Here is a 519,380-nt window from a genome sequence, read left to right as displayed (position 1 = left end):
GTACAAGTTATCCTCTGCCCGTTCCTCTCTTGTTGGTGCCCCTCAAGCTGAAATTTCCCAATTTCGATTTCAGGCAGCAATTCCACCCTTGAAGATTGCTCCAAAGACTTTGTAGGTCTAACTTCTCCCAGAGCCACCCTTGAAGATTGCTCCAAAGACTTTGTAAGTCCAACATCTCCCAGAGATTCAGAGACCGCTGAATATGAAACTTCCTTAACCTTCTTCTGTTGCTGCTTTTCTTTGGAGTTATGTGCTACACAAGTTGTCTTCTGCTCCTCAATCTGGACTTGTTGAGACCTAATAGATGGCGATGCACATACCCCCAGGACCGAAGTATAAAAATCTTTTGCTTGAGAAACAGTATTAAGTCTATGACATGTCCCCAGGTAGTTCACCACCATTCCAGTCGGAATATCCCATCTGAATAGAATTTTTCTCTTTTTAAGTTCATTTACTAGAAAAGCAAACTCCTTTCTTCTTCTTAAAATTTTAGATGGGATCTCCTTAAAAATTATGACATCTTGTGAAGCAATTTGAAATCTCTTCTTATAATAGGCTTGCACAATTTGATTGCGTAAGGATCTTTTACCAAAGTAAATTACCACATCTCTTGGCAGATTCTTCTGTGCTGCCACCACAGAGTTAACCCTAAATAATTTTTCAATTTCACTAAGTATTCCCTCTTTTTCTTTATTCAAAATCAATGCAAAGTCCTTTGCAACCATTTCTTTCAAATCTTCTTGCAAAGACTCTTCCAGGCCTCTGATTCTTAAGGCATATTCCATTTGTCCATATTGAAGCATAAGAATCTCATTTTCCATTTCTTTTTCCATACTTTCAATTTTCCCCTCCATTATGTCCACTTTTTCAGCTACCTCTTCCACATGGGAGTTCACCTTTTCAAGAACAGAAGCAACTCCTTCTAAAGCCAAAACAAAATCTTGTCTCAAGATCTTATTATTTTCCTCTAAAATCTTTTTCATTTCTGCCCTAATTTGAATTATAACATCTCCCATCATGTTTTGCAAATCCTTCATAGTTATTAGCTGACCCCCAGAAGAGGGTGAAACTGTTGATTTAGAAGCTGTAGAAATCCCTGGACGCTTTGGAGCCATCTTAAAGAAAAACCTTTAGCCCTTCTTAAAAAATTATAAAAATTCCTTCAAAAATCATAACTCCCTCCAAAGAAGGTCATTATAATAAAAAGAAAAAAGGGAAAAGAAAAAAAAAAGGAAGAGAAAAAGAATTAAAAAAAGCTTTACTCCTTCTTAAAAATTGCAAAAAATTAAACAGAAAAAAGTCCTTCAAAAAAGAGTCATTACAATAAAAAGAAGGGAGAAGAAAAAAAAAATAATAATAATTAAATAGAAAAAGTCCGTTCCAAAAAAAAAATACTTAGAGATACCAAAAACAACCATTCCAATCATAAGAAAATAAAAAGGGAAAGGGAAAGGAAAGAAAAAGAAACACCAAAAAGCCTGCCAGTCAGCATTCTAACTTCAAAAAAAAAAAAAAAAAAAAAAACACCGAGAGATTTGCCGATCGCCATTTTACTTTCCCTTTCAACAAAGAAAAAAAAAAATAAAAAGAGAGAATAAAAATAGAAGCAAGTCTTAAAACTTAAAATCCAAATAAATCAAAGAAAGCAAAAACTAAATCCTCTACTCAGCTCTGTCCGTTTATAAAAAAAAAAAATCACCAGTTCTCTTTAAGCACGGAGGTGTTTGCAGCGGCTCGTTTTGTCCCTGAGGACAAAAACAGCTGGGAAGCGGAGACAAGTCTGAACTCCGTGGGAGCACTCCTTTCACCCCCCCAAAAAAAAACTTGGGGGGTGCAAAAGAGGCTCTACCACTATTCAGACACTCTCTACCCCCCCCCTTTGCCCGGGAGGGGGATTTTGAACCGCTGAACAGCTGGTGTCTGCTGTTCATAGCGGTTCTTACACTTACCCAGGAAAGACGGCTACAAAGTAGCCGCCATCGCGCGCGCAAAATCCGATTGGAGGGGTTTAAAGTGGCTAATGATGCAGCTGTGGTCTGGCTTCTGGTTTGTGGTCGTGCCTCGTCATCGGTGTGGCTTTGGGTTTGTTTTTTGCGTGGATGTGTGGTGGTGACCTCCTGTGTGGTTTTTGTGAGTGTGGGTCTGGTATCATTTTTTGTGTTAGGGAGTCGTTTGTCAATAAGGGCGGGTTTCCAAATGGCTGGCAGGCGGGAGGTATCATCTCGCTTGTTCATGCTGTGTGGGTGTTTTTCTATCTCGATGGCTTCTCTGATTATTCTGTTATTAAAATGTTCACTTTTGGCAATGGTTCTGGTATTTTTAAAGTCAATTTCATGTCCTGGGCTTTAAGGTGTTGGACCAGGGAAGATGTTGGTTCCTCTTTTTTGACTGAGTTCTTATGTGCTTCAATGCGTGCACTTATTCTTCTGTTGGTTTGTCCGATGTATGTGGTGGGACAAGTGGTGCATGGGATTTCGTATACTCCTTGATTTTCTAATTCAATTTTATCTTTGGGGTTTCTAAGGATGGTGGATAGTTTTCTGTTTGTGCAGAATGCTGTTTTGATGTTGTGTTTATGGAGGATCTTACTGATTCTGTCTGTGGTGCCTTTTATGTATGGGAGGAGGGCTTTGCCGGTTTCTTGTTCTTTGTCTTGGATTTTGGTGGGGGTTTCTTTTTGGATTAGGTTTGTAATCTTATTTCTATGGAATCCATTGGATGTTAGTACATTGGTGAGAGTGTGTAAGTTTCGGGTTTAGGTGGTTCGTCAGCTAAGCGTTTTGTTCTGGAGATGAGTGTCTGGGCTACAGAGTTGATCTGGGCTGGGTGGTGGTGTGAGAGAGCGTGCAGATAGCGGTTTGTGTGTGTTTTCTTCTGGTAGATGGTGTGTCCTAGGGAGCCATTGGATTTCTTGTAGACTAAGACATCAGGAAGGGAAGTTGGTTGTTAGCTTCTGTTTCCATGGTGAACTGTATTTTGGGGTGTAGGCTGTTGAGGTGTGTGAGGAAGTTGTCCAGTTTTTCTTTCCCATGTGGCCAGATTATGAAGGTGTCGTCTACGTATCTGAGCCAGAGTTTGGGTTGGTGATCCGATTTTTCTAGAGCTTGGGTTTCAAAGTGTTCCATGTAGAGGTTGGCAATGACAGGTGAGAGGGGTGATCCCATGGGTGCTCCTTCTGTTTGTTTGTATTTTTGTCCATTATAGATGAAGTATGTGTTGGATAGGCAGTGGTTGGTCAGATCTAAGATGTGTTTGGGGGGGTTATATTTGTTTTGAATAAGAATTTTAACTGTTCAAAGGCTCTTTGATAGCACTTGGGTGAAGAGGGATATGACCATTGGAGCTCACAGTAGGTCGCTGGGCTGTAAGCTTTGTTTCTTTATTATCTTATAAACTGGATGAGGTTTTTTTACGTGTGAGGTGATGGATTCTGCATAGGGCTGTAGTTGTTTGGAGAAGGCAAATTTGGCTAGGTTTTGAGAGGTGAGCCTTATGGAGCTGACTATAGGTCTGAGTGGGGTTCCGTCTTGGTGTATCTTGGGGAGACCATAGAGTTTAGGGCATCTGGATGATTTCTCTCTGGGAATGATTCTTTGCTGGATCTCTTCGCTAATGGGGGAGGCTTTTATCTTGGTTCTGGTGGTTTTTTCCAGGTAGGTGGTGGGATCTGTATTTAGGGGGTTGTATGTGGAGTCTTGGAGTAGGTTGGTTAATTTGGTTTGGTAGTCAGATGTGTTCATAACCACCGTGGCGTTGCCCTTGTCTGCTGGTAGGATTATTATGCTGGTGTCTTCTTTCAGGTTACGTAGTGCTGTCTGTTCTTCTTTGGGTAAGTTGCTTTTGGGTGGCTTGCTGGTACAGAGGATGTTGGTGATTTCGAGTCTGATTCTGTTAGCATCGTCGGGGTTGATTTTGGTCAGGCTGGTTTCAACTCAACATATAATGGTTTCAGTGGGGATGTGTTTGGGAGTGACTGCAAAGTTGAATCCTTTGGAAAGGACATTGGTTTCGGCTTTGGTGAGGATCATATCTGAGATGTTATGCACTGTTTGTTTCATGTGTGGCTGTGAGGGAGGAGGGGTTTGTTTCTGGCGTTCTTGTAGTCTTCGGAGTTTGTTGGTGTGTGTATCGTCGTAGGGTGGTCTGTGTTTCGGCTCTCCAGACGGCGAGTTGTTTGGATTTGTCCCAAAGTGCGGGGGGGATCTTGTTGCTGAGTTTGAGGTGGAGTGTGAGGAGATCTTTGTTAATTCGGTCTAGGAGGAATCTTTTTGTGTGAAGTTCATTTCTGATTAGGGCCAATTATGTTCTTTTCAGGATCCGTTTGGTGGCTGCAGAGTTGGAGTGGAATTTCAGTTGGAAACATGTGGGGATTAGATTTTGATCTCGGCAGTTACGTAGGAAAATGCGATGTCAATAAAATGGAAGCTCTTTGGACTTCAAGTTTTTCATAGGTCCTGGCTCAGATGGGGGGATTCCTCCCCGTAGGGTTCGGATATTTGTTTTTCTGAGGTTTTCGCGGGTTGTAATATAGTCTTTGGTTGTTCGGGTTTCTCCCGCGTAAAAATTGGAAGTTGTCTTGGCAACGTTTTGACGAAGTCACATTCGTAATCGTCAGGCTGGTGATTTTACGCTTCTTGCTTGAGCAAGCAATGTGTGGTTTTAGTGTTTCTTCCTTTTAATCGACAGGGAGGGTAGAACTGATGGATGGAGTCTGGCTTTGTTTGACTTGGTGGAGGGTGTTTTCCTGATATGGTTAGGGTGCTTGGGCTGCTCTGTTGCTCTATTGGCTGGGGGAGTGTCTGTTGGGTGTGCTCAGGTTAGTCTGAGTTGCAGAGGGGTTTAAGATTGTGGGGTTAGGGAGTCGTTTGTCAAGAAGGGCAGGTTTCCAAATGGCTGGTAGGCGGGAGGTATCATCTCGCTTGTTCATGCTGTGTGGGCGTTTTTCTATCTCGATGGCTTCTCTGATTATTCTGTTATTAAAATGTTCACTTTTGGCAATGGTTCTGGTATTTTTAAAGTCAATTTCGTGTCCTGTGGCTTTAAGGTGTTGGACCAGGGAAGATGTTGGTTCCTCTTTTTTGACTGAGTTCTTATGTTCTTCAATGCGTGCACTTATTCTTCTGTTGGTTTGTCCGATGTATATGGTGGGACAAGTGGTGCATGGGATTTCCTATACTCCTTGATTTTCTAATTCAATTTTATCTTTGGGGTTTCTAAGGATGGTGGATATTTTTCTGTTTGTGCAGAATGCTGTTTTGATGTTGTGTTCATGAAGGATCTTACTGATTCTGTCTGTGGTGCCTTTTATGTATGGGAGGAGGGCTTTGCCGTTTTCTTGTTTTTTGTCTTGGATTTTGGTGGGGGTTTCTTTTTGGATTAGGTTTGTAATCTTATTTCTATGGAATCCATTGGATGTTAGTACAGTGGTGAGAGTGTGTAGTTCGGGTTGTAGGTGTTGTTCGTCAGCTAAGCGTTTTGTTCTGGAGATGAGTGTCTTGGCTACAGAGTTGATCTGTGCTGGGTGGTGGTGTGAGAGAGCGTGCAGATAGCGGTTTGTGTGTGTTTTCTTCTGGTAGATGGTGTGTCCTAGGGAGCCATTGGATTTCTTGTAGACTAAGACATACAGGAAGGGAAGTTGGTTGTTAGCTTCTGTTTCAATGGTGAACTGTATTTTGGGGTGTAGGCTGTTGAGGTGTGTGAGGAAGTTGTCCAGTTTTCTCCCATGTGGCCAGATTATGAAGGTGTCGTCTACATATCTGAAGCAGAGTTTGGGTTGTGATCCGATTTTTCTAGAGCTTGCGGTTTCAAAGTGTTCAACTGTAGATGGTGGCAATGACGGTGAGAGGGGTGATCCCATGGGTGCCTCCTCTGTTTGTTTGTATGTTGTCCGTTTATAGATGAAGTATGTGTGGGATAGGCAGTGGTTGGTCAGATCTAAGATGTGTTTGGGGAGGTTATATTTGTTTTGAATAGCTGTCAAGGCTTCTTTGATAGGCACTTGGGTGAAGAGGGATATGACATCGAAGCTCACAAGTAGGTCGCTGGGCTGTAAGTTTTGTTTCTTTATGATCTCTATAAAATGGAATGAGTTTTTTACGTGTGAGGTGATGGATTCTGCATAGGGCTGTAGTTGTTTGGCGAGAAATTTGGCTAGGTTTTGTAGAGGTGAGCCTATGGAGCTGACTATAGGTCTGAGTGGGATTCCTTCCTTGTGTATCTCGGAGACCATAGAGTTTTAGGGCATCTGGATGATTTCTCTCTGGGAATGATTTCTTTGCTGAGATACTCCCCCACCCCCCCCCCCCCCCCCGCCTAACCCCACCCCGCTTCGCTAATGGGAGGAGGCTTTTAATCTTGGTTCTGGTGGTTTTTTCCAGGAGGTCGGTGGGATATGTATTTTAGGGGTTTGTATGTGGAGCTTGGAGTAGGTTGGTAATTTGGTGGTAGTCAGATGTGTTCATAAACCACCGTGGCGGTGCCCTTGTCTGCTGGTAGGATTATTATGCTGGTGTCTTCTTTCAGGTTACGTAGTGCTGTCTGTTCCTCTTTGGGTAAGTTGCTTTTGGGTGGCTTGCTGGTGCAGAGGATGTTGGTGATTTTGAGTCTGATTTTGTTAGCGTCATCGGGGTTGATTTTGGTCAGGCTGGTTTCAACTTCACATATAATGGTTTCAGTGGGGATGTGGTTGGGAGCGACTGCAAAGTTGAATCCTTTGGAAAGGACATTGGTTTCGGCTTTGGTGAGGATCCTATCTGAGATGTTATGCACTGTTTGTTTCATGGGTGGCTGTGAGGGAGGAGGGGTTTGTTTCTGGCGTTCTTGTAGTCTTCGGAGTTTGTTGGTGTGTGTATCTGTCTTGAGGGTGGTCTGTGTTTCGGCTCTCCAGACGGCGAGTTGTTTGGATTTGTCCCAAAGTGCGGGGTGGATCTTGTTGCTGAGTTTGAGGTGGAGTGTGAGGAGATCTTTGTTAATTCGATCTAGGAGGAATCTTTTTGTGTGAAGTTCATTTCTGATTAGGGCCAATTCTGTTCTTTTCAGGATCCGTTTGGTGGCTGCAGAGTTGGAGTGAAATTTCAGTTGGAAACATGTGGGGATTAGATTTTGATCTCGGCAGTTACGTAGGAATGCGAGGTCACATAAAATGGAAGCTCTTTGGACTTCAAGTTTTTCATAGGTCCTGGTCAGATGGTGGATTTCCTCCCCGTAGAGGTTCGATATTTGTTTTCTGAGGTTTTCGCGGGTATTTTTATATAGGTCTTTGGTTGTTCGGGTTTTCTCCCGCGTAAAATTGGAAGTGTCTTGGCAACGTTTCGACGAAGTCACATTCGTCATCTTCAGGCTGGTGTTTTTAGCTTCTTGCTTTGAGCAGCAATGTGTGGTTTTAGCTGTTTCTTCCTTTTAACTGCAAGTGAGGGTATGAACTGATTGGATGGGAGCTTGGCTGTGTTCTGATTGGGTGGAGGTGTGTTCTGAATGGTTAGGGGCTTGGCTGTGCTCTGATTGGCTGGGGGAGTGTTCTGTTTGGTTGTGCTCAGGTTAGTCTGAGTTGCAGAGGGGTTTAAGATTTTTGGGTTAGGGAGTCGTTTGTCAATAAGGGCAGGTTTCCAAATGGCTGGTAGGCGGGAGGTATCATCTCGCTTGTTCATGCTGTGTGGGCGTTTTTCTATCTCGATGGCTTCTCTGATTATTCTGTTATTAAAATGTTCACTTTTGGCAATGGTTCTGGTATTTTTAAAGTCAATTTCGTGTACTGTGGCTTTAAGGTGTTGGACCAGGCGAAAGCTGTGGTTCCTCTTTTTTGACTGAGTTCTTAGTTTATGGTTTTTTTCCCCCCCCCCATGCCACCACTTGTCCCACCACATACATCGGACAAACCAACAGAAGAATAAGTGCACTCATTGAAGAACATAAGAACTCAGTCAAAAAAGAGGAACCAACATCTTCCCTGGTCCAACACCTTAAAGCCACAGGACATGAAATTGACTTTAAAAATACCAGAACCATTGCCAAAAGTGAACATTTTAATAACAGAATAATCAGAGAAGCCATCGAGATAGAAAAACGCCCACACAGCATGAACAAGCGAGATGATACCTCCCGCCTACCAGCCATTTGGAAACCCGCCCTTATTGACAAACGACTCCCAACCCCAAAATCTTAAACCCCTCTGCAACTCAGACTAACCTGAGCACAACCAAACGAACACTCCCCCAGCCAATCAGAGCACAGCCAAGCCCCTAACCATTCAGAACACACCTCCACCCAATCAGAACACAGCCAAGCTCCCATCCAATCAGTTCATACCCCCACTGGCAGTTAAAAGGAAGAAAAACAGCTAAAACCACACATTGCTGCTCAAAGCAAGAAGCTAAAAACACCAGCCTGAAGATGACGAATGTGACTTCGTCGAAACGTTGCCAAGACACTTCCAATTTTACGCGGGAGAAAACCCGAACAACCAAAGACCTATATACAAATACCCGCGAAAACCTCAGAAAACAAATATTGAACCTCTACGGGGAGGAAATCCACCATCTGACCAGGACCTATGAAAAACTTGAAGTCCAAAGAGCTTCCATTTTATGTGACCTCGCATTCCTACGTAACTGCCGAGATCAAAATCTAATCCCCACATGTTTCCAACTGAAATTCCACTCCAACTCTGCAGCCACCAAACGGATCCTGAAAAGAACAGAATTGGCCCTAATCAGAAATGAACTTCACACAAAAAGATTCCTCCTAGACCGAATTAACAAAGATCTCCTCACACTCCACCTCAAACTCAGCAACAAGATCCACCCCGCACTTTGGGACAAATCCAAACAACTCGCCGTCTGGAGAGCCGAAACACAGACCACCCTCAAGACAGATACACACACCAACAAACTCCGAAGACTACAAGAACGCCAGAAACAAACCCCTCCTCCCTCACAGCCACACATGAAACAAACAGTGCATAACATCTCCAGATAGGATCCTCACCAAAGCTGAAAAACCAATGTCCTTTCCAAAGGATTCAACTTTGCAGTCGCTCCCCCCAAACACATCCCCACTGAAACCATTATATGTGGAGTTGAAACCAGCCTGACCAAAATCAACCCCGATGACGCTAACAAAATCAGACTCAAAATCACCAACATCCTCTGCACCAGCAAGCCACCCAAAAGCAACTTACCCAAAGAGGAACAGACAGCACTACGTAACCTGAAAGAAGACACCAGCATAATAATCCTACCAGCAGACAAGGGCAACGCCACGGTGGTTATGAACACATCTGACTACCAAACCAAATTAACCAACCTACTCCAAGACTCCACATACAAACCCCTAAATACAGATCCCACCACCTACCTGGAAAAAACCACCAGATCCAAAATAAAAGCCTCCCCCATTAGCGAAGAGATCCAGCAAAGAATCATTCCCAGAGAGAAATCATCCAGATGCCCCAAACTCTATGGTCTCCCCAAGATACACAAAGAAGGAACCCCACTCAGACCTATAGTCAGCTCCATAGGCTCACCTCTACAAAACCTAGCCAAATTTCTCGCCAAACAACTACAGCCTATGCAGAATCCATCACCTCACATGTAAAAAACTCATTCCAGTTTATAGAGATCATAAAGAAACAAAGCTTACAGCCCAGCGACCTACTAGTGAGCTTCGATGTCATATCCCTCTTCACCCAAGTGCCTATCAAAGAAGCCTTGACAGCTATTCAAACAATATAACCCCCCAAACACATCTTAGATCTGACCAACCACTGCCTATCCAACACATACTTCATCTATAACGGACAAAAATACAAACAAACAGAAGGAGCACCCATGGGATCACCCCTCTCACTGTCATTGCCAACCTCTACATGGAACACTTTGAAACCCAAGCTCTAGAAAAATCGGATCACAAACCCAAACTCTGGCTCAGATACGTAGACGACACCTTCATAATCTGGCCACATGGGAAAGAAAAACTGGACAACTTCCTCACACACCTCAACAGCCTACACCCCAAAATACAGTTCACCATGGAAACAGAAGCTAACAACCAACTTCCCTTCCTGGATGTCTTAGTCTACAAGAAATCCAATGGCTCCCTAGGACACACCATCTACCAGAAGAAAACACACACAAACCGCTATCTGCACGCTCTCTCACACCACCACCCAGCACAGATCAACTCTGTAGCCAAGACACTCATCTCCAGAACAAAACGCTTAGCTGACGAACAACACCTAAAACCCGAACTACACACTCTCACCAATGTACTAACATCCAATGGATTCCATAGAAATAAGATTACAAACCTAATCCAAAAAGAAACCCCCACCAAAATCCAAGACAAAGAACAAGAAAACGGCAAAGCCCTCCTCCCATACATAAAAGGCACCACAGACAGAATCAGTAAGATCCTCCATAAACACAACATCAAAACAGCATTCTGCACAAACAGAAAAATATCCACCATCCTTAGAAACCCCAAAGATAAAATTGAATTAGAAAATCAAGGAGTATACGAAATCCCATGCACCACTTGTCCCACCATATACATCGGACAAACCAACAGAAGAATAAGTGCACGCATTGAAGAACATAAGAACTCAGTCAAAAAAGAGGAACCAACATCTTCCCTGGTCCAACACCTTAAAGCCACAGGACATGAAATTGACTTTAAAAATACCAGAACCATTGCCAAAAGTGAACATTTTAATAACAGAATAATCAGAGAAGCCATCGAGATAGAAAAACGCCCACACAGCATGAACAAGCGAGATGATACCTCCCGCCTACCAGCCATTTGGAAACCTGCCCTTATTGACAAACGACTCCCTAACCCCAAAATCTTAAACCCCTCTGCAACTCAGACTAACCTGAGCACAACCAAACAGAACACTCCCCCAGCCAATCAGAGCACAGCCAAGCCCCTAACCATTCAGAACACACCTCCACCCAATCAGAACACAGCCAAGCTCCCATCCAATCAGTTCATACCCTCACTGGCAGTTAAAAGGAAGAAACAGCTAAAACCACACATTGCTGCTCAAAGCAAGAAGCTAAAAACACCAGCCTGAAGATGACGAATGTGACTTCGTCGAAACGTTGCCAAGACACTTCCAATTTTACGCGGGAGAAAACCCGAACACCCCTACAAGACATATATATATATATATATATATATATATATATATATATATATATATATATATATATATATTTCACCAATGAAATATATATATATACACCAAGGGAACAGCCAATGAGTGTCTCCTAGGAACAAAACAATTAAGGACATTGAATGGACCGATGACCAGTTCCAAGAGCCGTGTGCAAAACCGGCCGGTATCATAAAAAGGGACTCCCATTGACTTGCTCTTATGATGTCGGTAGTGCTGGCCGGTGAAAGTCCAGCATTTTATTAAATGATTTCTAGTTTGATATTATCCTGGTGTTCGTATTTACTAGAAACCAGGAGACTGTGAGTTATAGTCTGCCCTTAGGCATGAAAAATGGTTGGGTGACTTTGGGCCAATCTCTCTTGCTCAGCCCTAGAAAAGAAACACATCTGAAATCTTTCCATGAAAACTTCAGGGATTTGTTTAGGCAGTCTCTAGGAGTCAACACTTACAAAAAATCCCTGTAATTGGATGATTCACTAGTAAGTTTATTCAGGCTTAGGGAGTAACAGCTGCAACCATGAATTTAGGAAGCAATTTTCCTTTAAGCCAGATTGACCAGTGATCCTGAGTTTGGTTATCTTTGACCTCCAGCTCCCCAGTGCAGGAATCTCAAATTATTTGTCCTGCTAACACATTCCTACAACACTTCTCTGCCTGTAATACTCTTTAATTTGGGATGCACTGACTGGTTGACAGGTGTTCATGATATTTCATGACCTGAAAGGGCAAAACCTTCTGGATACATTTAGTCGATGTAGATGTTTTTCCTGCTAAGCAAAACACAATATTCTGAACCTTCTGCTTCTGATAAATTAAAGAAGAAAGCTTCTTTGTGCTGTCTTCCGTGCCATAACATTTACTCAGTACTTTTAAGTCTTAAACATTTTGTCACTCACTCGGGATAATGAAAATCAGATATCTGAATCCTGCCAATGGATCTTATTTACCAAGCTTTTCCTTGTTCCAACAGCGTGTATGATACTGAGAAGAGTAATAAGTCATTCAGTATGGTGAATGTGGTGAATTACAATGCATTTGGGGGGGGGGGTAGAAATGGGCTTCAGTGCTTTCCTTAGATCATTAGTGAAATAATAGGGTTTTGTCAAGCTAACAGTATTCATCCCAGTATGTACATGAATAGTTATGCTGTAGGGGGAAAATTGCATTTTCTTTATATGAATGTACTGGATTTCTCGTATCCTAAATTGCTTTTTGTCTAAAAGGAGAAGCAAATGGAAGAGGAGCAGGCAGTAGGCAGAGAAGGGACTCTGTGCCCTTTTCTCTTTAAGATCTGCTGAGCATGGTGTGGGAGCAGACAATCTTCCCACAACTAACCACTCATGTAATTTATGTTGTAATTTGCTACACCAATAAAGCTCCCCTCCACATGCCAGATGAAAGGAGTACATAATAACCCATTGTTTGCAGCTTTCCTGAATAGTATTTCAGCATTGTCTTAGAGTCTCTCTGAAGAGAACTTAACACTCTGGGCTTTCTTGAAACAAAACAAAGCAACCTCAACAACTAGGCCGCCATAGGAAATGCTAATTTTCATAACATTACGCATTGGTGAGCTGGACCTTGAAATCCCAAGCCAAAATACTAAAAGCATGTGTTTCCTTGGATGTGAAGATTCTGATAAAGCAGATTGATTGTAGCACAATTGAGAAGCCATTATGAAAGAATTCCAGTGTATCAGATACGAGCTCTATTTATGGTATACTCCGTGTCACATTTATTGTGCCTTTTTCTTCTGTTCACTGTACAAAAAGAGCTAGACAGGATTCTCTTTGGAGTGGGAGAGCTAGTTTCAGTCTGTTCCTTGTTTTTGCATGTTTACTTTTGACCCTGTGAAAACAAACTTTCACAGTATATACTGCAACTACAGTGCTATTGCCGTCTGGTCATTTGCTTTGAAGTGCCGGAAAGGGAGCTTTTTGCAGAGGGACTACAATTTTTGTGCCTAGTCATTTTGGCTAGTTGCATCGTGTAGGCAGGATTTCAATGTCTTCAGAGTAACCATAGTAACCGAAGGCCATTTAAATTTTGCTGAAGGAGAATTATTTTTTTTCTTTTCCTCAAACCCTGAATGAAACTGTGAAAAAAAAAAGACAAATACCTTTTTTAATGGGGGAAAAAAGGATCTCTTTGATTTTAGAAGGAATAGCATTAATTTTTATCAGTTGAGGATAAATTAAAAAGTGGGAACTAAATTTAGATTGCACGCATAGGATCATAACTTGCTTCCAGTTAGATCAGATTTACACTGATTAATGCAATAAATGTTTGTTTCCTTTTCTTCTTCTGTCTATACTGCTTGATAGATTTTTCTTTTCTACACTTATGTGCCTTTCCTTTAAATATACAATACAACATTCCTGATAAAATAAGGCAAAAATTCTAAGCGATTGAAGAGATAATTTAGCATAATTCCCTGCTGTTACAGGATTTCTTATTATACTCAAAGTCAGTTTCCAGTTAAATTGTCTGGTATTATACAGAAATGGTACTTGAAGTATACTACTTAATCTGTCCCAATTGTCTGTGGTATACTAGATGCTGATAGCAGATCAAAAAATAAAGTTGTTGAGCAGGTTTACAATTTAAATTAAAGTACAGGAGGACAAAAATATCATCGGGCAGGGGGAGAAAGAGAAAATGTTTATTTTGGAAAAAAAAAAGACAAAGCCCGATGACTTTTTGGATTATTCTTATAATTGAAAGCTTTAGAGTATCTGAAAGGCTTTCTTTTGTCTAAATAGGTGTGATTATTTGTAAGCATGGTGATGAATTTTGTTCAGCTTTCCTTCCATCCAACATGAGGTACAGTAGGTCATATAGGCTTCTTGGAAGCTTTTCATATATACCGTAGTACATGGCTAATTATGGCTTTTTAACACAACTAAAAGGAATTCTATGAACTGCTTCCCAAGAACAACAATCTAATCCCATACATTATAAAGTCCATCAACTGGGGACCTTTTGTAATAAAGCAACTATTTTTTTGTAATTTTTATAATTTCTGTAATAAAACAACTAACATGATTAAAGGCCTGGAGACTAAAACATATGAAGAATGGTTGCAGGATTTGGGCATGACTAGTCTAGAGAAAAGAAGGATTATGGGTAATATGATAGCAGTATTTCAGTATTTGAGGGGCTGCCATAAACAAGAGGGGGTTCAACTTATTTTCCAAAGCACCTGAAGGCAGCACAAGAAACAATAGGTGGAAACTAATCAAGGAGAGAAGCGACCTAGAACTAAGGAGAAACTTCCTGAGAGTTAGAACAATTATTCAATGAAAGAACCTGCCTTGTGGGTTGTGAGTGCTTCATCACTGGAGGTTTTTAAGAAGAGTTTTTTAAGAAGAGACTGGATAGCCACTTGTCTGAAATGATATAGTGTCTCCTCCTTGAGCAGGGGTTACACTAGAAGACCTTCAAGGTCCTTTCCAGCTCTGTTCTGAATCTGAATCTATAATGGTGGAAAGTGGGAAAGACCTTGGGAGATAGAGGGAAGAAAGAGAATGCCTAGGGAATGGTCAGATAAAAAAGGACACAGCCTGCAGTTGGGTGCAGAACGGGCCCTCCTTCATCTCTTAGATTGTAAAAGGGATTGAAGGGGAATTGTATTTCAGATTTGCAAGATTCTGTTAATGTAGCTTTACAACAAAGTAGAATTAGTTTATTTCCTGTCTAGTCTAACTGAATAGACACTAGTAAGGCTGACATTATTTTCTTGCCTGTGAAAACTACAGTTTGGCACTTTCTTCAGTAAAAATAAACTTGCAGCCATTTTCTTCATTTTTCTTTCATCAGGTGATTTTTCTCATTTGGCAGCTCTTTGAGTTAAACTAGACTAGGACACTAGAGTTACGAATGCTAATACTAGTTTATTATAAGGTTACAGCAACTGAATTTTGCAAATGCACTTTCCCCCTCCCTCCCTTTATCTGCAGGAGAGCTAAGGGCCATGTCTAAGATGCTTACTCAAATTACATTTCTGTGCTGGACTCAGAATTCTTTTATCTGACCATTGCTTTGGTTGCAACTCTTTTTTCTGTTCTTCATGGTTATTCCTATTTCCCATCACACTTTTAAAAAAAAACTCCTTAGTGAAACATTTTACAAAAGATTTGGCAAATCTCTACCTTACCCTTTTTGACACTTTCCACCTGAAGCCTCTCCCTTATCTATATTAATATCAACACTCCTTGACCCCATAACTAACTAACATCTAATCTTATTGCCCCGAATGAAGCTGGGAGTCTTTGGGAAGAGAAATAGGGGTTTTAAGAGGTGAAAGTAATAACTTAAATCTCTGCAAGTCTCCATCAAAAGAATGTAAAAACAGTCAATAGTTTGTCCTCAGTACAGTTGGTGGTTCACTATTTGGTTTATTCTCTTTCTCTCTCTCTCTCTCTCTCTCTCTCTCTCTCTCTCTCTCTCTCTCTCTCTCTCTCTCTCTCTCTCTCTGTGTGTGTGTGTGTGTGTGTATACCTGTATGTACATGCATACTGTATATAAAATATGATTTTCTGTTGAGGGAACCAGAAGAACTGGTTTTTACATAAGAACAATGGCCAAATTCCTATTCTGTACATCTAGAGAATGACAATTTCAGTTGCATTCCTGCTGGCCCCTAATTAGATTGGAGACTGGAACATAGAATTCCTAAAATGATATAATTGATCCCAAACATGCTTGATTCTACTATAGAACTACTTTGATAATTGAAAAATTGAGAAATGTTAAAAAAGGAGTCGCCACTGGCTAACAACAAACCCACTCTCTGCAGAAGTAGGTGAAACAACAACATCTCCTTGTGACTGATTTCTCAAATTGTTCTAATGTGGCGCATCTCTAGTTTATATAAAAGAAAGATTTAGTATCTGATGTCCCAGATGAAAATTCAGTTTCCTCCATGTACAGGAATAAGTAAGTACAATTTGATATATAGGAAGAATAAGAGACAGGGATATAAGATTGCTTTTCTTTTCAGATTTATAACAGAGTTGATTTTAGAGATTATGATTGATATAGGAATGTCAGTTGACAACATACAGAAGAAATCTGTGTTAAATGGCATTCGGGATCTCCCATCCAAATCAGGTTCTGAAATATTGCTGGAGCTGTATAGATTTCCTGTTCTTTTGAAAGGAAAGTGCACAGCTTAGAATTCAGAAATTGTAATGATGAGTTGCATTTTTGTAAGCTTCTAATCTTAGTAAGGTTTTGAAGTGCTGCAGTAGACATCGCTAAGCCTTCCGCCTTAGAATAAATAAACGCACATAATGTCTACTGCCAAATTCTTCTAATTTAAAGAACAGTTGGCTGGTTGTAAGGAAAAAATGCAGGCATTATAGCTGAAAAAGGAAATATTTTAGAAAAGTTTTGCGTTACATGGGTAGAAAAGATTTTAAGAAAAGATTTCTAGGCCAAATGTCTTAGAGGAAGTAGGGTAATAAATATATTTCTCGACAGATTAGAAATGCAGGAACAAATAGTTGTGGGACACAAGGCAAAAACTGTTCTAAAGAATAAACCCTATGGCTTCCAATCTGATTTATAAAAAAAATGGCAGCAAAGTAATACAGAAAACTTTTTTCCAGGTTAAAGTATAGGTTTTTGAAACAAACTTACTTCAACATCATGTCTTTTAAATAGGAGTAACTATAAATAGGAGTGCAAATTTTTTTATGTCATTTAATCTCCCATTTCTACTTACTTCAATCATATCCCCAGTTCATCCTATGCAGGATGCTTTCGATCTGTAATCCAATTTTGATCTAAAAGGATCAGAATTTGGATTACAGATCAAAAGCATTGTATACTAAAAGGATCAAATGTTAGCTGAAGGCCAAAACTGAAAATTTAACTTTTTCACTTACAGAATCGCATGTTTCCTCCCATTATTGATTCCAGGTGTCATAATAATAGTCAATGGCCTCTGTGCCAAACTTCCTCTTAACTGAAATATTTGATCCTAGGCAGTTAAGGAGGGAATCTCTCTCACTTTGTACTGAACTGACAAGACAATAGAAGAGATATACTTAGAGCTGGGTTTTGAAACTACAAATTAAAGAGAAGATGCTGCTTGGCATTAATTTTTTGGTCTCCAGCTATACTCTGCTTTGCCTTCCTTTGCTAATTATTAGAACAATTAATCAGTGGAACAACCTGCCTCCAACACTGCAAGTTTTTAAGAAGAGACTGAACAGTCATTTTTTCTGAATAAGCAGGCATAGCAGGCATGTCAAATTCGTGGCGTCATGTGATGTCGCGCGACATATCGTGACTTTTCACCATTGCTGGCAATGGGGTGGACACGGTTTCAGTGTCATGCATCTGGCCCGCAGGCCGGCAGTTTGACATGCCTGTGGTATAGGGTTTCTTGCCTGAGCGGGGAGTTGGGCTAGAAGACCTCCAAGGTCCCTTCTAACTCTTCTATTATTATTGTTGTTGTTGTTGTTGTTGTATTTGTTTATTTATTAAATTTGTTTGCTGCCCATCTTGTTTCCAAGCAAAATTGTTTTTTTCCATTTCTGAACTTTATATATTACATCCATAATGTAATTTTTTAAAAAAACTAATTCAAATTTCCTGATCTTAAATTCTTGGGGGAAAAAAAACCAGATCAATGACCAAGTCAATGTTATGCCTGAGGATGGCTGCAGATACTATATCATACATCTTCAGGTAGATATGCAAAGAAATACTGTGATTTTGAATGGAAGTTTGCCAAGAAATCCAAGTGTTAAAGGCTATACAACACATACACACACACACACACACACTTTAACATTGCTGCTGTTGAATCTACATGGGTGTAGCTTTCAAGGGAAAACTGATTTAATTTTACTGAATGAGATGAATCGGTAATCTGACTTAGACAACTTTGTATATTCCCATTGAACCATTAAAATCATGACAGGTACATCCATGATACCCTTTCAAGTTGGAAACACTGTCCTCTGCCCAACTCTATTTCTACTTATGCATATTCTGGGTTCACAACTATGATAATGCTAATACATAATGTGAATGACTTGGTTTTATCCCTTAGCATACAGGGCCTCTGTGTCAATTAAAAATCATGTTCAGACATCTGGATCCCCCAGTATCAACTTTTTTTCAAAAGATCAATTGATTTATTTCTTGCTCAGCTCTGGCATATTTGAAGTAATAGTAAATCTAACTGTTTTTCTGAAATACTGCCAAATGGAGTTTTCTGGTGGCCTATTTATTTATTTATACTTACACACGTACATTGATATAGTGCCTAACTTTGAACAACTCGAGGCAGTTTATAATACAGCAATAATAAAACCATCAAACCAATACATGTCTAATGATCAGGTCTACTGTTTGTTCTGTAATGTAGGTCTGCCAGTGAGAAGCTGTGCTTCCTATATATGGCTAAGTCTTGTAAATCCTGTAAATACGGGCACTGAGTAATGTTGGGTTTCAGACCAGCACCTTGAATTGGGCCCAGAAGTTCACTGGTAATCAAAGCAGTGGATTCAACAAATGTATAATTCTATTAGTATGCTCTTTCCCATCAAGCTGTTGCAAGAATGATTGCCTCATTCCCATCTTCTGACTCCTGGGTTCCAGGCACCTTGGTGAAAAGATACCATGATGCCTTTTAGGAAATCGTTCAGATTTTTCTGAATGCTATCGGACCTACATTAGTTAAAGATGTGTGTGGAAGAGCGTGCAATTCATTTATTTTATTTTCCTTTTCCCATGGGCCTGGGGGAATTCTGGTTTCTTGGGGACTTTTGGCAATTGAAGAAGCAGAGAACTGTCACTCAATTTTCAGTGTTGACGGATCACAATCACCAATCACCTTCAAATTACCTTTGAGGGATAGAGGACCTGAAACAGCGGTAATACAAAAAAGCTGCAATCAATTGTTATTTGTCCAAGAACTGTGTTTAAATAACCTCCAGAAAAGGGTGGAGGAGAGAAAGAACACTATGTGCAGTAAGCCATTCTAGATGCTCCACTTTTGGGGAATGAAACCCTTTAGAAAACATGAACTAATTTATTCAACAGGCAGTTAAGTATCTTTCATGCATCACTTTCAGTTCAGCATTCAACATTCACAGTTTCTGCACTGATTTTGGCAGTGATTTACAAACCTATTAACACTTAGCAACTCTGAATCTAGGGAGTATTAGTTGGACATCTGCATTTGCTCCCACGAGGCTGTCATAGATGTTCCATCTTCACCCAACCAGATGGCAGTGAACTGTTCAATGTGTTGTGTTTTGTGCTACTTCTCCTTACTATCATGTAGTGATGTTTAAATTAACGCAGTTGTAATTTGATATTCCAGAGAGGATGGACCTGATTGAGGTGTGACATTTAATTAAAACTACATTTGAATGAAGCACTTTTAAATTACAATGGATACTTGGATTGCAAGTCTTTGGAAAGAAACCCTGTTTTGAATACAGTGTGTTTTATTTCTAGGATGAACCTAGGCTGTCATTGATCATGGTATCTTTGTCATTGATCATGGTACCTTTGTCATTAATCATGCCATTGCGGGTTTATAGTGAAGAATATCATTGTAGAATGGTTTCCTCTTCTTCCCAATGGGGCTATTCCAATCAGCAGGGATTGGGGGAGAGATCAAGTTCTAGCCTCCTCAAAAATAAGATAAGATAACCTTTATTGTCATTATTTACTCTGGGCACACTGGCACACATTAAAAATGAAATTCTGTTTCCTGCTTTCAAAAATGGGGTCTCTACAGGCTTCAGTGCTTTCTACTCTTATTTAATATTTACATGATGCCACTAGGTGAGAGATCTGCTTACATGAAGTTAAGTACCTACCCCAAAAATAAAACCTAGATTGATTTTTGGGGTGGGTCTAATATAAGCCCTATACCAAAACTAAGCCCTAGTTTTGGGGCAAGGCGTGTGCCTAAAAATCAAGCTACGGTGGGGGTGGTGGGTGGAGCTGCCCCACACGCCCCACACCCACTTACATCCCATGCCTCGACACCTGTCATGCCGCTGCCCAAATTCTTCTGTGGCTGCTTGTGGCTGTATGGATTGTTGGACTGGTCATGCCGCTGCCACCGCTCACAGCAGGAGACTGTGTGACGCTTTATAGCGCTCGCATGGGCTACAGCGTGCTATGCCGTGCAGCCTCCTGCCGTGAGCGCAGCACCAGCCCGAAGCGCCACATGGCCTCCTGCCACGAGCAGTGGCACTGGCCCGAAGCACCATGTGGCCTCCTGCCACAAGTAGCAGCAGTGCTTCGGGCCAGTGCCACTCCTCATGACAGGAGGCCATGCGCCACATGGCATCCAGCTGCAAGCAGCGGCAAGTGGCCACTGAAGAAGTCAAGCAGTGGTGCAACAGGTGTCGGGGTGTGGGAGGCCTGGCTGCGGTGGTCCTAGGTAAGATATCCTACGAAAATAAGACCTGGTGCCTCTTTTGGAGGCAAAAGGAATATAAGACCGGGTTTTATTTTTGAGGAAACACGGTATCTTCAATATGCTGAAAATATTCAACTATGCATTTTGATCCTAAACAGGTGATGCTATGAGAGTGTTGTCCAAATGCCTCCATGGCTAGGCTTGTTCAGTTCTGGATGGAGAGCAAGGGATTGAAGGGGCTGAAATTTAATTCCAGCATCATAGACTATGTCTGGGTTTGTAAGATATTCCAACTTTAATTTTGGATGGGGTGGGAGCTTCCCCGTACTGTGCTGATTCATAAGTTGGAGGTCCTCTTAGACTTTTGGGTCCTGCTTAAAGTGCAGGTGGCAGCTGTGGGCTAGGAGAGTTTTCTTACAGTTTCCTCAGGTGCATCATTATGACTCCTGGAACGGGAGCCTTTGTTCACTACCACTCACTACCTTATTCACCTTTTGATTGGATTGTTATAGTGTATCTACTTGGTGCTGCCCTTGAAGACCATTCAGAATCTATAGAATGTACGATTCCAAGTTGTCTTGGGTACCTCATGTTGTGCCTATATAACACCACTGCTGCAGGGCTGCACTGCATACATATCAATTGACCTCTGGGTAAAATTCAAGTTTCTGGTTGTCCTTTAAAGGAGGCAGGATTGAGGACCTGGATAATGCAGGACTGCGTTCTCCTACTAATATTCGCCAACCCAATAAAATCAAATAAGGTGGGCTCTGACACTCAAAAATCATGTTTTTTCTCTGTTCCTGCTATCCTCTGTGGAATAGCAGTTCCCTAGGCATTTGAACAACCCATTCTGTTTGGCATTTAGGAAATCTATTAGGACCTGGCTATTTAAACAGGCCCTGGAGTCTTTTTTCCCCTCAAACAGTTAGAAGTTGTTAATTGTATTTTGCCAATTGTGCTTTATTCATGGGTCATACATAGATGATTTAATTGATTGTGTTGTATATAATCTTTGTTGCAGTTTAATTCCAATTTACAGAGCTCGGATCATATGCTGTCTGGATGGTTTGTTTGGAGAAGCCTATAAAGCCCTGGAAACAAACATATTTATCTCTTGGATGCAACACACACACACACACACACACACACACACACACACATACACACAGCATCTGAGAAATAAATTGATTTTGGAAGCTGCAATGCTGTGGTGCTTATGGGTATGTTACTTTCCTGTTTGCAAAAAAGTCTGGTAGTCTAGAACTACAGTTGTACAACCAGGACCCAAAAGGATAAGTAGTTTGATGGGATCTCATAGGAGCAGCTAGGATATTTTTCAGACACTTCAGCAAATTAGTACAATGTGACTTGGATGGGGAAAGTGCAAGTCGCTAATTCTTTTTATTCTTTTTTGGCATGAAATTTGGCATTTTATTGCTGGCTTGAGAGTCGCAGTAACTTTGAAGCAAGGCAGTGACTTTTCACTTATTCTCTTCATTTCTACGTCCACAAAAACGAACATGATCATGGATCATCTTCAAATTGCTTTTGAGGAAATAGAGTGTGGAATTGCTCCCTGGAAGATGAAGCATATGAATTAGATTGACCATTCATCAGCTGGATCAATTATCCAACCAGACCTTGCCATAAATCTAACAAAATATGCAAAGTGCTAATTATTAACTTGTTCTGCAGCATTTTTAAAGTATGCTTTAAAGACTGTGGTGGTACAGTAGTTAGAATGCAGTGTTGCCGGCTAATTTTGCCCACAGCCAGGAGTTTGATCTTGATTGGCTCAAGGCTCCATCCTTCTGAGGTCGGTAAAATGAGAACTCAGACTGTTGGGGGGGGGGCATATGCTGACTCTGTAAACTACTTAGAAAGGACTGTAAAGCACTATGAAGTGGTATATAAGTGTAAGTGCTATTGCTATGCATTTATTCTTAGTCTTGGCAAATGGCAGCATCTGATTGACCTTGTTTAGATTAGAAGCTTATCATGGGTAACCATGGTTAATACTTGGATAATCAAAAGTATAAATGCTAAGAAAACTTCAACAGCATGTCCATGAAATCCCCAGAAAGGGAGCTCAGTTTAGAGATTCATTTACTTTTTAATTCAGTCTGAATCTCAAATCTCAGGCATTCCTTCCCGCCTTTCTCTATTTTAGTGGGATGAGCATGAGGATGGGGAATACCGACTATGGTAGAGGTAGCTCTAATGTTAATAGCAGCAGTGGCACTGCAAGATCTGTGATTAATAATTTACCCTCCAGATACTTTGGTAAAAAAAAGCTCTCCAATCCACAAGAGTCTCCTTATTTATTGCCATTGATAGGAAAACAATTTTCCCTGTCTTGCCGAACATTGCAGCTATAATAAATTTCATAGCCCTGAATGAATTGTTCTTTAAAATGCTAGTTTACTGGACCACAACAATGGACCGTAACATGGGGTCGTCTCGAGGTATATGTATGTACTAAAAAATAGTATTGTAGGCTGGGAAAATCGAGAACTGGGTTTATAATGTTTAAAACTAACAAAACTCCTATTTGGTATCCTCATTGTTAATGAAACTGGATTAAGGGAATACCTAACTTGCTGCTTGTTTGTTTTCGGGTGTTTTGTTTTAAAATTGGTTAGTGCCCATTACTGCTTACTCATGGCTAGACTTGTTCCTGGCTGTTGTAAAATTCTATATTTTTTAAAAATTTAAAAAAATGTATCTGGCAGACAAGAGCAAAGAAGAAAGAATCAGGAAGTCTCCCGGCTAGACCAGGGGTCTACAAACTTAGCAAGTTTAAGATTTGTGGTCTTCAACTCCCAGAATTCCTCTGCCAACCATGCTAGCTGGGGAATTCTGGGAGTTGAAGTCCACAAGCCTTAAAGCTGCCAGGTTTGGAGACCCCTGGTCTAGACAATGGGTGGCATATGTTTTTTTAGTCTCCTCTCCCTGTTGTGAAACTGGGACTGTACTTATTGGCTGAAAATCCTGAAGGGTGCCCACAGATTCATTTATTTTCCAAAATGAAGATGCAGGATACAAGTATTACTTGCAAATGTTGTCTTGATTCTTTTATCTTAAGCAACTGAAAGCATGGGAAAAGTCTGCTGCCTTTTGCGTTTGGACTTCAACTCCCAAAATTGAAGTTGAAGTCTACATAGTTTAAAATTGCAGAGATTCAGAAATACTGGTTTAGAGGAAAGAAAAGGAAAAGGGGGAAGCGATTTTTTCCTCAATAGAAAAAGAGTAATTTGTAGATAATTGTTTGAATGAAAAAGAAGATACATTCCATTGTTAGGTGGAACAATTTGTTTTAAAATATATATTTTATCTGTTCTATTAAAAATGTTTGTCATTTCTATTTATCCATTTTAAGCAGCCCTAAATATTTTTCTAGGTCAAACCAAACTTGTCATATGAATAAATGAGCAGAGGAATTGTCTGTTTGCAAGTTTACAATCCACAATTCAATCTTTGTCAGTCCATGGTCAAATAAACAATCTTAGTCATTTGTATATAATTGACCTTTTGTTGAATTAGCAGCTAAAGCTCCATGTACATCCACATGTGTGGTTGTTTTCAGTGCAGCCTACTTTTCAAATTCTGATCCACTAATTTCATCTGATTCATGGATCTTCATTATCCTGAGATCTAGATGCCTTGACCTCTCTAGTCTTTAGGGGATCCTGGAAGACCTAATTTTTCCCACAGCTTATGATGTTGTATGAGTCCATCTAAATGTCCATTGTTTGAATTATTTATCCCCAGCAACGTATGTTTTTACTGATCTGTTAATTTGAAGGTATAGGGTTTCCTGCCTGAGCAGGGGGTTGGACTAGATGACCTCCAAAGTCCCTTCCAACTATTATTATTATTATTATTATTATTATTATTATTATTATTATTATTATTATTTAGACATGAACCTCAGTCAACTGAACATTCAGATTGACTGGCACTGATGGTTGACATGGGTTGCTGCCAGCATCCTAGGTATCAACCAGGTACCTCTTTAAAATGTAAGATGTTCCGAGTAGCGCAGTTTTTTGTAGCATTGCTGGAGTTATTGCAGGAAGCTGCAGTTTTCTGAAATATTTTGCAAAGTTTTTGGACATAGTTCCCAGTGCCCCGATGACGGTGGGTATCACTGTTACATGTTTCATCCATAATCGCTCAGTTTCGATGGCCAGGTCGCGATATTTCATAATTTTTTCCAGTTCTTTTTCTTCGACTGTGACATCTCCTGGTACAGCGATATCAATCAGCTATACGCTTCAGTATTCTTCTTCTTTTTTATTATTATTATTTATAATTTGGAGATAACATGGATTTTCCTGTTATTTTGGGGACTGGGGTTATTTATATGTTTTTTGACAAAGTAGATATAAACTTCAGAAGTTATCTGAACTAACTTTTTAAATGCAAAGGTTTATACTGACTTGATTCCTAAAATAACTGAAGGAGCTTCGTGTGTTTTTTACCTGACCCCCCCCCCTCACACTTTATTGTTTGGAAAAGGAACAGGGGACTTCAGAGAAATGAAACATACAGGAGAATTTCCCTTAATTAACTTCAAAATCCAGACTACTGAACTGAAACATCATTTTTTTTTATCATGTAATGCAGCCATTCGCAAACTGGTGTCCTCCGTATGTATTAGTAACACTGGTTGTCAACTATATAAGTATAAGGTGAAAAGTTAGCACACTTGGAAAGTATAACAATAGCAGCATATAAACAACAATTTATTAAACAAGGAGGAAGAAGGCTATGATCTTTATGCAGATGTCATAAGTGACATTTTTGTGATTGCAAAATCTATGGAACAGATTAAACCAGCCTAATTGAACAAATCCTTTCACGGTTTTAGAGGCAGGCTTTAAACACTGCCGTTGCATTTTACAAATTATGCAAAATTACAGCAGCTTTACTGAACAAAGCAGATAGCATTCATGTGAGCGCATAGAAGCTTCATTAAATATGCAAAGGTGATTTTATAAATGAATATGAAATGTGAAGGATGCAAACATCAGAGGAGGTATCCAGATGATCCCTTGATCAGAAACTTGGCACATGCGGATATTCTGCTTTGGGAGGATTAGCCAGATCCCAGAGTTCCCGAGAGATCAAGGAGGATCTCTGGAAGAGTTCAGACAGTCATCAAAAGCGAGGGTGCTTTTTATTTGCAGAGGACACTGAACACTAACAGCCTTTAGTAAAGGTCACAGATCCTAGACTGTCAACACTTGAACAACAAATGAACCATTAAAGCTGAATATATGAGTCTTGTATGAAAAACGTGTTTATAGTTATATTGCCCCTTTCCATATATTCTACAGTACGACATGATTAGCTGTGGAGCCCTCATCCTGATATGAGATGACTCATCTGTGGGCAGTTGCAGAACATCACGGTGGATTTGCCTTCCCAGAACTGATTATACTTTTCCACTAGTTTTGATGAGGCCAAATGTGGAGGAAGAGAGGCATTTGAAAACTTTTGCTTAAATTCTTTGTTGCCTATAGCAATGATGTTATTTTTAGGTTTGATTATCCAGAGCACGTAGGTGACTGATGTGCTGTCCTAAAGTGTTGTTTGTTGGTGTCAGTGTTTGTTGAAAATGGTGATAATGGATCTGTCAGTTATCTCTTTTGCTTTTGGGTTACGTGATGGTAATCACATTATATAGCATGACTCTGGCTTGTAGCCAGAATAACTTCCATCATGTCAGCATGACCAACAAGCGGAAATGAAATAGTTTGTCAAACTTCCATCTTCTTGATTTTTTTTTATCTACGACATGAATAAATATAAATTTGGCAGGGGTCAAAATATTTAAAAAATTGTTGCTGTGAGTCATAGTGAAAATAAAGAGAAATATTCCGAAATACAAATAGACCCTGGTAAAATCAGTTATTCACTGTTATTCACTGAACTCTGTAGATAAGCTTCTCTGATGCTTGGAATAAATCAAAATATTATTTATATGTATTATATGTTGATATTAAACACATCTTTAGAAACTAAGTATCTAATATTTTATTATGCTTCTGTAATAGTCTTGCATCAAGATAATCTTGGAAGTTTTTTTCCCCAGGTTTCTCTGTTCTCTTAGTGTTAATTTTTCTCTTTTTTTATTCTACTATGATTTTTATCTATTTTCTCTTATTTGGAACACATACCATAACTTTTGTTGAAGGTTAGAGAATTATTCTTTTCATATCTATATATCTATCTCTAAATCAAGATCTAAGGCGGCCCAATGGCTCGATGGTTATGTTGCTGGGCTTGTCGGCTGGAAAGCCGGCAGACCAAGTTCGAGATCTGAGCTCCACGCAATGGGGTGAGCTCCTGTCCTTGCCCCAGCTCATGCCAAACCTGTAGTTCAAAAGCATGCAAATGCAAGTAGATAAATAGGTACCAGTTCGGTGGAAAGGTAACAGCATTCTGTGATGTTATGCTGGTCACATGACCACAGAAACATCTTCGGACAGTACTGGCTCAGTGGCCTTGAAATAGAGATAAGACCACCTCCTAGAGTCAGCAACAACTAGCAGAGTAAAAATTTGCAGGGACTTCCTCCTAAATCGAGATTTGTACGATCTCAATCTGCTGTTATATTTCATTTCCATTCTGTCTCCTCTTCAAAAAGGGAAGGAAACATTAGAGTCGCCCCTAAACATGCATGTGTCCTATCCCTGGGCAGAAAATAATTTCCTATTTATATCTTCATATATTTTAGGATTTCAAGAAATATCATCCAGATATTCTTCTACAAGAAGATTTTTTTCTCACAAACCTTTGAAAAGATGTAATATTTGCAACTTTGCATTCACCTTCCAAGTTTTTTTTTAAAGTGAACACAATACGAATGTTGACTTTATTGGGGTATAATTCAATTTTATAATTCTCAACCTTATTGTTTGTTTGGATTACAATTGCAACAGTGTATTCATGCTCGAAGATCTATGCACAAGTCACTTGGGAAAGCTGCTGATAACATTTAAAAAAAAAAAAACGATCCAAGAAAATCCTAAGCATAGATATTCTTATTTCTTACTCAAATGTAAGTTGACTCTATATAAAGTGATGCAAATCAAATCCCTAAGCTAATGTTTATATTGGGCTAACTCATACTAAGCCACTAGTAAAGAGAAATAAGGTCATCCACTGGGAAAGTTTGATAGTTTTAACTAACTGGGTTTAATTACACCAGATTAATTATCGGGCCAAGTCCTTCTACGTTTCTTGTTCTGTATAGCACTGAAACAGTTCACTGAGCTGTATGATTGCTTCTCTCCAGAGTCATGACTACAGATTTTGTAGAAGGTGGCACACCCAGCCACATATGCTTTATGAAACCAGCTTGTTATCTTCCCATTCAGTCACACAGACCCATCATGAAATATTTTTATATCTTTAAATTTCAAATATGTTGACATGAAAGGTCACTTTGCTTACATCAATAATTAGTGAAATTGTAACATGCTGGATGTATCCAAAATACAGGATGGATAGGAGGAGAAAGCCATCTGCATGTTGAATCAAAGGGCAGATGCAAATGGAAGATTTTATGAGGTTTTTTTTAAAGTTACATTGCCAACTTGCTTGAGTCCAAAGAACTGCAGCCTGTAGGTAATTGATCCATTATATAAAACAAGAGGCCTCCATACAGATCAGATTCATAACCTTTCCCTCCCCCCCCCCCATGGTAGCACATCTTAAGTTTCTGATCCTTCCTAAAGTATTCAAGATGGTAGGGAAATAATCTGAAGTTGCTAGGAGGGAGTAGATCCATCTGAAATTTCTAATTCGTCAAAGGATTTTCTTGAATAGGAAATTTCCAAATGACAAAACAGTTCTTTCTATAATGTATTTGCTGTATCTTTCAGTTGTGCTCTGCATGTATGAGGCTGAAGTTCTGCGAGTTTAGGATTAGTGGCTTTAACAACAGGTTCTCTCTAGAGGTTTGTTATCTTGCAAAAGCAGCTTGCCTGCTTTGTGGGGCTGCACGAAATTTGTCCTTTGCAGCAACCCACTTTTTTTTTTTTTTTAGAAAAAAAGTTCTGAAACAGGAGAAGAGAAAATGTACGAACCCTTTTGACACAGTGAGAAAAAAAAAGAAAAGAAAAAAAGGAAGGAGGAAAACCGGTAAACATATTAGGAAGAAGGAGTGGAATTTGTCTGCTGTACAATTTCCCCAGATTTCCCCGAATAACCATTGCCATTGAACAATTTGGTTATTTCCTTTTATCAATGCCGTATCCGATAAACCAGCATGGCTATTTCCGATGGATAAATCAGAACTTCTATTTAGATTTTATTTTCAGAGTTTCGAATCATGCAGTTTCATTTGGAATTCCACAATCGGTGAGCACTGAATAGGTTAAAAATGGAAACAAACTAAAAGCTCTCTTTTTCTCTGCCTGAAAAATCTATTGATGCAGGATGAAATTAAAGGCTATAAATAGAGCCGGTCCCTTCAGCTTTGTCGTGGAAGCCTCGGCTGTGTGCTAGGATTAGGAGAAGACAGAATGGATTTCTCTGTGGCGTCCACAAGAGCCAAGGATTATGCCCACTGTGCACGTTGTATTGTTCATTTCTCCTGGGCCTTTGTGGGGAAATTAAATCCTTTCTGATGCCAAAGATGTAAGCAGCAGAGGCTGCTTTGAACAGAACATATGCATTACAAAGCAATTTTGCACAGTGGCATTCAACGTCTCATGGTGAGACGATGGTGTTCAGCATCAGCCCCAGCTGCACTTTCAGTATTGCCAGGAGCAGCGCAACCGGGATCATAGGAGTGTCCTGGGATTTCCCGGCTCTAGGCTTTAGCTGGTATCATTCATCACTCATCAGCAATGTTCATTACTGCCGAAATGTTCTGAGGTCACCCTGATGCTGGAGGGAAAGCAATGCTTCTTCCTCCCACCACCCCCACCCCCGCAATAATGCTCTCATAACTATCAGAAATACTGGGTTCATGTTGAAATATCTTCATTGTGCTAAAGCCCCAAAGTGTTAACGGCAGGAATGATTCAAGAATCTGACTAGAACTGCATCTTCTGTGCTTCGTATATAAGGGGACATTCAAGGTTGACGTGACTTTAGCTGTAACTGATTTGTCTTTGCTGTGTATCCGGGTGCTTCTTTTCCAACTGTAAGACACTAACAACCTCTTTCCATCTTAAATGCATCTCAGAATTGGCGTAGAATTCACTGTACTGCCTGCTGAACAACTCAGCACTGTATTTTGGAATCACTGGTTTTATTTTTTATTTTTGGGTGGGAAGGGGAGGGGTTTGAACTTTAAGTCAAGCTCCCGTGAAGGGTAAACGATTTAGTAAAGGAACTAGATGTTTTCTACAGTATTGCAACCTCAAATTCTGTGCTATCATTAGTAGCTATACTTAAACTGTAAGGACAACTGATTAGTTTCTTTTTAAGGCTGCCAATTTACAGGGAGAGAGGAGAATGCATCATATTTGGATTCAGAAATAGCATTGAAGAGGAAAATATGAATAGGAAGTAAAAATTCCATTTGAATTGTAGTTTGATTGTATTTGGATAGTCTGCAAATTACAATCAGAGTATTTAAGCACTATGATTTACAATAAGAAAAGGAAAAAGCATAGCTCAGCAACATGAATGCGTTTGTAACCCAGGGTTTAATTCCCGGTGACTTCCAAGTAAAATAAAAAAGCAAAATGTACAAAAGAACGGTGCAGTGCACCTTGTGTACCAAGGTAATGCCACATGGTTGTAATAGTGTGTTATTTGAGATATATTTTTGATGTGTGGTAATGCTATCCTTTTCCTACACAAACCAACTAAAGCCCTCCAAAACATACTACTGTAAGTAAACCAAAAGATCCAGTAGCTCAAGAAGAAGAAAAAAAAGAAGTCATCTACAAGATACAGAGTAAGGACTGTTAACAGCTACTGTATAGGATGGAGAAGCAGAAGACTAGCAGAGCACATCCATGAACACCAATTACCAGTCAGAAGACATGATGAAAACTCCTTAATCTCACAACACATGAGTAGATTCAACCATAGCTTCACATGGGAAACTATGAATGTCCTAAATGAAGTTAAATCCCAAAATGGTAAGGAGTGCCTGGAAGCTTGGCATTCAGACAAATCATACATCAAAAGACACATAGAGGCAAATCACCTTTACACACCATTCAGACAAGACAATGAAAAAGCTAGGAAGGAAACAAAAAGATCAGAATACATCCTCTCAGGTAGCTTATATCCAGATAAACAGAGGTTAACACCAGACAAATAATAACACACTGAATATTACCCTAATTAAGGAACAACCAAGAAGAAAACCACATCCACACCTACACTGGTAGGGCACACTATTGCAGATAAATAGGGAGCAAATGCCACATTCACTAATACTGATGATGTTACTTAGTTGGTAATGAAATGTCTGCAAGTAAACAACCAAGCCAAAGAGCACCAAGGATTCCACATATTAATATACTGTTCAAAGAAAAAAAACTAGTTTAAAAATCCATTTTGTCAACTTTGGGTACACACGAAGTTAATATTAAGATTGTGCTTATAATGCCGTATTTCACTAAGCTAGCCCAAATATAGAATTTCTCTCCAGTGCAGAAGCTCTCAGTATATAATTCATATATTAGTAAAGCAAACAAGAATTGACCAGACAAGCAGATGAACATTGCCATTCTGTTGTAATCAAAAACATATACAGAGCATATATATATAACATATACTGAAAAATGACTTGGCTCACCACTGCCCTATTCCCTTGCAGTCAAGGACATACTAATAGTGGTAAACTAAATATTCATCATGGGAAACACATTCTCTCTCTCTCTCTCTCTCTCTCTCTCTCTCTCTCTCTCTCTCTCTCTCTCTCTCTCTCTCTCTCACATACATGTATCCACATTTGCTTTAATAGGTATATTATGTCTTCTCTAGAGGATCCTCAAGGGACAATTGTGATGAAAGAGTAGTTTCCAGTTTTTTAAAATGACAAAATCAAAACATTGATCCATATTCATACAACAGACTATTGACTTTTGTCATTTTTTAAAATGACAAAACCAAAACATTAATCCATATTCATACAACAGACTATTGACTGGTTCATATGGAAAGATTGCATAATAGTATCTTTAGGTATGAAATCTCATATTCATTTCAAAAAACTCTGAGGACTGTGGGAAAATTATACATCAGTTTCCACTTTAAAAGTACACACAACTTTCTACTTGCCAAACAAGATTTATAAAGGTAGTGCTTGACTTACAACATTTTGTTTAGTGACTGTTCAAAGTTACAACACTGAAAAAAATGACTTATGAACATTTTTCACATTCGTGACCGTTGCAGCATTTTGATGGTCACATGAACACAACTCAGATGCTTGGCAACTGACTCACATTTATGACTATTGCAGTGTTCCAGGATCATATGATCACCTTCTGCGATCTTCTAACAAGCAAAATCAATGGGGAAACCAAATTCAATTAACAACCATGTTACTAATTTAACAACTGCAGTGATTCACTTAAAAGCTGTTGTAAGAAAGGTCATAAAAATGGGGCAAAGCTCACTTAACAACAGAAATTTTGGGTTTGGTTGTGGCCATAAGTTGAGGACCCCCTGTACAAGACTCTAGAAAGAGTACAGAGAAGAGCAACAAAGATGATTAGGGGACTGGAGGCTAAAACATATAAGGAAAGGCTGCTGGAATTGGGTATGTCTAGTTTAATGAAGAGGGGGGACATGATAGCAGTGTTCCAATATCTCAGGAGTTGTCACAAAGAAGAGGGAGTCCAGCTACTCCCCAAAGCATTTGAAGGCAGGACAAGAAGCAACGGATGGAAACTGATCAAGGAGAGAAGCAACCTAGAACTAAGGAGAAACTTCCTGACAGTTAGAACAATTAACCAGTGGAACAACCTGCCTTCAGAAGCTGTGAATGCTCCAACACTGAAAGTTTTTAAGAAGAGACTGGACAGCCATTTGTCTGAAATGGTATAGGGTTTCCTGCCTGAGCAGAGGGTTGGATTTGATGACCTCCAAGGTCCTTTCCAACTTTTTATATATTACTACTACTACTACTACTACTACTACTACTACTACTACTACTACTACTATATAATCAAGAACATCTGCATTTGGTCACAGATCATAATGTGCCAATAACAAGAGAAAATAGCTAAATGGTTGCTAGCTAATATTTGTAAGTTATCATGGATACCGCTTTGAGTGGATACCAACTGAAGATTGGAGGTTAAATTGCCTTTGCGATGTCAGTTTGCTGGATATGGTTTGGTGCAGAGAAACAAACCTGTTATTAGAATTGTTGCTTTGATAAAGAATTCCTGATGGCAGAAGCAGAAAAGTGGTGCTTTTGTTCTCTCAACTAGAAGCAATGCAGGACTAATGCCCACTGTACTGATCCATGCAGCTCTTTTGAAAGATAATTCATGACAGGTGTTTTGCTGCCCATTTTGTATGTTCTGCTTATATTCTGTAACTGTAAGTATTACAAGAATGTGCTCATTGTGTTTTTATACAAAACAAATAAAACCCTGTAGTGTTATCTCTAAACCTTTACTGCTAGACTCTAAAATGCAACAGTAGGCAGATTTGCTCTGGCTACCAAAAATAAGCATATATAATATTATAGATCGGCAATAGCTCACATGCACTGGCATAAACCTTTTTTTATTGAGCTGTTCAGGGCCTCCAGAAATACACAGAACATTTCGGGTATTTGAGGGCCTCCAACTATAGTACAAATACTTTTCAAAATGAAAACAACACTAGAATGAGAACCCTCACTTGACATGATTAGAAGATTTTAATGTGAAATATTTAGCAAGTGTCCAGGTTTAAAGTCCATATTGCGATGAGTCAGACACAACTTCGCAATTAACAACAACAACAACAACAACAACAATAACAACATGAGGTCTTTGTCACTACAGATCTTTTGGGCGTGGAATTTTGGGGAAACTAGAGGTACAAGTTGATCCTCGTGAACTATCAAATCTGACTGCTTTAACAGGTACCAAACTCCTAATTCTTCTGGCAGATTTTACAGTGCTTTATCAGGGACCTTTGTGGACTTGGTTGCAATCTAGGATGCTTTCTGTGATTACTAAAAACATTGGTAGTCTGCAGTAGGAATATAAAGAGGGTTTCCTTTTGTCGTGCAGGAATTTGATGCCAGTTTTTACCAATACCATGTTTTCCCTTTGTCATAGGAAGCATAGATCAGTATAAGGAATTATTTCTGTTTTGATCATTGATCAGAGCTCCTTTGCCCCAGACATATGTATTATCAGTAGAAATGTTTGGGTCCAGACCAGGGGTAGACAACCTCGGCTCTTTTATGACTCATGGACTTCAACTCCCAGAATTCCTATGCTGACTCAGGAATTCTGGGAGTTGACGTCCATGAGTCATAAAAGAGCCGAGGTTGCCTACCCCTGGTCTAGACATTTCTAACATTTGTCCAAAATATGATTTTGAAAATTTCAGCATGTTATAAATATATTGCACTGGAACTAAAGTTATTGTAGCCTTTCAACATGGAAGCAGAATTTAATACTTTGGGGGGGGGGGGGAATAGCCCATTTACCCAAGTGTGACCTAAATTGTTTTTGTTTTGTTTTTATAAAATGCCTCTTCCTGGTCATCTGGAGAAAATTCATACTTTATTACTACCCTATAGGTGTCCACATTAAAGGTTGAATATTGTTTTAGGACTGGGATTATATATATCTGCAATTTTCTTCCTAATTTTCTCATTTGTTTTTCTCCACTGATAAACCTTCCCCTCCCCTGGCCCTTAGGGTTTATTGAACATATGTAAGCTCAGGATGGGGACAGGAGAGTTTTGCAATCTCTTTGCAAAATATTGCAATCTCTTGCATGCTATTCATTCCAGCATTCAGAGCTATTTCTCTCTTAATTCCTAATGGACCTGCTTGGCTCTCTTGCTGTTGACCTTCCATTACTTCTATCAGCAAAGAGACAGAGTAAGTTGCTTCTACCAAAATCTGCCGCACTGTGCATCCAACCTTTCAGGGAAATGTCCTTGTCTGTGTTTTCCAGTGACAGGGGTGAGAAGCCTTGTCATGACTGCTAGCCCGGACACAATTTCAAACATCACAGTATACAGTTACAAAAATAGGAAAGGCATTTCCATGCTCATAGTCTTCAGAGCAAAAAAAAAAAGTAAAAAAAAAAAGTCAATAATGCCCACAGTATTATTTCTGTTGTTCCCTGGCAATGCCATTTATCACGTGTGCTGTTTTGCTTGCTTTCTTCCTTTTTCAAAAGGGGGAATGTTTTGCCACATGAGAATACTAGACTAATAGCTCATTAGCAGAAGACAATTGGTGTGTCTTATCTTTCTTCCAGTTGTACTACACTTTTCCTGGAATTGCAAATGGGTTAAAGTCCTCCACAAACGCTCAGACAGGATTTTGTTTGGCTTATGAAATCATGATGCGTTCAAAGATAGGGATGCCCAACTAATTTTGCACCCTGTCAATTTGAATTTATTTATACTGTGTGGCTTAATTTGTAGCCAAGAGAGATCAGAATTACTGGAACATGTAAACTGGGTAATCAAATAATGCAGGGTACATAGTGAAAATTTTGTATAGCATTGTAGACACTCCTCTTGGACATAACCCAACGAAACATACAGTAGTGAGAATAAGAGTTTTCATTGCTTTGTCTGCAGTGTTACTAATACACTGTTTCTCTGCTTTCTGTGCTTCTGAGATATACAACTTCTATTCCAGGAGAGTGATGAGGAAATAGCTGTGATGACATGTTGTCATTGACTTTACTAATATAACATGATGCTTCCTATCTTTTCCCATCTGTATGTGAGGAAAGTGTGCAGATAGGGCTCTGGGACAGGTTGCAGACTAAAGAAATTGCAAAGCAGATGGACATTGAGCAGATAAGCATTAATCTGCCCTGGGAAAGGATTAATCAGGTGAAAGATGACTCTGAATGTGTGTCTGGATGATTGGGTGGTTGGGGGGGATGGTGGGCAGCTGGTTCTTTTGTTGTCTCTCCAGGTCTTGGTTTGAGACTCTTTGTTTTTGTACTGTGATATGAAAAAAAAACCTGCTGGCAGTTTAATCATCTAATTTCCATTGACCGTCAAACACCTGGCAAAGAAGGCGGTATGATAAGAATCTTGTAACATTTATTACTCTTCTTGTAAAATGTTTAAAGAAATGTCATCTACGCTTAGATATCATCATCAATACTACGATCTTCTGCATTTAGACATTTTCAGGAATTATATAATGTTTGTCAAATTGTGAACAGTGGAAAAAAAATTAACTCTCAATTGAATAGCCGATAAAGTTGGTAGAGGGAGAAAAATCTTGTTGAAATAAATGAGATTACTTAGGTAAATTTCTGTTTGGCTAGATCAAGGGTGATGAAATGCTTGCTTGTTTAGTTATTTATTATATAGAGACTTACTTTTTCAAGATCAGCTGAAAAGAGCCAGATTGACAGGAATCCAGACTGAAGCAGAGAGAAAGAGAAAGAGAGGAGATGGATTAGTGATACAGTCAACTCCACAGTTTAGACTGAAGGGTTATGGAAGTAAGTCAGTTTTAGGGTGAGAGTTACAAGTTAGCCTGGAGTTTACTTAGGTGTGTAGATATGTGTACATAGAACATATACACCTGAAAAAGTGACATAACAAAGATACATTCTGAGAGAAGAAGTGGAAAGATTCACCTGTATTGATCTATTTCAGGTATCAACCTAATGAAGCTAAGTCATGTTTTCTGGAGCTTTAAGTGACAGGCAGCACTTATCAATCTCCAACCTGTTAGTGTTACTGAAACTGCTTGCCTTGTCTTCAATCATACATATTTATTAACAGGCGTCTATATTAGTATTATTAGTATTTTTTTATTAAATTCCGGTGCTTGAGCATTGTAGATACTGGAAATAATTGGCCATTGGACTTCATCCTTTTTCCAATTCATGTGCTCAAAAAGTTATAATAAGACTTTTTCTCCCTATTGGTAAGAATACAGTAAATTTTCAGGAGAAGAGTACATATTTACAGTAATAATTTCATCACAAAAATGAAATAGTGATGTTATTAAAAGTTGTTTTTTTTAAAAAAATATGTCTTGGGTAATTATAAATTATAAAGCCCTAGTAAGACCACACCTCGAATACTGCAGCCAATTTTGGTCACCATATCACAAAAAAGTTGTTGAGAGTTTGGAAAAAATTCAGAGAAGAGCAAGTAAGTTGATCAAAGGTCTGGAGACCAAAACATACGAAGAACAGCTGCGGAACTTGAGTTTGGCTAGTCTAAAGAAAAGAAGAAATAGGGGAGACATGATAGCAGTATTCTAGTATCTGATGGGCTGCCACAACGCAGAGGTGGTCAGGTTGTTCACCAGAGCACCAGAGGGAAGAACGAGAAACAATGGTTGAAAATTGGTCAAAGAGAGAAGCAACCTGGAATTAAGGAGAAACTGCCTGACAGTGAAGACAATCAACCAATGGGTTGAAGACAATCAACCAAGACAATCAACAGCTTATCCCCAGAAATCATGGGTGCTCCATCACTGGAAATTTTTAAGAAGAGATTGGAAAATTACCTGTCTGAGATGATATAGGTTCTCCTGCTTGAGCAGGGGGCTGGACTAGAAGACCTTGAAGATCCCTTCCAGTTCTATTCTATTCTTATTCTATTCTAATTGAAATAGGTTGGCAGCTTAATCTTTATTTTACCTGGTTATTTTAATTTTTTTTGTTTCATCATACACTTTTGTCTAAAAATCTTGATATGATCCGGAATTTTCTTTTATATTTAACTTCCTTCTCAATCATGCTGAATAAAAGATGCTGTTTATTTTCTTATTTAGTAAAACTGAAACAAAATTCAGTGAAGAGACATAGTTACTTTTCCCCTGTTAATTCCACTACATTTATACAAAAATAGGATAGTAAACTTTCTTCACTATTATCTTCTGCTAGTGGCAAACCTAAGGGCATTTTTAGTGCTAGGTTCACTGTAAGTATAATTATCTCTGAAGTAACAATTCTTCTCTTTCCCTTTTCCTTTCCCTTCCCCTTCCCCTTCCCCTTCCCCTTCCCTTTCCCTTCCCTTAGCATTTCCTGGGAGGAGACTGCTTCAGCCCTTACCCATCACCAGCAGTCAGCAGCTGTAATTCTGAGAAACAAGTCCTGCCCCTGCCATACAAACCCTCTCCAAATGTTGTATTTGGCTTCTTTTTGCATATTCTGTTCTTGTGATTGCAGAATTTCTTGGTGATTGGTTATATCACATTGGTTTATTGTTCTTTTTTGTACATAGCCCTTGATAATTCCAAAAGTTAACCTGGAGAAAGCCAACATATCACTTTTGGCTATTAATAGTCAAAGACTGTGTCACTAGAATTCAACAATAAAATAACAAAATTTTTGGCACATGATGAATGATGATTTAGAATTAACAGCTGAAATGGGAACTCCCATTCCCTGTAATATACTCAAGAAGTAGCCTCTTTCTTCATCTGTTTTCAGTCATGGGATCATGTTGGATGTCTTTGGAATGGAAAGAGGGATCCATTCTCCAAGGTAACTTGCTCCTATTCCTATTCTTAATCTCTCCATATCTGAACAACACACTCAAATTTATCTAACTGGGCCACTAGGAGGATGGACGATTTTATTGGTCTTCCACTCCTATTTCTACCCTTAAAAACCCCAAATGGCGCAAAATTAAAAGGCAGAAAGATTGCCACTCCCATTCTTCCACTATGTCACTAACCTGTGGTTCTTTGGAAGGTTGGATGTCCCCCCCCCCCAGACCTCCAGATATTCCTTATTCCTCTTCTAGTATGTTTTGGAGTTCATTTGAAATGTCATCCTCCAAAACCTGTACAGATTGAACAAGAATGCCAGAAAGTGATCTGGCTTACTTTTGCAAAACATTTCAGATCTTTTCTTCATATTATAACATACAGCTTCAGCTAGTCAAATTAAAAATTAGTTTTCTTGTTATGTACTGTATTTGTTATTTAAACCAAGTATAGATACATTCAGATAAAAAAATTAATAGCCTGAATCAGTTACATTTTTCCCTGTTTGATGGGCCACAAAGCTTCATAGTGAATCATATTTAGGTTTTTGTTTTGTTTTTGTTTTTGTCCTGGTCCATGATTTTCGATTAATTTCATATTCTTAAATTGTGAGAGATTAATTTTCTCCAACTTTCTATGAAAGGAACAAAGTGCTGGCGATGTCTTGTGTGCATGTTATGTGGAAAATTTTTCAAAAAATACTTTCTCCCTCTAAATGGTTATACATTCTGGGTGTCCAAATGTTCTTTTACAGTTTCCTGTGGTCAAACAATTTGCCGGAGTTTGAAGTGACACATGAGTTGAAAAATAAATTGTTATGAGATATCGAGTTATTAAAATAAATGGGTTGTGCTGGGAAAATTGACACCAGTGTGTACCCAAGTAGAAATATTTGCAAATTTATCCCTCACTATGGATTGCAGCCCACATACACATACTTCTGTTAATAAGAAATACTTATATTCTCCTTTCACCATTATCAACTTGTTATTTCTGCTGGTAATTTAGAAACTAAAGCTGTCCTCTCATTTTTATTTCGTGTCTATAAGAGTAGCTTTCTATACATCTACTCTTGTGTTCAGACAGTGGCCTAATTGCCAGCCACTAATTCTAAGAGAATTAAAGGGGGAAAAGCCCAGATTTTGTTTTTTGTTTTGAATGAGGAAATATTGACAAATATCAGATTTACAATAAAACCTTTAAAATCCACCTCAAGTGCCTATTTAAACCTGTACCCAAAACATGTTGATAGGAACAAACTGGGCTCAAATGGCCGTTTCCCCTTTCCCCTCATGTTCCCCCTCCCATTTCTCCTCTCCTCTCCTCTCCTCTCCTCTCCTCTCCTCTCCTCTCCTCTCCTCTCCTCTCCTCTCATTGTTAAGCAAATTTGTTTTCTCCAGAAGTCATTTTTAGACTTGCTAGAGCAGTGGTTCTCAACCTGTGGGTCGGGACCCCATTTGGGGTTGAACGACCATTTCACGGGGGTCGCCAAACAATGCAGTCCACCATTTTTTCCCCCTTTTCCTTAGCTGTGCTACTCCCTTTTATTCTATTGGCTTTTGAAAGCCAACAGAATAGACTCTCTTGAATAGAGTCCAATTCTATTGGCTTTCAAAAGCCAATAGGAATTGTCCAGGCTGTCTCTGCCCTGCTGAGCCCATCAAAAGTCCCATTCTGCAAATGGTGCTGCACCAGTTGAGTAGTCCTTGACTTACGACCGATTGAGTAGTCCTCGACTTATGACCGGTTGGGGGTCGCGGCATTAAAAAGGTTGAGAACCACTGTGCTAGAGCTATAATGGATAAAAATAATTTACTGCTGGCATTTCCTTTAAGAGCAGATTCAAGTAGTTGACTGTCAATCTGTTTGTGAGCAACACATTGCTACCATAGAATAAGTGTAAAAACATAAAGGTTTGTGCATTTAAAATATTTTTAAATCTCTTGCTAAAGCTGCCTGAGAAGAATTTAGGAGTTTTCAGAAATAACACTCCTGACAATTATTAAAATTTTCAATAAAATGAGAGCTTTCCAATTAACAACTCTCTATCAATTCAGGAAATGGAAATCCCGTCTTTTATATTTTTTCTTCGAATCAAAGGTATAAATACTGCTGACTAGTCACAGTTATATGAAGACTCTGGTTTTTACCCTATAAGCATTTTTCATTTAAGCTTTGGAAAAATATTTTTAAAAACCCCAAAACAATGGAAACTGGACTCAGAATGTGTGAATCTGTTCATTAAGAGCATTGTTGAAATCAGTGGAAACAGAATGATTATAGGAAATCATAATGTAACTTATTTGGTTTTCACTTACCATATTGTATGACTTTGTGAATCGTGACTGATAAGTGACTTACTGTGATATATGGCTCATTGGTGGATCATGTGTCCATGGACAGATCCAGCCATATGTGGATCATGGTTAAAATAACCAAAGACTACATATATTGCATAAATTGAGCCAGAATGTTTGTTCATTGCAAAAATATGGATTCTCTAGGCCAGTGGTGGCAAACCTATGGCACTCGGAGCCCTCTCTGTGGGCACATGTGCCGTTGCCTCAGCCTTGCTTCCCCCGTGACCCCCTCCTCACCAGCAGCCCTCCTGGAGAAGAGTTGCCCCTGAGCGTGGCCCACATGGAGCAGTGCAGCCAAGGACATGGCAGCCAGGCAGCGTAGACAAGACTCTGCTCTCATGCTCCATTGTGTACAGTTGATGCTGCAGGGTGCGGGCAGAGGGCGTGGCTGCCATGACACTGCTGGGCGATTTGCGGTGGGCCCCGGAGACAGTGAGCGGCCCTGCAGGCAGGCAGGGTGGGGGTGGAGCAGGGGTGTGGCAGGGGTGGAGCGGGGGTAGGGCCAGTTTTTGGGCACTCGGTCTCTAAAAGGTTGGCCATCACTGCTCTAGGCACTCAGGCGTGTCATTGCTTTAGTTATTACTAAACTGGTAACACAGACAGGTATACCTGCATACCAGTTGCCTTTACAGTATCTCTGATCAGACCCTGCGGATGTGAATCAGTCCTGCAACTTCTACAAGAAAGCTGTGGCAAGAGTGGGTGCAGCTGAATCCTATTAGAAGTCCCTAGAAGTTTTGCCAACTTACTAGATCATAACATTTATGATTGGAATAATTCAACCATGAGTGGGTTAAAATTAATAATTTTTGAGCAAAGATTGTGACTGCTAGGCAGAATCTTCATTTTTTGGCCAGTTCTATATTTTAAAAAGTGAACAAATATTTAAATTACCTCAGGCAGGTATATGCTATCTAATAGAAAACAACACAGGACATTAAAAAGAATGGCTTCTATCATTTACTCCCTGTGTTTGCCTGCTGGCACAAAATATGTTGCACTGCCAAACTTCTTGTTCCAATTACAAATGCCTGTGATGCATATCTATTAGGATACTGAGGAATACATGAGCACTGTTGGCTGTGTTCAGACAGTTTTTGAGGTGCCAAGTGGTTTCAACAAATATCTGCTAATATGAAATGAATGGAAACTGTGTAATGCTTCCGGTGCCACAGAGGTGTTTTTTCCAAGAGGCAACTGGGCTTTCTTTTTTTTCTTAGAAGATATTTCGCTTCTCATCCAAGAAGCTTCTTCAACTCTGACTGAATGGTGGGGAATGGGAGGATTTATATTCCTTGCAGACAGCTGGTCATTTTCATTCTTTTAGAGAATCGTTGAAGCCACTTGGAGGTTTATCTGTCCTCAGGGTCACTTGAGTAGTGCAAATGGGCTAAAAGGACTGTATTGTAGACTGGAAATAGATGATGTCATATCCCTCCCCCTCTTGAAAAAACACATTTAGGACAACCATGACCTGGATGACTGAGAATCTCCATAGACTAGGGGTCCCCAACCTACGGTCTGCGGCCTGGTACTTATTGGTCATTGGGCCCTAGGAAGAGCTGGGAAGCCCCGCCCCACTCATGATAGCACTGCCATGCAGGCACTAGCGACCCCATTTGTGCATGTGTGGGGACACTAGCACCACCACCAGCGTCACGTGGATGCCAGCGGCCTGTTTGTGCATGTGCACGGGCAGCAATGCGCATGCCATAGGGACACACAGCCCACTTGTGTATGCGCACACATGCTAGTGCAGCCATCATGCGGCTCCCTTTCATTCCGGGCTGCCAAGCCGGAAAGGTTGGGGAGCATTGCCATAGACACTTCCTGTGCCACATTCACAAGAAGTCCTGCAAAAAGTTTGGGAGTGAACAGCCTAAGAAAAAAAGTATGCATATTGTCCATGTAATGAGTATGGACACTGATTGTCCAGGCAAATAATATTTATGTTATAAATAGTCTATAATGTTCCCCATTTGTGATTTTTCTTAAAAAAGTAATACTTTATTGAGTATAAAAGATTGAATTGTTGAGAATATAACAGCTAATTTTGCCAAGGAGTTAAAAACTGCATAGAGACTACAGGTAGTCCTCAACGTACAACACAATTGAGCCCAAAATTTCTGTTGCTAAGTGAGACAGTTATTAAGTGAGTTTTGCCCCCATTTTACAACCTTTCTTCCCATAGTTGTTAAATAAATCTGGCTTCCCCATTGACTTTTGCTTGTCAGAAGATTGCAAAATGTGATCACATAACCCCAGGACACTGCAAGCATCATAAATGTGAGTCAGTTGCCTAGCGTCTGAATTTTGATCAGGTAACCATGGGGATGTTACAATGGTGGTAAGTGTGAAAAATGGTCATAAGTCACTTTTTTCAGTGCCGTTGTAATTTTGAACAGGCACTAAATGAACTGTTGTAAGTTGAGGACTACTTGTATAATGTTTCATCCCATATAAGAATGAGAAAAAGAAACCTGGCCGAAGGAAAGCAGATGGTTTGCTTGTTCAGTGGCTAGCAGGTTGGGAGAAAAGGAGGGAAAAAGCTGCAACAGATGATATAAGTGAAGGTGACAAAGCAGGTGGATGAAGTAGTGAAAGTGCTGGAGTTCTAGCCCTCCCTTAGAAGGATACAGAACCTGGTTTGGCTAGTCAGTTTCTCTCAGCCCAAGCCATCTTACACGGTTGTTTTTGTCAGAAAAGTAGCAGATGAGAGCATTATGTATGCCACCTTGAATTGTACAAAATAAAGGTGAGATATAAATCTAATATATATGTAATGAGGAGAAAACCTAGCTAGAAAATGGCTGAGGATCCAGTGGGCTGCACTGAAAAGAAAAGGTGATCAGGAGACCAGGAAGAAGACAAGGATGGAAAAATGTTGAATGAAGAAAATAATATTATTTAAAAGCTTCTTTTTAAATAAAATCCATTTTACATATCTAGAGAATCCCAAGTTTGGGAAATCTGTCTTCAAGCAGACTGCCCAACCTGATGACCTTTAGGCGAGGCCTTTGGATGTAGTATTGGGAATTCTGAAAAAAAAGTTTCAATGGCATTTGGAAAGCGCTAGGTAGGGACCAAGAGGTAGCTGCTTTAGAAGGAGGCTTATGCCTGTAAAGTCAGCAATGGCTTCCTTGCCAGCAAAATTTAGGTACAGGTAGTCAATGACTTAAGACCACAATTGAGACCCAAATTTCTGGTGCTAAGAAATTGGTTAAGTGAGGTTTGCCCCATTTTACGACTTTTCTTGCCACATTAAGTGAATTGCTGCAACTGTTAAATAGGTAACACTGTTGTTAAGTGATTCTGGCTTCCCCATTGACATTGCTTGTCAGAAGGTCACAAAAGGGGATCACATGACCCCAGGATATTGCCATTGTCATAATTATGAACCAGTTGTCAAGCATCTGAATGTAAATCATGTGACCTGTGGGGCTGATGCAATGGTCATAAGTGTGAAAAATGCTCATAGGTCACTTTTTTCAGTGCCATTGTAACTTCAGTCACTAAATGAACTGTTGTAAATCAAAGACTTACCTGTATAATTGATGGTCTTGTGGAAAATCTTTCTGCTTGAATGCCCCTCTCTTCTGTTCAACTGTTGTAGTAGTGCTAGAGATATTTAAGGAGGGAAACAAGAGAATTGATACAAGGGTACTCATGGAATTTGGTACTCTTGATCTTTTCCTTTAAGAGTACTTGTTCAGAATTTGAGATTTTCATTAATCTAAAAGTTCTTGATCAGACTCTCTCTCTCTCTCTCTCTCTCTCTGTGTGTGTGTGTGGGGGGGGTCTCTTTCCATCTGATTTTTTAAATGTAATTATTTTGGGTTTTCTACCTTACTGTTGAAAATGTCAGTTTATTTATCAGCAAGCTCGCTTGGAGAAATTTTTAAATGTGATGGGGAGATTCTGACACAATGGGTTGAAGAGCAAAATGAATTTGATGACTAGGTTGGCAAAAATGTGCCTCTTTGTATGGGTGGGTTTAATTGGACAGTTTCTTATTTAGGAAAATTGCTCCACAAAAACCATGGTGTGGATGGGTGGTGATGGTCCATGAACAGAGGGAGACAAGGCTTTGGCTGGTTGACTATAAGGGCTAAACACAAAGCAAGAGGAGGAGACTCTGCTTTGCTTGAACTTGCATCCTAATGCATCCATTCAACATACCCGTTGTACACTGAGTATTTTTAAACCGAATGTGGCATTTTTGAACTGGGAATATTAAAATGATGCTCTACCTCTAGGATATTCAAATTTCTCATCAGAGTGTGATGTGCAAATTATTTCAGCTGCTATTTAGCAGGTTCCTTGCTGGATGGCATCTTTTCTTTGCTTGTGTTATGTTGGTGCCCTGATTGCACAAATGTTTGGTCCTTCTTGGTTCTCTTCTATTTCTATGGCACTACACCTTGCAGTGCTTTTTTTGTAAAAAAAAAAAAAAATGTGTCGGAATTCACACATGTCATACAATCCGCCTTGCCTACTCTACAAGGTTCCATCCAAAAAAGGTGCCGGAACTCCGTTCTGGGCGTTCTATGACAAAAAAAGTCCTGATGCCATGCACTCTGTTGTACTCCTGTCCCTTGCAACTGTCAAGCCCCATGGGGCTTGCCATTCGGTGGGGGGGGGGGGTAGCGGACGACCAACCCTACCCCCACCAGCCCGGACCGTCGCTGCACCCGACGCCTCCCGACTCGCCGCCTCAGCCACGGAGGACACTGGGGCCGGCATTGCGCACCCCGCCGGCCAGCTGAGCAGGGGAAAACGGCCGGCGGCGTCATGTGGCCACCCCACCGGCCAGCTGAGCAGGGGAAACCGGCCAGCGGCGTCACGTGGCCACCGGCCCTCCCCTGGCACCGCGGGGAGTGCTAGGCCCAGCATGGAACATCCCGCCGGCCAGCTGAGCAGCAGGGACGGGCCGGCGATGTTGCATGGTCTCCAGCCCTCCCCGGATGCCGCGAGAGACGCTGCGGCCGGCGCGGAGCATTCCGCCGGCCAGCTGAGCGGCGGGAACCAGCTGGCGGCTTCGTGTGGATTCCAGCCCTTCCCCGGCGCCGCAGAAGACGCAGGGGCCGGCGCGGAGCACCCCGCCAGCCAGCTGACTGGCGGCAACCAGCTGGCAGCACCGCGTGAGGACTGCACCCTCTCGGACGCTGCAGCTATAGGAGGTGGGAAGGCACGCTCCACCAACCAACGGAGCGGCAGGGACTGGCCAGCGGCTGAGAAAATGAACTCACCACAAGCACCGAGGCTGGGAGAAGCAGATGTAAGGCGGCAACAGACGGTCGGACGCTGGACTAAGGGGGACGGGGCTGCACAGGAAGAGGGAGTGGGTCACAAGGGTGGGGTTATAAAGGTAATCAAGCGGATGGTGGTTTGTGGGCGGAGGGTGGGGATGTGGGTGTGGGCATGCTATAAAGAGCATTGGGAACAGGCCAGCCCCAGGGCTGACTTTGTTAGTTAGGCAGTGAATAAAACTTCCTAACGTGCACCGAGTTCCTGCATTCCTGGCTTTCATTTCCGGACGACTGAGGACTTGGATTGACAGCAACTTGATTAACCAAAGATGGTATCTTTAATTGTACCATTAGAGATTGGCTAGCACAGGGGTCTTCACACTTGGCCCTTTTATGACTTGTGGACGTCAACTCCCAGAATTCCTCGGCCAGCGTGCCTGGCTGAGGAATTCTGGGAGTTGAAGTCCACAAGTCATAAAAGGACCAAGTTTGAAGACCCCTGGCCTAGCACTTATGTGCCTTAGATGAGGTGACAGAGGATACCTAACTTTGACTAATCATGGTCAATAGGCACAGATAGATCTAGTTAACATTTAGATTGGAAGTTCACAGGAAATTCCAGTGGTTTGTGTATGAATTATTGCATACAATAATTGGATTCATTCAATCTGTAAGCCCAAGCATGTTGTATAAACCCAGTTATATTTCAAAATGTTTTTGCCCAGTTCCTGCTGCTGCTTCATATAAAGCAAAATTGAAGCCATGATCTATATGGAGTCTTTAAAGTAGATACGATGAGCATTGAACCCCAAAATTTATAAATAAAATATTCAAAATGTTACAAGATAACCAAACTTTATAAGTTCTCCAGCACTGGAGATGGATAATCCACGCAGTGGGTTGAGACTGTATTCCTGGCCAATCAGATCAGTCAGCCAAAGTTGCCACGCCCCGTCTTGGACCATGATCCTCCAGTCTTGACTGATCTCGCCATGAAGACACATCTAGAACTTTTGGCTCCTGGGCAGGTATAGTTCCTTTCCATTAGGGGGGATTTTTTTCTAGTAGCTGAAATTGCTTAGTTTAAAAGTTAATTAGAGATAATTTAATTCAATTTAATTGACCACTCAAAAATTTCCTTGCTAAATTGTAAAACTCAGGAAGTCAGATTACTACAGGGGAAACCTCCCCCACTTAAAAGGGGGAAATCCCTAACTCCCCTCCCTAAACAACCCCAGCCACCTTCCAACAGCCGGCAGCCGCCTTAAACAAACGGGGGGAGGCTCGGGCAACCCCTCGCGTTTAAAACAAACAAACAAAAAAAAAAAAAAGACAGAAAGGCAAGCAGTTAGCGAGGGAAGCGGAGGACAAAGGGGATGCATGCTGGGAGGGAGATTGAGTAAGGGAAACAGCTGGCGTGCGAAGGAGCAGTCTTTTCACTCCAGGCTGCTCAGGAATTTTTAAACGAGGCGCCATTGTCTGCACAGCTGGAAGCACGCGCAGCTCTTTGTTAAAACCGCACGTGGCATAGGCAGCCTTGTTAACACATGCGCAGTAGTTTCCTGGCAGCGGCGGCCATATTTTTTGTCCAAACAGGGGAGTTAAAGTTCCTTAAGGAAGCTAGGTTCAGCCGCTGGAGTGAATAATAGGCAAGCAGTACTGGGGTACTAAAGCATCTATTAGTCATTCAGAGACATTCAAATCAGACACATAGCTACTGATGCCAGGACTTGGTGTCTTCTACCTAAAGTAAATAAGAACCTTTCATAACTAACTGTGTTTAGTTGCCTTTGGCTCCTTCCAGACTTCGGGTCCCCCATTAGTGGCCCGTACGCCTCTGGATTTAGTGGTGGGTTCCAGGCATCCCCAGTCGCGTGCCTGTCCTTACCCACCATAGTCAAGCCGGGTTCCAGGCATTCCCATTAGCGTGCCTGTTCTTATCCGTGCACAGTGACTAACTCTGACAATTTGGCAGAGTCTGCTCCTGAGTTCCAGACGCCCCCAGTAGTGCGCCTGTCCTTACTCAAAGTTGGAGCTCTCCTACTACCTGGGTCCCCCCTATCGCGGCCCAGCGTTAGTGGAGAATGGAGGAAGCAATCATTCCCTCCACTGGAGCCCCGCCTTCATCCTCTGGAGCACCTGCTTCAGAGGATTCGGAATCCTCTGCAGCCCCTAGAAAGGCTGCAAGGAAGTCATCAAAGAAGGCTGACAAACAGGCAATCAGAAGACACCAAGCCCTAGAAAAAGAGTTCGACAGAGCCCAGAAAAGGGCCAGAATTGAAAATAGGCAGAATGGGGGAATAGGTTCTGATCTACCGCTGGGTCTCCCTTCATCCCCACGGGCCATTTGGTCATTAGGGAGCTCATCACAGTCCCAAACAGAGGGTGGGATAGGCGAATTCTCATCGCTCTCCCGATCCCCCTCCCCACGGAGGTTGCAGGAAACCCCGAGGACCATGCTAACCACAGCACCTGCAGGGTCCCAGGCAATGGTCACTCCTCCTGCATTGACGGGGGATCTGCTAGCTACCCTAATAGCACAGGCAGTGGACCGTGCATTTGAGGCCAGGGCTCAAACTTCAAAAGCCAAGTCTCTAGGACTTAGAACGAGGCATCGGGAGGAAACGGAGGACCATCAGGACCTCTCCTCCGTCTCAGACTCGTCGGTATCTGAGGAAGCTTACCTGGACCAGCCAGGTACGTCACAAGTGATTCAAATGTCTGAGGAGGAGGAGGACACCTCACCTCAAGGGCCGTCCTTCAGCGGCCTGTTTAACCCTTCTCTTTTTGTTACTATTCTGCGCAAGGCTGAGGCCACAGCCCATCTGGGGCATGGGACACCAGCGGAGCCTGTCACAGTTGACACGGAGGCTGAGCCGACGTTCGCCGAAAAGGTAACCACTCAACACCGCATACCATGCCCGACCATGTTCCTAAACACAATAAGGAAACAGTGGGCAGCGCCAATCTCCCTACCGCTTCCTAGCAATGCGGAGAGGAAGCTATTTAACGTAGCAAAGGAGCTAGAGGGAACATTGGAGGTGCCGGTGGTGGACGAACCCATAGGTCCCCTGATATCGGACACGGCCATATCAGGAGATTTTGCTGAGGCTCTTAAAGCCGAGGACCGAAAGAGTGAGTCCAACTACAGGAGAACGCACCAGGCAATAGCTTGGGCTACCAGGGCGTCTACCTCCGCGTCCTTTTTCACCAGAGCCACACTTTGTTGGCTCCGTGAGCTACAGGGCCGGGTTCCCATGGAAGATATACGCACTCATCAGGAACTCAGCAAAATGGTAGCGGCCACGGAATATGCGTCGGACGCAACACTGTTAGCGACCAAGTTTTCAGCCAAGGCAATGGCGGCAAACAACACGAGCAGGCGCATCCTCTGGCTAAAGAACTGGCAGGCGGATACCAAATCCAAGTGGAAATTGGCTTCGGCTCCGTACCAAGGGGCAAAGCTGTTTGGTGAGGCACTAACGCCATACCTGACAGAGAACAAGGACAAGCGCAAGGTCCTTAAACACATGCTTAAAAGGCAGGACAAGAGACCCGGCTCCTGGGGAAGGAAACAATCCTTTCGTACGGAAGCCAGGGTCAACTACTTTCAAAATTCCCAACCCTTCCAAGCTAGACAGGATAGGGAAAGACAGGGGGACAGACAGAACACAAGACATAGGCAAACACAGGGAAGACGGCCCTTTCGGGGGAACAACCGCCCCTTCCGCCGTACCAGATGACTCCCGCCCAGACCTTCCCATAGGGGGCAGACTAGCAGGGTTTGCTCCCCAGTGGGAAGAGACCACCACGGACGTATGGGTCAGGAACACCATACGTCATGGTCTATATCTAGAATTTCTCTCAAAGCCCCCGAACCGCTTCCGCCCGTGCCCCTGCCCCACAAACCCAACAAAGAGAAGGCTCATGAACGAGGCCGTTCAGCACCTTCTAAACATACGGGCCGTAGAGCCGGTGCCTATGAACCAGAGAGACCAGGGGTTTTATTCTATCCTCTTCGTGGTCCCAAAACCCTCGGGGGGTTGGAGAGCCGTTTTGGATTTGAAAAGGCTAAATTTCTACATAAAATACCGCAAATTCAAAATGCAGACACTACGCTCCATCCTTGGAAGCGTAAGGAAAGGGGATTTTCTGGCATCGATCGACCTCACGGAGGCATACTTGCACATCCCTATCTCTCTGGCTCACCGCCGCTTTCTACGGTTTGCCTACAGGGGGCACCATTTTCAATACAGGGCACTTCCATTCGGCCTGTCATCAGCGCCCAGGGTGTTCACCAAGATTCTGGCGGTTCTGGCAGCACAACTGAGAAACGTACCAGTCAGAGTCCAGTGCTACCTGGACGATATTCTAATCCAGTCATCGTCCGCCCAGCAGTCTCGGGCGGACCTAAAGTTAGTGATAAAAATGCTGCAGGACCACGGCTTCTCGGTGAACTTTCCAAAGAGCCATCTAACCCCAACTACGAGAATACTCCACCTGGGAGCGGTCATAGACACAAAGGAATGCAAGGTGTACCTATCACAGGAACGCCTCAGCAGCATAAAGAAAGCCGTAAAACAGGTAAGCCGCGGTCAGTCAGTGACGCTGGTCTGCCTCTCCCAGCTGCTAGGGAAGATGATATCGACCATAGCAATAGTTCCTTGGGCAAGGCTGCACTCAAGAGAACTGCAATGGTTCATGCTCCCGTTTCAGAGACAACAAATCAGTGCATCCCGGAAGAGGGTAGGCATACCTCTGAGAGTACGACACTCCCTCAGGTGGTGGCTATCTCCAGCTCTCCTCAGGGGGTCCCCCTTCAGGGAACCAGACAGAGTAGTAGTCACAACAGATGCGAGCTTATTCGGCTGGGGAGGCCACTTGGGGACCAAGTGGACACAGGGCCGCTGGTCAGCGGTGGATCTCCGACACAACATAAACTGGCTCGAGCTGCGGGCTATTCACCTAGCGTTAAGGCATTTTCACAGCAGCATAAAAGGCAGGCACGTACTGGTCCTGACGGACAACGTGACAGCCAAGGCCCACATAAACCGTCAGGGGGGCACACACTCTCGCTCGCTCTCGGCCGAGGCCCTCCTACTGGGGGCCTGGGCGGAACAAAATCTGGCCTCCATAAAGGCCGACCACATATCGGGGGAGGCAAACATCCAAGCAGATCTGTTGAGCAGATCAACAATAGATCACTCGGAGTGGCAACTACACCCGAGGATCTTCAGGGAGGTCTGTCACCGCTTCGGGCTTCCCCAGGTGGACCTTTTTGCCTCTCCTTCCAATGCCCACCTAACTCGCTTCTTCTCCCGATTCCCATCCAAGGGAGCAGAGCAGACGGACGCGTTACGGAGCCCATGGCCAAGGGGGCTCCTGTACGCGTTTCCACCCTTACCTCTCCTTCCGGCGGTAGTACGCAAGATTCTGCGGGAAAGGGCCGAGGTAATCCTTGTGGCCCCTTATTGGCCAAGGAGACCTTGGTTCGCAGACTTGAGGAGTCTCTCCCGCACGAATCCATGGCGGATTCCTCCGGAGAGGATCTCCCTCAAGCAGGGGGAGATCTCCCACCCAGAGCCACAATGGCTACAACTAGCCGTCTGGCTCTTGAACGGTCAATTTTAGCCAAGGGGGCTTGCTCACAGGGTGTAATTAGGGTCATACAGGCATCAAGGCGCCCCTCCACGAACCGTATCTACGAGGCCACGTGGAGAAGCTTCCAATCATGGTGCTCTAAACAGGAATTGTTACTCGAAGGGATCACAATTCCCAAGATCCTAGAATTTTTACTAGATGGCCTAGAGAGGGACCTCTCGCCAAACACACTGCGCAGGCAAATCGCCGCCCTCTCAACTATACTTTCTGCCAGCCCCGGTGAATCCTTGGGCAAGCATCCCTTAATACGATCCTTCCTCAAGGGGGCTGCAAACATCAGACCGCCAACCGTGCATAGGTATCCATCGTGGGAACTACCACGAGTACTACAAGCTCTTACCAGAGCGCCCTTCGAACCACTCAAAACATGTGACATTCGCTATCTGACCCATAAGGTAGCATTCTTGGTAGCCATCACGTCAGCTCGGCGGATATCCGAGTTAGCTTCTCTCTCAATGAGGAAGGACCTGTGCCATTTTCACAGGGACAAGGTAGTCCTAAGAATAGACCCTTCATTCATTCCAAAGGTCAACTCCCTTTTTCACAGATCACAGGAAATAGTCCTACCAGACTTCTGTCCAAACCCAGCTCATCCCCTGGAGCAACAATGGCACACCTTGGACGTACGCAGGGCACTAAGACATTACATTTCACGCACAGCGGAATTCCGACGCTCGGAAGCGCTTTTCATATCCTTCAACCCTGCTACTAGGGGCCGGAAGGTCTCGTCCTCTACCATCGGTAGGTGGATTAGGGCATGCATCACGGGGGCATACCAGGCGGAGTCCTTGCAAGTCCCCAAGCATATCACGGCCCATTCCACAAGGAGTGCTGCCACCTCAGCAGCATGGGCCATGCAGGCTTCTATTGAAGAGGTATGCAGGGCAGCCACTTGGGCCTCGCCCTCTCCATTCATTCGTCATTACAAAATCGACAGGTACTCCTCTGCAGAGGCCTCCTTCGGTAGGAGGGTTCTCCAGCAGGTGCTAGACCAAAGTTGCACACGGGACCAGTCTATTCCCCAACCCAAGGGACAATAGGCTTTGGTATGTCCCACTGCGTGGATTATCCATCTCCAGTGCTGGAGAAGGGGCGTTGACTTACCTGAACGCCTTTTCTCAGCTGGAGAAGGGGCGTTGACTTACCTGAACGCCTTTTCTCAGCACGGAGATCCACACCCACCCTTATAGACTAGAATAATAGGGTATATTTAGTGGAGCCAAAACGTCTTACTGTCAGTCAATGGCTGCGCTCGAGTCAAGACTGGAGGATCATGGTCCAAGACGGGGCGTGGCAACTTTGGCTGACTGATCTGATTGGCCAGGAATACAGTCTCAACCCACTGCGTGGATTATCCATCTCCGTGCTGAGAAAAGGCGTTCAGGTAAGTCAACGCCCCATTTCTGTATTCTTGCATAAGAGATTCTGCTCATTATTTATTTATTTTAAAGGGGTTTTTTTAATTCTGATTTTTCTTTCTGACTGTAATCTTCTGCACAATTGCAGAGTGAAATACTTGAGGATATTTGTCGTCAAGGTACAACCTACCCAGAGACATCTTTTTGAACTTTCCCAAGGACAGAATGCTAAACTGTATTTTGAATTTATTCTCATGCTGATGTTCTTACATATCAGTTTCAGTGCTACTCTTAAGTAAAAACTAATAGAGCTATTTGTCATTTTCTACAGCTTAAGCAAAAGGTGAGATTTTTCCTTTAAATGAAAGAAGCTTACTCGAAGGATACAAAGTCCCACATGTATGTCTGAATTATATTACCCCATTGAATTATATGTCAGAGAAGACAGACAATTGCATGGAAAGTCTAGGCAAATATACAATTATCCTGCCCCGTAGGATGATTTCTGTGCTTAAAACACAAAGCAAAACTTAGCATATATTTATGCTGTAATCATCCCTTTCTGTTTTAGCCTTTTTCTTTTGTCTTGTGGACCATAACCAACTTGCAGCAGCTAAATTTTGGAGTATAGGAAGGAAGTTGCAGGATATTTTCCATAAACACACCATTTTTTTTCCCCAGGGCCAACTTAGTATGAATTTTCACTACTGGGGATTCAATTCTGGCATGTTCAACAGAACAGCAACTTTCTCAACTTGTTCACGATATGAAATGATGGCCAGCATGTTTCTTCTTGCATGCTGGTTTTGAAAAAAATAATAATCACTCTTTGGGGAAGTATGTGTCACTAATGGAAATTCCCTGAAGACTCTTTTCTGAGAAAGTTTTGCAAGACACTTTCTGGGGAAAAAAGGTCCTTTTTTTCATGAGCAACATTGCCTTTACCTGAAGGGTTGTTGTTGTTTTTTTGAAATTTTGTTTTCTATAAATTCTACCAAAATCCAAAGGAAACATGTACAAGTAGTCCTTGACTTACAACAGTTCATTTAGTGACAGTTTGAAGTTACAACGGCACTGAAAAAAGTGACTTATGACCATTTTTCACCCTTATGACTGTAAAACTCACGTGATTTACATTTGAATGCTTAACAACTAGTTCATATTTATGATGGTTGCAGTGTCCTGGGGTGATGTGATCATCTTTTGCAACCTTCTGACAAGCAAAGTCAATGGGGAAGCCAGATTCACTTAACAATCATGTTACTAATTTAACAACTGTAATGATTCACTTAACAAATATTTGGCAGAATAACAGACTACAGGTCTTCTAGTCCAACTCCCTGCTCAGACAAGAAATCCTATACCATTTCAGACAAATCTCTTCTTAAAAACCTCCAAAGTTGGAGCACCCACAACTTCAGGAGACAAATCATTCCACTGATTAATTGTTCTCATTGTCAGGAAATTTCTCCTTAGTTCTAGCTTGCTTCTCTCCTTGATTAGTTTCTATCCATTCTATCCATTGTCCTCGACTTATGACCACAATGGAGCCTGCTAATCATGGTCATAAGTCATGACGGTCATAAAATGTGACCGACCTGAGTTTATGACCTTTTTTTTTGCAATGAGTGCCAAGCAAACACCATGGTGTGTGGCAAGAAAGGTTGTAAAATGGGGCAAAACTCACTTAATAAATTTCTCACTTAGCAACATAAATTCTGGGCTCAATTGTAGCCATAAATCGAGGAATATCTGTATCCCAGTGAAGGGTTTTGCAGACATGCAAGAATTGCTCTACTGATTGTTGGTATCAAGTGTGGCAATCTCCCTTTGTTGAGAGATAAACCTGTGTGTGTTTGAGAAACTTTTTAACAACTAAGCTTTAACAGTAACTGAAGGTTTCTCACACAAGGGCTGCATTTGAACAATGTCATCAAATTAGCTCCTCTCATTTAAACTCAGTGCCAGAGCTCAGTTCTTTCAGATAAGGATTCCATGGTTCCTTCTTCACCTCAGTCGCTTTGAACTTAATTTGGAAAAGCCATTTTCTTCTCTTGCCATCTTAGATGTTGCTGGATTATAAGGGGAGAGAGGAAGGCAGATGGAGGCCCTGGTTGTGATTGTCATTGTAATGGAGAGGAGGCCAACCCTGTCAGGATCTGACTGGAGCGTGAAAAAGCATGACTGCGGTAGATTTGGATCAATAGCGTGCTGAAACTTACATCTACTTTTGTGCACGTCTGAACTTTCCAGTCAAAAATCATTTCTCTCAAGAAGCTGTACGTTGAACCATGCTGAAGCATATTTGAAAATGGCAAAGTTTTCTGCAGCCCCAGTGACTTTAAAAAAAAAAAAAAGCAATTTCTTCTGTGGCAGTTAAGAATATGTGTTTGCTAGGATAAGGCAACACAAAAAGAATATTAAAGATATGATGGACAATTCAATACAAATGTTTATTTCACTCACCTCATTAATGCAAATATGAAGAGACTGTTTACAAATGCCCTTGAGTCATGGATATTTTTCTGGATATTTCTCGATGAACATTTTATTGTCCAATTGCTCTGACTTATTAACTGAATTTTATGGAACATACCAAATGGTGTTATCCTCCCCTCATAACCTTTTTGTGTTTTCCTACCTCTTCTATCTTTATTACTAGAAAAGGCATTAGGATTATTACCTGTCTGCTATAATCATGCATTGTTTGAAACCAGGAAGGGTTTTCTTTATTTTTTAAGGTTCAAGGTTTGCAATTCATTTAGTATGAGGAAAAAGTAAGTGGAGTCCCAGAAGCTCTCCATACATATCTTTTTCTATACAGGTAGTCCTCAACGTACGACCACAATTGATTTTTATATAAGCGAAACAGTTGTTAAGTGAGTTTATTTATTTATTTATGAGACTTATATACCGCTTTAAGTGCAAGCACTCTCTAAGCAATGTATATATATTTTACATTGCCCCCAACAATCTGGGTCCTCATTTTACCTACCTCGGAAGGATGGAAGGCTGAGTCAACCTTGAGCCGGTGAGATTTGAACCGCTGACCTGCTGAACACAGTCAGCTAAAGTGGCCTGCAGTACTGCACTCTAACTGCTGCGCCACCTCGGCTCTTATTTTTGCCCCATTTTACAATCTTTCTTGCCACAGTTGTTAAGTGAATCACTGGAGTTGTTAAATTAGTAACATGGCTATTAAGTGAATCCGGCTTTCCCATTGACTTTGCTTGTCAGAAGGTCGCAAAAGGTGATCACATGACCCCGGGACACGGCAACTGTCATAAATATGAACCACTTGCCAAGCTTCTAAATTTTGATCACATGACCATGGGGGTGGTAAGTGTGAAAACTGGTCATAAGTCACTTTTTTGACTGCCATTGTAACTTTGAATGGTCACTAAATGAAACTGTTGTAACTCGAGGCCTACCTGCATATATTAAGAATGTTGAGATGCCTATTATGTTCTTAAAACAACAGAGAAAGAATTTGCGATAGAATGGAAAATTTTACCAGGTCACATAAAAACAAATGCTAGACTAGAAATCAGTGATGGAAGGGGTTATATGGTGATTATGGGGGTACTACTTTGCCATGTGCTGAGGAGGAGAACTTCTAATTTAATTCTGGACTACTATCAAACTGATATAATTTGTGATATTTTTATGACACGTACCATTACAACAGCAAGAGAATACTTCAGAATTGTTTTGAGAGGAAGAAGGAGAGAGAAAATTTCAAAATTTAGCTAGTTTCTCAAGTTACTCCCATTCTAATGCCAGATTTCCATGGGAACTGTTAAAGCATTGTTGAAAGTTTTTAATTAGTATCAGTGACAGAGGAGATCATGGATTAATCCATGATTAGGAAGTGTACCCATTTGTCAGATCATCTAGTCAATCCTAAAAGCTAGGTTGTTGGAAGAAAAATGTAAAGGACAATTAATGTAAATAATTATAAATAAATAAATTAATTATAAATAAATAAATTAATGTAAATAATTGTAAATAAACAATGTAAATCACAATTCTGATGCAAAGAGGGGAACAAATTAAGTTGAGATAAGGACTGAGAATTTGGTGGTATGAATTTTCTAAGTTCCAACTCAGCAGAGTCTAATCAGTATCTAAAAATATTTTATGCCATATTTAATGTGAACAATTTGCAATTAAGTGTTAAATAGTATATATAATTTTTGATGGTTTGCATGGAGAACCCCCCTAAAGTTTTAATAGCAACCATATTAATGTTAAAACTACAGCTTTCACCATACTGAAACAATTGTAAAGAGCATCCAATCATTCAAATTGTGTTTCTTTGTAACCTAGTCATAATTCTGGATATTTATGCGTTATTGAACTATCCCATAAAAGAGATAGGGGAATTGTAGCAAAGGAATGAAAAGAAATGAGAAGAAAAGGCAGGAAAGAAACAAAAATTGCATTTCTAAATAAGACTCAGAATTATGGATTCTGAGATTTAGATTTGCACTGTAAAAATGAAACTATATGTAAAGGAATAGAGGGGGAGAGAAAAAGAGACAGAGAGAAAGAGAGAGAGAGGAATGAAGTGTTCTTTAAAGAAAGATTATATAATGATTTCAGATAACTGCATTTAAAATGAAGGCAACCTTTAAAGTCAAAACTTTGTAAAAAAAATAATCATTGGCTGTTTGATCAGCCAGACTGTTGAAGTAATTGGTGACTCTAGGGGAAAAGTTGTTCTTCTCAAAGCTTCTATCTAAGCTTCTTAACAGGTCTAGGAAATGAGGATTTGAGGATTTTCAAGAAGCAAATCTTGAGACCTTAAGGGCATAATTCAGAATGGGCTGGTAGAAAGGGAGAATACCTCCAGTATTAAACTGATATATTTATACAAATAAGATGCAGGCCATAAGTAGGGAGGTTGATTTAGGAACAATATTGGAAATAAATGAGCTATAGTGATAAATCCTGGTACCCGTTAATTCTTTATTTAAAAGAAAAAAAATATGAGTGACCGAGTTCCTCCCCCCTCCACATCAGTACATACACTCATGCTGCGCATAAGCATGCTTCATCCATAATTACATTATAAATTAATTTTACTCCTTAGCAAGCGGAGTTGGGAAACTTGCCTTCTTACACCGTTTGTGTCGTTTCTGCCTGTCTCCCTTTCCCTGGCTTTCATGTGCCATTGCAGCATCATTCACCATTTATTTTGAAAACAGTACCATCCTATAGCGCTCCCCTCTTTATTCATTGCAAGTACCTTGTTCATCCTCAGCTCAGAATTATCTTTCCCTTTATTAAGCTTCTTTTCCCACTAACAATTGATACAATGGCTGCACTTGCATGCCATACCAAACAATTGTGTGACTCTAGTTTATGGAATAAACTGCAGTTACTGTTCCACTGAGCTGGATAACAGTCACAGGTTATAGATGGTCATAACCATCATGACAAAATCCAACACAGAAAAGCATTTTGTGCTATAGTCTCAATGTCCAGCATTTCCTGTCTCTTACTTCTCTATTCCAGAATAGCCCCTCTCCTACAGAAACTTAGAATGTGGCAGAACCAGGCCAGATGGAGAACACTGTATTTTATTTTATTTATTATTATTTTTTGCTTACCATAGTTAGTGCAGCATTATCTTTTGGAAAATATCAGTTCAGTACTGAACTTATTGCAGTTGGGTGTTCCTTTAGAATATTACAGGGGTTCTCAACCTTGGCAACTTTAAGATTGTGGACTTCAACTCCCAGAATTCCTCAGCCAGCAAAGCTGGCTGAGGAATTCTGGGAGTTGAAGTCCACAAGTCTTAAAGTTGCCAAGGTTGAGAACCCCTGCTTTAGAACAGTGTTTTTCAATCGGCTGGCTGGGGAATCCTGGGAGTTTAAGTCCACACGTCTTCAAGTTGCCAAGGTTGAGAAATACTGCTTTAGAAAATAAAATGTATTACTTCCAAAACTATCAGTTCTTCTGCTCCAAGTTCTTTGAACGTCTTCCCTAAATGTACACTGTATAAAGAAATATAGCCTTTGTATTTAGACAAAACCTAAAAGGCGACTAAGACAAACAGTAGGATGTTTCCCCAATATTCATCTTGGTGGAATATGTAGAGTATGTATCCTAATGAAATAAGGGTCTGGCCTGTAGTCCAGTTTTTTCTTTCTCTTTCACAGACATTATATTGTGTGGAATGACCAGTCAATAAATCCAGCTGGAGCTGTATAATTATGTCCAGGCAGGTGCCTTAAAAAAGCCCTTGTTTACTTTTTAACATCTGATGTGAGATTTTTCGGTCTTCACTTGAGTCTTTTATGTCTAGAAGATTTGAAAAACAAATATTGTCTGAGTGAATATTTATGGCAACCACTAGTGGAAACTCCCCAGAAAATTTAGGAGAAAGAAAACAGTTCTCTGTCATGCATATGACATAATTATTGCTTTAAAAAAAAAAACTTAAAGTGATTTTGGCTAATTAACAGTGAGTATAGAACAATTTCTGTGTCTACTCATTCTTTCCACATCAGTGCTCCATTTTCAATTTTTGACTGTAGGTTATCCCACCGTAACACAGGCTTCAGTGTGGATAAGGGTAAGGAATGTAAATGTCTTGAAGACTTGGCATTTGAAATTCAATCAACTCATACTACTGTGGGAGCTTTCTGCTGTTATGTGTCCCAGCTGGTCAAAGAGTGCCTCAATTACTTTTATAAAAGAAAGAAGAGAAAGAATATTTTAAGACCAGAAGAACTGATGGTGGTCACGGCTGCTTACCTAAGAGAAAATAGGAAACTTTTTCAATAGGACTCTATTTAATTAATTATAACCATGTGTCAAACTTACCTTATAAATGACAACTAAGATACCTTTTTTAAAATATAATTTTTATTAAAGATTTTTTAAAAGGAAGTTATAAACTAATAACAAACTAATATAAAGTAAGAAAAAGAAAAGAAATGAAAGAGAAAGGTAAAAGTGCAAGAAAGGGGGAAAAAGAAAAATAGAAAAAAGACTTAAAGTAATTTCTGATCTTCTTTACAGCAGTTACAAGCATGATTATAAATTTACTTCTTACTTTATAGTTACAACATAACTATCTTCTCTCCATAATCTAGCCTATCTGACCATAAATCTTAAATTTATTTATTTTTGTTTCATACAAAAACTCTTTAAGGGGTTTCCAATCAACAATAAATGTAGATATTGTCTTTTCTTTGATCAAATAAGACAGTTTAGCCATCTCAGCAAGTTCCATCATTTTCACTAACCATTCCTCCATTGTGGCTAGTGCCAATTCATCTTTGTGCATATAATAATCTCACTGCAGTTATCATGTACAAAAGCAAAGTTTCATATCTGTTTGTCCATCAGTCCCAAAAGAAGAATTTCTGGTCTCAATTGTATATTAATCTTTGAAATCCTCTGAATCAGTGTGTGGATTTGAATCCAGAATTTTCTAGCTTGTTTTAAATGTTCCCCAAAGATGATTAAAAAGTCCCTTGTTATTCACATTTCCAGTAAACATTCAAAGTGTCTTTGTACATTCCAGACAGTTTGCCGGTATCGTATGACAATGGTATCTCATTTTATAAAAATTCTTTTTAGGATTATAACATAGTGTAAATGTCAGCCCTTTCAGCCACATATTTTCCCATTGTTCCATCTGTATATTACAATCAACATTTTTAGCCTACTATTATACACTCTTTCACTTAAAAAAATGACAGCTAAGATACATATTTTAGTATGGTTTGAAACTATCTTAAATGCTCATTGTGAATCTTTGCATGCAACTATGTTTTTTGGCCTGGATCTCTCAACAGTGCTTAGTACTATCAATCAGATTGTTTGGGATTGCTATATGAAACCATGTTAATATATCTTGCCTTAGGAGTTCTGGCCAATCTAAAGAACTGATTGCAGAAAATGAAGTTGGGAGACTGTCATTCTATGGTCTTTATTGTTCCAGTACAATGATATGAATATTTAACCTCTATATTGAATTGCCATCTCTATTGAACTGAGTAACTCAAATCTAATATCATTTTGTTTTGTGAAAATACCTCTGTTTTTTTTTAAAAAAAACATTATATTCTAGTCCTTCTTTTTAACTATAATATTTTTGTTTGTTTGTAATTTTTTTATCTGTTTTAAAATCTGATTTGATACCAATAAAGGACAATATTTGTAACTCAGGATTTAAATGAGGGGTCCTTAATTTAAAGCTCAATAGCAGCTTAGTTTGTCCTTTAAAAAGTGATATAACATAGTTCATAACTCTGTATGTAGTTAAGGTTATACTGAAAGCTATAGCCTCTGTGACATTTTAGATCCCATGTTTATTTACTTTTACATTTATAGCATGACCGTCTACACTGTGGAAATCTGTATGTCTTTAGCTATATACTAGTGATGGTGAACTTTTTAGAGACCCAGTGCCCAAACTGCAACCCAAAACCCACTTATTTATCACTAGGTGCTGGGTGGGCGTGGCCGCGCTGGTCATGGCAGACTGGGTGGGTGGGGCCAGGGTGGCAGGGGCCAGTCCCTCGCCATCTCTGGGGCATGGCACGTGTGCCCACAGAGAGGGCTCTGAGTGCCGCCTCTGGCACGTGTGCCATAGGTTCACCACCACTGCTATATACTGTATATGATGGCATTCATAAGATCCCAAATACTATAAGGTACTTTCAGATAATAGTTGTTCTACATCAGGGAGATTTCTAGCATTGAACTAGGTCAAGGATTGATGATCTTCCCTTTCCAGATATGCTTGGACTATAATTCTTATCCTGCTACTGTTTGGAAATTGGCATTCAACAACATTTGTAGGCCCCCAGTTTTCTTGTCATAGACATGGGAATAGTACAACAGGCTGAAGAACAGCTAGTATAAATAGGAGATGCTTGCTAGAATTTAGGCTTTTGAGCACTTAGTCTTCTAGTTTATGGGGAAAACTATAGCACTATATTCTAAAATGAAAAAATTAGCACCATCTGTCACCTAATTCTATACATAGCGGGACTTCATTAGATGCGGAGGTAATTACTTGTTCCTGGTATTTGAACTCATTTGCTCATTTGACCAGATGTCAGGTATAAAAATTTGCCATTTTATATATATATAGTCAATGTAAGGCTTCTATATTGCACCTTTGTACCTCAATTTAGGGAATACTTTGTCACAGCAGTTGTGAAAACAAACCATTGATTAGTAGATCTTTCATGCTGGAATGTTTGTTCAGCTATCTGGATCAATAAGCCGAGGTCATAGAGATTCAGTAAATATCATTCTTTATCCTGCTGCAGAAGAAATAATTTAAGGAATTAAAAAAAAATCTCATTGCTATGTCTATGTTTATTCTACTGTGGAAGACAGAAGGCACACATACCCCTGAGAAGTGACCGTAGCCTTAGCTGACCAGGCATTAAATGTTAGGGAATATAGAACATTATTATCTCTGTTCCTTTATTGTTGCAATCTGTCACTTTTTTCCTACAATTTCTGTTCTCCGTATTTCAGCTTCAACACAGAAAGATATAATCATTACGAGTATAGTGTTCCTAACTCCCTGTTAAATAGTCGCCCGCAAACACTTTTCTTCTTCCTCGGTCAGGAAGAATCTTCTACTGAGGGTTACAGGTTGTGCTTTTTGATGTTGTGTTATTTGCAATGTGTGTGAGCATCTTAATACATGCAATGCATGCAGCTCTAGGATGGTTTGGAAAGAAGTACATCTTAATCATTCTGAAATCATGTTCTTATGAAGAAGTTTTATTGACTTGCTCAATGGCAAAATAATTTTGTGGTACTCAGAACTAGAACAACTCAAAATAGCTACATTGCCCATATTCAGAAAAATCTCACTCCTGAAATATATGCAATATATTTATAGACATACTTTTTAATGGACACAAATAAAACTGGGTGCAAGAGTTTTATAATAGAAACATCACCAGAAAATTCATTTGAAAGAATATCACAGATGCTTTCATAAAAATTGCTTCATAGTTTGTGTATTTTAATGTACAATATTAATAAAATAGAAAAGTAATCTTTTTAAAAAATAAAATTGCCTACGTATGGTTTTACTGTTGTCTTTCAGTCTCTGGTAATTAGCATCTTAATGATGAAATGCAAATTATACATACAGTAATCTTTTTCTATCTTTCTTATTGAGTTAAGCTCTTCAAAAAATTTTTTTTTTAAATCTCTTCTCTCACTCCAAAAAGTCCATCAAAATATTGTATGCATTTTACATTGCCAGTGAGTGAGTGCTTTTAGCAGCAGTGCTCTGTATAGTGCCATAGTTCAGTGATTTCATTTATTCAACAAGAAAACTCCCAATCTATTTCTGCTGTGAGTGTTTTATGCTGAATTAGAAGAGCAGGATTTAGAAAAAGGTCTAACTCAAATATAAAGTTGAAGAAGAAACAGATTTTTTTTGTACTTATGTATGGGAAATTATAATTCAATAAGAGAACCCTATTGAGGTTCTTGAAAGTCATTCACATTTTCAGTATAACTTAGTTGTCTTTCTATGCTTTCTATGATCTCTGATTCTTTTGTTTGTCATAGTTCAATATATGGTAAGAATGCTTTTGATATCCAAACATCCTATTTCCTTTTTTAAAAAAAGCATAATTCATCATCTAACAAATTAGAAGGTGATTTTTTCCTGATAACACTGTCATTAAATCCCTGCTTTTTAATATCACTCTCTGATTGAATGAGATTATCACAGTACTCGTGTCCTATTGATAGATTTGGCACTGGAATCTGTTTGACTACTTCGGATATAGAAAGAAATTCGGTCTAATCCAGCATTCCCATTAAGATCTATTTCCCCTTTATGTGGTATAAAGTTGGGTAGCATTATGAATATTACAACAAGAGAAACTACCATCCAATTCAGCATGTTTTGATGCTTAAATCAAAGACTCACTAAGCCTCTTCTGCTCCTTCAGTTTCAGAAGTGCTTAATTTGGAAGGTGGAAAGAAATTTATTCAACCTTTTCTGAGTCATGTAATCTCTGTCATTTCTAGATGAATGTAACTTTTTTTTTTTAGCATGTTGGCTAATTACTGCCCTTGTTTAGGCTAATGTCATCACAGATAGGAGGTCTTGGAGTATGCTGCAAGAGATTTTGCTAGTATTCATTAAATTGGTAGACCCAAAATGGGTGGCAGAATTCTTTCCAAATTCAGTAAACCATGGCAAGAGTTAATTGGATTTCATCCATAAGAGCTGTGGTGGCACAGTGGTTAGAATGCAGTATTGCAGGCTAACCGTGCCCACAGCCAGGGAGTTTGATCTTGACCAGTTCAAAGTTGACTCAACCTTCCTTCCTTCCTTCTGAGGTCGGTAAAATGAGGACCCAGATTGTTGGGGCAATATGCTGACTCTGTAAATTGCTTAGAGAGGGCTGTAAAGGACTGTGAAATGGTGCTGTTATTGCTATCCTTAACTCTAGAAAACCATTCAGACACAATCAAGTAGGTCTATTTATTGTTTCATTATGTTTGTTACAAGTGCCCATTCCAGTGGACTCTGTGGGATTTACAAAATCTAATAAATGGTTAAAACCATTAAAAAGCTATACAGAATTAGTCAGGCCAGATTAAAGGAAGCACAGTAATAAAAACACTACACACATACGCATACCCAAACAACACATTAACCCCAGGATTGGGGACAGACCAGTAGTGAGATTCAGCCAGTTTGCACCACTTGTAGCTGATTTTTTGTTGCCCAGGCCCAGAATGGTCTTCTGGAAGCGGCATCCACACAGAGAACCAGTTGTTCACATATTTGAATCCCATCACTGGAACAGACTCATAGAGGCTTTCTAGTATCCCAGGAGAATGGACATAATCTATATCTCTAGGGATGCTATGTCCTAATATTGTACAAATAATTCAAAAGCAGTATTTTGTAATGTCTATTTCCAAGACATTTAGGAAACATCTTTTTTTCAAATCATTAAAGCAGCTACATCATTTTTGAAGCTCTTATGAACTGCTTCATAATTCTTTCCCGATATACATTTGGGGGATGGGGGAGGGATATCTGAGAGCAATTTACAAAGCAGCTGTGTAAACTTCTAAAAAAAGAGAGACTCATACACATATGCTTTAAGTTTCTGAAATGTGGTACTTCATATATTATTCCATACCTCAAGAAGCACCTCTTTCAAATGCTTTCTACAACAATTAGTGGTTCCAAGAATCCTTCAGCCTTAATGACTCATGTCTCCAATACTTATCCCTTCCATTGTAACTCCTCATTTCTTAGTGTCTAATGCATGCCATATTGAGGAGTTTCTAAGTGAGTGCAATATAAATCTAGTAAATAAATTAATTAGATATACTACTGAAAGTATAAAAATAAAACAAAGGGGAAAAGATGAGCATTAGGGAGACTGATACTTTATTTGGTAGCATGAGATGGAAAGGCTTTGACATCAAGTGTTCTTAGTTTTCCCCGCTGTTTTGACATACATAAAATCAATGTGTTTCTTCTTGGTTAACTGCTGTGGTTACACATTGTGGTTTGCTGAAAGCCAATTCTGGCTACCAGTGTAAATGTACTGAACAATGTATAGTTGCCCCTATGCATTGTGTGGGCCACTTTTGCCTGTAAAAAATTCCTCAAATTAATTTCAGTTGTTTATTTTGGCACTACCATCGATGCTTCTTGCCCATTAGCAATGTTTACTCAGCTTGAGAGGCTCCATCTTGCCTGGATGCAATAATCCCCTCTGAGGGTGGCTTCACGTTTTACATAAGAATCCTGCTTGCTGCAAGTACACTGGTGCTTCCCATAGCAAACATGGGAAATGTAAACAACAAATGGGCCCTTAGATAGTGGAGTGTGACAGCTTCTCCTTCAGTGAGCATAACGGCTGTGAAAAGTCATCCTGGAGTCACTTCATATTATGACAGGGATGTCTAGTTTCAGAGAGAATGCCTTTTAATTAGCCTCTCAACCCAGTTCATGCAAACTCCCTTGCTAGAGTCCTTGCTTTCTCATCCCTCCTTCATGCTCTCAAAGGCAAAGCCTCTTCTGACTCTTTGTAGAGGAGTGTGTCTTTATTTGGTTCAGAGCCCAAATGCTGTGAATTGCTGCAAAGAGGCCTGCAGATTCCTACCAAGCTAATTAAAGTATGTCTGTTTTATTCCAGCCATCTCAGAAGCAATGACTCCGCTGCAGTTTAGGAAGGGATGTTGCTAATTTTGGCTTCCTTTGTTGCCTCCCCTCTTCTCCTAGGTAGCTAGTGTTGACATAGCAACAGCTTATCTTGGCTTCTAGATGTATCCCTATGCAAACATATTTGAGTGATGGGGAGTCAGAGAAAGAATTCATTCAATAAGAAGTCAAAGATGCTATTGCTAGGGTTCCTGATTTTTTTATATATATACTCACTTCAGATGAAAAGCTTAATCTCCTAATTAATGGAATACTATTTTCACTGCAAAACATTTTTATCATGAATTGATGTTAAAAATGTTTGCTGTGATTCATAATAATTTGATTTATATCTGAAATTTACTACAAATTCTAATGGGAAACCTTTAAAGGAGAGCTATCAGATCTAGACTATAAAAATCCATGTGTCTGCTGAATGACAGCTAAGAAACAAAAATAAAAAACAGGAAACTGTTGCCCAGAAGTTTGCAGCCCAAATCTACTAACCCTACAGCAGTGTTTCCCAAACTTGACAATTTTAAGGCATGAGGACTTCAACTCCCAGAATTCCACAGCCAGCAACGCTGGCTGTGGAATTCTGGGAGTTGAAGTCCACATGCCTTAAAATTGTCAAGTTTGGGAAACACTGCCCTACAGTAAAGAAATTATTGATTTTAGTGAAACTCACTAGTACACATAACTGATGAAATCCAACATTGCCTAAAGTCATTTTCTATTAAGGTTACAGATATTTTTCCTCCTCTCCTCGGAAGAATTTTATAGCTTCAAGCCATCCTGAACAGAGTTTTGAGAAGTAAAAAGTATAGTGGAAATTAGCCCTTTCCTTGTTTCACTAGTTGGAAGCCATTTTGGGATGGTTGATGGAAATCTGACTCTGCCAAGAAACGGAGGTCAACAAATTTGTGTCCTCTTTTTGCCAATACTTTCATTTTTCAGAACATGGAAGGAAGAACAAGGGGATCAACTCTCCTGGACCTAATTCTCTTCTGCAAGAAAGTATTGAAGAAATATAGGTAATTGGTATTTTTAAGGAAAGCACTTAACCATCTTTTAATATCTAGGGGTGAAGGAATTAAGAGGCAGACATGTTTATAAAATTCAGAAGAGGAGAATTTGATGAACTCTCAAGGAAGATGTGTTAGATCTAATGGCTTCAAACCCTGAAAGAAGAGAAGATGCTTTCCTACTTGCCTAGAAAGAATGGGAAATCCTGCAAAATGAAGATATTGAAGGCAATTCCTACAAGAAGGAAAAGTGAAAAAAAAAATCTAAAGAGTCCAGTCTGGGTATATACAGTGCTCTCTAAAATGTTAAAAAGAAAAAGAATCATGTTGAGGGACTGGAAGAAGAGACACATAACCAAAGGGCACAAGGCAGTATTGGAATGATTAAGCTTGACTGTTGCTTGCAAGAATACTTAAAACAGCAAAAAAGGGGACTCCAGAGGTTGATGGAAATAAAAGGAAGAAGAAATGGGGCCCTTAGCTGGCTTTCATTATGCCCCTGGGATGGAGGATACTTCACCTGAAGTAAGAAGTAAGAAAGTAAAAGCACTAAAAGTGAATTTAAGTCTGCAAGACTAGGTGAATCACATTCTATGGTACTGAAAGAACCAGCTGGGGTGATTGCAGAAATACTCTCGCTATTTTTAGACCATCGGGAGGATGATAAGATCCTAGAAGACTAATGGAAGGAAATGCTTCCATCTTTAAGAATGGGAAGAAAGAAATCCCTGCAAACCACATATTTAACAGATTAATGCCTCTACTGAACAAGGTCCTTGAAAAGAATATTAGCCAGCATGTTTGTGAGCACTTGGATACACCTGTTACAGTTAACATGAGCTAGCAAGGGTTTGTCACAAACAAATTATGCCAGATTAACCCTATCTGATTGATCTAGTGATTAAACAATTAGGGAAATATTGTAGAAATAGGGTATCAAAGTTTTCAGCAGACTCTCCCACGATATTCTGCTTAATAAAATGATAAAATATAGGCTGGATAAAACTACGGTTAGAAAGACTTAACATTTCACTGAGTGAATTTACCATAAAACAGTGATCTCTCAATGAATTCCACCTCAGCTTAGAAGTGGAGTGACACTTTATGCTGGGCTCTGTGCTGCATAACATTTTTACTATGACTTGGATGAGAGAGTTGAGGGGACATTTAGTCAGGTTTACAGATGACACAAAGCTAACAGAGGTAAGTCCTCGATTTATTGAGCCCAAAAATTATGTTGTTAAGTGACACATTTGTTAAGTGAGTTTTGCCCCATTTTACAACCTTTCTTTCCACAGTTGTTAAGTGAATCACTGCAGTTCATAAGTTAGTAACTCAGTTGTTAAGTGAATCTGGCTTCCCCATTGACTTTGCTTGTGAGAAGGTCACAAAAGGGGATCACATGACCTTGGGACAAAGCAACAGTCATAAATATGAACCAGTTGTCAAGCATCTGAATTTTGATCACATGATCATGGGGATACTGCAAAGGTTGAAACTGTGAAAAACAGGCATAAGTCCCTTTTTTTAGTGCCGTTGTAACTTGGAACGGCCACTAAACAAACTGTTGTAGTGAAGGACCACATATGCTTGTGAAAAGGGCCTGCATGTCCTGGTCAGCCAGAATTTAATCAAGAGGAGGTAGTGATTGTTTTACCCCTCTCTGTCCTAGTCAGATGCCATTTGAAATGCTGTGTTCTGGGCACTATTATTTAAAATGTTCAGTGGTGAATTGGATTGAGTTTAGAGGAGGGATAGCAAGATGAAGAAGAGTCATGGAACCATTTACCTCATGGAAGATGAGGTAGCAGCCTTCAGGTATCTGAAGGGTTTTGCATATAGAAGAGGGAGTATGGAACCTCAGAGAGCAGGAGCAGTACCAGTGAGTTATAACCACAAAGTACTAGGTTCAGACTAGAAGTCATGAGAAGCTTCCTGAGTGTATAAGCTGATAGCCAGTGGAACAGGCTTCACATAAAGTGGTGACTTATCTTTCTTTGGAGGTCTTCTAATAGAGTCTGAATGGTCATCATCTATCAGCAGTTCTCTAAGGAAACCTGTACCGAGCAGGATATTGGACTTGACAATCTCTAGGGTCACTTCCTATAGCTCTATGTTTTAATGATTAAATACAGCAATATCTTGCCTTATTTCATCCTACAATAAAGTTGAGGAACTGGATCTGGTCAAGGGGTCTGCTCAATCCTCTTTGTGTGAGTTGGATAACTTCAGTGACAGGATTCAAAGTAGGAAAAACCCTCCATCTCCTGATGTCATTCAGTTCTCCATGTAGGAAGAGATGGCGGGGTGGGAAGTCATTGCTAGGAGATGCAGACAGAACTTAAGAGCACACTTCTCTGCTTCTTCCTATATAGCAAAACAGTGTATGCAGAAAAAGCAGATAATTAATTCCAACTTTTTAAACAGTACAGAAATGCAAAATTAACCATCATTCATACTTTGCCTTTATCTTAACGTTTTGCAATTAAATTCACCCACACTAAAAAGTATTAATATTATGAAAATTCTGTGCTGAAATGCAGCTGTTAATGACAATCATGTATAGAGAACATGAGTCACCCCCCAAAAAAACCACCCCATTTTTTCCCCAAGTTTCCCCCTTTGGGGACAGTGCAGATGAGCTGAAGCACGTCACATTTGTGTCACTGCTGGAATGTCTGCCTCAGCATCTTCATCCAGTCTTTCCTCTTGGGAAGGTGCCTGGTAGGAACAGGACATGGGGACTGAGACCTTGTGGACTACAAGTCACCCATCCCTGCCCTATGCCATTATCAGTTTCTTTCTAATGTTGCCATCAGATTTTGCTGAAAGAATAAGGGCTTGGCTCTTTTCTTTCAGGCAAAGTGCAACCAGTAAATAAAAACCTGCATTAGCACATCATTAAGACAGCATTTTAAACTCATCCTCAGTCCTGTTTTTTTATCCCCCTTAGTACCAACTGTCTTTTGACTGCAACAATATCTACGGAACTTTTAACTCTCAGGGACTCTCCTTTTCTCCTCTGCTTTCCCCCCTTGAGTACCTTCTACATTTTCTACACCACAACTGTTCTCTTTATAAATCCATGTTGCTTCCCACCCCTTTTTTCTGCTTCTTTTCTATTCCAGCATCCCTGTAATATATGCTAACAGTGTTGTTTGTAAATAAATCCCACTAAAGTCAGTGTAGCTACAATTTAGTTTGTATTGTAGAGTGTTTATGTGCTTTTCATGGCAGCAAATCACTACTCTTAACTCTGATGGACACACTGCATAATATCCCTTTCAAAAGAAGTCTGACACATGTATACAGTCTTTTTCTTCAAGTATCTCTAGGCATCTAAGGAAATGACATGTGGCTGACCTCAAAGGATACAGAAGAAAAGATGAGGCAAACTAGTTGTAATAACAAATTACTCTGCTGATTTCTAGATTCAGAATGCAAGAACTTTGCTTGGCTAATGTCTGTTCAAGAATTAAGCTAGATGAGTGGGCCTTTTTATTTTTGTTTTAACTTATTACTCAAGGACTATATTTTGCAGATAATTCACAACCAATTTTTTAACCCCTTTCTCATTCCTGAGTCCCATGAAGAACAGGGGGCAGATAGAATTAGAAATGTACCTCTCATTCTCAAATCTAGCAAAATCACACATGTGGGGGGCGGCAAAAGCAAAATATTTAAAGGAACTGCCAAGAATAAATCTAAGGAAGAAATTGAACTCAGAATAAATTCCAAGAACCTTGGTCTTAAGAGGACCCTTTTGGATCCTAATTTTAACCAAGATACCTCCAAATCTGTGGAACAATGGGATCAAAAGGCTGAGAGACAGAGAAATGCACACCAGAAGGAAAGTCTCCTTAAGTATTAAGGTCTATTTGGGAATCATATTGCTTTTGCATTGTAGAAGTTTGCATTCTTGGAGAAAAATCATTGGAAGGTAATAGAGCAATTGATAGCTTTGTCATCTGATGGCTGGCTGCTTCAGCCCCTACTAATCTATACATTACAGTGGATTTCTTGGATTTAGATCTTCACTCACTCACTCACTCACTCACTCACTCACTCACTCACTCACTCACACAACTTGATATTTAAGTCTTAAACTGATCATATCTGAACTCTTAAAATTAGGACAACACCAAAGCAAAGGACTGCAATTTTATCTAGATTTTTCCTTAATTCTGAGTTGAATGTCATCAGTTAGCTGCTTGGAGAAGTAAAGCAGCATCCCTGATGTATAATGAGCAAAGCTACTTCAGGGACATTGTGAATTTTGGAGAAGGAATGACAGATTTCTCACATACTGCATGTAGCACATTTTTCAGTTCCAATGTCAGTTCTGTCCTCCATGCACATTGTTTTTCTGGATGGAGAAAAAAAAAAAAAGAACCATGCAAATTATACCTATGCATCTTCATGGCTTTGTTTGTCTGACGTCTTCAGATATATTTGCAAAGAAAGTTTTATTAGAAAATTGGAGCTGGGAAAGGTATGTTATTCAAAACACTCCCGAGGTTGTGCTATCCACAATAGAGCCCCAATTTCTAAATGTTCTGGACTTAGGGTCAGCCTTCATTTTGCATCTCTCCTTTCAGTTTCCAAGTACTATTTGTTATTGTTGGGAAGCAATGCGGCTTTTCCAAATACATCCAGTTTCATACCAGCAGTTGAATTTACAAAGACAACCTTTCTAAAATGCTGCAGGCATTAGGCCAACGTTTGAGATGGTGTGCGCTATATGTAGGTGCAATTCAGCGGTGATCATTATTAAGCCTTAACGTTCACTGAAATTGTCTGGCCATAAGCAGTGGCTATTACCTTCTGCCAGCTAAGAGAATATCCAGAGAATGTGTGAAGGATGGCAGGCTCCCAGCTATTCCACTGCTTCCGGACAATGTGCTATTAAACTGAGTGCATCCAGTCATCGAAAGAACATATCCCCTTAGGAGAAGAATGCAGAAATGTTATAGACTGAATGAGCTATTTATATAATAAACCGATACCTGTGATCTGTTCAATGTTTCGGAAACCCAACAAACATCAAATGCTCAACAGGAAAGAAATTCTACAGAAGTTACTCACTCTCAAGACTAAATGGCTTCTTTCCACATGTCCTGTATAAATTCAAATCCAAAGAGCAATTTGTGCAGGCACATTAGATTTCAGCTATTGTCAGTCCAATAAAGGTATCTTATATAATGGCTTTCCTGTGGTACTACAAGAGACATATTTTCATGAGGCTGGAAGGTATCTAGTAAATCTTCCGGCGCTACTATACTTTTATTTGCCCCCTGGTTTTAATCCTTATCCAAGTTAAGAAAAGCTGCGAACACTTCTGACTGAGACCTGTGCAAGGAAAGGTGAACTCTGAGAAAGAACTCAAGCAACCATGTCATCTTGTAGAATCAGTGCAGTTTCTGTTATTGATTTGCTGCAACCCAAAATGAAGGTTGAAGCAGCTGGGTAGAAGATGTTGTTTTTCTAACAAAACCAATAGAATGTTTTAATATATTTATCTTAAAAGATTTGAAAGATTAACATTTTTTTAAAAAAAATATCTCAAAACAGATTACAGTAAAATTCAAAATCATAAATAGTAAATGAAAAAAAGATATAAAACAAATGGACATAAATTATGCAAGACAAAATGAACAATAAATGGAGAGAGAAAAAATAGCAGTAGCGAAGTTGGAATATACACTGCTGCGATAGTTTTGAGACATTGTTTAAAAAAAATGTCTGGGAGAATAGCTGTCTTTGCCTGATGCCCAAAAGACAACAAGCATTCCTTCCTGGGAGGGCATTTCAAAAAGGGGGCTACCTTTGACAAAGTCCTTTTATGGGTAGCTGCTTTTTCTGACCCAGCATACTAGGAAATCTGAAATAGGCCCTGTGAAGGGGATAAGGGGAGCAATTAGAAAAGCAGCTTTTCAAATTGCGAGGGAAAGTGAAAACCTCTTAGCTCTAAGCTACGCTATTTATTTATTAATAAGTTATTTCTTTCTTAGATTTTGATCTTGTCTTTCCAAGCGGAGGTTAAGGTGCATACATAACACTCCCTTTTACATTTTTAAAGTGCTTTTAAAATGCTCTTTTTAAAAAACAAACACATCTCCTCCTACAACTGGCGCGTCAGTGAAAAGTCCCGCAATAGGACTGCAAAGATCCAGATACAGGTTCAACTTTAGCCTTGGAAGGCCTGCCCAAAGTCGCCTAGTTTCTGAGGCTGAAGTTGAACCTCATCCTAGGTCCCTCCAATGATATTTGGAGTGAAATGGTAAAATTTCTCTGAAATGATATAGGGTTTCCTGCCTGAGCAGGGGATTGGACTAGATGACCTCTAAGGTCCCTTCCAACATTATTATTATTATGGATCATCGCACAGTCAGCCAGATGTTCAGACTGGATTTGGCAGTTTGTCTACCTATCGAGTCCTTACCCAGGACCTGGGATAGGCAGATGTGGATGTTTGATGGTATTACAGATATCGTCGTAAGATGGAAGCAGTTCCTAGTAAGGCCACCTTTTGCAATTGACTAATAGTGAATTTGTCAATGCCAATGGTGTTCAAGTGGTACTCCAGTTGTTTTGGGATTGCACCCAAGGAGCCTATTACTATTGGTACTACCCTTGCTTGCTTTTGCAACAGTCTTTCTATTTCTATTTCTATTTGTAGGTCTTTGTATTTTGTTATCTTCTCCAGTTCTTTCTCGTCTGTTCTGCTGTCTCCAGGCACTGCCACGTCCACTATCCAGACTTTTTTGTCTTTCTTATCGACAATTGTTGTTGTTGTTGTTGTTGTTGTTGTTGTTGTTGTTATTATTATTATTATTATTATTATTATTATTATTATTATTATAATCAACTGAACATTCAAAATGACTGGAGCTGATGGTTGACACCGGTTGCTGCCAGCATCCTAGGTATCAACCAGGTACCTCCTTAAAATGTAAGATGTTCCGAGTAGCGCAGTCTTTTGCAGCATTGCTGGAGTTATTGTAGGAAGCTGCAGTTTCTTGATGTATTTTGCAAACTTTTTGGACATAGTTCCCAGTGCCACAATGACAATGGATATTACTGTTACATGTTTCATCCATAATTGCAGTTTTGATAGCCAGGTCGTGATATTTCATAATTTTTTCCAGTTCTTTTTCTTCGACTCTGGCATTTCCTGGCACAGCGATATCAATCAGCTATACGCTTCAGTTCTCTACAACTGTGATATCTGGCATGTTGTGTTCCGTCTATCATCATCATCATCATCATCATCATCATCATCATCATCATCATCATCATCATTATTTTCCAGGAACTGTACAGACATACCAATTGTAGGACTTACTCTTTTTTTAAAAAAAAAACACTTTGAAATAACTTTAAAACATTCCTTCTTAAAATATTCTGTGCCAATAGTCATGATGGTAAACTAATTACCACAAACAAGAACTATTTAATTCAGAACAAATGTGCTTAGAATTGATGAGTTCATTTATTACCAAGACCTCTGAATTAGTTTAATTTAAATATTAACATAGGGGCCTAATGCTGCCCGCAAAGTGATTTCATGTGGCTCGCGAAGCCATCCTAGAAACAGTGAGGGAACGGCCCCTGCTGCCTTGGCCCTGGCCCAGGCCAGCCGGAGCCAATGTACAATTTTGTGGTGGCCAACTATGCTGAAATGCGTTCAGTTTTAGCTCCACAAGGTTGTCCAGAAACAGCGAGGAATCAGCCCCTGCCGTGTTGGCCCCGCCCCCTGGGTACATGCTGGGGGGGGTGTCACCCTTTGTGAGGAGTGAAGAAATGCACCATGCCTTGGCGCTTGCCCTGGTCCCACCTCCTTCTGCCAGAGACGCTCAGATCTGTCCCACTCCTGCCCAGGCCCCCACAGGCACCCTTGACACGAATGATGTAGAGCTGGCCGTGCCCACGCAGTAGGCCACACCCACTCCATCCACGCCCACCCAGTAGGCCACACCCACCCTGGCCACACTCACCCAGCCCCCCAAGGGCAACCGCAATGTTGATGCGGCCCTCAATGAAATTGAATTTGACACCCCTGACCTACGTGAAATTTGCTCCTCACCATACATTATCTTTTAAAAAGGAGGAAAGTCAGATAGTAGCGAGATCTTTTCCTGCATCACCATTATATCATTATATCATGTGCCGTATCTGTTTATTTGTCTGTCTAGTTTTCTGTCCATCTACGAATAGGCTGGAAATCTAAGTGGACCAGTAGAGGGGAAAAGTGGAAGGGCCAAGAAGAAAGGACTTCCCTACCATTTCTGTGCCAGTTTCAAGCGTGCCTTGTTCAGTGGGATTAATTACCATCCTTCTTGCAATGTACACGGGCTCCTGTGTGTGCATCTTGACATAATATACTGTACGTCGTCAAAGTTCATGCTACTTGAAGTGTGCTTCTTAATACAGTATTAGAAAATGAGGCAGTGCATGATATCACCCCCCCCCCAAAAAAAACCACCCACCCCTGCCTGGTTCGGAGGGGAAAATAGTTACAAATAGCTTACCAAAAGACCTGTATGCTTTGACCTCATGTTTGCAGAAACATGTAAATCATACAGTCCTTGAAGGTAACCTGAGATGGTTCTCGGCCTTCCAGGTACTGTAAGCAACTTTGTGTTCAGGTGAGTCTGAATCTAATAAATCAAGATGGTGAACTAAACTAGTGTGTGGCTGTCAGGCACAGCATAAGTTGCTTCTTCTGACTTCCAACGCCTCCAGACTGCGTGGGTGCTCCAACACTGGAGTTTTTAAGAGGAGATTGGACAACCATTTTTCTAAAATGGTATAGGGTTTCCTGCTTGAACAGGGGGTTGGACTAGAAGACCTCAAAGATCCCTTCCAACTCTGTTATTCTGTCATTCTTTTTTTCCCTAAGGGTTGAAGAGCATAATAATGTACAGAACAAAAACCTCATGGAAATATTAGTAAAAAAATTACACTTAATCTTTGATACTTTATGAATAATTTTAGATGTGATAACAATGCATGGTTTGTTGGTTTTCTTAACTGAAATTGACAGTTGTTTGTTTTTAATCCTAGATTATATAATTGTAAACCTTGGGAAGTTGTCTATAAGATCGGTAAATAAACAAAGGAATATGCTAATGCATTCATGAAGTATCCTTTCTGTGTGTAATATATATTATATGAATGTCTTAGAAACTACCCTCCTTTATCCTTCTACTGTAATATCTGGGAATCAATTATATAACCGCAGCTTGATTAGATGAGTTGCCATTTGTTGTTATTTGTATCATTAATGGCTATTTTTCAAGGATATGCTGGACCTTGGGATTTTTACAATTCAATATTTATTTGTATATACAGGTAGTCTTCAACTTACAACAGTCCATTCAAAGTTACAACAGGACTGGAAAAAAAATGACTTATGACCATTTTTCAATTACAACTTTTGCAGCCTCCCCAAGGTCACATGATCAAAATTCAGATGCTTGGCAACTGGTTCATATTTATGATGGTTGCTGTGTCTCAGAGTTATGTGATCACCTTTTGCGACCTTCTGATAAGCAAAGTCAATGGAAGAAGCCAGAGTCACTTAACAAGCGGGTTATTAACGTAACAACTGCAGTGATTCACTTAACAATGGGGCAAAATTCACTTAAGTATCTCACTTAACAACAGAAATTTGGGGCTCAGTTGTGGTCGTAATTCGAGGACTACCTGTATTGTTGTTCTGTTCTTATAATTATGGCAGAGGAGACTAGAACTATTTTTCCTCAGCTTCCATTTCCACATACAATATGGAGTTAAATTGAATGACTTACTTTTCAATCATTATAAGATGAGCAATGCTAGGTCAACACCTATTTTACAGTTTTTGAAACATTTTCATCTTCTTTTAAACTTAGCTGTGAAATAAGCTTCTGCTTTTTAGCCAGTTTTCACAGTAGTTGAGAGTTTATTTTTTAATTTCTCTTGGCAGTGCACTTGAGTTTATTTTTGAAAAGTGTAGAATGCTCTGTTGTGCCTGTTGTTGTTTAGTGTTATACATCTTTTCTTGAGACCGAAATATCCCCGATTGCCCAGATTCTCTTGTTTGAAAAAGGCCAATTGTAAGTTTTTCCTCATAAAATTTTCCCTTGAGATTTAACTGAATATTGAGAAGCCAGGTTGTATTCACTGGAAAAATAACTATATGGTGAAAACCAGGACATACCATCTCATACAGAACATTCCACCCTAGAGAATTTCATGGAATTTTTCTTCTTGTGTCATTTCTGAATTTGATTACACACGCACACGCATACATATACACACAGAAACATTTTCACCAAATTCTGTGAAAATTGGGAGAAAAGGATAGAAGTATATTTTTGAAGAGTACCAATTATTTATCATCATTCAATTCTGATGTTTCCAGAAACCCAGAATGACATAGAGCTTGACCTATTTAGGCTATGTTTGTGTGCATATATGTGTTTATTTTTGCAAGTAAAAAGTCATTCTGTATTCTCTCTAGAATGACATAGCCAAAGGACAGAAAATGCCTTTTGAATACAATTGAAATTTTAAGAGCATGTTATGATTGCTATCATCAGATGAAAGTCAAGGAGCAAGGCTTGTCTCTCTAAGAACTGACTGTTACTATGGGTTTGGCCTGTCAAAAATGACCTCTCTAGAACCTCTCCTCAAGATATTCTCTTTCACACCATCTTACTTGGATACTTGTTTTCTGAAAGGATGGGCATACAGCTAGTCTTCGACTTATGAACACGATTGAGCCATAAATGTCTGTTGCTAAGCAAAACAGTTGTTAAGTGAATTTTGCCCCATTTTATGACCTTTCTTGCCAAGTTTTAAGTGAGTCACTGCAGTTGTTAAGTTAGTAACACGGTTGTTAAGTGAAACTGGCTTCCCCATTGACTTTGCTGGTCACAGCAGGTGATCACTTGACCGTCATAAATACATGCCAGTTGCCAAGCGTCTGAATTTTAATCATGTGACCTTGGCGATGCTGCAATGGTCATAAGTCACTTTTTTCCAGTGCTGCTCCAACTTTGAACGGCCAATAAATGAACTGTTGTAAGTTGAGGACTATCTGTATTTCCAAATAAAGCCACCTGACATTTTGTTACTCAAAAACATTACTGCAAATAACGATGTGCCAAAAGAAATATCTACAGGCATATTGAACCCTCTGGAATCCACATTGCCTATCTTTGACATAACCATTAAAAAGAGAATGTGATCTTCTAGAAGCCAAATATGAATTAACCCTAGATGGGCTAGTTCAGTTTTGGCCTCAACAAGAGGCCAAATGTTGCATCTTAAAAACTTCACACTAGCTATTGCGGTAATTTTCTTCTGTAAAAAAAAACCCTCAACTCTATATTAGCTAAACAACAGAAACCACCCAGATTCAACATGGCTAATTAAATTGCTTTCTAGTAGAAATAATTCATATATATGCAGAAAATAAGCCTACCACAGAATGCAACAATCAAGTTGTTTGTTATGTTAATCCTGGGGTTTAATCCGCTGTCTTTTCTTTCTGCTGTTTCAAGTCAATGAATATTTGGCTTTTCTTCTTCCACTCTTAGGAGTAGAAGACATCTGTTCTGTCTTTGCATAAAGATTTTGTCTAGCTTGAAGATCACTGATTCCCATTTTGCCAAGTTTAGCTTTTAAACCAGCAATTGTACAAAGGAAGGGCGGGGCAATATCACATGTCAATAGATCTGGAATTTGTTTCTCATAGAGATTTGGAAGTCTTGGTGGGCTGTTTTTGTTTTTGTTTTTATTTTTTGGTTTTTATTTTTTAAAACTGTGTTAAGCTTCTGTAAAGACTTCTACCACAGTTTTATGGCCATACAAGCTATTAACATTGCTAACTAAAGTCTCAGGATGTTCTAAAAGGCAGCAGACATGGTTGGTTAGTTCTGTTCATTTTGATGACTCAGAACTTGTAGGCCTCTTAACAAAATAACAGAGTTGGAAATGAGGAGGTTTTCTAGTCCAACACTCTGCTCAGGCAGAAAACCCTATACCAGTGGTGATGAACCAATGGCACGGGTGCCAGAGGCAGCACTCAGAGCCCTCTCTGTGGGCATGCACACCGTCGCCCCAGTTCTAGGCCTTCAGCTGGGTTTTATAAAACCTTTTCACTTTAGGCCTTTGCCGCTATGTGCAAAAAAAAAAAAAGGTTCAATCAATCAGTCAATTTCAACTTCTCACGGGAAAAAAAAGATCTTGCAAAGTTGGAATTGATTGATTGAACTTTTTAGTCCCACCCAATCTGCCGTTACCACCGCAGCCATGCCCACCCAATTGGCCACACCCAGCCAATGGCCAACACCCACCCAGCACCTGACGATGCATAAGTGGGTTTTGGGTTGCAGTTTGGGCACTCGGTCTCTAAAAGGGTCACCATCACTGCCCTATACCAGGGATAGGCAACCTTGGCTCTTTTATGACTCGTGGACTTCAACTCCCAGAATTCCTGAGCCAACTGGCTCAGGAATTCTGGGAGTTGAAGTCCATGAGTCATAAAAGAGCGAAGGTTGCATATCCCTGCCCTATGCCATTTCAGACAAATGGCTGTCCAGTCTCTTCTTAAAAACTTCCAGTGTTGGAGCATTCACAGTTTCTGGAGGCAGTTGTTCCACTGATTAATTGTTCTAACAGTCAGGAAATTTCTCCTTAGTTCTAGGTTGCTTCTCTCCTTGATTAGTTTCCATCTGTTGCTTCTTGTCCTGCCTTCTGGTGCTTTGGAGAATAGCTTGACTTCCTCTTCTTTATGGAAGCCCCTGAGATATCGTATCATCCTTCTTTTCATTAAACTAGACATACCCAATTCCAGCAACCGTTCTTTATATGTTTTAGCTAATCATCTTTGTTGTTCTTCTCTGTACTCTTTCTAGAGTCTCAACCTCTTTTTTACATCGTGGGAGATTGAGGCCTGTATGGGCAAATTATCCACTTGTGCTTATTCACAGAGCTATTCTCAAGTTAGTCTTTAATTCTATGAGTCACTGATCTATTTTTTTTAAGGAATAAAAATAAGGTGAAGCCCACTGGGAGGTTCTGTGATGCATTTTTGGTGCACGCTGGAATATTAAAAACATATTTAGTCTCGGTAATGATACTGATAATGAATATATTCTTTTGAAGTCTTTGAAAGCATCATAAAGCTGGTTTGGGAAGACTCGTGTTCTTCAGACTGAAAAAAGGCTTTGGCTTGATTTAAGACGTATCAATTCTTCATTAAATTGAGCTGTATGTTTTGAGGAGGGCAGCTGGGGTTTGAAAAAATGGAACAAAGGCTGCTAGGAGTTTCAATATCATTATGAGTGGTTCTTTGTAGTATAAAGAGTATAAAACTGTTGAAAAGCTCCAAATTGCATTCTGTCCATTTCATTAGAGGCTGCAATTATATTTAACTTCTCTTTCGTGCTTCTGCAGTGAAAAAGGTCACTGGAGAATATCTGTCTTTTTAGAAAAGTAATGAAGACCTACCTTCTTGTTAGTTAGTTTGTTTTTTTCAGTTAGGAAGACCACTTTATGTCTTCCCCGTTTAGGTTAGAAGCTGGAATGTGATAATTATCATTTTAAACATTTCATCCAGATTGTAAAATATATTATCCTGCTGCTTCCCCCCCCCCCCCCAAAAAACTACAGGCCAAAGTCATTTTATTGATATTGCAGGTAGTCCTCAACTTTTAAGCATTTGTTTATTGACCATTGGAAGTTACAGCAACACTGAAAAAAGTGACTTATGACCATTTTCACCCTTATGGCTGTGGAAGCATCCCCGTGGTCACGTGATCAAAATTTGGATGCTTGGCAACTGGCATGTATTTATGACAGTTGCAGTGCCCCAGGGTCATATGATCACTTTTTGCGATCTTCTGACAATGGGGAAGCCAGATTCACTTAACAGCCGTGTTACTAACTTAACAACTGCAGTGTTTCATTTAACAACTGTGTCAAGAAAGATTGTAAAATGGGACAAAACTCACTTAACAACCGTATTGCATAGCAATGGACATTTTGGGCTCAATTGTGATCATAACTACCTGTATATTTATAATTTGGGAGTTCACATCTCTGTAGCTAAATGTAGTTGATCTACAAATTAATTAGCAAATAGGAAGATCTTCTTCTGAGAATACATAATTAGGGGGTAATGTTTATTTTGTCCCCCTTTTTTTTTTTGCAAAGCATTCTGTTCCAAACCTGTGTGATTATTTGTGGTCACCCAAAAACTGTGTTGTCTAGCACATGCATTTCACTAACAGTAGGCAGAAATCTTATTTTATAAACATAATTTCCCAGGATTCTGCATAAAATGGGCTGCTTCAGGAGTGAAGGCAGGCAGAGTACATTTTGTACTAACTACGACTTCCAATACAACTACAGGAGAATTTTTAGCCAGTTTTTCAGTATGGGTCTGAGCATTCCCTACACAGATCCTCAGTCACTATGTTTGATACTATTCTGCATAATGTTGATGGAAATTTGCTACAAATAAAAATAGCAAACATGCTAATATGCTTTATCTTTAACTAGGGATGTAAAAATGCCAGTACAAGAGAATAATAGAATAGTTGCAGTGGTGGGATTCAGCCGGTTCGCACCACTTCGGCAGAACCGATAGCTAATTTTTCGTTGCCCAGGCCCAGAATAGACTTCCGAAAGCAGCATCCACACAGAGAACCGGTTGTTCGCATATTTGAATCCCACCACTGAATAGTTGTCATTATTCCCTATAAGATAAGGCTGTCTCTTTTTGACAGACTATCAGAAATTAGTGCTAAAAAACATATCTCCAACCCAAATAAATATGTTATGGGTACATTTTCTACCTTGCAAAAGCCGTTTTCTTTTTCTAGGTAAAAAGATGTCCCTTCTCCTAACATTGCACTTGCTAGCATTGGGTTTGGTGACATCTCTCAAATGCCCAAGGATGCCTTAGCATCCTGAAATTTAGAGTAAGTTAAGGTAATGAAACATCTGTAAGAAAACAAGCAAGCTCAGAGACCACCAAGGACCCCACATCCTGAAATTTAAATGCAATTTATTTATTTATTTATTTTGAAAATGTATATAGCCTCCTACTTGTTCACAGCGACTCTAGGTGGCTTACAAACAATAAAAACACAATATAGAAATAAATAAAAATTTAAAAAAATCAGTAACCCCCCATCCCTCACCCTTGGAGACAGCACACAATTTGGCTCTGAGAAACAAGAAATACATTTTCAAGATCATCCAAAGATCCAGAGTTTACGTTTCGGTAGTTGAATGTGCTCCTTACTTGATGTTTGAAACTCAAGGCATAACGAGGATGCTTCTTGGACTAGTTTTACGAGTTATACAGAAGCTATTTGAACTCAGCAGCTAGAGTACAAATACTTAGGCAGGGAAGCAGTGTGTGCTCCCTTTTACTTCCACTGGGTCATTGGGATGTTGTGTACTTTCATCTGTGTCCTTTGAGCATTCAGCGGGACTATTATCATCTTGGCCAGGTAACATAACAGACAAAGTTAAGTTTGTTGAATAAGTTGTAATATGTGGGGTCCTTGGTGTACTAGTGATATTACCTAGTTTTGTAATGAAACATCCACAACAACCAAGCTCAGAGAGCACCAAGGACCCCACAGTTCAACACTGAGCTACAAATATTCTCTTCTATCAGTAGGCTATAATAGCTGGCTTCACCCACTTATAAAGCCAGTGTGCACATAGTGTGGCCTCAGGGGACTGCATGTGGTGGACCCATCCATTTTGTAGTTCCCAGAGTATGTCATTCCATTTATATTTTAGGGCAGAGGTTCCCAACACCCAGTCCGTGGACCAGTACCGGGCTGTGGCATGCCAGCAACCAGTCCGCAGAAACAAGCAAAGCCCCATCCGCGAGATGCAGGCAGCACACAAAACCATGCCCCCTCTGGTCCACGGAAAAACCTCTCTCCACGGAACTGATCCCTGAACCCTGAACCCCCTCTCTTTTAGGGGTTTCATAGATTTTAATGTCCCATAAAGCTGTGGTCTTTAAGCCTAGTGACCTTCATTCTAAGCACTCAGTTTTGGTGTACAGATTACTATGGCTAACTTTACACAACACAGTAAACCAAAATTGAAGAAATCACATACAAAACCACGTACGAATACGTAGTCTTTTAAATCCAAACTCCAAGATTCTGAAAGTATGTGCATTAATATTACTGGATAAATAGCTATGGAGCCATCATGCAGAATCTTTTATTAAGATTTCTAGGACAATACCTTGAAACTGTGATTATTCATGCCTGCCTTATTAGTTTCTCCCCTTTTTTAATGAATGAAGGGAATTTGGCATCAAAAAGGTTTTGTGATCATCTTTTGTTTTAAAGGAACAAGATTTTAGACAGCTAAGAGCTGTTTCATATTGCAAATCTATTTTCATCACTGGGCTTCAGAAATTGATATCTGGATTTTCTTTTGTTTCATGCCGGGTTTAAAAAAAAAAAAACTACGATGAATCAGTCCACCAGCCTTTCTAAGAAAGGCTGAACAATGTTCATGGCTGGAAACCAAAAGGATTGTGAAACATGTCATTCATAAATAGATTTCAGTGAAGAGGCAGTAGAGGAATAAAAACACATTAACATGACTGGGTTACAACCTCAGGGCTCCAATAAAAATAAAATAAAATAAATCTTTAAATGACATCTTGCCATTTTTTCTGAAAGGCAATCTCTGTTAAATCTCTGACTAATGAGTTTGTAGTGCTAACTAACTCCATCTCCTTGAAACTATTGTTAAAAAGTCTATTAGTGTCACATTCACATATCATTTTCCCATAGTAACTTCAAGATAATTTACATGGGATAAAATGGGATATCCCACATTAACCCAGTGAGGCTGAAAGATAGCAGTTTGCACAATTAATGAGGTTCAAAGCTGATGGGGAATTTCAGTCCAGATATTTGTGAGACAAGCAAAATACTTCAACCATTTCAAAATACTTCAAACGTTTCTAACATCTTCCATATGATGACATGAGGAAATTTATCCATGTTATGTATGTATGTGTATGTGTATATACATACACATATGTGTCTGTATATTCCTTTTGAGTGGTTGATCCTCTTTATCGTCAGTATGTTTCTGTGTAAGCTTAGTGTTTTCTGCTGAATAAACCAAGCAATTGGAAGTCAAATGAATGTCTGCCATTGATTTGTATGTTAGCCTTGAGTAAATTATGTGCATGTGAGTTCTAGTAATGACTTGTGGCTCACATCGTATGTTGAATGTGCTCTTTAGATTATTAATAATAATATATTGCTTGTTGCACTGGTTTCCATTTTTAATTGGTATTTAATTGGACTATCTGTAATAGGTGTCAACAATCTTTTTTATTTTAGAGCAAAAGTCTTCAAATAAGAGCATAATTGACCCAATTTAATAAGGTTCACCATATCTGGGTTGCAGAAATCCACACCAATAGAGTTTTTTGTTATGTTTTTGGTCACTTGGAGTTATAAAGCCTAAATCATAGATGTGTGTCTGTGTGTAAAACAGAATGAGACTTGCAAAGAAAATTTGTAAAGTATCTTTCCTTTTTACTATTCTAGTGCAGATTTATTCCAATTTTGATTTTTAGCTGCTTAAGCTTCCAGCATTATTCTCTTCACGACTTTTCTTTGTCTGAAGGGACAAATATTTGATTTCATCTCAGGCAGATTTTTGCAGTCTCCTAAAATTTTCATTATAGCAAACATCAGCTTTTCCATCTTAATCTGACATTTTTATTTCCCACATGGTTTTATATATCCTTTAACTTTTTTTTAGCATGTCTATTTTAGTAGCTAGATGTACCTCTGGTAGTTTTAAAACATATCTGGAAGGAAGTCAACCACTTCCTTTCCTAACATTATTTCCAGTGATATTAAGTAACCCTCCTGTCTCTTGCTATGAGTCCTTAGTCCAAAATTCTTTACTTTGCAGTTATCCTATGCAAAATAAGAACATTAGTGGCAACTCCTGTTTATTGGCAGCCTCTCCATGTTCTCTATCAACCTACAGTGGCATCTAAAAATAGGAGCTAAAATATATTCTATGATTATTTCTGTTGACTCAGAACAATTGGAGTTTAGGAACCTCCAGTAGCAATAACTTCATCTCACTTTTCTCCTTCTCTGCCTTCCCTTTCTCTTCACCATTCCCCAATCTTGCTTTGTGTGTATAACAGTGACTTACATATGACAAGTTGCACATAGAAATTATCCAAAATTAATTGCTTGCCTGGACTCTATTGCATGGTGACTAATGAATATAATATTATAATGAATCATTTTAGCCAATGCATGCCGTGAAACTTTTCTTTTCAGAACCATATAAGTTTGATTTGCTACGTGAATTTGTTGTAGCAGGAATAAAAGGAGAGTTGGGGGTATAGAGCAAGGGACTTATATAAATGACAAGCTTTAAAGCTTCAGTACACCAGCAATAGTGCCAGTTTATTTCATTTGGGTTGCATTTGACTCTAAAAGAAACTATGGTTCAATAGTTTTGACGGATGGCTAAAAGAAAAAAAATGAGTTCAGATAGACAGGCACTCAGTTTGGAACTGTTTAAAATCTATTTTTCTTCTTTTTTAAATTGAATTCAAAAGGAAAACATTAAAGAATGGGATGGGGTGGGATGGGATGGGTTGGGATGGGATGGGATAGAATAGAATAGAATAGAATAGAATAGAATAGAATAGAATAGAATAGAATAGAATAGAACAGAATGCAGTGCATATCAAAACATTTTGGATGTCACTTAGAAAATATGCACATTCACAAAATTTCCATCTCTCAATTACAAATAGCCACACTGTTTGGATCCACACGTATACTATGCTGATACAGATTCTTGGGAAGCCAATGCCAGCTAAAGAACTGGTATTCAAGCTGTGACTTCATATTATTATGAACAGATAATAATTTATTAAACTTTCAGGCATTTTATTTGGGCTTTGTACATGCTGATATATGCAACCAAAGGACCTCATGTTTTTCTAATCCAGTTTGCTAAATCTCTAGATATATTATCACTATAATAATACAAGTACCTTAAAATAATTATAATTTTCAGAATAACACAAGCCATCAAAATAATCATATGTGCAGATACATATATTTTAATGTAATCTGCCTTATATTGCATATATAAGCTTCATAGTTGTACAATCCAGTGTGAAGAGTAAGACATAGGGTATTTCCTTACCATGAAACTGGGTCATAGTTCAATCAACTTTGATCCTACAATGTGTGCATTCAAAATAATCCTATAGTAAGTAAGTAAGGTTGTTATACTTTATATTTAATACGTACAGAAAATTGCATAGTTCTCCATATGTGCAGAAAAAAAACCTTTACTTTCTTACCTAGAATATGTACTGGTTAAAACAGCTTTTTAAAAAAAGAATGGGCAAACTGAAGATTCAAAATTGGCTCAGTAATTATTTGTTTTTGAATGTTCAAAGAAACTTACAATCTGTTCTCCTAAACTTTTTTTTAATAATGGCCTGTACCCCTGTTATAAAACAGAGATAAAATGCAAGCTGAATTTTAAATGCGAACAGTGAAAGCAATAACTATAATTAACCACAAGTATAACTATAACTGTGTGTTTAATTTTTATTAAGAATTTACTAAGACTTTTGATTATAGTAGTAAAATCTAATACAAGCTAAACTTAAAGAAAATGGAGAGAAGTAAAAAGTGCAAGTTAAAAGAAAAAAGAAGAAAAAGAGAAGATAGCGAAAAGTAAGAATATATTAAATGTAATTTTAATATATAATATTAAATATAAATTATATTAAAATATAAATAAAGAAGTGACTTCCAACTATCCACTAATAGAAACAAACTTAGTAACTCTTCACCTTCTCTATAGTTCTGAACATTTATCTCTTTCTCTCTTTATCCCATATCTCATCTCTTATCTATAAATAAATCCATCAAACACTATCTTTTCAGTCCTGGGTGTCAGCAGAAAATCCATAAAAGGTAGTTAAAAGTAACAATTCTTACTTTACTAAATAACCTTGATCAAATAAACCAACTTTATATTCCTTCCTTTTACTTTTAATAGTTTTAATCTAGTTAATTCAAATAATATTATTGGATTTGATTTCTCTTGAGTTCTTCTTTGCCCTATTGCTCAAAGTTCTTCAAGATTTTAACAAGCCTCATCCAGGTCATTCCCTTGGTTTGTCATTTGGATTTTTTTTTTTAATTGTAAAGTCTTAGTTACTTTTGTAGACCCAGTGAAAGATCCTTTTTTAAATCATTCCCTTGGTGTGTCAGTTAATTAATCTGTTTTCAATACCATTTGTATCTAGTCAGATAAAATTTGTTCTACATCTGATGTTTCTCCAATAACATCTTTTGGACCAAGTCGACCCATAGAAGCAAATATTATTACTGACATTGTTGATATTGAGGCTATTTTCTGATTCCATTCTTCAAAAGTCTCCTTCAGTATTTTTTCTTGTCATAACCATGTTGTAGGCATGTATAGCTTTCCCGTATCTAAAATATGTTCTGTCTTCTAGTGTCCAGTTTTTGAAATCATGTAATTATCTATATCAGAGGTGTCAAACTGCCAGCCTGGGGGCCAGACGTGTCATCCGGAAGCCGTGCCCACCCCATTGCTGGCAATGACAAAATCGTCCCGATATGTTGTGCGACGTCACATGACATCGCGAGTTTGACATGTCTGATCTATACTGTGTCTTGTTAAAACCAAAACAGGATCTATTTCCTATGAGTAACTGTCTGAACTTTAGTATTAATTCCAAAATGTTTTTGTACAAGTTTCAATCTTTCATTTTTATCTGGACCCTTATTCTGTTTATAATTTTCTAAGATAAAGATCTTATTTAGTTTTTTTGCTTTTCATTTCATATGTTTTAAATTCTTAAGCTTATAATTAGTTTTCTTTCATTAAGGATTAAAGGCAGACACTCACATTTTCAAACTTGTCATTTTGAAGATCTTAATAGCTTAGAACTAGTTCATGAACAATTTCCAAAAATAATTAGAAAGTGAGGCTTGTGAACTTCATTTCCTTTAAAAGTTTTGCCACGATTGCAAATAAAACGGCTAATCCCGTCATCTCCAAGTTCTCAAACCCATGGAAAACTACTGTCCTGCAATCTCCTTGTGAGGAATAGCCCTCTGGAAAACATGTGGGGGATTTCTCACCCTCTCCTTATCCAAAGAGTCTCCAAGAAACCAGTCTACTCACTGGTTCCTTGGACTTTGCGATGGTCATCAGCTCCACTCTTGCAGAGCCATCTTCAGGTTCCCATACCTCCCCCAGAAGGTCAGTCTACTGCATTGTTAAGTGGCAAAAATATTGATAAAAATAGATTGCTTTTAAAAATTAACAAAATAAAAATACAGTATACTAGATTGGATGGCTTAAAGAAAGTTATTGAACAATCAACAAGATTTTAATGAAATTAATTTTAATCAAGACAATGATTTATACTTTTGTAATATTGGTAAATACCAAAACTTTTGTATCTGTGAAATATTTGCCAAACTAGCTATCTTTTGCTCTAAGGGAGCCCTGGATCTAATATCAAATTGTAATTTTTAATGTGTCACAGGGAAAAAAATAAATATATTCTAGGACATCCATTATGTTCCCTGTATCTAAGTGATAATGAAATGAAAACAAGTCCAGTTCTTGAGCCAACTTCACCTCTGACTTGTTTGAAGAGTTTGCTAAAGACTAGCTGCAGACCTTGGCACAAAAAGTATTTCATTCAGTCCTAAAAGATGATGATCAACACTCAGATGGGGAAGATGAAACAGTGCCAGAGGTAAGCAGTTGGCAGATAGCCTCCTGTGATAATGCCGGTATACCTGATAAAAGTCATGCTTTTTTTTCTGGATTGTTTCTCAGTTTAGAAGTAAGCCTGAGATTCTTTTCATATGTGTGTGATATACTTGCCTGGAAAATTTGCTAGCATGGGACTACCATCTCTAAGTGTCTACCCACCCAGTAAGATTGGGGAAGGTCGGTTATCTCAACCTCTTCCATTAAGGAATGGCAGCCAAGTTACCATAGCATGAGTCTTCTCCATTATGGACCTGCTTCCCTGGAACAACATTCCTCCCAAGATCAGAGAAGATCTCACTCTACAGATGGGTTGGGTTTTTGAGGGGGAAGTCATCCAAATCTGGCTACTCTAGAAAGTAGCCAGATGAGTGATGGAGGAGACACTCCATCTACGCATTTGGAAAATTTGGGCTGTTTGTTATATCACTGTATTTTTTGCATTGGTATTCTTTAACTAGTGTTGTATTTTCATTTTTGGATTATTTTGTAAGATGCTGAAAGCCTTGTCTAGACTAAAGAGCATATACAGTATAGTAATTCAATTAATTAAAATTAAAATAACTTTTAAAGTACAGTATTTTAAATTGTCAAATGTTTATACCTACAATATTTTCATTGTTGCTCAATTTATCTTTCATATCCTTTTTTCTTCCTGTTCCATTGCCCCAAATCTGGAAATGGGCCATTATCAGAACCCCTATGATAAGGTTCCTTATGTTTTCAATATCAATTCTTTAAAACACTGGTGTTTTTTTTCTCCATATATCTATGTAATAAAAGTAGTTTACACTAATTTATGATTATTTTAACATTTAAACAGCTGGCAACAGAAATAGCAATAGAGCATCTGTTCATGTTTTTTAAGGAGGATACAGTTTCTGGATTGGAAGGAAGAGAGGAACAAAATTTCAAATTATACTCATACTTTGGACTAAAGAAAAGTTTTATTGTTGTAATTCTCTGTGTTAAAGACAGAAAATATTATATACAGCTTCTACAAATCCCCCTAAGTTTATTCATTCAAATATTATTCTAATGAGTAGGATATAGAATTGTAAGTCATAGAAAGGCACATTCTGTTAAAAGTTAGGAAAAAGTTCCAAATACTAAAAACATTTAGTATTGGAATAAATTATCCAGAGATATCCTAGATTGGTTCAAGAAGGTAATGTATAGGAATAGTTTAATATAGATTCCTATGTTGAGTAGGACTTCATAGTGAATGATCAACTTCCAATTGTATGATTCTATGAATGCTACAACTAAAAGCTTGGGACTTTGGCTTTTGTGTTTTTAGATTTTTTTCCCCAACAGTTGGACAAGATGCACAATAGGACTATTTTTATGATAACAGGAATGCTTAGACAAATTGATTATTTTATTGAGGAGCTACTCACCACATTGTTTAATAGACTTTTCATCTGAGCTATAGGCTTCCTTTCTGAGTTGCACTTGTACTGTGGACTTACAGGGTGATTGTGTTGACAACTGCAATATCCTTACAAAGACTGCTTCATTCAGGACTAATCAAAACTTAAAGGCCATTGTGACACCATGGAATCATCCTAATATAACTCTACAAATTCAGTTATTCGAAGATTGCATTGTATTTGTTCCTGGCTGGAGTAGACTATGATGCGATAGCAGATAGATGGTGACATTCATGACAAGTTTTAGACTTTGAGAGTACTTCTCTCCAAGTTAGATCATCATCTTCTTCTTCTTCTTCCTCCTCCTCCTCCTCCTCCTCATCATCATTTCTTAAAGTCTTTGAAGTTTTCCAACTGATATATCTGGTACTTCTGGTCATTCTCCAGAATGCAAACTCAGTATTGTCAAAAAAGTGGTTCACTATAACATGAACCAAAGCAATGGATATCTAAAAGTTCCTTTATTAAAATAGTGATCATGGTCTCCTAGTCAAAATGACCAACAGGTCCAGTAATAGGGATCATGGTCTCCTAGTCAAAATGACCAACAGGTCCAGTAATAAATTGACAAAGGATGATATAGGAGATGGAAAGGGTGCATCAACAGTTATGTGAAATTATTTACATTATATATAGAGAAATTTTTTTCCAAGTTTATATCTGGAGTAAGGTAATCAGCAAAACCTAACTTTGAGGCTGGCACCCTAGTTTAGCTATCAAGCTTGATCTTCATTCCTTCTATTTTATGACAAGGTAAGCCTTTTGATATTTTTCTCTAAAATGCAAGTCCACACATTATTTGCCTTCTGCCTTATTACTCAGAGTCTCTTTAAACTGAATTATAATTAGAAAAGGGCACCCTGAATCCAACAACTTTCTTAGTTTTGTATAAGCTTCTACTGACACAGAAAGCATGATTTAAGCACAAAAAGTCAGACTCCCCAAGACATTCTTATGATTGATTCTAAATGACCCTTCCTTCCAAACAGAGGGTATTATTTTCCAGAGTTTAGCCCAAAACTTGATGAATATCAAGATAACTAAAATAAAATGGGCAAAACCCTCAAAAAGTGTGTGACTGATTATATACAAAATTCTTTTTCCGTAATAGCATGATAATAAAAAAATACATTTTTTTCTCTTTTGGGTCTCAGAGTGACATTTGACAGAGCTCTTTCAAATGAAGTGGGATCTTATTCTATCTAATATGATTTTAACAGAAGAGCCTCTGAAAGCCATTTATAACCATTGTAACTTAGAGCAGCTAAACTGGAGCAGCTTAATCAATGATTTTTTTTTCAGAGCCCTTCCTGAACTTTCAGTATCTTTATTCTAGTTTCCTTAGGCTTTTCATCTTGCTAGAGTTTCATGCTCTGTTATGATACATTCTTGATAGTTCTTGGTGTTTAACTTATTGCCCAAGTTGGTGAAGAAAAGCCTGACCCCAAGTTTTATAACTTTCAACACCCTTACCATTAAATTGTCAGCCTGCAAACTGTAAAAACAAACCTGGACTTTTTTGCTAGGCATGTAAAAAGTTGGAGCATTAAGCAGACCAAGTCCAAATCAGTCTGTAGCAAACTTTAGTGTCTTCTACTGAGTTGCTACCTCTTTGAGTCACTGTAACTCAGAAAGCTTAATGATCTCAAATCCACGTATTTATATTTTTAGTGTGAACATTATTCCACTAATCCATCATGAGGATAGATCCAATTCATTCTGTATCTATACTGTTACGATCTGCAAATTGTCTTATTTCCCTGAAGTCCCATGTTCTCTTCCAAAATATAAACAGATGCGGATATACCTGTATGGTGTTTTTTATAGAGAGAAGAGAAAACACGCCTAAGCTCCAACTTTTGTTTTTTTCTGATACCCTGATAAAAAGGGAGCAAGTGTGGACTTTCCATCCTTTGCAGCAAACCATAAATTAGTGGCAATGCTATATACTTCCCCATCCTGGGGAGAAAATTCACCTTAGTGGTTGCTTTGTGATATTTTTTCAATCCCTTTTATGCTCCATCTGTTGAAACACTTTTGGAAATATCCTAAAGCTTTAGACAAAGAGCAGATTGTCGCACAAATTCGTCTTAGAACTTCTTGCAAGAGTAAGGGGTCCACTGCCCTGCTCTTTGTATTTGGGGGAAAAAATGAAACCAAACGAACAGAACTTAAACAAAGGAGGAAGGGCAGGTGCTCACAGTTAATAGCTGAATTACAAAATTCATAAGGCCTGCACATACCCCACTGAGTTGTTCATATGCTTATGCAAAATCTTCTCCCACTTCCTTCCCTCCCTCCCCCCCACACTGATCACTGTGTGAAGGAGGAGGAAAACTGACAGGTTGAATTACAGCTTCCCCCCTTTCTACTGCCTTTCTGTGAAGGAGTGACACATTTAACTTCCCTTGTTGATGCTCCTGTAGGTGAAATGAATTATGAGGCTTTCTGCTTCCTTTATCATGTCTAGCCTATCTGGGGGAGGGGGGGCGGTAGACCAGCTGTTCTGGTGTTGTAGCTCTGCTTTGGCTTTAATGCCAAATATAAACTATGTGCATTTCCCTGACTGAAGACCGTCGGCTGCTTTGAACATAGAGCCCATCTCCTTAGGGGATTAGAGGAGGGAAGTGAAGGAGGAGAGAAAGCGGAAAAAAATCTTGCACAGAATGACAAATCAGGTTCTTCCTGATGTCCTTCCAGCCTTTAGATGGTTACTTACTAGATTGTAAGTCTGTCAGAGCAAAACCCCTTTATTGTCTAGATAGAGGGATACTCTTAATGCTTTTGTCAAATGCTCTACACAGAATATGGTGCTTTGAGTATTTTAAGGATTTATTTTAAATCACCAAAAGCCTTCAGGGGATAGCAATGTGATAAATTTGGCAAGCAAAAGCAAATAAATGAATAATAGTTATAGTAGAATCTCATTAGGCTGAAATATCTCCTGTGTGCAATTATTAAACTGATAGCTACTAACAAAGTGCTGTCCCTATCTACTTTGACTTGAATATTGTCCATTAGTTCACAACAGATTATAGCACTTGTATTGATCGACTTGTTGGCTTGATTCTTTTCTTTGCAAATAAAAAATGATTTGTTTATTGTTTTATATTAATTTTTTACCAGAGAGAAGCATATATGTATCCTTAATTAAAGGAAGAATGCAATTTATTATAATTGGGAGTAAGATAGGTTCATAAATAAAAGTAATAATATACCATTTGTATTCATTGAATACAGATACTCATGAATTCTCTTCCCATGACAACATCATAATCAACATAATGCTAAGTTTCCATTTATAATAGTAAAATACTCTCTCTTTTGTAATGCTGTTGGATAATATATTTCCAAGAAACCTATAAGTCATGGAGTAGTTTTCTTCAGAAATCTATACTTTGTCTATACTCAGACAAATGTTTATAATTAAATAGTATTGTTATCTAATAATTTGTTATCCTAAATAGTTAGTTTTATACAGACAGGATTTGGAGGGGAGACTGTAAAATAGTACAAGCACAAATGTAAATTTTATACTTTTATTGTTTCTAAAATATATTTAAATGAATGCGTCTGCATAGGAATCTTTGTGGGTGGGGCAAGTACATCCTGATTCCATTCTGCAAAAACTGCAACTTGCATTTTTATGTCGCACACCAGTCTAATGTACATATATAAGCAACCTCAAAAGGAACACTTTTCCACATGTCCCTATATTATTCAGACTTCTGATTGTTAAATTATGCTAATATCTGCTCTTTATTTTAATCTGTTTTTTATTTCATGTTTTTCCTTTAGTTTTTGTTAAGTGACTTGAATACTCGCCTGACTACAAAAATGAGATGAAAATTAAATACATAAAAATAAGCTGTAGAAATATATATGTCAAACCTTAGAGATTTGTCAGGAAAAGACCGTTTTTACTTTATCTGATTTTGTTTTGAAACACCTTATGTCCTCTAACGTTTTAGCATATTTCAGCATGATGGTTGAATGGCAAAAGGAGAATTGAACTCAGAGAATGTCAATACCTTGAAGTGGTTTATTTGTTTTACTTTATAACATCTATTCTAAGTAAAACATACTTACTTTATTCATACTTGAAAATATTAAAAGTGGTTTATGGATCCAATTTCTCCCCAATCATCGTCCTGAATACTGAGGAGATCACATTGATAAGCATAGCATGGAAATTTAGTTAGAGTCCCATTGAAAATGAAGATATGTTTCCTGAATGAAGATCTGTTTCTTGAAATCCAGACCTTATATGGAAATGATGTCCTTCCTGCACATTCAGTGTGCCTTCTCATTTCTGCTATTTGATTAGCACTAGCACTAGCACTAGCACTAGCACTTAGACTTATATACCGCTTTACAGTGCTTTACAGCCCTTTCTAAGGAGTTTACAGAGTCAACATATTGCCCCCAACAATCTGGGTCCTCATTTTATTGATCTCATTTTACTGAACCTTGAGTCAGTCAGGATTCCTGTCAGTGAACAGTGAATTAGCCTGCAATACTGCATTCTAACCATTGCATCACCACACTCAATTAAAATGCCATATATAAAACAAAACTTCACTTTTTTTTCTTGATAAATCAACTATATCATTTTTGGCTTATTCACACTGTATTCTATGCCCATAGACTACATGCATATCCATCATCCAACTTGCCATTAGTTTTCAAGTAAGCAATGTTATGCAAAATGCAGATAATAAGTAAGAAATAGTAAATCGAACAAATCAAAGGCATGAAATAAGAAAAGTAAATAACTTATCTCAACACTATTCTTTATATCTGTAGATCGTTCTATCATTAGAAAATATGCTTATTCCCGCTGAGATTAGATTGGTACACTCATTATTGGTCTTTCAATAACTGTTACAGGAAGAAATGTCCTAGTAGGACTTTTGGTAAGTAAATGGTTGCTTTTGTGCCTACACCTACTGCGGTGTACAAATAGACCAAAAAATAAAATCAAAGACAGACACAGGAAGTTTCACTGCCCCAGGCATCCTCTCACAATTGTTTTTACTATTTACTCCTCTTATATTACAAATTGCAATTTTACATGCACCACTGTCATCACAAGTTGAACCTATGGATGTTGGTCTCCATTGCCTATTGTGGCTTTCATCAATCAAGTTCGTCGCATAAAGCATTTTCATAATACAGAGAAGGTATATATTGGGTTATAAACCTTAGTCACACTCCTGGCGTGTAGAGTACTTGGTAATGGGGAGGACATTATCAATCAGTTCTGATACACTTTGATTACTGTGCCACAAGGGCAAATAAAGACCAGTTTTATGTCAAGAGGGCTGATGTTATTCTGTGCAGTCTAGGATCTCTAACAGTACTCTTTCCAGAAACCCATCTATGCAGATGTCCATGATACATGTACACGTTGTGTTAATAGACTACTTTTGGACATTCCCATAGGATGGGAGAGGTATAGACACTAATGGCTATGTAGTGAAACTAGCCCCTGCTTGCTTTCTTTTATACTACCGAGGTATTGCCTAGTCCAGTCATATTGCTCCATGTATTAGGTAGGGCAAAAGTATTACCATCTCTCCTATTTTATCCACCAATAGGAAGTACTAGTCTCTTAATATTCTTCTTCTCCAATAGGAAGTACTGGTCTCTTAATATTTATTCTGTAAGTGCCCAGTTTCCTATTAAGTTATTTCATTTTTTCTATTTTATTTCATAACTAAAATATTTTAAATATTTTTATAGGAATAGCACTTAGACCTATATATCACCCCATAGTGCTTTATGACACTCTCTGGGCAGTTTACAACATCAGATATTCTCCCAACAATCTGGGTCCTTATTTTATGATTTCCAAAGAATGGAAGGCTGAGTCAACCTTGAGCTGGTCAGGAACAAACTCCTGGCTGTGGGCAGAATTAGCCTGCAATACTGCATTCTAACCAATCCCCCAAATGACTTCACAATAAAAAATGGAGGGGGGGGCAGAGAAATACACCTACTATAAATAAGAAAAAATGTTAAAAGATTAAAAATTAGTTATCTCTTAGAAGACTACAAAAACAATCCATCAGGCTAAAGTTATCCCTACACATTTTTATATATAATATTGCCCCAAACTCTAAGAGGTACCATTTGATGAAAAAACAACATGTTAAAAGTACATCACTCTATTTCAATTGGGAATACAACTTATCAAAAAATGATGTCTAAGTTTCTTTAAGTTGTTGCTTGCTATTGTGATGGAGGATCAGCGTTAGTTGTTTCTGATTAAGTACATTGTTCATATTATAGATCAGTAATTAGTACTTTACTCAGTTTCTGCTCCATGTGGAAACTATTCCTAATTAGCAAAAGAGAGTAAAATTGAAGGACCTCTGTCTTTTTGTCAGTCATCAGCTGCCTTGTTATATACTAATGACTGAAAAAAAAACCTATCAAGTGTAGTGCTAAGTTTTTGGCTTACCGTTTTCCATTCATAGTCACAGTATTTATTTTTATTCCATTCTTATGCGTGTTCTTTGTCCATGGTGCTGAAACATGGAGAGTGTCATTTTTAGATATAAAAACTCAACAGCTGCATCACACAATAAATACAGCCACACAGTTCTATTTATGATATATATCATGATGTTAATTTGCTATATGTCACTGTGTTAGACAAAACACAAAGAAATTTATGATTGGATTCCACAGTACCACAAATATTGTGATAGTTATTCAGGTGAGAAATAGTAGGAAAAAAAGGAGATGAAATCAGGATTTGGAAAAACAAAGCATTTAACCTTAACTTTCCTGCCTCTTTTTTCTCCACTTAAATGTTTAAAAAGTTATTTGAGGTTGTCCTCAGGCAATTTGACTGGTAATTTGGGCTTTTTGCAAACAGTAGACCGTGATGTTCTTTGTTGTGTTATGTTTGAATGGTTTTCCAGTTCTTGCTTCCCCCCCCCTCTTTTTGTATAATGTTACTCAGTTCCATAATCTCAAATTCCACTGCATCTGACTAAGTACCAAATAACTGTGTCAGGTAATAATTCCCTGTGTGAATCTATGAAAAGCAATTAGCCATCAGCTGTTCTGTAATGAAAAAAAAATCAAGAATATGTCATTGAAATAGCAGCAGAAAATACTAGACCATGTAAAGTATATGTTCCAGTTCCAGTTTTGACTATTTTGGACATCATGGCTTAATAGGACATCTTATTGCCTGGAGTTTTCTCAGTTGCAAATTTAATAGTTCCAGATATAAATAATCCTGATACTTTTCTCCCATATATAGTTTACTGAAAGACTTGTTGGCTGTGAGACCTTTATTTCTATTTTCAAGCCTTCTGAAATATTCTAGGTTTTATTGTGGTTTGTAGCAGCACTAAATACATAATTTTCTATTTTCTATCATTCTCAAACACATTTAATAGCACATTTAAATTTATTGTGTAAAATGATTGTTCTAATTTTTATGAAAAACTTAACTAATGGCAGTCTATGCAGTCATTAAGCCATCAATAACAGCATAATAGTTTACTGAAAACACATTTGTTTGCACACTGAACAAACCCAACTAAATGCTTTCAGAGATCTTTCACAGTTCAGTTCTTCCTTTTTCAGACTGGTGGCTTGCAGCTGAATCAGCCAAGTACTTTACAAGCAGAGCAAACACTATCATCAATGCTTTAATAATGTGATTTATGCTGTATGCTTTCATTTAGTGCAGGGGTGTCAAACTGCCAGTCCATGGACCAGACGCGTCACGAAGAAACTGCACCCACCCCATTGCCAGGAATGGGGGAAAAGCTCGGATACGTCACGTGACGTCACATGACGTTGCGAGTTTGACATGTCTGATTTAGTGTAAGTTTAGAGTAAGAATTCAGAGTACATTGCTACAATTGGGGGAAGTTGTTCACTTATTCGGGATGGGCTGTACCCTATTTTCCCTGTCCCCAATTCAAAAACCCTCACAAGGTTTCACCTCTGATACGTAACTTGGTTTATATTTCTATTCAATAAAAGGTTGTTAGTTTTTTTTAATATATATATATATATATATATATATATATATATATATATATATATATATATATATATATATATGGTGCATGCTATCATGAAGCACCTTAGTGGAGAAGGTGCACATTAGATGTAGTGACTGATATATATGCTCTCAAATCTGAGTGATACTTTTGATCAGATTATCATCAGTTGTCCCAGTCACATCTATTTCAGATGAACGTGAAGTAAACATGAGATATTCAAGAAGGAGTATCATTGCTCTCTACTGCTAGAAAAATGAGCAAGCAGAGTTTGGAAAGCCAAATGTTATGGAAGAGTTTAGAGGATCAGTGATAAATGATGAGTAATATAAAGACAGAATGAAAAGATATATTAAGATTGCAAGAGAAAAACTCCTGAATTCCGTCATCTGAAAGAACAGGAACACATACTATTAATTTTCTTGGTTGATAAGGATCTGGACATCTGGATTAAGGCAATGTTCTAGATTCCTAATTTGCATCATTGAAATCTCAAGATCTTAGCCTGGAATTTGTCCAGGCAACCTACATTCCTTAAAATAAAACCATATATATTTCAAATGAAAATCTCTCCTATATTATTTTGTATTCCTAGAAACGGGATAAGAAAGAAGTCTAGTAATAGGTTGGAGATCAAACAAATTGAACAGATTTTGAACTATGTGACAAACAGCAAAGACTAATTTATAAATAAAACTTGTTTCAGAAATCTCCAGTTTATGAAAGGTCTTCTCCATAACCAGTGAAACCAGATAGATTTTTTTTAAATATCTGTACTTCAGGAGTTTAATGAAACACAGATTTAACTTGCAAAATGCTTTTTCACAACAAACATTTATTTAGAATCCAACTATATTTAGGAAGGATTTCTACATTTTTAAAATACTGTGTTTTTCATAGTTAGATTACACCCATTAAATTGAGATTAAGGTTAATTAATCCAGTATCTACTCTTAAATACAGCTGAGTCTGAATTCAAGCTAATGATTAAACTTTCTTAACTTAAACTTAAAGCATTTTAAAAAATAAGAGTCACTTTGCTATCTTGTGCAAAAATAGAATGTAAGATGCCAAGAAAAGAAATGTTTTTTTTTAATTAGGTGAGAAACTTTCATGAATTAATATTAACGTGGTTATAGATTTTGGCACATGTCAAAAAAAAAAAAAGACATCATCCCAACATTTTCATATGATTACTTCACTTCATTCTGTAGGTAAAAGAACATTGTCCATGGATGTAAACTGCCTAGGTTTCTCAGCATGATACTAGGACCTTCTCTGTTCCTAGCCGTCTTCTGGTTAAATCCAAGCTTTTTATTTCATCAGAAGCAAATCCTTCAAGTTCCTAGTGAGTGCTTTTAATTCCATCTTTGAAAAATGTCATCCAGTGCTTGCATTATTATGCCTCGTGTCACATATTTTTCCTTCTGAAATGTATGACATGAAGACAGAATTCTGTCATATGAAAGAAATTATATTTTATCCTTGAATAACAGAGAAGTGACTGCTCATTTATGTCATTTTGTCTCCGCTTGCTTCTCCATCTATCTTTTGCTTACTCATTCTATCATGCTCTTAAGTAGCAGCTTTGGCACTTCTGATTCCAAATTGATTTTCTCCAGCAGTTGCTTGCCTTCCTGAAATTCACCTCTACTTTCTATAGTGTTTGAAATTGAAAGTATGTTATGTGCAAGAGGAAACATTTTTGACTGCATGTGTTTATATTTAAAAGAGTTTTCTTTAAAAATGTATAGTTCTTAATTTGGGAAGAAAGTCATTAATATGCAACTCAAATCAAGATTTATTTTGAAGGCAGAAATAATATTTGAGACATCGCTATTGAGTTGTGTTTATATTGATGAATAATTTCATGCTTGTTTTTGACGGCTGCATGTTTTATTCCCATTTTACATAGCTGATATTTTCTGTATTCATCAAAAATTACTTCATCTTCTGATATGTTCTCCATCCCTGCTGGATGCTACAGATGCCTGCATTTATTTGGGGCAAATGAAACATTGAACTGAATAGGGCCATTTGGTTCAACACACATCACTCAGTGAATGCAAAATAGTGCAATTAGGCACATAAGTGGGAGTCCCATTGAGAGTCATTCATATCTATTTGTTCCATTCATGGATTAATTTCTGAGAAAAGCTGAACCTAACAGCAAGAACTGAGTAGGCAGATTGAAGAGAAGGAATTACTCTCGAAAGCCATTATGATTTTTCCTATGGGCATTTGGTAGCTCTTTGCCCCCCCCCTTCAATTTCCTCCCCATTCCCTACATCAGTGTTGAGTGACAACATTACAAGAAAAATAAAACAATTTTTTCCAAGAATGGCAATTGAGGTTCCTGGCTTCTACTGCCAAAATAAAAACTATGAAGCATAAAACAGAATAATTTATAGCATCAAGATTGTCATGATCACATCATTGGATGAGTGTGGACAATATGAATACATTTGTTTTGTGAAAGGACTTTTTGTCGTGCACAACTTCTACGGGAGCCAAGTCATTTCTAACTTACTTGCTTCAGTCTCAAGGTAATCTGCACTGTGTCTCACAAACCAGGCTTATTATTAGACGGGTTACTAGACCTAATAGTCTTGGACCTGTCTCTGTTGTATGAGCCTTGGTTTGAAAGCTGAAAACTTGGAGAACAATATGGATGACAATAAATTGCACTGACTATCCCTGAGGAAGAAACCATCAGTCTGGATAGAATGTGGCTTCCAGGAAGATGGGTAGAGTGTACACCAAAGTTGTCTTTTTGTGACATACCATGAAAGAGTGTGTGAATTCATTATGTAACTCATGCATACCAGCTACCTGTAATTCTTTATTTGAACTTGAGAGGATTTAGAAAAGAGAAGTTCCTTTGTGCCAGACTTTGAAGATACTTAAAAGTCCTGTACAAGTCTCTAAAAGTCTCCCCTCAACCTCCATTCCAAAAGAAGAATTGGAAAAGAAATAATAGGCTCTTCTCTTCTTGGATGTTATACACGTATTTTGTTTGCATTGTGTCTTGGTCTGAGACAGAAAGAATGAAAAATATTTCCTAAATATGTCCTAGGCCTGTGGTGGCAAACCTATGGCACGCGTGCCACAGGTGGCACGAAGAGCCCTCTCTGTGGGCACGCGTGCCGTCACCCCAGTCCTAGGCCTTCAGCTGGGTTTTTGCTTTAAGCCTCCGCCGCCGTGTGCAAAAAAAAAAAAGTTTAACGAAGAGAAGGATGAGAGGGGCATGATAGCAGTGTTCCAATATCTCAGGGGCTGCCACAAAGAAGAGGGAGTCAAGCTATTCTCCAAGGTGCCTGAAGGCAGGACAAGAAGCAACGGATGGAAACTGATCAAGAAGAGAAGCAACTTAGAACTAAGGAGAAACTTCCTGACAGTTAGAACAATTAACCAATGGAACAACCTGCCTCCAGAAGTGGTGAATGCTCCAACACTGAAAGTTTTTAAGAAGAGACTGGATAGCCATTTGTCTGAAATGGTGTAGGGTTCCTGCCTGAGCAGGAGGTTGGACTCGATGACCTCCAAGGTCCCTTCCAACTTTATTATTATTATTATGGATCATCTCACAGTCAGCCAGATGTTCAGACTGGATTTGGCATTTTGTCTACCTCTCGAGTCCTTACCCAGGACCTAGGATAGGCAGATGTGGATGTTTGATGGTATTACAGATATCGTCGCAGGATGGAAGCAGTTCCTAGTAAGGCCGCCTTTTGCAATTGACTAATAGCGAATTTGTCAATGCCAACCGTGTTGTTGTTGTTGTTGTTGTTATTATTATTATTATTCAATTTCAACTTCTTGTGGGAAAAAAAATCTCACAAAGTTGGAATTGATTGATTGAACTTTTTAGTCCCACCCAGTCTGCTGTTACCACCACAGCCACACCCACCAAATGGGCCACACCAAATGGGCCACGCCCACCCAACACCCGACAATACATAACAGGGTTTTGGGTTGCAGTTTGGGCACTCGGTCTCTAAAAGGTTTGCCATCACTGTCCTGGGCTCTTGGCAGAATTTAAGCAAGTTTCTTGTCTTTATGCTTGTAGTTGTAAAAACAGGAATCGGCTGGCTATGTTTGCTTAAGCCATGGAAAGAAGCAAGAGGGAATCTGCTGTTGACTTTGAGCAAATTGTATAAATGTTTTGAGAGTGGGTAACTCATTTACAACTGGAAATAACTTATAATTACATAGTACATTGATTGGAGCTTCAGCCAGTAATTAATTTACTGCAGGGTAAAGGGTCCTCTTCAGGAGGTCATTTAAGAATTACTTTCATCTATCCATACTTTACATACTCAGAGTAGGAATGGATTTTTACTCATCCTTAACAAATTGGCTCCTACACATTATGAAAGAGAAATAGTTTTCAAGATCATTATGCCCCAAACATATTTAGAAAGTGCTTAATCCCTTTTTAAAAACTCTGCTCTTTTAAGCCTCACTTTCATACCCAGCAATTAATTTATCAAAATGTCAGGACATTTCTTGGAGGATGCTTGCTGCCCCACTTAACTGAATCTGGATATTTCTATTAGAGACAAAAATCTTTTGAAAGCCCATCTTTGTTAATTGCTTTGTTTTACTTATTTATTTATTTAAACAATCTTGTGCTGATTTTCACTTTGGTGAAGATGTGTCTCTTTCTACAATAATTCCTAGCTGTGCTTGGCTGGACTCTTTCTCCATTACTGAGAATGCAAAGAAATTAAGCCTAATAATAAGGACATCATGCAATATATCCTTTGGAAATTACATTTTTCCCCTTGGGTGAGTTCTAGAGAGCACTTCTCACATGGAGACATTAATTTATTACTGTAGAGCAGAGGTCTCCAACCTTTCTCAGATGGCGGACCAGAGGGAAAGGGAGGAGGAAGCATTTTACGCGTGTGCACACACAGACACAAACAGGGCCATGAGCATGCACAATGCAAATGGGACAGTGCTTGCATCTGCGTAACACTTGCTAGCACCACCCCATTTTTGCCATGCGGGTGCTAGCACTGCCCTGTTTTTGCCACGCGGTGCCCCATTTTTTGCTGCATGGTGTCCCGCTTCCATAGCGGCGGCACTAGTGTGAGTGTTCCTTGGTGGCCAGTAGGCCACAGACCGGTAGTGGGCCACAGCCCACAGATTGGAGTCCCCTGCTGTAGAGTATCTGATGCCATCTAAAACAGGTTATAATAGTTCAAGTTCTTTCCTAGTTTCCAGGGAAGTTCAAATAGGAATCGCAAGTGACAGCTAGGAACACAACTTGCTGCAACCAGTTATGTGCTTCTGTTGAAGAATGAGTTAACCACAGCAGCATTCAGCACAATGTGAGAAGGAGGAAATGATGGCAGAAGATATCTGGACAAGCTGATGTGCTATACCGTATATGCCGGCGTATAAGGCGACTTCCGCAAGCGCTAAAATCGGTGCCAAAAACGGGGATCATCTTATATGCCGAGTCGTCTTATATGCCGGAAATACTGGTAGTTTCCAGCGTATAAGACGACGTTCTAGGAATGCAGCGCGGCGACAAAGACGGGGGTCGTCTTATAGGCCGGGTCACCTTGTACGCCGGCATATACGGTATATTTCTGGTGTAAAAGCCTAGTAATTATTTGCCTTAAATTACATTATAACCCGGTTTAGGGTTATATGAAAAACTTACAGGAAACTATAACACTTTTCATCTTTAAAGTTCTACAGAAACAAATCAGTCTTTATCCATGACTCATATAAAGAAAACTATATCTAAATTTCAAATGAAAGGACTTATTTTTATCTTTTCACAGCTCAAAGAGTTTCCTCAGTAGCTACCTTTTTTTTTTCAGAGGCAGGGAAACATCCATTGTATTTTCCAAACATTATTGGAGGAGAGAGGAAGAGAAGAAGTGGAGTAGCTGTTTTGAACAATACATACCAGTATTGAACTGCTCTTATCATTAGAATTTTTTCCCCTAACATTTAATTGGAAACTGTCTTTCCATAACTTAATCCATTTGGTTTCCTATACATTATTTCATTATGAATGGAAGAAGAGAATTTGCCCTTCTTCTTGGTAACTTTCTTTTTGGTATTTGAGTAGAACTATCACAATCCCATTAGGGTAAAAGTAAATCAGGATGCCAAAGAACACCATCAGAGCTGACACCAGCCAGAGCATAGAACAGCTCAAAGAAGTAGTACGAGATAGGAAGATGTGGAAAGACCTGGCCCATAGAATCGCCAAGAGTCTAATACGACTGAATGGATAATATCATCATCATTGTAATCCCCTCAGTCTTTTCCCAAGACTAAAAATTCCCAGTTCTTTCTGTCTTTTTCATGTTTTAGTCCCCGATCATCCTCACTGAATGTGAGGCTTTGAAACAATACACTCCACATTATAGAACAGAAGTCTCCAACCTTTCTTGGTGGACCGGAGGGAAAGGGAGGGGAAAGCATTTTATGTGCACACACACAAACAGGATTGTGAGCATGTGCGATGCAAACAGGGCAGTGCTAGTGCCCATGTGACACTAGCTAGCACCACCCTGTTTTCGCCTCATGGCACCCCGTTTTTGCCCCATGCCCCATTTTCACTATGCCGTGCCCTGTTTTTGCCGTGCTGTGCCTGGTTTCCGCTGCACCACACCCCATTTTCATCGCACTGTGTCCTGTTTTTGCCATACCGTGCCCCATTTGGCCGCGCTGCATCCCATTTTTGCTGCACAACACCCTGTGCCCCATTTGGACATGCAATGCCCCATTTGTGTAATGGAAACGCTAGTGTGAGTGGGCCAGCCTGTTCCGCCCAGTGGCCAGCAGGCTATGGCCTGGTAGTGGGCTGTGGACAACAGGTCGGGGACCCCTGTTATAGAATATAACCAATGCAGAATAAAATGGACTGATTACTTCCTATGATTTAGAAACTATATTTCTATTATATCCTAACGTTGCGTTTTTCTTTTATCGTTTTGTAGCCACATCATGCTGCTAACTCATGTTCAGCTTTCAATGAATTATATTCCAAGATCATTTTAATAAATACTGTTGCAAAGTTGGGTATCCCCCATCTGATTGTTTTAAATCTAATTATTGCTTCCAAAGTGAACTTTACACTTGTCTCTCTGTTTCTGTTTTTGAGCCATCACTATAGTGAATACAGTACTTAGCCATACTGTAATAAAGATTTTGTTCATGGTTTTTTTTTTTTTTTTAGTGTTTGAAGCTAAGCAGCCATAACACTGAATTTGTTTTTGTTTCTGAAGTGTGAGCATGAAATGTGTCATGGAGAATTAGTCTCTATAGAAAGTGACACCAATGAATTACACAGGGATACTTACTCAGTGACTTCCATGTCATGTTTGATCGGCTAACTTGTCAAAACTAGTTTTCTCTACCCACTAGCCTGCAGCAGGAGCTTAGTTTACAAAACAGGATCCACACTGCTTTTCTGTTTCAGACATCACTGGCAAAAGGTAATTTGGTGAAGGAACAACTAGTTTCTGTTGTAGCATCCTTAAATTCTTACAAACCATTCTTGGGAACCAAAGCCTTTTATTCAATATGAGATATGAGATATGATTTAATCAATATGAGATATGGTTATTAGTAAGGAGGAATTGAATATAATATCTCTGAAACATGCTATTGGCCAAGGACAGATGTAAAGAACTTGGGACTGGAGAGTTCCAGTACAACAACAAAGCAGTAATGTCACCCATCCTTCCACAGAGAAAGAAAAGACCAGTTTTCAGTCTTTTGGGATATAGAGGCAGAAAAAAGAGATGTATAATCTGAACCTGGGGATCTACATATATGAATATAGCTTGAACCTTACATTGGCAGATGCTGCTTTCTGTTTTAATTATGGCTTTTCTAAGATGTGTAATAAAACAAAGGTTAAATAGCTGTATTCTTGAACCCTGTAAGAAGGAATTTGGAACTAACCTTGAGAAAGAAGGAATGAGTGAGCTGCTAGAGGGGACTTTGTAAAAGGATGACTCAGTTCCCAGGAAGAGAAGAAACTTAGCATAACTCTGCCTTAATTTTGTTTGGTATTTGATGGGAAAAAGATAAACCTGGACGGGATTTCAAGATTGATGTCAAGGTTAAGGCAAGGTTAAGAAGCAGGCATGGCAGGGATTCTAGAAATCCTCTTAGTGGTATGGTAGAAAAGAAACTTCAATAGTCCAGACAGTTTGTTTGTTGGAGATGAGCAATAGTTGTGATAAGAAGAAACAGGCCTTGACATATGCTGCAAAATGAGGTCATTCAAAGCCAAGGAGAAGGTTAAGTTAAACACCCAGAAAATTTCAGGTAGCCAGCTGTTGTGTCACAGCTGCAACACATCATCCCTCAAGGAATGAAAAATGTATAACTGGTTGTGGTGGTGCAGTTCTTCCCCTCCCCCCCCCCCAAAAAAGGGGGGGAGACAAGGGCACCCTGAAAGGCATCCATGTGAGCCATTGTGCTTGGGTTCTACTTTTGTTCAGTACAGTTTTGAACAGTTAGGAAAGGTGTCTCTAGCCTGGCTTTAAGAGTGCCACAGGACAGGTACGTATCAGGGAGGTAAAGTTTTCTGGAATGGAGGTTGGAGGAGTGTCATCTGATAAGAAATATTCTGGTATACATGACAATGCATTGACCATCTAGTTCTACAGATTAGGAAGATAAGAGAGTTGAAAATTAAAATGAGGAAATAGTTATGCCATCCTGCCTGAAAAAAAAAAATATGTAGGAAAGGCAACTCTGGAGCAGATTGAGAAAATATAACTCCCAAGATGAAATTAGAAACATCTGCCTATAAAGGAGCTGTAGACAGGATCTGGATAATTGAGAATGGGCTGAGAAGGGGACACCTGCTTGAATCAAGGAAAGGATTGCTCCATTTTGGAATCCCACTTAAAGAGAACCCACTTCTTGAGTAGGGCAATATTGTTAAGGAAGAAAAATAACAGTAAATATTGGCAAAGCTCACAAAATGCTGTATATACATGACAGTGTTGAGGCATTCCCAATGTAGACTTTTAATTAAGCAGGGATCCATCTTACTTGCTTTTGAAGAAACATCATATCCTCAATAATCAGGCAGATACAAATTTCTCTAACTTGGTGTAGAGCAGTGGTTCTCAACCTTTTTAATGCCGTGACCCCAACCGGTCATAAGTCGAGGACTACTCAACTGGTCGTAAGTCGAGGACTACTCAACTGGGGCAGCACCATTTGCAGAATGGGACTTTTGGCAGGCTCAACAGGGCAGAGACAGCCTGGACAATTCCTATTGGTTTTTGAAAGCCAATAGAATTAGACTCTATTCAAGAGAGTCTATTCTATTGGCTTTCAAAAGCCAATAGAATAAAAGGGAGTAGCACAGCTAAGGAAAAGGGGAAAAAATGGCGGACTGCGTTGTTTGGCGACCCCCGTGAAATGGTCATTCGACCCCAAATGGGGTCCCGACCCACAGGTTGAGAACCACTGGTGTAGAGGATGTGGGCACAAAGGCTTTGAAGAACTGCTCAGTGTAGAGAACAGGATCCTCTGAATAAATTAGCAAATCATTCATATCAACAACTAAACATTTGCCCAAAACGTAATGATTATACATTTTATCAGTCTTATAGATATCCATTGCCTATCTTTTAGAGCATTGATCAGTTTGCAAACTATTGCTATGTATACAAACGTCCTATAAAAGAATCAGAGGTAATAAAATATTCATAGGCCTCTTTCATATAATTCTGTGTATGAGTTTCCCAAGATCCAATTTGTTAAAAATCTATGCCTTCTGTATTCAGAGTTCAGGAATGAAGGGAGTAATATATTGCAAAGTTCAGGAGCCTCTAATCATGGATTACATGCAGAAACACATCCTTCATAATAAAAAATACATAAGAACACGGTGATGGAAGAGAAGGAGGAGTAGATAAAGCCTTTTTGTAGTTCGTAGCAATAAATTCATTCAAGCAGGCAAACTCTATATTTTATATTGAAGAGTGGCAGTTTGCAGAAATCTGAGTTCTAGGAATATATTTGGCTCAATGACTGTATTACCAACTGGGAGCAAAGTTTACGATTCTCCTTTTCCAAATAGATCAGTATAGTCCATATATTTGGCAGACAAAGTAGAAAGGAACTCCTTCTGAAGGGCAGCTGGATGCCTGAAGTCTGTGAGTCAGAAGATAAAAGTGATGCTATTGTGATCCAAATAAATATTGGCTATATAGCCAGTCTATACCAAGATGAAAAATGAAGAGAGAGTAAATACACATGTCCTTGACTTACAGTACAACAGTTCATTTAGTGACAGATCAAAGTTACAATGGCACTAAAAAAAGTGACTTATGATCATTTTCACACTTATGACTGTTGCGACATCCCCGTGATCAAAATTCAGATGCTTAATAACTGACTCATATTTATGACAATTGCAATGTCCCGGGGTTATGTAATCACCTTTTGCGACCTTCTGACCAGCAAAGTCAATGGGGAGGCAAGATTTACTTTACAACAATGTTATTAACTTAACAACTGCAGTTATTCACTTAGCAACTGTCACAAGGAAGGCCGTAAAATGGGGCAAAATTCACTTAACAAATGTCTTGCTTAGCAACGGAAATGTTGGATTCAGTTGTGGTCATAAGTTGAGGATTACCTGTAGTTGCATGGACTCCTGATTATTGCTTACCATAGGTTTTGGACAAGGTCGATTATGAGTCCTGAAAATATGGGTGGTGGTGGTTTGAGGTTTATTATTTTGTATTTGAGGTTTTCTTCTGTAAGCTGCCCAGACTGTAACCATGAGTGAGTTGGGCGGCTATCTAAATTTCCTTAATAAATAAATAATAAAAGAAGAGCCAACTATATTGTGGGTCACAAATTAAGAGCCAACTATCAATAAAAACAAAAACAAGAAAATCCAGTTGCCTTGTGAAAAAGCATATTTGGGCCAACTATCAATAGTTTCAACTGTTGCGGTGTCTGTATGGAACATATTTGTCTAAGAGGAAAGCTTCAGTGAGGTTTTTTTCATGGTTGCAAAGTGTATTAAAGTTCCAATAGAAAAGAATAGCATTTCTCTTCTTTTCTCCAGTCCAGTACTGGAGTTCACAGAGTGCACAGATTGGGGGGGGGGGGGAGACAGGAGACTCTGGCCCTGGGCTGAGGGAAAAAATGCATAGCTGATGAAGATCAGAGCTTCTCTTCTCCAGCCCAGTGCAGAAGTTCCTTTCCACGCAGGGCTGCCTACCCCACATTTGGCAGGCAGCTCTTTTGCTCTGTCCACCTAATGACCCATGCAATCACCTAACAGTCACAACTGGGAGAGCCAAAATTGAAATTGCTGAGCAAAGAGGTCATGTAGGCATCTTGCTTAACAAGCACTATGACTTATGACCAAACATCCAGGCTCCATGGCAGTCATGACTGCCTATTACCTTCTCTCCTGACTTTTCAGTTTGACAATCCAGTTCTCTCTTCTACCTGGAAATAAGATAATGTAATCTCCCTATATTTCCACCTATTGGTTCAAACATGTCGTGTAGTATCGGCAATATGCTTATATGGTATGCACTACGGCATACCATTTCTTTGTATTGATTTATATATTATTTCATTACAGCCTTGTCACTTTTTAAGAGTTTCAGGATGGCAGACATTGTTCAACTGTTATTCCCTTTAATAATCCTGCAAAATAGGTTAGGCCATGAAAGCCCACTTGGTTCTCTAAATCTGCATGTCATAGCTGCATTATCCTTATCTCTTTTTTTTTCAGTCACCTTCTAATTATATCCTCCTATATCCAATTTATACTTCCTTATACTTATCCAAGTAATAAAAGTAGTCTAGGATACCTTTATGTATCTTGTGCCAATTCCCCAACAAGCCTGGATGTTTGATGAAGTTTACATGAATAAAGGACACAGGAAATTCTGCACAAAGTAGATCCAGGATTCCCAAGGGCTCTGTTTTTTATATTCTGAATTAGCAAAATATGCCCTGAGGACAAGCGTGTACTTACAATTCCAGATAACAATTAGGAAATGCAAATGTCTCTAGCAAATTTATAGGTTCAGATATGATTCCAGAAATGTGTGAACAATTCTAAAAATCTTTAAAAAATTAATAAAATAAATAACATTTCAGAGAGTGAACCTCCATGGCTTGCATAAGTTCTTGCATCATATTTAGAGGAACTGCATACGAAAAATATGACACACTTAATTTTTATAATTCACCAAGTGCCTCATAAAGGGAAAAGGAAAGAATTCATCTTTTAAATTACATTAAGTCTTAAAAGTAATATATGTTCCATTCTATTATTTTTATTATTTTAGAGGTCTTCTATTCCCTGCCTAAGCAGGAAGCCCTATACCATTTCAGACAAATTGTTGTCCAGCCTCTTCTTAAAAACTACCAGGGTTGGAGCACCCACAACTTCTGAAGGCAAATTGTTCTACCAGTTTATTGTTCTAACTGTCAGGAAATTTATCCTCACTTTTACATAGGTTCTCTCCTGGATTAATTTCCATCCATCTGTCTTATTATCTTGGTATCATCTGTCTTGTTAGAATAGTACTACTGTATATGACTAATGTAATAATACAGTGGTGGGATTCAAATATGTGAACAACCAGTTCTCTGTGTGGATGCTGCTTCCGGAAATCCGTTCTGGGCCTGGGCAACAAAAAATTAGCTACCAGTTCTGCCAAAGTGGTGTGAACCGGCTGAATCCCACCACTGTAATAATGCCTTCATTAATGTCTATCATATTGGGTACTTTCAGTTTTCATTTCAATTGCAGGCAAGATTATTTCTACAACATCCTCCAATGCCACTGCTATCCCTTTGAATGATGCATCAATGAATTAGAAAGTAGGTTCTTAAAAGTTAAAGAGGGTGATTACTGTGTGGTGAGGAATGGTGCTATTTTAAAAAAGCATCTGCAGCTCTTTACCACTGAAACTACACACTCTTCAAAATTGAATTATGCTTCCTGTTAGACCCTGTTTTCTTGAAGACAACTTATTTCTTGGAGCTTGCTAAGAAAATGCATTGTAAGAAGATGCAAAGACATGGAGAGCGAGCAAGAGGTCAAAGCCTTGCCTTGATACTGGCACAGATAATTAGCTATTGAGTAGTTAGTATAGAAGTTAATGGGTGCTTAAGAGAGACATCACAGAGCACTGAGGCTATTGTAAAATTAATTAATCCTGAAGTAGCATTTATATTTGCCAACTCCCTCTCTCCAGCCTCCCTATAAATGTGCCTAATGCCACTTGGCACCAATTCCATCATCTCCTGAATCTCTATCCTTTCGGGCACTTGTTCACATGTAGAAGAACTGATAAAGACAGAGAAGACTGAATTCATTGGTGTAGGGCAGCTAATAATAACTGGATAGCTGATTAACTGTGATTATCTGTAACACCCTCAGTTATCACTAATTTAAACATGCCATTTGCTGCTTTAAGGCAAGACCAAGTTTTAGGAAGAAAGAAAGAAGTGTCAGCCTGATGCCTTTAGGTTTTTTCAATCCTGAGAGTTATTGATGAAACAGAACCAACTTTCTTCACGCAGTGACCAAGTATGTGATATACTGTAACTTTTCAGCATTTGTCAGTCTAGGCCTCAAGGGTCTTCCTGTAGTAATATGCTGTGAATTCAAACCTGTTCAGCCGCTGATGGCTTGGTTTCTCCCTCTCATTAGGAGTGATCATGTCTATCTGACAAGAGTTAAACATCTCCTGCTTATTAAAATTTCTGTTACGACTGCTCTCATAATGAACTGCATTTTCATAGACAGAAAAAGCTGAGAAATATTACAAGAATTTGTGAGCTGTGAGTGTCTGGGAATCTGCATGTCCTTTGCCTGTAACTCAGGTTCTCGTAAGAAGCTTGTCAATTGATAGACCAAACCAGGGCTTTTTTTCCTCATAGAATGCCCAGAACGGAGTTCCGGCACCTTTTTTGGATGAAACCTTGTAGGTTAGGCAAGGCAGGTTGTATGACGTGTGTGAGTTCCGGCACCTTTTTTTTTTTTTTTTTTTAGAAAAAAAGCACTGGACCAAACTAAGAAACTAAAGTCACACAGAACAATATTACTTTTCAAAAGCATAGTAACAGAACCCTTGCATGTCTGAATGCACTTCCCCCTTCCCTCCCTCTATCTCCATGAGAATTGGGGAGGGAGGGAGAGGATATCTGAGACATTTTCTCAGGTTAGAGTTCTGCCCCCAGACTCAGATTTCTTTGACTGTTGTCTGGAAACAGCTCTTCCTCCTGCCTCTCAAGGCCGTCCTCAATTTCCACTATAGCCTCTAGCTGAGGTTAAACATTTATTTAGCCAACATTCTGTTTCCCTTTAGGCTGTGTCAGGTTTTTCCAGGGAAATTTAACAATTTCTAGGATGCTTATACCGTCATCAGTACTGGATATGTTGGCATCCATAAGAGAGAAGCAATTTTCTCCAGCATCTAGACTTCTTAATTAAAAGAAGAACTAGTCTCTATACTTTTGAGCAGCTGAGATATAAGGGAATTATGATGTTTCTTTTCTTCCCCTTTTGTTTTCTAAGAAAGGCCAGTTCCCTAGGGAGAAGAATTTAGTACTATATTAAACAAGAGAACAAAAACCAGAAACCCAATCTGTGGTGTACCTGAAACTGACTGGTAGTAAGTCCACTCAAAACCAAGTGATTAGTGATATGATTGATTGACAGTTAGTTAGATAGATAGATAGATAGATAGATAGATAGATAGATAGATAGATAGATAGATAGATAGATAAGAGACTGTAGCTATGATTTATAATATTTTTTATTAGAAAATTACTTGCTGATTATTTGCAACAAATTCAGGTTTTATAGTTTGAAAAAAAGTCAAAACCTTGGAGCAGCAAGCAAGTAATGATAGGGGACAAAGAGTTATCAGTGCAAAGAAAGAAAGTTAACAACAGGAAGTGACAGTGTGAGCTGCTGCTATTTTCATGTCAGAAGCACCAAGGCACTTCGGGTTTGAAAGGTTTAGTCAGTTACATCACCGTTGTCCAAGGGATGCTCGGTTGAGGATTGCTTTCATGCCCCTATTAAGGTGCACACCAAAGTGGTACCTATCTATCTACTCATAATCATTTGCTTTTGAAGTGCTACTGTGGGTCGACAGGAGCGGGAGTGAGAGATGGGAACTCACCCTGTCATGCCGCAGTATTCAGGTCTCAAACACAGGCTTGCTGATTGTCAACCCATTGCCCTAAACATGTGAGCACCATGCTCCTGCAATGTGAGCTATTCTGTAATCATAGAAGGAGGCCCAATGGATGAATGTTACATCCAGATACAAAAGATATTCTGCATCACTGGAATTCAGAAAGAGTTTTCACACCAATGCAATAAACCTCCAGGCTCTAAGATCTCATGTGGAAAAAAAGGATACTATAGAACAGGAGAAAGGATAGTAGATCCCTGCAAGGCAGAAAAGATAAAACTACTATATGCCTTGTAAGAAAACAAGAGGAAAGAGGTTTGTGACTTGGTTCAATTCAAAATAGAGCTGGAAGGGACCTTGGAGGTTTTCTAGTCCAACCCCCTGCTCAAGCAGGAGACCCTATACCAATTCAGACAAGTGGCTATCCAGTCTCTTCTTACAGATCTCCAGTGATGAAGCAACTTCTGAAGGAAAGCTGTTCCATTGGTTAATTTTTCTCACTGTGGAAGTTTCTTTTTAATTCCAGATTGCTTCTCTCATGGATTAGTTTCCATCCATTGTTTCTTGTCCTGCCCTCTGGTGCTTTGGAGAATAAGTTGACCCACTCCTCTTTGTGGTGGTCCCTCACTACTAGTACGACTCACTACTAGGAAGAACTCAGTAAATGTTTGTTGATTAGACTCAGCAATTTATGGAATGTGTTATCTACCAGCAACAAGAATAATCAGTGTGATAAAACTGTTTCCTTCATTCATTCTTATCCATTTAGGGACAATCAAATATTACAAAGAATAGCTATCCACTATATCACTATGGCCCAAGATCTCAGAACTAAGCTCAAAATGAACTTGTCATCATCTTCCCTGAAGCTGTAATTCAATGTGACATGACTTTATATGATTCTAAATAGTATAAATCCCAGAAGGCTTTATTGGAAACTTTTATCCATTTGTATATTATATTCGAGAGTTTTCCACTTTCCTTTTACTTTTTTTAACCCATTCGGCATACTGTTAACAGTACAGTTAGTAACTCTGTATTATTTTTAGTAAAAGAAAATAATAAAATAAATTTAAATTCTTAACTAAAAGTGTATTTTTTAAATATTCTATTTATGTAAGAGAGAAAGCAGAAAAACACACAAAAAAGCATGAAGGTCTACCCAATTCTACCCTGTTTTAGATATAAGTGCTAATATCTAAGATCAGCTCATGTGTTTCCTCTCTGAAAAGGTTCTGAATTCAGTTTTGAATATACTTGACTAATTGCAGCCCAAGCCTGCAAAGATGAAGTGAGGAAAGCTAAGGCTCAAAATGAACTAAGGCTTGCGACCAAAGTCAAAAATAACAAAAAAAGCTTCTTTCAACATGTAAAAAACAAGAAAAAGGTGAAGGAAATGATTGGTCCATTAGTGGGTAAAAGTGGCAAGAAGGTGACAAGCAACAGGAAGAAAGTAGAACTATTTAACTCATTTTTCACATCTGTCTTTACACAAAGGGAAAAAGCAGACCAAAATATCAAAAATAGTGCCATAAAAAAACAGAATAGAAACACAAGCTAAGATAGTCAAGAAAATGATAAGTGAGCACCTGTCCAGCCTAGACAAGTTCAAATCACCAGGACCAGATGGATTACATCCCAAGGTTCTCAAGGAACTGGCAGATGTGATCTCAGAACCACTGAACTATATTTTTCAAAGATCCTGGAGCACTGGGGAACTACCAGAGGACTGGAAAAGAGCTGATGTAGTTCCCATCTTCAAAAAAGGGAAAAAAGTGGATCCAGGAAATTACAGACCTATCAGCCTGACCTCAATACCTGGGAAGATTCTGGAAAAGATAAACAATGAATCAGCGAACACCTACAGGCAAACCAAGTCATTACTAAAAACCAACACGGGTTTGTCAAAAACAGATCGTGCCAGACAAACCTTATTGTATTCTTTGACCAAGTGACAAAATTAGTGGACCAGAGGAATGCTGTGGATATAATTTACTTGGACTTCAGTAAGACATTTGACAAAGTAGATCACAACCTACTACTTGATAAGATAGAAAAATGTGGGTTAGACAGCATCACCACCAGATGGATCCGTAGCTGGTTGACTGGCCGTACTCAGCGTGTGGTCCTCAATGGAACTGCATCTATTTATTTATTTATTTATTTATATTTAATTTATTTATATGCCGCCCAATCCCAAAGGACTCAGGGCGGTGTACAAAATTAAAACAATCATCGAGAATGAAACAATAAAATAATACAATCATACCGCAAGTCCGATCATGTCCCGCCCCCCCCCCCGGGACATCAGCCCCAGGCCTGCCGGAACAGGAGAGTTTTAACGGCTTTCTTAAAGGCCGGCAGGGTGGGAGTTGTTCGAACCTCGGGGGGAAGTTGATTCCACCAGGTCGGAGCCACCACAGAAAATGCCCTTCCCCGAGGGCCCACCAGCCGACATTGTCTGGCTGACGGGACCTGAGGGAGGCCCAATCTATGGGACCTCACCAGTCTCTGGGAACTGTGCGGCAGTATGCGGTCCTGTAAGTAACCTGGCCCTATGCCATGAAGGGCTTTAAAGATGATAACCAACACCTTGAATTGCATCCGGAGACCCACAGGAAGCCAGTGCAGCTCGCGGAGGATAGGTGACATGTGGGCGTACCTTGGCGCGCCCACAATCGCTCTCGCGGCTGCATTTTGAACCAACTGCAGCCTCCGAACGCTCTTCAAGGGTAGCCCCATGTAGAGCGCATTTCAGTAATCCAGTCTTGAGGTGACGAGGGCATGAGTGACTGTGAGTAAAGCCTCTCGGTCCAGATAAGGCCGCAACTAGTGCACCAGGCGAACCTGGGCAAAGGTCCCCCTGGCCACAGCCGATAGATGTTGTTCCAAATTTAGCTGTGAGTCCAGGAGGACACCCAAGTTGCGTGCCTGCACTGAGGGAGGTAAATTTGCCTCCCCCCAGGACTAATGATGGACCATCCAGTTGACCTTTGGGAGGCAAGACCCAGAGCTACTCGGTCTTGTCAGGGTTGAATCTAAGCCTGTTCACCCCCATCCAGACCCTCACATCTTCCAGGCACCGGCACATCACATCGACTGCTTCACTGAAAGGACATGGGGTGGAGATATATAATTGGGTATCATCCGCGTATTGATGATATCTCACCCTGTGTCGCCGAATGATCTCACCCAGCGGTTTCATGTAGATGTTAAAAAGGAGGGGGGACAGGACCGAGCCCTGAGGCACCCCGTGATCGAGGCACCTAGGGGTCGATCTCTGTCTGCCCACCAACACCGACTGCGACCTGTCAGAGAGGTAGGAGGAGAACCACCGCAATACAGTGCCGCCCACTCCCACCTGTCCAAGACGACGCAGAAGGATACCATGGTCGATGGTATCGAAAGCCGCTGAGAGGTCAAGAAGCACCAGGATAGAGGAGTGACCCCTATCCCTGGCTTCCCTCTACATGGAGGGAAGTATGTGGTGGGGTGCCCCAGGGCTCTGTTCTAGGCCCAGGGCTCTTCAACATCTTCATCAATGATTTGGATGAAGGGATAGATGGATAGATGGGGAACTCATCAAATTTGCAGACCAAGCTGGCAGAAATAGCCAACACTCCAGAAGACAGGCTTAGGATACAGGAGGATCTGGATAGACTTGAACACTGGGCGCTATCTGACAAAATGAAATTCAGTGGTGAAAAAAGTAAGGTTCTACATTTAGGCAAGAAAAACCAAATGTATAGGTATAGTATAGGGGGTACCTTGCTCAATAGTAGTAACTGTGAGATAGATCTCAGAATCCTAGTGGACAATGATTTAAATATGAGCCAGCAGTGTGCTGCATCTGCCAAAAAAGCCAACACAGTGCTAGGCTGCATTAACAGAGGGATAGAATCAAGATCACATGAAGTATTAATACCACTTTACAATACCTTGGTAAGGCCACACTTGGAATACTGCATCCATTTTTGGTCACCATGATGTAAAAAAGATGTTGAGACTTTAGAAAGAGTACAGAAAAGAGCAACGAAGATGATTAGGGGACTGGAGGTTAAAACATATAAGGAAAGGTTGATGGAATTGGGTATGTCTAGTTTAATGAAGAGAAGGGCGAGGGGAAACATGATACACTGTTCCAATATTTCAGGGGCTCCCACCAAGAAGAGGGAGTCAAGCTATTTTCCAAGGCGCCTGAAAGCAGGACAAGAAGTAACGGACAGAAACTAATCAAGGAGAGAAGCAACCTAGAAGTAAGGAGAAACTTCCTGACAGTTAGAACAATTAACCAGTGGAACAACCTGCCTCCAGAAGTGGTGAATGCTCCAACACTGGAAGTTTTTAAGAAGAAACTGGACAGCCATTTGTCCGAAATGGTATAGGGTTACCTGCCTGAGCAGAGGGTTGGACTTGATGACCTCCAAGGTCCCTTCCAACTTTACTATTATTATTATTATTATTATTATTATTATTATTATTATTATTGGGAAATAACTTACTCATAGCATATCTGTGAAATTCAGAAATAAATTATGTTATGTTCCGTTACAGAAAGCTTACTAAAAACAAATTTTAGCTGAATATTAGGACTTCCAAACAAGGGATGACCACATACTGGGATCCTCTTGATTTGCACATCCATGTGGGTAGAGTTGATAATACTTTTTGTCATCAGTTCAGATAAAAGAAAGATTTGTAGAATAGGCTGTTTTCCCTGAAAGAATTTAGCTTAGACTAATGATGAGAGTTGAAGCTATTCAGAGTCAGAGCCCAACAAAAGTAAACAAAGCATTAGTTGCACTTGGAAATACAGTAGACTAGTTTATCAAGAGTCTGTGGAGATTCTCAGTCATCCACGTCATGTTTGTTCCAAAGGTGCTTTTTCTTTGAAGACATTTTACATCTCATCCAAGAAGCTTCTTCTGCTCTGATTGGATAGTGGGGAATGGAAGAATTTATACTCCTTGCAGAGCTGGTTATTCTTTTAGAGAGTCGTTGAGGCCACTTGGAGGTTTATCTGTGTCCTTAGGATCACCTGAGTAGTGCAAATGGATGTGGAGCCTTCTTGGAACTGCTGAAAGGACTGTCTGAAAATAGATGCTGTCGTATCCCTCCCCCTCTGTTGAGAGAGGGTTCTCCAGTTTTGACATATATGGCCTCTTTGACCCCTCTTCAAACCAACAGTCCTCTCTGTCCAAAATGTGGACTTTGCTGTCTTCAAAAGAGTGGCCTTTGACTTTTAAATGCAGATGGACTGCTGAATCTTGTCCTGATGGGTTTGTTCTCCTATGTTGTGCCATGCGTTTATGAAGTGGTTGTTTTGTTTCCCCAATGTACAGATCTGCACAAGAGACCTGTTGCTCACTTTGGGTTTTGCATTGTAGTGACACGGCCAAGGGATTGCAGAGCTCCACACCCCACAGCTGGTTTCGCCCTGCCTGTGGACCCTGAATGGGTCTAATGTCGCCCCATAGAGGCAGCAAAGAAGGAGGGGCACCCCAATGATCTCATAACAACGGCATTTGATCTGTTTGATCTGGGGTAGCCCTCCAACCTGACAGGAGAAAGGCTAGCTGCACTCCGGTGACTAGCCCAAGCTATTGGCATCCGAAGTCCAAAAGCACCAACTAAGAACAACTGTTAACAGCGTGTTGGAGCTGGGTGAGAATATTGATCTTCTCTTCTCTATTTTGAAACTGATTTCCTGGAAAAGATCCCCAAGAAGCAAAAAAAAAAAAATCCGCCAAAAGTGAGAAGGAAGGGGACTATAACCCCACCCTTCCATAGATGGAAGTGGTGATTTAACTTTTATGGGGGACAGAAATACATTGAAATGAACTAATGTAGAACTATAATTTGGATAAAACCTAACATAGAAATTGTTAAGATTTTCTACTTAAAAGAATATTGATGGAATTACAAGAAAATAATTGTTTCATTTTAAAACCTGGAATATAAACAGACACTGACATCTAGTGATGTAACAGAGTATAGAATTATAGCCGTCCTGCCTCAGAAACGTGCAAGAAGCCCAGAAAAAGAGTACTTTTATCCCTTTGATCCTCAAGGACTCTTAGCCAAAAGAGAACCGCTGGGAATAGAAGAAAGAAAACACACTGGGGAATCTATTACAGAATGAGAAATATAATTGTTTGTGACAACTGCTGACCTTCTTGGATTATAAATACTTACTGAGCTGTGATATTTAAGTTTAAGAATAGTCTGGAGAGAAAGAAAAACTTTGACCTTTTGGCTATTCTATTAGGGGGGAAATTACTGGATGGTTTTTAAATGACTGAACATTTTGAATTGTTTATAAAGATAAGAGATAAATAAGACTATAGTGTTTGGAATTTAAGACTGTTGGTTTGATGAAAATAGAAGTTGCATATACAACTAAAACCACATGCAATATTCTTTTCTAAAATCCCTAGTCTGGAACATCAGAGATCTACAGGAGAAACACTTCAAGATAAGACAAATATTTTCCAGGAGGAACTGTACGCTATGTTGCAATGAATTCAAATGACAATGGATTCAAATTATAATGAGATTAAAAATAACTTTGATGATATAAATGAACACATTTTTGACCTAAGCTCACAATTAAAAAATTCTCAGAAAATGGTGATAAAGAATGAACAAACAAATCAGATAATAGAACAAAAATTAGAGGAAAGCAATTCAAAGATGGAGCTACAAATGAGGAAAACCACAACTTAACATAGACAAAGAAAAAGAGTTTGCTATAATATTGGAAATGGAAAAGACATTTCATTTTTTAGAACATCAAAACAAACGTGAAGACAACAAAGAAGATTTGACAAAATGAACAATAGAGTTGTCAGGAGACCCACTAGAGTCTGAGAGACAAAAAATGGAAAGAGAAATTGAGGGAGAAGAAAAGCAGAAGCGTCTTAACAAGTATAAAAGGGCAAAACTCTCCCTCAAAACACCTTACTCAATTTGTCTTTCCCATTCTTAACAACACCTATAAAAATACAGGAAGAATTACATGGTAAGCTGAATACACTGACTTGGAAAGCTCTAGGCAAGAGAAGATGGCGAGAGCTAGACTCAAGAGAGATGATTTGACTTATCAGATGGAGTACTACATGACTTAACACTTGTTTGAATATGGTTAAAAGAATATGGTTAAATTTTGGATACGAATGGGTTCTATAGTAAATGTGATTTATAAGTAGTATAATATTGCTTTATGATAGGGAAATATAAAAATAATGAGATGATTTAAATGAATGAAATGTTTTCGATATTCAATTGTAATCAACTTGGAGAAAATTATAATTGATAAGAAATGTTCTGAATACTGAAGAGAACCTAAGCTTAAATAAGAACAGGCGAGAACCAGATTTAAGAGAGATGACTTGACATACCAGATGGAATACCATATGATCAAACATTTATCTAAATATAGCTAAAAGAATAGTTAAATCTTGGAAATGAAGGGTTTTTACAATAAGAGAAATGTGATTTATAAGTAGTATAGTCTTTTTTCTTTCTTTTTTATGATATGGAAAATGTAAAAATATTGGGATGATTTAAATGTATGAAATATTTTGGATATTTAAATGTAATCAATTTTGAGAAAACTATAACTGATAAGATTTTTTTTATTACTGAGGGGAAACTAAGCTTAAATAAGAGTTCTGAAAACAACTCTCTAAAGTATTTCTAGTTAATATGTTGATTATGAAAGTATAGAAATTAACTACTATTCACTGTTGTTAAATATATGAACCCAGAAAACACGTTGTTTACTAAGCACTTAAGACTGTTATTCAAAAAAATAAATAAAATATACTAATAAAAAAAGAAAATTTAGTTCGGCAATTGGTATAGCAATGGAAAAGGCTGTAGATTAGCTTGAAACTCGGTTTCAATGTATAGATATAAGAAAGCCAAATTTCTCTTAGCCACACTGACAACAATATTAATGTAACATAAAGAGCTCAGTCTCATAAAATACAGTGAAAGTGAAGTGTTTTCAACTCTAAAAATGTAGTCCTTCAATGTCAGAAATTCATTGTGGGCGAAAGTAATTCTAGATAATCTTTTAAGTGCTGATTGAATGCTATATATTTACCATGCTAAACTGACTCTTAGAAACAGATATATTCCTTTAACTTACACTGAAAATGTTGAATGAAGTCTGTTGCATATTTTTCTATTTTAGTTTTAGGAGTTTTGCATGTCGCCTTAGAGAAAATAAATCAGATTTTTTTTTTTTAAAAAAAAAAGAGTTCTACTATTGCAATGGTTAAAGTGCAGTACTGCAGGCTAACTGCAATAGTTTGGTCTTGATGGGCTCAAGGTTGATTCAGCCTTTCATCCTTTCAAAGTTTATAAAATGAGGACCTGGTGGTTGGAGGCTTTATGCTGAGGTTGCCTAAAGAATGCTGCATATAACTGCTATTGCTATTGCTATTATTTAAGGCTGCAGAAATAATTTTTGTTAGTACTTTTCCCTTGCTACTAAAGATTACTTGCTTGCTTCCTGTGATCTCTTAATTGTTTTGACTGGGTTTAACAACTCTTACATTCTTGCCTGTCTGGTTTTGACTGTTAAGTGAATTGATTTACAATCCCTCTGTTTAACTCCCGACTAGAATCTTGGTAGGCAATGAAAGAGAGACCTTTGGTTAAGATTTTAGAAAGCTATTGCTTGACCAAGGAGAAGAGACTATATGAGAATTGGCATGAGTTTGAAGGCTTTGATGCAAACATAACTGAATTTAATATGCCATTAATGATATTGACCTTACCTATTTTACAGGATTGTGCTAAGGAATGGAAAGACAGGGCTTTGAATATTGTAATTTATATTGTAACAGCAGCAAGAGCCCACCCCATGAAATATTGGGAGCCCACCCCATGAAATATTGACAGACACAGTTTCAAGTGATCTACAGAGTATTCTTTCTAATACCCTTCACTCTAACAGATTATAGAAGCTCCTTATATGTTGTTCATTTACAAGAGGGATAAAAAGTTGATTTCATTCTCTTTTTTTACTGACAAATAGATATGAGCTGTGGGGATTTAATTGTGTTAAAATAATTTACATTTGCCCCCCTTGTAAAAATCACTGTATATGGAGAATATTTTCCTGGAAGATTCTCAGGACCTGTGAGTAGTTGTGGCAATTATATACACTTCATTTTAGGAGCATGACATTTTTTTTTCTGCTGAATGCAAGGTAAAACAGCTCTAAGAACTTGTTTTCTTAAAAACTGTATATTAAATAAATCAAAATACACTTCAAAAGGATTTTAAATATATCTTCTCTAAAAATTATTTTGAAACAAATAAAAATAAATAAACAATGGAAACCCCCTATTGTTCTGTTGCAAAGAAAATTACATGGTATGTTTGTGTACTCATCAGGAATTCCTTAATTCATGGGTAACCTTTTACCATGATAGGTCTCAAGAAACAAAGACAGTGTAATTATGTTATTATATTCTAATATTAAAGATTAACAAAGGGGAGGTGCATAACTCACATCAGTGTGACTGGATGGTATTAAGTAAAATAGGTATTAAGTAAAATAGTTAAACTATCCAACCAAGATGTATCACAAAACTAGATTGCACCTGCCCAGCACCTAGAATCTAAGGTATTATCTTTTAAAATTGTTATTTATTTTGCCCTGCTCTAGTAAATAATGAATTTAACCACTTTATTGTGAAATCATAGGCTTGGAAGAAACTTTGCAGATCCTTTAGTCCAAGCCCCTGTCTAAGGCAGGAGTCTTCATATTATTTTGGACAAATGGTTGTCTAATCTTTTCTTGAAAAGCTCCAGTGATGGAGCACTCACAAATCTAGGAGACAAGTTCTTAATAGTTCTCAATTTGCAGAGAGCAATAGCAAGAACACTTAGACTTATATACTGCTTCACAATGCTTTACAGCCCTCTCTAAGTGATTTACAGAGTCAGCATATTGTCCCCAACAATTTGGGTCCTCGTTTTACCGATTTCCGAAGGATGGAAGGCTGAGTCAACCTTGAGCTGGTGAGACTCGAACTACTGGTAATTGGCAGAAGTAGTCTTCAATGCTGCATTCTAACCACTGTGCCACCATGGCTCTTATGTCTATAGGACAGTGGTTCTCAACCTTTCTAATGCCGTGACCCCATAATACAGTTTCCCATGTTGTGGTGACCCCCAAGTGGGTGTGGCCACCAATAAGAGGGAGTAGGGCAGCTAGGGAAAAGGGAAAAAAATGGCGGACAGCGTGGTTTGGCGACCCCCATGAAATGGTCATTCGACCCCAAATGGGGTCCCGACCCACAGGTTGAGAACCACTGCTATAGGACATATATATAGTACATATATAATTTCAGAAATTCTTCCTTGGCTCACAAATGTTGCCTCCACAGATCAGTTTTCTTTCTCTTTGTTTAAAGGTTATTAAAACTCCCAATTTAGAAAAATAATTTTTCACCAATTTGACACTGTCAAACATTATATATTTTACTTTTGTTCATGGAGGAAAATTAATATATGGGATCTGAATAATTGGTAGTATAAATCCAGAAGAAATATTAACTTAAACTGTAATTTTTTATTTACTGCAGCACATGTTAATTGCAGAAATTGTTCTAGCATATGATCCAAATAATGGTCCCCTGGGAGGGGGGTTATACAGTTATTAGTTTCATAATTGAACATTATAAACATTATAAATATGTCCAGGTTCATTTGTTTATGGCTGCATTACCAAAAGTTTTAAATCACATTGTGATACATCCTTTTTTCTGGATTCATCCTAGCGCTAGCTTTTCTGCTATTTAATCAGAGACAGAATATGGTACAGTTCTAATAAGCAGATTTTAGACTTGCATACTCTGTTTTTCCTTATATTCCAAATGGAATTCCAAATGTGGAGTCAGCAAGACAGGCTTAAAATAAATTCACACATGAGTCTGAATTGCATTTTTAAATTCATGATTTCTTGAGTAGGTTTCAGTTGGGTTCATATATTGTGCTAAGCCATAAATCTTGGTTTGTAAATGCTCTGTCTGGTTCATACATCATACAAAATTCAACAAACTATATTTTGACTTAGCAAGATGTATGACCCTCCCAATCATGGCTTGTTCCCAAAAAAATGCCTTTCTAATAATGGGAATATTGGATCATATTCATACACTTTCCATACAGGGGAACCTGTACCATCCTCTTTATTGTAGAAAATACAATAGGAATGAGCCACACAAGGTTCACTGTTCCTGAGCTTTTCATGGTCCTTCCTAATAGCCTATCTAAAAGTACTGCCTGCATGCTGGGAATGCTCAGAGATGAATTTTTTGTGGTTGTTGAGTAGCCGAAAGCTCCAATTTGCCAGTTCCTTGATGACTTCAGAGTTGTGTAATTGAATATCAGAAGCATTGTTTTAAGCACATATGTGTGCAAATGTTAGTCTTGGCACTTCTGTTTTTCAGAAGGGAAGACAGAGCAGGGATTAAATTCAATGGCCCCCTTGCATTGGCCATTCCTTTTAATTTCATTTGCAGCATTTCCTCTGTAGAAGTGATTCATTCCCTCTTTATAAAATGTAGCATTTTAAAAATTGGGAAGGAGGAGGGCCTTTGCTCACCTTAAATATGTACTAAATTTGCCCCTGATTTTGAATCTTTTGGATGGGTCCAAATAAGAGAACTTTATTAACTAGCAGCTATAAATGCTGTTAGAAATTTTGTGATCTAAATAATTATAATATAGGCTATATTTTCCCTTCAAAAACTATGCATTGGAAGCATTTTATGTGCATTTTTTTACCTGTCCATTAAAATAATAATAGTCTAATTAGCCTGATCCTTAGGTTCCTCCCTCCCTTTCTTTTCTCTTTTCCATCTTGATTTAGTAAGTACAGTTCAGATTCTCAGTTCTGTTCAGCTACAAAATTATTTGGAATTGAACCTAAATGCAATGATACAATTTTGGGGAAAAAATTTTGCTACTGCAGGTATCCTATAATGGGGGAAATATGGGAACTTCTCTGCAGAAATGTGAGTTGAAATTTCACAGCTGCTGGGTTTTGCAGAGCAAGTCAAGCTTACAACCTCTGTCTCTGCAGAGTGTCCCCCTCTACAGACACATTCCTCAGGGAGAAAAGCAAGACTTGAATGTTTTGTAGGATTATATCCTTTCTAGCAAGTTAATCAAGCTGAGATAATGTTGTAATTGAAGGGGTAAACAGAGGTCAATTGCAAATAAAAGATAAAACAAATGCCCAGAGAGATAAGTAACTAGAGGACTGAAAACCAGGAAAAGAAGCAAAAACAGATTGGGGCAAAATGAAAATGTGAGGTTGTCAGATTACTGAGAGGTTTGCGTTTTCTTAGAGCCAAATGAAATGAAATGCGTGAGAAATATTATTGCATTTTATGGATCCTGCTCCCGCTTCTGTTTTTTTGGAGGGGTTAAAGGAAAGGAATAAATAATGAACAGCACACGTACAGTACAATGTGATTGGGGACTTTGATTTTTATTGTTGTGATCACAATAAATATGTTTCACTCTCTTACGGAGAGAAGGATCCAGTTAGTGACATTGGTGGCCTTGTTCTTGGAGCAAGCACTGTGTGCCTGTCCACTGCAACTATTGCACAGGGAAAAATGAGCTTTCTTGCTTTCACACCATGTTACAGATTCAGCTGCTCATTTTTTACAATCACAGCTAATGGTTGCTCTTGCTGTGATGGGGATTCCGCCCTCCTCCCCCCTCCTCCCCATAGAATGCAGAAATAGGATGCTATTTGTGTATTTTTCTCATTTGGCCCTCACTTTGCTAATAGAAAATGAGTGGGAAGAGAAAAGAACAAGTAAGTGAAAAATGATGGAGAAAGTGAAGGATTTGACTAATCTCCTTGCTTGCTTTTCACCTGAGGAGTTATGACTTAGAGAGTTTACTTTTACTTATTTATTAGATTTTTATCCCTCCTTTTCTATTTTATAAGTAACTCAAGGGGGCAAACATACATACCATATTTGCCCCCTTCCTCCTCCTATTTTCCCCACAATAACAACCCTGTGAGATGAGTTGGGCTGATGAGAAAGTGACTGGCTCAAAATCACCCAGTTGGCTTTCATGCCTAAGATGGGACTAGAGCTCATGATCTTCTGCTTCCTAGGTCAGCACCTAATTGCTACACCAAACTGCCTCTTTTGTTGTATCAAGACATGCACAAAACAGAAACTCTATCATGAGCTGAGAATGGTCTGACCCGGTGTTTTGTCATAATGTTCTGAGGTAAAATGTGTTTCAACAGAACAAAACTTGAAACGGGATAAACATTTGGTGTTCTGTCAGGACAAATCTTACACATTTTGGCTATTCTGCCTATATAGGAAACAATTGGAACTGATTGGTGGGCAAAAAGCATACTGTTAAGCAAGTATGCCAAACCTTGGCTTGGATTGCCTAAAGCTGGTGATTGGATTATGTCTCATCAAGGTCATTTTTGACTCTTAATGACAACATATATAAGTTTTTTCCCCATGATAATCTATCTCTAACCTGATCTTCCAGGCTTCCAATCTCTGTAAATGGGTTATCTATCTTGCTTCTGGTCAACCTCTTCTTTTTCTTTCCATCTTTTCCAACATTAGAGCCTTTTCCAGAGAAGGTAGGCTTTGCGTAATATGTCTTGATAATTTTTCGTCCTTCTTCTGGTGAATTTAGGTTTTTAGCTACTGACCAAGCCAATTGATGATACTTCTGTTTCCTAGGTAATGTACCGAATTAGAGTCAAGACTGGCATTTCTTGGCTGTCAGTCAGATTATATGCTGGAACTGGGCTGTGGCTGCTACTGCTGGGGATAGAATGTCTTCTGGATACCTTAGTTTCTTTCTTAAGCAGCCTTATTTCTTTTGGTCAGCTTGCCCCACTTTCACAGGCAGGATATCCTCTCCAATAGAGGAGAATGTAATTATAGATTGATCATTTCTCACTTAACTATTGATTACATAAATCTGAAAAGCCAAAATAGTTATCTATTATCAATCTTTCTCGAATTGTCTGTGCCAATCCTATAACAGCATTAGTAATAGCACTTAGATTTATATACCACTTCATAGTGCTTTACAGCTCTCTCTAAGTGGTTTACAGAGTCAGCATATTGCCCACCCAACAATCTGGATTCTTATTTTGCCCACCTCAGAAGGATGGAAGGCTGAGTCAACCATGAGGGTCGAACTCCTGGATTAGCCTGCAATACTGCATTCTAACCACTGTGCCATCATGTCTCATAAGGTCCAAGCATGACCTGGTTTTTTTCAGTTAAACGTTGCCATCATGTGGGCTTTTGGAGGTGTGCCTTCTCTGTTCTCATGGTTGCTCTCCAACTATTACTCCAAAGGTCTATTTGACCCCATCCTTACCCTGCCTTGAAATAAATTAATAAATAAAACCAAAATGCTTTCTGATCATCCAAGACCTTCAGGTAGCCCATGACTCTAGTGTGAAGTTTGACACCCACATCTGAATTCCAGCTTCTCGTGGAATTTGTCTGAAGGAAAAGAATTGCTTCAAACCTAGCTTCCATATTAATTAATTAATTAATTAATTCAATTTGCAAGTCTGCTCACTCAACATGTAACTCTTGAGTGACTAACATCACATTAAAAAGAACAGAATCGCTAGAACCAAAATTAAAAATATACCATGCCTAAGATAGCTCAGGTGTCTACATAAATAATCCTTCTGAGATTGAGTTTACCTAAACTCTTGACCCATTGCCCAAGGGAAAACTGTTGTAAACCATATAGAAATGTGGTTTTAATAAGGGTGCCAATACAGTATAACTCTTTTAAATTAATTAAAAAAACAAGTTTTCAGTGCCCTAAAAAAATTGGTGTGGTAAGGGCCACCCGCTGTAAGCTGTCCAATAGGGCAGGCTTTTCTTTTCCAAAGAAAAATCCAGCAACAGAATGTCTTCTTCCTCATCTTCTATTCTTCTCATAGGAACACATTTTGCTACTTCAGTAATTTTGGAGTGATCTGACCTACAAATTCCTTGGAAGTTTTACTTTTTCACCTCAGGCACAACTACTGCCCCAAACTAGCTGAAAGAGGTAGAGATGCACTATTAAGTATGCAAATTAAAGAACAATACTATATCATACAAAACATAATGCAGTGCTGACCTCTCATGGAGAGATGACAGAATCATAGGCAGATAAATGGTAGCACAAATACTTAAAAAGGAGTTTCATGCCAGAAAACGAAAAAAGAACATTCACCCATTGCAATGTACATTTTTTTCCAGTTCCTGCAACAATCTCAATTTCTATTAGGCCAAAGGTCTAAATTTCAGAGGTTACTCTAAATATCCGTGAAATTTCAGAAGGCCTTCCAACCTAAGGCTATTATTATAATTTAATCCTTCTTCCCCCCTGCTTAAAGGCTCAAACAAGTCTCTTAAGCTGCTCAGTGGTTAATCCATCTTCCTTTAGCACAGACTGTTGCTGTGCTAAATTCTGTGAGCTGCATTGGTTATGTATCAGTTGAATGCTGTATCTTCGAACATCCGCAATGTTGGAATCCAAAGCTATAGCTTTACTATATCATTTTGTATTTTGTTCAGGTATAGGCACAATGACCCCGATGTCTCCCTTGGGTGAATTTTGAAAACCCAGCAGCTGGTGGAAACTCTGTTAGTGCTCTACAGGATTAAGAGGGTCAGGAGGGCACCCTATCGGCTCTGAGTGAACTGATATTAACTGGACGCTTGTTCTCAAAAAGAATCTAGATAAAACTTTTCCTCTAATGACATTAATCTTCCTATACTTGAGAAATAACTGACACAGAAGAGTTATAAAACTGTTTTTTTAAACACACAAAAAACTGTATACATTATATTATTATGTTCTCTACTTATTTGCTAATTCTGTAAAGGTAGGAAAGGACTCTTTTAAATCAAAATTTCCTGATGATTCCAGCTACACTCCATGTAGCTTTGGTGGTGACAGTTAAGAAGTCACTTACTGCTGCTTTCTTCCTGTGTTTTGTTTTGTTTTTTTGTTTTGTTTTGTTTTTGTTTTCCCTTCCAAGTGTAGTCCTCAGCTCTATGGTTTTCTGCTTATCCCTGTCCAACCATAAACCATTTTTTAAAAATCAGCTAAGGCTGGACAGATGTTCTTTTATGGCTAGACCAGGGGTAGGCAACCTTGGCTCTTTTATGACTTGTGGACTTCAACTCCCAGAATTCCTGAGCCAGCATGGCTCAACTTGAAAACCTCTCCCTTTCCCCTCAGCATGGCTGGCTCAGGGATTCTGGGAGTTGAAGTCCACGAGTCATAAAAGAGCCAAGGTTGCCTACCCCTGGACTAGACTGTATAGTACTGAGTTCTTGCACTATGATTGAACAATCAGATTTAATAGAGTGGCAAGAGAATTTAAGGTATTTTGTTTCTGAGCATTTGTCATACTTGGTTGCAGAATTGGGTTGTTTTGCCCTGAGCTTGCCCAATTCTTACAGCAATACATGTTGCTACAAAGAGTTTTCATTTTCAGATGGCTTGTCTTATACCCTGATGTTGATTTTGGTTGAGATTCAAGGTCATCCAGTTAGTTTTTCTATGCCTAAAGGTAGACTAGCATCTGAGCCTCTCCACTCCTAAGCTTGCACCTTAATCATCACAGCATGCTGGCTTTTAGCCAGCGAATCCAATTATATATTAAATAAAATGAATTAGAGGCATGAAATTTGACATGTTCAGAATACTGGGGAATTTTAAGTGCTGTTCAAGGGTTACGACTGAGCTTAAAATTTCAGCTTTCCCCTGCCTATGGCTTTGCTTGAACCTTTGCCATTCTAGTTTTGCATGTTGAATGTCATGATTGTAATTCTGCTTGCATTTATTCAGAAGGAAAAGACTCTTCTGTCTTGATTCACCAGGGCGCCTTCTGCCTAAGAGTTCCACTGGTATCAAACAGAAGTATCCTTCAGATCTTCCATTCATCATATTAAGGTTGGAGAAAATGGAGAATAGGAACTATATATACAGAGCTGCACCCATTTCAATTTTCTTGCTGGTGGGGGTATGCTGGGAATTGAAATCCATTCATCTTAAAATGGCCAAGGTTGCCTTAGGTGAACCCAATATACTAATATTCTCATTTAACAACAGAGAAATTGCTATTCAAAATAGTGGTGACTTTTCAGGACCTCTTGTTGAAGAAGGGGAAAAAGTGTCTTTGTTAGATATAACAGCAAATGAAATTACAACTCATTGTTATGGAGCCCCAATATTTTTATGTTGTTTATCTTTCAAATCCATTTTAAGGGGGATTTATTTCATAATCTTTAAAAGAAATATTAGATAAGGGAATAGAAGAGGAACTCATCAAATTTGCAGATGACACTAAATTGGCAGGAATAGCCAACACCCCAGGAGATAAGTTCAGGATCCAAAAAGATCTTGACAGACTTGAACAATGGGCCCTATCCAATAAAATGAATGTTAATGTGGAGAAAAGCTAAGTTTTACATTTAGGCAGGAAATATCAGTGGTATAAGTACAGATTAGGCAAGACCAAGCTCAAAAACAATAACTATGAGAGGGACCTTGGAGTCCTAGTGAACAATCACTTGACTATGAGCCAGCAGTGTGCAGCAGCAGCCAAAAAAGCTAATACAATCCTGGGTTGTATAAACAGAGGCATAGAATCAAGATCACACAAAGTATTAGTACTCTTTTTAATAAAACCCTAGTAAGACCACACGTGGAATACTGCAACCAATTTTGGTCACCCTACTACAAAAAAGATGTTGAGAATTTGGAAAAAGCTCAAAGAAGAGCAACTAAAATGACCAAAGGCTGGAGACTAAAACATATGAAGAATGGCTACAGGACTTGGTTTTGGCAAGCCTAAAGAAAAGAAGAAACAGGGGTCACATGATAGCAGTATTCCAATATTTGAGGGGCTGCCACAAAGAAGAGGGTATCAAATTATTCTCCAAAGCACCAGAGGGCAAGACAAGAAACAATGGTTGGAAACTGACCAAAGAGAGAAGCAACCTGGAACTAAAGAGAAACTTCCTAACAGTGAGGACAATTAACTAGTGGAACAGCTTGCCTCCAGAAATTGTGGGTGCTTCATCACTGGAGGTTTTTAAGAAGAGACTAGACAGTCACGTGTCTGATATAGGTTCTCCTGCTTGAGCAGGGGGCTGGACTAGAAAACCTCCAAGGTCCGTTCCAGCTCTATTCTATTCTAAATTTATCTGAATGTAGTTGTTCTCAGATACAATTGTTGACTTATAAAATAACAATAAATAATTCACTATTTTAAAGAATGGATGATGTACTACTAGATAAACACAGTCCAATATAAACAAAAAGTGATAACTCAGAGGCTAACATATCAAACATATTAATAAACTTCCCAGAGTAGCATATGTTTTCTAAGCCTAGCACCTGGGGGAAATGCCAGTCTTCAAGACCCATTTAAAAGATATCAGAGTCAAAGCAGTTTGAATGTCCAACAGACATAGTTACAGAGAGCAGAGGCTTGATGGAAAAGCTACATCACTTACTATGAAATTACCCATTCTGGGTAATTCTTACCATGAAATTGCCCATTCTGCAGATATTACCAGATAGGCAGATTCAATGGGGAAAGAAAAGCAGGCCAATGCCATGCCTTTTCAGTTGTGGGCATCTAGAATGTCCTTAGTGAGATATATTTCTTATTAAGCATTGTTGTATTTATCTTTTATTTTAAATGTCCATAGTAAAGTACTGTATTTTCCAGAGTATAATACGACTTTCTAAAGCGTGGAAATCGGCGCCGAAGTCGGGGGTCGTCTTATATGCTGAGTTGTCTTATACATCGGAAATTACGGTAGGTTCCGGCGTATAAGACGACTTTCTAGGCATGGAAATCGGCGCCAAAGTCAGGGGTCGTCTTATACGCTGAGTCGCCTTATACACCGGAAAATACGGTAGGTAGTAAAGAGTAAACCAGTCCCAGCAGATTTTACTCTACTAGTCATCTCTGTTTCAAGGCCATTGAGCTGTCCAAAGACATTTCCGCAGTCATGTGGCCAGCATGACATTATGGAGCACTGTGACCATAAGTACCTTGAAGTGGTATCTATTTATCTACTCACATTTGAACGCTTTCGAACTGCTAGGTTGGCAGGAGATAGGGTGAGCACGTGAGTTCACCCCATTGCGTGACGCTTGGGTCTCAAACCTGGGCTGCCGGCTTTCCAGCTGACAAGCTGAGTGCTTTGATCGTTGAGCCATCGTGCCACTCAAAGTAGGTAATGCCCTTCGTATATTTTTCTTTTTGCATTTTTCTCCAGTGCTGTTTATGGATGTATTTTGCTGCTTTATTGGCTTTGTTGTTTGGCTGTTTGAAACATTTTACAGTCTACCCAGAACATTTTAAGCAGACAAAGCATATAATAAATAAATAATTGAATTACACTAGTTATGTAAATTAAAGCAATATGTAGGAAATAATTAAATTCTTCCCTCTAAGTAGACTTGCTTTTTCCTTTTTTCCTCCCTATTCTGTTTCCTTTGTGTTCTCAAATATTGTAGTGGTTATTTATTTACACATGTCCAAAGACTGCTGGCTACCATTTAGTTACTTCATTATTTTTGGAGTATTTATAATTTGTTTTTCAAGTTCACAATTGAGCTATTTGAATACTTGACAATACATGAAAAGATTACCTAATAATAAGAAACTATAAAACGGCAAACTACTGATACCCTGAGGGGAAAAAAGCTACTTGAAATAGAAAGTCTATTTAATCTGTGTGTGGGGGGGTTCTTTTTAAATTTTTTTACTCAGTACTGAAAATAATTCACTGTAGAAACTAGGCAAACTTTTTTAAGAAGAACATTCTAAAGCCAACTGCAAAAAGCTGCAAAGGCCTATTTGAGATGCTGTTTATATTAAAAGCTAAGAAATCTTAAGGAAGGTCTTTAGTCAAAGAGGATGGAGATATAGTTATCTGAGTAAAAATGCTAAAACCAGCTTTTTAATACACCTGGAAATAGGTAAGAACCTATGCAATGAAAGAAAAAGTAAGACCACATTCTTTATGTCTGGTCTCAGTCAATAAGTAACAGAAGTTAACTTATTAAGAAGAGAACCAACCTAGAACTAAGGAGAACTTTCCTGACATGGAGAACAGCTAATCAGTGGAACGGCTTGCCTCCAGAATCTAGAGATTTTAAAGAAGAGATTGGACAGCCATTGGTCTGAACTGCTTTAGAGCAGGGGTGTCAAACTGCCGGCCCGTGGGCCGGACGCATCATCGGGAAACCACGGCCACCCCATTGCCGGCAATGGCAAAAAAGCTCTGATACATTGCGCGATGTCACATGACGTCACAAGTTTGATATGTCTGCTTTAGAGTCTCCTCCTCTGAGAACCCTTCCAACTCTGTTGTTCTGTTAACATCTAGGTACTCTGTGTTAATCTTTTGTTGTTCCTCAAATATTTTTCAAGACCTTGCATTTCTGTAAGCTAAATATAATAATGTAAGAGTCTGGTCTGAGATACACACACACACACACACACACACAGAGAGAGAGAGAGAGAGAGAGAGAGAGAGAGAGAGAGAGAGAGAGAGAGAGAATAGAGGTAGGTAGGTAGGTAGGTAGGTAGGTAGGTAGGTAGGTAGGTAGGTAGGTAGAAAAGAAAAATCTTTCCCACTGACTAATTCTGAGATTGGTTGTCATTACTTTGATCCACATTTCTGTTAGAACACTACATAAAGGAGGGTCATAAAGCTTTGGGATCAAGCACAGTTTCAGCTGTTCAGATTCTTCTAATCAAAATAAGGCTAATGAAGAATGAATCCTCATGATTGTATCAGTGTCACTAAGTGTAAAGTACAAAACATGTGCTACAGGAATGTGCTAAAGGAAATCCCTACTCAAAGAACAACGTTACCTTGGTTCTGCTGCTTGAAAAAAAAAACCCTCAAAGGCAGACGTGGGAGTAGGTAAAGGAGGGGATGTAAATTAGTACAGAGCAAGTGAACAGGACTGAGACATCAATTAAAATAAAGAGAGAGGTGTAATCTCCCTGGTGTGTCCTTTCTCCCATGATTTTTTTTTCTTTTGCACTGCATCAATCCTTTTCAGTTGATCACTAGACCAAGGCAGCACAGCAGGGCTTGTTATACAGATGTGACCTAATTACACTTGCATGTTTCTCAAAGATAGCTCACCAAAGAAAGACAGTCAGGGGGTTCTCTGTGTCTCCTATCACCTCTCTTCTACCCGAGAGGATGGATTAATGAGGCTTGAAAAAGATAGACTTTGATTCTTCCATTCTGTAGTGATTAAGGTGGGTAGACTGGACTTAATCGTGGAACTCACTTCTGATAAGAATTGTGCAATTTTTGTCTCAGAGGCTACAACTGGTCTAGTGTGAATAAAAAATATAGTTTCCTCCAATTTGCATTGTGGCAATAACAATAACTTCAGTAAAACAATATCCTACAGTGCTTGGTCAATATGTATGATGTGTTAGTTAACATGTATGATGTGCTTTTCTTATAACTTACTCTTGTTTTTGTATATCAGATATATTTAGCTATAGCTTCCGAATTTTCTTCAAGGGTAGCCCCATGTAGAGCACATTGCAGTAGTCAAGCCATGAGATGACATGAGCTTGAGTGACTGAGCACAGGGACTCCTGATCCAGAAAGGCTGCAACTGGCATGTAAAGCAAAGTTGTGCAAAGGGTCTCCTAGCCGCGACTGCCACCTGCTGTTTGAGCAGGAGGAGACCCCCCCCCAAGTTGCAGACTAGGTCTATCTGGGGTAGTGCCACTTCATCCAGAACTAAAGATGTTAAAGTCCCAAATCTTGACACTCCACACACCTAAAGCCTCACAGTCTTGCCAGAGTGCAGCCAAATCAAATGTATTGTTTTGTGCTAACTCAGAATCTTTCATCCCTTTCATCCCTTTTTATGCCCTTTTATATTCAGGGACTTTTATGGAACCCTCTTCTTTTATGAATGTGCAGAAGTGTAGGTCCTGTTTTTCCCTCAAAAGGTTGCCCTTGAAGGTCAGTCAGAAACTGCAGTTTCCAGAAAATGTAGCAGCTTGTATGTTTATTGAGCAGTCTCAATATTGCCATGTTACACTGCCGTAAGCAGCTGCATGAGTTACTGTAGTTCCTATGTGCAGTAGAAGATGCCAGTCGTTATCCTAAGTATTAAGATATCACATTTCTCAGGTAAATGCTGTCTACCCACTTAGAGAACTCAGAAGCATTTAGTGAAAGCCCCCTCCCAAAATACATTAGGAGGAGGACTCAAAATCAGCCATTCTCTGTGGGAATACTCCCTGTTTTGGAAGACTTGTTTACTCAAGGCAAAGGTGGCCCTGCTTCTTCTAGCCTTCCAAAGGATAGTGAAGACTTGCCCCTTTGGAAAGAAGTAATTCCTACCCATAGCATGTACCAAGAATACAGGCTGCACTGATATTTATCACATCATTTTCAGAGTCATTTTTCCCTTAAAGAAGTACTTGAAAATATATGCCATCAGTGTTATACACCCAGAAACACACATACCATTTTGTAGTGCCTCTTTATTCAGCTGGCACAAAGTCTTTCCCAAAAATGTTGAAACTTGAAATATAGACTACATACCATCGGAAGAAGTGATCAGAACAATGAGGTTTGAGGGAAACAGGGTGGAAGGAGAGGCAGAGCCTGGAGAGGAATTAGCCTGGAGTTGTTATCTAGCACCAGTTTAATGCTGAGTGTTAGCTGACTTGATTCCTATGTATAGACGTGAGCAATAAATCAGCTTAACTAGAGCTTAATGTGTGGTCTTGATTCTTCCCTTCTGATAGAGAGGGCATAATTTTCTCTCTCTCCCAACCAGAGCTTGTTTTTTTCCAAAAGCAGATCTACTACATATGCTATTGCCACGATAGTTCATTTCTTCCCAGTGTGTTGTTGTTGTTGTTGGGTTTTGTTTTGTCCTGTCTAGATTGCTTTTTGGTAAGCAAGTGTGAAGGATTGGCTTGGTTTCAGTAATCAGCAATAGTTTATCTTAGAATTACCTCTTTTGTCCTTCCATGATAGTGAAAGAAGTCTTTCAGGTTGCTTTTAACCAAGTTGTTAAGTCTAAAATCAGCTTGATTTGTGTTTGCATTTTCTGGGATGAAGGGTGGTCAGTAAAGAGAGCTTGCACATATGTACCTATGCCTGCAAAGGAAGGGGGATTAACTGAAAGATCCTGTTACCTCTGGCTTTATCTATCTATTGTTTTCAGCTTAGGCAGAGTATGTAAGAATTCCAGTAAGACACCAAAATGCTTGGTTAGATAAGTCTGTAATTAAAGTTGATATTCAACGTAAGAATAATTATTACAAACATTCCCAAGAACAGCCTGTTATGTTAGCATTGATGAGCCTGTGGTTAAAATTGCCTCATTAAAATGTGGGACACTTTCATTAGTCCATTAAAAAAATTTGATCTATTCTTGTGTACAGTTAAAAACAACAACATATATTTTGGGCATCACTTGATAACAGGCTATAATCTTATACACAATAATTAGAGCTAACAGTTCCTTTAAGCAAACAAACATTGGCTTAATTAGAAGACAAAAGTAGTTCATCCTATTGGTTTTAATGTACAATGGAATTCTTGATTTCTATGGCTATAATGACTTTAAATTTATAAAAGGATAACAGTTAACCCAAAGAATAAATATGGTGTACCGCTGAATGTTCAGACAAAACAGTAGTGTTAAAGCTTATTACCATTCCTTAATTTTCTTCCCTATATTAAATTCCATTGTAATGTTGGTAATAATGCTTACTTTAACATCAGATTTAATATTCCTTCTCAAAATATTTTATGAGAATTAATCAATCCTTGTAGAGTCCCTTGGAGGCAAGTAAGTAAACATTATTATCCATATACAATGAGAGAGTTGAAGTCATTAAGTGTGGAAATTCGATTCCTTGTTAGCATAAATTTGGAGAATATTTTCTGAAAGCATTCCCGATAGTGACAGGAAACTTATTTCACCATCTATGACTATGTGCTATTATCTGGCAGCTTTATATTTGTGCTTTGAGAATGGTGTAATAGACTCTGTGTAGGCAGTCTTTCTCAGTGTGATGAACATAGATCAGTGGTTCTCAACCTATGGTCCGCAGACCCCTAACGGGGTGAGAGGTTATCACAAGGGTCTGCGAAGGCTTGAAGAAATGAAAAAGGGTTGAGAACTACTGATCTAGAGATATATTACATCTTCCATACAAATCTTGGAAAATGTTCCAACACTTATGAGCTATAGAAGACTTCTTTCCCCATCTCTTATTTATATTTATACAAACATACATACTGTCAAACAACTCATGTAGGACTGTCAGGAAGCTGCTCCAGAGTTTTTGGATTACCACGTAGCCAAAGCTACATTTATATATACATTTTTTAAATAATTCCCCATGAGGCTTGGTGTAGGTGATGCAAAAAAATGTGAAAAGGGGGACATGAGTTTGTATGCTATGTACACTATCGCATACAAACCCTACACTATAGGAATTAACTCTACACTATAGGAATTAATTAACTCTACACTATGGGAATTAATTGATATTATTGTTGGGAATAAAAGAAAAAAAATTGTGATGCATTACAATATTACAAAATGCTGTCTATCTTTCAGCATTTACCTCCAGAATGGGAGACAGCTCACTAGCCTTCTTGCTGAAAGATTATGCCTCTTCTTCAATGCATTTACAGAGCAAACAGAATACTTTAAGTATGCTGATTTTGCAGGAATATTTTCCATAAATGAATATGTAGGATCTGTTTATTAACTTCCAGAGTGTACTCCCTCCCAATAATGCCCTATATCTTTTTAAGTATCTATGTGTAGGCGTATTTACCTTCTATAGAATTTGTCAGGGTGCCATTAACAGGTGCATCTCCTGAATATTTCTACCTGCTATTTTGTTCTTGAGCCAATCTTTCCTTTTCTGCTATCTTGGGGTTTATTTCTTTTGGTAGAAAAGACCAGAGTGCTTTCATCAGATTTTCATTAAAAATGAAAAGATGATGTTAGCTTCACTTTTGTCGTTCTGTCCTCCCCCACCCACCCCACACCTCCTTTTCTTTCCTGACCTAAAATTATAAGCTCTGCTTCTAGTGAAGCTCAGTGTTTGAGATCAAAGGAAATTTGTCAACTAGGCTAATGTTGGCACAGGGGAGACATACTGTAGATATTTTCTCTCCCACACAGCAGATGTTTCTGCAACTTTGCTCTTCGGTATGTGGAAACTGACCGGAGAAAATGCCATCTTGATCATCAAGTCAGAACATTTTTGGGGAGTAACAAAGAAAAGAGATTTAAGTTTTAATCAGAAAAGTTAATTTAGTTATAGGTATAATTTGATAAAAGTTAAGAGTTAATCAGTCTAAATCGCTCTTTTTCAAGTTTAGCCACCTAAGATATGTGGACAATGCTGGCTGAAGAATTCTGGGAGTCCACACACCTTAAAGTTACTGAGCTTGAAAACCATTGATCCAAATATTATAACATTGGGAGTGTTCAAAACAGAATGATGCTGCTCTTAATGTTGGTGATTTGAAATTCAGTTTATAGAGTTAATGAAGTCAGAAGAACTGACAGCTGATCAATTTATTCTATAGCAAGATGTACTAATTGAGAAAGTAGTAACAATTTAGAAATTTTATTCTTATTGAACTATGAAGTAAGATTCCATCAAAATAAACATTTAAGTGAATTGATCTGATAATTTTGTTTTTATTTCATTAGAGTGAAATAAAAATAAAACAACTCCTGAATTGCAAAATAACAGTTTCAATACAGAGTAAATTTAATCCTTGACTTGTTTCTAAAAAGAAACTCTAACCTGCTGCTTTATTAGAGAGCTAAGAAATAAATTTTAAAATCAGAGTGCATATTGATAGAATTAGGAAGCTGTATGGTATTTCAGAGTTGATATACTGTATATTCCAAAGTAATGATATCAAACTATTTTAAGATTTTACAGAATAGCTGCTTTTACAGAAATGAGAACAATGAAAGTTTGTGGAAAGTAACAACACAATTCTTACACTGAGAACTAAGTAATGATTATTGACTTGAACAATAATGGTTAATGGGTTTGACAGACCAGAGCTGCATCACTGAGCCAAAACCCCTTTGAGTCTGAATAATCACTCCTAAGCAATTCTGTTAAGGGATTATCATGTTCTTTCTTCAAACTGATGCACCCTAATAGGACACTAAACAGCTGAAATACTAAGCTGCATTCTTAAGGATATACATTCCATAACAGAGAAATGAAAACAAAGGTCTTCAGGAAGAGGAAGATAAAAGGGCTGAGTTGACATGAACGCAAGAATAAATTATCCAGTGTGGGGTTGTTTATTTTTGTAAGAAATGTATATCCTCTCTCTCTGCCCACCCACCCCCCTCGCCCTCCAACTTGAACAATTGCAATTCTGGGTGCTTGTGGAGATTCTCAAGCATCCATCCATGGTTGTCCCAAAGGTGCTTTTTCAAAAGGCAACTGGATTTTGTTATTCCTTGAAGACATTTCACTTCTCATCCAAGAAGCTTTTAGGGTTCTGAACTAAAGTTCAGAACTAAAGTTTTAGTTCAGAACTAAAAAGCATCTTGAACAAGGAGCGAAACATCTTCAAGGAAAAACAAAGTCCAGTTGCCTTTTGAAAAAGCACATTTGGGGCAATTCTAGGTAGTTTATTTATGAAGGAAATGAAGAAGAGGAAGAAGAAATAAAGAAAGAAATTCAATTAAAGATAAGACAAACCCTTGACAGATCATCTATTACCTTCCTCCATACAGGGATTCCCATCATCCTGGCCCCAACAGTCAAGGAAATAGGCAGGTTTTAATGTCTTTCTGTGTGATGGAGGAGAGGGATGATCTCTCCTGGATCCCATCAGATGGCATTGTCTCAAAGAAGGGACCTCAACAGTGTCCATTTTGACAGAATGAGTGAGCAGGCAAACACTACCTCAGGACAGATAGTGGTAGTGGTTTTTTTTTTTTTTCATTCTCCCATTTGATTTGTTCTTGCTTTAAGATTTATAAAAAACAAACAAACTGGTCCTAAGAGTCAAGTTCTGAACCATGTGCACAGCTACCAGAATTTGAGTTCCAGAATTTCCCACAATTGATACTTGCTGTCTTTGCTAATTCAGTTCTAGTAAAAATTGCCTTCCTATAGTGACAGCTTTGTAGAGAAGATGCAGTTATGAACAGAGTTACTCAGTGTTGTTGCCTTTATGGACTTTCAAGTAATAGCATTAAAAAAAAACACCTAACTCATTGCCAGCATTTCAAAGCACTCATGAGTCCCTCCTGCAGATGAGCCTTACTTCTTTTCTGCTTGCTGGAATAGAATAGAATAGAATAGAATAGAATAGAATAGAATAGAATAGAATAGAATAGAATAGAATAGAATAGAATAGAGCTGGAAGGGACCTTGGAGGTCTTCTAGTCCAGCCCCCCTGCTCAAGCAGGAGAACCTATACCATCTCAGACAAGTGACTGTCTAGCCTCTTTTTAAAAATGTCCAGTGATGGAGTGCCCATGATTTCTGAGGGCAAGCTGTTCCACTGGTTAATTGTCCTCACTGTCAGGAAATTTTTCCTTAATTCCAGGTTGCTTCTCTCTTTGGTCCAGTAGCCAGTGCAGCTTGTGAAGAGGTGGCGTAATATGGGTCATTCTATGGGCATACTCATGCCGATGCGTTTTGTACAGGGCCGCAGAAATGGCTGGTTAGGACATGCACATGTGGGCATGCATTCCCCCCACTCAAGCTAGCGCCTAGGGCTCTGTTTGTGCATGTTCATAGGTGCAAAAAGGAACACTAGCACGGGGGGCATACATGCCCCATTTGTGCATGCACGAATGGGTCACTAGCCGCTGTGGGGGCACACAGCTGTTCGTGCATGTGCATGGCAGCAGCATATGCCACATGCACGAAAACGGCTGCTAGTACTGCGCCAGTGGGAATGGCCCCGTTTTGCGTCGTACACACACAGTAATTTGGAAGCTGCTCTCCCCCCAGGCCGCGAGCTCAGAAAGGTTGCAGAACTCTGATGTAAAGCACATTGCAGTAATCCAGAGGAGTAATCCATTTGAATACTTATCCTATGTCTTAAGAGAACACTGATTCAAAGGAATACTTCAGGAAAAAAAATGGCGGTGTAGATTGGTGTTTTGTGTCTCTGAATAACTCCTTTGCATCTAGGTGCTCTGAATTAAGCTAGGTTCGTCTTTTGAAAGATGTCTGTAGGCTTAAAAAGATAAATACAGTATACTAAGATAGTGGCTTTCTTACAATGATGGATATAATTATGCAATTTTGTTGATAATTGGAGCTCTTGAAAACCAAGATAAAGAATGAGTTGATCCTCCCTACATAATTAAGCTTTAGTTGTTTAATAAAATGTTCCTGCAATATTCTGATTGATCTAGTAGATTAGGGAAAACTGAATTGCATAAATTGTAGGAAAAGTTGTGGCACTTAATACTTTTGTTTGTGCAGGACAAATTTTAAATGTATCCATTATTCTGTGAGGAAGAAGGGCCAATAAAAAGTGTGTGTGTGGTGTGTGTGTGTGTACATATTAAAGAGATTCGAATAAGATGCAGTTCTCAACAGTCGTATAACTGAATATGCATCTAACCAATGTTCTTTCTCTTTCTTTTCCCTAGGACTTGTGAAGTTGGGAGTTCATTGTGTAACATGTCAAAAGGTCGCTATAAAAATTGTCAACAGGGAGAAGCTCAGTGAATCGGTGCTAATGAAGGTAATTTTCCAAAGGGAAATCTGGAAAAAAAGAGAAGTAGTCAGCTCAGTGATTTTTGTTCTTTGCAAAATTAATATCTTTAATTAAATTTAACAAACATTCTTGTCAGTACTAACACTGTGCATTGCATAATAATGCCTCTACAGAGAGGAGATAGGAAACTGAAATTTAAAAAAGATAGTGTATTTCTCTGGTTTGATTAAGACCAAAAAATAACATCCAATCATCCCACAATGATTGACTGTGAAAATATTAGTTATAAAGTTATCCTTTATTGCAGGAGCAGATTCCTTTTCCTTGCTTTAGAGATCTCCTGAAATTAGGAGTTTGATTAGCTGGAAACTTTCACTGTGGCAAGACCTGATTAGATCACTCTAGTTAGTTTTAAATTTCAGCCCTCACCTCCACCCATCACAGGGAGGGACTTGGTTGGTCAATTCTCACTGGCTCAAGGTTGACTCAGCCTATACTCGGTCACTAAAATGAGGACCCATTTGGGGGAAATTTGCTGACTCTGTAAAATGCTTAGAGTGTGCTATAAAGCTCTATGAAGTGGTATATAAGTATAAGGGCTAAGTGCTATTGCTAAAAGAAATATTTTGTTGACATGTTGAATGATTCATAACCTCCATACAAGAAAGGAGGCTGAATATAAGAGCATGTGTTCATCAGTAAAATCATGCTCTACATGTGGATGCAACTGTGTGCATGAGAAAACAACTAATAACAGAACATTTGCATCTTTTTTAATGTGAAAGAATGTGTCTCTTTTAAAGCGTGCTTGCCATTTGTTGTTTCTATAAATACTATGGTGTCTGTTTAAAAATCTGTCACAGATTAGAGCAAGTTTTGGTGTTCACTCAATAGATTAACAAATTAAACATTGCAGTTTTATTTCTTGTTGGGGCTACTCTCTATAGTCCAGCTTGGGGTAGAAAGATATTTTAGTTTTGTTTTTAATGAAGGGAAGTATTCAAAACTGATTTTTCATACTTGCAGGTTAATATGGTCCAGGACATTCCAAGCTTACTCTACTTAATGGGGCAGACTAGGTCTAAGCATACTCTTGATAAAAGATGGCTTCAATATACCAGCCCATCTAGTATTGGGGAAAATAATAATTATTCAGTTTTTGGTGAACAGGAAGGAGAATTTAAATCTTTCTGCCCTGTATTGATGCAAAAGTAGTTTCTTCTTCTGAAGCTGTAATTTGCATGAACAGGAAACCTGTCTACTGGAGCTACCAAATAGTAGCTTTCAATTATTGATTGTCATTTCAAGGTTATTATGATTGTGGGGGGAGGGGGCTGAATAGGCCAAAACCCCATGTCAACTATTAAAAAGGGAATTTGGACTACAAATTTGCTGGCCGTTAAAGATCAGAACAGGTAGCCTTAAATACATTTAGGACACAATAAGGCAGTGTTTCTCAACCTTGACAATTTTAAGGCATGTGGACTTCAACTCCCAGAATTCCACAGCCAGCAATGCTGGCTGTGGAATTCTGGGAGTTGAAGTCCACATGCCTTAAAATTGTCAAGGTTGAGAAACACTGCAATAAGGTCTCATCAAATTGGACATGTCCAAAAGAAAACTTACAGCAATGACAAAAGAAACCAGGAAAGACATTGTGAGTTCTCTTTCAGGTCTTAAAGATACTTTGGCTGCTACTACTAGTCTTATTACATTTCCTGCAAATGATTGCATGTTGTTGGTATAAGTTAAAAAGCAGCAAAGGAAAATCCAGGTGAAGTGTATTTTAGTCTTCTCTTCCACCATTCTCTTTCTCTCTTTTTGCAATCATTTTTTAAATATTCTGGAAGCTGGCCTTTTTCTCTGGAATTGCTTTTCATTTGAGCTATGCAGAATAGGGAGGCATTTGCTGAAGGGTTTTGTAATCGTAACACAGTAGTATCAATGTTTCTGAGAATAATTCAGAATTGAAGCAGCTGGACTAAATTAACAGAGCTGCTGCTATATAAATAATATACAGGAAAACATGTTGGACAATGGAACTGTAATAAATGTGTCAGAAACTTATCCAAGGAATTGGATAATGGGTAGATTATTAAGGGTAGACATATGGATTTGTCTCTGATGGAAATGATTCTTAAACTTGTATCCAAAGAACTCACAACCTATATTACCAGAATGAATCTGGTGACCAATCTCTGGTCAAACAGGAGCCAGAAATAAATGTTACTAGTAATTTCATGTTCATTGGAATTGTGTCTCTGATATTAAGCTTTGTGAAAATAACCCACTCAATTATGTGTAGAACTACCATGCAAAAGACAATGGCATTTTTTCAGTTTATATTAATTCCCTAAGATTTATTGTCCAAAATGTCTGATTTTGCCCATCCAGGATTTGTTTGCTACTGCTGGCAATTGTCAAGACATTTTAGCTATAGGTAGTCCTTGACTTACAACAGTTCATTTAGTGACTGTTCAAAGTTACAACGACACTGAAAAAAGTGACTTATGACTATTTTTCACACTTACAACTGTTGCAGCATACCTGTGGTCACGTGATCAAAATTCAGATGCTTGGCAACTGACTCATATTTATGACGGTTGCAGAGTCTGGGGTCATGTGATCCCTTTTTGTTACCTTCTGACAAGCAAAGTCAACGGGGAAGCCAGATTCACTTAACAACCATGTTACTAACTTAACAACTGCAAGGATTCACTTAACAACTGGGGCAAGAAAGGTCATAAAATGGGGCAAAATTCATTTAACAAATGTTTCACTTAGCAATAGAAATTTTGGGCTCAATTGTGGTCATACGTCGAGGGCTACCTGTACTTATTTGATTTGAAATGTAGTGATTCATCATGTGGTCTCAAATATTTTTTATAAGAAAATAATTTTTGAGCCTTTCTTGAGGAAATCAATATGAGGATATATTATTTGATGTTATATTAGACAGCTGAGTTACTGGAAGTGATTGCACTAGACTGCCAATGTGTCTGCTTTTTCGTACTTCCACACTTGTGAAAATATAAAATCCACACCTTTGATTTAGTTAAAAGAACTTGGTACTTCTTTCTCTGTTTGCAAGGAGGGTTAACTAGTTTCTGAACAGAAGAGTTCCATGGGGATTTATGCCATGACAGCTATCCATTTTATATTCTCAAAAGAAGAGTTTTCATTGACATTAATGTTCTGTTGTCAATAATGATCAGCTAGATAATAATAGAATAGAATAGAATAGAATAGAATAGAATAGAATAGAATAGAATAGAATAGAATAGAATAGAATAGAAGGGACCTTGGAGGCCTTCTAGTCCAGCCCCCTGCTCAAGCAGGAGAACCTATACCATCTCAGACAAGTGACTGTCTAGCCTCTTTTTAAAAATCTCCAGTGATGGAGTGCCCATGATTTCTGGAGGCAAGCTGTTCCACTGGTTAATTGTTCTCACTGTCAGGACGTTTCTCCTTAATTCCAGGTTGCTTCTCTCTTTGATCAGTTTCCACCCATTGTTTCTTGTCCTGCCCTCTGGTGCTTTGGTGAATAACGTGCCCCCTTCTTCTTCATGGCAGCCCCTCAAATACTGGAATACTGCTATCATGTCTCACTTATTTCTTCTTTTCTTTAGACTAGCCAAACCCAAGTCCTGGAGCCGTTCTTCGTATGTTTTAGTCAGAATGCATGTTCATATGTTCGGAAGCCTTGTTGCAGGACATAAAAGCAACAGCCTTTAGTTTTTGCCTGCATTATTTAATTTTCAGAGACAAAATGCCTACAAAAGTCCATTTCGTAGTCAAGGATATTTAGAGAATCATCCTCATCTATCTGATTTTTAAAAAAAACAAAAACAAAAAACCCTATGACTATTTTCATCATTGTTTCTTGTGGTAGTGAATCATTAATACACTATTAAGTCCATTGTTATCCAAAAATACTTTTTTATTTAAGAGATCTGTCCAGGGGGATAAATAAAGTTACTTCAATCAGTGATTACAGTATATGCATCATTTTGGGTTATTTGAGTAGCCATGACTCAAAATTTGTCAAATTGCTAAGGAGACTCAAATAGCATGGCAAGATAAAAATCCCAATAACTAATCCAATGATGTTCTAACTATTTATTTAACATCTGTGTTTTACTGTTCATTTCTGCATTTCCTCTAAGACGTGAGCAAGTTTATATTTAACAACAACTATTTTTGTTATCTTTTAAGCCTTGCCTTTTATTTTAAGTTTTTAAGAAGAGACTGGATAGCCATTTGTCTGAAATGGTATAGGGTTTTCTACCCGAGCAGGGGGTTGGACTAGATGACTTGCAAGGTCCCTTCCACCTTTTTTATTATTATTATTATCGATCATCGCATAGTCAGCCAGATGTTCAGACTGGATTTGGCATTTTGTTTACCTATCGAGTCCTTACCCAGGACCTGGGATAGGCAGATGTGGATGTTTGATGGTATTACAGATATCGTCTCAGGATGGAAGCAGTTCCTAATAAGGCCGCCTTTTGCAATTGACTAATAGCGAATTTGTCAATGCCAATGGTGTTCAAGTGGTGCTCCAGTTGTTTTGGGATTGCACCCAAGGAGCCTATGACTATTGGTACTACCCTTGCTTGCTTTTGCCACAGTCTTTCTATTTCTATTTGTAGGTCTTTGTATTTTATTATCTTCTCCAGTTCTTTCTCTTCTATTCTGCTATCTCCAGGCACTGCCACGTCCACTATCCAGACTTTTTTGTCTTTCTTATGGACAATTGTTATGTTGCAGGTGCTTATTATTATTATTATTATTATTATTATTATTATTATTATTATTATTATTATTATTATTATTATTATTATTATTTCCTATTGGAAATAGAAATATTGAGTTTGAAAGCAGATGATTATCATAAAACTATAGAAAGTATTGGCATTTATCGAACAAATGAAGTGCATAAACAATGACGTATTACTTCTACAATCTTAATTTATTTTCCAACCACATATTATGTTCAGTAGGACTTTAGGATGAAAAACCTGTATTTTTGAATCCAAAGAGATAAAACAAAAATCATGTTGTGCACTCTTTCCATGCATGTATCTGGATTAATTAATTATATTAATTTTCTTAGTTCTCTTTCCCGGGGACTGTAGATCTATTGCTATCTGTAAAAGACAGGTTTGTTTGTTTTTTAAATGGATTTTAGAAGCTTGCTGACCTGTTCCTGTTGGAATATTTAAAGACATTGGTTAACTGTGTATCTTGTAAAAATAGCAGGCCCTCCTGTTCCATCCACTCTTCACTTGAAAAATATTTTGTAGAGGGGTAATTAAATAAAAAAATATGAATATGTGCTGTACCTTTCAAAAGAATATACATAAAGTATCTGTATCAGACCCATACTTTTCAGCTTTCATTGTCCTTACCCATAAGATACATCAGATAGATTGCTACGAAAACCATAAGAACATATTTATATACATACTAATGATTTTGATTCCCCCACTGTATGCCCGTTTTAAAACACAAGATCCTGCTTCTAAACAACAAGAAAAAAATGTTCAGGAGTCAGGGGTGGGTGAGTTTTTATTTATTCCATTAATTTTAATGCAATATTTCAGAGGGAATATCTATGCATCTGGAGTCTGTTAAAGTTAGAAAATAAAACTTCATTACAGTAACATCAAGTGGCTGATTTCAAATGCTCAAAGTCAGTTTGATTAAATGATAATTTGCTTTTGTGCACCACCCTCTATGATACAAGAAGAATGCTTCCTGGCGTATCTGCCAAAGCGCTGGAGGGTAAGAAAACAGGAGCATCATAATTCTTAAAGATGTCGGTGTTTTTCTCATGACTAAATGGAATCTTTTCAATAAGTGGGTGTGAAAAACATAAGAGCCTCCGTAAACAGATAGATTGAATTTTATAGTGTTGTTGGAGAAAATGCATAAGGACAGTACTTTATACATACACAGTGAACAAGAAGACTACTTCTCTAATGAATACCACAGAGTTGCACTGAAGTTCTTCTGTAGAGAGCTTGCTTACATAAAAATGGATTTATTCTGTTTAATAGGGGGAGGTGAGTCATCTAAGAAAATTATGCAGGGACAACAGTCTAATGAGAAATAGGTATCCCCCCAACTCCAATTGCACCTTTAGATGATTATATCTTGACTTACTAAGCTAAAATATAACCAGGCTTTTTGTCTATATACAGAGCATTTGAACACTTTTCCTTAACACTAAGCAATCCATCAAACAGAAATCTCTGATTAATCATAGTGTCTTGTTTGTCTAAACCAGGGAGCTAGGGGCCACCAGAGTTCATTACAGGAAATAAAATCTATCACTGCCATTTGAAATAAGAATAGTTTTAATATTATACTTAAACTCCTAAATTGGTATCTATACTAAGTAAAGCAAATTAAGAACCTCTGTTTTGAAATTACTGTAGCTTGTTTCAATCAAATTATAGTTAAAAATTACGTTGTGGAGGAGTTGGATATCATGACCTTCTATCAAAAATAGAAGTTAAAACATTTGCACTCTTCTATACGGTCATGCTGGACAAGAGCTTTAAATATATAGTTTATGGTAACATCACATTCAATTGTGTGGTTTGTAGTCTTGTCATAAACCAAGATTGTGCCTTAATAGATTGACATTTAGAGAAATAGCTAACTTTACTTTCATGATTTTAATTAAAAAAGAAAAGTAAGATTAATTGAAGTATTTAGTTTATTCATGCCAAGTCTTTTAATTTTAATGCAATTATAACATCTTTTAGTGTTAGCACTGTTGGCCCCCTTGATGCTCACATTTAGCAAAAATGTGGGCATATACATTCTAACATTTTAAAAAAGGAGGAGTAAGAAGAAAATTATCCTATCTCCCACTATTAAACTAAGATAGCATAGTCTATAAAAATGTGGATTTTTATTTTTTCCCCCAACAGAACAGAAAGCTTTGCCTACTTAATTTGTTTGTATGAACATCCTTATGTAATTCTGACAGTTTTTTTTTTTAAATCTCATTTAATTGTTTTTAAATGTAAATCTGGGTCACCCTTGAAGACCTCCTGGAAACTTCTGGAAGTTGTCAGGAATGATGGGCTAACCTCAGTATGCCCATGTAATATCTTTGCTTCACAAGCTGTACTGATTGCCAGTTTGCTTCTGAGTGGGACTCAGGGTTCTGATTTTTAGCTATAAAGCCATATAAGATATAGGGCATGGTTACTTGAGGGACTGTCTGTCTCCCACAGCATCAGCCTGGCTGATTCAGTCTGATAAAGTTGGCATGTCCCAGGTTCCTTTAAGGAAATAGTGCCAACTTATCAGGACCTGGAAGGACACCAATCCTCTTGAATGTGGTTTCCCCCAAGATCTGAACAACCCCAACCATGCTCATGTTTTAAGTGGCCTTCATTCAGGCCTTTGGTGGGGAAGAGTGGAGCCTCCTTTTAACTTAGGTAGCTTTCTTTTGTTTCCATCTGGTTTGTTATCTTACTATCTCTGCTTTCTTGTTCAGGGATACCTGAACTGATAATGTGTGCATTTGAAGTTAAATTAGAGTATGGTTTTGTAATTGCATAAAGCTTTAAAACAGGTTTAGGATTAATAGAAATTTAAGGTAGAAATAACTAGTTTAAATATATAAGCTATTTGAGGGAAATAGAGAGGGAATATTTGATGTACTGATTGAATTACTTATATATGTTTTGTTTTTGGATTTTTGATTACCCCAGCCCCACAGTGTGTCTCAAGCACTTTGTATTAATTAAAAAACCAATAAAATTTGTTTTCAAAAAATCATTTCTAAACCTCCCAGAGTTACTGGGAATCAGGGGGTATATCAGTGGGCAGGATTCAGCCAGTTCACACCAGTTCGGCAGAATCGGTAGCTAATTTTTTGTTGCCCAGGCCCAGAACAGACTTCTGGAAGCGGCATACACACAAAGAACCGGTTGTTCACATATTTGAATCCCACCACTGGGGTATATACATTTAATGAATAATAGTATCTAACCCTACTGCAGTTAAAAATGTGTTGAGTACTGTCAACACTGACTTGGTCCATCCATAAAAATTAATCTATTATTGGACAAAATGTAAACTATTGAATACAAGGATAAGATTGACATCTGGCCTTTTCCAAACTCATTTTGAGTTATATTTTTCTTGAAATAAGAATTCAGGATAGAAATTAACTTTTAATCTTTTATCTATTAGTCATCATCCATTTTTTTCTGTTACTAAAAGTAAAATTTCTGACAATAGTGTCACGATTGTTCTTTTTTCTATCCTTGTATTCATATCACCCATAATGATTCTGAACTAATGATTCTTCTGGCAGAATTGATGCATAATCAGTTAAAATAATTCTTTGATTTCTTCATTTTATGATCGTTTGTTAGTGCATATACCATAAGAAAGAGGTAGTGTTGAATCAACTTTACAGGTATGCTACTCATACCTGTTGAATTTTTCCGTTTTTTCCATTATCATCACTTATTTCCTGTTAATATACAGGTGACAATAGTTGATGTCAAGCAGTCCCTCATCTTTACATCTTATTTCACCTAGTCCAATTACATCCCACTTGATTTGTTCCAGCTCATGCTCTAGTTCTTCCAATTTTGATACATCTCAAAGAGGTCTAGCTTTCATGTGTCTATGTTTAAAGGCAGCCTGACCAACGCTAGTTCTTCTTCTTCTGCCTTCAAATTAATTTTTCCATGACTCTAGGAAGTGGTTTATCTGGCCTCCAGGCTATGAGGGATACATTGTGCAATTGCTAATGGAAGGTTGCAGACCAAAATCTATCATGCTGGGCCAATATGGATTTGGAATTGTACATCTACCAATGGTGCATGGTATATTACCTTAATGTGTGACTAATTTAGTTTCTAATATAGGGTATTCCTCTATTCACCATCTGGTAGCTTATAAAGATAAATAGGATAGATAGATGATAGATAGATAGATAGATAGATAGATAGATAGATAGATAGATAGATAGATAGATAGATAGATAGATAGATATTCTAGTTCTTCCCTGATTTATTTTCTGAACAAAGGCTTATTTTTAATGCAGCTTTGCATCTGAAGAAAACACAAATACACCCAAATAGGAAGAGTTAAGGGGTCCTGAGAGTATTGGAATCAATTTGGTTTTTGCAAACCATACTATGTAGGATAATGCAGCATAATGATCTGAAATAATAGTCCTGCAATGCAGCAATGTAGGAATCAGAAGAGAAGAAAGAAAAAAAAATCCAAAGAGACAATACTTTTTTCCCTGAACCCTTTAGAGGACTATGTATTTGGGTCAACTAAGTCCTAAAGCAGAATATTTATACTGTTTCTTCAATACACTTTCAAGTATTATTGAAAGAGAAGACAAAGCCACAGAGAAACTTGAGCAAATATTAATCAGAAAATATTTTAAATGTGATTATTATCCTCGTATTTCATTATTTTGTAAGCACTGTTTCAAAAGCCAATTTAGGAAAAGAGTTTCTCTGCCGACTTTAATTGTAGGCTGGATAAGGGTGCAAAAATTAGTTGCTGAAATTCTTTCAATGCAATGCAATTTTCAGTGTGACAGCATAGTCATTGTCTTCAGTATTTTTAATTATCAAGAAAAAGATAAGACTATCACAAGAGGGAAATTTTGAATCTGATTTGTAGAATAGTACTTTAACATAGATTGTAAGATATGTGTTGATGCATTACTGTTAAGGTTTTCAGATGGTACAGAAAGTAGCATGATCCGTCTTTATTTTTCTCCCCTCCTCCTTTTTGTAAGAGGGATGGATGTGCATATTTGTGTCTGTGTGAAGCAAATATTGAAGAGAAAATGAGGAATTTACAGAAATATTCATCACTATCAATCCCTTGTATTATACATATGTATAATAATTTCATTCTTTAGTTATATCAAATCAGTTTTTTAATAGTAAAAAAGAATCTTGGTGCTGTGATCAGTTTGTCTGAGGAAAAATGGAGAATTGGATGATTGTTAGGATGAGGTGGATTCAATCCTTAGAGCCCTGGAAACCCAGTTGGTATAAAGGCCAGACTGATCTTTAATAAAATAATGCTCACCCGTGATTTAATTGTGGATAATAGGGCAGACCTGGATTACATTACCTGGCAGAGTCAGGGAGGAGGATGTGTTCTTCTTTCTGAGATCTGAAAACAAAAGATTTGGGTTTGGCACCAGCCACAGTCTCAGAGATAAAGAGGGGAACAACCATTGTCACCTGGGAGATGCTATTAATGAGTTTTTTATGTTCTCTGAGTTTGTTTCTCTTCCTGTAGATCAGTACAGCAGAATGAGTTAGTCTTTACTTATGCCCGTATGACAAACATCTATCTATTCCCTCACAGCTATCAAGTATGGGGAGTGAAATAATTTTTGAATTGGTTTGGTAGATTGCTAAGCCAAACAATAAACTATAAAACTTAGGTGTTGCTATCTGGGATATTGTGTGCTTCTATAATCATATAGAAATCATCCTTTGTCTATCAACTGCAGGACGAAGACCTCTTTTGCACGTTTCCAACCAATACAGTCCTGAGCTTTCTTTTGCCAACTGGGCCTACAATACTTGCTGATGTTGTCGATCAATCTTGTTTTAGGTCTCTTTCGTGGATGCTTTTTATCAAGTGTGATCTATTCTATGACTGTCTTGGTCCACTGCCATCTATAATGCCTCTATAATGTACTTTGAGCCAAATACTTTGAAAAAAAAAGCTTCTGGATTTGTTGGAATTGTATTATAACTAAATCAGCTAGCTTATTTGTATTATAATATAGAATATATTAGAAAACCTGTGACCTATGGCATTGTCGTTTCAGAGATATTTCCTCACCTAACAGAGAAACAGAATAAGCTCAGGTGGGCAAAAAAAATCAGTCAGAGCAGGAGCAACTTCTGAATTCCTGCTGGCTTCCCCATTGATTTTCTTTGTAGGAAGAAAGGGCAGGGAGCGTTGGAAATTACAAATTACAATCAAGTGACCATGGCTGATTGCGGTTGTGTGGCATTGTGGCAACACTGAAGAACTACTACTTTGCCAAATTTCAATCCCTCAGGAATCATTGATCTGGGTTTGGGGTGAATTCTATAAATTAGTCCATTTGAGGTACCATGTTTCAAAAATTGTTCCCTTATGACATATCATATCAAATCGAACAGACATAAGAGTTTTAGTAGTATATAGATAGAAAGAGATTCCACTAAGAATGGAGTTTAAAACTGCTTCCCTATTCCCACTGTTTCTGCTGCAGCTCCTTATTCCTGATAGCTTTTTTCTGGCAACTTCTTCTATTTCAACCAAAGGAAATAGCAGGATGAGCGCTACTCTGCAGCTCCTTGCCCTTAAGTAGTGAGTGTGAGAGAATGATCACTTTGGAGAAGGAGGACAGAGCTAGGAAACAGCATCTCTTAGGAAATCCCAGTGAACTTGGCTGGGAGAGAAATCTGACTCCTGATCCTAAGGAAGGCCAAAGCCTTTCTCTGCTGACAGGCTTAGCCCTATCTGTGGTGGCACCTTGATACAGGTCTGGGAGTGCAATTGGATGACATCCACATTTTCTTTTTCTTATCTGGAGGATCTGTAGCATCTGGCCATGAAAGCTACTGCTCTGTTTCTGATTATAGCTCTTCTGCTATGTACGAGTGAGGAAGAGACAGAGCAAAATGCCCTGTATGGCTGCACGTTTGAAACTCTCATTTAGCATCATAGCTACTATGTAGTTTCCTCCTGGGAAATTCTGTGCCACACCATCTAAAATAGACAATATTTTTGTTTCTACTAAAATATGTGGGTACTTGGAGGAAGCAAAGAACACTGAGTCATTTATGATGAAGTTTGAGAAATGAATGTTTTTTTTCCTGTCTATGATTTGTAGCATCTAACAGAGCAGGGGTCTCCAACTCCCAGTCCATGGACCAGTAGCGGGCCATGGCATGCCAGAACTGATCCGCACAAACAAGCAAAGCCCCATCTGCGGGATGCAGGCAGCACACAAAACCATACCCCCTCTCGTCCACGGAAAAACCTCTCTCCACGGAACTGGTCCTGGATGCCCAAAAGGTTGGGGACCTCTGCATTAGAGCAGTGGTGGACTATGCAGAAAGGGGGAGGAATGTTGAGTTGCACTGGTATCCTTCCTTTTCTTTACTATTACTACAGGTAGCCCTTGACTTACGACCACAATTGAGCCCAAAATTTCTGTTGCTGAGTTTTGTCCCATTTTGAAACCTTTCTTGCCACAGTTGTTAAATGAATTGCTGCAATTGTTAAGTTAGTAACACAGTTGTTAAGTGACTCTGGCTTCTTCCATTGACTTGGCTTGTCAGAAGGTGGCAAAAGGTGATCACACGATCTGGAGATACTGCAACCATCATAAATATGAACCAGTTGCCAAGTGTTTTAATTTAAATCACATGACTATGGGGATGATGCAATGGTTGTAAGTGTGAGAAATTGTCATAAGTTACTTTTTTTCAGTGTTATTGTAACTTTGAACAATTACTAAGCAAATTGTTGTAAGTCGAGGACTACCTGTATTCTTAATGTATTTCTTTCTTTTAGTGTTTGTTGAGTAACCCTTTCATGTTGTTTCACATGGAGAGCCAGTATTGTATAGTGAATAAGGTGCTGGACTGGCACTGGAGAGATTAGGTTCCATATTTATCTACAGCCTAAGAAGCTAATTCAGTGGTTCTCAACCTTTTTAATGCCGCGACCCCCAACCGGTTGTAAGTCGAGGACTACTCAACCAGTTGTAAGTCGAGGACTACTCAACTGGTGCAACACCATTTGCAGACTGGGACTTTTGGCGGGCTCAGCAGGGCAGAAACAGCCTGGACAATTCCTATTGGCTTTTGAAAGCCAATAGAATTAGACTCTATTCAAGAGAGTCTATTCTATTGGCTTTCAAAAGCCAATAGAATAAAAGGGAGTAGCACAGCTAAGGAAAAGGGGGGGGAAATGGCGGACTGCGTTGTTTGGCGACCCCTGTGAAATGGTCGTTCGACCCCAAATGGGGTCCCGACCCACAGGTTGAGAACCACTGAGCTAATTGAATGACATTAAGACAACCCACTTTTTCAGTCAAACCTGGCTTATTAGCCACTTGCTGAGTCTTAACTTTGTGTAAGCCACTTTGGTGTAGTGGTTAAGGTGCTGAACTAGAAATGAGGGACCATGCGTTCTAGTTCCACCTTTAGCATGAAGCCAGCTAGGTGACCTTTGCTTCCTCTTCCTAGGTAAGGGTAGGGGGCAAACCACTTCTGAAATCTTATTAAGATGTTGTTGTTGTTGTTGTTAATTGCGAAGTCGTGTCCGACCCATCGCGACCCCATGGACAACGTTCCTCCAGGTCTTCCTGTCCTCTACCATCTTCTGGAGTCCATTTAAATTCACACCTACTGCTTCAGTGCTTATTAAGATAGAAGTCCCCAACTTTTTGGGCACCCGGCATCAGTTCTGTGGAGAGAGGTTTTTTCGCAGACTGGAGGGTGCGTGGTTTTGTGCACTGCCTGCATCCTGCAGATGGGGACCGGTTGCTGGCATGCTGCGGCCTGGTACTGGTCCACAGATTGGGGGTTGGGGACCCCTGCACTAAGAAAACTGTAGAGACTTGTTCAGGCAGTTAACAGGAGACAACAATGAGCTGAAGATACATGCATACAATATACATACACAGAATTCAGTCTGCAAGAAATTGTGCTAGGGATAAAGCTTGAAGTTGTATAACAGACGGCAATCTCTATCTGATGTAGGGAAACTTCATTATTGTCAGTTCCTACCTCACCCTATCAGTCTCTGCCCAGTTGCTGTAGGCATAAAATATTGTGTTGAGAAATATGTTGAATCACGATTATATTCTGATTTCTATTTATAATGCAAAAGCAACTGCTCACAATACTGAAGAGTCTTGTTAAGGGAGAAATGCATTCTTCTTTGTTCTCCTTCTGCACAGTGAGCCAGATTGTGTGAAAAGTGCTTTTATGGCGCTTTTAAGCACAATTTAACAGGATTTCTGAAAATGTTCCAGGCGAAACTGCTGTAAACTCACTCTGGTGTCATAATTCCATCCTCAAAGCTGCGAAATAATCATAAAGAAGAAAATACTACTAAAAACATTGAAATGCGCTTTGTTTAAATGCAGAATCTATCATGCTTTGTAGAAGGGTTTTCAAGCACGATAGACTTTTTCTTGTACCATGCTGCTTTTTTGTAGTTGTCTCAGATAAAGTTTGTTCATGTAAGAGTTTGATCTTGAAAACATTTGTTTTCATGCTTGCATTAGGCCACACAGTTTTGAAAGTCCCATCTATTTATTGTCTGTGTAGAATCTGAATTGCCAGATTCGCAATGTGCTTTCCTTCTGGTAAATATAGGAAAACTCAATTTCTTGTGTATGTGTGTCAGTGTCTCTAGGCCCTAGTGCATAAACCAGTAGTAAGGCTTGCAGAAATAGAGATGGACTTTGAGATGAAAATATAGTTGTCAGGTCATATATTTTCCTTAAGAAAGTTTATGAGACTAAGACTATTTTATTTGGTAATTGTGCATTACATGAGGTTGGCAGAATTACTGCAGTCTGTGCCATCATAGCAATCCACTAGAAATTAAACTGATATCCTGGCAATCCATAACAGCTCTCAGTAAATCAGTTTTCCATTGTCCTTCAGAGGAACCCCTACAGCCAAAAGGAAGCTAATAGACTTATAGAAATGTCTATTAAGCTCTAGTCTAGATATTCAGCAGTTGGGTGACTATTATGCTGCATAACAGCCTCCCTGCCCAAGTTCCTTAAGCTGAATCTTGATTAGTTTGAAGTCCTTCGTGTTTAACTGAACTAGGGGAATTTAATCTGCTTTCTCTGGGCATGGATTTTGAGGTGGTACAGGAGTTCCTGTTCTTATTGCTAATTCTCTTATTACACTATTTTTTTTCAATTGTGAATGTTTATTGTATAGTATTCTACTTTTCATTTCTTCTTTTCATGTTTTTACAAATTGAAAGTTGCTGATAGTCACTTAGCAAATTCAGTAGCCATATAAATCAAATGAATAAATACAGATACTGCTGTGTTGCATTCCTTGACTTAAAAACCAATTCCTAGATGCATACACATATCTATGTTGGAACAGTGTCCCTCATCAAGCTGATTTTCTGTGAGCAGGCCTGTATTTCAAACATGAATCACTTCCAAATAGCTAATATGGTTGTCATCTACTCTATGTTTCAGAAAATAGGCTTCTAAAAGCATTATTCTTTTGAAAAAATGTTGTTCAATCCAATCCACTTTAAATAATTCTAGGAAGAAGCAGCTGCAGGCATGTCCCATCACCAGTTAAGACCTAGATGATAGATATAGTTAGTCCTCAATTTATGACCTTAATTGAATCCAGAATTACAATTGTAAATTGTTGAAGTCATTGAGTGGGTCATGTGGTGGGACCCAATTTTACAACTTTTTTTTTAAAAAAAAACAAAACAAAACCATGGGGGTTAAGCAAATCCATTTTACCCAATGCCATTTTTTCCAGAAACTAAAAGTAAAAGCCAAAAACTGGCAAAAAAACCATCAAAAATTGTGGTCAGGTGACCACGAGAAACTTCAAACAGCTGTAAAGGTGAGCTGGTTGCCAAGTACCCAAAATATCATTTTGTGAACATGGGTTTGTGTGCAGCCATCACAACTTTGAAATCATGTCCTATGTAGCTTTGGGGAAGTGTCTAACTTAGAATGGTCAGTAAATGACCATTTGTAAGTCAAGGGCTACCTGTGGATCAAGAAAAAAAGCCAACTTTCAGTCATCCTCTATTGATGAAAGACTTAACAGTTGATTTAAATTATAGTAATTATTTCTACACACCTATATACTTAAATTAGCAAATACATATTTTATATTTTATTTTCTCCTGTTTTGAAGGGGTATTTTTGAGGGGGGTGCTTTCATTTTATTTTTGGGGAGTTATGTAAGTACCCACGAAGTACTCTATGTGTACTTAACATAAATGTAGCTTTATAAAGATGAAAGACAATCAAAGAATTTAGAAAAACATTTATCAGTTAATGCAGGGGTCCCCAACCCCTGATCCATGGACCAATACTGGGCCGCGGCATGCCAGCAACCGGTCCACACAAATAAGCAAAGCCCCATCTGCGGGATGTAGGCAGCACACAAAACCACACACTCTCTGGTCCACGGAAAAAACTTTCTCTGTGGAACCAGTCCCTAGTGCCCAAAAGGTTGGGGACCTCTGAGTTAATGGAATAAGATTTGTCTTTCACAAAATAAGTTCCAAGTAAGAGTGTGGAAAATTATAATTCTTACAATGCTGTTAACTGACTGAATCAGAAGGTTTCTAAAACAGTTGTGTGCCGTCCATTCTTCTGCTTTTACAGCCATAGTTTAGCTTTCTAGCAAACAAGAGGGAAATACTTACATTTAAAACAAATGTTTGCTAAAATATTTTGGGGGGGAAATATTGATATTCATAAAATACTTTTCATTTTCAAACAACTAAAAGGGGTGGTGGATGATAATGAGGCAATTGTTTCCATGGCAGCAAAAAGTACAATACCCATTCTAACATGTTTAATGAGCTTTTATCTGCTCTTTTCCCTGCACTAGCTGGTGTCTCATTTCCACGACTTACAATTTGCACCCACTGCTGGACTCAAACATAAATCATTGCAGGCGGTGACTTGTTCTAAGTTACTGTGTGAATTCTCAATGTGCCACCCCGGGCTTTCCCTGTCATCACCCATCTTGCAATCACACAGAATAATAAATGGGCCTCTCTTTTCCTGTCCATGAGATTTTCCTTGCTAATTTGGTTGCTTCCCATCTCAGCTATTTGTTATCTGCCTTTAGAGCACTCTCTACTCTGGGAACTTTTCCCTGATTGGCTAAGTCCCTTAATACCATGTTTTCTCTATTATTAACATCATCAGAAGCATTCCAAATATATTTATCCTTAAATATATTAAACAACCAAGGAACATTGTACATCCTTTTTTAATCACTTTCTTTTCATCATTTTTTTTCCTCTTGGACACCAGCATTATAAGCATTAGTTCCAATTTTACAGTTTACCAGAACTAAACTGTAGAAAGATCATTGTCAAAATAGTCTTTCCAGCATTCTTTCACTTCAGTTTGATCTCAAATCACTTTTATTTGTAACTCAGCTTCATTGACTGCTGGAAATTCCTTCTTTAACTCTCTTCATCCATACCCAAAATAATCACCTTCAAAAATACCTCTGTATTTTCTCTGCCTCTTTTTAATATAACTGCTATCTTTGAATACATTCTTTGCAATTAAGATTTTCTCTATAGATATGTTGTCCATTATATTTTGGGGTTTTTTATTTTTTGCACTGATCATTCTCTTAGATCCTACTTTCATTCTTATCCCTGTTACTTCTTTTGTTTATTTCCATGAAAATTGTTCTGAATTTGAGACATAGGATTTTTTTGTAGCTCCAACAGTACTATTCATTATCATATATTCTTCACTAATTCTCTCATTCTTTCATTGAAAATAATCAGATCAATTGACATTTATTTGACATGGTTATGTATCAACAACAGCTAAGAAAAGAAAAATGTGAAACACATACAGTACCTAAGTTAAATTCTAAATATGTATTTTCTAAAAAATATCATTTTAAAAAGTGTTAGGCTCTGCTCTTAAAATTATATATCTTTCTTTAAATTCAGAACAATGATTAACATTTTAAACAATGAATTAAACCTAGATTATATGAAATCATATCATGTCTTGCCTCTTCTTCAATCTGAAGTTGATGAGGTTTGACCAACTTCATTAAATCACCTTTTAGTGTCTCGGACCATCATTCTTTGATTAGTATAGAACAATCTTTTTTTCAAAAGTTCAGTCATGATACATCCGAAGTTCTTCATAACTTAAAAAGATTCCAGTTTTATTGGAATATAGTTTAATAGAACATTATTAAAATCTTTAATTCTTAACTGCCTTCCAAGTACCTAATACACCTTAGTGATAACATCCAATCACTAAGGAATTGTAAGTAAATACATCCATAATATGTGTACCTAAATTCCTTTTTATTTCTCCAACATAGAAAACATAACAGCTAATATTTTTAAAATATCCTTTGAGTAGTCCATTATGAATCTATTTTATTAAATAAAGCATTGCCAGCAATTTTTAGATAACAATTGTTCCCAAATATCAATTTCTCGTGAGAGAAAAAAAATAAATTTAAATGTTTTGCCAAATAGAGCCTAAATACATTCTACCTTAAATGCTGGAAAAACAATTAAAAATCTCTATTAAATTTATACTATGGATAATATCCAAAAACTTCCCAAGATTGCAAAGATTCTAAGTGATAACTCTCAAGTTCCCACAATGATATGTAAATAATATCCCATCCCAATATATAACTGAGGATAACTAACAAATGCAATGTTATTATTGAAAATCAGGAAAATTAAAATTGCCATGGTCATAAGAAAGATATGACTTTAGCAAGGAAATCTGGAGTATTTGTTATTCCCACTAAAATTAAACTAAAAATAAATATTAACTCCCCCCAGTATGTGCGTATATGTAGGTGTGTTGGTGTTTGTTTATACAAATATGTATATGTATGGAGAGAGAGAGAGAGAGAGAGAGATAGTTTTTAAAGAGAACATAAAACATAAAAACTAACCCTATAGAAATCTTCCAATTCTTTCTGTTCTTGCCAATATTTTGAAGATATTTAAAGAGAACCACCATAGGTTTTGCTGTTAAAATATTTATCAATCTCTCTTTTTGCTTTAACTTGAAACATGCACACAAATAATTTCTGATCTGTTCCACAGTTAGCCCCTGGCCACATTTTTGCTGTTAGAACAGCTATTCCAGGACCTTCTAATACCAATAATGTGCACAATTTGATTTTATGTATTCTATTTGGTTATGCCTATATCCCATGTATAAAGGAATTGCTTCAGTTGTTCAAAGAACTAGTTAGCAATGAAACTGTGGATTGTCAGAAATTGATATATGTTACTCTTCTGCTTCATTTCAGTTTCTTAGCCTATATAGTCCAACTACATTTTTCTCCTTAAAGTTTTCAACTTTGGCATTCCAGTCTCCAACAACAAGCAGCGGACTGTGTTTGTATGGTCTGTCCATTTCAAATTGATCATAAAACTCATCAACCTCTCTTCTGCATCAGTGGCTCTTCCTCAGTAGCATGTTGAGTGCCCTCTGACCTGAAGTATTGATTATCTGGCACTATATCATCAATCATTGTAGATTGTCTTTCCATGTGGTTTTCTTGATAAAGTACAGGTGTGGTTTGCTAATACCTTCTCCCCCACAATGTGAAATAATGCATTTGCCATTCTCACTAAAGTAATCATCTCCAGTATCTACTTATGTTGCTGCTGCCCAGTATAGATGCTTTGGCTGGGCAGTTGGGATGAACTTGAGTAACCCTGCTGGGATTATATACTCTTGACTTAAACTCTCAGCATTCTTCTCTTATCCCTTCCAGGAACACCTCCCTACCATGGCATGATAAGGCAACATAATAAGATTTGGTGGGAGAACATGCTAGCCCAAATTCCTGTGTTTAGCATATGGAAGTTTGGTGGAGTTTTGTTTTTGTTTTTGTTTTACTTTGGAGAGAAGATTTGGAAATTGTAATTTATTTATTTATTTATTTATGAGACTTATATACCGCTTTAAGTGCAAGCACTCTCTAAGCGGTGTACACCAGTAAGCAATGTATATATATATATTTACATTGCCCCCAACAATCTTTCTCAAGTAATTTTGCTTGTTAGTGACCATTTTTAGTTGCTTCCTGGCAAAACCCAAGCATAAAGAAAGGTATGTGCTTCTAGGAGTAAAGTAATAAAGCACAGTAAAAGGCCAATATTATCTCAAGCCAACTGCAAAAATCCCTGATCATGAAGATAAGTATTGGAAGTATTAGTATTAAATGGAGTTGTTAACAATTTCTGTAAAGGAAAAAACTTGTGAGTACTGGTGACCCAAAGAAGCTAGGCAGGACTGCAGCAGGCATTATTAATTCAACAAGACAACTGCTGCCAATTAAATATAGGAGGATTATTTTTCTCAGAGGCTAATGGTGAAAAGAGAGCAGAGAAAGGAAGAATGAGAAATCTTTTCCTACTTACTTTGCAGAATTCTTCAGAATTTCATAACATTTTTGAAAGAAAGAAACTTGTACAATTTTCAGTTGAACTCCTTGGTTTTCATTTGCATTGATGCAGAATAAACTATAGGAAGTTTGTTTTTATGTATATTTTTTTTTGTAAAAAAAATTATTTTCAATTTTACATTACATTCATAAAAAATACTTCAGATAAAGAGTAAAATAAATTTATACACACAACTTTCGGTATTGCTCACCCATTTCCCCCCAAACCACATCCACCCTCTAACCTCTTCTCTCACTTCTCTCTTTCCCTCTTCTTCCTCACTCTCCCCCTCTCCTCCTTCTCCTCAACCTTCCTCCTTACTTCTCCCCTTCCTCCTATCTTTTCACTCCGGATGCAGTCCAGGGGAAATGCCTGAGCAATTCCTCTCTCCAAATTAAAACATCAATATTATATACAATAAAACTATTTCTACCTATCTGAGCTATTTAACCTCCAACCCAACCTCCCCCCCCCTCCCCCCACTCTCCTCCCCCCCCGCCTTTCCAGAGCCAAGTACAGGGTTATACAAACATATTAAACATAATCTATTTAGGTTTACTAATTATACAATAACCAAAATCATTGTTGTTGTTGTTAATTGCGAAGTCGTGTCCGACCCATCGCGACCCCATGGACAACGTTCCTCCAGGTCTTCCTGTCCTCTACCATCTTCTGGAGTCCATTTAAGTTCACACCTACTGCTTCAGTGACTCCATCCAGCCATTTCATTCTCTGTCGTCCCCTTCTTCTATTGCCCTCAATCTTTCCCTGCATTAGGCCCTTTTCCAGTGAGTCCTTCCTTCTCATTAGGTGGCCAAAGTATTTGAGTTTCAACTTCAGGATCTGGCCTTCTAAAGAGCAGTCAGGGTTGATCTCTTCTAGGACTGACCGGTTTGAATGCCTTGCAGTCCAAGGGACTCGCAGGAATCTTCTCCAGCACCATAGTTCAAAGGCCTCAATTCTTTTGCGCTCAGCCTTTCTTATGGTCCAACTGACTGCTCTTTAGAAGGCCAGATCCTGAAGTTGAAACTCAAATACTTTGGCCACCTAATGAGAAGGAAGGACTCACCGGAGAAGATCCTAATACTGGGAAAGATTGAGGGCAATAGAAGAATGGGACAACAGAGAATGAGGTGGCTGGATGGAGTCACTGAAGTAGTAGGCGTGAGCTTAAATGGACTCCAGAAGATAGTAGAGGACAGGAAGGCCTGGAGGAACGTTGTCCATGGGGTTGCGATGGGTCGGACACAACTTCAGAACTAACAACAACAAGGGATACTGAATCCTTCCTACACCCAAAGAGCTTTTCCTTGAAATGCTCAGTTTCTCCAGACAAGGTGGAAAAATCATTGCAAAATATTATTAAAGCTTAATTTGAAAAATCAACTATCTAGCAGGCAGCTGCAAATAAATCCCTATCCTCATTAGCTTTGCAAAGCAAATATAGTATTTTGTTAAAGACAGTTTGCCCCATAATATTTAACTTTTAACTGAAAGACTATTCATAAAAGAATCAAAAATGAGGGGAAAAGAACATACTGTTATACCAGAACTAATTTCACCCAGCATCATACAATTATGCTTATAATTTCATTGTAAAAATCTGTCTGTGCATGAAAATGCACACAGATACTTCCATCTGTGTACTCATAAGTATGCATGCATGTATGTATGTTTATATGTGTGTAAATACATAAAAATTACATATACATATACATACATACTTTGTATGCATATATTGTATCACTTCTCAGCTTTTTGCCTAAGATCGTGAGATGATGGCTGGAGGGATGGAAGGAGGGATAAATAACTGTTTAGTTTTCCTATCACATCAGATATCCCACGGAGATGCTTTCTTCCGAATTCTGTCTGACTTCTTTCTAACACGTTCTTCTATCATTCAGGTTCCTTTTCTTTTGTCGTTCATATTCCTTTTTTTCCTGGATTTTTATCATAAACCGCTTCTTTAGTTTCTCTCAATAATTTCTTCAAACAATCTCACTTCGACTACAGTGGGTTTTTTTCCTCTCCATCTCCAATTTCCCGAGAGTCCAGTATCTGACATGACAGCACTTATGTCAGCTTTCTCCAAACTAGACTCTGTCCATCTATATGGACTTTAAGTCCTAAAATAGCCTTATTGACCGAAAGTCCTACCGAAGAAACATATCTCCAGGTACCCAGATTAAGAAAGGAAGGCTTACCTAGATTTGACATGTATTGTCATTTTTTTCCTCTCATGTTCCTTTCTGCCAATGTTTTTTTTTCCTTCACTGACTTTAGAGAACAAAATGTTATTTTCTTCTGCTTTCAGCTTTCAAAATATTTGATACAACACCCGATACTATAATGAGGCTGAAGTATTAAAATGAGTTCCCTTTATTGGACTGACATGCACGTGCAAATACGAAAACATTAACTTCATTATTATTCATTTGAAAATGGTTTATTTTGCATCCGCTTTTAGAAAAGGATTGAGCATTTATTTTATCCCATCATAACATTCAATATTTCAGCTCTTGTCCCTTATCTTACAATGAGGATGTGAAAGAAACTCTTGCCAAAAAGTTTTTATATATTCAAGGATTTTTAATCGTCTTTTCTATACTACAATAATATAAATGTATATAAACATATTTTTAAGGAACCAATTAAATTGTAACAGTTGCCTACTGTATCATACATGTACTTTAATCATACTATATAAACATCACTTTATTGAAACAATACAGTGCATCAAGATTTGTAATAAAAAAGACCAAAAATTTTTTTAAAAACACATAAATTCGGGGGATATTTTTGTGTGTGTGTGTGTGTGTGTGCGTGTGTGTAACACACAACTTTAAAATACAAAAAGTAGGGAGGGGAGGAAAATAAAAAGGAGCTGTTGGGTTTTTTATTCTCCCCTTTTTATACTTCTGCTTATTTGCAATACTGTATATGCAGCATTGTACATATCCTTGACTTATGACCACAATTGAGCCCAAAATTTCTGTTGCTAAACAAGGAAGTTGTTAACTGAGGCATGACCCTTTTTACAACTCTTTTGCCATGGTTGTTAAGCAAATCACTACAATTATTAAGTGAATAGTGTGGTCAATAAGCTAATCTGGCTTCCACTCACACACACCCATTAACTTTGCTTGCCAGAAGCTCCCTAGGAAGGTTGCAAATAACAATTTTGAGACACTGGGATGCTGCAACCATGGTAAATACATGCTGGTTGTCAAGCACCCAAAGTTTGATCAAAGTTTGACTGTGGGAATGCTACAGTGGTCATAAGTGTAAGAATTGGCTATAAGTCACTTTTTTTCAGTGCCATTGCAACTTAGAATGGTCATTAAATGAAGTTGAGGATTACCTTTGTTGATAATAGAAATTTAAGTAAATTTAAGCAAGAATGGTTCCCATACAATACATCTATCACATCGTGCAGCATGGTAAATATACTCCTTTACAGTCTGGCTCTCTTGAAAAGTTATAAATTACAAGCGGTTTGAAGGGGGATTTCTTAAGTCATGATAACAATTTTGAAATTTCTTGCTGCTTTGTATAATATATATATCCTAACTGTTTTATATTACAAAGCTATGTATCGTAAAGTACTAATACTGTAATTTTAAATTTAGAGGTGTGATAAAAATATTATAGATGCTTGTCTTGATCTTCAGTCCTATAAATGAAATCTTTCAAATCTGTTATCCTATGGGACAATTTTTCTAAAATTGCACATCAGCATAATAAGAATGGTGAAAAGGCCAGAGGCAGTATGTCACATCCACAGAATTGCCCAAATACATTTAAGAGTCCATATGTAATCTCCAGGTTGGCTCCATGCTGTTCCATTTATGTTTCTTAGCTGTGATATAAAAAAAAATAATGCTGATGAGGATTATGGGATCTGAATTCTAATACTTTGGGGGGGATGCCTGACTTGAGAAAGCTGCCTTAAAATGGATTTATAATCTTGCATTAACAAAATAACGTTATCTGAATGGTGGTGGCAATTAATGCTTTCATTGTATTCTGCACTGGTTAGATTGGATTTGGAGCACTGTGTCTAAGACTATGTCCTACATTGTACACAGGTTATGAAAAACCTGAAATGAGTTCAAAAAAGAACTACCCGGATTTTTTTAAAAAAGGGGGGGGGAATATGGAAATAAAATCCTAGGGTGAAAGGAAATGGGGATTATAAATTTGCAAAAGGGAAGAATAAAGAGAGAACTTATTGGGGTCTATCAATGTCTTTGCTAATAAATTTGATAAATAGATCTTAAAGTTCTGAAGGACTTACACTTTTTTCTTATAGTAAAATATTAAGAAGAAAAAAATATATCATCAGATAACAACAGTATTAACAATTTTAAGTAAATTACAAAAAGCATTGGTCTCCAAGGAATACTCAAATATCAAAACGCAACCCATAAAGGGGGGGGGCAGTCTCATGGCTCATATCAGTCCCACTCTCGATGCGATCATAAAAAGTTAGATTTAAATGGATTTTCTAAAGTTCAGTCAGATGCCAAGTGGGATCTAACTAGTTTCCACCAGACTAGTGGACTATTATTGTAAATTGTTGCAATACTATTGCAAAGAAGGGAGGCTACAACTGAGAGACTGGATGTGCCAACCCCAAAGGAAAGTCATCATGAAATAGCCTCCTCTTCCTGGTATTACTTCTGAGTGAACAGAAGTCTCTGGAAGAAGATAGTCCCATTGATGACCATATAAATTCCATATAAGGCTCTAAAGGTGACAACCAGCACCATGAATGTCACAGGGGGAAGAGTTGTTAAAAATAAGAGAGCAAGAATAATATCTGAGAGAGCCAGAAGAGGAGCTAGACCCCCTCTTAAGATGTATCCAGGCTCTAAAAACCAAGGAAGACACATTGAGGTTCTTCTAAGCAGTTTCCTTCATTGTTCTTCACATGTAGACAGAAATCTTGCCAAATTAAAGCAAACCACTTGCATCATTATTAAAGATATAGTCTGAGAACCCCTAAGGAGGAACTGTCTTAACTCTCTTCCTCCCAACCAAAGTATCTAAACTTCACTGTCCCTTCACTATCTCTGTAATGCACTCCCCCCATGCTAGGAATCTGAATTACATTCCACCACAGTTTTTCTCTTTAACTAGGGTTTATTTGTAGGTTGGGTGTACAAAAAAGGAAATGTGTTGGAGAGAATAGCAGTGGGACATTTCTGCTGGACTTCAGTGGCAGCACTGAAGCCAACAAGCTCACTATAGAAGGTGGCTTCCGAGGATAATTACTGAAGTCTAATTGCCACCCTGATCTTGACTTTTAGTGCTTTGAAGTAGACCAGTCACTACCTAAGTTGTTCCCAGAGCCCAGAAATAATCTGTGTTATTGCAGATAATTAAGCTGGTGGCTGCCTGACAGTCACCAGCAAAGGGCTACTGTCACTGTATTTTTTTTTCTCCCTCCATTTGATAGGAGGACAATAAAAAGAGGGACAGCGTTCTCCCTGCTGACAAAATACATTTAGGTCACCCAGGTGCAAACATGTAAGCCAGTTTTAGTAATATTTTTCTTTGATACTTTATAGAGATGCTTATTTTAAGCATGTGATATTTGCCAGTAAGCTTTGGCAGAAATGCTTTATGATGTGTTGTTTTAGTGCAAATGACATGGATAATTACGTTTATGAGTTCCTGTCTACATGCTTAGTTATCTCTTTCCAGATTATTCCCATTTAATTTCTGCATTAAGTCTAGCACATTACCACTGTTTTTTCATTATGAAGAATAAAGGGCTGGGAGAAAGAGCTGGATTTTCTCACTAAGTATTCTTGAGAAAACATCCTTTGCCTTTATTTATAAAATGTATTCTTACAAGAACTATAAAACAGCAGCATAGCAAGTAAGATTACAATGTATACAGATTATGAATTATGATCATATTTTAAACCACCGCAGCAAATATATTTACGCCCTTTGGGGGAAAATACACAGTATTAGAATAGTCATAGAAAGCTGGAAATAGCATTAATAGCATTAATGGAAGGGAGAAGGAACCCTCTCTCCTTCTGCTGCAATGGGGAAAGAAAACATGTTGTGGTTCTCCAAGAAGCAGGCTTCTTCTCCAAAATAGTACAAAACAGTTCAGTGGAGGAAGCTGTGGCATTTAAAGAAATTGGATCTGGTGCAAGACAAACCATTTATATCCACATATCCAGATGCTCTCAGTTCTTCATTTAACAAAGCAATAATGCAGGTATCAGCAAAAGAAAACCAGCATAACTTTATATTCCTATAAAGCAAGTCAATAAAAATATGTTCTTTCTCATTTTGTCTGAAGCTGACATCCTCTTTAGACCCGGGCCCCTTATTTTCCAATGAAACCACTGAGATTTTAGCAATTGGTGCCATAGTTTTTACTTCAGATAGTACACAATTTAACAACAGTTCATTTAGTGACTGTTCAAAGTTACAATGGCACTGAAAAAAGTGACTTATGACTGTTTTTCACACTTAGGACTGTAGAGGCATCCCCATGGTCATGTGATCAAAATTCAGACACTTAGCAACTGACTCATATTTATGATAGTTGCAATGTCCCATGGAGTAGATTTATTTGCCCTTTGAACATCAAACCATCATTTCCTGTTTCAGATAGTTCTTGGAACTTTGTTCTGTTTAAAAAAACATGTGTTTCAAGTCTTGCTGGGCTTTTGACTTAATCGTATCTGCAGTCTCAGACAATCAAGACTCTGTAACTTCTAATGTAAACATACAAATATTGGTGGCCTCTAAGCTGATATGTTTTTCCTCTGTTTGAATTGTTTACGAATAGGTTTGTGATATCAAAGTACAGACTGAGAATACTTTCTGTCCATAAAATATATTCTAAAGAAATATAAAATAAAAATATAAAATATATTCTAAAGAAAATATCCACTGTAAGTACCGGTATATCATGCTTTCTAGCACAATCCTGCTTTTTCTGTGTCTTGTGATTCCCCTTCAGAATCTATAACATAAATATAAGAAAACATAGGATAATACCGACCTTATCGTCAAGTATGAATGCAGTACATGATGGTTCCTGTCTCATTTCAGTTTTTGACATGCCCATAGGGATTAGGGTCAGTCTCCAGTTTTCATTGTTCGTTGCCATGGGTTTCAATATAGTTATCAGTGTAATCAAAAAATAGTAAGATGTATGTTTATATCAATGTTAAGACGTGATCAAGTTTTTATAATGTGGATTTTAACACTTTTAACACTTAATTAAAAACACAATATTTTTAATTAACTTTGGCAATAAAATATTTAAAATTAAAAATATTTGAAATTGTTATTTTGATTAGCTTAGAAGGTAGCCTGGCACCCATTTTGATTTCATATTGCTTTGGCAATTCTGTCAGTAAAACTGTAGCACACGGGTATCAAACTCGCTCTGTCACGTGACGTGTTGTGACGTATCGTGACTTTTTTTGCATTGCCGGAGCTGGGGTGGGCACAGCGTCAGCAGGATGCAAGTGGCCCGTGGGCCGGCAGTTTGACATCCCTGCTGTAGCAGATCTGAACTTTTCACTCATAGCCCTTCAAACTTCAAATCCTATGGCCTGGATTTCAAAGACCAAGAGATTTAGCCATTTCTAAAACTTTTCAGAAATCAGGCAGTAATGATGACTTCTCATATGCAAAAGGATATAAACTATGCTTAAGAAAGGGGGAAAGTAGGAAGAAACAAACCATCATGCCTGAAAGCAAAAGAATCTTTAGGGGTTATTAGTTGTTTTAATTTTCTACATTCCTGTAATTTTTTTTTCCTACCTCTCTGAATAGTATCCAGAAATTTAGTAATTTACAACATTTATACACCTTCCTCTGTCCTGTGGCTAGGGAAGCAGAGTTAGGGAAGAGAATAAAGAACCTTTTTTATATCCTGAGAAGAAAAATATCCATCATTTCTGCTTAGTTACAGAAGCAGAGAGATTCCCAGTGATTAATGAGTAAATGCTCTGATTTCAAGATTAAAAACCCTAATCCACAGGTAAGTATGAGAGGACTCTCCAAGGAGAAGTGGGCTGCTCCAGTAAGGCAGGGCTAGTGAAAGCTAACAAAATTGGTGGTGGCAGCTGTGAATGGAGATGGTTTCTTAATCAGTGCAGAGGAGGTGCCAGTGAGTCCAGCGTGGAGATTTTTTGTATCCCTACATTGTTCTATTGAACAAAGAATCTAATATGCTCTGCTTGACCTCCTGATAGGCAAATAAAAAACAAACAGAAAATCCAAGAGCCCAAATCCTTTGATAAGAGAAAAGGGTGTTAGGGAATAACATAGTGTTAAGAAGACAACTCGTACAGAAATTTGAAATCGAGGCAAGATAACCAGTTTGGGGACTGTTGCTTAAATGTCTGCTTTGTTATATAATAAGAAGACCTTTTATATCTTTTGGATAAGAAACTGGGAGAAGATTTTAGTGCAGTCTTCCTCAATCTGATTATCACCAGATGTGAGGAAGCTACAATTTTCAAATGTTTCAGTCAGTTGAACATTCTTGAACTTGGAAAAGTGACACTTATATGATTTGCAATACCCAACTTATACACATGTCCAACATATCTATTTTGTGAATAACTACCAATTTGTGTCCAATATGACCTATGAAACAGTCGGGAGAAGTCAAGTTATCCTCAGTAAAATCACTAAAATAGACTCTTGTTTGTCAACTAAATCTCCCTGAGCTAGGTCAATTCTCCTTGACAAGACACTTCATATCAGAGTGACAGATATTTATCTTACCAAAGTCTGGAGGCAACACTGTTTACTTGGTAGATATAGAGGCAATATTTTATGTGTTATCGAAGTGCTTTGCATAGTTTCAACCACTTCTCTCATGCATTCAGTGATATGCACAGAAGCTTTTTCTGGGTGTGCTGGAGGAGAGAAAGTGACACAAAGTAGAGCAATATAGCAGTTTCATTTCCCTCTTTAGAAGTGGGGTACAATGTTGCATTGTAAAAAGTGAGTTGCTCAAAGCACTATCAAAATATACTTTAAGGCTTTCCCCCACTAAATTTTGACTATGCATGAAGAGAAAAGCTTCCAAAGTTGTTTTATGATTATATTTTGTACACAAGTCCTAAGCATGACTACTAAAAATTACAGTTAGCTCTTATGAACTGTGTGGTAAGATAGCTAGAGGATAATAGCATTCCCAGTCATTATAAAGGCGGAGCAATGGGAAGAATTATTTACAGCACAAGCAGTAGAAATATTGTAACATCATACATGATTATAGTTGCTCGAAATTCAAATACACTTAAGTGAATTAACATTGAATAGAGAACAAAAACTATGAGATATAATTATCTCCCAAGTGGGTGTTGAGTTATTTGACCATCTCACAGGTTTATAAGCACCTATCACTTAGCCACATTGTTTTTGGCAGAAAGATTTGTAACATGTGCATCTTTTCAGAGAGATTGAAAAGACTATTAGAATAGCAGATTGCCAAGAAATATGTATAAGATAACGAAGAACAGGTGCCCTAGGCTAAATTTAATACCATAGAATAACCAATTTGGTTAGGCTGTACTATTTATGAGTGCCTAGAGGACAATTTTAAAAGCTACAACCGCTAATGACTAAAGGATTGTGCTCTGTGTGGTATCCTCTCTTTTTCTCTACCTCTCTTTATGTCTCTCTCTGTGTGTTTCTCCTAGAACTTAGATCTGCTTCATATTGATTACTTGGCAGTATGTCACCGATGTCTTCGCTAATGAGAAGGATATGTAGGTAGCAGCATGTGGGGGAAAGTGAGGTGCCTAAACAACCTGAAAACAAAAGGACATCTTTTGGCTACTTTGATCATTTAGTTTCCTGTCAGATGGAAGCTGTAATGGGCTGCTTTGATAATGCTGCTGTTTTACTGACTCTACAAAACAGAGGATGAGCATATTTTCACCGAGGGCATCTAGGAAATTTGCTGTCAATACCTTAAGACATAGGAGGTTGAAGTGATGCTGGGCTCAGTTTATACAGTTTTTTTTTTCACCACACCAATGGATTTTGTTCCATAACCTTTTGTGAATCTTCATCATCTTTAAAGTCATTCTTAAGAAAGCTAGTTTAGTTTAGTGGTTAAAATATCAAGCTAAACACCGAGAAACCACGAGTCTTCCTTTGGGTATGTAGCCAGCTGGATGACCTTGGGTTAGCAGCTTTCTGTTAGCCTTGGGAAGGAGGCAAATCACTTCTGAAAAACTTGCCCAAAAAGCTACAGGGACTTGTCCAGGCAGTCTCCAAGAACCAGACATGCTTGAACAGAAGAAAAAAAAATCACCTTTAAAAAATCTAAATGCCGTGGAAGCAAAAGAAGTACAGACACTTCCAGACTTACCACCACAACTGAGCCCAAAACTCTGTTGCTAAGTGAGACATTTGTTAAGTGAATTTTTCCCCATTTTATGACCTTTTTGCCACAGTTGTTAAGCGAATCACTGTGATTGTTAAGTTGCGGACATGGTGGTTAAGTGAATCTGGCTTCCCCATTGATTTTGCTTGTCAGAGGTTTACAAAAGGTGATCACATGACCTGGGGACATTGCAACTGTTGTAAGTGTAAAAAACGGTCATAAGTCACTTTTTCCAGTGCCATTGTAACTTTGAATGGTCACTAAATGAACTGTCGTAATTCGAGAACTACCTGTAATTCTAGTGCAGAACGGTGCACACCCATGCAGGTACATCAAGTAAATTTGCACATAGATTTAAACGTACATTTGGCATCCGTGTTCAAAATTCAGTGAATCTGTATTGGGTTTTTTTTTTAAGAGCGAAAAGAGATGCAATTCTTGAACGAAAGAGGGCAATGTAGAATTAGTAGGACACAAGCAGAGCAAACAATTGCTTAAAAAGCACTGCTTATGCTATATCATTGAATGAGAGAGCAGGGATGGCAAACAGGTGTTTTAGTGGAGGAGCTCAACTGAGGAAAAGGAAGAGACAGATTCTCAGAGCTGAGAAGTGGGGTGGGGAGAAACTGCTGACAGTTTCCTGAGCACTGCGGACTGCCCATTGTGTGACTGGAGCATTATTTCCTGCTGAGCAATTTGAAGCCGTTTGAAAGATTCCCAGGAGAGAGTTTCCAGAGACTGAGCAAAGAGAGAAAGCAAACTGGAGTTCATCTGAGATAGATCAAGAAAGAATTTGCTCTCCCCCCCCCACTTCCTTTCTGTTCATCTTAGGAATAAAGAGATAGAGGCAGATCTTGTAACCCAATGGAGATGTATCGTGTTTGCTTGCCTCCTTGAAAGCAACAAAAACTGTACTTGCTGTAAGTGCAAACTGATTGCCCTTCTGGAAGAGACGGGACTAGAAGTGAACCAGTCCATCCTCCAGATTATCAGGGAAGATGAGGAATTTCTTGGACATGGAATTGCACATGGAGGCCCACTAATACCAAAAAGTTCCAAGAAGGTGGGAAAGAGCCAGATGTGTAGAATGGAATGAAATGGAATGTTAGAGCAATAGGTCCATAAAGGTCCAAGACTGATTTTTTTTAAAGCCCTCTATTTCCTTGAAATGTCAAAATAGATCCCAGAGAATCCTATTGGTAGTATTTCTGAAGTGTTAGATGACCAGCAATTTCCATTGGCCTCAAGAACTGAAGAACAGGACTCTAGGATCTGAGGGGTCCTTGGTGCTCTCTGAGCTTGCTTGTTTTCTTGCAGAGGTTTCATTATCCTAACTAGGTAAACTCATCAGTGCTGTTTGGTGTCAGTTTGTATTCTGGTGTCTTGCCTGTCTGTGTGGGTGGGGATGGTCTTACGGATTCTTTGGTTGGGCTGTTTACTAATGGTTCTGTGGCAGCTTCTTGACTGGGGTATTCCTTACTTGATTGTGGGTCTGAAGTTGACCTTGGAGTTGATCTGAGTGCTGATTACTGGTGGAGAGGTGCTGGAGTCTTTTTCTCTTTTGGGCTGGTTGATTGTCTCCTTTTCATATCTATAGATATTGTTAATGTCTATGTGTCTATTAATGGCTGAATTGTCAGAGCGCCAGACTTCTAGAAATTCCCTGGCGTTTTTGGATTTGGCTTGGTCTAGGATTGTCACATTTTCCCAATTGACACTATGGTTAAATCTATCTGTATAGACACCAGAATATAAACTGACAGCAAACAGCACTCTTTACTACCCCTGATGATGTTAGGCTAATGAAATGTCTGCAAGAAAACAAGCAAGCTCAGAGAGCACTAAGGATCCCTCATGTCAGTCCTGGGCTACAAATATTCTCCTTCATTGGTACTCTAGGATCTGCAAAGAAAAGGATTTTTCTCTGCCTTAAAGAGGATGTACCGATAGATAGTATTGATGGGAAACCAAAGCAGTAACTGTCAGCCTGATAATCTCTTGAGAGAAGTGTGGGCCTTCCTGGAACGCACATTTGGGAAGTGATGGAAAGACTTGCAAGGCTTTTAAGCTCATTTACTCAAGACTCTTAAGCTTTTTCCACTGATTCAGATGGAAGCAAATGATATATATGTATATCATAAAAAGAAAAAAGGCCTTCTCGCCCTTGTGGATGGTCTGTGTCTTCTTCAACCTCAGTCCTCTACTAGTAGCTGGGGAGTTTGAGGGTTTTGTGCAATACCTTAGCTGTTCCTACCATGTGTCCCTACGCACCTCGGACCCACTTACCTTGCAGCCGGGCCTCTCCTCGCTGACCCACTTCTTCTGCGGCGACTTCTGCAGCCAGACCTGCATTTCTCAGCCACAAGCCTTTCCGGAAGACCTGTGCAGCCAAGAACTGAGCTATGGATTGAATCCATAGCTCGGTACTGCAAGATCTATGCAGCCGAGGATCGAGCTATGGATTGAATCCATAGTTCAATTCTCAGCTGTGATAGGCCTTCCGGAAAGGCCTGACTGCAAAATGCAGGCCAGAATGCAACTGCAGAATGAAACTGCTCCTTCGGCTGCAGAAGAAGTGGACTGGCTGGGCGGGCCTGTCGGTGCCGGAGGTGAGTAAGACATCTCCCAAAAATAAGACTTGGTGCCTTTTTTGGAGGCCAAAAAAAAAAAAGACCCAGTCTTGTTTTCAGGGAAACATGGTAGCACTGCATCCTTCTGGATAAAGAGTTCTGATGTCATTCTTGGGATCTGCTGGAGCTATTCTCCCAGTTTAAGAGTCAGAGTCACAGTATTCCTCCTACCATCACTAGGACCACTTTGGCCTTTATATTCCAAAGTTATGGTCAGAAGTCCTTTACTAGTTAGACAAGCTGATAAAGTTTTCTTAGTCATATCTTCTAGCCCCACAAATGTCCTTACCATCCCCACTAATTTTTATCTCTTGCTCTTGCAAACAAAGCATTGTGTTATAGCTAACCAATATTTTATTTCGAAAGAATGCTCCAGATTCATGCAGAATGTTGGATTTTCATTTTTTCCTCAGTTAAAATAATCCAAAGGAGCAAAAGGGTCAGAGCTGAACCTTACGAAGATAAGTGAAACAATTCCAGCCAATTCTGGCTTACATAAATATGGTAAATCGTGAACTCAGTATAGTTATATACTGAGTTATATACAGTTATATACAGAGTTTTGCCTTTTTTTTTAATTTTTAATTTTCAGCTCTGTGCAAAAACACTTGTTTTGAAAGCACAGAGTATTTTTATTTATGTAATTTCATTCTGATTTACAAAATTGTCCTAAAAAAATCAGTACATTTATTTTAAGCAATCAAAGTGCCAGATCCACCCCCTCGTTCTTTTCTTGCCTTGTATACTGAACTTTCTACTGACAACATAATATCATATTTACCGTATTCTGTGCCTATTTCCTCTTACCTTGGGCTGCCCTCTGCAGTTTCTCTCCATAAAAACAGTTCCATTTGTCAATCTTATTATTGTGATTCTTTTTCAGTCTGGCACAATAAACAAATTTGTGTGATGGAACAACTACAACATTTGCAGCTACATGCCCATTTGATTGAGGAGAATTCTCCCCATGGTTTTTTCTTAGAATGTTTAATGTATTACCTGACTCGCTTCCTCATCTGTATAAATAACTTCTTGAGCTTTAACCAAGGAGAAAGCAAAGAAAATAAATTTTAAGTATGTCAAGGAACCTTAAAGTGAAATTAATATGACACTTAATATTAAAGTGAAATTTAATATTTAATATGACTTAATATTAATTTAATATGAAATTAAAATTATATGAAATTTAAAGTGATTTAAAGTTAAATTAATATGATATGGGTGCGATGGCTCAGCAGTTAAAAATGCTTGCCTCAGCTCCTGCCCATCTAGCACTTTGAAAGCATGAAAATGCAAGTAGATAAATAGGTACCACTTCGGTAAGAAGGTAACAGCATTCAGTACACCTCGGCATATAGTCATGCTGGCCAGATGACCGTGGAAATGTATTCAGACAATGCTGCCTCTCTCAGCTAAGAAATGAGGATGAGCACTGTCCCTTAGAGTTTGACATGAGTGAACAAGAGGAAACCTTTACCAATAATACAGAAAATTCTATTTTATATACTGTATACTAACTATCTCATAGAAAGTTGATGTAGGAGAAGAGAGGCAGAGCTGGGGGCTCAGTTTAGAGTCCTTGTATTGCTACAAGAGATCCAAGTTCAACCCCTCCTGAATTCTGTTGGCCTTTATCTGGTGCCAATTTAGTGCTGAGTTTTAGTTAATCAGATTTTTGTGTTTAAGCTTGAATAAATCTTCAGTACGGCAACCTAACCAGTGTTCCTGATTCTTTGTACTTGACAGTTTAATAATGTATCTATCTGAAACTTAAGACTTTCCAATGAGGCCTCAGCCCTGGTCTCTCCCAATCAAGGAAGTGAGATTGGTTTCTGCAAGGAAGAGAGCTATTTCCTTTCCCAGCAAAGCTCAATTTATGCTCACATTAGCATAATTTCAGTGCCAGGTGAATTCTTTTCTATTTTCCCAGGCTTTTTAATTGGCTTTTAATTGCATTCTAATTCAGCCCGATTTAGATTTTTGAATGACCACCTCCTGCTGCCTTGTTTGTGGCCTGTTTTTCTTTTGCATTTTACTTGATTTTATTATTTCTGTGTGTACACTTTTATTCAAATTGCTTTCAGTGTGTTTTATTGAAAACCAATCAGACAGTGTCAGCTATTGGGCATTTTAAAACACTTTACTTAATTAATTACAGGGTTGATTGCAATAATCTTCCTGTTGGAGATTATGTTCAGAATTTTCAGCTGGAACTCCCACTGTTTGTCCAATAATTGCTTCATCATCACCTTACAACCAATCATTGTAGATTGAGAATTTACATTCCTTTGTTATAAATTCTGCATTGTAAATCAAAATCAAGACATCAAAAACTGAATTTCTCATACCCAGGCAGTAGGCAATAATTGTGCAACAGTGGAAAGATACATCTATGCCTTATTCATAAAAATGAATTGCTGACACATATGGTGTATCAGCAATTGAATGTAAGGTTTGTTTTTAACAAAGAGGTGAAGAGGATTTCAAACAATCTGATTTCCAGAAATTACTTTGTAAACTAGATTATTTTCTAGGACTTTCTTTCTTTCTTTCTTTCTTTCTTTCTTTCTTTCTTTCTTTCTTTCTTTCTTTCTTTCTTTCTTTCATTTTTTTGTATTTTATTTTGTTAACACTTTTTATATAAACATTTTCCTCCTGTCCACTGTTTTGATGCAATGAATGTAAAAATAAAAATGAAATATTGGTCTAGGACACCAACAGAAAAAAAGGAAATGTTTTATGTATGGGAAGCTGCCAGGTAACAAAGTCTATTAAAGCCCCATTAGGAAAGAGGAATAAAGCTAGGTCAACCTGGCTTCATCAATCATAGGAGCACACTTGGCACAGTTTCAGCTGAAGACTTCTGCCTTTTCCCCTCATTACCCCTTGCATTAATAGCAGAAAGCAAAAGAAAAGTGCAGACTTGAGTTTTTGATTGTATATATGCTGTCCTTTAGCTTTTCTCGGAAGCCCTGGATGTGGTGGTGCGATTTTCCTTGAGTGAACCACCTGAATATTACAGCTTTATTCCATGTGCTTTTTTTTTCTTTCATGAAAGGTGAATAAAAATGCTTCGTATTGCGTGGTTGCCCTTAATAGGAAATCAAAATATTTTACATACTGTAACTTTCTAAATTAAACCATGAAGTTGAGAACATCAGCTCTTGTACTCTTCCAGATTTTACCTTGTCATAGGATTTCAAAAGGTAAGAGACTTTCCCACCTCTCCTGCATTCTTTAACCATGGAAATAACCACGAAACCAGGTTTTTAAAACAGTGCCTTCTCTAAATTACTCAGAGTTGGGGGGAAAAATAAATAGCAAATTCTAGATTAATTTATTTCCCTCCACGTATTGTGTATCCTTTTATTTTTGAACTGTTTAAGAGTTGTCACATTATCATTGTCTAACAAATTAACCTGCCCTCCAAATTAAGCTATATTACAAGGACAGAGAAGACTGGTTCGCATTTTGACAGAAAGAATCTTCTAAATTGTTTTCACACACACACACACACACAATTGTCTGGACTCTGTCAACAGAGGGAGATATCTTTTTTGGCTACTGATCATTATACTGCTTTTTTTAATTGTAGATTTTATTATGGGATGCCATGTCAGAGATGTTTATGTTTATAAAATCCATCCAGTTTATCACATTCATGTCCAGCTCACTTTCTATTAGCAGAATGCTATGTCAGATGACGTATTTAAGCAGTTACTATTCAGTGGAATTAAATCTTTCCTGCCAATGAACACAAGCTTGATAAATAGCATCAAATATGGTTAAGTACAGGTAGTCCTCATTTAACAACCATTCATTCAAAGACCGTTCAAAATTACAATGTCACTGAAAGAAGGAACTTAAGACCAGTATCCAAGCTTAGGATCATTTCAGTATTATCCTAAGTTATGTGATTGTATTGGGATGCTTGGCAGTCCTTTTGCTCATATGGCAGGTTGCCATGCACTCCTGTCACGTGATCACTATTTGTTATCTTTCCCAGAAAGCCAGCAGGGAAGGTGTCAAGCCACTGCCACCTGGCTGATTCCTGGGGGGCTGACTGAAAAAGGTTGTTCTGAAATCCGAGCTTGAATTTCTGCTTGAATTTAGGGATGGACCTTTTTCAGTCAATGTCTTTGAACAGTGAAAATGCTGCTTGTTGGAGACATTCCTCCCCACATGGGGTGGAGTTTCTCTGGCTGGCAAGAAGGGAACTTTAGTACTGAGCTGGAGGAGAAGGGAAGGGAAGCGAAGGGAAGGGAAGGGAAGAGAAGAGAAGAGAAGAGAAGAGAAGAGAAGAGAAGAGAAGAGAAGAGAAGAGAAGAGAAGAGAAGAGAAGAGAAAGATCTAAGCTTCTTTTTTGTAGCCCAGCACAGCAGTTCCCTTCTGCACGGAGGGGAGCTACCTGCCCCCCCCCCCCTTTTCAGCAGGCAGTTCTTTCTTTTTCTCCACTTCAGAACAACACCTGGGAAAGCCAGATGTGGTCCTAAAGTCAAGTCAGTCATGTGGTGAGCAGCTTTTCGACCATCATAACTTAAGACCATCATTCTGGGCTCAATTATGGTTATAAGTTGAGGACTGCCTGCAAGTCAATTATTATGGGAAAGAGACTAAAGGTATGATAAAATGTAAGTTCGCCATACCTGTTCCTTCAGTAATTCCACCCATAGGTTAGATGAAATAGCTAGTTCCAGCTCCATTTTTTTTTAAAAAAAAAAATCTGGTTAAGATAAGGGAGTAAAAGCTAAAATGGTATTAATATAGAACATCACTACCTTTTGCAACACTACTGATGCTGAAGGTATTTTATTGGAAATGGAAGCAGTTTCCCGCTCCAGAGAACCCAATTCACCTAAATATAGTCAGGGAACTATATATCAGGTGTTTAATTTGCTATGTACCATTGGGTAGCAGATTATTCTGCGTGCTGAATGAAAAATTCCATTTGTTGTCAGTTTTTATCATTGCTTCCTGCCCGCAATTTAAAGAGACATGCACTACAGGTGGCTGCTCTATAGAGGCATACTGTTTCTATGACTGTAATATAAACTGTCAAATGTAATTTTGCATTATGTAGCAGTTATAACAACCACATAAAGTGAGTTAGAAATGCCAAACCGTTTTCTTAAAACACTTGTTACGATAAAGTTACACCCTTTATTAGCACTGAAACTTGATTAAATTGTTTGATTTTATTTATTCCAAAAACATCACAGACATCACAATCTCTAATTTCATATTGTGCTTTTTCAATGCTCTCAATCGTGAGAAACAGTATGAATGGGATGGACCATTTAATCCGTCCAAGCATTTTTATCTTTCATAAATTCCAACTGTAAGCTGTTTTTTAGTACTTTATGTATCTAGGAACAGAAAAGTTTTGCAAATCCATTACAAGTACAGCATAAGGCAAAAGGTTAACAGACACTTGAACAGCTTTACAGCACTCTGTACTTTTTCCTATAGCAGCTCTGAGACTTTGAAATATAACAATTACTTTACAATTTAGACACAAACTTAAAAAGGAAACTTAATGACTTCTGGTGGGTAGATTTAAAATACATGCTAGTATTAAATACCAGAAAAGGAACAGATTATATTTGAATTAGAGTGAGTGGAAATGGATGACCTTATGACTGCCTGTATCTCTTTGGACAATTGTTCATCATTTTAAATTAATTAACAATTCCTATGAATTGGAAGGGGTTTTTTTCTGTCTTTTCCCCCAAATCGTAAAAATGGCATTTCAGTTGAATACCATTCAGAGAAGAAGAAGTTGCAAATGTGTAAAAGGAGGAATAAAGTAATCTAGGTTCCATTTTCACTACATAGCAGTGTCATAGTTCCATCTTCGTTATGCTAAGCCGGTCACAAATTGCAAAGAAAGGTAGTACACAAATTGCATGTAATAAAGACACACCAAAGCATTAGCCTTTCACAATCATTCAAAGGGGTCACAAGATTGAATGGAGAAATGGTTAAGTACTGTCCTTCCCATTGACATGTGAAATGAGTTCACAGTAATAGGAAGCCAACATTACCAAGGAAAAGGTCTGGAAAGGGAGATAGAAGTGAAGATCTTGCACTTTTCTTGCTAAGGGTCATGTTGCCCTTGGGCTGGTCTCTGTCATTAGCAGAGCTAGTGAAGCATCTTATTTAACTAATCAGCTCCCTGCTTAGATCTTAAAAACCTTTAATTGTCACCTGCAAGGTCACAAACTAAGCGGTATGCCTTTGTGTCTCCTTTAACTCCATTTTGATTCAGCACATGTCCTATATAAAAAGCCTGTTGTGAAAAAAAAAGTGTTCTGAAGCTGAATCAGAGAACATTCTTAGAGTTTAGGACTTAGGTACGGTTGCAGTTTCATTAGTCTTTTTAACATTATGCAGCTGTGACTTCATGAGTTCTGTTAACTGCAGGCTTCTAGAGCTTCTCTTTGGCTTAACAGTTTGAGATTTGGTTTGTTCTGTTGTAATTTTATCTGGATGAAAGCAATTCAGCTCTGCAGGGTTCTGCTTTCTTTTGCCCTTCACAGCTTGGAACAAACAGCAATATGTAAGTTTCTCACTGCAAGAAAACATAAAAGTGATTCTAAATGCTGTCAAAAGACAGGAAGAATTCACTGTGGTATCCAATATTTTAAAAGTTAAGTTATTTAGCTTTATTTAGAAGTGTAGCAATCTTAGTTTGCATTGCCATTCTATTTTAGGCAAGTCATTGGTGGTTTACTACCACCTGAATTATCAGCCACTGGTGTTTCCTTGGAAATGTGAAATCATGTTCTTAAGCAAACATTTGCTGCAATAAAAATAATTGAGGAATCACAGCTGTTTTTAAGCTGTGAGTAGAACTACTCAATTAAGTGTCTCATTTCTCTTGTCCCCAGGTAATAGAATCCAGGGGGATAACTATAATAATTTTTCCAACTACTTTATCACACAATTATGGAAAGTAATTCAGAGAGAAACCATTCACTTATCAAAAGTCGCCAGGAAAGCATTGGCCAATTCTGGAATAGAAACATTGTTTCTGAAAGTCCTCTTTGACTGCTAGACATGCTTAGAAATTGATTTTTAAATCTATGTTATGCTATATGAAAGTTGTGTTCCCACATGAGATTTAATGCTATTTAGTTTAATCCACTATAATTGTAATGATTGAATATGACCATATAGAGCAGGGGTTCTCAACCTTGGCAACTTTAAGACTTGTGGACTTCAACTCCCAGAATTCCTCAGCCAGCAAAGTATTTGGAAACCGTTACTAGTAGAAAACATTGAGAGCCAGTTTGGTCTAGACTCTAGAGCACCAGTGTCAAACTCGCTGCGTCATGTGACATGTTGCGACGTATCGTGACTTTTTTTGCATTGCCTGAGCTGAGGTGGGTGCAGCCATTGCATGATGCAACCGGCCTGTGGGCCGGTAGTTTGACCCCCCTGGTCTAGAGGTTAAGGTACCAGGCTAGAAACCAGGAGACTTAACATGAAAGCCAGCTGGGTGGCATTTTTTCTCAGCCCATTTCTCAGCCCATTTTACCTTACAAGGATTGTGAGGAAAACAGGAGAAGGGAGAAGTATTAGGTATATTCACCACCTTGAATTATTTATAAAAAATAAAGACAAGATAAAACTCAAACAAGCTTTCTTTGTGTCTTGAAGTAACTTTCCTGCTATTAATAGAGTTTCTAAACATCTTTTTTCCAGTCTGTATTGAATATCCCATTCAGTTATGCATGACCAAGAAGCATAACTCAGCACTGGTTTCTGGCGACTAAAGGCTTTTTATAATACCTGCATCTAAGGCACAAAATGCCTTGGCAATGTCTATTACCATGTCCCCAAGATATGCTCTTCCTGTTGACTCAGCCTGCGACTGTACTGTTGTTAAATTGGTGTGGTTTTTCCCCCCTTATTTAAAAAATGCCTAAGAACAGCCTCACAGTATTAGGCAGTGTGTACTACCTATTCAATTTGGGTGGGAGTGTGGAGGCCAGATGATAGGAAACAGCCACAATAAAGGTTATGTGGGGATCACAGCAAATTTTATGCTGGTATTGTTTACTGCTGTTCAAAGATGGCTGGAGAGAACCCTCCAGCTTTTGCAATACAGAAGGACCCTAGGATTAATCTGATTCTTAAAAGCTCTCTTTTTCCATAGACAGTGTGAGTTGCAGCTGAGATAACTGAAAATGTTTCACATTTCAGACACTTAAGCTGCCTGGGGTAGTGGTTTGTTAAACACCCAGGTGGTGTTTGATTTATTTTATTCCATTAAGTAAATGACTGCCACTAATTGAAAAACTCACTACTGACAGCCACAGTTTAACAGCATACCAATGATTCTGCATCCCTTCCTGAAGGCAGCTTAAGGATTATTGCTGTCTTTAAAACCAGAAGTCCAAGTTAAGAGGGAATGTGTTTATTTTCACAAATTTCACTCCAGCCGTAGCTTGGAGAACATGAAAAAAAAAGGTTTGAAAGGCATATTTTCAAATAATTATTATTTTATTATTTTATTACCTAAGTGACTCTGTGGCGACTGCAACCAAGAAATTAAAAGACGCTTGCTCCTGGGGAGGAAAGCTATGGCAAATCTAGACAGCATACTAAAAAGCAGAGACATCACCCTGCCAACAAAAGTGTGTATAGTCCAGGCCATGGTTTTCCCAGTTGCAATGTATGGCTGTGAAAGTTGGACCATAAGAAAGGCTGAGCGCAAAAGAATTGAGGCCTTTGAACTATGGTGCTGGAGAAGACTCCTGCGAGTCCCTTGGACTGCAAGGCTTTCAAACCGGTCAGTCCTAGAAGAGATCAACCCTGACTGCTCTTTAGAAGGCCAGATCCTGAAGTTGAAACTCAAATACTTTGGGCACCTAATGAGAAGGACTCACTGGAGAAGGGCCTAATGCTGGGAAAGATTGAGGGCAACAGAAGAAGGGGACGACAGAGAATGAGATGGCTGGATGGAGTCACTGAAGCAGTAGGTGAGAACTTAAATGGACTCCAGAAGATGGTAGAGGACAGGAAGACCTGGAGGAACGTTGTCCATGGGGTCGCGATGGGTCGGACACGACTTCGCAATTAACAACAACAAAGTGACTCTGGGCAGTTACAGTTAAAGAAAACATACAGTGGTGTAAAAAATAGAATAAAAAAACTGTTATAAACAGAATTAAAAGAAAGTTAAAAATTAAAAGGTAAAGAAGTGGAAGGATTTCCTTCAAGCCACCAACCATCCCCATTATTGCATATTACTCTTAGACTACCATGCCAACTGGTAGAGCCAGGTCTTGATACTCTTCCAGAAGGCCAGAAGAGTAGGGCCCTACCTCAACTCAGGGGTTGAGGTACTCAGTTTAAGTAATTGAGGGTTGTGTCATGATTGGAGAAGTAAAGCTTGTTACTTTTTGTTTTTATGAAGCAAGCTTGGGTAGCAGTTGGAAAGAAAATTGGTGGGAAAGACTTCTTTTATGAATAAAGGCAAATATGCATGTACACCGCCCAGAGTCACCTTGTGTAAGATGGGCAGCCATAGAAAATTGCATCGAAGAATTCTTATGCTGTTTCATCCATTACTACTTGTTAGCTTGCCTACAGACTTGGCTGGAGGGGAGGGGTGAATGGAATGCAGACTTCAGATATCGAGCTGCCGGTCCGTGAGAACCAAGGTATTTCGAAAGATGTGGACTAAGAACAAAAGACATTCTCTCATAACAAGTGTCTAATGCTTAATTAGATAATGTGACCTGTATGATTAGGGGGAGGGAAATTTCTGTGGTTTTAATATACGGATCTAGGCGCCAATTAACAAGAGCTGGTTTTCCTTTCACCTGTGCCAAAATGATGTACTCAATAAAGTTTTGCATTACAGATTGGATCGTTTCAGCAGTGCTTACTTCATTGGGTTCACCTGTCGGAACCTTGACAAATTGATTAAATATATAAAATCTAATGCAGTTAGCCCCCCCCCACACTAAAATTAATGCAAAAATAATGGTAAAAACCATTTACTGTAATGAGTTTGGCAAAAGAGATAATAGCAGTTTAGAAATTTTCTACAACTGAAAGTGTTAGACTAAATGAGGCTTTTGGAGGAATGTATTTCACAGCCCAGGAGCAACTCAGGAAGCTGTCTTTTTGGCATTTGGCAGCAGGGTTATCTTTGGCAAGGCCTTTGAAGCAGCCAATTAGATGGTCCCTTACCTAGTCAGATCCTAAACCAGGGGTTCTCAACCTTGGCAAGTTTAAGACTCCCAGAATTCCTCAGCCAGCATTGCAAAGCTGGCTGGGGAATTCTGGGTGTTGAAGTCCACAAGTCTTAAAGTTGCCAAGGTTGAGAACCCCTGTAAAACCATTAGGATTTTAAAAGATAACCAAAATATCTTAACTGTACTCAGTAAACAACTGGCAACCAAAACAGATCTTTCAGGACAAGTCTCAAATGCTCCCTGTAGTTTTCAATAGTGAGTACCTCTCTATCTTGCACCAGCTGTAACTTCCAGATCCTTTTCAAGCATGGCCCCACATAGAATTCTTTGCACTGGTCAAGACTGATATAAACAGTGTGTGGGAAACCATCAATCAATCCAACCAGCTGAGGAAGGATTATAGTGCACTTGGTTATAGTTGTGCCATTGGCCCAAAAGCATCTCTAAGGGACTTCCAAATAGGCAGTTCCCTTTGGAGTTTCCCTTTCAATAATAAGCTCACCAGTAACTTGCCACCAAGGTCAGTTTTCTTTTCAGTCCACAGTCACAGAGGCAAATGACCTCTGACAGAAACACACAATCCCAATTTGATCCCATTGAGAAGTTGTTCTCCAGAATTATCAAGAAGATAAGCATCAGCCAGATAATCACTCCATTTCTCCTCCCTCCCTCTCTCTCTTTCTAATATTCAGATTTTTTTTTCCTCCAAGCATAGGAGTTTTCAGTTCCTTCCCAGTTTGTAAAATGACAACATTAGATATTAACAGTTAAAAGCTCTTTTTTGTGATCTCTGGAGCCTCAGAGTTTATGCCAATGGAAATTGGTTGCAAAGCATCAAAAAGTGGTGCAGTTTTCAGCTGGGTTTAGGTGAGAAATACAAGGGGGAAAGTATATTAATCTACTGATAGGCATAACATATCCAGCCAATTTCCACCAAAGTAGAAAAATATAAACATTTCAACCTGGCTTTCTCTGATGATATCAGCATAACACTTTCTTTTCCCCTATGACTTTCAACATTTGTGTTGTATGACTATACATTAAGTAAACTATTTAAAATTTCCTGAAATTCAAAATACTTAGATTCACTTACTTAATAATTTGCAAAATCTATACAGAATTTCTTCATCCAGAGGCTTTGCTTGGATAGTAATATTTCATATTTTCTCTTTTGTACTCAACTATCAGATTAAAGTACAGAGTAAAGATCAAGACTTGGCACACTATTGGTATGGAGATGCTTTGTTTTTAATATGTATATGTGTAGACTACTGATGAACTGAAAAATTCAGAAACACAGGGTATTTCAAGTTGGAACTCTGAAGTGAAATACAAGTTATTTTTTAAATGAAAACATGTTATAGTTTAGGTAATAAAATATTTGGATTAGGGGGAAATGAAACTAGAAGTAAAGGAAGGAATCTTGCTGTTGATTTCTAAACACTCAAATTGTAATGAAAAAAGGGGAGTATTTTAATTAAAAACACAAGATATCATGTTTGATTACTTTTATCTTCTGTTGTTTTTTTTTTTGCTCATGCAAATAAATTTTACAATATTATAACTGGGGCTTCTTAGGTGACTGAAGCCATAAATCTTGCTTTTGTGTGCCTATCCATCTCAGGCTTTTAGACAGTAACTAAGAAGTACCCTGAAAGAACTATAGCATCGCATCACTCATTTAAGGTTGACATGATGCCATAGCCATCGGCAGGAGAGGCTTTCTGAAAGTAATGACTCTTCAATATGCTGAGAGGCAAAAGTAAAATAAAATCCCTAATGTTGTTTCGGTTGTAATATTAGCCAGATTCCTTTGTCAGTCATGCTCTAAGATTTTTCTTTCCAATATGCACACGAAGAAAACTTTTTGGGCTTGCTTTTATTTTTATTTTTAAATATTACATGCTCTGTTGGAGGAAAATACCCCGCCAACCCAGGTTGTTGGTTTCCAAGCCGGGAAGATATCCAAGATGATTGGTAAAGAGTCAAGGAAGCACTTTTATTTTGTCCAAGATCAACAAAGGAGATAGCTGCACTGCCTCATGTCACTGTTTTACAGATTACTATTCCATCAAAATTCCTCTTTTAAAATTGCAAAAAAAAAAAAAAAAACCCCACAAAACCTATTCTACCTATTTCTCTAATTTTTATCTTTATGCAATCCAGAAATTGTTATGTTTTCAGTCCTGGTTGAACAAAATGTTCATTAGGAGTTACTGGAAACATTAAACAAATAGTTTATTTCTGATCAAATAATCAAATTTTGCCTTTCTTCTTTTTTGCAAGATTGCCTCTCAATCTTGATCCTCCAATGGTATTGCGGGATTTGATCTTTCATCTTTCATCAATCTTTGGCATTCAATATGAGATTTCAAAGTTTTGGCAGTCGGCTTTCTACATCCTATAAAGATGTATAGGATCCAGGATTTCCTGCTGCAGCTGCTCCATCTCCAGATCCTTCCCTTGATTTGTCTTTTGTCTTTCGCTTTTGGTAATCTCAATTTAGTTGACTTCCATTCTTCGATCTCTATATTCTCTATGTGAGGTAACAGGTTTTTTCAGGTTTTCTCATCTTATAAAATTTTTCCCATTGAACTCTGTATCCTTTCTGAGATATTAATTATTAATATTATTTTTTTTTAAATTAAGATAAGAAAAAGTTAAAGCCAGCTTAACAATTTTAACTCTTTTCTGCCTGGTTCTCTAGTTCCCTTTAGTGTCTATTTGCAGCTTTCATCCATCTTCTGTTGTTAGTATAGGTTAAAATTCTATTTCAATAATTTCCAATGAGTTTATTATTATATACTTGTTTTTCAAATCTTATAACAAATCTTAAAAGCAACCAACTTTCCAAATCTCTCTGGTCTTCCACTTGGGTGAGCCCAATCTGGGCTTCTGGTATGAGTTATGGATGATTAAAGACATAGAGACAGTGACTGCTTTCAAAGGAAAGATCAGCAAATAGACTAGTCCTTGAAAGTTCTCTGCAGGAGAGAACAGGAGACCACCCAACAATGCTATAAATGTCAGTTCTTTACAATGAAGCCATATAACAGATCTCCCATGGGTTTGAGTGCCAGGAGCTGATGGAGATGACATCTTTGTTCTCAGAAGTGAGAGAGCTTTTAATAGGGACTGATACTCACTTTCTAATCACGTTCAATATTTGAGTTTAACCACTTTATGGCTTTCACAACAGTGAGCTTTTGATTTGATACTTGGTGAGTTTTACCTCCTTTGGATTTAAAACATTTAAAAAAACAGAGAATTAAGAATTCATATACAATATAGAATTGGCAAAAAGTCAAAACAAGAATTTTGCTTTAGGATCTGAGAAATCTAAATTCAAAGCTGCATAACTCTTTTCCTCTATATGCTGTTAGGACAAATCGTGTGTTATCCTAACTTTATTCACAGAATTATTACAGATAAAACAAGCAGATCTTATTGTTTGGAATGGTTCTATTAACACAGTGTTATGAAATGTGCACTTGGAGAAGGAGTGGGGGAGTAATTCTCAGCAGCATCACAGTTGCCCAGGAAGGAGGCAGTACATTCTAGAGAGAAGCCCAAATTAAAAGACTCCAGTCCTGAGTTGGATGTGGGAGGGAGGGAGGAAGATGTTCAAAGTAGCCACACCTTAGAATCTCTCAGGGTGTATCTGTTCGATTAGAAGATTACAGCTTCTAAGTTTTTAGAGTTCTACATTGTGATATATTGAAAATTTTTATAAATATTTTATAAATACAAATAAATGTATCACCAGAATAAATTAATACTTCTATCTTTGGCAAGATATAACAGGCTGTACTTGGGTTTTAATTATAGGAACACAATGTACAGAGTTCAACCAAATTCTTCTGTTTGGCTACTGAGACAGAAGACAACTATTTTGACCAAATGCTATCCAATCTGTTTTAGTGTCTCTAGCTTCATACAGGTTGCCCTGATAAAGAAAACAGTTTGAAAAAAATAGCCAGATTAGCAAGAACATTAGTTGGATTCAGAGTTCATGGTTTTTTTTTTCTAATTCTACATTAGTCTGCTGACTTTAATAGTCTGCTGTTCATTTGTATAGCCATACTTCTCCGTTCATCAGACTGATTAAAGAATTAGTGGTTCGTCCTTATATAAGTGTACAGTACCAACCATCCTCAGTTGCTCCAGTTATGTAACAATGAAAGAGGCAATGCAGAATTAATTTTTAGCACCTTATTCAGCAGAGAAAATTGCCAAAAGTGTAGTATTATATTACTCTTTTTGTTTAGAATTCTGGTATCTATGCCAGGAGAGGCTTGCCCTCTGCTGTAGAATTTTAAAAAAAAAATTATATATGAATAGAACAAGAACAGCAAACACCATCCAGCAATCCCAGCGGACTATCAATATATTTTAAAAGTTTTATTTGAGCAATGTAAGCATCTCACTCTAATTCAGAATGTACATTCCAAGCAGTCCTCCTTGTCATTGGCCAAAAAAAAAAAAAAAAAAAGAATCTTGGGAAGTAGTTTTTGAGATGAATCTTGATGGAGTGGAAGATGGGGCTTTGAACCTCTTCTCCCTCCACCCCCATATCTCTCTTATTTGCAGTGTTATTAAAGTACCTCATCTTCATTGATGTAGAGGTATAATGAGATTGCCTTGAAGAAAATATATGGCAGCCATTGAGAAAACATGAACTTAGCCCAGGTAAAGCTCAGGAGAAAGTTAACATTATCTTGCTTTGATTCTTTTTGATATGAGAGGGAGGTAAAGAAAACACTTTCAGGCTTCCAAGAAACTGTCATTTATATCAAATTCTAGTTATAGTATTTCTTGTGGTGTTTTCTTCCTGACTGGGTCTTACCCCAAAGGGCTACTACTGATGGTTATTTCAATGCCATAATCATTTATCAAGGTCTGACAGATACTCATTTTGTCCCTTCCATAAATATAGGTATTACAACAATATTAGATAAATCTTCTCAAAAATTCTCCATCTCTTCATATTTTTCATTGGAATTTCTTGTTTCTTGACATAGCCTGGCACATGTATTTTTTTCAAATTCCATCTCCAGGACAATTTATTAACCCTCCATTATTCATCTATTAATTTATTCTGTAATAGCTACCATTCATGACTTGGATTTAATATGAAGAACACTCAATAATGAAGAAAATAGTGTTTGTTCAAATTAAATGAGCCCAGAAAGAATTTATTCATAAAAATTACAGATTGTTTAACAAGGTATCCTATTTTAGGAGTAATCCACATATCATGTAGTATTTGAGATTTAATAGACTGGTTTGTGCCTCGTGCATTAAAGAATATTAAATTTTTGAGGATTCTGGAATTGAATCTGTAGTTTTCTTGTTGATTTATATATAAGCTTAGAAAAACCTTAGACATGCATGTACTTTCTTTGCATGGGAAAAAGACAATGTGATGGTTATGGTTTATAATTTGCATTTTTAAAATATTCTCTGACAATAAGAAATGAAAGTTATAGAATTCAGAATTAGTTAAAAATGCAGAACTTCAGTCTCAGTTATGGCCTCAGACTATTCTCCACTGAATGGTGCTTTAAATTCTGTTAAGGTGTCACAGAATATCCAAGGGGACTGTGAGGGTAGAAGTTCATGAACCATTTATACTTTACATCATTATGTAAAACAGTCTCAGTGCTCTAAATCTTTGAATTTCTGGAAACGTGGTTATGAAAGAACACTTACCATGGGAATCATAATTATTTCTGTAAATATGATACAATTATTGTACTTGTATATTATTGTTATTCTCTACATCTCTCTCTATATACTTTATTGCTAATTAATAATACCATTTCCTGCAATTTACGAGATTTAGTCCCTGAAAGCTTATACCATATATATTTGTGCCAAGGCACTTTAAGACTTCATTGTTTTTGTTATATGACCAAACCTTATATGCATTTGAATGAACATTAGCATAATTTTAATAAAAAATAAGCAAATACCATTAGTTTTACTGTCAATTGGTCACGCTTCCTGAATATCTATTTTTCTACATTATTTTATTACTGAACTAGTGGAAGATGGTAGATAGAACATTATACTCTAAGACATAGATTTTAATCTCTTGTTTCCTTCTTTTCTCTCTAGGTGGAACGGGAAATAGCCATCTTGAAGTTGATAGAACATCCCCACGTTTTAAAGCTGCATGACGTTTATGAAAATAAAAAATATTTGTAGGTATTATTCATTGACATTTGTTTATTTATTATTAAACAAATTTATATGGCAGACCAACTCATACACAATGACTTTGGGTGGCTTATCGCATATTGAAGAATAATATAGTACATTGGGAATGGGAGACCATGGAGCATCTTAGTGGGTGGAGTAGGCCAGTCAAATCAACAGAAACAGACTAGTGAATAACTCTTTCAGTATCACTCAGTGAACTCATGAATGTATTAACAGTTGAAACTTGTCATTCAGCTTCAAATCTGTCAATTCCACAACTGATAAGTTAATAGAACTCTTGTTATTCTTTACATTTCTCTAAAGCGGAATTCCCTAGTTTAGTAGCTTTTAGATGAAAGTTAAAATATATCTATGAGGGCATCAAGCTGGGAAGATCTGCTCTGGAGTTTGAAAGGAAACATATTTCTCAAAGCTAAAAAAAAGTATTATAATCAAAGGTCATTTTGATTAAAACCTTTTAAAACCAGATTTAAAACCTTTTTTGGTTCCTTCCCCCACAATATTGATGTTTTGTTTATTTATTTTTACTGACTCTATTTATTTTACTGAGTTCAAAGGACTAATGAATATATCCATTATCATTTTCCTTAGAGCAATTTGAATTACAGAGTTTCCCAGGTTTACTAGCAACAATCGAAAGAATTGCGACTTTTGCCAGATATATAAAATATATTAAGATATTTTATGTTTTATTACCATGTCTTACAATTTATAAAGGTGAAATGGGAAATAAAATTCTAATTAAAGATAAATAAGACAGAATTAAAATGCAAATATAAAAACCATTTAACAGTGCAACTCATCTCAGCAGATGAAGTAGCTTGAAGAATACCTGTCTTGCATTCCCATAATATATATATATATATATAAAGCTTGAAGCTCACCAGGCAGAATATCAAAAGCCTCAAGAGACTTCTAAAGAGGAATATAGCTTTTCAGATTGCCTAGGTATATGACATAGGTTATAATGTCTTATGTCCCCTGCCATAGATAATTGGCAGTGGAGTTATTTTAACAAGAGATTTTACATATTCCCTGGAGTCATTCCCAGTCAGTATTTTAACAGCAGTATTCTGAACTCACTGAAATTTCTGAATCCTATTCAAAATCAGTTCCTCCCTACAAAGAAGGTCATAGTAATCCAAAGGAATGTAGTTAAGGCAAAGCCAGAGGTAGCTAGTGCACCAGCTTTAGATGAGACTTCTATCACTCCCAAACTAGGAATGAAGTTCAAGATTGATCTTCTTACTGGACTATGATATCTTAATTGTTGATGTTTTAAAAGTTATTAATATCGCGTTAGCTTTATAGGTTTTAGAGAGGTCTTGTTATGACATATTATATTTTGTTTATTACTATTTATTTATTTAACTGCACTGGCAGTCTTCAAGAGGAATGGAATGCTATCACGTTGTGTTCCCCTTTTGATCTGCCTTTCAACATAAGGGAGATCACTGATTTCTTTGGCTGGAGCTTTAAGCTAATTTTCTCTTAGAAATCTCATTACCAGCATCACCTATTGATTTGAAACATATACAATGTTCTTGTATGGAAAATTGAAAAAAATGCAAATGTTTCTGACATTATCACAAAGAAGTGAGCAAGATTCAAATTCAGCCTGTGCTATAGGTAGCCTTTTAAAATATCACATCTCCTTGAAAATGAGATTGCTAAACCAAGGGGAGAATGTGGAATGGAAGTAATGATCACATATAAACCATACAGCTAGAATAATAAATTCTTTTTAAACAAAATTGATCCATAAATTAAAGAATTAACTGTAGAAGGTGCAGATCATTCTCTCTTTCTCGCTCTCTTTCTCTCTCTTTCTCAAAAGTCTTTTCAACAAGGAACTGCAATACCAGGGAAAAAAATTTTATTTATTTATTTATAAAATTTATAGGCCGCCCATCTTACCTCAAGGTAACTCCGTAAAAATACCAGGAAAAATATATATATATTCTCAGCCTTTTTGTTTATGTAGACACACATGACTTATCTGTCTGTTCCTGAATTGTTTTTAAGTGTAGCTATTAGCAATATACAATAATTAATTACAGTTGTGACAATTTCATATTTGCTGTACTGTAAAAAGTAAAAAAAATGTATAACCTGGATGTGAGTAACTGAACTGAAGAAAGTCTAGTACTCGAGATACGACCACAACAATTTATGCTGCTAAGTGAAAATTTTGTTAGGTGAGTTGGCCCATTTTACGACTTTTCTTGCCATAGTTGTTAAGTGAATCATTGCATTTGTTAAGTTAGTAACATGGTTCTTAAGTGAATCTGGCCTCCCCATTGACTTTGCTTGTCAGAAGGTTGCAAAAGCTGATCACATGACCACGGGACGCTGCAACCGTCATTAATATGAACCAGTTGCCAAGCATCTGAATTTTGATCATGTAACCATGGGGATGCTGCAACGGTGAAAAATGGTCATAAATCACTTTTTTCAGTGCCGTTGTAACTTTGAACGGTCACTAAATAAAACTGCTGTAAGTTGAGCATGGTCACCCAGTAAAAAACATTTCTAATGTCAAAATTAAGAATTAAATATATGTATTGGTGTATTCCTCCCTAATCTTATTGAGAAAATTGCAATTGGTAAAGAGTGCTAGTTTTGGGGCAATTGAAATGTTCTTTTGACATTTGTATTGTGCAGTTCCTAATACAGAATACTGCATTAAAAGTGAAACTATTCAGAATTAGAGTCAGTTTGGTTAAGGCATCAGGATAGAAACAGGAGACTGTGAGTCTCAGTCCTGCCCTAATCATGAGGCTAGCTGGGTGACTTTGGGCCAGTCATTCCTTTTCAGTCCTAGGAAGGAAACAATGGTAAGTCACTTCTAAAATCTTCTTAAGAAGACTACAGGGATTACCCTAGGCCAGGAGTAGGCAACCTTGGCTCTTTTATTGCTGCTGGCTCAGGAATTCTGGGAGTTGAAGTCCATGAGTCATAAAAGAGCCAAGGTTGCCTACCCTTGCCCTAGGCAGTCACCAGGAGCCAAAACTGACTTGTAGCTCCCCACCACCCCAAAAAATACGCACTAAAATACATGTTTAATGTTCTATGTATGATACCTTGCTACCTTGCACGGTTTCCAGACTCTACCCACTTTCTCACTGAATTCTATCAAATATTGATAGAGAAGATTTTCTCCTATCTTCATTTCTTAATGGATTTTTTTAATGGTAAGAAAAATAAGAGAAAAAGCATTAGGAAAAAAAATTTAAAACAAAAGACAACTTGACTGACTTGGTAAAGTTCTTTGAATAGAGCAAGTTAATTGCATCATAAAAGTCTGATCTGGAATCTAATTAGTAGGATTGTGCAAAGCATTTGAAAGAGGTCTTTTGTAAGAGAAGGGACCTTTCTTAAAACAAAGTATCTGTCTTCTGTGGAAATTTGCACAGCTGCTTTGAAGACTTTCTTTGGATAGCTGCACAAACATATATACAGGATGAACAAATAGCATGGGGATGTACCAGCAAAGCAAAATGGATGTATGACCACCCAGAAAGGTTTTGAAGCTGTCTTAAAACCTTCCATTAGACAGAACTGCTTTACTGCTTTGAGCAGACCTGCTTCAAATCATACCAATATGCTTTGCAACATGTCTTTTTCAAATGCGTAATAATTAGCCATACAGTCACATTGACCCTATAAAGCAGATTATGCTGTATCATAGCAACTGAGCACAAATTGGAATCAAGATTTCTCATATCCATGTACAACACAACAACTACAGAGCCATCCTGGCAATGTTAGATAGTGCTGGTAACTAATTGGGCTTTACTTTACAAAGATTGATGCCACAATAAATGTGCTTATTATCAAGGTACTTCTATACTTTCTCATGTTTTTTTCCCCCCAGAATTACAAAACAGTGATGTACAGTGCCCTTTTTGGGATTTATTATCATATATGACATTTGTTCCCCACTGATTAGATTTAAGGGATAGGAGATTTTCTCCTTACTGATTTGGTGTGTACTACTCAGAATATATTTTCATCCTCAACAGAAATCATAACAAGACGTGAAAAAAAACCCAAAGTCCATAAATAATCAAATTATGTTTGAAAAATGCATTATGGTCAAACTATCAATCACTTTCAAAAATATTAGACTTGATAGCACTGCGTAATAGTTGTGTAAATCTAAGGATTTGGGTTCCTGAAATTTCAGTTTATCTCTTTGTAAGATAGGGTAATAAAATGCTTCTCAGACAGCCATGTCCCAGAACCTTAAGATGAAGGATATTTATTGTCAAAGTATAAAAATGTTGCTATTTGATTGATGAGGATAATTTAAAGAAAATGATACTGATGTTATATTAAAGGCCATTGCTTGCTATTAGATTGGTAATGTGGAAACATAATAAATCAATTAATGAGTTTTGGATAATATAGTAATGGAGTATGACTGTGGAGGGGTGAAAAGCTCTGTGTCAACAATTTCATACTTTGTAAAGTTCAGGTTTAAGAGTGGGATGCCAATGTTGCCAGCAAATACAACACAGCACAATTTTCTCCCCTTTACGATTAGTCTCAGGTTAGTTGATCAGTGTTCCATCAAACATCGTATCTTAATTGCAGTGCTGGTGGCCTGGTTTCTTAGGCATATTATGAATTAAGATTGATATTTCAGATGCCAAAGACTATTGCAGCATGGGGACTGTTTCTTCGATAAATGTTAATTTCACAAATCATGTTTGACTTTGGGATTATTATTTAATTTGTGACAAAGGAGCTTTGGTTGAGTAGATTCCTAATGTAGTCATGAATCAAATCATTTTTTCCACAGTTAATTTAAGAGTGAAAATGCATCTTGGGGGGGGGGAATAAAAATGTTGCTGCCTGGATTAGCCAATGTAATATCATTCTTTTTTTGTTTTCCTCATTCCAATGTTTCCAATATTTATGGAGGAGAAATTTACTAATAAGAGATGTAAGCATGCAGTGGAATCCAGCTATTAGGTTTGCTGACTCAGACTGCAAAGGCAGAAATCTCAAGTTAAATGCTTTTTTCCAATTAACTCTCTTTGCATAGAAAACAAATGGACTAGAGAAAAGCTCTCCACTACTTCCTCCTGTAATATGTCAGTTCTACCCGCTTTTTTTTTTTAATCTACGATGGCCAGGGAAAAAAAACAGTATATAATTCTGCTGCATGCATATATCATTTCTAAGAACAATGTTCCATCATGCAGACTGAATGCATTAAACTGAATAGCTGCCAAATAATGGCTGCCTTCATAACGCTAATAATCATGGCTTATTAACAAACCATAATGGTTTCATTTGTATATAATACAAAACCAGAATTGGGTTGGAATGAGCTGTATTAAGGGTTGGAGCACTATATAAACTCTGAAGGTTTACTAAATTCTTTGGCAGAACCACATTGAAAAGCCACTCCTTTGTGTAGAGATACTATGTAAATGAAAACAATGGCTTCATTAGTATGTTATGGTACTATCTCTATGAAGTAAAAAAATACTAACTCTATTTTAAAAAAAGACTTAAGTACCAATAGAAGAGAATATTTGTAGCTGAGGGTTGAACTGTTGGGTCATTTGTTCTCTCTGAGCATAGTTGTCACTAGCAATGGTGATGTTACCTAGTTTGGATAATGAAACATCTTCAAAAACAACACCAATCTCAGAGAACACCAAGGACCTTTCATTTCAACCCTGAGCCACAAATATTCTCCTTTCTTGGTTGTTTTCTGGCAGAGATTTCATTATCCATCATGATGATGTTACCTAGTTGTGTAATGTTGTGCAAGAAAACAACCAAGCTCAGAGAAGACCAAGGACTCCACAAATACGTAAGTATAAGGAAACAAACAATGGATTCTCACACAGAAGCACATGGTAAGTGCTATTGAAAAACAGTTTTATTTGGTAAGGATATCTGCTTTAGTAGTACTGCTTCTACTCAAGAATAGATTAGACAATCATTTGTCAGAAATGGTACAGGGTTTCCTGCTTGAGCTGGGGGTTGGACTAGAACAGGGCTTTTCAGCCTTTTCACCCATTGTGCCACTTTTAGGATATGGCAATATCCGAGTACCACCAGTCGCCTAGCAAGGTGTCAAAAATTTGATGACCCAAAAAAAAAGGAAAAAAGTGATAAAGTACAGGTAGTCCTCGATTTACAACAGTTCACTTAATGACTGTCTGCAGTAACAATGGCACTGAAAAAAGTGCCCCCAAGCCACAGCCGAGCAAGACACCTGCCTGCCCGCCCAGCCACGCTCTTCCTCCTGTCTGAGGTTTTCATTGTTGTGAGCATTTCTGTTGAGGATTGGCAGTGGGGGTGGGGTGGGGGTGTGTTTGGTTTTTATTCCCCCGTCTGCTGGGTGATTGCAGCAGGTTTTGGTCACTTCACATGACCCTGGGACACTGTGACCATCATAAATATGAATCAGTTGCCAAGCATCTGAAGGTAAATCACAAGACCTGGAGATGCTGCAACATTCCAGCTGATTGGTGCTTCTTCTGGGCTCAGCAGATCAGTGCCGAGCTCCAGCTGGAGCCTGACACTGATCCTGGCGCTTCCACTCAACCCTGACAGCCCTGAAGAGCTGATCCTGGTGCTTCTGCTGAGCCTTGACAGCCCTGCAGATCCAGCCATCTCTTGCTCAGGCTTGTGCGGTGCTGCCACTGGTTCAGCTCATTCCCCTCCCCCGCTACCACTTTTCTAGGATGTTCGCATACCACTTGCCAGGTGCCAATGTAACACAGGTGGTACCCGTACCACTGGTTGAAAAGCCCTGGACTAGAAGACTTTCAAGGTCTTTTCCAACTCTGTTCTTCTGTTATATCATCCTTTGAAATAATTGTACTAAGTATCCTCTTGCAAGAATGAATAAAGAAATGTTGTGCATGAGTGTTCTAAAGTAAGCTTATAAAGGTGATCAGTCAAGCATATACATTTCTGCATGAACAAAATTATGATTTGACACAGGGTGCTCTTCTCTTGGCACCTACACTAATTTCTTACATAGATGCTTCCCTAGTGTTTTAATTATTTCTGTCAATGGAAAGGTTTGTGGTGATACATGAGATTTAAGTTTGTATCATGGTGGTCTCACTTGAATTACATTGGAGATATACGATGCCGTCCCATTTTATGAGGGATCAGCCCATTTTCCTCAGTTCTTCAATTACCATAGTCGTGGTGTCCCAAGAACGGTTCTCTCTTTAGCTGGATTTTTCTGCTCTCTCTTTTGTTATTATATCTTCTTTTTCTTCACATTTTATTTCTCCCTCTTAACTATTTGTCTGTTTTTATATTTCTCCTTTTGCTTTTGTCTGTGGGTATAACCCTAGCCATGTATGAAATATAGCAATAAACTCCCTCCTAAAAATGAACCACCAGTTTATATGTTGTGCTGGAAGAGGAACATGTTGCATAATCCTGACTTCAGGGTCAAGTCTTCACTTAACAGCCAAGACTAGTTATACTTTTAAATACATTATTTGGGAATACAGTAAATGCTTAAAACTATAGATATCATCAAGCCTGCCATTCTGCTGCAATGGCCAAACAAGAGATGGGCAGATTCTTCAGAGAAGATTTCAGCAGCTACTTTGTCGAGACATTATCCTGATATAAAAATCTTAGTTTAGGCTTAATTTCTGCATCACACTCCTGGTTGACTGCTAAATAATGGGCCAGGAAAACTGAAAAACCAATGAAACATTATTCTGGGTCTTGGTGGACTCAAAGGCAGAGAGGAGGAGGGAAGGAGGGAGGTAGAGGAAACACAGATCCATGTCACTATCATTCAGTTTTGGAACATTATAGCTTGCAATTCCACTTGTCATGGAAGCAAGTCAGGATATCTCCCAGCCTATATTGCACCACCAGACAATCCATTCCAGTATCTGTAACCCAGTCCTGAACTATTGATATAAATGATTATTCTGTTTCTAGTTCAGCTCTCTTCCCCACCTGGAATTCATTCTCAAGACCAGTGTTTTTCAATGTTAGCAACTTTAAGATGTGTGGACTTCAACTCACAGAATTCTCCAATCAACTTACATTGGGTTTCTTACATACAGTTCCAGCTGTATGTTTATATTCCATCCAGGTTATTTCACCTTCTCGAATCTGACAATTAAAATATTTCTAGTGTAATTAAGTTGCATTAACAATCCCAATTCCTTCCAAAAAATTATCCTTGGTCTTATCTCTTGTTATTAAGTAATATGTTTGATCCTGCTGCTCTTCATTTACCTACCTAAGAAATAAAGTTTTGAGTATTACCATCTCAGCACACAAAACTTGCTAATTACTAACTCTGAGAAACTTTTCTTCATACCTTATTTGTACAAAGTAAGAAAAGCAGAGTCTTTTTGTTTAGACAGAATAAAAGAAAGCCTATTTCCAATGTCTTGCTAAAGGAATAATATCTCTTGTTTCACAAGCTGGACAAGCACTTTTCACGTCTACCGAGTTATTCTATCAGGCCATTGGTGGTTTCTACTGCATTCATCAGAGAGTATTTGCTCCTAAATCCATGTAAAGCTGCAACCTTTTAGCAATTATTATTGTTTGGTGTTAGAGTGCAGAAACATGCTTCATGTGATAGAGCAATCTTGTTTTCAATCATCTTTTAAAAACAGTTCTTCACTTCTTATATAGTTTGTTACTCTCCAATCAGCATGAAGCACCAAAACCACAAAGAAAAAAAAGTCCATCTGTAATTAAGATTGATTGCTCATCTGTGTAGTTCTACGAACCTCCCTTCCTTCCTCATTTCTTATGAGCTGACATGTTTGGTTTCTATTTACTACCGTGTCAGGTCTCAGAATTGAGGAGAATGGATGAAAGAACTGAGGGGAATTGAATGGAATATACAGGGGTTACTTCCATCAAAAGTCAGTCAGCTTTAAAAGATTTCAGTAGAGGTAGACTGCAGATGCAGTATTCAGTGTGAATACACGGGAAATCATCTGAAGACACAACAGCAACTCATTTATCAGTTGTGGGAATGATCTGGGAATCATCGTATTAGGAAATAAAAGCAAGGATCTGCCTCAAAAGCTAAAGAAGCACTTCTACTAAATGTAAAGTGTGGCTCAAGCCCTCTCAATAATAGAACAGCAGCAACAAAAACCCTTCCGTAAACTAACATTCACAAATGCATTTGGACTGCTAGAAGCTCCAGATAATTAGCTGGTAGCACAAAGCAAATGGGCTTCTCTGAAAGGAATGACTACTAAACAATGGCTTGGAACATCCAGTAACAGACATCATTCTGGCCAGCTTTTAATCATACATGACTACGTACTAGAAATAATTGGCGAAGTAGCATTCAAAAAGTCTTTCATTCACAGTGGCTTGAAGATTTCAACAAAAGAAAAACTGCAAACAAACAAACCAAAAGAAAAATCCCCAAGCATGAATATAACTTAAATGGTTGCTTCAGATAAACAGCAGCTGGTTAAATGCAGGCAAACATGCATTTATTTTTCTGTTGGAAGAAAGCAGTCTCTCACCCTCCCCAGTTTTTAAAATGAAGAGGTCTTGGCTCAGTACCAAATTGGGGTTTAAAAATTCATGCCTGCCATAAGAATTTATATAAGTGTTGAATTATTTACATGCTGCACCAATAATGAGCTTAATATCTAATAGAGATGATTTAATAAATATAAAATGACATTGCAAAAACATAATCAAATAACTGTAATATGTCAGTATGGTCTGGACCCTTTTTGATTAAAGATTCTGTAGAAAATAACTAAGCGTAGTATTTTTTTTTCATAAAAGGAATTTAGTTGTAGAAAAAAAACTATATTTCCTCTTTCCTCTGTCATGGTTTCTTCTGAACTAGGAGCAGATTAGGAGTCTTAATGGAGATGGAATATAGGAGGAAGCTTAGTAACAGTATCATTAAATGTAGGCAGATGTCCAAGACCATGAGCTCTGAAGGGGACAGAATAAAACTATTTAAAAAGAAGAATAATGATGTAATCTTAGAAAGAGACATTTGGTTAGACTTGTATTTATGATTGCCAAGAAGATTGGACATCCCTTCCGTATATATTCAGATACGAATGAATGTTTGTGAGTTCTGTTCTTTTCTGTTCTTTTTTTCTATCTCTTTGTCTCTCTTTTTTTTCTTTTTCACATCTACTTTATTCTTTTCTTTGAATGTAGTTCTTATTATGTATCTAAACCTTTTAATGGAAACTATTTTAAAATAGAGAATTCTGAAGGGGACAGAAAAGAAGAGACACAGATCAGGTTAGTGATGGGCAGAGGGAAGCATCAAATAGACTGCACTCAGGGAAGGGGATCAAATATCTAAGGACAATCTCCACTTCTAACCCTCTTGGGAGTCAAGTTATCAGGTCCTTGGGAATCTTGTATCTGGATTGTACTTGGTTAACTGTTGCCCTTTGACTTTATTTTGGAAGTTATTACCTTTTTTCCCCCTTTGGTTCCGATGATCGCTTTACCATAAAACAAATTATGGATAATGCATTTCTGTTGTGTAGCTCTAAACCTTGTTTTTATTGTTATACTACAAGGACATGACAGAATGTTCATAGAACATTGATGTTTTGCTTTAATACTGTTTCTTCTTTTCTCTTTTACTTTTTTTAGGGAACATGTCCCAATAATAATGTATTCAGATATTCCCTACCTATAGCAGTATTTCAAAGAGGTTGATAAAGCATACTTCCCATTTTTCTCCCTATTATCCATGCATATAAAGCAGACCAATCCAAAAAGGATCCCTGAGTGCAGTCTATTTGATGCTTCCCTCTGCCCAAAAAGGACCCATGTTAAAGAGTCCCCAGCTAGAAGCTGTTCTGCAGGAGATGGATGCAGAGGATCCCTGCTCCGCACATTGATTGAAAGTTGTGTCTCATGCTAGAAGAGAGCTTCAATTAATGTTCAGACAGACATGTTGATCTTCCATCAAAAAAAGTGGGTTATTTGTTTGGGGGGGGAGGACCTTGACTTTGTGTTTTTGTTCATTCAATTCATTCATTGTTAACGGCATAGGAACATTACGTCTTTTCTAGGGACTGTAATTTAAGATTCAACACACACAATGCGATCTTGGTGTTTTGTATTGATTTGTTGTTGTTTTTTTTGCGGGGATATAATTTCTGTAGTGGAAGAAGAAATAGGTCAGAAAGAAATATATATGTGATTTGCATACCTTTTGAATAGTCTTTAAAGGGATAGTAAATCAAAATTAGCTATGCTAGTAATTATTTCGGCAACCCAGGAGGAACCTCCCACACTGGGAACTGCTCCGCAACTTGGTTAATCAAATATGTGTACAAATATGTCTTCAGCAAAGACTGCAAGGTTCAGAGTAATAAACCTGTAATTAATAGTTCTAGCTTGGAGTGTTTGGTAAATATGTTGTATTCCCATTCCAACGAGTTTGACATTTGTGTTCCTACAACAAGAGCACTGAGCAGGAGTTGGGCATTAAAGTAACACTGTTTAATCAAAGCCATCTGGTAGTGGCAATTTTAAACATAATTGTCTCCATGCAAAGACACTGTTTCTGTTAGCGTCTCTGGTGCATTAGTAATTTAGGATCAGAGTACTTGGGATGTTGCCTTATTTACGTAACCTCCTTTGTGCAACTGCTCCTCTATCTTGAGCATTGTTTAACTAACAGGTCTGCCACTCTCTTCACGTTGCTAAACTGGAATGCATAGTTTTATTTCTTCTTCTGTCACTTGAGAAGGCATAAGCACCTGTTTTCAAAATGTCTTTTTCCATTTGTTTCTGTTTTTGACTTTGATAGATGATCAAAAGTAATAAGCCGGTCCACTGAATTATCACTGTCTCCCAGATAACCTTTGGGTTTTTCTTTTTACCCAAGATGTTGATGAGTGTGTTGAGATACGCTTTTTTTTCTTGAGATTATGTTGATTTCTGGCTTATGTTATGATTCAGGTTGAGGAATAGATGCTGATTCTTTTTTTAAACAAAGACTGTGCTACTACAGAAATTAACAAAAATGCTGAGTTTGCAATCAGTATCTTTGACTGCTTTCTAAACTTAATATTATATTTAACTTTGCCTTTTGCCTTAAATCTACATGTAATCTTGTCCAGTGGTTTTATCAAGTCATGAGCCCTTGTGTTGTGTAAATTTTTAAAGTAATTTTGGATAGAAAATTAGATTTGCCAGATTTATTGCATCCACAAACTGGAGAAACATGTCTTCCAATAGAAAATATACTGCCTAAACCAGGGGTTCCCAGTCTGTGGGCCATGGCCCCTTACCAGGCCATGAGCTATTGGCACTAGGCTGTGTGAGTTGCTGGTGAGTGCACACTCACCCCCCCCCACTCATGTTAGCATCGCAGCATCGCATAAATGCTGATAACCCCATTTGCATCGTGTGCACAATCACGGCTCAATTGGGTGCGCCCAGGTTCGAATCCCTGAAGGGTGTGACTAGCTGATGAGGGCTAATGAGCCTGAAATAGTTATACTAGCCTCCCACTAACTCTTTGTCAGCCACAAAATTTTGAATTTATAGTGTTCACAGTATGTGAGGTCTGCCTGCAAAACATGCTCCTAGATGCCTCATCTAACAGATAAGATAGATAGATAGATAGATAGATAGATAGATAGAGAGAGAGAGAGAGAGAGAGAGAGAGAGAGAGAGAGAGATCTGCTGTATTAACCTCTAGGCCAGTGGTTCTCAACCTTTTTAATGCCGCGACCCCCAACCAGTCGTAAGTCGAGGACTACTCAACCGGTCGTAAGTCAAGGACTACTCAACTGGTGCAGCACCGTTTGCAGAATGGGACTTTTGGTGGGCTCAGCAGGGCAGAGACAGCCTGGACAATTCCTATTGGCTTTTGAAAGCCAATAGAATTAAACTCTATTCAAGAGACTCTATTCTATTGGCTTTCAAAAGCCAATAGAATAAAAGGGAGAAGCACAGCTAAGGAAAAGGGGGAAAAATGGCGGACTGCGTTGTTTGGTGACCCCCGTGAAATGGTCGTTCGACCCCAAATGGGGTCCTGACCCACAGGTTGAGAACCACTGCTCTAGGCCACAGGCTCTTTCTCACTTTGTCAGCTGTATCAGGGAGGGAAGAGACAGGGGGAGGAGATTTACCTTGAGTGTTTCTTGATGCACCCTGTCGGCCCAAATATGGGAGAAAGAAATCTTCTTCTTTCTTTTTTTTGGCCTAGAGGTTAATACAGCTGCCTAACATGCACACAGCCTAGTCTCGAATCTCAGAAGGGTAAGTTTGGCTGAAGAGAGTTAAGAAACTTGAAATAGCTATCCCATTCTCCCTTAATTCTTTGTTAGCAATCCAAATTTTATAATATAAATGATGTCGCAGTTGCGACTGCTGTCTGTGGATGGCTCTGGATTGAGCTGATACAGGCAAAAGAAAAAGAAAAAAAAAAGAAAGAAGATTTCTTTCTCCCATATTTGGGCTGACAGGGTGCATCAAGAAACACTCAAGATACACACACACACACACACACACACACACACACACACACACACACACACACACACACACACATATATATATATATATATATATATATATATATATATATATATATATATAAATATACACACACACACATCACCTTGATTTATTTACAAAAATAAAGGTGGGACAAAAAATCTAATAAATAAAATAAATATCCAGTTTGCTTTATACTGCAGACAATATAAAGAAAAGGGATTATATCTAAGACCTTGTAATCGTATTTTATCACATGCTGCTCTGGACAGGATTTCCCACTCAAGATTGCTTAGGAATTGGCTTCACAAAGGTTGAGTTTTTTGCTAGGCAGAATGACATGACTGTTTCAGGTGGCAAATGTTGGGCAGAGGACAAACAGAATGTTTGCTCAGTTGGATGAGTATCTTCTAATGTTACCTGCTGCGAACCTGGAGAATTGAACAGTCTGCTAGTTAGTCAACTGCAAGACTGGCTTTGTATACTTGGAGTCAGGGAGGTGCCTTCTTGTCCTTTACATCAAGCAGCAAATATCATGAAGTAATTTATTTATTCATGCCAGTTATGTTTTTTTTAGAAAACATGCCACATTTAGATAATTATCTACTATATTTTTACTATATTTTACTTTGTCTCAGCATTGGAAATCAATCAGTAAAAAATGTTGAAAACAGAGAAGTAATTTAATTTTATTTGATAAATTTCTACTTGAGAAACCGTAAGATCTCCAAAACCCTAGTCGCTAATTGCCCAGATTAAAAATGTTCAAGTATGTCATTTTTCAAAAGTTCGTGCACTGCAGTTTAAACAAAAGTATTAGTTATTTTGAAGAGTATTTTTTCTCTTTGTGTTTTCGAACATATGTGTGATCACATTTTCAAAAAGATTTTTTTTTACCCCCTTGTTTCAGATATTTGGTGCTAGAACACGTGTCAGGTGGGGAGCTTTTCGATTATCTGGTAAAGAAAGGAAGATTAACACCAAAAGAAGCCAGAAAGTTCTTCCGACAGATTATTTCCGCATTAGACTTTTGTCATAGTCATTCAATCTGGTGAGTACAATAGTTTAGGGCACATGACTTTCAGCAAGTTCATCTGAGTGACCATGAAGGATATCATAAGCTGTAACTTCAAATAACTCAATTCATGCCTCCCTTTCCTTTTCTTATGTTCAATTTATCACTAAACATTTTATTGTTTGTTTATTCACATTTACTCGTGTCAGAAGCATCACAATTAAAATAAGGTATACTGTATGACATAAAATTTAAAATATAAAATACAACAGGGGTATCAAACTCACTGCATCATGTGACATCTCACGATGTATCACAACATTTTTCCCTTTGCCGGAGCTGTGAGTGTGGCTTCTGCGTGACGCACCCAGTCCACAGGCCGGCAGTTTGACACCCCTAAAATACAGGATTAAACGATCTGCAAATTAAACAGATCTTTCCCAGAAACTAGCAACATTGTGTTCTGTTCTGCTGCCATGAGGTCCTCAAGTGCCATGAGGTCCTCAATATTTTATTTATTATTTATTTATATTTTATATTTACAGACTGCCATATCCCTCAAAGTTTTAAAATGTCCCCTCTCTAGGGTTTCCCGTCCTATAGAATATCATTCTTAAAATTTGGGTGGCACTGACCCTGTGAGCTTCTTCTAGGGCAGGGGTCCTCAAACTTGTGGACTTCAACTCCCAGAATTCCCCAGCCAGCCATGATGGCTAGGGAATTCTGGGAATTGAAGTCCACAAGTCTTAAAGTGGCCAAATTTGAGAACCCCTTTTCTAGGGCCTTGAGGACCCAGTCTTTCCCTCAGGCACTGGATCAGGGTGTTAATTGATTCCAGGATGTATGGTTGGATATTTATTTTTCAGACTGTGTATTAGGAGCCACTTTAAGTTCTTAATTACAGGCAAGTCAATTCAGACCAAAACTTCCGTTGCTAAGCAGCGCAGTCATTAAGTAAATTACTCATTTTACCACCTTTTTGTGCCATGTCCATTAAGCAAATCTGACTTCCCCATTGACTTTGTTTGTTAGAAGCTCCTAGAAAAGGTACAAATGGGGAATCACTTAATCCTGGGATGCTGCAGCCATCATAAATACATGCTGATTGCCAAACACCCAAATTTTGATCATTTGACTGTTGGGATGCAGTCATAAATGCAAGGACTGGTCTTAAGTTATTTTTTTCAGCACCTTTGTATGTTTGGATGGTTTTTATATGAAAGATCATATATCAAGGACTACTTGCGTTATATGTGGATTTTTTTTTACTACATTTACATTACAATTTTTATCCTTGTGTTATGTTGTTAGTAAGCTTTTATGTATTAACTGTCCGGAATCATTTTGTTGAAGTAGATATCCATACCAAGCATTTAAATCAGTGGTTCTCAACCTGTGGGTCGGGACCCCATTTGGGGTCGAATGACCATTTCACGGGGGTCGCCAAACCACGCTGTCCACCATTTTTTTCCCTTTTCCCCAGCTGTTCTACTCCCTCTTATTGGTGGCCACACCCACTTGGGGGTCACCACAACATGGGGAACTGTATTATGGGGTCACGGCATTAGAAAGATTGAGAACCACTGATTTAAATGAACATGTGTCATAAAAAACTTCCTCTCAAAAGAAAGCAGGATAAATTGCAAAGAAACTCATGTTAAAGAATTAGTGGCTTCTGGTATTCAGCATTCTTGGCTAGATTCCTCCTGGGTGTTTGCCTTTATTTTTCTTCCAATATAGTGTTACTTAATTTATCAGTGTGTGTTATTAATACTCACTTGGATGTTGTTGAATGTGATTCAATCTTTAACTTGCATGCCATTTTTTTCAGCTGAAAATTTCCCCTTATGTTTAAACAAGTTTCAACAATGTTTTAATTAGACTGAGAGGGGGGGGAGGATTGTCCAAACAGATGGAATGCAAAATTTCTACGTAACTACTGACCCATAACTGTTCACTTATTCCTCAGTAGTTATTTGTATAGTTTTGATTTACATAATGGATGAAAGAATTTTTTGAATACAAATGGAGTTAGGTTTCTTAGGCTAACAACTATAGAGAGATCAAAAATGTATTTTGTAAAGCTACTATGTCTTTTAATACATATGCAATGATTATTGGAAACCTATTTGGTGGATTGTAGCCCTGTTCTACACATAAGGAAAACTTACTCTTCTCTTATCAACAGAGAGCTACAAAGATGAGTTTTGTCTTTCTTTATTGAAGAAATAAAAATGAAAGTCAAAATATCTGATTGGCCACATGAAAATTGAAGTTAGTATCTTCTTGTTTGTTGTTAAAATTGGTGGTTATTACCAAAGACCATACAAGGCCCTTAATCTGCAACTGGGATGTAGTTCTAACATTGGGTGAAACATGGAAGATCTCTTTGCACTTTTCTTGAGCTTGCTTGCATAGTTGAATTTGCTCAGGACAGTAAATTTTATCTTAGGTGATACACATATGAGCAATGATAGAAAAAAAATCTCTTGTTCTCTTTGGTATTCACTAAGCCTTCATGGTGTACAGGTTTCTGTGCATCTTTTTCACTGTCCTTCAGCTACTTGCCCTTTTGTGTTCTTCAACTGCTAAGTATACTTGCAATATTCCCACATACCTTTGTTCCTTGATAAATAGTCTGTCAACATCACTGCATGGATGAAAGACATGATTCATTGTCATTATTTTTCTGGTCTTCTATCCAGGGCTTTTAGTTCTGCTTGAGTCCAGTCCACTGTTCCAGCTGTATATTTAATGACTGGAATTGCCCAGGTGTTAATTGATGATATTTCCTCAGCTATGTTTGGATTTTAAAATCTTCTCCCCTCTTATGATGTATTCACTTCTAACCTTCTTGACTTTATTGTGTTTGATGTTGTCAGCTTGAAGGATGCCCAGATAGAAAGCAGAACTATTTAACTGTTTTTTTGCCTCTGTCTTTACACAAAGGGAAAAAACAGACCAATCTATCAAAAATAGTGCCATAAAAAACAGGCTAGAAACACAAGCTAAGATAGGCAAGAAAATGATAAGTGAGCACCTGTCCAGCCTAGATGAGTTCAAATCACCAGGACCAGATGGATTACACCCCAAGATTCTCAAGGAACTGGCAGATGTGATCTCAGAACCATTGAACTATATTTTTCAAAGATCTTGGAGCACTGGGGAACTACCAGAGGACTGGAAAAAAGCTGATGTAGTTCCCATCTTCAAAAAAGGAAAAAAAATGGATCCAGGAAATTACAGACCTATCAGCCTGACCTCAATACCTGGGAAGATTCTGGAAAAGATAATCAAACAACGAATCAGTGAACACCTACAGGCAAACCAAGTCATTACTAAAAGCCAACATGGGTTTGTCAAAAACAGATCATGCCAGACAAATCTTATTGCATTCTTTGACCAAGTGACAAAATTAGTGGACCAGAGGAATGCTGTGGATATAATTTACTTGGACTTCAGTAAGGCATTTGATAAAGTAGATCACAACCTACTACTCGATAAGATAGAAAATGTGGGTTAGACAGTATCACCACCAGATAGATTCGTAGCTAGCTGACCGGTCGTACTCAGCGTGTGGTCCTCAATGGAACTGCATCTACATGGAGGGAAGTGTGTAGTGGGGTGCCCCATGGCTCTGTTCTCGGCCCAGTGCTCTTCAACATCTTCAACATGAAAAAAGTAAGGTTCTACATTTAGGCAAGAAAAACCAAATGTACAGGTATAGTATAGGGGGTACCTTACTCAATAGTAGTAACTGTGAGAAGGATCTCGGAGTCCTAGTGGACAATCACTTAAATATGAGCCAGTAGTGTGCTGCAGCTGCCAAAAAAGCCAACACAGTGCTGGGCTGCATTAACAGAGGGATAGAATCTGAAGTATTAATACCACTTTACAATGCCTTGGTAAGGCCACACTTGGAATACTGCATCCAGTTTTGGTCACTACGATGTAAAAAAGATACTGAGACTCTAGAAAGAGTACAGAGAAGAGCAACAAAGATGATTGGGGGACTGGAGGCTAAAATATATAAGGAACGGTTGCTGGAATTGGGTATGTCTAGTTTAACGAAGAGAAGGACAAGGGGGGACATGATAGCAGTGTTCCAATATCTCAGGGGCTGCCACAAAGAAGAGGGAGTCAAGCTATTCTCCAAGGCGCCTGAAGGCAGGACAAGAAGCAATGGATGGAAACTGATCAAGGAGAGAAGCAAATGGCAAAGAATTCTGCTTATTTAAAGGACCATACACAAGAAAAATTTATTATAGTGTGGAGAAGGTGGATAGATTATATTCAGAATAAATATGGAACTTTAAAGTTCCATTTATTTTATGATTAATTTTTTCTTGAGCTTATAATTACTATTTATAGATTCTTATAATATTTGATTTATAGTAGATTTGTTTATATTATTTTTTTTTAAGTTTAGAGAGAGTTAAGGGTAATGTATGAATTTGTTTATTGTATAGAATTTTTTTTTGTTTTAAAAATTATATATTGTGTTAGTTTTGTTTATAATAACCCTGTATTTTGCTCTAGAAAGTGGGGGGGGGTAGGGGGGAGGGGAGGGGTGGGATTAAGTATATATAGAAATATTAAAGTATGAAATAGATGGAGTAATTTAGAGGGAGGTGCCGCTCGGGTGTTTCCCCTGAACTGTATCCAAAGAGGGATAAGAGAGGAGAGGAGGGAAGGAAGGAAGTTGGATGGGAGGAAGGGATGAGGGGAGAGAGGAGAGGAGAGGAGAGGAGAGGAGAGAGGGAGTAGGGAAGTAAGGAAGGAAGGCTGAGAGGGCGGACGCAGTCGGGGGGAGATAGACGAGCGACACCTAAGGTCTTATTTTAAAGGTATTTTTTTCTTTTTTTAGTTTTATATATAATGTATGGAAAGTATTATATGTATTGAAAATTTAAATAATTTTTTTTTTTAAAAAAAGAGAGAAGCAACTTAAAACTAAGGAGAAACTCCCTGACAGTTAGAACAATTAACCAATGGAGCATCCTGCCTCCAGAAGCAGAGAATGCTCCAACACTGGAAGTTTTTAAGAAGAGACTGGACAGCCATTTGTCCGAAATGGTGTAGGGTTTCCTGCCTGAGCAGGGGGTTGGACTAGATGACCTCCAAGGTCCCTTCCAACTTTATTATTATTATCGATCATCGCACAGTCAGCCAGATGTTCAGACTGGATTTGGCATTTTGTCTACCTATCGAGTCCTTACCCAGGACCTGGGATAGGCAGATGTGGATGTTTGATGGTATTACAGATATCGTCGCAGGATGGAAGCAGTTCCTAATAAGGCCACCTTTTGCAATTGACTAATAGCGAATTTGTCAATGCCAATGGTGTTCAAGTGGTGCTCCAGTTGTTTTGGGATTGCACCCAAGGAGCCTATGACTATTGGTACTACCCTTGCTTGCTTTTGCCACAGTCTTTCTATTTCTATTTGTAGGTCTTTGTATTTTGTTATCTTCTCCAGTTCTTTCTCTTCTATTCTGCTGTCTCCAGGCACTGCCACGTCCACTATCCAGACTTTTTTGTCTTTCTTATCGACAATTGTTAAGTCTGGGGTGTTATGTTGCAGGTGCTTGTCTGTTTGAATTCTGAAGTCCCAGAGCAGTTTAATTTTATCATTTTCTATGACTTTCTCTATTTTATGATCCCACCAGTTTTTGCTTACAGGCAAATGATATTTTTTGCAGATCTTCCAATGCACCATTGTTGCTACTTTGTCATGCCGCTGCTTGTAATCAGTTTGTGCAATCTTCTTGCAACAGCTTACCAAGTGGTCCACTGTTTCTTCAGCTTCTTTGCATAGGCGGCACTTACTGTCTGTTGCTGTCTTCTCAATTTTGACTTTGTATGCATTTGTCCTTAAGGCTTGGTCTTGTGCAGCCAGAATTAGTCCCTCGGTCTCTTTCTTCAATTTTCCTGCTCTTAGCCATTGCCAGGTTTTATTATTATCTGCTTTCCCAGCTATTTTTTTCATGTATTGGCCATGTAGTGCTTTGTCTTCCCATGCCTCTATTCTGTTCTTCATTTGGTCTTTCTTGTAGGCCAGTTTGGTCTCTCCAGTAGTTAGTAAGCCTTCCTGATATACTAATTTCAGTGCATCTTCATCATTGTTCTTCAGATATTCTTCCAAAGCCATTTTTTCTTCTTCAACCATCTGATGTACTTGTAGCATTCCACGCCCACCTATTTGCCTTGGTAGATAAAGTCTATCAATGTCACTGCGTGGATGAAGGGCATGATTCATTGTCATTATTTTTCTGGTCTGCCTATCCATTGCTTTTAGTTCTGCTTGAGTCCAGTCCACTATTCCAGCTGTGTACCTAATGACTGGGATTGCCCAGGTGTTGATTGCCTTTATGGTATTTCCTCCATTGATTTTGGACTTTAAGATCTTCTTCACTCTCTTGATGTATTCACCTCTAATCTTTTTCTTGACTTCAGTGTGCTTGATATTGTCAGCTTGAAGGATACCCAAGTATTTGTAGTACTCTTCCTCATCCAGACTCTTAATGTTATTTTCGTGGGGCATCTTGATTCCTTCAGTTTTCATTATTTTTCCTTGTTTGATAGTAAGTGTGGCACATTTGTCCAAGCCAAATTCCATTACAATATCTTGGCTATATATACGGACAGTGTTGAGCAGCGATTCTATTTCAGATGATGTTTTTCCATACAGCTTCAGATCATCCATGTAAAGGAGGTGGGATAGTCTAGCAGATGTTTTTGATGTTTGATAGCCATGTCCTGAGTTATTCAGTATTGTTGACAGAGGAAACAGTGCAATAACAAATAGTAATGGTGATAATGAATCTCCTTGAAATATTCCTCTCTTGATATTAACCTCTCCCAGCTTCTCACCATTGATCTGCAACTGTGTCTTCCATTGTGCCATCGATCTTTGCACAAATTTTCTGATGTTTCTACTGACTCCTGTTATTTCTAGGCACTTTATTATCCAATCATGTGGCAGAGAGTCAAATGCCTTTTTGTAGTCAATCCATGCCACATTCAGGTTGGTCTTCCTTCTCTTGCAGTTTTCCAAGATCATTTTGTCTATTAGGAGTTGATCTTTTGTTCCTCTGCTATTGGGCGGTTTCCTTTCTGCTCAGGTGGAAAGAGATTGTTTTCAACTAGATGCTATTGTACTGCATCAGCTACCACACCAGTTAGTAATTTGAAAGTTGTTGGTAAGCAGGTAATTGGCCTGTAGTTACCTGGTGTTGCCCCTTTTGCTGGATTTTTTATTATTAGGTAGGTTTTCCCAGTTGTTAGCCACTTTTCATTTTCTCCTCCTTGTAGTATATTGTTGAACTGTTTGGCAATGAGTGGGTGTATAACAGTTAGATGTTTCAACCAAAACCCATGCAGTTCATCTTCACCTGGTGCTGACCAATTTTTGATTTTCTTTGCTCTTTTTTCTACCATTTTTGTTGTTATTACTAGTTCTTTCATTTCAACTTCTGTTTTATTTGCATCCACCTCTTTTAACCAAGCCACATCCTTGTTGTATTTCTTTGGGTTATCCCATATCTGCTTCCAGAACTGCACTGTTTCTTCCTTGTCAGGTACTGACTGATTCCTTGCAGTTTCTCCATTGATGGATTGGTAGAAATGTTTCTGATTGGATTGAAATTGGAGGTTCTGCCTATAGTTTGCAATTCAAGCTTCATATCTACTGATTCTCCTGGCTATATCTGTTATTTGTTGCTTTATTATTTCCAGTGCTTCCTTGATCTTCCTTGTTTCTAAGTGGTATTTCTTGATTAGGTATTCTTTGGTCTTCTTGTTCTTCAGCTTCTTTTCTTTCATCTGTTCTAGCTTGCTTGCATGTGATCTTAACTTGCTGATCTTATTTTCTAGTCTAACTTTCCATTTTTCTGGTGCACTGTTTGTTTGTTTTTCTTCTTTGTTGATTTTGCATCCCAGGTATTCTGTTATAACTGCAGCTGTGCTGTACATTAGTTGGTTTGTTTCTTGCAGTGAATTGGTGCTTATACTTGCTATTGCAGTATTTGCATCTTTTAATGCTTGTGCTAGCTGTTTCTTTGGAACAAGCTTCAATGCAGGTAGCCTTATTCTGTTGTTTTTGTGCTGTTCTAGATGCTCAGTTATTCTTTGTTTCAATTCTTTTATTTCTTTAGTTAGAGGGTTTTGTTCTTCCTGAGGAAGAGGTGCCTGGTTTCCAAATGAGAACAGTTGTATATCTCTGCTGGATTCCTTCACTGTCAACTCCCCCTGGTTTGCCTCTACATTCTGAATTACTTCTTTGCAGTTCATCCAATTCTGTTTCTGTGAATACTTTATTTCGTGTTATAAATCGGCGTTGATCTGCTAGTCTCTGTTCTGTTATTTCTGATTCTGGATGTTGTTCTTTCCAGAACTGGTGCATTCATTTTAGATATCCTGTTCTTGTTGGACTTGATTTGTAGTAACAGATCATTATTTCTTTGTTTTCCATCACTGTGTATCTGCGACGGGTAAACACCTTTTCTTCCAGTAGTTCTGCAGCTGCTGGCCCTGGTTGCTCAGCCAACAGTCCTGAGTCCTGTAACCCATTTTTCACCAGATATCCAGGAACTCCAATATCTAGCGCGGACCTTGTTAACCCGGGCGACGTCCGAGCCGGTATGGCATTCTGAAATTTACGTCTCACCATATTTTTTATGGGAGAGACACTCTTTGTCTGACTCCTCTGATGAGACCTGTCCAGTATGGTTGAACCTCTGGCATAGCTCTCATCTTCCTCAGAGTACACAAGCCCCACAACCACGTCAAGGTAGTGCCTCACTGGGGGATGATGACTATTATTATTATTATTATTATTATTATTATTATTATTATTGTTGTTGTTTTGTTGTTATCTTCATCCAGAACTCTTGTTGTTTCTTTAGGGCATCTTGATTCCTTCAGCTTTCACTAGTTTTCCCTGTTTGATGGTGACACATTTGTCCTGTCCAAACTCCATTGCAATACCCTGGCTGTAACTATGGAGAATGATGAGCAATAATTCTATTTTAGATGGTATTCTCCATACTTCAGATTGTGGAAAGAAGGTGGGATTGCCTGCCAGATGTTTTTGACATTTGATAGCCATGCCTGACTTGTTCAGTATTGTTGACAGAGGAATCAATGCAATGGCAAATAGTAATGGTGATAGTGAGTCTGCTTGAAATATTTCTCTCTTGATATTAACCTTTTCCACTCTGTCAACATTGACCAGTGACAGTGTCTTCCATCATGCCATTTATCTTTGCACAAGGTTTCTGATATTTCTATGGACTCCTGTTAGTTTTAGGTAATTGATTATCCAATCATGTAGCAGAGAGGCAAATGCCTCCTTGTAATCAATCCACTCAAGTTGATCTTCTTTCTCTTGCAGTTTTCCATAATCATCTTGTCAATTAGAAGCTGATATTCTGTTCTTCTGATGTTTGGGTGCTTTCCGTTATGTTCATGTAGAAAGGGCTTGTTTTTAAGTGGATGTTGGACTGCATCAATTACCACATTAGTCAGTAATGTGAAAGTTGTTGGTAAGCAAGTAATTGGCCTATAGTTGTCTGATGCTGTCCCTTTTGTTGGACCTTTTATTATCAAATACGTTTTGCCAGATGTTAGCCACTCTTCAATTTCACCTTCTTGCAATATGTCATAAAACTGGCAATGAGTGGGTGTAGACCAGTCAAATGTTTCAAGCAAAAACCATGCTGTCCCAATTCTTGAACTTGCTTGGCACCATTTCTACTGTTATTACAAGTTCTCATTTCACCTTCTGTTTTTTTAATTCTTAGCTACCTTTTTTAGTCAAGCTGCATTCTTGTTGTATTTATTTCGGTAGTTCCATATCTACATTTAGAATTGCATTGTTGCTTCTTTGTCAAGTGTTGACTGATTCATTACAGTCTCACCAATGATAGATTGGTAGAAATGTTTCTGATTTGGCTGAAATTACAAGGTTTTTTTGTAGTGTGCAATTTAAGCTTCATATCTGCTGATTTTCTTGACTATGCCTGTTATTTGCTGTTTATTATTGCCAGTGTTTCCTTGATTTTTTTGGTCTTTAATTATTTATTGATTATTATTATATATACCCCCTTCTTTGCCATGAAAACCCCATGGACAGTACTAAAAGGAAAAAAGATATGACGCTGGAAGATGAGCCCCTCAGGTTGGAAGGTGTCCAATATGCTACTGGGGAAGAGCAGAGGGCTAGTACTAGTAGCGCCAGAAAGAATGAAGCGACTGGGCCAAAGCCGAAAGGACGCTCAGCTGTGGATATATCTGGTGGTGAAAGGAAAGTCCGATGCTGTAAAGATTTTTTCTCCATAGGAACCTGGAATGTAAGATCCATGAATCAAGGCAAGCTAGACGTAGTCAAAAAAGAGATGACAAGACTGAACATTGACATCTTAGGAATCAGCGAACTTAAATGGACAGGAATGGGTGAATTTAATTCAGATGACCATCAGGTATACTACTGTGGGCAAGAATCCCTCAGAAGAAATGGAGTAGCCTTCATAGTCAATAAAAGAATAGGAAAAGCAATACTGGGATACAATCCCCAAAATGACAGAATGATCCAATTCGAATCCAAGGCAAACCATTCAATATCACAGTAGTCCAAATCTATGCCCCAACCACTGGTGCTGAAGAGGATGAAATTGACCGGTTCTATGAAGCCCTACAGCACCTTATAGAATTAACACCAAAAAATGATGTCCTTATCATCATGGGGGATTGGAATGCTAAGGTAGGAAGCCAAAAGATAACCGGAATAACAGGCAAGTTTGGCCTTGGAGTACAAAATGAAGCAGGGCACAGGCTAATAGAATTTTGTCAAGAGAATACGATGGTCATAACAAACACTCTTTTCCAACAACCCAAGAGACGGCTCTACACATGGACATCACCAGACGGTCAACATAGAAATCAGATTGACTATGTGCTCTGCAGCCAAAGATGGAGAAGCTCTATACAGTCAGTAAAAACAAGACCAGGAGCTGACTGTGGCTCAGATCATGAGCTTCTCGTTGCAAAATTTAGGCTTAAATTGAAAAAAAGTAGAGAAAAGCACTAGGCCACTCAGGTATGAACTAAATCATATTCCTGATGAATATACAGTAGAGGTGACAAATAGATTTAAGAAACTGGATCTGATAGACAGAGTGCCTGAAGAACTATGGATGGAAGTTCGCAACATTGTACAAGAGGTAGCAACTAAAACCATCCCAAAGAAAAAGAAATGCAAGAAAGCAAAATGGCTTTCTGAGGAAGCTTTGCAAATAGCTGAGGAAAGAAGGGAAGCGAAAGGCAAAGGAGAAAGAGAAAGATACACCCAATTGAATGCAGAATTCCAGAGAGTAGCTAGAAGAGATAAGAATGCCTTCTTAAATGAACAGTGCAAAGAAATAGAAGAAAACAACAGAATAGGGAGGACCAGAGATCTCTTCAAGAAAATTGGAGATATGAAGGGAACGTTTCATGCAAAGATGGGCATGATAAAGGACCAAAATGGCAGAGACCTAACAGAGGCAAAAGAGATTAAGAAGAGATGGCAAAACTACACAGAAGAACTATACAAGAATGAGCTTAACATCCCAGATAACCACAATGAGATGGTCACTGACCTCGAACCAGACATCCTAGAATGTGAAGTGAAATGGGCCTTAGAAAATCTGAGCAACAACAAAGCTAGTGGAGGTGACAGTATTCCAGCTGAGCTATTCAAAATCTTAAAAGACGATGCAGTAAAAGTGCTACACTCAATTTGCCAGCAAATTTGGAAAACTCAACAGTGGCCACAGGATTGGAAAAGGTCAGTTTACATTCCAATTCCAAAGAAAGGCAATGCCAAAGAATGTTCAAACTATCGCACCATTGCACTCATTTCACATGCTAGTAAAGTTATGCTTAAAATCCTACAAGCTAGACTCCAGCAGTATGTGGATCGAGAACTACCAGAAGTACAGGCAGGATTTCGAAGAGGCAGAGGAACTAGAGATCAAATTGCCAACATACGCTGGATCATGGAGAAAGCTAGGGAGTTCCAGAAAAACATCTACTTCTGCTTCATTGACTATGCAAAAGCCTTTGATTGTGTGGATCACAACAAATTGTGGCAAGTTCTTAAAGAGATGGGAGTACCAGACCATCTCATTTGTCTCTTGAGAAACCTATATGCGGGTCAAGAAGCAACAGTGAGAACCGAACACGGAACCACGGATTGGTTCAAAATTGGAAAAGGAGTCCGGCAAGGCTGTATACTGTCGCCCTGCCTATTTAACTTATATGCAGAGCACATCATGAGAAAGGCAGGGCTAGATGAATCAAAAGTTGGAATTAAGATTGCCGGGAGAAATATCAACAACCTAAGATATGCAGATGATACCACTCTAATGACAGAAAGTGAAGAGGAACTAAAGAGCCTCTTGATGCGGGTGAAGAAGGAGAGTGCAAAAGTTGGCTTGAAACTCAACATTAAGAAAACCAAAATCATGGCATCCTCTCAATTCCTGGCAAATAGATGGGGAAGAAATGGAGGTAGTGACAGATTTTATTTTTCTGGGCTCAAAGATCACCTCAGATGGGGACTGCAGCCAAGAAATTAAAAGACGCTTGCTCCTGGGGAGGAAAGCTATGGCAAATCTAGACAGCATTCTAAAAAGCAGAGACATCACCCTGCCAACAAAAGTGCGTATAGTCCAGGCCATGGTTTTCCCAGTTGCAATGTATGGCTGTGAAAGTTGGACCATAAGAAAGGCTGAGCGCCAAAGAATTGAGGCCTTTGAACTATGGTGCTGGAGAAGACTCCTGCGAGTCCCTTGGACTGCAAGGCGTTCAAACCGGTCAGTCCTAGAAGAGATCAACCCTGACTGCTCTTTAGAAGGCCAGATCCTGAAGTTGAAACTCAAATACTTTGGCCACCTAATGAGAAGGAAGGACTCACTGGAGAAGGGCCTAATGCTGGGAAAGATTGAGGGCAATAGAAGAAGGGGACGACAGAGAATGAGATGGCTGGATGGAGTCACTGAAGCAGTAGGTGTGAATTTAAATGGACTCCAGAAGATGGTAGAGGATAGGAAGACCTGGAGGAACGTTGTCCATGGGGTCGCGATGGGTCGGACACGACTTCGCAATTAACAACAATAACATTATATATACACACACAAAAGGAAGTCACAGCTGCCGGTTGTTTAACCTGTGTTGGCCTTCTTATGCATCAGGTTCTTCCCTAGAACCTAGGATGCTGTAATGTACTGACATAGTATATATGTCAATTATTATATACACAACAACATGAAATCATAGCTGCCAGATCTTTAGCTGGTATTGGCCTTCATTTGCATCCAGTTCTTCCTGAGAATCTAGGATGTTATAATGTATGCAGATCCATGCAGTGTGGTCTTTTGTAACTGTCAGATGGAAATTTTGTTAATGTGCAGATGTTTGAAGTGCCATACAAGGTTTTTTAGTATGGCTCTCCATGTAATTGTTATTATTATTGATATTCTGTGAGTCCTTTTCAAATGTAAACTGGGAGTTGGTTTTAATAAGAGAGTCATTAGAGGTAAATTACAGTCTAAGGCTGTACATGGTTTGTGAACCACCATCAGCCATGTTTTGAGTTGCAATAAATTGCAAATATACCAAAGCCCAGAGGGGGAAAAATGATGATTAGATATTGGGTAGACTAAAAATTATATTCAGAGAAAATAAGCAAGTAGCGTAGATACACTCACCAGAGCACAAGGGACAATTGACAGAAATCAATAACAGCTAGAGGGTCCAATCTGAAACATTACTTTTAATACAGTGAATATCTTTGATCACTGTTGGTTTGAGATTAAATATTTTTATTACCAATCTGTATGGCCAAATTGCAAGTTATTCCTAATATGACTGAGACTGTTTTACCTTAATTGGTGATAATTGGTTGCTTGATGTAGGCTGGACCACTGACTAGGTGAGTTCTATACAATGGATGTTATGATAATGAAGGATATTCAAGGTTTTTTTTTTCTGTGATGGTACTATTTAGTTGAAATCCCACTATCCTCACTTTTGGAAATATTAAACTACTAATCACATCAGTGTACTGTTGTACTTTTCAAAAAGAATTGTGGTTACAGTGATATACAGTGAAGTATACATTCTTTAGTTTATTCTCCTTTGGTGTAATCATGTGAAATGAGTTTGGAACTTGAGACTGAAAGACATCATTTTGCTAGAGTCCCTGACACAGTAAGCATTTGGATGACTCAAGAGTGGTATCCAGAGCTAAGATGGAACTCCACTGCTATGATTTGCTGTGGTTTCTCATCAACCTAGAATTAATGGCCTGGGAAGCTTGGATTTGTGAGGCAAACTACTATTTAACTACTAGCCTTATTCTATCTCTTTTGCTCTTTGTAGTTCCCAAGAGGGTGATGCTTATAAGAGATTTTTTATCAAATATTTTAAAGAAATGTGGAGTACAGGAACAGTATTAGTTTTCTAGGGTGAAAAAAAGGAGTGTAATGCATGTTTTTAAATGATGAAGCCTGACCTTATCCTGTCAGGGGATAGCAAAATGACAAATTGTCTAATCAGCCAGGTTATCCAGTCATGACCGTACTGAAAATGAAGGTTTCTCCAATGGCTAACGATGGAGCATGGATGCTTGTTGCCCACATATAAAACAGATTGATAGTTATGTTTAATCACATGCTAGATTCCTCTTCTTCCATCATTTCCAACAGTAGGCACAAAAACAAACAAATGAGTAATTCCTTTCAGTTATTTTTTTATTTCTCTTTGCCTGTTTATTTACTGATGACCTATGTAATCCTGTTTGAGTTTCTAAAAGCATTTCTTTAGAAATTCTTTGTGTCAAATACCTTTGATTTTAGCATATATTCACGGATAACTTGGTAGTAAAAGATTTGAAAGAAAACAAATTAGCCTTCAAGTTGAATTTGTAATTCATTATTAAGTCAAATAAATCAAAGTTCTGGTACAAGTATAGTAAAATATATCCAGATGACCAATCTTTCTATCTTGAAACACTCTCAATTCTAATTTAAACTCCACATATTCCATATTGTTATGATCATTTTCCACTATTCTGACCATTTCAGATCATTTTGGAGATCTGGATGCTATGTAGATCAGAGAACCAACATTTTCCCTTATTTTGGCTAACAATCAAAATAGAAAAATGCCAATTAATCAGTTCTACTTCACTAGAAATTAACTGCTTTTCTAGGCTCCCAACAATGAACTACCTACAAGGAAAACTTTGGGCAATAGAGTGGTTGCATTTCACAAAGACTGAGAAGAACATGTTCAGCAGGCACCTCACCATTCTCACAAGGAAAGTCTTACACAACTGCAAAAGGGATAGAGTGGCAGTAGCTCAGCACTAAATATGCTGATAAGGACTGGGAGCAACAACATTGGGACAAAGGCAAAAGCTCAAGAGTGGAGGCAAAACTATATCAATGAAGCCAATGGGTATAACCAGTCATAATCTCGGATTCTTCTACACCAGTATGCTGAACATGGGAAACAAACAGGAAAAAATTGGAAATCTTAATGACAAATATATCTTAGGCATCACTGAATCTCATTCAAACAATAAGGCAGAAGCAATTACATCAAATTTATCATTAAATAGTAAATTTATATGAGCACTTTGCAGAATGTATAACTAAGGATATTTCTAAATAGAGGGCTTCTAGTAGTTTCACTCAAAATCCTCCTTAAGGGATTTTCTGTGAAAAAAATAATAGAAGAGTAATGGGAAAAGCTGGGGGCATTAGAAATGAAAGATAATATTGCCTGAATCCCTGTAAAAGTCCATGAATGAGGCAGGATTATTGAATATTGAATTATTGAATAAGTCATTTGACAGCATCTTAAGTCTTTCAAATAGCCACAGAGAATCAAAGCAGAATATATTTTACTAGCACAGAGTTATTCTGAATGATGCATGTTTTGTGATTTAGTTTGAAACATCTAACAACATAAGGACTTAGTAGAAGCTGAAGCCCATTTTGGAAAATATTTGTATTTACTTAAAGTGAGATTACATGAGAATATTGAAATAGTTATTACTTACCCATTAGGAAATCTCTATCATACATTTAATCTGAAGCTAATTTTTAAAAAAAAAATCAGTGCTCATTCTTAAAGGTAAAGTCTTAAGTAAGTGCTAGCTACAGTGCAGAATACTTGGAATCACAGAACTAATATTTTTTTTTTTTTTGCATTTCTGAAAATAATATAGAAAAAGTTTCCATGTCTGGACTTCTTAATTTAAATAAGTGGCCTTCTTGCCATCTATTGGTCATCTGGATTTTTGCTACCATATTGTAGATAGCCAAACTAACAGTGCATTGAAAAAGGTATTAAAGTCTGTGGAGAATCATAATGCAAAGCCCCAATTTTAGACTTTGTTTTTAAAACAGTTTCCAAATGAAAAAGTAACATCCCATCCAGTGCGAGAAGACTGGAAAGAACAGCAGGAAGAACAATTAAGGGAATCTGGATTGGCTATTTGTGAAATCTCCAAACAAGAATGAGATTGGGCTAATTTCTGATTCTGTGTAGTTTTTTTTTCCTTTTTGGTTTTACAATACTAACATTAACAAATGAAAATAAGATTAGTGGAAAAACAACATCCAAATTTTATTAAGCTTCAGTAATAACGAATAACGCTAATGCTTTTACAAAGGAGAAGAAGATTGAGAAGAATTTCCCTCTAGTAACGTTTTCATCTTATTTTTGCTTTGGCTATGAGTGGTTATTGGAGAAGTATTTTGAGAGGGCCATTCCGGATTTTGCATGAATATTGATAAATGACAATTACCGCGCCTCTTCCTCTTCCATTGCCTGAGGCTATGTCTACTGGGCTATGCAAGTTGCATACATAGTAATTTTGTATAAGGGTTTCTATGTGAGGGCAACGAATGAGAGCTTTATTTGCATCTTTCCCATTAAAAGGAAAGACATTATTGAAAAACTGTATGTTAGGAAGCTATAGCAGTGGAACAAAAATAGCTAATCACGATTCTGCAAATTTTAAGTTCTAGGGTACTCTCTGTTTACATATATAAATTTTGGAAAAAGATCATTTCAGTTTTGAGCAATAAGCTTTAGATAGTCTCAAATTATCAAACAATGCTTAGAAACAGCATGATTGCAGCTGTACCAAACAAACTGTTAATGCACATGCATTCCAGATTTTTTTCTGTTTCTCAAGTCTCAATATTCTGCAGAAATGTGTACATTGACTTCAAGATGGTTTATCCTTTTTGAACTATGCCAAGAATCCAATTTTTCCATGTTGGGCAAGCAGAGTCTTTGAATTGTGATAGCCCCACAGATAACAGAAAGATGTTTCTATAGATAAAAGTAAGATGGCAGCAAAGCTGAAGAGATGGGAAATGGTCATCTTTGTTGAAAGCAGAATGGGAAGGAAGCATGAGGAAGAGATGAATGCTTTAGCTTTGTAATAGAGCCTACAGAAAGCTTAAATTATTGCTATATAGGCTAAGGATCATCATGTATTAGAAATAAGGACTGTCTAGAAGCTGTTTAATTTTTATTTGTCAACGAAGCAACTGTTGGGTAAGGTCAAAATAGAATTTGTGCTCCCTTTGGATTTTTACCTGACTTCTAGTGGCTGAAAAGGCTGAAAAAAGTAGACCTTCTTTCCCTTCCAACTGCTTTCTCATACATTTCCTCCACACAGACTAAATATATATAGTATATTACATATATGTAAATCTCCTTTGAAACCCATGCTTCGTTTTGAATTTATAAAGTATTCTTTACTTTAGTATTTATGGAAGTGGGATGCATATTATTAACTGCACTCTAGATAAGGCTGAAATAGGCTTTCTTATTTGTTTTATGCTTCACTTTTCCTTTTCAATCTTCTTTCTTGGCATGTATGCTCTGCATGAAGCATTTTGGCTTCTTGTTCACTCAAGTCGCTGCCTTATTTAATCATGTTTTCAGCCAATATGGAGAAGGGCTCTGGAGTATTTCAGCCTGTAGAACATTAAAAGGGCATTATGTCCTCCATTCACCTGCAGAGTAAGGTGACACTGATCATGTAAAACATAGAATCAGAGGGATCAGCTGGAAATGAACCAAATAAAGTTCATGTATTGCTCCATTAGTTTTTTGCTTTCTTTGATACAAGGTGAGATTTGGGAGGATTGCATTTTAATTAGATTATCCAAGCTGCTGGACCTATGGCTTATAGTCATTGCTCTGCATGCCTCTCTGCTGACAGCTCAGATGCTCAATACATGGGGATTGAGACCATTACATCTTGTATCAAGCTGAACTTACCTTATAGCATTTCAGATAAACAAATAACCTAGATACCTGCATTACACACCCAAATTGTGCTTTCTGCTGTGATAACATCTGGAAATTAGTATATTGCAATCTTAGTCTGGAGAAAATTGTTCCCATGTCCTCTGTTTTAGTATTATACCAGTGCAAAACTTTAAATGCATTAAACTGGCATGTATCTAAAGTGATGGTCACTCATTTGTTCTTGTAGTCTCCATTATCTATTCTCCTGCTTCTACAGTAAAGTGTTAATTCATCTTCTTCCTCCTCCCTTTTCCAAATATAATTTGTGGTCCACAAAGAAATAATAAGGAGAAAATACAAAAGATGCTTATATATAAAGAGACAGAACTGCTCTCTAAGCAGACATAATTCTCTCATGTCAGCAGGAAGACTCAAGCAAGGACTTCTTGGGAATTTCTTACAGGGTGACTAATAGTGTTTCATTGTTAGGATTGAATTGAGCTCTATTCTGAATAAAATATGCCACTTCTGAATAAACCATCCCTCATTCCTACCATGTTGAATAATTTCCACATAATCTTAATCATTACTTTTAAAAGAAGATTGTGGAGACCATGCTGGAGCGTCAGTTGCAGAGTGTCATAACTGAAGTAAATTATCTGTTTCAGCCAGGCTTAGTGAGCTATGGAAATCATATGTTTGGTTCTTGTGCATGAGTTTTGTCATGCTTCTCCTAGATCTCCTCAGTGGTGTTCGGTACCACCAGTTCCTAAAGTGCCTGCAAGAGTTGCTGGTGGGTGCCCCTGTTTTGGATTGGTTCTACCCCTTTCTAAGCAAATAGTTCTCAATAGTAATGAAGGAGGATCTGGAGTCTATCTGGGCTCCACTTGGAAACTTCAATTGGTATAGAATGACTGCCTGAATGTAGGCAGATAAGAGTTGCTTAAGCACTGGTAGCTACGTATATTATGAACACAACAGACTCCAAATGGCCCGACTCTCTACTACCTTTGGAACTATTTTCTCCAGGGAGAATCTACCTGTCTTTGTGTTCAATCAAGCTGAGTATGCTATGGATATCCCCTCCCATAGGTTAAAAAGTTGGCAGCTGAGATTTAGTAGTCCTCAGTAGTCAACCCATCCTTGTGGAAAAATCTTCCTCCAGAAATTAGTATTCATGAAAGTAGTGAAAAGTATTTGAGGCTTACATTGCTGACTTCTGGACCATGTTTTCCCAGATATACTTAGTCTGTAATTTTAATTTTTAATTCTAACTCAGTGCTTAAATCTATTTAATTTTAAGTATTCAAATTTTATCCAACGTTTCATTTGCTTACTGTTCTATTTGAGTAGTCTGTTGTGAGGACTGACAGTTGTCCAGAGTCTTTTAAACAGGATGGGATATCAATCATTTAATAAATAGAGAAAACCAAACTAGGAGAAATAGAGCAAACCAATAATATCTAGATTATTCCAAAGTTGCGAAGGGAGAGAACATTGAACAGTCCTTCTACAAAAGCAAGCTTTGAAACAAAAGTACCCATTCATGATTCATTTTAAATAACAACTTAGTGTTTATTATCTCATTTGAATGATTACAGAATACATAAATGCTGGGGGAGGGGGAGCAGTAAGCATTGCTCAGTAGGGAGCAGTAATGAGCCATGGTGGCACAGTAATTAGAATGCAGCACAGCAGGCTAAATCTGCCAACTGCCAGCAGTTCAATTCTCACCTGCTCAAGGTTGACTTAGCCTTCCATCCTTCTGAGATCAGTAAAAGGAGGGCCCAGATTGCTTAGAGAGGGCTATAAAGCACTATGAAGTGGTATATAAGTCTAATTGCTATTGCAGAGGGGGGCACCATCTTTTTTAGCTTCTCCTTTTTAATTAATAGAAGGAGGACCTAACTGACTTGAGTGGTTGAAACCAGAACAGATAGTTTGTGTAGAACAAGATAAATAGAGATGAGATGAAGTATTCAGTCCAACTTTCTCAATTTCTCATTTATTTTTTTGTTTAGACTCAGGCTGCCAAATGAAAAGGCTCAATATGTTTAATCAACTTTTATGAAATATCTGAATTACAAATTCTCCCCAATGTTTCTGCTATAACAAATTTGAGACTGATTTAATTAAAAACTCATTATTATTCCAAACAAACAAGGGAGCAAAAAGAGAAAGATACTTCTTTAAAAAAAGTTGATTTCTTTTACTTCCATTAGACACTTTTCCCATCAATAAGAGCAACTGCTTCTTCAAAATCACAAATTAGTATTTTGCACTCTTTAAAATTTAAAAATAGCATGACTTCCCTAATTTTTCAAAATGGACAAATGTAATTGCAATTAGTAATGGCTTATTTTGAAAGGAAATGAGCTGTGATACTTTACTGTATGCAAAGAGAAGCAATTGCTTTGAATTAACATCTTTTTGTTCCCCTCTTCACAGCCACAGGGATTTAAAACCAGAAAACCTACTACTGGATGAAAAGAACAACATCCGAATAGCAGACTTTGGGATGGCATCATTGCAAGTTGGGGACAGTTTACTTGAAACAAGCTGTGGGTAAGTTATATTAAGAGCTTAAATCAATAAGCTGGAATCATATCCCAAAATGATGAGGCCACAAAGCATTTAGCCAATCAATTGTAGAATACGTATATGTTAGGAAGTAACCCAAAAAAAAAAGGGCCATAATGTACAGTGTTTTCAAGAAGCCTCTGATTGACCAATAGAGGAAATCAGATTCTGAACCAGACAATATATCTGTAGCATGAACCAACAAGAGATTGTAATGAGTACATTAACTCTTCAGGAACTTTTTTTTCCTCCTATGGAAAATACAGTTAGTCCTTGACTCACAAGCTTTCATTCAATAACTATTGAAAATTACAACAGTGCTGAATGAGGAGGACTTACGATGTGTCCTTGGCGTTCTTCCATTGCACCTTCTCTGCAGATACGTGGTTTCAATTATTTATTTAAAATATTTATATAGCCGCCATCTTTTAACCAACTCTGGGTGTCTCCCAAAGGAAAGCTAAATGACATATAAAACTAAACAGATGATTCATTTATTTAAAACATTTATATAGCTGCTCATCTTTTACTTTTTTTTCCTGATAGGATAGGATAGGATAGGATAGGATAGGATAGGATAGGATAGGATAGGATAGGATAGGATAGGACTAATATCATAGAAGTTTTCTTTTTAAGTAAACCTTTCCCTTTTATATTAAAGATATAGTATACGTTAACTTTTAAAAACATGCAGTTTTGCTCTTGAAAACATCCTCATAAAAACACCTACACTTGGAAAGTGGAACTGTTAAATATGCTGGTAAAATGTCCCCAGATTAAAAAATAATGTTTTTCTAAGTGTTCAGACTGTTTTAGAGATTCAGTGGCAGGTTTCTATTTAATGGTGTTTGGTTTTTCTATTTATGGAACCTTCTATATGCTGCCACCACCTACTGGAGAGAATAAATAACAGCATTGGTGACTGTTAACAATCCTGTAGGTTTAAGAAGCATTTGCCAAAGAAAAGTATTGACACGTGTCACAAATTTGGGGAAACTGAGAGATGTCAGTTGGATATATCAGCTCATTATCTTGACTTGAGTTGGGTTATCAATAAATAAAGCATATTTTCATTACTGACCTTCAATTTACTTTTCTTAGCTGCAAGCTCCTAAATTGGAAGAAAGTCTGTGAAACAGGAATGGAGTGTGGAATCTGGGAGTTGGATTTGTAGGATACTGCTAACTAATGCACACTTGAATTGCCCATTCATTAGGGAAGCTATTTAAACTTCAGCTTTTTCCTTCTGTCATTTATTATGTGTAGCAAGACAGACAGAGAAAAGCTGACATTGTCTGAATCACATTTCTGAAATTTGTCAGGAAGCAACGTCTATGATTCTTCCCCCTGTTATGTGCTTTCTAGAAGGATTTAGATTAATGTATTTGCTGTGCAAATAATTCAAAAGTACCAATGGGTATGTGTGATTACTAAGAAAAGAAGATATTAACAATTGGCTTTATTATTTTTGTTAGATGAGGTGGAAGAGATCTTAGTTGATCGGTAATTGGTGGTAGCTTAGAGCAGTGTTTCTCAACCTTAGCAACTTTAAGAGTTCTGGACTCAATTCCCAGAATTCCCCAGCTCTCCCCATGGAATTCTGGGAGTTGAAATTCACACATCTTAAAGTTCCGAGGTTGAAAAACATTGACTTAGTCTTAGAGAATATGGCACAGCTATGATGGGAGCAGTAAGGGAGAAAGAATGGCCACTGACTTTGGGTGTGTTCTATTACAAGGTCTCAATTCCCAAATGTAGAAATACGCTTCGGTTAACCACCTCTGCATATTGATATGAAGAACACAACGAAAACTGACTTTCATTTATGTTGCGTTCAAAAGACTTCAAGTATTGAAGCCTTGAAGGTCATAAAGAGAATTAATACGGAAAAAGGGTCCTTCAGATCATATGTGCCCTTCACATTAGAGCATGGGCAACATGTAGTCCTCAGAGTCCCTTCAAAGCAGATCCTTGAAATTTGATAAAACTGATAAAAAGCAGCAGGGGTGACAGTAAAACCCCAAGTAAAATAAAGTGGGGTAAGCCACTTTCAGCTTTAAACCCTTTCTTCGGCAGGATTTAACTGGGTTGAAAATTGCCCTTCCGCTTCATCTGCTGATATGATTGCATCATCACATCTCCGGCAATCCTCAGTTACTGAAAAAGGAAGATTAAAAAAGAACACTTGTGGCCACTAGAGAGGTGCTAGCCAGGCTTTAGAGCAGCGGTTCTCAACCTGTGGGTTGCGACCCCATTTGGGGTCGAACGACCATTTCACGGGGGTCGCCAAACAACTCAGTCCGCCATTTTTTTCCCCTTTTCCTTAGCTGTGCTACTCCCTTTTATTCTATTGGCTTTTGAAAGCCAATAGAATAGACTCTCTTAATTAGAGTCTAATTCTATTGGCTTTCAAAGGCCAATAGGAATTGTCCAGCCTGTCTCTGCCCTGCTGAGCCCGCCAAAAGTCCTATTCTGCAAACGATGCTGCAAGTTGTCTGCAGCAAAGGTGAGCTGTCTGGAAGTTTCCACCCCTCCCTGCTGAGCAACTACTAAAAATGTAAGTAAAAGAGGGCCAGGGGTGGGAGGTGGGAGGCCGACGGGCGCAGGGAGGATTGCTGGTGCACGTGGGGCCCGGTGGGTGCCTTACCTCCCTTGGGCTGGGCCAGCTGGTGGCCCAGCCGGTGGTCACCCTGCGCCGTTGCTGCCCCTTGACAGCTACGCCTCAGCCAGTGCAGGGGGCTGCACCACGCATGCGTGGCGCTCCCGGGCAGGGAAAGTCCTCAACTTACGACTGGTTGGGGGTCGCGGCATTAAAAAGGTTGAGAACCATTGCTTTAGAGCATGTAATAGACAGGGTTCATAAACTGTAGAGCTGTGTTTCTCAACCTTGGCCACTTTAAAATACATGGGCTTCAAGTCCCAGAATTCACCATGGAATTCTGAGAGTTGAAGTCCACATACGTTAAAGTTGCCCAGGGTTGAGAAACACCGCTGTAGGGTTTCCTTGCATTCAGCATATCCTTTATGATGTATATAATGTAGAAACAATAGGTCTCTCAGGTTGGGTGGAAATTAAAGCTATTGGGGGAAATGATTGATTTACAAGACTGTTAAGTGGACTTTCTTCTTGCCACTCCTTTTCTTCTACTCAAAGGCCCCTCTGGGTCAGCAGTCCAGTACAATTAATCAAATTGCTGGTGAACGAAAGGCAAATTTACTTTTATTTATTCTGCTTCTTACATTCCACTGGTGTTTGGTGGTTTGTATTTATTTGATTGTTGTTTAGAAATCAAACTTTTGCTATCATCTAGAAAACCTTGACTTTCTCCTCTCCAACCTGCTGACCAAAGGGTGGGAATCTTGCCCTTTTTTCTTCTTATTTTTTCATGACTATTGATTTTATTGTAATTACTTTGTTGAGAGCCGCCCGGAGTGGTTGAGAGTCAGATGGCGTACAAATTTAATAAATTATTGTTTTGAGAACTGTAATCTAAGTCTATCCATATATTGTTAAGTGAGGGGAAAGCTCTCTTGAACATCATTTGGAGAAATCCCTATTCCTGCAAGCCATATTTCATATTAGATCAGCTGTAAATTAATGTCCTTTTTCAGCATCCCAACTGTAAAAATTATACTACCTGTCTTATTTATTTATGGGGGATCCCTTTTTCAATTTTAGATATCTTGTACATTTGCAGAGAAATACTTAGCAATAATACAGTAGCTGGCATGTCAGCCCTCCTAAATCTCAGACAGCGAATAGCAGTGTTGGAATTCAGCTGTTAGTGCCTGGAGCAGAAACCAAGGCTCATGTTGCTTTCTTCAAGTGCACTAATAGAGAAATCAGTGGAACAGAAGAGAAATGTGTGTCATAAACAAAACAGCAACTTTGCAAACCCTCGTTTGCAGATACACGTTAAGTGCAATCATTGGGCCTCTGTGTGAGCTATTACACTGCTTCATTAATTCTCTTGGCATGTGGCCCAGCATGATTGACACTGAGACCTTCTGCTAGGCCTAGTAAGAGAGGAGGGATATGTAATGCCACTGCAAAGATATATTTGGAATGGAATCGTTTTCATCTAAGGCATTTAGTAAATTATTGTTAGAGTTTGTCATATCAATTTTGACATTGTTATCCTTTATGTCTGCATTTTTAACAGACGCTATTATTTCTTCTTATGACTAAGTGATATTAGAAATCCAGTCTACTTTTTGTCAAAGTAATGCCCTGCTCTTGATCTGCGCTAAGGATTTGTCCACAGTTATTAGTGCTACCTTCACTGAAATTCAATCTAACCACTATATTAATTTTACTCTTCAAGGTGAATCCAGCCCCCCTCCGCCTAAAAGCAGGCCAGTTCAGAAAATGTCGACGATCTTAACTGCAATAATTTCTTTGTCACTTTTTCCTAGTAGTGCAACTTTACCGGGATTATTGGAGACAGTGATAATAATTAATATTTCAGCTTTTCAAATGGCATTAGTCCTGCTAGCTCCAATAATGGAGTAGCTCCGAATAGAAATTTCCACACCTTTTAAGAAAATTGATTGAATTATTTAGAGCTTTCATGGCTGTCTGCCTTATACACAGTATTCCTAGGTGGCTCACAATAATATTAAATGAAAGCAGAATTAATAAAATAAACCAACCCCACAGCAGTGACACATATCCCAAGCAAGCCACCACAACATCCCATAGACTTCCCCCTGCTGGGCTTGCTTTTATCTTAGCCAAATGCTTGGATGAAGAGCCAGATCTTAAGAGCTCTCTAAAAAGCTAATATATGCAGAGTTGTGTAAAATTCACACACAGATTTGGAAACTGAATTGAAATTAGAGGAAATTTATTTTAATGACAATCAGGAATCTTTCAAATATGCCATCTATTAATACCTTTTAGAGACCGAGTGCCCAAACTGCAATGCAAAACCCACTTATGCATCACCGGGTGCTGAGTGGGCATGGCCACCGAGTGGGCGTGGCCACTGAGCTGTCGGCTTGTGCTCTCTCGCTGTCCGCTCAGACTCATGCTCGCTCTCAATCTGTCTGCAGCAAATGCTGCTTCCGCAGGAAGTTGCTCCTTTTATAGCTTCTCGCCTATTCCCAGACAGCACATGCGCAGAGAGGAGGAGGGAGCAGCTCGGCCCAGCAATAGCTCGCGTGCCACCAGAGACAGCTCTGCGTGCCGCCTGTGGCACGCATGCCATAGGTAGAGCCACCAAATTTACTTCCAAAATTAAAAATTTACTCAAGTGAGGTCTTCTAAACAGTTGTTTTCTGGTTCCAACTATAGACACTATTCTTAAGGAATTTTCCTCTTCATATATGCCCAATGTTTTTGATAATTGTTTTGTATTAAAAAACTGAGTGCTCGATTCCCTTGTACAGGTAGTCCTTGATTTATGACCACAATGGAGCCCAAAATTCCTATTATTAAGTGAGATGTTTGTCACTTTTTTGAACAGTCACTAAATGAATAGCTCTAAGTCATGGACCACCTATCTTGGAAAACAAGGAATAGTAATAGTAAGCAATAGATTGGCTGTGGACTGTTTGATTGATATAATATGCACTAACTGGCAGCACACGAGGTTCCAATTGCAATAAATTTTCCATTAGAAGAACTCTTTATTGCTCTCACTTTTATGAGAAGGGGGAATAGTTATAAAAGATTCTGTCTACAAACAAATATGACAAAACCTTTAGTCTTCTATACTTAAGGTTGATCGGGAGGTAGAAGACCGCCTTAGCAAACCGGAAAATTATTTTCTGAAGCAGAGGGATAATTCGGCCAGTCTTGCCTTCCTTCAAACTCCAAGGACAACCATGAGTAAAGAGCAGAGAGTGAATGGAACTGGGGAATTGAAATGATGCAGCTTTTATTAGTTCAGATTTCTTTATTATCTCACTTGCCTGCCAGGCAGAGAAAAATCGAGGCAATTTAATTCTGAGAAGCACTTCCATTTGTCCAGGAGCAACTTCTCCATTGCAGGACACTTTTATGATGCTTTCTGTTGCTAGCTTCTACTTTCGGAACCATGACACCCTGTTTATTAAAAGGAGAAATCTGTGATCCTAAGGGAGCTTCCTCTTCTGTTAACAGACTCTGTTTAGTGCAAGTTTAGTTTACTAGAACCCCTATTCTAATAATGGACTGTTACTTCTCTTAATCTATAGAGAGGTAGTATCTACATCAGGTTCTAAAACAGGGATAGGCAAGGTTCTGCTGGTTTGGGCTGCAGTGGTTAAGATTTTCAGGGAAATAGATTTTGAAATAGCTTTCAGTAAAGCCTAAGAAAGGATTACATTCCTGTTGCCTGTTTGTTTATACTGGCAAACTGAAGGAAATTACAGTTTGTAGATTACTGCCAATGTTTGTTGATGCAATTTATGGGGAATGGGGGTCCGTAGGCTGCCTGTTCCTGCTTCGGAATATCATCAAGAATATTATATTCAGTGTTACCTTAGATAACTTAGAAGTGTTTTCAACTATTAACTCTTCCTCCCTTCTATACTAGGAATTGTTATAAATATTTTTTTTTTAAAAAAACCTCATATATTTAACAAGTTCACATCTATGTAGGGTTGGTCCATGACATTTTACTGCTTGAAGCAGAAAATAAAACATAATGTGTCTTCCTCCACTATGTGTATCAAAGGGACTAGAATCATAGTTTATTACTGATGATTGGACAGCCTATGATGCTTGGCTTAACTATCACAGCTCTTGAGGTAGCTGCCTCACTGGGTTTAATAGCAGCAGACCATTATTTATTAACCTCTCATAAAAAGTATAGTGTGGACATGCTTTTACAATCAGTTTGACTTCTCTCTTCTGGATATTAATCTCCATCTTTCTGATGGCAAGGTACAAAAACTTTCCTTATTTAGTTTACTCTGAATCTGTGAATGTGGCATATATTTTTCTGTCATGTAGGCTGTTATCTATCCTTAACTCTACTTATTTATAAAACAGTTCACATGTACGCATGCATGCACACACAACATCCACATGTATGAATTTGAATGATAGTAAAATATTAGGTTTAAAAGAGGTGCTCACATTTGATTGTATGCTGAACTAGACATAGGTGATTTAGAACCGAAGAAGCTTCTTAGATGAGAAGTGAAATGTCTTCAAAGAAAAAAATGAAAATCTAATTGTCTTTTATTATTTAATTATGTCGAATTGGTCTTCAGAAGCCTTAGCATATGAGGAAGGGGTTTTTTTTTGCCTCTTTTATTATATTGTTATAAATTGTAATACAATACATTATGTTGTTTCAGCGCAATTATATTTGTACAGTGTTAATTAAAGCTATTAGTATTCTATTGTTTAGATAATTTGGGGTATTGGCAATATAGAAAAGATACATGCTATCAATATTAGTTACAATTTAGAATATTGATATTACAAGCATAAAATTGACTTTTTCATACAAAATTGAGTACATGATAACATTTGAAAGAAGAATCTGCTGCAGAAACTGATTTCTCTTTAGCTTGTATAAATCTTTCACCTTCTAGCATAAAGGGAAATATTGACCTCTATGGCAGAGAGGTAAGCATGCATGGGCGACAAAGGATAAGAAGATAAAAAAGAGGAATGGTTTCTTAAAGTTTCTTATTTATCTGAAATGGCAAAAATTTCAGCTTATTTGAAAGATCAATCACAAGAGAAATATTTTTTGGTGTGGAAAAGATGGGTGAATTTTACACAGCACAAATATGAGATTAAAAAATATTGTCTAGCTTTTGAATAATTTATGTTTAAGGTAATGATTAGAACTATTGTTTTGTTTTGTTTTTATATATTGGAGTTAAAGTATTTAAAATTTTGTTGTTGTTTTTTAATGTATTTATAATTGTTTGATGTTTATTTAAGTTGTAAGGGTTTTTTTTAGTTTTTATTAACCCTGTATTCAGCTCTGGGAAGAAGGGGGGAGGATGATGGGTGGGAGGGGGGGTGGGAGAGGGGGATTATTTTATTGTAAAACTGTAAAAATTTTCAATTAAAAAAAAAGAGAGAAGGTGAGTTATAGATGATATATTTAAGTATTTCAGAGGAAATTGGTTTATTTTCTGGTTGATCTGAATTTCTTAGAAATTTGCAAAGCTTCAACTTAATGGGAAAATCATGAGTAGAAAACCAAGAAAAAATTGTGTTTATGCAGATTTACTGTGAGAGCTCTTATCAAGTCACTTAGAGAAGGAAAAGCAAATTCATGAACATTTGATACATTTGATGCACAAAGACTTTTATGTAGCAGAATTTCCTAAAAAGTTGCACTCCTCGTCAATTGTCCAAATCACTGTGAATTATAAAAAGAAAGAGCTTTCTTTGCTCCCTCATTGCTTCAGTTACTCTCTTGGAAGTTAGGTTTCTTCATCTTTATATATTTAGTTGTTAATTTCACATAGTTACTGCAGTTGCTTCCATTCTTTTACCATAATATAAAAAAATAGACTTTGTGAATTACAGGAATTGCTGCACTAAATCTTTGCACGCTAAACCTGATGTGGGTTGATAAGAGAGCTTTAATTTTACATAAAGTTAAGGTTTTAAATAAGCCTTTTAGAATAATCTTCCTGTACAGGGATATTTACTTTGCACCATGAAACTATGTATGTATGTGGAAAGAATGTCAATTATTAGAACAGTGTTTTTCAACTTTAGCAGCTTCAAGATTCAACTTCCAGAATTCTCCAGCCAGTATGCTGTTTGAGGAATTTGTGGAGTTGAAGTTCACGTACCTTAAAGTTGCCAAGGTTGAGAAACGCTAGATTAGAGTTTATATACATCATAAAGGATATGCTGAATGCAAGGAAACCCTACAGCAGTGTTTCTCAACCCTGGACAACTTTGAGGTATGTGGATTTCAACTCTCAGAATTCCATGGTGAATTCTGGGACTTGTTTTTTGTTTGGCTTGGTTTGGTGATGGATGGGAGTTGAATTTATAAGAATATATCTTCTCCAGTCCTTTATCAGGAGCGAACATAATTGGTTAGAACAATCCTAATAAATCTCTGCAATGATTTTTGATGGATCCTGCTCAATTGCCAAAACACACCAGACCATTGTCTGTTTCTGTTTCTGGCAAACAGAAACAGACAATGTCATCCTCTGTTAATCCCGTACTCACCACTAAAGCAATTTCAGGAATTTACTCCACTTCCAAAGTTTACTTTTCCATGTTACATTGCCTTGAGAGAAACTATCCCACATTACGTGCTTTAATTTGTTGCAAGCTAGCCCCAGAATTCACTGGCTACTTCACAGAGGCAGGAACATCCCTTCATCTGAGTGAATGCCTTACTTTAATCCATAATCTAATAACAACAATAGCTTTCCCACCTGCTTAATCCTATGCTCTTGCTTCATAAACTGAAGAGTTTTGGTTTGAAACCCAGCAAAATGTGATGTTGTTGTTGTTTCCCTGGGTTTCCTATTTATGTGTGTACCGTTTCTCTTGTGTGTACGTGTGTGTGTGTGTGTGTGTTTGTGTGTGTGTGTGAGAGAGAGAGAGAATCTTCGTAAGTCTGCCACCACATCATCACTCAAAGTAGGAGGAGGTCATCTTCCAAATAACTTATGGTTAAATAAGTCACATCTTTCTGATTTTGTTCTGTCTTGTTCTGTCTCTTTGCATGCGTATTTATGTGGATCAGAAGCAGTTATTAAATTGTAGGAAGTGTATTGTAGAAAAACAAAGTAGACTAATTGATGAAAACTACCGTACCTCAATTACCTAACAAGAAAGAAGAAAAAGCAATTACTACTCAATCACTACACTTTCACTTCTTCAGATCACAGTTATTTCAGTCCATCAGATTTCTCTCATCTGATGTTCCCCAGATGAGACTCTCTCAAAGCACTCTGCTTGATGTGCTTCTTATGTTCTTATTCTTGTGAGAATTTTTTTAAACTAACCCTAACCCTAACCCTATCATATTTACTTGAGGGATGTCAGCAGATTTGGTAAAGATTACTGGAGGAGTTCCTTTGCATATCATTTATTCTTTGCTTTAAAAAAAACACCAGGCTAGGAGTTGAGATGAGATGTCAGTTATGTCAATAAACAACAACCAGTCAGCTTCAAGGCAAAAAGTGAAAGCAAAGCATGGAGGGAAAAGTCAGCATATTGCCCCCAACAATCTGGATCCTCATTTTACCGACCTTGGAAGGATGGAAGGCTGAGTCAACCCTGAACTGATCAGTATCAAACTCCTGGCAGTTGGCAGAATTAGCCTGCAATACTGCATTCTAACCATTGCGCCACCATGGCTATTTGCTCTAAAATTCTGCCCCATATATCATTCCATTTAGCTCAAGCTAATAACAACAGGGCAACATACTCCCTCCCCCAAAAGTTCCCTGGCAAGATCCAAAAGAAGACTCCAATTAAATCACAACAAGGAGCACCCAAATATTCACAGCTCTCAACAGAGGCACTCTGCTGTGGATGTCAATAGAGCAAGGTTAATTTCATTCTCAAAATAAACTCTTGAAAAAGTATTTTGTTTTTAAAATGGAATGCTCCAAACAGTTCACATTCTAATTGATCTGCATAAACCTACATGGGACACTGTAGTTTCAGAGGTTGTTATAAACAAAACAAAAATAAAATAATTTTAAACTGCTTACTTACAAATTAGTTGTTAAAATGTAAAAGAAAAACAATGGATTTCAGAAGATTTTGGTTGCATAACACTGCAGAAGTATAGCATAAATTACATAGCATAAATTATACTATTAAGTGTTGGAAAAGAGAACTGAGTAACTAACGAAGGTTTGAATTTATAGAATAGTCTTTGCATGAATAGGAAAATGTTTTAGAGAATTCCTATAGCCAGCCTTGATCTTGTAAAAGGTAAGCAGGGTCAGATTGATTAGGACTTGGATATGAGATCAGTAGGAAATCTCAAGGCTGGAGGCTAAACTGGAAAGTCAGAAAGACATCCTGGAAAAGGGCAATGGGCAATCAACTTCTATGCTGTTGTGAAGAGAACTACATGGAGATGTCCATATGTTCATCAGAAATTGAATCTGACTTGAGGCAACTTTTACCTTTTTCTGCTTCCAGAAGTAGTGAGTTCAGTCTCACATAGGAGACAGGCATAGCTTGCAGTAAGCAATTAATGTTGCAGAAGTGCTAAACAGATTCACTCTGCTTGATTTAATTCATCTGCACAGTTGGCCTGTAAGTGCCTCAATTCTTGTAGGAAAGCAAATTTTTCCAGGTCAATTAAGCCTCATGCTTAGGAATGTTGGTTCATCACCTAAGCTCCTTGCCGTTGTAAAGTAATCACATGGGGAGCATATCATAATGTGTGAACCAAATCTAAAGTGCATTTTTCCTTATGACAGAATAGTTTATTAGTTGTGACTGAGCCTTTTATTTCTCAGACCAGCTACTATCACTGTGGTTTCTTAAATTCTTTCTTTGTACATGGGGACTGGGAAGGCAGACTTTGCATAGAAAATAGTGTAAACAGGAGGATGCATAATCCATTCCCTGCCTACCAATTTTCCGTGATAATGTGCTCTATCAGTTGCTTTCTGAGCCAGTGTCTGGCATGTAATTTCATCCTTAGACTGACAGAATGAGACCATGTTTTCAAATCATTATATTTCATCATAGCATTTTGGAGTACCTAGAGTTTGAGAATCAAGTTAGGCTACTTCTTCTTCAAAGAAGTTTTCTTAATTCTCATATCTCTTGCCATACCTGAGCTGAATCCACTTGTAAAAATTGCATCTTGATCTTGCAGAGTGATTTTTGAAAACATTACACATAATACGCCTAGAGATGTACAGTAGCAGAAAAGATGAGATGGCTTTTAAGGCAATGAGGTAGGGACAACATTCCTTGGATGCATACTTGTTAAATAATTAGCGATAACAGATATTATTAGTGTTTGTTGTTGGATTTTCTTCTGCTTAGTGACTATCAGTATAGAAATGAGTTTTCAGTACCTGAAGGCAGGATGAAAAGCAATGAATGTAAACTAATCAAGGAGAGAACCAACCTAGAACTAAGAAGAAATTTCTTGACAGACCAATTAATCAGTGGAACGACTTGCCTTCAGAAGTTGTGGGTGCTCCAAAACTGGAGATTTTTAAGAAGAGATTGGACAACAATTTGTCTGAAATGGTATAGGGTTTCCTTCTTGAGCAGGGGGTTGGACTAGAAGACCTGCAAGCTCCCTTCCAACTCTGCTATTCTGGATGGACTAAAAATTCCATTTAGAACTATTAGCCAATTTAAAGCTGGCAATTTATAGCTGATCTGAATTGCCAAAACTTATGCTGCTGTCATAACAGTTGAGGTGTAGCTGTTGAATAGTCAAGTTAGCTTATCTTTTTTTCATCTCGGTCTTTTGTAAAGTATTATCCACAGCATGCATTGTTTTAATGCTTTGAACTAGTATGTTAAAATAGAAATTATTTGAATATCACATATTCAAATTGCAAAAGACAGATTAGAACAGCCAGTTCTAGGATTACCCTACTTCCATAAGTCTGAACAACTTGTTGTAACTCTACAGCACTGCCTGAGAATAGATCATTTGGGGATCAGAACATTTGAATCTTGGAATATTTTGTGCACCCCTAAGATATATTCTAGCCATACTGAGGAAGTATAATTTGAACTTTAGCTTTAGGTATAGCTTTATTTAAAATCTTTTCCCCAATGGCATTTTCCCCAATAGTTAAATTTCTCGAAAGCAAATGTATATTTTTCTCCAGTGTTAGAACATATTTACATACAGTATATATATGTACATTGCGTGCTTTGATTTTTTTTTAATGGATTGATTTGTTTTGTGAATCTCCTGTGTCACATCTAGTTTTGGCCTAGAGTATTATTGTCATTGGAAAAAGTCCAGTAGATTCTAGGATGCTTTTTTTTCATTGTTGTTGTTCAGTTGAATAATATTGTATTTCAGAGAACTGTTTCAGTTAGTTGCTACACAAGGAGTTCAGCAGCAGATAGTAGCTGGGTCTGTTATATTGTTGACAAGCACTGCTTTGTATGATTTTTCATTATTATTTTGATGAGCCATGTAGAGGAACAGCATGGATTCAATAAAAACTGAAAAAGTAAAAGACTATGTACTTAATGACAATTGCACAAAATGATTTCCGGAATGCAGCTTTTGATAATTCTCCTAGCTTGGGTGCTTGGTTTAAAAAAAAAATCTAATTTTTCTGAAAATAAAAAGTGTGGCAAATATAAAACGTAAATCCCCTAAAATTGGTGTGATTCTAGATAGGTAAACACCATATAAGACTGTAGCCTCATGTTTCTACTCTTAATAATATATACAGTAAGGGTGCATTTGCTTCTCTATGAATAAATTGTTTAGCCTAAGAAATGGTAAGATTTTCTGAGTTAACAGTTAATAACAGGTGAGGTGATATGAAATAAATCTAAGACCTGTAGCTGCACTTGGGATGTCTAGGCAGATATTATAGGATAAAAAGGATGGGAACAGATTATCAAAGCAACAAAAGTGAAGGGGTAGATGGTATCTAGGAAGAACCCTGGAGGGAAAAATTGTTGCTGGTAAGAATAGGGAAACTCTTTGAAGCAATATAGGAAAAGCTATTGCTAAAGTCAAGGATATGAATAAATTGAATCAAGTTTTGCAAAGTCAGCCAGTTTGCTATAACAGCTAACCAATGTACCTCGTTTATGTATCCTGATCAAGAAACTCTAATAACTCAATAGAGAAAAAGAAAGAAGGTATTCCAGTAACTTTGCCCCATAACACTACTACCCAGAGTTTCTTCTGATAGATGAGCAGCGGCATAAGTTATTAAATCTATATAACTATTAACTACAGGAAGTATATGTAACTATTGATTAAGTAAGATAGTGAAAAACTATACTTTTTCAAACAATCTCTTCTTTAATGAATCCAGAAAAAGAATGATGTATCTTATTATTTTATCACAATATGTATTATATTTAAACTATTATACAAAGAATAGCAGGTCAGGAATTACGGAAACACATTTTATACTCTTTGGAAAAGACTTTAAGACTCCCTTCCTGGTTGCCAATGATAACATATTTAAGGATGCAAAAGATAAAACTATGTGATATTCAAATGGAATTGGACTGTAGAATAATAGCCATAAGTCATTGGCCCATCTTTCTCATGTCCAATGCCACAATCTTAAACTGGACAGGTTAGGACTTGTTTTTCACTAGGTAGATTGTGTAGTAGGTTGTGATAATACCAATGGATGATTGGGTGTTTTTATAAAGCTTAAGAGAGCCACTGGGTTACATCTGTGCTTATCTTTTAATGAAAATATTACATTGTTACATTTCTGGACAATGAGTTCTTTACTAACTCTCTATTTGTTAGTCATTGTTCGATAGAATGCGTGGCCATTTTCTCAATAACAATAAGCGCAGACTGAGGAAAGAGAGCAGATCTTGGAATTATGAATTATAACATAGAACTGCCTTGATCCTCTGGAGCCACTTGACTTTTGTCAGAAAGCTTGGGCAGATTTTCAAGTTTTCTGCCTAGAACTGCTTATAATTTCTTTTGATTCCAAGAAATCTTGTGAAACAAAAAGGTAACATTTGTTCTATAAGGTCTTGACCTGAGGAATTTTCAATTGCTTTTCCTTCAAAAGTAAGAGCTCAGATAAGCTTTAAAAAAAAAAAAACCCACACATTTCTGGTAGGCATGATTTTTATATATATTTAATGAAATCCAAGGTCACAAAAACTTTTTAAAAGAACTGGGTTTCGGCAGCACAAATCACACAGTCACGTTATACATAGCTTTCAACTTATAACTATTTGGTGACCCTTCGAAGTTACAACAGCCCTGAAAAAAATGACTTAGAACAGGTGCACGCACTTACAACTGTTGCCATACCTTCAGCATCATGTGATCAAAATTTGGGCACTTGGCAACTGGCCCGTATTTATGACAGTTGCCGCATCCCGGGGTCATTTGATCACCATTTTGTGGTTTTCCCCATCAGCTTCCAACAAGCAAAGTCAACGAGAGAAGCCAGATTTGCTTAATGGTTGCGTGATTCACTTAACAAATGCAGTGATTCACTTAACGACTGTAGCATTTAAAGTCATAAAACTAGGCATGACTCAATGACTTAACAACTGCCTTACTTAGCAATGAAAAATTATGGTCCCCATTTTGGTCGTAATTCGAGGATGACCTGTACTGTGTCTCTAAAATTCCCAACAGTTCTTAGAGTAAACAAAACAAACTAGCCTAAAAACTTACCTCCAGTTACAGAAAGGTTCCCTCCCAGTTGACTATTTTTTGAATGGAGGTAGTTATTTGAATGATTGGTGGCAGTCTATTCTACTGCTGCTCAAATTAAATGTTAATGGATTTTGACAACCATGTTTATCAGTCAAGCCTTGACCATTATATTACTACAAACTAAATAAACATATAATAATATATAACAAGTTAGATATATAAATTAAAACCACCCAGAAGAAAAAAAAATTCTCTTTTGGCAGTTTCCTAAATAAATACTTAACATGTTAGTACACCTCACTCTTCTGACAACTGTTCCTTAATATTCACATTCAGGTGTAATTTACAAATTGATCACTCATCAATTTATGACATGTAAGATGGCATGACAGGTAAATATGATTTTATCAGCCTATACTAAAGAGCATTCTTGACTCCTATGTAAAGAAGCTCTTGGAAAGGGGTGTTGGGATGTGATGGAAATATCACATCTTGCACAAGGTGTTGTCATTGGAGAGCATCAGGATATCTGATCCAAAAATAGGGGCCTGAGCCATGAGTTTAATTTTCCACTAATGATTGATGCCATCTCTGAAATTTTATCTGATATGGTTTTTACAGATAAAACACATACCAGTACAAACAAAAATAGGATTTTTAAAACATTTATTTACTGGATCATGTTTTATTTTTCAGATCACCGCATTATGCCTGCCCAGAAGTAATCCGGGTAAGTTAGTGTGGGGTTATGAAATCAATTATTGACCCAGGTTAATCTTTTCCTAAGGATCTCTTGTGCTTTTAAGCATTTTAGATAAATTCCACTCAATCTAGAAACGTATAACTGAGGATTATTTGCTTCAAGGTTGGTTTCCTACATGGGGCTGTCTGTCCCTGAGATTTCACAAGGCTAAATCTTACTTGATGCATCAGGGTTGTGATTTAGAGCTACAAGAAGATTGCTGTATGAGTCTTGCTCACTCCATTCTTGAAGGATTTATATGTGGTCCTGTTGCTTGATAGGTATTCTATCCACCAGCCCCTTTCCATTTCCATTTTAAAAACATTCTCTTGATGCTTGCCACACCAGTTATATTTCGCTTCCAACAGATTGAAAAAAGACTCTATTAAAACCCTTCTAATCCTCCTCTCCTTTCCTCACCTGCATGCCACAATGCCCAGTTCATTCTTTCATATGGGAGATATATGCCATACTTCTCTTCTCACCTAGATTTACATTCTTCTTCATAATTTATGTGTATCACACATATGAGGGATGCACCTGCCCTGAGTGTGTTTTTTGCAGGAAACTCACTCTCCAGCATCCATGCACTTGGGTATGTTCCCACCTCTTTCCTCCATTTCTTCTTGACTGCTGCAGCAGTGCCTGGATTCTTCTCATTGTCAAATGCTTCAGTGAAAAGTACATCTTGCTTGTTCATTTTATCTGTATAAGATTTAATCTACTGCACGGAGCTTTCTCAGAAGGAGATTTTACTGGGTGTGAGATGTTCCTGCTTCCTTCCTATTTGATTATGCTGTAGGGCATATGGCAAGGAATATCTCCTTCAGGAAGCATAGTTAGTGTGGCTGCAAATTGCCTTCCCTTTTTCTTTTTGTTTAAGAGAGAGATACATTGATAAAGATTATAGTCAATCCCAGATATTTTCCAAGCAAGCCAGAAGAAATGATTCCTGTGAAAGAATAATTATGAAAGTGTTACATGCTGGCATTAATGTATATTGCTCTGCTTACTAGAACAATAACTTTGAAGTCACATTCCATAACTTACATGCCATCTATGATTACCTTCCACCTAAGCAGCTTGCAATTTGAATTCCCTTCTCTTTACTTCAAAGCTGTTGACAGAAAAATTGAAGGATGTTTCTTCTAAGTATTTTTTTTATTGATTTATCGATCAAAGTAGAAAGAAATCCCATAGTTCTTCACTTACAGAACCTCTCTTCACACTGAACACTAAGACAGAATGATACCCCTTGTTTGGCTTCATATGTGAATCTGTCAAAACTGGCTTTTCTCAAATAAGCCTTCATCCAAGGATCTTCATTCATGAATGCACCTGTAAATTTCAAGGGTATCTCATGATTCTCTTTTTGTTGGTAAGCTTCCCAGACCTGACTAAAGACTTCTGGCTTCCGGCTCTGCACCCAGATATTTATGGTATCACTCACCAATGACAGATTGGGGGACTAATTCAAAGATTTTTTTTTTGTATGAAGTGCCACATCCGTTATCTAGAATCCATGGTGGTACAAGAATTTGAATCTGCTTCGGAACTAGGCCATTCAGATTATTCAGATACTACAGATAGGCAGTACTATATCCCAAAGGTGCTTTTTTCAAGAGGCAACTGGAATTCCTTGCTTTTTCTTTGAAGACGTTTCGCTTCTCATCCAAGAAGCTTCTTCAGCTCTGACTGGAAGGTGGGGAATGGAAGGATTTCTATTCCTTGCAGACAGCTGGTCATTTGCATTCTTTTAGAGAGCTGTTGTCTTTAAAAGTCCACATTTTGGACAGAGAGGACCGCTGGTTTGAAAGAGGGATCAAAGAGGCCATTTATGTCAAAACTGAACAGCCCTCTTTCAATAGAGGGTGAGGGATATGACATCATCTATCTCCAGTCTACAACACAGTCCTTTCAGCAGTTCTAAGAAGGCTCCACACCCATTTGCAGAGTGACCCTGATGACACAGATAAATCTCCAGGTGGCCTTAATGACTCTCTAAAAGACTATTTAGAGAGACTTAAAGCTCGCCCAATTAAAACCATTCATTTTTAAAACTGTTTACCTTTTATCTTTGGGAGTGGAAAAGATGTGGGTGTATGGCACTCAGAGCAATCCATATGGCAAAGGGAAATACTAATGATGCAGTAATTCACCAATAGTCATATCGTATGAATAAGCTCTCCATTATTGAATGGCAACAGCAATCATAGGATCCTGTTAATTCATCTCATAGTGTCAATAAGCATAAGCAATGCCACCATTTTATAGAGAGAGACCATTTTGTATATTCCAGCAAAACTGGGATTCTTTCTTCATACTTTACAGTTTTTTAAAAAACTTCTGTATCAAATATATAAAAATATATCAAAAAATATCACCAATATCACCTCAGATGCTCCCTAAATGAATATCAGCAACTTCTCCACTGTCTTACCAACTAGCCAAAATAATGCTTTCCAAGCAGATAAGTGCCAATTTGATCAAACCCATAACTTCATCTGCAGCCTTCCTAGTGAATATCTTTTTGCTTGACCTTTTCAGGGCTACTGCATATTCTCAGCATTTTAAAAATGTTATAACTTAGATATCCAAAAAGAGCCGAAGTCTTCTTGGACAAAGCAGAGGAATCTTCCATTCTGCAGGGCCTGTATTCCTGCCCTTCACCACTCAGGAAATAATCAGTGATTCACTTACAGGATGCACAGAGACAATAAAAAGAAGATTAAGCTGCATACTTCGAATTGTAGTTCTTTTAATTGTCATCTGTGCATTCATACTACAATCCCACCTTCTCCACTACAGGGGCCTCAGTTTTAGATAGCCTGAATGTCCCTTGGACTGCTGCATCCCTCTAGGGAAAGTGAGGGAACAGATAGGAATTTTACCCAAGAGCACACATACTAGAGAATGATCTTCCTGCTGACAAGTCCTCCACTCTGTGTAGGCATATCACCCAAATGTGTGAATGTACAGATAAGAGTTTGAAGAACCACCAATACAGGTAAGTAGTCCATTTTCACCCGGGCTCCGTATACTTGTTCATTAAAGGAGAGGGATAGAACGGTCTGGTGGATAAGCACTGTTGGTAGAATTAATTTGGCTAGTGTTACACCTTAGAGTAATATACCCTATATTTATTTTGTATAAAGCTAAATATTTTGTATTTGAAAACTGTAAAATATAAGGCCCATACTTTGGAGAGAAAATAGTTTTTCATAGATTGTAAGTTCATCTGATTATAATATTTCCCTAATATTCTTTGGTTACCGTATTGCACAGGGAGAAAAATATGATGGGAGAAAAGCAGATGTTTGGAGCTGTGGAGTCATTTTGTTTGCATTGTTAGTGGTGAGTCACGATCCTCATTATCTTTACCCTTTTTTTTTTTGTCCTTTCTATTTTCACATTTCAACTTTGGCTTTACCTACATTATTGTCATGTTCTTTTCCTGTTTACTCAAGAATGAAATTTATCTACAAGATTCCCATCAAGGAAATGCATGACAAATTATTCTCCTGTTTCTCTAAATTGCTGATACTCCTATAATTGGAAGAGGAGTTTTTATTAGAATCCAGTCTTTTTTATTGCGTTAAAATAGGGAGGACACCAAAGAGATTATCATTAAAAAACATCATAGATATCATCAATTCTGTAACTCATCCACCGCTTACTAAGACAATTCAGCGATTATTTATGTCCTATGATTACATTTTCTTCTCTAAGTTACACATCAATATCAGTGAGATAGATCTGATTTAAAGTAACAATTATTTCTGTGCGTCTAAAGTAAATAATAAGTCTCACTCAACATTTTAAATACTAATTTATTTATATGTCAAAAACCAAAACAAGCATATTGAAGGGGGAAAAAAACTTTTTAGACAGCCAAAAAATATAGACATATGCTTATACAGAAGGACATTGAGGTTAATCATTGCCAAAAAATGAATGTCTGATAGCAATGACAGCTGCAAATGACTCTAACCATGTTTCTGGAGATACAGTATTTGGTGACCTGTCAGTTAACAGGAAAACATTATTCTCATCCTCTAAATTGGTGCAAGAATGGGTTAAGAAAGGCATGATTAGGTTCACTTGCCAAGCCATAAGAAAGGAGAGTTCAGAAGTGCATGACAATTAGTTTCCATTTTTTTCAGGGACAGGGATATTACTGAATCTTCCTTCTAACAGTGAAGATGGCAAAACATTACCAGACAAAAATGAAACCTCTCCTGTAGATTGGACTATGAATGTTGGCTAAATACTGGTCAAGGGAGGAGAGTCTCCCGAAGAAGCCTGCTCCATATAGAAACAGAGTTTTGCTTATCAACTTAGCAACTCTGATATCAGAGTTTTGATATCAGTGTGAAGGACTGTGGTTTCAAGTCAGACGACGGTCCCTCGGGGGCAAGTGAAATCAGATGGTGGGGTGATAGCAAGTAATGTTTTAAATCTGTAACGATGCCATCTACCATGAGCATCTAAATCAGAAAAGCCAAAGTACAGCCAAAACATAAAAAACTTTAATCCAATATTTGAAATGGCAAAAACTTCATTTCAATCTTTATGGAAATTAGGCCAGACTGTAATCCCAGCAGGGTTTTTGATATGTGCTGGGATGCTTGCATCAAGTTCTCAGAAAAATAGGTTGAGCTACTTCTATGGACTTTTAGGTTATTATAATAAATGTGTACCCTGCATGGCAGGTGGCTAATGACCTTGGCTCTCAGATTTTTCATTGTAGCTGAAATGTGATTATTGCCATTACAATTAGTGAAATGCAAAATTGCATTTGAAGTTTATGAGTCCTAGTGGTGACATCCCTTTGCTTTTGATTCCAAGTTGAAAAGATATGCCCAAATATTTAAAAACTTCATTTTGATCAGTGCTAAAGCCATTAACTTTCCAAGAATGGCAGTGAATAACAGACCTTTTAGAAAAGGTGATTACTCTAGCACTGTAATAGTTGACCATTGTAGCTAGTTTGATGTAGCAGTTAAGGCATAAGGCTAGAAACTAGAGGCCATGCATTCTAGTCCCATCTTAGGCTACAAAGCTAGCTGGGTGATCTTGGGTCTATCACTTTCTCTCAGATTAAGGAAGCAGGCAATGGTAAACCAGTTCTGAAAACTGCAGGGAATTGTCCAGGCAGTCATCAGGAGTCGACACTAATTCAAAGGCATAAAAAAAAAGTTTGTTCTTAGCAACAATAAAGGACAAGAGCAGGAGACTCCAGTTCAGCTCTGCTAGCATTAGGAGAGGAGGAATCCTGTCTCCTTCTTAATATACAAGGACAATCTTTTGCATAGTAAATTGCGTTAGGACAGAAAGTGAAAGTGATGCCAAAATGTAATCCTGCTTCACTCTTGTGTGGATGTGGATTATGGATGAAAGTGGAGCACTACAGCAAGCATGCATCCCATTGTGCTTGTATTTTGTTAAGATCAGCAGCGAAAGGCATCCATCAATAAAAGATTCAGTTCTTTTCTCCAGACTCTGGCTCTAGGGATCGGATCAAAGACTATGGACATATAAAATTTTAATAGCAATATAAAGAATCCTTCAGAGGTGGCAGATACATTTTTCTATTTGATGGTGAAGGATAAGGTACTGGAGTGCTGACTGGCCTTCCCTTCTTTCTTCAGTTTTGTACCATCTACTCTGTGACTTTTGTCTTGAAGAAAGTGCCTAGTGCACCATTGGCTTATAACATTCAACAGACCAATGGGGAGAAATTTAGCTGAGCCTTTCCTATTTTCTTTTCTTTTACCTTTTGTTTTACATTTTTACAACTTTTTTTTTTACATTAGGATTATTCTAATGCAGGGATGTCGATCTGCCAGCCCATGGGCCGGATGCATCACGTGGAAGCCACGCCCACCCCATTGCCGGCAATGGCAAAATTGCCCCAATACGTTGCGCGACATCACGTGACATCGCGAGTTTGACATGTCTGTTCGAATGCATGCATAACGACGCCAGGACTGAGGTCCACCAGTCTATATTTGCATTTAGCATTTCTTTTAAGGTCCTATAATTTCTAGCTGGTTACTCATTTTTGAATTCTGCAATAAGCTTAATACGTCAGAAGGACTCACTGGGGTGAAAAAATGTTTGTAATGACATCAAGGTGATAATCCGATGAGATTAGGACCTTTGAACCATTAAAAAGAAGATGCAACATTTTTTGGCTCACACCAAAATATGACGCTTGATCATAAGACTCAACAGAGATCTTTTGATACTATCAACTGTGGTATTTTACTGAGCCAACCATGGGGTTGGGAATTGAAAGCACCATCCCTTCTCAGTGGGCAGCTTCCATCTGTTATCAGGGAATACAGATTAACTTGGTGACCCCGATATATGGAGTGCCATAGGGGTCAGTTGTCTCCCCATCCTTTTTAACAGGTATAAGAAGCCACTGTGGGTGGGATCATCTGATAGTGTGGTGTACAATATCATCAATGGTTCATTATTGATCTGGGCTCTTAGGGAGAGGCTGGAAGATGTCAGGATTTGGATGGGAGAAACAGACTGAAATTAACCCCAGTAGGTATTGCTGTTTGTCCATCTGAGCTCTCTGTTACTGCCAGAGTTGCTTCAAGCCAGCAATTCTTGTGAAGGAGTAGGTTCATGATTCAGTGGTCCTTCTGGACTCGTGACTCCTGCATGATCAGCAGGTAGGAACCACGGTCAGAGGGACCTGCGCCCAACTGCAACTACTGAATCAATTGTAGCTGTACCTGGGGTAAGAAGACCTGGATACAGTACCTCGTGCTCTCATTACTATCTGGCTTAAATATTGCAGTGTACTTTACATGCAGCTGCTCTTAAATACTACTCAGAAGCAACAACTGGTGTAGAACAGAACAGCTCATGGGCTTGCTGGTAGTCATCACTGGGAGAATACAATGTCAATTCTGCAAGTCCTACACTCATTACTGGTTAGGTTCTGGATAGAGTTGAAGGTGCTGTCTTGACCTATAAAGTCCTTTATAGCACCTGGATACCTATAGGGTCATCAGTTCAGCCCATATCAGCCCAACCCAGAACATCTAGGGAAGGGAATAGCTAGGGAGATACTCCTTGCAATCATACATGTTCTGAGAGGCTCAGGGCACATGACGTTAAAAACTACTGCTTTTCTGTGGCAATGCTGGTATTTTAGAATAGCTGCCTGACAGAGATCCTCCAGAGAGCCCCCTTCCTTGATAGTTGTCAATAAACTGGTAAAAAGTGAATTGTTTCAGAAGGCCTTGTGTTTCTCCAATGAAATAGGCTGGCACAGAATAAGAATCCATTGCATTAGTTGTAGCTTGACCAGAGGAACCTCATGTTGGCAAGTTCTTTTGGGGACTGAGCCATAAGACACGATCAGTAAGCACACAAGATTGTGAGGCTTTCAACTGTGCTGTTCAGTTCCAAATGGGAAGGGTAGAATCTCTGTCTGCCTCATTGCAGAGAGGCAGGAAGCAAATGTTCAGAATCTGTTACATGAGCAATATGGTCAACAGGAAATAGTACTATAAAAGACTCAGACTGGCTTCTCCCTGGTTCGCTGGACTATAAGAAGGTGGGGAAGAAAAGCATATTCAGCCTTGCAAGATTTGGTTATTGCAGCCTGTCTTAATGAAGTATAGTCTTCCAGTAGAGCTGGTTTCCTGATCTGGGTTTACCCTGTGGTGGGATTCAGCCAGTTCGCACCAGTTCAGCAGAACCGGTAGCTAATTTTTTGTTGTCCAGGCCCAGAATGAACTTCCGGAAGCGGCATCCACACAGAGAACCAGTTGTTCACATATTTGAATCTCATCGCTGGGTTTACTTCATAGGGCTGACACACATCTTGGTAGATGAACAGCATCAATAAACGTGGACTCCCCTGAACAAGCTGTAAGGCCTTCAATTGACTTGGGTAAAAAAAGGTGAAGTAGAGGCTGGAAGTTATTTACAGGAACCCAGTTTTATCTTACTCAAATCGTCCAAATGAGACATAGCTTGCTTTTTGGTCTCTGCTGCCAGATTGAGAGCTGAAATGAATCAGGTGCTTTAATGAAACTGTGTTTGAATTAACAGATAGCGGTAGTTTTAGCTCTTCCAATTCTCTGAAAATTTTGATTTATTCGTCACTTGGCAGTCATTTAAATGAGCCTTTTAACTAGTTTTCTTTGTGAGCAGTGTTAATCAGATATTCTAGTAAGGGCTCACAAGTACAGTCTTTATTGCCGCTACTCAATATTTCATGATCATATATAGGGCTGAGAGAAGGATTGGTTACCTCAATACTAGAAAAAGGATTTCACTTTGGTCCTGTAATTCAATTTAGCTATCACTGACCTAAACTCAGTATCATTAAAAAAAAAACTGTGGTAAAGTTGAAAAGCATTAAAGGAGACAGTTGGTTAAACTTTAATAACATTCTGCCTGTCTCTTACAAGCCACGGATGCAGAGGAAGCTCTTACTCTTGCCCTAGTCCAGGGGTAGGCAACCTTGGTTCTTTTATGATTCATAGACTTCAACTCCCAGAATTCCTGAACCAGCCATGCTGGCTCAGGAATTCTGAGAGTTGAAGTCCACGAGCCATAAAAGAGCCAAAGTTTACCCCTGCGACCTAGTCATTTTTTGTACATTATATCAATACAGAATTTTGAATTAGATTTTGATGCTAAAAACAGGACTGCAACATTGTATTGATTTATGTTTTTTCTAGATATCATATAATTTCAATCAGACAAATTGGTCAAATAAGACCTGCTAACAATTATCCAGAAGCAAGAACAAATAAACATAAAAATGCAAGCACTCAGTCTAATCCAAGGAACTATAACATTAGCATTGAATAATTTTGTTTTTCCTCACAGAATATTGAAATAGAAATAAGAACTGATTAAACATCTTATTTGATATTAAAATAGATTTCTGAGGAAATTCATATTCTAATCAATAGGTTTTGTTTTTAATTTTGGCTTAGCTGGTTATGTATAGATCAGGGGTAGACAAGCTTGGCTCTTTTATGACTTGTGGACTTCAACTCCCAGAATTCCTGAACCAGCCATGCTGGAGTTGAAGTCCACAAGTCATAAAAGAGCCAAGGTTGCCTACCCCTGGTATAGATGAATTAATAGGGCAATGTTCCAGTCAAATTCTTCTGTGTTTTACTTTCCTAAACCCATAGAAAGCTTTGCAACCATTTACGTTTGCATTTTCTCCACTATATGAACTTTTTGCTATGTAAGGAACATGCATATATTGTGCCAGACTGATTGGGGAACCATCATTTTGTCTTATTCTGACTCCCAAGAGCCTACAATCTCAGTGTCACAATTTACCACATGAGTATGTCTCATTGATCCCCCCACCCTCAATTACTTCCTCAATTGGAAGTAACAGAACATGAATAAATAATTTTTAAATTAGTATAGCAAGAAAGGTAACGTGAACTATCTGATTTATTTATTTTTATTTCTTTTGGCTAATATCTGGAATCCATTCATTTTATGAATTCCTTCATTTTACTCATGCATAACTTGCGTTCTTTTTAATAGAGTCCTCTCAAATCAATCATTTCACTTCTATGAGACTTTGGAGAGCTCTAATTGACAGCTGTGGACATCCTTTTCCTTCATGACTTATAGGCAATTTCTTATTTATGTAACCAAGTTTTAAAATTACTTTGTCTATTTCATTTGCTCTATATCCAAAGTAGCTTTCCTCCTTTGTTTAATGTAAATTTACACAATAACATGCTACAATAAATGTGCATTGCCAAAAAGTTTGCCTAGGAGAATCAAGGCAATGGGACGACCGCTAACTACTCTATTGAACTTTTTTTTAAAAAAAAACAATGAATAATTTGCATGAAGATCATTCTGCTATGTTATTTCTCACTGTCAAATTGTTCCCTGTTCCAATCTTGGTTTGTGAAACAGTCTTCCGCTACTAGACTTTTACCTTCTTCATTCTGTAATTGATTTTGCTCAGTCATATTATTTCCCTTCTTTTCTCACGCTGCTCCAGGGTGCTCTGCCATTCGATGATGATAACTTGAGGCAGCTGCTGGAGAAAGTGAAACGTGGCGTGTTCCATATGCCACATTTCATCCCCCCAGATTGTCAGAATCTCTTACGAGGGATGATTGAAGTGGATGCCTCGAAACGGTTGACAGTAAGGAAACAAGTCATTACTACCTCATGCTTTTTGCTTTCAAAGCCATCCAATAACTCAATAAGTCTTCTGAAATGGGGTGCTGGCAGTTATTTTGGATTATAACTCTCAAGGTCTCCAGTGATCAGGGAAGATGGGAATTGTGCATCAAAACATCTAGAAGGACACCAACTCATATATATGTATTATTTAATGCAAAATGTTCTGCAGTAACGTAAATGTTAATACTGACTCAGAATTTCAGTACCCTCAGATAAATGTGTTTTCGTTTTAGGTTATTTAAATGAGATTTTTCAAAGAATGCAAGTTTTTAGTTCTTATGGACATGGAAACAAAACTTGGAATGTGCATGTAATCCTAATTTAAATTCTAGGAGCCAAAAGATACCTCATAAAATTATCAGTGGGGAGTAGAATTGATTCATACCCTGCATCTTTGAAGTTTGAGGGTGCTGCCTTGAGAAATCTCAGTTACGAAAACTCAGGTCCTAGGTTATGGAAGGTAATACAAATAACTAATTACTGCATATACCAGAATGAACATTGTATATCTTGGAATCCTTACTCTTGCAGTATTGTCCTAACAGAAAATGTTGAGACATCTATTTTTAGCCAGTTAGAGACCAAAATTAAGGACTTGGATCTTGGAATAAATTTGGGACCCCAGAAGATAGCCAGGACCCTTGGGAATACAGACTGTTAGTCTTTCAAATATGTCATTGGTGGGGCTTTCCTATTTCTTCCAATCTTACTAAGGGGCTAGAAAAAAGAAGAGGTTGTAGTGTAAGAGACATCTTGAAAGGTTAGAAAAGGAAATAGTAATTCTCACTTAAAAGAAAGTAACTTCAAGCCCATTAAATCGTATGGCGAAAAAATAGAAAATTGATTTCATTGTAAGTAGATTTGCTGCTTTTGCTGCAAATTCTTTCCTAAAGGCTTGATTTGTTTTGTTTTATTTTTAATTGGCTTATCTACTGTACAATAAGTCTTTCTTATCAGAAGGTGTGTCTCCTCGAATGCTTCTCAGGCCTTGCTTCCAAGCTAGCACTACTGGCCTCAAATGGAGAATTCATTTAAAAATCAAAGCATCATAATAGAAAATAGCTGTAACTCTGGATTGTATTCTAGTGTTCTTGATGTTCTTTCAGGTTACTTCTCTTCCTGCAGATAATTCTTACCAATCTAGATAACTTCATCATGTACTACTGTTACCTAGCTTGATAACAAAACATCTTCAGGAAGTGAAGCTGGAACCCAACAATTAGAGCTCCAGAAAACTTTTACAAGTCCCCCCATGTTTAAAATTAAATTATATTCCATACATTCAATTATTTTAATTCTGTATCTCTAGAATAGCTTTCTTATTCTATAGAAGGCCATTTTTAATCCAATGAAGTTTTTTTGCTAACATTTCTTCCTCTTCTATGAAATTATGCCTTGTAGATTTGCAATGTTTTTTGTTCACATTATGCTAATATGATGACTATACTTTGAAAAATGCAAAGGTACTAAATATATATTTAATCAAGAATATTATTTGCAAATACTTGTTTAATTCATAGAATCTGTTCACGTGGGAGTATGAAAGAAAACTATGTAAAATTAAACTCTTCCCAGATCTTCATTTTGATGAGATGTTTATAAATAACAATTTGGGTCAGGTCTTGTTCTTAAATAGAATAGTAACTTAAAGAACGCTTTTCCTGCCTTCTATTGCATAGCTGGTACAGACAAAATTTGGATTCCTACCCACTGCATATAATTGCCTATCTTTTAGTTGTTTTCATTATCACAACAGGTTGCATGCAATAGATAGATGGCAGATGCTAGATTGATCATCTTTACTTGAAGCTTCTGAAGTACAATTTGTCTTTTAATTTCCACCAGAATAGAGGTACTGAATATAAGTACTTGGATTCAAAGAGCAGTATGAAAAGTGCCCTTTGTACTAATTTGCTTGAATTCACAGTCATTACTTTATATAATGTAGTGCAGACAATCATTGCCCTATCTTTTTAATTTGATTTTGGGACATTAGAAAGACTTCCAGAACAGATCTCAGTTCAACTAAAAATGAACATTTGCATTAGTTCATCTATAAAGGGAGCCTTAAAATAGAGTTTGAGCCCAAATAAGGCCATTATCCACATAACATGGTGGTGTTCTCAAATTCCAAGGCTGTGAAATAGGTGGCAAAAGTTAGAGAAAGAGAAGCAGGCTTTATACTGGAACTAACGTACAATTATGACTAGATTCTTAGATTTTATACTAGATGATTTTCTTTCTTCTGCATATGCAATAAAAGCAAGTCTCCAAGAACTTGATCTCATTGTCAGAGATTCACCTTGGTCATGCCAATAAATAGTCAAAGATGATCAGAGGACTGGAGGCTAAAACATGTAAGGAACGGTTGCTGGAATTGGGTATATCTAGTTTAATGAAGAGAAGAACGAGGGGGGACATGATAGCAGTGTTCCAATATCTCAGGGGCTGCCACAAAGAAGAGGGAGTCAAGTTATTCCCCAAAGCACCTGAAGGCAGGACAAGAAGCAACGGATGGAAAATAATCAAGGAGAGAAGCAACTTAGAACTAAGGAGAAATTTCTTGGCTGTTAGAACAATTAATCAGTGGAATAAGTTGCGAATGCTCCAACACTGCAGGTTTTTAAGAAGAGATTGGACAACCATTTGTCTGAAATGGTATAGAGTTTCCTGCCTGAGCAGGGGGTTGGACTAGAAGACCTCCAAGGTCCCTTCCAACTCTTCTATTCTATTCTATTCTATTCTATTCTATTCTATTCTATTCTATTCTATTCTATTCTATTCTATTCTATTCTATTCTAGTTCCTCTCTCCTGAAATGCAACGAGGTAGTCATGAGCTATTGTTGGCATGCCCAAGCTGAATTTCTGACAATGCCAACTGCAACCTATGTGCCAAAAGAAACATGGTTTTCATTTTTATTTTCATGACAGCTGTAAATTGATCCAATACATAACAACTGAGATAGTGTTCATGCTCAGTGTTAAAACCTACTTTGTCTGATGTCAATGACATTATAATGGATTTTCAGCTATTGTATCTGGTAAGTAGTTATTTCTTCTTAAAATAGGATCCAGCTGGTCAGAAGCCATTAATACTTAAATCCACATCATAAGGAAGTGATCATTTCAATGGCCAAGGTTGGCATCCAACATTTTTATTTAGAAACCATACATGTATTATTTTTAGTTCTGTGGCTTGCTGATGTCAGTTTTGCAATTTGTAATTTGTGCTCATTTAAATCTTTTCTTTCTGGTATGTGATAGGAACATGTAAAAGGTACAGTTTACAAATCCACAATATGAAACTGTCACTCAAGATATAGGTATAGGTATAGGTATAGGTATAGGTATAGTATAGTATAGTATAGTATAGTATAGTATAGTATAGTATAGTATAGTATAGTATAGTATAGTATAGATACATGTATATGCTTGTTTGATTATGTATGCATATATATGTTTTGAATATATAATTTTTCTTTCTCTGAATTACTCACTTTGTCATTTAATTTTCAAAACATGATTGTTGTTATAATTATTATTATTATTTCAAAAGTGTACAATTACATCATTTTTCCAACCATTAAAGGTCATTTGGGCTATTTGGAAGGGGGTAAGAAACCCTTCCATCTCAAATACCTGGAAAAATAATGAAATGGTACATTGGTTGACATTTGAAAAAGAACAGTAAAATGAGTAGCTCATGGAAAGGAAAATGGTAATTTAAAAAGTACATCTTGGCAGATTTAAAACTGGTAAAGTTCTGCACTGCAGGGAAATGTTATAACTACTGTGCTCCTAGGAAAGAACTGTAATGTAAGTGGCAACAAACTATATTGAGCTAAAAGTGGAGAAATACAGAAAAAAAAATGAAGCTGATTGTTGTGCCTGAATATATTGGTATTTTAATATTTTAACTTTGTATATCTATATTTAATGTATGTTATGTGTATACGTATATATGCATGTACTTTCGAAAGTATTTATATCCAGTAAGACTTGGACACAGAAAGAAAAGCAATTAGCAGTTGTTTTCCTGGCATGGAAAGTTGGAAAGGTACAACAGCAGGAAATTGCACAGTGAGGTCTGCAATAGCCAGGAGTCTGGACTGAACATCTGGCAACCTGTGTTGTAGCAACCTAACCTGGCCAGAATTTTCTTAAAACAGCTTAAATATTTAACTTTAATTTTCCATTAAATATTTAAGCTGGCATCAGCACAGCATACAGCTTAAGGAAGTGAACCAGATACGTCTTAAGTTTGAGCCAAGGAGAGTCAGGTTTATAAATAATCACAAAAAGCCTAACATTTCTCATTATTTTTAAAGGAGGCCTCCAGACTTTCTTACCTACTCAACTGCTTTTCGTTTAGATTTTTTTTCATTCATTGAACAAGCAGTCTCATTTAAAAAAAAAAAAAGAATAGTTCAGGATTTTTCATAGTGATTATTTTAGAGTACAGATTAAACCATTGATTCTGTTGTACCTTTCTGAGCCTCCTGGTCACAATCTCAAAGCCTTCTTCAGTTGTTGTTTTTTGTTCTATTCCCTCACATTTTTATGCAGATTATTTTGACTTGCCAGTTCTCATTAGCTGGAAATGAGGTGGAAAATAATGGGAGCAAAACAGCTGCCATAGTTCTTGCAGGCCAATTTAGTAGGTCTCTGATCTCATACACTCAGCTAATAGGATTTAAACATTGTTCCAATTGTCTGTCTATCCCTAAGTCATACCTACTACCGAGCCATCTGCACAATGCATACTGTCTCATACTATTTTATAAACTCACACTGTCATATGGGATCCATTGACTGTTCAGCAGAGAGTTTGTTTCCCTTATTAAAATTACAACCATGTTGATTTTCTCTGATAAATCAGAACAAATCCTATGTACGAACATATTTAAGAATAGTGGAAAGTTTGCCTGTATAACCATAGGGTATGGACATCTTTGGAGAGATCTCATCATGTTTGAACTTTGCTGCCCTACCTAGCCGCCTTCTTCTTCTTCTTCTTCTTCTTCTTCTTCTTCTTCTTCTTCTTCTTCTTCTTCTTCTTCTTCTTCTTCTTCTTCTTCTTCTTCTTCTTCTTCTTCTTCTTCTTCTTCTTCTTCTTCTTCTTCTTCTTCTTCTTCTTCCATATCCGTTATTGGATGTTGGCAATCATGTTGGCGATCCTGTTTTTATCAGCAGCTGCGCAAAAAAGTGCTGCTGAGTTTTGTCCAAATCAGTCCCTTAGATTTTGAAGCCATGATGTTCTTCTTTTGCCTGGACCTCGTTTGCCTTCAGTCTTTCCCTGGAGGATTAAATGGAGTATGCCGTATTTTTCTGGGTGTCACATCACATGTCTGAAATATTCTAACTTTCATTTTTTAATTGTTTTGATGATTTCCCTTGGCTTTCCCAGGCAGCTTATCACCTCCTCATTTCCACCTACCTAGCCAGTGGAAGCAATAAAAAATAAGATTGGTTGAGTGAGGCAGCCATATTTTTTTCATCTTGTAAAGTAGTAGCCATGAGAACTCCGATACTCTACTCTTGAAAGAGGTCCTGGAGAATTTAGAGACATCTCAGCCCCATGTTCTCCAGATGATGTAGATTATCTGTTCTAATTTAATTTCAGGTACTATTATGGGACAAATATTATTTTGGTCAGTTTGGTGAATGATCAACACTGAATAAATAGATGGATTTTATTGCTTTGATTTCTTTCAAGCCCGTCTGTGGTTTTCAATACTAACCATAGTGTTTCAGATCACCTGGCTGAGATGGCATTTTAAGGCTTGTTCTATGATCTATGGCCTATGTTCTATGGTAGCTATGGCCTTTCTTGGAATTAGAGGTTACCAGTACAGGTTGTCCTTGACTTATGACCATAATTGAGTCCAAAATTTCTGTTGCTAAGTGAAACATTTGTTAAGTGAATTTTGCCTCATTTTACAACCTTGCTTGCCACAGGTGTTAAGTGAATCACTGCAGTTGTTAAGTTAGTAACACAGTTGTTAAGTGAATCTAGCTTCTCCATTGACTTTGCTTGTCAGAAGGTTACAAAAGATGATCACATGACCCCGGGACAATCATCATAAATACGAGTCAGTTGCCAAGTGTCTGAATTTTGATCACGTGACCATGGGTATGCTGCAACAGTTTTAAGTGGGAAAAATGGTCCTAAGTTACTTTTTTTTTCAGTGTCATTGTAACTTTGAACAGTCACTAAATGAACCATTGTAAGTCAGGGACTACCTGTACAATTCTATGCATATCAAATGAGAAGTAAACCTATGAAGCTTGCTTCCTCAAGTGCTGAAAAGCCAGAAAAATTATCCAAAGAAACACATTTGAAGAAAAGGTTGTTTCACAAAGCTATTTATTTTGGAATGTTATTTCCACAAATTTTGACTGAGTCACTGTTATTCTCTGATCTTGTGGGATTTTTTTTTTAAATCGAGGGGGAAGGGCAGAAGATGTCATCCCCTGGCAGTCTGAATAATTTGCAATAGATTTTTATATTTACAATTGCCTCATAATAGTAACATCTCCCTCAAACTCCCTTTTTCTTTTTATGAATTACTATGAGGAAAAAACTTTATTTGAAAGGACTTGTGAGGATTTGGATTTATTTGCTGGGCATATATTCAGAGATAATCAGGTTCCTTAATTTTTAGCTTGCCCCAATTTGCCTAAACCAATGATAAATCTCAGGAAATGGTAAATAATATATTGAGTTCTGAATGACACTGCTATATTCCTGTCGTATGAATGTACGTGTACTGGTAATTTTGTGCAGAGATACAGTTTTGTATTTTAACAAAAATATTAAATAGAGTATTTATTAGCATTTGTTGTTATTTTGTTATAGTCATTCCATTTTTTCTGTTGACTTTTAGCTAGAACACATTCAGAAGCATATATGGTATATGTAAGTAACTTTTGATTAATATTTTAAATATTATCTTAAAGAAAGTAATTTCTTGAAATTATGCCTTGAGCACAGAAGAGCTAGTTTCCTCTTTTTTCTAAAAATGAAAACCATGATTATACCTTAACATTTAATAATAGTACTTCTGTTTCATTATGTATATTATTTTAATAGTAGTGACATCATTCGGGGAATAAAACTGTTCAAATCATTGCTCTATCTGATTACCTCTAGATATGTTCACTCTCTCTTAATTTTCCTGAAAAGCTGGTGTTATAACCAGTATTGCTCAAAGAATAATAAACCATTATTTCATCCTATAATATAAATATCTGTCTGCAAACAATTTAGATCAATCTGTTTGTGGGATTCTGTCAACATTAGATATGGCAACCAATAGAAAGTAACTAAAACAGATTTGTTGTCTTGGAAAGGTTCTTAATTTTAAAGAAAGGAATAAAGTATTTGATATATGATTTTCACTAAAATACTGATTCAATATATCTGATTCAAGCTTCTAAGAAATAAATTAGTGGCAGCAAATTTATTATTAAGAGAGTATGCAGTATTTTGAATGGAGACTTTGGAAGTAATACTTAATCAGTAACCAGAATTGTGCATTGGAGATCTATAGATCAGAATTTCCTTAGGTATTCAAATGAGTCACCATATCTTTATGGAGAATTTTAATTTCAAATCAGCCTCCATGTGTATTTGCTACCTACAGTCAGTACTTGCTTTTGTCATTTTCTCCCTCTTGTTTGTGATCATCTCGTGATCATCATAAAGAGGGAGGAAAATGGTGGGTGTTGTAGTGCTTCTAATTAAAAAATCACAGGAGCTGTTTGTAAATTTAAAACTTCCAACTTTGAAATAGTTCCTGTGCACTTGCTAGCAGCATGAAAACTATTCTTTCTTTTGTTTTTTTATAGTAATCCCCTGACACTGCAATGGCTAGATGACCATGCAGCATTACCAAAAGATAATGGTAATGGAAAATAATGCAAAGAATCTCTTCTGAATACCAATTGGGAGTTTTAAAATCTCTCTGAAAGGGGGGGGGGGGAGACACCTTGTCTTTTCCAAAAGAACAAAACAGCCTCTTCTCCTCCATTTGATTCTGCACTTCTGTTAATTGCAACAGACAGGCTATTTAATTTCCTAATTGTGAATTCCCTGCTGCCATTCTGATATATTTTACATAGAAGTCACTGTTTAAAATCCTAGATCTCAAAGGCATTAAATACTTAATCAGAATTTGAATCTAAATCTCTGTTGAAGTTACAGGCAAACTGCTTGAGTTCCCTATTTGGGAGAATATTTTTCTTTGTGTGCTAGTATAAATACTTTTTCTTTTCTCATTTCTCTCTCTCTCTCTCTCTCTCTCTCTCTCTCTCTCTCTCTCTCTCTCTCTCTCTCTCTCTCTCTCTATCTCTCCACCTCTCTCTCTCTCTCTCTCTCTCTCTCTCTCTCTCTCTCCATCCACCTCTCTCTCTCTCTCTCTCTCTCTCTCTCTCTCTCTCTCTCCATACACCTCTCTCTCTCTCTCTCTGTCTCTCTGTCTGTCTCTCTATCTCATCTAAAGAGGGGGTAAGAATGAGCCAGAACCAGAACAACCAATTCCACGAAAGGTCCAGATTCGTTCCCTCCCTTCCTTGGAAGACATCGATCCTGATGTTCTAGATAGCATGCACTCATTAGGTTGCTTCCGTGACAGAAACAAACTTTTACAGGATCTGCTGTCAGAAGAGTAAGTACTCTGTCTTTATGTATCATTGGTTGAATCTATAAGAAGCATCACATGTGTATTAAAGGAAATGAAACAATTTAGGCAATAATTATAGTTCCATATTAAAGAGGGGAAGCAGCATTTTTTAGCCAGGTGGCATCAGAACCCTCCCACATATAGAACCATTAAAGGGGAAATGGATACATAAGAACATAAGAAAATGAAGTGAACCATCTGAAGGGAAATTTAAACTAAACAGCGGGGACAGGGAGTTAATTGATACGGAACAACCCTGTCCCCGGCAATTTAAAAACTATAGGGCTATCAGTGCATGTAGCATAGATGTGTGTGTGGACAAGAATACCAACCTTGCTATCAAGCAAAATGAAGCCTCTAATAGCGAGTGCACATAAAGTGCACTAACCAAATAGGTGGTAAGACAATAGGGGAACTCAGGCACCACACAGGTTATGTAGAAAGGAAACACAGGGCCACCCACAAAGGACTCAAATGTTTATACACCAATGCACAAAGTATGAACAGCAAACAGGGTGAACTAGAAATTCAGGTTAATGAGGGCAGATACGATATTGTTGCCATTACGGAAACATGGTGGGATGAAACTCACACATGGAACACACAGCTAGAGGGATTTAAATTATTTAAAAGAAACAGACCAAATAAAAGAGGAGGTGGAGTTGCTCTCTATATAAGAAATAACTACATCTCCACAGAAATAGAGTACAACAATGATAAAAACTGTCTTGAATGCATTTGGGTCAATATAAAAGGGGGGGGGAAATGACATTGCCATAGGTGTATACTACAGACCACCCAACCAAACAGAGGAAATAGATGAACTTTTTGCTAGTCAGCTAACTAAGGTATGTAGGAAGCACATCACAATAGTAATGGGGGACTTTAACTACCCTGACATCAACTGGGAGACAAACTCCGCACCAAGTGGAAGATCAAACAGGTTCCTGGCAAACCTAGCAGACAACTTTGTCTCCCAAAAAGTAGAGAAGGGAACTAGGGGATTAGCCATTTTGGATCTAATTCTCATTAACAGAGATGAAATGATAGACGGTGTTGAAGCCATAGGAACCCTGGGAGGAAGTGATCATTTAATATTAGAATTCAACATTATAGAAGCACAACCAATAGCACACAGTCAAACTAGAGTCTTGGACTTCAAGACAGCTAATTTCAATAAACTTAGAGAGGGCTTGGGAAGGATTCCATGGATGAGAATCCTCAAGGGGAAAACAACTCAAGAAGCTTGGGAAATTTTGAAAAATGAGATAATAAAAGCACAGTCTAGCACAATACCAACAAAGAGGAAAAATAACAGCTCTCAAAAGAAACCAGCATGGCTGCATAAAGAACTCTCTGACAAATTGAAAGATAAAAAGGACAAGTATAGAAAGTGGAAAGAGGGGAACATAACTAAGTCAGAATATCAGCAAATAGCCCGAGCCTGCAAAGATGAAGTGAAGAAAGCCAAGGCTCAAAATGAACTAAGGCTTGCGACCAAAGTCAAAAATAACAAAAAAAGCTTCTTTCAACATGTAAAAAACAAGAAAAAAGTGAAGGAAATGATTGGTCCATTAGTGGGTGGAAGTGGCAAGAAGGTGACAAGCAACAGGGAGAAAGCAGAACTATTTAACTCATTTTTTGCATCGTCTTTACACAAAGGGAAAAAACAGACCAACCTATCAAAAATAGTGCCATAAAAAACAAAACAGAAACACAAGTTAAGATAGGCAAGAAAATGGTTAGGGAGCACCTGTCCAGCCTAGATGAGTTCAAATCACCAGGACCAGATGGATTACACCCCAGAGTTCTCAAGGAACTGGCAGATGTGATATCGGAGCCACTGAACTATATTTTTCAAAGATCCTGGAACACAGGGGAACTACCAGAGGACTGGAAAAGAGCTGATGTAGTTCCCATCCTCAAAAAAGGAAAAAAAATGGATCCAGGAAATTACAGACCTATCAGCCTGACCTCAATACCTGGGAAGATCCTGGAAAAGATAATCAAACAACGAATCAACGAACACCTAGAGGCAAACAAAGTCATTACTAAAAGCCAACATGGGTTTGTCAAAAATAGATCATGCCAGACAAATCTTATTGCATTCTTTGACCAAGTGACAAAATTAGTGGATCAGAGGAATGCTGTGGACATAATTTACTTGGACTTCAGTAAGGCATTTGATAAAGTAGATCACAACCTACTACTTGACAAGATAGAAAAATGTGGGGTAGACAGAACCACCACCAGATGGATCCGTAGCTGGCTGACCGGCCGTACTCAGCGAGTGGTCCTCAATGGAACTGCATCTATATGGAGGGAAGTGTGTAGTGGGGTGCCCCAGGGCTCTGTTCTGGGCCCAGTACTCTTCAACATCTTCATCAACGATTTGGATGAAGGGATAGATGGGGAACTCATCAAATTTGCAGACGACACCAAGCTGGCAGGAATAGCCAACACTCCAGAAGACAGGCTTCAGATACAGAAGGATCTGGACAGACTTGAACACTGGGCACTAACTAACAAAATGAAATTCAATGGTGAAAAAAGCAAGGTTCTACATTTAGGCAAGAAAAACCAAATGCACAAGTACAGCATAGGTGGCACCATGCTCAATAGTAGTAACTGTGAGAGGGACCTCGGAGTCCTAGTAGACAATCACTTAAATATGAGCCAGCAGTGTGCTGCAGCTGCCAAAAAGGCCAACACAGTGCTAGCTATTAACTAGAATCAAGATTAACCAGAATGCCTTGGTAAGGCCACACTTGGAATACTGCATCCAGTTTTGGTCACCACGATGTAAAAAAGATGTTGAGACTCTAGAAAGAGTACAGAGAAGAGCAACAAAGATGATTAGGGGACTGGAGGCTAAAACATATAAGGAACGGTTGCGAGAATTGGGTATGTCTAGTTTAACGAAGAGAAGGACAAGGGGGGACATGATAGCAGTATTCCAATATCTCAGGGGCTGCCATAAAGAAGAGGGAATTAAGCTATTTTCCAAAGCACCTGAAGGCAGGACAAGAAGCAACGGGTGGAAACTAATCAAGGAGAGAAGCAACCTAGAACTAAGGAGAAACTTCCTGACAGTGAGAACAATTAATCAGTGGAACAGCCTGCCTCCAGAAGCAGTAAATGCTCCAACACTGGAAGTTTTTAAGAAGAGACTGGACAGCCATTTGTCCGAAATGGTGTAGGGTTTCCTGCCCAAGCAGGGGGTTGGACTAGATGACCTCCAAGGTCCCTTCCAACTTTACTACTATTATTATTATTATCTATTTACCAAATATTCTGTTTCATATAATGGCTGCTGTGCTTTCAGAAAGCTGACAGACTTGCGTACATTTTTTGTCAGATTACAGGTCAAACTTGTCCAGATTGCCCATTCTACTTTTTTTCTAATATATTGGACTATAATTGATCATCCTTACCTAACATGTCCATGCTGGCTGAGGACCTAGGATTCTGTATCTGAAATGTCTGATGGGCACTAGATTGGGGAACATTACTCTATCTTTATTCACAGTTTTCTTCAAGAATGCTGAAATTACTTTGAATTTAAGTAAGTCCCTCAAAATGGTTATAAACAGATGCATAGTCACAACTCTCAAACCTTTTCTGCGTCAGTTATTATAATCTAATATGACTTCCAATGTTAAAAATAAATTACTTGGAAAAATTTAGTGTTCTTTCCTGCTAACTGTATTTGTGAGCAATTTCAAATGTATAAAACATTTCCATAGCATTACAAATCTTTTAACAATCCAGTATATCTAGTTAGCATTATGATTCCCTGTTTTTCTCAAATAGAGAATTGAAATTCAAAAAGAATTCATAGCAGAGGAATGACTCAGATTGGAAGGTCATTCATTTGTAGCTTAGACCATTGTTTTTCAACCTTGGCAACTTTAAGATGTGTGTATTTCAACTCTCAGAATCTCCAGCATTCTGGCTGGGGAATTTTGGAAACCAAGTCCACACAGCCTGAGGTTGCCAGGATTGGGAAACACTGGCTTAGACACTCAGCACTATATAACATCAGTATCATGAAACAATTGTTAAACCAAGCTTCAGGCTGCAGATGTAGATGATGAAATAGTGTTTACAAATGTTCTTCAGTGTAAAAAAATACACTGCATGTACGCAAGTTTGAATTACTGATATTAACGTAGGGTAATGTAGTATATTATTTTGCAATTATATACTATACTAGGAATTCAGCTATAGCAGTCCCTGATCAACGCAAGAGCTATACATATTGTTGGACCTCCAAGTTCAGTGAATTCCACAGTTTGAATGAAACTGCATGGAAAGCTGCATTCTACTCTCTGTCCTCTGTACTTCACTAAGCTGCCAGGCATTGAACATAATTTTCATGATGACCTTAGGGAGTCATGTGGAAGTAGAGTATATTTTATGTCTATTATGCATCAACTGATGTCTGAAATGAGCTGATGCATATTAGACACAATAGAGATTCTGAAACAGAATCCAGGAAGGACTACATAATATGCTTCTTCCACATATTTCAGTTAGCTCTTAACACTCTACTGTAGGCAGCTCCTTTTTAAGAAAATAATAATGTTACTCAAGAAGATCAGGGCATGTGAATAACATTTGCATTAAATCTTCATTTCATTTATTTATTTAATAAACCAATTTTTATAGCCACCCATCTCACAAGCAACGAATCTGGGCTGCATACACAGTGCTAAAAATAGTATTTTATACTATCTTAGTATTTAAGACAGTGGTTCTCAACCTGTGGGTCGGGACCCCATTTGGGGTCGAACGACCATTTCACGGGGGTCACCGAACAACGCAGTCTGCCATTTTCCCCCCCTTTTCCTTAGCTGTACTACTCCCTTTTATTTTATTGGCTTTTGAAAGCCAATAGAATAGACTCTCTTGAATAGAGTCTAATTCTATTGGCTTTCAAAAGCCAATAGGAATTGTCCAGGCTGTCTCTGCCCTGCTGAGCCCGCCAAAAGTCCCATTCTGCAAACGGTGCTGCACCAGTTGAGTAGTCCTCGACTTACGACCGGTTGAGTAGTCCTCGACTTACGGCCGATTGGGGGTTGCGGCATTAAAAAGGTTGAGAACCACTGATTTAAGATATCCGGAATGGAGTGTGTTTTATGCAGAAAGTTCCATGTTTTACTACAGAATGATGTTGATATAATGTTATAATTTTTCTAGGGAAAATCAAGAGAAAATGATTTATTTTCTACTCCTTGATCGGAAAGAAAGATATCCCAGTCATGAAGATGAGGATCTTCCTCCTAGAAATGAAATAGGTATATATATTTTAAAACCCTATCTTCTCTACGTCCTTCTCTTTGGGCTTCCCTTACTGAGGGCACAGTCACCTCACCATTCATTTTTATTGACAAATTTGTAAAATTCCAGCTGATGAAAATGTTTATTGCACATTCAGAAAGTCCAATGTATGAACAATAGCTGCCATAATTAGAAGAGCTTCTAAATGTAGTTTAGTACATTACCTATTCTGTTTAATCATTTTGTACTTACCTAGAATTTCCCTAATCATTGAAATAAAAACCTATTTAGAAGGGAAGTTCATGTTCCATGGAAATGCACTTAGAGCTTTGGACTGTACATACATACAGACAGAGAAACACTTGGTGGAAATTATGGAAGTATCTTTTCTGGTTGATCCACCTAGCTTCTTAACCTGAATTGTTTTGTACAATAATAATTTTATGTAACTTCGTGTTTTGCCATAAGGGAGCAGAAGATCAGCTTGTAACTAATATCTCAGTTGATTGAATTTTCTTTTCAGTGCAGGTATACCTGTGTTTTTAAAGGTAGCATTTTCTCCAGCTTCTTCAATCCCTATGATACATCATGTTCCCTATTCATACATAAATACAAACAATAATCTACATTTTCTTATATGAGAAACAAAAATATACTCCTGAAATGTATTAATTTTATATTCAAGCTGAATATATCTGGATGATGTATCATCTGATTTTAGAATTCATATACATTATTATTCAAGGGAAGCAGAGTGAATGAATGCAGCTCTTTGCTCATTTGTCTTTAGAAATGCAGAGCAAGATTGTGTGTGTGTGTGTGTGTGAGAGAGAGAGAGAGGGGGGGAGGGGAGAGAGAGAGAGAGAGAGAGAGAGAGAGAGAGAGAGAGAGAGAGAGAGAGAGAGAGAGAGAGAGAGAGAGAGAGAGAGAGAGAGATTATTATCCATTAAATATCACTTCAGCCAAACAATTGTTTGGAGATAATTGCTTCCTTCAAAGATGCATGTAAGTGTTCACTTTTCTAGATGGCCATCAGCACATAAAGGAAAAATAGCAGATTACAGGTAGTATTTACTTAACAAGGGTAATTGGGACCGGCAATGTTGTTGCTAAGCCATGCAGTCGTAAAGCATGAAGTTGTGTGACTGCTCCAACAATAGCAGTTGTGGCAATCCCGGTTGCTGGTCCTAGGCAGATGCAGCTATAGCATCCCTATTGTCATCATTTGCAAATTCTTGCCGGCTTCCTCATTGACTTTGCTTGTTGAAAATCAGCAATGAAGATTGCAAATGGTGATCGTGTGGCCATGGGACATTGCAATACCCCTAGGTGCAATTAAAAGGACCCATCATAAGACTGTCTCAATCAGTGCCATCATAAATTTGAATGGTTGCTGAACAAGTGGTCCGTCAATAAAAGCTGTCTGTAATAGATACAAGATTCAGAATCCTAGAAATCTATATTATATTATTCTTATTCTTTTAGGCTCTCTTCTTGTTTTTCATTGTCTGCAATTTTTTGTATATCTGCCTCTTATGATGAAGTATTGACCGAGTTCCTATAATGGGATCATAATGTCACAGATCTGCAAAGTCTGCAGATATCTACTTTTTAAAAATTTAATATATAAAATACAAAGAAAAATAGAAATAAGAAATTAGGGAAAGGAAAAAGAGAGGGGGACAGGAAAAAAATGAGATACAAGGGAAAAAAAGAAAGAAAAGGTGTTGACTTCCGACTCTTTTTTTTAGCACAGTACAGGATAAAAACACTCCAGCCTCAACTTTTGCTTTTACACATTAGTATATAACTAGCCATTTCTATAATGACAAATATAGCTAATCGATAAAACCAAAGTCAAAATTTCATATATTTTTTTAGCACAAGCACAAAATCCAGAAGTGATATCCAAGTGAAAAAAGTACTTAAATATATTCTCCTTTTTGAATAAAATAATCAATTTAACCATTTCTGCTTTAACTTCCTTACTGTAGAAATATTTCTGTTTACATCTAATAATCTTTGTAAACTATCACCATTTTTATTAACAAGGTTCACTATATTTTTTCAGATTCTTTGATCCTACAGGGAAAAATACTTTTTCTTTTTTTTTTACCCTTTTTAAAATACTAAACTTTTCTTTAACTTTCTAATATATTTTTTCTTTAACTTAAAGTACAGGTTTGAACTTCAGTATTAAATTTAGATCCCTCCCTCCAGGTATCTACTTATTATTACTATTTGCAGTTTTCTGGGATAAAGCATCAAATGCCTATTCTTTTTTAAAAATTTAGTGCACAGTCAGCAACAGTAATACTTTGTAAGGAAAACGTAAGCATAAAATATAAAATGTAGCATTAAAAACAAGAAAACTAGAATGTAAAGATAAAATTTGTAGAGAAACAACCCAAAAGTTCTTGTTTGGACCTATGATTTCCCTGAATAAAATGCCTATCTCTTTCCATTCATTATCTAAGCACTGTTTTTAGGTGTTTATGTATGCTATGATGTAACCTACTTTTTAAAAGGGCTTTAGATATATCATGGAATGGCAGGAATAAAAAGGACCATGTATGAGATGCAGAGATGTGGAAAGAGTTTAAATGGTTTTGGTTTGTATCAGGGTCCTCATCCCCTCTGTTGAGTTTAGAAAATAAATTGAGGGGACACTGAGAAACAAGGTTTTACCATTCTAAGACCTTTGAGGATTTCATAACCCTGCTAAGTTGACTGAATTATCTCTGCATAAAGATCCTCCCAGAAAACGTGTGGACTCTCCAATGCTGAACAGACATGGCAAGCGGAGACCGGAGAGGAAATCCATGGAGGTTCTAAGTGTGACGGATGGAGGGTCCCCAGTTCCTGCACGCAGAGCAATTGAAATGGCACAGCATGGACAGAGGTAGGTGGTCCCAATAACCAAACAAGAAGAAGATTGAGCATGCCATTGACCTGAAGTCTGAGAGACCACAGGAGCTGGTACAGTGGCTCAGTTATTTTTATTAGCATCAGTCTAGGTTTTTTTTTGCAAGATAGAGAAATTAATCACAAGAATCCTCTTTGCTTGTTATTGTGTCTTCTTTCTTAATCTTTTGTTTCTAACAAGCATTCAAACCAATGCTAGGAAAAAATTTACAATAAGAACCATGCAAAGACGAGGTAAACACAAACACAATGGAATATACGGTATTCATAATCCTAGTCCAATGCAGGGTTAGGGTTAGCATTTTTTACCTGTTAATGAAATATGCTAGCCATACTGTTGTATTGGATATCAAATGTCAGAAAAATGTTCCTAAAGCCATACATTCAGATATTTTATTGTCATCTTTGTTGTGGTTTTACCAGGATCACATTGCAGAAATAAAAAGAAATCTTACATGGATATGTTACATAGAAATGTTTTAAGAGGCTCTATTTTAAAACATTTTAAGCATACATCTTTTGGTTCTTTGAATCATGAATTCATGGTCTCAAATATTACCTTTATGCAGGAAGAATGTTATTTCCTAGAAACTTAGTTCGACCACTAAGCAGAAAGCATGATTGCTTTTACAATTCCCAGAGTTTACCTAGTTGGGTTCCTTGCTAAATATTGTGATTTTAATTCTAATGTACAACAAAAGGATATCAAAAAAGAAAATATACAGCTTTCTTGCAGAAAATGTCATGATGCATGTAGACCACTTCTGCCACAATATGTTAAGCTGCAATGCTGAGCTATTGTTCGATTGCAACACCTCCAACAGCTTGTCCCAGTAGACCATCCTGGGCAATGGAAGATTTGACACATCCCCAAATATTCCAGGATTAGCATGCAAAGTTTCAGAATTTAAATACCACCAATTTGTAGTTTTTACATATCATTCTCTGTATCCGAATCAGTTAATTAAGATAGATCAAGATTGGAGTAACCAACCAAAAAAGGAAATCTAAGCTGAGAAGGGTATTTTTGCCAAATTCTAAGTTTATCTTACATTTATCATGATCTATTGGGTTGCTTGTATGGTACAGTGACTTTAACATTTTCATTTGTTAAGTGTCACATTAAAAAGTTGAATATCTTACTAACCTGAACTATATTTAACATTTTTTTTCTTTATATATAGTTATTTTAGTGCTGAAAAACATTGTAGCTGAAATTGGTGGACTTACTGTCAATTAGTGGAATCTTTTAGGAAGTAATGTTTTCTGAAATACTACATAAAATGACATCACAGTAAAATACAGTCCAGTTTTATGATGAGATAACAAGGGCTACAATGCATGTGTGCAAAATATGTAGGCAAAACAGAAAATATAAAAAAGGAATTCATAATCTCATGATGCTGTTGCACAGTAGCCTGTGCCTCTGTGCATTCCTTATGCCACTTCATCCTCAAATAACAAGCACAGCATTGTGTTCATTCATATTGAATATCAACTTGTTCATTTAACACAAAGTCCACCAAATGAGATAAAAACCTTTTGACATAAAGTCTACTATGAATTTCCATGTAGCCTCTGGAAATCATTTTGGAGGGGATAGTGCTACCTGGAAGAGCATTATTTTCAATGAGTAGCTATTCTACCATTTCCCCAAACAATTTGAACACTGTAATACTATGATCAAGGGACCAGAGAGGAGGAGAACTCAAACTGAGAACGTTCATGGTCCTTACAAAATCACTACATGTAGGATTTGTTGTTGGAAACCACACCTACTAAAGTGAATGAATATGATCTATTCCTGGTATATATCAGTAAGTTGTTGCATAAGAAAATTGAAGAAGATGAGGAGAACATTACCCTACTACTACTAAATGAATACTCTTACAAAATCAATGAGGACATTTCGTTAACAAATTCACTCTCAGCTCCATTTTCCTACCAAAGTGTAGTTTCTTTGGAGTGTACATTCGTAGGTCACAGTGAAACTGGACAATTATTAATAGCCTCTGCAAAGTGATTAAGCCTTACTTAGAAGTAGTTGTGGATAAGTAGCTATTTATTTTTGTGAAAAGCATGCCCAAAAATAAGCCTAAAGCTGCCCACCAGCATAATTCTGTCTCCAATTTGCTCATGTACATCTCTGCTTATAATACGTTATCATGCATTGTCTTCCTGAGAAGTATTAAAATCAAGTATATGTTGGTTTTGGCAGTTGCCATTTCAAATGTCCTGTGAAGAGAAAATATAGTTTATATCTTCTTTCAAAACCTTGTATTATCTGGCAGCTCATACATTTCATGCCTCTTCCTTTTTTGTTCATGATACCCAGGAAGATTGCCTGTGAAAAAGATGAATGCCTTGAAATCAACTTGGTTTTCAATTTTTTTCTACCAATAATCTTGCTTCCTCCATTTGCTTGTTTTACTTATTGTATTTCCTTTTATTCCTTCTCTTCTGAGGACTTTGGTGCTTTCAGTTGTTCTTGTTCCATAATCTAATCTCAGCTTTTCATTTTCCCCATGGTACATTAATGCGGTCGCAGCTGCTATTTTCATGGTGCATTTTCTTGTCACAGAATTTTTTTTTTCAGCCCAAAGATTGCTGTCAAAGGCTCAAGGCTTTATGTTAGATCAAACAAAACACGCTAGAGCTGAAATACATTATGAACTGAAAGGGGGGAGAAAGTGCTTCCATCAACAAACTGACATTCTTTTCTTCCTGACTTCTTTACACTGATTACTGAAAAGACAGCTACCTGATACTGGGATCTGTTCTTCTCCATCTGACCCATCTGTAAGATTCAGGCCCGCCATTTTTTTGAGGGCTTGAAATACTTATGGCGTTTCTTTGCAGACTAATGGGAGCAAGTGAAAGGATTAGTGGGAACAAGTTACGTACTGAAGAGGTTACTTTGAATGGCCAAGCTGGATCTGCATTCTTCAGATCCTGTTCAACATAGTAGCTTCCTTGAAAATTGGCATATCTCACAACCATGGTTCAGGTTTGAGCCAGCATTTAACTGGTAACTGATATTTGGAGAGGCCAAGTGCAAGAATGGTTCGTATACAGTGACCCTTATCTCACATCTCACATCAACAAGATTGCTAGAATTTTAGTTTACTCCTTCACTGGAAAAATTCAGCCTCCCCAATAACCCAGATGCAACAGCCTTCTATGCAAGGGGCTCTTAAATCTTCCAGTATCAGAATAGAACTGGAAAACAATGTAGTTCTCCATCCCACATATTTTTTGGGAAGGGAGGGGGTAACTTTGGTGGGGGGGGGACTGCGTCAGGTGAATCTCATATGAATGTCCACATCAGTAACTCTTTTTTCTCACTTTGTTCCTGCCATAGTAAAACAATGTTCAGTAAAAGCCTGGATATCTGTGAAGCCAATCCCACATTCAGCAAAGAAGAAAGGTATAAAACACCAACAATCTGTTCCTCTCCTTTACTTCACTTCTATTCTTAAAGATGCAGTACTTCCCTTTTCTGCTGGGCATACATTTTATTTCATTCTTTGGAAAGAAATAACTCTAGCCAGTGATTAATTCACCTTCACACTATAGCATATATTTTGGCCTAACAATCTCCAGATATTTTTGTATGGTTTATGTCTAGACTATAGGATTACAAGCAAAAGAGGATAAGGAGTCAGAAGAAGTAGTCCTTGTTTAGCAACTGCCTTATACAGTGACCATTTACAGTTTCATCAAAAAGTAACTTTGTGATCAATCCTCACATTTATGACCTTTGCAGATCTGTAAATCAAAGGAAAGCTAAGTACAGTCATAGTTTCACTTAGCAAACACTTCGCTTAATGATCGAGTTGCTGATCCCATTTAGGACAAGTTGAACCTAGCTTCCTCCATTCCACTAAGCTCTCTTGATACTTCTGCTACTGCTCTTCTATCTTGCATATTGGCAATTAAAGTCAAATTTGACCCTAGTGAACCATTTAACCAACCTCAGATAAATTTCATTTGACTCTCATGTATGGGATACAGAGAATATGTTATCTTATCTCCTTGATGTTTAAGAATAAGCTTTGAACTTTGAAGATCAAGCTTTCTGTCAGATAATGATGGTTAATTGGTTCTTTTCTTTCACAGACAGCTTCAGTTTGGGGTCACTCCACATTTTGCTGTTTCAAAGAGGCAGAGATTCTTAATTGGAAAACAGTCTTAATAATATATGTAACACATAGGAATTCAGCAAATATATGACATTTTTTCCTCCCTTGACTACTGAAGATTTAATTGTAATTTTTAAAACTGCTTATATTTTTAGGGTCTTTCAATTATGTTAAGGAACTGTTCCAGCATTAATATTTTAAAAATTATTCATAAATTTAGCCAGATAGGGGATCCAATTAACATGCCATAAAATCATGCTCTGAGTTTAACCTATTCCAATCATCTCAAGAACTTTTTGTATAGTCTGAGAAAGTTCTAAGTAAGCCTATGTCTTTTCAAGTCTGCCTTTTGAATATAGAACATAGATACAGTCCAAATCAAACAAGCAAAGTTTGTGTATTGTATTCCTATTTTTTAAAATCAAGAAATGTTTTAAAATTACATATTCACAATCTGTTTAAGGAGTGATACTGGTGCTCAAGCCTGTCTTGCAATTAAAACCTCTGACCCAGAAGCTCTTAAGTTTACTCTGTGCAGCTTCAATTTACCTGCACAGAGAGAAAGAGAAAATAGTTTCACTATATTCATTCATTCAATACAGCCACTATGCTTATAGAGGAAAAAGCAGGAACATTGTCACCAACAAGCATTATATGCTTCTTTAGAATGTTTAAATGACCTCATGGTGGTTTTTTTGTAATGTTTATAGCTGACCCGAGAATTATATTAGCATTATTATTTTATATGGAGATTGGAAATGATGATTTGAGTATATTGTAGGGGCAAGAATTGGAGACTTTTTGTCACAGTCCTCTGTACTAAATCTAATATTGAAAATAGTCCTCTGAAGTGAACTTGTGTGAATCCTAATTCACTTTAAGCCCTGAAATGTTTTGTAAGGCTATTCCATTAACTTTCTGAAAGTTACAACAGCTTCCCATTTTAAAGAAGTGGAGAGAGGATCTTTGCCTCTCAGCAGATGGGATGGTCTGGCAACAAGCAAGGCACTCTGTTTTATGAGGAAAGGAGAGTTGATGCCAAGATCTCATAAACCGTTCATAAGCTGGGGAGAAATAATGAGCTGCTGTTTGATGCGATATTCATCAGAGAATTCCTAAGCACTGTTGCAAGAGCCAAATACTTGATGCAAATTTCAGCCTGGAGTGACTGTAGTACAATAGGATTTTGAAAGCCTAGCTATACACTCAGAATTCTTGCCAAACAGATCACAGTGCTAACCCACCAACCTTATGGCTATTCCTCTCCTCTTTCTTGCTGTAAAATCTTTTGTTGAAGTAACCAGCGAAATGAATAGTCCTTTTTCTCAGAAAGGCTCCAACATTAGCACATTCACCACTTCCCTAAAATGGATCCTTATCAATGTCACTTTGTTTTCCAAAGCACTGATAAGCTTCCAGGACCATTTCTTGTACTAAGCACTGGGTCTCAGATAGTAGAGAGAGGCCCTACTTTATAAGGATTAGTGATATATCTTAAAATACAGTACATAGTTTTCTCAATGACACATGAAAAGAAAAAGCTAAGAAGTAAGCATCCTATTTAAATACAGAAATATGGAATATCTTGAATTCTGGGGACTTTGAAGACACATAGATGCAGTTTTCTTGGTCAGGGAAACACAAGTGGTTTGCCAGAGCCTTGTTTATCAATTTCCCTGCCTTGCCTACAATTTTGGGATTTCCCTTAGTCTTCTACACAAGTACTAACCAACCAGTTAGCTTCAGAGCCGGATAAGATCGATAAGGTGCTGGAACCTAGTAGAAACCATAAGAACAAAGGAAGTATTTTGAAAATGTTTTTGGTACCTTGATGAAAGCTTTGTTAAGGGAACAACCACAAAAAAGTAAGATAAGGAATTACAGGGCTAATAAAATTAGTGTAACAAAGAAACCCTAACTGAAATATCATCTCCTTGGGTTACTGAATCAGAACCTTGAAATGGTGGCTGCTCAGAGTCTTAACTTTTCTCTCCATTTTTTAAGAGGAATACTGCATCTTTAAGAATCCTGACTTCCTAGATGCACACAATTGTTTTGATAGCTGAGGCCACTTTTCTTTCTGCCCTCCTTTTTCCCATTTCTTCTCTCATTTTTGTATTTTTTTTTTCTTTTACTCTCATTAGTGTATTCTTTTTAGTGTCATTCTCTTGTTTTTGTTTCTCCCTCTTGACCTTGCATTATTTTTCTCTTCATTTTGTATTTTTTTTTTCTCTCTCTCAGTTTTAAGTTTCCTTCCTTCCTACCAGATCTTTTAGTGCTTCTTCTATATCTGGGTTGCTGCAGCTCACTAGTTCACATGCTTTAATACTTTAGGAAATGCACATGCCTGCACTGCTAGGTTTATTGTTTTGGGGAATTGTTTTTATTTAAATAAAGCTTTTTTTGTTTTTTGCTTCTTTCTATCCCTCATTGTCAATTTGATGTCCATTCGCATTGTTAAAGCACTTCCTGCCTTTCTCTTTCTGGAAAACTCGTTAAGATTCTTTTAAGCAATTGTATGTCCATGTTAATTGTCTGTATACTTCTATTTACTTTTCCTGCATTGCTTATGTCTGCATATGTAGAGGCATATGGTCATCGGTGTAAATGAATTTCTAGAGAATATAATTATTTACTTGGAACATTAGTTGTTAACACTTCTATGCTATTGTAGCCAACGTAGCTCTCTAGGTAATCTTTTTATACTCCAAAACTAAGTAGTTTTGTAGCAAAATGCTTAAAACCTAAAATGATGCACTTTGGGTTAAAAATGTGAAATACAGTGTTATATTGGCAGTAATAGTCAAATAAGTATGAATTAATAAGAAGCTGAAGTATGGTATTTAAAAAAGATTTGTCCCACCTCAAATAAATACTTGCAGGCTTTCAGAAGAGTAGAATATATAACAATGGAGCCTTTCATCTATTTGACGGGTGAGCAAGACATTTTTTAAATATGGTATCCAGGCAAAATAATACTCACTGTATATTCAGATGAATATGGAACTAGAAATTCAGACTTCAGAACATGTTTTTTACTACTCCAAATCTAAAATATCCCCATATTTCTAAGGATTTCTCTTAATGGTTTATCACTGTGTCTTATCTTATTGTTCATTTGTACGGGCAGCCACCAGTTGTGCAGGCCATGATTTTTAAGTATAATATGATCTCATCATGTGCTGGAAAACATAAAATCAATAGTAATAATAATAATAATATGTGAGGTCTATGGAACATGTTACTAGCATTGGTAGACACTCCAGCATATTTTCTGGACAATAACATGCTGTTTCAAACGATTATGCTTTATTACAATATCAAATTGCACAAAGTCAAGGTATCTATTTTCAGAAACCCCAATCCTAGGAAAATATTCCATTAGTACACATGGCTCTTAAACCAGAGACAACCTATGGAGGAAAAGCTGCTTCAAAATGATTAAATCCTATATATTCAAGCTTAGAGAGGAATGAGGGAATCACAATACCAGTAAAAGTGGACAGTTCTTAGCTGTGCTTAAAAAGGTTATATAAAAAATATTTTTCACAAAAAGAATTTGTGCCCTTCATGGACCACACTTGACCATATCCTAGGAATATTCCAGGAATCATATGCCAGGGATCATATGCCAGGGAAATAGTCCTCTGAAGAGGTTAAAGCTCTAGAGCACACGTGTCAAACTCACCACATCACATGACATGTCGCGACATATCGCAACTCTTTTTGCATTGCTGGCAATAGGGTGGGCGTGGCTTCGGTCTGATGAAACCGGCCTGCGGGCCGGCAGTTTGATACCACTGCTTTAGAGTCATTTAGAGTTGAATGGTATTAGAGCTGAGTGGATGGATGGATCGATGGAATTAAGTTAATAAAATCATCCCCAGAACAGATGAAATTTATCTTACATAGAGTTATCAGAGTAGAGCATAGGTTCCTATAGAAAAGAGCTTAAAGAATATGTTACTCCAAATCACAGGAGCACATTTGTTCTGCCAAAGGGATATTTTTTTATTGAAAGTTTTTTAAATTTTACAAAACAAATCCCCTCCCCAACCCCCCCCCACCCTCCCATACCCTCCCCCACCTCCCCAAACCTCCCAAACCCTCCCCCAACCTTCCCAGAGCTGAGTACAGGCTTAATTAAAATTTTTCAGAAAAAGAAAAGAAAAACTTAAAACACATATAAATCCTAAACAAATCTAAATACATTAAATTAAATAGGTTATCTTCTCTAAAAAAATAATAATTGCAATCATTAAACACATTATAATATACTCTAAACATTTTCTAGTATCATACTTATATTATTATCCATCATTCTGTATAAACTCCCTCCAAAACACAAATTTAAACATTACTTTCTTTGAATATCTATACCTACAATATAAAATCTAATCTCTCCCTCTTTCTTTATCCTAGAACACAAAAATAAACATATAAACCTTCATTATACCATTAAAACTAAATACTCTTTGAATACTTAAACTAAATACTTAAACTTCTTATCTAAGATTTTCATTCAATCTCCATAATCTTCTCTCCTATCAAAAAAAAAAAACTTAAAAGACATATAAATCCTAAACAAATCTAGGTACATTTAATTAAACAAGTTATCTTCTCTTAAAAATAATAATAATAATAATAAAAAAACCCAATCATTAAACACATTATAATATACTCTGAACCTTTTCATATCATACTTATGTTATTATCCATCATTCTTTATAAACTCCCTCCAAAACACAAATTTGAACATTACTTAAAACATTAGAATTCCCTTATACACATTTAAATCTTTACCAATAACAAATTCCATCCACAATAAACACATTCCTTATCAGTCTCTCTTGTCCATAAACCTCAAAAGAAGTGCTTTGAAAACTGCCCTTAAAGCTAACTCCAAAAAGTTTGTAAATCTTGCTTCTCCCACAGACTCAGTACTCTTTTGAATACTTAAACTAAGTACTTAAACTTAAACATCTTATCTAGAATTTTCATTCGATCTCCATCCTTGTCAGTCTCTCTTATCCATAAATCTTGAAAGAAGTGCTTTGAAATCTGCCCTTAAAGGTAGCTCCAAAAAGTTTATAAATCCTGCTTCTCCCACAGACTCAGGAGCCAATACTTGTGAGGCTTCCTTAAACTCCTTCTTCTGTTGCTCTTTTTCTTTACGATTATATGTTGCACGAGTTGTCCTTTGCTCCTTCATCTCGACTTGTTGAGGCCCCTCAAACTGAGATTTCCCATTTTTCATTAATATAGGCTCTTCAGACTGCAATTCTACCCTTAAAGGTTGCTCCAAAAAATTTATAAATCCTACTTCTCCCGATTCAGAAACCAATAGTTGTGAGGCTTCCTTAACCTTCTTCTGTTGCTCCTTTTCTTTACAGTTATATGTTGCACAGGTTATCCTCTGCTCCTCCATCTCAACTTGTTGAGGCCCCTCAAACTGAGGTTTCCCAATTTTCATAAGTATAGGCTCTTCAGACTGCAATTCTACCTTCTTTTCTTCCAAAGCTTTAAACTTAATAGATGGCGATGAACATACCCCCAGGACTGAAGTATAAAAGTCTTTTGCTTGAGAAACAGTATTAAGTCTATAACATATCCCCAGGTAATTCACCACCATTCCAATCGGAACATCCCATCTGAACAAGATTCGTCTCTTTTTAAGTTCATCTGCTAAAAAAGCAAACTCCTTTCTTCTTCTTAAAATTTTAGATGGGATCTCCTTTAGAATTATAACATCTTGTGAAGCAATTTGAAATCTCTTCTTATAAAAAGCTTGTATAATTTCGTTGCGCAGAGATCTTTTCCCGAAGTAAATTACCACATCTCTTGGCAAATTCTTTTGCACTGCCACCACAGAGTTAACTCTAAATAATTTTTCAATTTCACTAAGTATTTCCTCTTTTTCTTTATTCAAAATCAGAGCAAAGTCCTTTGCAACCATCTCTCTCAGATCTCCTTGCACAGACTCTCCCAAACCTCTGATTCTTAAGGCATATTCCATTTGTCTATATTGAAGCATAAGAATCTCATTTTCCATTTCTTTTTCAATGCTTTCAAATTTTCCTTCCATCAATTCCACTTTTTCATCTACCTCTTCTACACGAAAGTTCAGCTTTTCAAGAACAGAGGCAACTCCTTTTAGAGCCAAAACTATCTCTTGCCTCAAAATCTTATTATTTTCCTCTAAAATCTCTTTCATTTCTGCCCTAATTTGAGATATAACATTTCCCATCATATCTTGCAAATCCTTCACAATTATTGGCTGTACCAAGGAAGAGGGTGAAGCTATTGATTTAGGTTGTTGCACTGATGATAACACCGAAGAAGAAACCACCTTAGGAGCTGTAGGAATTACTGGACGCTTTGGAGCCATCTTAAAAAAAATCTTTACTCCTTCTTAAAAATTACAAAAATTAAGCAAAAGAAAAAGAGAGATTAAGTCCAAAAAAATTCAAAAAATCCTTCAAAAGGAGATCATTATAACAAAAAAATACTGAACGCTTTGGAGCCATCTTAGAAAAATCTTTACTCCTTCTTAAAAGTTACAAAAATTAAACAAAAGAAAAAGAGAGATTAACTCCAAAAAATCAAAAAATCCTTCAAAAGGAGATCATTATAATAAAAAGAAAGGAGTTAAAAAAAGAAAAGGGAAGAAGAAAAAAATAATTAAATAGAAAAAATCCATTCCATTTTTTTAAAAGTACAAAAAGCAAAACAAAGAAGTTAAACAAAAATAATAATGCTTCTAAAATCCAAACCCAACATCAAAATCAAATCCACATTCCGTTCCAATCATTAAAAAAAAAGGAAAAGGATAAAAAAAACACCAAAAAGCCTGCCGATCGCCATTCTACCTTCCCCCCCCCAAAAAAGGCTTGCCGATCGCCATTTTACTTTCCCTTTCAACAAAAATAAAAAAATAAAAAGAAGGAATATAAAAGTAAAAGTAAATCTTTAAACTTAAAATCCAAATAAAATCAAAGAAAGCAAAAGCTAAATCCTCTACTCAGCTCTGTCCGCCTCTAAAAAAAACTCACCCGATCACTTTAATCGCGGAGGTGGTTGCAGCGGCTTGTTTTGTCCCTAGGGACAAAAGCAGCTGGGAAGCGGAGACAGTCTGAACTCCGTGGGAGCACTCCTCTCACCCCCCAAAAAAAGCCTTGGGGGTGCATGAGAGTGGCTCTACCACTATTCAGACAACCCTCTTTCCCCCCCTTTGCCCGGGAGGGGTATTTTGAACCGCTGAACAGCTGATGGCCGCTGTTCATAGCGATTCAAACACTTACCCAGGAGGACGGCTACAAAGTAGCCGCCATCGCGGGCGCAGATCCACCGGAAGTCCGCCAAAGGGATATTATTATGGCAGGCAATATATTAAAGTGGGCAAAAGAGAGAGTTTGAATGTGTTACATAGGTAATCTGAACTGGTAATTTTCTGGCTTGAATTCTGCTAATATCTGACCAATATGGGTTACTTAGATCGGTCCAAAGGGCTACACTTGCTGTTAAATTGCAGCTCTAGATTTCTTTTTTTTTTTATTGAAAATTTTTAAAATTTTTACAAGAAGAAAAACAACCCTCCCCAACCCACCCCAACCCTCCCATTCCCTCCCTCAGCCTTCCCAGAGCTGAATATAGGCTTAATTAAAGTTTCTTGAATTCTTAAAAAAAAAGTATAAACCATAGATAAATCTAAATACATTACTTAAACAACTAATAAAATAATTAACAATAATATATATATATATATATATATATATATATATATACATAAATATTAAAGAAAGGAAAAAAAATACTTAAAAAGAAAAAAAAATAAAGAGAAAGAAAGAAGAAAGGAAATATAAGAAAGTAAAATAATAATAAAAAAATATAAAAAGAAAGAAAAAATATTACAATCTATACAATATAAATTGCAGCTCTAGATTTCAATAGCCCCATGACCAACAAATTAAGTTCAGTGTATGGTTGCCTCTGCAGATCATTTATGCAATAAATATTACACTCTGTAGGTTTAATAACATCTTCTGTCACAATAAAATTACAAAAATCAGATGGCCAAACTGAGCTGTTTTAAGGGTCTACATTCAAGACTTTTGGGGACTTCATGTAAATGTGGAGTCTCGCTGTCTGCATCCCTGACATAAACCAAAAATTTACATTTCCTGTTGAACTTTATCCATGAAATAGAGATATGATTATAATTATATTTGTCTCCTTTACATCATAATCTCTATGTTTATCCCTATATAGTGTTAATTGTACACATAAGTTCACAAGTTTCATGTAATTTGTTTAATAAACAAAACAACCAAACAAATATACCAGTGAATCATAAACTTTATACAACTTAGCACCATTTGTATAAACCTACTGAGTTTCCCATATTGCAAACACTGATTGTGGTAGTACTCATAAAAGTCTTGATAATTCTTTGAGAAATATCCAGAGACCTATCATCTAAGCTAAAAAGTCATTCCCCATTTTATGTTTTAATATGTGATGTAATAACATCTCAGATTTTCACTGGTAGTGCCTACTATTTAACATCTTTTTGTAGTAAACATCTTGCTGTGTATACATGCAACAGAATATCATGTCTTAGTGTGCGTGTGTGTATTATATATATACATGCAATGTATAATATGTATTTGTGAGTTTGTGTGTGTGTGTTTAAGTCAGGGTTGACACATGATAGCTACCTGGACAAGTGTCAGTAGTTTTCTTGCTGAGACATTTAAAAATGGTTCACCATTACCTGCTTCCTTGAAAGAAAATGACTAGCCCATAGTTACCCATCTGGCTTCCTTTATATCAAACCGGTGCTCTCATACTCTGCCCGAGGGAAAAATACAAAAATGTGTGTGTTTCTTTGTACTCTTTATTTTGTATTTTTTACCTATGCATTGTCAATTTTAACTTTGTATCTAATTCTCCTAGAATCGTATCACTATTGCACAAGAATATTTTCCTCAGTATAAAGAAATAATTCATATATATATATATATATATATATATATATATATATATATATATATATATATATATATATATCTGTTAAAATTAAATTTATTTCAAAATAGGAAAATAAATGGGGGAAAAGATCTGTGTCAGATACGTAAGGAATGTAATTTCTTAAGCCTACAAGACGTTACTTTTAACTCAAAGTGCTCAGTTTGGTTCAATAGCCTGTCTTACCATCTCTTGTTTACAGATAGCTCTTGCTTGGATAAAAAAGAATGAAGGCCCATATCAGGTTACATCCTTGTAAAGTACCAAAAAGGAAGAGCTGGGATGCTTTAGAGCAGGGGTATCAAACTGCCGGTCCACGGGCCAGTTGCATCATATGGAGGCCGCACCAACCCCAGCTCCAGCAATGCAAAAAAAGTCGTGATACATTGCAACATGTCATATGACGTGGCAAGTTTGATACCCTTGCCCTAGAGCAATCACTCCTATTTCATGTTCTGTTTCTCAATTCTGAATTAATTTTCAGGATTTCTTTACACTTTCCATTTTTTTGCACAAGCAGAATCAATGTATTATATATTACAATAATTGTGCAAAAAGTATGGCTCTTTTCTGCTTGGTATTTTGGATCATCCTCTAAAGAAAGTTTGTTAGATGGTGGGGTGGGGTACACAAGGAGAACATGGTTAGTAATCCTAGCTAAAAATAAATTGATAATCTACTATTAAAACATTTAAATGAGAAAAGAGCATTAAAATTATAGGGATAAATACATAACATCCAAGCAGGATTAGTCCATACTACAGGCAACCATTTCTGCTTCTGCTATTATTTCTGACTCGAGTAATAAACAAATGGGCAGAAATGTAAGTTGTCCAAATTATGATCAGTGCCCAATGCTCCTCTTGCCACATTTATTTCTGCACATAGTTTATTACCTTTACATAGTATTCCAGCAGAGGAAGTAATTTTTATAATCCATTTCTTTATTTTATAAAAATATTGGATTCTAGCTCACAAGTCAGGAAAAAATAAGAATTGTATTAGGAATTTGAGGTATAATTTGTTGGGAATTATTAGACAAGTATCAAATAAGATATGGAGAGTCATGCTACACTGCACATGGTGTATTCATAAAGAAACTTCCCATGCTGCATCCTCAGTTGTAACTTTGTTTATTGGGCATGCATTGTTATTCGGGTGTATTTGTCATAATGATCAATGCATTTAATATTACATCAGTTATAGGCATTTGGATTGGAAAAAGAGATTTCCAAAGCCATTCTTTCTAGAGTAGAAAAAATATTGAAGAGCAAATTGTGGGGAGATCCACTTCTGTATTTGATAAATACAGTAGAACTTGGCTATATGTAAACAAATGATATGCTTTCGAAAAAGGAAACAATCCAGAATGAACTTCCAGCTCTCCAGCTTCGAGTATATAAGCTATATTTATTTTATTTTATTTGCACTTACTCTACTTGACCAGTTCCAAAATTATAAGCAGCATGGGAATTTTGTATACTATAAAACTCTCCCTTCCCATAAGAATTCCCCAATCACACATCCATCAGCAAGAGATGCTTGTGGCAAAGAAATTATGACCATGTACAGTTCTCTGAACAATATTTCACTCTGCTTTTTATATTCTTTTCTCCACCTGTTTCCATATCCCTTTCTTTTTTTTCTTCTTCTTTTTATTTCCCTCTGCCAAGGATGACGAGTGCTGACACCTTGGGGTAAGCTCCAGTTTTCAATTATACCTGTTGTAGAATCTTTTCTCTTTTGGGGGTGGAACGATTTCTTGCAATAATTCCAGTTTAAACATTCATTATTGTGCAATCAAACATATTTCAGGAAGAAATATTTTAGTGCAATGCTCCGATAGAGGGTGCGTGTGTGCCACAGGAATGTGTGCTTCCTTATCTTGACTTTGTATTTATCTTACTGATTGCAGAATAAGAGAAAATTAAATATGAGGTCTTGTAATAGCAATAGCATTTAGATTTATATACTGCCCCATAGCACTTTACAGCACTCTCTGGGTGGTTTACAATGTAAGCATTATTTGCATATTACCCCCAACAATCTGTGTCCTCATTTTACTGATCTTGGAAGGATGGAAGGCTGTGTCAACCTTGAAACAGACAGGATCAAACTCCAGGCTGTGGGCAGAGTTTGTCTGCAATACTGCATTACTACCACTGCGCTACCAGAGCTTGTACAAATTTTTGAAAGCTAGCACTAATGGGGGAAGGCAACTGAAGTTTGGAAAGAGCAGAAAAGTATTATAAGTCCTCCATTTAGCAGAACAATATAGTCCCTTCTCATGGAATCATATAAGTAAGGGTTAGAAATAATCTTGAAGGCCATCTTGTCCAATTCTTTTCCCACTAAAGAAATATACTACTTGTTTTCTGAGGTTTTCGCGGGTATTTGTATGTAGGTCTTTGGTTGTTCGGGTTTTCTCCCGCGTAAAATTGGAAGTGTCTTGGCGACGTTTCGACGAAGTCCCATTCATCATCTTCAGGCTGGTGTTTTCAGCTTCGTGCTTTGAGCAGCAAGCAGCTTTGAGCTTGCTGCTCAAAGCACAAAGCTGAAAACACCAGCCTGAAGATGACGAATGGGACTTCGTCGAAACGTCTCCAAGACACTTCCAATTTTACGCGGGAGAAAACCCGAACAACCAAAGACCTAAATATACTACTGTATATATATCATATATTTCCAGTGATTGAGATCTCATCACCTCATAGCGCAGTGTGTTTCATTGTTGAACAGCTTCTACCATTAAAAATTCTTCCTGAGGTCCAATTAAAACCTGTTTCCATGTAATTAAACCCATTGACTCTTATCTTCTGGAACAGCAGTGCTTTCTACATGATAGCCCTTTAGATCAGGGGTCTTCAAACTTGGCCCTTTTATGACTTATGGACTTCAATTCCTCATTGGTCAGTGTACATCTAAAATGTACTGCCCAGAATTAGATGCAGTGTTCTCAGAATAGAGAGAAACTGTGAGTTTTCTTGACCTTGAGACCACATTTCTGATGATGCAGCTTAAGTTTGCATTTGCTTTTTTTGGTTTTTGATTTCTTTTGCAAAAAAAATAATTCTGGAATCTATTCTTGAAGCTCCAGAGAAAAAGCTCTCCTTGACAGATTTGGCCCTTTTTAATCATGTTCCTTCATTTTTCTGTCCCCTCCACCTTTCCCCTCTTCTCATCTTCTGGAAGTCTTCTTGATATACCATGTTGTCCCTCACCAAATGTTTCTTGCATTCAGTCCATCTTCCCTGACAAGTAGAGAATGAGAGATGAAAGGTTACCTCTAGCTCTGGCCTCCTCATCTTCTCTTAGCATATGTAAGACTTGGTGCTTTGTCAAAGGAAACAACTACGGCATGTCTTCTGTAGGTCCCAACAGCAGTTCTTCCCATGGTTCTCAAATGAACAAAGAAGAAAGAAATGAAAATTTCTCATTTCTGTGGAATTTCATACACATCCATGCAAAGCACCTCTACAAAGCACTTGAATTGCCATCTCTGCTATTGGCTCCTCAAAAATTATGAAAGTGATAGTGGGAGGGGAATTCACAAACTTCTCTGTGATGACTTCCCCAACCAAACTCCATTTTCCTTTCTCTGTTCACTAGTTCAGTGAACTCAACTTTGGAAAGTAGCTTTCTTTTATATGTCCTGAACCTGCCTCTGGTTGAATATTGGAGTGAGGAATCTATCAGCAGCAGTCAGAAACAAATTGCCATCAATAGTCAGTAGTATCTCCTTTGCTTTGGATCTTTTCAACCTTCGCGTTTCTTCTCTTTCCCAAAACTCCATTTTTGCTGACTCTCCATCACTTGCTTATCTGCACTCTCTGCGCTAAGGTTATGAGGATGTTTTGCAAGTGCAAATATAATTTGAGAGTGAGAAGCAGTAATATTAGAATAGCTAACACCAACTGGAAGATTTGGTGCCAGCTTAGATGCAGCTCCTTCCCATCTTTAAGGTTGAAGTCCTGCCTAAGCAGGGGTTATTACTGGGCACCTCCAGATACAGCTTTGCTCCTCTACAAAATCATCTCCACACCTGTATAGTCTTACACTGTTGTTGGTGTTTAATGGCCAATTGAATTTATTTTCCATTGAGTAATTATTAGTCACGTTGAGGTTGTCCAGATAGGAAGTACAATCAGGAGCGTCAACACTATTTTTATTTTAAAGTTACATTAAACAGAATTTTGCAAGATGAAAATATTTCTCCCATCCTCTCTTTAGTTTCTGGAAAATTAGGAATGGTCCCTTCCAAAATACTTTCTATAAGTTCCTTCCACTTGCACAGACTGAGCTGCCTCTTATCAGACCATTGTGCAGGCTGTGGATTTTCCTCCTGTGTTCCAAAGTATTTCCACATACCATCACAGCTGTGGTTTGCCAAAACACTATCCTGCTAGAACTGATAAAGTACTTGAGAGTAGGCAGTTTCCTCAGTTTCCCTACTTCCTGGGCTGAAGCCAGCCTCTCCCCTAACTTCCTTCTACAGTTTAACTAAACTAATTGTAGTTCAGGGACAGTGCCTTGTGAATTTGCAACTCCTCTTTGTGGCAACTGAATTTTTTTTGTTAAAAAAAAAACATCCCCATGAAATGAGCACTTTAATGAATTTAAGCCATGAAGAGGCAAGGCACTTATTGAGAAAAAAAAACAAAACCCTCCTCTGTTGGTTAATATCAATGAACATGAATGTGAGCCAATCTTATATTTGTTTTGTGGGACTGGGGAATTGAATTGGTGGTGGTGCGGAAATATGTGCAATTGAAACTTAAACCACATAGCTAAGGAAGAGAGGCTGCATTCTCAAGACAGGTAATCCTCTGGCTTTCAAGCAGCATTACAAATTAAGGGAAGGATTTTCACTCCCCTACTTACACTGGTGTTACCATAATAGTGAAATCCAAATTCTGTCTTTTCACTTTCACTATTCCCTGTTCATGGGGCTTCTGTTATCTAAGCCCTTCCTGAAGAAAAAGAGGAAAGCAAGAATAATAGTTGCTTTGTATTTGTTTAATCCTGAAACTTCTGATCCCTGTGGCAAGTATGTAAGAAATTGAGATCCTGGGATAAGATGGAGAGAATCCTATCCTCATCTGATCTCATCTTCTCAGCCTTTACTTAAATGAGCATGAAAAGCACCCAAAGTCCACACCTGTCAGGCAAAGTCCAAGAATGATGTAGAGCAATTCTTCCAGAGTTCAGTTCTTTATTTGCTTACACACAAGAGACAGAAACTTGCCTGACTAAACCCTTACTACTCTCACTCTAATGGCTATACCCTGGTAGATGGCTATTCTTACTCTCTTCTTCTGTCTCCTATCCATCTCTGGGTTGGGCTGCCTCATATCTTCCTCCCCCCCCCCACTTCTCTTTCCTGAGAAATTGCCACTTCATTGTAGTCCCATCACACCAGCTCCTCCTCTGTGGGCACTATTCACATAACACCTCGAAATGTGAACAAATTTATGGATTGTGGTGATGGTGATGGTGGTGGTGATTGTGGTGGTGGTGATGGTGGCTTCAACTAAAATTTTTTCTTCTCTGCAAAAAAGGAGAACCATCATTTGTTTATTGGTGGGGTTCATCTAGAACTTCTTGGGAAAATGATAAACTCAGCTGTTGGCAAGCTATAGGCAGGCAGAGAGTGAGGGAAACTTGCCTGGCATATCTTCTTTGTTCAACTGTTAACTGGCTGAAGCTGAGCAACAATTGACTGAAAATGCCTTCTGTGAGTGGGCAGGTCTCTTTGGCTCTGTAGGGCAAAGTACAAGAAATGGGATGGTTTTAATGTGCATTGGAAATTGTTGGCCGGTAGAAGGGATGGCAATGCTTACAGGTCAACACAGACGGCATGTGTTTCTTTAAGCTGTTAGAATACAGTGACTATCATTTGCTCTGGCATTTTTCTTTTAATATTATATGACAGAAGTAAAATAAAAAAGTGTTCATTTTTTTCTGTCATAGAAACACAAAACAAGCAATGGCATTCTTTTTTTAAAAAAAAAGTATATATTTCTCTTTGCATAAATTATACCACTTTCTGTTGGTGAGGTAAAGTGCAATGCAGGTAGTCCTCAACTTACAACCATACATTTAGTGACCATTTGAAATTACAATGGCACTGAAAAAAGTGACATAATCATTTTCTGCACTTTCGGCTGTTGCAGCATCCCCACAGTCACGTGATCACAATTCAGGCGCTTGGCAACTGACATGTATTTATAATGGTTGCACTGTCCCAGAGTCATGTGATTACCATTTGTAACCTTCCCAGATGGCTTCCGACAAGGAAAGTAAGTGGGGGGATGCCAGACTCGTTTAACAACTGTGTGATTCACTTAACAACTGCAGTCTTTTGCTTCACAGCTGTTGCATAAGAGGTCATAAAATAGGGCACAACTTACTTAACACCTCTCTTGCTTAGCAATGGAAATTTTTGGTTCAGTTTTGGTCTAAGTCAAGGACTACCTATAGAGACAAAAATATGTTAGCCTCCATTTTTTTAAAAAGACAGAAAGACATATCTATCCACCTTGTTTCTGATTTTAAAAAAAAAAACCTGAAATGCCTTATTTATTACTTAAATATTTCTCTATTTTATTATTCGCTCTTATTTAAAATTTCTCAAAGGATACAGTAATAATTAAAAGCAAACTGCATGCAATTAATCTGAAGAAATCTTGTTGGAAAGACTGAGAGTCTGACACTTTGTTACCTCATACTAAGCGTTAGGGTGCCAGGGGTAGGCAACCTTGGCTCTTTTATGACTCGTGGACTTCAACTCCCAGAATTCCTGAGCCAGCCATGCTGGCTCAGGAATTCTGGGAGTTGAAGTCCACGAGTCATAAAAGAGCCAAGGTTGCCTACCCCTGCATTAGGCTTTACAAGTCGGAAGGGAGTGAGAAAACCTTCCACTTCAGGAGATTTCTCAGATAATTTTATTGTGAACAGGTGAGCTTTGCAAAATGGATGAGGCAGGCAAATGAAGTCAACAGTTTATATATGTTATTCTAATTTCTAGCAAATCTCTCCTTAGAGGAGTCGCTTTAATTATAACATTTATCAACAGTGGAGTTCTGTCATAAACTTGTAGTAATAAAATATTTATATCACACTGCACGGTTCGCCAGAGTGCATTAGAAGAAATAATACGGAACTGTGTGAATCATTTGGAGGGCTCTTTCGGACAGTAATAATTAACATTCTGAATATGATGCTTAAAGCCTCAAGGTGCTGTGGATAATCCCCAACCGAACAAAGATCTTTTGGGCATGAACACACCCATGCAGAGAAAATGGACAGGGGCTGCCCTGAGCCTTTGAGAATATGAACTTCTCCAAACGATTTACAAAAGTTGTAAAAGATGTAAAATAACATTTTTTTTTTGTTTTCATCTACAGAGATTAAAAGTGTGTATTACTTGTAAGAAATGTGCTTGATCAGAATCATTTGAGAAAGACTAATTTTGTGGTGAACCTAAAGGCTGCCTGAGATTAGAAAGGCTACATGAAAATGGCTATTTCTTTTTCCATAATTGTGTCCGTCTGGCGTAGATTATTCTTCCTTTTGTTCGCCCAGTGTGATTACTGAGCATGGTAATATATTACTGCCTGTGGATTTGTTGAAAAAGCAGGATTTTTATCAGTCCACAGCATTGGTGGTTCTTTCATCTTAATGTTGCTTTAGGCCACTTTCATGAGAAAGGTCTCACTCCAGTTTTATTTAAACTGGTCTTAATTCTGTCTGATGGGGAAAGAACAAGCAGAGAGTCATATTCCATTTGAAATTATAAATATCATTGTTACATAGCACTAGATCAGTGGTGGCGAACCTATGGCACGCGTGCCAGAGGTGTCACTCAGAGCCCTCTCTGTGGGCACACATACCCCGCCACCAGCAGCAGGTCCATCAGGCCGCCACCGCCGCCTGGAGCAGGAGCCCCGCCCAGCACAAAGGAAGTGAAACGGCCGACTAGCAAGTTCGAGCAGAGGTGGCAGAGCAGAGGTCACCAAGCATTGTCGCTTGGAGGACTGAAACAAAAGGGAGGAAGAAGCATTTTACATACGTGCATGTGTGCACGGGGCTACAAGCACACTTATGCTACAAATGGGGCAGGGCTAGTGCCTGCGTGATACTCACTAGCCCTGCCCTGTTCTTGCGTGGTGCATCGCCTTGTATCTGCAGCAGCGACCATTTTTGTGCCTTGCAGCATGGTGGCCCATTTTTGCACCCCTGGTTTTTGCATGCCACAAGCGGCACTCAGAGGCACCTCCCTGCCCCCCCCCCCCGAGGGCACCACAATGCTGATGCAGCCCTGGCACTTTGCAATAAATAAGTGGGTTTGGGGTTGTGGTTTGGGCATTCGGTCTCTAAAAGGTTCGCCATCACTGCACTAGATGAAGAGTAAAATCTATATTTTCTTCATTATAGCTATGTGTTACATAGAAGAAAATATATATGAAGAAAATATAGATTTTACTTTTCATCTAGCCAAGAGTAAAATCCATATTTTCTTCATTATAGCTATTTGTTTTCAGGTACTGAACTGAAATTTTATTCCTGAATCAGTTCGGAGGTTATTTTATAAATAAGCTTTGAGTCAATTAAGATTTGATGTACCATTTATATGTAGCTAAATACATATATTAATTGACACAACTCTTTGTTTATTCAGCAATGATGAACAGCCAATATTGGGCCTGATAAATACGAACACCTACAATTCTCTCCATAACTTCAAATTTTGGCAGAACAGTTTTATGAGTACTTTTAAGATGAGGGCTTTCATTTTGCAAACCTCCCCCCCCCCAAGAAAAGAAAAAAAACCATTTTACAAATCTGTCTCACGCACATGCATAAACACACATAAACAGACCCACAGATGGGGGGGAGCGGGAGAGAGAGAGAGAGAGATGCATCATCTCTCTTATCATGATGTATTTGGATTTGCAGGATTGGAAGATGTTAGAAGACTTAGAAACATTTTGACTTTCTCCTTTTTCATTTTTTTTCTCCATTCCCCTGATAATTTTATTGACTGTCTGCTCCAAACTTTCTCTATCCCAATCTCTTTTACCATTTTAACCATTATTTTTTGACATATTGCCTCATATTGCCTCCCCCCACAATTTCCCAGGCTTATATACATGCAAGAGAATGTGGTATACTGGATACACTGATCTCCCGGTCAAAATTCTTCCCTTCTTACAAGAGATTTCTCATGATTACATAGTTCACCTTGTAATTATGCTTGATGGCTCTGTAGGCTCTTCTTCCTCATCCGCTCCAGATGAGAAAGCTAAAGTTCCCCTGAAAGTACTCACCTCAATGAGCAGCTAATATAAGCTTTTCCTTAAGTTTCATGAGGTGTCAAAATAGGCCCTCCTTTTAAAGAATAATTGATGCCTTGGGGAGGAGAAGGATTTCAAATAAAAGCACTGCACTGATAAGCACTAATCTTCCCTTCTCCCATACAAAATCACTTTACACATAGAGAGAGGCCCAAACACACACATACAACTCCTTGCATAAGTCCTTTAAGTTACAAAGACAATTGTTCAAACATTTGGCTGCTATATGGTGATTTCTTTTTCCCTGCAAGATCATTTTACGGAAGAAAAGTATTTTGATTTAGAGGCACGTTTCCTATGAGACTAATTCTCCCCCAGCTTTGGGTCCCAGATTGTAGGAAATAAGCGGTTTCTGTAATAATTTCATATGCAGAAGAAGCAGCGACATAAATGGCCTATGCATGTATATAAAATAACTGTTTTAAATTTGCATGCGTGGTCTGCTTGTATGCACAAACCTCAAATGTTCTGCTCTCCTAACCTCTCTATTTGTTGATTACTTTGTTTTGTTCAGTGAAAATAACTTTAACATCCATCTCCTGCCCTCAGTTTGGCAATAAAATAATCCAGTGCCATACAGATTAGATCCAAGGAAGTGATCATTGATATCTTTCCCCATTGCTAGCTGCTTTTTATACAGTTTGTATTTCTTCTACAATGTCAATTTCACCCAGGGGAAAAAATCTCTCAAGCTGAGGCTTTTTTGACATTTTTACATGTGAATTTTTAATATTTAAATATTTAATATGTGATGCTATTAATATGTGATTGAAAATGGGGGGAAATGCACTATACAGGTTATATGTTTATAAATAGATGGAGCCAAAATATAGCTGCCTCTTATAGATGACACACACACTGATGTGTGAAATCAATTTCACTCATGTGCACTTTTAATAGTACCAATGAGTAATAAGGAGCTCCACTAAACATACATCCACATAAAGTCCCGTTGCTTCACATGAATATATAAATAGGACATTAAATACTAGCTAGGCCAGACATGTCAAACTCGCGACGTCATGTGATGTCGCGCAACGTATTGGGACGGTTTTGCCATTGCCGGCAATGGGGTGGGCGCAGCTTCCGGATGACATGTCCGGCCCACAGGCCGGCAGTTTGACACCCCTGAGCTAGACTATCTTTGTGGGCTGGCCTTTTGAATATTGTCTAATCACCATTTAATTCTTATCCTATCTGATTTTGAGTGGCTTTAGACCACAAATGTCTACATTTGGGATTTTGTTCAGCTGGAATATGTGAATGTATCATTTAGTAAATAATTCACTATTTTTACTTATAAAAACTTAAACATTTTGTCTTCCCTTCTGTTGTAATTTATTTATTCTTTCATATTAAACTTAAATTGATACTGAATTTCTGATTAATATTAGATCCATAGTCTAACCAGATTATTATTAATGATTTTACATTATTATATTTTATGGAGCATATTTTATCATTTAGGTAACTTAGTAGTAGCACAAGAATTGTATTCATCTCTCTGAACTTTTATGTCATTTTATGCATATCTTCAATCAAAATAAAGTTGTCTTCCTTTGTGGATAAGTACTCTTTGAAAAATATATGTCAGATCTATATGAGGTTTCATTATAGAGGCATGAACCTATGGAGATTCAATGAGCGATAGCTGCCCTGTGCAGTGTGTTTTTGACACGGATTTCTCAGGATTTTATTTTGACTTTGTGTCTACTTAGGTCTCGTTCAATCAGTGGCGCGTCTTCTGGCCTGTCTACCAGCCCTCTCAGTAGTCCAAGGGTAAGTGAAATTGTTTGGAGGTCATAATTTTAATAATCTTGATTTGAACTAGGAAAAGTCTAATAATTTTTTCCATGATTTCAGGGGTGGGTTTGTCAGCCAGGAAACTTAGCATAATAACAACAATAACAACAACAACAACAACAATAATAATAGAATAATAACAACTTTATGTCACTTTGAATGTACACTAATCGGCATACATTAGAATGAAATTTCATTGCATACAGCTCTCAAAGGGTCACCACCTCCAATATATACTACATAAATATGACAAAAATAAATAAATAAATGCAGAATTATGCATATACCCACATATATTGTATGACACAGGGAAACAACACAGTCTAGTTCGGGTTATGTATACATGTGCATGACGAGAAAAACGAATCTTGTGAGTTTACCGGATGGATGGCATAGGGAAAAAAGCTATTACAGAATTGGGTAGTCCTGCTAGAAATACTTCGAAACCTCCTCCTAGAGGGGAGCAACAGAAACAGACCGTAAAGTGGGCATGTGGGGTCTCTAACAATGCTTTGCACTCTAAGCATATAGTGCTTACAAGCAGCATCCTGAATACCAGGGAGCGAGCTTCCTATGATCTTCTCGGCTGTCCTTACCACTCTCTGTATGGACCTTCTATCTGAGGCACTGCTGCCACCAAACCAGACAGTGATGCAGTTTGTTAAAATGCTTTCAATCGTGCCTCTATAAAAAGTGGCCAGGACAGGAGAAAGATGTGCTCACTTAAAGGGAGAAAAAAAAGTCACTGTATTTGTATATACTGTATAGTATACATTATGAACCGAGAGATAAGAGAGCCAAAATGTAGTCATTTTTTACAGATATGCTTATGTGTGAAAGCACTTTTGTTCATGCATTGTTGAGCATTACATTGTTTAATTTGTGCCTGCCTCACTCCTTACATTGTTGCTACCTAAAGTAGCATTATTTCTTCGCATGGTGGCAGTTATAAAATACTGTTGGAGAGATTATGGCATGATGAGAAGAACATCTGCTACTCATTGCGAATTCAGCGTGAGGCACTGAACCATAAAAAAATGGAGCTACTTTGGGACTGAAAAGCACAGCTGAACAGTCTTTGAAAAACAATGAAATCTAGTCTGCACAGGAATCATACAAAGTTGGATTAGTGTGAAAATGAAAGTAACTGAAACATTAAAGAAGAGTGATATAGGAAGCATAAGAGATTGTATAATTGGAGAGTGTGGAATGTCCCTGAGGAGAAATGGGGATTCTCTCTTGCAAAGCTACCTTGCCCTTTTTCATCATTTAGCAAGCCAAGGACTTCCTTCTTAACCATCAGCAAGTATTACAAAATGCAAAACAGTACAAAAAATTCAGTATTACAAAACCGTTAGAGAAAAGCAATGATGGACTCAAGGTTAATGACAAATTGGATGGTCATATGTGGATCATTCTTGTTTAATGAAAACTTATAAGCTAGCCACTTTTTTGATATAGTTTTTTTAAAAAAAATATGTAAGGTCCCAGACCAATGAAACCAATACATCATTTTGGAGAACTTAATGAGTAGTATAGGAAAAGAGAGAAGTTCCTAGAGCATGATGCACTTGATATTGAAGAATATTTGAGAGCTTCTCTTGTATTACAGTGCTTTCTTTTTTTGCCATCTTTCTGATTTACAGTTAGTCCCTGAAAATTTGGTTCTGAAACCTCTCATTACACATTCAATTTTAAAGAACAATCCCATTTAATTTAATATAGGAATGTGAGGTCTAGTCTTGGACCAGATTTTCAGATTCTGGGTAAGACCTGATCTTATAATGTCTCTTTTGCTTTGTACCAATCCATAATGACTGAGCATAGTAGATTAAATGTAGTTGTTCCAAAGATCTAAGTGTAGAGTAGAGGAACTGAGCAGCACATATTATTCCACAAATTATGATTTGAAATGGAAAAAGTGTTATAGAAATATAAATTATAAGGTTGCTTTTAAAAAAGCCCGGACACATACAGTAGAACGTTGAAGGCAACAGCAAATTATTCATGAATTTAAATGGAATCCCAGAAGCTGGTAGAAACCTGATTTTTTGAGAAGGACTTTGGAGATTAGTAATGGAGCTGTCAGGATCTCTGTTGGTCTATTTATTAATCTATTTTGAAACTATATCTTGTTGTTATCATTGTGGCTTTATGATAGAGGCTTTTTTTAAGTGTTTGTAAATACAGATTAGTTCTGAAGAACATTGCATACTTTAAAAAAATAAAAAGTAGTAAAAATTAAAGAAAAAATAGCCCTATACAAAATGTCCTACATTTTGTTTCCAGTTCTCTTTGAAGTTATATAAAAGTATTTTCCTGTCAGGGTTTTCATTTTCTCTTTCTAAAGAACAAATATGACAGATTTGAGTGGGGTTGGTTATATGTGTTTTAAAACAACCTAGATGAGAGAAAAAAAATCAAATAAAAATTTAAAAAAACCAGAAAACTTAAAATCAACCATTTAAAATCACTTAAAAATTAAAAGCAACAACTAAAGTCAACTGAAATCAACAAATAAAAATCTGTGATTATTTATCTGGCATTTTTTGTTAAACCTGTTAAAGAAATTAAGCTTTTCAGCTTAGGAGTTAGTATATTCCAAAGGACCAGAATGACTGTGAGGAAGATTTACGTTGCTACAGATATGTCTGCAGCAACTGTAGGAAGGAATCAGACAATCTGCCACAGTCAACTCACTGTGGCCAACTCGCTACTACCAACTCACCATGGCCAATTCCTCACAGCCAACTTGCCACACGGCCAACTCACCATGGGACAACTCACTGTGGAACAATTGAACAATTCAACTTAATTATTTAAAATAAATAAAAATATTTAAATTTCTTTCACATTTCATTCTGTCCCTTCTTTTTGCATCCTTTCTTTAATGATTCTATTGCACCATTTCTTTGATATTAGTATAATTCTTGTCCCGTGGCAAGTTAGCCATGGTTAATTGTCATAGACCCACTATAGAAGATTTTCAAATGATCTCACTGAACTGATCTCACTGATGGAAAGAGACATCATAGTCCCAAGAAATAAACAATACCGGCCGGGACCAGTGACGCAGTCCATGAGCCGGGTGCAAATGTCAGCCAAACCCATTTAAGTCATCATTGGTTACTGGCTCTTTAGCCTTGATGATGTTTGGAGCTTCCAAACGAAAGCTCGGTAGCTTTTAGTAAAGTATATTTTTATACCTATATTCTCCTGGTGGTCGCATTTTTATTTGTACTATAAACATGCCCAGGAGTCGTATTTTTATGGAAATTTTTCAAAACAATACTTTGTATTTCTCCAGGAAACAAATGGGTAGCCTTTGTAGTGCTTCTAGCTCAGATGTAATATAGCTGTAGAAACCAACCTGGTCATCGAATTCTACATCGAGTGAAGTTTCCAGATAACAGGCTGTATCACTTTAATGTAGCCTGGAACATACATCAGAATGTATGGAAGGAATGCTAACCCTTAAAGCATGCCTTACAATTCTGATGTATATTCCAGGCTGTGAAAACAGAGCCAGCCAAATCCAGGTGAACTCTGCACCTGCTTCTTCTGAGAAAATGCATCCTTATTTAGAGCTATGTCTCCTCTCAATGAACACTTCAATCCTGTCTGGATTCAGTTTCAGTTCATCCTCCCCATCATTACAAACTGTAGGCAGGCATTCAAGGGAGTCACATTGTTGTGTGAAGATGCAACAGAGAAAGAGATGTTCATGTTATCAATATACAAATAGCAAACAACTCCAAATCTGCCTATGATTTCCCTCAACAATTTCATGTAAATAGTGAAATGATAGAAGAGAGTCCTGAGGAACTCAGTGTAATGACTTCTGTTTGTAGGATCAATTCTGTCCAAGTAGTGCCACCTGAAATACGAAGAATATGAATGGAATAACTGTAAAATGGTGTCTGCTATTCCCAGATATTTTAGATTGTCCAATAGTATATCATAATTAAAAACCACCAGAGTGATGAAGAAAAACCAATAGAATTACATTCATTTTGCCAAATTCCAAACAACAACTGAATCCATTTATCTCCATATTATACACAAAAAATAAAATTAGATTATAATTTTATGCAGTTGTAACTTCTTAAATAGTTTTAATGATTTAACCACAAAAATTACAGAAAATATGTTTCTATGTGTGTGTAATTTTCAGATGTTGTTACAATTTTCACTTTAATTTTTTTAGAATTTTCAGTTGCAAATTTTTAAATTTTCAGTTGCAGTTACAATTTTCACTTATAAAATGAAGATCAAATACAGGGTTTTGCTTTTTATGTTTCAAACTCCTTTTAATGATCCTACTGATTATAACAGTACCTTTTTAGAAATATGTCAGTTTGTATTTTGAAGTATCTTAGCATATTTTTATAATTAATGTATAATCTATAATGTTCTCTCAGTTTCATTTTTTTAATAGCAGTTTCCTTTTTTGTTTCATTTATAGTGACTTGTGGATACTATTACTTTATTTTTGTTTATAACCAGATCCAATTATTAGAATGCTTGATTATCCAATGAAAGTAGGAATATTTGAGCAAATCTGTTTTGTTGATCATTGTGGGGATTCATAATTAAACACCATGTTTATCTGATGAATTCGTATTCAAAAGCCTGACATAGAAAATTAAATTATTTTCTCTGGGTAGAAGGTCAAGGAGGAAGGGAAAGGGTCCAGAAGAATATTTCTCTCTCTTTTGCGTATATACACACACAAACAAACTGGTATCCCTTTGAAAGAAATTGGGAGAAATAATAAATGTGTAGAAATTTGTGGGCCTTTATACTTTTGCACACATACTGTTTTTATCTGCATTTCCCTGCTGTGTTTGGTTGTAGTAGACATTTTGATCTGGGAGAAGGCAAACTCAGCCCATATACCTACAAGCTGGTTGTTGCTGTGGTTTGAATGGTCCTCCTTCCCTGTCCTCACCTCCCTTCAACCTTGTCCTTCTCTCCCTGTGAGATACAGACCAGCTCAGGGGTGTGGTAGTTTTTCTCTGCACAGCTTCCCCGGTTCTCCCTGCCCTGTTATTTTTAGTTTGTTTTCCTCCATATTTGTTTTCGCTCTGTGATTTTTCTTTGCTTACACATGGTTGGTTAATATGACAAAGCTTGTGACAAAATTGTTTTCACTACCGCTACTGCTGTTTTTTTATTATGCTGTGTTTCCCAGCTAACTGCATGTTTTTTTGTTTGTGTTTGTGTTTTGTTTCTTTGCAAACCCTTAACCCCACCTCCTTTACCCTCATCGCCATAACTCACATCTCTTTGTAATGTGCACCATTGCAACTGAAATGGGCTTTTTTTCTCCATTCACCCATGGGACGTGTGTGTGTATGTATGTGTTGCTTTTCTTGATGTGCATGGATACTCACTCTGTATGTGTCTTGTAGCCACTCAGAAAATTTTTCATCCCCCCTCAGATTCCTGACCTCCCTGTCACTCCCCGCCCCCAAGCCTCCCTGGACTCTGATGCTTGTAGGAACACTTCCAGACCTGGACATGTTCTGCAACCAAAGCCAGCACTTCAACCCAACCCAAGGACACAAACTTTGCCTTCCAAGAGCAAATTGGCTGAGAAACCACTTCAGTCTACCAAATCTAACCCACTCCCTTCTAATAATATTATCGTCCCTCCATCCCAGAATATCCCTGCACAAAATACTCAGGGTCGTCCACCTGTTTCTGGGGGTAACCCACAACTGGCTGTTTCTACAGTGCAGACCAACCCTATGTCTCCGGTTAGATTGCTCCCTTCCAGTACTGACCCAAGCACCAAATCTATCCCCATCATACAGGTTACCCCTCACCCCTCTCCAAGGGGCAGTCCCCTCCCTACCCCCAAGGGAACACCTGTCCATACGCCAAAGGAGAGCCCAGCGGGCACACCCAACCCTACGCCACCATCCAGCCCCAGCATTGGAGGAATGCCCTGGAGAACACGGCTTAACTCAATCAAGAACAGCTTTCTGGGATCACCGCGTTTTCATCGCAGGAAATTGCAAGGTACAAATCTTCCAAAACTCTGGCAATTTAAGAACGACAAGTAAAAGTACAAAGAAATGTAAAAAGGGGGGCTGGTTAATACATGACAATAATATGAAGCATTGACAAGAAAAATGAAAGTTCCCTTATTACCACTTGGCTAGGCCACGTCTGTTGCTATTCAAATAATGGCCTTCCTCCGGTTTTATATGTATGTTGTAATAACCCACAAGTACTCAATTTCTGATTTTTTTTCTGACCCTGAAAAGTATAACCTGGTATTTGTAAACTCTAGTTCGGCTGTAATGCTTGAAAGAAAATAGATTCAACTGAGAAGCTGGAATGAACTATCATGTGCTGTTGGACTTCTTTTCCCAAAATATGCAAGTTATAATTCACTTGCAGTATCATCTTAAGGGAGCACAAATATCTAAATGAATTATATGGAAATTTACTTTAAGCTTTTTGTCCCTGTAAGATTATGTGCCAAATTATTTTAACATGGTAGGGATGGCAATACTATCTGGTGTCACCATCCTGTAGGTTCTGCTTGCATCTTTGATATTGGTACTTGCTTCAGGACTAATTTGTAAATTTCCCCACAGTCCTCTTGAACGACTGTGTCCAACACAGAGCATGTTACTGCTTTCAGGTTTTAATTGAGGTTTTAATTGAGAAATAGTATGTGAATGAGTGTAAAAACATTGGTCTTGAATACATTTCTATTTTTTTAAAAAACAGTGCTTACTTGATTAAAAGCTTTTTGTAAAATAGGAAAACTCTTTAGCAAAATGGGATTTATTTAGTTATGCTTTAGACTGATCTTTCCCAATCATAGACTCAAGACTTCAAAAATCAACAGCTGAATTGTATTCCCAGACATAAGCAGATTGAAGGCAGTCAATGAATGTTATTGAAAATGATGAATATTCTAATTTACATGTGTGGTAATACTGCAGTTCAAGAAGGATTCAAAATAGCCATTAGAGAAGGAGAATTGAAATTATGGAGAAGTCATTCTGGCCAAAGTCAGATGCTTATTGTATAATGTAACAATTTCTTTTATTTTAGATTTCTTTCATTTAAGAGTCTTGTTGAGACTGGTGTTATGTAAAAACAACGACACCACCAAATTGCACTATTAAATCCAAAAAACCCCACCCCAGATTGAAATGGTTGTTCTTGTGAACACTGTTGAATGTGGTGAAACTGTGTTTTTTAAAACAAGTTTATTAATGCTTGAAGATTTCCTTATTATTAAGGAAATAAAAATCAGGAGAGATATAACTGAAAAGCATAGCCCTTCTATGGCCCAGAAAGATCGTAATTAAGAATTAATACTGTGCATGAAGGTCCTAAACAATCAGAAAAAACCTCCAATCTGACTAATACCTTTCTACACATAGTGGAATTCACATAGTATTACTATTCACATAGTATTACAGTACGGTATGTCCTTTTTGGAAAAAAGGTAAATGATCCATAATTGTTTGTGTGATTCATGATTTAGTTGGTGCATGTTAATCATAATACTATGTTGAATTGAAAAATCATTGGCAATTTCAAATAATTTTGCTAAATGACTCAAACCTACAGTATTCTCAGTAAAATCATTGTTATTTAATAACACTAATAATTTCCTATGAAGCATACAAAATAACGTAAAGTCCATTTTTTAGTTTTCTTTCACGTCCTATGAGCTGAGATACACTACACATCTTTAGATAAGGCACTGTCTGTACTAGACAAATGTGCCAGGATCCCAGCGTTGCTTCAGTTTATGAAAGGACACAACTGTTGTTTTTCTAAGTTCATATGTAAATAGGAAAAACATGTCTTATCAATAAAGATTCCCACATTTTCAAATCTAATACTGGTTTAAATAAGTGCATAGAGTATTGCTCACTGACTCATTTCTATCTTGGCTTGTTCTGCACTGAAATATTGTCCACTTTGAGATTACTTTAATTTCAAGGGAAAGCAGGTATAATATACAATTTTTAACAAATAATCAGGGTGCCCTTGCCATATGTACCATGCACTAAATTTTAGTTGTCTGCATATTAGACCCTCTTGTACATAATGCAATCAACTTACGGTAAGTATGTTGAGATACTTGAGGGAATCAGCACCAAATGATAATTTATAAGAACTAAGTTAATTATTCAAGTTAGCTACATTTAAATGCAATGTTAAAGCATAGATTATTAGAAATTAAGACAGTTACAAATGCTTGAGAAATATTCATGGAGTAAAAGAGACTTTATTTCCTTCTTTTCTTTTTTCTTTTTCTATTTGTCTGTGTCTGGATATATATAGTACCTACGCCAGAAGAGATGTCCAATTTAACTCCGGAATCTTCCCCAGAGTAAGTAATTTATTTTAGTATTATAGATATCACTGCTAGTTTGATTTCAGTGCATTTGACAGAAAAATTGCAGCAACAATTTTTGCTGTACTCCCACATTTCTAACAAATTAAATTTCCTAGCTTATAGCAAACTACAATAAAATATGCAAATAGGGAACATAAACTTTAGAAATGCTGTTGTTTCAAAGAATATTTTTAGTAAACTAACTGCAATAGTTCAAAGAAAGAGGTAAGATCACTTGTCTATCTGATTAAGTTTGAAAATTATTTGTGACTCCTAAGTGACTATTAGTGAGGTATGCATTTTTATAACAATGGAAAAAATATCTGTTAGGCTATTCAATTTGCAATCTTCTGAATCATATCTAAGTCTATTATAAAAATGACAGTGGTTGATCATTATATCCAGTGTTTCTCATAACCTCAAACATTTTAAGCAAAACCTTTACTGTACCCATTATTGGCTTTATTCTTATTCTCCCCCTCTGCAGTTTGAATATAAAGTATAAAAAACTAAAAAGAGATTGTCGTAGGCTTCCCAGCCTTTGAACTACCCAAGGAACTGAAACAGCAAAGTTTCGCTGTTGGGCAAGCTTCCATGCCAGCCGCCTTTCTTTCCTCTCGCTTCGCCTCTTTTTAACCTCACGCCCCACCTTCTGTAAGGGAAGGCAAAAGGCTCGCTCACCCTCTCATGAAAGATGGCCTCCATGTTCATGTGTCTCCCACTGCCACCATCAGCTTCCACACCACATGGTCTGACCCAGCCAATCAAGCCATGCTCTGGCTGTGGTGCTCCGGCGCCTCATGGCTTCTCCCAGAGGAGGCAGACAACACCGGAGGGACCCTGCTCACACCATACCGCCAGCAGGGCATTTTCAAAAGCAAACAAGGATAGGAAGGGCAACAATAGGAAAAGAATGCAATTCTGGAAAATCCATCAAAAAAAGGTGCCGAAACTCTGTTCCGGTGTGTTCTATGACAAAAAAAGCCCTGCGTATATATAATCATATGCCAAAACCCTCTCCAAACAAACAGGTTTCAGGGGTTTATATGAGGTAGATCTGAAAAGGCTTTGAACCATCTTTCGAAAAATCTGAAGGTCAGAAACTGGGAGAAGCTGCAAAAAATAATTTTTTTAAATGGGAAAAGGTTATCAACAAACTCTTCACAGCCAAAGTATTTTAAATAAAAGCTTCAATGTTATTTCTGTATCAGCTCATTTCACAAATTAACCAGTTTAGCTAGCGATAATACAGGAGCACAAAAATCCAGATGTAGATCCTCATATGCATTTAGTTTCTTGATTTTTGTTAAGAAAAATGCCAGTACCTTTATAATACCTAATAAAAATAACTGATTACAGATATTAATGCTAGCACATTAAGAATATGAGAAATTATTCCTGGTGTACACTTAATTAAGATGTTGTTCAAAACTAGCTTGTATCTAAATGCCCTTTTGAAAATTTTACCTGCAAATAATTATCTGGGAAGGGTAGGGGTTCCTACAATATCCATAGCAAATGGATTTATTGGCAATTATTGCATTGGCATATAAAATATGATCTTGGACCTGTCAACAAATAATAGTAGAATAGAAAAGTAGAAAATAATGAAAACAGTAAAAAATAAACTTTGTAATGTAACTTGTCTCTTGATTATTATTATTATTTTTAAAAAAACATGGTCTTCTCTCTTCTTTCACTTCCTTTGTCTCAAGGATTTTTGATCAGTATGTGAAACATGTATGTCTGTAATTCCTTTTTTGCACATCTCATTTTAAGGATGCTGGATAGAAGTCAAGGAGTCTTAGTAGGCAGTTTGAATGCAACTCAAACCCTAAGGCTCTTTTCCCTTCTCCAATATAATTGCTGAATTAATGAGTTCAATTGGATAGCACCCTGCAGTAAACATAATAGCAGTTGTAAAAAATAATGAACTGTATTTTTATTTCAGCCATTGAGGCCTTTATGTCCATGGCCACTTTGGAGTTTAGTATTATTTTTGCTTTACCAACAGGATGTTTCAATGAATTATTGGACCCATGATTGAAATTTTAACATGAGTGTACTCCCTTTGTCGGTGGCCGCATCTTTTAATGTATCTATTTTGTTTAATGGTTCAGATGATTGGATATTATATATAGATAATGTCTAGATAATGTGCCAGTTATTTGTGGACAAGCCTAGACAAATTAATAGAAATTAAGTGAATATATTTTATATATGTTCTGGTGTGAAGTCTCCATTAATGTATCCATTTTAAAAATAACTTACAATAATCATCCAACCTGAGATGGTATTATCCATAATAAGTAATAAACTGGTATCTCCATCCTAAATATTTTTTAATCTCTTTCCAGTATCAGTATTCAGTTAATCAAGCTACACAATTTGAATTTGCACCGAGAGACACAGGGTATCACATCACTTTTTCAAGCCCTCCCTGTGTCTATGCTTTGGAAATATGTGTGTAGAGGGAATTTCACCCTTGATTTCCCCTTTCCCTGAATTTTTATCTATTTTATGTATCAAATTTAGAGACCATCCATCTCAGTCACAAAGCAACTCTGAGTGTTGTACAATTAAAACACAGCTTTGCATTCATCGAATGTGCTGATTTCTAAAAACACGTATCACACCTGGTGAAAAGGGCAGTTTCTGCTCCGAAGAATTTTAATTGCACGATTGCACATCTAAATAGGACTAGTATTTTTTTTTTTTGCAATCTTATTAATATGCTCAAAGATGAGGTAGGCAATTAAGGGTAGAGGTTCACATCCAGCTTCCAAACCTCAGAGCTGCTCTTTCTAAATACTTTGAACTGTGAAATAAATGGCTATCATAGTTTAAGCCCTAAATAATAATTCCCCCAGTCTGGAGTCTGTTCTCCAGAAAACAGAATATTTTGGTTGTGTTCACTATGTGTTATCATTGTGTCCAGTGTAGCCTCACCCTCCCAAAACTCTTTTTAGTTTTTGGCTACCAAAGGATTGTCCATCTGTGTAGGAAGATCATCAAAGAACTGATGTATCTGATTTGCACAAATAAAATAGGCTTCCAAACAAACATGTTTCTGGATTGGAAGCTTCTGGACAGATGCCGCTTCTGCAGATAGCCATATCTACGTGTCTATGGAGATTCTCAACCATCCAGGTCATAGTTGTCCCAAAGGTGTTTTTGAAAAGGCAACTGGACTTCCTTAGTATTTTCCTTGAAAGTATTTCGCTTCTCATCCAAGCTTCTTTAGTTCTGCAGGCAAGCAAAATCAATTGGGGGGGGGGGAGCCAGATTCATTTAATGACTGGGTGATTCATTAAACAACTGCAGTGATTTGCTTAATAACTATAGTTATTAAAGTCATAAAAGCAGGCAGAACTAACTTAACAACCACCTTGTTTACCAACAGAAATTCTGATCCCAATTATGTGGTTGTAAGTCAAGCACTCTCTGTATTTAATTCCTATAAACATAAGTGCAGTTGGAACCAAAATATATATTGAATTCCACCATAAGCAATAATGAATTGAGAACAAATATACTTTATTTAGGTGTTTTATTAACTACAAAGTCCCAACTAAAATAAAATAGAGCAATTTTCACCAATGGTGCCAGAAGTTGGAATTAGGCTGATTTAGAGCAAAGTTTCAGTTCAGCAAATTTCTAATCATTGGCTTGTTGACAAAAGAGTTCAGGTAGCCACTGGGATTACATCTTACAGAAATATTCCTAAAACCTGGTAGAAATTTTGGTTGATTAAGTTCTTTAAAACAGAGATCCCCAACCTTTTGGGCACCAGGGACTGGTTCCGCGGATGGAGGTTTTTGCGCAGACTAGAGGGTGCGTGGTTTTGTGTGCTGCCTGCATCCCATGGATCGGGTTTTGCTTGTTTGTGCGGACTGGTTGCTGGCATGCTGCAGCCTGGTACTGGTCCATGGACCAGGGGTTGGGGACCCCTGCTTTAAAATACGTTTTAACCAATAATTGACAAAAAAGGAATTTTTCATGGAAGACTTTAAATTCAATTTTAATATGGTATATATTCATTAGTGTGTCTTCTTGCTTTCTGCCTTAACCAAATTTTAGTTGCCTGAGGACAGAGCAGATTGAAGTAAATTCTTTGTGTTAATTCTATATTTTAAGATATCTCTTATTTAGAAATTCAAGTTCTTCTGAATCTTACTATTGCCTTTGCTTTTTTTTCTTCCTGCTTTCTCTTTTCTCATTGGATTCAATTCTCCTCTCAAAAATGAAAAATAAAAGAGCTACATGGAGAGAGGAGCATTTTGACTTAAAATGGTATTTTGCACGTGTGTATGTTTATATTTAAATGTATTAGTGACACAACCTTCTTTTTTTCCTTTCTAATTCCTTGCTTCGGGGTGGGGTCAGGAAGACTAAGTGGAGCTGAGCATTTACTAGCCAGATGCCCTTCCTGATGCCTACGTAGTGTTCTCAGCAGATATTTTTTCTTTGCACTCTGATAAACATCTGTTGCTGCCTAGGATTGAACTTTCAACCCTCTAAATGGGAGGCAAGAGTCTTCACCTATAGATTAGTGACACAAACATATATTTATGCAAAATAAAATTCACTCAGATTCTTAACAGTAAACTATCTGGCATCTCAGCTCTGGACATCATCACAAAATCTTTACCAGTCTTCAAAATCACAGTTATACAATCTATACGAAAGAAGACTGAAAATTATTAGTTCAGAAAATCATAATTATAAGCATCCAACAGTATAGAAGTGAAAAATAGTATCAATCTTATTCCGCTATCAGGACTGAGGGATTTTTCTGTTTTTATACATTTAAAAGTATGAATAACTTCTTCAGTAGATAAAAGTACAGCTAAATAATTTGATCATGCTGAATCCTCAGGAGAAACATATTTTTAAATTCTTAATTCAGTATTATAAAGTTAAGTATAAAAATACAAATTTATTGTATCATATGTTCCACCTGAGCATTTTAATAGCTGTTTCTCTGTGATTATTTCAGCTGATAGACCAATAATTTATCAAGCCTTTCTCTTGTTCCCAATATCTTTCTTTTTGCATGAATATTTTATATAAAGTACATAAAGCTAAGAAAACTTCCAGTTTATCAGACATATATAAGTCTACTATGGATTATCTTGCATTAGTATTCAAAAATTCATTATTGTTCAAATATTTTTCTCCACAAAGAATATGCAATAATATAATTACAAATACTGTATTCAATTATTACTATATTTGCAGACTGTTATTTTAAAAAATATTCAAAATCTTTTTTTTTCCATTTTATAAAAATGAGATCCTTTACCAATGATATCTGTAGGTATCATCTTGAAACATTGGAATGGCTTTTCTTTATAATTGATGCATGATTGAATATCAAAATAGAACTAATAATCCGTTTATCCATTAAGGATCAAGGTACAAAAGATAAGTTGGGAACATGTCAGATGTAGATTTGAAAAAAAGAATTTCTTTCTGTGAAGAATTTAAAAGCCACAATGTAGCCATCAATTGGTCTCCAGTATATAAGGTTATAGGACTTTAAGTGGACAGGAGTTAAATTTAGCTGTCCAACTTCCAGTTAGGAAAATGATGATTTAACCATCTCTGAAGCAAAATGGTGTTGCAATATGCTTTGCCCCCTGTTACTCAAAGGGGCAATTTTTCTTTCACCAAAATTAAGGAGGGAATTTGAAATCAACCTATCTATCCTCCAGACTGTCTTTCCTCGTGAACAAGTCAAGGAAAAGGACATTTCCCTGATCAGCAAGTTGAGCTGAGAGACAGGGAGGCAGGGTCTCCCATCAAGTTAATAGCTGTACTATAGCCTAAATTTAAGGGCATTACAACTGACTTTCCTCATTTCTTTTATATATATATATATATATATATATATATATATATATATATATATATAACAAATTTTATTGTTTTTTTTTACTTTTACAACAGAATGCTCAAGACACACTGTGGTGGTTAGGTGATCAATCATCCCAAAACAAAATCATATAATAGCTCAAGTACTGTAAATACATTAAATGTTCCCTCTCTATTTCCCTCAAATAATATAACCTATTTAACATAATCCATTTCTACATTACGTATCTATAAATCCTAGTCCTGTTTTGAACTTTATTAATTTACAATTACCATAGTCCAATTTAATCTTAGATAAATGTATTATCACTTCGGGTATCCCTTCTAAAATACTAATCCAGATATATTCTAATTTATAATCTCATAAAACATTGATTTTATCACAAATCTGTCTTATTTCTTCAGATTGCATTTAAATCTCATTCAAATAATTATCATGTCTAAAAAAAAGAACACACCTATTATTACACAAAACATCGTCTTACTAATTTAACACACTCAATTAGTTGTTAAAGCAATCTGAATTTCTAAAAATCTCTTTCATATTCTTATTCTCATTCCATTACAAAATAATTTTCATACAAATAAACATATTATTCTAAAAAGTACATTCTTACTCTGTTTAACATATATATTCTAATAATCACAAATTTTCAACTCTAAATCTTAGTCCTTAAATCAATCCATATTTCTCAAAACCTTTTTAATCCATTACATATAATTTTAAATTTCTCTTTTTAGTCTTATTCTGGCTTTCTTTTTATGCCAAGCAGGTTTCCATAACAAAGCCTCTATTTCAGCAAATAGATCTCCCGTTATTGCTTGTAATGTCATTTGGGTCAGTAAAAGACCTCCCATCCTCTGATTTTGACGCCTGGCTCCTGTCTGCTGGATAAAACACTTGATCATGTCCAATTTTATAATTAGATGATTATCAAAGTTGTCATAATTCTCCAACAGTTGTAATTTCAAGTCCATTTCTGTTAGTTTTGCAATTGTAGATAGTTTAGTTACAATCATTTTCTGGTCATCCAAAATCTCCATAGGTTGTATGTAAATTAATTCCTCTTCTATTGCTTTTTGGTCTGTAGAATGATCAAATAGAGTCTGAAGGTCAGTTTGTAAGTTCACAGTAGAATTTCTGTTTATTATTTCTGCAGTTCTCTCTCTTATTTGGGAACATATTTCCTCAGTAGCTTCATAATTTTTTTCCAGTATGAGTTTACAGTTGAGTTGTAAATATGGTTTCTCCATTTCAGTAGTAACTAAATCCAACATTTCAGTAGTTACTAAATCCAATCCTGTTATCTTTTAGAGAGGGCTATATTCCAAAACATTTAGTCAGTATCCACCCCACCAATAACAGCTGTTGGACCAAAGAAACAAGAAATAGTTGCAGTTTTAAATTTCTCCACAAGATGTCCTCGGTAAACTATGAAAGTCTCTTCCAGATACCAAGAATGAGATTAGCAAAGTCAAAAAGCTATGAAATCTCTTTTCCGGCTTCTCATAGAGTTGTTGTTGTTTTTCAAACAATAAAAATTTATCCCTTTAAAAAACTAAGTCCAAGACATAGGAAAACAATATTCTCCAGCTTAGAAGATATAATAGTAAAGTTTTATGATAATGATTTTTCTAGGGCCCCCAAGTAACCAAAAATAAAAATAGTCAATAAAAAGTTTTTTCCTTTTTATGGAAAGCTCTTTTCCCCAGATAAACAAAGGCAGCTCTTTCAAAGCAGGGAAGTAATTCCAAAAGGCTTTTAACAGGAGAGTAGTTAGGCAAAAAGAGAGAGAAAAAGTCTCACCGGGATCATCCACGATGGTTTCTTAACGCTTAGATGTTCTTTTGACTTTCGTCTGGAGCAGCTAAATCAGTGGTTCTCAACCTGTGGGTCGGGACCCCATTTGGGGTCGAACGACCATTTCACGGGGGTCGCCAAACAACGCAGTCTGCCATTTTTTCCCCCTTTTCCTTAGCTGTGCTATTCCCTTTTATTCTATTGGCTTTTGAAAGCCAATAGAATAGACTCTCTTGAATAGAGTCTAATTCTATTGGCTTTCAAAAGCCAATAGGAATTGTCCAGGCTGTCTCTGCCCTGCTGAGCCCGCCAAAAGTCCCATTCTGCAAATGGTGCTGCACCAGTTGAGTAGTCCTCGACTTATGACCAGTTGGGGGTCGCGGCATTAAAAAGGTTGAGAACCACTGAGCTAAATGATCGGCCATGTTACTGGCCGATCTTTTCTCCATCGGCCCTGAGGAGCTGCCTCCGACTGTGGAGGGAGCTGCCTCCTCCCCCCGCAATCAGCGAGAGTCCTCCTCATCAGTAGTCACCCCTCCAAGGTGACTTTTCTACCCAATTAAGGGTCTACTGGCAGAAGAAAAGCAGATAACGAAGAGAGAAGCCTCTTCGTGTACCTGCAGCCACTGCAATCCAAAACCGGAAGTCCTGACTTTCCTCATTTCTAATGCACTTTGGGGATTATAATTTCATCTTCAGTTAAAGAGAGGCTTTCTTTGGATACAGATAAATATTTCCCTTTGGTGATTTTCATTATTTCTGGGGTTGTAATATTTAGAAATATCAGAATTTCATCAAACTTTGCTTGCCTTGCCTTGCTTGCCTTGCAAAAATCTGAGAACCAAACCAAATATTTAAATGGAAAGACATTTCTCTTTGAAAGAATGAACAGAAAAAACTTATTGTGTGGGAAACTGTCTTGTTTACATATCAGCCATAGGATAAAACCTTGAAGGTCGATTAGCAGAGCACAAGATGGCTACTTTAAAGGAAATATTTGATTATGGGCCTGTGAAGTGTTTGGATTTTTTAACTCATTACTGGAATCAGACGTTACCACTGAAGATGAACTTTGAAAATGTTTCACTTCTCATCCAAGAAGAGTCTTCAGTTCTAACTGGGGGCAACTGAGGTGGATTTGCTGGATTCACAAATGCAATTGGATCATCATTCAAAATTTGAAAAAGACATTGTGGATTATTCTTCAAATTGAAATACAAGAGATTTATTGGAGTTATTTCATAGAAACTATAAGTGGACTTGAAAGATGATAAGAATTTCAAGAGAAGAAAAAAGATACTAGAGGAAATCAGAACTCAGAATTTTATTTATTGGATATAAATGTTCATAGTGTTCATAATGTTCAAGTGTTAAGAGAGGAATGGGGGAAATGTAAATTAAATGGAATGGGGGGGCTATATATTTATGTTATTAGGTATGTTGCTTATTTTTACTGGATCTTTGCTGAACAATAAGGAGAGTTAAATATTTAGAAATGAGTTTATAGAAAATTGGGTGAAGTATGAAATGAAGAAATATTTTAAGAGATGGATGACTTGTTAATGAAGCTACTTTTGAACTTTTTGCAAGAAACTAGAAGAAATGTAATTTTGATTTTGGGATTTGATGATTAGGATTATATAGGATTATAGAAATCATGAAGACTATTGTTAATTTTAGAATAAGAATTGGATGTACTTTTATCTATATTTATACCAAAATCCATTCTTTTTCTTTACTTATTCCTTTTTCTTCTTTTTTTTTTGAAGATTTATCTTGCTTTTTATCAGATTCTTTCTTATTTATGATCTTTTAGCCATACTGTAGTAATTAAATAATACAATAATTAAAACATTTCATGTCTCCCTTTTTAAAAAAAAAATCTAGATCATTTATTTGTTGTTCCATTGGAAATGTCATAGATTTGTTAATCAAACTAACAATAATCTTAGCAGATTTTAAATTTTTATTACTTCCTATTTGACCAACCCATTCTCTGGATAAAAGATCTTTCATATCTGCATAGATGTGAATTTCATATAAAAATAATAATCAGATTTTTAAACACCTAGTTATTGGCTGCATATCTAAGACCTGTCACATTCAGGGAAACAATTAAGATGATAGGAATGAAAAAAATTTAAAAATATTCTGCATGATTAAGTTTTTAAAAAATGCAATAATAATAATAATCACAAAATGTTTAAAGCAGACATGTCAAACTCGTGACGTCATATGACATCGCGCAACGTATTGGAGTTTTTTCCCCATTGCCAGCAATGGGGTGGGTGCAGTTTCCTCATGACGTGTCCGGCCCACGGGTCGGCAGTTTGACACCCCTGGTTTAAAGTATTAAAAGAAAAAAAAAACATAAAAACCACAAGTAGTAGAAAAAAAATAATGAATAAAAAAATTAAAATAATAAAAGCTCAGAAACAAAAGAGAAATATAAGCTTTAAAAAACCCACAATTACTAAAAATGCATGACAAGAATTTGCCCCTTCAGTCTCCAGCAGTATTAGCCTATCTCTATGCCATTTGCATAGAGGATCAACATGAAAGATAATCAAATCATTATGTTCAAACCTTGCCCCTTTTATACGTGGTTGCATGTAGAAAGTGGACAGGACTTTGATTGTAATATCTCTTGCCTGATTTAATCTCTCATCCAGCACATATCACTGCCTATCTCTTGAAAAAGTATTTTTCTTGACCAAACTACAGCCTCTGGGTCAATAACTTCTTTACACCAGACTTCCGTGATCTTGATCAGTGTAAATAATGTTTCAATATAATGAATTATATTGTATAACTGTATTATATAACAGACTTTGTACATAAATGGGTCACCTTTTCAGCGTATGGGGCATATTGTTTATTAGAGTTCTGAAGCTGGTTGGGACTCAACATTAATACTTTTAACTTTAGCCTTTTCTGATAGAGGGTGACAAAGTGAAATAGTTTTTGTTTATTGTGAGGCTGCCCTTGGATTGTGTCACAACAAAAGGAGGAAATGCTAAAAAATTAAGCCAGATTCATTTATAAACTGAACATGAGATGAAAGCTATATCTGTTCTGTGATGTAGAAAGACCTATAATACAATTCTATGCTGTTTCTAATTTTTATTTGTCTTTTCCTGTTTTTTCTTTCTCTTTCTCATCATATTATATTCAGGCTTGCCAAAAAATCCTGGTTTGGTAATTTTATCAACCTAGAGAAAGAAGAACAGATCTTCGTGGTTATTAAGGACAAACCATTGAGTTCTATCAAGGCTGATATAGTACATGCATTTCTGTCGGTAAGTATAGAAAGTTAAAGGCAAACATCCCATTCAGTTGGATGAATAAACATCCAAAACAAGATGTCAGCCACGAATGACCTACTTTTCCATAATAAAGGTAACATCTTTATCGAAGTCTGGTTTGTCTGTTGTGCAACATCTCTTACTTTTCTTGGCAACAATCTGGAAGTGGTTTGTCATTGCCTTATTTGGGGGTTAGGTCATTATTATTTCCAATCTAGGGTATAGTCTTGATGTATGCAACCCAACTGCTTCATTTCTGAGAAGGACACATGGAATTTAAAAAGTGGCTTAATGTGGTACATAATTAAACACTCCTTGGAAAGTCTAGTATGAGAACTCTGCAAATGTGATCTCATTTCAGTGAACCAAGATCCCATCTTCATCTGGAACTGTGATTTTAATTGTGTAGTTGCCTTCCAGCTCCTCTTTTAAAAAATGCTGCTTGTGTTTTTTTATTTTTTATTAGTTCCTCCTTATTTGCTTGTATATCCACATATTTCCTAATTGCATTTTCTCATGAGGAGAAACATTTCTTTCTTACACTTGTTCCTTCTTTTCTCTTCTCTCTCTCTTTGTCTCCCTTCATATCTCTCTCTCTCCCTCTCTCCTTCTCCCCCTCTTTTTCTCTCTCTCTCTGTCTCTCTCTTCAGCTCACATATATTCAAAAGAAATTTTGTGATCAAACTAATTCAATTACAATAATTCAAATGATCATTTCTCTGAAAAGACGAAGCCAGTAATTACTACCATCCCATAAGGAACAAAAACTGGCTAATTAAGACATGGCTCAGGAATGTTCTGTTCATACTAGAGAAAAGAAAGCAACATATTAAAGGGCCAGAAATGGAGGAAACAAGCCATTTTAACACAAAAGATCAAAGTGGGGAAAAAGCAACTGGGAAGCGTCAGTAGTAGTTTGCCAATCATAATCGGAAGTGTAGCTGAAATTGTATATAAATTAGAAAAGATAGGTAGGCAACTTAAATATTGCATTTTAATTGGACAATGAAAAGAGGTCCCAGTGAAGGAAAGCAATTTATTTTTAATATAGATGATCTATATAGTTTGAATAGTTTTTGTAGATTCTTAAACAACCATAAAGTACATAAGTGAGAAGTTCATTGCCAATTATTTCAGAAATAACTGAAAACTGTAAGGGGGGGGGACTTTTCAAAGATGATCCTATAGGGCTAGCAGGATTTGTTTTCCAATTATCATTTTGTTTGGTCTAGATTCCCAGTCTCAGTCATAGTGTCATCTCCCAAACAAGCTTCCGTGCAGAGTACAAGTCCACAGGAGGCCCTGCTGTCTTCCAGAAGCCAGTGAAGTTCCAGGTAGACATTACATACACAGAAGGTGGGGAGGCCCAGAAAGAGAATGGGATCTACTCCGTCACTTTTACACTTTTATCAGGTAACTGATAAATTTTTTTTATTTATTCTAAATTAAGCTAAAGAAATAAATAATTGCCTCAAACCTGCTGTCTGGGTTTGTGTGGAGAATATAGATAGGAAAAAAGGTTTACTTCCAATATTTCTCCAACACCTTAATGCGAAAATATTCAAATAGAGTACTCTGAGTGTTAGAAATAAGTAATTGCTTCCATTTCCTAGTGTATAATTATCTTATGGACACATGGGAATAAATAATTAATATAGCTTGCATAGCTTAATATAAGATGTCAATCATCCAAAATTTAGTGTTTCCTCAAAGAATCAAATGGATATGTAAAAAAAAAAAAAAACCAGGAAAGCTGGTGTTTTTCAATACTTGAAATAAGAGAGATTAATTGAAATGTCTTAGAACTCCATAAAACTTTATTTATTAGTATACATAGAAGTGAGCGTGACCAGTACAGACACTCAATAAATCTAATTTTATTGTCTTCCTAAAATTTCAGGACATGTGTAGATTATCAAGCACTTCACAGACTTATTATATAGGTCAAATGGCATGGGTTATTCTTGGTAGACATAATCTCTGTATGTTACTCACATTTTGAAACGACTCACTTAAAAATATCTTATTACTTTTTTTCCTTCCAGTTCACACAATAATGACTTGTATTGTGTGTTTAGTTTCATGGCTAATAAATTATGCTAGCTCTCATAAAAAAATAGTTTGTTCTTTAACCTACAGATTGGCTTATGTTGGTGAGAAAAGCTATTCAAGATTCCTAAAATGAACCAATATCCTCTTTGTGGAAGGCAAATAAAAATGTAGGAACCTACAGACAAACCAACAAGATTAAGAAAGGAAAATAGAAGCTTTAGTATGATTAAACAATGTATAACTTTATTAGATCTATCATGAACTATTGCTATTAGCTTTTATATTGATACCACCCAAGATACAACATCTAGAGAACTGGTCATTTTTATTAACTAGACCAAAAAGAGAGAGAAAGAAAAATCTCAAAGAACAATGAGATGTCATATGGGCAAAAGAAGTGAGATACATGACTATGGAGATTCTCAGTCATCCAGGTCATGGTTGTCCCAAAGGTGCTTTTTCAAAAAGCAATTGGACTTTCTTTGTTTTTCCTTGAAGACGTTTTGCTTCTCATCCAAGGAGTTTCTTTAGTTCTGACTGTCAGAACTGGAGAAGCTTCTTGGATGAGAAGCAAAAGATTTTCAAGGAAAAGCAAAGAAAGTCCAGTTGCCTTTTGAAAAAGCACCTTTGGGAGTAGTGCGATACATGAATTTTGGAAGCAAGAATTAAAAAGGGAAAGAAGATAAATTTATTGAACAGAGAGACAGGCTAGTATGGTAAGAAAGTTAAGGTGGAAGAAATACTGTACTATCAAATTCACTGATAGTAAATCATTGTCTATACCAGACATGTCAAACTTGCAACGTCACCTGACGTCGCGCAATGTATCGGGACGGTTTTGCCATTGCCGGCAATGGGGTGGGTGCAGCTTCCAGATGACACGTCCGGCCCACGGGCTGGCAGTTTGACCCCCCCGGTCTATACAGTGGTTTGTTACCAATAAAATCTTGGCAGGGAGATGGATAATGCAGTGATCAGAACAAGGAAGGAAGGAAGGAAGGAAGGAAGGAAGGAAGGAAGGAAGGAAGGAAGGAAGGAAGGAAGGAAGGAAGGAAGGAAGGAAGGAAGGAATCTGAATGGAAAAATTAAAGAAACAGGCTTTTTTCTATCTCTTCCCTGACACTTAACGTTCTGTGATATTCGGCCTTATCTTATTACAGTGTAACATCTCTTTTGATAGGTCCAAGCCGTCGCTTTAAGAGAGTAGTAGAAACCATTCAGGCACAATTGTTAAGCACACACGACCAGCCAGCAGTGCAACAATTATCAGGTAAGTAGCTTCCAAAGCTTATCTTTGCTTCATGCAAGGGCATGAACTGGAAGCATCTTTCAACGTCACATCGCACTTGAAAACTAATTTCATTCAGACCAACCAGTAAGACTCCCCAGCACCTGCCTCCCATTTGCACTACCCCTGCTTGCCTTGCAACAATTCTCATTTCCTAAATTCATTCCTCCCCATAGCTCCACCCTGCCCTGCCCTGCCCTGCCCTGCCCTGCCCTAAGAGCCATCTGTCCCTGTTTCACAGGAAGTGTCATCAGCTATTTGTATCCTTCTAATGATCGGTCCGATATACAGACATGCTTTAAAACATCATACAAAATGGACTTATTCAATTTTTTTTTTAAAAAATTAAGCAATTATTTAATTTAGTTCCTGGAGAAATAGAATTTTGAAAGCAGATGGGAATACCTGGGAGCTTAACGCAAGATTAATTTTTGGAAGGAACTAGTATTGAAGAATCAGTGTGCCATTTTCTCTGCTCTCTAAACTTAAAATTATTAAGCAGAGACAGAAGGAGCTTATCCTTGCTCTCTTTGCTTTTTTCTTAATGGGATGACACATTCCCTGAAAGTCTCACTACCAAAATTTTGTCCCTGCAATTTCTTTTAACCTCTCTAGCCTTTTTCAAATCCTGTTCTTCAGTGCTTCACATTCTAAAAGTCACTTCCCTCCCCCCCTCCCAAAAGTAAATGTTGTTATTCCCAAACAAAATGACTATAGGCAATATTTGTTAACAGGGAGGATATGGGGAAAATGTGATTAAATAGATCCAAAATACAGTTTTGCCATCAGTTTAAATGGAACATTTTCCTATGCTTCGGGAAATAAGAGACTTGTCCATAGACTAGTGTCAATCCTAACTTTTCCAGATAATTTATGTAAGCATTTGGAGGGAAATGTAATATGGAAATGCAAGGGGATAAACAGTATCTGAAACTGAGAGCTGGGATAGAAAAAGACAGGATATTCAAAATATTGCAACTTTTAAATAATTGCAAGTTCTTATATTGAATCCTTTTCTCCAACTACCTTAACTGTTATATTAGGTTTTAGGCACAGGTTTTTCCAGCCATTCAGCTATAAACCAAGCTAGGATCTTTTATGTGCAAAATGTATGCCATTTAACTATGGGCAAATTTTGTAAATATAATTGTTCATGCTAGTAAAAGAGAAAGGAATGTCTAATGAATAACGGGAGAGTGAATTAGAATAGAATCCACTAAATTAACATTGCAGAATGATTGCTTATCAATTTCCTGTACAATGACACTTTAGCCTGACCAGACTGCTCCTTGCCCCAAATTTTGGACCTACTGCCAGACTGCATTATAATCTTAAAGTTTTGGCCAGTCAGTGCAGAGAATGAACTTCCCATATGCAGTTGATACCTAATAAGTTAACAAACAACTACCACACCATGTGAATTCACATAAAAGCAAAGGTCTGGCCGGTTGGAATTCTTGACAAGAAACAAGCATTTTGTATGCAGCTACAATTTTAAGTTATAACAAAAGTGCAGGTGTAATTGAATAAGAACAATAATCAAGAAAGGCATCACAAGAAGATTGTTTTCCAAGGAGTATTGCTTGCTAGTTATAGTGAAATGGGAGAGGACTAATAGAGTTAATCCTTTAATCAGATGAGTGTTGACTAACCATGTGAAAGAATGCTGCTAACATTCCAACACCATCTTCTTATTTAGGAAATAATGACCACATTCAGTTTAGCAGGATGTTTTTCCAACCTAAGTAATTAATAATCAATTCATAGTCTATGAGGAACCATTATTTACTTAAAAAGCTGCATTAGTTGTTATTACTTCATCTGTATCCAGCCTCTTAGAGAGGTTTGGAGAACTTATTTTTTTAACAAAATAGTGTTCCCCATTTTTCCAATCGGGTGCTATATCAGGTGAGTTATTGGCTATTCTATATGAATAAACTATATGAAAGGGAATAAGCTAATGTAATGTATATCAACAGATGCATTCTTCTGCCTAGGCGACATACCTATGAATGTTGTCTCTAGTGGTAACACTGCCAGCAGGGACTTGTGACTTCATGGAGGTGATCCTTGGCTAATTCTCCTGACCCTGTTTGGTCTGCTAAGCCAGCTTATTAAACTGGCTCACCTGGGTTTCAGAACAGGACTGGTCTTTGTGGTTTCTCCTTCTTTGCAAGTCCATATCTGTGTTGGTGGTCATCAGGTTTTTCTCTGTATACATCTCATCTCAGTGGTGTGTCTATGTGTCACACCTTCATATTCCATTTAAGTACTGTCTTCATTCTCATTCTCATTTCTGCTTCTTGGGACTTACTTTGCTTATTACATTTTATCTAACCTCATTTGGATCAAGGCTTTAGGAGAATCGGTGTGGTATCAGGTTTCAGTAGTTTCTCTGGAATTGGAGAAACCTAAAGTCAAGTCCAGTCTCAGCCATGAAAACTCACTTTGGTGAATCTACCTCATAGGATTGCCGTGGTGGAGATGGGAAGGGAGAGCCCTATGTAAGTTGCCTTGGGCATATGAACAAAAGGCAAATATAGAGCTAACAATAAAATAAGCCCATATAAATCAATTGCACAAATGATTTTATGATCATAAGAATCTTAACCCATGGGCTGCAGTTTTTGCTCTCAGAAATCTTTAAAGCTTTGGACTGAAAAGGAATCTGCCCAACTTTATGACAATTAGTAAAAAGTTATGCTTGCAAAAGAAATAATGTTTCAATTAATATGAATTGTGACCTTGTCTCTCTACCAGCAGACTTTATGAAAATGTTAACTTTCTATATGTTCATTTCATAAAATAAATATTACTCAGTTGTAGCATTGGGGACAAAAAGGGGGGGGGAATGACTTTTTCTTCTGTGGTTTCAGATAAACCAACATGCAACCCACTTCACAAATACTGTATCAACCTTGTGCAAATGCTGTGTTTCAGAAGAGATTCTGAACTGGCACAAATAGCTTGTTGGGAAGTACCCTAGTTAGACAGTGGTATATTTAAACAAGTTTATATGATTCATTCATATGATATTTCTGCATTTATGCAATTTAAATTGTGAAAGTTCTGATTAATGGGTTTTTAATGCTCTATGACAGGGCTTTTCAATCTTTTCACCCATTGTGCCACTTTCAGGGTATGGCAATATCCGAGTACCACCAGTTACCTAGCCAGGTGTCAAAAACTTGATGATCAAAAAAAAAAAAAAAGGAAAAAAGTGATGAAGTACAGGTAGTCCTTGACTTACAACAGTTCGCTTAGTGACTGTTTGAAGTTACAATGGCACTGAAAAAAGTGTCCCCCAAGGCACAGCCAAGCAAGACATCTGCTTGCCCACCCAGCTGCGCTCTTCCTCCTGTCCGAGGTTTTCATGTTGTGAGCATTTCTGTTGAGGATTGGCAGCAGGGGTGGGGTGGGAGGGTGTTTGGTTTTTATTCCCCTGTCTGCTGGGTAGTTGCAGCAGGTTTTGGTCACTTCACATGACCTTGGGACACTGTGACCATCATAAATATGAATCAGTTGCCAAGCATCTGAATGTAAATCACAAGACCCTGGAGATGCTGCAACATTCCAGCTGATCGGCATTTCTTCTGGGCTCAGCAGAAGTACCACGATCGGCGCTGAACTCCAGCTGGAGCCTGGCACTGCCACTGAGCCCTGACAGCCCTGCAGCTCCAGCCATCTCATTCCCCTCCCTCGCTACCACTTTTCTAGGATGGTCGCGTATCACCTGCCAGGTGCCAATGGTTGAAAAGCCTTGCTTTATGATATGAAAAATAATCTTGTTTAATTGACAGTTCTCTACATAGATTTCAGTATCTACCACTTTCTAACTTTTTTACATAGGAAATTTAATCAGACATTTATTAACAGAATAGATGCACTCATTCAGAATTTATGAAATAAAAATGCAATCAAAACCAATAAGAACAATATTGTTTATAGAGGGTAAATATAGTGTTCCCATAACAGGAATGTACGAATTCAGACTTGGAAGCAACTAGATGAGAAAGTGAAATATTATTTCATAGGACTTGAAATCTGGATTTTTTTTCTAATACAGGGGTCAAGAGTTGGTAGGTACACTGGTAATCAGAAGTGTCACACCAGAACTTTATTTTAATCCTAGAATCCTAGCTTTAAGTTGAAATGTTATTTTATATTAGAATAATATATTGAAACCGATATAGATTCTAGGATTAAAACAAAGTACAAATACGTATGAGTGGTACAGTCCTAGAAAGACCCTGGAATGGCTTATAAATGCACCTTGATTGCTTATATAAAACAATTGTATGAAACTGCATATTTGACATAATATGTTCACAGATATTTCTCAGAAATTAAGTGTCTGCAGCAGATTGGGATTCTACTGAATAGTTTTCTGCTTCCATGGAGTTTAGACATAAAGGAAAAGACTTATATCCACAATATGGTTTACCATTTTAGCCTAACACTATATTGTATCTCTCTGCATGTGCAGACAGAGTTCACCTTTCATTTGATCATTGAAAATTTGAACAACTTTCAAGATATTGAATGAGTTTCCAGTTTTAGCATGTATCCATAGCTGAGGATTATTTTGATCCAAAATTCCATAGTAGAGCATTCTGGTATCTCATGGTAACCAACTGGATGCTTTCTGTAGGACTATATGCTAGATGTTTTTCTGCTGTTTTCCAACATCTGCCTTTCAGAGGGTTGCCTTTCTCCTCTAACTAGACTGGGGTAGGCAAGCTTGGCTCTTTTATGACTTGTGGACTGGCTCAGGAATTCTGGGAGTTGAGGTCCACGAGTCATAAAAGAGCCAAGGTTGCCTACCCCTGAATTAGACTGTATTCCATAAAGATCCATTGTTACAGCAACATTGTTTTCAAACTTTCCCATAACTTTTTAAATACAATTCTTTATTTCTGTTAAATTCTTGGCTTGTAGAAAAATATACTGCATATATTAAGTATATTCTTTCTCAGCTGATTCTTTAAAACTATGCATTTTTTCTTCATATACAGTTCTTTGGGATGCTATTTGCTTATCTATTTGCTGATCTATAGTCAGTCCAATTTCACTTCTTGCTCCAAGTTCATTTAATGCAGGGGTCTTCAAACTTGGCCCTTTTATGACTTGTGGACTTCAACTCCCTTAATTCCTCAGCCAGGAAAGGGCCAAATTTGAAGAGCCCTGATTTAATGCATACTTTTCTTTCTGCTTTTCTGTTTTTCCCTTAAAAAACTAATAAGCTAATATTTTTCAGAGATATTGGGTTGAGTTGAGTTGATTAGCTATTCAGTTCCAAGAAGACTCTGGTGGCATACAATAGGTCCAATACATATGTTAAAAGTACATTAAAGACATACTAAAAGCCACGTAAATATCTGGACCACAAATATACTCCCAAACATGCAATGAATCAATAGAGGTTCTACAGCCACCTTAAGCCCAGAGCATGCTAAATCAACCATTTCTGCTAGCATGCATATAACCTACAGAATGGGCATGTAGAATATATCTTCCCAACGTTCCTCCAACAGTGAGATGGGTGACATATAAATTTAATACATAAATAAATATCCCTCACATTGCTTGGGCAGTGCTATACCTCTTGGGGATTATTTCATGAGAAAAGTTAAAATGTAGTCAAGAATGTTAGGAATAAGTTTGAATAATTTTTAGCACAGATTCTGAATCTTTGGAAAAATTAGAGAAATTGATGATGGTGGGGCACTTACCTGAACTGAACCTTTTCAGGTTTTGGAGACTTTTCCATTCCTTCCATCTCCACAAACACACACACACACCAAAAATATCCCATCAGTTCCAAATCAATTTACTTCGGTGTAACTTTGCAAACTGTCATGTTGTTGGATCCAGGACTCATGTTTTCTCAGCAGCAGCATGCTGTGAAACGCCCTGAAATTCTGGTGAACTCTGCTGCTGATATAACATATATATATATATATATATATATATATATATATATATATATATATAATATATATATATATATATATATATAGGTTTTTAGGTTATATGTTTTCTGAGGTTTTCGCGGGTATTTGTATGTAGGTCTTTGGTTGTTCAGGTTTTCTCCCGCATAAAATTGGAAGTGTCTTGGCGACGTTTCTTTTACGCGGGAGAAAACACGAACAACCAAAGACCTACATATATATATATATATATATATATATATATATATATATATATATATATATATATATATATATGTAGGTCTTTGGTTATTCTGGTTTTCTCCTGCGTCAAATTGGAAGTGTCTTGGCGTCGTTTTGACGAAGTCTCATTCGTCATCTTCAGGCTGGTGTTTTCGGCTTCGAAAACACCAGCCTGAAGATGATGAATGAGACTTCATCAAAACGTCACCAATACACTTCCAATTTGATGCGGGAGAAAACCCGAATAACCAAAGACCTATATACAAACACCCGCGAAAACCTCAGAAAATATATGTATGTATGTATGTATGTATGTATGTATGTATACTGAAGTTTATTATAATATAAAATACAAATGGAAACAAAGATAATAAGAAAATAGAAGAAGGAAAAGAAGGGGAAATGGGTGCAGTTGACTTCCAACTTTTTCGGTACAGTGGAATACAAAATAGAGTTATAGCCTCAACTTTTTGCTTTACATATTTACTAAGTACTAACCATTTCTATAATAACAGATCAATGATGCAGCTTTTATGATTGGGAGATATTGTTTAACTTTGAGCATCCCGGATCGGTGTTTGTAGCTATAGTTTTAAGTCCTGAGATGAGCAGCCATATAAATTATTTAAGTACATAAATAATTTGTGGCCAACTTATTGTGGCCAAGAAATACCCGATAATGACTTGCTAAAGCACTAGTAGCTACAGCAGAAACTTGTATTATAGGGCCAAAAGCCAAAATAGCAAAATAATTACCGAATGGAACTTTGTCTTAATTAAATAATTTAGAATCTCGTTCAAAAGGATGTTTTTGCCAGGATTATGATGGAGCATGTTTTCTAAAATACCTAATAAGAAGACTATTTTAATTTTGCATCAAGCTTGAAAAAGAGGGAAATGGAGCAAAAGAGCCACTAGATGGAAAGAAAATGCAATATGTTCAATTGTACTTTCCAGCTTAAGCTAACACACAAATTGTAAGCAGGAGTAGATAGCAGTATCTTTTTTTATGCTACCAAAAATCCTTAAGATGACCAATTGTTTCGAGTGGCCATCTTATGGTTCATAATCTGCAAACTGCAAAGTTCAGTTTGTGTCAAAATATAATTATATCTAAGTAATGTTCAGGCCATTTTGTTATGGCCGTGCTACTATTAAGGAAACCCATCCCCTGACTCAATTCAAAAAAATCAAGTTCTCTGCTCCATGCTTCTGCAAATCTAATAGTCCTTTATTTTTTTGCCATGTGTGTGAAAAGCATACGCCTGGAAGAACAGCTGTTTCATCCTTTGGAATGAGATTAGTGCCATCTCTTTTAATTATAGATACGTTTAGAGCAGTTCTGGCAGTAAGTTGCTGGCAGCACTAACTTAATCTAAAGAATGGTTAAATATATTTTTCCCTCCCTCTTCTGAACCACTTTGAATGTTAAGTCAGAAGTATAATTGTTTTCAATAGAAACACAATTACTTGGAAAACATTAAAATGTTTTATTTATAGTCCAGACATTGGGTAGGAAGTGGGACCACAGAATTTGGTATGCAATATCTTGTTTTTCTTTTTGTTGTAGAATGCTCTGATCATCATGTTGGGCACATTAATTTGATCTGGCTAATAATTTGATCTCCATGTCTGAAGGACTTAGCTGTGTTAGCAGTCTAGCAAAATATTTTATTCCTTTTCATGTGTCTATATTCTATAATAAAGGCAATGATTCACGTATGGTTGGAAACACAATTCTGCACTGTAAATATCAAAACACATATTTAAAATCCTTCATTTATACTTCTGATGGGGAGGATATTTAGAACATTTGTCTGAAATTAATCAAGATTAACATTCTGATCACCAATGTTTGCATGTTTATTGTAACACCAATATTAGACAGGAGAAATGCAACAGAGAAATATTTTGCTTTGTGTTTGAGTGTTGATTTCAAAATACTTTTACAGCACTAATCAGAGAAGAAAAATCAGAATCTGGGGCAGCTATGCCATACCCATATAATATGCTTTCTGCTCAAGGAAATAATTTTGTTATCTTGCTACTGTATATATAGAGCTCCGGAAATCAATTTTTTTATATTTTTCCCTTCCTCCTCTTTCCGCTTTTATGATGTAGACACCACTAACTGTATGGAGTTGATGACTGGGAGACTTTCTAAATGTGGTAAGAACTTTCCTTCCACTTATTCTTCCCAGCCCTTACTGAACAATATGATGGCTCAACACCCCTTTTCCTATGAAATCTCTCATCTTCTATACACTCTTTTATAACCAGCCAGCTTGCTGCTTGCTTGCCTTTGGAATATGTGGCACTCCCAGTTTTCTCACACGATACGCACTTGTGCACAGACTTGCCATGTTTCAAACAGCACAATATTTATATATTTATGATTTCACTGCTTTGCAAATTCCTATTCTTGCACTATCACTAGTTCCTCTCACCCTGGTGCCTAGTGGTGTGAATATATTTGCTTTCAAGACTTTGCTCTGACTTTAAATTCAATTAATCTTTTCTCTGCTTTGTACTCTGTGCCACATTTCTTGCTGCTATGCCACTACCTGGTTCCTCACAATTCTTGCTGTGAAAGAGACAATTAGGTTCTTGCTTAATTTCCTAGTCTCCACCAGCGTGACTGGGGAAACTCTGTCTTTCTCTCATTATAAATGAAATAAATCCTTATTTTATTCAGTGCGATGATTCATTTGGCAAATATAATAAACTTAATTCCAACCCAACTCTCTGTTTTGCTTTGATGGGAGTTCAATATAACAGTTTCAAGTAACAGGAAATGCTCAAGTTTCCATTGAACATTTCATCCGGTCTGGGTTGAGATTACACAGTTATCCTGTTCCTCTCAACTCTGTCGTTGCCAAAGACTTCTCTCTTTCTCTTACTCTTAAAAAAAAGATCAGAAAAGAAAACATCTGAAGGCAAACTAATACTATGGATCAGATTTAAAACGGTGAGCCCAGCTGCATTCCAACAGCTAAGAATCGCCACTTCACAGTACCTGAATAGCATTTGCCAGTTTGTGTTGCTTAAGTTACAAAACTCACCATGCTGATAACTGAGCAAGAGAAAAAGGCAGCTTACTTCAAACTGAAGGTGCTTAGGATAAGTATTTAACTCATTATGGGAATGTTTTGATGGAACAGTTGAAATTTGGACATAGAATAAAAGCATCTATTGACTCTATAGATGTTTAGATTAATGCATTTAGGGAATTATACATCAGAGTGGCTGAGGCTGCTTTGGAACTTATACCAAATGTCTATAAGTGTCACAAATCAAATTTGGGCTATGCAAACTACTCCTTTCTATTATGTTCTGATAGCTCAACCAGAGAGGGGTCTTTCAATTGTCTAAGGGAAATTGCTTTGATTTATTATCGCAGTCATCAGAATGCATCATCCTCAATGTCTTCCTGGAGAGTCATTTAAATGCTAAGAAGGTCTTTAACCTCTTCATAAAAACATCAGATAGGAAATCTTTTCTCCCCCTAAAGGTCTACTTACCAGAAGCAAGATCCTGCAACAATCCCCAAACTTGCCATGTTCATGCAGGTTAATTACAGTGCACATCAAATAAACATATTCTGCTCCACCTGGAATCTTATATTATCTGAAGCTTGTCTAATGCCATTTTTGTCAGTAATAAGGGATAATATAATGGCACATGAAAAACAGAAGTTTAAAGGCAGAAGGTAAAAAGAGGTATTTGAGCATATGTACAATACCTTTGTTTAAAAATATCCAGATGTTATTGAGGCATTCTAGTATAATTACAGGGTTGCCTTTGTACCATTAGAAAATACTTGCTTTTTTGATCAATATAAAACATCTTCTTTATTTGCTGTGTTATTTTATAAAAAACTTTCAAAGTAATTTGCCCGCAATTCTAAAAAAAAAAAAAAAAAATCAGTCTGCAGCTACAGTTAGAAAATAGGAATGGCAATTCTGTCAGTACACTGATATACAAAACAGTAATATCTTCTGAGCAAAATGAACAAGCATATATGCTTTCTACTATTTAGAAATAATAATTCCTAAACAATTATATAAAACGCATATAGGTAACACAATCTTTAATAAACATATGAATTATATGAATCATCTCTTTGGTCTTCCCTCATTCTTCCCTAATATAAATGAGCCGAGGTGGCGCAGCAGTTAGAGTGCAGTACTGCAGGCCACTTTAGCTGACTGTGTTCAGCAGGTCAGCGGTTCAAATCTCACCGGCTCAAGGTTGACTCAGCCTTCCATCCTTCCTGGGTAGGTAAAATGAGGACCCAGATTGTTGGGGGCAATGTAAATATATATATACATTGCTTACTGGTGTACACCGCTTAGAGAGTGCTTGCACTTAAAGTGGTATATAAGTCTCATAAAATAAATAAATAAATAAATAAATAAATAAATAAATAAATAAAATAATAGTGACTCTGAATCTGAGATGAAGCCAGACAGATTTGCTATGTAACTCTAAAACCCTAGTTTGCAAGTTACTGGCAAATTATCAGGGATTTTGCCAATTAAAAAAATATGCAGTGTAGTACTATAAGTCCCAGGAGACATTTCAGGAGATGGAGGGGGAAGCTCTTATGAATGGAATGTAGAAGGAGACAAGATTGAGACACTATTGAGAAGGCTATATCTAAGTTTGTTATGCAGTAAGGAATTCTAAATCACATCTTACTCTAGAACAGTGGTTCTCAACCTGTGGGTCGGGACCCCATTTGGGGTCGAACGACCATTTCACGGGGGTCGCCAAACAACGCAGTCCGCCATTTTTTCCCCCTTTTCCTTAGCTGTGCTACTCCCTTTTATTCTATTGGCTTTTGAAAGCCAATAGAATAGACTCTCTTGAATAGAGTCTAATTCTATTGGCTTTCAAAAGCCAATAGGAATTGTCCAGGCTGTCTCTGCCCTGCTGAGCCCGCCAAAAGTCCCATTCTGCAAACGGTGCTGCACCAGTTGAGTAGTCCTCGACTTACGACCGGTTGAGTAGTTCTCGACTTACAACCGGTTGGGGGTCGCGGCATTAAAAGGGTTGAGAACCACTGCTCTAGAATCTTTCTTTAGACTCCCCCAAGAAAGAATACAGTGATCAGTGATGAACATTGGAATCTGGAGCATTACATAAGCATAACTCACTCTAGTCTTGTTGCTGTCCAATTTCTGAATTTTAATGCAAATTACAGGTGTACAGAGTAGATGGAGATGTTTACATGTTATGGAATTCCTATCAAACTGGGCAAAGAAGATGGCTATTTGAAGGGTTAAACTGTTGGAAGCTCCAGTTCAACTTTTCATCTTTCAAATTAATCAGGAGAAAAAGGTCAAGTGGTGAAAAAATGCATTCACCAAACATTTTGAATATCTGTAATAGAAAAAAAAAAGACTATGACATTGGATAAAGCATTACCATGATCAGATTATATGAAAGCACTTAAGAAAAAAGTCACCTACTAGCTGCATGAATATCATCTCTATAAATATTTTGATTAATCCACCAAAGGTGATGAAAAGCCCAGCAAAATGTTGCTAAAATGGGACTGGGAATATAGTGTCAAATCAGGCAGAATTTTTTTTGTAATCTTGGTGGAGTATTGCACTATTCAAGGGAACAATATAAATCTATATTAAGGGGGGGAGGACATACAGATGGCATTTGTTACAAGAAAACATGAATTAATCTCCTATGTGCAAGAGAAAGTTTCTAAAGGCCTTTAGAACAATAGACATTGAGGGCGAGGAAGAATTTATTTTGGGAATGTTGAATAAAAATAAGTTGTGAGTATTTTTTTTTTTATTGAAAATTTTTATTTTTTAAAACATACAATCATTTATAAAAATACAATAAAATTTTAAAATAGAGAACCCCCCTCCCTTACCCTCCCTCCCACCCCCACCCCCCCTCCCTTCACTTCCCAGAGCAGAATACAGGGTTAAGAAAAAAAAAAGAAAAAGAAAATTATAATAATTAAAAAAAAAGAGAAAGAAAAAAAAATATCATAATTAACCTTTAACTCCATAACTTATAAAACAATTCTCTATAATATTTGATATTCATTCATAAAATAAAGAAAACTTTTTAATTCCATATTTTTTCTGAATATAATCTATCCACCTTCCCCATACAGTAATATATCTTTCTTGTGTATGATCCTTTAAATAAGCAGAAATTTTTGCCATTTCTGCAAAACTAGATACTTTAAATATCCATTCTTCTAAAGTAGGCAAAGAATCAATAAGTTGTGAGTATTAATGGGGAGCAGTTAGAGAGGGTGACTGATACCAGGAGTTCATGGACATTTATTTGTAGTAAATGTTGTCATGCAGTATTTACAAGCAAAGAATTAAATGGCTGCTGATATAAACAAACAAATAAATAACCTATGAGCAGCCAGACACTTTCATGTGTTTTAATTGCTTTATTATATTGTTGGCTTGGATACAGTTGATGATTTTTATGTATATTAGCAAAGAAGATTTAGAACCACTGCTTGTCCTTTTTCCTTCCTTGTACTTTTTCCTTTCATAGACTTCAGAAAGAGATTTCTGAGCCATATTATAAGGGCTATTGCTCATTTCAGAGTCAGCTGGATCAGTTGGTGGACCTGAGACAATTTCTTGTCCAAAGGGTTGATCTACTGCAGTGTTTCCCAAACTTGACAATTTTAAGGCATGAGGACTTCAACTCCCAGAATTCCACAGCCAACAACGCTGGCTGTGGAATTCTGGGAGTTGAAGTCCACATGCCTTAAAATTGTCAAGTTTGGGAAACACTGATCTACTGAATTACTGAATGTTCTCCCATACTCATAATGGATGAGTCTAATGTTCCTGCTGCCAAAGACTGGAGAGGGATACTATATGCTATGGTAGAAGCTGAATTAAACAAAATGTTGGTAGAATGGTATTATACTAAAAGTACAAATTCAAGTACTAATGACATCAGTCTTTATGTCAACCTGAGAACAGGAAATAAGGATATGGAGTAAGAACACCATTGTGCCTACAATAGACAATATTTTGCATGCTGTGCAAGATGTTCTGGTTCTTGCTAAGTGAGAGGCCACCAAAGCCACCATTTGATGACCTTTACTATTCACTGTGGTTGTTTTTTTTTTTTTTTTTTATTGAAATTTTTCAAAAGTTTTACAAATAAAAATCCACCCCCCCCTCCCCAACCACCCCACCCCCCCCCGACTTCCCAGAACTGAATATAGGATTATTTAACAAATATTTTAAAAATAACATTTGCAATTTATAAAATAATTAATAATAATAATAAAAATCACAGTAATAATATATATAGAAATAATATACATAACATAAACTTTAAAATGAATAATATATACTAAAAAAGAAAAAAAATAAAAAATAAAAAGAGAAGAGAGAGAGAGAAAGAAGAAAGAAGAAAGTAGACGAAAAATAAAGCATATATATATATAAAAAAAAAAAAAATATGAATAATAATACATTAAAAATGTATATATATAAAAAAGAAAAAGAAGAAAGAAAGAAAGAAAAAACAATCATTACAAATTATAAAAAGGCTAAATAATATTTTTCCATATCCAAATTATGTTGTATAAAATTTATCCATTTTTCCCATACCGCAAAAAATTTTTCTTGAGATTGCTCCTTTAAGAAAGCCGAAATCTTTGCCATTTCTGCCAAATACGAAACTTTATGAAACCATTCTTGTAAAGTAGGCAAAGATTCCTTCTTCCAATATTGTCCTATTAACAACCTAGCGGCTGTAATCAAATTTAACATCAATATAACCTCCTTAGCATCACAGTCAATAACAATACCTAGTAAAAATAATTGCGGAGTAAATTTTACCCTTCTTTTAAAAATTCTTTGAATATTCCACCATATCTTAATCCAAAAAGCTTTTATATGCTTACACGTCCACCAAATATGGTAATAGGTAGCATCCAAATATCCACATCTCCAGCATTTCGGCTGTAGATTAGGGTACATAATGGACATTTTCTTTGGGTCAAGGTGCCATCTATAAAACATCTTATAAAAATTCTCTCTTAAATTTTGCGCTTGTGTGAATTTAACATTTCTTATCCAAATAAGTTCCCAAGTATCCATTGAAATCGTTTCACCAATATTCTGTGCCCATTTAATCATACAATCTTTAACTAGTTCAGGTTCTGAATCTAATTCCACTAAAACCCCATAAACTCTCTTAATATGGGTTGGCCTTTGATCTCTTACTTGTTTTAAAAAAATTTCATCTTCTCTAAGCCAGCCCATTTTACAATCCATCTTCCATCTATCCACTATTTGTCTATATTGGAACCATGAATAAGTTAAGTTTTCATGTGTTAATTCTTCCAAAGATTTTAACTGCCAGTCTTGGCCATCCCAACTTAATAACTGTACGTAAGAGACCTTGTCCATATTTACCCCTTTCCTTATACCTTCTATGGCATGCCGAGGTATAGCCCATAATGGTATTTTGAAGTCACTTTTATAATACTTTCTCCACACTCTTAGCAAAGAGTTTCTTATAATATGAGACTTAAAAACCCAATCCACTTTTTTATTAAATATTAAATAGGCATGCCATCCAAAAAATAGGTCCCAGCCTTCCAAATGAAGTATTTCTGTATTTGTTAAATTCACCCAATCGCTAATCAATGTCAATACTACAGCATCATAATACAATTTCATATTTGGTACCTTGAGTCCACCTCTCTCACGAAAATCTTGCATTATTTTAAGTTTCACCCTTGGTTTTTTCCCTGCCCAAACAAATTTATTAATACCTTTTTGCCATTCATCTAAATTACGTTCGTTCTTTAAGATAGGTAACATTTGGAACAAAAAAATAAACTTTGGCAGGACATTCATTTTAATAACTGCAATTCTGCCCATAAGGGATAACTGTAAATTATTCCAGTTTTTTAAATCCTTCTGTACCTCCATCCACAGCTTTTCATAATTATTTTTATACAATTTTACATTAGAAGCAGATAATGTAACCCCCAAATATTTTACCTTATCAACAATTTCAAAGTCTGTTAAGTTAACTAGAGCCTGTTTATCACCATTAGTCATGTTTTTAGCTAATATTTTGGTCTTATTATTATTAATTTTAAAGCCAGAAACACGTCCATATTGTTGAATCAATTGTAATAATTTCACCACCGAAGAAACAGGTTGAGACAAAGTAACAACCAAGTCATCTGCAAAGGCTCTTAATTTATATTCTTTTTTATTAATTTCTATTCCTTTTATTTCTTGAGACTCCCGAATTTTAATCAACAAAATTTCCAGTGTTAAAACAAACAATAACGGAGACAACGGGCATCCCTGTCTTGTTCCTTTTTCTATTACAAAAGCCTCTGACAAACCCCCATTTACAATAATTTGAGCAGTCTGTTTTTGATATATATTGGATAATACTTGTAATATATTTTGTCCAAAATTCATCTCCTTGATTAAACACAGCATAAACTGCCAATTCACTTGATCAAAGGCTTTTTCAGCATCCAAAAATATCAAGCCTGCAGAGACTTGGTTATTCTTTTCTAAATACTCTAATAAATTAATAATTTGTCTAACGTTATTCTTCATATACCTTCCAGTTATAAAACCCGATTGATCCCTATGTATAAACTGCTGCAAGATCCCCATAAGCCTGTTAGCTAAAATTTTTGCAAAAATTTTATAATCCACATTTAAAAGAGATATAGGCCTATAATTTTTAGGCAAAGTAAGATCTTGACTATCTTTTGGAATCAATGATATAAATGCATTACGCCAGGATGGAGGGATCTCTAACCCCTGTAATAAATTATTAAACAGTTCACACAACGGTTGGATCATCTCTTCTACTAAAGCTTTATAATAAATAGATGTCAACCCATCCGTACCCGGCGCTTTGCCCAATTTCAATTGTTTAATAGCTGTAACAATTTCTTCCTTAGTAATTAAACCGTTAATCTTTTTTTCCTGATCTTCTGTTAATTTAGGAAAGTTGACTTTGCCTAAATAATTATTTATATCTGTAATTTGAATATTGGTACCCTTATATAATTTTTGATAGTATTCTAAAAAAGATTTCTTAATCAATTCTTTCTGATAAACCAATTTACCATTATAATTTATTTTATCTATATTCCTCTGTTTCTGTTTTTTTCTTAACTGATAAGCCAACCATCTCCCTGGTTTATTAGCATTACAAAATGTATTTTGTTTCATAAATAGCAAATTAGTTGCAGCTTGATCAGCCATCAGCATGTTAAATTGTGTTTTTAACAATTTTAAAGCTCCTTTAATCTTTTCATCTAAGGGATTTGAAATTAAAAGTTTCTCTTTTAATTTAATCTCCTCTTCCAAGTCTTTCCGTTTCTGAATCTGTTTCTGTCTATGCAAATTATTCATTTTTATCAAAATACCACGCATAAAAGCTTTACTTGCATCCCAGACCATTGACATTGATGTTCCCTTGTTCATATTTAAAGTAAAATATTCCTTTAAACATTCCTTTAATTTATGAACATTTTTTTCTTGTTTAAATAAATTCTCATTCACCCTCCAGGATCTCCTATCTTCCTTCTCTACAAACAGTTCCATCCAAACTGGACTATGATCGGACAATGTCCTAGAAAAAATTTTTACATTCTTCACCCTGTTGTATAAATCTGTTGTGATCAAAAAGAAATCAATTCTTGAGAAAGATTGGTGTCTATCTGAGAAAAACGTAAAATCCTTTTCTTCTTGATTACGTTCACGCCAATAGTCTCTCAATTCCCAATCTTCTTTCATGTCAAAAAAGGCTTTAGGTAATTTAGCCTGTTTAAAAAAGGTAGAAGAGCCTTTTTTGTCCATTTGTATATCTAAGACACCATTCCAGTCTCCCATTAAAATCACGGATCTATAGTCCAACAAAGTTATTTTCTGATGTAGTAACCTATAAAATTGCTCCTGTTGCTGGTTTGGTGCATACAACCCCACAATAAGAATTTTCTTGCCATATAAACCAAGTTCAAGCATAACATATCTTCCATAAGGATCTGATTCTAACAAGGTAGCAGATAAATTCTGTTTAACATAGATTACCACACCCCCTTTCTTCCCAGGGGCGGGAGATACAAAATGAGATCCCAAGCGAGGATTATTTAAATATTTTTGATCTTTAGCTGTAATATGAGTTTCTTGCAAGCAAATAATATCATTGTTGTGTTGTTTCAAATAGTGGTAAATTTTTTTTTCTCTTTTGAGGAATGTTTAATCCATTAACATTCACTATTCACTGTGGTTGTTGTTAAGGTTGGTATATAGTTGATGTTATTGTCTATCCAGCAACTATTGAGCTCTCTGATAGACTGAGAGCAGTTTTTGAAGGATTCCATAAAACCAATGAAAAACAAATGCCAATTTTGTCTTGAAGAGTTTGTTATATTAGAAAAAAGTTGTAGGAATTAAACCTGACCCAAAGAAAGTAAAAACTATTCTGCATGACCCAATTCTTGAGAATCTGGAGTTTTTGTTCTTTTCTAACTAGCTGTGGTTCTTATGAAATGTATTCCCAATTATGCAGATATTTCAGAACCACTGAGGCTGCTGATTAGAAAGAATTGCTAGCCTGCAGCATTTGAGACTTTGCATTTCAGTAGCTGAAAGATATAACAGCTAAGGATACTTGCTCATCTTATTATAATCTGAATGCTCTAACTTATATGCCATTCCTGTGGGACTTAGTGCCCTGATGTTACTGACTCAGTAAAATGTATTATATAAGCCTGTTGCTTACGACAGCCAATCAGAACTATTCATAGACTAAGTATAAAACTTTGGGATGTAGGTAAATTATAAAACATTTTAATATTTATCTGTGTGGATATCCATTTGTGCTGTTAACATAGACAGCTTATATATGCATATTTCAACCACTTAAAACCATCGTTTTGCCATCCAACATCTCAGTTGAAGATTACAATCTGATTATTTTGTTGTTCAACATATTTCTAAAATAATGAAAGTAGCTGATTTTTTGTTGCGTTGCCCATTACTGATCAAGGATCAGAAGGATCAAGGATTCCTGATCCACTGTGAATCATTTAAGAATGTCAGTTATGAATTTTTTATCCATGATTACCTCTTATTACGGAGTGAGTAGGTCATTACACGTGAATTTAAAGAGTAAATATTGTTAAAAGTTCAATCATGAGGTGCACCGAGGCATAGTGTGAACCAAACTAATTCCTTGTGCTGTGTTTTACTGACCCAGTAAGGAACTTAAGAAAGCTTTATCAAAACTTCTGTTGCTTGCATGCCAACTTAACCCTAATTTGAATCATTACTGCCACCGCCACCTCCCTCTGCTACCATCTCATTAATGAATCAAATTGGACACTGATGTTATTGGATGCATGCTATAACCAGATGTATCACAGTTGAAGGTTAGGGTTAAGGTTCTTCCTCTTACTAGAAATCCTAAAGTTACTGAAACTTGACAAATCTCTCTGTCATATAATGAAAGTTGATTATTCATCTGTAAGAGAGCATAAATATACCAAGATCAAACATTATGCTTAATTCACACATACAGTTAAAGGATGCAGTTTTAAAGTTGGGGACTTAAAAGTTGCTGACAATCTGGCTGGTGATAAACTTCAGCCAACACATAAGAATGTTCATGGTGTTATCCTTCAGAGCATTTCTGTGTTTGTTTTTTTCTTTGAACTAATTAACAGCAAAGATGGTAATGTTTTAATTAGAAATTTTAAGCACCCTTGAGAAAAGACCCATCTCAGCTGAAATGTGGTAATCCAGTTGACTTTTGATGTGGTGACCTGCTGAGATTCCTGTTGAAGAATGTTGAAACAGCAGCTGAGTGGAAAAAAACGAGAAGTCTTGTGATTAAATTCAGGTTAGAGACAACAACTAGAAGAAGAGACTAGATGATCCTCCATATCTCATGATATGTTTATGTAGTTTTCATTGAGATCTTCTTTATATGTGTTTGTAGGTTAGTTTCATCTTTGGAAGTATGACAGTTTCTAATAGTAGAATAATTGGTTTATCACTGTTTCTATCTACTGAGACATATCTTATAGGGAGGCATATAATGTAGTACTAAAAGCCCTAAAAGACATTGCACAGAGAGGAAGAGAAAGGATAGAGGACTGGAGCAGAGAACTGAGAAAGTGATACATCTTAAATTGTTATGCAAGTGAGAGTTCTAAATTCCTTTGGAATCTTTCCTAACCCTCTTAAAACAACACCAGGATGTTACAATATGCTGTAGACATCCTTACTGAAGGACATGAGCAAGCATTTTGTTTACATCCTGTTTATAAGAGAACTCTCTTTCATAATAGAACTAATAAGGAAAGGATATCAAAACATGCCACAGTAAATTCACTATGATATTTCACTACAGACAGATCATGCAGATTTGAATATCCTGTTTACATTTATTACATTGAAGGAGACTCCTTAATGGTCAAATTCTACATCAGCATAAAGTATCTTCTCTCTTAAGAGTTTTATCCTATCCTCAGAAACACCTATGGGATGAGTCTGATGTGAATCAATTTTTCTCTATAAAACCTGAAAATGTTCATCTAAGCATCATGAACAGAAATTCAACTTGTGGCAATAATTAATTATTTTTAATCACCCTTAAATTCTATCATTATTGAAACTTACTTCCCACTGAGAGTGTTGCATGTGAGACACAGTTTGCTACCTCAAGGACTTTTCCTAAGAGCTTGAATTGTAAAATCTCTTTGGCCACTGTTTTATTCTCTAAATCAGTGGTTCTCAACCTGTGGGTCGGGACCCCATTTGGGGTCGAACGACCATTTCACGGGGGTCGCCAAACAACGCAGTCCGCCATTTTTTCCCCCCTTTTCCTTAGCTGTGCTACTCCCTTTTATTCTATTGGCTATTGAAAGCCAATAGAATAGACTCTCTTGAATAGAGTCTAATTCTATTGGCTTTCAAAAGCCAATAGGAATTGTCCAGGCTGTCTCTGCCCTGCTAAGCCCACCAAAAGTCCCATTCTGCAAACGGTGCTGCACCAGTTAAGTACTCCTCGACTTACGACTGGTTGAGTAGTCCTCGACTTATGACCGGTTGGGGGTCGCGGCATTAAAAAGGTTGAGAACCACTGCTCTAAATCTAATTTTGTACTATAAAGATTCTATCAGAGCTGGGAACAATTTAAATGCAGCTGGCCTAATGATACAAAACTGTACAAAATATGTAAAATTAGGCTTATTATAGTTCAGTTGCTAATGTTATTCCCTGCAGAAAGATGTTAAGTACCCAGTGAGCCTATTTCAGTCTTATTGGTGTTGTCAAATCACCATATCATCTGCATACAACACCACTCAGAAATCCATCTATTTACAGTATTAGTGAAATAAAATTTTGTTTTGGTGAAGTTTTCAGTCACTGACTTAATACAGAAAGTAAAGACAAGCATAACAATAATAAATCCAGATTGCAAAACATTTGGGCCAAACTAAATTTGAATAATTGCATTTCTCCTCTTCTGAATGTGTGGTAAAAGATAACAGTATCTCTTCCGGAGAGAATGTGTATTGTTAGAATCTAAGTAGAGTGGCATTTCATTTGCCTTTGTAAGGCATGTTTTGCTGATTGCAACTCCTATGACTAATAGCTCTTCTGCTGTCTTTCCCCAAATTCTATTTTAAATTTGCAACAGCCAAGTAAAGAAGACACCTCGAAGTGGAAAAGACATTTCCTCAACATCACCCATATCATCATGAGGTTAAGGTTGTCTTCTTAAAAGTAAATAAAATCCCCATGCAATTACTTTCATCAGGGAGCCATTTTATTTCTTAAAGCTCACTTGACAGAATATCAGTTGGCTCAAAGAGTGACATTATTCATCTATTGTAGCAGCTCCTATCATTAATTTCATCTGATACTGGCCTGCCTGCAGTACTCATAAATTGCCAGGTAAGGAGTAAAATCTCCAAGAATCATTTCCTTCTCTAACTTTTAATTGCCTGGAGGAGTTTTGCATATGGATTTCTCTCACATCTTTCCTCAATCCTTCACTTTCCTCTTCTCCATTCCTTCTGGAATTTCTTCATGTTCCCGTCAAGTCTTTCTCACCATAATTCATGTCCTTTCTCAGTTCTGCCTTTTTCCGGCTTTCCCAGGACATCATTATACTGTATATTGCTCAATCCAGTTCTCTTTTTTCTGTTTTATTGATGGCAGCTAAGAACTGATTATAAGGTGATAGTGCTATCAATAAATGTTTCAAGCATCAAGACTGCATTATAGTTTAAGAAGATCAGATCTTTCTTATGAGATATATTAACTGTCACAGACTTACCAAACTTAGAGTTGTACTCAAAAGGAACATACAATAGTCCTCAACTTACATCAGTTCATTTAATGACCATTTGAAATTACAATGAACTGGAAAAGGTGATTTATGACTGTTTTTCACCCTTATGACCATTGCAAATCCCACATGCTCATGTGATCAAAATTTGGACACTTGGCAACCTGTATTTATGATGGTTGTAGTGTTCTGAGATTATGTGATCCTCTTTTGCGACCTTCTGACAAGCAAGGTCAATGGGGAAGCCAGAATCACTTAACAACTGTGTTACTAACTAACAACAGCAGTCATTCACTTAGCAATTGTGGCAAGGGAGATCGTAAAATGAGGCAAATTCATTTAACAAATGTTTCACTTAGCAACAGAAATTTTGTGCTCACAATTTCGTAAATCAAGAACTACTTGTAGTTTGTATCTTCTAGATATCCTCCCCCAAATATTTTTTCCTCTGAGTTCATCTTTTTACTGTCCTACTCAGCACCACAAATATGTTTGGCGTTCCATACTTTCAAAGCTCACTTGTTCTTTCTTTACCTACTAGGGAATATTTGTGGGAAATATGCATTTCTGGAGTCTCTTTAGACTTTTTATTAAACTTTGTGGCTGCCTTTATTTTCCATGCTTTGATCACCATCAGTTAGGCAGCAAAATGTTCATGACGCCATAAAGCCGTAAAAATCTGCCCTCTGCTTGCTAGTACATTAGATGTTCCTTGCTCAATGCCAGATTTTTAGATAATCAAAACAGTGTTAAATATACAAAAAAATATGAAAGCCTCCAAAATAAAAAGCCCTCGTAAAAATAATGATGGGAGTTTTTACAATTTTAAAAAGCAAAATCGAAAAGTCTTAGAGGAGCTAAAGAAAGCTATGCTACCGCAAGCACCTGACATTTCAACTGGGAATGAAGCCAGCCAGATCTTATTTCGAGCTAAAAGTTGTAGTGTGAGTTCTGTCTTCATCTTTTATTGCCAATTTTCTGCAAAATTAGTCCTATTAAATGTATTGGAAATATAATCAATGCAGACAAGATCATGAATTATTATGCTGGGTTTTTTTGCATCAGCTGTTAAGTTACAGTTGTTATCTCAAATCTACTTGATAAAAATTAATTTAGCTTACCAAGGAATTTTAGACATTGTAGGAGGGAGAGGCATGTTCGTCTCTGGTCGCAAAATCAGAAGGAACCTAATAGCACTTTTTCTGACAAATTTAATTAACGGCATAAGCTTTTAATACAATTTGTCAGGTGGAGAAAGGACTACCAGACTCCTTTTGATTTTTGCCAAGGAAATTTAGAAACTGGAATGTAACCATTGAATGTTGCATACATGGCTTTTTCCTTCTCTTTGAATTGTACTCAGCATTTAAATTATGCTTTCAACTAGCAGGTACGATGATAGAGTCTGCTCTAGATGTGTTACTTTCAGTTAGTTGTATAAACAAGCTATGTAAATAAAGTAACAGCTTTCAGGACTGTTTAAACTATGAGGTCTAAGATAAAGGATCTCCATTCTCTGTATATCTTGGCCCAGAAGTTGTGACTGCTTGCACAAGGGCCTGACAATAACCAGAAATCTACAGTACATATTTCTTTGGGTTGTCTGTCACTACTGCAGTGAACAGGGTGCTAACTATATTTTTAAGTATTCTAACATTGATCAGGAAAGGATAGCCACCACTGTTTTGCAACTTAGACTAGAACAGCCACACACATTGAGGGTTTAAAGAATACTTCACTCATATTCCTTCCAATTTAGTATGACAAAAAGTTCTCTCAGACTGGCTAAAATAATAAAAAAATAAGTAAAACTTTAAACTTTAAATTAAATAGAATCCAAATAATTATAAAAAGTAGAAATATTATCAGTTACGATCCAGCATTTGGAAGGCAAAATATTTGCTTGAATATTCAAGAATAAATATTTTTTAACTACCAGTGAAAAGATTACAAGAGCAGCAGTTGAACTTCTCCTGACCAGGAGTGCTAGAGAATGACTGAAATAGTCCTGTGCTTCTTTATTTAAAATTTGTTTAATTGTAAGATAACTTTGTGAGGCTGCCCATCACCCAGCAACTTTGGTACAGATTAAAATCGAAACCTAATATATTAAATCAATGTTTAAAAAAAATAATAAGGTGGTCAAAGCCAGGAAGACCAAATATACCATCAAAAACCATTCAGATGGATGTGCACAAATTTAACACTGAGCTTGGGGAGAACACCAAAAGATGACAGAGTGCCAGCCTTTCGAGGTAGTCCAGGCAAGCAGCAGCAACCACTACTTTCATTGCAAGGTTACAGTAATAGAATCTTGCAAGACTGAAAGCTTTTAATTTCCAGAGAACTAGCAAGGGTCTCTTCTGAGATGCTTCCCACAGCCCTCTTTCTCAGTTACCTTTTGCATGATGGTTGTCTAGGCTACGGCTCTTCCTCCTCCCTCCTTCCTTCCCATGTCATTCTCACAGCCCATTACACAAAGTCAGGTCTGATCAGACTTCCAAAGGGATCGTCTTCCAGAGGGAAGGCACTGCAACCAATTAGGCAGGCAGTCCCTTTTTTCACCTGGCTTGTCTCAGCTTATATAAATGCTCATCCATTTTACCAAGCCTTAACATACTGGAGTTTAGCTTTGGCTTGATATCATTTGTGAAGGCAGCCATTTCATTTTACAAACTTTAGTTTCTGTATAGTATAAACCTTACCTAGGAAAATGTAGTTTAGGCAGTAATTTATGGCTTAATATGATAAATTACACGCTCTACATGGGGCTACCCTTGAAAAGTATTCGGAGACTACAGTTGGTCCAGAATGCAGCCGCGCAAGTGATAGTGGGTGCTCCTCGATACACCCACGTTACACCTATCCTCCGTGAGCTGCACTGGTTGCCTATTGGTCTCCGGGTCCAATTCAAGGTGTTGGTTATTACCTTTAAAGCCCTATATAGCTCAGGGCCAGGCTATTTGCGAGACCGCCTACTACCTCATAGTTCCCTTTGTCCAGTTAGATCCCATAGGCTGGGCCTCCTTCGGGTCCCATCGGCCAAGCAGTGCCATTTGGCGGGGCCGTGGAGGAGGGCTTTCTCTGTGATGGCACCCACGTCTTGGAACCAGCTCCCCCCGGAGATTAGGACCGCTCCCACCCTGTTGGTTTTCCGTAAGCTGCTTAAGACCTGGCTTTTCCGGCAGGCCTGGGGTTTATAAAATCTGACCCCTGGATGACTGTTATTGTACTGTTTGTTTTGTCATGTTTTATGTTGTTTTTATTGTTAGCCGCCCAGAGTCCTGCGGGAGTGGGGCGGTTTATAAATTTTAAAAATAAAATAAATAAATAAATAAATAAATGCAGCTATTAGATCATGCCCAGATGGCAACTAGTGAAGTCTGGCTTTCTATAATTGCCCCCAGCCAATAGTCTGAATGCAGCACTCTATAGAAGCTGAAGAGCCCTGAACACATGTCAGAATTATTCCCAAGTACATTGTGGTAATGCAAATGGAATGCAATAAAGACATATCTCAAATATCCAGAGCTGATATTCTGTGGTCAGTGCCATGCCAAACCATAGGCCTCAAAGTTGAGTCCAAAAGTGCACCCAAATTGTATGTTTTTCATCAGATACAACATAGCATTTGAATCTAAAGTGAAACAAAAATGAAATTTTTAAAAAAAATTTCAAAGTTTTTCAGCCATTGTTAGAATGCAGTATTGCAGGCTGACTCTACTCACCGCCAGGAGTTCAATCCTGACCAGCTCAAGGTTGACTCGGCCTTCCATCCTTCTGAGGTCAATAAAATGAGGACCCAGATTGTTGGGGGCAATTTGCCGACTCTGTAAACTGCTTAGAGAGGGCTGTAAAGCACTATGAAGCAGTATATAAGTTTAAGTGCTATTGCTAGTCCTATTGCTATAAACTCGGAGCTCTTTCCTTGGTAGTGCCTGCCATTCCATTTACACTGTTTATGGCAAACGCCAGCAGAGAAACAGATAGTCCTCATTTAGCAACCACAGTTGGGACTGGCAGCTTTCTTGTTAAGTGAAGCAGTCACTAAGTGAGAAATCACATGGCTGCGACTATGCTTTCTTTTTTTCCCTACCACTACTCTTTGGAAGGCTCACCCCAATCCTGGGATAATTAGCAAGAAGAGAATTAATATTTGCATTAACATTATTGGAAAGGAAGGAAATACAAGAGTGTTAGCAAGATTTAGCTTCAGTTCCTAATATCTGAAATCAGCACGGCTCTTGGTGATGAATGATGGGAAATGCAATCCTACAATATCTGACGGGATACAGATTGGCCCTGGTATTAAACTGAATAAATCCCATATTTTTAAAACTAATTCTGCAAAAGATCAAGTCTTGGTAAGATATGCTTTCACTGGGATAATTTGTGATTTTTTTTTCTTTTTTCCCCCTCCATCTTTCTTGTAAATATATTTCAAAAAACTTTCTTGGGATTCTATCCCTTTAGAACTTGTTGATCAGAAACCTGTTGGTAATAAAACAATAATAATCCTATTATTTCCCAGAAGCTTTTATATGTGCTCACTGTTTAGCATTAAGAAGACCTTGAAAATAAATTATTTGGGAAAGAACAATGAATACATTATTCGCTTGGTACACCTCAAAATTATGTGTCTCTATAGAGTCCATAGAGAACCTTCTACCATTTAAGTATTTTTGACAGGAATCTCTTCCATGCATACTGAGCAGCTTCAATTGAATGTCTAGTGTGCCTTTCTATTGATATAACCATTCCATACATTTCAGATACTTATATACAACTTGCTTTCTCTAGAAAGTCCATATCATCTTACAACTCTTGGGCCACATGGTGACTGTAATCTGCTTTAATTGTTTACTCATGTACCAACAACAAGCAGGAAATCTCAGTTCCACCTCTGAGATGTAGGACAACTGTTTCTGTTCCATCATGTATCAAAGAATCCCTCTTCTGGTGGCCATTTCCAAAGGTCTCATATTCATTGCTTTCCCCTATTACATCTTTACTATCAATGTGCTTATGTCTCACTTTCAGGCTTTCTGCATTTAAGGAAACTAGGCATTATATCACTTTATGGAGGCTGAGGTTCTAGAACAGGGGTCTTCAAACTTGGCCCTTTTATGACTTGCCTGGCTGAGGAATTCTGGGAGTTGAAGTCCACAAGTCACAAAAGGACCAAGTTTGAAGACCCCTGTTCTAGAAGATACTCTGAGCCTTCCTTTGTTATTCTCACAGCCATACAGTTCTGTGATTATTTCATACATAAATAAAGTGGACAAAATCACTCCATCTTCTGGAACTTATGATACAGATTCATTGTAGTGAATATAATCAGTAATATTCCAATCAACTACCTCAAACGTACCAAGACAGCCATTCACAAGTAGAAATTATATTCTTTGATGGTGAACCTCAACAACAGCCTCTGAGCCCTGTGCTGACTAGAATCCTCATAAAAGTACTTGTCATGCTTTGGTGGCCTAAAAAACATGGTTCACCCTGTTATTTCATTTAGCCCAATGAAAATATTTCTGTTTCCAAACCAATCTACTGAACATCTATTGATCTACTTTCCACTCTCACCATCTATTTTCCATCTACCAAAACAGTTTGATCCAGACTTCAGTTCTCTCTATCTTACTTCTTGAAGGATTCAGTTCCCCAACCTGTCTAGGATGAAGCAGAACAATGAATGCTGGCTTCTTATAAACTATCCATTAGAGTTTCTGCACAGCTAAATGAACATCTTTTCTTGACCTTTTCAGAACTATTGATTTGACCTCATTCATCATGTATCTGATATTCTGCTCAATTTGAAGGATTGCGGCTTAATTCTGGCATCAATAAAAGTTTACCTTCCTGCCATTTCTTGTTTCTCTCATCAAAAGCTAATTTTCTCCTTTCCAATCATTAAAGCACTTTAGTGTAAGTGTATTTCTTTTCACTAACCTCTTCTCCTCTTCTCCTAAGGAACTCTCTACCTTCAAAAAAAAAAAAAACTACAGCTACTTCTGACTTTTTTGCGGGGGGGAGGAAAGGAGACTTTTCGTAGTTGTGACATGATTCTATTGACCTAGAGAACTGTGCACCTTCTGAAGTGATCCTCCCTTCCTTGTTTTTTGTAACGATAAAACAATCCTTGCTATTCGTATATCTTTTTCTTCACATTAGTGTTTGCATTTCGTTTAGACTGAGATGTAGTATTATCTACTTTTTTTTACAGAGTCTGTTTCAAGCCTGCAGACTTTCTCCTCCATAAAAACAATGTTGGAAGTTTTCTAGTCCAACCCTTTGCTCAAGCAGGAGACCCTATACCATTTCAGACAAATGCAGTCTAGTCTTTTCTTAAAAGCCTCCAGTGATGGAGCGCTCACAACTTCTGAAGGCAAACAATTCCACTGGTTAATTGTTCTCATTGTCAGGAAATTTCTCCTTAGTTCTAGGTTGGTTCTCTTCTTGATTAGTTTCCCTTCATTGTTTTCTTCTCTTGCCCTCTGGTGATTTGGAAAACAGGTTGACCCCCTCTTCTTTGCGGCAGCCCTTCAGATATTGGAACACTATCGTGTTCCTTTAGATAGATAATCCCAACTATTAAGCTTTGTTATGAGCTGATTCAATGGCCATGTCCTCATCTATGCCAAATTCATTCTACAGGAATAACAATAGCTTCAGACGCCTTTTTTTCCAAGTCATTCCTTGTCTGGAATAATGACAGGCGATTACATCTACCTTAATCCAGCATTTTGTGTGCGTGCGTGTATGTGTGTGTGTAATATTCATTCATTCATTTATTCAAGAACTATGAATCTTTGGAAAAGCTGTCCTTTGGTCACCTTGTAACAAATAGACCTTCCTCCCAGTCAGAAGCTTGCTAATTATCCATGTCTGTAAAACATTCACACAGCCCATCCTCTCACTTGGCTGTATTGTTTCTTTGGACAAATTGTGTTGGTCTCAGGAACTGAAAAGGGTTCAAAGGAGTTGTGTGAAAGCAGGGAGGGACTTCCATCAATCTAAACTTTAGAAAGGTCCAAATGGGGCACTGCACAGATGCAATGTGATTTGAAAACAGACATTCAAGGAATGGCCATTTCAGATAAGAAACCAGTTTTACTAGTTGGCAGCTAACAGTTCCCGATGTACAAATACAGAAACCTCTTTGCTATATCAGATACTAGAAACCTGGTTTAGCATTCTATTCCCAACAGGAAATAAACTTATTTGTTTTGCAGAACCACAAGCAGGACATAAAGTACATCTTGTCTTTTTGTTCCTGAGATTTTTAGAGTGACTATGTATACAGAAATAGAAATTCTACTTAGCTGTCATCATTAATAGACATATGAAAACTATTTCCTTAACGAACTACAATATTTTAAACCTTTTCAAAGGCAAAATTTGTCTTGCCCAATTTTGTTTTATACAAAGGACAACTTTTTGTTGAATTATTGAAGTCCCCTAAAGCTATTCTTGCCAGAGAAGATATTCTTACTTAATTTCTTGAGATATTTTTACCTGCCCTTTGTTATGGTTTCCTAGTTCAGCCTCAAACTTCACGTGAATAAAGATGCCATGCTTCTTATCAGATTAGAGTTTTCCGATTCTATATCAAAATGGAATAATGTTCCTCAGTGATAACAGTGAATAGCTGAATTCTGAGAGAAGGAGATTTAAAGAAAGAACTGAAGAGGGACAGAAAGTTTGTCAGCAAAAGCTCATAATAGTTCTAGAAAAGTATATTAAATAATTTCACAATGCCCTTCCCTATATGCCTCTTTCCACACCCAGGCTTTTCCAAAGACATCAATTAAAGACAAAGTTTTTCATATGATAAATGCACAGAAACAAGCTTTGTAAATGGGCAATTGCTTTGTGTAATGTTGTTTAGGTTCTAAAATATCCAAGGTGAGTTTATTCACTGTTCTAAAGTCTTGGAGAAGGAGAGGGAAAAAAAATAGACTGCTAAGAAAAAGATTGGAACTAAGGGTTTAGTTTAACCAGATCTTGCTTGATTGTTTAGGTTTAACCTAGTTTGGCAGTTTCTTTTTGTGGGAATAATAAAGATCTCAGGTCTACCATCAGTCATTTGCAACTGAAAACTCATTGTCATTGTGTCTAATATTTCCATGCATAGGACATCAAAATATAAATATCTAAATAGCTTCTTGATCAGGATCATAGTTGTATTAGCTTTTTAGGCTAATTTTTAAAACTTTGATGCTACTCTATTGGCTTCCTGTGATGACAAAGCTGAGGGTGCTTATGGAATTCGTTTGGAGGCTATTTTTACATTAATTATTTGGAAATTCTGATTTTTTTTGTCTCACACAGAGGTTTATTGGGATGGCAGGGTCTTTCTTTTCATCAATATGAATTTTTAATTAAATTTATTAAACTTATTTGCTGCCTATCTTGCCACAAGGCAACATTATTTATGCCACATTTATGAGTTCATCCAGATGAACTTTCTCATTTACTTCTTTTATATTCATATAAAAACATATTTATATTATTCTTCCTCACCTGATAATTGGGTGGCATTTCTCACTTCCTTGAGTTAAAAAAAAAATCCTCAGCCTTTTATAAGATTAACCAATATTTTATTTAATAACCATCATACTCAGAGTAAACTCATAATATTCCAAGGTATAAAAATATTCAGTCTTTTCATGCATGTTCTGGTAACTCTGCTTAAACAATGCAATAATCCAATAAAACATGCTATTGCTTACTACTGATATTACTTCTCTTATAATCCTATAGTTGCTATGAGATATTCAAGTGACTGAGCAAATCTACTAAACTTAAGAGCAATCATTATGAGACTTTAACTGTAAAATTAATTCATGTGCAAACTTCAAGTGTCCATCTTTCATTTAAGCCAATAATCATTTCCTCAAAGGACTGCGACATGCAGAAATCTGTTTTTTCATTGTTTCTCAAACTGCCTGGATATCTTGGATGATTGAGCCAATTGGCTTTCTTCTAAGGAGACAAGGTACAGATTTGTTTGCGTTAAACTCAGCTCCATATACAAATCCATATTGTTTCCTTGGCAACAATGATAGTGGCTTGTTGCAGTCTTCTTCTGAAATATTTCTTTCTTTCCAATTTTACTGTCACATTCTGAGATTTCTCAGTAGTCTCTCTTCCAACTGTTAAGCAAGTCTGATCCTGCTTAGCTTTTTAATTTAATTTAATATCCATAATAGTAACTGCCACAACCCAAACTGGCCATTTCCAAAAAGACACTTATTTATTCTCAATTCAGGTACTGTGGAGAAGCCAAATGGAAGGGCTGCCTATACACCATCTCTGACACCCTAATCTTTCCTCTCCTTTGGATCATTATTTCATCAAAATTTCACAAAGCTCTATCAGAATCAGTTAGACGTTCTAATTAAAGTCACCACAGTAGGCACAATAAAGGTGAACCTGTACTGTTGAAAGCAAACAAGCATCACATAGGATTGAGAAATTACAGAGCAAAAAAGAGAAAAAATATAGATCCTCTGTCCAGATTAATATATTAGCATTACATTGAAGCCTCTAAGCAAATATCCTGCATTTTTTGCTTTGATCTGTGGGCAGAGATCAATGTCCCAGCTTTCTCCCATGCTTCTTCTGCACTTCCTTTTTCTCTTTCATCTTGCTGGAATGCATTTCTTAGAAAAAATTAGAAATGTGTAATGTTCTCTTGCCTTTCTCAGCAGCACTTTCAGTGTTTTACCAATGTTATTTCACGCTTTCTGTTCATTGGTTTCATTTTGCATATGAAGATAGAGGGTCCAAAGCCACGCAGGTACCCGAAGTAAGCTATTCTGAGATATAAAAAGTTGCTATGCTTTGTTATTCCTGCTATATAATCATTTTCATACATAAGGCTTTCATGAAACTCATCCTCTTCAATTCTTTAGATGATTGTTATTTTGGGAAGAAGCGTGAATCTGGGGAATAGGCATTTATCATGGGAATTATAGGCCAAAATCTTCTGGCCTATAAAGTTTTTTGCAGTGTATTAGAGAAAGGCCCCATCATCTGAAACTAGTTGGTCAAGTGTTCAGTCATGCAAACAGTTATCAAAGTTTAAGGTGATTTAAGTTGCACTAAAAACTACAACTAAGAATTTTTTTATGGGTGTTGTATTCTGCCCAAGGTTGCTTAAGATCGGCAGCCATATAAATTTCTTAAATAAGTAATAAACTACATTTCTATTGTAGATTCTCCATGTTCTCTTTATGGCTAAGAGACTAGTTTTGAACACTGGAAAGACAAATTTATGACCCCAATTATTTATCAGATTAAAAATCTGGTGTGATTTCAGATTTATGAAGAAGTTGCTTATAGAAATAGGTTATGGATGGATGGCTACAAAAAAACTAATTTTTCTTTTATTTAATTTATTATGTAAATAAAAACATATGTGTGTACCAAAATTTATTATACAAGTTGCATTCAGTGTTCAAATCAATTGCCATTTTCTTTAATACACTTCCTTACTTTTTCCATGCACAGTCTTTGAACATTTCTAAGCTCAGTGACATTTTCTCTGGTATTCACCAATTCTAACATGATGGTCTCCTATGGTTTGTCTGTTCGTTTATAGGGTCTGACTTTTGGTACACCCTGTATATTGTATATAGCCCTTATATCATTTTGTTGGGTTGATTTCCTATTTTGTTGTTGTGTTTTCTTTTTTCAGTTTGTTGTTCAGTTTTATTAACTAAAGGGAGATACTCTGGCTTGTGAAATGCATCCAGGAAAATAGCAAAAATCCCCTAAAATAGCAAAATTATTATGTGCCTATTTGACATATAATCAAAATATATCTTAATGTTGTTGCCTTTGGTCTTTATTTCAGTAGCCTTTGGTCTTCTTCAGTAAAATATACTGTTGCGTTATATAGCCACCTAAATCTGAAAAGGGCAAGTAACCCAAACGGAATATGCAGTTAGCTCCAGAAAATAAGAGAAATCTGTTCACATTTTACTGGGTTTTCTCTATTGCATCATTTTTTGTTGTTATCAACTACCGTATTTTCCAGCGTATAAGACGACTCGGCGTATAAGATGACTTTGGAGAAGATTTGCATGGTTAGAAAGTTGTCTTATACGCCGGAAAAAACGGTAGTTTATTATTTATTTACTTACTTACGTACCTACTGATTTATACTTCGCAATTGAGATACTGACAGTATTTTAACTCATTCCTGCTGTAAATCAGAACTAACCCATGCACATGCATTGATTAAAATTCATCTCCAAAAAATAAAGCCTCAAGAGACATAGTCGTTTTTTAAAAAAGTATTCAAAAGAAACTTAATGTCAACAATAAATTTGCTGATTTCTTTCTGAGTTACTTTTGCAATAACAAATTAAGATAGATGTTTCTCTAGTCGAATTAATTTTCATGAAATATTATGCCTTACAATGAGAATCTTCTTGTATTTGCAGCAGCTTTTCTATGGCTTGCTTTACATTGGTATAATATTGTCAGAACTTTATTTAAATGTTGCATTTTCCCCCTAAAATCAATGATTCCAAACAAATCTCAGTGAGAAATCTCATTCAGTGCCCTTTACTACATCATCTGCAAGCTGAAGAGGCGATCAGATATGTATCTCTCACTTTCTTGTCTTAAGAAAGACAGCGCAAGTGGCTGAGCACCACAGCAGCTGCTCCTTGCTTTAAGTGCAGATTTCTAAGATAGCATGGATCCAAAACTTTACTAACTTCATTTAAAAAAAAAATTACATATTTTTGACTGTTCTGTCCCAAGGAATGGAATTGCCCGAGCAGCTTACAAACAAAACCCAACTTTTCCCAACTGCATTTTGCTCAATTTTTAATCATTCAAGGGAATTGCCTTTGAGGTCAAACAAGCAACTCCTCTTCTCATCAAACCTAGCTCTTAGTGAGTTCATGCCTGTGTTTTTTTCTTGACAACCATAGACAAATATTACCACTGCCCTCTTCTGGGTTGTTTTTTTTTTTTAACACTTTACTGTCTAGCCTGCAGCCCTGGTAATTCCAGATCGTGTCCTGTCCTGATATCAACCAGTTTTGCTTAGCCTTTTCATATTGGTTTTCAAGGTAGGGTTGGTAGTGAATGCAGCTTCATATGTGGGGGAGAGATGCCTCTTACAACCACAATGGCATGTCTGGGTTGCTCAAGACCAGGGGTCTTCAAACTTGGCCCTTTTATGACTTGTGGACTTCAACTCCCAGAATTCCTCAGCCAGCGTGCCTGGCTGAGGAATTTTGGGAGTTGAAGTCCATAAGTCATAAAAGAGCCAAGTTTGAAGACCCCTGCTGAAGACAGTCTACCACACCGTTAAGATTTGGGGGCGTCGTCATGAATGAAGAGGTGGAGAGCATCTCTGTGCAGTTCACAGACTGTGTGGGGTCTGTAGGTGTGTGTTTCATTTACTTTATTCCATATGTGCATTTTGCCATGTGCCTATGGATTCAAGATTCAAAATCCAAAGAACGAATCTGGTTCGCAGCAGATGACAGAGACTGGCAGATCAGATTCAGTAGCATTATTAAAGTATGGAATAAAGTACTCATACAGAAAATGGTTAGGAATGCATTTTTTTTTTACAAGTGGTGCAAAGTTCATTTCAAAGGAGAACCAGATTTGCGTGTTCCTCCTTTATGCACACAGATCTGCTCTCCTTGAAATTAATAATCTAATTAATATAGATAATTAAGTTATTTTGAGCACACTTGCCTGCATGTAAGGTTCCTTGAATTCAATTGAATGGACTTCCTAGTCAGCATGCATAGGATCCACAGCTAAGTATTATTCGGGACTCACTTCAGTTAGGTTAGTTTCAGAAGAATTTTATACAATTCCATCATGATATATTGTGATATTCTGCCGCGTAGCAGCCTGCATAAAGCCATGCAATAGCTTTGCTGAATAAATATTTTGTACTTGCTGAACAGGACAGGATTTCAGCTACCCAATGGGGCCTTCCTTGCCCCAGGGTTTCCATACGCTTAGGTGGTACTTCCTTACTGATGCTCTTCCTTTTTTTACTCATTGTCTTCATCGTCCACACACACCCATGCACGTGGCTCTGGACTGCTCATCATGTTCTTCTTGTTTAAAACCCCATTGTTCATTTGTTTGTTTGTTCTCTTCCTCTTCCCTTTATCTCTCTCTCTTTCTCTTTCTCTCTCTCTCTTGCTTTCTTTGTTTTCTTTTTGTTTTTGTCTCCTCTGTTTTGTATACCCAGGCAGCCCATTGAGTAACTTCTTTGACGTAATTAAACAACTTTTTTCAGACGAGAAGAACGGGCAGGTGAGCCATCCCCCCGGCACGCCAACCAAGCATAGCACAAACAGCAAGCGGAGCGATTCCGATAAAAATGACTATGGGTCTAGAGGAGACACTAAGTTCCCCGCTGGCAAAGAGAAGGCAAAGATGGCCTCATCACTCGGCTTACAAGACCAACCTTAAATAAATGCACTGAAAAAAAAATTAAGTCAATCTAATAAACTCACCTAGAAAAGTGAAGAAAAGCTCCCCAGATGAATGAGTATTCTTTAGCAAGGTAGCCTCTAAACTAGATGGGTGTATATAGTAGTGCTACCACAGGACAAAACTGTCTATAGTAAAATTTTGTATGGAAAAACATTGTGTGTATATATATATATACATACATATATATTAAAATTATATATATATATATATACATGCACATGTAAATATATATAATCCACATATATACATATATAGATTTATATGATACCTATACAAATAATGCGCGCATGCGCACACACACACACACACACATGCACATAGACACTCACAAAGACATATAAAAGGGAAAAAAATAACAAATTGACAAACCCATTTTGGCAAATCCTGTTTGTTTGGGTTTTGTTTCCTCCTCCCAGTACTTTCCTTGCTATAACACCTCCCCTCACCGTAACACATCCCTGCTTCTGATTCAACCATCCATATTGTATTCCTGTGTTCTCTCTGTGTTTCTGATACCACCGCTTGTTTCCAATCTACTACCAGGAATTATCCCGAAAAGTTAACATGTCAGCCAACATCTTCACCTTCTGTGCTCCGCGAATGCTTGTTCACGGAAGGCCAGTGATGTAAGACTGTACACGGACTGGTTTGGGGAGGGAGGGGAACTTCCAGCCTCCTGTCTCCCACTGCAGGAAATGGGTCTCCTCCATTCCATTTGCCCTCAACACACAATTTTCTTTTGGTGCTCTGTGCGGAAAACAGCTGAGAAATCGCAACCTGTCACAGTTGGAATTCCCGGAAAGCGTCGTTGGCTGTGACCACACCTTTTCCTCCTGGTGAAGCTAGACTCTGGGGGGGTGGGGGATAGGGAATAGGATGGCATATTGTTCTCATTCCATATTAAGATTTTTATAAGAACTGTTTCCCCCCTCCGTCCTTTTCTTCCCATCCAAGTTGTTTTCAAATTGTGTTTGTGTTTTTGTAATCTGAAATCATTTTTTTTTTCAAATGGCTGGAGAGGCAGCCTTAAACTTGAGGGAAACAAAAATACAAGGAAACAGTCAAGCAAACATGGACACTGAAACTTAGGGAAAGGCCTCTATCAGCAGCAAGGACAAAGGACAAGAGTCCAATTCTGGGGTGCAGCCTCATCTGCTGCCAAGTTCTGCTCTGTCTACCACCTTCACTATCATCACCACCGCTGTTAGGACTTCTTCCCTCCTCAACCTGCTCTCCCAGACCTTTCCTTCCACAATGGGATTTCCCTTCCGCCGGCTGAATTATCTGCTACATCACACATCTGGATGCAATTATGGTGTCATTAGTGCTGCGTTGATATATCAGTATTATTTATTTGCTGGTTTTGTTTATTTATTTGGGTTGTGTATGTACGTTTGGGTTTGTTTGTTTTTTTTAATGCAAAAGAAGACTATGAGATGAGAAATAGATTTTCCCCTTTTTCCTTTGTGCGTGCCTGTCTGTATAACCACTGGTACATAGTTCATTTGAACGAGATATGGAGGAGATAGCACTATGGATGAGTTCAACACAAAGCTACTGTAAACTTTTAAAAGTATTGCAAGATATTTTTATATTTGTTTTTGGTTGGTTTTTGTTTTTGTTTTTGAAGAAGGATGAATGGGCTGGATCTTCTGTGTAGTTAAGTTATTATTAGGTCTTGGTTATTATTTATAATGCATATATATATATAAATATAAATATATATATTTAAAATTTTAAGATGTTAGATATATCTTCTGCTTTCATTACTGAATAGAGGTGACATTGATTTGTATTTATTTGGGGGGGGGAGGGTAGAATTCCAACAAGAACACAACTTGTTCCTCTCACCAATGCTCCTTTTCTTCTTTTTCATTTGATGTCTTTTTCTCTTTCCCCACTCTCTCTTTCTCTCTCTCCCAAGTATAGCTGGAGAGGAAAATTTTTAAAATACCATAAATGACAGGCAAAAAAGAAGATGACAAAATTCTAAAATCCAGTATGTTTTAAATGTAGAGTTAGTGTTCAGTCCCCTTATTATCTTCAATTGCCATTGTTTGGGTTCCAACAAGTGTGTGTTAAATTGCACTATTTTTTTTTAATGTTAATATTAGATTTCTCTTTCACTGTTTGTGTTTCCGATTATTTTTATTTCTATGTTTGTCCTGGTTCATTGTTCTCTTATTGGACCTGTTTTTCCTGTATATAGGTTTGAAGAAAAAAAACACAATATTTTGAAAAAGATCCACAGAAGTGGAGGGTGTTTTTCATTGTGGTTTGGTTTGGTTCTCCTAATCTTTACCTTTTCTCTTCTATTGCTATGTGCATGTTAGACCTTGATAGGGTGGTGGCCGGGGACAGAGGTAGGTGAGAATGTAGAGGTTTGGAGGCAGTTTTAATTGCATGATATTGCTGTAAATTATTCTCTCTTGCTTCTGTTGTCCTTTCTGCCTCCATTTTCTGCTTCATTCTCTCCAAAGCTTCTCTTCCACCACTCTCAGTCTGTTTCCCTGGGTTTTTCTTCCTTTATGTATAGCTTTTAAGGCTTCTGTTAACTTGTACCTCTACAAAAGGCTGGGATTTCAAATAATAATAATAATAATTAATAATGATAATAATAGCCCATATAGTACACACAGGAAGGAGATCATTTACACAAGACATAAGAATAAATGAAAGCAATACCTCTTGTTATCCTTCCTATTTTGTACTTTGATGACACATGCATACACATGCACACACACTCACTCGTGGACACAATCTGATATTATTTAACAGTTCCAAAGGACAAAGAGGAACCTTCTGATGTATCCCTTGTTAAATAACTGTGAACAACTTTAGTTCAAAAACAATAAATTCATTCAGTAAAGATACTGGCTCTTTGGGTGTCTTGTTTATGACAGCTGGCCAGAGAGGGCCTGGGTAAGTATAGTGCCTAATCTCCATCATGGATTTTCCTGTCACTACGTCAGTTTTCTCTGGTCTAACCTTGAGAGTTATCCAGGACTGACAATGAATACAGCAGGTGGCTTTCTGTGGTGAAGATCCCACTATAAGTTGAGATCCAAAGTGAAGCTTGAACATTTTTTTAAATACAAAGGCTTTTGGAGGGGAAGGGAGGGTATGGTCTTATTCAACACCAGTAAGGGGATGGAGGGTTGTTCCCAGTCTTCCAGTTATGCTGTGATTAGCCTGGCACCTACAGTCTCATGATCATGTCCACTGTGGCACAGTTTGGCAATGTGTTAAAATAGGAAAGGAACTTGGTACTAGTCATTGTGGTGGGTTTTTTTTTTCTTACCTTGATTTTAAAAATGCTTGCCTCTAATTCTGGGCACTTTACTTAATAAATGGTCAGAAATATAAGCAAATGGTTTGTGTCCATATCACATGCACAGAGATAGTCCTCAACCTATTATTACAGTTTTGACCAGAATTTCCATTGCTAAGCAAGGCAGTTGTTAAATGAGTCCCAGACGATTTCATGATATTTTTTGTTATAAACAAATCACAAACAAAGCAGTTGCTAAGTGAATCCCATAGTTGTTAAGCAAATCCAATTTTCTGATGGAAGCCAACTGTACCCCAGGACACTGCAACCATAATAAATACATGCTGGTTGTTAAATGCCCAGATTTTCAACACATGTTTATGGGGCAGCTGTAATGGTCATAAGTTCACTTTTTCCAGCATTGTTGTACAATCAAATGGTGTTGTACTTTCTCCTTCAAAAATATTAGAAATAGAATGTTCCTTGTATCAGTTGAATTGAAATTTGGTGACCCAATTGAACTTGGTCTCTAATGTTTTACAACCTAAAGTTGTAAAAGCTAGTCAAGTTATATTCCCAGTGTATAAAGGAACTCGCCTAAAAAAAGAACAAATCAAGGCATTTTATAATCCCTTGATAAGACTAGACTTGGAATACTGTCTCCAATTTTGGTCGCCACAATATAAAAAAGATGTTGAGACTCTAGAAAGAGTGGAGAGAAGAGCAATAAAGATGATTAGGGGATTGGAGGCTAAAACATGTAAAGAACGGTTGCTGGAATTGGGTATATCTAGTTTAATGAAAAGAAGAACTAGGGGTGACATGATAACAGTGTTCCAATATCTCGGGTTGCCACAATGAAAAGGGAGTCAAGCTATTGTCCAAAGCACCTGAAGGCACAACAAGAATCAATGGATGGAAACCAATCGAGGAGAGAAGCAACTTGGAATTAAGGAGAAACTTCCTATCAGAACAATTAATCAGTGGAACAACTTGCCTCCAGAAGTTGTGACTGCTCCAACACTGGAAGTTTTTAAGAAGAGATTGGTCAATATTTTGTCTGAAATGGTACAGTATAGGGTTTCCTGCCTGAGCAGGGGGGCAGGGTTGGACTAGAAAACATCCAAGGTCCCTTTCAACTCTGTTATTCTGTTAAGAACTTCTCACTTTGCCTCCTGTAAGAAGTCAGTCTCTAGGGGAATGTTTTTAATGATTTGTTATTGCCATGTTTCTGGCAGAAGACATGGAAGTCCTAAACTTCAGGTAAGAGCAAATGCAAGAAAAGGGCCTTGCTTACGATATTTAATTCTAGTTTTAAAATGTAGAGTTAAAACTCCCATTTGTTTTTATTTTAATTTTCATTTGTTGCTTATATATCTTATTTGCAAGTTTTGTTTTTTAATATGCTAACAGCAAATTTCTCTCCATTTTATTTTCTATTATTCCCTGGCTTTGCTTCTGATCTTCTTAGACCCGTTTTCTTACAAAGAGATAAAAGCGGATGGGTAGGTACATGTTTTGAATCTTAAATGTTTATTTGGTGTTGTCAAATGTAGATTTTGGAGGGCAATAATCCATGGAACAGAGAAAGATTGCAAGAATTTTGAAGGCACTTTTAATCACCTAATAACTGCAATAAATAATTTTATCAATTTTTCATTATTGCATTTACTCTCCTTTATGCCACTCCCAGCCCTTTGGATTTTCGCAGTGTATAAAACCATGATTTTGAAATCATGATTTGTTAAACAAAATGTGTCTTACACATAAGACTAAATCAGAATGGTTGGAATAACATTATCACATCAATCTTTAAAACAAAGAAATCACATTATGGTGCACCAGGACATGATTTCCCAGGCGATGTTTTGCAATGGGGTCTACAGTCTTGAAACACTTCTTTTAGGGCTGCTTAAATCTCCTCTTAGCATTCAGCTCAAGCAAACATTAGCAGGAAACGGTTGATTTACCCAGCTGCTTAGCTGGGCAGGAAAAATTCTAGCTAACTTATAATGAAGAGTTTTGGAAATTCTGAACTTGTGTCGTAAATACAGTACACAAGGCCATGTATCTTGAAATACGACATTTGGCTCAAACAATTTGGCTCCAACTATTTTAAAGAATCTTTTTTTAAAGGGTTCTTAATTGGTTGGATGCAACAATCAAGATGTCACAATCCCTGTCCAGGAAACCCTTTTACCATCATTAAGGGCTGATCTGCAGGGCCACTTTGTACTGAGATGACCATAGACCAGGAATCATTTCTTGCTGGAGGAATATACAATGACATCTGGTATTCACTTCCTACCAGGTGGGAAACCACTCCCTGTCTGTCTTTTATGCTACACATCCTTAGAGCTTGCTGATTTATCTGATTTACTTGTGCTTCATCTTAATGTAGACCAGTGTTTTTCAACCTTGACAATTTTAAGGCATGTGGACTTCAACTCCCAGAATTCCACAGCCAGCATTGCTGGCTGTGGAATTCTGGGAGTTGAAGTCCACATGCCTTAAAATTGTCAAGGTTGAGAAACACTGATGTAGACCATCCCCTTTATTCCACTTGGCTACTGTGCAATATGGCAGAAATGCCTCCTCCTCCTCCTCCTCCCACCCCAGTCATTGATCACTGCCCTTAAATAAATAAATTTCTCAGAGAAGTTGGACTTTTTAATTAATTCATTAATGGAATATAGTTCTGCCATTTTGGAGACTGGTTGACATTGACGAGAGATCTGCCATTTTCTTCCAAGCGATAGGACCCGTTATATGGCTGAGTAAAGAAGCAAGGGAATTCAGCAATCATGATAAATATCTGGGCAGAACACCAGATACCACAGCGGCCAAAGGGGAAGAAGGGCTTAAAATCCAGAAAGGGATTTCTTAAATTGGCCACATTTCTAGGCAGTTTACTCATGCAAGGCAGGCAGCTCATTGTTAGAAAAATTTTAAGTGGTCCTTTCCTGTTAATTAGGACTACTCGGTGGTAAGGTAAGCCAAAGAATGCTGTAAATATTAATGCAGTGGACTTACATTATTTAGACTAAACCAATATATTTTGAAGTCATTAAAAGATAGCAAGTTATCATAAACATAAATATTGCATGTTCATTGCTAAAAGGGAAAATAAACTTGGTTTAACTCTCAGAAAAACTTAGTTGATCTGGACATAGTTGATGGAGGAGTATTATTTATTTATAAAATTTATTGACCACCCATCTTACCATAGGGTAACTCTGGGTAGCTTATAGTTACATATACAGTTAAAACATAAAAAGTTAAAACCCAAGGACACATGGAGAAGGTGGGGAGGGAGTGGGGGGAGGTGGGATCTGTTATTAACCAGCCACCCCCATTGTGCTGTTCCTTCACTGGGGCCCCAAGCCGACTGGCAGAGCCAAAACTTTAGCCCCTTACAAAAAGATAGGAGGGGTGGGGCCAACCTCATATCAGGGGGCAAGATGTTCCAGAGGGCAGGACCCCACCAGCTGGAATAATTAGGCTGACAGGACCTCCAGCACTCCTACATAATGTTCACATTGAGGCTAGTCAGATTCTTAGCTCTCCTGGAATCCATCCACCAATCTGGACAAAATAAAGACACATTTCAAAGGGTTAACAATGACATTAGTTGTTTAGTGACTTGATTCAAAAAGCAGTTTTGTTTTGCTGATACAGCAATTGCCCAAAATCCTCCACCATTCCTGGCACTTTACATATGACTTTGATCTCTGGGAGTAGTGTCAAGGAAGCTGAACAAGGAAATGGGAAATATACTACTCCCTGTTCACTTTTAGAGTGGTCACTTTAGTTTCAGTTTAGGTGCAGGATACATTTACCATTTTCCGTTACCTTGAATGCCTCTAATTTGAAAGTAGTTGAGTCACAAAAGCAGGAATTTTATGTCAGTGACAAATATAGAATTATTTGCATAACAGTAACATCTTAAAATGTATGTCCTCTCCCCTAACATCTTCAACCAGCTGTAAAAACATGGGCCCTCAAGAGTCTTTGGAAATGGAGTGGCGTATTGATCACTCATGTCCACTCAGTCACTCAACCTAGTAGGATAAATCTGAGGAATTGGCTGAAGAAAAGTCCTGTCGCCTTTAACTAGGAAGGCCAATAATGAGTCATCTTGTCCAATTATCTTGTCCAGTTATCACAGGGAATCAAAAGTGAATTCAGCAGCTTCTGATTCCCCACAGAAGGAGTGATGTTAGAAAGAATCAAAATAGATCTTATACAGGTAGTCCTTGACTTACGACCACGATTGAGCCCAACATTTCTGTTGCTAAGTGAGACATTTGTTAAGTCCTTGAGTTTGCAAGTCAATCTATGCTGTTCCTGTCTCATAACCCAACTAATAAAAATGGAAAATAACCTCCTAGATTCAGACGCAAAGTATGAATATTTCTGCCACAGCCACTCATCTATTTGTAAACATTCCGCAATCTCCAACCAGCAGCATAAGATTGTGCAACATGGCAAAGTCTTTGTTACAGTTATTTCCAGTTCCCCCCCCTGCCATGCCAAATCCCCTGTATATGAATTCTTCTGAATTAGCTTCAATGTCATCGCTTAAGAGGGTGGGCATTCTCCTTTACAAGTCTGTATAAGGAGTGGGAAAGGCCTGGGAGATATCAGCAAATTGGAGCCAGAAACATGCAGCTGCATAAGTGAAACTGTTGCTGGGCTTCATATAGCCTATTCATATCTTGTGTTTAGCAATGACATTGTGCGCACTTCAGTGAGCAAAGACACAACATAGAGAACAATTTGCCTGTAATTGTAATGCAAATACCTTCCCCAATTTAGAGTAACTTTAAGTCCTGCCCCTTAGTCTAGTGGTTAAGGCACTAAGGTAGAACTCAATAGATCGTGAGTTATAATCCCACCTTAGGTATGAAAGCTGGATGGCTGATTTTGGACCAATCCCTCTCTCTCACTTCAAAAGATTGTTGTGGTGATAATAGGAGAAGGAAGACAGGTAAGGTATGTTCGCTGCCTTGAATTATCTATAAAAATAATAAACTCCGGATAAATAAATAATATTTTAAAAATAAATTTAAAAAAATAACTTGAATGGGATGGCTGTGTAATTCTTTCTGTGCAGCCTCAGTTTCTTGTGCAAGGATGGACAATTCATAGCAAAAGCTGGAACTATTTTGGGGGGCATTTACCTTCCCATCTGCAGAAGAGGCAGTTTGTTGGAGTTATCAGTAATTCCATCTTACCTAGAGTCCTCTGTCTCAAGCTTTCTCTATGGCTCTCATCTTTTGTAAAATCAAAATCAGGCAATTATAAACTCTATTGCATTTACATTCAGATTATTTCCACTCTTGCAATCTCTTAGCTTAACCAATAGAGTTTTGATACTGGTTCTTATTGCAAGAACCAGTTATTGGACCAGGCTCTAATTGTGGTTCTGCCACACTTTAACTGAGATGTGCCACTTGGATTCCAATAAAAACAGATATCTACTCTATTTAAACAGACAGATAGTGTTTATAGATTGCAGGAGGAAATGTTAAAAAGGCTGTTGATCTTCTCACTCCTAACAGACAGGAAGGTAAACATATTCTTGGTAATTATGCATAAAAAATAGAACTGAAAGAAGGCAGATTGCTTAGATTACCTTGCTCAAGTAGGTTCTGTGAAACTCTACAATGAGCGTGGCTGCAGCCATTTTTTCTTCTCACTCTAGGTTGCCATTTAGAACGGAGAGGGGGGATTGCCCAAGTGCTTCGTTAGTCAAAATAATCTTCCACGGGACAGATTATTTTGACATTCTGCTTTCAATCTAATTCTGAAATGGAAGGGGCCACTCTAATGGGCTGAAGTGGAAACAGGCCCATTGAGCTGAGCCTAATGCAGTTTGCTTGCTTATTCATCTGATTTATATCATACCCTGTAATCTTGCCAGTTTTATAATGGTTGGTCTCCTGGATGCTAGGATTTCTTTCTTGCCTCTTGAAGTTTGAGGATATGCTCCTGAAAGAGAAGAGTTTGGTTTATTCCATGTTGATGGTGACCATCCCAAGTGTCTGAGGCTGCTCAATGCAGGTTGTCCAGATAGGCAAAAATGCAGGCATCTTTTGTTCTTAAGTGGTTCAGCAGGCCAGCATCTTGTTAATACTGTACTGTGGATACTGCAGGCAATCTGAAAAGGAGTGGTTTCAATTGAAACTGGTCGCTCTCGTACATGAACTTGAACAGCTTCCAGTAAAAAGTCTGAATGGGATGTGCAAAATTATTGCAAGGGAATGATTAAGAATTAATTCTAACTGCACGGCAAGATAGGCAGCAAATAAATTTAACAAATAAAAATAATCATCTGATATGATGGCTCTGTAGAGAGTAAGAAAGACAATTTTGATGGAAATATGCAGGCACTGTTCCCTAGGCAAAATATTTTTTAAGTCCAGGATGAGATAATATTTCAAAGCTTCCAAGGAAGGCCACCTCCATAATTCACTGAACTATTAGAAGGGGGACAACATGAGCCGATTTTCAAGATTCTATTCTGATAGTCAGTCTCAACACAAGTAATTTTAGCTTTCCTGTGGAGCTGATCTCCTGGCCTGGTCCATCTAACAATTTCTAACCTGAAGGCTCAGAGCCTGATATATTTGTTCTGCTTTCTGATGTACAGGTGGTGCAAGAAGGCTTCTTCTGTATAAATTTGCTTTTCTATCATGCTACTGTCCAATAAATTTCTATCCAATAATTTTCTTTTGTAAGGATTGCAAATAGACAAAAAAAACAAAAGAAAACGGGGAATAGGATATACAAGATGATCTTCTGAAAGTGAAGACGATAGTTTCTGTTCTCTTCCTGTTAAAATGGAGCTGTCTGTATTCCCCATAAGTTGATAAAGCATTACCTATAGTACCATAACACGTCTTTGGGAGGACAGGGAGAGTAGGTTGGCCTGGGACTCCCTAATCAGGCCCTATCCTATTACTAGGTAGGTTTGCACTTCCTTTGTTCTTCTGTTGGTGCTCAACCCTATCATGGAATGCATCCAGTATTTTCTGGCTTCCCCTCATTATTATGTCAATGCACAGAGGGAGACCTGACATCCTTGTTCTTGTTGACCTAGGTCGGATGCTTTTGTGTTAGGTTTCCTCTAACATCAGGAGTTGATGTTTTGGGTGCTAACTGGTCAAGTTAGTCCTCATTTAGTGACCACAATTGATTCCAGCATCCTGGTCATTAAACAAAGTGGTTACAAGATGAACATCATATAGCCGCAATTGTGCTTATGCCAGACAAAAGGCAAAGCTTAGAGCCCCTTTCCTCCATTCTGCCATCCTTTGGACTGCTGGGATAATTAGCAAGAAGAGAATTGATATTCATATTTACATTCCTTGGAGAGGAAGGGAGTACAAGAGAGTGAACAAGCACGCAATGGGGAATACACATTGAAAGCAATGTATTAGCACCAACAGTTTGCCTAATATACTTCAGGCTGCAAACCATGAATCCTTAGGAGGCAAACAAAAGCCTTTAGTGTGAAATCAATTAGGTTCTTGTCTTTTGTGATTTTGGGCAGCAGCTGCAAGCCCCGCTGTCCTAATTAATTAAGGTCACAGAGCTGAGCTCATTAACATGCCCTTTTTAGAGATGTATTGTGGAGAAAAGCAACTCAGGAACAAATAGCTTTTTAAGAAATATCTCCACTCTGTGAGGGGGAAGGGAGTAAAAATGACTCAGGTACAGGACAATATGTTTTAAGAGAGAGATGCTGCAAAGGTCATAAATGCAGGCATTGGCCACAAAATTATGTTTTCATCACCATCATAATTGCAGTCATTGTTCAAGGCAGTCATAAACAAGGACTACCTGTACTTTATTTGTTGTAAAAGAGGCCTCTCTAAGTCACCTTTAGTCTTACCATTTACTACTTCAAGTCTGGTTGCTTCTAGAGGTTTTCATTTTCTTGTCCAGTTTAGATTTTGCAGCTGCTGACTGAGTCTGCAGCCTATTGTCAGCCTATACTGATCAGTTGGTGCACAGTTATCTAGAAGTCATCTTAATTTTTCACCCTGATGCTGCTTTTTTTTTGTAGAGACAGAATACAAGACTAAAGAGAGGGGTTTTCCTCCACAGGATAGGAATAAGTCTTGTCTTCTAGCTAGACTCCGGCAGTGTTTCTCAACCTTGACAATTTTAAGGCATGTGGACTTCAACTCCCAGAATTCCACAGCCAGCAATGCTATTGGATGAGGGAAGATCAGGCGTTTAATGTAGACAAGAAAAGGAAACCCAAGTCATGCATGCAAATACTATTATTAGATTATAGTAACAGACTCTCACAAGTCTATTTGTGCTTCTGCCTTCTTCCCTTTATCTCCCTATGAACTAGGTATGAGGTATTTTCTCAGGTTTCATTCCTGCCCCAGACTTAGGTTTCTCTTAGCTTGCTTGCAGCGCTTCCTCCTGTTCTTTGAGGTTATTCCTTCTGCCTGTTACAGTTACTGCCTGTTTCTCCCTATGATAGGATAAGCCAGAGTTACTCCGTTTCTCCCTATGATAGGATAAGCAAGAGTTACTCCGTTTCTCCCTATGATAGGATAAGCCAGTTACTGCCTGTTTCTCCCTATGATAGGATAAGCCAGAGTTACTGCCTGTTTCTCCCTATGATAGGATAAGCCAGAATTACTCCATTTTTCCCTATGATAGGATAAGCCAGTTACTGCCTGTTTCTCCCTATGATAGGATAAGCCAGAGTTCCATCCAATCATTTGGGGACAGTAAAGAAGGTGAAGTGCTACTTGTTCTTTCCATTTTCTGTGTCTTTTGGGTCACATCAGAAACTGCCTTGTCAAGTCATTTTTCATAATTGTGCCTTTTAACAGAACAGGGGCTACTCCCTCTGCTGTTGTATGGGCACTTTCAGGAAGTGATTTACTTGCAAGAGAGCAGATAGCCACTTGTACTGATGGTTTCTTGGGAGGGGGGAGGGGGTTCCTATTAGTTATTGGAGAAATAGAGAAAATGATCTGCTTTGGGTGCAAAGACAGTATGGAATATGGATTTGCCTTCATAGGCACCAATTGTCCCACAGCTTGTTGACTGTATGAAGAAATAATGGGCCCTCTGGAATCAGATGCCTTATATCTGTGTGGCTCCTACCCTGACAGCATTTCAGAAAGCCCTGGAGCTTGGCATGTCCTGGCAGGCTTTGTATTAGCGTATAGGGCCAGCTTCGTCTCATCTGCACTTCTTCATTCTTTTTTTTTAATGCTTTATTATTATATTGTATTTTTATATTTTATTACATCACCCAGAGTAAGTTTGGAATCAGACGGTGCCTAAATTGAAATGATTTAGGGTTGGACGAGAAGACCTCCAAAATCCCGTCAAACTATGTTATTCAATTAAATAAATTAAAATGCAGTTTGTCCAATAGAATATTTAATGCCCGAACCACTAAGATAGCTTTCTTTCAAATATCTCACTCACCCGGTGCCAAAGTTGAGCAGTCTTAAGGCATCTGTGTAACAATGTTATGGGTAGTAGTGTTCTAGCTCATCAGACATGGGAATACAATTTGGGAAAACCCGGTTTGTACAGAAGGGATTTTATCCATAACTGAAGCAGACTTCCGGTGATAAGGATCAAAAAGGTGAACATTACTTTTCCATGGCTGCATCTGGATTCTTAAGAGGCTTGTTTTGTTCTTGCCTTAAGGCCTTTTAATACAAAAGGTTTTCTTTTTGAAAGAAATTACTATTTTATCAGCTGCCTTGTATCATATCATTTGAAAGTTTCACTTTTGTTTGTCTTAACTGATCATTAATACCCTGAAGTGGTTTTTTTTTTTTAAAGTAAAGGCACAATAAGGATCATTGCCACCAGTATTTCCTACAGGTAAGACTTCTTTTGAACACTGTGCTAGGGTTTAGTCCAGCAAAATATTTGAAGGGGCGCAGCGGCCTAGTGGTTAAGATGCTGGGCTTGTTGACTGAAAGGATAGCAGTTCAAGCCCCAAGTACTACACAATGGGGTGAGCTCCCTTTCCTGACCCAGCTCCTGCCCACCTAGCCATTCAGAAGCATGCGTATGTGAGTAAATAGATACCTCTTTGGTAGGAAGGTAATAGTGTTCCCTCAGCCTATAATCATGACCATGAAGTGTCTTCAGATAATGCTGGCTCCCTCGGCTAGGAAACAGAGATGAGCAGTGCCCCCTAGAGTTGGACTTGACTGGATAGGGAAAACCTTTACCTTTATATTTGAGTTTTTATAAAGAACACATCTAAGAAGAAAAATAGTTTCAGCTAAGATACTTTAATCTTCTCCTTGCCCCATATTAATACCCCATTTTTGAAATAAAAATCATAACATAAGGGAATGTAAATTAGTTCTTGAGCACAACCTAATATGAACAGAATACTGATTCTCACAGCAATTAGAGCACGTTATCCCTGAAAATTGTACTTGAACTATGCAGGAAATCTTTTCTTGATCTGATCAGAAAATAGCTGAGTTCGTTTAGAATGAAATGCTAAAAGAAGAAATGCCAAATATTTATCAGAAGGACATGTAACTTGAATGGAAAATGTCAGGCTTAATACCCTCATGCTTAATACCATATTTTAAGAAAATAAAATGCAAATTGGGAAAAAAATCCCAAATAAAGCCATAAGCAACTTCCCACGGTATGACTGACGAACCTTTAACTTTACATGCAAAGAAATACAAATAATGCCTGCTAATGCAGCGAAAAAAATTCAACTTGCATCTGATAGAATTTTTTATTATTATTATTATTGGACAGATGAACTAAAATAAGCCAACAACATAATTATATGCCAACAGCCGTCTCTCTTAGCATAGTGGTGGCAGACTGTGTGCCCCCTTCCCATCCTGTCTCAGGCCCCCTTTGGCGAAGAAGAAGCAGTCATGGCTTTTACCACAGGGTGGATTCCTCCCCTGGCTAGTATATCTTCTGGAATTTCTCTCTAAAAATACCAGAACTTTTGTGGGCACTTTCAAGATCCACACTCTGACCCCAGGGAGATCAGGGAACCACCTCCCTTAAATGCACTGGAAGCCTTATTGCTACTTTAGTTGGGCCAAAACAATTTTCCTCCCCGTTACAACCCAATGAAGGGTTAGATGGAAAAGGTCTGAGGGAAGGGAAGAAAAAGGATCAACTGAAGTAAAAACAAAGACAAGTCTCAATGTGCCCCCCATGTAAGCCACTTTACATGTTAAGTTACGGTTTACAACTTTTTTTTAAAAAAAAAAATGGTAGTACCACCATCTTAGAGAGGAAGTGAGCCAGATAAAAGGGAGCTTGCATTCAAGGACAAGGACCACTTCCCAAGAGGAAGTGGGCAGAATGAAAAAAAAGAAAGGAATACAAAAGCAGTAGCCCAACTCAAAAAATGTGGTTCGTCTCTTAAAAACAGCACTCATAATCCATCAGATAAGGAAGAAACAGGAGAAAAATGGAGGGAAGGAAAAAAAATCCCCACAAAACTGGTGCAACGTCTTGCCAAGGATGATGCATTTAACCAAAACTCCATATAGTCCTTTGTGTCTACATGTCCTGTGGTGGCAGCATAATTGCTTAAGCTTTCTTGGTTGTGTATGTCTGTATATATGTATATATATACACACATAAGCACATATACATATGCATACATCCGAGAATAGAGAGCATTTTCCTTTTTTTTTTAAGTGTTAGCGTTGATTTTGCTCTGGTTAGGAAGACTCATCTCTCCTTCACATGGTTCTGTGCTACTGCACTACTACTGCTGCTGCTGCCGCCACCACCACTGCCATTGCCACTTCCATTACTGCTACTGTTCCCGCTGCTGCTGCAGAGGATCTCTGTGAGGTCATCCATGATGGTTGTTTCTTTAGGGTCCACCAGATTAAACTCCCGGATGAAAAGGATGAAGTGTACGTAGAGTGTGTTCAAATGTCCATGCAATTCCAGTGCCAGGGTTTCCTTGAAGTGTGATGAATAGATGTGGGCTAGCACATGGAACAGATACTTGCAGATCTTCTTCACTAGGGACTCAAAGGAGTTCGGGAATTCTTTGCCTGTTGCGAACGTGAAAAAGAGGGAGAGTGAAAGGATCATCTTAAGTTGCATTTCTGAAAATATTTGTTTACTTGAAAAATTCTCCTGAGGTGATTTGCAAGCAATAAAAACAATAAAATAATAATTCATTAAATATTATTTAAAACAAACAACACATTTCTAGACTCCTTCCTACAGGGCTATTGGTGGTCCTCTGGGGGAAAAAAAGTCCAACTAACTGGGCTTCTGCAAAGATTGTCCCATCAACCTTATTTCTTCTTCCTTCAGGTTATCTTTTACAGAGCAGGTAGTGGCAAGGGCTCTAAGGCCAGGAGGAGAAGAGACCAGCTGAAGCCCCTTCAGCTTTGGTGGCTTCAGTGGTGATGGCCCACAACCTCAGTCATAAACAACACCTGTTCCGGCTACTGCACTATATTTTTCTTCATTCAATTCTATTAGATACATAGACAAGATTTTCTGTGCTCAAAAAGTGTGATTTGCTCATTTTAGAGAAGGTGATTATTTCAACCCCAAACCATGATTACAGATTTTAGATGGAAAACACTTTTGGCCAAGTCTTTTGCTGAACTAGAAGTAGCTAATATAAAAGGAGTTGTAGTAATGTGCATGAATGGAATGAGATATGATTTGTTTTAAGTTCATTTAATTTAAATTGGATCAAACACCAATGAATGAACTGTAAGACACATACGTTGATCAATATAAACTTTTTATATGCCAAAGCCATAAAGATCTGGCTAAATTAGGTTTTTTTCTGAGAATAAACATACCATATTTGGTAGGAAATACATCCTCATCCGTCACTAACTTCTGCACTGAACTCATGACAAAGTCAACATATTGAGGGGCTGTACATTTGATCTTCTTTCCTCGCTCATCATACCAGTAGTATTGTCTGTGAAGAGAATGGTTAGTATGGTAATATCTGTTCTGATAAGTTATCACATAAGCTACAACCCAACACATGAGGCTCCCATGACTATCATTTGTGGTTCCCTTTGCCTCCTAAGCTATCACTGAAAGAAGTCAGCAAAGGATTGGGGGATTTAAAAATTAACCAAAATACAATCTCTTTACACACTGCCTAAAGCACACCACCCAAAGCCCAAGTGCAGCTCTCAACCTGAAAAAATAGCTCATCTCAAGTCCACTGAAAAACAAACAATACTGTCTTAGCTGAGCAGCTAAAAATTCCAATTAAGGTTTTAGAATACTGTTATTAGAGCTTAAGCACTCCATTGTAATTTCAGAATGAAGTTTGTGAAACTAGAAATTAGTGAGAGGAATAGTGCTGTAGTGCTTAGATCAGGAATAAAGTTTCAGCAACTGCCCCTTTTTTATTATCAAGCAGTTCTATGACAGCATACAACAGCTCTTGGTCTACTTCAAAAAGCAGATCCTACAGATGGGAGAATCTACTATATAAGCTTTATCCTATGTTTCAGCTACAGAAACACTTGAAAGGCACAAGTCACACTTTAGGATGCTGTTTTAGGTGAGGTGACATAAGCCTTCAGCAATGTAGCATTCATAAACCAGTACATCACAGAAGAAACATTTTGAAGATTTACTATGTACATATGGATCCACTTCACTCTCAGGTTTTAAGGAAACAATTAAGATTTTTTTTTAATAAAAAAACCCCTTGAAAATGCAACGGCCTTATTTTGTTTTCAAAGTTAGTGATTAGGAATATTTGCTATCTATAGTTCCAGGTTCATTTTAAATTAAGCAAAGAGTTTACAAATAGTTCCTAGAAATCTTGATTTAAAGGTTTTAATATCCCCACTTAATTCTTGACACAATTTTTATTACATATGTCATGGATTTAAACGTATTTGCACATTGGAGTCAAGTGGAAAGACAATGTTACTTTTTCATAAAATAAACATAAATTTTGTCTAGTTGATGAAATGTATGATGCTAAGGTCTCCATCCCATGAAATGGATTATTGTAGTTACAGGCAACAATTTACAAAGATTCCAATTTAAAAATGAACTATATTTAAAAATACACATATATTCTATTGAATTAATTTTACTCTGAGTATAGCTTTCCCTATTCAAATGCACATTTGTGTTTATTAATGGAACATAAAAGTAAAATATAAGAGTGAATAACTCGATGCAGAATTTTAAACTGTCGGATTCTGATTTTCAAAAACAGGCTGATAAGTGCAAATGAAGCGGATTTGTATAGTAACATGAGCTGTCAGGAGGTGGCAGCACAATAACAGATAACTTTATCATAATAAATCCCATACAGTAGCTAGCATACTTCTTCAACTAGTCTTAAACAAAACTACATTGTTAAGTATAAATAGCAGTCCGTGGTGGTGATAAACACTGATAATGTTACTGGGAGGGGAATTCGAACATTTCTGAGATGTATCACCTCAATTCAAAAAATTCCTTCAAAGGAGATATTTTCACCACAACTATATGAATAAAGATTCTGTACTCTTTCCACAACATTTTTAAAAGGAATGCATATTACATGTAAAGATGCATTTTATTCATGGGGCTTCAGACTGAATTAGTGAATTTTCAATGGAGCCAGCACATGTCTAAGTCTAGTACCAGCATTTATAATTAACTTAATATTCAATGAAGTCTTACACTGTTGAGGGAAAATATATGACACATACTTAATTGTCATAGGTGTATTATTATTTGCAGAGTCAGAGCAGGGCGGTGGTTAAGAAGTTGAACTTGACGCCCCTGTTGCAAGCCAGCCATGGAAGCTCACTGAGTGTCTTTGCGCTCAGTCCCACCTGTCCCAGAGGTGGTTCTTGTGGAGACAAAAATCATAGAAGATGGAGTGCTATGAACAATGACCTAAGCTCCTAGAAAAAAATTAAACTGTATAAATGGGATTTTAAATTTAATGTCCTTCATATTCAAGGAATAAGCTACACAACTCCATTCATTGTGAGGTTTATCATCAATTTTGATATTCAATTAACTTCAGCCAGCCTAATTTTGACCCCAGCCTAATCTTGATATGTTATCTTGTATCTCCCAGCCAGGAAGACCATTAATGGGCAATTCTGGCTAGAAAAATGTATAGTAATAATTCTAATTGGAGAGTACCAAGCTGAAAACAGCCAATTTATACTGTTACTATTTTTACCATTGTTTAGTGAGAAACTTATTGCATGAAGCAACATCAATTACCAGTCTGTACTATCACTAATGAAATTTTGTCAGTTTCAGATATTCTGTCCATGGAGTCTAACCTGACTTCAAAATGTTTCTATCTAAATGACAACAACAACAACTCTCATTCTGGTTAGACAAGAAGAATTTGACTCTTGATGATATTTATTTTATTTTTTAAAAAACCCACTTCCTCCAAATACTGTCTAGGATCCAAACACTTCCTAACCTTCTGAAAGGCTTTTTCTTTCTGAATGTTTTAGAATACAAGTGAGAGGCCTCTGTACTTTGGTTGGTCTGCTTTTCTAGGTGTTCTGGTGCTCTCTCTGACCCAGCATAATTTATTTTACATATCTCTATCTTTGATAAATAGAGGGGGGGAGAAGCTTTTCTGTGTAGAAAAAGATGAAACTGACATTTTATATCTTTATAAAACTTAGGCTTAAGCCTACTACCCTCATTTTGTAAAGGATTCCTTTGTGTACAAACAAACTGTTTTCTGTGAGTATATGTTAACAAACATTGGCTCAGAGCACAAAAATGGTACCTTGCACGCAACCATTTTCAGAAACAGGGTTAGACTATGAGATGTTTTCATAGTACTCAAAAGAGGATTTAAGTTGTGTTTTATGTACTTTTAAACAGTCATGAGCTGAAGAAAATACATTCCATATGAAAGTTTTTAAAAGGATCAAAGGCCAAAGAGAAAACAGTAGCAACAGGAAAATCTTGCTTCATACAATCAATAGGGGAAGTGCCCATTTTAGCAAAGAAACAAAAGAAGAGGTTAAACATTAAACTTTGACATCTATCTCTAGGCAATCTCAAAACTGCTGCTCAGATTGGCAAGTCTTAAGTCTCTATTCACAATAAACAAGCTAGCCACAAAAACTGGAATAAAATGGAGTGATAGTCTTAAAGACAGGCATATCCTTAAGAAAGAACCGTCTATAGAGAAGCTTCCTAGTACAGTGTAGTAACAGCTAAACCAGCGGTTCTCAACGTTTGTGTGACGGCGACCCCCGTCACACAAACGTTATGTGCATGCGTGGCGCGCATGGGGGTGGGGCCCCCGTGCGCGGCACGCATGGGGGTGGCCCCCCCGTGCGTGGCACGCATGCGCAGTGCCCCCCCGCACGCGACGCGCATGGGGGCGGGCCGCCGCACACGGCACGCACGCGCGGCGCCGCCCCCAGGAGGCACGGCGCCACCCCCATGTGCGGCACGCATGCGCGGCGGTGCCCCCCAGAGGCGCGCCACCGCCCCACGCGCGGCGCGCATGCATGGTGCCGCCCCCCGGAGGCGCGCCTCCGCCCCCACGCGCAGCGCGCGTGCGCGGCACCGCCCCCCGGAGGCGCGGTGCGCCCCCGGAGCCGACAAAATGGCGGATCGCCGCGTTTGGCGACCCCACAAAAGAGGTCGATCGACCCCAAATGGGGTCGCGACCCATAGGTTGAGAACCGCTGAGCTAAACAGACACACAGAAACAAACATTCCTGCCATATGATTTTTTATTATTCTACCATAGAACAAATATGGAAAGGTCAGCCAGTGACAGACCCAACAGACACACAGCTATTGTTCTAATACCGTGTTTCCCTGAAAGTAAGACCTACTTTGAAAATAAGCCATAGCTTGATTTTTAGAGGTGGGCCTAATATAAGCCCTACCCCAAAAATAACCTCTAGTTTTGGGGTGAGGCACATGCCTAAAAATCAAGCTAGGGCAGGGTTGGGGTGGGTGTGGAGTTTACCACTGCAGCCAGGCCTCCCATGGATCGACACTTGCCTCGCCTTGCCGCCCCGCCCCAATTCTTCTGCGGCTGAAGGAGCAGCTTCATTCTGCAACTGACAATGGAGCTCCGGCCTCAATTTCACAGTCAGAGGCCTTTCTGGAAGGCCTCTGACTGTGAAATGCAGGCCGGAGCTCCATTCTCAGCTGCAGAATGAAGCTGCTCCTTCGGCCGCAGAAGAAGTGGGACGGCTGGGCGGGGCTGTTGGTGCTAAAGACACCCCCCCAAAAAATAAGACCTGGTGCCTCTTTTGGAGGCAAAATAAATAAATAAATAAATAATAAGGCAGGGTTTTATTTTCAGGGAAACACGGTAGTACTTAATTTGTGTTACAAAGATATCTCTAGTTGCACAGAATGTTATTTATTAAGCAATGAGCAAAAACTCATAGAAAGACTGCTGAACCTAAACAAAAAGGAGATTCATGCAGACAGAATTTAAGCATGTTCTCTTAAGTGTTATATATATTTTGCTTGATGACTGCAGACTTCTATGAAAATAACACCACACTATTTCTGTTGCTGGTTAATAATCATGCCACTTATTTTGTTTAATTTATTTGGCTACCTGTAATAAAAGTAAAGAAATAGCTAGTGCAGTTAGAAGAATATTTAACTGTAGTTTGCATGGGAAATGCTGTAAAACCCATTTTAACATTAAATATTTTTGAACTATTTGATTAACTCCAATAGCCTTATTTGTTTAAATTAATTAAAACAGTAATCTATGATGGTCTATTAAGTGATGCACCCTTTGTTTATTTTTATTTGTTCTATTTTTGTATCTGTCTGCCTTACATGCAGTATATGACTCAAATATTAAGGGTTTGAAGGGGTCTTGAATATGTTTTTATTTTTATTGTATATGTTTGCTTTTAATCTGGTTTATAGATGTATGCCACTTAAGAACTAGAGTGATTTCAGCAATTTATAAAACCAATAAACAAATAAAGTAACAATTATAAAGTAAATCTCTGGCTAAAGTACTGAATATTTTACAATAAATAGAAGTATCAACAACAGTTGGCCACTTTCACCATTATTGTTTAGAATGGAGTTTTTAGTGCAAGTAATTAAATATTTGAAGATTAATGGAAAGGAGCATTTTATTAATCTTTTTGTAAATGTATAGCTTTAACCATAACTTTTGCCTATCAATTCAAGAAAGCTTAATTATTCAAAATGTTTATGTTTTGATGTTTTAATATGGGATTAAATGCTAGAGTGATAATAAATTGTATGAACCCAAAATTTTAAAAGCAATTTACCCATTTGGAAATTAAAATTATTAACTATTTATGTAGGTAAATAAAAAGAATTATGTGTTAGTCATCAAATGGCTCCAAAAAAAAAAAAGTCAGAACTTGGAGTGGAATTAAGATTTTGTACTTTGGAGTATTATTGCTTTCAAGATATCTTTATTATCTAAGTGGTAATTATTTCAGGTTCTTTCAACTCCACCCAAAATTTGCCTTCATACATTTAGGTAAAAAAATCAAGATTTTGTTTTTAGAGCAGATTATTTTGACTAGATATTTTCAACCTCAAGAAGTATTCTGAAGCTACACAACTGAAAACTATGGGACTGAAATCCAATATTGAACCTAAATTGTGATTTGTTTGGGAGTTTTATGACTAATTTAAAAGAACAGTTAATTTTTTATCATTTTATGTTAATTGTACTAAATGATCAATTCTACTCCAACAGAGTGCTAGGCTGCATTAACAGAGGGATAGAATCAAGATCACGTGAAGTGTTAATACCACTTTTATAACACCTTGGTAAGGCCACACTTGGAATACTGCTTCCAGTTTTGGTTATCACAATGTAAAAAAGATGTTGAGACTCTAGAAAGAGTACAGAGAAGAGCAACAAAGAGGATTAGGGAACTGGAGGCTAAAATATATAAAGAACGGTTGCTGGAATTGGGTATGTCTAGCTTAATGAAGTGAAGGACTAGGAGTGACATGATAGCAGTGTTCCAATATCTCAGGGGCTGCCACAAAGAAGAGGGAGTCAAGCTATTCTCCAAAGCACCTGAAGGCAGGACAATGGATGGAAACTAATCAAAGAGAGAACTAACCTAGAACTAAGGAGAAATTTCCTGACAGTGAGAACAATTAATCAGTGGAACAAAGTACCTTTGGAAATTGTGAATGCTCCAACACTGGAAGTTTTTAAGGAGAGACTGGACAACCATTTGTCTGAAATGGTTTAGAGTTTTCTGCCTGAGAAGGAGGTTTGACTAGAAGACTTCCAAGATCCCTTCCAATTCTATTATTATTATGGATCATCGCACAGTCAGCCAGATGTTCAGACTGGATTTGGCATTTTGTCTACCTATCGAGTCCTTACCAAGGACCTGGGATAGGCAGATGTGGATGTTTGATGGTATTACAGATATTGTTGCAGGATGGAAGCAGTTCCTAGTAAGGCCGCCTTTTGCAATTGACTAATAGCGAATTTGTCAATGCCAATGGTGTTCAAGTGGTGTTCCAGTGGTTTTGGGATTGCACCCAAGGAGCCTATGACTATTGGTACTAACCTTGCTTGCTTTTGCCACAGTCTTTCTATTTCTATTTGTAGGTCTTTGTATTTTGTTATCTTCTCCATTTCTTTCTCGTCTATTCTGCTGTCTCCAGGCACTGCCACGTCCACTATCCAGACTTTTTTGTCTTTCTTATCGACAATTGTTAAGTCTGGGGTGTTATGTTGCATGTGCTTGTCTGTTTGAATTCTGAATTCCCAGAGCAGTTTAATTTTATCATTTTCTATGACTTTCTCTATTTTATGATCCCACCAGTTTTTGCTTACAGGCAAATGATATTTTTTGCAGATCTTCCAATGCACCATTGTTGCTACTTTGTCATGCTGCTGCTTGTAGTCAGTCTGTGTGATCTTCTTGCGACAGCTTACCAGGTGGTCCACTGTTTCTTCAGCTTCTTTGCATAGGCAGCACTTACTGTCTGTTGCTGTCTTCTCAATTTTGACTTTATATGAATTTGTCCTTAAGGCTTGGTCTTGTGTAGCCAGAATTAGTCCCTCGGTCTCTTTCTTCAATTTTCCTGCTCTTAGCCATTGCCAGGTCTTGTTATTATCTGCTTTCCCAGCTATTTTTTTTAATGTATTGGCCATGTAGTGCTTTGTCTTCCCATGCCTCTATTCTGTTCTTCATTTGGTCTTTCTTGTAGGCCAGTTTGGTCTCTCCAGTAGTCAGTATTATTATTATTATTATTATTGTTGTTGTTGTTGTTGTTGTTGTTGTTTATAATCTATTTTTAAAGTTAGGTATGGATTTTTGGACAAGAATGGTAACTGCCTATATCCTTTGATTTAACTACTTATGTTTATGAAGTGAAGGGGTCTCAAAATAGGATTTGTAAATATTGTTGTCCTCTGACCAAATTTTTTAAAAATAATCTATACATGGTATAGAACTCTGTGAAATTGCCGTATATGACTTCAATAATTCAATGCTTTGCAATGAAAAAGTGATTCATTTTTTAACTATGACATAAGAAATGGAAATGTTGGGGAATTAGTATTTACAGGAATAAGTAAAATTATGATTTTTACAGGTTTTTAGTGACCCTTAGTGAATACAATAAGTAAAAAGTTACTTTATGGGATTGAGTTATATTCCAAAAGAGAGACTGCTCAGCCCTAGCCCATAGAAAGTGCAATAGGCAGTACTCTCAAAAACCTCACTGAACCAATGTATGGCCTGAATCAAGTAGCAAGTAATTTAAAAATTATGGTTTAAAAGAAGTAGTTCTATAGTAAGGATATAGAGTAGTTATTAATGAAAACTAGATCAAAACAGTGCCTAAACCAATATATAGAAGAGTATATCTGAAAACTGAAGCAGGCAGGAAGAGGAAATAGTAAACAACTGAGTCAGAAAGATCATTAGTATGAATGTTGAAATCAACAAACAGCTAAGTCAAGAGGCTGACTGAAGTTTGAATTGATATATGAAGAAAGTTTATATGAATACAGAACTGCAACCAAATGCAAACAACAAACAAACAAACCTCCACAGAATGAAGGATAGGCTAAAATGGGTAGGACATGAAAATATTTTTTCAGTGAGAGAAAGTGACTACAAGGATCATAATAAGAGGGAAAAAATAATGTAGGCTGATTCAGGTAAGAAATTTTCTATGCTGTTGTGCTCTGCCCCTCCCATGCTGGAAATGTGGATGTCATTCCTGAGTATTCTAATCTTTTGAATCCAAATGAAATGTCACATAACAGGAAGTTCCATTTTAGTCTTCTGAACTGATTGATCTCTTTTTAAAATGTTAATATGTTTTGAAACATTTTTGGAACACCACCCCATATTTATTACCAGTATATCTGTCCTTAGGAACACCAAACTAGAAGGGTAGATGGAAATAGTGAAATATCCACCTGCAAATTTAAATGCCTGCTAGGTAGATTTACCTTTTATTAACACTATCTGAAGTCCAGTGACAATGCTATTTGCATTACCTTTTCCATATGAATTCTGAGTTAACAGCATTTTCTTCTTTCAAGAGTAATGATAAAGTAATGCATTTTTAACACTCTGAAGAATGAATGTATTGCTTTCAAAAACAGCCTCAGAGAGACAATTGTTTTTCATCCCTCAATTGGAAAAGAAGGAACATTCATGCCATCAAAATACAACAAAAAGACTATGACTTACGTATTGCATACTGCCATAGTCTGACATGACTCTCCTGTACAGAATTCGGAGATGGTACTATACTGTAAATTAATATGGTGGAAGAACGTTGTTGCTGAAAGACAAAAGAACACCAAAGTTTCCATCATTACTCTACATCACAGGTGTCAAACTCGCCGTGTCACGTGATGTATTGTGACATATCGCAACTTTTTTTGCATTGCTGGAGCTGGGGTGGGCGCAGCACCTTGAATTGAACTCAGAAGCCAATGAAGCTTGCGGGCCAGAGGTATAATACTATATGTGCTGTTTCGGGAGTACACATAACTGATAGACATTAAGAGCTGGAATATGAAACTAGTATAAGACAATTATTCTGTGTTCCCATTGAATGGCCCACTCCTGGTCTCGCACAATACCTCTCCCTGATGCTCCTCCACTCCCATGGCAACCTCATCTCCAAAACCAAGACCAGGGACCAGGCACTTCCCATTGTCCTCGCCAAGCATCCCCGGCAAAACCCCCAGCTGCCCTCTCTCCACACACTACTACCCTCCCCCCCACACATCACAAGATTTATTTACACATGTACAAACAGGCTCCCACCCGTGCTGCTCTCACCAGCTAGTGGAAGGCTCCTCGCATTCTTCAGTTCAAAAAGAAGCTTCTTGGATAAGAAGCGAAATATTTCCAAGGAAAAAAACTAAGAAAATTCAGTTGCTTTTTTAAAGCACCTTTGGGACAACCATGACCTGGATGATTGAGAATCTCCATAGACGCTTTGCAAAGCAGCTCTTTCACTCTCAAAGGAAAGGCTGAAAAGGATCGCTCTCGAAATCCAAGCAGACATCCAAGCTTGGATTTCAGAAAGGTCCTTTTCCAACTAGCTCCCAGGAAGCGAGACTCTTCTTAATTTTCTCATGCTTTTGGATGGGGGAAGAGGCTTGTTTCTTGTGAAAGTGGTATAATCTGAAGGTGTTAGGGGAAGGGTTGCCAGATTTTGGTCAGTCTAAGAACCACCTCTGAAAGTGGAGAAGAACACATCTCACATGGAAGAAGATATTGAGCATTTTCATTTTTTCATGGGTCCAGTCCAAAAGCAGCTGATTTAATCTGCTGGAGGAGGGTGGGATAGGGAAGACAAACATTGGCAAGCAAGTGGTGGCTCTCTCTTGTCCGTATCCTTGAGATCTATGAGCTGAAAATAATCCATGGAAACATGACAACCTATGTCATCCCCCAGCACTGAAGCAAATGAGCCAAATCCAAAAGATTTTGTTTCAAAACTCTGAATACAGTATTTTTTTTTTATAAACATCAAACTGAATGCAGATTATTTCCCTTTTCCTGACCATTAACAGCTTGCTTTTATCTACTCCTTTACTTAGGAACATCTTTGATTATGAAAGACAACCAGCGCAATGTTCAGTTGTTACAAATTTCATAATACTTACTGTTGCTAGCTAGCCACTCATTAAGATCTATTTCACGTGGTAATATAACTAATTCTTTGAATTCAAAGTCAGTAATCCTGGACTTTGTATATTCTGGTTCAAGATATAGTTTCTTTTCTTCTGTTGCAGGCTTTTTACCATTTGGTTTTCCCTTGGATTTCCTGCAAAAGAAAAGGAGAAAAAAATAGATCACAGATTAAAATCAGAAATGTGGGTTATCTAAACTTATGCTTTCTCCAACTTAGCCTGAAGTTTTTAAATGTTTCTCTGAAACATTTCTTGGAAATATTTGCCAGTGCTACAATCACACCATAATGTCATATGGTTCTTTTTGTGCGTGATAAGAAAGCAGCAATCCCTTATTTTGCAATTTCCAATCCCCAATTTTCATTCTAATCTTCTGAAAAGAAAAAAGAAAAAACCCTTTATATGTCCGTACTTCCATAATCCAAATGTAAAATAATATCTTCAACTTCCAAAACTCTTAATCAAGAGCTTTTTTTTGCTGGTGTTCTGAGAATTCTGGGAGTTGAATTTTATATAGTAGGAAAGGAGTCCAAGGTGAAGTTTGTTATTTCAAATAATAAGATAATGAAGTTTTGTTTTACTAATCAAGGAGAGAAGCGACCTAAAACTAAGGAGAAATCTCTTAACAGTGAGAACAATTAACCAGTGGAATGGCTTGCCTTCAGAAATTGTGGATGGTCCATCACTGGAGGCTTTTAACAAGAGACTGGACAGCCCCTTATCTGGATTGATATATAGGGTTTCCTACCTGAGCAGGGAGTTGGAGTAGAAGACATCCAAGGTCCCTTCCAACTCTGTTATTCTGTTTTGTTCTATTTATAGTTCTTGTATAGTTCCTAATATATATCCCAATAATATATAGCTACATATATGTAGTACATTGTTGACAAATATTTTCTTTTCATCCGGTTCATGTTTCTATTTTACTGAAGCCTCCCTCTGCCAGAAGATCAATTAATGCTGTGTTCTGTAATTCATATGTTCAATCTAGAAGAGAGCAGCTTCAAAAATGTGAAGCTATCCATATTGTTAATGAATCATCCAGCTGGCATTCTGGATTGTCAAATACACAGAATAATTTGGTCACTATCAGTTTGTCAATATTGATAAGCTGCTGTGAAAAATTCAAAAAAGTTATATGGAACTTCAAAAGCTTTATTTCAATTATATTGTATTTGTTTCTTGACTCTGAATTATATTAAAATAAATCTCTAAGTCCCATGCTCTTGTAAGAGTCACTGTTGTTATACTACTGGCTTTTTTTTGTTGTTGTTGTTATTTTACATTCAATGAAGTGAGATTCTGATTCTTAAATTTCTTTCTTTTCATTTACATCTCATTTTTTCTCCAGATACTTCAAGGCTGTAAAGCTCAGATTCCCAGGCTGTCTCCCATCGAGTCAGGCTTGTGTTTTTCCTCTGGCCTCCGTTCAAGCAGAGTCATGATTCAAATGACAAATACTATTCAGCAAAAAAGAATGTGGAGATTCGTGCACTTGTGAAAAACCTGAATCTTTATTTCTTAGACTAGCTAACTATAATCATTGGAGGCCATCGGACTGACCTCTTCTTGTGCAGTGTCCAGCTGCAATCATGGATCCATTTGTCCAACTAGTAAACAGTACAAATCCAGTTGAAACAAAGCACTTTGCCCCAAGCTAGCCAAGAAAGCACACCACCCTGTGTTTGTCTCATTCCAAAGAAAGTCCTGTTAAACCTCTTGAAAACTGCAGACAAACTGGCTAGAGTTGTGTGGTATGTTCTTTAAGGAAAATCTCATCACAGAAAAGGATTTGAAAAGCTACGGAATAGACAAAGAACAAAGAATACAGTAGTCTTAAAAATATTTGCCAAAATTGCCATTACTTGAGTGAGATGGAGTTAATATTACAGAGTCCTCAGCCTGAGATGTAATCATAATGGATTTCTTGCTCCAGTAAAAGGTTAAGCTCAGTGACCTTTGAGCATCCTTTTAATTTCATGATTCTATATATCCAACTCTGGGTAAAGTTTAAAGGCACACTGTACAAACATGGACCATTTTTGCCACATTCAAAGGGATTGTTTAATAAGGTTTCTCTTTGGATTGAAGTAAACTACAAGTAAACTTGGATTGATTTACTTTCTTTGCTAGCTTCAGGTGAAGTGCCTCATTTCAACTGGATTGGTACTATTTACTAAGCAGGATAAGCAGGAATTTGATCCTCCTGGGTGGGGAAAAATTATACAGTCTACTTCAAATTATTACAGTCGAGTTATTGACCGTAGCAACAACAGAAAGGGGCACCACTGTTTTCCTGTGGTTAACAATTGATATTGTTACATTTCCTCATTTAAGATGGAAGATTGTTGCTACTTCAAAGGTGAGATTGACAAAAATAAATTACATCTTTTAGGCAAGAGCAAATATCCACAAGGAAGAAGGGAAGAGGACAAAGAAGACATTATTACATCAAGAAACCAACAGCCCTCATAAGATAAGCATACAATCAGTCAGGGAGGTATTTTAGGAAGCAAAGAGATTGAAATTAAAAATAAACAAAACATGACTGGTTATATAATTAATATTAAACTGCTTACTGAGAATGCATGTAATTTGCTGAGCTATCTGTTTTCAGCTTGACAACTCAACATAAAGCATCCCAAGGGCTCAACTATTTAGGGAGGCACATTTGAGATTTTAGGAATATTCATAAAACACCATCAACAAGCAGGCAAACCACGGATGTTGTTCTTTGCTCCCCTTCAACAGTCTAAAAACCGCCTACCCTTCCAATTTTCTTTCGTCTTTTAGAGAGCCAGTGGGCACAGTTATAAACAAAAAACTGAGGTGCAGACAGTTACCATTCCTATTTCCAGAAAATGTCTATGGTGATGCTGAAGGTCAATACTCTGCAGCATGCCAACTTGGATTCTGAAGGAAGTATCCATCGGCCCAATGGTGCACATAAGCAGCATATCTGGAGATCTAGGTTTCTTTTTAACATGACATCATGTGATATCATGATATCTATCATATGAGCATCCTAGAAGGTAATAAAATACGTCCATTCCACTTTCCTTAGAAAACCATGTTGAAGATATATGGGGAAATAACATATGTGAAAGAGCTGAAAGCGTGTTTTACAAATCAGCAGAAAGTTCATATTTTATAACTCTCAAGTTCTTCAGTGCAGGGCTGGGCAGCTGTTTGAAATCTTGGCTACTTTTCAATTCTGAAAATCCTGGCTCCTATTTGTAAACATAAATGTGCTGGGCAAAACAATCAAACTATTCACACTAACATTTTTCACAAATCATCTAGCAACAGCTATGCTCGCTTCTGCAGCACAAGATATTCTTTCTGCCAGTACCTGATTAATCTGTATTCCTTCCATTACAAATACAGAATACAGAGTAAAGAAGCCAATGAAAAGCCTGTTTCATGCAAAGTCTATTTTATGAGGCTTAAATGTCAGTTAGCATTCAATTTACAGGTAGGCTTTTCTTTCTGGGTGGCTCAAAAATCACTTTAAATCTCTTACAGTCTCTAAGGAAATAAAACTCAACTGCTGTAGCCAGGAGAAACAAAATGTGAAAATGTATATTTTTTTCTCAAGGAACAACTGATCCAAAAGCTACCCAAACCAAACTTGACAGAAATGACATAGGCACAAATCAGAGAAAAGGGAGAGCAAAACAGAAATGAGTGCCAGGAAAAACAGGTGGAAAATGGTACAATAGATAAGGTTGTGTTGCTTTTAACTTGTTCTAAACACAACCTACTCCAAATATAGTTGAGAAGAACCAGTGTTGAAAAAACTTCATTGTAGCAGAGTTTACATAAAGCAGGGGTCTTCAAACTTGGGCCTTTTATGACTCGTGGACTTCAACTCCCAGAATTCTTCAGCCAGGCACACTGGCTGAGGAATTCTGGGACTTCAAGTCCACAAGTCATAAAAGAGCCAAATTTGAAGATCCCTGACATAAAGCATCCTCTTCATGGAAGCTCTCTGTGAGCCTCAGGGTTGTTATTTTGCTGTTCACAAAAGCTCCTACCAGCTTCTCACTTGGACAAACTCTCCAAGCACATGGCCGAATTTTGTTCTTAATTTTATTGTGCTTGTCTCAGAGAAGAGGGTGCCTGACAGATGACTTCCTAGCAAATTTCAGCTTTGAGGCTGAGGGTGGAAAAGGACATATAAAGATTCTGGGAGGTAGAACTCAGACATCCATGCCTTAATCCCAACTACTTCCCACTGTCTTTTGATTTTATTGCATCACTGAATATTTTCTTATATCTAATCGGGATGGGATGAGTTGTAGGTTCTGAAACAAAAAGACTGCCCATTTCTGTATGAAGGGCAAGAAAATTGCTTCCTACTTGCAGCTAGTTTGTATACTTTAACTACTAGGTTCATCTTATTATTTTTACTCTATAATCTTATTTTTTAAAATCTATAAGAAAGTTCATTTTTCAAAAAAGTCTCTCAAAACACAATTCCTTAGAGTGATATTGTTATGTCTATGGGTTGAAACATTTGCAAAGTCAAAATGCTAATGAATAACTTAATTCTAGTTCACACATCTTTATAAAGTTAATTGTAGGCAGCTATGATCTCAATAATTAACAACAACAACATCTTATAAATAGCAGGCCTAAACAGTTATTATAATAAATCTCAACCAGTAGTTAATAACTAGGTTCCAAAAACCTTTTCCCAAGCATTATTAATACTTCACTTCTTAGATTAGCCTTGATGGTTTTTAAAGTTTGATGATGTTGAAAACTTGCAAACCAACTTCCAAACACACCCGGTTGAGTTGCACAGATGGAAACACATTATTTTGTACTTGGAAAGTAATATCAAGGAATAAAGCTCACACCCATATCCTATCAACTGTAAAAATCCCAAGCATAGCTAAATACCTCTTTAGAAGAATGTATTTTCTTTTACGGTGTACAGAAAATGTAAAGGCGGGAGGGATTGAGTAATTAATTATCTTATATGAGAGGAAGATTGTCCTGATTTAAATGAATATTCTATATACAAGGACAAACATATAAATGTATATAACTATGTGTGCAACTACAAAAAAAAACAGCTAAACAGCCAGAAGATTCTACAGAAGAAAACTATAAACATTAGAAATGTAAGCCCCATATCTTCTGTGAATCTTTCAGCCAAATCAAGTAAATTAGAAATGAACTGCGTTCAGGGTCAACTGTACCACTGTAGTCAAAATAAAATTATAAATTGTGTTTAAATAAAATTACATATAGTTTTGTGCTATCATTCATCAAGAGCTAGGAGTATGCACAATAAAGATGACTGATCAGAGGAGGTTAACAGGGGTTTCATATACCTAGTTATATAAATCACAATTCTATTAACAGTAGGTGATTATAGTCTTTGTTTCAATTGACTATCTAGTCTTATTTACTATTTAAGTTTGCCAGATGGCCTTTACTTTCAGTGGTGATGTTCTTTATTTCAAATGTCAAGCTGCATATAAAACAAGATGAATAATCCATTTTACAAGCCATAGTTCCAAACTGCATCTTATCTTTTAACTTTGAATTTGGCAATCTAGTCACCCTTTGGAATGCATATAAATATCAAACTGCAATCCAGGTATCAAGTATGTTTATTATTTTCCTGGAAACACAAATGAAAATAGCAAATTATAATTCCATGTCTTCTCATCCAATCATTTTGCAAATTACAAAGCTTTAAAACTTAGCCATGTAAGAAACAGAAATAGACAGTTCCAGAATAAACTATTTAGTTGTCAACTTACAACAGTTCATTTAGTGACTATCTGAAGTTATAACAGTGTTGCAAAAAGTGACCTTATGAACACTGCAGCATCCCTGTGGTCATGTGATCAAAATTCAGGCACTTGGCAAATGATTCATATTTATGACAGTTGCAGTGTCCCAAGCTCATGTGATCACCTTTTGTGACCTTCTGACAAGCAAAGTCAGTGGGGAAGCCAGATTCACTTAACAACCATGTTACTAACTTAACTGCAGTGATTCATTTAACAACGGTGGCAAGAAAGATCATAAAATGAGGCAAAACTCACTTAACAAATGTCTCACTTAGCAACAGAAATTCTGAGTTCAATCCTAGGATAAATAGACAAAGTTGTCCAATTTGGAGGGACCATGAAACCAAATCAAACCTATGGAGATTAGTATTTTTTCTTTATTCCCCAGTGCCCTCTAAGTTCCAGACATACTCAAGGATAAGTAACAAGAAATATACTTATTCTCTCTCAGCCCTAGGAAGAAAATAATGGCAAAACCATTCCCCAAAAATCATTATCAAGATAACTGCACAGAGCTGTCCATGTAATTACCAGAAATCAAGACTTCCTTGAAGGGGTGTGTGTATATACACACATATGCACATGCTTCAGGTAATGATCAGGAAAGTTACCAGATGGAGTGTTATAAAACTAGTAATTCTGTAAAATCATAATAAAACTTTCCCCAATCTGATATCCTCCAACTTTTCCACTATAAATTCTAATCTGTGCGACTAATGGAAAAATATAATAGGTTTTAAAACATCTTATTTGAGCACCAAGTTGAAGAGGGTTCTCATAATAAATTCTACCATCAACCTGTTGGTGAAAATTTAACAAATTTAATAAGTTACAGCACAGAACACAAGATGCTAGAAGTTCTAGATGGTGTGTAACAATGCTATCTAGTTACATAATTCAACACAGTTATACTCACATATTAATTAAATCATAATGGATTTGGCTGGGTTTGCTTAACAAGTCCTATGAACCCAACCACTATGATTTCTATTACATAGTTTATCTTACTGTGATGTATTCAATAAACCATGATATAGTAACTTAGCATAATGTTCAAATATTACTACAGTCACTTTTGGCTGGTTTCTAGAAAACAACTAGCATTACTAGTATTAAATATGATCCATAGAGGCATAACATTCTGATGACACCCTATTGTGGATTTTGTGCTTTGGGGGGTCAAAATATTTAGGAATTAAATCAAGTAGGAAAACATGCACAAAAGTAATTTTCCTCAGAACACCAATGGTTATCTTCAAGAGAGAATCAAACACAAAGCTGAGCCTTGTTCTCTGTGTGGATGCTGCTTCCGGAAGTCCATTCTGGGCCTGGGCAACAAAAAATTAGCTACCAGTTCTGCTGAAGTGGTGCGAACTGGCTTAATCCCACCACTGCTTTTCACTGAAATTAGTTTTAATATTTAATAATGTTTCATATTATTAAACAACATCTGCCTTTCCCAAGTCCTTGAGAAGGACTCATTGGATGGACAAAAAAGAGCCAGATCCAGTCTCCACATGTGTGACAACAAATCTATCTTGCTTGCCCTCTAGCCAAACCACTCTGCTGTGTCTCTTTTACTCTCTGTCCCATATTTCTTCTCCATTTGTCTCTCCTGGAGCGTTCCCATTTTCAGATACTACAAGTATTCTCAATTGATTTCTACACTACCATAGATCTAAATATACTGATAGATGTGTTTTCCCCATTTCTTTCACAGAACAGTCGCAGAACAATTGCTCAATAGGAAAGAAAAAGCTCATATGAATTTGCACGATTATTTGGTTGAAAAGAGCTCAGATTCTATATGCATTGTAACCCCTCATTTAATTTAATCAACTCCAGGATCAGTCCATAATCATGGACAGTGTTTTTCTGGAGATTGTTTGAAGTGATAGTACTGATAAGTGGAGATAATTAACACTTTAGATCAGTTTATTGCCAGTCAAATATTTAAATCATTTCATTATTGCAAAAGAAATTTAGATTGCTTAACATTGTGAAATGACAGTATATTACATTAAAATATTTCTTGATTTCACAAGTTGGTTTAGAGGCAGTAGCAGCTAAACTCCCCAATTATTGTCTATATTGGAATTTCTATTTCTGCATAAACACTTAAAGGTTATTGCTAAGGTGAATATTAGTTAAAAATCTTATTTTAACAAATAGATTACTAATCTTAAAGAATATGAAGAATTCTTTCTAGCTCAACAAAGATTTTTTTTTATCATTTTTTTTCCCTCAGAGAAAAATGGGCAGTCTACTTTACTATGATGAAAATGTGAAATGGGTGAAGGGACACGTACTCATGTGATATTAGTTTGTCCTGCTATTGCCACATTTTGGTTTAATATCCATAATGGTTTAAAAAAAATCAATACAATGTAAAGATATGAAAATATGTAAAGATAATGAATTATATATTAAAATTTTGGATTGTATCAAGGGTTATGGCTTTGAGAATATAAAAAAATAATCTGTAGTGTTAAAAAAAGACAGTGTAACCACCGATTTTTAAATTTGGATTGCCAGTATGTGTTTGATTTCTGTATTAATTGACTTTTGATTAATATAATGGACTAAGTGATCAGTTATATTCTATGTAGTCAGAGTTTAATATTATGTGTAAAATAGGGACTAAAAGATTTTTCATATGTAATATATTTTTCTTCCTTCATTTCATCTATCCATCATAAAACAGTAAAAAGACTTGATGGATGCAGGGCAAAAGTAAGTGATAGAACTATTAAGTGTCAGTCAGGATACTTCAGCAGCCATATTTTTAAAAACTGTTAGAAAGTCAAATATATCACTGAGGAAGACAGAATTGTCAGAGGTGCAGTTGGGACTGGGATTTCAAGGTATTATCTCAATTTCTGCTGAAATGGCAAGAAATAATCCTTTTGTTTCTTAGTGGTTGACCACTGAAAATGCACAATAGGATTTCTGAAACCATATAAAAAGCATTTACATGTAGCCTGAGGACTACAAGTTTGGTATCCTCTTTGATGAATATATCTTAGAAACAAATAAACATGAAACCTAAGCTGTAATAGTGATGTGATTAGGTATAAATCTGAGGTAATTATAAAGCATTATGAATATGATAAGATGTATGGTATTTATCTTACAGCTAACATTTCTCCAGATATATCTAAGCTGACATTTTCACAATACTTCATGTGTGTTTGTAATAAATTAAACAGGATGATTTATAAAACTGGTGTATATCATTAATGGTGCAATCGAAGGTGGCATGCCATAGTGTTTTGGGTGACTTCCCAGCATTCATCCACACCTGATAATAGCTATTCTGAAAAACATGCCCCATTCTCATGTGAGTTTTGGAGAGTGCAGTGGCCGTGTTCAAATAAGGTATGCTCTTGTGCGGCTTCTGGAATCTCTGGAAATTGTATGACAACATGTTTGGAAGCTACAGAAGCCATGGAAGAGCATTTGCTAAAGCTGCTTTAAGAATTATGGGCTTGTGAGATTTGGAATTGCCTTGGGCCTGTCAACAGAGAACATTGCCTGAAAATAAATGACACATGGCAGATCTTGGGATCATATGCATGAGTAAACTGCATTTTTAAAAAAAATAAATATATATAGAAATAATTGTTTCTCTGTTGTTGGGTGGAGTGGGGGCTATAACACAAAAGCAGAGTCAAGTTAGGCATTTTCCAAATCTCCCAGAATGTAACTAAGCCATCATTGTCACCTTGTTATCCAAGACTTCAGTAAGTCTAGTCTTAATAATAATACTAAACTAAATACCAGTTTTTTTTCCATAAATACTACACTGTGCCATGCCATTCCACATCACACCACAAGGTTTTTACTTTTATTTTGTGTAACATTTAATTACACAAGAAAATCATCGGAAAATCCCAAAATCATGTTTTGAAATTTACTAAAATAAATCAAAAAGACATACTGTTCTTGTGACAGCAATAGTGTTCATTATTAAACCTTCATTTCTTTCTGTGGTTGAAAATTGACAAGCAACATTTTGTGTCCACCATCTTTTTTTTTCTTCAGAAATGAAAGTTTATATAGGAAACTGGTTGTTCACATATTTGAATCCCACCACTGGTGAGAAGCATCAATTGCCATTTTTCAATCTATTAATATATTCCAATATAAGGGAATATACATAACTCAGGGTTGAACTGTGGTGCTTTCTAAGCTTAACTGTTTGCAGATGGTTCATTACCGCAACAGTGCTCGAGAATATTACCTAATGAGGTAGTGAAACTTCCTTCAAGTAAACAACCAAGCTCAGAACCACTACTATCAATGTTTTCTTTGAAGCTCTTGAGCAAGCTAGCAGTCAGAAAGCTATAGCAACATATTTGGGTAATTGATTTATATACATGTTGAAAATATAGAGCACACCCCCTCAACCTGTATCTCTAGTTCCAGGGCTAGCAGCCTCTCTGCTTCCACAGCAAACTTGATCTCTTCTCCTTCTAATAATGTATACAATACATTCCATTCCTAAGATTCATGCACAGTTTCCTAAAGCCCTTCATCAACTGCTCATTCTGTTTTTCACTCCACCTGCCTAGGCTTTCTTTTATTCTCCACACCCTTAACAAAAGAAAAAAGCAACAGTAAAAGCTTCCCTTTCTACCCAAAACAGGACTCAATGAAATTAAAGTAAAACTTAAATATTTTGGACATAGAGAGAATCCAGAGTCATTGAAAAAGACCCTGGATATTTGATAAAGTCAAAATTAATTAAAAAAAGATTCCAGAGAAGATATGATCTCCAGGTACTGATAAGACAATCACTTAAATATGAGCCAGCAGTGTGCTGCAGCTGCCAAAAAGGCCAACATAGTGCTAGGCTGCATTAATAGAGGGATAGAATCAAGATCACGTGAAGTATTAATACCACTCTACAATGTCTTGGTAAGGCCACACTTGGAATACTGCATCCAGTTTGGTCACCACGATGTAAAAAAGATGTTGAGACTCTAGAAAGAGTACAGAGAAGAGCAACAAAGATGATTAGGGGACTGGAGGCTAAAACATGTAAGGAATGGTTGCTAGAATTGGGTATGTCTAGTTTAACGAAGAGAAGGACAAGGGGGGACATGATAGCAGTATTACAATATCTCAGGGGCTGCCATAAAGAAGAGGGAATCAAACTATTTTCCAAAGCACCTGAAGGCAGGACAAGAAGCAACGGGTGGAAACTAAGCAAGGAGAGAAGCAACCTAGAACTAAGGAGAAATTTGCTGACAGTGAGAACAATTAATCAGTGGAACAATGTACCTTGGGAAATTGTGAATGCTCCAACACTGGAAGTTTTTAAGAAGAGACTGGACAGCCATTTGTCCGAAATGGTGTAGGGTTTCCTGCCTGAGCAGGGGGTTGGACTAGATGACCTCCAAGGTCCCTTCCAACTTTACTATTATTATTATTATTGATCATCGCACAGTCAGCCAGATGTTCAGACTGGATTTGGAATTTTGTCTACCTATCGAGTCCTTACCCAGGACCTGGGATAGGCAGATGTGGATGTTTGATGGTATTACAGATATCGTCGCAGGATGGAAGCAGGTCCTAGTAAGGCCGCCTTTTGCAATTGACTAATAACGAATTTGTCAATGCCAATGGTGTTCAAGTGGTGCTCCAGTTGTTTTGGGATTGCACCCAAGGAGCCTATGACTATTGGTACTACCCTTGCTTGCTTTTGCCACAGTCTTTCTATTTCTATTTGTAGGTCTTTGTATTTTGTTATCTTCTCCAGTTCTTTCTCGTCTATTCTGCTGTCTCCAGGCACTGCCACATCCACTATCCAGACTTTTTTGTCTTTCTTATCGACAATTGTTAAGTCTGGGATGTTATGTTGCAGGTGCTTGTTTGTTTGAATTCTGAAGTCCCAGAGCAGTTTAATTTTATCATTTTCTATGATTGTCTCTATTTTATGATCCCACCAGTTTTTGCTTACAGGCAAATGATGTTTTTTGCAGATCTTCCAATGCACCATTGTTGCTACTTTGTCATGCCGCTGCTTGTAGTCAGTCCGTGCGATCTTCTTGCAACAGCTTACCAGGTGAACCACTGTTTCTTCAGCTTCTTTGCATAGGCGGTACTTACTGTCTGTTGCTGTCTTCTCAATTTTGACTTTATATGCATTTGTCCTTAAGGCTTGGTCTTGTGCAGCCAGAATTAGTCCCTCGGTCTCTTTCTTCAATTTTCCTGCTCTTAGCCATTGCCAGGTCTTGTTATTATCTGCTTTCCCAGCTATTTTTTTAATGTATTGGCCATGTAGTGCTTTGTCTTCCCATGCCTCTATTCTGTTCTTCATTTGGTCTTTCTTGTAGGCCAGTTTGGTCTCTCCAGTAGTCAGTAAGCCTTCCTGATATACTAATTTCAGTGCATCTTCATCAATGTTCTTCAGATATTCTTCCAAAGCCATTTTTTCTTCTTCAACCATCTGATGTACTTGTAGCATTCCACTCCCACCTATTTGCCTTGGTAGATAAAGTCTGTCAATGTCACTGCGTGGATGAAGGGCATGATTCATTGTCATTATTTTTCTGGTCTTCCTATCCATTGCTTTTAGTTCTGCTTGAGTCCAGTCCACTATTCCAGCTGTGTACCTAATGACTGGGATTGCCCAGGTGTTGATTGCCTTTATGGTATTTCCTCCATTGAGTTTGGACTTTAAGATCTTCTTCACTCTCTTGATGTATTCACCTCTAATCTTTTTCTTGACTTCAGTGTGCTTGATGTTGTCATCTTGAAGGATACCCAAGTATTTGTAGTACTCTTCCTCATCCAGACTCTTAATGTTATTTTCGTGGGGCATCTTGATTCCTTCAGTTTTCACTGATGTGAAATGTGGCACATTTGTCCAAGCCAAACTCCATAACAATATCTTGGCTATATATACGGACAGTGTTGAGCAGCGATTCTATTTCAGATGATGTTTTTCCATACAGCTTCAGATCATCCATGTAAAGGAGATGGGATAGTCTGGTAGATGTTTTTGATGTTTGATAGCCATGTCCTGAGTTATTCAGTATTGTTGACAGAGGAAACAGTGCAATAACAAATAGTAATGGTGATAATGAATCTCCTTGAAATATTCCTCTCTTGATATTAACCTCTCCCAGCCTCTCACCATTGATCTGCAACTGTGTCTTCCATTGTGCCATCGATCTTTGCACAAATTTTCTGATGTTTCTACTGACTCCTGTTATTTCTAGGCACTTGATTATCCAATCATGTGGCAGAGAGTCAAATGCCTTTTTGTAATCAATCCATGCCACATTCAGGTTGGTCTTCCTTTCTTGCAGTTTTCCAAGATCATTTTGTCTATTAGGAGTTGATCTTTTGTTCCTCTGCTATTGGGGCGGTTTCCTTTCTGCTCAGGTGGAAAGAGATTGTTTTCAACTAGATGCTGTTGTACTGCATCAGCTACCACACCAGTTAGTAATTTGAAAGTTGTTGGTAAGCAGGTAATTGGCCTGTAGTTACCTGGTGTTGCCCCTTTTGCTGGATTTTTCATTATTAGGTAGGTTTTCCCAGTTGTTAGCCACTTTTCAATTTCTCCTCCTTGTAGTATATTGTTGAACTGTTTGGCAATGAGTGGGTGTATAACAGTTAGATGTTTCAACCAAAACCCATGCAGTTCATCTTCACCTGGTGCTGACCAATTTTTGATTTTCCTTGCTCTTTTTTCTACCATTTTTGTTGTTATTACTAGTTCTTTCATTTCAACTTCTGTTTTATTTGCATCCACCTCTTTTAACCAAGCCGCATCCTTGTTGTATTTCTTTGGGTTATCCCATATCTGCTTCCAGAACTGCACTGTTTCTTCCTTGTCAGGTACTGACTGATTCCTTGCAGTTTCTCCACTGATGGATTGGTAGAAACGTTTCTGATTGGAGGTTCTGCCTATAGTTTGCAATTCGAGCTTCATATCTACTGATTTTCCTGGCTATAGCTGTTATTTGTTGCTTTATTATTTCCAGTGCTTCCTTGATCTTCCTTGTTTCTAAGTGGTATTTCTTGATTAGGTATTCTTTGGTCTTCTTGTTCTTCAGCTTCTTTTCTTTCATCTGTTCTAGCTTGCTTGCATGTGATCTTAACTTGCTGATCTTATTTTCTAGTCTAACCTTCCATTTTTTCTGGTGCACTGTTTGTTTTTCTTCTTTGTTGATTTTGCATCCCAGGTATTCAGTTATAACTGCAGCTGTGCTGTACATTAGTTGGTTTGTTTCTTGCAGTGAATTGGTGCTTAACTTGATATTGCAGTATTTGCATCTTTTAATGCTTGTGCTAGCTGTTTCTTTGGAACAAGCTTCAATGCAGGCAGCCTTATTCTGTTGTTTTTGTGCTGTTCTAGATGCTCAGTTATTCTTTGTTTCAATTCTTTTATTTCTTTAGTTAGAGGGTTTTGTTCTTCCTGAGGAAGAGGTGCCTGGTTTCCAAATGAGAACAATTGTATATCTCTGCTGGATTCCTTCACTGCCAACTCCCCCTGGTTTGCCTCTACATTCTGAATTACTTCTGGTAAGGCTTTGATTTCTTTGCCCTGGGTAAACCTTTGCAGTTCGTCCAATTCTGTTTCTGTGAATACTTTATTTCGTATTATAAATCGGCGTTGATCTGCTAGTCTCTGTTCTCTTATTTCTAATTCTGGATGTTGTTCTTTCCAGAACTGGTGCATTCGTTTTAGATATCCTCTTCTTGTTAGACTTGATCTGTAGTAACAGATCATTATTTCTTTTTTTTCAATCACTGTGTATCTGCGACGGGTAAACACCTTTTCTTCCAGTGGTTCTGCAGCTGCTGGCCCTGGTTGCTCAGCCAACAGTCCTGAGTCCTGTAACCCATTTTTCACCAGATATCCAGGAACTCCAATATCCAGGAACTCCAATATCTAGTGTTAACCCGGGCGACATCCGAGCCGGTATGGCGTTCTGAAATTTACATCTCACCATATTTTTTATGGGAGAGACACTCTTTGTCTGACTCCTCTGATGAGACCTGTCCAGTATGGTTGAACCTCTGGCATAGCTCTCATCTTCCTCAGAGTACACAAGCCCCACAACCATGTCAAGATAGTGCCTCACTGGGGGTTGTTGTTGTTATTATTATTATTATTACTATTATTATTATTATTAAGATCATGAAGAGTCAGAAGTGACTGAATAATTAAACAATAGGAAATACCTCTCCCTTTAACCACAAAAATGAATCCATTATTTTTCTTACAATAATGATATGAGACAAAGTAATAAGTGTTAATAGTTGTAAACATTTCATGCAATAAAGTAAACATTCCAAATAACCCATAGTCATCTACCACCACTTCAAACGCTTCTTCAAGTTGTGGCCAAGTTAAAAAAAATAAAAACAAATGGAGAGGAAATAGTCATGTTATCTGCATTTATTACATTTAATTTAAATATTCAGTCAAGTTTAGTATTATCATGTCCCCACCTCTTTCACTCTCCTGACTCTCCCCATTTCTGGAATTCAGTCTCCAGCATTACCACTTAAAAGCCAAATCTCTCTTTGGCGTGAAAAGTTGTGCACTTCTGAAAGCATTTAAAATTATTGATATTTCTAGGCAAGCATTTTAAAGACCTTTAAGCTGAAATATTTCAATATCAAAACACTTTAAGGGATTCATATCCTTTTTTAAAAAATATTTGCTCAAAAGGATTTGAACTGGGTAATGTTTTGCATAAGAAGCTACAGCAGAACAAATATTTGGTAAACACATTGGTTAGGGGGAAAGGTTCCTTCAGGATAATTGTCAACACCTCTGTTTTCTTTCAAAATGCTATGTTTGTCTTTCAAGACAAAGATAATTCCATTACTCATAAATTTAAGTGCATCAGCTCTTTAATTTTTGCCGGCACTTTATTATTCTAATTAGGCAAGCAACAATGAAAAAAATAATGGTTTCCACCCACATTTGCACATTAGTGATTCTTGTACTTGCTTTTTATTTCCTTCAGTCTCCCAGACAGAAACTGGTTATCCTATGTCTATTAAAAAACAAAATTGGTTTTGTAAAAAAAATTCCAGAAACATTCCAGTGCGTGTACAAGCATGTATTCACTGAATTTTCATACTGAATATTTTGGCAGAAAAAAAAAAAATACCAGTACTATTGGTACCAGAAGCAAGAGTATACTTTTGTTTGGTAGGCAAGCTTTATTGCAAGGTTTCCTATTGATAGAGATGAGCATGCTATTCAGGATTTTCTCTTCAAGGAAAACACATACAATATTTTCAATACCTTATGGCCAGTAAATGTTCCTGAAGATTCTCTAAAGAAAAAACAAAGGCAAATTCCATTGTTGAGCTGCATAAGTCAGAAATCATTTTCCAACTTATCCTTTCTAAACATGAGCTAATTGTGGGTCCAGTGAAATAATACTCATGAAAGAAGGTAATACAAAGAAAAGCAAAACACTTTTTTTTTTAAACTCACTGGTAGTTTATTTAGGAAGAGAAGGAAGGAAGAGTGTTTTTTTCCATGCCTGGGGAAAAGGTTTTATTTCATATTCTCACAGCAATACTTTGCCTTAAAAGGCAATCACTACTTTGGCGCCTGATCGGATGGTAAGCCTGGCAAGCTTGTGAAGGAGGCCAAGTGCCATAATGTTACTTCATAATATAGCCTTCTTAGTATGAAAAAGGCTCTTGTGCACCAGGCATGACATTGAACTAATGGTAAGTCTAAGAGTGATTCAAAACATATTTCTGGAACAAAGTATGTTGAATTAAAGACTCCTGGGTCACTTTTAAATAAAAGTCACAGACTCAAGATTTGGAGGAGGAAAAAAAAAAACAATTTCAGGATGTAGAGGCCAATGCCATTGCCAGGGAACATTGCAAGCAAAGGCTAACAAGTTAAGTGGGAGTATAAGGGAACACACAATGATCAACACAACCTTCCTGTGAAAACAAAGGGGGAATAGCACAGTAAAAATACAGGATGCAGATGTTTTAAATTAAATTAGTCAAATAAAGATTTTTTCCCAGCCACTACATTTAAATCTAATCATTTTAATTACATTTCAGCTCTAGTATCACATATTTCAAAATGCAAGTAAAAGATACCATTTTGGAATGTTCTTCCACATAAGCAGTCTCTGTAAAAAAAAAACCTAGCACATCATGGGTAAAGGATCTAATGAGTTCTTTCCCTAATATATTTTCTGTTTTCAGGGAAAACAGCAGCCTAATGTGATTTTTATCTAAAACTTCTAGTCCATATTATACTTTCTAATCTTGCTAATTACATTGGCCAACAACAGTGGCATTAAACTAGTCCTCTTCTAGTATTTTAAGCATTTCTAGCAATGTAAAAAATAAAAGTAAACTTTTATGCCAAACTTTCAAACACTGGTTGCAGTTCAGGAAATATATTTAAGATTGTAAAAGGCTTGCCTATCATTTCTCATACTGAATTGAACTTAACTGAGGCAAAGTTAACACAGACAAGAATAACACACACAATGTGTAAATACAGATAGTCCTCTTGACTTGCAACAGTTCGTTAGTGACCATTCACTAACGAACAAGTCAAGAGGACTATCTGTGTAAATACAGATAGTCCTCTTGACTTGCAACATTCGTTAGTTACAATGGCACTAAAATAGTGACTTAAGACTATTTTTCACATGACTGCTGCAGCATTCCCATGGTCACGTGATCAAAATTCAGGCACTTGGCAAATGATTCATATTTATGACAGTTGCTGTGTCCTGGGATCATCTTTTGTGACCTTCTGATAAGCAAAGTTAATGGAGAAGCCAGATTCAATAACAACTATGTCACTAACTTAACAAGTGATTCACTTGCAGTGATTTACTTAACAACTGTGGCAAGAAAGGTCATAAAATGTGGTAAAAGTCATTAACAAATGCCTTGCTTAGCAACAGTAACATCTGCCTGTAAACATGAATTGGTGGGATTACAAAATAGAGAAAGCTAAAGTATTCTGGGGCTATAGAATTCCAACAGACAAGCACCAGCCACATAATACCCCAGACTTAACAATTATGACTAAGAAAGCCAAACGTATCTGGATAGTGGGCATGGCAGAATTTGAAGATAGAACTTGGAAAAGAGAAAGAAGTGGACAAAATCACAAAATACAAGTAGAATGACTGTGGCAAAAGAAAACAAAGATAGTATCAAGAGTAATAAGCACCTTGGATACAATCCTAAAACATCTGAAGCACCTCTTGAACATCATTAGCAATGACAAAAAACACCATCAGTCAATTGCAAAAGGCAGCTTTATTTAGAACAGTTTACATCCTGTGACAATAGCTTAATATTATTAAACAATATTGGTTTATTCCAGGTGCTTGAGAAGGACTGATAAGTGAATAAAAATGCCTAATACAGTCTAAATATCTGGCTTATTGTGCTGCCAACCGTATTAATGTAACTTGTTACACACAGGCTCTTATGTTAGAAGATGCAAAATAAAGGCAAAGCCTGCTTAATATTCAAACTAACAGGTTAGTCTTTACCAGCATATCATCTTTTGGGCTACAACTTCTATCATCCCTGCTATTAGTCTGGATTAATGGGACATGTCACCTTTCAGATGGTCTGGAAACAAGATGGGAAAGACATGAATACAAAATATACCTACTGTGAAAGTATTAGCAGGGAAATAACTCACTTTTATTTCAATGCAAAAGAATTAGTTTACACCACCTTAAGAGATTTATATCACAGTGCCATTTCTCACTAAGCATGCTGCCCATATGCTGATCAACAGGTACATAATTAATGAAGATAGAAGTGGATGCCAATATTGATATTACAGGTTTCCCATTATGAAGGGCTACAGTTGGTCCCTTTTGAAAGATAATAACACTGCAAGGATCCCCCTTTATTCTGCACTCTATTTTTTATAATCACACACAGGTTGCCAGTCAGAGGGTTGTATCAGCTGTGTACAAGAGGAAATGAACTATTTATGAAAACTTATGGTATCAAGCAGTTGTTTAAAGGAACTTATCACACAGCATATTTGGGAAATAGAAAATGAAAAAGAATATTATTCTGCTTCTGAAAAAGTGTGAAAAGATGGCTATACCATCTAGTTCACAGGTGTCAAACTCAATAGTGTCACGTGACATATGGTGATGTATCGTGACTTTTTTGCCTCTGCAGAGCTGGGATGGGTGTGGCCTGCACATGATGCATCCAACCCGTGGGCCACTAGTTTGACACCCCTGATCAAGTATTTTATTTTTTTTAATTGAAAATTTTTAAAATTTTACAAAAAAGTTCCCTTCCCCGAACCCTCCCAACCCACCCCAACCCTCCCCCAACCTTCCCAGAGCTGAATACAGGCTTGATTAAAATTTAAAAGAAAAATTTTTTAAACACAAATAAACCATATACAAATTTGGTTACAATAATTAAACAAATCATAAAATACTTTAACACCAATATTTAAAAAACAGAAAGAGAAAAAGAAAAGAAACAAGAAAAAGAAGAAGAAGAAGAAAAAGAAAAAAAATATCTAAAAAATATCTTAAACTTTAAATATAAATTATTCAAAAGCTAATATTTTTTTATATCATACTTGTATTGTATAAAATTTATCCATCTTTTCCATACCAAAAAGTACTTCTCTTGCGATTGATCTTTCAAGAAAGCCGAAATCTTTGCCATTTCCGCTAAATAAGAACTTTAAGAAACCATTCTTGCAAAGTAGGCAAAGATTCCTTCTTCCAACATTGCCCTACTAACAACCTAGCCGCTGTAATTAGATTTAACATTAATATAGTTTCTTTACTGTCACAATCGGAAACAATACCCAACAAAAACAATTGTGGAGTAAATTTTATCCTTCTTTTAAAAATTCTTTGAATATTCCACCATATCTTAATCCAAAAAGCTTTTATGTTTTTGCATAACCACCAAATATGATAATAAGTGGCCTGACCAAGTATTAATAAACTTACTCATCTTTTAACTTGCCTGCATTCCTAAACAGGCAGCAAATTTTATTGGCTTTAAAAATGAGTTGAGAGAAGTAGTACAAGATGTGTTAAATCCAAAGATTTGTCAGACTTAGACAAATTAAAAACATATCAGCTGTGATAAGTTATATTAATAGGTAATAAAAATCTAAATATCTAAATAGGTATATATTTTTAAAAATGCCATTTTGCAGATTACTCCAAGATAGTGATACTATTTACTTTAGCTATGGTGTAACAAAAGTACATGCAGCAATCAAGTGTAAACAGTAAAATTCAGCAACTGGAAAGAGTGAGAATAATCATATTAAAACAAGATGTATGAAAGGTTATCTTTTCGTTCATAATTGCAACAAAAATCTACAGACCCAATTCCATGGGGATGCTACAGTTCTGATGACCAAAAATGACCATCTTCACCTATTACTATCCACTGTTGCAACCAAGATAGCTCAGCTTCTCAGAATGTGTGTTCTCTGTTCTGCAGTCTTCTGCAAGGTAAATATTTTCAACACGGCACAACATGTCAGCTGAGATCAGCCATCTTATTGTTGTTTTAAATTCCCTGGAGTGAAAGAACAGGTAATAGGCCTGTCTTTAGCTCAAACCTGCCTGGTCTTGTCAGAAAAGCCAAAAAGGGATGGAAAGAGCACCAAACTGAAGCAAATTGATGACAGCAGAGGAAATCCAGACATTTTCCATATCTCCTGACCACATCTTGTCTCATTCACCTTGTGACTACAGCAACAGGACTCTTCCAAGTAATAATAATAACAACAACAACAACAACAACAACAACAACAATAATAATAATAATAATAATAATAATAATCCCCCAGTGAGGCACTACCTTGACGTGGTTGTGGGGCTTGTGTACTCTGAGGAAGATGAGAGCTATGCCAGAGGTTCAACCATACTGGACAGGTCTCATCAGAGGAGTCAGACAAAGAGTGTCTCTCCCATAAAAAATATGGTGAGACGTAAATTTCAGAATGCCATACCGGCTCGGACGTCGCCCGGGTTAACAAGGTCCGCACTAGATATTGGAGTTCCTGGATATCTGGTGAAAAATGGGTTACAGGACTCAGGACTGTTGGCTGAGCAACCAGGGCCAGCAGCTGCAGAACTACTGGAAGAAAAGGTGTTTACCCGTCGCAGATACACAGTGATGGAAAACAAAGAAATAATGATCTGTTACTACAGATCAAGTCCAACAAGAAGAGGATATCTAAAATGAATGCACCAGTTCTGGAAAGAACAACATCCAGAATCAGAAATAACAGAACAGAGACTAGCAGATCAACGCCGATTTATAACACGAAATAAAGTATTCACAGAAACAGAATTGGACGAACTGCAAAGGTTTACCCAGGGCAAAGAAATCAAAGCCTTACCAGAAGTAATTCAGAATGTAGAGGCAAACCAGGGGAAGTTGGCAGTGAAGGAATCTAGCAGAGATATACAACTGTTCTCATTTGGAAACCAGGCACCTCTACCTCAGGAAGAACAAAACCCTCTAACTAAAGAAATAAAAGAATTGAAACAAAGAATAACTGAGCATCTAGAACAGCACAAAAACAACAGAATAAGGCTACCTGCATTGAAGCTTGTTCCAAAGAAACAGCTAGCACAAGCATTAAAAGATGCAAATATGCAATATCAAGTATAAGCACCAATTCATTGCAAGAAACAAACCAACTAATGTACAGCACAGCTGCAGTTATAACAGAATACCTGGGATGCAAAATCAACAAAGAAGAAAAACAAACAAACAGTACACCAGAAAAATGGAAGGTTAGACTAGAAAATAAGATCAGCAAGTTAAGATCACATGCAAGCAAGCTAGAACAGATGAAAGAAAAGAAGCTGAAGAACAAGAAGACCAAAGAATACCTAATCAAGAAATACCACTTAGAAACAAGGAAGATCAAGGAAGCACTGGAAATAATAAAGCAACAAATAACAGCTATAGCCAGGAAAATCAGTAGATATGAAGCTCGAATTGCAAACTATAGGCAGAACCTCCAATTTCAATCCAATCAGAAACGTTTCTACCAATCCATCAATGGAGAAACTGCAAGGAATCAGTCAGTACCTGACAAGGAAGAAACAGTGCAGTTCTGGAAGCAGATATGGGATAACCCAAAGAAATACAACAAGGATGCGGCTTGGTTAAAAGAGGTGGATGCAAATAAAACAGAAGTTGAAATGAAAGAACTAGTAATAACAACAAAAATGGTAGAAAAAAGAGCAAAGAAAATCAAAAATTGGTCAGCACCAGGTGAAGATGAACTGCATGGGTTTTGGTTGAAACATCTAACTGTTATACACCCACTCATTGCCAAGCAGTTCAACAATATACTACAAGGAGGAGAAATTGAAAAGTGGCTAACAACTGGGAAAACCTACCTAATAATGAAAAATCCAGCAAAAGGGGCAACACCAGGTAACTACAGGCCAATTACCTGCTTACCAACAACTTTCAAATTACTAACTGTGTAGTAGCTGATGCAGTGCAACAGCAAAAAATCTTTCCACCTGAGCAGAAAGGAAACCGCCCCAATAGCAGAGGAACAAAAGATCAACTCCTAATAGACAAAATGATCTTGGAAAACTGCAAGAGAAGGAAGACCAACCTGAATGTGGCATGGATTGACTACAAAAAGGCATTTGACTCTCTGCCACATGATTGGATAATCAAGTGCCTAGAAATAACAGGAGTCAGTAGAAACATCAGAAAATTTGTGCAAAGATCGATGGCACAATGGAAGACACAGTTGCAGATCAATGGTGAGAAGCTGGGAGAGGTTAATATCAAGAGAGGAATATTTCAAGGAGATTCATTATCACCATTACTATTTGTTATTGCACTGTTTCCTCTGTCAACAATACTGAATAACTCAGGACATGGCTATCAAACATCAAAAACATCTGCCAGACTATCCCACCTCCTTTATATGGATGATCTGAAGCTGTATGGAAAAACATCATCTGAAATAGAATCGCTGCTCAACACTGTCCGTATATATAGCCAAGATATTGTAATGGAGTTTGGCTTGGACAAATGTGCCACACTTACTATCAAACAAGGAAAAATAATGAAAACTGAAGGAATCAAGATGCCCCACGAAAATAACATTAAGAGTCTGGATGAGGAAGAGTACTACAAATACTTGGGTATCCTTCAAGCTGACAACATCAAGCACACTGAAGTCAAGAAAAAGATTAGAGGTGAATACATCAAGAGAGTGAAGAAGATCTTAAAATCCAAACTCAATGGAGGAAATACCATAAAGGCAATCAACACCTGGGCAATCCCAGTCATTAGGTACACAGCTGGAATAGTGGACTGGACTCAAGCAGAACTAAAAGCAATGGATAGGCAGACCAGAAAAATAATGACAATGAATCATGCCCTTCATCCACGCAGTGACATTGATAGACTTTATCTACCAAGGCAAATAGGTGGGCGTGGAATGCTACAAGTACATCAGATGGTTGAAGAAGAAAAAATGGCTTTGGAAGAATATCTGAAGAACAATGATGAAGATGCACTGAAATTAGTATATCAGGAAGGCTTACTAACTACTGGAGAGACCAAACTGGCCTACAAGAAAGACCAAATGAAGAACAGAATAGAGGCATGGGAAGACAAAGCACTACATGGCCAATACATGAAAAAAATAGCTGGGAAAGCAGATAATAATAAAACCTGGCAATGGCTAAGAGCAGGAAAATTGAAGAAAGAGACCGAGGGACTAATTCTGGCTGCACAAGACCAAGCCTTAAGGACAAATGCATACAAAGTCAAAATTGAGAAGACAGCAACAGACAGTAAGTGCCGCCTATGCAAAGAAGCTGAAGAAACAGTGGACCACTTGGTAAGCTGTTGCAAGAAGATTGCACAGACTGATTACAAGCAGCGGCATGACAAAGTAGCAACAATGGTGCATTGGAAGATCTGCAAAAAATATCATTTGCCTGTAAGCAAAAACTGGTGGGATCATAAAATAGAGAAAGTCATAGAAAATGATAAAATTAAACTGCTCTGGGACTTCAGAATTCAAACAGACAAGCACCTGCAACATAACACCCCAGACTTAACAATTGTCGATAAGAAAGACAAAAAAGTCTGGATAGTGGACGTGGCAGTGCCTGGAGATAGCAGAATAGAAGAGAAAGAACTGGAGAAGATAACAAAATACAAAGACCTACAAATAGAAATAGAAAGACTGTGGCAAAAGCAAGCAAGGGTAGTACCAATAGTCATAGGCTCCTTGGGTGCAATCCCAAAACAACTGGAGCACCACTTGAACACCATTGGCATTGACAAATTCGCTATTAGTCAATTGCAAAAGGCAGCCTTATTAGGAACTGCTTCCATCCTGCGACGATATCTGTAATACCATCAAACATCCACATCTGCCTATCCCAGGTCCTGGGTAAGGACTCGATAGGTAGACAAAATGCCAAATCCAGTCTGAACATCTGGCTGACTGTGCGATGATCGATATAATAATAATAAAGTTGGAAGGGACCTTGAGGTCATCTAGTCCAACCCCCTGCTCAGGCAGGAAACCCTATACCATTTCAGACAAATGGCTGTCCAGTCTCTTCTTAAAAACTTCCAGTGTTGGAGCATTCACCGCTTCTGGAGGCAGGTTGTTCCACTGGTTAATTGTTCTAACTGTCAGGAAGTTTCTCCTTAGTTCTAGGTTGCTTCTCTCCTTGATTAGTTTCAATCCGTTGCTTCTTGTCCTGCCTTCAGGTGCCTTGGAAAATAGCTTGATTCCCTCTTCTCCGTGGCAGCCCCTGAGATATTGGAATACTGTTATCATGTCCCACCTCGTCCTTCTCTTCATTAAACTAGACATACCCAATTACAGCAGCCTTTCCTTATATGCTTTAGCCTCCAGTCCCCTAATCATCCTTGTTGCTCTTCTCTGTACTCTCTCCAGAGTCTCAACATCTCTTTTACATTGCGGTAACGAAAACTGGATGCAGTATTCCAAGTGTGGCCTTACCAAGGCATTGTAAAGTGGTATTAATACTTCATGGGATCTTGATTCTATCCCTCTGTTAATGCAGCCTAGCACTGTGTTGGCCTTTTTGGAAGCTGCAGCACACTGCTGGCTCATATTTAAGTGATTGTCCACTAGGACTCTGAGGTCCCTCTCACAGTTACTACTATTGACCAAGGTACCCCCTATACTATACCTGTACATTTGATTTTTCTTGCCTAAATGTAGAACCTTACTTTTTTCACCATTGAATTTCATTTTGTTAGATAGCGCCCAGTGTTCAAGTCTGTCCAGATCCTCCTGTATCCTAAGCCTGTCTTCTGGAGTGTTGGCTATTCCTGCCAGCTTGGTGTTGTCTGCAAATTTGATGATTTCCCCATCCCCTCGTCCAAATAGTTGATGAAGATGTTGAAGAGCACTGGGCCTAGAACAGAGCCCTGGAGCACCCCACTACACACTTCCCTCCATGTAGATGCGGTTCCATTGAGGACCACACACTGAGTATGGCCGGTCAGCCAGTTACGGATCCATCTGGTGGTGATGCTGTCTAACCCACATTTTTCTATCTTGTCAAGTAGTAGGTTGTGATCTACCGTAAATGCCGGCGTACAAGGCAACCCGGCGTATAAGACAACCCCCGTCTCTATAGCCGGGCCGCATTCCTAGAACGTTGTCTTATACGCCAGAAACTACCAGTATTTCCAGCGTATAAGATGACTTGGCGTATAAGATGCCCCCCGTCTTTGGCACCGATTTCAGCGCTCGCGGAAGTCGTCTTATACGCCGGCATTTACGGTACTTTATCAAATGCCTTACTGAAATCCAAGTAAATTATATCCACAGCATTCCTCTGATCCACTAATTTTGTCACTTGGTCGAAGAATCCAATAAGATTTGTCTGGCATGGGTTTGACAAACCCATGTTGGCTTTTAGTAATGACTTGGTTTGCCTGTAGGTATTCGCTGATTCGTTGTTTGATTATCTTTTCCAGAATCTTCCCAGGTATCGAGGTCAGGCTGATAGGTCTGTAATTTCCTGGGTCCCTTTTTTTTCCTTTTTTGAAGATGGGAACTACATCAGCTCTTTTCCAGTCCTCTGATAGTTCCCCAGTGCTCCAGGATCTTTGAAAAATATAATTCAATGATTCTGAGATCACATCTGCCAGTTCCTTGAGAACCCTGGGGTGTAATCCATTTGGTCTTGGTGATTTGAACTTGTCTAGGCTGGACAGGTGCTCACTTACCGTTTTCTTGTCTATCTTACCTTGTGTTTGTATTCTGTTTTTTATGGCACTATTTTTGGTAGGTTGGTCTTTTTTTCCCCTTTGTGTAAAGACAGATGCAAAAAACGAGTTAAATAGTTCTGCTTTCTCCCTGTTGCTTGTCACCTTCCCCCACTAATGGACCAATCATTTCTTTCACTTTTTTCTTGTTTTTTACATGTTGAAAGAAGCTTTTTTTGTTATTTTTCACTTTGATCGCAAGCCTTAGTTCATTTTGAGCCTTAGCTTTCCTCACTTCATCTTTGCAGGCTCCGGCTATTTGTTGATATTCTGACTTAGTTATGTGCCCCTCTTTCCACTTTCTATACTTGTCCTTTTTATCTTTCAATTTATCAGAGACTTCTTTATGCAGCCATGCTGGTTTCTTTTGAGAGCTGTTATTTTCTTCTTTATTGGTATTGTGCTGCACTGGGCTTTTATTATCTCACTTTTCAAACTTTCCCAAGCTTCTTGAGTTGTTTTCCCCTTGAGGATTCTCATCCATGGAATCCTTCCCAAGCCCTCTCTAAGTTTATTGAAATTAGCTCTCTTAAAGTCCAAGACTCTAGTTTGACTGTGTTCTATTGCTTGTGCTTCCATAATGTTGAATTCCAATATTGCATGATCACTTCCTCCCAAGGTTCCTGTGGCTTCAACACCTTCTATAATTTCATCTCTGTTAGTGAGAATTAGATCCAAAATGGCTAATCCCCTAGTTCCCTTCTCTACTTTTTGGGAGACAAAATTGTCTGCTAGGTTTGCAAGGAATCTGTTTGATCTTCCACTTGGTGCAGAGTTTGTTTCTCAGTTGATGTCAGGGTAGTTAAAGTCTCCCATTACTATTGTGATGTGCTTCCTACATACCTTAGTTAGCTGACTAGCAAAAAGTTCATCTATTTCCTCTGTTTGGTTGGGTGGCCTGTAGTATATACCTATGGTAATGTCGTTTTTTCCCCCTTTGACCCAAATGCATTCAAGACAGTTTTCATCATTGTTGTGCTCTATTTCTGTAGAGATGTAGCTATTTCTTACATATAGAGCAACTCCGCCTCATCTTTTATTTGGTCTGTTTCTTTTAAATAATTTAAATCCCTCTAGCTGTGTGTTCAATTTGTGGGTTTCATCCCACCATGTTTCTGTAATGGCAACAATATCATATCTGCCCTCATTAACCTGAATTTCTAGTTCACCCTGTTTGCTGTTCATACTCTGTGCATTGGTGTATAGACATTTGAGTCCTTTATGACTGACCCTGTGTTTACTTTCTACATAACCTGTGTGGTGCCTGAGTTCCCCTATTGTCTTACTATTGATTTGGTTAGTGCACTTTGTGTGACACTCGCTATTAGAAGCGTGATTTTGCTTGACAGCAAGGTTGATATTCTTATCCGCACACACATCTACGTTACATGCACTGCTAGCCCTATAGTTTTTAGATTGCCAGGGACAGGGATGTTCTGTATCAATTAACTCATTGTCCCCGCTGTTTAGTTTAAATATTCCTCCAGAAAATCTGTGAATTTATAGCCGAGCAACTCAGTCCCTTTCTTTGATGGATGCAAACCATCTCTTTTGTACATTTTTTCATTGGACCAGCTACAGACATCGTGACTAATATATCCAAAACCCTTCCCTTTTACACCACTCCTTTAGCCACATATTGAATTGTGCTATACGCTGGCCTTTTCCATTTTGCTCCTTGTATACTGGTAAAATTTCTGGAAAAGTAAGCCTACAGCCTGTTCTGCTAAGTTCCTGCCCCAAGCTCTGGAAATCGTTCTGCACAGAGTACATCTTTTTGGGACAGATCGTTAGTGCCAAGATGTACAATAGCCTCCACATCACAGTCCTTGCTGGCATTCTTGATTATTTTAGAAATACGCTTCTTATCCCTACTGGCAGTAGCACCTGGAAGACATCTGACCTCTTTCAAAACTTCTGTGTCCTTTCCTAAATTTACATCCCTTTTAATTGAATCACCTACCAGAAGGTGGCTTCTCTTTTTGGATGCCTTTTTGTTCTTGCATGACTGATGCGTAATACCTTATTCACGCTTCTCCCTGTCAAAAACAAGTTCTTCATCTCGGACTACGATCCCCTGCTTATTTGAGTTATTATCACAAATACCTTCCCCTGTCCCCTTAATGTCCCTATTAAGGTCAGCAAGGGCACTGTATCTGTTGTGCAGGGACACAGCAAAAGCTTTGCGTTTATGGTTCACAGCTCTCACCCTGCCAGATCCCACGGTTCTCCACACTGCCCTTCTCCTGCAGGATCTTTGTGGTAGAGGGGGCTGATAGCTTGGAGGCTCAGTAGAGTAGTGGGACTGAATTGGACACCTACTTTCTGCCTGAAGAGCACAGATTACAGACCCTAGGTAAATAATCTGTCCTTGTAGACTACTGATTTGTTTACAGATAGGACAGTTACCAAGTTTGAAAAGGGTATTGCGAAAGCCAGCTGCAAAGCAAGTGTTGCACTGAACTAAGCCAGACATTCTTAGATACAGGTAATTTCAGACACACTTGCCCTGAATGTACCACTGTTTTTGATTTTTACTTATATAATTCGTGTGCCTAAGGGCACGCGGGCCGCTACCTTTGTGTTGCAGCCTGCCAAGAGTTAAAGTTTGTAAAACCTCTCTGCAAAAGCCACCCAGCACTCTAGGCAGCCAGATACAATGGAGATCCAATCAGGGCCCCAGTTACCTTTGTGTTGCAGCCTTTTGGCATTTGTATTCTAAAGCCAATATATGAAAAACTGCTGGAAGCATATGGATATTCTAGTTAACCATCTATCAATATTTAATCTGTTACTGGATAAGATGAGCAGCCTATTATCAAACAACACCTCAATGTGAAGGTGGCCATAAGCTTGATAGGACTAGCATTCAAAGCAGAAGGAATCTTGAATTTTCTGACAGGACGACTGACAAGGCAATACTGTTTCTTTAGATTCAATCCATTCTATTAAAAATATGCTGTTTCACTTATCAATATACAGTGGGGCAAAAAAGTATTTAGTCAGCCACCAATTGTGCAAGTTCTCCCACTTAAAAAGATGAGAGAGGCCTGTAATTGTCATCATAGGTAGACCTCAATTATGAGAGACAAAATGAGAAAACACATCCAGACAATCACATTGTCTGATTTGGAAAGAATTTATTTACAAATTATGGTGGAAAATAAGTATTTGGTCACCTACAAACAAGCAAGATTTCTGGCTCTCACAGACCTGTAACTTCTTCTTTAAAAGGTTCCTCTGTCCTCCACTCATTACCTGTATTAATGGCACCTATTTAAACTTGTTATCAGTATAAAAGACACCTGTCCACAACCTCAGTCACACTACAAACTCCACTATGGTGAAGACCAAAGAGCTGTTGGAGGACACCAGAAACAAAATTGTAGACCTGCACCAGGCTGGGAAGACTGAATCTGCAATAGGCAAGCAGCTTGGTGTGAAGAAATCAACTGTGGGAGCAATAATTAGAAAATGGAAGACATACAAGACCATTGATAATCTCCCTTGATCTGGGGCTCCACGCAAGATCCCACCCCGTGGGGTCAACATGATCACAAGAACGGTGAGCAAAAATCCCAGAACCACACGGGGGGAGCTAGTGAATGACCTGCAGAGAGCTGGGACCAATGTAACAAAGGCAACCATCAGTAACACACTACGCCCCCAGGGACTCAGATCCTGCAGTGCCAGACGTGTCCCCCTGCTTAAGCCAGTACGTGTCTGGGCCCGTCTGAAGTTTGCTAGAGAGCATTTGGATGATCCAGAAGAGGATTGGGAGAATGTCATATGGTCAGATGAAACCAAAGTAGAACTGTTTGGTAGAAACACAACTTGTCGTGTTTGGAGGAAAGAGAATGCTGAGTTGCATCCAAAGAACACCATACCTACTGTGAAGAATGGGGGTGGCAACATCATGCTTTGGGGCTGTTTCTCTGCAAAGGGACCAGGACGACTGATCCGTGTACAGGAAAGAATGAATGGGGCCATGTATCATGAGATTTTGAGTGCAAACCTCCTTTCATCAGCAAGGGATTGAAGATGAAACGTGGCTGGGTCTTTCAGCATGACAATGATCCCAAACACACTGCCCTGGCAACGAAGGAGTGGCTTCGTAAGAAGCATTTCAAGGTCCTGGAGTGGCCTAGCCAGTCTCCAGATCTCAACCTCATAGAAAACCTTTGGAGGGAATTGAAAGTCCGTGTTGCCCAGCGACAGCCCCAAAACATCACTGCTCTAGAGGAGATCTGCATGAAGGAATGGGCCAACATACCAGCAACAGTGTGTGCCAACCTTGTGAAGACTTACAGAAAACGTTTGACCTCTGTCATTGCCAACAAGGGATATATAACAAAGTATTGAGATGAACGCTTGATATTGACCACATACTTATTTTCCACCATAATTTGTAAATAAATTCTTTCCAAATCAGACAATGTGATTGTCTGGATTTGTTTTCTCATTTTGTCTCTCGTAGTTGAGGTCTACCTATGATGACAATTACAGGCCTCTCTCATCTTTTTAAGTGGGAGAACTTGCACAATTGATGGCTGACTAAATACTTTTTTGCTTCACTGTATATTATCTTTCTGAACGTACTATAAAATATTTAAAAAGCTGGCTTGCCCTAAGGACTTGCATGCATACACAATTCTTAGAAATGTAGGGAGTTTCATTCCAAGTATTCTGATAATTTAAAAGTAAAGATAAAATTTCCTTCAAGTCAAGCTCAATGTTGATGTAATTTTCTTGGCAGCAATATGGAAGAAGGTTGATACTGTTTTCTTCTGTGTCATTTTATCAACATACCATTCTACCCTGTAGCTAAAATATTCCTCGAAGAGCTCCCATCCAAGTGCCTGATTCTGCTTAGTTTTCAAGTAAGCATACCCAGGGAAATGCCATCTGCTGATAAAGTTGCAAAACCTTAAATTTATTGCTCACATTCATTCTCTTTCAGCATCTGTTTTCAAAACTTTCAAATTCTGTTCTGTTATTCCATGTCAATGTAAACAGCCCTCATTTTTATTCTGGTTAAATTCTAAGACTCCAGAAACAAGAGATCGTGAAAAGTTCAAATTATTGAACTTAAACATAGATTTTAAAGAAAACATTATTCTCATGAACATAACTTAAACTTATGAATGAAGAAATTAATGAAGTACAGAGAGTTAAACTAGAGTAAAATTACTATACCAAAAATAGAAATAATAATAAAAAAAAACTAATGCAAATCCCTGGCTTACTCTGTTTCAATTTCCTGGTCTTCTTCAGCTTCTTGAAGTTTCCAAAGTTCATCAAAGGCTATGGGGAATATGCTGCCCCTGACTTTTTTCCACTCTCTTGTTCCCTCTCCATAAGTTCTCTGGGGATGTGGGTTATAAGTCTAAGCCTAGAGTGTGGCATACATATTGCATTCACAACCATCAGTTTATGTATGTACGTGTGTGTGTGTGTGTGTGTGTGTGCACGCACGCGTACGTACATACGTATGTATGTACGAATGACCACCCATCTCAAATTCATGAAACTTGGTAGCTAACAATAATTAAAAACAGCATAAAATATAAAACAATAAAAAGACAACAGCATGCACAAAAGCCACAACAGAAATCAATAGAGCCATTGCATAAGTTCAAATAACTCCCAGATCCTCATGCCCAGAGACAGAACAATGGCTTTCAAGTTTTGTGGAAAAGTTGACAGAATCAACACCATTCTAATCTCTGGATGAATTGTATTCGAAACAGTGACAAAACCTCTTTTCGGGCCCCACACTCCTTAATAGACAAGATCTGGAATATACTCATCCTCCTGGACTAATGAGACTGATAGATGCAAATGGGAAGAGTGGTTCCTCAAAAATTGAAAGACCATCCCATCCTTCTAAAACTGTATTAGAGGCATTAGCTATAAATAGAAATAAATGCTACATTTTAAACCACAAGCTAGTATTAAAAAGCAAAATTTTGCTTGACTGTTAGTCCAGTCTTAGGTTTTCCCATGAAGTTGATGTAGAAAGACTCACTGGAAAATGGTATAAGAAAAATCATTTTGCCAGTATCAAAGTACTTCTTCAATTAATAACTCCTGGTAATCTTTTAAAAACACAACTACTTTTAAAAGAGTAATGGTTATAAAGAATTTTTACAAAATATTTTTGTTAAATCAGAAACTTCAATGAAAATTATTATTTTTGATGGCAGTTCTATCTTTTATGTCTCACTTTTCAAAAAGTAGATAGAAATTAAATGCCTATGGAGATTCTTAGTCATCCAGGTCATGGCTGTCCCAAAGGTGCTTTTTCAAGAGGCAACTGGACTTGAACAAATTGAACAGCCCTCTCTCAACAGAGGGGGAGGGATACAACATCATCTATCTCCAGTCTACAACAGTCCTTTCAGCAGTTCCAAGAAGGCTCCATATCCATTTGCACCACTTGTGACCTTGAGGACACAGATAAACCTCCAAGTGGCTTCAACGACTCTCTAAAACAGGGGTGTCAAACTCAATTTCATTGAGGGCCGCATCAGCATTGCAGTTGCCCTTGGGGGGCTGGGTGGATGTGGCCAGGGTGGATGCGGCCTACTGGGTGGGCATGGATGGAGTGGGTGTGGCCTACTGGGTGGACATGGCCAGCTCTACATTGTTCGCATCAAGGGTGCCTGTGGGGGCCTGGGCAGGAGTGGGACAGATCTGAGAGTCTCTGGCAGAAGGTTGTGAGACCGGGGCAAGCGCCAAGGCATGGTGCATTTCTTCATTCCTCACAAAGGGTGACACCTCCCCAGCATGCACCCAGGGGCGGGGCCAACGTGGCAGTGGTTGGTTCCTTGCTGTTTCTGGACGGCCTTGTGGAGCTAAGACTGAATGTGTTTCAGCATAGATGGCTACCACAAAATTGTACATTGGCTCCCGGCTGGCCTGGGCCAGGGCCAAGGCAGCAGGGGCCATTCCCTCACTGTTTCCAGGATGGCTTCGCGGGCCATATGAAACCACTTTGTGGGCCACATCCGGCCCCCAGGCCTTGTGTTTGACATGTCTGCTCTAAAAGAATGCAAATGACCAGCTGTCTGCAAGGAGTATAAATCCTTCCATTCTCCACCATCCAGTCAAATATGAAAAAGCTTCTTGGATGAGAAGTGAAATGTCTTCAAAGAAAAACAAGAAAGTCCCTCTGCCTCTTGAAAAAGCACCTTGGGATAGATAGAGACTAATTTCTATCACAGAACAAAGTCCATGTCTTACTTCAAATCAATATTATTGGATATTGATTCCAATATTCTTGAGAATGCTGTATTTCTTTGTGTATATTCTGTATAGAACTTTCAAAGCATCAAACAATACCTCTACAAATTTATACACAAATCATTTAGCTACAACAAATATAGCGTTATGGAATGAAGTCTCCAGGTTGCTCTGTAAAATAACTACGTTGGGTCATTATTTTTTGACATGCATCGAGACAGTCAAAGATTAGAACTCCAAACATTTTGGTATAAAAAGTTTACTATTTCATTTGCATTAGTCATTATATATACAAGGTGTAAGAATACATGGATATATATATTTGTGTTTATTATTTATATATCTTTTATAAAACTATTAAAGCACTAAAACCTGAACTTATTAGCAAAAGTTTTAAGTGGCTTTCTAAGAAACTGAAATTGTAAGGTTAGAGAAGGGATGCACAATCTTTCAACAATAATGGCCAGACAATCTTTTTTTGGCATTATTCTATTCATTAAACTTGGATGGAGTCAATGGCATCACTCAAGTGGACAGAATACAGATTTCTAGAAATGTTTTTGCATGCAAGGAGAGTTGTTCATTTGTTTATTCATTCTTTTTTAAGAGGCTTGTTATACCACACCCTTTTATTCACTATGAAAAATCAATTTATCTTCAATGAACTATCATATTTTGAACATTTCTTTTTCCAAGCAGTTCTAAGATGCACAAAAAGGGATGGGGTAGTCAGTAGTTTATCATGCCTTGCATTCCAGTACTCTACAAATTTTATCTCTTTCTAAAAAAACATAAAATAAGAGGAATCGCAAGCAACCCATGATGTAACCAAAAACAAATACACTTTTTGTGGCATTATTTAATAAGTTTACAGTTGAGCTTCCAGAAGCAAAATCTTTAGTTTAGTCATAAAATACACATCTATCCATCATGCACAACTATTACATAAACTTTTTTCATCAGTTTAAATCAATGTTACCTTCCTGCCAATTTTCTACCACTGAGGTAAGTACTACTTGATGTATTTCTAATAAGCGGCAATCAAATTTCAACTTGGAAAGATTAAAAGATGCAGAACTCCAGCTACAGACACTAATTTGCTCTGTCAAATGTTTGGTTGCTGAACTATTTTAGGCAAATGGAAAGTTTGAGAAAAGAACAGAACAGGATAAAAATAGTTTGGACAACTCCCAAGTTACATTTTACCTACTGGTCTCCTACTCTTTTTTAAAAAAATACTATTTAAACAAGTTTCTATATTATTAGTTTTCTAGCAGTGTTAATCAGTAGATCAAACTGGAAAAGACAGCTTTTTATTTAAGCTTCTTACTATCTAAATAAGAAATTAAATGTTCCAATGGGGATAAAATTTAATGTCTTCCTTAAACAAAGATTTGTTATACACTTGTTTTAAACTGGATATATAAATGTAATAAGTAAATTACATCATAATAAATAGAATGTTTTATTTCAAATATTTTACCTTTTACTTTCAATTAAATTGCTACATCAAATTATTATAAAATTGATTGTGGCTATACCTACCTACCCAGCAGGATTGCTAGTGCTGTTATATTATTTCTAATTATCTATTTCAGGAAAAAGTTCTAGGAGGCAGAAGTTGTATTCATTAAAATGTTATCATATCAAGAACAAAGCTAGACATGTAATTAAATAAATATGGAATAAAAACTTGCTTGTTATAATTTATTTCTGCTCTACTCTAATATACTAATTATTTAATTAATGCAGCAGACGTAGGCAATTTAATATTTCATAAAATCCCATCAGCCTCCACAACTGAATAATGTAATGGGCAGCCATAATATCAGAGAAATAACCTGTTCCAGTAGTATATTGTTTTTTATTTACAGCTACTTAACATTCAATAAAAGGTGGTACAAAACTACAGGTTCAAAAATCGACTTATTTTAGTTAACTATTGCAGATATAAATGGGTACCTCCCCTGAGCTGTTGGCATCCATCTCAATTCTGTTTCTTACTTTTTATTCTGAATCAATCTAGGTGAAAAAAAGTCTTAATAGTGGGTAAATACAAACAATAATGGGATGGACACATCTTTTAACTGCATAAAAAAGATAACTCTGAACACTATTGATCTCTCCTCCATAATTCTCTTAGTAAACACTTTTAACAAAGGCATCTTATTCCAACTTTTCTATAATTAATGTATGGCTGTTCAACTGATTTTAAGCTAGCCTATTTTCAGACTCAGAGTTCTATTCTGTGATGACAATTTAATGGAACCCAAAAAAGAAGCAATATAAAAATTATCAAATCAATATATCTACATTTTAAAAATGTTACTGGCAGAGACTATCCACCATCATTGACACTCATACTCGAAACTATTTTCCTCCAGGTGCTAGACATGTTGTCTGAGAATTTTGTGAATCCTCTATGACACATCTGGATGGAATCAGATTATAAAATATTAACTGATTCTATTTATGCATTTATTCTTTGGGGCCAGTATACGTTAATTGTTTCCTTGTATCCCTTTTCTAATAGTTTGATTACTATCTATTTGCTGTAACAGAACTATTAAACATTTGTACCATCAATCCTGCTAATTCATTATTCCAAGCAGAATTTGGTACTGCAAAGAAATCTGCAAAGAATTGTCTCTTTCTGATCTTACTTGAGTATCTGAGTACATTTGAAATTGCAGTTTGTAATTCGTTCCAATGCCTGTTTGAAAAGCCAAATGAACTAAAAAATTCTCCACATTCTTTTCTTTGATTTAATCATACACATTGCTTAAGGCTACAGAAACACACACATACACACAAATTCTATATCAAGAGCACTCAAATTCTGTGATAAGAAAAGTTGAATTCAGTTACTTATATAAATTAAATCCATAAGCACATTTTAAAGATTCCCTCATTCCTGAATTATATTATATTCTGCCAGTCCTGATCACAGAGAAGGGAAGACTGTCCATAAGGGGTTGAAATCCTGATGCCAAATTTCCCTGTTTTTCCTCTGACTTCTAAGATTTCACAAGACACCCTCATGTTTTTACATATACCTTAGCTAACACAAGAGCTGGAAGCTTTTTTTTTTGCTATTGATTCATTTGCTCTTCTTGTTTTGCTATGATGTTTGCCTCATTTTGAATTATGCCAATTTTTTTATGCATCTCAGAACACCAAATTCCTAAATATTGAATGGGGAAAGTGATAAAAGGAAGAGTCAAACATCTCTCTTTTTACAATGTACTGGAATATGTATTTTCTAGGCCAAGGTTGTATCAGTGAACTTATAATACACGTGCAAACTTTAGGTGTCTGATAGTTAAGAAGGATACAACAACTATATGATGCTATCATCTTTTTCTTCTTTCTTAATTAGAGTTTGATTCAGCAAAAAATGACAGCCAACATTATCAGGCAAACCACAACTCCACCTCAGAACAAAGTCATTGCATTTAACTCCCTGTAAGATGATTATATTCTGTACCAAGTCATTAGTGTTATATTCACAATTTATGGTGCCTTTTATAGCTGGCAAGTTATTTTTTCATTTGCCACATCATAGATACTAGATAGATACTATGCGTAAAAGCTTTCATACAGAAAATAAGGCAGGTAATGACAATTTAAACATGATTTGTAGGAAAATATATTAATTTCCACTTACTGATATTAAAAATATACTTAAATTCATGTCCTTTCCATGGATAAATATCATAAACAGGGCAGGAAAGAATCAACATTTTAAAAAAATGTTAGTTTCTAAAACATAGTAATGATATAATTATGAATGTATGCTTGATTTTCTAAGCCACATTTATTAGCACTGTTCCAGAGCAACTTGTGTATATATTTTAGCCAAATTTACAAAGTTGGAGTTACAGTTTTGCTATGTAGGTCCTCAGGTATCAAGCAAAAAAGACTACAGGTTCAAAAAGAAAGTGGAGGAGAAAGAAGAGGGGTGCTATACCTTGCTGGTCATTTTTTTTTTTTTTTTGTAAAGCAGACATTACTATTGTGCACTGAATCTCAGAATAGCAATAAGCCAAATTACACGCTGCCTACTGCTTCAGAAATCCAGGTCCAAAGAAATTATCCAGTTACCTCAAAAAGCCTAAGTATAAGAGTCATCTTCATAGCATCATGTGGCATCACGGTATCATAATCTCTCCCCAATACACAGAAACACACAAATAGACACACAGAGAGATGATATAACAATTCACACTGAGTGACGTAAAAGAAGCCCTCTCAAACCTGACCAAAACAAGATATCTTACAATTAAAAAAAAAAACCTACCACTCAATAAATAACAATATATTTAAAAATAAATTAGCATTTAAGTAAGATTTATTCCTGCTGAAATGTATTTTCCATTTTATGGTACATTCTCCAGTCAGAAAGCTGTCTCTCTATCCCACAGCTCAACATTATGTTACACTTTGCTATGAATCAATACATACTTTCAGCATGTTTTATCACTTCCTCTCTTTTACTTTTTTAAGTATATAAGTTCTGTTCCAATAATCTGTTTTTGGCTATACTATACATTTCTAACTAAAAAGTTTATCATTAAAAGTCTTTAAGAAAGACTTAAAAGTCCATTTTCAAAAATAAGACACTGCATGCAACAGAACTTACTTTAACATTTAGAAAGGATTAACTGTGATATGAACATGTCAATTTATTTCTCTCATTTCATGTTAGTGGCATCTGTAAAGGGAGTATTTAAACATCAGCATGCTTGAAAGGTAAGCTCCAGTTTTGATTCTGAATGCTAAATAACAGAAAATATTTGGGACAAATTCAACCTATTTAAACTAATGTCATCTTTACTAAATTTATAGCTATTTCTCCTAAATGTGAGACATTAATTAACTTAAATCTTTTTTTTTTAAAAAAAAACTTTCTTGCAGCTTATTTCTTTGAGGTATTCCTGCCTTCTTAATCTGCTTCCCCCCTTAACCCGATTCAATCAATGGTGGTTTTATCATTAAGTATCAAAAAGGGGCAGATTATCCCACAAATTAATTAGTACCACACATGCTGCAGAATAAGACAGTGATATATAAGAAGAATTTATAAACAGTGTTTACCTTAATACTTTTCCTACTGCTTGTAGAACCATTTTGCAACTTATTCCAGTTTTGGGAGTTTGAGAAAGTACAGGTCTTTCACTGCTATGGTTACAATGATCTCCAACCATGTTCGAAAGAGGCAGAAAGAGAAGTGGGGAGAGCAGTGGTGGTGATGAGAGAAAGAGAGAGAGAGAGAGAGAAAGAGAACTAGAAGCTGCTGGTACCGATTTCGATAGCTCACCCTCTCTTTCCTATCCTCCTCAAAAAACTAGTCCAACTACATTCACAGAGTTCATAGCTTACTTCACTCTAACCCTTCCTCCTTCTTTACTTCAGCCAATAAGAAAGCAGCAATGGAAACAGGAAAAAAAAAAACACCCTCAGCTAGAAAAGACAAACAGATGCTCCTTTTTACAAATTCTTCAGTAAAAGCCAAGCCTGGGAAGTTAATGCCAATAAGGAAGCATCTGAATCGTTTTTTTCAGGCTGGCGTCGGCTGTAAAGCAACACAAGGGAAGTAGTGTGGGGAATGAGCAAGCTTCTTTCAAGCGTCCAGTTTGTACTACAATTTTATTAGGGATGGTGCATGCATAGAGGAGAGGAGGGAACTGCTTTAATTTGTAGCATATTAAAAAACATAGCTGAACAAACAAGTGAAAATATTTCATGATAAGCAGTTTTCTGCCTAAATCCTTATTCCTCAAAAACATCAACAAGCCTTTACCAATTTGTCTTTCATAACTAAGAAGCTCAATCAGATTTTTAACTTAGTAACTAATGTATTTACCAAACCATAATTTTTCAGAGTTGCATTGCTTCACAGTGTTTATCAAAGTATACTAACCTAAATGTTCTAGTGCCAAGTATTCTGGCACTAGAAAAGTTCAGTTAAGATTTGACTGAAGTTAGTCAACAAGCATGGCATTCAACATTTCTTAAATCACTAATGCCTATCAACAGTGATGGACTATAAATACTTGAGTAAAGAAGATACAAGTCATACATCACATCTTTGTTTCAAATGCAAAAAACTGCTTTTGTAGTAGCAATGAACGGCTAATTCAACACTGGAATGTATTTTATAAGTATGCTCTATTACAGTTTTAATTCATTACCAACAGTGTCACATTTAGTGAGCATTTATCTATTCTACAGATCTCTCAATTCAAACGTAAGTTTAGCAAACATCAACACTAGCTAGCCTCATTCATATCCTTATAGTTATGAAACAGGCAAAAGGAAGAGAAGGGGCGTTGACTTACCTGAACGCCTTTTCTCAGCACGGAGATGGATAATCCACTCAGTGGGTTGAGACTGTATTTCCTGCCCAATCAGATCAGTCAGCCAAAGTTGCCACGCCCGTCCTGGACCACGACTTCCCAGTCTTGACACGAGCGAAGCCATTGACTGACAGTAAGACGTTTTGGCTCAAACTAACTATGCCCTATTATTCTTGTCTATAAGGCTGGGTGTGGATTATCCATCTCCGTGCTGAGAAAAGGCATTCAGGTAAGTTAACGCCCCTTCTCCAGCACTGGAGATGGATAATCCACTCAGTGGGACATACCAAAGCCTATTGTCCCTTGGGTTGGGGAATAGACTGGTCCCTTGTGTAACTTTGGTCTAGAACCTGCTGGAGAACCCTCCTACCGAAGGAGGCCTCTGCAGAGGAGTACTTGTCGATTTTGTAATGGCGAATGAATGGAGAGGGCGAGGCCCAAGTGGCTGCCCTGCATACTTCTTCAATAGAAGCCTGCATGGCCCATGCTGCTGAGGTGGCAGCGCTCCTTGTGGAGTGAGCCGTGATATGCCTGGGGACTTGCAAGGACTCCGCCTGGTATGCCCCAGAGATGCATGCCCTAATCCACCTGCCAATGGTAGAGGACGAGACCTTCCGGCCCCTAGTGGCGGGGTGGAAGGATATGAAAAGCGCTTCTGAGCGTCGGAATTCCGCTGTACGTGAAATGTAATATCTTAGTGCCCTGCGTACGTCCAAGGTGTGCCATTGTTGTTCCAGGGCATGAGCTGGGTTTGGACAGAAGTCTGGTAGGACTATTTCCTGCGCTCTGTGAAAAAGGGAGTTGACCTTTGGAATGAAGGAAGGGTCTATTCTTAAGACTACCTTGTCCCTGTGAAAGTGACACAGGTCTTTCCTCGTTGAGAGAGAAGCTAACTCGGATATCCGTCGAGCTGACGTGATAGCTACTAAGAACGCTACCTTATGGGTCAGATAGCGAATGTCACATGTTTTGAGTGGTTCGAAAGGCACTCTGGTAAGAGCTTGTAGTACTCGTGGTAGTTCCCATGATGGGTACCTGTGCACGGTTGGTGGTCTGATGTTCGCAGCCCCCTTGAGAAAGGATCGTATTAAGGGATGCTTACCCAAGGTTTCACGGGGCTGGCTGAAAGTATAGTTGAGAGGGCGGCGATCTGCCTGCGCAGCGTGTTTGGCGAAAGCTTCCTCTCTAAGCCATCTAGTAGGAATTCTAGGATCTTGGGGACTGTAATCCTTTCAAGTAACAATTCCTTTTTAGAGCACCATGATTGGAAGCTTCTCCACGTGGCCTCGTAAATACGGTTCGTGGATGGGCACCTTGACGCCTGAATGACCCTAATTACACCCTGTGAGCAAGACCCCCTGGCTAAAATTGCCCACTCAAGTGCCAGACAGCTAGTTGTAGCCATTGTGGCTCTGGGTGGGAGATCTCCCCCTGCTTGAGGGAGATCCTCTCCGGAGGAATCCGCCATGGACTCGTGCGGGAGAGACTCCTCAGGTCTGCGAACCAAGGTCTCCTTGGCCAATAAGGGGCCACAAGATTTACCTCGGCTCTTTCCCGCAGAATCTTGCGTACTACTGCCGGAAAGAGAGGTAAGGGTGGGAATGCGTACAGGAGTTCCCTTGGCCATGGGCTCCGTAATGCATCCGACTGCTCTGCTCCCCTGGATGGGAATCGGGAGAAGAAGCGAGTCAAGTGGGCATTGGAAGGAGAGGCAAATAGGTCCACTTGGGGAAGCCCGAAGCGGTGACAGATCTCCCTGAAGATCCTCGGGTGTAGTTGCCACTCCGAGTGATCTATTGTTGATCTGCTCAACAGATCTGCCTGAATGTTTGCCTCCCCCGATATGTGGTCGGCCTTTATGGAGGCCAGATTTTGTTCCGCCCAAGCCCCCAGTAGGAGGGCCTCGGCCGAGAGCGAGCGAGAGTGTGTGCCCCCCTGACGGTTTATGTGGGCCTTGGCTGTCACGTTGTCCGTCAGGACTAGTACGTGCTTGCTTTTTATGCTGCTCCGGAAATGTCTTAACGCTAGGTGAATAGCTCGTAGCTCGAGCCAGTTTATGTTGTGTCGGAGGTCCACCGCTGACCAGCGGCCCTGTGTCCACTTGGTCCCCAAGTGGGCTCCCCAGCCGAATAGGCTTGCATCTGTCGTGACTACTATTCTGTCTGGGTCCCTGAAGGGGGACCCTCTGAGGAGGGCTGGAGATAGCCACCATCTGAGGGAGTGTCGTACTCCCAGAGGTATGCCTACCCTTCTCCGGGATGCACTGAGTTGCTGTCTCTGAAACGGGAGCATGAACCACTGCAGTTCTCTTGAGTGCAGCCTTGCCCAAGGAACTATTGCTACGGTCGATATCATCTTCCCTAGCAGCTGGGAGAGGCCGACCAGCGTCACTGACTGACCGCGGCTTACCTGTTTTACAGTTTTCCTTATGCTGCTGAGGCGTTACTGTGATAGGTACACCTTGCACTCCTTTGTGTCTATGACAGCTCCCAGATGTGCAAGTATGCCTCCGTGAGGTCGATTGATGCCAGAAAATCCCTTTTCCTTACGCTTCCAAGGATGGAGCGTAGTGTCTGCATTTTGAATCTGCGGTATTTTAGGTAGAAATTTAGCCTTTTTAGGTCCAGAATGGCTCTCCAACACCCCGAGGATTTTGGAACCACAAAGAGGATAGAGGCACCGGTTCTATGGCCCGTATGTTTAGGAGATGTTGAACGGCCTCGTTCATGAGCCTCCTTTTTGTTGGGTTTGTGGGATAGGGGCATGGGCGGAAACGGTTCGGGGGCTTTGAGAGAAATTCTAGGGATAGGGCGTGACGTATGGTGTCTCTGACCCATACATCCGTGGTGGTCTCTTCCCACTGGGGGGCAAACCCTGCTAGTCTGCCCCCTATGGGAAGGTCTGATTGGGAGTCATCTGGTACGGCGGAAGGGGCGGTTGTTCCCCCAAAAGGGCCGTCTTCCCTGTGTCTGTCTATGTCTTGTGTTCTGTCTGTCTCCCTGTCCTTCCCTATCCTGTCTAGCCTGGAAGGGTTGGGAATTTTGAAAGTAGTTGACCCTGGTTTCCGTACGAAAGGATTGCTTCCTTCCCCAGGAACCGGGTCTCTTGTCCTGCCTTTTAAGTATGTGTTTAAGGACCTTGCGCTTGTCTTTGTTCTCTGTAAGGTATGGCGTTAGCGCCTCACCAAATAGCTTCGCCCCTTGGTACGGGGCCGAAGCCAGCTTCCACTTGGATTTGGTATCAGCCTGCCAGTTCTTTAGCCAGAGGAGGCGCCTGCTTGTGTTGTTTGCTGCCATTGCCTTGGCTGAAAACTTGGTCGCTAAGAGTGTCACGTCCGACGCATACTCCGTGGCCGCTACCATTTTGCTGAGTTCCTGGTGAGTACGTACGTCCTCCATGGGAACCCGGCCCTGTAACTCACGGAGCCAACATAGTGTGGCTCTGGTGAAAAAGGATGCGGAGGTGGTCGCCCTGGTAGCCCAAGCTATTGCCTGGTGCGTTCTCCAGTAGTTGGACTCACTCTTTCGGTCCTCGGCTTTAAGAGCCTCAGCAAAATCTCCTGATATGGCCATGTCCGATATCAGGGGTCCTAAGGGCTCGTCCACCACCGGCACTTCCAAGGTTCCCTCTAGCTCCCTTGCCACGTTAAATAACTTCCTCTCTGCATTGCTAGGAAGCGGTAGGGAGGTTGGCGTTGCCCACTGTTTCCTTATTGTGTTTAGGAACATGGTCGGGCATGGTATGCGGTGATGAGTGGTTACCTTTTCGGCGAACGTTGGCTCAGCCTCCGTGTCGACTGTGACAGGTTCCGCTGTTGTTCCATGCCGAAGATGGGCTGTGGCCTCCGCCTTGCGCAGAATGGTAACAAAAAGAGAGGGGTTAAACAGGCCGCTGAAGGACGGCCCTTGAGGTGAGTTGTCCTCCTCCTCCTCGGACATTTGAATCCCCTGTGACGTACCTGGCTGGTCCAGGTAAGCTTCCTCAGAGACCAACAAGTCTGAGAGGGAGGAGAGATCCTGATGATCCTCCGTTTCCTCCCGATGCCTTGCTCTAAGTCCTAGAGGCTTGGCTTTGGAGGTCTGAGCCCTGGCCTCAAATGCCCGGTCTACTGCCTGCGCTATTAGGGTAGTTAGCAGATCCCCCGTCAGTGCAGGAGGAGTAACCATTGTCTGCGACCCTGCTGGTGCTGTGGTTAGCATGGTCATCGGGGTTTCTTGTATCATCCGTGGGGAGGGGGATCGGGAGAGCGATGAGAATTCGCCTGTCCCGCCCTCTGTCTCAGACTGTGATGAGTTCCCCATTGACCAAACACCCCGTGGGGATGAAGGGAGTCCCAGTGGTAGTTTGGGGCCTATCCCCCCATTCTGCCTATTTTCAATTCTGGCCCTTTTCTGGGCTCTGTTGAATTCTCTTTTTAGGGCTTGGTGTCTTCTGATTGCCTGCTTATCAGCCTTCTTTGATGACTTCCTTGCAGCCTTTCTAGGGGCTGCAGAGGATTCTGAATCCTCTGAAGTGGGTGCTCCAGAGGATGAAGGCAGGGCTCCAGTGGAGGGAATGATTGCTTCCTCCATTCTCCACTAACGCCGGGCCACGATAGGGGGGACCCAGGTAGTAGGAGAGCTCCAATTCTGAGTAAGGACAGGCGCACTACAGGGGGCGTCTGGAACTCAGAAGCAGACTCTGCAAAATGGTCAGAGTTAGTCACTGTGCACGGATAAGAACAGGCACGCTAATGGGAATGCCTGGAATCCGGCTTGACTATGGTGGGTAAGGACAGGCACGCAACTGGGGATGCCTGGAACCCACCACTAAAATCCGGAAGTGTACGGGCCACTAATGGGGGACCCGAGTCCGGAGGGAGCCAAAGGCAAACTCTTCTTTCTTTTTTCTTTTCTTTTCTTTTCTTTTTTTTTTTTTGAAGGCACCAAGTCCTGGAGTACAGCTCTGAGAAAAACGCCCTTTTAAGGGAGTTGTATCACTGCAAGGAGCTCTATTCTCTTATGCAGAAAAATTCCTTACCCTTAGGCCGTCCAAGAAGTGGTCTTAAATATCCTTATTCTAAATCCTAATCCAAAAACCCGGCCGTGCGTGCGCCCCCTCTGGCCGTCCACACTTTATGACTCTTTGTCTGTTTCTAAAGAGGCCCCCGTAGGCCGGTAGCTACTGAACATGTGCTAAAATGGCTGCCGCGTATGCTCAGTAGCCCTCCTTGTTCGCAGAGCCATGTGCATAAGACAAAGGTTGCGCGTGCGCTGAGCTGCCCCTGCAATGGCGGCTCTTTTGAAACTCTCAGAGATCGCCCGGTGAGTTAAAAAACGGCGACTCGCTTCCCCAGCTGATTAGCGCCGCCCGCCAGTGTCCCCGGCGTTTCCTCCCCGCGCGCGTGTCCTTTTCGCTCCCCGGCACTAACGTATGTTAAAAGGAAAACCCGTCCGACGTGGGTAACAGAGGGGGAGGGAATTGGGACAGGGAGGATTCTAAGAGCCTCCCTCCCTTCTTTACAAGGGAAAAAATCCCCTTTGGGGTCTAAGTTTCAGTTAGAAATTTTTTGAGTATTCAATTAAAATAACCTGTTTAATTCCAACTAGCTTAAGCTAAAAATCCTAGCTACAGTAGAAATAATCCCCCAATGGGAGAGACTATACCTTCCTAGGAGCCAAAGTTGAGACGTCTATCTTCTGGGCAAGATCAGTCAAGACTGGGAAGTCGTGGTCCAGGATGGGCGTGGCAACTTTGGCTGACTGATCTGATTGGGCAGGAAATACAGTCTCAACCCACTGAGTGGATTATCCATCTCCAGTGCTGGAGAAAAGTTGTAAATAATAGTGAAGATTCAATAACACTACAAATGTATAGTAAGAAAATTAGCTAGTTAGAGTATAAAGGTAGTCAATAGTAATGATCTGACCTAGGCCTGTTTTTTTAATGGTTATTTTAAGATGTGTTTAGCTACCCAGCATTATATTTGCAAGACGGTCTGCTATATAAATTTGTTAAATAAAATATAAATAAATAAATAAAATTATGTCCAATTCTTTGGAGGGGAGGATAAAATAGTTTATAAAATCAGTTTATGAGGAGGTTAAGTAGATTTTTTTTCCAGGTATACCTTACCATCCATTGGAATACAAATATGTTTTCTGTCTTGTACGTTAAAATAAACTGAAGGAGATAAGATTGTGCAATTTTTCTAATAAAATTACATATCAGTACACCAGGGCCCCCCAACCTTTTTGGCTCTGCAGACCGGCAGCAATGGTGGTGAGGGGATAGGGGATGGTTTCACACACACACACTCTGTTTGCACAAATGCTTGCTCGCCTGCTGCTTGCACAGTCCACTTCCCAAGGGGCAGGTAGCCTGGAACTGGGCTGCAGACCAGGAGTTGGGAATCCCTGCAGTAGAGCAAATGTCTATACTCTGATTTTCCACTTTCAATCTTATGGTCAAATGTTCTCGTGAGAATCAAAGAACATACTGCCAATAAAGATTTCAGCAATTTATTTATTTATTTATTTATTGAATGTATTTGCTGTCCATCTCATAACAATGCTGTCCCTCTCATAACAATGTATTAGCTGTCCATCTCATAACAGCTACAGCTTACAGCATGAAAACATTAAAATCCTAACAAATAAATATCTCTAAAACAATTGAAATAGAAATCCCAATCAAGATAAAATTATAGTTAAAAGATGGGAAGGGGGGGGAAACAGAATACGTAGGGTAGCGATGGTGGTATTGTCTCTTAATTCATCAATGAACTCCAGCATGAAGCTCCCCAATTGTGTCCCCAAAGCTACTTGGCAGAGCCAGATCTTCAGGCTCCTGCAGAAGGTAAGAAGGGTGGGAGTCAATCTCACCTCAGAGGGTAAGATATTCCCAAGGGCAGGAGCCACAGCAAAGAAGGCCCATCTCCTGACCCCACCAGTCAGAATTATTTGATTGACAGGGCCTACAGCACACCTACTCTGCTAAGGCAGGTGAGGTGGGCCAGTCCCAGTGAGTGAAATAGTTCCTCAAGTAACCTTTAAAGCCTTCCAGGCTTTAAAGATAATAGCCAACACCCAGAATGAATTTCACCCAGAAGCAGATTAATGGAGTAGTGATGTAACATGGGTCATCCTAGGGACTCCCAAGAATTGCCTGTAACTCCATACTCTTACAAGTATAGCTAAGCTTTCTATATTTAAGCCAGTAAAACACACTTCACATCTAATGTAAATGGACAATAAAATAAACAATACTGAGAATTTAATTACTCTGTAGAGAAACTTTCCATCATTGAAGATTTTTTTAAAAAATAATCCTTTTGAATGAGAAAACATTTCCAAAATGTAGGTTCCATATTATGTAACTTCCAATGGAAATATTTATTTAAAGAAAGATGGGTATAAATCGAATGAAAGAATAGAATGAATGAATGAGTGAGTGAGTGAAGTAACCAAGTTCAATCCCTGTCTGTTAAAAGAATTTATCTGAAATGTATATTATATACTATTTTTACATACTGTTTGAACCATATGTCCTGAATTTGTCTCACAGCAATAAACCTTATATTTGTTATTATGCATTCCATCTGACTTACATACTTCTTTATTCACTCTAATGAAACAATTACTGTGCATGAACATTCAAATACATATTGTTAATGTTCAGTCTGATAAACTGTAAACACAGCACAGCCATTTTGCTTCAGTATAAACAATTATGTAGATACATCTTGTAATGCATGTAAAAAGGAAAGCTTTACAACAAGCTTATAAGTTATTATCAAAAGACCACTGACTGCTATTCTAAGCAACAAAAAGCTCTGCTAAAACTCTTAAACAAAAGCATTGCTTTATTTACTAGAAAGCTTTAATAAAAGCATAATACTTTTGAGAATTTATAACATAACTGTGATCAATTGTTGCTTAAGTAGCTGTTCGTTTGCCTCTTTCTGGAGTAGTTATTAAAAATACAAATAGAGGAATATTAATATCATGAGGCCTCAGAAGAAAGACTTTTCTCTATTAAAACATCAACAATGTGTAATATCCATATTACTTTTAAAAGATACAAAATAACATTAAGAAATGCTCAGCTCTAGCTGAAAAGCCATGTAACCTAAATTGCAACCTATATTAAAACACCAAATTGTAACCTACTTATACCATGTCCTTGTTCAACTTACTTGAATGACTCTACTTCACTACTAATTGTACTTCTGATACTATCTAAGAATGTAACCTAAATATAGTAGAATGTATTTTAAAGCCACTAGAAAAAAACATTTTCATTTAAACTTCTAGCAGGGGCTTTCAAGGAAGGAAAGAAGGAAGGAAGGAAGGAAGGAAGGAAGGAAGGAAGGAAGGAAGGAAGGAAGGAAGGAAGGAAGGAAGGAAGGATGGATTGCAGGCTTTTACATGAAATTACTGGGAGAGTTGTATCTGTGCTGTACCAAGCTACTGGAAGGATGAAGCAAGAACAATTTTTACAACTTTTTCTTGTATGCATTAACTCCCAATGATTATTTGCTTTCTGTGTTAAATCTGTAATTCCTAAAAGATTTTCTTAAGTTGTTTTGTAGATGCTTTTAATTTCTTGATTTCTAATTTTGCTTAATTCCTTAGTGCTGATTTGCTTGATATTTTACTCATTTTATATAGATTTTCCACAAAATTCTACCTACTTATCACTTCTTAATTTTCCTGTCCCTAACATTCTGAGGTACAATGTAGCTACAAATTCTTTCTAATCATCATTGCTGGTTTGTAATCCTTGTTCTGTGAATGCATAAAACAGCATTCTCTAGGAGTACTGTGAAATATTTTGCAACACAGGAAATAGACTATTTACTTTTCCCCCACATGATCTTAACTTTTGCTAGAATCTTGATCTACCTAGAATATGTGACACCTGATTTTTAGCACAGGTTTAATTCTAGATTGCATTTAGGATGATTAAAGGCCTGGAGACTAAAACATGAAGAACGGTTGCAGCAATTGAGTTTGGCTAGTCTAGAGAAAAGAAGGACTGGGGGGGGGGGGACATGATAGCAGTATTTCAGTATTTGAGGGGCTGCCACAAAGAAGAATGGGTAAATTTATTTTCCAAAGCACTAGAAGGCAAGACAAGAAACAATGGATAGAAACTAATCAAGGAGAGAAACAACCTGGAATTAAGGAGACAGTGAGAACAATTAACCAGTGAAACAGCTTCCCTTCAGAAGTTGTGGGTGCTGCATCACTGGAGGTTTTTAAGAAGAGTCTGGATAGCCACTTGTCTCAAATTGTATAGGGTTTCCTGTTGAGCAGGGGATTGGACTAGAACAGAGGTCACCAACCTTTTGGGCACCAGGGACCGGTGCCTTGGAGAAAGGTTTTTCTGTGGACCAGAGGGAGTGTGGTTTTGAATACTGCCTGCATCCCAAGGATGGAGTTTTGCTTGTTTGTGCGGCCCGCTTGCTGGCATGCTGTGGACTGGTGCCAGTCCACAGACCGGGGGTTGGGAACCCTGGACTAGAAGATCTTCAAGGTCCCTTCCAGCTCTATTCTGATTGATTGATTTTCCAAATTAATTCTGAAGTTAAAAATGCACTATCCTGCGAATGAAAACCAACCAACATTAAAATGTGACCTGCTTTTTTCTCCATATCTTAACATTTGGGTAAATGGTAGAATCTTCAAGAATTTGACTAAGATGACTCTAGATTCAATTAACCTATACTCTTATGAAAATTAGCACAAATCTGACAAAGTAGGAGCAAGTACAACTCCTCTTGCAATATATGCCAAACCATCTCTTTAAAAAAGAAAGCAACATAAAAGTCTCATAACAGAGTATGTGTGTTTTTTATTGTATAAGCTTTTGTGGATTGGTCTACTTTTTCAGATGCATGAACAACACTAACACTGGACCAGAGCATAAGAATCAGCAGCAGATTTTAGGTGGAAGCTAGAAGTGACAACCATATTGACTGAAAGCATATTTTAATCAAATAACTGGGATACATATATAAACTTCTGACTAGTCAAGACAAGTATCACCACACATTAGGACTTGGCTTTAGGAAATGGATTTTATATTAGTTGGAATCTAGAATTATACACATCTGTATATAGTGTTATATTAAAATATTGTGATATCAGGTGGTTCTTACTTGTTCATTACAGAACTGCACAGTTGTATCCAGAAACTGCACCTACTGCATGGAATGATTTCTGCACATATTACTTACTCATGGGATACACTACTTGATAAAACTCCTCTCATTTCTTGAGTTTCTGAGGTTTCCATCCAGCCCACTACTAGAATTTCTTTGTAATACAAAACTTTATCTCGTCAGTCATAGAGCAGGAATAACAAACCACATCCTGTATAACTTAGAAAAAGAAAGTTCATGTGGTATTTTATCCTATCTCTATTATTTCATGCTAAATTGGAGAATGCACATCTATAAACAAACAAAACACTATGGATAAGTGACTTCTTACCAGTAATATATGATAAAAAAAGTTTTGTTTTGTTTTTTTAGGAGAAAAGAGATTTGAAAATATTTGGAATCACAGGGCTCAATCCTCCATTCTGGTATACAGTAGAAACTCTTTCTAGTTATTTTTCCATTGTATTTATCAGCCACCCCACCCCCCAAAAAAATTGTCCTGAAAAAATATCTAGACATACTGAGAATACTAAGTTTGTGGGTTTTTTAAAAAAAGAAATCTGGGGATTTTACTAATTCCTGCTGAATTAGCAAGTGATGCTAACTCACATACAAAACTCCATCATTTTGCCTAAAACGAGCAATTAATTTACATCTATATTTTAATTGTTTACAGACCAAAATATATTTTATGCTCCTTACAGCAAATAAACTCTTATATAAGAAGCATATACCAAGCAAAGGTTAATAAGGGAATCAATCACTAAGTAAAAATCAGACATATTGCCCACTTTTGTCAAATGAAATACAAAAAATACTTCAGTTCAATCCACACACAAAAAAATTACTGACATAAATGTTTATTTATTTGCAAGGTACCTTTGGGCAGCTAATGTATAAAATTTTCCCTCTGAAGTCTGTCATGACTATATATTTTAACATTACAATACTACTAGCTACTTTTCTAACATATTTATAATTTAAAGCCCAGGGACATTTTTTTTTAGATTTCCTTCAAACAGAAGCCACAGAATTATTTCAAATGAGTTAAAAAATAGTACCGTACATTTGAGAGCCATGGTGAACTAGATGTCTGCTTTGCAGTGGGACAGCATTATGACAGAGATCAGTGCAGGATGCAGGATCTTGGCTGCCAAAATTCTCTCCGGATTAAGGAGAGATCTTTAAGATAGTTTGCAGTTTACTTCTCATGAGTAAACTGCAGGAATCATCTTTTTTGCAGTTTGCTTATGGATTGAGCAGCTGGGATTTGAGAGAGGAACCATCTTTGCTCACAGTCCTCATTGCAGCCATTTTAAAGGACATAAAACTTAACTGAACCTCAATTCTTAATCACTTTTTATTTGTCCTCCCCTGCTGGTTGGTTTAGAAGAATTAATTCTCTTCAGAATGACAGGTTATACTGCCTTTACTGGGTGAGCTGCCTTCTCCTCAGAGAAAAAATGTTTAAATATAATTTTAAAAATGTTTGAAAAATATTACTTTAAGGATTATTCATCAAAAGGGTACTTAGAGTATGTATTTTTAAACAGTTTAACAATGGATTAAGGGCTCAAATGGAGTTGGAATTATAACTAACTTTTCAGAAGATTTCTTCTGAGAAAGTGGCATTGTTTACTTTTTTGCTAGCCATGATTGATAAATAGACAGTTAAGGATGCAATGGAAGAAGAATAGGATGCATTGGGTAAGTCTGAAATTAACCTGAATGTGGAAATAAATGTAGAAAGGAAGAATAATGTCAAAAAAGGATGTATTAGACTTTCAGGTAAAATGGATGATGCTTCAGTGTCATGAGGGAGAGGGAGGGAGGGAGGGAGGGAGGGAGAGAGAGAGAGAGAGAGAGATTTGTTTTACTGGATGTGCAAAAGAAATCTTATTAAATTTTTGACCAATTTCTTTATCAGGTTTACAAAACAGATTTGCTAAGGTTTGAAAGATCGTCTGCGGAAGATATAAAAATGACAGCAAGAAATTAAGTTGTGGGATTTTATTTGGAAGGGTTAAGAATTAAAATAGTTAAAAGGTAAGACAATGCCCCTTCTCTAGCACTGGAGATGGATAATCCACCAATGGGACATACCAAAGTCTACTGTCCCTGAGGGAGGGGAGCAGGCCGGTCCGGCGTGGCACTTTGAGGAATGACCTGTTGGAGAACCCTCCTACCAAAGGAGGCCTCCACCGAGGCGAACCTGTCAATCTTGTAATGCCTTATAAAAGGTAAAGACCATGGTAAAGATCATGTGGCCTCTCTGCAAATGTCCTCAATGGATACCTGAGTGGCCAGGCCGCAGAAGTAGCCATGCTACGGGTTGAGTGGGCTGTTACCCGTCGTGAAACCGGCAATGATTCAGCCTGGTACACCCCCACAATACACAACCGAAGCCTACGTGGACAAGCAGCAGATGCAGCAGCACTGCGAGTGGAATGAGCCATGATGTGTGCAGGAACTGGAAGAGACTGAGACAGATAGGCCCGAGCAATGCATGCCCTTATCCACCTACCGATGGTTGAAGAAGAAACCTTCTGACCCATGGCGGAGAGTTGAAAGGACATGAACAAGGCCTCTGACTTTCGGAAAGCTGAGGTCCGCTTGCCATAGTGATGCAGAGCCCTGCGTTCATCCAATTTATGCCACTGTCGTTCTAGACTATGAGAAGAATTTGGACAAAAATCAGGAAGAACTAGATCTTGGGACCTATGAAACAAGGTATTGACCTTTGGAATGAAGGAAGGGTCCAATCTAAGGACCATCCTATCCTCGAAGAAGTTACACAAATCACTCCAACTGAAATTGCGGCCAATGCTGATATTCTTCTAGCCAATATTACGGCTACTAGGAATGCCACCTTCAAAGACAGAAAATGAAGAGAACAAGAACTGAGAGGTTCAAACGGGAGGAGAGATCAGAGCCTGCAACACCTTAGGTAGGTCCCATGACGAATAGTGATGGACCACAGGCGGCCTAGTGCTAACCGCCCCTTTGAGAAAAGCACTAACTGCTGGATGTTGCGACAAAGGAACCAAGTTGTCACAAGTAAGGACCATTGACAAGGCCGCTACCTGCCTGCAGATGGTACTGGGTAATAAACCCTTGTTCATACCTTCCAGCAGATAATCCAAAATATTGGGAATTGTGACTGAGAGTGGCCTGAGATTTTGTTTATTGCACCATGTGCAGAAGTTTCTCCACATGGCGTCATAAATCCTATTAGTTGAGGGGCGCCTGGAGGCTTGAATCATCGAGATCACCCCAGACGAATAGGATTGCCTAGCTAAACTTTCCCGCTCAAATGCCAGGCGGCTAACTGGAGCCATTGTGGGTCTGGATGTTGAAAGTTCCCTTGGCTGAGTGCTACCCGATCCAGGGAATCCTTCACGGTGGTGAGAGAGAAAGATCCACAAGGTCGACAAACCCCGGACGCCTTGGCCAATGTGGAGCAATCAAGATTACTTCTGCCCTTTCCTGAATCAGTTTGCGGATGGTTGCCTGTAACAATGGAAGGGGGGGAAATGCATACAGCAGGTCCCCCGGCCACTGGCACCGGAGGGTGTCCGTTCCCTCCGCTCCCCGTGTCGGGAATCTGGAGAAGAACCTGGAAAGTTGAGTGTTCGATGGGGAGGCAAAGAGATCCAGATGTGGATGACTGAACCTTATCGAGATGTCCCTGAACAGTGCTGGGTCCAGTCGCCACTTCGAGTGGTCCACTGTAACCCTGCTCAGGGAATCTGCTTGTCGATTCGCCTCCCCCGAAATGTGTTCCGCCCTGATGGACTCCAGGTTGGACTCTGCCCACAGACCTAGGTCCAAGGCCTCCTGCATGAGCGACTAGGACCGGGTCCCTTCCTGCTTGTTGACGTGAGCTTTGGCTGCCATGTTGTCCGTCAGGACCAGGACAACAAGTCACTAGGGAGGAAAACTGTTGGAGAGCTAAGTGTATGACCCTGAGTTCGAGCCAATTTATATTGTGAGCTAGGTCCGACCGGGACCAGTGTCCCTGGGCCAGGTGAGTTTGAATATGGGCACCCCAACCGAACAGACTGGTGTCTGTCGTTAAGGTGAGCCTGAGGGGCTCCTTGAAGATGGTCCCCTTGTTCATTGCGGGTGAAGCCCACCATAGGAGGGATACCAAGATGTGGTGGGGAACTCTGACCCTTTTGTTGGAGGAACTGAGGTTCTGTTTCTGAAAGGGAAGGAGGAACCATTGAAGGCATCTTGAGTGAAGCCTGGCCCATGGAACAATCCCCATGCAAGAAACCATCTTTCCTAAGAGTTGGGACAGCTGTACCAGGGACACTACTTTGTCCCTCCAAACCTGATGTACCAGTTTTCGTAGGCTGACCCAAAAGATAGACCTTGCAAAAGTCCGAATCTATGATTGCCCCCAGATGTAAGAGGCGCTCTGTGGGGATTGTGTGACTCTTCTTGAAGTTCACTGAGAACCCGTGAGCTTGAAGTGTATGTATCGTGACCTCAAGGTCTGACTGGGCCGACTGGAAGGAACTGGACTGAACTAGGATGTTGTCTAGATAGCATTGCACACGCACTGGCCTCAGCCTGAGGTGAGCCGCCAAGACTGTCAAAATCTTTGTGAAAACCCTTGGAGCTGAGGATAGACCGAAGGGAAGAGCTCTGTATTGGTAATGCCGGTGTGCATAGTAAAACCAGAGGAACCTGCGGTGTTCTGGGAGTATTGGGATCTGTAGGTACGCCTCTGTTAGATCTATGGATGAGAGGAAATCCCCTTTCCTGATACTGGCGAGAGTTGACCTTAGGGTCTGCATCTTGAACCTCCTGTAGGTTAAGAAGTAATTTAGACCCTTTAAGTCCAGTATCACCCTCCATCCTCCTGAGGCTTTGGGGACCACAAACAGAATGGAGTAAAACCCCTTTCCTTCCTGATCCCGTGGTACTGGTTCTATGGCCTTGATGTCTAACAGATGAGAGATGGCCATGGCTACCAATTTTGCTTTGTTTGCGTTTCTTGACACCGGACACTGAATGAAGCAGTCTGGGGGAGGAGAGTAGAACTCTAGGGTGAGACCGTACTTGACAGTTTCCCTTACCCAGGAGTCTGTGGTGGTCGTCTCCCAAATGTTGCTGAACAGCGCCAGACAACCCCCGATGGGAGAGTCCTCCTTGGCGTCACTTGGACCGCCTATACAGGCGACTGCCCGATCCACGAAAGGGGTGTTTAGATTGAAATTGGCCCTTGGCTCCCATGTTCTAGCGGTCCTGTGGACAATCCTTTCTGGGGGGAAAGGATCGTGAGCCTCTTGACCAATCCCAGGACTGCCCTGCCCGAAAGGGCTGTCTCCACTCCCAGGAACCGCTGGGACGGAAGACCTGCCTATGGAACTCCTATTGGGGCTGTCCATCAGACCGTTTGGAGGGGTGTGCCAGAATCTTATGTTTATCCTTGCCCTCAATAATATGCGGTTCAAGGATTGGCCCGAACAACTGTGTACCGCTATATTTGGACGTGGATAAGTGCCACTTTGATTTCAAATCCGTTCTCCACTGTTTCAGCCATAGTAGCCTACGAGAGGCAACCGTAGCTGCAATGGACCTGGCAGAATACCTGGTCGAATGAAGAGAAGCGTCTGTCATGTACTCTGAAGCGGCCACTAGTTTCCCTAGTGTCTGATGTGTTTGAACCTGATCCGGTGGAACAAGTGTCTGAAGCTCACAAAGCCACATGATCGATGCCCTGGCGAAGAAAGAGGATGAAGTCACAGCCTTTATCGCTCATGCCGAAGCCTGGTGCGCTCGGCGAAGAGACAGTTCAAACTTCTTTTCCTCCCCTTTCAGGGCCTCAGCCATATCCCCTGGAATAGCAGATGTGGAAAACAAAGAAGTCAGAGGAGTATCAACTGAAGGTACCTCCAAGAGGGAAGCAAATGAAGAAGACACATTGAACGGTTTCTTTTCTGTATTATTAGGGGAAGGCAGAGTGGCCAGGGATGACCACTGCTTCTCCACTGTAGTGCGGAAAACCTGTGGATAGGGAATCTGCTTATCCTCCACCACCTGTTCTGCGAACAAAGGATTAGATTCCTGACTGGCGGAGGTAGAAGGTTTCTCCTCCTGTACCAAAGTGAGGTTAACGGTGGTAATGGCCTTTAACAGTAGAGACCTGAAAAGAGAAGGGTCAAAGAGCCCCAAAGTTGGCGCCTGTTCGGGCGCCGCCTCATCTTCTGACATGGGCGTGTCAGCTATCTCCAGGTCAACAGACCCCTCTTCCCCTAGCTGGGAAGAAGTCTCGGAAACCCCTGAACCAGGGACAGTGGTACATGCCGCCTGAGAAGGAGGTATAGGAGGTGGTGGTGGTTGAAAGAGCCGCTGTCCCCTAGAAGACATGAATTGCATAAATGCATTGTGCATGAAGGACTGAAACTTAGCTGACCACCTATCCCCTTTTTCCACATAACTAGCACCAGCCTCAGCTGGAATAAACGTGGCCTCAGGGCCATGATGAGAAGATGATGAGGAGGAGCGAGGGGGACCAGCCTGCACAGTTTCCCCCTGAGGAGACCAAGCCCTTGGAACATCATGAGAAGGTACAAATGGAAGCTCAGATGTAGGAGTGTCCAATGGAACGGAGAAAACCACTTCAGCTTCACTGGACCTGAGCCTTTGGGCTTTGGAGAATTCCCTTTCCAGTGCCAAATGTCTCCTCGAAGCCTCTCGCTCGGCTGACTTTGAGAGCTCTTTGGTACAGAGGTGTTTTGTTTTGGCCTTTTTCTCCCCCCCCCCCCCGTGTCCAAATCAGTAGATCTGCACTTTGCTTGTGCGGGAGGAATACCCGAGCCCTGTGGTGCCTGGGATGAGGGACTGTCTGCCATTGCAGTCTAGATAATCCGAGTACGAGATATCCAGAAGTGGGGGGAACCCAAACACGCAGATCTAGTTGACAGAGATGGAAAACCAATCCTCGCTCTGCACAACAGCAATGGCAAGGACAGCCAGACAGCTCTCTAGAACTGCCTGTCTAGGCCTGTGACAAATGCCACACACTAATTGTAACAGGTGGATTTAAATAAATTCCCCTTCGCTCAACTCACCCCAGAAGAAGAGGACATGTGCTAGAGTACAATGAGTAGTTAGAATAATAACACCTGATAGAGATCAGGAATCAACTCTGTGTTTGATGAACACTGAAAACTTGCCCCCCCCCCGGTGAAAGGACTGACAAGACAGACCTGTGACAATAAAAGAAGCAGGCCTCAATACTCTTGTGAGGAACACAAGGTCCCTCAAAATGGCTTCTGTGCTTAGAGACACACTCAAAATGGCGACTGCCTAAGAGACTTGTTCAAAATGGCAGCTGCCTAAGAGACACACTCAGAATGGTGACTGCCTAAGAGACACACTCAAAATGGCGACTGCTAAGAGACACACTCAAAATGGCGGCCGTTGTTGACCCATTCAATATGGCGGCCACCTGCAGAACACACGGTTAAAATGGCGGCCACTTCGTATAGTGCCTCCCAAAGAAAAAACAAGCACCCAAAATAGGGGAATGGAAGGGAATCGAAACCCCCTGCCAGAAAACAGACTTTAAGCCAGTTAATCTGATCAAAAGCAATTCCCCCTGAAAGCACTTGCTGTTAGGCACGCTGCCTCTGCTGCAATGCAAATTCTGAAGTCCAGGAAGGCCTTATGAAAGATTTTCACAATGGAATTTTTCTTTAAAACCTCCCTTTTGTTAGAGGGAGGGATAAAGTGTACAGTGCATACCTTCAATCAATTAATGATTAGCTTGTGCATTTTTGTTATTCAAGTTATTTTATAAATATATTCTAAAAGATTCAGATTAATAATATCTTCTAGGGATGTGCAGACATCTGGTATGGGCAAAGTATGACTTAGAATACACACAACTAAGATGTTCTAATTTTACAAAAGACCGTGGTTTGGCTGTCTACAGTTTAATGTTATAAGAAAAACCTGCAGCAGGATTAGAGCTTGAACTCTCTCCTGATCACCAGGAGGGTCTGAAAAGGCTCATTTTCACTGTGTTTTAACTGTAGCATTCTAGGTCATGGAAACTTAACTATGTATGATTAGTTTAACTACGGGAAAAATGAGTCACTTTCAAGATGTATTCTATAAATGTATCTTATTTCAATTGCCACGGTTAAATTAAGCAAATTGGAAGGCTGGAAAGGAAAAATGGAAGCTTATGAGCCTCAAGACTTTATTTAATACAAGTCAATGTTTAGCATTACATCTGAATGTCATCACATTGGTCAACCTACTCAATTACGATTATGATTAACATAACTAATGTATCAAATTAAAAAAAATCTGATATGCTTGTGAATTCAAAACTGATACATCAAAAAAGCTATCTGCAATGAAAGATAATATAATGACCTAGGGCCCCCTGACATTGTTATGTGAAGTAGAACAGCAAATTTTCGTAAAATAAATGTGATTTTTTTTTTGTTGCATGATTTTCGGGGTGGCAGTGGTGGCAGTGGAGTGAATGACAACCAGTGGAGGGTGCCCTTAGGCACTGCTAGGGTGACAGCAGCCTCGCTATATAGGCTTCACTATTATAGTCAACACAAGTAATAACGTTCAATAGATTTGCTGTTACAGATTTCAGATTTGGTATATTTGGTTTCACTAACAGCTTTATATTAGCATTTAAAAGCTGGTCTGAAGTCTAATTAGTCTTGAATTACAAATCTACAATATGTATTCTGCCTTTTAAAATTAGCAGTTACAGGGATCATCCTGAAACAAGTGAAAATTCAGTTATAGCTTTTTCAACTTTTTTTCAATTTTAAAAATCATTAACTATTTTCAAATAAATATAACTTAAATGATTCTGTAATAAGTGAATATTAATATTGCTTGATAGCTAGAGATTATTGAACACAAGCTTTGTTAATTTCAAGAATCACTTATAATTACTGTAAAGGAAATTAAAATTCCAAAAGGAAAAAGTTGATTTACATAGGAAGGGTAGCAGTGATTTGTACCATTAATGAAGTTCTATTAACTATCACCTTTAAGGCCCCAAATAAAAACCAACTAAATGAAATGACATTGAGACTCTTTGGCAGAACTAAGTATTATGCATATATCACAGGTTATTGCACAATCATTTATTCATACTGTCACAATAATGTAGATCAAACCATGGCATTGACTCTGCTAAAACAAATTACTGGATTTTCTAATATACAATTTCATTGTAACCTGTAAGCAAAGTGATTATTTTTTTAGCTTATATTTTTAACAAATGAATTTTGCTTTCAATTTCTTCTTACTTTTGAAAGCTAAAGTATATAGTTAAGAAGATCAAGATCACACAAAAGTTCCCGTCCCACTATTAAAACAGGAAATGCACATCATTAAGATTTTCTCTTCCCGGAGCATATTTGTTCCCAAAGGCCACTAATTAAAGATTATGGATAGAAATGGCACAAGTAAACAATTCATGCAAAACTACTGCTACATCATAATCCTATTATTATTGTGCATCTTCTATGATATAAAGAAGAAAAAAAAATTAAATAATTTTTAGTAGGAAAGACAGAATTATTTTCTTTTCTAGAGAAGGTAACTTGTAGCTTATTTTGAAAAAAAGTGGTACAAAATAAAAAATGATACACATTCCACAATCATATTTTATCCAGATTTCTATATCACTGTACAGTATCTGTTTCCATTCTCTTTTCTCAGATTTCCATGGACTTTTGTTTCACACCTCTATTAACCCAATTAAAATGAGACACTAAGTGCAAAATTAATTAACTATAAATAATGGTTGTTATGAGGACTTGCTTTATATGGACCTACTACAGCTTTCCTAAAAAATGAAAAGTTTAAGTTGAACAAAAAGAGATATTTTCTTTGGCACTGTTTTCATTAAATAATGTTATGAGGCCACCTGCTAGTCTTAATTAGAAATAAATTAATCTTCTTACCAGTATTGCTTAAGTAACAATTTTGTTAAGGACCTCACAGTACATACATGGATTAAAAAAAACAGCATTTCAAAATAATCAAAATAATGTTTCATGTGGGAGAAGGAGTGGCAGAACCTGGGGAAGGAGTTAAAAAAGAGATTAGCCTAAAATCTCTATGCAGCCATAAACAAATTAAATCCAGCCTCCCTTGATTTCCATTGACTCTTATTTAAATCCAAGCAGGTGCTGTTAGTTGAAAAGATTTCTGTGCATAGGCATGATTAGCAATAAATTAGTTTACCTGGACCTTCATGTGTGGATCTGATCTTTTGCACCTGACACTTCAGTTCTTATAGCACAATAAAGCTTCATGGAAAATATGGAACGGTGATGCTGATGGCAAGAATCTGATCATCCTCTCCTTAGCTTTATATTAAAGATGACAGAAAAGATGAGAGTTTCATACCTAGATTTTATTCTGCATCTAGCCCAAGAGTAAGAATCTCATGACTGTAGAGTCCTTGGTATTTTCTGAGCTTGATTGTTTCCTTGCAGACATTTCATTACCTAACTAGGTAACATCATCCGTACTAGAAGGGAGTGGGGTTTGTTCTCTTGGAGGAAGTGTTCTTGGTAATTGCTTGATTAGGCTGCTATTTTTTTGTTAGCTTGTTTGTCTGAGTTGATAGTTCCTTGGTTGGAGTATTGTTTACTTCTTGATTGTTGGTCTAGTATTATTCTTTGTGATCATCCCTGCTTATCTGTGTGTTGATTGGTAAAGATGAGGTGTTTAGGTCTTTTTGTTTCCTTTTTGGCTTTTTGATTGTTTCTTTTGAATGGTACGTAATTGTTGTGTATCCCTATGAGCCCATTGCTGGCTGATTTGTCTGTCAGGGTTTCAAGAATTCTCTAGTATTTTTGGACTTGGTTTGGCCTAGGACAAGTGTGGGCAGTTAATTTTTCCAAGGGGCCACATCAGAAACTGACTGTTGTTCTGCAACTACACCATCCCAATTCTGCCACTGCCCCACATCTTTCCTGAGATGACTACACTGACACCCCGATACTGATGCCCTACTCCCAACGCACCAATCGCCCTGCCCTTTCACTGCCACTAGAGGCTAGATTGGGACCTCCAGCAGGCTAGATGTGGCCCACAGGCCATAAAAGCTCAAATCTGGTCTAGCATGCTCAGAGTTTCCCAGGAGAAACTATGGTGAAGTCCGTCCATGTGTTGTGAAATTAAGGAATTTTCATCATGTCTTCTATTGTTATTTGGTGTTCATGGGTGTGCTCTGCTAGTCTTCTGCCTGCTTGTCCTAGTAGTAGCTGTTACAGTCCTTTTACTATATGTTGTAGATGATTTCTTTTGCTGTGGCTACTGGGTCTTTTGGTTTATTTAGGATGTTTTGGAGGGCTTTAGTTGGTTTGTGTGCTATGAAAATACCATGTGATTGCAGTAGTCCATTGGTGGTTTCTGAGATGTTTTTGATGTATAGCAGTGTTATCCTTTTCACAGCGTGTATTTGTGGTGCTATATTGGCTTGAGTGGTCAGGCACCGTTTGCTAAAGTTGTGCGCTTTGTTGGAAGTTGTTATATAGACGATCTGTTTCCTTTTTTTATGTTCTGGATTGCTACAGTATGTTTTCACTCATCTAAATAGTGTTCATAAGAGTATTACATACTAGATCAAAGTATCAAAATTCCTATCAAGTTTTTCACAACAAGTAAACTGTCCAAGCAAGCTTGGATAATAAGACATTAGCACAATTCACAGAAGCATAATCTATCACTAATGTATAGATTCCTATTTCAATGCATGGCCAGAAAAATACAGAGGACACCAAATCTTCCACCTGACATATATTTAAGCCCTTTCAACATAATTAAACTTTCATCTTCACTTTCATCTTCACATTCCTTGAAAGTATTCATCAGTTCCACGAGATCACACAATTTTCATTCAGATCTATTACATTCTTGTTGTTTTCCACACTTAAAATAGTCCATACATTTATTTGATTCATTTGGTAATGTGTTCTTTACTATTTCAATCTTCTACATACCAGGGACATCTCAGATGCACCCACATATTTTGAAATCTGCCACCCATCTAGTACTGGTCAGTTAAAGTTTCACATAATGCTTTTCAGTAAAGAAAGAGAAGTTGTAGCCTTAAACATGCCCTTGCTATATGCAGTATTCTTACTAATGGTAAGAAGAGTTTTGGCATATTTTGGCCAGTATGTCAGAAATGCCAGCCAAATCTCAGTTTTACTCCAAGCATCTTATCCTATCAAAGTTAAGATTTCCAGCCTAGAAATTAAATGTTGTTTGCATCCCACCAACTAGAGGTTTCGTGCAGTGTATTAATACATGCAACATATTTAAAGACTTGTCTTATTCATGTACTATAGCGAGGTCATAAAATATCCAGAGAAGCTTGTGCAAAAATAAAATCCTTAGACATAACTTGTTTTTAAATGCAAGACAGGACTGATTATAAATAAAGCACACATAAATAGACATCATGATGGGGAAAGTACATGCACGGGCTGAAAAGCAAGTTTTCCCATACATTCAAAACAATTTTACTCCTCTTTCCCATTATTTTAGTAGATGGAAAATAAGAAATAATGGAAGGAAATTCTTTTATTTTCTTACCTGTTCAGTGTATAAGACCCATTCTTCTTAAGTCTCATGTTTGCAAATAGAAATTTTAGGAAAAAATCAGAATAGAATAATGTTTGTTCCAGTTTAATAAGAACAAAAGCACCTGTTTGTTAGAAAAGCATTTGTTGGTCAGATAATCTCTTTCCTGTTTCACAGTCATCAGTGGGAAAATCAGGAACCGTCAATTATTAGGAAGGAAATCATTACAGTCAAAACAAGAGCCCAGGCTGTAAAATAGTCCACCCTCTTTACGAGCAACATTATTCAAAATTTAACAAAAACTATTTGAATCTGGCAGCTGAAGCAAAGGGGGCAATGGGGAGAAGAAAGTGACATCCCCAGACAAGTTTTCAAGGATAAGTCTGCAGAAGTGAAGAGTCAAATTGGATGGGCTTTTGCCTTCCTCTTTTAATTAAGGTTGCAAGCAGCTCCAATGATTCCCTGTGCCTTTCACTCCTGCTTGACTTATTACTCAAATATTCATGACTGCTTCAGGAGAGCAAGAAAAATGACAAACAAAGCAAGAGAACTGGTTTCCATATTCTTTAATGTCATAAAGATTACACAGAAGACAATCGAACAGGAAAGTCGGTGAAACAGACAATTATAATAATATCAGCAGATTTGATTGCTGCTTAGCTACTTTAACACAAAATGTACAGCATGTTATTCTTGAAGAGAAACATAGTGGCGAAAGGAGGGGCAGAAGCTTCCACGGGCTCAGTCCTCACCAAGCTGCCTTCAATAAATCACATTATCTCTGATTAAGTTGCTTAGCTTCCCTTCCTGTACAGCTCATCTGCTCCCTGACTGCTGAACATTATATTGTTGATCCATGAAGTTTCTGTAATACATAGCCAGTAATCATGTTTAATATGGAACCTGAACATAAGTAGCAAGATAAAACCCAGATTGGAGACTGGCACAATCTAAAAACAGATATACACACTTAGATGTCACAAACATCTCATCAGAAAAACCTCTTCCAAATATAATTTACTAAGTGAATTGGCAAATAAGAACAGAAGTGGTACAGCTTCTTATATGACTGAAACTGAATCGTTTTAAAAATAAAATACCAAAGTATATACCTACAATTTAGGCAAATCAAAATAAAAATTAAACTGAGAAATCTGTTATACTCAAACAATGAAGCAATTTAGATTTGACAGATGTTAGGAACAGAACAGAACAGAATATAATAGTTGGAAGGGACCTTGGAGGTTTTCTAGTCCAGCCCCAGGTTTGTGTTTGAATATTAGTAGCTTGGGTTGGTAGTTCAGCTATTGGTTTGGAAATATCTAAAACAGTGGTTTTCAACCTTTTTAATGCCGTGACCCCCAACCGGTCGTAAGTCGAGGACTACTCAACTGGTGCAGCACCGTTTGCAGAATGGGACTTTTGGCGGGCTCAGCAGGGCAGAGACAGCCTGGACAATTCCTATTGGCTTTTGAAAGCCAATAGAATTAGACTCTATTCAAGAGAGTCTATTCTATCGGCTTTCAAAAGCCAATAGAATAAAAGGGAGTAGCACAGCTAAGGAAAAGGGGAAAAAATGGCTGACTGTGTTGTTTGGCGACCCCCGTGAAATGGTCATTTGACCCCAAATGGGGTCCCGACCCACAGGTTGAGAATCACTGATCTAAAGCATCTAATCGGTGATTCCCAATATTCCATACACAACGCCATGCAATTCCTGGACAAGCTCAAACACCTACACATTAATGAAGATGAAACATGAAGATGTTATGGCATTATTCACATTGGTAGATCTGAAACTAGCAATTGACCTAATCAAAGAACTACTGGACAACACACAACCACCAAGAGGACTACTCACAACAGAAAGCACATGAGAACTCTTCCGACTATGCTTAACCACCTACTTCAAATTTGACAGAAAGATCTATCAACAACTGAAGGGATTGTCTACTATGGGATCTCCTATATCTGGCCTGGTCATAGAAAATTGAAAAAGTTGTACTTCCACAAATAAACCCCAAGCTATGGGTACATTGTGTGGATGACACTTTTGTGATAATCAAGCGCAACCAGGTCGACCAAACCTACCAAAAAATCAACTATGTCTTTGCAGACATCCAATTTACAATAGAAACCAAGAATAACAACAAACTGCCATTCCTAGCTGTTCTTGTAACCAGAACCACCAATGGCCAACTTGTAACATCCATGTACAGAAAGGCAACACACACAAATAAATCCTCAACCTCCACAGCAACCACCCCAAATGCTACAAACAAAGCTGTGTCAGAACACTGTTTGGGAGAATGGAATCCCATTGCAACACCACAGAAGCCACATCAGCAGAAAAATACTTATACAAAGTCTTCGAGAGAAATGGATACCCACAAAACTTCATTCGGAGTTTCCTACACACAAACAACACAAACACCCAAAGCAACACAACAACTACAACAAGAACAACAATGACCATACAAATCACAATTCCCTATGTACAGAATGTTTCAGAGATGACAGCAAGACTACTACGCCAACATGACCTTGCAGTAGCCCACAAACCAGTCTCAACTCCCAGACGGACCCTGTCAAAACCTAAGGAGCAGACAGAAACAAATCAAAGATCAGGCATCATATACTGAATCCAGTGAAATAGAAAATGAGTGGAAGGCTGCTTTAGTTTACAAATTGAATTACAAGACAGGATGGGCCTCCACAAATCTGATATTCTTCCCACCTTGGCACAGGAAAAAATGTTAACCATAGATTTGTTGGCTGTAAAGAGCAGATAAAGATTAAGGAAATAACCAGTATCTTAGTGATAGATGACAATTCATTTGGAAGGAACTGTAATTGAAATTCTAAATCTTACCCTGGAAAACATGTTTATCTGTGACTTTTATTATTCATTATTAAATATATAGTTGGCATTATTCATTATGAATATTGCTAAACCAGCTACTAAAGCCATCAAGTATGTAGAATTTGATTCCCAAAACATACACACACAAAAAGCTAGTGAAACATGTAGAGGAGGACTTTCAAACAAGAAAGCCCAGTGTGAATTATCCCTATTGTTTTGATCTGTTGTTTCAATCCAATCCATTTTGAACTGAGCAGCAAAAGAATCTGCAGAAATGCAAATGATAAAAAAATGTGTTTGTGATGCCTTAAGAGTTCCAAACCAGGAAAAATTTAAATACATGCACATGGAGGTACAACTTTCATTCTGCCCCAATACCAGAACTAGCTTAGAAGAAATAGTCAGGAGGCACAGACTGTATCTGTAACCTGAGGCACTCCACTTACAAGGTGTGTTTGGTCCCTAAATCCATTTGAAGCAATAGTGGAAAAAAAACATCCCTTTTGTTAAAGGAGTAATGCTAAATATTTGGATTTACTTTTTACAAATATTTCTTTATAATGCTACTCCATATGTATAGAGTGCAATCACATCGAGTCTCTAGTAAATATATCTTACTTTATCACTTCAATATATGGAAGATTGGTCTCTTTATGTTTGAAGACTCTCATTTGAATACTACAAACTTTCCAATTTAAGGGGTTTAACAGCCTGTTTTACCCATGTTGTTTCAAGTTTCAGTGAGCAGTAGTATTATCCCCCCAAAACAACTTACAGAGTCATACCTAAAATATTATTTAATGAGGCAGTTAACATAATTTATTTATACACCATCCAAGGTCCCTCTGTGAGGGAGATGGGCAGTTTCAAAATTTGATAAAAAATAATATATATTACTAGTAATTTACAATTCAAGGTATTTAAATGTTAAATATGACCACCTTAATAACATCACAGATTGAAACTTCCTTTGAAACAGTTCTATTTTGACTACTTTCCTAGACTACACCATTAAGAAGGGTGCAATTTCAGTGTTCAGGGGGAGGCTGTTCCATAGGTATATAGAGTATTTATTGAAAAATATTTTTATTGCTCCCTCCCCCTAAATTTGTTGAAAAGGCTGGTTATTTGTTTAAAAAAAGGTTGAAGATATATTCAAGCTTTGCTTTGTTACAAAAACATCTGAAATCAAAGACCTTTAAGGATTATTTTCATCTACTTTTGAACTAAAATAGCTGGGTGTGTAATCAAACTGCAAATTATTCCAATTTTATCACTCCCTTATTTTTATTAGATTGTTCAAGATCTTAATAAACATGAACATTTTCTTTCAGGAGTCAACCACATGAACTTCGGTGGCATTCCTATTAGAAAAAAAATCAATGTTCTTTTTCCATTTCATTTCGTATGCTTCTTTTGAGAACTATAACATACAAGGATATATATAGTTTTTCACTGTGATCTGAAAATGAATAAAGAAAATCAATAGCTAGCCACAATCTGATAAGCAAGAGCGTGATCTGTCCTGTTGGGGTATTTTACAATTCAGTTATCAGCAAAACAGAAAAGAGTGCATAGAAAGTCACTGGTAAGGGTAGCTATCTTTAGAAAAATAATTTTAAACAATCACTTAGATATCCAAATTGAAAATTAACATGATGTCTTAGGAGCTGGCACTACAATTTTACACCCAGTATAAGCGGGGGGGGGGATTATTATGTCTTTATATACTTCTCTATTGCCCTTTGCTTTTGTTCATTTCTTTTCATGATAATGCCACATTTTAAAATCAAGCTTCTGCATCTAATTTTGTGTATCAAAAGTCAGGTTCTTAAATTATCTTGTACTAATTCCTTATATTCCCAATATCACTCCAAGAGTAGGAATCACATAAAGAAATTGTTTCATTTCTTTCTATATTCAGGTATTAAGAATTTGTAACAACCACAAGCATATACAGCATGAGGGGAGGGGGGAGCAGGGTGGCTGCATGATAAAAGCTGCTTAAGTAGATTTAGAATAGTGAATTGAAGTTAATAAAATAGTTAAAAATATATTTCAAAGGTCCTACTTTAAACTTTTTTTTAAAAAAATACAATTTTATAATAATAAAAATTTCTCCTGTTTAACATATATGTAAATGGAACTACCAACAAAAGGCACAGATTACAACTAAGCATGCTTAACTACATGTCGAATTGTGGGCAATATTCTTAAACATCCCAAAATATAAGGCTGCTACTCCCAAAAATCCATGTTTATAACATTGCATGCATTTTATTTTATTTTTTTTAGAAAGGAGGAGCAGGAGAAGAATCTCCTGTTTATTTTCCCTTCCTTCTACAGCAAAGTTATAATCAGGTGATTGTGCATAAGCACATTTGCCCAAATACAGGAAGCGACTCCACAGCTTGCCAATTTGCTCCACCCAAGTGCTCCCAGTTGGTATAAAAAGCTCTGCTGCAAAATATAGTCCCTGACATAATCCAGAAGGAGGAAAGTTTGGCGGGACTATGGGAAAAGAGTAATAAGGCTACATTTTAAAAGGGAGAGTAAATCATTTCAGCTTATTGGAATGAGAACAGTGTACAATATGTTTTACTTTTCAGGGTTTGTAAAAATACAATGAAATACTGTAATAAATCTGAGGTCATTCCCACATCATTAGGCAAACATTTAACAATTAACTTTATAATATCTTAAAGACATTGATTATATTTTTTAATTTCACCTTACTTACATCAATTGCATGACTGTAGCCTTGAGACACAAATATGTATGTATTCACATATGTAGCAAAACCAAAGGTAGGCAGAGACAATGATAACTTATTAACAAAATAGATGCATGGTGTGGCATAAGCACTTTTTCTTTACAAGAAAAAAGCAGGGTATATACAAATGTAACAATCTGACATTTGTGACTACATATTAAAATGGATACTCACTACTATGTAGATTTCTGAAGGTGTAATTTGAGTTTACTTCCAACTATAAGATTAGCTAAAAGTGGAATCACTTTTCAGTCAAGTTCAGCTCCTGATGACTACTACATGGACACATGGACTTAGGCGATATTCTTGCCAATGCTACGGAAGTGGTCATTTCTTACTTCTGGTATGGGTTTTGATGTCCTAGTCAAGCCAATTGTTTGGGGATTTTCTGGTTGCCTCTGTTCCTAATTAGGCCTAACTTTGCTTCACTTTTAAATCCTGACAAGACCAGCTACTGCCAAGAAAAAATGTAAGGGCAAATGTCACATGCACATTCATATAGCTTCATTAATCACAGTTGTTTTACACATGTCATTCAGCCATTCTGTTACTAACATTCTGTATACATCTTGAACAGATGAGCCACTCACTAGAAGTCAGCCTCCATCAGAACTGGATTTCCATTACTTAAATTATCAACAGAAGTCATTCGTTGTGTCTTAGTACTTCAGCCCTAACTGTCCCCAGGCAATCAGGATGAAAACAACAGCAACAAGAAAATCAGGTAACTCTGGTGGCAAATCCAGTTCTAATGCAGGTTAACTGCTAAGAAATGCAACAAAATGCCTAAGATTTAGCAATACATTTAAACTGTCAAAAAATCTACTGCAGGAAGGAAGAACTTTGAAAGGTCTTGATTCTATCTTTTAGGGATTTTGATTTTCTCACATGTTTGCCTTGTTAAAACTTATTTTAAAAAAAGCTCAAGAGATTGAACAAATTTATATGATGAAAATGATTTGCAGATTACAGATGCACATCCTGGGTTGGGTCCCCTCAACGAGCTCCTTCTTTCAGATGGGAGCATCTGCTCCACTAACTAGATCAGTGTTTCTCAACCTTGACAATTTTAAGGCATGTGGACTTCAACTCCCAGAATTCCACAGCCAGCAATGCTGGCTGTGGAATTCTGGGAGTTGAAGTCCACATGCCTTAAAATTGTCAAGGTTGAGAAACACTGAACTAGATGCTTCTATGTACTAAAGAGGAAACGATTTCCATTGGCCCCTGTAGTTCCCAGCATTACCTCTGGGATATTCCAGGAGATCCAATAGCCCTTTAGAGCAGATTCTTATAGTGCTGTACATGGGACAGATTAACAAAAATAGCTTCCTGTTCTACTGATTGCAATGTATTGTTTGCAGAATTGTGCAATGAAAAATGAATCAGTTTTTAAAATCAAGTCCCAAATAGTTGGTTCATAGTATCTTTCTAAGCTAAGTCCAGGTCAAAAGTGAGAGGCATTATGTTTTTCCTCCAGGGCTGATTTCAGCTGGCATTGATAGGTTTGAAAAAAAATGGTATGGGGACTGCCTACTGTAGAATCCCACAGGCTCTGCATTCTCCCCACTTCCCGCATTCTCCACAGACTCTGAACAAGTGTAGTGCAGGTCAGGTGTCATACGTGATATAAAGTGATACCCAGCTTTATATTTCATTCCCTGTTTACCATGGAAATCCAAGCTCAGTACCTGGAGGCTATGAGGATCTGGATGGGGAGGATCATGCTTAAGCTGATTATCAGCAAAACCAGGCGGCTTCGATTCTAGAATGTTCTCTTTCCAGGGACTTCTGCAGGCAGAACCCATGTATAATTTGGTGATCCTTCTTGACTCAAAGCTCCTGTTCAATGAGCAGGTGGCAGCTGTGGCTATTAGACAAATCCATCTTACATGTCAATTGTGATTTTCCAGAAATATGAGGACCCTGTCACAATTACACAGACCTTAGTCACCTCCCATCTGGATCCCTGCAATATGAAGTGTTTATACTATTGATTTTTTTCTGGTAGCTGTAAGCCACTTAGCATGATTGTCTGAGATAGGTAGTCACAAGAATCTGAATGATTGCCCTTGTTACTAATAATGCTTATTTGCAAATATCTAAATTCTACTTTTCTAAACATAGAGCCACGGTAATAAGCATAGCAGATTTGCCACGAGGAATGGTCAACTTGCTTTCTAAGACAAATTCTTTCTACTCAACATAGCCATGTAAACAAGCATGTGGGTTTCCAGATTTTACCCCACTATCTTATAAATAGCAACATGAATAACTGTATCTAATTAACAAAACTAATAACGTACACTATGTAGTTTTGCTTTTTTATAACAATCAAAAATATTTGAACTATAGTATTAGCTACCCATGAATACATAATGACCTTATTTTAAAATGTAAACCAAACCTTTCTATGTATAGAAAGAAGCAAAAGACAGTTTATTTCAATTCCAAAGTTTCTTGACTTCATATCAATTCTGGGTATATAATAATTTATTTTTTTTAAAAAAATAGCAGATATTAAAAATCAAAAGAAAAAGAATATAGCTGACCAGAAGATAGAACTAACAATTAAAGGACTCAGACTCCATACAGCCCAGTGCCTGGAAGAACAATCAGATCTTTAATAATTTGCAGAATTCAGAAGAATGGGAACAGTATGGATCCCCCAGGAATATTATTCCTTAGGACAGGAGCCTGAGAACTGGTGCTTGCTGGTGAAGATGAAAATGCTTAATTTACAAGATCTGGAGCATGCCCACTCAAACTATCCTAACTGGAGGAAGAGACATAAAGGAGATGGGTAGTCCCTAAAGTAGCCAGGTCCTATATCATAAAGGACTTTATAGGTATAACCAGAACCTTAAATTTCATCCAGAAACCAATGGCAGCCAGTGCAGCTCACAAAGAGATATGGTCACATGCACCTACCATGGTACATTCATCACTACCTGTGGCACTGCATTCTGGACTACATGTAGCTTCCAAGAAATGAGTGCTGTTTGAAGGGCCTCCCAGGCCAGGAATGGTTACAATTGGCACAGATAAACCTATGTAAAGGCCTTCTTGGGTAATAGATGATACCTGCTTTTGAAGCAAGAGCTGTTGAAGCCAGGAGAACCCTCAAACTGTGTATTAGATTTGCACAGGGAAGCACAACATAAAAAACTAAAAGCAAGGAGTGTCCCCAGAACCAGAGGCCAAACAAACACATCATTCAGTTTTGCCAGGACTAAACTAGAGTCCATTCTGCCCCATTCAAGCATACACAGGCAGTGGATCAGGATTTTAACAGCAACACTTGCACGGGCTGAGGTTGTGATATATAATTGGTATTATCACAATCAAACAACAGGGGAGAGCTGAGCCCTATGACATCTCATAAGTAAGGGACTGTGGGTATGAGCTCTCACTCCATCAGTGCTGCTTAAAAGAAGCCATAGAGAAAGGAGACCCACCACAAAGCCAACCCCTATGGATACAATGGCTGATTGTACTGCTGACAGGTCAAGGAGCACCCGGATGAACACATTATTCCATCCTTGCTTTGCCACAGGATATCAATAAGACATGAAGTGCTAAGTTTTAATTAAAATCCTGTGTAATATCAAGGAAGAATAAGGCAAAATTCAGTTTTACTGTACAAATTTTGTTATGTTTCACCAGGAATTGTACATTATAATAATTGTGTGCAGAATAAATCAGCTAAACGTTTATATTGTTTATACTGTAAAAATATATATAAAGGGTCTCAATTATGAAGTTGTACGTAGATTTATTGGGAAAGAATTAGGTTCCTTAATGTTTTCAGTATTTCTTTTATAAAACCATGAAATATTACAAATTGAAAATTCCAAAAAACAAACATCAACTGGAGGAAGGAGATGAGGAAGACACATGAGTGACTAGTTATAGTTAATTTCTACTGATGAAATGTATGATTGGTATCGCTTGCTCTCACTGGCACCCCGTTCATGCATCTGTCATACTTCTTCTACAACATAGTTCCCATTGTGAGTAGTATTGGCAACAAATGTAGAATATTCTGTGTGTTAGGAGCACTTTTTCAAAATGTCGGTGACCAGTCACAAAACAATCATTTAGTAGAACCCAAACTGCTGAAATTCTTTCTGTAATTATATACTTTGGTTTCCCAAGATGTTCTCCACAATTTCAGTTTACATTTGACTTATGTCTGGCCAGCCTTATCTGGGACCCATAGGCATAACCAAAAATACATGTTATGCTTGAGAATGATACTTTGTTTCCCATTCTTTTCTTTAACAAATCTGAAAAATAAAATGAAGATCAGGACGCTTCCTGGGTGACAAGGTGCATGTTGGCAGAATGCTATATGACTTAGGAGCATCACTAGGGATCCCAGCTCAGCAGATTTCCCCAATCCTTTGATGTATATTTAGAGAGGGAATCTGCAAGATGCATCCATTCCACTGACAAAAATACATCATTCAACATCATCAACTAAAGAATCTCCCATACTGAGAGAAGTTATAGAAACAGTATGTAGTTGCTCAGCTTTTTCATAACATCGCCCTCTTACATCAAGAGAAGTTAACAAGAGCAAGCTTTTATTTTTATTTACTTAATATTTTGCATTTTTAATCTGCGTGGCAATCAAACAGAAATGTAAATATTTTTAAGCAGCTTAAAATATCAGCAACTGCACTTGTAATGTGATCAAATAAATATTCTAAATGGAAGAATGGAATAAACATCAGTGTATTACAAAATACAGTATAAGCTTATTTCCACATATAGTTGGTTTTCATCTGTAAAGTCACATCTCAGTCCTCCATCTGAAGTGATCTATGTATTTAATTTTTAAAAAACTTGTTTTTCAGGATTTCCCAATTTTTAGGTCACAAAGCCAGGTACACAGCTAGAAGGTGATCCAATATAGAAGGAAGCAGTTTGGAAAAGTGCTTCCTCTCATTACACAGTTGCCAAATAGCTTATCACAATTTGTCAGCAAAACCTCAGAAGGGCTATTGAGAAATACCACATTTATTGCCAAATATCCGTTCTTTTATCTATTACTAAGGACACAATTTGCCAGAAATGTTGATGAAAGTCCACAACACAGAGACACAACTTCACAATATGTTATATACTAACAATTGATCCTATCCAATCCTACAGTAAATCAGACATACTATAGTAGGGACTGTTTACCTTACCAAATTCAGGAAATTTCTTCATCTAAAGTATAACCTTAAAAAGATTGCTAGATGGTAACAAAAAATTGTTAAAAGGGTAACAAAGTTGTCATACAATAATGTCCTAATGGTAACAACCAATCTTTTCAATTTAGATCTGGCATAAAGGCTACTAAAATAAACTATTGTGTTAACCAACCTGGTACAAAAACAATAAAAAAGAGGTTGAATAGGACTGAAGCTGTAACAGGAATGCACATACAATGAATATACATCCACTGTCTTCTGAAGTGTCATCCAGCTTACACAATATTCTAAAATGTCTTCTGGCTACGATTAACTATGTTAATGCCATGAACCATATTATATTAAAGGATTAAGCAAAATAAAATAAAAGGACATCATCTATGTTTCCAATAATCAAAATCTTGAGAATTTTGCTCGAAAGAATGACAGACATTACTATTTACCAAAGCCTAGTGCACAAGTCTCAGACAACAAAAATAAAACCTATTCCAACTCCCACGCATAAAACTTATCCCAACATAATATGGCTGAGTTTGCTATATTATACTTACTTAATTCTAAAAAAGAAGCAATCTAAATTATGTGAGTAAGGTAATTACTCCTCCATTATATGAGTAATGTATGAGGTGCAATCTAAATCTTATTTGTCTTTGACAAAGTGTCCCTCAACTGAATTTTTCATTCTTAAGAGAAACTATATTACCAACTCTTAAGAAATATCAAGCATCAAGTTACTGTCCTAGGAAAATCAGGTAGCTACAGTAACAGAAAAAGCAATTAATATTCCTGGTGGCCAAATGCAAGACTCTTTACAAACTAGATTTTATACATACACCACGCACACACCTAACTCATTTTCACAGTTTTCAACACTTAACAGAGTAAAGGTATTTAAAAAATTATGATCTGGAAGAAGAGACCAATATAATAAGAGACACATAAAGCTCAATGGTGTGACAGTTGTGTACAGAACATGTTATCTTCCCCACTGATGTTGACTTCTGCCGGAAATGGGACCTAAGACCAAAAAGGGACCAGAAGCTAACTGCTTATTATGTTGCCCTGTTTGAAATCAACTCCTTCTCATTTGAGAGTTAGTCTGCATTTAGTTGTTTACAAATGATTATCCTCAGGAAGTCAGAAAACTTCAGTTTCAGGATTGCCATTTTAATTCTTCATACCAAAACTTGTTAAAATAAACCAATTAGGTTCTGCCAACAAAGAAAACAGTCTCTCCCAGACAACTTGCTCTTTAACTCCCCAAAATACCCTCTATCATTTAGACTGCCCTGACATTCTTGTTGTATCTGCCAGACACTGATATATGGGTTTCAGCAACAACATAACTAACAGAGCTCTCCAGAAACTTTTCTAAAATATGCCTCCCACTCACTGCCTCCTCCACTGAAATTCCTTCACTCTCCAAGTTGAACATACAAAGTTTCTCTTAATAGGATAAAATAGATTTTATAAAAAGTTACCTAGAAAATGTTTATAACAAAGTGAATTTAAAAGTGGCAAAGCATTTTTTAAACAAAGCCTTGGGGGATTTCTCAAAGCTTGGTATGAAAAGAAAAGGGGGGGGGTTAATTCTGTAAACCCTGTCTGGATGCTCTAAATTCCAAAATGGCACAGATAACAGAAATGTGTTATGAGAGAACTTAGTCAGAGGTTTCTAAGAACCTGTTAGTATTTTATTATGTTTATCTGTGCAGATCAACCAAATATGTATGCATATTTGTATTTGAATATTGATGCATGTATGTATGTAATCATAACAAGAACTGCTATTTTTATTTGGTTGAAAGAGATATGAGATCATAATCAGAATTAAATCATTACAACTGGGTACTCTGGTAGAACAGAATTCCATCATTAAATTATTGAGGAAAAGGATGCATATAACAGAACGAACCTAATGAGGCATAAGCCTATTGTATTTGCAATTGCAACTGCATTTTCAGAAGAAGGAACTTAAAGAACCATTCATAAGCTAGCAGTACTGAATCAACACATGATTATTTCAATGGAGCTTCTTTTAACAGGATTAAATCTGCATTTTGCTCATAAAAGGATAATTTTTAAAAAATTAAAGGATAGATTCTCTATTTCCTACAAGTTCAGTGCTTAACATTATATGCTTTAGGTTCTTATATCAAAACTGTTTCAAGTTCCACCTTCTCATGATCAAGCAAATATCCTACTGCCCAATCAGCCCCACTTAAACTTCTCTTACATATGGAAGCAGTTATATTGACTACGAATCGCATCTGGAATGTCTATTTTTTTGTTACTTCATAATCTAGAATCTATGATTAAAATATAAGAGGAAATATGCCACAGGTTAATAATATGGAGGAGGGCAGGCATTCAAAAATGGTGGAAGATGTGCAGTAGGAATATCCCTTTAAAGCAGCTAAAGTGATAACATGAAATTTAGTGGCAGCTTATACACATACAGAAGTATCTTCTGTTCAAACAGGGCAAATTCTAATCTCTCCAGGACAAGCCTGTTCCTTATAGCAAAACTGATTTAAATGATAATTAAAAGCAACATTGTAAGACCTTGCTCAACAGTGGTTCAAACTCTTATAGACCTAATAAATATTCAAGTAGTCACTTTATTTTATAAAGCAGTCATTCACAAGATTATCAATAATATACATAATAAAAGGACTGAGTTAATGGCTATATTCACTGCATGATGCAGTTAGATTTCTTAAATGTCTAATGTTCATTATAAATAATGTATTTACAGTATATTATTTACAAAAATGTAAATATCACGCAAGTAAAATATCATCTACTAATTAGGACCAAATGTTATGGAAAAAAGCAGGTTCTTCCATAAAGGAAAAAAAGTAAGAAATACATTTTTACCTGACTAAAAAATTCATAAATTTTAGTTCACTAGTTCTAGTAAAGTTCCTGACAACTGCAGTTTTATATAGTTCTTCTGTAACTGAAGTTCCATCTTCAACACAGATGAGTTCCTAGTACTGCAGAACTTTAGAGTGCCATTTTCTGCATTCCAGAATGTCCTTTAATTTTGAAAATTGGCTCTGGCAATTTCACCTCTTCTCAATTTTGAATAAACTCAAGTTCCCATGCTATACATGCTCATATTTCCTTTTTGTTGAACGAAAACAATATTTATTCAATAGGGCTAAGCATATTTTAAGGTCTCTTCAACTAAAACTATTAATAGGAAAATTTCAACATTGTAAAAGCTTATTTTTGATACTTCTAAACCAGCGGTTCTCAGGGTCGCGACCCTTTTGGGGGTCGAACGACGCTTTCACAGGGGTCGCCTAAGACCATCGGAAAACACATATTTCAGATGGTCTTAGGAACTGAGACACCACTCCTCTGTACGGCCCCGCCGCCCTCCTCTTCCTCCGCCGGCTCCTCTGCCTCCAGGGCGCCCTTCTCCTCCAACAACGCCTGCTCCTGCTGCCACAGTGCCATTGCGCACGCCCGACGCCACCCTGGGCTGGCTCAGCGGCGAGGCTGAGCTGGATCTGAACTGCTACTGGCGCTGCCGCTGGGCTGCTCCGCCGCTGCCGCCGCTTCCAGCTGAGCTGAGGTATGGCGCCGAGCCGGTCTCCACGCCTCCTGGTTGTCCGGCTGCGCTCTGCCCCGGCCGCCCTCCGCGCCATGCGGGAGCCTCCCCCGTGCTGCCCAGCCAGCCTCCCTCGCCATCGGAGGCTGCCTTGGTGCCTGGTGCCGGTGCAGCCGTGGGGCTGCCGGGCAGGAGTGGCTCTTTCCCGGCTCGCTGGGCTCCAGGCCTCGGAAGCGGCCAGGGGGCGGGGAAGAGGGTGAGGCAGCGGCGATGCCCACATGTGCATCAGAGGCCAGCCGGCCGGGCCGGGAGGGGAGAAGCAGCACCTCCCAAGCGGGAGCTGGTGCTCCGGACACGCCCCTCTCGTGTGCGATAGGCTGTGCGGCGTGGAAAGGGACTCCTGCGACTCTGTTGCTGTGATGGCACTCAGGAGGCTGGAGGGGCAGGCAGGTCCCAGGGGGCAGCTGGGAGAGAGCAAGAGGTGCCGGGATGAGGATGGGGGGCTCCAGGTTGGCGGGTGTGAGAGGGCGGCTGGTGGCTCAGAGGCATGTGGATCCTCCGCGCAACTTCCGAGGCCCCAGATGTGCCACCGCTTGGCTCTCCACCAGGCTCTCCGCCAGAGCCTCCCCTCCGGGCAATTGTGCAGAGCTGCTTGTGAATCCTTGGCAGCGCCTCCCCCTTCAATCTCCTTCCTTCTCCATCTCCTTCCTTTCCCCCTCAATCTTCCATCCCTTCCCCTTCAATCTCTCTCTCTCCTTCCTTCCTTCCCCCTTCAATCTCCTTCCTTGTCCATCTCCTTCCTTTCCCCTTCAATCTTCCTTCCTTCCTTCTCCATCCCTTCCCCTTCAATCTCTCTCTCTCTCTCCTTCCTTCCTTCCCCCTTCAATCTCCTTCCTCCTCCATCTCCTTCCTTTCCCCTTCAATCTCCTTCCTTCTCCATCTCCTTCTTTCCCCTTCAATCTTCCTTCCTTCTCCATCCCTTCCCCTTCAATCTCTCTCTCTCCTTCCTTCCTTCCCCCTTCAATCTCCTTCCTTTCTCCTTCAATCTCCTTCTTTCTTTCCTTCCTTCCATCTCCATCCCTTCCCCTTCAATCTCTCTCTCCTTCCTTCCTTCCCCTTCAATCTCCTTCCTTGTCCATCTCCTTCCTTTCCCCTTCAATCTTCCTTCCTTCCTTCCTTCCTTCCTTCCTTCCTTCCTTCCTTCCTTCCTTCCATTCCTCTCCATCCCTTCCCCTTCAATCTTCTTCTTCCTTCCTTCCCCCTTCAATCTCCTTCCTTCTCCATCTCCTTCCTTTCCCCTTCAATCTTCCTTCCTTCCTTCCCCTTCCCTCCCTCCCAACATTTTTGAGCAAGGAAGAGTAAGCTTCTCCAGCGAGCATTGCTATATTGTTTTTGTGATTAATCACTATGCTTTAATTATGTTCAATCTGTAACAATGAAAATACACCCTGCATATCAGATATTTACATTACTATTCATTACGGTAGCAAAATTACAGTTATGAAGTAGCAACGAAAATAATTTTATGGTTGGGGGTCACCACAACATGAGGAACTGTATTAAAGGGTCGCGGCATTAGGAAGATTGAGAACCACTATTCTAAAGTAATATAATGAAAATAAAGTAATATAGTATAATTTGCACCTAAATTCTCAGTGACAGAAAAGAATTTGAAAATATTATTTCCTTCCTACAAATGGCCTTTGTAATTTAGGATGGCAAGTTTAACAGGTTTTCTCAAACTCATATAACTTACCACCTTCACAAATAGGAATATTCTAACTTACTAGACACATGTCATACCAAGTGGAAACACCTGACTTTGGCTAAACTAAAAAGAACCAAGCTGGATCAGATCTGGTTAATACTTGGAAAGGAATTCACCAGGAAATTCCAGGACTGGAATAGAATAGAAACAGACATCCTGACAAAGACAATAGTCGGCCTTTCCATATAGTGATTATGAAAATAAGACATGTCACTACAGTAACAGTAAATGATATAGTTATCAGGAATCACACTTGGTTGTGTGAGACTTTATTAAGGATATATATCCATACAAAGCTGATACTAAAAAAAATAATATAGTACTGTGCAGATATAGTACAGGACAATATTTCCATAGTTGGATCAATATCTTAAATTATGCCATAATAAGGTGTCTTTCACTGTGGTTTAATAATTATGTGAATCCAGTCATGGTGATATATAAGCTATATTTTACAGCCAGGCATTATTAATCAAATACGATTAGAACAAGCCATGGTTAAACACATGAAACCAGTCATTTTGGTGATAAGAAAAAGTATTATATCAGAGATGGAAACATTGCAACTATGACTTTTGACATTCTGTAGGACCATATGAAAATATCTGATGAAGCTCTCACATCAATAGGAGATCCACAAAAGACACACAACCCCAACAAAATGAATTGAGGTCATACTATTGAATTTCAGCATTGTTACCAATTTCACCTTATTACAGTATAATTCAAGATATTGGTCCAAATATGGAAATATTGTCCTATACTATACCTGCACAGTACTATATTATTTTTGTTAGTATCAGCTTTGTATGCATATATGTCTTTGTTAAAGTCTCACAAAATCAAGTCCGATTCCTGGTAACTAGGGTGGTGGGAGACCATTTGGGATCTATAAAATACTCATTTCTCCATTACACCTACACATTTTGTTTCAAAATAGGAAATAGACTCCATCTTGTGGAAGATATATAAAATTGCAAGAAAAAAACTGCAAAAATATTGCTTTAAAAATCCTGATTCCTGACTTCAGTGGCTTTTATATAATATTGTTGCATGCTAGAAGTGACAGAATTATTTATGAAAAGAACTATTTTATGCTTTTAAGATATTTTAAAAAGTTATGTAAAGGTGACAAGATGTTTTGATATTAGACCAACTTCTAATATTTTCCTATAATATAGCTGAATAATGAATTTAGTGAATGCTGCCCTCTAGTGCACAAAAATGCTAGAAAAGCAAGATATTTAAATATTTTTTACATAAAATATTGTTCAGCTTTGGACTATAACTCAATTTATCACAAACACCTTACTTATGAGTAAATACTTAATATTCATTTGAGCACTTTAACTAATTCCTAGACACCCAAGTGGGAAAAATATTTTACTATCCCAATGTGTTATGTACACTAGAAATTAAACACCAGAAATTAAATCACATTGAAAAGCTATCTATAGAAGCAAATTTCACAGAAAGAACCTATCATAAGCTATAATGTTTCAGACCTCTATTTTTACTTCAAAATCAGTTTTACATCATTTCTAATTTTAGTTAATCTAATTTAAAATATGTTTTGACATCCAGCCATTGTATCTGTTTTTAAAGGAAATTCTAAATTTTGAACAGCGCAGTTGATATTTGGTGGTATTAATTACGAACAGTAAAAAATGTGAAATGTTTTGAAATATCTAGTTACATGGGAACTAAGAAAAATAACATGATATATGTTAGTCATAAGTTATCAAGACATAAGATTATATGAACTTAACTCAATGAAATTCAAGGCTCACTGACTTAAGAAAAACAGTGTAGTTAAATCTTTGCTAATTAACATTTGGAGGCCCAACAAAGAATTTAAATCCATTAAGATTTTTTTAACTGAAAGTAATGAACAATGAAAGAGGTGGGGATAATGGACAAAATAAGTCCTACTAGTAACAATTGTTCCCACCCTTCTTTGAATTATGAAGGTAACTAAAGTCAGTGCTTAACATAGGTTATTTTCTTACTTTGTATGGTTGCATTTCAACTGTATCTACTAATATATTGAAGTATTAATAAGTAATTAACCCCTAACCTCGGCCTCACGGACCCCAAGGGGTGGGAGTGGATTCTCCATCTCCTTGCTGAGAAAAGGCGTTCAGGTAAGACAACGCCCCTTCTCCAGCACAGGAGATGGACTATCCACCAATGGGACATATCAAAGCCTTAATGTCCCAATGGGAGGGAAGCAGACAAGGCCGGGTCCGCCTTCCCAGACACCACTTGCTGAAGGACTCTCCGACCAAAGGAGGTGTCCGTGGAAGCAAAGTGGTCTATTTTATAATGTCTAACAAATGGGGAGGGTGAAGACCATGTCACAGCCCTGCAAATCTCCTCGATGGACACCTGAGTGGCCCACGTTGCAGAGGTCCCAGCGCTGCGAGTGGAATGAGCCACAATACAACCTGGAGCTGGCATGGAAAACGATTGGTACGCCTCCGCAATGCGGAGGTGGAGGCAGACACCTTCTGTCCCAGAGAGGCAGGGTGAAAGAAAACGAAGAGGGCCTCGGACTTGCAAAATGGCGCTGTTCGCTTGATGTATCCAGTGTGTGCCACTGCCGCTCCAAGTCATGGGAAGGATTAGGACAAAAATTCGACAAAAAAATTTCCTGGAAGTTGACCTTGGGCACGAATGTGGGGTCCAATCGAAGGACCATCCGGTCCCAATGGAAGATGCAGAGATCATCCCTGACCGACAGTGCCGCCAGTTCAGAAATGCGCCTGGCTGACATGATAGCGACCAGGAAGGCGACCTTGTGGGACAAGGACTGTAGAGTACAAGTTGTGAAAGGCTCAAACAGCGGTCTGATGAGGGCCCGTAGGACCCGAGGTAATTCCCAAGAGGGATACCTGTGTACCACGGGTGCCTTAGTGTTGGTAGTGCCCTTGAGAAAAGCGTGTATTCTGGGGTGCTGGGGGACCAAATTGGCATAGGTACGTAAGATTGATAGGGCCGCCACCTGTCTACGAATGGTATTAGGGTCTAAGCCCTTATCAAGGCCTGCAAGGAAGTAATCTAAGATCTGTGGAATTGTCAAGTCCGAGATATCCAGTTGCCGCCTTTCGCACCAATGGCAAAAATTCCTCCATGTGGAGTCGTAGATGCGATTGGTCGCCGGCCGGCGAGATGCCTGAATCATACAAATCGCTCTAGCCGAGAACGACTCCTGGGTCATGATCCAGTATTCAAGTGCCAGGCGGCTAACTGTAGCCATTGGGGTTCCGGGTGTCATAGAACCCCCTGGTGGAGAGACATGCGATCCGATGGGATTTTCTAAGGAGAAGAGTGAGAGAGGTTCACGAGGTCGGTGAACCAAGGTCTCTGCGGCCACTACGAGGCCACGAAGATTACCTCTGCTCGTTCCTGTAGCAGTTTGCAAATGACTGCCGGGATCAGGGGGAGAGGAGAAAATGCGTAGAGCAGACCCCCCCCCCGGCTATGGGGTCCAAAGTGCATCCGCTTCCTCTGCCCCTGGGGACGGGAACCAGGAAAAGAATCTTGTGAACTGGGCATTTGCCGGTGAAGCGAACAAATTGAGGACCGGTTGATCGAAACATTGCGACATCTCTGCGAAGAGGTCCGGATGCAGGCGCCATTCGGAGTGGTCCACGGTCGACCTGCTTAGAAAGTCCACTTGCCGGTTGCTCCCCCGAGATGTGTTCGGCCCTGAGGGAGGAAAGGTTGGTTTCTGCCCAGGAGCTCAGTAACTGGGCCTCAGCCATGAGAGACTTGGACCAGATATCCCCTTGCCGGTTCATGTGGGACTTTGCCACCACATTGTCCGTAAGGACTAGCATGTGCTGTCTCGCAGCCTCGTTGTGGAAGTGGTGGAGAGCCAGGTGTATGGCTCTGAGCTCCAACCAGTTGATGTGGTGTCTCAGATCTGCGCGGGACCAATGGCCCTGCACGAACTGAGACCGGAGGTGTGCTCCCCAGCCGAACATACTGGGGTCTGATGTAAGTGTAAGATGAACAGGTTCCTTGAATAGTGACCCTCTGGCTACTGCTGGCGAGAACCAGCAATGGAGGGATCTCAGGGTTTGACCTGTTGGTTGGATGAGCTGACGCCCAACCTCTGGAAGGGGAGTAGAAACCATTGAAGACTCATTGAATGGAGTCTGGCCCAAGGGACTACGGCGATGCAAGAAAGCATCTTCCCCAGTAGCTGAGAAAGTAGGGCCAGCAACACTACGCGGTCCTGCACACCTTGAGTGCTAGGTCCCGGATACTATCCCGATGCTCTTGGGATAGATAGACCAGGCAATTGACTGTGTCTATGACGGCACCCAGGTGTGAGAGCTGGGTCAAGGGAACTGTCTGACTCTTTAGGAAGTTCACCAAGAACCTGTGTTGTTGGAGGACCTGGATCGACAAGTTCAGGTCTGACTGGGCTGCCTGAAGGGAGGACAACTGGATAAGAATGTTGTCCAGGTAGCATTGAATGCATACCGGCACCAGCCTTAGGTGTGCAGCATCTAAGCGAGCACTACCAGGACCTTGGTGAACACCCTGGGCGCTGAGGAGAGGCCAAACGGGAGGGCCCTGTACTGGAAGTGACGGCCCATATAACAGAAACTGAGAAACCGCTGGTGGTCGGGAAGGATGGGGATGTGGAGATAAGCTTCCGTGAGGTCTATGGACATCAGGAAGTCTCTTTTCTGATGCTGCCTAAGATGGACTGGAGCATTTGCATCTTGAATTTCTGGTATGCAATGTGGGAATTCAGAGTCTTGAGGTCTAGAATCGCCCTCTATCCTCCCGAGGGTTTGTGAACCACAAAGAGGATGGAATAAAATCCCCCTCCCTGCTGACCAGCTGGCACCGGTTCTATGGCCCTGATGTCTAGAAGATGACGAATGGTCTCTTGCATGAGGTCCCGTTTGATTGGATTCCATGACTGGGGACAAGGAATGACGCGCCTGGTGGGTTGGACACAAATTCCAGGGACAGGCCAAATTGAATGGTTTGTAGGACCCAGGAGTCTGTGGTGGTGAGTTCCCACTGATGGAAAAAGAGGGATGGCCTGCCACCTATGGGAGGGACAGCCCGAGAGTCACTTAGACCTCCTGAAGGGATGACTTCCTCCTCAAAAAGGCCGTTTGCTCTGGTGTTTTTGCCTGGTTCTAAAACCTGATCTGTCGTACAGACAGTCCTGTCTGGCCAAGAAGGTGTGGGGAGGCTGTGAGGCACCCAAGACTGTTCCTGGCCAAAAGGACTGCCTGCAGGCGTACGGGTTAGCACGCCTGTCAATCCGCTTGTCCTTATTCTGTCAAATAAGGATCCAGGGCCTCTCCAAATAGGTGGCCTCCTTGATAAGGAGCCGCAGGCAGGCGCCATCCGATAGGATGCAAACAGCTTGGTGAGTTCGTATGTCCTCCGGAGGGAGCCTAGCCTGAAGTTGGCGTAGCCAGAGGAGAGAGGTCCCGACAAAGAAGGAAGCACAAGTGGTCATTTTTATCGCCCACGCTGCCACCTGGTGAGTTCTGTGGAAGGTCAGTTCCCATCTCCTGTCCTCCGTCTTTAGTGCCTCAGCCATATCTCCTGACACTGTGGACGAGGACAGGAGAGGGGCCAAGGCTTCGTCTACCTTTGGTACATCCAGGGCATCAGTCAAATCTGGTGCAGTACTGAATAGTTTTCTGTCCATTCCTTCCAGAGAGGGAAAGGTACCCGGTGAGACCCATTGTTTCCAAATGGTGTTCAGGAAGAGAGATGGGCAAGGGACATGGTGTTAAGCCACAACTGTCTCAAAGAACACCAGATTCAGGTCTGAACTGGACGGGGGGTCCAGTTGAGGAACCCGATTGGGCCCTATGTTGGCTGTCATGCTAGCCTTGCATAGCAGCGGCAAGAAAAGGGCCGGATTGAAGAAACCTCCAGGTGGAGAAGGGTCTGGAGGGGGGTCCTCCTGCTCCAACCATGGGAAGCCCAGCTGGTCGTACTCCGCCAGAGAAGAGGCTCCACTATATGAGGAACGGGAAGGTGAGGGAGGACCATGATATCCTGAAGCCTCTGACTTGGGAAGATAGGATGGAGGTACGGGTGGCATAGCTTCTGGTCTGGGCATGCGGTACGACCGAGCAGCGAGTGCCCAGTCCACCGTCTGAGAGATCAGAGCTTCAAGTTAACCCTCAGAAGGAATATCTTCATATTCAACCCCCCAAGTCCAATGGCTGTAGGGGTAAAGGTGGCTTCTGGACCCGAATGTGAAATCCATGAGGGGAATGCAGTTGGGTGGGCATTTGTGTTGTGAGCCTCCATGGAAGGGGGAAGGTGTGTGGTGGAAGTCTCCTCTATAGACCATACCCCCTGGGCAGAGGTCGAAAGTCCCATAGGGAAGTCAAAATCTGGAGGCCCTGCCTATTCCACCTCTGCCCTGGCCTGCCTCTGCGCTCTGGAGAACTCCTTCTCCAGAGCCTGGTGCCTCCTGCTGGCCTCCGCCAATTTGGAAGGCTTTTTGAGGATAGCCTTTGCCTTATCCTTGATCCTGCCTGCCGCCTCCTGTTTGGAGGATTTGTGCCTGTCTTGACTTGTGGATGGGGAGGCAGTGGCCGTAGGCTGGGGCACCGTGGAGTCCTCTATCCTGGGGTGAGCTATCTCAGGAGTACTGAGAGGGAACTCTGGCAGGTGATCAATTGGCGGATAGAGTAGTTGGAGCAGGGAACTGTGGCCTGCTCCCCTGGCCAACTGACCGGTAATTCAGTGCCCCTCGGAGTCCGGTCACATTTTCTTGTTTGTGGCAGCCAAAGCACAGTGTAGTGCCAGGAATCTGGTGCTGTCCAGTAGGCCTTAGGTGGCCAGGCCAATACTGTACCAGAGTGGCCCAAGGATGAGCACAGAGGGGCCTCAAATCCGGGCTTGGTGTTTGAGGAAATGCTTAGCTTAGGGTACTGCGTGTGAGTGGTCTGTGTGGACTGCTTCCCTGGCTACCTTCACATGCTCAAATGGTGGCTATCCAAAAATGTGAAGGCAAGGTACAGGCCTGGCCTGGTGCTCAAAATGGCGGCCGTCCCAAAATATGAAGGCAAGGTACAGGCCTGGCCTGGTAACAGGGAGCTAAGATGGCAGCCATGCGAGGCTAATGAGGCCTATGCGGAGCCCCCAATGCAGAGCGGTAAAAAAGCAGCTGGGCCAGACTGGCAGCACCCAAAAAAGGTGACCACACCAGAGAAGTAACTTGCTATGGTTGAGAGGAGGCCAAAAAGGCCCAACGTTCCCCTCAGGCACAGGCAAAATGGTGGCCACCCTGATTGTCCAGGATGGAAATGGCAACTAATGGCTCTGTGGTGAGTACGCAAGCCTTTTCCCCATTCCAATTGAGCTGAGGACAGCATTTGGGGCAGCAGCTCTTGAAAGAAACCCCCCTCCCCCCTCGGAGCTTCTGTTAAGAGTTGCGGCTTTTTTCATGGTACCCAAAATGGCGGCCACAACTGTCCAACGCTTTTGGAGATTGACGGAGGCCAAAGAGCCTCGTGCAGTTTCCCTGGGCAGCCGAGGGAAGAATCGGGCTGCAGCACTGAGCGCAGCGCTGGCGCAGGTAACACGAGGGGTGAGGGAAAGAAACTAATTAAGGAAATTCCCCAGAGCCCTAGGGAAAGAGCAGGGAAGCAATTACACCCCCCTCAACTGCCGATCTGAAGCAGCGTTGATCCTAGCACTGCTGAGAAGGCTATGGAGGTGAGAGGAGAAAATCTACTACTTTCAACTAAAACTGTGGAGAGGATGAAAAGAATTCACTAATGGGAAAACTCAATACCTGTCAGACCTTGAGAGCCAAACCTGACATGTCTTTTAGGGCTGGAGACCTGGGACATTGCAACTCTCATAAAAACTATGGGGATGCTGCAACAGTTGTAAGTGTGAAAAATGGTAATAAGTCACTTTTTTCAGAACTGCTGTAACTTCGAACAATCACTAAATGAACTGCTGTAAGTGGAGGACTATCCATATTGATTTTGTAATGACCAACAATAAACAATATTCCAATTCTGACTATATTATATATTTGCATACAAGTAGAAAAGAGAAGATGATCAATTAATACCTTTGTTCACTCTTCTTTCTCATGTATTTTGTATGTTTGACTTAAACTTAACTCTATAGTTCTCACAACCTTCACACCTTTTGAATACCATAAAAAAATCAAGACAGAAATTCCAGTATGAAGCAGTGATTTTAATTCCTTTAATATAAAAGCTTTCTTGATCTTCGGGATGCAGTGTGTAGAATCCATACACAAAATACACATGCTTGTTTTATGTTACTGAGCCAATTTAAATAAAGTTTATACATCTGAGTCTTTTATTATATTATATTTTGTTACATTTAATTTTTGTACTATAACTTTAAGAATGAAAGTCTCTTCTCCTTATCCCTTTTTTGACACAGAGTTATCTTGAATTTTAGAAAAGGACATGACTGCCTCCAATATTTTTCTTCTTTGTTTGTTTATATACAGATATAGTATTGGAAAAGGAATGCAAGAGTTGTTAAAGAAAGCAAACTTAGTTCTGGGAAAGAAGAAAATGGGAGAAAGAGACCCAAATAACCGCACCCTGAATCTATTTGTATTGAAGGATAGAGGAACACTCTGGCAGCCTTTTAAGATTCCATTACTATGTCTTGCAACAATAAAGTAGTATTCCTGTGGTGTGTGTTTTCTAATACTACCCCTGAATTGCTCTATCTGCTTTTTCATTATTGTTTTAATGCATCCTTGACCTTTAAAATTAAAGTTAAAATTAAAGACCTTTAATTTTTTAAAAAGATAACTTTTAAAAATTAAAGTACAAAGTATGCAAGCTAAGAAAAGAAAAAAAATATTCAGTACACTTAGTCCTTGAATTATGACTGGTCACTTAAGAACCATTTGAAGTTATAATAGACCCCTCCAAAAACTACTCACAGCCCTGCATGGAGTTACAGCAGCTGCAGTACCCCATAGTCATTCACCCTTACAACAGGAATGTTGCAGTACCTATCCCCACCATCCTACCCTGCCAGGTCCCTGTAGGGTTTGGACTGAATACATTGAAATGATGGCTGCTTTATAATGTGGTTGCATTGGCCCAGGGATGATGAGGAATGGGTGCCGTGACTTTTACCTCAATGTTAAGGTCCAGAGATTTTCAAAAAGTAAGTATGTGTGATGGGTGATGGGGACTGGCCCAAACCCTGCAGGCAACCAAAAGAGGGGAAGGCCTACAAGAATCTGTGTGTGGGGGAGAAGGCCTGCAGAAATGGGAAGGAAGCAGTCCAAGGGCTCTGAGGACCCTGAGAGGCAGACAAAAAGTGTTTCAAGAGGTGAGGGAGGCCTAAGGCAGGCAGGCCTGGACCTCTGCTAGGCCTCCCAGGGCCTCTCCCATCCCTGAGGCACCCTGTGCTCCATTTAATGACCGCAGCAGGGAGAGCAGGAGATGGGAGTAATTAAACGAGGCACTCTCGCTTAAAACTGTCATGTTATACGGTCGTAATGGGCAGGCTCCATTATGGTTCTAGGTCAAGGATTACCTGTAGTTACTCATTTACCAATGAATTCACTAGAGTAATATGAACAGTAGAAGATATCTCACAGATTTCTGTCATACAGTAATAACACATATTACTGTGATGCCTTTCCCAAAACAGATAGATCTCACATATCCTTGACATCTGCAATAGTATCAGTTTTCCAATTTCTTAATGCATCCCCAATCTTATTAGATTTCCCCACTATCACTGAATAAGTTATATCTCTCAGATGAAGCTTAAGCATACAATCTGAAAATCTTCCTATTTGCACTCAAGACCTTTGTTAAATGGCTATAACTCAACAAATACTTCGAATCACTATATCTAGTACTGTTCTTAATTGCTATTAATAGGTCAACCTCCTGAACCCCTGCTTTGGGTCTGTTGTCTTATTAACTTTAAGGTTTACCTCTTGCAAGAATTGTGTTTAAACCTGTATCAAAATGCTGTAAGAAGCAAGGGTGTAGCAAGGTAAAGAGAGAGGGGTATTTTTCTCCTAATTCCAGGATTTGAAAAATGCTGTTGCCGTTTACTCTGCCTGAAAGTGCTACTAACTTTCTAAATGGACATCTGGCGTTATTTCAGTTTTTTCTTTTTAATAAATTTACAGACATTTCTAAAATTCTGTTTTCACTTTGTCATTATGGGGTATTGAGTGTAGCTTAATGAGAAAAAAAATGAATTTCAACAATTGTAGAATCAGGTATAACAAAATTGACAAAAGTGAAGGAGGTCTGAATATTGCTGAAGAAATTTATATCAACACTGAGCAAAAAGCAAAACATGCTGCCTCTCATTGTATTACGCGGAGCAGATACAGCTGATAATATTGTAAAAGGCAGCTTTATTCATGCTGCACTGACTGGAAAAACCTAAGACCAAAGGAAAAAAAATGTTCACTTAACTTTATTTAGCAACTTGTCTGAAGAATAACTGTATTCCCTAACTGTTACATAGAGTCACTAACATTTCATCAATTGTTACATTTCTCCAGCCAAGAGGAAATACTACTTCTGAGTAATTTACAAGATTACAAAACGTTTACAATTGAATATTGTAGAGTTTGTAACTTAGTTGCCATTCAATCTGGATTAAGTTGAACTATCGGTATCCTTCAATGCAAACTGTAAACAATGCAATCTTTTCTTTTAATCAATTTGTATGAGACACTGCCTATGTAGGTAACAGCACTTACTCCACCCTCCGTAAATTCAAAGTCTGTGTTGAGTAGTTGGATGGGAAACTACTTGGGAATTCCAGACCTGTTGGCTAGACAGGAAAATCAAAAACATATTTGTATGGTTGCCAGGAAAATAAATGAATACTAAGCAGTTTCTGCTCAGCTCTTATTTATATCCACAAAAGAGACAATTGGTAAGTAGCAGTACAGATAATTCTACATATCATGTCAGCATACTTTTCAATGAAGGAGCAGTAAAGATAAAGACTCTTACAATTTCCACACATACCTAAGTCTAACTCAATCAACAAATGAAATATTTTACTGTAACCCCCATATTTCAAAGAATCAATTGCTTTAGTGCATTTTAACTATTACATTGGCATTTTTGTTCTGTTAAAGAAAAATGCTTTAGCAATTTAACATGAGTCTGATTGTACTATATACAGATAGAATCAAACAAGGGCAAAAAGTTAACTTTTAATGTGATATAAACTCTACAACAGGATTTCTCAAGCTGGGGATTAGGACCCTTCCACAAGCTACTAATAGGGAGAATCGAACAATTTTAGAAAGCCTGATTAGCCTGGTACTTTTCAAAGCTCCCAACAGAGATTAAAAAACAATTATTACATCTAAGTGGTATATTTATTTCTTGTCCAACTAATGAAATCATTTGTCCAACTAATGAAATCATTTGTTCAAAGAACATTATTTATTGTTTTAGAGGGGCATAGTACTACAAAGTTTAGAACTTCTGCACAACAGTATGAATACTATATTCCAAGCATTAAAAACCAAGTCATAACAAATTACTGAATACTTATATCAAAGAAACAAGAATACTGGTGAAATTATCTATCTATCTATCTATCTATCTATCTATCTATCTATCTATCTATCTATCTATCTATCTATCTACCCTATTTCTTAAATGCCCCTCATCCTCTGAACTATGCACAAACATTGTTACCTGAAACATAATTTATGTTGCTTTATATTAATATTTTAAATCATTAAAGAAAGTAAATGAAATATAATTAGTTTCCTGTTTGGTTTAAGCTATAGTTCCATTATTGATTTGCTATACTGCCCTAAAGATAAATTACCACTGCTAAGCACTATTTTTATATTTTCAATAAAGTCAGATTTTTAATGAAATTACAAACCTCAGCTGTTCTGCATTAAAAAAGAGAGGGTAGTTTTATATACTTAGTTTTACAGCATAATACTCATAAACCCTGGAGTTATTATAGCATGCCTAATTTGCTAAGGTGGTAGAAAAAAGCCCACCTCTTTATGAAAAAAACAGACTAGAAAAAATTCTGCCCCAAGGCTATGGAAAGAAAAGATTGGTAAATTTCCATATTCCCTAGAGCCTAGTGTTTCAACCGATAGACTCTACAGACTCCAATAGCCACTAGCATTTAGGAACCATTTTTATCAAATATAACTTCAGATATAGCTTTCCAAAAACTCCACTTGTACTTAAACCTTACAATACGATATAATTGTTAATCATCATTGTTCATGAGATAACTTTAAAGGAATAAAATTTAAGAAAGAAGAAAACAATGCCATACTACTTTTCCTGGATATTTTCATCAACAGAGGAAACAATGACAAATTAGGAACCAAAGTTCATTGGAAAACAACTTTCGCTATCCAAGTGCTTCACTAACAAAGCAATAAACAAGTGGGGATTCAAAAGAACATTATTCAGAATGGCACAAGTAATCTACAGTAATGCCAAAAAGAGATGACAGACCACCTATACAAACTTTCCAACACAATGGATACCTATGCAACTTCATTTAAATGCCTAACTACCTAAACCACCAAAACAGAATTATTGAAACTTACAAAAACATCTCAAGAGATAATAAAAAACCAATTACTACTATTCAGTATCACTGTAGGACAAAATCCACCTCCCATATCTTTAGCATACCAAAAGAACCCAGTAACCAAAGAAAAAAAATAGGAGTGCCTGCAATATACAATGTAAAGGCTTTAACAGCTACTATGTCGCTAAGAGCCGTGGTGGTGCAGTGGTTAGAATGCAGCACTGCAGGCTAATTCTGCTGACTGCCAGCAGTTCAAGTCTCACCGGCTCAAGGTTGACTCAGCCTTCCATCCTTCCAAGGTCGGTAAAATGAGGATCCAGATTGTTGGGGGGGGGGAGGCAATATGCTGACTCTATAAACTGCTTAGAGAGGGCTATAAAGCACTATGAAGAGGTATATAAGTTTAAGTGCCATTGCTGTAGCACTTAGGAGGAGAAGGAGTGTTGGCTTACCTGAATGCCTTTTCTCAGCATGATGATGAAGAATCCACCAATGGGTTATTTCAGTCCTCCTGCCCAATCAGACCAAGTTGTCACGCCTCCTCATTATCTGGGACTTCCCAATTTCATCGACGGCGTAGCCAATGACAACAGTTCGACGTGATGACTCTCAAGCAGGTATTAGGAAAAAAACCTATAATAACGAGTGCCCAACCCGGACCTGACTGACTTCTAAAGGAGAGGGCGTGGATTCTTCATCATCATGCTGAGAAAAGGCGTTCAGGTAAGCCAACGCTCCTTCTCCAGCATGATGACTGAAGAATCCACCAATGGGACATACCAAAGCTCCCAGAGTCCCTAAGGGTGGGAGTCAGTTGGGGCTAGACCCCCAGATGGTGTGACTACTTGTTGTAAAATACGCCTACCAAAAGCGGCCTCAGCCAACGCAAATTTGTCTAAACGGTAATGTCTAATGAAAGGTGATGGCGAGGACCATGTCGCCGCCCCGCAAATGTCCTCAATGGACGCCTGGGTTGCCCACGTCGCAGATATGGCAGCACTGCGCGTGGAGTGAGCCGTCACATGAGGAGGAACAGGCAAGGCAAGTGAGACATAGGCGCATGCGATACAGGCCCTGATCCACCTACCTATGGTGGAAGTGGCCTCTTTTGACCCATTGAAGAAGGCTGAAAAGACACAAACAGGGCTTCAGATTTACGGAAAGGCGCCGTGCGCTTGATATAACGGCGTAAGGCTCTCCTTACATCAAGGGTGTGCCATTGCCTTTCCAATTCATGTGACGGATGAGGACAGAAATCTGGAAGAATGACCTCTTGTGCTCTATGGAATACTGTATTTATTTTTGGAATAAATGAAGGGTCTAGCCGGAGAACCACCCTCTCCTCATGAAACGTGCACAGGTCCTTCCTGACCGACAAGGCAGCCAATTCCAAAATGCGCCTAGCCGAAGTAATTGCAATCAGGAAGGAGACTTTGAGTGACAAGTGTCGTAAGGAACACGTTTTAAGTGGTTCAAAGGGATGTGAGGTTAGTGCCTGAAGAACCCGAGGTAAGTTCCAAGCAGGATATCTATGAATCACAGGGGGTCTACTCTTAGTGACTCCCTTGAGGAAAGACTGTATGGCGGGGTGCCTTGATAAGGACTCTGAGGAGTCCCACAAGAGTACAGAGGAAAGCGCCACTAACTGTCTGCAGATAGTGTTGGGCGCCAACCTCTTTTTGACCCCTCCATCAAATATTCTAGCACCCTAGGCATGGTTACCTGTGACAGACTCACGTGATTCCTGTCACACCAGCGACAGAAGCTCTTCCACATATGGTCGTAAATACGGTTAGTTGCCAGTCTTCTGGCCGCCTGGATCATATCGATCATCTCCACCAAATATGATTCCCTGGCGTTCAAGTGCCAGGTGGTCAATTGAAGCCATTGGGGATCTGGATGCTGAAGATTCCCCTGCATCAACCGTATCCGGTCGTCTGGAATCCTCCATGGGGCTGAGAATGAGAGACTCACCAGGTCTGCGAACCATGGTCTTCTGGGCCAGTGAGGAGCTATAAAGATCACTTCCGCCTGTTCCTCCAGGATCTTCCTGGTAATTGCTGGAAGTAGAGGCAGTGGGGGAAAGGCATACAACAGGCCTTGCAGCCACCGGCTGCGCAGGGCATCCGCCCCCTCTGCTCCCCGGGAGGGGAACCGAGAAAAGAATCTGGGCAGCTGTGCATTCCCCAGTGAGGCAAACAGGTCCACAATCGATGACCAAACCTGTCCGAGATCTCCCTGAAGATATCTAGATGTAACATCCACTCCGAATGATCTACTATCGACCTGCTGAGGAAGTCTGCCTGCTGATTTGCCTCTCCCGAGATATGCTCGGCCCTGAGAGAGAGCAGGTGTTTCTCTGCCCAGGAGCTCAATGCTCGAGCCTCTGTGATGAGGGACTTCGACCGGGTGCCCCCTTGCCGGTTCACGTGAGCTTTCGCAGCCACGTTGTCCGTCAGGACCAGCACATGTTGCCCCTTGACTACTGAGTGAAAATGATTGAGAGCCAGGTGGATCGCTCTTCGCTCCAACCAATTTATGTGTGCCTCAGGTCTGTCTGTGACCACTGGCCTTGAGTCATCAGGGTTTGGAGGTGTGCACCCCAACCGAAGAGACTTGTGTCCAAGGTCACGCTGATGCGACTGGGCTCTTTGAATAGAGTCCCCCTGTGAATGGCTGATGAAGTCCACCAACTGAGAAACAGACATACCTGATGAGGAACACGCACCAACTGGCTGGATGTACTGTTGTGCTGTCTCTGGTATGGGAGCAGGAACCACTGAAGGTCCCGTGCGTGTAACCTGGCCCACGGCACTATTGCTATACATGATATTAACTTCCCCAGGAGCTGAGAAAGTGTGGCCAATGACACAGTCCTGCTTCTGCGCACCCTGAGTACCATGTCTCTGATGCTCCTGCGCCGCTCCTCTGATAGGTACATGGGACAAGCTTCTGTGTCTATCACCATGCCCAGATGTAACAGGAGGGTAGAGGGAGTCAGTTGGCTCTTTTTGAAATTTATCAAGAACCCATGGTTCTGTAGGGTTCTTATTGTGAGGGCCTAATCCGACTGGGCGGTTGAAATTGACAGGGACTGGACCAGGATGTCATCCAGATAGCACTGGACCCGAACAGGGACTAACCTTAAATGAGCTGCCAACACTGCCAGGATTTTGGTAAAGACTCTGGGTGCTGAGGAGAGGCTGAATGGTAGAGCCTTGTATTGAAAGTGGCGGTTGAGGTAGCAGAATCGCAGATACTTGCAATGGTCCGGGAAGATGGGGATGCGCAGGTATGCCTCCTTTAGATCTATTGAAGTCAGTAGATCCCCCCATCTTATGCTAGATAAGATGGAGTGTAACGTCTGCATTTTGAACCTCCGGTATTGAAGGTGGATGTTCAGTCCCTTGAGATCGAGGATTGCCCTCCATCCCCCTGAAGATTTTGGGACCACAAACAGAATGGAGTAATACCCCCGTCCTGCCTAATTCAGGGGGACCTTCTCTATAGCCTTGATGGTGAGTAAGTGTTGGATGGTGTCTTCCATGAGCCTTCTTTTTACAGAGTTTCTCATGGTTGGGCAAGACACGAAATGATCTACTGGCCTGGACTTGAACTTCAGGGACAGGCCCTCTCTTATGGTGCGCAGAACCCAGGAGTCTGTGGTCGTGTTTTCCCATTGGCGGATAAAGAGAGTACGTCTGCCACCAATGGGGGGGAGTCCCCTCTGAGTCACTTGGTGCGACGGAAGGGGCGACCCCCTCTGCCACGAAAGGACTGTTTGTTTTGGGGTTGGTACTGGGTTCTGTCTCTATAGCTTGCCCTGTCAAAGGAGTGCTCAATCTTAGGGGCTGAGGGTCGGTATGGTTGTACAGACTCCGTCGCGGTCCCAGTCCGAAAGGACTGCTGGCGACTGTAAGGGAACAAGCATCTGTTAGTTCTCCTTGCCAAATGAGAAATAACCTTTTGTTTTTGTTTGTTTTCAATAAAATATGGCGTTAGGGCCTCCTCAAATAATCTGCCACCCGTGAAGGGGGCAGTGGCCACACACCACTTATGTTTGCTCTCAGCCCTCCAGTTTTTGAGCCATAGAAGCCTCCTAGTGACTATGCTGGAAGCCATTGCTCGGGCTCAGTGCTTGGCCGAATACAGGGAGACATCCACCATATACTCGGATGTGGCTATTAGCTTAGTTAAATCCTGATGGATTCTGACCTCTTCCAACAGAATCCTGTCCTGGAACTGACGAAGCCAGGTAATTGAAATCATGGCAAAGAAAGAAGTGGCAGTTGCCGCCTTTGCAGCCCATGCAGATGCCAAATGGACCTTATGTAAGGCCATCTCAGATTTTTTATCTTTCGCCTTAACGGCATCCGAGACATCTGCCGGGAGACTGGCAGTTGAAAAAAGTGGAGCCAGTGACTAATCTACTTTTGGTACCTCCAATAAATCTGCCAAATTCTTAGCCACATCCACTATCTTGCGCTCAGCCATTCCCTGGGTCGGTTGAGCAGCCGGTGACTCCCACTGCCCCTGAATATTTTTGAGGAATAGGGGACAGGTAATTTGTAGATGTTCGTCTACAGGCACGACAAATAGGGGATTAGTGTCCTGATCAGAGGAAGGCTGAGGGGTTGGAACCGGATTGGAGGAAAGCTTGCCCGCTGTACAGGCTCTGCGCAGCAATGAAGGAAACAGCGAAGCGTTGAAGACCTCCGCCATGGGCTGAGATTCATGGGTAGGTTCCTCACAATCCGACCAACCGTCCCTACCTCCCTCATAATCCAAAGCATTTGAAGAATCGGATTCAGGAGAATGGGATGGGGGAGACCATACCTGACCGATCCAGTGGAGGTTGTGCGGAGGTGGTCGGTGCAGAAGACCCCGGAATGGGAGACGCCTGCTGTTGACCCGCAGACACCATGGCTTGGAACACAGCCTGCGACATCCACACTTGGAGCTGGTCAGAGAAGGACTGCTCTAGCGGAGGCCGTAACCCCAAAGCAGATGGTGTGATAGCAGCGGTGGGTGCTGTTGATGGGCCGGGCAAATCAAGGTCCTCCCCAAACAGAGGTGGTCCTCCCTGACCAAAGGTCTGAGTTGAGACCTGCTGAAACACATTCTCAGGTGACCAAGCTCTCGATGTGGATGGTAGGGGCGCCCCCATGTCAGGTGGTGTGGGGGTTGACACTGAATGACTTCTTTCAGCAGACAAGCGTTGGACCCGGGAGAATTGCTTCTCCAGGGCTCTATGTGTACGGTCGGCCTGCTTATTGCTTGCCTTGCCAGCCTTCCTGCCGTACTTCGATTTGGCTTTGGCCTTACCTTCAGGCGCCTCGGGTGCCGGCTCAACTTGGACGGGGTTGTTGTCAGTGTCCAAAGGTTGTGACTCAGTGGTTTCTCCCATATCAGTCGAAATGCAACCCAGAGGTGACTCTGGGACTGACTCGTTCTGCAAGGGACGTCAGGAGTCACCCTGAAGAGGGACTGACTTCACGTGGATTAGCGTGAGTCGCCCCACTGGCTAACCTGAACTCATGCTTGGCGCTGAAGCATTTGTTACCCGGCAATGGACCTGAGATCAAGTTGGTGACAAAATCACACGTCTCCCACAATAGTGGCGATGGTCAGGATCTTGAAGCAACCACTAGATGCAGACGAGCAGGGCCTGAAGGACCATTGCTTCTGCTGATTCCACACTCTTGTTGATAATAGATTTCCTCAATAGGAATAATAATTTCTGAAACACATAAGCTCAAGAACAGAGTTAATGCAAATGATGCAAAATCTATGTAAAACTATGTAGAACAATTATATATAACTGCAGCGAGTTGTTTAACAATCACAAAATGGCGTCCTGGCCAGGGTGTGAATGGGTGTTTCCCTGTAGAAATATGCCTTAAAAATGGCGGACACCCTGAGCTCCATGAGGAAGGAAGGAGGGAGGAGGAGAATTGAGGCTCTTTTTTTTATTGAAAATTTTTAAAATTTTACAAAAAAAAAGTTCCCTTCCCCAAACCCTCCCAACCCACCCCCAACCTTCCCAGAGCCGAATACAGGCTTAATTAAAATTTAAAAGAAAATTTTTTAAACACAAATGAACCATATACAAATTTGGTTACAATAATTAAACAAATCATAAAATACTTTAACACCAATACTTAAAAAACAGAAAGAGAAAAAGAAAAGAAACAAGAAGAAGAAAAAGGAAAAGAAAAAAAAGAAATTAGAAAGAGAAAAAAAATATCTAAAAATATCTTAAACTTTAAATATAAATTATTCAAAAGCTAAATAATATTTTTTATATCATACTTGTATTGTATAAAATTTATCCATCTTTTCCATACCAAAAGGTACTTCTCTTGCGATTGATCTTTCAAAAAAGCCGAAATCTTTGTCATTTCCGTTAAATAGGAAACTTTAAGAAACCATTCTTGCAAAGTAGGCAAAGATTCCTTCTTCCAGCATTGCCCTACTAACAACCCAGCCACTGTAATTAGATTTAACATTAATATAGTTTCTTTACTGTCACAGTCGGAAACAATACCCAACAAAAACAATTGCGGAGTAAATTTTATCCTTCTTTTAAAAATTCTTTGAATATTCCACCATATCTTAATCCAAAAAGCTTTTATATTTTTGCATAACCACCAAATATGATAATAAGTAGCATCCAAGCAACCACATCTCCAACATTTAGGCTGCAAGTTTGAATACATACGAGACATTTTTTGTGGATCAAGGTGCCATCTGTAAAACATTTTATAAAAGTTTTCCCGTAAGTTTTGGGCTTGTGTAAATTTAACATTCCTCACCCAAATAATCTAATGGAACTGATTCATTAAAGTTTTGTGCCCATTTAACCATACAATCTTTAACTAGTTCTGCTTCTGAATCCAGTTCCACTAACACCCCATAAATTCTTTTGATATGGGTTCGTCTTTGATCTTTTATTTGTTTTAACAAATTCTCATCCTCTCTAAGCAAACCCACCTTACAATCTATCTTCCACCTTTCCAATAATTGTCTATACTGAAACCATGAAAAAATAATATTTTCTTGTGTTAAATCTTCCAAGGATTTTAACTGCCAATTTTTACCATCCCATCTAAGTAATTGTATATAAGAAATACTATCCATCTTAACTCCTCTCCATATCCCTTCTATCGCATGCCATGGAATAGCCCATAATGGAATTCTTGAATCACTTCTATAATATTTCTTCCAAACCCAAAGTAAGGAAGTTCTTAAAATGTGAGACTTAAAAACCCTGTCAACCTTCTTATTAAAAATTAAATAGGCATGCCATCCAAAAAGTAAATCCCATCCCTCCAGGAGGAGTACATCTACATTTGTTAAGTTAACCCAATCACTAATTAATGGTAACACCACAGCATCATAATACATTTTCAGATTCGGTACCTTGAGTCCTCCTCTCTCACGAATATCTTGTATAATTTTAAGTTTTACTCTTGGTTTTTTCCCTGCCCAAATAAATTTGTTGATACCTTTCTGCCATTCATTTAAATTAACCTCATTCTTTAGAATAGGTATCATTTGAAATAAAAAGAGAAACTTTGGCAAAACATTCATTTTAATCGCTGCAATTCTCCCCAATAGGGACAATTGCAGCTTCTTCCAATTTCCCAAATCCTTTTGTATTTTAACCCACAGTCTTTCATAATTATTTTTATACAGTTTTGCATTAGAAGCAGATAAGATAACTCCCAGATATTTTACCTTATTAACAACCTCAAAATCTGTCAACCTAACTAGAGTCTCCTTATCCAAATTGGTCATGTTTTTAGGCAATATTTTAGTCTTATTGTTATTAATTTTAAAACCCGAAACTTGTCCATACTGATGTATCAGTTGTAACAGTTCAATTACAGAATAAGTTGGTTGAGATAAAGTAACAACCAAGTCATCTGCAAAAGCCCTTAGTTTATATTCTTTTTTATTGACTTCTATTCCTTTTATTTTCTGTGATTTCCGAATTTTAATCAGCAAAATTTCCAAAGTTAAAACAAACAGCAATGGTGACAATGGACAATGAAGAATTGAGGCTCTTAAGATAGTCAAAGCGTACCCAAAAGGTAAGGAAGCAAGTTTCTAGGCTTTTTTGTAATGAAGAGTTCGGTTTAGGAAATCGCGCCTAACATCTGTTAGGCGCAAAAACAGCTTGCCGCTGTAGAACGAGGCTTCCTCCTCTTCAGCATCATTCAGAGGGCAAACAAAAATGCCAGACAAAATTCCCCCCGTCGCTTGCTCTAATCAATCCACACAGCTGTGCTTCAGCCAAAAAGAAACTTCGGCAAGGCTGTGCTCCGCGGATTCAAAATGGCGGCCGCTATAGGAATCCCTGACCTGGCCCGGTCAAAGAAGAAGCCACGAGGCTTCAAAATGGCAGCCACCAGCCAGAAACACGTGCGCTTGCTAGGGGAGTGTGAATACTCAATCCCCCCTCACTACAACGAAGGGAAACTCCCCCCGCTTCTATCAGATAAGGTTTTGGGATAGTCCAGCAAACTGCTGAATTCAGGAAAGGGAAACCACCACCCCCAGTCCTGGAGAGGAGTGCTACTCTAGCCCTAAAAGGAAGGGGAAAGGGATTCAGAATTTCAAGAGAAGGTAATAATCTCCACTAATTTTTCCCAATCTCCAAAAAGAATCTACCAATGGATTAATAATATCTAGTCTGACCTGCTCCAAATGACTGAGAGTCAAGTTCTCATGTCCTCATGGGCAAAAGACCAAGATGAAAGTGGGAAGTCCCAGATAATGAGGAGGCGTGACAACTTGACAACTTGGTCTGATTTGGCAGGAGGACTGAAATAACCCATTGGTGGATTCTTCACTCATAATGCTGGAGAAACAGGTAGAAGACTGGCAGATTGCGTTAATGAGCACCAACTGGCACTCAGTTGGCGTATTGTATTGTACTGTACTGTATTGTATTATTGCATTGCATTCAATTCATATTGTATTTTATTGTTTGTTATATTGTGAGTTGCCCAGAGATATCTAGAATTATACAAACCTAAACTGAATACATTAAACTACATTACAATAACTCAGTCTTGCAAATCATGGACAGACTCAATCCCAGTTTCAACTGCAAAATTGTTAACATTTAGATCAACCCAAATTTAAAAATGTTAGGGAATTCCTGGAAGCTTGGCATTTTAAAAAATTACCCATCAGTAGATACACAGAGATAAACTCCATTTGCATACTATTTAAAGGATACAATCAAAAGCTTAGAAAGAAAGCAAACAAGGTAAAATACAACCTCTCCCACAGCCAACATCCAAAATAGCAGGAAATCACACCAGATAAACAATTATGGGGGAAACAATTTCCTAATCAATAAGTCATCAAGAAGACATCCCACTACATCCCACAAAGACTGGCAAGGCAAGCCACTATATAGTATACTAAGCTGTTTACTTCCTTACACTGATAATGTTACCTACATAGGTAATGAACCCAGGTCACTGGTAGGTTTTTTTGAGTTCTCTCTTGATTCAATTCACCTGACAGATTTTTGTTATGAAGAAAAACTCCTCACATGGGTTACCTTGAACTTACAGAGATAAGATGGGCTATAAATACAAAAATGACACAGTAATTAGATGCACACTATTTTGAACAATAGTGGTGATTTCTGAATCCAACTGTTGACGCCAGTGACAGACTCCAATGCCAGAAACATGAGAAGTTCCCTTCTTAGTGCAACTAACTTTATGGTAGTTAGTGCTTTTCTAGAATAACAATTGTGAGGGAGATGCATTTCTCATTCTGGATTATTTTCCCTACTTTGAAACCTGTCTAAGTGTAAATATAAAATTATGAGAATTATTCTAACATTTCTCAATCAATTAATTAATCAGCATGCTTTTTAAGATGATAAAACATATAATATTAGATTTATATCCTACCTTTTGATTGCAAGTTTAAAGTAGCATATACAATGCTCCTTCTTCCTTTTTTTTCCATAGCATCAAATACACTCTCTCTCTCTCTCTCTCTCTCTCTCTCTCTCTCTCTCTCTCTCTCTCTCTCTCTCTCTCTCTTTCAGTACATACACACACACGTACATACACACCCAGGAATTTAAAAAGCAAATGCTATATACATATACATTTACACACACACACACACACACACACACACACAGCATTGCATATGTATCTATCATCATGAAATACATTGTGCTGAAAAAGAGTGAATCTCTCAAACCAGTGAGTTCCACAGCTGAGGGTGAATTTGAATTTGGGTTTCACTAGCACCCATCTAACACCTTAATGATACCACTACTCTGGCTCAATTATTCAGCTGATAACTTTCTGCATAGTAGTTGATATTTATAGGAACTCATTCTAATATGGAGGTAAGACTGTTAAGACATTGGAATAGAAAAAAAAAATGGCTTTAAGACGCAAGTTTCGAACTGTTATGGTCCAGACACACACAAATGAAGAACTCTGGTTACAAATGCAAGGATGTCTGGAACTTGGAAGAACTAAAATGCAAGGAGATCTGAAATCTGCAACTTAAATTAGCCTTAATAATCTTTTTATAACAGGATGATTAAAAGTAAAGTAGTTAATTTCTAATAGTTTATTTATTCATTTTTAACTGTCTTTATCATTTTTACAAATAATTCAAGGTTGTGGAACATATCCAATATTAGTTCTTCCTCCACATTTTCCAAAACAACAAACTTGTGAGGTGGGTTGGGCTGAGAGAGAGTGACTGGCCCAAAGTCATCCAGCTGGATTTCATGCCTAAATTGGGTCTAGAATTCACAGTCTCCCGGTTTCTAGCCTAGTACCTTAATCACTAGGCCAAATGTACTCTCCTACTTTAAAGCAATCTTAAATAAAATAAGACATTTAGGACTCAAAGGATTCTTATATTTTAATAATGTGGCCTAAAACCCTCTATTTCAAGGAGTCTCTAAGCAAAAAGGTAAAGTGGTGTAGTAGTTAACATGCTGGACAAGGAGCAGAGAGATCAGGTTCTAAGTCCACTGTCAGTAGTAGAAGCTGACTTGGTTACTTTTGCTCATTCTCTCTTAGCAACCTACCTCACAGAGCCTGCTTTAGGGAAAAAGAGGAGTAGCTATGTACTTTGCCCTGAATGAAAGCAGTAGCGGCTATTAAGAATGCAGTATTACATATTACATATTCTTTTAATAAGGTATTGCCATTCAAAGAATTTAAAACAATGGATATTGGCAAAGTCTCCTTTAAATAGCCAGTAGCTATTTAAAATGCAGTATTACATGCCACATATTCTTCCAGCAGAGTATTGGCATATAAGAATTTAAAATAACAGATAGTTGTAAAGTCGCCTTCAAGTTGAGCTTAACTTCGTGGAAACATCAATTCAACAAAAGCATTCTATAGACAGAAGGGCTCCAGTTGAATTTTTCTGCTAGTTGTGCAAAAACAACTTGTTCTAATCTTCCCACTCCCTGCAGATCTCTGTGTGGAAAAAGTACTGTACCATAAAAGAAAAAGACTGTCAAATACAGATAGTCCTTGACTTACAACCACAAAAAGGACCAGAATTTTGGTCACTAAATAATATAATCATAGAGAGAGATGTCACATGACCAAATCAGTTAGCGACTACAATCTCAGCAATCCCTGTTGCCATTGTTAAGTGAAAGGCCAACTCCAATCCAAGCCATTCTGGGCTTGGTCCCTCCAGCCCCAAGCCTCAGTAAAATAAGGGACTGCCTACAACTCCATGCCATTGCTGCCCTTTTGGCTGTCCTGCACCCTACCAAGCAGCCTCAGAACCACCTTGTACTCTGGGCTCCCTTAGGCTGGGGCTTGTTTCATGCTGTAAAAAGGGGGAAAAAAGTGCCTTCAGCCTTTTCCTCTTTTTTTGTAGTGCAAAGCCAGCCCTGCCCTGCCCAGGAGCTCTTTGCAAAGAGACATTTTGGCACACTGTGGCTCAGGGGTTGTTTTTGGCTCCCTCCCCCATTTTTCACAGTGGGAAAGCAACCCCCGACCTGCCCAGCAGCATTTTGGCATGCTGTGGGCCACTTTCCACCTTCCCCCCCCCCTTTTTTTTCAGGATTACTCCTCCTTAATAAACATGAGCCTAACATTACCTACACGAAGTTGTTTATAGAATAACAATTGCAATAAAGAACACAAATATACTTTCATCCATTTGCAATTTTTCTCTATTAACCCTCATTTACCACTTCACTTCTCTGTACTTCCAAGCAAGAGAGCCTAGCTATACCTAACAGATTTAATCCAGTGTTCTATTTTGAGAAGTGACCAACTAGATGTACCTGGGAAGCTTACAATTAGCCTTCTTTGTCACCATCATCTTACATTGCACTGATGGGTTTCTATAGCCTCCAGATGATTCCAAAAATGGGTTAGAATGAACTGCAATAGATACAAAGAAATGCTCTAGGAAGCTAGAAATACCCAGGGGAAGGGACTGGAATTGATCTGTTACTGTTATGTTGTACAGGCATGGTCCATAAGAATTGGTTAATGCTTTGAACATACTGAAAGATCCCTATCTTGTGAATCCGCTAGTAGACCCATTTAAAAGGTTATTGAATATTTACATTCTCAATTTGTCAAGGCAGAGTTTAAAAAAAGACAATAAGGTTCAATGTAACTAATTCAAGGGCAATACTGTAACTTTCTCAGAAGTGCTTTCTCAATTACTGTTTACTGCTTGTGAGAGTTGAACACAAAAGAAAATATAGGCTTGACAGCCATAATGATCATACCACATTTCCAGAAAGGATGAGGAGCAATGTTTGTTGCATTGTTGTTGTTGTTGCTGCTGCTGCTGCTGCTGCTATCTGGGGATTAAAATAGAGGGAAGCTCTGAATCCTCTCTGTATTGTATACTTAATATTGCAGATTCAAGAGTTATGAAGAAGTATAAGCTTACAAGAAACTTCTCAAGACAGCCTTTTTTGAATAGCATAGGCAGTAAAATGAATATTTGCAAATTGCAAATTGGCTTCTTGGAATTAGACTAGTACATCTTTTATTTTTTCTCTCTACAAAATAATTTATTTTTGCAACTGCAGCAAGTTCCTCCAAGAAAATAAATATACCTTTCTATGGGTGCACAGTTTACTATTAGAAATAAATATGATCATTAGTATTTTCTTTCCCTCAACATAATTTTATACCAGTTTTGCAAAATATCATTTGGAGGTAAAGTGCTAAGTATATTTTGCCATTTACAAATCAAAACCATATAACGAGACAAAAACCTTATACAGGGGAATTTTTAGATAAGAAAAGCAATCAGAAATTTGATTCAAAGTAACAGGCTGCATTCTGAAATGGACATCTGAAACAAAAGGCTAAAATCATCCCAGCACCTGACTTAATTGCATCAGCTTATAAAAACAATCACACTGACCAATTATAACCACATCTGGATTCTATAAAGCTTTTTTTCTAGCACAGCAAAACTCCAGAGTAACAAAAGATCTTTGAAATGATAGATACCAGTTACATATGTTCCTAATACCTAGCAGTTCTTAAGAGTAGAAGCACTCAAATATGCATAATAGCACTTTGAGCTTTAAAAGGCTTCACTTGTTCATTTTGATAATATGTCTGTCAAATTATTATTCCTACTTTATGAAAGATAAGCAAAACTGAGATCAATGGATCCAAGGCCACCTACTTTTGCAGTGATAAGAGATCATAATGAGTATAAAAATGTCCATCCATTTAACATCAAATAAAAGCTGAGAATTTTAGGACAGGAAGGATTTTACTTTGTTATGGGTTCTTTTATGGTTAGCCCAGTAGAAAAGGGGAAGTATCAAGGACTGAGTTAGGGAAGAGGAACTCTGAGGACTACAAATATATTTATTTATATTTTTCGTTCTACATGTTCAATATTAAAAATAACCAGCTGAAGGTGTATGTGTCAGGAAATCTCCAGTTAACTGAAGGGAGGGGGTCAAGAGGGGCCCAACTTTAGAGTCATTGCACTGCAATAATGGTACAGGGCAGACTCCCCCCAGAATACTTGAAGGCTTATCTTGCCATTACCAGGGGAGTGCAGTTAGTCTGGTGAGTTTCTTGTAACATAGCTGACTAGCAATAAACTATTGTTGAGACTTTTCATCCGTGGTTCTGATTGCTTTTGCCTGACATATGTGGTAAGTAGGTTCTCAACCTGATGTAGTGCTCAGTTACAATATAACAAAGCAACATTATTTTGAGAACTTCCTTATTGTCAACTATAACACACATACACACCCTCTTTTACCCTCTGGGTATAAAAGAATACTTTGGGAATTAGGTTTGAAATCTGCTAAAAGGAAAAGGACTAGGAGCTACCATAATCACCTATATATAGATTCATTTCTGAGCTCTATGCACATTGAATATAAACCTCTGAACTGTACTCTAGAAATACATTATGACACCACCTATTACCAAGAGGACCAAATTACTAACACATGTCACTTTTGTGTCAACAAGTCATTGCTGTCATTTAAGTTTAAAAATAAAGAGACTGCCAATGACAAGCAATTCTGCTTCCTGGATGAAATTGTGAGCAAGAATAGCTTCTCTTCTCCTGTTAATATAATAATTACTATCTTTTAGCCCTTCCAATTTAGCACTTTTCCATGCAAGAAAATAAGTATTATGAATAGTAAGGTGATTGTGAAAAACAGAACAAGGATAAATTTCAAACTAAACTATTGTCCAGGTGAACAAGAATTAGCAATATCTCACCATCTCATTATATGAAATCAATAAAATACAAAGGCTGATGGCTTAAACTATTAAAAAGTTAATTTCTAGCTCACATTTGTAAAATTAGAACTAAATTATCCAGGAATAATCATAGGACACAAAGTCTTAATAGTTAGTATATCCAGCAACCTTTCATGCATGGTAACTGTCCATTGTATTAGACAGTATTAACCTCAAGGTTTCAAAATATTTCCTCTTTTCAATTTTTATTTTCAATGAGATTATTTTCACCAGACAAAAAAAATAAAACATGGGTGATCTAAAAAAAAAACACAATAAGGAAGCAAAGCTCAATATTACAAAGCAGGTATTTTTAGCTTACCCCGAAAGTCTTTCATTGGAAAACTGCAGATTTCTTTTTTGTATAAACATCTTTGCTATGTCACTGTACTCTTTAAAGTGGCATGTACTATATTTCAAATTATCAAAAGTTCTTTTAATCTGCCCATTTCAGATCACTGTTTTCAAAAAGGCTAAAAGCATTAAGAGTTTAACATTGCATCCACACCCATATTAAAATACTTATTGAGAAATGTTGACCATCTTAGGGTTTCATTACTGTATTTGGAGTTTCCATCATGTATGGCACTCGGCATCTGGAAAAGCTGCCAACCCCTGCATTAATATAAGGGAAATTTATTTAACTTATATGCAGAGCACATCATGAGAAAGACAGGGCTAGATGAATCAAAAGTTGGAATTAAGATTGCCGGGAGAAACATCAACAACCTAAGATATGCAGATGATACCACTCTAATGGCAGAAAGTGAAGAGGAACTAAAGAGCCCCTTGATGCGGGTGAAGAAGGAGAGTGCATAAGTTGGCTTGAAACTCAACATTAAGAAAACCAAAATCATGGCATCCGGCCCTCTCAATTCCTGGCAAATAGATGGGGAAGAAATGGAGGTAGTGACAGATTTTATTTTTCTGGGCTCCAAGATCACCTCAGAGGGGGACTGCAGCCAAGAAATTAAAAGACGCTTGCTCCTGGGGAGGAAAGCTATGGCAAATCTAGACAGAATACTAAAAAGCAGAGACATCTCTCTGCCAACAAAAGTGTATATAGTCCAGGCCATGGTTTTCCCAGTTGCAATGTATGGCTGTGAAAGTTGGGCCATAAGAAAGGCTGAGCGCAAAAGAATTGAGGCCTTTGAACTATGGTGCTGGAGAAGACTCCTGCGAGTCCCTTGGACTGCAAACCGGTCAGTCCTAGAAGAGATTAACCCCGACTGCTCTTTAGAAGGCCAGATCCTGAAGATGAAACTCAAATACTTTGGCCACCTAATGAGAAGGAAGGACTCACTGGAGAAGGGCCTAATGCGGGGAAAGATTGAGGGCAATAGAAGAAAGGGACGACAGAGAATGAGATGGCTGGATGGAGTCATTGAAACAGTAGGTGTGAACTTAAATGGACTCCAGAAGATGGTAGAGGACAGGAAGACCTGGAGGAACGTTGTCCATGGGGTCGCGATGGGTCGGACACGACTTCGCAATTAACAACAACTGTATTTGGAGTTTCCATCATGCATGGCACTCGGCATCTGGAAAAGCTGCCAACCCCTGCATTAATATAAGGGAAATTATAACAAAAATTTACAATGGGGAGTGTGGGTGAATTCCACTGTGCTCCATTCAGCACTACACACTCTAGTCTCAAGGTTGAAGCATTCCATGCTCTCTGAATAGACTCAGTTTCTTCACTGGGAATGATGGGGAAGTTGTCTACTTTAGGATTTAAGAGGTTTTTGTACTATTGCAAACCAAAGGACTGCCAAACAGCCTTCTTTTCCAGTATGATGCCATTTTGGCTGCAAATCTATCAAGTTGTTTGACACTGAAAGGTTAAATCATGAACCAACAAGTTTTTTCTGGGCTCCATCAAAGAAATTTACCATTAAAATAGTTCTTTACCTCAGATAGTATCAACCCAGAAAAAAAAAGATTTCCCCCACCATCACCAAGCAGTTTCAGTACAGTAAATAGATTCTTCAGAAAAACCTGCACCAAGTAATTTGATTTTGAAAAGGCAATCATTAATTAATGAAAAGAGAAATGAAGTGGCATACATTCACATACACATTTCTATTCCACTCTTCTTCCTGGGAAAGAGAAACTACATTTTGTGTTTCCTAATCGATACATTAATTTTGCAGACATGCTAAATGAGAATTAGCATTAACTAAGTTTGGTGGTTAAGCCAGGTCTGAAAGAAAGTATTTCCTGCTCCAACCTAGCATCAAGAGCAACAGTTGAGGTTCACAACTGTATTCAGCTATGAATCAGGAGCTATATTTCTCAACTATATTTTGAAGATTTATGGTGGCAAAATGAGCCTATCCTTTTACTTTTAGCTTTGATCTTCTAAATTTTAAAATGTATATGTTTATCTGGAACACAGAATCTTCCAAATTTGTAATTTAATGAATTCTTCTTAGTATTTGCAAGGTTTTCTTTACATATATTTTGCTTTTGAATAAAATCAGACAAACTGTCTTTTCCCTGTTTAATCATAAACAGTAGAATGGCCAATGTGTGACAGTGCCCTATCTTGCTCAGTGTGGATTGATTCCAGGCCATCTGCCAGAAATTGTAGGCAGGACATTCTATCTTTTTTGCAGCATGAACAAAGTGGTACCAGCCACCTCATTGCAAATGGTAGGGAAAGAAGAAAGGAAGAAGCTGTTGCTTTTCTTGTTTGCGTATTTTACTTTGGCAGCAAGTAAAAAGGCCTGTGCTTGCCAACCTCATTATCATTGTAAAACATTCCAATTATGAGATGGAAAATGGGCTGGGGGGGAGGGAACAGGGCAAGAAAGGGCAAGTATTCAAACAGTGCCTCACAGATCAACTGCACTTAAAGGCAACATGACATGAGAAACTTAAATAACCATACCTTCTGGACAGCTGTAGGTACTTTTCCAGTAACAGTCATTTCTTTACTGAAGGACAGAATAACATTCCTCAATCTGTGTACTTCTGCATAAAGTACAAACTATTCTGCTTAAGTGTAATTTTGTACTACTGTCACCTCAAATTAAACTGGTGTAGCATTACACACAATGCGGAACACTGGCTCATAATCTGACTTCACTGATTAACAAGCAGTTTAAAATTCAGATGGAAGCTGTTTCTTTCCATAAGAGGCAAAGAGATGTTCTTACAGGAATCGCAGCAAGAATGGTACGTTGGTTCATACTGCTATGAAGCAAGAGTGTCTTTGACAACTTTCTTACTCTAAACAGTACTCAGAACTAGATTCATACATCTTTGATCACAGCCAAAAGGCAAACCAAAATCACAAGGACTGTTGCACAAAAACCAACTCCTCCGATTCAGACTTTTATTTAGAACAAGATATCATTCCCTTTATGTACATTATCTTGATCTCTAGTGAAATGTAATAATCTAAGGAAACTTTGCATATCAATATATCTAAATAAATTGAATGCAAGGTAACATCTTATTTTAAACTTGATTTTCTTAGATGAAAGTAGGTCCACTTAAAATGCATATTGTATGTGGATTAGTCTCAAAATTGGTGCTGAAACAATGTATGACTGTCTGGGAGAAATATATCACACACACACACAAAAAAACAAGTTACATGCATCAGCCTCCAATAATTCTGAAGCAAAAAAAAAAATCAAAGGACTGGTTTTGAACCACGGAAGATTGTAATTTATTTATATATTTAAATATACTATTTATATAGTTGCCCATATCACAAGAAGTGACTCCAGTGGCGTATAACAAAGATATAAAACAGTAAAGCACATTCAAGAAATCACTATTAGAAAGTTTAAAAAGAATATTGCACATAAGGCCTGATGACAAAGTCATGTCTTGAAGGACTTCCGGAAAGTAAATAGGGATGGAGCTGATTTCACTGTAGGTGGAGAATGTCCCATAAGGAGGATGCCATGATAGAGAGAGATGTCTTCTTGGGCCCATCAAGTGTAATTCCCTAACAGCATCCCTATTATTATTATTATGGATCATCGCACAGTCAGCCAGATGTTCAGACTGGATTTGGCATTTTGTCTACCTATCGAGTCCTTACCCAGGACCTGGGATAGGCAGATGTGGATGTTTGATGGTATTACAGGTATCGTCGCAGGATGGAAGCAGTTCCTAGTAAGGCCGCCTTTTGCAATTGACTAATAGCGAATTTGTCAATGCCAATGGTGTTCAAGTGGTGCTCCAGTTGTTTTGGGATTGCACCCAAGGAGCCTATGACTATTGGTACTACCCTTGCTTGCTTTTGCCACAGTCTTTCTATTTCTATTTATAGGTCTTTGTATTTTGTTATCTTCTCCAGTTCTTTCTCTTCTATTCTGCTATCTCCAGGCACTGCCACGTCCACTATCCAGACTTTTTTGTCTTTCTTATCGACAATTGTTAAGTCTGGGGTGTTATGTTGCAGGTGCTTGTCTGTTTGAATTCTGAAGTCCCAGAGCAGTTTAATTTTATCATTTTCTATGACTTTCTCTATTTTATGATCCCACCAGTTTTTGCTTACAGGCAAATGATATTTTTTGCAGATCTTCCAATGCACCATTGTTGCTACTTTGTCATGCCGCTGCTTGTAGTCAGTCTGTGCAATCTTCTTGCAACAGCTTACCAGGTGGTCCACTGTTTCTTCAGCTTCTTTGCATAGGCGGCACTTATTGTCTGTTGCTGTCTTCTCAATTTTGACTTTGTATGCATTTGTCCTTAAGGCTTGGTCTTGTGCAGCCAGAATTAGTCCCTCGGTCTCTTTCTTCAATTTTCCTGCTCTTAGCCATTGCCAGGTCTTGTTATTATCTGCTTTCCCAGCTATTTTTTTAATGTATTGGCCATGTAGTGCTTTGTCTTCCCATGCCTCTATTCTGTTCTTCATTTGGTCTTTCTTGTAGGCCAGTTTGGTCTCTCCAGTAGTCAGTAAGCCTTCCTGATATACTAATTTCAGTGCATCTTCATCACTATCCTTCAGATATTCTTCCAAAGCCATTTTTTCTTCTTCAACCATCTGATGTACTTGTAGCATTCCACGCCCACCTATTTGCCTTGGTAGATAAAGTCTGTCAATGTCACTGCGTGGATGAAGGGCGTGATTCATTGTCATTTTATTATTATTATTATTATTATTATTATTATTATTATTATTATTATTATTATATTGTTATGTTAATGTTAACATAGTTGTGATTATCCCATGGTAATAAAAACAGATACAATTAATTGAAAGCCCCTACCTCAAATCTCATTCAGAAACTCACTGAGCTACCTAAGACACACTAGTACCAGTCCTAATCTCATCCTCTTATAGAAATAACTGACACATACCAAAAGTTTAGTAAGTATGATTGCTAAAATATAATATGCTATGAAATATCAAGAAAAACTATTAAATAAACATCCTAGTTCTTCTTTCAAAATGCTTCAATTGCTTCTGTTTCTGCTTATAAATAATTACATTTTTCCACTGCTAATTATTTAAATTATCTGCAAACCAAGATGGGTGTAACATGCTGATCATTCCTGGCTACAGAAAACCAAAACTCACTCATCCTGCCAAGGCCCCATAGGTAGATTTTAAGACTGCAGTCCTGCTTAAGGACACAGGTCAATTGCAGCCTAATCTTCTGTAAAACCTAATGACTCTCTTCCCTGTCACTCCACCCTACCACAATCTAGGAACAGAAACAGCTGCTCCAGATAAAGCTATAAAATTGTATTTCATATTACACTAGAGAGCTGTGAAAATGTCACTATACATTTAAGCACTGTTACAACTACACTGATACACTGCCTGTTAGTCTGAGTACAGACTAAGCAGAAAATATTTCAAAGTGGCAAATCAAATAACCAGAATAAATTGTAGTTGAACAAATTAGGTAATCATAGGAACCGCTTCTGTGTAGGCAGCACAGATCTGTCTTACAATTGCTACCTTTCAGTTTCTAGAAAAAGGAAAGAATATGATTTTCCCTGTGGATTTCAAGTAAAATGTTTGTTTTATTTATGTATAAGAGCATTTACAGCATATTATCTAACTAAGCAGTTAGAGAATTGAGGGTTAAAATGTTAAGTGCATGGAATCATATTTAAGCTAACTAATCAACTGATAAAAAAATACATATACTGCCAAATCTGAGTCACAGTAACAACAAATAGAATCTGTAAAACAAATACTAATACTTTTCCCTACCCTAAAATGCACACGAACCCTAGCATCAGAGAGGTTCTTCCATAGCTCACAAATCAAATGCCCTGCAGCTCTTTCTTAACTGCCCTCTGAAAGACTGAAAGAAAGAGTGCCATCTGAACCTCTGGAGCTATTCCATAGTAGAAGGCCCCCAACAAATAACGACACGGTTCCCCCATTTCATTTGGGGAGGAGTGTCTATGGACTAAACAGATCAGTTCTTCCCTGGAGCAGGCAATAATACAGATACCTACATACCCAAGCCACAAAGAAAGCTGCTAATGAAAACTGGGTCAATGCAAATGAAAAGGTGCTAATCCAATAGAAGAAAATATCTGCAGCTCAAAGAACTATATAGTCCTTGGTGTTCTCTGAGCTTGTTTGCTTGCAGACATTTCATTTCCTAAGTAGATAACATCATCAGACTAGTGAGCATGGGGTTTGCTCCCACCAAAGATGCCACAAGATAAAAGAATATAGCAGCATCACTTGTATAACTGAGACCTGATTTGGCAGAAGAATACAAATGCTTAACCGTATTCACTATGGGAAAGAAAGTGAAACAGCCATCATCTATTAGGCTCTATCCATCCGGTTAAAAGACTCAGTATACTAGTCTTGATTATCTGTAATTGGCTATGGGAATCAAGAACAAGTGTGGAGTTTTGAAGTGTAAATTTTACCATGTCACTCAATTCTCCCTCCCTGAAATAATTCCAGAGATAATGTTAAAATGTTAGATCAGCAAATGTGATATCTCTTTAAAACTAATTGGCCAGAATGACATAGTAAATAAAGGAATCATCACAGATTTAACAAGCGCCTCAGTCAAATAATGTGAAGATTTTGTGGCACTGCTTAGAACAGGGGTCTTCAAACTTGGCCCTTTTATGACTTGTGGACTTCCTCCCAGAATTCCTCAGCCAAAGGGTTTGGATGTTTCAGTATTTCCAGAGGTTTATTACAATGAATGAAAACACCTTATCACCTGAGATTCTGGGGAAGCAATGAGGAACTGAAGACAGCTCTGCTGGGAGTAAAGTCAATAACTATGGTGCAATAAGGAGCCAGTGAAGGGACCAGCTTCTTGGAATTTCTTTCCAGACAAAGAGAAGACTTGGGATAGACCACACACACTCCATACAGCAGCTCCTCACAAGGAGACTATAATAATGCAGTCTTAGATGAGTTTAAAGCTTTGGGAGTCGAGGAATTGCCATCTTCACCCAAGATGTGGTTCAATGCCTTTCAAAAGGATATTGGGTTCACATACTTCCTTTCTTAATCCCTTTTGGAAATTGTGGATATTAAGTACCTTCAGAAAGACAAATTCCATTACACTGAGTAAGTTTCCTTCAATCCTTAGTGAAATAAATCTTATGCAAATTTAAGGACTTTAAAAAAGTCTTCTTTTGGAATGAACAGCAAAATGGAGATTAGAATATTAATTTAGGAAAGTTACAAAATAGATCAAAATAGATGGATTTGAAATAAGTCTCTGAAATTAATTATAAGAATCTAGTAGGTTGTTTAGAATTCTATAACAATATTAAGATTTTGTGATTAAGTATAAGAAACCATCCCATCTGATGCTATTAATTAGAAAAGAAAAACATAAGAAGACTGACTTGGATAACTTTCTTATTTTGAATTTACAAAAGAGACATGTTAAAATTCTGAAGGAGCTTCTGAGAAAAGACATGAGCAAATGAAAAGAAATGAAGTTCTAGGGCACTTTTTAAAGAGATTAAAGATCAAGATTATTAAAAGCAAAGAGAAGGAATAGAAAGTTGGCTTATTTGATCAAGGCTAAAACCTTGAATACCTTAAAACCTTGGAAAAAGAGATATTTTGTTACGTTTTTGGAGGAAGTTAGAAGTTATTTTGTTAAAAATAAAGGAATTTAGAGTAGGTTTATTTATTAAGGTTAAAAAACATATTATTTCTGGTAATTTATTGATTTGCCATTTCTTTGTGTATCTCTTTTCTTTATGCACACACATACACATGTATTCTTTTTTAAATGGTTTTTCTATGCAGTTTTGATTTTAACTTTTCATATTTTTATTTAATAATAGTTATTATAAAAAGAGAGAAAACGCCTTAGCACAAGTATGGCACATTTTAGTGGTTTGGTGCTACAAAAAATATTTTTTAAAAATCAAGTGTATTTTGTCTGGCAAAACAGAGAACCCTCCTCACTAGAATTAAAGTCACCAACAAAAAAAAAATTGTGAAAACTTGCCTATTAAAAGGGTAACCACAGGATAAAATATACCATATTCAAAATAAGCAAGTTAAAGAGAACCAAATAAGGTCATATTCTAAGATCATCCACATAAGTAGCAGTGTCACAGCAGAACCTGCTACTCATTCCTTAAAAACAAAATAACTTATTTTTAGCTCAGAAGATACAGTGCAATTGTTTCTTCAGTTCAAAAATGCTAATCAACATGGTAAGCTTTAAAAAGTGTTTTCCTCAGCACTGCACAATTATAGAAGCTGCCTAGGGTCTTGTGAGATGCAGTAACATCATATTTACAATTCTGTGCATCATACATCTGCACAAGAAACAGATTGCCATAATTGGAAGCCCACTTGTTTTCAAACTTCTTCATTATTTTCTGGCTTCAAATACATTTAAAGAGAAATAAAAGAGACTTTTTCTTTCACTCCATCAAAAGGAAAACAATTTGGGAAATCCTTGGTATTCTCTGACCTTGTTTGCTTATAAATGTTACACTACCCAACTAGGTAACATCATCAGTGCTAGTGAATGTGAGATTTATTCCCTGTTTGTTACAGTTGCTTTCCCTGCCAATATTGATGAGAGTATGGTTTTCTCCTTGGTAATTTCTTGACTAGGATATCGTTTTCTGCTAGAGTGTGTGTCTAGTGATAATCTGCTTTATCTGGTTGTTGGTTGATGGAGAGCATATGTTCTGGTCCTTCTTAGCTTTCTTATTACCGGTATCTCTGTAAAATAGTCTGTAAATGTGGTTAATTTTGCTCCTTTGGTAATGGAGCCCTGGTTGGTATGGGGTTTTTTTGGGGGGGGGATCGACTTGCATTTTGAATTTGCCATCATTTTCTTTGGTGATGAGGATATTCAGGAAGATCTTCTCTTCTGTTGGCATACAATTTCTTCAGACACGCTGTAGCATTTTAAGATTGAATTATTCAATAGTTTCAAACGTGCTAGTCTTCAAGTGATTTTCTGCAGTTCGTAACAATATTTGTAGGAGCTGAGTATGCTGCTAACAAGGCAAGTGTTAGCCATTACACAGATGTAAGGCTGGCACATGGGCAGAAAGAGAAGAAAATAACAGCTCACTTTGACCCAGCTTTGAGGGTCTCCTGGCAACAGAAGTGCTTTGTTAGCCAGACCATGAAGGTTGTGCCTCAAGGCCAACCTTTTTGAACATTGCAACACTTCCAGATCCTATTACTTTTATATTATGCAGGGAATGCTGCATCTAGGGTTGGCTAGGAAAGATAGTTGAGGAGGCTAGATCTGCTAACAATTTTTTTAATAGTAATCAATATTTTTTAAGATAATCTTTATTTTTGACTCAATTTTCTGCAATGTATGAAATATTTAGGGTGTTGCAGCCTTGAGTGAACTAGCCCCTCATGCATGAACCTCACCATGATTTGAGTTTTAGATTCATGGTCCACAGAAAGCAAAAGTTTAAGAATTATAAGGAAAGACTCCTTTAATCAATTATTAACTAAGATAAAGTTATTTTGTGTTGCAGGTAAAAAACAAGATGAATTCATTGTGGAGGCAAAAATATGTTCTTGCTTAGGCTGAACATATTCCAATAAACCTAAGAAAAAATGAGGAACATCTGTACACTTACTCTGCATCATAGCCATCAGAAGACACTGGGCAAGATAGTGAAGGGACTTTATTTACTTGATTTATATAGTTGCCAATCTCATATAGGTGACTCCGAGAGGCTTACAAAATTAAAACAAAACCCCAAAAGATAAAATATCCTTACAATGATTAAAAATATTAAAACAATTTAAAAACCATCCAGTACATTCAATGAAAGAACAATCTATTCAGAAACAGTACATTAAGACATCAGTACTCTAAAAGTGCACTGGATTTAAAATGTCATCAAATGGGAAAGGTAAAATGTATGGGAAAACAAACTAGTGTCCTTGGTTCAGAAATAAACCATAAATAAATAAAAGGGGCGTTGTCTTACCTGAATGCCTTTTCTCAGCATGATGATGGATAATCCACGGATGGTTTTCCTGCTGTCCTTTTACCCAATAGATTAAGTCTGAGAGCTTGCCATGCCTCCCGCTGGGCCAGGCTGACCCAGTTCCGACGAAGGCGAAGCAGCAGACGAAGTCCGACGCATTGGTTTCCCCTACCCGACACAGAACGTGACAGTCACTAAATGGTCGGGAGTGGATTATCCATCATCATGCTGAGAAAAGGCGTTCAGGTAAGACAACGCCCCTTCTCCAGCATGAGGATGAATAATCCACGGATGGGACATACCAAAGCCTGCTCTGTCCCTATGTGGGGGGAAACAGTCAGGGCATGTGTCCCTCCGGACGACACCACTCGTTGTAACACCCTTCGGCCAAAGAAGGCATCTGCGGAGGCAAATTTATCAATTTTGTAATATCTTATAAATGGGGAGGGCGACGACCAAGTCACTGCCCAACAAATCTCGTCAATGGGCGTTTGAGTCACCCACACCGCTGAAGTTGCTGCACTGCGGGTGGAATGAGCAGTGATACAGTTAGGGATGGATAAGGACTGGGATTGGTATGCCCTGGCGATACAAGCCTTGATCCACCTGCCTATGGTCGCTGATGAGACCTTCTGCCCCATGGAGGATGGCTGGAAGGAAATGAAAAGCGCTTCTGATTTGCGGAAGACAGAAGTCCGCTTGATGTAATGCTTTAATGCCCTGTGCACATTCAAGGTGTGCCATTGGCACTCCAGGTCGTGAGACGGTTGAGGGCAAAAGCTCAATAGTATGAGTTCTTGTGATCTATGGAATAAGGTGTTTACCTTAGGAATAAACGATGGATCCAATCTAAGGATCATACTGTCCTTACGAAAGACGCATAGGTCCTCCCTGACAGAGAGAGCTGCCAGTTCGGAAATGCATCTGACTGGTGTCACTGCCACAAGAAAGACTACTTTCATGGACAAGAGTCTCAAATCACAAGTCTCAAGGGGCTCGAACGGCAGCATAGTAAGAGCTTGTAATACACATGAAAGATCCCACGAGGAGTATCTATGGACCGTGGGTGGTTTTGTGTTGATCGCTCCCTTAATGAAGGAACGAATTATCAGGTGATGGGCTAAAGAAGAAGAATCGTTGCATGACAGCACCATAGCCAGGGCTGCTACTTGCCTTTTGATGGTATTCGGCGATAGGCTTTTGTCGGGTCCGTCCAGCAAATATTCTAAAATTCTAGGGATAGTGATGGATGAAATATCAATTTGATTCCTGGTACACCAGGTGAAGTTCTTCCAAGTGGAATCATAAATTCTGTTGGTAGACAGGCGTCTCGAAGCCGGAATCATATTGATCATCCTCGTTGGATAAGACTCCTGAGTCAGACGTTGCCAGGCGGTTAGTTGGAGCCATTGTGGATCCGGATGTTGAAGTGCTCCCTGACTGAGTGCAATGCGATCTGGGGGGATCCTCCATGGGGACGAGATGGAAAGACTCACGAGGTCGGTAAACCACGGACGCCTCGGCCAGTGCGGAGCAATTAGTATGATCTCTGCCCTCTCCTGTAATAATTTGCGTATGACCGCCGGCATTAGAGGAAGAGGGGGGATGCGTATACTAGGTCCCTGGGCCATGGACTGTGTAGGGCGTCCACTCTCTCCGCCCGCGTAGATGGGAAACAGGAGAACCACCTTGGGAGTTGTGAATTCACCACAGACGCAAACAGATCCAGTGATGGGTGGCTGAACCATTCGCTATCTCTGTGAATAGATCTGGATGTAGACACCACTCAGAGTGGTTCACCGCTGCTCTGCTCAAGGCATCTGCCTGCTTGTTTGTCTCTCCCGAAATGTGTTCCGCCCTGAGGGAGGAGAGGTTGGTCTCTGCTCAGGAGTACTGCAGCCGGGCCTCGGTCATGAGTGTCTCGGACCAGGTGCCCCCTTGCCGGTTCACGTGGGCTTTGGCCGCTATGTTGTCCAAGAGGACTAGAACATGCTGCCCCTTCACTTTGTGACTGAAGTGCTGTAATGCTAGGTGTATGGTTCTGAGCTCCAACCAGTTTATGTTGTGCTTCAGGTCCCGTCGGGACCACCGTTCCTGAGCCAACTGGGATTGAAGATGAGCCCCCCAGCCGAAGATGCTGGCATCAGTGGGGAGAGTGAGTTGTGTCGATTCCTTGAAAATGGAACCTCTGGCTACCATTTGGGAGGTCCACCAGCGGAGCGACTTCAATATTTGAGGTGGCACCTCTACTTTTCTGTTGGAAGAGATGAGTTTCCGCCTTTGAAAGGGGAGTAGGAACCACTGCAGGACTCTGGAGTGCAATCTGGCCCATGGTACTATGGAGATGCACGAGATCATCTTCCCTAAGAGTTGGGAGAGGGTGACTAGAGGAACCACACGGTCCTGTTGGACCTGACGTACCCGGGCCTGGATACTGATCTGGCATTCTGGTGACAAGTAGACCATGCACTGTTTCGTATGTATGACTGCCCCCAAATGAAGAAGATGAGTGGAAGGAACTAACTGGCTTTTTAGGAAGTTTACGGAGAACCCGTGGTTCTGAAGGACCTCGATGGTGAGGGCCATGTCTAACCTTGCTCTCTGAACTGACATGGACTGTATGAGAATGTTGTCCAGATAGCACTGGATCCGTATTGGAACCAGTCTCAGGTGGGTGGCTAGATCTGTCAGGATCTTTGTAAACACCCTCGGAGTGGGTGACAGGCCGAATGGCAGAGTTCTATATTGATAATGACAGGGTTTGTAACAAAATCTGAGAAATCTGCGATGTTCGAGAAGGATTGGGACATGTAGGTACGTTTCCGTGAGGTCGATAGACGTCAGGAAGTCGACCCTTCTGATGCTGGCCAGAATAAATTGTAGAGTCTGCATCTTGAATTTTTTGTAAATTAGATAGGTGTTTAGTCTTTTTAGATCGAGAATGGCTCTTCATCCTCCCGAGGCCTTCAGCACTACAAAGAAATGGAGTAGAAGCCTTTCCCCATCTGTTCGGCTGGGACTGGTTCCACGGCCTCTGTCTCCAAGAGGTGATTTACAGCCTCGTTCATGAGGTTTCTCTTGGTTGGGTTTAGGGGATTTGGGCACGAGATGAACCGATCCGCTGGTCTGGATAGGATTTCCAGTGACAGACCATTCTCTATGGTGGATAGAACCCAAAGGTCTGTGGTGTGAATAAAGAGGGAAAGCCTGCCACCAATGGGGGGTCCCTCCCTGGAGTCACTTATTCCTCCTGAAGGGACGGCCCCCGGCACCTCGAAAGGGCCACTTTGACTGAAATTGCTGTCTGGGTTTGGGTCCAAATTAATCCGATTGGTGATCGGCTCTGGGAGGGAAGGAACAGGGTGGTTGAGACCATTCTGTCCCCAAAATGTTGCGAAATGACTGTTTACGGGTAATACGGGCTAGCCTGCCTGGTCTGGTGTACTAACACCTTATTCTTGTCCCGGTTCTCCACCAGGTAGGGATCGAGAGCTTCCCCAAACAGGTGACTGCCATTGTAAGGTGCGGTGGCCAGATGCCACTTGGACTTTAAGTCCGCTCGCCATTGTTTCAGCCAGAGCAGCCGGCGAGTTGATACATTAGCGGCAATTGCTCTGGCCGAAAATCTGGCTGCGTGAAGTGTGGCATCCGCTGTGTATTCTGCCGTTGCAAGCAACTTACCCAAGGTTTGGTGGGCCCGTACCTGTTCCTGGGGAATCATGGCCTGAAGCTCTCGAAGCCAAATGATGGAAGTCCTGGAAAAGAAAGATGCTGAAGTGGAAGCTTTCACTGCCCATCTGGATGCCTGATGTGACTTGTGCAAAGAAAATTCTGATTTTCTTTCCTCCGGCCTCAAGGCTTCCGCCATATTATCTGGTACAGTGGAAGGGGAAAAGATAGCAGTTAAGGATGTGTCTACTGCCGGGACCTCTAATAGATCTGTCAGCGACGGAGCCACATTAAAAAGTTTTTTATCAGTGACCCCTGGAACAGGTGGAGCACTAAGACACGGGGGGACACGTATGTGTTTTTGGGTCACGGTAGGTTCGGAGAACAGAGGATCTGGAGTTTGACTGGTGGAAGGGGTGGGTTGTGGTTCTTGGTCGGGTGCAATCTTGGCTGCTGTGGTGGCCTTAGATAGAAGGGATCTGAATAATGTGGGATCAAACAAATCCACGAAGGGAGAGGGTTCCTGAGGTGTTTCCTCGTCCTCTGACAGTGGTGGGTCCTGTATCTCCTCAGCATCTGAATATGACTCCCCATCTCAAGATGAATGATCGGAGGCAATGGAGTAGGCATATTCCGGGGGTTCAGAGTGTAAATGAGCCGAAGATGCCGGTTTGGATCTCTGTAATGAAGCAATACTCTATGCCAAAGCCTGAGTGATCAGCGTTTGAAGCTGTTCTGGCCATACTGTTTGAGGGATATCAGGACAGAGACCAGCAGCAGTGAGTGTGAATGTGGCTGAAGGCCCTGGTTGAATACTGGGCGAAGGGGATACCCAACTGATACTTGGATCTGGAACCATAGGAATGATGGGTCTCTGTCCGGACTCCACGTCTGGGGATAATGGTCTGTGGACTTGAATTGACATTGCTGGTTGAGGATCGAAGAGGGAACCTTCGGATGTAGGAGCGGAAGGTAGAGGAGTCTCCCTTGGAGTCTCCTTTTGGGCCTTTGAAAATTGCTTCTCTAGGGCCAAATGCCTCCTGGTGGCCTCCTTTTCGGCAGCTTTGGATAGAGCCTTGCTAGACAACGCTTTGGCCTTTGTTTTCAGCTTCCCTGCCACCTCCAATTTGGAGGATTTGTGCCTCTTTTTACTTGGAGAGCTGGTAGCAGACAGGGCAATCTGTGGTTGTTTGTCTTCTGCCATTTCATTGAAGATCCTTCAGTACAGGACTGAGAATTGATCTCAATAGAAATAGGAGTGAGGCCTGGTCTGTTAATTGTTGAAGACTGGTAAAGACAGTGTGGGCTCCTGATAAGTCTACTGTGAATCACAGTGTATTGTGTAAGGGTTTGTGTTTCCAAGTCACAGAAAATTGCCAGAGGCAATGTCAAATGTAGATGTCAGGTCTATTTATAGCCCTGAACACCTATGGCAATACGAACAGTTGGGCCCTGATGTTATGAAGGTAAGACTGAGGTTGGAAGAAAAAGGGTGCCAAAAAACTCTACTCAAAATGGCGGCTGTCAATGTCTGAGGCGATAGCAAGGCCACTTTAAGGCACATTAAAATTGTCAATTTGCAGTTGTTAACAACGACTGATGATAGATCCTGGTGCTTCCCCCCCACTGTCTCTCTACCTCTCCATTGCAAATGGAGACTGGAAGAAAAAAAGCTTCAGAGGAAGATCTATCAGTTCAAACGGCCGTTTGCGGCTCCTAAAATGGTGGCTGCTGTTCGCGCGGCAGGCCGGGGAGTCCGAACATCTTCGGGCCAAAGCCCAGCTGATTGTCGGTATTAGGGAGCTCTGCAGAGGTCCGCCGATCAGCTGAGTCAATCGGTGGAGCCGCGGCTTGGCTGCGCTGTCCTATTCTGCTGTTTTTGAGCTTCGTTAGCTCAGAAGGGGAAGGGAGATAGGCTGCTGTTGGGTTTTTTTTGTTTGTTTGTTTTGTTTTGTTTTTGAGCTTCGTTAGCTCAGAAGGGGAAGGGAGAGAGGAAGGAGGTTATTCTAAACTCCTGAGGAGAAATGAAGGAAAGGAATTACAAGTAAATATTCTCAAGGATAAGAAAGGATAATTCACGGATAATATGACCTGCTACGATCTGAGAGGGAACCAACGTGTCCTGCTGGGTGCCAGACTAAGTCGGAACTGGATCAGCATGGCCCAGGGGGAGGCATGGCAAACTCTCAGACTTAGTCTATTGGGTAAAAGGACAGCAGGAAACCCATCCGTGGATTATCCATTCTCATGCTGGAGAACATGGTTAATCAGAAGCTAGGTTTTGTGTGCTAATATACCCAATGACATTTGCTCAACTTCCTACAGCAACTAAAATTATTCTCTCTAAAATTTTACACTAGATTAACAGGTTTCCTTTCCTGTATTCTCAGGGTCTTAGCGCTATTAGTTTAAGAAATAAACAACAGAATAGGCAATAGACTCGTAAAGTTATCTGTAGTACTATCTATGTTTAAACATAATTTGTAAGAGTATCAAGAGAAAATGAATTGTTAAACAATGTGAGAAGATATAATTAATAATCAAGCATTACACAAAAGGAAGATTTTTCAACTAAAGAGAGAAAACCTGAAACTTAAAAATCTCAATATATATGCAGACACTTTTCTACATGCATAAAAAACCAAGCAGAAGACAGCTTGATTTACAGAAAGCGGAGATAGTCCCCACTTAACCACAACTAAGCACAGAATTTCTGTCATAAGTCATTGCAGTTATTATGCAGTCACCATGTGACCAGACTTGATTTCATGATTTTTTTTTATTATGTTGAGCAGGAGTTGGATTAAAAGACTTCAAGTTTCCTTCTAACTCTGTTATTCTATTCGCTAATGATAATGCAACATCAGCTGAAATTCTATTCATTAAAACACATGTATTAAAATACCGTATATTCCGGCGTATAAGACGACTGGGCGTATTAGACGACTCCCAACTTTTGAGAAGATTTTCAGACTTTAGAAAGTCATCTTATACGCCAGAAAATACAGTACAATATTGAATTTCTGTTTATAGATGAGCACAATAGGCGCTCCTTTGCTGCTAGAAAGCTTTGTCCTGTTAGTGCTTATTTCTGTAAAAAAAATAGGGCTGGCCACTAGGGGGCAGATTGGTTTTAAATTCAAAGAACAGCTACCAGTATATTCCTGCATATAAGACGACCCCTGACTTTTGAGAAGATTTTCAGGCTTTAGAAAGTCGTCTTATACACCGGAAAATACGGTACATTATTTTGTATTTTTATATCATATAATATCAGTATATTTTTTAAAAAAGTGAAATAGCATTTTCCTCCTTAGAAACCAGAGTTAGCTTCTTGAATAGCTAAAATAATATTATACAACAATGGCAGCAGTATACAAATAAGATTTTTTGAAAGTCACTTATATTCTAAGTAATATGACTGCCATAATTTTGCAAATCCCTGACTTTCAAAGACAGTTTGCAATATAACATATAGACCCATTGTTCAAATAAAACAGTGGCTGTCTAGCTTGGATACATGGCTTTTGAATTATGATCCATTAAGCTTAACAACCTACCAGCCATTATAACCTGCATGACAGCTGTTTGTTAAATCCTGCATACAAGGAAGGATTTTATCCCAAGCTAATGGCATGGTGGGTTGATTAAGCCAATGTGAATTATCATACACAGCTGATGGGATACAAATTATGTATCTGTGGTAGCCATTATGATATTAACGTCATTTTAAAATAACATTTTTTCTCTTTTTTTAGCAGTGAGATGTAACTGAGTCAAACACAATGCCCCTGTTATAGCAAAGCAACCATTTTAAGCCTTCAACTAGCCTCCATTAAAAAAACAAAGCAAAAGCCTATTTCGATACGATAAATTCTTCTGAATTAACTACACAGAACTAGTAAATTTTTCCCACTTACTATATGAAAAGTTTTCTTCAAGTTGAAATCAACTCCAGCTTGATGACTCTGGTCACCTGTTTTATAAATCATGAAATCATAGATATGTCATGATAATTTTCTCACATTTGCAAGAGGTTAACCTCTGCTTTGTTGAGAGTTTTTTTTCAATTTGCAATTTAGTGTACAACTTTAATATTTCATGGTAATACTGCTCATACTTGATACTCTTTAGCTTGTTCAGATCAGACATCAGTGGGAGCAGTAAACTATCAAGATGGATGCAAATCCAGATAATTGCAGGGACAATCCCATGCTCTTTACCTGGCAATAACATGGAAATGGTTGCCCTTTCCCTTGTCTGGACATGTTTTCAAGCTCTCCAGATGTTTTTCAAGGTGGTCTCCCATCAAAGGTCCTCACCAATTTTATCCTTCTGACCTTCCTTTAAATCAGCCAAAGATGGCTAAAAGCTGCCAACTCCTGATGATTTTTTTTAGACATATTATATTTTTTATTTAAAAACCTTCTAAAATATATTAATAATCAGATTTGGCTCTTCTGGATAGCAATACTATACTAAATATGTTATCAACTTGTGCCACAAAATAACTGTTTAGGAAAATGCAGGTAGAACTGAGGTGGGCCAAAGATATAGAACTGTAATTTGAAAATGATTTTTACCCCCACTCCTTGCTATAATTATTGTGGTTACAAATTTAATAATTATAATTTCAAGCTTTATGTGCTAGCAATAAAAAAACATGCAAGTATTTTCTAGCAAACATTGCTCCACTGTAAAAATAGTGTTCCCTGTCTTGAAGAACTTTGTCCTCTAGGCCACAGGTTCCCAGCCCCCAGTCCGTGGACCAGTACCAGGTTGTGGCATGCCAGCAACTGGTCTGCACAAGCAAGCAAAGCCCCATCTGCAGGATGCAGGCAGCACACAAAACCACACACACTACGGTCCGCAGAAAAACCTCTCTCCACATAACCGGTCTTTGGTGCCCAAAAGGTTGGGGACCTCTGCTCTAGGCAGAACTTTTTTTTCTTAATTTCCAAACATAAAAGTTTTTGTCTGCCTACTGACAAGTATCACTTTAAATGTAATTGTATCTTTAAATAAAATAATATTTCCACACAGGTAGCTAGTAAAAAAGTATTTTACAACTTTAGGGTTACACAGATGCAATCAATACTGTAATGTTATGTTTGGGTGGCAGATTGAAGCTGTGATAGCACTGTCATGGGATTAACTCTTCTAAAACTCCTTGAAGTCAACCTAGTCTCCTGTATAACACTAAATGAAGTTCTTAGCCTATCAAAACTAGAAGCTTTCAATTAATTTTTTGAACTAAATAACTAAAAATTTAAATTGATTTTTATTTCCCAATGAAGTACTACACAATACATAAAAGCAATATTATTTTTAGGAATACTGAAAACCACATTAACAAACTCCATGCAAGAAACAACTGAGAAACTTAGGAATTCATGCAATGTATAAATACCAATATTTAATTTAGATCATGTTATTTAAGTAATTGCAATGCCATGAAAGTACTTCAAATCAGGAAACTCTGCATGAATGTAATTTATATTGTAATGATAGAAGACTCTTGAAAAATTGTATTTATTTAGATATAAACATTGGTATAATTATTTTCTTCAACTGCTCAAGTTGACTTCTATAGGGTTCTCCCTTCATTTTCTTGCCATAATAGAATCTTGCAATGTAGAGAGGTAAAGAGAGAAAAAGTCTAGCCCAGTCATCATAGAGCTTTTACACCCAAGGGTAGTCTTGAATCTGGTCTCCAGATTTGTATTCCAGTTCCTTAATTGCTATATCACACTGGATCTTTCCAGCCCCAATCTTTTGTACATCCCATTAGAATTGGAATAGATTAAGCTAAAGAACAGAATCCACTGACATTGTTAAAAACAGCACCCAGTTCTGTGGTTTTCTACAACGCAACTGTTGAGAGACAAAAATAAAATTGTATCAATCAAAAGAATAGTTACTGATTCTTCTGCATTAAAAGAGCCATTTTGCCACAATGTCCGTTATCTTAATTCAAATCTTTTAGGATTTAAAATGCAACAATTTGTATAAGATGGGTAGAGGAAGCAATTTAGAAATTCTTTGGGTCGATTTATTTTTACACTGTGACAGAGTACTTAATAATGTTGATATGCATGAGCTGACCTTTAGTTTGCAGTAAATATCATCTCATCTAACATTATTAATTTGTCCTGTATGTCACAGACTAAGCCCTTAATACTGTTTATCATTTTTTATCTAGCATTCTGTAAATTTTTTTCATTCAAATAGCTATAAAAATTCACAGTTTAGATAAAACAAAACAATCTGTTATTTATTCAACCTCGTACAAGTCATAAAAGTATTCTGATGTCCATAGAGTTCACAGAGTTTAAAATTTGAAAACTTGTAGCTACGACACTGTTACATCAATTTTCTTTCAGTTTTAGTAATTTCTACTTGTGAAGAGCACTTCCTGTTTGTGTCCTGTTTCAAACACTGCATTTTTCTGCCTTGGAGGAATATACAATGAAGTATTTACAAAAGAAGATCAAGTTATCCCTCAGAACTAGGATGATATTCTAGAAGCATTCTTCATGTAGATGAAACCTTTAACTTTATAATAGTTAAACTGTTAACCACAGAATAAATATTAAATAGCATAATAACTTGCCTCCTAGGTCATGGGTGCTCCATCACTGCAGGTTTTTAAACAAAGATTGGACTGTCGTTTGTCTGGGATGGCTTGCGCATTCCTGCCCTGGGCAATGTTTGAACTAGATTTCCACAAGATCCCTTCCATTTCTGATTCTATGAAGATTCCCATAAAGAATCAATTCAATGAACTATATCCCATTTGCAGTAATGTGATTAGCTTTGGGTCAGAAAGTAAGTCTCAGACATACTGTTTAGAAGATACCAACTGGCTAATCTAAAAAAAAAAAAAATTACATGACTTTTAGCTATTTTACTGAAAGTACCTGGTATAAAATCACATGTTTGGAGATAATGTGTAGATGCAAAGAACTGCAAAACAAGGGAAATGTTTAATATCTATGGAGATTCTGTCATCCAGGTCATGATTGTCATATGCAGTAAGACATGTGCAGATCTGTACATTGAGGAAACAAAATAACCATTTCATAAACACATGGCACAACATAGGAGAACAAACCCATCAGGACAAGATTCAGCAATCCATCTGCATTTAAAAGACAAAGGCCACTCTTTTGAAGATAGCAAAGTCCATGTTTTAAACAGAGAGGACGGCTGGTTTGAAAGAGGAGTCAAAGAGGCTATCTATCTCAAAACTGAACAGCCCTCTCTCAACAGATGGGGAGGGATACGACATCATGTATCTCCAGTCTACAACACAGTCCTTTCAGCAGTTCCAAGAAGGCTCCACGCCCATTTGCACTACTCAGGTGATCCTGAGCACACAGATAAACCTCCAAGTGGCCTCAATGACTCTCTAAAAGAATGCAAATAACCAGCTGTCTGCAAGGAGTATAAATCCTCCCATTCCCAGTCACAGCTGAAGAAACTTCTTGGATGAGAAGCAAAATGTCTTCAAAGAAAAACGAAGTCCAGTTAGTTACTTCTTGAAAAAGCACCTTTGGGACAAGAAAAATGCTTGCTTTGAGAAAAAGAATAAATAATTCAATAAACAATAAACATGATTTTTAAAATAATGTAACAGCAAGAGCTTTAAGAATTTCTTAAAAATAATGTGTGCAAGTTAAGAATCTCATAAATTCATAATTTATCAGGCTACTATTTTCTTAATTTACATCGTATTAACCTATTGTGTATTTATTTTAACAAAACCACACCATTATTTTGCTGTAACTCAATATAAAGACAAAACTGGCCTTAAAACATATCAGACTTTGCATTCCATTACTTTACAAGGGAGAAATGTCCCAATTTTAAATATCTATTTTTTAAAAATGAGGAGTAACATAGCATTATCTTAACCTATTATCGAAAAGCTAAGTATATTCAGACCTGGCTATTAATTAGAATATGAAATTTTTAACATCTCATTAAATGGTAACAATCACTTCTGTACTGTCATAATGAAAATAATATAAACATGTTCATGGAATCACCAGGTGTTCAACTCAGCTTCTGAGTTATCCAATTTTATCTAACATTACCTAACATAGATCTAATAATCAATATATTATTAGAAAAAAGGGATCTAACAAATCAATATAGTAACTGATAAAGCACAGAATGGAATAAGTATAAATGTGAGAGAAGAAAGAGAGCAAGTCCAAGTTTTATTGGTACAAAGTCATGCTGCATTCAGGAATGACATTGTTGGAGGAGAGCCATATTAGTCTAAGAGTCTAAAAAAAATACTGCCAGAATCCATTAGATTCAAGAATGACACAAATAATAACACAGGATAACCATTTTTCTTCCAAAAGTTTGGCTCCCTGAACAATTTTTTGGTGATTATGATAGAACCTTTCAAACTGAACACAAATACAATTTCAGAATGATTGTATCACATAAGAATCTTGAGAAATATGAAATTTTAATGACAATATATTTACTTGCACAATGTTTCTGACATGCTGCATGAGTTTAACAGAGCTAAAAGTGTTTTGTTGCTGATTTTCATTTGTACTTAAGAGTCCAATGCATCTCATTACAGTGTCCAAACAGTCAGTCAGCATTGATGGATTCCAGTTGCCCTGATTCTGTTTTTCCATTGTGGCAATGTCCTGGTTAAGTCTTTCACCATATTCATCACTGAAAGCACCTAGATTTGCAAGAATTAAGCTGAAGTAGGGATGCAAGAAATGAATCTTCAGTGACATGTTGCACTTTATGGTATACTGTAACATATTTGTCAATCAGCTGAATGTAGTTTGATGCTCTGTAACTGCTAAGAAAATTCTCAATGACATCCTTGAATGCTTTCCAGGTGATCTTCTATGGCCCCACTAACAGATCTTTAAATTGTTCATCATTGATTATGTATCTGATCTGTGGACCAACTAAAATGCCTTCCTTAAACTTGGCATCAGTTATGTTCAGAAATATCTGTCTCAAATAATAAAAACTTTCACCTTCCTTGTTCATCGCTTCCACAAAAATTTTCATCAGTCCGAGTTTTATGTGAAGCAGGGGCAAAAATATCTTTGTTGGGTCAACGAGAGGTTCCTGTGCCATGCTTTTCTGTCTGGAACCAAATTCTTTTGGAGTGGACATTTCTTTTTAATGTAATGTGACACTCTTGCACAGCTGTCCTATTCACATATGTAACAACAGTACTTGGCATATCTGAGCTGCATTCCAAGCAGCCGAGCCACTACTTTTAGATCTCCACAGTTATTCCAGTTGTACTTGGTCACTGGATGTGCTTCAACAATAGTTCCTTCATATGTTTCCTTCATGCATTCAGATAGCCAACCAAAACTAAAGTGTCTATACTGCCATTGTATAAAAACAAATTTCCATAAAATGGTACCCTGAATGTTAAATTACAAGGTATTTGCATGATTAGTAGCCAAAAATCTATAAGACACACCCAAAAGTGTTCAGGAAGCAAATTTTTTGTTGTCCAATGTAATAATTATACCTAGAATATGAATTATATCTCTAGTATTGTTTTGTTCAATATTTTAAGTGCACTGAATCTGAAAACCTCTTTGCTTACAATCAAATCTAAAGAACATTAATATGAAATCTGTATTGACTATGACATCACAATATACAACACTTTGTATTAAAAATATACAGAATGAAGTGTACACATCCCATACATGCTGTTCCACATACATTTTTGACAGCCACAATAGGTTTATCTCCATTATCCAGACAGTCTCCTATGGATTATCTTACCAAAGACATAAAACATACATCGATAAGTGCACATGTACAAAATACATTTTAAATTAACCCAAGTGGGTAAATCAGAAGAAGATAGCCTATAATTTGTAAAGGTAGTCCTCAACTTACAACTGTTCACTTAACAATGGTTCAAATTAATAACATCTTTCATAAAAATCAGTTATAGTCTAAATGAGAACTTATGATCATCATCCCGCCCTCACAGTTACATGACTGAAATTCTGGTGCTTGGCAACTATCTCACATTTACAATTAGTTTGTAGCATTGTGCAGTCACATGATCACAGTTTCCTATGATTTTCTGCTACTTTCTGTCACAAAAAACTTACCATGAAAATTACAGTCCAAATTTTGGTTATAAGTCAAATACTACCTATGATTTTCTGCAATTTATGACCACATTGCTGAAAGTCAGCAGGGCTAGAAGTTTTCATCTCTGTATTCAGACTGAGAATTAACATTTAACCTTCCAGTTAAACTTGGCACTATCTTTGTTTCTACTAATATTAACCTTTAACAACTATATGAACACTTCTATACACAGCAGAGAAAATGCACATCTGGGAAAAATATTCTACGTGCAGAAAAGGCCTTCATCCTGCAGTGGATAGACAATGGCTAAAATGGTGATGATGAAAAAACAATATGGAGGCTGTAATATTGCATATGATTGTTTTCTTCTAACAATATAGTTGCATATAAATGTGTAGTATTTTTTACTATTCTGGAACACAGTCAAATTCTTTAGTTAACTGGCATACCTGAATACTCTCACATCCAATGCAGCCATAAAACCAGATGGAGCACTTCTAAAAGAACGAAACAGTGTAGGTAAAAATTCTCTCACTTTCCTGCCTCACCAATCTATTTGTTCTCATGTCATTGCCCCACCTACTGCAATCATAGTTACCACAAGAATACCACAAAACATAGCCCATAGCTATAGAAAGGCTACCTCTTCTAAAATAAATTCACAGTATTCTTTGTCAGTCTTCTGGAAACTGTTAAAAAACGAAGTTCTTTTGGAGGGCCTTTTCTTGAGTTTATACCTGATGCCAACTGGCTTTTTGTTTCCTGTGTTATTCTTTGTTTATCTTTTTGTTCCCTTGTGTGGAGGGGAGAGGAGGCTGAGGTTATTGTTACCCTTGTTATGATTCTTCTTGACTGGCTTTAACTTCACCAAGGATGCTTTAACTTTTGTTTATACAGCATATAAGCCATTGAGAATCATCTGATTAAAGCAAGGTAGAAGTATAATCTAGCAATCAATCAATAACCCCATGCAGTTTCAGAATGTACCCATCTGAAATAATGGACCGGAAATTGTACCAATCAAATGAAAAATGTCAATAGATTAACAAGGAAGTTTTCAACCAACCCCAAACTATAAATGTGTTTTTAAAGAAGTGTTTTACAGCCATTCAAATTGTGAAAAATCCGAGATAGGAGAATAAAAGAGAATGCGAAGGAAGATTGACCATTGACTGAAGAGACAAACCATACTGGAAACAGCTGCCCTACCATGAGAGAAACAGGCAATATCTCTTACAGACAACCAGTTCTTCTGAGCCAAGGAATCTTCCACATGAGCTATAGCCTGCTTCTTTATAAGGACCTATTCATGAACAAGGCTAGGGAGCAGGAAATGGTTATCAATCAAAAGCTATGTATGAAGAGCAAAGAAAGGAACTATGTAGTTCTCTCTCCAGAAGAAAAACCAAGAATTAGGAAAGGCATTGCAATGGCTTTCCCACTACTTATAGCTAAAGGACTAAGACTTGACTTATTTCTATCCCTCTCAAAGAAAATCTGTAAGTACTCTAGATCAGGGGTGTCAAACTGCCAGTCCACGGGCCGGCTGCATCATACAGAAGCTGCGTCCAACCCAGCTCCGGCAATGCAAAACAAGTTGCGACACATCACTTGACGTGGCTCTAGATCAGGGGTGTCAAACTCAATTTCACTGAGGGCCGCATCAGCACTGCAGTTGCTCTTGGGGGACTGGGTGGGTGTGGCCAGGGTGGGTGCAGCCTACTGGGTGGGTTGGATGGAGTGGGTGTGGCCTACTGGGTAGGCACGGCCAGCTCTACATCATTCGCGTCAAGGGTGCCTGTGGGGGCCTGGGCAGGCAGGACTGGGACAGATCTGAGGGTCTCTGGCAGAAGGAGGTGGGACCGGGGCAAGCGCCAAGACATGTTGCATTTCTTCATTCCTCACAAAGGGTGACACCTCCCCAGCATGCACCCAGGGGCTGGGGCTGGTTCCTCGCTGTTTCTGTTCGGCCTTGTGGAGCTAAGACTGAATGCATTTCAGCATAGATGGCCACCACAAAATTGTATATTGGCTCCTGGCCGGCCTGGGCCAGGGCAGCGGGGGCCATTCCTTCACTGTTTCCAGGATGGCTTCGCGGGCCACATGAAACCACTTCGCGGGCCGCATCTGGCCCCCGGGCCTTGTGTTTGACATGTCTGCTCTAGATGGTTCAACAAGATACTAGCAAATATCTAGCCGGTTTTAAGATTTTTCTGCAGAAATAAATAAGTGTAGAACAGTAGTTCTCAACCTTCCTCATGTTGTGATGACCCCCAACCCCCCATCCAGCTGGCCGGGGGGATATCAAAAACTTGACCCAAAAAAAAAGGAAAAAAAATGGGAAAGTATAGGTTGTCCTCGACTTACAACAATTCGCTTAGTGACTGTTAGAAGTTACAACAGCATTGAAAAAGCGAATTATGATCATTTTTCACACTTATGATTGTTGCAGCATCCCCAGGGTCATGTGATTTACATTCGGATGTTTGACAACTGATTCATACTTATGACATTCACAGTGTCCCGGGATCACGTGATCAATGGCCAGGGGGCATGGCCAGCTGATCACACATGTTGCAGAGTGCCTGTGGAGGGGAATCTGTGGGTCTCTGGGATGGGATTGGGGTGGGTGCCTGCCTTCCTTCCCTCCCCTTGTCCCTTCCTTCCTTCTTTTCTTCCCTTCCTTCACCTCCCTTAGTCTCTTCCTCCTTCTCACCCTCTCCCATTGTCCCTTCCTTCCTTCTTTCCTTCCTTCCCTTCACCTCCTGCTTAGTCTCTTCTTCCTTCCCTCCCTCTCCCATTGTTCCTTCCTTCCTTCCTTCCTTCCCTTCACCTCCTGCTTAGTCTTTTCCTCCTTCCCTCCCTCTCTCCCATTGTCCCTTCCTTCCTTCCTTTCCTTTCCTTCAAATCCTGCTTAGTCTCTTCCTCCTTCCCTCCCTCTCCCATTGTCCCTTCCTTCCTTCTTTCCTTCCTTTCCTTCCTCTCCCTTAGTCTCTTCCTCCTTCCCTCCCTCTCCTTCTCCCTCCCTTCCTTCCCTTTGTCCCTTCCTTCCTTCCCTCCCTTCCATTGTTCCTTCCTTCCCTCTCTCATTGTTCCTTACTTCCCTCCCTCTTCGTCCCTTCCTTACTTCCCCCCTCCGTGCCCAGGAAGGGACAAGGGGAGGGGGATAGGCGGCCAGTGTGGCTGGGGGCTTTGCTGCGGGCAAATCTGCCTGTGCACAGGCAGAGACAGAAGAGAGCTCCACCCAGCTCACTTGCCCAGCTTCGCTGAAAGACATGCCGCTTGCTAAGTTAGCAGAAGCTCCAGGATCAGCGCCGGGCTACAGCTGATTTGCACTTCTGCTAAATTAACAAGCGGCATGTTTTTTAGCGAGCAAGTTTGCTGGGCAGGAGCCAAGGAGAGCAGCTACAGCTGCAGAAGCGCGGATCAGCTGTAGAGGCTCACCCCGATCCTGGACAAGAGGGAAGGAAGGAAGGACAGAAGGGACAAAGGGAAAGAGGGAGGGAAGGAGGGACAAAGAGGGAGGCAGAAGGAAGGAAGGAAGGAAGGAAGGAAGGAAGGAAGGAAGGAAGGAAGGAAGGAAGGAAGGAAGGGACAATGGGAGAGGGCAGGAAGGAGGAAGAGACCAAGAGGGAGGGAAGGAAAGGAAGTTCCAGCTAGCAGAGGCTTGGCAGCCCGGCTGCCAAGAAACAGAAGAGCGCAAAGCCAAGGAGAAGAAGGTAGCGGTTTCCTCCCAAAGGGGGCTCCTTTTCTCCACCCTTTCCTGGGTTTGTGGAGAATTTCTCGTCACCAACGCTGACAGGTGCTCCTTCGAGCCCGCCGCAAGCTTTCTCGCCCGCTTTGTTTCTCCTCTCCCTCCCCCACTTTCGTGAGGATTGTGGCGCCCTTGGGAAGCCGATCGTGCTTTGAAGCTTAGGAGAGGAGGAAGAGTCCCTTCCTCCTTCCCTCCCTCTTGTGCCAGCTGGCGCAAGTTCGGGAGTCGCCAGCTGACAGGCAGGAGTTGGGTGCTGCAGCGGCCTCCCCTTCGCTGACCTGCGTGCACGAGAAGAAGTCAATCCAGTTGCTGCACAATGAGTCCCTGGGGAGGGCGGGGACTTGCTCTGCACCTGCACTTTTCATGTGCCCCCTGCAGGGCACATTTGGTAGAGTTCGTGCAGACTGCCGCCAAGCAGCATATTTTCCACAAACAAGTGAGGTGGAGCGGAGGGAGGGAGGGAGAGAAGGCGGTTGACAAGCCCTGCCTCAGACCATCGGAAATATGTGTTTTCTGATGGTCTTAGGCGACCCCTGTGAAAGCTCGTGCGACCCCCAAAAGGGTCGCAACCCACAGGTTGAGAACCGCTGGTGTAGAAGATCTGGTGTCATCAAGGAGGAAAATTTAAATACTGTGAAGTTTTTAAGAGTAAGAATGTTTGTAGGTGCATTTAGCAATTACAGTATAATTTACAATTCCGTCATTTCTCCCTATAGCCCATAAACATCTTCCTCTTTATTTTCCTGTATACATGTGTGTGTGTATGTATATATAGTTATTGGACTGCAGTAGTAGATTATGATCCACAACCTTCAATGAGGGGGTCTTCATCCTGCAGCAGATTGATTTGGGATGATGAATGTCATTAAGCATATTAATTTGGGGACAAACTAGTGACCCAGAGAAAAAAATCCACAATTCCATGAGAGGTAAACAAGAAAGGGGTTGCTATATTCCATGCTAAAAGCTTCCTCATTAGAGGTAATGATTGGCTCTTTGCTTATTGCACATTGCAACTTACAAAATGGAAATTTATGGTGTGAGCTCTACTCTTATTTTTATTGCCTGAACTTGTTTCTATTACTTGAAAAGTATGTGAAATACAACCAAAGAAATTCCTTTCAAGACATAGGATTACATGTTGCTTCCCTGCTCTTGCTGGAAATTGATGCCCGGAGGCATATTTAGAAGTAGAAAAAATGCTAAAGATAAATGACTATCTTAGAACAAAATGATGTAAAGAAGCAGCAGCTGTAAATTATTCACAGTCTGATGAACAATTCAAGAAATATCAGATTGTTCAAGAACAGACAGAACAGTGCTATAAAATTCAATATAAGTGTGAATGGAAAACCTGTTTTAGGACTTCAAATCATCACTTTATCTTAAAACAGTTTTTTTTTTAAAAAAGGGAAAATGAATGTAATTAAATATGAATGAAACAAATCAAATTTCATTAGTTAGCTATGCACTATTTAAATGATATGTACTATTCATACATATAGGACAAGCTAAGTGTTCAATTCCATTAAAGCAGTTTTCACTGACAAAGCTGATGAAGGATTGACTATTTTCCATTTAGATCCTAAAACACTTTCAAAATGTACTTAAGAATCCATAAGTTGCAGGATGAAAAAGAAAGTCTGCACCTCCTGCAAGCAATTTCATCCCAACTATAGCAGAGCATAGCATAGCATAACTGAAGTACAGCAATGATAATAGCAATACTGCAAGACAATATAGCTATAGATTTTATTATTTGTATTGCAAATTGTAACATACTAGTTCTTCAGTTGCATATGGTCCCAAGATTTACTTTCCTTTTTTGAAATGAATGTCTGATTAAAATCAAAAGCAAAAAAGAATCCAGAAATTCCTTTAATATCAACTGTTGGTTAATTTGCTACTGTTAAAGAGATATCAACTTTATTAAAACAATTTCTAATTTGTGATATACAGTTCTTCATAAACATTCTTAGACTAATTGAACATGCTACAGATTAATAATATACTTAGGTCAGAAAAAGTATTCTGTAGTTAATTAGTATATGAAAATTTGCTGTCATTAAGGTATGTTAAAGGTTCCAGATCAAAGAAATTAATGAACAGAGTTTATCAATGACTAGTAGCCTTGGTAACTAAACATTGCCTAAAAATATGCCTCTTAAACCTAGCTTTGTGTGAAGGTTTCTTAAACTATGTTGCTAATAACTACTAAAAAAAAGGATGCTAGATAAACATTCATAGAATGGCAATGTTAATCTAGAAATGGGCCTATTTCCTAACAACTGCCTTTGGGACTGTCTAAATGAACTAATATAATCCAAATGTTATGGTTATACTGTTTGTTGTTGGAATGGATACTACTGGCAGATCAATTCTTCCTTTCCATTAAGTCACTACCTCAGGCACCCCCAAATCTGTCCCAGAGGACTGACAACCCATGCTCTTAGGCTAATTGTATTTAAAATATCTCAAAAATGAGACTTGCTTCTGTTACATGCAGCAGTTCCTATAATAGTATAATCATACATTTGTCATATTCAGAAGCACAGGTTTATTTTACAGTTGTGTTCTTTTATAATTGTTTCCTGGTAGGCATATTTATGACTACAGTATACAATTAAAAAAGCAACAAACTACCTACCTTTCAGAGAAATCTTTTTTTTTTTTTTTTGCAAAAAATACAAAAAACTTTCAAACAAATTGTATCAAAATGAAGGGAAGAACAGATATACTTCTGGATATTAATTAAAACTGCAAATTATTTTTTCTATGCATAGTAGCCACACTAAACGTTCCTACGGTTTAAAAGGCGAGATTTACTGCACAGGGTACTACAATTGTTACAATTGGATTTGCCCACATAGTCAGTAATTTTAATATGGAACTGTTCAGCAGCAATGTATAGGATATTTATCTTGTATAATTAGAAGAAATTCTGATTGTCACATTATGATACTTTTAATAGCTCATATCCTCCAAGGTCCTTATGAGAGCTATGGCTTAGTTATCATTATATTATTCATTAATAAATTATTTCTTTTTATTAGGTATATATAATTGAAGCAAAATATTTCTGAACAATGCAAAATACACCGGCTATATGTCATTAAGCTTTGATCTTCTCCTTCTTAGATTTTATGTAGAGTACACCCTCATTATTAAGAGATTGGAAGCACTATCACAAGTGTTTGAAAACTTCATCTCATTCTCTCCTATGCACATTCCATTCCTATTACTATTTTAAATTTTATGCTTATTTCTAAAAAAGAAAGGCACAAAAAGTTCAAGTCAAAAGAAGGAAGCAGATATTTTTAATTATGCTTATAAAGTCTAGAAGCATTAAATCTGAAAATTAGGTATCTGAGATACAGAGTTTCAACAAAAGTTCAAAAGGCATAGAGTTCCTAGAAGAACTTAGGAGATCAACTTGGAATACTGAAAACCAAAAATAAGAAACAAGTATTCCTGGTTATAAATTTAATCTATTCTTGTTACTGAAGGCTTATAATTTTACTACAAAATTATAAAACATTCCAATATTATATTTAGGATTGACAGAAAGAAGTACTAAGTCAGCTATAAGATAAATGCTTTTGGAAGTTAACACCAAATATGTTCCAGTGAAAATGCATCTTAAAGATATTAACATACAACAGCATTACAGGAAAATCAGAAATTTCACAAGTTTCCTTTCTCTTGAAAAAGATAACTAAATTTAACAATGCAGATAGGATTTGTTCCCGTAATCTGTTTCCTTTAAGAAATCATATGTTGTTTAAAAAGTATGTGTAACTTCTATTCTTCTCCTTCGAAACCAAAACAACCCAAGCAGAAATCATAGTAAGTAGAAATAAGATAAGCAATACAAGTAAGTATTAAAATGTATCATGTACTATCAGCAAAAATCAAATACTTTTGAGTTACAAGAGAAATACATTTAAACAGGCTTCAAGATCATGAAATACTCATGCATCTAAGGAGAGAATAGTTTTAACATCATAAGGATAAATTTGACTAATTGATTACAACAAGAAAATATTGGTGCTGCCAGCCTTTCAACACCATAGTATCCAATCAGTTTCTGTTAATTATATGGGCATCTACTCAATTGGTCAACAGCCAATTTCCCATATAACATATAACAGGATAGTACTTTTTTCAACTTACTATAACATACAAGAATGCTTTTTTTTCCTAGTTAGACCTAGAATTGCAGAAATCTTGTAATTTTTTCTAAAATATGTCATTAAGCCATGATGAATAGCACAGAATCAAATTGCTGAATAAACCTAAAGACCTTTTGAAGAACATCTTACTTACAGTAGTAAATGCATTTGGAAGCACTAATATTTATAAATTATAGAAATCAAGAATGTAGATACAATTACTGTACACAGAGGCACTTAGTCAAGCCAGCATACCATCACCAGAGAAGATCAACTCTAAAGTAATAGGATGCTACTGTCTACTTTTTGTCTTTTGTATAATTAGACTATTACAATCCCAATGCACTGAGCTTTTCTTTTCATTGGGCAATGATTGGTTTTAACCTCTGTCAAGGTCTTCCTCTTCAACCTTTCAACATACAACAAACATTTTAACATACACATTTAAACTGGGTTAAAGTGCAACAGGAAAGACCAAAACCTAAACTTGACAGAAGTGAGACTGATATTCTCTAAACTCAAATTATTACAATATCAATAGGTTGAGGCAATATGTATATATTAAATTCCTTCTAATAATCCAATTTTAACAAGAATATTCTGGACAGTTGACAGGTTGAAATACATTTCTCCATTAATTTTTTAAAAAATATTTCCTTTTCTACTCTTTCCATGCATTGTATCTATTTCTTTAAAACTGTTTTTTAAAGCATCAGTAGTCAGGAGTCTGTTATTACAGCATATTTCATCTCAACTAGATATTACTACTTGTTTTGGACTCGGTCTCCAGCAACACAGGATGCCAAACAACTATTGTAATGCTCTGTATTTTTAATTTAGAAAATGGTAGGTTAATGATACCTGATCAAATATATTTTTCACTGCTCAGAAAACTTTAAATATACTAGCCACCGCAGGAAGCCATTTATTACTCAGATTAAAGTAAGGACTGTGTATTTCACTCACACCACACCCTTTCGTGTCTTTTGCCAATGTTCTCACCGCTGGCAATTCCTAGAAATTTCCTGCCAGGTCATGGTCATGGTCAAAGTGCCTATGATAACCACACCTTGCTATCCCCCCCAACACACTCACAAGTTCCCCAGGAATAGAGCACGTCCCCTGCTTGTATTTCTTTAAAAACTCAAAAGGCTTAACTGCTATGTAAAGGATGCACCCCAAGCTCAGAAGTTCATCCAAGTGAACAATTGTTAACCACGGTAAAAACTTTCATTGTTGTTTATGGACTTTCAATTCTATGCAAATACATTTGCATCTACCCACAGGATGGAACAAAATTTCATCCCCTTCCATTTTACAAGCTACCATGATTTTAAATGGAGAGATGAGATGGGAGAAGAATAAAACAAGCCGAAGGGGAAAGAAGGCATCTGCCACACACGACTCCAAGAACAACTTCCAACTTTCTGCGCGCCTAACTGACCCGGCGTCTTCCCCAACACCCAAGTCCACGACAGGAAGAGGAGAGGGCGAACAGGGGCATCCCTGGAGGAGGAGAATTGAGGGCAGAATCACCTCTGCCCTAAAAGCCACTCAGCGCTACTCACCCCATGAGCCAGTCCATGACGCCGCCTCCTGCAAGGCGCCGCTGCGGTGCTGGGCCAGGCGGGCGAGCGAGCAGGCGGCGGGTCCGGCTACGTCCTTGCCTGCCTGCTTGCTTGAGGAACTCGCTTCACCGTCCGCAATGGCCTCGGAGGTGACTCATGGGTGCCGGTCCCAACGCGGACCTTGTCCCGCCTGACTCCCGCTCTCCTCCTCCGCGTCGCCGCTGCCGCCGTCCGAAACTGCCGTTATTTTCCCCCCCCCCTCCCTCCGGGCGGCTCCGCTGGGTTCCCGCCCCTAAGGCAGCGCCCGCCGGGTCCCCTCAGCCAACCAGCCGAAGTAAGCGAGCGACACACACCCTCGGCTCTCAGGGTGGCCGGAAGTAAACACACAGCCTTTCCTCCAACATTTTCTCCTCCCCTCCCTCTCCCACGCCCGGCTACGGCAACTCGGAAGGGACAAGCGCGCCTGAGGAAAGATGGGAAATGGAGTCCGATCCAAGCCTCTTCAAGGCGCGAAGTGCGAGACCGGCTGCTGGAAGAAGA

General features: G+C 38.2%; 2 protein-coding genes across 18 annotated transcripts; one reads left to right on the top strand and one right to left on the bottom strand.

Annotated features, from left to right (window-relative positions):
* The first annotated feature begins 99,632 nt into the window (after positions 1 to 99,632).
* On the top strand, positions 99,633 to 355,592 carry BRSK2 (BR serine/threonine kinase 2). 14 transcript variants are annotated; one of them, XM_039332147.1, is made up of 22 exons: positions 99,633 to 99,747; positions 142,352 to 142,446; positions 192,012 to 192,097; positions 206,518 to 206,658; positions 227,393 to 227,509; positions 243,487 to 243,520; positions 246,818 to 246,886; positions 253,557 to 253,703; positions 260,633 to 260,664; positions 262,250 to 262,414; positions 267,632 to 267,729; positions 270,464 to 270,614; positions 273,999 to 274,064; positions 285,480 to 285,503; positions 294,881 to 294,941; positions 300,785 to 300,992; positions 303,291 to 303,339; positions 314,199 to 314,322; positions 315,561 to 315,741; positions 317,561 to 317,650; positions 325,963 to 326,010; positions 352,463 to 355,592. In XM_039332147.1, the coding sequence occupies exons 1-22, from the start codon at positions 99,660 to 99,662 to the stop codon at positions 352,684 to 352,686; spliced, it is 2,298 nt and encodes a 765-aa protein (XP_039188081.1). In that variant the 5' UTR covers positions 99,633 to 99,659; the 3' UTR covers positions 352,687 to 355,592. The 14 variants fall into 14 exon arrangements, with proteins under 14 accessions (XP_039188081.1, XP_039188074.1, XP_039188072.1 ...); XM_039332140.1 differs by having other exon boundaries at positions 300,380 to 300,992; positions 352,511 to 355,592; XM_039332138.1 differs by having other exon boundaries at positions 300,380 to 300,992.
* Positions 355,593 to 366,721: 11,129 nt separating this feature from the next.
* MOB2 (MOB kinase activator 2) lies at positions 366,722 to 519,115 on the bottom strand. Of its 4 annotated transcripts, none has more exons than XM_039332155.1 (5): positions 518,841 to 519,115; positions 379,122 to 379,282; positions 377,689 to 377,782; positions 368,818 to 368,942; positions 366,722 to 368,046 (listed from the first exon to the last, which is right to left on the bottom strand). In XM_039332155.1, exons 1-5 carry the CDS (start codon positions 518,855 to 518,857, stop codon positions 367,712 to 367,714), a joined length of 732 nt encoding a protein of 243 aa, XP_039188089.1. In that variant the 5' UTR covers positions 518,858 to 519,115; the 3' UTR covers positions 366,722 to 367,711. The 4 variants fall into 4 exon arrangements, with proteins under 4 accessions (XP_039188089.1, XP_039188090.1, XP_039188088.1 ...); XM_039332156.1 differs by lacking the exon at positions 518,841 to 519,115 and adding an exon at positions 483,144 to 483,165; XM_039332154.1 differs by lacking the exon at positions 518,841 to 519,115 and adding an exon at positions 441,629 to 441,752.
* Between the last annotated feature and the right edge of the window lie 265 nt (positions 519,116 to 519,380).

Source organism: Crotalus tigris, unplaced genomic scaffold (genome assembly GCF_016545835.1).
Source record: "Crotalus tigris isolate CLP2741 ecotype Arizona unplaced genomic scaffold, ASM1654583v1 scf7180000024450.1299024, whole genome shotgun sequence".
Classification (NCBI taxonomy): domain Eukaryota; kingdom Metazoa; phylum Chordata; class Lepidosauria; order Squamata; family Viperidae; genus Crotalus; species Crotalus tigris.
Note: the sequence above shows the minus strand (reverse complement) of the source record. Positions and strands in the feature narration are given on the sequence as shown.

Coding starts and splice junctions, on each gene's coding strand:
- BRSK2 (XM_039332138.1), top strand. CDS start 99,660: ATGATACTAGGACCTTCTCTGTTCCTAGCCGTCTTCTGGTTAAATCCA. Junction 206,659..227,392: donor TGTCATAGTCATTCAATCTG/GTGAGTACAATA, acceptor CCCTCTTCACAG/CCACAGGGATTTAAAACCAG. Junction 262,415..267,631: donor CAGGATCTGCTGTCAGAAGA/GTAAGTACTCTG, acceptor TAATTTTTCTAG/GGAAAATCAAGAGAAAATGA.
- MOB2 (XM_039332153.1), bottom strand. CDS start 417,717: ATGGTTGGAGATCATTGTAACCATAGCAGTGAAAGACCTGTACTTTCT. Junction 368,943..377,688: donor ACTATGGCAGTATGCAATAC/GTAAGTCATAGT, acceptor TTCTCTTCACAG/ACAATACTACTGGTATGATG. Junction 368,047..368,817: donor TGTATTTCCTACCAAATATG/GTATGTTTATTC, acceptor CGTTCGCAACAG/GCAAAGAATTCCCGAACTCC.